A 487,587-nucleotide genomic window follows, 5' to 3' on the forward strand; every position below is an offset into this window, starting at 1 on the left:
AGGAGACTTTATGCCCTGCTTGACAATTCTATAGAAAAAGTAATCCCCTTTGCTTTCTGGTGTAAACTGCTGCCATCACACATTTAAATGAGAAAAAATCCAATACAGCAATAATGGGGTGATGGCTGGTTGGTTGGTCTCGATGGGAAACAAACTCCTCTGTCACTTCTGTGCCTGTTCTGTTCCTTCCTGGGCTAAGGGGACCCACATGGAATGTGACCTGGTGCATTAGTGTCACTCAGCATGTTCTGGGTGTAGCATAAGGGCAATGAAAACACTTTGGAAGCTGTCCTGCCTACTTGCCATTCCTGATCCCTCAGCACTCTAACTCATCATTCCAGCATTCAGGTGTAGTGTCACACAGTAAAGCTCCCCACGGGGCTTTTCTGACAGATATTATTGAGAAAGAAAAAACTCCCCTTCCCATTCATTAGAGGGCAGCATCAAAACCTAAAACTTCCATGGTGAAAATGCACAATCCCATCCATGCAATGACTCAATTTCACTCAAATCATGTAGGTGTCCAGTGCTGTCACTGCCAGTTTGCAGAGGGCAGGTTATTCCATGACAGTGCTTTGGGGGGATTAGCAGCTCTTGCCAATACTTCCACCAAAAGGAACAAGAAAAATGCCCCAAATCTCACACCTAACCCTTGCATAACCTCATGTAAAGACCAATCTTCTTTTCATCAGCCAGCACTTTCATTCCCACAACAGGGACTGTGCTGTGCAGGCTCTCCTTGCTCAAGGAGAGAAAAAACATCCAAGGAAAATCCTGTCTTGACTGTGAGTCTACATGGCCAGGTGTGGGCACACATGGCCCCCTCCACTCATCTGTCTCTGCTCCAAAATCCTCAGCCCCTGGGCTTTGGGAGCACATCTCAGATGGGCTGGCTGCTGGTGCCTGCAGGACTTGAGGCCATCACACCTCATGGTCCTTGACCTTCTGCTTCACCTCCGTGGTGTGGTCTCTACCCCCCCTGCTGAGAGAGATGCAGTGCTCACTCTCTCCTCCTAGGCAGCAAAATCTGGGCCAGATTTTCAGTGGAATTCCTGGCCAGACATTCCAGTGCTTAGCACCCACAAGTGGGCCTGAATTTTGAAAATACTCAAAGCCTGGCAGTTCCCTGCATGCTGTTTCCAAAAACCTGCACACACCCTTCATGCGCTTCACCACACGCTTCCCTCCACGTGCCTGAATTTTGGACGGGATCTGCAGCTCAGAGTGGCACAAACACTCTTTGTTTAGTCAAGAAAAACAAATACTGGAAGGGAGTGATAGTACAGAATGAAAAATCTCAATCCAGCATTCTCTCTTCAGGGTGCAACTATCTGGAAACCTGCACGTGAACCTACACACGCTTCACACAGTGTCTCACCCTAAATGAAAATGGGAGGGAAGAATACAGCGAGTGCTGCATCCAGAGTGATAAAATGATTACTCTGAAGAGCAACACACGGCATTTTTTGTTCCTGTGCACCTAATCATCCACCTACGTGGGTTTTTCTTTTTTATGCACTCACCACTGAGTCCTCTGCTTGAACCCTTCTGCTGAAATGTGATGGAGCACCAGGATGTCTCCTGCTCCCATTCAGCAGGTCTCTGTGGCAGGATGTGATCTTTGTTTCTGCAAAATCCAAACAGCTCTTTAAACTGACTTTCTTGAAAAGATACAATAGAACCTCCACAAAAATATAACGTTCCAAATAAAAAGAAAAAAAGTTTAAGTTTTAAATGAAAACACCCTTAACTCCCTGAGGCACTTCTTATTTCAAAATGGAAGAATAATATTATGATTATGACAAAACAATCAGTAAAATTACTTAACAGTAAAAAGACACTTGGACTAACTGAAGCAATTCACTTGTCTGTGTTGAATTAACCAGATTGTTAAAACTGAAAGAAAAAGAGAATTTTTTTTTTTTTTTAAAGTCCTTTTGAAGCATACTCACAAGGAGTTTGAATAAAGCTAACACCACCTACTCCAAAAGCAATCTGCATCCCAAGGAGTTGCTGCTTGCTTTGGTTTTATTTGCTTGTTGTTTTTACTTTTTAATGTCAGTAGGGCAAATAATATCTGCCTGGTATGCTCAGTGTGCGTGGGGTTTTTCAGAAGGTGTTATTTGGTCTGTCAATGTGCTAAGAAAGCAAAAGTATTGTCTTCTGCTATGCTGAGCTTCTATCATAGTACAAACAGGCTTTTAGAGCCTTGACTTTACTGTCTCCTTGTATGTCATAAGCATTAGTAGAGTTTATTCCCTCAATATCCCTAAGTGACAGAAAAATATTATCTTCATTTTACACTCTAGGAACTAATGTCCACAGTACACTGAGAGTTGCCTGAAATATCGATGGCAGTCTGAGACAGACTCTAAAGACTGCTCTTTCCAAGCAGTATAAATAGTCAAAAATATTGCAAAAGTCAGTGAGTGGTAGAGTTAATTTTGTCCTTTCCAGGAGAAAGCATCATGGAATTTGGCTTTTTCCAGCACTCCCTATGCCTAGGGATCCCCTGCTGTATTCAAGACCAAAGAATCCAAGGACAGAACATCTGTAGTGCAAAGGCTGCAGAAGCAATTTCGGCAGCCAGCACACAGTCAGGATGGTGCAGCTCTGTCCTGTGCATCACAACCAGCTCCTGCTACGAGAGGAAATATGGGCCAAGACATTGTGATTATGTTGTGGCAACAGTGAGATTTTTAACTTCTGCCTGCCCAGTCAGGAGGGATGAGCTGAAGGGATCTATATGTAACATCTCATCTAAGGAACGTCACCTTTATTAGAGGAGCAGCCTCCCCAGCTGCTGCACTGCAGTGTCACCCTCGATCTGCGCCTCAGCCGTGATGCAGGACCAGCTCCTGACCTCCCAGCCCAGAGGTAACAGCACTTCCCAGTTCAATGGAGCTGTTCTGTCACTGCAATAACACTTCTGGAGGTGAAAGGCTAAATATCTCTGGATTTTTTTCCTCTTTTGGGAAACTGTGCCTCAGTATTATCTGGAGATGCTGGTGATACATGTGATCAGCCAAGGGTTCCTCACCGGCTGCTCTAAAAATATAATGTTCTCGAGACACACAAATTCAAAAGTTCATCAAAGACCAACCAAGCAGGGAAAAGATTGGCCATGTTCATCCAGTGGGGGTCCCCAAATCATGCTGGCCTGTTACATCCTGCAAATCTGGAAGCTGCAGCACTGTTGCCGTTAGCTGCTATTGTTCTTGTGGAGCTTGAGAACTCAGGGCTGAAAATTTACCTTATTTACACCAAGCAGCAAATAAGCAAAGTAGCAGTGTAATCAATTCTTTGGGCTGGAAGCTGCCCCTGAGACTGATCCAGCCCTGCCATCGCAGGCAAAGAACAGGGGATGAGGATGCTCAGTGTGAACAAGCTGCTGCAATGCTGTTGGGGGAGGAGACCACTGTCCCACAAAGGCTTGGAGGATGCAAGCAGCAGAGAGAGCGGCTCTCCTGCAGGACTGGAAGAAACAGAGGAGATCATTTCTGTGAAAACCTGTGGAAGCAACTGGAGCTAGTTTCAAAAAAAATAAGATTTTTGGTTTTGTCCCTCAGAAGAAAACTACAAAAGGTACACTAAATGTCCTCCTTCAAAGCCTTCTTGGGAGCTGTCCTGCATTGCACCAAGAATAGCTGGAGCCTGCAAGAGCAGAGCTGAAGAACACACCAGAGAAATGAGGAGCAAATGGCCACTTCATATCTGGCTTTAACTGTGCCTATGAAACCCTTCCTGGCACAACCACAAATATCCAGTTTCATCACAGCTATTTTTAGGCAGTTCTGTGACCTGCTTGGACTATAAAGTTTTTAATATAACAAGAGATACCGGTGTGTGTGGCACCTCCAGTGGATTCACTCCAGCTAGGAGAGCCTTCTCCCTGTGAACATCAGGGGACTCACAGCAGAGTTTTTGGATTTGGTCCTAGATGTTTTCCTAATTTTTCAATCATAGAGGAAAAAACTGGTATCTCAGATAATCCACTGAGTTTCTTTTACTTCTCACCACTTTGCCAGAGCACTGTGGAGGAGTCTGGTGAAATTTTAGGACCGTGAAGAGCTGGCAAGCCAGATTCTTAACAGAGACATTTCTTGCTACTGAGGTGAACACAGAAACAGAAACTATAAAATATGGGTTTAAAGAGGATAATGAAAGAGAAACTTAGTCCAGAAGCGTACAGAAAGCTTGATCCATGAAAGGAGAGGCGCCAGGAAGGATCTCAAAAGGCCACAACAGAATCACTCCCTGATTACAGAAAGGAAAACTGTAAATAAAACAGAAGGGATTTTGTGCAAAGTGGATGTGCTTCTCAGAGTGCCCACCATTTATAACACTGATTGTGCCATTAGTCACATCTGCTCCGGATGATCAAATATGGATGTGTTTTGAAAGATGGGTTCAAAGAACATTGACACACAATCTCTCGGAAATGAAACACCCAGTGTTCTGGACAAAAAGAAACTCCCTCTCATCATGTTATTTTCTGGTTTTTAAGGTCTTTAATAGATTCAGAGAGAAGACTTATGGCAAGGCATCTGGACTCCTCAAATGATGCATTAATGGAAGACAAGTGCTGTACAAATCCTTTCCAACGCTCCATGAAGACAAAGCAATTTGTTTTCTTACTGTCAACCTTTATTAATATATTGTGTTTCAGTTAAAGAAGGTCATCAGGATAAACTAAAGAAATGAAGAAATTAACAGAATGCATTTCTGCTGGCAAGAAAAGCAAGAAGCAAACTGTGAGGAAGGTTAGAAGTGCTAAAAATATGCCAGAACAATGGATCATCCTTTCTCTGCAATTTCCCTTTTTTTCCCTCCCCTAACATCTGCAGCATCTTTATAGAAACTTATTTATCTCCTTCATTGCCTCTTTCTACAACAGGAACAAACACAGCCTTACTCAGCTAACAACCACACACCATGAGGAACTGTAATCTTAACAAAACCTTAAAATTCAGTTAATAACTACAGAGTTGACGTGTCACCCAGAATATTGCCTCTGCTAGTTAACTCCTAGGTCACTGCTGCAGAGTTTTGATGGAAAGCTGGATCAGGGGATGGGGTAAATAACTCAAAATCAACCACATGCATACATAGGACATTTATGGAAAAAAGTGAAATAACCAGAGGATATATAAAGGAAGATAGATTCAGGAAGACTGGAATCTCAGAGTATAGAGAAAGGCTTATACAAGTCAATTAATTTTACAACTTTCCAGCCCAGAAGATGCTCAGTAGATGCTCAGTTTTGTTATGTTTTTCTGCTAGGTTGAACGAAACTGATATTGAGGCAAAAAAGATTCAAAACACAAAATAAATGGCTCTTGCTCCATTGACACCTTTAGATCCTTTCCTATTTAGGTACTCCATTCCTTTTATTTTCTGTAATATTCCTATTAAAAACTGTCTTTTGTAACGAAGAGCAAACTCTTTTCAGGAGATGTTTTGTCCTTTGCAGAGCTTCTACGCCCACTATTTGGACCTGTTCATGAGGGTCTAGGGAAACTGTAAGAGCACAGCTCTTCACAATTCAGTTATTACACAAGGGATGAATAATGGAGAGTGTCTCCGTGGCATCCAAGGGGCAAAAGGTACCTCACTAGTTTGTTATTCATAAATGCTGCTAACAAAGTACTACTTTTTTTTATATGCAAGCTTTTTCTGCCAAGCCCCCAGGAGATTTGTCATTAGCAATCTTGATATCTTAATTATTGCACAGGCTTTTTCTGCCTTGGCTTCAGAGCTCTCAATAGACACAGCTGAGTCCTTGGCTAGACAAGATTCTCAGAGACAAGAACCCAGAGTTTTCTCCATCTTAGAAATGCAAGGGTCTGGCCACTTGACCATAGCATAAAGCCTAAAATCTTAATTGTGCCAAGTAGTTATTAATGATGAACTGAAAGACAGCCTAATCCCAACAGAAATAGCTGAAACTCACCTTGTTTGGGGAAAATTTCTTCACCTTATACAGAATCATTTCACATCAATTTTCTCATGCCTTACAGGTAAGGGTATTGCTTTAACAGTAGCTCCATCAAGAATCCCTGTGATCCTGTTGGGAGTTCCTGTGTCCATCACTGATAGTTGTAATTCTCTGAATTAATAGATTTGTCAATCTTATGGTTAGAGAGAACTACTACAGGCCTTGGGTCTGATCTCCTGTGTAACATCCCACAGACTGTCCCTGACCGTTCAGAGAATCAGGGAAATGCTGCAGCTCTGCAGGGAAAGGCAGCTCTGGAGGTGACCCAGCCTTCTAAAGCAGGACCATCACCAACACTAGACTGACTGTCACTGGGTCTGGCTGAGGCCTTAGAAACTACAAGAACTCACAACTTCTGAGTAAAATGCTCTGGTGCTGCAACAACCACTGGCAAATCAGTTTTTCTTGATGCCCTCCTCAGCTGCAATCCATGCTGACCCCTTGCTCCTGGGGAAGAATTCCCTTGTTTTGTTGAGTTTCCAGTTTCTCTTGGTCCAGTCCTCAAGCTTCCCCTGCTCCCTCTAATGATGCCACTTGGCAACCCTATAATCCCATTTTTCTGTTGTTCACAAGTTTCTCTAAGATGCCTTCTCTCACTAAGTTTTTGGTGTAAATATTGAACACTGCTCGCTTCATTGTGACCACAGTATCCTTTTTTTAATAGTAGCTGCAAAGCAGGGGTTAAAGACACTGATTACTACTCATAGCTTGAAAATTGGGCAGACTACTGGGCTTTAAGAGTCTGTTTGCACAACCCATACACACGATGGTGTATGGCAGACAAGTGACATAGAATATTTTTCCCATATAAGAACAGATACCTAGTCTATGTTAGTTATCCATCTGCAATTGGAATTTCAAGGTAACATATCACCTTCCTCACAAGGGTGGAACGAGCTGCTCTGTGGACATAATTACTCACAGTGCTTATAGAGGGTGTTCAGAAAATTTATAGCAACTGGAAAATTTTATAGAGCTACTTAGACCTTTGCCATAATCCTACCGTGTAATAAATAAAATAAACATGGCCCTGCTTTTCAAGTCAATATTGTACAAAAGAGACTTGCCCAGACTTCTTTTCAGAACCACTAAACATCATAACTGGTAAATAAATGAAAAAGAGTTTTCTCAGCTCTGTTCTTGGAGAAACACAGCTTAGATTTGATTTGCTGCTATTCATGAGGGTCACACTGTGCTCCTTTTTCATGCATATTTAAGTGGCTGTTAGCTTTTTGCAAAACATTCCCCGAACCTGCAAATTTCATGAGTTTTTCCTGTAAGTGGATTATATTACATTTCTCAATCAGCTCAGTAAAGGCTGCAGTGCCAGGGAGCTTTACGCCTTGTGCCTCATGGCCAAGAGCTCTCAGATGCAGCAAAGCAGCAGGAATGTTCACTCTCTGTGCATTTGTATCAATTAACTCTTGCAGAAAAGAGCTAACATTCACACACATTAATTGTTCATCACTTACAATGACTCTTCTGCTCTACAAACCCACCAGGGCTTCTTCAGGTTTTTTTTTTTTTCCAAAGCTTAGTAACCTATGCAAGGTCAATGCCTCGGAAACTCGGGAAAACGCATTTGTAGTGTTTGTGGGATTAAAGAAGAAAAAAGAATCCATGAACTGGGTTATTTTGCTCTCCAGAAGAAAGAAGCAGAAAGCTTTGGAGGCAGTACCAAGCAGGGCTGCATGGGAAGCAGTGTTGGAAGGGGCACCCGCTCTCTAAGGAAGGAAGGAGGGCCCCACAGAGAAGGGGGTGATGCATCAACAGGCGATACCTCCCTCACAGCCGGTGGCATTTAAATGTCTCGGATTTCCTGCCTCCTTGGTGGCTGGGCCCTGCTGAGCTCATCTCCAAGTGCTAAAGGAATTCCATCCTGAGGAGTGGGAGGGAAATACCAAGGGTGGGTGAAGGAGGGTATCGCTCACTGCTGAGATGAAGAGGCAGCTTTCAGATCCCTGCATCTCTGATTGGGTGATATGGGCTCATCAAGCAGGCTAAGGGCTCAAAAACATGCAATTTAAATCATATCCTAGGAGCAAGGAGAGGCTGAAAGGACATACCCAGTTCTGGGAGCAAGTGGGAAAAGATGGTGAGGACATTTGCCAAAACAAGGTGTCAGAAGGAGCAAATCTTGCTTGTGCAGATGCCTTTATTTTAATAAGAATTCAGAGCTGGGATGTGTCAGTGTTAATCCTGTATTGGAGAAAGCCAGAGCCCTGGAAGAAACTCCTCCAGCTTTGAGCATTGAAGTAAGAGAGATGGATTCCCTGAGCTCCCAGGGCACGTACTGGGGGAAATAAACTGTAGAAGAAAGAAATTATCCCCCCTCCCAAATGAGTTCCCCCTGTTCTCAGGCAGAAGGAAAAATCTTGAGGGAGAACTTCAGAAAAAGAAGTGTTGAGATGTAGAGAAGCCAGGGGCAGTTGGAGACATTCCTAAAGGGTCTTGCAAGAATGAAAAAAGTTCCAAGGAATCTCTGAGCCACAACAGCTTTGACACATGGCTGGCTGTGCAACATCTGAGTGGATGTAATAGGTTTTCTGTGAAATAATAGGCATTTTAACACTTCAAGCATCAAGGAATTGCCCTTCCTGGCCACAGGGTTCATCTGCACACGCACACTCCCATAAATCCAGCAGGATTTCTGGAGCAGCCTCTCCAAATTTAAATCAAGTTCAAGCTTATTAGCACATGTTTATCACCTTAGATTACATCACCAGCAGAACGATTTTCTCCTGGGATGCATGGTTTTGCCAGACAAAACTGCAGAAGGGTCACTGGGGCTGTTCGATTACTCCAGAGTGACAACACTCAACTGCTTCAGCACAAAGCACACAAAAACCATCCTCTCTTGCCTTTTTCCCCTGACACCAGGTCCAGCAGCATTCCTGATTCACTGCATTGTAAATGCAATTTTGTTTGGAGGAGTTTTACTTCTATGGCTCACTAAGAGGCTTAATTGACTCTTGGCAGAAGGGCCCTGCTTGCTTTGCCTCTTGCTGTACATATTGTAACTAATGCTGCCTTGATTCTTGCAACGAGTCTATGGCTACAGAGCTGTGCAGACAAATCAAGCTTTGAACCCTAGTGCTGTTTTTTCTGGGAATATCCAAACTGGGGAGCAGTGCTGAGAGGTTTGTGGTGCCCATTGCATCAGACCTGGCACCTGTCTGCGTAAGTGACTGATCCAGGGATGGGAGAGCTCCTACTTGTGGGCACCCTCTGGAGTCACCGACGGGGCTCTGAATGCTCCAGTACACATCATGGAACATTTACTTAACCACAGCCCTTGCCCTACATGCCTTGCCTTTTGGCAATCTGCAGCTCAGTAACAAATGGAAGGATGACATCTTTGCTTCCAAGAGCAGAAAACATCTGGGTGAGACAGCACCACTCACTCGGGCACAGAAGTGGGTGTTGTGAAGAGATGGGGGATTTTGAACTGCCTCATGTTGCATTGTGTAATGTCTCTGCTGTTTGACAGTTTAATGATTATCACAGATTTTAAAGTTAATTTGGTGATCTCTGAAGAGAAAAAAACCCTGTGTTTATTGATACAACTTGAACCTCAGTAAAACCTGTGGTCTGTGTCATGGGCCACATTCTGCACAGATTTGATTGCTGTGCTGACTTCGTCCCCTCCTTAGGTAGGAAGCTGTGGTATGTAAAGTTCTCTTTACCAACTGGGAAATTCAAAAAACCCCCTTGATTTTGGGAATTATTAGACTTCTGTCATTAGACTAAACAAACCTTTTCCCCCTTCTCATTTGTTTCTTCTTTCTAGAAATTTCTGGTTGTGATAACTCAATATTGCAGTACATTAACACCCTCCATAATTAATTTTTTCACCATATTTGTTCTCTGTTGGGAAGAGAACGAATATTGAAATTACATGAGGTATTTTAAAGTCTCTGTTTGTCTATTTTATGTCTGCTTATTAAAGACAAAGTCAGAGAACTACATGCTGTGTTTGCCACTGAAACTCATAAGGGTGGAGGGAGTTTATGGATCCCACTGTGGAGTAGTTCTTAATTTCATCATGTTGGAGGTCCACTGGGCTCTCCCATGCCAGGCTAAGTCATAAGTGGTTGGTCACTGGATCAACTTTTAATATCTTCCCCAGACCAAGTGGTGCTACTCCACTGACATCACCTAAGCTGGATTAGTTTACACTGCTGGCAAATTTGGCCCAACATATTTAAACTGCAACAAGTTAAAATATACTGAATTTCTTTTCTCTGCTAGAATGCATCAACTCCTACAACTCTAGGGAAGGGCTGTGAATTCCCCTTGGCTTACAGGAGGATTTCAGAGGAAGGCTGACTGATGCATGGAGATTTGCATCTCACATGGGCACAGGCCTGCCTTGTGTTTCCAGACAAATGTGCATTTAACAGTAGGCACAAGGTGTGCAAAACCATACATTAGAATAGATGCTTTGCCTTTTGGTTTCATCAGCTGACCTTATCATGTGGCAGAAATCCTACAGACAACTACTCTTAGCAAACAAGATTACTTACAACAGTAAGGAATGTGTTTCATAGTGCCAAGCTTAGAAATGCAGAGCAAATTAGCAGTGTTTGAATGCTTCATTTTTTTATACATCTTAGGCCGGTCTTACCATCAGGAATAGGGATAGACAGTTTGCATCTCTCCTTTTTGTTTTGTATTAAAAAACACAATGCAAACAGAAGGCAGAACTGGCTATTTATATCAGCTCCATCGGAAGTGGTGACAGGTATAATTACAGAGAAGAAATTACAGGGCTTATTTCAGTGGCATTTCTCCTGCTGTTCCAGAGAAGATAAAAGATTGAAAGTGTTCCTGACATATCTCCAAAGTAAAGATGCTTCAGTGCACTGTTCAGGTTATTTCAGGTTGATTAAAGTCTACCTTCACCAGAACTCAGAAGGGAACAGGCTATGTGGGGTTTATCTGTTGGCTTTGTCAGCTCCAGGACACTAAGCAAGCCTGGAGCTTTTTCTTTTCGTTTGGTTGCCCACTGCCAGGTAGGGAAACCCTGTGCTAAACTCATTTTACCATTTGCCCTGGCAATCTACTCGCTCTGGCCTCCATCACTTTTATTTTGCCCACCACGTACAAGATGTGGCTCAGTACCGAGCAGGAGCCTCATGCCAAGCTTATTTCTGCTACAGCTTTACAGAATTGGCAGCTGGTTTTGAGTTGCACCTGATCTTGGCCAGCTTCCCCAGCACTGGGCTGGTGCTGTCCAGGATAAGCAGCAGTCCTTGGGATCCACATGAAGTCACCCAAACTGGGTCAGACAAAGACACACCATTTCCATCCCAGTAGCACCAGTGCAGCAGTGAGGGCAGAGCAGAGCTACAGGGTGTGAGCAGAGAGTTAGATGACACCAGAGCTCACTGGTTCAGGGCAGCTCTGCAGCGATTTCAGAGCATCCAGGAGTGCATCACTTCACAGCACTGAGACAGCTGCTCCCACAGCCACTGCTCCAAAAACCTTTGTCAAGTGGCACAGAACACAAAAGGTGCCTGCTTGAAATTCAACAAAACCTTTACTCTTCCTCCCAGAAAACCAAATACTAAGGAGAAGACATTTAAAAGGCTCTCAACAGCAACTCTAAAGAACAAGGAGCAAGAACAGAAAGCAACAATTGCTCAGTTACTTTGCCTGGATGGGGTCGTTTGAAATAATGTTGTCCTGTTACCTAGCAACAGAGAGCTTATTGCTGGGCTAGTTACAACCTCATTCATATTTGTCATAATTTGGTAATCAGAATCAGTCATAAATAAGACCAAATACAATCAACTGCCTTATGTTTGCAGTTAGAATCAGTCTAAATTCAGAGAAGGACATTAAGATCTCAGTCATCTCTTCTGGGTCATTTATTCCCATTCTGATACTTCCACTTGGATGTTACCATATTGTCCATTACCATGATCTCCAATTAGGGCTCTGAGCTTATTCTCTAGCAAGAGACATCTCTAAACACAAATGAAGGGCAGCATTATACCCAACTTTGGCTAGACTCTCTTTGTCAGCTCTGTTTCCTTCTCCATTTCAAGTACTTTATTGCCAGCTCTTCCAGGCAATTCACATCATTTGAGTGAAGCACTCAATATCCCCTTCCTACCTTGCATTTTTTTGCCATGAGCATGAGAACTCCAACTCTGTCACCAGTGCCAAGCAGAAAGCTCAGAGAAGTGACAGTGTTGAATAGCCTCAATACCTGCCCAAATATCTCTGCTATGCAGCAGCTTCACTTGTGTCCCAAAACTGCTTTGGCGGCACTTGGGTGTGATGCTTACACAGCAGCTCCCACAGCTGAGCTCTTACACACACACAGGGCTCATCTGACAGCTGTCTGCCTATCACACAGCCTGGCAAACACAGCTGAGCAGGAAACTTCAAGGATCTGAGGCTGCTTAATCAACTGTTAGGATTAATTGGAAATAGTCTTCAAATACAGAAAATGAATCTGCAGAGAACTTCTCTTGCTACCCACAGATGAAGCAAAATATTAGAGACAGAGTGCAAGACAAGGTACTCAGAACGCAGGGCACAGGAGAAGCACTTGAAGAGGCTGGGAAACAGGATAGGGACTGACTCAGAGTGACACTCAGCTGCCCAACTCCACATCTGCTCACACACTCCATCCCCAGCCCACATCACTGTCTTTGAGAGCTGGTTTCACTGGGCTGGGAGACACGTGGGGAGAGTGGCTGGGTATGGCACAGACAGGCAGACCTCCTGCCCCACAGACATCACTGTGCCTGAGCTGATACAGCAGCTGCCTGTTCCAGGCACCAAGAGCCTCTTTGCACCTTCCCTACTCCCCCGTGTGGGTCTAAACAGGACATGAGTCTGGCCCTGTCACTCCCCACCTCTAGCCCTGGTCCTTTGGGCATCTTTTCATTGCACAAAGGAAATTTGTTCAAATGAAAAAACAAATTTTCAGAGCTGCTTCTCTGCAGTACAAGAGTGATTTACAAACCAGGAAATTAATCCGTGTACCCCTTATGGTCTAAGCATCTTGCCTCTTGCTCCCAGCATGACTGCAGAAACACTTAATTTTGAGAATTTCTCATTCATGTGCCACATTCACAAATCTACAGATTTACTCCATTCAGTGCAGGGTATCCTCTCCACTCCTTCCCCATGGAAGGGAAATCTTTGTCTAAACGGATGCAGTGGGTGATCATGCCATTAAATACTGGCCTGTGCAGATACACAAGGAGGGGCTAAAAATGTGTATGAACTGTTGAGAAAATGTGCTTTATGCCAGGAGCAGGAAACCCACTGCAGGTTTGGGCCTGGCTTCAGAACAAGACAATGCCTGAGCCACTGCTTGTCTATCCTCATTGCTCCCTTGCCATGGGGAAGATGTTCTCTAAATAGTCCCATTTTCCTGGGGCAGCTTAGTCTGCAATGGGGGCAGGAAGTGGGGAATAAAATCTCTATTCTGCTCTCCCACACTCACATGAGGAATGGTGAGCAAGTTTTTCCCATATCCTCTGCCAGCTTCAAATCACACCCAGCACACCTTGGTCCCTTCCCTTCTTTTAATGTCCTGCTTGGACAAGAAAACTGCACTTCCACAGCCTCCAAGATCCTTTCCTATGGCATCTCCTAACAGGAATGACCTAGCTCCTTTCTTCCTCCTCCTTTGGACTGGATGAACGTGGCAGGCCCAGCCAGAGCCTTTTCCATCTGTGCCTATCCAAATCAGTATAAACAAGACATGTCAAAACAACTCGCCTATGTAACACTCACTCCCCATTTTTGCTAACCTGGAATAAGTTCTCCCTGGCTGCATCCATCAAACCCTGGTGCATCTCTGCTTCCAGCCTGGGGAAACAGGTGCTAACACTGCTAAAGGCAAAAAGGCTAAACCTCCCCAGAATGAAACCATAATTGATGGTGAGGTTTTATTCTTGTGACTTCAGACATGACACAGGAGCTAAATTTATATGCATCACCGAGGCACTGAGAACAGAACAGACCACACACTGAAAACAATCCACAATTGTGGTAACAGCAGCACCAGCAGCGTTCAGGCAGGTGTGACGGGGAGGGAGCCTGCTCAGAATATCTTTCCCCTCTTTTTGGATACTCTCACTCAGCCCTTTGAAAGGCAGCAGCAAAGAGAGAAGCGTGGCTTTCTATAAATGACTGCACATTCCTCCTGCTAGGAAAAATATGATGCTGGGGAACACAAGCAAGAGCTATCCTTCACTGTAGCACTTTCCAGGACCTGTTCCAAAGGATGCAAGGCTCCCTGAGGGCCATCACCATCCTCCTTGAGGGAACATTGGCAACCTCCAACAGCATAACTTGACTGGGAAGTAGACAAACTCTTTTCCAGGGATTGTAGGGTGTGTTTGTGAAGCCACCCTTTCGTGGCAGAATGTTATGGGAAGCAGGAGAGGCTGTGCTGCTTTATCTTACAGGTGATGCTTTCCTCACCTATGTCCCTGCATCTTTTCATAACTTTTTTTAATTGAAATTCTCCCAGGAGAAGCAGGACTGCAATCACTAATTTGTATTTTGGGCTTTTTGTTGTTGTTTTAAATGGATGAAATAAATGTTCATCTATAGATCAGAAAGCATCTTGGCAGGATTAGTGGTCTGGGATCATTTCAGCAACTGCCCAGATTTTCTATCTGAGCAAAGAGAAGCCTAAAGACTCAGATATTCAGTTGGAGAGAGTTGGAGAGCTAATGCTTGTCCTATTTCTGTCTGTGTAATCCTTAATGTCAGGCACAAGTGTTGCAAATGTCTGACTCTTAAGCCCATTTCCCCACATTGTGCTTATTACAGGCTTTAATTTACCAAACCCTGGACATGATCTCTCTTGCCCTGTTACAGTTTGGCCTTCTGCACATGCCAAATCTAAATCCCATCATCACCTTCATGATAGCTGAGCTGCTCCTACAATGCTCCATCTTAAAACTTCATACAGAACCTCAAATGCAGTCTCAGCATCTGCTCATCAAAACAAAACTGCGTTTCTAAGTCCTAAAACTGGGGAGGGGTGTCAAAAAGACATGGCTCTGTTGAACTTTAGAGCTCAGAAGTCCAAAGATTAAGTGTTATTAACGTGTGTTTAAAGCAATCTCACTGTCTCTGGAATTCTGACTCAGGAGCTCTGAACATCTGGCACAGGCAGCACTTTTGCTGCAGAGCAAGTTTGCAGGCAGGTTAGTGCATCTCTGGGGCAGATTTGGGAGAGTTTGGAGCTAAAAGGAGAAGCCTTATTAACCAATAAAAGCAATCCCATAGTGTTCCCTTCCTTCCACGGAATTCCAGTTATTAAACAAGAATAGGTGCTTTAAAGAACACTTAAGCTGCTTCTGGCTGATCCATCTGTAGGAAGTTCCAGAAGGTTTAGTAACTGAGAACATTAATTAAAAACAAGTTTCTTGTCACTGCCTGGGAAGCAGCTGGCCCAGGCTGTGGAGGCATGCTAATAACCAGAAGGGATGACAGATCTGACTGGCAGTCCCTGACCTGCTGGCAGCAGACTGACCATACCAGGCTTACACAGAGGCTGGAGCCTCAAAATCTGGCTGGGATTAGGGAATTTTTGCTTTTCAGGACAGAACTAAGAGGTAGTTCCTCCTGTTAGGGGAGGTGGACACTGTAGACATCTCTATTCATAGCTCATTCTCCCATCACAAATCCTGCAAAGAAAGCATCTGGGGAGCTGCATAAAATTTCAGTGCTTTGATAAGGACTTGGGGGTTTTTTTTGAAGGGTAACAGCTGACTTATAACATTTGTTAAAGGCTGCTCTTGTGTCACTTCTGACAGGAGGATGGATGCACTACAGCTCTTTAGGTAACTTCAAAAAACTTCCCCCCCATCAGCTCACTTTGTGCTGCCTTGCTGTGCTAGTTAATTTTCTTTTGGTGGTGTTAATTATTGTACTGTCTGTTAGAAAGACATTTTCACTACCCTTCAGTCCCACGAAGTGACAGCAAATTGCTGCAGCAGGAACATTGAAGAGAAAACTCTTCCCCTCTCAAAAAAAATTCATAGTGCTCCAAAAGAACAAGGAAAAAAGTCAATTTGTTATTCACTAGAGAACATATTTTGCTGTCCTGAATAAACACAGCATCAGTACTCAGAGTCTGTCTGGAAGAGCAGGGAAAGGGAACTCACAGAATAACAGATGTTGATGCACTGCTTTTAAAAAGAGCAGAGAGTGATGTGTCATGAATGGGAATAAAAAATTTTGTAGTTCATTTGGGTTTTTTTAAACGATCCTGAAAATTTTGGTTTGGGATGGAATTTGGAAGTCTTGTAAAATACTGGCTTGCAACCCTGCAGTCAGAGTCAACATTGTCACACTGTGATGGGTGAGGTTAAAACTGGCTCTTCTGTTTTTATTTCAATGCCCCAGGCTGAGAAGTGCCCCGGTTCTGGAGCTGATTCCCGAGGTGCTCACACATCGCTGGGGAGCAGCACCTGGAGGGTAACAGGGCACATGGATCAGGGTGGTAACCATTTCAAACATCTGATTTTAATCTGCTTCCTCAAGCCTGCAGAGGCCTGAAATGATTTGTGCCTTGTCTAACCAGGCTGAGACAGGCAGAGGGGGCCAATTTGCTTCGTGTGAAAGAAGTGACAAACTGAGTCTGGATTGTCATAACCTGGATGGGGACAGGGGCAATCAACTACTCAAGAAAAGGTGCTAAAGCAGCAGATCCAAGCTCACCTGGCACAGCTATATCATTGAAAAATACTTAAAAAATCAAAACAGAGTCACTTATGTTTGCAAAAAAATTCTTTTCCATGCTGTTTAATAAAGGTATTTTTCAGATGGAGTGGCAAAAAAAAAAAAAAAAAAAAAAAAAAAAAAATCACAGAGCTTACTTTTTACCATGTTGCTGACTAAGCCTTCACACATTTGAAAAGCACCATAAGCACTTAGCTCCTATTGAAATTCTTATCCAATCTGGTCCAAGTAATGCCTGTGACTTTCATGGCTTATTTTTTTCAACTCTTATTCAAAACCTTCAGGGATTGTTTTTTGTTTGTTTTAAGAGGTAATATTGTTTGAATAATACTTGCAGTGGTCAAAACAGAAGTGTGACATCTCAATGCAAAGCCTGTTTCACAGTTCTGTGGTACAGGTACAACAGATAAATGTTTACAGGTGCACTGACTGCTACAGGTGTAGAAAAGAAATACTGGGAAGGAAATTAGTGCACGTTGCAAAAGTCATTGTTGTGATAGCATTGCACTCCTGACATGATCACCATGTTTAATCTCTCTGCATAAATCACCAGCCAGTCAGGCAGCATCACCTCCCTTTTGCATTATATTACTTACAACATATGGGAAATATCACAAAGAACAAAAGCACATGATTTTGATCCTCCTCTAACTTATGCACAAGTCAGACCTCAGCACTGAGGTCCCAGACAGCCTTGATTATAATAAATTGTCATTGCATTTGATACCTAAATACTCTCCCAAGCAGATTTCCTCAAAAAAAACCTGCACCTTGACATAGTAAGCCCCATGACTTACTACATGCCAGAAAATTGCTTTATTTAATATGAATTCAGGAATATGGAAAAGATCTTTGAGTATGAAAGAAGGCACTCTTTTTTGCCTTTATATACAGAAAATATTGTTAGATATCCAAAAAACAAACTCAGTATATGCACTTGCACAGACACATGTGCTGCTATAGAGATTGCCACTACAACTGGAATACCTAAACAAAACCAATGCATCTTCTTCCTTATGAAAAGGGCTTCAATCAGTGCATTTCTGCTGTTAAACCAAATGCATACCAAGCAAACCCAACCCCTTGCCTTCTGCACTTAGTGATGTTGTCACTTACGCAGACAGCATTTCACTGCCTAAGCAGGAAACTTTATGAATAAAGACATTTTAATCCCATCACCATGTATTAAACGCCGCTAATATAAGTGTCACTTCTGCAGCATGGAGCAGAAAATTCTTTTATTCAGAGAGACAGATACCATTTTGTCCTGCCTTTGAAACAGCTGATGGCAATAAACTCCCCTAAACAGAAATGGGCCGAGAGCAAGTGTGTCAGGTAGATGTCATTACGAGAAGCAAAACACCAAAATTCACTGAACTGTTCCCAGCAGCTCTGTGTTCTGTGACAGTTACAGCAGATGGGAAAATCTGTAGTAGTCTCTCACACAAGTTTAAAAAATAGGAAGATCTAATAAATGGAACATACTTAAAAATCCATCAGTAGCCCAGCCTTGTTTCTGATAGTTGATTCAATTTATTCAGTGATATCTTGTTTTCTGCTCTCTGCATGCTGAATACTCTTCAGTAATATAAATGTTGGAAGTGTATGTTGTTATTACAGCCTAAGGATGAGGGAGGTAAAACTGTTGGGGTGCAGTGATACCTTTTAATAAACCAAGTGATATGGTGGAAAAAACAGACTGGCTTTCAAACATGCAAGACCTGTACCCATGATGCTCCAGAAGCACTGACTGCCCTTCCCTCCCCAGGTTTCTAATTGATTAGTATAATTGGGTCATACCTACAGCCATTTTTCTCAACTCAATTTATTTTTATCTGCACCAGAACAAATGAAGTGCTTGTTGAGCCAAACCCTTGTACATCTTATAGGGCTATAATCACTGGTCTAAAGAGAAATTCTTTTCTTAGGCAACAACTCTCTGCAAGAACAAAGCACTTCAATAGTATACATTTATTCTCGGTTGTTTGGGGGAAGTTCTATTCTGACAGCAGAAGAGAAGGACAAAACTCCTGATACTCACAGCAGCAAGTCTGCAAGATATGCAGTGAACAGCGCATTTGTCATCAATCAAGCAACAGATTTAATGTTTAGATGCACTCACCAACATTGCTTTGTATTAAATAAAAGGTCTTATCTCTTGGTGCTATTTCTTCTGACATAAATAAATGATGCTATGTTAATCCCTGCACTCTATTCACATTTTCATATTTACTTTAACAGCCCTTTAACGTTCCCAGTCAAGGAAATATGTTGCTGCTTTTCCTTAAAGGAAACCTGGAATTCAGAAACAATTCTGCAGCAGGTGAATTCTTATCTGATACTGCAACTGTAACAAAATCTCAGCCTCATTGCATGGCATGGATCTCCTGGACAGCAGCCCATAGATCCAACTCCTCTTGAGATGTCCTGCTGGACTTAACAGCAAGTTTAAGAAACCAAAACTGGATCGCAAAGACTACTCAACAATGTAAGCAATGCCACCAGGTTAGGGCTCTCTACACTCGGCTGTGCACAAGGACTCAAACGTGCTCAGGATCTCAAGGGATGGAGTAAGGGCACAAGAGTACGGCTAAAAATTGGTACTGGATAAGGTGCTTACTCCCACCACTGTCAAATCCAAATTTAACCAAAACTCAACCCCAAATGGAAACCTTTCTAGGTGTAAAATTATCTGTTCCCTTTCACTCCAAAAAAGAAGGTAATGCTTTATATGAGGATACTTGCATCTCAATATAATTCCTACATAGAGGACTAATTTCATACTGGAACAGCTCTTCAGGGATGAGGGAACGGGATGTTAAACCTCTGGACAGGAAGAGTTCTCTAGTCTTCAGTCCATTTGCCTCAGTTCATGTGTGAAAAGAAGTTAATAGCGACACGCTTCCAAGAAGCATTGTGAAAATTACATCAAAGGTACTGTGGAAATCTGATAGCTCTGATCTGCAAGGGGCTTCCTAAAGTGCCTGAAAAATAGTATAAATCTCACTATATTATTGCTTGTAAAATGAAAGCCTTGTCTAGACGAGTCAGACTTTCCACAAGTTGATCAGGCAGTGAAGGAAGTTTTCACTATTTATACAAATCTTAAGTATTTGATAGTTTTTGCTATTGACAGTACACAGACTGCATCCCACTGCAAATAAGGGAGTGGGAACGAGCCTGTGTTAAGTATGTTTTCCACTTCTGAAATTCATTAGAGTCCTGCTTGCTGAGCTGGTAGGAGCTGGGGATGCTTCAGCAGCAGGCATGAGTGGGGCTGGGTGGGCAGGGAGCTCTCCAGTGGCTCTGTACCCATCTGTGCTGGTCCCAGCAGGAGCATGGTGCTGTTTCCAGCAGCAAGCAAAACCAGCCATCTGTAGTGAGACACAGGGCACCACAACATATTGACCATGTTCCAGATATAGGCACTGGGGGAAAAACAGGATCTGCAGGAGACTGGCCTGTCACACCCTGGTTTTAAAGTTTTAGCAGAAATTTGGCTATTTCATCCTTGAGCACAAGCATGAAATTAACTCAGATCCTAGCACCCCAAGCAGCCAGCTCCAGGATTTCTGGCAGACATGAAAACTCCATGCCATGCACTGGCAAGAGGCTGCACTTGTACAAATATGCCTTGGACAGCTGCTGGTGGGGAGACAGGAGCAGGTTAGGCAAAGGTGAGATTCAGCCTAGAGCAGGAAGCAAAACTGTACCAGATGCTCTGAGCCAACTTGTCTCCAGTTTACATCCACAGTTTTGGCCTTTGCATCTGTTACAAAATTAATTCTCAGCAAATGTCTGTGGAATCATTTGCTACAGATCATATCGATATACACTGTATTGCCCCATTTTAGCAAGTCTCAATTAAAAGCTGATTCGTTTTCATTAAAGGTCCTTACCCCACTCCTGTGATAATCAGTATAATAATTTGTGACCATTATTAATCACAGCCATATGGAACAGCGGGTGGAGGGAAAAAAAAGCCACAGTGGCCTGCAAGTGGATGTACAATGAATTGTCTTCTTACATAGAGATCCCCAAGATGTATTTCATGGTGTTATGACAAGCAAAACAAAGCCCTAAGTGGATTTAGCTTAAGCCAGGACAATTTCCTTCAATCTTTTGCCTCTCTCTGTCTCCCTCCTCACCCTTTTTTCCTCTTACAAAGCCCTGCTTCCCTTTCAGTTATTCCTATTTGCTGCCTGGTCCTGCAGCATCTCATCACCAAGGCAGCTATGAACACATTCCAGCCTGGAGCTGGCTGGTTCAATGTGCTCAGCTAGTCTGGGTAGCTCTGGCTACCCTGATGGAAAGCTGATTTAGTCTGCAGTGTTTCTTTATACACTCTGCAGATGTTGTCATTTCATCCCTTGGCCCGATTCCAGACTGTTGTTAATAGTTTAAAAATCTCACCACTAAAATCCCCCACTGACCCTAGTATTGATCCCAGTTTCTAATCCACAACATACCTTTGCCTCTCACCATATGCTTGTTTCCCAAGCAGCTACAGAAGTGCCAGAAGCGCTCATTGATGTAGTGTAACACCAGCACCCACAGAACAGGAAAGAGCTCCAAGCGGGAACAGTTTGGCACACAATGAGCCTTCACCCTAAGAGCTCTTGGGATGATTTTGCTCAGTCACTATACTAAACTTGCCTTTAATAGCCTAGATCTTTCTATACCAAAAAAACAAGCAAACAAAAAGGCTTCTACATTAAGCTTAGCCAAAAGTTGGGGAAACCACCCTTCTTGCCAAGTTTTCCTCCTGTGCTCACAGCCATGGCCTCACTCTGGTGTCTGCCTTGCACTCATGTCTTATTCTGTTTACCATGTTCTCGCACTGACATTTTGACTTCCAACTTCAGCCCAGCTGAATTAGTGGAAAGCATTTTCCTCACTCTAGCCTAGGTCAAATATAGATTGGAAACATCACATCCCAAAGCTGGTGATTCACCAAAGAATGCAAGAGACTTTGGCCCAGTTTTCACCAGGCTGCATGGGTCCAAAAGATGTAACATCACTGTTATGTCATGAGATATTTTGAAGCTGTTTCTGCAGTGCCTACAGCCATATTTCAGACTTTTTTTTGCTTTCCAAGTTTAGAGATGTAGTCACTGTGCATCACACAATGCAAATACAGTGGGTAATGAGTGAAGTTTTTAGTGCAGGTCTAACAAAAACTTATACCCTACACTGAATTCTATTTCATGAAGTAATTATTGCAGAAGGTCAGGTCTCTAAGAGGGAAACCTTTTTCATTAATTCTTTTTCACAGTATTATTCAGCACCTGACAAATCCAGCAGGAATCCTACCACTGATGGTAATGGGCTTTGGATAAAGTCTGCAGTTACCACACTGGATATATTTGCTGAAGATTAATTTGAAAAATTCAGCAAATATTTAATTGATAATAATCGTTTGTAATAAGAGGCAAATGGCAATGCTCCCCCACAGAAAGTATCAAGGTGTGACTATATTATACTCATGATTAATAACAGGCACACAGCTGGACTCAAACAGCAATGCCAGCTTTACAGCTCTGCAGCATGTAAGGATACAACAGGTTTTCATACAAAACTCTGGCCAGGACTGGGTTCAGGTCTTGTGATATTAGACACAAACTTTGGTTATTATTTGGTGGGACACCCCCTCTTCCCTTCCTGCTCAGCTGTCACAGACTCCCAAGGCAAGCAGCACTTACTCAGATGAGAAACAGGGAAAGAGCATTTGAGAGATGCAGACCTAGTGGGTGAATGGAGAAAACGTCTCCATTCTCCATGGAGAAATGTGCCACCAGTGCATGCCATCTTCTGAGACAGGAGGTTGTCACTCCTGTCGTGATCCCACACTGCTACCAGAGTTCCATGATCTTTTCCCCAAGTTACAGTCACACAAACTGAGGGGCTCTAACATCCGTAGGGCAAAGGCTCAGGCTGTTCTAGCAGCTGTCACTGGCGACTCATCAGGGAGTGTTTGCAGTTAAAAAGGGGACAGAATTAGCTCTATGGAGGGTATTGTTTCCCCACCACCACACTCCCCGGTCCTTTTTAAACACAGCAATAGAGATATTTTAACAGTTCAAAGAAAGATGAGAAGAAAGGAACAAAGGCTCTGGTCAGTGTTGTGGAGAAGGTCAGACTTCTGGTTCTAAAGTCCTTGCAAAAACAAAATGGGAAATAAATAGTTTCTCTTTTCTCCTTCCCCAAAGAGCCAAGTGCTCTGTTAGGTTATCCTTAGCCATTGTGATGAACTTTTTCATTTTCTGATGTAGTTGAAACTTAAAGAAAGAGTGGAAGAAATATGGAGCTGGAAGAGGCAACACTGCCAGAGGAGAAAGTAATAGCTCAGAAGGGAAATAGGCTCTCCTTGCAAGCCTGCCAGAAGCTACCAAAAGAAAAATCTGTTCCAGAGCTTGGTTGCACAGATCTAACACCACTTGCTAATGCATACAGTTCAGTGCTTTACAAAAAGCTTAACATTCCTATCTAGTCAAACAGCAGCGGACCCTATCAGCTGCATCTACAGCAGCCTCAGCTTCTGACATTAGAGAGCTAAAAAAATGTCTTCAGCATTTTTGAAATACTTTCAAGAAACTCTTCTAGAAAGTAGTTGTATCTACTCTTTATTGCACATAGTAGCTATTGTCTCTAAGAGCAGCATTATTTATTTTATCATCAGCTGAAAAGTTATCTGTGTTTTAGTGACTGGGAAGTGACTAAGCCCTGGAAATACTTAATGGTTCTAAAATACTGTTCAACTAAATTTCACCAGACACCCAGTGCAGTACCTTAAGTGAATTTTTTCTATGGCTCTGGAATTTAGACACCTTCAGCTATAACACAAAAGTCTTTACAGTAATGACTTTTAAAAATGGGTTTTTCTATCCTTAAAGAAGTTTCTTTGAGAAGGTTTTTCTTGCTTTCTATCCGTTAAAGGTTATTTGCCCATCCTATTAATCAGAAAGCTAAAAAGACTCAACACCTATGGTGATCCAAGTGTCTTCTCAAAGTTTATTGCTTTCAATTTGTCTGCTCAAGGAGGGAGAGAATTCCCTTTGCCCTGCACAGAGCAAACGTAGATCACTCAGACTGTAAAACAAAATATGAAGATCCAAAGCTCAGCTTTTCTTCAATGCTCATTAATTTTTGAGTGGTTAGAAGGTCACTTGAGATTGAGTCTCAATGTGATTTTAGACCTTGATTAGAAAATATTTTAGTGTTAAAGTTAAGCAGAAGCTGAGAAGAGTCAGAAGTGACTGCCAAACACCTTTGAGCATATATTCCTTGGAGAAGAAACCATCTTTTTCTGTAATGGCAGACTGCTACCCCAATGGGACTGAACTTTGTCAAGCTCAGAATTATGGTAATATATGCACTTTTTAAAAAGTCTGGGAATAAGTTTGACTCAACACTGCAGAGCAAGAAGTCCCTACTGCTGTGTGTTTGAACAGCATTCAGTACAGTGGGGTCCCCAGTGTCCCATCCATACAAATGATACAAGACAAAGGCTTACCTAGAAATGCCAAAGCAGCACTGGGACTCTTCCACATGCCTCAGGCTGTCACAATTAAGCCAGAGCAGGTCCTGCTGCCAGAAGAATGGCAGGCAGTCAGGTGTTGCATCTTTTTTAGCCTCCTTGAATTCCACCACAGGAACAAACTGCTGTTACCTGCTGTGGGTCTGAAAGGGGGTTTTGAGTACAGGCTGGAACACATTCTACATTTATAAGTAGAAGCTTTGACTCTGGTGTCATCCCTCCATCCCATTGGAAGTGATGGGATAACAGCAACTGACCTCCCGTGGCAAAAATGACTGGAAGACCTCTCAGATCTGTCCCAGCCCTATTATTTAAGAATCTATTAGCTCAAGACTTTGATCTCCCATCTAGTATCTCTTTCAAGTGCTAATACATTTAATGACAGATGAATAAATCCAAGCTCTCTTTTAATAGTTTGGGAGTCTACTGGTGAAGTGAGGGGTACACCTTCTTAGCAGTGAAAGGGTATAGCCAAAAGACAACACAGGTGCCTCCTTTCTTCTCCTTTAATTCATTTTCAGACATTTAGTTTCCCCAGCTGCTGATACTGTAAAAATGTTGCTTGGCAACATGGTAACAGGGGAAAAAAATCTTCAAAAACATTAGGAGTTTTTGTCCTTAGAAATGTACTAGTTCAGCACATCCAGCCTCCTACAGATCCATTTTAGAGGAAGAGGCACAATGATTTCCCCCCCATGAACTAGTTCCAGCAGCCTTTAAAGCAAAGCAGTTAAAATGGGACAGGGGAAGGGGGGCCCTCAGGTGCTAAAGGGGTGGGACAGACCCTCACATGGGAGCTGCAGGCACTGTGTGCCCATTTTCATTCCCCTATTTAATACTGAGCATTCATCTGACATCTCAGACAAGACATCTGTAGACCAGGTATTGTCTTAATTGCACCTGAAGAGGTTGTGTCTCCCTCCAAAGCATATTGCCATAATGTCCTAGGATGCCATAATTTAGCCCTGCCTCCTCTTTTCCGCTCCCAACTACCAGACACTCACTAACAATAATGAAGCAGAGGCATGCTCAATCTGCTTCCAAAAGCAGCAACACCCAGATAGAGAAGGGGGCAGGCTGAAGAGCTGGCAAACCCAAGGACTGAACTTTTCAAGAGAAGTCATTGAATCAGTCACACTTCTTCACCGCTGACCTCTTGTGAACAGCCACACAAGGGACTAGCAGTTAATTACACAAATATCCACTGGAATCAACATTCCTAGAAAATGTTGTACTCTAAAGCCCAAGAAAGCAAATAGTTTTAAAGTTCAGGGCTTTCCTCCTACTCCTCTTTCACTGGAATTTGTTATTGCACTGCACTTTTGATGTCCCAGAGCTGTGTCTGGTTCATACTGCCAAAGCCTGGTTACACACATTTATCATCTATAAGCCTGGACGCAGCTTTACATCAAGAGGAAATGTTCTGGCTTGCACAAAGCAAGAAGTAAGTGATGTAAGTTCTTGCAGTCACAAAACAAGTACCAATATGTTTAAAGCAAGATCCCAAAAGATATCTATCTTTATTTAGCTGGAGGTAAACAACAGAGTTGTTGTGATGGCAGCACAGACTTTTCAGCACCATGTGGCCCCATCTCTGTGGTTATTAATGCAGAGATAAGAAATCTAGATGGTGGGTCTCATAAGATCAGTGTCAAAAGGTCTGTCAAGTTTCAGTTGTGCCTACTGAGCCCCACAGTTACCTAAGCAGGAGGAAATACATTAGAAAGAACAGATTGCAAAAGCGGGAGATTCTAGAGTAAATATCATAAATGCCTATAAACATGAATAAAACACTGAATTAATGCATAACTTTTTCTGATTAGAGAGTTATGTAGATCAGGAAAAGCTCCCCTGAAATGAGAAGCCATTGAAAGGCAGCAAAGAATCTGGCCAAATCAATCCAGACTTGGGAAGTCTGAGCGCTGTGTAAGGAAGGGAACATTCCTCTGAAAGACTGCTGGTAGTCTGCTAACTCAAATTCCTGCTGCAATGCCAATTTAATTAACACGCTTAACTGCTCAGAGATCTCCAGGATTACTCACCGGATTGGCAGCCTTTTCTCACTGCTAATTGTGTTACTTCGCAGTGAACGAGAGGGAGATGAATGAGTACAGTAGCGCCATCTTTTCCTGCTGAAGAAGGAGCCCGCACTAAGTAATTTGCCTTTGACATACTGTCTTGTTTTCACACGTTTAGCCCGCATAAATAAACACGGGAGAGCTGCTGCAGGCTGATGAACTGGATGGCAGCAGAACAAGTCCTCCGGTGGCTGCTCCTGGCACAGGCACTTGGTGGCACATCCACCCAACACAGCAAAGCTCAGTTCACCTTCCAGATCCCCACCCAGCCGCTGCCATGTCCGTGTCTGGACAAGATCCTGTGTGTTAACACTCCCCAGAGGCTCTGATTAAACAAAGGCTCCCTGGCTGAACGGCTGCCCTGCAAACTCTTTTCTTGTTTGAGCAGCACTTCCTGACAGAAGGAGACAAATACGATGTCAATATTGCTGGCATGGACAGAGCCTAAGGTTAAAGCACACAAAACCACATGGTGCTTAAGGGATGACAACACTCCTCCTAAAGAGCCTGATACTCCCAGATTAGCTCATCTGCTTATACTGAGGCTGGAGCATCCAGAAGGGAGACAATCAGCAGGATGAAAAGGCACTGAATGCTTTGTGTCCTTGGAGTCCTGCTGCTTTGAGAAGAGGCCCCCAGCTATGCCAAGGGACAAGCCTGCAGTTTTTTTTGACTGTGGAGAATCGAGTTTAGAATTGAGGACAGCCTAAGGGCTCCTCTGCTAGTGCAATCTAAATATAAACTTGCACCCATGAATTCACTGGGAGCTTCAATGCTGGTTTCAACTTTAAATGTCAATGCAAGATTAAATCTTAAAGTCAGCAGTGATAGCTTACACCTCCTGAAGATACACATCTAGAGGCATCCGATTTCTTCAATTAAATTGCAGTGGTAATTAGCTTCTGGAGTTCTGCATGAGGGGAAAAGGAGAGCTAAAGGCTGCCACAAAGCTACTGCTCCCTTCATCTCAGTGGCACCCTGAGACATTCCCCACCTCTCAGAGAGAGGAGGTTACCCCATTTCCCTGGTGAAAATGGATTTGGGATCCTCCTACGATGAGATTGCCTTAGACCCAGGGAAGTCCAATCACTATTTCAAGCAAACTGAAGCATGGATCCACTATAAAAATATTTTAAGCACATCCATCCCCCTACTCTCCAGTATTTTTGTTGAAAATATTGGTATAGTTAAGCTTGGGTTTTAATCCCAGCATGAAAGACAAATTAACATTTCAGTTATTAAATTAAAATTAAAAGCTCTTACTCAAGTCAAACTCAGGACTTTTACTATGAACCCTAAAAGACCCTTGCACAAGTGGTGCTTTTAAACTAACCAGCTTTAAAGGTTTTTTTCCCATGTTCCTCATGCATTCAGAGAGCAAGAAGCATCACTAGGCATTTAGGAGAGGATCAAACCAGGACAATCCACCAATGCCCAAGGGTGAGGGGCTTTCTCCCTGACAGAACATTAACTCAAGCCAACTTCTGCAGCAAAGCAACACTCTAGAATAGGGAGGGAGGATACAGTAGAAATTAAAATGTTTCTAATTGCTATGTAGCCTCATATAATTACTTCCTCTTGACCAAACCCTGTGCCATCTATGGGTTCAGCTGCATTATCTGGAAACAGCAATAACATAAATGTAGCTGAGGTCTGACTTGACCTAGTACCATTACAAGCTATGCATTATGGCAAACTGAGAAAGTCTAGGCTGAAAGCATCAGGCAAAGTGGTCTTTGCTTTAGAGCGCTACTGCTCAGTAGAGAAACCACATTTAAAAACCCAGTTCCAAAAAACTCAAGTTTCCAGCTTTGTATTTCCCGTAGGAATTAGCTGATGAAATTGCTCAGTGTTTTATTCTTCAGTTATTAGTCCCACTGAATGAGAAATAATTCCTTTTTGTTTCTTCCTCTTTTTATAATGTAAAGCTTGGCAGAGTTATAGGAACTTTAGCACAAAGCATGAACAAGGCACTTTGATGTTCCAGATGAGGGAAAGAGCCATGCAGAGACACAGACTCAAAGTTGTTCTAAGGGTGGATTTTGCAATTTGCACAGAGGCAAGGAGGAAGTCTTTGTCTCTTCCCCAGTTACACCCATGCAACCCTTGTTGCATTGTGGTCACCTGCAGCAGAGTGAATTTGGCCTGTTAAGTAGCAAGAATTCACAGGCAACTTGTGCCTTTTTTTTTTTTTTTAGGATGCTGAATTTGTATATTACACTATTAAAAATTTCAACTTCAGACTATTACAAACACTTGTTTAACTCAGTCTTGCTTCCTTACTATCCAGTGCTCACTTCTGACAATGCATTTCCAGCATGTCAACCCTCCAGTTGTGCCAATGTAGCTGAAGGAATTCCTTAAATTAGGAATGAATAGAAAATGTAACACCAACTCCACAGCCCCAAGGCTGCCAGAGTTAAAGATGCATTTGGGCAACACTCTCAGGCATGTGGGATTCTTGGGGTTGTGCTGTGCAGGACCAGGACTTGCAATTGAATGATCCTTACGGGTCCTTTCCAACAAGATATTCTGTGATTCTTTTCCCCTTAAAAAGATTCCTTTTTCTGGTTGCCAGGGTGCTGCAGAAGCATTTGTCACACCTGAGCTCCCAGAATGGATTCCCAGCTAAACACTGATGTGGTAAGAGAAAACCATGCACGGGATAAAACTTCAGGTGTTTTGTCCGAAAAACCCATTCTTATCACAGGACTTTCATTCATATCTCTGATGCAAGATCACTTCCAAGAACTCCAGAGTTACTTGGAGTAAGTCACCTACTCAGTGTTAGATTTTACAAACACCATGTGTACCCAATTAAACTCATTCACATCCCATTTTTACTAGAAATCTTTGACCTTAGAACACTATTTTTTACTCGTTACTAGCCGCAGAATTTTCTTTTTATTCCTTTTTTTAGATAGGAAACTCACATTTCAAAGTCTCACCACTCAAAAATGTACAGGTGGCAGAGAAACCAGCTTAGACATTTATTTTGAAGCTGTGAAAGGTGATTGCTCTACCTCATCATAGTCTGGGCATAACACATGATATACAACTAAAGATTTTTCTGAAGAAGGAAAAAATGAAAATCAAGGATTTAAAATGATAAAAAATGAATGATAAAAATGAATCAAGGATTGCTTTGAAGCTACTCTAGTAAGTGCATCTTCTTTTACATCCTAGCCATCAATAGAATCTCCCGTCAATTTCAGTTAATATTAATGGATGCTATTAAAACATTTGTAACAGGATACATTCCACACAAATAACTGCAGAAATAGTGGTCTCTGTTTAAAGGTTTACATACTCTATTGAGCAGACAAAATACTGAGTGGTGACTAACCTATATGCTTAATGACACATATCATCCAATCATCAGGATATTCATTTTCCTGGGCTCATCTGAATAAACCACAGATATCTCTGCACTGCCATCTGCTTTGATTCTTATTTTGTTGTTTGTGTTCTACTGCACACAAATAGAAACACTCCAAGTGTAGCACAGAAGTCTTGATGCAGTCTCAGTAATATTTCACTATAAGGTACACAAGGAAAATATCCCATGTAGTGTCAGAGTATAAATTATGGCAACTCAAGACATGGCACTGGTGAGCTCAAGCTCCTTTTCCATCACTAAGGGGCTGGGAAACCCTCTATTTGCTGGGGCAGGACTTCACAGCAAGAGGGAAGAAGCTGGAAAAACAAAAGAAATCTTATTAGAGGCCAAAATTGCAAAGTCTTTGTAGACTGCTCTCATTTGAGAAGATTTTTGAGCACATTTCCTTTTATTTACTATCTATCCTGCAGCACAAGCTTCCTTTGGGAAGCTCTAGGGCTTTTATTTCACCTACCTACCCCACAACCCACAAGAAACCTGGCAGAGATCAGTCTCCAACCTCCACAGAAGGGCATGCAATAACACTTTGCCTAAGTAACACTGGGAAGTGGAAAAATGCTTCCAGGAGTTCTGAGAAAGCATTTATGCAAGGCAGGAATTGAGAAACCTTGTGTCTGCTAATGCTCCGGTGACAAGGAACAGATTATAGCTGTAGATAAACCCTCTTGCCATTGCTGGTGACAGCAGTCAGGGCCAAGTTCAAATAGCCAGAGGGACTCTTAAAGTGAACAATGCCATTAAACTGAACCTGGGGAGGATTCCAGAGAATGTTGGATTATTTTCCAAGTACCCTGCATGAGGTGAAACGCCCCATTTTTCAAAGCAGAGAATCAAGGTCCAAAATTAGCAAAGCTCAGGAAAAGAGTTAATAGAGCATCAACCCGAGACAAGATATTTGTCATATTTGCATGTCCCAAATCCCCAGCAACCACTGCGACTTTCCAGTTCCCAAGTTAAGCACATCAGTCCCTCCAGAGTCATTAACTAAATCTCCACAGCTCAGGCACAGTGGGTAGCCCAGAACAGTCCTCAGGCAGTTCCTCTGCACAAACTCAAAGTTACAAATTTGCCTGGAGAACCCATTGCCTACATCAGTAACACCAATTCCACCTCTGTTAGTCAGAAAGCATTGAAGAAAAAAGTGACGTGTAGGAAAGAGCCTTTTTAAGCTGTCAGCTCATTGCCATCTGTCAAGAATTCCACTCTGGGCATCACCTGGAAAAACAACTCAGCATCACAGAAACCTCAGTGGAAAGATCCCAGCCAGAGCTCTGGGAAGCAAGAGCTGTTCAAAGTTGGAAGCTCTTCTCCAGCTGTCATTTCTGAGCTGACTCTGCTAACGAAATAACTTTTCAGCTGGGTCTGATTTGTGCCAGCTTGAAGAGTTACATGGAGGAGAGTTTTGTATCAAGCAGAGCCATAACAGTGTTGTCAACGTTTTTGTGGCAGAAGTGCACTTTTCTGATGTGATTTCTTATTTTAATAAACTGCAATAAAGTCTCTTAAATTGCATCCACATGACACAGGAAGATTACAGCAGGCCTGGAATCTCTACCAGCTCAGGATATCCCTGGAGGAGCTGTGCCCTCCTCAACCACCCTCCTCTGATCAGCAGAAGAGAACAATGGATTTGTCTTCCAATGATGCAACTTAAAATGAAAATGTTCTTTTCAATATGCACCAACTGCCTTAAAAACATCACTTCAGTTTTGAAAATTTTTCCCCAGAATGACAAAAACCAGGCTTTGAGCCAAAGAGTAAAGCTCTTAACATAAAACTTCAATAAAGAACAAAGACTATCTATTTCTTCTCTCCAAGGTATTTCCAGCATTCCCCAGAAAGGGGTTTCTGTGGCTATTAGCTGACTAGTTACACTGTAGTTATAGAGACTCATTACAATGCTCTACAATTATTGCCAACTCATCCTAAATTACCAGCTTCTCTAAACCCAGGAGATGTAAACAGCACTTAAGAGACACAGGCATGACAGTGTCAGGCTAATGCAAGACCAGTAACTTCTCACTCTGTGAAAAAGCGCAGCCAAACATGTATCCACTCCCCAGCGCCAGCCCCTCCAGGTCACTTCATTCATGCGGCAGGAGGATGAATCAGAGGTCTTGAATGGGTGTGGCTGAAGGCTCTGAGCTGACACTGAACGATTCAAAGCAGCAATATTAATGCAAAAATATCCCTCACTCCTCCTGCCAATGCTTGTTCACATCCCAAGCCCTCTCCTCAAAACAAATCACCTGCAGCTTTCCTAGCAGCTGACAAGGGAGCTGCAGGTGAGATTTTGGGCAAGGGGAATTCAAGGCTGGTTTAACACAAGATAAAATTAAGCTTTCTTTTTTTCAGTAGTGCTGGAAACAAACTAAGATGGCTCATGCTGTTCTACTGTTGGAGCTCAAGCGATATGGAATTAGACAACCAGAGGATGACTGAAACAAAGCAGTAGAAACAAATAATACAGAACAGCCTGAGACACCCTGGGGTAACCTGATCCTTTGGGTCTATCAAAGTCAGCTATAGGGCTAAAGCCATTCCTTCAAAACATCTCCAACCACCTCCTCTGCCACACAACCACCCCATCCCCAGGACTAGGTACCTCTGAGCACACCACTTCTTGCAGAAAAAGGGAAGAGAACATCCAGAGCAGGTCACTGCAAACCCAGCTGCCTCCAGCACTGCCAGGTACCAACACCAGGTGCAAACCCAGCACCACTGCAGCCACACAGCAGCTCAGAAACGGCTTTAAGCTCCCTCCAATTCTTCAGATAGCCTTAAAACTTCAAGCTAACCCAACAGGCATCTGAGTTCCTAATTCTACACCTCAGCATGCCTCAGGCGCAGCCCAGCTGCCCAGTCCTCCGCACACAGCCCACTGAACAGCCTCAAAACAAATCCAGTATACTTATTTGCAGAGAACTGATGAATAGAGGGCTTGTTTAAGCTTGTATCACCTCAGGATGACCAACACCATCAGCCACACTCTCAGTTATAAACCCCATTGTGTCCTACCTTGCACTTTTATGCATGGTTGGCCTTATCCCTTTCAAAGTGGGGATCAGCAGTGGGTCAGAACCCACAGATAAAACATACAGCAGAGCTGAAACAACTACAACCCCACTCTTGTCTGTCCTGGAGCTTTATAAACCCCCCCAGCACCCCCCCCTCCCTTTCATCACCTGTGTTGGGTTAAGGTTAACAAGCACTTCACTCAACCCTCTGTGTCTGGGCTCACATCCACCCCATCCCACAGACCCTTCCTGCCCACAGGAGAAGGAGTCTGCTCTGCCAGGCAGCCTGTGCCAGCTTCTCATCTTGCTGCCCTGCCCTGTCACCCCCGAGATCTCTCTGGTGACCCAGTGGGCAAAGTAATCTCAGGTCCAGCAGGCTGGGCAGGCCCATAGTGCAGGCAGAAAATATAAACCCCTTGGAAAACACAACACCCTTTTTTTTTTTTTCAGTGCAGCTACAAAAGACACCAAAGCCAATGATAACTTGTGGTATCTCAGCTCCGCGGACATCTTTCCAGGGCAGAGCTCGGTCTCCAGCACACAGAAAGATGGTGGCTGTTAATCACAGCTTCCCTGCTCTGCAGCCCAGGAGGGGAGGTTAAACACCAGCAAGACCTTATCTTTAGCCAAGCAGCCATTTTGGGTCTCTGTGCAGGGTGTCAGCAGCAGGGTGATGAATAAGGGAGTGTTTCTCCTTGGCAAGGCTTTCCATCACGTTAAATGAAGGCTTGACAGCTTTGCTGTGTGTAGCCTGCCCTGCATGTTGACTTGAGCGAGGGAAGAGCAGCAGCTCCACGTCCAGGGTCACGGGTCCGTGTCAGCAGCAGCACAAACAATGGCCCAAGGACTTAGAGAAAGGAGGGCAGAAAAGTTCAGAAGAAGGTAGGGGGATTTGCTGAGTCTAATTAGCAGGGAAAAAATTAGAGGGAAAGGGTCTAATTCTCAATTTAACTGACCTTCACTGCTGCTAAACTTCCCTGTCTTCTTATCACACACCTGACAAGAAGAAAATCTGGTGTATTTATTATCTGAGTGTACCACCCTCACAGCCCCACTGTGTCTGCTCTCCTCCAGGTTTAGGGGGAAACACCCAGGTTAGAGGGCATTACCCAGCTTAGGGAGGTGGTGTTTGTGCCCCTTGGAAGGCACAGAGCCTGCAAGGGTGGGGCAGCTTCTTGAGAAAGAACTAAAGAGCAGAAAATGTGCACCCAGAAACTGGCTGAGTTGCTGGACTGAGAGCCAGCTGAGAGACCTGGCCTGCTCTGCGGATGCATGGTGGGAGGGGGACATGGGTTACTGAACCCATTTGTTTCATAAGTTAATGGTCCCAGGTTGCAGTCTAATAAATGCTGGCTTTTGCTTTTTAAGGCCGGTTGAGATTTCTCATGTGTTCACAATTAAGGAAATGTTTCAACAGTTCCCCCCAAAATCCCTAAAGCTTTATCTAAGAATCCCATTACATTCCTTCTTTCCTGAGGTCCTTATCCCTACTTCCCACCTTGGCTGGCACTGCCTCCCTCTCCATTTGCCCTCCTCCTCCGCTTTCTGTCCTTACCACCACCAGAGCTGGTGAACCAGCACAAGCACAGTAAATACAGCTGCCTTCAGCTTTGGGAAATAGTATTCCATTTCTTATTTTATCATCCCCTCAATCCAAGTGTTGCAGGAGTTCACATCAAACCCTGTTACCCTCGTCGCTGTTCTCTTGACATACTCTAAATACCAGTTAGGCAGCCCTGGCTCACGGGAGCTGACAGCTAAACTGGTGGTATGACACAGCCCAACCTACCCATGAAAAGGGTGGAATAACATTTTTATTTGCAAATAATGTTTATGAGAAGGCTTCTCAAGGCCATGTGCAACACAAGTTTCCTGCAGCCCTTCACAGACAGAGCCCAGGCCACCCTGTGCTGTGCTGGCCCCTCTCTGTGTGGGTACGGGTGATCCACTGCCAGTCACGACAGCTGCTTCACCTTCCAGGAATGTTCCTTTTGTGGTCCCCAGCTTGTGAAGGGTTCTGCACGAAGATGAGCACACAATTCGTCCTAAATGTAGAAATCACACCTACAGGGGGATAAATAGCTTTCTGACAAGTAGACAGAAGCTAATTGAAGACTTTCACTAAAATTGTACGGTAGCAAAAGGTAAAAGTTTAATGCTAAAGCAGCTATAAGATAATAGAGAAGAGAGATAAGTGTTGGCTCTGCTTGTTGCATAGACTATGTTTGTTCCAGGAAAAGTTAAGCAAAAAGTCCACCTCCCAGAGAAGAACATGAATATCTGTTAACTTTTATTCCCACTGCTAATATGCATATGTGTCATCGAATTCTGGCATCATTCCTCCCTTTTAAAAATATTTAGATGACGTCTTAACTTTTCTAAATTCCTTCATGAGGGAAGAATGGATAAGATACAATGCTGGTGAGCTGTGTTACTCAGATATTCTTTTTGTTGTTCATTACATAAAGCTGTTGAACTTGGAAGTTTATTATTATTCTATGGAAACAGAGACAGTTTGGACAGCTGGATTGGTACCACTAGAAACAAAACAACACCAAAGCAAAAGGAAAAATCTGTAGCAGCAAAACAAAGACAAGCTTTTGCTAGGTCAGCTCCTGTGCATTGCCCTAGGGAAAATAGATGCCTCTGTTGATTTTGCAACTTTTATTCCTCGGCTCAGGAGGGGGCATTTGGGAGGAAATTATGGATGGTTTTGCTTGGAGGAAGTTTAATTTTCAAACTGCTCTGCCCAAATGAGCTTTCACAGAAGGTCTCTCAGGGCCCCCTTTCGTTTCTTGTGTGCTGGGGGGAGCGTTCAACAAGCAGCTCCTCAGGATGGGATGGTGGAGGATAATCAGGCAAACAAACTCTGTCCTCATATCTCAGCCTAGGAGGAGATTCCAAGCCTGAATGAACTATTTCAGTTCACTGCTTGGCACTTTAATCATAACCATGAACTGAGGCTGATGGTTTTGCATCCAAGATCTGGCCAGACTCAGTGAAATGAATCCTTCTTTCAACTTTATATTTGTGCATTCCTTTTATCCACAGTGATGGAATTAAAAAAAAAAGAGCATTCATAATTCTCGTTGCTGCTTGGTGATCAATATGGAAGCATCAGAGAGGTGTCTGGCAAGATGTGTCTGAATCCTCCAGAGTATTTGCTGTGCTGTGCTCAGACCAACACAGCAGTGCTGTGCCCTGTACATGAGAACATTCCCATTACCACAGGAATGGAGAGATGCTGGCAATCTCCACGTGTAAGGAGCACATGGGCGTGCACATGAAGGGCTCCCAGACCCCAGCACTGAATGTTTGCTCCTCACTGGCACTTTTGTGGTCTTTAAAGAGTTCTCACTGGATTCCTCACACTGACAGGAGGTGGTTCTTCAAGAAGGGTACCCTGAGAGCCTGGGGAATGGGAACGATCATGTCCTCACTAACCTCTTGCACAGCATCACTCAGCATTACTGTTTGTGGCTGATCTAGGATCAGTAGACCAAAATTCTTGATCTATTATTAGCAGAGCATTTCAAAATGCTCAGCACTCCTGAGAAACCCTTTCAAAAAGGACTCTCCTTTTACATTTCACACAAGTTTATGGCAAGGGAGAGAATAGTCCCTAAAAAAACTGCAGAGCAACAGGACACTGCTGTAGGAGTAAGAACTGTTTGTATGTATTCCTTCCTCTGTATGTTTGTCGATATTATTCACTGCTTAAATATGAATTGATGGCTTGTGTGCAGTGTTTCTTTGGGGGATCTGCCAATGCAGTAATGAAATGGGTGATCTGCGTGGCCAGCAGCAATTACTGTCCCCTCTGTGCCTTGCCTTCACAGCCTGTGAGCCAGTCTTCATTTCTGCCAGTTGCACGGAAATTGCTTGTCCAGCTTGATGGGTTTGTTCCTCTCTCTGTGTCCTGTCACACAGCTGGGCAGCCCCTGGAGAGTCAGGTTTGCACAGCATTGGTTTGGGTTTCCTGCCAATAAAAAAAAAAAAAGAGAAAAGAAAAAAAAAACCCACAAACAATAAAAAACCCTCAAAGACCAGGTGGCTGGAGAAGGCAGAAGGGCAGATGGACTCGAAATTCGCAGGTGGGCAGTTTGTGAGGCTGTGCCAGCTGCTGTGCCAGCCCCAGCGGGATCCCAGCACCTGCACACCAGGTTGGCGGCACCAGCAAATGCAGCAGGGTGAGGGGAGCAGAAAACACACAGTGAGGAGCTGAGAAACCAGCCAGGGAGAGAGGAGGGAGTGTGAGTAGATGGGAGAGCTGTGGCACTCCAGTGTCCCCAGCAAAGCCATCGCAGTTTGCAGTGCCCATGCTCCAGGCTGGCATGGTGTGCGCAGTCAGCAGAGAACTGAGTCTCAGCTCTGAGCCCTGGGACTTGGCACAGGGGCCAGTGTGGATATCCAGCTCCCAGGTGGCTCAGGGGATCCAGCACAAGCTCTGGATGAGATTGTGAAGGATCATATAGGCCTAACTTTTATATCGTGGCAGGATTATACGATTTAGGATATGTAAAGGAAAACCATGCAAAAAGCTGTGCTTGGGTTAGGTCAGGCAGCAAAGCCTCTGACAGGACCTAAGGGGACACTGGCTGCCAGAACAAAGGAGCTCCCACACTGGCCAGGCTTCTCTAGCCCTCTTCTGCTTCCTTCTGTGTTTCCTTTCTTTGTACATCTCTGCCTTTAAAATGTAACTTGGACATCACAGAAGCAGAATAGATGTTCTGTTTTGCTCTCCACCACAGCCTGGAGAAAAATGGGTGTTACATCAGAATTAATCTCGAGTACTACAAGTGATGAGAGGCCTCCAATTTTCAGGTCTAATCAAAATATGACTTTCTGTAGAACTTTGGATGTTGTCTCCTTAGCTGTTTCAGAAACTTCCATGCAGCCATTGCCTACTCTCATTATCAGACAGGGTTAAAATCATTCCAATAAAATGAGAAATCTCTAAAAAATTCTACTGTGCCTTCAAAATTGTATCAACTGTGATAAATGCTGAAACAGCCTGGTTCCTTTCCTACCACTTTTCATTTTTATGCACTTCCCATTCCAAGCAGCCCAAGGAAGAAAGCTGTGAAATTTCCATTCCTCAAGGTGCTTTCAGCAAGGCTGAAAGGGAAATCCAGTGGCAAAGGCTATGCCTGAAGTATGTCCAATTAAGAAGGCTTCAGATAATCAGTGAGATTAGCTCATCCAAATTGAATTGGAAACTTTTCTGTGGTTTTAGCACATTGCCGAAGCCTCACATACAATGGCACAAACATGACACAGTGCATCCTGTTGCTGTCTTCCCACTTGATTGATGATTAAAAAAAGCATCAGAGTTCCGTGGCAGGTTTTGAATGCAGATTCCTGTAGGAACTTTTAAGAAAAAATTCAAAGTTTGTGGGGAAGAAAAAAAACCCTTGGAAAAGCCTGTTCATTGAGATGTTCCCTAAAATGTACTTTTTACCTAATTTATTGTGGTTTTTCCCCCCAGGCAATGGCCAGAGTGAGCACAGCATGGGCAGACTAGCACTGGGAAGGTGGAGAAATGTTATTTTATTCACACAGGATCTAATCCCTGTCCTGCTGCAATCAGCAGCTCTGTTGAAGTTGATTGCCTCCAAAATTAAATTTAAGCCCAGGAACTCTGAGAACGTGTGTTCCATGTCCTAGCTGGGAGGAAACAGCAAAGGGTGGGTGGACAAGGAGGGGGTATTTTGCTTCATAATAAACAACAGCGGAAGGAGAACATCAGCGGGCACCGGGGGCTCGGGGATGAGGGGGTGACACAGGGCCAGGGGCTGCTGGGTGTCACTGGGGGCTTCTGGGCCAGGCCTGTGAGAGTGGATGAGGGAGAGGAGAAATCAGCATGGCTTAGTCCCCATCACTTCCTTATTCTCCATCTCATTTTTCCTTATTCATTTGTGTCATTACTGTGTTCTTTTGTCCTCCATGCTAATTTGTTATTCTATTATCTGTGGAGGTGGCTTCACAACACAATTAAGGAAAAGAAATCAACATTCCCAACCTGCTCGGTTGTACTTGCTCTGTTAACTGTCTCTTGAAAATCTGTATTTAATTAAAATAGAACATTAGGATGCTGTTTTGGAAGGTTGCAAGACTGTTCTGTCTCCAATCCACTGAACTGTTTATTGATCTTTTCAGATTGCCTGCATTTGTAGTAATTTTTGATGCATTATGTTTTGTACTTATGTCAAAATCAAAATAACAATGGATTGGCATAAAGAGAAAAAAATCCCAGATTTTCTTCTTTTTGTCTGAAAAATAACAGGTATTTGCAAACTTCAGTCTTTTTCTTTTTATCAGAATAAGAAAAGAAATTTCCTGGGTACAAATAACAATAAATTGACCTTTGATATTTCTTTGTCCCTGAGATTAATTTATTCTGTTTAATTATGGGATTAGTATTCTTTTTTTGTGACATTGTTATCATTATTTTTTCTTTTCAGACCTATTCTACCTTCATGCTTTGGAAATGACTGATTGAACTGATTCCCTCTGTACCAAATAAATGCTACTCCCACTTCACGGGCATTATTTGTGCTGGAAATAATTGTTGGAAATTTTCAAAAAGCTGCATTCAAACCAGGACTATACCTGACTATTTGAGAACATAAACCCAGGATCCTAAACTAATTCATGAGCATGCACTGATCGGGGGTTTTCTTTCCCTTTTTTCACCGCCAGTGAGCAGACAGCCCCGCAGTACATAAAAATATCAATTTTCGGGTCAGGGGAGGACTTCCTAATTCCTCCATTTCCTGGTGTAAATCTGGGATTGGTGCAATTTTGCTGCAGCTCCTGCCCTGGGTCAGTTCAGGCTTCCTCACACCAACCCAGTGATGTCTCACAGGGTGACCCAGGGAGAAATTTTGTTTAATGGGGTCAGCCAGGTGATGAGCTCTGCTCACAGCCATCCCAGCACCCTGAAAGTGAGACTCTTTGTTCTTTTGTCAATCACTCACATTTTTATAGCCATGCTCACAGCAGATTTCATAGGAAGTTCAGGGCATCAAGCCAAGGCTATTAAGAATGTAAATAACAGTAGTGTTTCTTTTCCATTGCTGTCTATTTGCCTTTGCCCCCTGAGAAGGAAGTTGATGTGAGGAGGCATCCCTTACCAGGAAATCAACTGGGTGTAAATCTAGGCTAATAAACTTTTTCAGAGACCCCAATTCATAACAAAATGCTGCAAAAGAAAGAGTTCATCCAAGAGTTAGGAGCTTAGCTAATACTTGCCCTTCCTGGAAATGAGCATACTGGGGTATGGTCTGCTCCCATATAGGTTTTAATTAAGAGCAACAACATCAGAGGGAAAAATCTACATATTTACTGATATCAATCTACAGTGGGGAGAGATTCTGCCCCCCAGTGGGGCTATTCAGTGATGAAATACGCAGTGCTGGAAACCTTTGCAGCTCTGCAGCATTGGGACGCTTCTTTCTCCCCAGTGAGTCCTGCTGGGGTGGGGTAGAGGTACCTGGAGAGAAGTCCTCACCAAATCCTTCTCCCACTGCCAAAGAAGAGCATAGGATGAGCTGGACTGGAAGGGATCTTAGAGCTCATCTCGTTCCACCCCCCCCTGCCATGGGCAGGGGCACCTTCCACTAGAATAGGTGTCTCCAAACCCTGTCCAACCTTGATCTTGGACACTTCCAGTGCCTAAATTGCTTGCTGAGTAACAAAGCCAAATGAGATTTGTGCCTTGAACCCCAAGAAAAAAATGAAGACTGTGAATCTGAAAATATTTCTGTGCAGGAGGAGTAACTTCCAAAAGAAGACTGTTCTCTGAACTCAAGTGTTCCTTACACACCTCTCTCTGCTCCAAGCACTCAGTAGTGAATATAAGTGAAATATTCAACTTGAGGCAGAGAGAAGTTTCCAGTAAAGAACTTCAGGGTCATTTATTTCTCTGTAAATCTAGGCTTTTAAATAAATTATATATATATATATATATAAAAATAAGTCTCTGCAGCAATATACAGTTACCAGCTACAAAAATAAATAAACAGCCAGGGGCACAAGGAGCCTTGCTCTCTGACATTCTGTCACTTCTCAGGGGTACTTGCTGGTTCACCTTCAGACCTTCTTTTCCTCTTTGAATTCTGTTTGATTTTCTCTGCAAACTGTATTTGACATTTTGCATGACGGATGTACGGTAAAAAAAAGATTTCATTGTCTTAAGATATTCTAGAAAGCCTGTTTGAGTTCTTTTTTAATTCATATATACATGCAGTTGCATGGTGAGTAAAGGTTTCCTCTAAGTAGGTCTGAAGATTCTTAAAATTCATGAGCCTTTTTCTGAGGTAAGGCATCCCCATCCCTATTTCAATATTTTATGGCTTGGCCCCTATGTTTTTTTGCTTCTGAGTTGATGTTTGCTCTTGAAATTGCTGAATTGTCATCCTGATCCTGCTAAATGAGCTGTTCACCTGAATCAAAATCGTTGGCCATCTGGCATCCGTTTGAGAAAAGAACCCAGGTTGGGTATGCGAATAACAATCCCGATCCTCCGCCCCAGCCTCCAACCAGGCAGAAAAAGATCCACTGTCAGGGAGATGACTGAGAAATGTTGTTATTTGCATTAGTGATGGGCTGTGACCAGCACGTCCTCCAAGCTGCCTGCCCTGCTCCCATTTTCCCCTTTCTGTGGGAAAGCACCAACCTCTGGCTTCATCTCCTGGAAGATGCTGCGGCTCCCTGGGGCAGAAGGACTGAGAGCTGCAGCTGCTTTGCCCCTCACCAGTGACTCCAGAGCTCGTGGAGTGGAGGCATCAAGAGCCCCTGTAGGTCTGATGTTTGCTGTGTGTTACAGTCCATGGCACAGGGATTGCAGACAGCAGCTCTTACCCAGCCAAGTTCTCTGCCAAATCCTTTCTTTGCTCCTGAAGGTTTTCGTAATAAACACTCTTCTGAGGCCACTCTGAATTTGCTAAAGCAAAATCTTTTCATTAGAGAGCTGGGCTGAATGTCTGAGATAATAATAATTGGAGGCTATTTACAGCAAGGGGATGAGAGGGAGTGGTAGAGTCTTGTCATCTCCGGTGTGTACTTCACTGCTTCTCACCAGAACACATCTGACAGGAGAAAAATTGACATGCAAGTCTGTATTTTATGTTGCAGTACAACCAGTATGTGCATTTTCCCCCAGTGAAAGCAATTCTTGGTTTTCCCTTTGATACTCAGAAATGGAGGGGAAGGAGAACTGTTTGGGAAACTCAGCCTGAGATTTCTAGTCACAAGATCCCACAACAATCTTTGTCTCTTACAGTTTGAAATTAAGGAGACCATCCTCTGGTTACTTTTGGCCTTGTAAAAAGTTATAGGAAGTGCAGAGAGGCACATAGAGAAAGAAGAAAAAAATGATAAATATCAAAGAATTCTCATACTCATTTGTAAAGACACAGTCCCAAAAATTCAACATAAATCTACAAAATGCTTACACACATACTTAAACGCCTTCTGCATTAAGACCTGTTGTAGTTACTCCCTCCAGCATTACCTGTTGGATATAATGAGTTAATGAAGCTGGAAATGGCTCCATCACAGAGGTTATACTGGTTTCAATAAGAACTTTGAATGCAACTCAGAAACTACAGACAACAGCAAAGCGAGCCATGGAGAAAGCAAATGCAGAAATGGCCTCTCATTTCTCCCCCTTTTGGCTCATGTGAAATGAATCTCTCTGCATCCAAACTGATGAAAACCTGTGTGCCCCTGGAGCCACTCCTAAAACATGTCAGAAGCATCTATCTCCTTGTTAATCTGAAATTCTGTATCCATAAAAAAGTCAGCATCTCATTCAGATAAACCAGTCTGAGCACTCTACTTCCTCTTCTGTTCCCTATTTATTTTTCAGGTAACAAGTAGCAGCACAAAAAATCTTAACTGAGTCTTCTGAGACAGCTGCTGAAACACAGCTGAAATATTCAGATTGTGTTTCTGGAGGTTTCTTCTCCTTGTTGCTGTGATTTTCTGCATGTCTCCCTGCACTACTTTTCTCACTGTCTGTGGTACACAGTCCCAGCCAGTGCCCCCTTGCCTGAGCCCACTGCCACAGATTACTTGGCTGGAACAAAACTCTGTCTCCAGCAGAACAGTAAGAGGAAAAAGGGAGAGCCAGGAGCGAGAGACAAAGATTCTAAATGCTGCTATGAAATTTCTCCTTTCATCTGTACAAAAACTCAGGGTGTAACAGCCTCCTGGCCGGTCTGGCAATTGAATTACAGAAGCATAAAGAATCCCTCTGCCTTTGCTGGATTAATTGTGGGATTCATTGTTTCACTTGCTCACAGGGAAGGACATTTGCCTGCATCGCTGCTGTTCCCTGTGCCTGCAAGCTGAATATGCAAGGAGAAACCAAGGTGTGGAGTGGGTGAGGCACAGAGTCCCCACCTACACACCCACTCCTGCAGCAGAGCAGAGCTGCAGGAACAAGCTGGCAGCTGCTTGCTGACAGCATGGAGAGAGCTGGAGCTGATTCCCAGTTATGTCACGGCTCTTGCTGGAGGGAAGCGCGTGGTGGTCCAGGCCAGAGGGAGCAGCACCACCCGGGGCTGCTGCAGCACTCCAGGTTCACTCTTCTGGGGAAAACAGACCTCTTTATTGCACTTTACGGAATTTCACAGGTAAAATTTAGCTCTGTGTTGTCCCTTAGCTACTACCACGAATGAAAAAGAGGACCTTGCCCCCTGTCCAAAACCTCGGAGTTGCATCCCCCCTCCTGCTGCAAAAAATTCAAGGGAATCTGTGGTGTTAAGGGCTCCCTCCATCTCCTCCTTCCAATTATTTCTCTGAAAGAGACAAATTTTGTTCCAAAGAAGTGACAGCAGCAGTCAGTGCAAAGGACACTTGACTAGGTGTCAAGCATCCTGCACAGAAACACTCCAAAGTGCTTTAACAAAAAAGAACTGCAGCGAGATGTATTTTTCTTGGTGAAAAGAAACAATCTATGCAGTGAGTTCTGAGCGAGTTTGTGGCTTTGTCTGATAAGGGCACTGCTGCTGATAATGCCCTCTTGATGCTACTTAGCTGTAAGAAGCCAGCATAAGGCTGATCAGGACAAAGAGAAGATGCAGCTGTTGTAGAGGAAATTGCAGCATCTCCTTTTCCCTTCAGTTATTAAATAGTCCATAATAGTGAGAGGATGTCAAGAGCCAAGAAGTCAAAATATTGTTGGTATGTTATGCTATTTTACGCAGGAACAGTTGGCAGATTCTTCTAATTTTTTTTTTTTTTTTTTTTTTTTTTTTTTTTTTTTTTTTGTCTGATCGGGGAAGAAAATTGTGGCTTCATGGAAAAAGGAAGGGGATCTGTTCCTACATATTGTGTCTTGTCATGCTGTGTACTGGAGATATGGAGAACTTCCCTAGGTTAATTCAATTTCACACTGCTTGTGACTACTCTGATTGACTGCTGACAGCGCATCCCAAATATCCTCCACTAGATGTCCAAACTGAAGAAGAGAAGGCTCCAGGGGAGAACTTCTAGCAGCCTTTCAGTACCTTAAGGAGCTACAGGAGAGCTGGAGAGGGACTTCTGACATGGACATGTAGTGGCAGGACATGGGGGAATGGCTTTAAACTGAAGGAGGGTTGATGTAGGTGGATATAGGGACAACTTTTGCTGGGATGGTGGGAAAATGGTGGCACAGGTTGCCCAGAGTGGTGGTGGATGCCCCATCCCTGGGAACATTCCAGGTGAGGTTGGGCAGGACTCTGAGCATGCTGGTCAAGTTGAAGGTGTGCTGCCAGTGGCAGGGGCATTGGACCAGATGACCTTTAACAGGTTCCTTCCAACCCAAACTATTCTCTGATTCTATGAAACCCTCCTCGCACAGAAATGAGCAGTGCACATCCTCCCGTCTCAGATCTCTGGCCCTCCTGGGTCTCACAGAAGGGTGTGCTTGCTGTTACAGTGCCAGGCCCATGCCCTTGGGCCAGCAGTCCCAGCTGGGGCTGGGGTCAGGTTTGGTGTGCAACTCTTGGTGGCTGAGGTGAGCAGTAGAGGGAGGAACAGTATTTGTTCACACAGTTGTACCAACAGCTCCGGTCTAGGAGCATGTTGTGACTGTAACCTGGCCATGTCAGAAAACCCTGGGCAGGGAAAAATGCAGCTGTTACACCCCTGCAATGTGACAGCTTCATTATTTGGATGTAGTAGGCAATAACAGCAACAAGAACTCACGAGGCCTTAAAACTGGAATGCCACTGAACTATTTGTGCTCCTATGGAGAGCACTGGCATCTGGGGGCACAGGGCGTCTCTGCTCTGAGAGGGGAAATAAAAAATTGGAGGCAGTATTCATTATTTCTTGGCCTGCACAGATCTGCCTTTTAGTGCTGTTCCCAATGCAGCAAGGATCTGGGAAGCTCTGCTGCATCCCTGTAGTGTGTGCATTTTCTTTTCCCAATACCATCTGCTATACTGATTTGTTAAAAAGGAAAATCAAATCTCTAATCCACTGCTGCTGTGTGAATAGAAACCCACTCAGGGCATTAGCTCTGTCTTGTCAAGGAACACAATGTGCCATTAAAACAAAAAGATGCCTCCAGCTTTGGGACAAAGGAGCAATGAAAACTGAATGCCACCCACTTGTGCCATGTGTGCTCTCAGCCAGGGGACAGGCCCAGGGGAGTGGATGGAACTGAAGTGTCACCCTCCAGTGTGTGCCAGGCTGAGAGAGGATATAGTCATACAAAAGCGATACTTTAAAACCTCCTTTATTTAATTCCAAATAATCTTCTTCTTTTTCTTTTTTCTTTTTTCTTTTTTTTTTTCAGGCACAAGCAGCTCTGCAGTAGCTCAGAAGACAGAAATCCTAACCTGCCCCTTCCTGTGAATCTCCTGGGCACCTCTTTGCAACAGGGCTGTGTGTGTTTGCAAGGACATTTATATGTCCTGTCGTCACACCGAATCACCCCCTCTCCTCTCCTCCCCAGTTCTGCCATGCCCACAGACAGGGAAAATAAAGCAACATGGCATAAAATTGGAATTCTGAGCTGTTGTGGCACCTAAAGATGTTCCCAAAGCCTGATCTCTTAGACCCCAGTGAAATGCTACGATTCCCAGTGCATTTCTCTCACAAATTTCCAGCACCAGTGGCGTTAGATGTACCCATGGAAATCATTATGTTGGGAACATTTGGGTGGGAAGAGATTGAATACTTGCACTGGGAAGAAGATGAATAATAACACAGTTTCCTCCAGTGGCTTGAGGGCTTTCTGTTGTTTCCTTCTGAAGGAGCTTTGTTGGCCTTGCAGCTGCTGGGTGGCAGATGCTGATTTAGTGGGGCAAGGCCCCCCCGTCCCCTCCTGAGCCCGCGCTCTGCCGTGCCATACACATTTCCCTTTAAATCCATGGCTGCTTATGCGTCATGGATGATGCCCACGAGTTTGCTGGCAGCCCTGCCTGCAGATGCAGTAATTAATCATCAAGTGACAGGGTGGCAGTGCCCCTCATTGACTTGGGGGTGATTAAGAAGGGCTCGCTTTCTCCCTGCCTGACAAAAGACAGCAGTGAGCGGAGCAGGGCTGCTCGCTGGGGAAATGCTGCTTCGGGACCACTGCAAAGCCCTGCATTTCCCGTAACATTTTCCATGCAGAAGAGCCACGAAGTACTTTGCAAACCAGCAAGCTGGGGGACTCAGGGAATGTGCAAACTCCAATATTCTGCAACTTTCCCATTCACCCACCCCTTGAGGCATTACAGCCTGTTGTGTGGCTATGAGACACCAAGCCGCTGGAGAAGTTGCCTGGTACAGCAGAGGATTTTTCTAGAGGAAGAGTCTTTACTGTTCTGGAACTGAGTATTTGCAGCTCCCCAAGGTGTTAAAAATACAGTTGCCACTATTGAGTTTTGGTATTTCTACTTGCTAATCTAGTGCTGGGGGTGAAGGAGAACAGGAAACTGTTTTGCGTGGCACGCATTTAAAATGAGCTCCTGAACGCCCGAGTTTGGGCAGATCTCCCACCCAGCTAAATGAGAGATTTTTCTGGATAAGAATCTTGGCATTTGGCTATAAGCTGCTATTAAGAAGTAGAACGGTTTTCACTCATGAATATTCATGTGGCTATATTGAAATGTGTATACTATCACCACACAACTTTGCAAATGCTTGATTCCAGTCTATACTGGGGAAATGAGGCAGCTGGTCATTAGTTCACCTCCCAGCAGTGACTTACACAAGGCAGTAGCTGTGTCAGCCTACCTGTGCCAGCTGCTATTATTCCTCTTCTATTTCACATAGGAAAGAAGCATTTCTCATCCTTGTAGTCACTTCCCTCCACCTGCTTGCATGGGAAATGGCTTTTATCATTTTCTGCTTAAAACTCTCGGCATATTTATTATTAATATTCTTATTATTACTCAATTGGGTAAAAAGAAAAGCAGTTAGAAAGACTTCAGTGAGAACAATTAAATACAATAGTAGTGGAGCAATTAACCTGCAGATTAAGCATAAGGTGGCGAGCTCTTTGTTTGCCCTCCCTTTAAGTTCCTGCTGTGGAGGTGGGCTCGTAGAGGTCATCTATGGGGCTGAGAGCTGCCTGAATCCCTGTGGAGGAGGGAGAGGCTGGAATCGGGCTCAGGAGTCAGGGACCTCTTCTGCTGTTCCAGCTCTTTGCCAGGCTTTCCTTTCTTTGATTGTTGCTAAATCAAAACCATTGGAGTGGAGAGAAATTAAAAAGCGAGGGAGTCCTGTGGTATGGCAGAGAGGGCTCTGTGATAGCAGGAACCTCCAGCTGCCCACCTCAGAATTTGGCACCAGCCACCCAGCCACAACAGGGACATTCACACAGCTATTCCCTTTGAGGCAGCCAGGTACAAAGTGACAGAGCCAAGGGTCTTCACCCGGCCAGCAACCATGGAAAGGATACGTGCAATGATTTGTGGTTTTGGACAACTTGCAAATAGTTTTATTTATTTAGTTTTAACCTCTTGCCTGAGAAATCCATTTCAGCTTGTTCTTTTACCTTCACCTATTTTCTCTTTGATTATTTTTAAGTCTGATTTCATTTGGTGTCCTAAACTCTCGACCTAGGCTGTAGGGATTTTTAAAGGTGTATTTATTTTCTTATTTTTAGCTTTGCTTTACTGGTGTCAGTGGTTTGCTCACAACCCAAGCTCAGCCTTGATGAAGACAAAAGCGACTAATTCCTGTTCCCTCTCCTGGGTTCATCAGGAAAGAAATCTGTGGGAGCTGCAATAGCAACAATGATCTCTTAAAATCCTCTGAAACTGATTCTGAAATACCCTCAGACTATCCTTTGAAGTGGGAATTTTGGAGAACCAAAGCAAATATTAAGTTGGAAAAGGCTTTTATAGGCTCTCAGGTTTCCATTTCTAAGACTGCCAGTCTTGGGGATACCAGACTGCTCTTTAGGGAGAAGCATCCTGCTTTGAAAGGAACCAAGTGAAACAAGGAGAGAGGCCACAAATGAGCTTGAACATAGTGGAGTGAAAAGAAAAAGATACATAAATGTTTTTGGCAAGTTGTCATGATTATTATAGGATGAAGAAGAAGTGTGTCCAATTTATTAGTAGTCTAATTATCTAATGAATTGAGCATTGTTCAAACAAAATCTGTGTTCGTTCAAAATTGTTCAAATTTGTTCAAAATTGTTCAAAATTGTTCAAAACAAATCTGTGTTTGCCCTCAGAATGTAGAGATTTTTATAAGGACAAAGAAGAAGTTGTTTTATCTAGGCATCTCAAGAAGTCAATCTCTCGCTAGAAAGGGAAGGTGAATTCCATTAAACTGGTGGAAATTATAAAATAAACATGATCAAAGAAATTTATTTCAGCAGTAGTTTGTACATAAGTGAGTTTGTAGAGAGATGGACAGAGAAGTATTTCCACTGGGGTTCACAGACACAGATTGGTGGCTCAGCTGAAACCTTGATTTCAGTGTCACTGCTCAAGGAATGAAAAACCACAGCAAGGCTCAAGTCTGCTCCAACCACCAATCTAGCATTTTAAATCATTTCATTAAATGTTACTTTAATAATTGAAACAGAGACTGTTCCAGGAGGATTAGAGTAAGTGTTTGTAAGACATGAATGCGTTCAAAAAGCAAAAATAAAAAACATATTCCTGACAAGTCAAGTGGTACTGTAACATGCTACCACGTTATCACATAGGGAATAAAGACTGTGAGTGAAGGAAAAACGGAGCACTCTGTGATAGAAAAGATCCTAATCACCTCATATTGCAGAGAGGATCAAATCTGCAGGATTTGTTAACATCTGAAAATATTAAATGAAAAAAAAAGCTCAATAATGCTTTACAGATTTATCTTGTACTAGTGGAGAATCTGAAAGCACTTCTGCAGGCAGTGTTGTACCTCACATTTGTGGTTCCCATGGGATGGTCTGGTGCTGTGACTTTCTCCTAAATTCAGGGTTTGAGCAGGAAGGTGCCTCTGAGGGTAATTGCAAGTCTTGCTCTTTGGCTGCTGCCATCTAGGAGGGCTACAGAGAGCCACTGTCTTTTGACTCTTACCTTTGAGACAGACCTGTGGGATGCTTGGGAGCATCAGTTACTTGTGTTATTCAAGTACTGATGATGTCCTGAGCCTCCCAGGGCTACAGAGAGAGTCAGCAAGGGTTTCTAATCCCTCCATCCATGAATATTCAGGGATCTGGATCTCCTGTTCACAGCCACCCTTGGTGTCCTAACAGCCCAGGAGGAGGTGGCTGTCCCCGCAGCTCCTGCCCTGCAAGGCCCTGGTGAGGCTGTTTTCCTTGTCCCTGCCCTGCCCTGCCTGTCTCCCTGGGGGCAGTCACACTGCTCTCAGCTGTTCCCAGGCTCTCATGTTTGGTGCCTTTCTGTCCTACTAAGGCCCCCATTTTCCACTCTCCTGGCACCCCTGCAGAAAGAGGAACAAGTGTTCACACCTCCTTAGAAAATGGCCATCAGCTTTTATATGGTCCACTTCCATCCAAACTGTTTAACTTGAACTGGTTGAACTGGTTTTCTAAACTGGAGCATAAAAACATACGCTGAAACCAAAACCAAACCCAAAACTCATAGGAGCAAACTGTGTTTGAAACTGCTTTCTCTCAGTTCTAGCAGAGCTTGAGGTATGCCAGAGTGAATTTTTCACAAGCTGCTTTCCTGCTGTGGAATGTGAGCTGCAGGCTGGAGATAGCACTTCTCAGAAAAGGAGAACCAGCTCCTGCTGCATTAAACAGTGGCAGGTGACTATGATGCTGATTAAAAAGAAGGCCCTATATCTACATTCTGATTCAGCAAGTACGCATCTCAGAACTTCAAGGAAGGCAGAGAAGCCAGATTGGATTTTGGCGGAGGTTGGTTTGTTTGTTTGTTTGTTTGTTTGTTTACTTCCTTGCTTTAATTTTGATAATGAAAAATCAAATTTTTAAAAATGAAGAAAGAGCACATTTGTTTATTCAAATATATGCATATGAAAGTCTTTCATTTTAGTAAGACATGTTACCCTTATTCCAATCTGCTTGGGCCTCTTGCATTTTAAAAAAGCCTTTCTTATCTTACTACAACAGTTTTGGACTCAGCAGATTCTTTTCCTCCTCCTTCCTTTGCACTTGTGTCTCTTTGCTGGTGAGACAGTGGGTTATCCTGTGCAGTATCTGACCCCTGGAAAGTCCTGTGCATTCATTTCTGTATCTCTTTATGCTTTTCCTAAGGTTCTTCTTCGTGGGAATTGCTTTTCTCTTTGCTGTCCCCAATTCCTTCTTCCTGCACCCTCCTGCTCGTGCCCCTCTCCCTGCCTCTTCCCAAATGTGCCTGATGCTGCCTGCATGGTCTGCAGCCAACATCCGAGAAAGGAAAACCAACTCCCTCTGATTCTGCCAAGAAAAGCACGAGCAGGGAGATTAAGCCAAGAAGAGAGACCATGCACAGCTTCTCACACATGTTGTTTCAAAAGGTTTTCCCCATAGGAGCTTCCACACAGTCCCTCAAATCAACTACTTGTTGCAAAAAACCACCAGTCCCATTCTCAGCTGCAATGCCCGGGAGCAGCTGAACAAATTGCCTTGTATTAGTAAAAGAAAGATTTTGCTAAATGTGGATGGAAATCCTCAATCTTTTCTTAGTTATCATCTAGAGAAAATCTGTCATTTTCAAGTTTTCTGATTGGCTTCTAAAGACAGTAGAACTGACCTTCAATTTTATCCTTCAGAGATATCTAGAAGAGGTTCATGAGAATATAAATTCCTGTAAATCCTTTTTCTTTCAATTCACCTTAAAAAATGCTTTCAGCTGATATGAATTAGACCAATTCCTCAAGCAAAATAACAAAATCTATTCAAAGTCTATTAACCCCACTGGCAGTGCCATACTTCCAGTAGGGTTTTCCTAAAATACTAATCCCCCTACCTTGTTTATTTTTTCTTTAGAAGGCAGTAAAACATTGGAAGATTAAATTTGATTCAAAGTGTTTCAGTGTTTTGCATCTTAATCTCATCTAATTTCTCAGACAGTGGGTTCTCAGCGACACTTGAGAAAACGTGACCTTTGAATTTTCTGTTGTGACGTTTTTAATCAGTCAGCTGGGGAAACCTTAACAGCAAAGTTATCTCGGGGTTTTTTTTTAGCAGGGCCCTCCTGCGGATTGGAAGTTATCAGCATCTTCCAACTGATATGCCATAGTTTTGAAAATGTTCTTTCTGAAGCAGTTGCATCTGAACTTTTGGGGCTTTGCTGATGAATGGATGACTCATTTAGAAGCATTTTACAGGATAGCAGCCGGTCTGTTCTTAATCAGTTTTGAGCAAGGAGATCCAGGCAAATTTTAAATACTGTGCTTTCATTATAGAGTTAGGTTTTATTCATGAGATTCTCATTGACCTTTTAAGTAAGATACACAGCTACCATGCCAGAATTTCCAACAAACTGAGGGAGTTTTAGTAAAACTTTCTTAACTCTTTTTCCCTGAAAAAGGGGATATGTGGCTTCAAGTGGGTTGGGAATTAACTGTGAGTGCTTTTGTTTTTCTGGCCCCTGCAATAAATACAAAGCAGTATTTAGGCAAGATTTCCATTTATGATTCTTCTGAGGGTCCAGGACACAGACACATTTCTCCATTTGACAGAAAAACCGAGAAATGGGCCTGTTGTGCTTCTCTCTGGGAATGACCCGAGACGCCCATCTGGGCTCTTTATTCCTTTGGATGCCGTATGTGTCTGGTAAATCTTGGAATTCTCCACCTGCAGAATGGGACCCACACAAGATGTTCTGATCCCCACTGCCCCTGTATTCTGCCAGTATAAATGCTGCCTTAATCTGATTTAAGATATCCCTGAGGTAATCTGGAAGGATCAGCTGCTTCTGACAACACAGAAAAAACCATAATTTCCTAAACTAAGTATCCCATACTAATACTCCTTTCGGGCTGGCCTTACCAGACTTTATTTTTCTCTTCCATGTGGGACAATTCAAAGAATCAGGGTGTCAGCAAGTGTCACCAAAAGTGACGACTGATCTCCTGATGATCAGGAGATCTCTTGCCAATACCTGTTTGTGTCCCACTGATTTCATGGGTGCTGTACAAAGTCACAGACCAGATTGGCAGCCATTCACTGGGAGTTTGCTGGCAATATTCTGAGTGTAAAGGATAGAGGCAGCAAAAAAGAATGCATCCTATTTAAAACCAAATGCCTACCGAGGCAAGCGATATGGAATAGCCCCCCATTAAAAAATAAAAACCAAAACATTACCTAGTTGTGTGAGATAACACTAGCCTTAGTCCAAGGAAGTTATACTTGCAGAACACAGCACTCACCCATCTAATGAATTCTATTTATCTAAGGAAAACTGGGAAATGCTGTCATGGCACTGCTTATGTGTGCATGCATATTGCTAATTTGTGTAAGGTAGCAGGGAGCATCTACTCTGTCCTTGTCTGCTGCAGAGGCTCTGCCCCCTGATTTCATTTGATGTTCCCAAGTTCGTCTTACAAGGTAGAGAGAATAATCATTCCTCATTCACCTTTTCCTGCCAGCCACTCTTTTCTATGGCTCTGACACTTCCTCATCCAGTCACCTCTCCTCAGAGCTAAAGGCTTGGAGTCTATTTAATCTCTCCCAGCGTAGAAAACATCTCATGTCTTTGACTTTTTGTCCTTCTCTGTGTCTTCACTGGGTTTTGCCTATTCCATTTTGATGCAGTTCATGCAGTATTCAACTGTGGGCAAATTTGGGGCTCATTCAGTGGCACAGAGCTGCTTTTCCTGCTACTCTTGGTAGCTTTCATACCTTACATTCTGTTTACCTTTCCAGCCTGCCGCAGGGCAATGAACAGATGTTTTTGTTGAGCAACCTGCAGCGACTCTATGATCTCTTTGCAGAATGATAATGGCTAATTTAGAGATTATCATTGCATATGTGTATTTAGTGTTGTTTTCCCCATGTGCATTGCTTTGCATTTATCAACATTGAATTTAATCTGCTGGTTTCTTCCTCCCTCAGAACTTTATGATCAATTTTAGTTTTTACTACCCTGAATAATTTTATACCATCAGCAAAACTTCAGATCATCCTTAGGGCTAATATTATTTAATATTTTCATTAATATCCACAAACAAAGAAAGTTTCAGTGTGTGAATTTAATTTGCTAATAGCACAAAGTTGAGAAATCTTCTTCATTTCCGAAGATGCTCAGCATATTACAGATTAATAAATAGATGACTTTGGGCAATGAAGTAATAGAAATCAAAATAAATGCAATATTTTGCATTTTGTAAACTGCAAAGTCATTCTATTTGTTACAATATATTGACATTATAAAACCATTATGCACTTTTAAGAGTATATGGCAACAGTTCTTGTTGGGGTAGGATAGCTCAGCAGAGGAGAAAAACCAACCTGACACATCTATCAATCTGCAAGTGGACTCTCAGCCACTGGCCTTATATACCTCTAAAAAGTCAAACCTAGTCTTTGGAGATAACAGAACCTGCATATCCTGCAGAGATAAAGAAGGATCAGTATTATTGTGTGAGGTGCTGGATTGCCAGGTGAACCTCTGCCTGCTCATGTTCAATGGAGACTCATTCAAGTTAGAGACATGCAGGTCAGATAACCTGTGGACTAGGAAATTTGTCTACAAGAAGCATTTCAAAGAGGAAAACTGATTTCCCTTTATAAATGAACTGAGGAACAGAACTCTGTGAGCTGATGGTGCCGCCGGCACAGGAGCAAAGAAGCATAAACTGATCATGGATAGATTCAACCTGGAAAGTAACTGAAGCTTTCTATCAGCTGGGTGAGAAGCAATTGTAAAATGGAGCTTGAAGCCTTTGTGAATGAGTTGGATTCCACGATTGTCCCCCTCCTCAGCTGGCTGGTTCTTCTTGGCTGAGATGCTGCCTTCCCAGCAGGAGTGGATCCCTCTCCTTCAGCATCCTGCCAGCACTATTTCATCCCCTCCTCATTACTGGAGGATGATTCAAAAGGTGTCTCCTTGCTGCTGGAAGCACCACAAGCAGAAGGGGACAGGCCTTACTCTCCAGGAAGGGCTGGATAAGGATAACACTGCCATGAAACTCCTGGCCATGATGTCAGGAGTTGGCAGCTAATCAAGCTCAGATGATTTTCAACAGGCTATTTCTCATTAACATTTCTACATATGGAGGAAAAATACTTCAACAGCAGCACAGAGTGCTGGAGTCCTCCGTCTGTAAGAGAGTCCATGCAATGAACGTGAACAGTTTCTTTACTGTGTATTAGAAGGTCTTAAACATTTTGACATATTTTTAGGTCTCAGTTTTTGGCAATTCCCCAACAACAGCAGTCAGTTTATGCCAGTCATAGAAAGAGGTTTGTATTGTATTGGATGCATGGAAATCAGAAACCAAAGAAGTCAAATATTTATTTCTTTCAAAGAAATAGAGTTCTTTAATCTTACAGTTAAAGAGTTAAAGTGACAAGCTTACAGTTGTCTTGATTTTGAGAAGGAGACTTAATGCTGCAGAAACCAACATCACTGCTGCTTTATCCCACTTGCTGGGTTTGGGTTTTTTTGGGGTTTTTTGTTTGTTTTTGTTTTGATTTTTTGTTTTTTTTTGTTTTTTGGGGGTTTTTTTGCTCGTTTTGATGTGGTTTTCTCTATGATGAAAATCTTACTGACGCTGATAAATTTCTTGCCTTTGCACGTGCCACTTTGCAAGAGCAAAGTAAATATAAAAAGCATGTTAGTATAATGACAAATGCCATGGAGAGCTCTGAAAAGAAAACACTCCAGGGAAAAACGTGCTTGGAAGAGTGATGGCAATGCAGTAACCACAATCTGCTCAAACCAAAAGGCATTGTGAATTTTTCTTCTTTTATCTTTTGTTGGAGTGAGCGGTTCAGCATCCTTTCTACCAGCTGATGTGAAGAGGACACAAAGGCAACTTGAAATCACACTTTTACTAAGAGAATATTCGAGTCTTCTTTCCTTAGATTTGACTTCTAGGACAGTTCTAGTTCAAGGAGGGGAGGATGAAGAGTAGGGGAGGAAGTATTAGAGGGGATTTCTGCTTGGGTTTTTTTCCCCCTTTGTTTCTATTCCACAGCATAGTGAGCCCAGGGTCCTCATCAGAGCCTCCCAGCTCCAGGGCTTGCTAAGAAAACCTCACTTTCCTGCCCAGCTGGGCATGGAAACCATCCACGTGCTGGGTTCACATGCTCTGCTGAGAGTACAAATAATAATAAACTGGTGCTGTTTCAATGGACTTTGTGTACAACCTGAGGCAGAGATTAGACCTGGGGTTTTTTTGTCCTGTTTGTGTAAACCTTATTGAGGAAGTTGCTGTCACACTTCATATTCCATTTATTTTCTTAATGGTTCGTAAAAGATTACTAAGTGAATAATGAATGTTTCAATTAAACACAGATTGTTATCTAGGTCAATAAATTGCTTTCAAACCTTGGTAATGTTTGCTGGTGATGTAAAAACTTTGGAATAATCATTTTATATGCTTTTAATGCATGTTATTGTTTATTAACCCTCTGTTAACCATCTACAAATAAATCTCTGATAATATAAAACATGGTAAGCATTCATTCAATGGAGAGTGCCTGCTATTGCAACATCATTTTGCACTCCTGAATTCTCCAAGTAAATTAGAAAGAAAATGGCCATGGAGTATCTTAGACAAGTAGGAGAGAAATAGACATTTATATTAATCTGACAAAATTTTATGGAGTCAAGGTGGGATACAGGGCTTGTTCCATTTTCAGTGGAGAGGACAAGCATGAGCAGAGAACAATTCATCACAACTATTTTACCAGAGGATTAATTTTCTGCTGTACTAAATATAAATTGGCCTGAAGAAAATAATTTCAGCAGAACTGGATATGAGCACCATAGCTGGCCAGAAAATTGGCTGACTGATGGTAAACAATGGAGGCATCAAACTGTCAGATTGTAGCTAAAAAATATAGCAGAGGAATCTGTCTTAAGATTGTTCTTATTTAACATCACCTTTAGTGATCAGGAAGAAGGCATGAGAATATTATTAGTTAAATAGGCAGATGGTGTTGCCTTGGAAGCCAATCAAACTTTAGAGATGACAGAAATATTGCTAAAGATCTGTAAAAGTCAGGAAAAGGGATGAGGGACAAAAACAGAAACAGTTTGAATTGGTGGAGATGAAAGTGTTGAGGGGAAGATGTCCCAAAGCACTGATGGAGAAGGAGCAGTGACAGCAGGAAGACACAGCTTCAAAACCAGGACAGCTCTTTGGAGCTAACAGCGTTGAGGCATCTGTGATCATGAAAAATGGAAGTAATATCTCTGCTAAGTGGGTTTTTCCTGTAAATGTTGCTGCCATCATCATTTTCTAAGTGCATTTTGTACCTCTCTCGGCCCTAGATGAAGAGCTAAGGTGGCCTCAGATTTGTTGACAAAAAGCTCAGTCAGGGACAGCCTGAAGCCCCACTAATTAGCGTTGTTAATTATAGGGCAGATTGGCACATTTCCAGCTCTACCCTTCCTGGTGAATGAGTTACTTTTAGATCAGATATTTGTGCTGCATCGGTCCTGGTGCTGTAGTGAGCAGCTCACTACAGACATTAGTGGTTAAACAAAGAACCAAACAATTACCCTTTAAATACAGAGACCTGAAATCCCAATAATCGAGAGGAATACTAATTAATTCACTCAATCACCAGCAGCTACAGCCACGGGAGTAGCTGGTGAACATCACGATTCTAATCATACCAGTCTGTTAATGACCTGGGAGACACAGACTCCACCCAGCATCTGTGGTATTTTATCAGCCAGCCTGGATTAGGATGAGGATCTTCACGAGGCATCACTGTGAGGCTGCAGGTCTCCTGCACCCTCCTCTGGCACTGCAGCACTGATGATGGCCAAGTCTGCAGGCAGCTTCCACCCTCATGGGGGGCCCTCAACAGTCCCCTTTTCCCCACAAAATATGAAGATTTGCCAAATCAAGACATGTATTATACATTTGAAGTAGTATTTTGAAGTTGTTATGGTGAAATGTATGGAGCTACTCATGATCCCAGCCTGACTGATAAGGCATTTAAGACACACTTGGAAAAACAATAAGGGCAGAGGGAAAGAAATGACCCCCTTGGGTGGTCATCCCACAGGAGACCGGGTGGAAGCAAATGCACAGTGTCCCTGTGGTGTCCCTCTGGTGTCCAGGGTGAAGAAACTTGAAACTGCACAGATTCAAGGCACGAGAACCTGAATCAAAATTCAGATGCATGTTCAGATGGAGTAGCTCTAATGGGCCACTACCTTGACCAGGTAACCATTCACTCTATTTTTTTAAATAGATTTTAAAAAGTTGGCATTAAAGAAGAGATATTTTAACTCAGCCTCAAGATCTTTGCAGTTTCTGGGGAAGAAGCTTGGCTAACAAAGCAACTGCAAGGACTGTACAAGGAATGAGTAATAGATGGATGTAGCAGTGGTACAACACCGTGAATGGAAAAATATCAATGATTTTAGAAGTGCTGGAAAGCTTCCTGTGTGTTCCTTTAAACACATATATTTTCTGGATCCAAAATCTCTCCCTGCCTGAGAATGAACACAATGATTTTTATATGAGGCAGCACTAAAAATCACACTCCAATTCTCAATCGAAAAACAAAAGGTTCTGATATTTACCATTAACCCAAGACAACAAAAAGAGAGAGTTTGTTCATTCTAAACCTCCTAATGGAATGCCAATTGCATTTAGTTATGGAAAATCTAAATAAAAACACATACCAAACGTAAATAAATACAAATCGAGTTCTTAATCACAGAGTTGGTACAGCAGTTTCCATCCCCTGCAATCAGCTCTGTAATTGCCTCACCTGGAGCTGAAATGTCACCTCTCCAGAGAGGAGGAGGACTGTTGTCTTTTCAAAAGATGATAATGGATTTGATAGAATATGATTCACAAAGGATTTTTTAGTTTTCTGGCATGGCATATTAGAGAAATTTTAGTGAGATAAGTGAATCCCTTTTAACTGTCCTTGAGTGAAGAACAAAATGGGAAGTGAATTGAGAGCCAACTACAAATGCTCTTTATTATCATGTCAAGAGCAGTGTCCTGTTCTGCTGGAATGTGCTTAAACCACCCCCTGCCTGACCCTGACCCTCATGTCAGAGAGTAAATTGTGTACTGCTATAGAAGATTTGTGGTTCTACCTGCTCTGAGAGGGGGAGAGAGACATTCAGCCGTGGCCTCAGTGCCAGGAATGTCATCTGTCATATGGGATCCCCAGGGGGAAATCGAGTCCTGCTAATCTCACTGAGGTGATAGGAGCTGTAAGAGAAAGCAAGGGCCCATTGAAGCCTTTTTCTTCTGTCATCATCTATTATGCTGTAAATTTCAACATGTCTTTTAGGACTGGCATTGTTGATTGTAAACAGAGTTCTTCATTATCCCCTCACATCCTGCAGGTTTCCTGACAGGAGAGAGCAAATCTGCCTAAACTGTCAAAACTGCATTCCGGATTTGATATTCTTCCACCACTCAAACATCCCGTGAATCCCTACTATTTTTTAAGTACTATTTGTCAAGTATTTACTCATGTGTGCTGTTAGGACCTGGCATGCCTGTATTTGTCAACGTAAATTTTAGAATGTTTTCCATTTTCTGTGGTATGGACTTTTACAGCCTGACTACAACCCCACTCCCTGAATGGGTATTTATTTTAGTTTCCCTCCTGTCATTAGTGCCCTACATATAAATTAGGTCCTGCTGATCAGGACAGACAGAGTTCCCAAAGAAGGTGGTGCAGAGACCTTCCGCAGTGACTTTGGGAAGAAAGCAATGAAGCACAGGAAGGAAGGAGCTCTAACATAAGACAGCAGTTCCAATCTTTCCCAAATTACACAGCTCAGAGGAAATACCCAGTCCCCATGCGTAGGGACATCAGTCATTTTATCTTGGCAGAGTAAACAGATTGTGCACCAGGACTGTGCTTCTGACAGCTCCTCAGTGCAGATAAAACCAATAATTGTGCTGATAACAGAGTCACTAAGATGGATAGGTGTGTATGGGGAAAAGCCAAGCACGTTTTGGAGACACATGGCCAATTTAGCAACTTTTAAACTGTTTGACTAAAATGTAAATAGAACTCCTGATGTCAAATGCAGCTCAATAAATACTAAACACTGAACAATATGGCCATCAAGTATGGAAAATCAAGTTACATGAATTGTAAGGCTCCCTATTTGGCATGGGTTTTTTTGTAGCTTAGGATTTAGTAGCAAAGCTAATATTTTTAAATTGTACCAGATGTCTCTTCCAAAAGCAATGTGCAAATTATCTCCTGGCAGATGACATAGATACTTATACTCACTCCTGACTTCTTACAGAAGGAATGTGTCTGTGTGTCTAGAAGGACATATATGTGAATTCACATGTGTGTCTGGACATGTGCAAAAGTATAACTTAAAATGTTAAAAATAAAATGGCAAACTCAAACGAGGAAACCCAAATATTTCCCCAATGAGTCAAACTTCTTACTGTAGGTCTGTGCATACTATACATAGCTAAAATAGAGAATAAGTAATAACAATCCTCGGATAGGCCCAGCTACTGGAAAAAATTGAGCATTTAATTTTGCAATACCCCAAAGTAGTCTGCCTAAAGGCGTTTAGGGTGATAGAAATAAGCAACCCGGATATGCACTCTATTTCCTAATGAGAAATTCAGTGGGGCTATTGCAGTTTATTAGAGAAGATTGGGAATAAGCAACTCCAGGTTAGGAAGCAGAGCCACTTGACCTGCTCCGACAACACCAAGCACAGGACTCACTCAAGACCCAACTATCGCTGCCATTGCTCACAGCCTGTGCTCCCTGCACCATCACCTTCACAAAGCTCACACAACTGATCTGTTTTCCTTCCATGTTCTCCATTTTAAGCTCCTTTGTTCCCCATTTTCTCTCAGATCACACTCAGTCAACAAAGGCAATGCTTCTTTATTCAAGGGTGGATTTTAAGAGCTACAAAACCTAAGTGAGGCAATGCAGGAAGCCTGGTTTGTTATGGCCATGTGTCTTCTAGGTTCTCTGATGTCTAACAAGATGTAAATGCCAAATTGAACTTTTTCTTAACATTGTTGTTTCTTGTAGATTGTTTGATGTCTGGTAGAAGTTGAAAAGGCAGCTTCTCTCTGCTAATAGCTTCTCTTTACTCTTTCTGACAACCTACTTTCAAAAGACTTGTAAGAATTTGGTATATTTAAGAATTTTCCTGGCTGTCAAATTTTCTTTAATTTGGACAGCAAGACCAAAAGTCATTAAGGAAGAACAGGCACAGAACTGAACAGGCATATGCATACCACTATGCAGGATAAAATCTATGGAGCCTGTGCTGAAACAAAAATACTTTGGCATGTTTCAGATGACTGTAGGTTTATCAGCCTGAGAAACAAATGAATACTACATAAATAAAGATCCTATTCTCCATTTAGAAAGATCAAAGGAGGAGAAATAATGAATAAAGTGACATAATTGTCATAAGAGAATGTAATGATCATAGAATTGTCACAGAAGAAACAAAGAAATATGCACTGATAAGGCACTAACGTGAACCTAAATCCTTCTCACACTGTGAGATTTCAGTTAAAGCTTGCAAACCACTCCACCTCCTCTGCTGATCTCTTTGTTTACAGAATGGCTACCAAGGATTTTTGCCAGTAATGGATTATGAGGGGGGTTATTGGCTGATAGACAAGTCACCAAATTGGATGAAAGAAATTAATTTATTCCTGTTTTTCTTCAAATTTTAGACTACTGCCAGTCATCGTTACCCATCAGCATAACAGTGAAGTTCATTAGCATATGCATAATTTTTCACTGTATTATGATGCATCAGTCAGAAAAAGAAGTCACAGGTGAAGTCCCACCTACTCTTTCTATAACTGGCCACTACATTGCACTCCTACATCGATTGCGATTTTACAAGGTGGAAACATTCGTTGTCTGGAAGTAGGAACATGATCCAGACCTCTGCTTGCCCACACAGAGGAGGCTATTGCTGATAATTGCTAATTGCAGCTCAGTAAACCTAATGGATAGTCAATCATTCTGGTGCAAGTGCATCATGCATTAATAAAGTAACTTAATTTCACCATTCTGCCTTTGCCACACTGCTTGCTTTGATCTCCGCTAAATTGGATCATTACCTTGTTAAACTGAAACCAACTAATTTTCCCAATTGTCTTTTATGAACAGAAAGAAATCATTGTGCTGCCGTGGAGAACTATGAACATGATAAACATGAAAAATTAAAATCCAGCTTTTCATCCTGCCCTTGTGCCCCTCAGTTTGTGGATGTGTGCTGTACTGACTGATTAATGACAGGCCAGAGATGGATGGCCAGAACAATCAGCCTGACAAATGCTTCTCAAGGAGGCAAACTGGGGGGACTTGGGAATATGCTTTTCTCATCAGACCCTCACTTTTACTGGAAGGATTGTCCAGCCTGGTGTTCTCATGAGAGGAGGATGTGCAAGAATTGAATTAGGCACTTATTTGACCTGGGCTTGGTGTGTGCTAAAGCCCCATCAGAAAATCTTGCTTCAGGGAGGCTTCTTTGCAGTGGGAACCTGAAGGAACTACACTACCTTGCTGGATAACCCTGGTTCTGCATCTTTGCAGGGCTGCAGCTTCTGTGACCTGAGTTTTGAACAAAAGCAGTATGGGAGGAGAAGCTTTTGTTCTGGGAAAACAAGTGGGATCTCATAGGACTTTGAGTCAGAAAAGTCTCTGGCTGCCACTAAAACCCATGACCCAAGTGATGTAAAAGTGGATCAGGCAGAGGCCATCTTCTCTAATTTAAACAGTGAAAAGGAAATCAATTTTCCTGCCTCTGCTCACAGGACTTGTGCTCTCACCTCTCAAGAACTGGTCTGAGTCTTCACTCTGGGGGGGAGCAGGATTTGTTTTATTGTATTTATCAGTGTTGAGCCAGCCATTTAGCAGCACCACACCTCATTGACTGGATGTGTCCTTCCTTTTGAATAATAAGCCTCCGCTGGAGGCTTGTGTGATTTATTTCAGATTACTGCCGCTTGTTGGACAGCAGCTTGCTGACTAGTGCTCCCCAGAGTCTGAGGCATCTCTGAATTCTTGTCTCCACTGCCTTGCCAGCTGGCTGGGAAGCATTAGATGCTCCACTAAGTATGACAGCAGCTCTCTGCAGAGCTGCTGGGGAGAGCCTGGGCAGTCGGAGCAGAGCGGCTCCGCCTGCTGTGCTGCCCTCAGAGGCTCTGCAAGCAGCAGGGGAGAGCAGCCCGTGTCTTCTGCTCACTGCCTGGAACAGATTAATTCACAAAATTTCTCCAGGCTTTCACTTCACCTACATAGCCACTGCTGTGAACCTGAAACTGGCAGGATGGTTTTGGGCACATAGGAGTGTTTTCCTTGCGGGTAGTGGGAAGCCCAGTGATCATTGTGGAGGGTGCTTGGGTCTGGCTTCTTGAAACAGAGCAGGTACATCCCAGTTGCCTGATTTTAGAGTGGTTTTTTACTCAGAGAACCAAACTATCATTGTACAAGGTCATGAGTGTAGACTCCAGGAGGACACTTTTACCTCTGTGACCCTGCCATGAAGGCCCCCCCTTTACCTGTGTACCCCAACTTCCTGTGGCCGGCCACACCTTGCAGCCGTTACCCCAGAAATGTGTGTGGCACAGGGATTTGGGGCATGGTGTCCAGCAACCCTATGCCAGGGAGAAGGTGGGGAGAGAATCTGCCTGAGGGATATGGACAAAAATTTGCTGGGAACAAAAAATGTGGACAATGGAGCATTTTGGTTCTAGATGAAATCACAGGTGAAGGCAGGATATCTCCTAGACCCCGAATACGCAGCTCCATGGAGGCTTCAGCAAGGACTGGATGTACTGCTTGACTCCTGTGTCCCTGGAGTCTCATGCCACACCTCTGCCTGAAAAGATGTCAATCTGGATGTTTCGCATTTGCCTGCAGGAAATCAGGTTTTGTTTGGACCTGAGCCAGACTTGCAGGGATGTCAGGAACTGTGGCCTCTGGTTAATTTGGTTTTCTCTGGGAAAAAAAAGCCTCTTCTGGCATCCGTCTCCACCCCATGAGGGTAAGCAACCAGCCAAGATTCTTCAGGAGGCAAACTGAGCTCTCAGCAAGTTTTACATGCAGGAATGCCCTGTGCCTTTTGCCTGTTTGCTTTCTTAACTTCATTGTTAGTTGTCCCCAGGACTCCTGTGTGTCTGTCAAATATGAGCAAACCAAAATGAGGACAAATCAGTGGAGTCAAGGAAATATATGGCCTTCTAGATTCATCTACTCTGCCTCCTGTGAGGCTGCTGAAGCTCGAGCTCACTGGTTCATGGTTCTGGGACTTGTCCAACCATTTTCCAAGAGCTCTGGGACACACATTTTTGTTTACTCCGTGCTGTCACTGTGGTAGGTGAAACCAGGGTCGCCAACACTGCCTTTACAGAAATCATCTAAGAAGGAACAGCAAAGGCAGAGACTTTTTCTCTGCTGAGACAACATCTTAGAACTCACCATGCACTCCAAGGCATTATTCCAAGCACGGAGCCAGTTGCTTAATTTTGTACACGGATTTGTTCTGCTGTTGGGCAGCGAGTTTCACTGCCTGCCTTGGTTCAGTGCATTCAAAGCATATCCTTCCAAGAGAACTCTAAGTGGATCCTGTGTATTTATTTCAGATCCAATAAAGTTAACCAAAGCAACTATCTCCATTGCATTGTGATACACAAGGTAATAAACAGCTGAAAAAATTGATTAAATGCCATAGTGAAGCCATTTATAGGACGCACACTCCAAAGCAGCAGAGACACATCCTGTTACTAAACATGCTCCACAAGTGGCTTCTCTTCAAAGCTTTTCCAAACACAAGAGGACAGTTAGGTGAAAGAAATGCCCCTCTGTGCTTGGAGGGAAGGCTTTGGAAGCTGGATCTGCTGGAAAGCAACCAGAGGGGCACCACAGGGCTGGTGAGAGTGAAACACAAAGAACCTTCCTCCTGGGAAACTTGAGCTTTGTAAACCTGCTTCTGAATCTCAGCACAGTGGGAGCCTGGTTTAAATGTCCCAGAAAATACTTCAGGACAGGGGAAGGAGCACAGATCTGCCAGCTGGATTGGGGCTCTGAATATTCTTCTCTTTGAGATCAAATCCACAAGAATCTGAAAAAAAAGCTGGGTTTCTAGTTTTGTTCTTAACCTTTTATCCCTGCTATGTCATTGAAACCTCATGAAGAGTTCAGAGGACAAAGCCCTGCCGGGAAGGGTGGCTTCAGCCAATACACAGCTCCAAGTACGTGGAGACAAGACCTTAAATTAACTACTAAAATAAAGCGATTTTTTCTTCTCCAGCTTCAAAGAATTTGTGCAGCTCCCCTGCCCTAACCCTCCCCACCTTCTTCTCGTATTAACCTAGTCCAGGGACATGCAACAAGCACAACTTGGATTTTAAATTCGTAGAAAAATTATGATTTTTCATGGCAGCAAGAACACCTGGCTGTGACCATCTCCCCTTTCTAAACACGTGCCCCACGCTGGCAGCACATGAGGAGTGGACCTCAGCCCCCTCAGACTCATAAATCTCCACCTTCTCATTCTGCCTGAGCTCTGACAATGTGTTGTCCTTCCCTGCTTTAGCAGTTCAGCATTGCATAACAATTCCCTTTGCCCTTCTCTGTGCACACAAGGAACCATTCCAGCTTCAAGGGAACAGGGACCCTATCGACTGCAAAGACAGGCACAAAAGACAAAGATATTGAGTTCTGTTTTAATTAGCAATGGAGTGGGTGAACCTGTGGGTGGAGAAGAGCTTGAGTATAAATGATGGAGAAAGCTGAAAACAAACTAGTTTTGACTGTTTTTCAGAATTTTCTGATCTGAAAGGTCAAAGGCTGAAAATAGGTTTTTTTGGCATGTTAAAAATACCAAGATTGTTTTCCTCTGCCAATAGTTTCTTCTATTTATTAAAATTATTTTTCATCTGCTGAGAGGCCTGCCCAAACCCAACATGCATTCTTTAGCTGCAATATTATTAGCCTGGCAGACAAAACAGAGTCGAAACAACTCATTAGAACTTAGGGGAAACAAGTTCTATAATAATAATTATTATTATTGTTGGGGTTTTCTTTAATTTACAAAATTTTATTTTGGAGAGAAGGAAGGCTCAAAATAGTAAACTAAAAAAAGAATATTCAGCTTTTGGTATTTCCTCCTTTCAGCCCTTCTTACTTACTTAAATGAACAAAAAAGGAGGGATGGAGACATAAGGTGGAAAACAGGGAGAATCTCACACCTCCAGATGTACATAAAAACCCTAATAAAAGTGTTAGGCAAATGAAAGCATATTCCTTATTTTAAAACTGTGAAACATTAAAAAAAAATTTAGATCCTAGGCTGCTCTTTTTGGAGAGCGGGTAGAATTTTGCTCTTTTCAGGTTCAGCCTTGGCAAAATATTTAATCATGGGGGAAAAAAAGTGAAATGCATCTGGTTCTTAAATGCTCTTTATTGAGCTATAGTCAATCCCTTGGTAGCCCAGGTCAAAAGGATCTGCTGCATCAATTTATAGGCACCCATCCCAGAATTTCTCCAATAGTGAACACACTCGGAAAGGCTAAAAATATAGTTCCACATAATTCTGGTTTGGGAGCAATTAAAGCCCTAATTCTACATGCTGCCAGCTGATTTCCTATTGCAAGCACCCCTTTGGGAAATCAGTGGCTGGTTTGTGGGTTACTTGGTTCATTCTTAGGTGCTTGAATCTTATCTCGAGCAAAATCCTCATATGGTATAAATTTGTACTAGAACATCCTAGACTAGCTTGATCTATTACACATAGAAGTTATTGACTTCAAGGCCACACATCACTTTGGGAATTGGCAGAGAATTTCTTGCTGGTGAATGAAGCAGAGTATCCTCATGGCTGCATTGGCCTGATATGTTTCCCTAGTCAAAAGAGATGGAAACTGTGAAATTTTTGTTAAGGTGGAAGGTCCTTTCTTAATTTACTTGGATTAGTTTTCTTGTACTCAAGTAAAAAAATGGTAGAAATCATTGAGGGTTTGGCCCAAAATCGAACATTTCCCCATTTTGAAATTGGTTTCCTCAAAGAGATGTTTTTTGTGAGAGAAGCAGGACGTGTTTTACTGTGTTTACCCACACTCATGTTGAGCCAACCATTTAGCAGCACCATGCCTCATTGTTCTGAGGGAACCAGTGAAAGACATGCGGTTTTTTTCAGTGAAGCTTTTCCTTGTGAATTTACAACTGCTACCTTAGCTAACTGTGTTGCTTCCTCCACCCTCCGGATTTTGTGGGTTGCAAAAGATAGAAAATATTCAGCAGTGCTTTCCATAAGGCACTAAAGCTGAGAGTATCAGTCAACTCACTGTAAAAGAGCCAAAGAGTAGACATATGACTCCCCCTTGTGAGTTATGGGCTGGAAAAAACACTACTTAATAGCCTGGTGTTTGTGTTCATCAGAGCCTTCCCTTCAGGGAGAGCAATAAAGGATGCAAGCAATGTTTGCATTTTGTGATCTGATCAGATTCCTTCCCATTATCAGATAAAAGGCCTATTTAGTGTTGTATTTATTTGGTTATTTTGAAGCAAAAAAGAACAGAATTAATCATCTCATGAACTTAAAGTCCAAAAGCGGGAGAAATGTCACTTTCTGCATTAGGACAAATGGACAAAGAAGAGAAAATGAGCTTAGCCCTGGGGGTGCTCCGTCCTGCCAGGCTGGCTCTGCTGGCAGGCAGCTGTGGCAAAGCATGGTGTCATCCAGGGAACACCATGTGCCAGTCACATTTTGTCACTGGCAGGTTCAATGCCACTGTCTCTCCAGTGGTTTAAGGCATCTGAGTCCCACTTCAGTTCAAGAGTATGTGCTCAGCCATCCCTGTGATATTCCATGGTCCAAGGTCACCGCATCAAGGTCTTGAAATACTCAAATGTGTTAAATTGTCTTAGCATCTCTGGTCCAATGAATCCTAAATTCTTCTTTGCACAATAATTTGACTTCACCAGAGACTGAGTCCTGTGTTCGTGCCTGCATGCCCATCTGCATTCCTATTTCTCAATCCTGGAACAAGTCTGGGGCACTTCCCAGGGCCTGGAAAGCACCAGATCAGAGGAAACAGGCAAATTTATCCCAAATTTCCTGCTTTCTGAGTGAATACACTGACTCGTGGGTTACAATTTTAGTGGAACAGTCAAATCTCCCACGCTGTGAAGAGCAGGTCACAACCCAGGGCACTTCAGCTCCAGAGAATGTCAGGATTCAGTGTGTCTCCTCTCAGCCACCTCCACACAAGGCTCCACTCAACCATGCCAGATCTGTAAGGTTCTTACTCTCTCCAGACCCTATATTAGGAGTATTGGTTTGCAGTGAGTGTGAGACATTTTCTGTGGAGGCACCGAAATCCCTCTAGACCTTGGGGCCCTGGTGCTGGCTGCCCAGGTGGGCTGTGGGAGGATGTCTATGGCCTGAGACAGATCCACACGGGTGATGTGTGAGAGCATTTGGAAGTGTTGTGTCAGGTGCAGCCCAACGGAGAATTGAACAAGCAGGATTTGGATGAGCATAATGAGTTGCTTGACAGGTAATTTTTGTTCTCTGTTGTGCTATTTCTGCAGTGGCAACTGTCACTGTGAAAACCACCAAGTTTGTTACCATGACATTTGTAATAATTACATCCCACTCTCTGCAGTGAAATGGGGCAGAAATGTCGATTGAAATCCCCAGTTTTCATGGGGTTTGGGCCAGTGACAACTCATTTTTAATTTTCAGAGCCTTTGGAGGGAAAACCACGTAAATACCTTGGGTCCTCTTTGTCTCAGCCTCAACTGAGATAAAGCGAAGAATAATAATAAAAAAAAAAAAGACCTGGCACAGACAGAGCAAAGAAGGATTAGGCCTAATTTAACTATGTAGGGAACAGCTCATTTGCTAATAGCTGCTACATTATAGCTCACCAGCAGGCAAATGTATAGCCCCACTGGCTTCCCAGCTCCACATGGAGCGAGCTTCCATGAGAAGGAAGGAGGAAGAACAAAGGTGCCATGCCAAACTTTCATTAGCCATCATTAAAATCCGAGATTTTCTCTCCACAGCTGCAGGATTCCTGGTTCCCTCCCTCCCCGAGGTCACATTAGCATCTGCGATAACATAATTGCTCTGCAGACATTCCTCGGCAATGGGTAGGCGATTCTGAGGGAATTGCAAATACAGTGCAAATATGCCCTTAATAAAATGAGTTCAGATAATGGGATCTGAGGTCTACTTCTCTATGCCTCTTCATTTCCAGCACAATTCTCCTAATTTCCAAGATTGCCCATTTGCCTCTCTGTCCTAACAGCCTTAAGTAGAACTAATTGTGTGGGTGAGAAAAGGCGGATTTGTACCTAAATAGTAAAAACACATAGGCTTATACTCTGCCTTTAATTACAGAAGTCATTAACAGTGCACAAATATAGGCCAGAAAAGAACTTGGCCCCATTGGTCCCTTTGATACCATTAGTCTATATCCCCAAACCATTCCCAGCACTCTCCAAATTTGGTGCAAACCCAATAATAGTAGGAATGTAAAAGAATTATTCTAGTTTTATAAATACACAGACAACTTAAGAGCCCTAGAATTTAAAATACCGCCTTGTGGTGTTAGTCCATAATCCCACAGCTAAGCCCAGTTTTCCCTACACTTTGCTGTTTTCTACTGTGCTGTCCTGGGCTGGTTCCTCACCATGTTGCAAATTCCTGGTGGACAGAAGTAGCTGTGCTCTCCTTGGTCAACAGGCAATGGTCACTCGTGATTTTCAGTGCCACATCAATGGCACAGCATTGCTGGGCTGATGGCAGACGGGAATCTTCCCCAGGGTGCAGCAGACATGGTATGACAAATTTTCCTGACTATTCCATGGATTTAGAGGTGATTCTGTGCCTGATATAGAGCACCCAAAGAAACCAGAAGAGCAGCAGGACCATGTTCCCAGTGGATGGAATTGATGCACTGGGCAGCACAGGGTGAGGGCTGGAGGGAGGGAATAGTCTGAGGCCAACCAGCATGGGCACTGGTGTAGAACAAGGGTAAATCTCAGAAACTCCACGCAGACCTGTGTGCCAGGATTGTGTGAGTGAATACTCTACTATCCTTGCAACCCAAAGTGACAAGGAATCTTACATAACTTCCTTGCTGTCATGCTATACTTAGATTTTGAATATGGTTAACAGCTTCGCTTAATACCAGATGTCCTGCTATTGTCAGCCTCCATTAAAATTGTGGTGATATTTCCTGTTGATTATCAGCAGCAAAACTGCTGAGATAAGGAATCTTCCTTGCTGGAGGACAGGTGGAAAGGAAATCCTGCCAATCTGCCACTAGGGAAAAAAATACAGAACTTTTCTCTTTTATTTTTCATTATATATGTATCTAACATAGCCTGGAGACCAAATCATGTTTTTCCTTAACTCACAAGGAGAAAGTGTCCTAAGACAGCAGCCTACAAGAGGTAAAAAAAAAAAAGTGTTGACACTGATGGGGTAAATCTGTGAAGAGGTAAAACGGTTGAAAATACTGCATGGCACTTCATCAGCCAGGACTGTCTTATGCTCCTTATAAACAGATGTAACTGAAGGATGCTTTTTTTTTTTTAGAGCTGAAAAAAATCGGGGTATTGCTGCCAGTGAATACCTATATAAATTATATACTCCAAAATTACTTCCAGGCTTGTTGGAGGAGGGAGAAAGTCATCTGTCCCCATGTGCCCATGTGCCATGTGCCATGTGCCACTTGACAAATGTCTCTCCTGCACACAAACTCTTGAAGTCAGTCAATGTTTGGAAGTATCTCCTTTTAAGAAAACTTGCTGGTTGAGTCAGCAGGGCAGAGGAGATGAGAAAAGGGCAGAAGAGGCTGCTCAGGGCCAGAGCATCTCCCTTCTGGTGCTCTCAGAGGAGGGATGCCCTGGCTTTAGATGGGGCTGCTTGGGAAGCTTCAAAGGTATCCAGAGAGAAGAACTGCCTCTCTTTTACTCAAAGACAAGATGTTGATTTTTAGAGGAACTCCCAACAGGGCATACACACACTTACCCCTTTGAAAAAATCAGGTCAGATTGTCTTCTTATATATTACAAGTTAAAATAAAATACATCCCTTCTTGGTTTCAAAAAGCTTTGGGTCACTACAGCTAATTTGGCCTAGAAACCTGGAGATGAAAGGCTTTGCATGCCATTACCGACTCCATTAGAGACTCCCAGGAGCCTCTCCATCCCCACCCTCCACTGTCCCTCCTTAATGGTGGAGTTTTCCTAAATCCTGACCCAAAGTAACCACTCCACCCAGAGACTGGGGTGAGACTCAGCTGTAGTGAGCAGCTCGGTACAGCTCGGGCATGGAGCAGACAAAACCAGGAAGTTTTGCAGACTGTGGGGCCTTTCTCAAAGACATATTCTGGGTTTAGGATTAAATTTGGTGCCCGCCTCTTGATGAATTTAACAGCAGCAGTGGAACAGAAAGATCTTGTGTAAAAAACCCAACAGGCAGGAATCCTGCTTAATTACATTTTCCACAGGCCAGTAAGTGCCTATGAAAAACAGATGTGTAAAGAATTGCTTCTTTTTAACAACTTCAGTAAATTATTATAAACTGTACTCACAGCTGTAGGTGAGAAAAAACAGTGCTCTGTAATTGGCCCTGGACAGTGCCCAGATCATCCAAAATCCCTGTTCTAGTATTTTTGTTTGCAAATTACATTTTATAGTAGTGGGAAGACACTCCACCAGGCAAAGAAAAATAATTATAATCTCTCTCAGGCAGTTAAAAGAACACGGTGCTCAGTCTTATAACAACCCCTAAGGGACTCGCCCACAGACACACAGATTGTCATGTCCCATTGCACATGCACTGTGTTTGGGGGGATTCTCCCACAGAGGTGCTGCTGCCAGGGCTCGAGCAGAGATGCAAATCAGCACTGCCAGGACCTTTCTGTAGGAACTGTCACTCTTAAAATGGGGGGTGTGATGGTAGCTTGTTTCCAAAATTATTACAGTTTACTGCAGATTGGAGTCCTGATATATCCCCCTGCTTCCCAGTTCCAGGAATAAAAGTCTTCATGTCTTTCTGCTTCACTTCTTCTTCGAGACTGTGCAGGTGGCAAAGAAAGTGTGTGTGACTGCCCGTGAGTCTTGTCCACATCAGAAGTGATAACTCTTGAACACAAGAATCAAATTAGACAGCAGCCTGTTTAAAGGCAGGGTGGAAGTGGTCTCACCTCTGAAGTCACGTCAAGTCCCAATATGTTTTTGGTTGTATGTGGGTTATATAAAAAAAGGAGGAAAAAGGACCCCGTGTCTTCCTCTGCCTCTGCTGCCAATCCAGCATGCAGCATTTGGGGGGTTCCCACAAGTGTTGTGGACTAGTTCTGTGCTCTGTTAACACAGAACAGGCAATGGCAATAGGCTGCCATGCCCCCTGTGCCAGCACTGGGGGGGATGGCACAGCTTTCCAGCTATCTGAAGGTTTTACTGACAGCACAAACTGCAGCCTTTGCACTGCAGGGGCTGGAGGGCAGAATCTTCTTTGTCTGCTCCCCATGCCCAGCCCACAGTGCAACTGCCTCATGAAAAACGCTGCTCAGCCCCTCTGCATCTGGAGTCTGGGCCCCTCTTCACTCTCCCAGGCATGGTACTTCACCTGGTAAATCAAGCACCTTGCAGGTATGAGCCCCTTCTGGAGCAGCATTCAGCACCAGCCACTGTGATGAAAGATGCAGGATCCATCCTCATTCCTCGTCTGGCTGCTCTGGACTATGGTGTTTCACACCACTGATGGCTCCAGTTGCACAGACTCACTCATGGAAAAGCCTGTGGTGATGCTCCATGCCTGAGGGTACAAGCCTGAAGGGACCATGTCCTGTTGAGGGTCAGGGACAACCAATTCCATGGCCATGGCCACCCTGTGCCACCGCCGTGGCCGTGGATGAGCTGTGAGAGAGTGGGCTCAGTACAACCAACCTCGATTCACCACCCATTGCCTCACTGAAGGTTTGTGACAGACTCAGTGTACCTGGAGTGAAAACGTGAGAAATTCACACTGTGAAGGTGGGAGGGCCGGCATTTGACTTAATTTGAGGCTGGAGGAGGAAGGGTGTTTACTTAAGTGGTTTTTAATCATTTGCACTTTCTTTTTTCTCAATAAACAAATCACTGATTAGATGTTTGTCTTGATTGGGTTGATAATTTAAGTAAAAAGTCCCCAAATTCAGATTCTTTTGCCCATGACACCCTGGGGAAAGGGAATGATCTGTTAAGTCTTCATCAACTTCAAAGAAATGACTGGCAGGCTGGGACACACTCTTCAGCAAATGTAGGTGCCAGACTCTACCAATTCTGTTAATAGATATTTTTACCCCTGAGGTTCATGTTTCCTTATGTTCCTGTTTTGTCTTCTTGTTTGTTTGAGTTTCTTTTTCAGAATAATGGCAAGGAGACAACTCCTCCACATTATCTTCTCCTTGGTACATGTCAAGTCCTTGCTTTTGAATTTGGAAGTAAATGAGGACTTTTTTAACAATGTACTTTTTCTCTTGTCTCATTCAGACTGAGTTTTACACCAATTTAACAGATGCTTTTCTACAAACATCAAATTAATTCAAAAGCCTGCAATTCAAATTCTCAAAACTTGTCCAAGTTGTAAACAGCTTAAAACAGATCTCACAATAGAAGTTCTGAGCTGCTATAAACTGGGATGCTGTCTCCACATATAATTATTAAATTAAAATTCAGGTTCCTCTGTAGACATTAAAGCTTCCCTGAATCCTAAAGCTTAAAGAGTTCAGCTTTGGAGATGTTTACAAATATTGAAAGTTTTCTGAAACCTTTGGCTCTGGCTGCCATTTTTCACTAGTAACAAAAATGAGACCAGCGTTTAAATTTTTCAGAATTTCGTTGTCAACACCATCATTCAAAATTAATTCATTTTCCAATGTAATTTGGAGGCTTATTCACAGGCAGAACAAGACCAGCAGCTCAGTTCAGGGTGCATGTACTGAAGGTGTCTAGGGGAAACAGCTGCTGAAAGAAGATATTTACCATTAAACCTGGGGTTCAGCAGGAGTCATCTTGCAGCTAATAGAGAGCAGACCTCCAGTACTGCAGTCTATCTGCACTGCCATTACCTTCCTCTATTTATCATAGCTCCACAGGCTGAAAATTCCTGAGTGTGCAGAGCTGCTACAGCGTTGGGGACAAATGGATTCAGATCGGGGTTGGGGGCTCATCTGGCCGTGGAAAACCAATTAGCAGCAGGGCTTGGCTGGTATTGTTCTCTCTGGTCAGCAGAAGACCTTTCCCACAACGAGCTTTGCAGCACACAGCTCCTTCAAGGAACAGCAGGAAGGGTTTCATCTGCCAGAAGGATCCTGTTTGCAGTGGGTTGTGTAAGTTTGCACACAAAGCAGGTGGGCTAATTAGGTGTAATGAGGTATATATGTGGCCCGAGGATATATAAATAGCCCATGAAGCTGTTCTGTGTGATTGTGTTAAATCCTTTCAGGAACCTGGACCTGTCTCTGGGCTGCAAGGCCTGGCTGATGATCTTTGTGCAAAGATCTGTTGAGGCATCAGAGCTGTTTCTGTTTCCTCAGCTTTCCTGTGGTGTAACCCTGGGCTGGCTGCTTCCTCCCACTGTGTCCTTCACATTCCACTTCTTCTGGCTTTTCTACTTGACCACTCAGAGTGATTTGGTGTCCACGTTATGGGAAATGGAGTACACGTGGCAAAAGGGACAAGCTCGGCTCATCCACATCTCTGCTTATGCAGAGCCTGGCAAATTACTTCTGCAGGGAGATAAAATCTATGCACAGTTCCTGCCATCCCTCTCTGAAAAGCCCTTCACAGTTCTGAGCACCAAAAGAAATGAAAGAATCTTTTGCAGCTGTGGACAATACTGGTCCTATTTTACTTCCTCTCCCCTCACCCATCCCGAGTACTGATGTCCATGTGGCTGAAGAGCCCACTCTACCAGAGGAACGTCCCTACCTAACAAAGCCCAGGTGTGAAGAGAACCCTGAAGTATCTCCAGAGAAGTGTAACCTATGATGACAACAAATGGGTTCCTAGAACACTGGTGTCTGGAGTTCAGATGCATTTTTCTGCACTCCTTTCAGTGTAAAGTCACTTAAATTTGGGGAAGTGTTTTTGTAAAGGAGAAAATTAACAGCGTGGAATCGGATAGTCATCATAGCATCTCCCACGTTTTTTAAGGTCAATTAGAAGCTTACTAAAAGTGATAAATAAAAAACTCAGAGCCAGGATTCTGTAGATTTCAGAATCTATGAAAGCAAAATAACACATTGTTCAGCTGGCCAGTCAATATTCCTCAAATATCGTTTACGCTTGTCCCAAAATACCCTTCTCAGCCTCTTGCTGGAGCCTAAAGGAGAGATACAAGATCTACAGAACTGACAGAAAAATAAGATTTTCAAGAGATTTCAACAGAGATTTTTACTCATGGCTATTCCTTTCTTTTTGCTAAATGCATGATTTTAGTCCATTTGTCCCGTCTGAAATATTCTTGTTTGACTGACCTATCTTGGAATGCACTTTTTCATCCAAGTAGTGCTGCACTAGTATCTTACTTAAGAAATATTATTGCTAATATGAGGAGGGGTTAACTGGGAAAGAAACCAAAGAGTGATCACAACCCTGCAGGTTCTTCTGTTCCCTGGCAAGGATGGCTCCTTTGCATGAGCTGGCGGCTGCAAACAGCTGCTCAGTCCTGATATCGTGTGCTGCTGAAAACGACTGGAAAAAAGGCATTTCTCCCTCAGCAAGAGAAAGAAATCTTGCAGCTGGCATTTTATTTTGTTGCGGTTTGGGACGAAGTAGCTCTGTATAAAAGAGCTAGTGGCACAGAAAATGGGAAAGGAATTAGGTGTGGGAGCAGTAGAAAAGTTTGATTTATTGCAGTGCATTTCAACTTAAAACCATGATAATGAAAGTAGATAGGAAGATAATTTTTGCAAATATATGCTGTCCTCATAAAACCAAAACTTTTAGTTTTCTTTGCAGAACTTGTTGTCCACCCTGGCAGTTATGATCCTTAACCCAGGGTTGGGGGTTAGGGAATGGATGAGATGGTGGCAAGAATGTTTCCAGACATGGCCAACTAAATGCAATCTAAATATTAGTAAAATTCATTCTGTGACTACAAATACAATGACAGTCTTGCTGTTCTACACTATTTGTATTTACAGGGAATGGGGGACAGAAGGTAATGGCTCTTTACATGTTCTCTCCCCTGATTCCAACCTCAGCACTGCAGCCCTGTGTGCTCTCGGTGGCTGCATCTCCATAGGCACACAAACATTGTGTGGCTTTTAATCGGTTTTATAGTGATGGCTGTTGTGATTTAGCCTTAGTCCTCCTCATCACAGCAACTTCAACTGTCAGAGATGGCCTGTATGGTCTGTGTGTGTGGCAGCAGGGAACACCAGGGTTTTGGTGTGAAACTGGGGCTCACACACCAGGCTGCAGGTTGGCAGGAGCTGGACGTGCTCCCATTCCACGTGAAGATTTTAGGTCACACAAGTTCTGCTTGGTGCTGCAGTGGTCACTATACAAAAGCCATATAAACACAATATCTCACCAGCATCCCAAGGAGACAGATTACATAAATGGACTCAAAAATGAAGTGGTTTACACTTGGTCTTACTGGTTTTGCCCTATTCTCCCGTGGCCAGACACCAGAGCTATGCATGAATGAAAAAGGACAAGAAAGAAAACCACATAGTGCCTTGGGTGACCCCCAAGGCTGATATTTCACAGTGAATTCCTACCCAGACTTCATCTGAGCTGGGGCAGTGGGGCTGCCATCCTCATCTTCCATCTTTTGCACGGGGTACTGCCACGCTGCTCTGCCTCTTCTCAGGTAAGAAACTTGAGTTAAATGGGATGTAAAAGTTAGTGGGATAGATAACTGCAGGCTGAAGGGGTGTTCACCCCAGCTCCCAACACAAACAGAAGTCACGGGCTAGCAAGATGCTCCAGGAGAAATCAGATCCAAAAGAGCCTCTGACAGTGAAAAGCTCTGGAGTAATGTTACTGCTCCATTACCCTCCTGACCAGCCAGCTGATGTGCTCTGCCTGGAAAAAGCACAGTTCCTAAGAGCCAGTGAGAGGTGGGGCATCAGCAACTCACCAGCTTCAGAGGACACTCACAGGAACAAATTCTGGTCATTTCTAGAGAGGAAATGCCAGTCAAATGCACAGATGGCATCATCCTTATGGCAAACCAAGAGGTCCACTGGGCATCCTTCCTCAGAAGCCTCATCCCTCTGTATTCAACATGGTTATCCTGCTGTTCTCTGCATTCCTCACTTACAATTTCCCTGCTTCCAGAGGTTGCTGCTGTTTGATGTGTTTTATCTCAGATGTGCCTTTGATGTATTTTAGAGCAAACAGAAGTACAGAAGAGGCCAGAGGATGACTAAGATTGGGCAAACCCAGAGGAACTTGGCTGTATTTGATAACCACTCAAACTATTTATTTTGGGTTCCAAAAAACCCCCAGATTGAGTTCAGAGACCTTTCTCCTGTGTTTTAAACCAGTATTCTTTTTCTTCCAAAGAGTCAATTTTTCCTTTTGTCATTGAGGAAATATGTTATCCTACTAAAAGGAGGCTTGCAAGCTGATGCTGAAATGTGCTTTCTCTGTAAAATATAGACTTTTTTTCTTTTCCTTTCTATATTAAGTCTTCCTGCTGAAACATTCTTCTTGGATTTTTCCACTCTCTCCAGTTATTTTGTTCCCTTTTCCTTCCCCTTTCTCTTCACCTCCCTTCACACACGCCAAGCACTGTGCAAACTCTGTAATGAGCATGAGCAGACTTTCCACTCAAGAATGGTTGTCTGGGTGTGTGGTTATCTGAAAAAAAATCCCCTTTCTCCTAACAAAATAGAGAAGCCATGTTATCATCACTCTCAGGAAAAACATAAGGCATGATCACTTTCACAAATCATAGTAGGAGGGGAGAAAGGGGTCCAGGGTTTTTTGATGTGTTCTCAATTGAAATATCTACTTTTTAACCTAAGCACAGACTAATTGTAGCTGCTTTAGAGAGTTTAGAGCTCCTCTTTGCTACCTACTTGGAGAGTTGGGACAATACAATACAGTAAGGAGAAGAAAAAAAAAAAGGAAGAAAAAGTTCATTTCTTTAAGGCAAAAAAAAAAAAAAAAATTACCAACTTTTCAGACTACAGAGAAATCCTCTTTTGGATCCTGAGCTTAGTGATCCATGGGATCCAGCACATGTGAGAAGACTCAGCACCATCTGCCCTCCCAGCCCTGCTTGATATCACGCTGACTGAAAACCTGACCCTTCTCTCCCCGTTGCTGCAAGGTGAGGAGCTGCTCCCTGACAACTGCACACCAAAGAACATAACACCCCTAAGATCACTGCAGGCAGCAGAGGCACAGAGCAGCTGATGCAGCCATAAATCCACAGCAGAATTACAGCACCTTTCTTTGCTGGTGGATACCCTCTGTTCATCCCAGTGCTACAGGTATGCTCCTGGCAGCTGGAGATGAGCAAGAAATCACCCAAACCTTCAGGTTATCCATCTTCACTTGCTTAGGTGCACAAGGACATCTGAGCAAGTTAAGATGAATTACTTGAAGGTTTAAAGTGAAAGCATATTAGTTAAACTGCATTAAACTCCCGTGAAGATGCTCTTACTTTCTACCTCCTGTAATCAGTTAAAATGATATATTAAGAAGCATTGCTACTAATTACTCCGAAAATTATGTGACCTGGAAATCAAAGCCACTTCATGTTCTTGGATATGAAGATATTCATCTAATTTAATTCGTTTATTTCTTTTAAAGCTTTCGTTTATTCCCAGTTCAGTGTTGCTGCTTCAAAGCTGTATCTCTGAAGTGTGGTGCATCCAAACAATTTCACAGTGCTTCTGCAGTTTTGTTACTGGAATAAGTTTAGGGAGAAGGGGGAATAATAAAGAGGGGAAAGATGTGTTTAGCAATACAGTCAAAGAAGTTATTTGTTGAAAGAAAATTGGGCACACCTGACTGTAACAGGCAAAATGTCCACGGAAATTATTGGAAAAGATGTATTTATCTGGAGCCATTGTGGGGTTTTTTGGATGAAGTGGGTTTATTCCCCTGCTTGTCTACCATGTGGGGAGAGTTGATAATGTTGGTGCAAGGCACGGTTGAAGGCTGTTGCTCTGCAAATGTCTGCCTTCTGTCCCACTAAAGAGTCACAGCTGTGACCAGCAGAAGCAGAAATCACCCCATTCCAGGCCTGGAACATGACCCTTGTGAAAGAACTGTGACACTTCTGGGTATTCCACATGTGGGAACACTTCAGCTCTGCCAGACCATGCACTGGAGACAAGAGAAAATCCACCCCCAGGCTGCAAAGATATGATCTCTCAGAATGAGAGCAAGAAAATGTGGAGAGAGATGTCAAAATGAAAATGGCCCTCAGAGATTTCTGTTATCTTCCTGTTTGTCCTCAGTAGTTTAAGAAGGTGTCAAATCTATATCTTTCAAAATGTTTTGAAAATAAAACTGGGAAAATAATGGAAAACTTCAGAAACTATTTGCTTGGGTATTTAAATGAGCTCAGTCCAGTTATATCCACCCTCTCATCTGTTAGCTCTCTGCAAACACTCTAACAATGAGTTTTACTGGCAGGATTGTTTGTAGAGAGCTAATTTCAGAGTGGCACACATATTTGCAAATACCCACTTGTAAGTTTGCTTATGCATGTATCTGTCATAGAAATATTTGCATATTCATCCAAATAAAAAGATAGAAAAATACTGTGTGACTTGCCTGTCCAGCCAAAACTAATGAACCTGAGACTCATTGTTAGTAAAGGATTTTAACATCATATAGAAATCCGTGGTGAATAAAAATGAAAATGATCCGTTTTAAGCATGTTAAATGTGCTGTTGAAGGCAGTTTGCAGGGAAGAATCACTCGATAGTTGGAGGCTGTCTGTCCCCTCCAGTCAAGTGCCTGGAGCACTGGGGACATTTGGATCTGTGATCAGTTATTCTGCAAGCAGCAAGGCTGAACACTGGGCACCTTGTTGATTGTGGATGATTCCCCTAATGCTTCTCAAAAATGAATAATTTTAACGGACGTAAGAAGGGGAAGGGAGGGGGAGCAGTGAGTAATAATTTGAATGAAATGGATCGTCAATATTTATCTGCATGAGAGATTGGATGTGGAAATCTGCCAGCATCTCTGATGGTGCTTGTGCAGTGGCACTGCAAAGAACTACCCATAAACCTCCTCATTTAGTGAGCATGAAGCATCCGTCATTCTGATTAATTGTGATGGGAAAGAGGGGCATGAAAGTCAATGACTGATCTCCCTTTCCACTCAGGATTCTCTCAGTGTCAAGTCTGGGCTGTGGGACCAAAATGGATAAAATGGTTTAATTGTTTTCACCTTGCTTATATTTTTTAAATAATCAAGGAACTCGAAAGCACAAGAGAAATATGAGGAAGAAGGATATTACTCGATGTACTGCAGGGAAAAAACGTGAGAGAATTTAATAACATTCTAATAGACTGAAAAGGATTACATAAACACATGAAAATTTAATATGTAAGTATCTGTTACATGCAATACTCTGGGTGCCAGAATAAGAAAGTTTGTGATCTTCTAATTGCCAGGAGGAGGGAGAAGTGCAAAGTGAAGGCTCCCTCTTTCTCCTTTTCTTAATTTCTTTCTATCAGCTTGTCCTGTTAGTCTTGTGGGCACTCAGTGGCACAGCTGGAGGAATGTCCTCTCTGGTCCCCTATTTGTAAACACAGGATTTAAATACTGCCATTACACAAAGAGAATAGCACTATTCAATGGAATGACTTCCTTAGCCAACAAAACAATAATTAAGCTAATCTTTTCACCCAGAGAGTCAATGTTGAAGATACCTAAATACTTCTTCTGGTTTTTTTGTCAGAACATGTTTCTGTTAGAAAATTCTGTTTTAATGAAATTGTAAATTTGTATGCACTTGTGTTGATTTTTATTAAATTTCCAAGGGAAAAATAAAGAGCTTTAGCATTTTGACAATGTCAAAATATTCAATTTGATTCCATATGAATATTTTGATCTTTGGGAATTTGAAATGACGTTTCATTTTGCAAATACATTTTATATTATCAATCAGGAGATAATTACAACACCAAAATTAAATAAACATCCAAAAGACAGTTTAATTCTTGTTTCAAGAGAACATTTTGATAGCCGCACAGCAATATTTTTCCCTATTTCAGGGAAAGTCCTGAAGTCTTCATTTCCCTAAGATTGTCAAAGGTTTGCTGAGATGATGCAATGTTCCTCAGAGAGACACAAATTATTTAATGTACATGATGCAGCTCAGGTGCAAGACAAGCCAGGTTCACACCACGTGTCAGTACAAAGTACCCATGACAAAGAGCAGCAGCACCAGCTTCTGCCCCAGAATTTGGGCTTTGAAAGGTTGGAGATGTTTCAGTGACTCCTGGAAGGATGCTGGCATTTGGTTCCAGACCTGCTGAGATGTAACCATATCCTTATTCAGAGGAGGAGACTGGAGTCAATGGGGTTTTGTGAGACTCCTCTTTCCATCCTTTGTCCTGCTGCCTTTGAGACTTTCCCACTGATTTATTACCAGAGGAGCAGCCCCTGGGTCTCTGCAGACTGTGCTGCTTTCACAGCAATCAGTTCTGCAGCGTGCTGTGTCTGACACTAAACTTCCTTGGATCAGATGCATCTTCTATACTGCACGAATTTCAGCTTGAAGGGGAGTTTATCCTAACAAGAGAACACTTGGAGTACGCCCTGGGTTTGTTAAATGCGTGGTCTGGTTCTGCTCCACAAGGTGAGAGTCACTGCTCTGAACTGTATTACTGCACTAGACAAGCATCACAGTTAAGTATTTGTTCCTGCATCTATTCTTAAATAAATCTTCATGTTGTGGCAGAGCAGAGAATGCCAGACAGTTAAAATCATTATTTTATCATTTGGCAAAAGCACAAAGTTGAAAGGGAATGAATCCAAAATGATCTTATTTTAAAATCCAAATTAATTTTGCGAGTAATTTGAGATCCTCATTTATTCAGTACAGATTCAGTACACAAATAGTGTGTATGTGTGTATACATCAGCTAGAAATTGGAAGAGAGCCGGTAATAACATGTTCCTTATAACCCACCCAAAATTTTAAAGCTCCTAAACATCAGTGCAATGTCCATTCCAATAGCCATGGTAACGTCTTACTCTGAATGCTGATGCTCAGCAGCAGATCTGGGGGTATTCTATTGCACAAGGCAGGGATGAATCCAGGATGAACACAAGGGACCCTTTCCTGTTCTCTCTGCCTGCCTTATTTATCCTTAAACCACCTGACTTTTGTCTCTAAAGCCAAAATTTCAGGCTAACCAATGACCACTGTAAAACCTCTCCTGCGTTCACTCCGTGTGGGATCACACGTGTGTGTGCATGGGAACAGATGGCAGAACTTACAGAATCCACCAGACTCAGCAATCCTTAGCATTAACTATGTCTAATTGGAAACATTTCATTCATCTTTGATCTTAATAGCTTTTTGAAGGTAGCAGCCCAAATGCCTACTGTCAGAGCATGGGCTTTAGGTCCAGGATTGAGTAGGATAAATCTGTGTCTCAGCAGCCTTTGATTTTTAATGTCTCTGACTTAATAGAAGCACCCTCATCCACCCACTCCCTTGTTCTGCTCTAGCCCCAGAGTTCCTCTTGAATCCCAGCAATTTAAGAAGAATGAAAGCTGAAGAGGGGATGGAGAATGTGTATTTTTAATTAAAAGTGTCCATAAGCATTAAAATCTTCATTTAAAAAAAAAAAAAGAAGTCCCAGAGCTATAATTCTGAGATCAGTGTAGTAAGGGAAATGCAGAATTTCAAATATTAAAATATTCTCTTCCCATTTTCCTCATTCTAATAATAGTCAAGTCTGAAAGTCTACAGGGATGTCCATCTGTAAAAAGAATTATGCAGCCTCCTGGTGGAAACTTATTATTTACAAAATCTGGATTCAACTGCTCATCTGTTTTCTTAGACACTATTACAAGTAACTCAGCTGGATTCATCACTGTGTTGGAACTGATGGGATGTGCCTGATTGCAGCATCTTCCATGTGGGATTGGAAGTTTAGGTTCAGCTTACCCACCCATAGAGAGTTTCTTTTTTTCTTGCTGCAAGATACATCAGGAATGATTTGAAAAGCAAACACAAAACAGCAACAACAGCCGTAAAATCCCTCTGAAATCAGACACTTTGATCTAAGTGCCTAGACTGTTAAGAAGATAATCTCCCAGAACAAAGGGAACAAAAGAAATCTTTATGAAATGAAACACTTGTTTTCCAGAAATGACAAAGGGAGCGAAGGTTGATCTCCCTGCTTCTGGCAAGGAGATCTTCATTCCTGGGGAAATGCTAATGGTCCTAAGGGTCTCTGTAACTCTTTACACCACGATGTGTGTGCTCAGACAGCTTGGTTCAGTAGGTGTCTCTTGGTAAATCTGTGTTCTCTACAGGGATCTCATGATTAAGGCAGGTTTTTAACGCTTCATCATTTCAATGCCATCGACATCAGCAGAATCTTGCTTCTTCAGGCCAGAAAAATCCACCAATTTCTAAGCACAGTAAAATTCAGCTGTTAGTTTGTCACCTTGTCCTGTCAACAGCTGTTACCATTTTTGGTGGTCTGTATAAGAATTATCATTCCACATTATTATGCTGGAATTAAAAAGGGAGTACCTGGTTTTGTGAATTTTTGGGGAGAGGACAGTGTCAGAATTTCTGGCTGGTGGTAAAGGAATCTCTTCTGAGAAATGGACAAAATAAAATCTTTCTTCAGGGTAAGGAGACTGATTATTTTGCAGAGTTTAATATTATTTTACTGAGTTTAGTACTATTTTACCCAAGCAGTGAAATGACAAATGAGGAATGCATTGCTCCCATCTCTGCCCTCTCATTTCAAATTCCTTTCTTAGTACTTCTGACAGGATTAAAGACTGGTGCTCTGAAAGAATGTTGGCTGTAGCACCTCCTGATATTTAGTCTTTACTACCTAAAATGGACATCTGGGAGCCTGGAGCACAGGAATAGGAATGCATTTCACAAAACACACATAGATGCCTTAAACCAGGCTAAAAAGGGAAGTTGCTGATAGCAACAGGAAATATAATAGAACCCAGTTTAATATATCACCTTTCAAATTCTGGATATCCCGAAGAGCTTTACAAAGTAATAAGTTAGGAAAAGGTAGCAGTGGCACAGCAACTTCATAAATAAATACTGTGGCTATTATTCAGTTTAGCAATAACTCATGCTTTTTAGACATTAAGAGCTAGATTTAGCCTAGTTTTCCACCAGCCAACATCCAGGCCTGGGGTCTCTCAGGGAGAATTTCAAGCCTCAGAAGACAGATGCACTAAATAAAGAAATCGCATTTTCCAGAAAGAATATGATCCAAAGAGTTCCTGGAGTTGGTGAAAGAATGAGTAGTCTCATATATGAACCAACTCATGGTTTTGAGAAACAAATGAGATCTCTGAGGATAATTGGAACTGAAAGATTACATGTGCCTACGAACAGATGGCACCTTGTGGAAGCAGTTACCTCACTGGTCCTTAATGGACCCCTTATTTCAAGAGGTAATGGAGACACTATGTTAGCTTTCATCTCCATGAATAATAATTCTAAATTTAGTCTTGGCTGTGTGAAGGCTTGTGGAGTTAATAAATTGCCTGTCAAATCTCTTGTGAGAATAGAAGGCAGATAGGAGGGAGAGAGGACTAAAATGGGAATGGCCGTGCTGGGCCCTGATGGAGCCCACGCCTCTGTGTCAGGGCACTGAAACCTGGGGCTCACTTTCTGTGCTGGAACACTGACAAACAAATGCTGCTGTGCCGGTTCTGGGCAGAAAAATACACCTCTGATATCGTGTTTGTTAGGTTCAAGCCATTCATGGCTCACCTGTCTGTGGTCACACGCGAATCCTTTGGCCTGTCTGAGGGTATCCATCCATCCAGGATAATGGCATGAAGCAGAGAAGGCCTCACCAAAAGTTGTATCAGCCCTGCCTTTCTCCTTTGAGCTGTGCTTAATGGTACATCAAGTTTGTGTCATCATTGTGACAATTTGCTTCCTGAGGAGTGTAAATTCTCTGCCCCAGAGGCCTGACTGTAGGCTGTGCTCAGAGAACAAGGGCCATCTGCAGGTTGTCCAGCCTCCTCCTCCTCTGTGAGTTCGGGAACTTGTACACTGTTCCTGCTCCCCCCCAGGCTGAGGGAATCACCCCCTCGGCTTCTCCAAGGCTGATCCATAAACTTGGTGCCATATGGTCTGAGCACAGCAATGTCAAACACGCAAAACTCCAGGAGATTTTCTCCATGAACAGAAGGAAGCTGCACACAAGGCCCTGTAGGAACTGATGTTTCTGCATCCCTTTAGGCACTGAAATCTGAATAAAGGATAAAGGAACTGCAGAGTTTTTGTGCACCAAGGAGCCATGTGTGAAGGCAGGGCTGGTCTCAGAGGTCTGTGGGTGCATCCCTGCGTCTCAGAGAGCTCAATGTCTGCAATGGATCCCCACAGGGAGCAGAGGCCAGGGTGATCCTGTGGGCTGCCTGCAGGGATGGGGGAGGATTTGGCAAGCTGAGGGTACTGAGGGGCTCTTGGAAGATCTCATCTGCAAAAGCAGCAGTGGTGGTTATTGTGGTGCTGAACTGGAGAGCTGGAACCAATGGCAGCTATCCTGGAGCAATGGGAAGAGGAGGAGAAGAAGAGCCGAGGGAATGAGGAGGTGAAGGTGGCTACCACTGTTTTTTTGCTACATCTAGGGATTAAAAATAAAACATACCTCAATCATTAGAGCCTCTGCATACCAGCCCTTCAGCTCAACCCTGCCACAACACTGCAGTGTGCCTTTAAGGGACTCATTTAGAGAGTTTGGGCATTTAAGAAGCATTTAGAAATCCCAGGGTTTCCTGAGGCAGCAGAAGTCTCCCAGGGCCCCATCATTCATCTCCTTCCCCTAAGTGGCTCCTCTGTCAGCTTAGCTTCCTCTGTTTTCCAAATCACCTCCATAATCCCAAGATCACTGACAAGGTAGGAGCACCACAGAAGGTGTGCCCGTCCCCTTAATTTATGAAAAACAAAATTGTCACTTCTCTGCCGCACGATAAGGGAGCTAAGATGCAAGAGGTTAGAAATGAATTGAGGGCATTCCCTGCCTTTTCCAGTCTGCTGCACTGAAGAGCCCGAATCCATTACCCAGCACACCTACAATATCTCACATTCCCACACAGATTAATTTTAGGTTGGCCGGCTCATTGCCTTTACACCTTGTGTGCAAGTGTAAAACTTGATCTACAGTGTTTAAATTTAAACAGTCTGTATTGCCAGTTTTGCAACGGAGCTGATAGGCATGGAGGATTGTCAACAAACAGGCACATTAGTTTTATTTCCAATCCAAACACAGCATCCTTCCTGATTCCCTCCTCTTAACCCTTCAATATGGTGGTTTCCTTTTTTTTTTTTAATGGCATGCTGCCAGTATCGTGTGGAGATTTGATTTCTATTTCAGACTCCAGAAGGGAATTCCTGAGATGCTGGAGAGGAGGATGAATTAAAAACCCACAGGTGTAGGATGGGGTATATTGAGTTGACTGGAGCTTGATTCTATTTGATGAAAAATCTGGAGGTTTTGTTTAGTTCCAGAATAAACACCGAAGACCTTTTGAATGTGAAAACCAAACTGAATGGAACTGGGTAGATTTTAACTGGAAGCCATGGGCTGGTGCCCCATCTGGAAAAAGGATATGTCAACCCAGACAGCTCTAAATCAGCAACTACAACTCCTGTAATTGCAGACCTGAGCCTGAACCACGCTGCTTTCTGAATATAAACTGCTTTGGATCCAGGCTCTTCCCTTGGGACAGGAGTTCGCTGCAAGCCTAGGGCAGCCCCAGGGAGGCAGGGCCAGCTGACCCACAGCTGCAGAGGGGCACTGGAGTGTGCCAGGCTTAAAAGCAGAGTATGGCTGTGTCCTGGAAGCTGGACAGACCTACAGGTATTCTATTTTTCACTAAATTGCACACACGGACTGCATTATCCAGAGGCTTTTATCCAGTTTGTTTTTTTCATCCTATCTGAGTGAAAATCAGCTTAAAGCCCCAAAGAAGCATGTATTCCAGCTAGGGAAAACAGGTCCTTGTCCCCTGTGCACTGCACTTAGTCTCCCAGGTGCCAATTTAGGGCATTAAAAAGCAAAGCAGAGCATCTCAGCCTCAATCCCTTCATGGTGGGGCAGGACATCAATGAAAAAAGAAACTCTAACTTCTTCTTCTTACCCAGCTGCAAGGCAGATTGTGACTTTTGTCCTGGGAGTATTTCATGACAGACTCATCTGTGAGCTGCCTGAAACGCACATCTCAGCTGCTCTTGTGGGACCTGCAAGTCACCATGTGGGAAGATCTCCTGGCTCTGGGTGTTGCAAGGTAAGGGGCATGCAGGTCTGTAGACACTGCTGCCACAGCAGTTTACTGCAGCGATAGCTGAATTAGTTTTCAACTAACTGGTCTGGGATTTAGTAGGAGAGAGCAATTAAGGCAGGAAGGAGTTTAGCAGAGTAAATGATCCCTCTCTACTGCTGCAACCTGACATTACCCCTACCCAAGTTATTAAAAACACAGCAACTCCTAGGAGTCCCCCAGGCCTTCACAGACACCTGCAGTACATCTGTTCCTTAAATTCCAGAAAGTCTACGATAAAAAGAGCTCTGGTTCCCGACAGAAGCATCACGGACAAACACATTGCTTTGCTTGCTGCGCTCAAAGGAGGGCAGTGGACTTTATTTCCTGAGCAAGTTTTCCATCATCTTTCCTTCCCCGCCCCTGCTGCTGTGCCTGCTAATGCCTGTGATCATTAGCCATGAAAATGGCACCCATTTGTCTCCTTCTCCACAGTGCCCAAAGAACATTTGGACTCGAGCCAAGGGGAGCAGCAATTCCATGGACACGCAGCACTGCCTTAAGAGTGTATTCACGAGCGCATGTTAATGAAATTATGAGCCCAAATGAAGCTTGTTTCCCCCTCACAAAGAGTTCCAGCCCTGCCATGCTAAATCAGCAGTCCAGTAATTTTTGATAAAACAAAGGGCTTCTTTAATAGGAAGATGCAGTTTTATTTCTTTTATTATTCTGTTCCTTCAATTGCATGTGTGGTGCTAAATGTCTTCAAACAGCCATTTAGCCACCCACAGAGAGAAAGTAGGTTTACAAATTTCCTTGTTGCATAGTTTTGCTACGTGTGCTCCCCAGAGTATTGCCATTTGGTTTGTTTTCCTGCTTGGAGAAATGGATGGATCCAATTTGCAACCCCAACAAAACTGAATAGAAGTTAATTCTCCTCCTGCCCCCTTGTTTTTACAGTCTGGTTTGGTGGAGATTAAAAAAAAAAAATCAATGAGAGTCATAAGATACAGTGTACAGAGGAAAAATGCCAGAGGAGTCCTTTTAGTGCAAGAGTAAACCAGGAAAGGAGGATACATTTCTTGTGAGTAAAGGAAAATAAATGAGAATGACAAGAGCAATGAAATGTCTACGTAACATGACCCCAAGGGAAGACTGAATAAGCTGAGATTTTTGACCTGAAGAAGAGATATAGAAGCACATCACAACAGCAGTTGTCAAGAGGCATGGAGCAGTCCTCTCCCAATATCCACACCAGGAACAACTGGAATTGATGGGCTAACACTGGAGCAAGGCAGATTTAAGACAGATATTAGGAGAATAGGGACTGCAGAGGTGAAGATAGCAATGGCAGAAGCCTGGGGACCACCCTGGAGAAGGCACAGAGACCCCACCACAGCCACCCTGGACACAAGTTCACACATTTGCCAGGCATGGGAGTGATCTCATGTTGAGCTGGGGGAAACTCCTAACATCATCCTTCTGGTTTGGTAGGAATCTCTTACTAAAATGATTTATTTTTTGTCTCCTTGGGGGAAAGAAGCACCTGGGAGGCTGCCTGTGCTCCACAGATACAGCTACACCCTCCTTCACAGACTCTACCCATGCCGCCCTTTCTGCCTGTGCCCTGACACTTTCTGTCTGCCATTCATCATCCAGAGTTAAAAATTCAAGGGTTGGTTTTGATTACCCTATTACCATGGTGACCAGGATGAGTCTCATGCCCATCTGCGCATGGCAGGATGCTACAAACCTTTACTTCAGTGCAAGCCAGGAGAATTGTTCTCTGTTCTCCCCTCACAACTCAGAGCCACCTCTGTGCAGGGGCTGCCAATGCTGCACAATGCAGTTATCTATTAAACACCGGGTTTGTAGGGAGCACCAGAGGGTCAGGATCTGCAGGGATGTCTTTTTTTTACCAGATGGAAAGCAAGGTTTCAGTTTGAACAAATGTTTCCTAAAACCCCAAAGAGAGTGCCAAACCCTAAGGAAAATATCTTTGTATTTAGGGTACTGCAAAGGACAATAGGTTGTCATGTATGGAAACATGTAACCCCAAATAGGGCTAAGGCAAAGAGTTTTGTTCAAGTACAGCATAAATCAAAAAAAGATAACTTAAAAAAAAAAAAAAGATGAAAGAAATACTAAAGAAAAATAATCCAGATGGGAATAACATCTGGGAAATGGGTAGGACTTGGGAAACAGCCTCCAAGCAGAGCTCAGAGCAAAGGCTTTAAGATCTGGCTTTCTCCATTTTGTTATTGTTAATGGAATCTCCCATGTCCAAATGAAAGACTAATTTAAGTCTTACTTAAATACGCCTTGAGTCATTTCTGTGCATTTAAGTCTCAGTTAATCTCCCTTAACTCTTTCTGTCACTTCCTTTGAAAGGAAGATGAGTGTAATTAAAGGAACTGTCAACTTTATTCTAGTCTTAAGAATTTTTCTGGTAACTTTGAACGGTTTGGTCATTACTGCAGACTAAAATCTAGTAGATTAAATGTTGCTGTATCTTAAGGACATGTCAGTCCACCACTTGGAATGCTTTCATTGTGCTCAAGCACAATGTTTGGACTGACTTCAAGTCTTTGTCATGATAAGGAATACTAAGATTTTAATTACAGCTGCATTCAAAAAGATCTTTTATTTAATACGTCCTATTTTTTTTTTGCTCTTCCAGACCAAGCCATGACAAATAGACACTTGCTTCAAATGGTTTCACCTTGGATAACACTGGCTCCTTCTCCAAAGAATGAGGATGGCTCTTCTTGACAGGGACTCACATAGGAGCATCCTCCTTTTCTGGTGCAACACCATTGAGATTTATGCTGCTTGTGCTCCAGGTAAGTTCATCCAACCAGCTGTCTGTGGGAGTGATTCAGGAGGTGAGAGCAGCCCTCAGGTTTGCAATAATCCATCCTGAAACAAGGGCACAGAGTCTCAGAAGGAAGCACAGCACAGCCCTGCATCTGCCACGACAATTTGGATGCTGTGGGAGGTGCTGAGGTCTGGGTCTTCAACCCCTCCTCGCCTCTCACACGAGAAAACCATCAGATTTATGTTGGGGGGTTGAAACTGTGGCTTCTCCAGTGGGCTCTGGAAGGCTGCTGGCTCTGCTGCAGCGCCTGCAGTGTCATCGTGCCATGCAGACCCGAAAGGGCAGAAGGGCATTTTCATGGGCAAGCAGGTGCCAGTCTAAGCAAGACATTTCAATAGATGCAGATGGAAAAAGAAAACTTCCTTTTTCCAACAGCAGCTTGTTTCACCCAGCTCCACGTGAGAATTTCAGCAGGAGAAAGACATGAGGCAGTGTTGGGAAGAAAGTCATGGAGATCGGTGCAAAAGGCACAGATGAAAACTGCTGTTACTGACCATCTGATGGGGAACTTGCTCCCACAAACTGCCTTCACAGACTGGGAAGGGGCCACAGCTGCATTCCCAGGTCCCTGCTGTCCTGCTCACAGAGGAAATGTGGAGTAAATCCCTCCTCAGGGATGCCCTTTCCTTTCTTGTGGGCTCATTTCTGCCTCCATCACCTGGTAACATTTGTCATTTCCAGCTTTAGCCAAGCAAATTTCAATCCTCTCTTGTTTACTTTTGATTGCTTTGTCTTTAATGTAGCATACAAGGATTTTATGTGCTTCTATTCATCAATGTAATTCTTTTGTTGCTATGGCAATCAGCTTCAATTTTCTTTCGTTCTGGCAATTGTATTTTTATAGTCTCCTGCTCTCAAAGAGATAAGCTGCCTTGTATACCACACAGACACTAAGTATTTTCTCTATATAGACACAGCCAACCTTTGTTTTAAGACTCTGCTGCTGTTATTTGCAAGAGTAGTTTACTCTTGCTGATGATGAGGACATTCTTATTCCTTTCTGTGGGGTCTGTTTCAAATAGGAGGGTTGCTCAAATTTACTCATCTGTTCTACTACTGAGGAAATGGTGTAAGAGGTGCACTCCTACAGGCACTTGGCGGCTCTGGAGAGTACACATTCAAGCCCTGGACCTAACAACAGAGATGAGCACAGTGGTTTCAGCAGATCAAGAATCACCATAAATTAGAGCTGATTCATCTCACACGTTGAGAATAACAGCAGGAATAAAAAAAAAAAAATCTTGGGGAAAATAATTCCTCACATTTAGCAATATATCTGAAAGCTGAATTTAAAAAAATATTATAGAAAAATATTTATGGGCACTCCATCACCTCAGGTCACAGAAAGAAGCACTGTCCATGGGGCTCCAGGCTGTGCCTTGCCATGGATAACAGGGAGTGATGACAGGGGTGCTGCTGAACAAATCCTGCCATGGGAAGAAGCCAGGCCCAAGGCCAGACAAGCCCAGCACCACTGGATGGTCCCAGTCCCCTCCAAGTCATTAGATAACCTGCTGTCATTAACTCTGGCTGTCTGAGAAAGCATCCACCTTGAAATAATACCTGAATTTTCTGAGGTTAAATAGGTAAAGCAAAAGCTGTGCACGCGTGCAAAGCAAAACAAGGAATCTGTTCACCACTTCCTGTGGCCAGGCAGGCGTTCAGCATTCGCAGGAAAGCTGGGCTCTATCACATGGAACTATAACTCGGGAAGACAAAAGCCATCACTCTAAATGTCATCCCTTTTCTGCGTTTTTCCCCAGCTTTATATCCTGAGCATGACACCACACGGCCTGGGATATCCCTTGGGTCAGCTGGGGTCAGCTGTCCTGGCTGTGTCCCCTCCCAGCTTCCCATGCACCCCCAGCCTCCTGAACCGTGGGCTGAGGAGCAGAAAAAGTCTTGGCTCTGTGTAAACCCTGCTCAGCCCTAACAAAACATCCCTGAATTATCAACACTGCTTCCAGCACAAATCCAAAACACAGGCCCACACCAGCTACTACGAACAAAATCCACTCTATCCCAAGTAAAACCAGCATAAATCATATAAATATATGTGTACCAAGACCCACTTCCTGTCCTAGGAAGAAAGTGGGAGAATCCAAGCAGAGAGAAATTAAAAGGTACAATAAGGTCACACAGGGAAAATGTTGCAGGGATAGAAATTAAATTGAGATCTCCCATGTCCCAACCACCCTGAGTCAAATATACAAATGGCTAATCAGCACATCTTTTTGCAACCTGCTGATGCATTTGAAAATCTGTGCCTATTTTTTTCTCCCTTCAGAAAGCTTGTGCCATTCATTGTTAAGCTCTGGAAATGCTCCATACTAAAGTTATCAAGTCTGTCATCTCTTCAGCACAGTAAAACCAGCCTCCTCACTCTCCTCTCTCCCAGGCAGAGGGTGGGAAAGGAGACAGAATTAACAAGGACTCATTCTGCCGACGTGCCGAGATACGTGTTGCATTTGTTTGGCCATATGGCTTTGTGATCATCCCTAATGAACATGAGGTGGCACTTGAAGTGGGATGGTGTACAAAGGATCAGAACCTGAGGAATCACACCCCCTTCTCCCTGCAGCTCCCCTGGGGCACGGGGAGGTCCTTCCCTGCTGACAGCCGTGACTCCCACACGCGCCAAACCACTGCAGATCTCATGGCATGACAAAGTGGGCACAGAAATTGATGCTAGCTGGGTTGGTCCCGCTCCCAGCAATTCAGAGTGACAGGGGTTTATTATTTGATAAGCTGCGGTCATAATATGCCAGAAGATGGCTGTTTATTGGAATGAAATCCATTATAAATGACACGGAAGCATTTTTTTTCCCCCAACAAAAGAAATCTTGCAGCCCAGATGTAGGGAATAAATCCTGCCATCCCTGGGGAGAAGATTTGCCTCAAACAATCAGGCTCCCCAGGATCTCCAGTCAGAAGCAGTTAATGTTCAGGCAGCACTGCTGCGTGTGCCTGCTCCAGAAGAATATTCCATGTTGATTTGGAAGAGAAGGGGCTGCACCAGATGGCAAATAATTAGAAATGGAGCACTGAGAAGCTGATTGAAGATCTGAGGAGTGAGTAGTATTTCATAGGTTTGGTAGATTTAATTTTTTTTTTTAAAACTACATTTTCATGCTTTGCAAAGTAGCTGCATTCTTCAACACCCAGGGACAGTGGAGGTGTTGGCCACTTTCTCAGACAACACCTGAAATATCTGACATTGGTTAATAGCCAAGAGAACTGGACACTTTCAGACTGTAAGTTTCACCCCACTCTACCACAGGGACCTGAATCCAACACTTGTAGACCCCAAATGGATTTATGCAGTTACTAATGTGTTCCAAAACCAGGGACACACTTTCCATGCTGAGAATACAAAAGTGGTCACGGTCCCATTGCTGATGGTCCCACATGTTAGGAGTATTTAGAGTAATCTCTACTAAGAGTTCGACTCTTCTTGCTGCAGAGCTCTGAGTTAGGTACCTGCAATATTTAGAGAAAGAATTCCTTCGTGCATAAACTGTGGCACAATTTAGATTCCAAGGGATTTGCATATTTCTGGATACTGGACAGCTCAGGAATGTATCCCAAGTGGAAATGGAGAATCAGAGCTCCCTGGCCATGAACACATGCAATGTGGGGATACAATCTGCAGTGACAGGAGTTATTGGGAAAGGCTGCTTTTCTCTCTTTTCAGGAAAGTCACAGCCATCACTATCCATTGCTAATTTTCTTCACATGGAATTGAGCAAATGAGTGACCATGATTTCAGCGATGTCCTTTCATTTTAGTGATTCAATCCCAAGTGGCTGAGCTTCCATCTGTTCAAGTGAAATAATGACAGAAGTCTAAGATACGAGCTTACTTCCTACTCCTCCCCCAAAAAATTATTCCTATAAGTGGCTCAGTGCTTCAGAAAAGGGAACATTTCATTTGTATTTATTTTCTGCTTAATATAAATTCATGAAAAAAATGGGAAGAGTCACTAACTGGTACATCATGACTGTGGTGGGATGAAATATTATCTCATTGTCCTGAAAATGCAGGTAAAACTTATTGCTCACTGGATAATGATAGTGCCTTAGTTCAACCTAGCACCATTCTGAACTTGGTAGGAACTTCAATTACTGGTTTTGAATCTTGTTTGAAAAATTGCCTGGTTCTCCTTTTCGTCATTGTTCCCGTCACAAATAGCAATTGTCAGGTTTGGAACTAATTGCTCCAAACAATGAGTTTCTCCTGATGGAGAAACAGTTACCGATGAAGAAAAAAATCTTTGTGAAACTTTTAGTGGAAAAATAATTTTATAAACCTCTTGATATCTGCCATCCCAAGACTTTTCATCTACACTTCTCCGTTGCATTGAAAAGGTGAAGGACAAATTTGAAGTTTCACTCACTACTGTGCAATTATATTACTCAGACTTTGGTTCCAAGTACACACACAGTTATTTCTCTTTTATTATTTACTGCCAAGCTCCTTGCTTGGTTTCGGTTTTGGTTTTGTTTTTTCTTAGCATGGTTTAGGAGACTTTTGTAGTGATAATTACTCAATGTCAAGTTAAGAGTTCATGCAATCATATTTGTAATATTTTAAGCTTGGTTTGTCTTCCCAGTTATTGCACTACATTGATCTGCTCAAGCCAAGTACAGAGCTTTAGTATTTTTATCTCTCAATTCCCTGTAGAAAAACCTCACATTTTAAAACCATTTCCTCTGGCCTCAGGGAAGTAATGGATTTATAATGGTCTGAGTACAAATGCACACCATCATTTAATAAGTGTATAAGCACAACTCAGGCAGGCTGGGGGTGTTGAAGGTACATCCTGACACATAGCTACCTGCAATAATAGACGGTGAGAGCAGCGACCACAGACAGCTCATGCAGCAAACACCAGCCTTTTCTCTGACCACAAATTGTTCTCAGAGGATCCTGATCTGTTCTTCCACTCTTTGCTACATGAAACTCTTTCCATCCTCATTTTTAAAGCAAAACAACTGTTCCCCACAGAAATACACAGGGACCATATGCACAACCCAAGAGCCCCTGAACTGGGCTATGAAGTGGCACAGACTCAGGGATTTGGGGTCCATGCCATATCCAGAATCTGGCAGGGCCAGCACCTTACTGGGCTCCAGCCTAGAAGAGGGTCACTGTCATACAGGTGCTCCAGCCCCAAAGCACAAACATCTCAGTAGTCACCAAGGGAGCCACAGGAAAGAATGAGCAGATCCAGCCCATTCAAGCAAGACAAACTCCTTGTCCTGCAAGAGTTTCAGGGGTAAAGTGCAGAAGCAGTGTCCCAGGAATGATGGATGGTCAAAAAGTCCCACGGAAAATTTTTAAAATTTGAATTTTGAGTTAAAAAATTGTAATTTTTCTTTGCAATGTTTTCTAGCTCTGTTTGCTTTCCTCAACCCATTTTTTAACTTTGTCTAAGTCGAATAGGCATGTTTCCAAATGGAGTGTGTCTTCATTCAAATTTCCTTGGAGCAAAGGAATCGTGAGACTCTTTCTTGACAAGAAATGCATCTCCTTCACTGGTATCAGCTCCTCTGAACGTGGTTTGAGATCCAACAGCAATACGTTAAGCGTAATAGCACTAAACTTCAAGGATTAGCTCTCAGTTGGCAGTGAAGCATTTTGTTCCTTGGTTAATTCATTCGTAACATCAGTATGTCTGAAACAAGAACAGAGAAAAGCATAATTACTTATGGCAATATTTGCTTGAAGTGAGAGTCATTTGTGCTATACAGATTTTTTTCTCCTTCCTTTGCAGTAGAATTTACATTGCAGTAGAAGAAAGAAAGAAGGAAGAAAGTGAAAGAGAGAAGAAAGGGTTTTTTTATATATATGCTGATTGAAGTATTTTCCAGACAAAAACAGTCAAAAAAGCTTTTAAGTAGTTCTTGAAAGAGCAGCAGCTGTATCAGATATCCTATGTCTTAGAAATGACCAGGGTTTTTGCTGTAGTTGGTTTTTTTTTGTTTCCTACTGAATCAGAGTTTTCCTGTAATTGCTTTATCCGTTCAGTCTTCCTCACTGCCAAGGTTTATATTAAAAATTAGGAAAGGAAGTGCTGCTCTGCTCCCTCAGGATTTGATGGAAATTTTGTTTTTAAACCAAACACACTCAGCAGAAAGCTTTACACTGTTTTCTGTTTTCATCATTAAAAGCTTTGTGATTCTACCACTGTAAACTGATTTTTGCCCAGATGTAGCACTTCCTCCCCTGCTGATGCACTGACCCTACAGCACCAGCTCAGAGCAGGGAAACAATGATGTCTCCTTGTGTGGGTGAGGATAACAGGGGAGATAGAAGGGCACAGGATCAGCCACAGGGAAAGTCCAGTGGTTACAAAGAAACACCCCTCCTGGCTTGCTTTCTTGGGTCGACCACTTGCCTTGGAAGGAAGGAAAATAAATACTGGCCTCACAGTCCTATCAATCAAAAATATATATATTTCCATGTATACAAATGTCTGTCCACAAAAGGTAAGGAACATACTGCTGGTATGAACCTTACAAACACACCCCCTGTGCTGAATATCAGCCCTGGATCTCTGCCTGAGTGGCTGGACCCTGCCCCTCATGAGCAGCGCTGTGGGGGCACCTGCATTCAGGCTGTACATCATGGCAGAGCTTTGTTCTACTGAGAGTGGGATTTCTGCAGCCTCTGCCTGGTCTGTGGATTTCGAAGGAGCTTTAAGACTTGAGCACACTACAAAACATCCCCCAGCACTCAATCCTTTCATCTTAGTCTGCATTTGTTGAGAGCTGGCAAGAAAAGATGGAGATTTTGCCATGGCAGCCAAAGCAAAGGGCATTCTGGGCAGCCAGAAGGGGGGATGTGATCTGTGCTGGTGCTGTGTTTTCCTCATTTCTTAGCACTTATTTGCACCTCCCTGGTATCCAGTAATTATTGTCCTGGAACATTTCCAAAGGCACTTTTGCTGTGAGTGAAATTCAGCTAGACACGTTCTGGATGGCACAGTCTCCTGGCTGGGTGAATATCACCAGTCACATCAGGTCTCTGGCAGAAACTCTGATTTCTTGTTTCTGCAAATCCTCTGAAACTTTGGCTTCAGTTTTGCCACTGAACTTTCCTGTAGGGCAGCTCATTTGTAAGAATATGGAATAAAGCATATTCAGAAAGAAAGAAAATATATTCACCTATGCCCTGATTTCCAAAAGCTCTTAAGCATTGGCTTAGCATTTCCAGGAGGATTTAAATGTGTCTTTGGTTTTGTCCTGTATAAGAACATCTTATATCAAAAACCTGTTCCGGAAACCTTTATGGTAACATTTCTACAGCTTTTATTATTCTTCACAATTGTAAGTCAAAAAAAAGAGGGGGGAAGGGAGAGGGACCCCTGAGACATGGAATTTTATAGTGAAAATATAAATAAATCATATCATCCTGTACAATTAAAAATGTTATTGCTAAATAATAAATAAATACTAAATAATACATTATTTTTTTTTAAAGGTTAACAGCTGATTTCTGTAGGGAAGCCATGAATTAAACATCATGCAAAACAATTAAACTCTGGGAAATAGGATTTCTGATAGAGTGGCCAGCAATTAAAAATGAATGTGTTACTCTGCTCCAGGGAAAAGCAGTACAATGCTGGTCCTTCATGCTATGGGGAATAAACATACTGTGTGACTCCAGATGGGAAGTTCTGCAAAACACAAAGCAAATACGCCATGAGCGGCAGAGACTTAATCTGAGACGCTGCTACACAAAAGGCACAGGCAGCAGTCGCTGTTTCTGGAGCAGGGACACCACTGAGAGACACTCACTCCTCCCAGCAGCAACCTTCTACATTCCCCACCTGCACTTGCAAATGCAGCTCTTAACAGCGTGGGCACCTTTACGAGCAAATCCTGATTCAGGTCTACCAACTGTGATGGGTTTGTCTGGAAATTGGCTGCTGGGAGCCCAACCAAAACACAGCCTCCCTTCATGGACAAAGTCAACAGCTGGAAGACTGCAGCAAGGAGCAGGTTCAGCTAAACACTTCACAGAGTTAATGTGTTTTCTTGCAGCTATCCCTGAGCAATGCATCTTAAACACAGCACTATGAGCTGCTCTGACATGGTCTTACGGCTTCTGAAGTTCATTTCCATTCAGCAATCCCCTTTCATTTTTACTCTGCCCTATACCTCCCCAGAAAGACGTGCTGGGCACCACATGCATCAAAACAGAATGCAATTGTTTAAGCCAAAACCAAATATCTTCTGATCTGATCATTAATACTTTCATAACTTCATTTCTTCTGGATCCACCTTGGAGAGGTGTTCTGTTCATGAATTCAGTGCCAACAACTCGCCTGACTGCGTTGTCCTCTTCCTGCATCTGAGCTGCAGGAAGAGCCAGCAGCCAGTACTGGTTATGTGCCCATGCCCATTGCCTGGGGAATTGCCTGAATTGTTTGCCATGGCCAATGTGCATTTCAACAGATGGTAAATATCTCCATTCCTGCCAACAAGAGTCAAGAGGTTCCACTAAAGTCCATTTAGAACGGAAAAAAAAGAAAAAAAAAAATTGAGAATTTACTCAGGTCTGTTGCAGGTAAAATCTGTCAGCTAATGGGTAGTTTCAAAGTGCTTGTACTGAATGGTTCATTAGAAAACTTATCTCTGCTTAGGGTGCTGATAGGAAGAACCCCAAAAGGGCACTTTTTGTCATTGATAAACAGGTTGTAGTTATATCCTGAAAGGAATTTGATGTATTATAGAAGTTGAAAGAAGTCGCAAGTTGAAGAGTTGGAAAGAAATACTGCATTTTCTATCTGTTTCACATCAGCAATGCACACTATTATGGAAATGATTTTAGACTTGGCAGAGTTTTCCAGAGAGAAGCAATCAAGATATAAAACTTCACAATGGTTTGGTTCACACAGACATTTCTTTCAGCTCAGGCAACCTCATTTCTTTTCTCTCTTTACTCTGTAGGGCTTCATGGTTATCAAATACAAACCAGTGACTGAAAAATGGGTCATAGCTTTGCAACACAGCCATTGGAGATGCCAAGAAACTTTTCCAAGATCCTTCACACTGCCATTTCTTGTGGCTTGATTACAGTCACAGATCTGTGCAGAGCTGGCACCCCCAAGACATTAAACTTTCATACGAGACAGTGTGAATAGTATATCAAACACATTTGTTCTCTATAGGATAATCTGAAACACTTTATCTCTCATCTCCCCTCAGCCCTCGCCGCTGCATTGTTTCCACCTTGCTGGCTGTAAGATGGCTGTGTTATATTATTCTGTCATGTTATTTCCCAAGACAGCAATAGAGGGTTGGCATAAGCAGCCTCATATCAGTGACCAGCTCTTGCCTGTGGTGTTGTGACAACACAACCCAACACTCCACCACTTCTTGAGCTGCTTCCTGGCTTCATGTCCCAGAGATGGGATGGCACCTGGAGCTATCTACCAGCCCTAGTTAGAAAGACACTGATCCCCTCTCTGTCCTCTTTTCCACAGTCATGCCAGGATTCCAAAGAAGATTTTAACGACTGATCCTAAAAAGTGATATCTTTTCCTTTGGTATGAACATGGGGTACCACATTCCCTTCGGTCATCAATGTGAAAGACAAATAAAACACCAAGAACTGAAAATCATCCAAGAGCGGAACTTGAACCCATCTCAGTTAGGGAAAAGGTAAACCAACACTGAAATTAAATTTTTCAACCAATTTATCCTCTTTTATTTTGTTTGGGTTTTTGTTTTGGTTTTTTTGTCAGTCAAGGGAGCCTTGCTCACACAGTCGGAGTTTTAATCCTTTTCATGAGGGTGTTGATTGCTGATATAGATATATAGATACAGTTTGTGTGTACAGGTTTATGCAATGTGGGGCTGAAGACCCTATTTTCAACAGAGTGATGAGACAAAATCAAAGACTGTGAACAGACCTGTTCCTGTGAAATGATGAATTGCATCCCTCTTATGCTGTTAAGGTCTGGGCCATGACTTTAAGTTACAGAGTATGATTTTGGTAGGGCCAGGCTGAAATCAAGGAGTTCTGCAGTACTTCTCTCTCCACTAAAGAGCTGATGGATTTCACTATATCCTGGCAACAATGAGAACAGCACTAGAGATCCCATATTTTGTTTCAATGAATAATTTTCCTCAAGGTAGATACAGTGTGGAAAGAGCTCTTGCATGTTCTTATCCTTGGATAAACACCAAGCAACCTTTTCATTGACTCAAATCTCCTAAGAAGGCTCAGACAGGTTCTAAATTCTTATTCTAACCTTCAGTATTCCACTTACCAGCACAGGCAATATTTCTTAACTCATTACATTAAACAACAGACACTCATCACTCCATTGGAAGGATGCTTGAGTGGATTTTGAGCCTGGACTGGTAGATTTTCATTCCAATTTCTAGGACCAGATTTATGGTCTTGACAGGGAGTGGGTGTAACATTTTTGTCTAGTCATTCATATCCTGTTTTCTCCTGAGTTGAATCTAGCAGTTTATGTACTCATCCTGTGACTAACTGTGAGAGCTTGGCCAAAATTTCCCTCCATTGTCCAATTCTTAGTTCAGACCTCTCTACTGTACAGTGTAGGTACACACCTGTTACTACATCAACCATCATTTAGGCCTGGGACAGGCTCTGGGGTCATTTGTACTTTCAATTCAAGACCCAGTGGGATACGGAAAATCATCTTCCCATGAGTCAGACTTGGGCCCAGACTACTCTGCAGTCAAGTGAAGCTGCCTGGAAGTGGCTTTGAACAGCCCACTCTCAAAGCTGTGTCTTTAACAAGCTGAACCAGACCAATCCACCTCCAGAAAAATGTCCTTTCCAGTTTTCTTTCAAAACAGGAAGTAATTCTGTAATCTAAATGAGATCAGAAAACTGCTGTCATGGTATCATGGAAATTTCTGATGGGATTGTCTACTCTGAAACGCACAGACTACACCATGAGCTTCTGCGGCACCAAGAGGTACGATGTCTTTTAGATGGGGTGAGAGGGGTGGGTGGGTGCGGAGTTCAAGGTTATCAGTAAAGCTTACAAAGATTCCAAAGATGGGTGACACAGTCACATCACACTTGGTGGGAAAGGGAGTGCATGTGACGTTCATGTTTATTTCCCCCAACACAGATTTGGAGTCATATCAAAGCCAGTTCAGCAAACAAGACTCCTCTTGGCACCTGAGCGTGGTGCCCTTCAGCAGACAAGCTGTGCTTTCCCCTCTGGCTCTTCTGGACACTTTACAGGTCTCCCTTTAGAGCCATTTCCAAGCACAGCTAGAGAGCTCTTCCCTACACAGCAGGAATGGGATGGAACAAAAGGATTCCTCAATTCTTCTCTTGCAGCCAAACAAAGTGTCAGGGGAGCACAACATGATAATAATGTCTAAACCTTCCAGAGAATAACAAAAATCCACAGCCTTTTCAACCCTTTCATCCCAGCCCAAACTCCAGTGCTCCAAGTCACAGAAATTCTAATGCTGTCATCTACCAATGAGGCCAAAAACTTTCTCTTGGCCAATTTTGTTCTTAGCTGAGATGGCCCAAAAACATTCCAGGGGTTATTGTGCAGTGCTCAAATTGAGTGGCTCAAAACAAACACAGCTTTTGTGTGAAAGAAATTTCTTCATTCAATAGAGTGTTATATCATATTTGCTGAAATGCCCTTCAATTAATTGAATTACCGTAGTTTTGGTAATGAGAATCCCAAATACATTCCAGATCAATAACATATATAAGGGTGTTATGGAGAACATTGGTGTCCTCAGTGTTGAGGTAGCACAATTACTCCTTGAATTTGATCCACTCTTGCATTTTACAGTAGGAAAATAACACATTCCATATGGCAGCAAGGGTTTACACTTGGACAATTGGAGAAATCAGATGGATCTGCTTCGCTAAAAGCAGAGAGTTAAACAGAACAACTTTTCACTGACCACCTACATACACAGACCACACCTGTTACATCTCCCCCTCCTCATTTATCCCCATAAACACTGCAGGCACCTCAAATGTTCAACCTGCACAGCAGTTTGTGAGCATTTCAACCCCCTACTCCAATTAATGCCGATAATACTAATGGAATAAGCCTAATTCTCTCAGGATAAATATCTAGTGCCTGAGACATATGCTGATTTTAGCTCTAAATTTCTCAATTACACAGCTCCACACCAATTTCAAACCATTTTCGAAGCGTGGTTGAGTTTATCATATTCACTTACCTCCCCCACTGCTAGGGTGTCTTTACAATCCAAAGACAGAAATCTCTTATTTGCAGCTCTTTTCTTCCCAATAGTTTAAAAAGAACCATAGGTGATTCCTTCCTGAACTCAGCTGTCTAAAAATCTTCATGTTCTCTTTTCTCCTGCCTGAAAAATAAATAAATGTCTATTTATTAACTTAGATAAATAAGCTCATATATAGGCTAATACAAATATTCCACTGGATATGAATGTTGTATGAACGTGTTTACCAATCTTTTGGTCTCTATATAAGAGAGGGTTGGAGCTTTGAGAATAAATTCAAGATTAATAGAAAAGATTTTAAAAAGAGATTGAGTGAGAGTTATTTTCTCCCATGTCCAACAGTTTTGTGAGAGTTCTTAGCCCCTGTACAGAGAAAATTTAGATATTCTTGACAGAGAGTGCACCTGCATATAAATACAACTACTTCTCTGCATGACTGTGTATAACAGATTTTTAGCAGCACTGTAAAAATTTCCTTACAGCTACTAGCCTGTGACCCAGGCTCATTTACAGATCTATCCTGCCTGCTTTTCTCATGATTTAAGCCTGCAACAGCCTTCTCTAACAGGCCTGGTTCGTGCCAGGTTAAACAAAAGCTGTCTCAGCAGCTCCTTGCATGAATGCTGTCCCTGAAAACACACAGCTACAGCCAGCCCCACTGCTGGGGACAAATCCCATCCCATCCCATCCCAGAGAGGCATGGAGCAAAAGCAACAGAAAAAATGTGCTTAATGCCTAAAGGGCAACACCTCACCCACCAGCTGTACTTCCCCATATCATGATTTTGACCCTATTCCTGCTGGGTTTCCTGACTTCAGACTGGGAACCCATGGATTATATTGCAAATCATTGAATGAACTAATATGATCATTGTTGAGAACAGTCCACGGAAGCTGGTGTTTATCAAAAAGTAATAAAAGTAAAACGCAAAGAAAACGGTCTTTACAATCAGAAATGTAGAATAAAAAAATCAATTTTATAATTAAATATATGTGTTCTCAAATTTGCACCTCATTTTTTGTGATATAAACTACCTGAACAGTGCTGATACAGAAAAATTCATTGAGATAATGGCAGGTGGTTTCCATGTGCCTTCCATCCCTTGAGGATGCCTGTATTCTCAGAGGTCTGGTAATTCGGCTTTTTTAAAATATTTAAGAATCTTTCAATAAAAGAGCTCTTTGGAAGGGCTTTTCAACACTATTTCTGACAGGGACATAAATAAGGAGAGCAAAGAGGTGATGGAGAAGGAAGCACTGGTCACAATGTCAGTTGTCCCTTCTCCTGCCTTTGTACTCCCTACAGATTTGAAAGGTCAGAAAGACACGGAACAATGCCCATGTCCTAAGAAAAATGGGCAAGAAAGGTTAAAAAAAGTTTTGTTTCCAATGGACTTGAGGAATTTTCTTCCTTTCACTTCACAAAGCATTGAGCTGCCTGGGTTTAGTGGGATTCGGTACTTTGTGGTTAACATTTGCTGTGATTGGCTGTGCCACTGTATAAAACCAAAAGGAAAGTTCAACTTTAAGATACATATTTTTAGCAGCTGACCTATATGGTACAAACTGCTGTCCAAAATTCATTTTTTGTGGCAATAGGCTTTACAGAAAAGTTTTTCCTTGTTAAAAAAAAAAAAAAAATCTACTTTAAATGATGTGCAACACAAGTCTTCTCACTTCCTGGGTAGAGGAAACTCTTCAGTCAGAGAAATTCCTGTTTCTTCTGTCTTATCCCCCTACATATTTACTCTCCATTACCATATTTATTCCCATTCTCTGCTCTTCACAGAGAAAATTTTCTGGCATGTCAAAAAGCCACATTTTAAAGAGACTTGATTTTTTAATGGAAAAAGTCCTTTAGTCAAGAGACATTGACCATAAGGATTTCTATTTCCTTAATCTTAAAACGGCATAAAACTATTGAACAATGACAAACAGCAAATAAATTGAGGCTCTGAACAGATTTGTGGTTGGACCTTAATCATTAAAAAAAATAATGCTGGTACAAAACGAGGAAGACAAAGAGCTCATTTGCTGGTACTGCCTGGGCACAAGCTGCAAATGCACTGTAAAATGGAGAGCAGGAGTGACAGGAGACCCCAGGAGCAGTTTGTATGCAGGAGATGGCACCAAACCCCCAGGGTGGGTGGATGTTAGATTTACTCCTATGCATATCTCAGGGTCCCATAACCTCCTGGCAGCCTCCACAGGTCGTGGTGCCAGCCTTCCTTCCCCAGGCAAGGACTCAGGCCTGGCAGCCCTGTCCCAGCACAGACACCACATAAATCCAGAAGGCACTTTGAAAATGTCAGCCCATCCACAACCAGGGCAGGACAGACCCAAACTACCCCACCCCCAGAGATGTCTATCCAACTGATCCTGGAGCCTCCCCAAAAAATCCTATTGCTTCCCTTTGAAGCTCAAAGACAGGGAAAACTGATTGCTGCCTTGGTCCTCACAGCAGCTTCACATCACACCCCTTGTTGTGGAAGCTGTGCTAAAACTGCTCCGACGCTGTGTGTTGCTTAAGAGACGCATTTTGGCTGCCCCTTTTCCAGCATTTATATCTCTGTTACCCAGCAGGTGCAGAATACTCAGGTCTGCATCAGCCCTCTGGTTTGCCTTTCCACTGAGCTATCAGCCCCAAACTGCAGCTGCACTACCTGTCTGGACTGAAATTAATCCAAGTCTTCTGTGCGTCAGTGTGGGGGCAGAATTGCCTTTGCTCAGCAGGCTGCAAATGCACTCCCCAGTCATCCAAAGCTCAGCCTACAGCCAGCTCTAATTTTACTCTATTTTGTTTATGCTAGAGTGGCTGGGCTGGTATTTTTTTCATCCCTTCCTCTTAATCTACCATTGTCTTTCTAATAACATCTTCTAATAACATCTTCGATCCTGGTTTATTTATAGCTACTGCCCTTTTATCCAGGTGTTACTGCTGAAAGTGTTCTAAAATTGAGTCCAATTACTGGGAAGGTGCTGGGGGTAAGTTGCATATCTGTGGGTTAAGTTTTAGATCTGAAATACTATTGAGAAGGATGGATGGATTTTCTGTGTTGTTCCTGCTCCTAGTCACACAGCAGTCTGGATGGGAAGGGATGGCAGTGGGGGAGAGCAGCGTGGGTGTGTGCCAGCATGTCTTTCTGAAAATCTTACAATCTCCAAGGAAAAGTGACTGATGGAGTGTCTTTATTTCCCTGACAGGTGGTACTTAGCATTGGGAAGTTGCATTGGACATGCTCAGTCCTTTCATGCTCCAATTAAAGGAAACAAATGGTCAACAAAAAGCACAGGGAGAAATCCGTCCCACAGATGCTTTAATGTGCCCATCTCAGTTTGCAAACACTGTGGCTTGTTTGTCTTTTTTTTTGCTTTTTTTTTAACAACAGGTCTCCTCGTGAGATGTTGCAGCAATGTGACCGAACAAAGAGGCATCTGTGACTTGGCACTAAGGTAGGAAGGGAGCTTCACCTTGATCTCACATCCTGGGAGAAGCTAATTTCTCTTTGTCCTGCCACTCTGACCTGTTAATCTTAGAGGTACAAAAAACATGAGCATGAGGCCAGTAATTTCTCCTTTAGTCCCAACACAAACTCTAATGAAACTAAAATGAAACATTTGTTTAACCAGTATCGAGACCCCCCCAGAGAAGCATTTTCAACACTTCCTCCAAGCTCTCAGTCTGTCTTTGTCCTTCCCCCTGGAATATTTTTGCTTTTATTTTTCCTCTCCAATAGCCAGCTCCTATTTGTTGACATTATTGGATGTTATTACCCAGAAAGTCAGCACCTGGTCCCTATATAGGGAGGAAAATCAACAGGAGAGCTGAATGAAAGAAGTTATTTTGCTTCATCTGTTGTATTTCAGCATGAAATATTTGGCATGAAATTAAGATTGTTTAAAAAAATATGTCTTTTCAAACACCAAATGTAGGCTACAAGAAAAATTAGCTTGCATATAGAAATAGTCTTAATTATGGCATAGGAGCTTCACGTCTGCCAGTGTCAGTCAAAATGAATGAGACAACATATTTCTATAGAGCACCAGCACTGCAAATAGCAAAACAAGCCCAGAATTCCCATGAAGGGAATCTCAGATTTTTGTTACCACAGGTATTTAAGTCTCTCTTGAAAATTAGTAACCAAAATAGTCCTTGCAGTGGGTTATGCCAAAACCATTCTGCATGTGTAAAGCATAGAAGAAATTAAAACTCCAAAAAAAAGAAATTAAAACAGCAGTTCTACAGATCCCTTGTGGACATTGAGGAGAAAGTCGTGTGGGTGGAAAGCAGAGGAAGAAGCAAATTGGCAACACAGGGGAGGCCCCAGCACATGGAGAATATGGTGATAGGAAGGGTTTAACAGGAAAAAAAAGAAAAAATAAGAAAGAAAAAATAGACCTCAGGAATATGTTGGCCCCCCAAAGCTTAGTGAGAAAGAACTGGACTCCCAAGTTTATGGAAGAGTTTGGACTGAGTTAGCAAGGAGCCCCTCAAATGATTCTGGTGACTGTGAGCAGGTATTGCAAGGAGTAGTTAGACATTTTCAACTCAGCTTCAAGGAGAGCAGAGCTTTTGGGACAACATTCATAGAAGAAAAGCAGCCAAGAGGAGAGAATTTTGTATAGGTTCTACTATGGCCAGGCATGAGAAGTAGCAGGAGACACACCTGGGATGCAACCACTGCTACAGCAGGAGCTGCAGTGATCAGCTGGTACTAAGAGATGCTTTATCCAGGGGCATTAATGGATGGTTTATCCAAGGGTACCAATGGATGGTTTATCCAGGGGCACCACTGGATGGTTTATCCAGTGTAAATTCTCCACATGATGGCTGCCAGGTGCTGGAGCACAGGATCGGCTCCTAGGCTCCTGTAGCACTTCATTTCTCCTCTTCAGCACACTCCCCACTGCAAGATCCTGCACTTTCAGGGCCCCATTTGATCCCTGCCCGACTCCATCTGTGCTAGGGGAGGGCTCCTCCGCTGCTGTGAGGCAGAAGCTGCTGGGGACATCTGCTCAGATCCCTGTGTGCACTGGTGACAACCATCACACACCTCCAGGACTCTGTATCTTTCTTTTCCCTCCCTTCCCTGGTCCCTCCTTTCTTCCCCCACCACTGCCAGCCACTTCCAAACAAGAATTTTGTTTTCATTTACAACCCTTTTTCATCTGGATCTTTCATTTTCACTCAGATCCTTCCTTTCCCCATTTCTATGATTTTCAGTGAGACAGAACAACACTTCTGACAAGCAACCTCCCCACCTCCCTTCATTCTGGGGATGCTTTTTCAGCCAATTAATCTAACATCATGTACCATAATGTACCATTTAGCTTTGAGAGGCTGGTGTGACTCCTGAAGGAGACAAAATGTGCTGCTGGGAACAGAGGGGTGGGGGTGATGGGGAGGACCATGAGGAGGCTCCAAACTGTCTGAATTACTCATCAGGAGGGTGCCAACATGAAAGCCTGGAATATCTTCCTTCTCCATCTCCTTCCTCGCAGACAGCGCTGACACACGGCTGTCATTATGCCACAGAGCCATTTTGTTATGTGAGTGTGTGATGGGATGAGGGACAAAGCTCTGCTGAAACGCTCTCAAGTAGGGATTATGGATGTGTCTGTCAGGCTCCCTGATGGTCCCTTCACTTAATTAGCAGGTAGGAACAATACTAAATACTCGCTGGGGAGGGATTGCTCTTCCCTTCTGAACATGCCTCTCTAAAAAGAATAGACACGTTTACAAGATCAAAACAAATAATTTGATTTTTTAAAAAATCCCCTCCTTTCAGTTAAATTTTTCTCTCAATTTGAATTGTTTTATGCTTGAAACACTGCTGAGTCACATGGAATAACATGCACAACATTCTAGAAATTGCAGCCAAATTTCAAACCCAACCATTCTACCTGAGTTATGAAAGAATTATATTATTTTTCTTTGATTTTTTTCCCCAGAGTTTAGTTTCGTTCAGTTTTAACTTGTTCTGGAAAAAGCATCCTCAGCTTGCCCTCAGAACCTCCTGCCCTATAACGTTTGGATTTCTAGATTGTGTTCCTGGATTTTGAATCTTTAAAATTCTCATGGGTTAGAAATGCTGTCTTCTTGCTCTATTAAATAACGTAATATTCCAATTCTACAGATTAATGCCTTAAGTTTCATTAATTGTGATTTAAATCATGGGACTCATCACTGCAAACATGCAGACAAAAAAGACTGATTTCTTAGAGCATCTTTTTCCCTGGGCAAAAAGTTTCAGCATAAGAGCAGTACTGGGTCATCACCTCCCCAGTATTAGGCATGACAAGAACAGTGGGATTTTAGCAGCGCTCTCTTGGATGTCACAGTTGTTCAATGATCCAAATCTGATCACTCTGGGGAAGTTTCCCTGTAAGCAACAGTGTCTGTAACCCCTGTGACAGCTGCCCTGTCTGTGAGCCTCTCTGCACCTCTGCTGCACAACTTCCCATTGTTGTTTTGTTCCTATTAGCTTACAACAGACCACTGAGCGAAAAGCCTGAAGGGATCTGTGCCACTGTGTAGGAAGGACCTTTAAAAAAGCAAATGCTGGCATGTGTGAAGATTTCACAGGCTGTACTACAGTGGCATCAGCCTGTTGAGCTGTTAGCAGTTCCTAATATCGGCTCATCAAACACTGCTGTCTCTGGTTTGGAAATGACAAAGGATTTTGTACTTGGAGTGTGAACCTCGAGAGCAATTTGCTTCAAATGCAGTGGCGATGCCCTCACCCCTTGCACCAGAACAGGAAAACTAAGTTGGGAAGCATCTCTGAAGGATGCTGGGAAAGGATGTCTGCAACATTTTAAGCAGGGGGAAAACAGTAAAAAGCAGAAGTGACACTTTTCTGACAGCTTCAGAGAAGAGGAAGGACAAGAACTTAATATTCACTCATGTGGTTTATGAGATTCAGCTCCAGCCCAAGGCAGTTTGTTTTATTAAAAACAACAATTAACAATGCCGGCCAAAACCTTGCTGCAAAATCCAACAGAAGACTTTCCTCCTCTTATAATGCGACATTCAATAAACAAAACAAAACAAAAAATTAAGCAAGCTCTCCCCTTCTGTATTATTTTTTGCTTGTTGAAGGGGATTTAACACCAGTTTTAAAATAAATATGTAAAAGCTTGATTATTTTTTGTGCACAACATTGTTGATCTGTCAAGAGGAACGGATGCCATGGCCTTTGTTCCCAGGTTCTTGAAATAACTGTCTGTGATACTAAAGAAGAGCCTGGGTGTCTCTGACACTTCTTTCATTACCCACTGAAAAAGAAAATAGATGTTGTGTAAACTAGAGCCTTGTGGGTGCTAATAGCAGATTCTCACATGGGATAAACATATGTTCAGTTTGCTCAGAGCAAGCAAATTTCCCATTTCACTCCAAAAAAAATAGATAAATGCCTTATTTTAACTGATGGAAATTTCACTGCAGAACACACTGGTAATTACTTGCAATATTCAGTTCTCTGCCCTTGGATGTTCAAGTGGGTGATGAGAAAAACAGTGTGGAATTCTGGCTATTTATTATCCATCTTGAAAACACCTGAAGCATCCAAGGATTTTTTGCCTTTTGTGGATTAAGATTCAATGTCAAATTTGAAGATTGCTGAAAAACAAGACATGAGTAAAACCTGAAAGGATCAGTGTTGAGTTGGAGAATAGGCAAAGGGAAGTCTGGGTGTGGATTCTTTTGTGCTAGAAGAGAAAAACAAGCTCAGAAATCTCAGGAGAACATCCTGCCAGCCGCTGCTGTCGTTTCAAAGATACCTTGATGTTTAACCTTCAAACTGCATTGCAACAGCTCTTCTCCCACACCAGCATTTTGGTTGCTTCACTTAAAGCCAACACAAAACTGTGCAAGTGAGAGGGAAAACAAACAGTGTAGGAAGAAAATATTCAGTTTTCCTTGGTAACTCTTGCAGGGTTTGCTCTGTGCTGAAAATGATGGAGGATCTTTGTTCTACAGAAAGGGGTGATGGTTTCTCTTGGGGTCTTAAAAATTTCAAATCATGTCCCAGATATTCCCCACTTCCCTAGATAGCCTGGTTTTGGAAAAAGATTGAAAACCCTGCACCACTTAATGGTTATTTTTGAGAACACAGGGAAACAGTTACAGGCGCTCTCCTTCAGTGTTGCTGCAAATAGGAGTAAGGTGGCTCAAGCCTCCAAATTGTTCCAGATTCTACAAACTCAGACAGACAACAGGATCAAACATTTTCTGTACCTCAAACCCTCGAGGCTCTGACCCTGACATAAGTCTGGATGTATAAAGACCTTCCCCCAACTCTTAACAAACACTCTGTGGTGTCTTTTGGCCTAAGCCTGTCTTATGAATTCACATGGCCACAAAGCAACAGCCATTTAAGCATGATATGCTGCAAACTCCGAACTTTTCTATTCATGGGCATTATTCAAAGCTTTTTTTTATGTCTCTGCAATTGGAAACAGTGGAAAATAAGACTTGGTCATAAATAAGGTTGAAGTAAGGGTAGACTAGAGGGATTTGATATGAGACCTAAACCAAGATTTCATTACAGGGACTGACAAGCTGAAATACTTGTGCCAATGTTTTTGCCCTCCATAATTTTTTTTAATGTGGTCTCTTACCACAGGAGTTTTGTGATGCACAGCAAAAACTGTGTGACTGCCAGATTCCTCACGACACAAAACCAGCCGTGAATCAAACATCAACACATCCTTCTCCCCCTGGCTTGGCTCATGGTCACACAGAAGGGCTTTGGCCATTTGGTGCTTTTGCTGCATTCTTCAGATTTTCGCATCAATCCCACTCTCAGTTTTTCTCTCTCCCTCCATCCTCCCACAGTATATCCCCTTTGTGCAGCTCTGAGTTTTGGATACATGCCTGCCTCCTCTACTTCTCCCATATTGGAGCATTATTGAATAGGAGATACCAATGGCTATTGCTGGAAGAGGTATCAGTTAAAGTGATTTTGGGGGAAAATTTAATTTTTTTTAAAAAACAATAGAAGTACCTTAAAAATCCTTTCAGACAACTTTGGAGATTTGTTAGTGCTGTTAAAGCCTGGGGGTAGGTAACAGGCAGAGCAGAATAGGAGTGGGGCCTGAGCTAATGATGACAAATATTGGGTAAAGAATTACTATAGTTGTGAAAACATTAAAGACCAAAGAAAATCAAAAGCCACTCCTTGCTGCCCTTTTTTAGTTTTCCTTTGGGAAACAATGCCTAGTTTGGCCATATTGTCAGATCACCACAGATCTCCTATGATCTTTTCCCTCCTGATACACATTTACTGTTTAGTCAGGGTTTTCCTTCCAGCTGCCACACACTGAAACACACACACTTGCTCCTTACTGAAGGAGTGGAGCAAGTTTGTAGGGCCAGGATGAGTAAGAGTGGCATTGAAACAAAGGCTAAACAAAGATAACTGTGAACATGAGGCCCTCCAATAGTAATTCCCTGAATGATACATCAGGGAGGAGAAGATAGATATGGAATAAACTGCAAAGAAGTAAAACAGCTGAGGTGGGAAATATCCCTAGAGAACAGCTAAGTGAGAGAGAAGGAGGTGGGATACTCTACTTGAAGGGCAGATCAGGGAAGGCTGGATTCAATCTTTCAGTGAGTTAGTTTAAGTTAGCCTGGCACAGCAAGAAGTTGGGTCATGCAATGTGATTATTGATCTCTTCCCTTCATGCTGCTCAGTGATGAAATGCCCTGAATACAGATAGGGGCTCTTAGTGGATTCCAGCTATTTTAAAGAAAAGTTTTGAAGATATGGTTAGTTCCAGAAGAAGAAGTGGCTACAGAACCACCCACATGACCACACTGTGAGAACAATGCCTGCAGCCATGAGGACAGGGGGGAGGAGGGGAAAAAAGGGGAAAAGGGGAAGTGGGAAAGAAAGGGGAAAGGGGAAAGGAAGGGGAGAGAAAGCGGAAAGGAAGGGGAAAGAAAGGGCAAAGGGCAAAGGGGAAAGAAAGGGCAAAGGGGAAAGGGGAAAGGGGAAAGGGGAAAAGGGAAAGGGGAAAGGGGAAAGGGGAAAGGGGAAAGGGGAAAGGGGAAAAGGGAAAGGGGAAAGGGGAAAGGGGAAAAGGGAAAGGGGAAAGGGGAAAAGGGAAAGGGGAAAAGGGAAAGGGGAAAGGGGAAAGGGGAAAGGGGAAAAGGGAAAGGGGAAGGGGAAAAGGGAAAGGGGAAAAGGGAAAGGGGAAAGGGGAAAGGGGAAAGGGGAAAAGGGAAAGGGGAAAGGGGAAAGGGGAAAGGGGAAAGGGGAAAAGGGAAAGGGGAAAGGGGAAAAGGAAGGGAAAAGAAACATATTTCTGTGTTTGGCATTTGCTTTTATTCTGACAGTACCATGTGCCCAAGTCCCCAGATCCTGTTCATGAGTGATAGAAAAGAAAACTCTTGATGGATTCTGACATAGAGGGACCATCTGGGCAAGGTCTGAACTCAGAGTCGTAAAAGCCACGTGAGAAAGTGAAATTCAAATATGATGCACCCCTGCCACTGCCACATACAGAGAATGACTTGCAAGACAAAAGGCAATGACAGCTCCAACAAAGCTGTTTGCCCAGCAGAGCACTGGGATAGTCAGCTGGGGAAAATTGGGGTGGAAAGGATTGAGCTTCCAGATGCGCTTGAGATCGAATATATGATTTTGAACATGTGATTTGTTATTGCCATTATTGCACTAGTCCTGAGACACTCTGTGCACACAGATTCATAAAGAAGCAACGCTCTTTGCTGCGCCACGTTTAAGGAAGCTGAAAGGAAAGATGGATATGAGTATATCAAAATGAGACAGAAGTCTGTGAAAGGTAAAATCCTCAGCCCCAGTCACTGACTAAATCACTACAAATAAAACCAAATTCTTCTGAGTCGATCCAAAGGTCCCTCTTTATTTCAAAGTAGCTTAGGTTACACTCCTGCAGAATCCAATATCCCCATGTTCCCCTCACTGTCTCTGGTGATAGAGACCCCGTTACACTGACACACAGTTGGCATCACCATTTTTCTCTGGAAAGACTTAATGAAACCACTCATCCCTTGCTCTCCATTTCTTGTCTGTGAAGTAGAGCTAGCACTGCTTGCCCTTCTGAGTTCCTTTCTCGTATCCATTTTCTATTCAATACTTTAGGGCAAAGATTTCCTCATTTCATTAAATGCATTAAAACATAAACTAACAGCTACTCATGGTAAAAAATGTGGCTTAGAGGAAGAAAACAGCCTCTCTTTTGGAAAGTGGTGCAGTAAAGATTTTGCTATTTTGCAATGTTTCAATAAAAAGTTTTGAGTAATAAATATACATTTTTGAGGTCTTGAAATACCAGCCACTACCATTGCATTTAACAGACCAGGCTGGGAACACAAAGTAGTTTTGCAATCCAAGTCGTAACCCACTATTCTTCCCTCCTTTCAAAAGGATTTTGTGTCTGCCATTCTCATGGGGAAACAGTTTGTGACCTTGTTTCTTAGATGACACTTCTTCCCACAGAACTGGTTAAAACAGTTCAGAGAGCAAATTTTGTTGGTTTGCGGTTTTTTTGTTTGCTTGTTTTTATGATTTCTACTCCTTTTAGAAAGCAAATGCCTGGACATCACTTCGGTGAAGGCACTTCACCACAGCTGAATGGGTGTCAGCTCATACATGAATCGTAACATAATGAAAAGTTGGCTGCCACAAGATCACTTTGAGGGAATTCTATAGTTTAAGGCTTTAAAAAATATTATTAACTTTTAAAAATCCACAGTCTCCAAACAGCCCATTTTCCTGTGCTTTTCTTGAATACAGAATGAGTTAAAAAAAAACCCCTGGAAATATGAGCAAAAGCTTTGTTTGCCATAAGATCAGCCATACCATAAAATAAGCTCATAAAAAGGAGTGACATGCACCATAAATCTCAACTGCTCTATAGAAAATAAAGCAAAGCTGTCACAGGGGTGACATCACTGAGCACACAGGAAATGCAAAAATCTTTGCAGAAATGCTGATTTCAGTAAGTATTAGGATTCTGTGTAGAGTAAAGTCTTGGGGAAACTTTTAGCCTAGCTCAAAGTCAGTGGCAGGGATAGGCAGGGATAAATTAATAGGAAGTAGATAATTTTTTTTTCCTTTTCAGTAGCAGTTAAGAACCAGAGAACCAGGTTAAAACCATCTCTGAGGATTCATATCCCAGCTGAACTGCTAAAACATTTGGCCTTGAAGAGTCCAGTACAATCACAGCACAACAAAATACCAACCACATGAGCAGTTATTGGAAATTTCTTTGCCCACAAATCTACCTGGTTCAACTATAGACCACTAACTACACCTCTTGACCCACTATTTTTAGTATGTTGTCCCAACAGAGCAGAATTATGTGTATGCTACTTATCCACATCACCAAAAGGAGATATTCCGTCCCTATTTGTTTCTTCAGTGTCAACACTCAGGTGAATTGGGATGGTAAATGTATTATTTCCAGTTTGCTGAGACTCCCAAACCAAGTGGGACACTCAAAGGTTGAATATCTGGACACACTGAATCTTGGAAAGCATCGCTGCCAGCTCTTTAGTGAAACTCACCCATGGGTTGAACTGAGCACTGGGGCCTTTTGCACTTGAATCCCCAGCATGCATTGATTATTCTTTTTGCCACAGACAAAATATACATGGGTACTATGGGGATTTTTTTAGTGTGTAAGAAGTAAGGTATCTGTCTCTCTTGCTAACTGCTCTGCTGTGCATCCTTGATGAACATCCTCTGGTGTTTATCTTTTTGATTTGCCTGCTGTTTATTTACAGATATAGATCTGCTTCTCTCCCCTTCTGAGTAACCTTTGGAGCAAAGCTTCCAGTAAGGGACAGCCTGAGGTGGCTGAGCATACAATCTTTTCTTCTCTGCCTGTTTAGTTGGGAGGCTGCAAAGAATGAACAGACCAAAGGTCAGCTCGGTTTACACAGCCTAAGTACAGTATTATTTATCAACATCTCCTCTGAAGTCATCCAGGAAGCTTCTGAAGTCGTGCCTACCTTAGGGATGGGACTACGAGAAGAATAGTAATGCTGAGATTACAAGGAAAAGAGGAAGAACAAGGAAAGAGAGGAGGTAATGGCAGCAGAGGAATATAGAATGCAAAACTATTCATCAAAGGTTTAATAATTGATTTACAAGACAAAGTACTTTTCTATCTGGAGAGACAGAATGGCCACTGAGATAAGCAGACACCAACACAAATAAAACCAATAAAGGTAAGGTATTGGGCCTCAGAATTTGTTACATATTCTCTTGTAAATCACAGGTTCTTTTTCAAATATCTGAAAGAGTCAGGACAGCATGGAGCTACATATTACATTTTCTGGAAACTCTGCAAGCACATTGGGAGAGGCTGCAATGGAAATTCAGAGTAGTGACATGTTAAAGCAGATGAATAAAAAAATCTAACTTTGGCTTTTGGCAAGAGTAGGGGACAACTGTAAATCTAAAGAACGAGGAAGAGAGGAATTGACCAACACCACAGATGAATTCACACACACACACATTTGACCAACTCCTACAAGAAACATCCAGAGATTTTTAAAGATAAACTCATAACAACCCCAAGCTATCAATTTCTGGAAGGAGGGGAAAGCACTGTTCAGTGCTTGCCTTGCTCTTCCATTCTTTTCTGACCAGGCTTCCTCACTGCTGGACAGTTGGACTTGACCACTTGGAGTTTCAGTCTCACTCACTTCTTACACTATGTTGTTTTTAATTAGGGGAATAGAGAAGGGACTTCATAACACAGCTAAATGTGTCACTTACATGAAAATACTACAATAAAGAAATGTAATTTCTAATACCCACTGAACTGTAAAATACATTCTCACGGGAATGTGCACCACTGCATATGCCCAGGAGAGATTTCTTGGCACAGCTCCCTGTGCTGGAATCCAATACAAATACATGTATAGTTCTGCACTGTATCCATTTCTAAAGAACATGTAGGTAAGCAAAAAAACCCAGTTAAGGATTTACTGTGATTGTTCTGGATATCCCCCACTGATGTTGACAGAAGAATCCTCCCTATATAAGTGGCAAGAAGGAAAGTAAACCCTTTTGTTGGTGGATACTAGAGCTGAACAAATTATTTACAATGAATAATTTATCTGACTAAATGAGATGTTTTCTGCTTGATGAAGACTAACAGTCCCTCTAATATATATGTATTTCACTATTTGAATGTGAGACACTTCTGAGTGTGGGGTGCCCATGAGCTGGTGGGGAGCAGCTCTCTGGAAGAAGCACCTTTCACTGGCTGAGCTCTTCAACGCAGCTTGGCTGAAGGACAAGAGTCTTCCCACCACATCCACAGGGGACAGGCAGGTAGGATGGGGTTGGGGAGCAATCTTTGTGAGCACTGTGTCTGTTCTGGATGGCTGAGCCTTCACAGCACTTCCAGCTTGCACATGTATAATTCAAGCCCTGTGAGTACCAGCTGTGACAGGCTGGGTAACTATTTGCAAAGAATCATATTTTATTGGGAAATGATGATCTATTTTGATCCATCTGTAGGTTTTGATATGTTGCCAAATGAAGAATCAGGGTCGGTCAAAAATATAAACAAAAGGTCTGGGCCGAGGCCCAATATTGGCATATATTTGAGACACTTTAATTAACTACATGATTAGCTCCAGCGATAATGTCCAGAAGTGCCTGAAGAACCAAACTCTGAGACAGCACTTGGTCTTTAACTTCCAGCAGCAAACCAAGCCTTTCCCAGATGATGTGGAGTGAGGCAGTGCTGTCCCTGAACTCACCAGGGGAGCCACAGAGGTGACGGGCAGCACCCGAGGGTCACGGGGAGCCCAAGGGTCATGGCAGAGCCCTGGGACTGTCTGACAGCTCCGGCAGCTCATGCACACATCGGCTGGGAATTTCTGACTGGGGCAGGGAAGCAAGATGAGAGAGGGATGTGATGAAGGACAGTGACTCAGGCTGCCATATTATGGTGCAGGCAGAAGCACAGACATGAGTCACCCGTCAAGCCAGGCAGGAAGGGCCAGCTTTCTATCCAGAAGATTAATTTGAGACTGGCTGATTTCCAAGAGGAAATCAGATGGAGGGATGCAGGAGGCAGTGTTTCTAGAAGAGAGAGATTTCAGCACATGTGAGATGAGAGGGAAGATTAACCAGAAGGACCCAATATAAATGAAGAGAGAGTTATTTTGGAGAGGGAAGGGAAATGAGGAGGATGCACAGCTCAGTAACACTGCTTAAGGTTTGGGAATATAAAATTCAGTTTGCAGTGTTTTTAATTTCTTCTTCCCCCATGAAACTATTGAAATCCTTCACATGATGGAGCTGAGGGACCTCTTTTATGAACATCCAAGAGACACAAAACGTTGGAGGAAGATTTTCTGGGATATTGACTTCATGTAGGGATACAAAACATACAGCTACCATGAGACCAAAGAAGAGAGGCAGGCAAGGAAATACAAAGAGAAAGTCAAGAAGCAACCACCTTTAATGCTCTTTTTTGTCTCTGTTAAAATGCTCTGCTTGTCTCTTTTAACTGGACTCTCCTTTTGTGAATGCTACACTGGGCTGATTTACTCTAAGGTTATTCCAACAATGTTCTTCCTCTTGCAGGAGGCACAAAATGCGAGGCTGAGGCCCAGCCTAGCTCTGGTCCTCTCTGAAAACAACACTCCCACTACCACCAAGCTGCAGGAGGGAAAAGATGGTGCAGTCTGATTACGCTACCATGACCTACAGCCAGGGAGGGGAGCAAACAGGAGGAAATCTGCCACCACCCTGGGAACATAATTTACACTCTCTGCAGCCACTTTGCCTCATCTCCAAAACAGCATTTATGAATTTTCCCTGCTTCATAAAGATATTCTGAAGGTGTAGTTCAGCTGAAGACAGTGACTTGCAGAGGAGTGTGTTTTCACTCTGTCAAACATTGTAATTTGCTATAAACTGTAGTTTCAGGAGTTTTAAAATCTTGCTCACAATGAAATCACTGAAAATCTGATTAAGAATGTGGTGAAGAGTTCAGTGACTTCTCTTCAGAGCGTGTTTTCATTGGAATATCAGAACTATTATAGCTGTCTAAGTAATATACAGGCTTGACATATATGGTATCATTAAGGATTTACATCTTAGATAGTAATGGATTGAGAGCATACAATTTCTGGACTCTCTTGTCACTAATATTACACTGGAAAAAACCCCCTGGTGATTTTTTATATTTGTTAATACAGATTTTAAAAGATACTGAAGCACTAGACAAAGTAATTTCATTGCTTGACATGAAGAGATTGCCTCCATTTCTTTAATGCTCCAACTGTAATGATTTGTTCCTAAGGACCGAGGATTACAAAAAATCTCCCTACAGACAAATTAATGTTTTTTTTAACCAGGTTCTTTCAGGCTTTTATTTATTATCTGAAACAGCCCGTGGTGGGAGTCACAAGTACTGCAAAGAGAGTATTCCAGTCATTAATAACTCGCAGCCTCCAGCAGCTGTGAGGAGGTGACAAGGTCTTTGGTGTTTCCCCCAAGCCCCTGCAGCTGAATCTAAGCAATAGAGCAGAGAGAAAGGGTTAAGATATTCCAGGGTGTTAAAAACTACTTCTGGATCCCATCCCTGGTTGAAACACAGTCCAGCTGGTGGAAATTCAACAAGAATTGACTGATGACCTCTGCTCAACCGACCATGTATTATCCATCTCTGACACAAGCAAATCACTTTGCAAGACATTTCCATCTGTCTCCATTCAGCTCCTGCCCTTGCAGTTCCGTGTCTCTGTAGCAGACATTGCATTCCAGCTCTCCAAGATGAGGTATCAAGATGTGCCAACCATCCCCCTTTTGCCAGGATGATGTTGTTGCATCTTCTCTCCCTCAGCTCCCTGACCTCTGTCCCATAGCAAAGGGGTGTCTGAGCCCTCAGACTGACCACACCACACAGAAGTGATCTCTCATCTCCTGCTCCTTTCAGTGATCCCCTGGAAAGGGACAAAGCACTTTCAAAGCAGCCCCTGTTTCTGCTCCTCTCCCAGAAGCCTCGTACAAGCAGGTTATTGTAACACCTTGTTCACACACTCACGCAGGGCCCAAGACATTTTCCTACTCAAGGGAGAGTCATTCAGGAGATTAATCTGTTGTGACACAGATTTTGTTCAATAATAGCTATAAAAACATGGCAGGGAGTGGGAGAAAGAGAAAGAATAGACTGACTTGAGGTCATTTCTCTTCTGTGGAATTTCTTAATTCCACTATAAGATACATTTTACATTGAGGGATTATTTATTTTCCGCTTCAAACTTTGGGTCCCTAAACACATATCTAACACTGGGAGCCAGTGTTTCTTTCTTCTCTCTCCCTCTGACCTCTCCCCAGTCCCTCTCACAGTGTCTGAAGGACATAATATGGTTATACTGGGGGGAAAAATCATGACAGAACCTTTCCATGAAATATATTTTATCTGATTTTTTTTTTTACACAGCAGCAATTTGAAAGCTAAATAGAACTGCAATGCATAGCTACAAAGCTATTTCTCTTTTTAAAGATCCTTATCATGCTCTACATCTGTCAGCACTCTGGTTGGATACAGGTCCTGGAGTGCCAGAGGAGGAAGACAACCTGCTGGCAGGGATCCAGGTGAGAGATCAACTGTTGGGAAACAAACGTGCCCAGCTCTCCTGGATCTCCAGAACCTGAGGTTGAGTTTAATGTTCACTGTCACAGGTATGTAAAGATGAAGATTTACAACAAGAGAAGCTCAAAGTCAGGGCTGCTGTGCCCACTTACATGGTTACACCTGGAGGGGAAGCAGCTTTTCTGGATCTAAGATTGACACATCCACAAAGCACAGCCTTCCTCTATTGTCCTCTGCTGTTGCAGCTGCCCCAGACACAAAATAAAACCAGAAAAGCCATAAGGGGACCTTTCCAGCAAGTATTCTAGGCTGCAGGATAAAAAAAAATCCACATCCCAGTCCCGACACTGCAAAAAGATTTCCACACAGCTGGGCTGCAGCTGCCTTGCCTCTTGTCTTTAAAATTAGGCATCAGCTTGTCTGCAAAATGCTACAGCCCCCAAGAGAATTGAAGATGGGTCTGTTTGTCTCCAAAAAGGCACTAGGCTGCCATTAGGCAACCAGCAATACCAAACTTTATCTGTCTCCACTGTGAGCAGGAGAGGTTGTTCCTCCTCAGAGGGTCTCCCACCACCAGCGCAGAGCACTCAGCCATGCCCACGCACACAGAGCTCTCCAGCTGCGGGCAGGGTGCCAGTCTGACAGCCATAACTTTCCTTGGAGTCCAGTTTTCCAGTGGGCTGACTGCCATAAGCACAGACAGAGCTCCCCAGATGGAGTTTGCTGAGCATGACCTGTCAAACCATGTTGCCAAACTGGTAGGAAGAGGTTTGTTTGCTAAGAGTGATGCTGCACTTAAACCTTCTCTGGGCTGGGGATGGGATGGGTGAAATCCTCCGGAACAAACAGGATCTTAAACCTTAGAGTACCTAAAGGGAGCCTAAAACAAGGCTGGAGAGGGATGTTTTACAAGGGCATGCAGTGATAAGACAAAATGGAATGGGTTTAAGATGAAGAAGGGTACATTAATATTAGATATTAGGAAGAAATTCTTCCCTGTGAGGGTGGGGAGGCCATGGCACAGGGTGCCCATAGAAGCTGTGGCTGCCCCATCCCTGGAAATATCCAAGACATCTGTGGGTTGGATGGGGCTTGGAGCAACCTGGGATAATGGAAGGTGTCCCTGCCCATGGCAGGGACTTGGAAACAGATGATCTTTGAGATCCCTTTCAAGACAAACCTTTCTAGGATTCTATGAAATCTGGCAGAACTTGCTACAGAAGGAATTGCCATCTTCCACTTCATTTCAGATGGACTCAAGGACCTTAGAGGTCTTTTACACCCAAAATCATTCGATGGGTTTTTTTCTGGTCATGCAAAAGGAATTGAAATTCACATGAAAAGTAATACTAAATTTAAGTGAATATGCTGCAACAAGACCTTTAGTTCTGTCTGTTGATGATACTCAAACCAGAAGAAGGACTAAAGCTCCCTGATACAGAGCAGGATAATCTCAGCAGGCCTAACAGAATAAAAATTCATTTCTACCAGTGCACTGAGAATGGCTCAGAATAAACATGGAAAGGAGATCTTAAAATAAAAAAGTGCCATAACCTCTTGCTTCAGGATATGGAGGAGGGGAAGATTAAATACTTTCATTAAATTAACTCTCCTCTGAATGAGGCTTTTGTTTCATTTCTAAAAGAAACTCGTTTCTTTGTTGTCATTTTTTTCTTGAGTGGTAAATATAATGCAGAATTCCAGAAGCCTCATTTCTAAACAAGCAAATGTAATCCATTTCACAGAGCACTGAGACAAATCAATATGGAAGGAGTCAGAAAACCAAACAAAAGCAACGAGAGAAAAATATTACCCTATTTACATGTCCATAATACATGGGAGAAAAAGATACTTAAAATTACGGAGCTAATTTCTAAAGCAGCAAACATCACTAGTCAGTGATAAAAACCAGTAAACTATTTCAGCTGAAAAATACCATGAGCCTGTGATGATTATAACAACCCATGTGATGGTCATTACTGTCTGCAATATAGAAAATACAGAAATTTTGCCTTCTTTTTGATCTTTTTTCATTTGTCATTAGCAGAGAGTAAGAGACCAGAAAAGTAATTATTGCCCAATTAACTCTTGTAATATTATATGACATTTCAGCTTCATTTTCAGCTTCAAAGTTGGATTTTATAGCCTGGTGACTCTTCAGAAGGATACCAAGACTTTGCTGAAATGTACAATATCTGCCTTGACTGGCAGCTGCAAGATGTACAGAATCAACATTAAACTGAGAGCCACGGCTCAGAGTCTGGCTACGTCATCAGAGAGAAAAGATGCTACATCATAAGTGGAAAAAAAAAAATTAAATCTCATCCTATTTTTTTTTCCCTTAAGATTCCTCCTGTCTCCACTCCAGGAAGTCTCATCCTTGCCCAGAAAGCACAAGCTCACAAGCCAGCTGAGAACCCACACACTTTTCATTTTAGCAGGGTGGGAGCGGGCTTGGATATCTTTGAAAGAGGCACTTTTCCTGCTCTCTGTTATTAAACCCTAAATCACTTCATCTTTTTCGTAAAATTCATAGAGAATTAATTTTCTCAGCTGTAAGTCAGGAAACAATATGAATGGAAAACAGCAAAAAAAACCCAAACCAGACCTGGAATAGAACTCTGTTCTTTTGACATCATGTTCAATGAATCTGAACATAAGGAAAGCAGTACATGTCCACTATTGCAAAAGGAGAAAAATTATAGTAGCTAATTACAAGTTGTGACTGCTTTTGGCATAGGAATATCCCTTCTGAGTCACTGGGAAACAGAAAAATCAAATCACCTTTAAGAAAAAAAAAAAAAAAAAGCCATAAAGTTCTATTTCAGCAAGGAATACAAAGGCTGAAATTAAACCAAATATTAATCAGCTCACCCATTATTCTTATTTCATTTCTAGGGAACCAAAGGAGACATCCAGCAAAACAAAGTTAATATTCATCTGGAGACGTATTAAATGAAAATAACCACAAAGTCAACAAACTTCAGCTCATAAAAAGTTGCATGCACATTTTTATTCTGCCATCAGCTCTGCTTTACCTTTGGGCCATTTCATATCTGCTTGAGTTATAACTGGTGTAATAAATGGTTTTTAGGCAGCATATTTCCATCCAAATTTACATTGTCAAATTACTATTCTTATTCCAACTCCATCATGGATGAAAAAATAAATTGAAGGATGTGTTTTAAAAAAAAAAATCCTTATGATAAAAAAATGAGTGTTTCAGTAGATTTATCCTTTGAAATATTAGTTTTCACTCTCATGGAAGTGTATAAAATTTAATAGGAGTAGATCCAAAAAGCTTCTAGAGAAATTCCGCTGAAGACCCCATAAAAGTAACCCTGTTTAGGGAAGTTTTGTTCCACTATAAAAGAAAAAAAAAAAATAAAAGCAACACAGTCTGTGTGATTGATTTTCATTGACTGGTTTTCAAAGGTGATCATTACCATCCAGTTTTCCCTCTATGCTAAAATTACATGACTAGAATTAATTGTAAAACACAGTATTCTCCTTTGTTGGAAAATTCCAACATTCAAATCCAACTAAAGTTCAAGTGAGACATGTGTTTAACTGCACTTTTCAAAAGAGACCCACGGTGACTTCAAAGGCCCTGCGTAGGTGCCTAAAGTCGTACCAGCACTGAGAGGCTGCACTGAATCCAAGCCCTGGGAAGCTGTGGAGGAGATGCACAATGCAAGAGCTGAATATGGTAATTTTTCCTGTGTTTGCACCATTCTCTCACTTTTTAAAAAGGAGGAAAATTTCAATGTATTCTTTTTGCAGTCCGTGATAGTATGAAAAAGCCTTTGCAGCATGTGCAGCCAGTTGGCTGGAGGAACTGGCTGAGAAAACCCAGCCTTGTAATTTTGCCTATAGTAAATGCTGACAGAAATTTCTCTGATACTGTTCCACTGCAGCTGCCTCATTGTTCTGTTTTAACATAATCAGCACAGTAAGGAGGAAGAAAGGAGTGTTAATTTTATATCAAATAAACTTTAATTGAGTCTTTCATACTTTAGTACTGTATGATAAATGCATATAATGGTCTCTGAGTTAGTTCTGGCTGTGATAACATGGTGTGTCAAAACTTGTCTCGGGCACATTCTGGTATGTTCAGCTCTGTGTCACCGTGCTGCAGCCTAAGAACGGCTCCTCAAACACCCCCAAACTCCTCTGCAGCAGTCCCTGAGAAATTACAAGTAACAAAAGAGGCTCCTGATTAAGGGAGAGGCTTCTCAAAATAACTGAAAGGGTCAAGGTGGTTCAAGGTTCCTCTCACTGTCAGAGGAGAAGGATGATACAGGGGGGAAGGAACTTCCAGCCTGTGGTACATCAGAAGCACTCAGTGCATGGAGGTGAACCATGGCATGATTGATAGTGACCTTTCAGAGACACTGATGGAGTAGCCTGAAATCCACAGTGAGGAAAACACGGCAGATCTCACCATCAAACCCTCATGGTTCTGTTCTCCAGCTCTCATAAAAGTGCAGCTCCTGGTGAAGGCATGAGCATTCTTCATCTCAGTCTCCACTTATCTCATTACAGATGAGATGCATTAATACAAGGGGATTTTGAGATCCTAAACCTGGCCTACAGATACAAAACATGTAACCCCCTAAAACAGGGAAAACTTTACTCAAAACATGTGTACAAAGCAGTGCAGCTACTTCTTCCTCCTTCCCAAACTCCCCTTGTTTTGTTTACACCAATTTTAAGTAGGTGATGCTCAGATGACATTTAATCCTTAGATTTTATGAGTGAAAACAAATATTTTCCCTGGTTAAATTCCTATTTTTTCACACAACTTGTACAAGACTCACAGACATGGCAGTAACATGGATGAAGGTCACGGTGCACGGTCTCAAGGTAGAGCACATTAGACTTAAAATTATGCCTCAACTGTTCTTAAAATATTCCAAGGCTGAGGACTATAGATGATCCCCTACAGTTATAACAGTTTTTTAGAACTCCTCAATGTTATTTTATTCCATGGTGATTTGTCCCAGCCCAATCAAATATACAGAAGAGTTTATCCTCCTCCATGCTTTTATTTTTGTGTCATCTATCTGCATCCTCTTTCTCTGGAAGTTGGGCAGCCCCAGTTCTCCTCATCTTTCTGGTTGCTAGATCTCCAATTACTGAACACTAGTAAATTCTCATTCTTTCTAAAATATAGAAGTTGAAGATAGGAGATGGTTCTCAAAATTCAAAATCAAACCAGAATAAAAATCCTGTGAGAATGTTACATTTTAGTCTTTTTTTGCTGACTTGAAGAGTCAAGACTTATCAATAAAGGTATCAGCAACTGTAAGAGTCAAAAGACTTGGACCTGGACAAAAGGAATAATTTATCTGAATAGTTTCATCTTTGTCTGTTTAATTATTTGAACTAATCTGTTTCAAATAGTTCTTGGTTGTTAGCATATTCTCAAGCACATCATGGCCAGTATTAATTACTTCAAATTCAATTTGCTTTGCTTGATTGACCAACAAAGTCACAGAACTCTGTGGCTTTGTGTTTGAAAGAGGGCAAAGAAGTCTCAAAGAAGCTTCTCAAAGAGATGCAAGTTTGCTTTGTCCAAATATCCTGCAATCATCAAAACTTTGTTCTTTCCAGAACTATGCCTACAAACAATCTTTGCTAGAATAATTACAGAAAACGGGCAGTGGAAAATGAACAAGCCAAAAAAAAATTTCTCTTCCTTCCCTTCACTGTACAAAGACTGATCCCCTTCCTGTCATCAGCTCCCAAACCAATCCAGGATCTCACAGCACACAAACAGGTACATTTTGATGGGAAAATTATGCAGCCAAGGAGTAAAGTAGAACAAAGGGAACAGCTGTTGCCAGTCAAGGCTGGAGAAGAGAATCAGAATTAACATGGAATTTGTAAATTTAGCAAATCTATTCTGAGAATTCAGAATGATGAATCATTCCCCGCCTCCCTAACTTCCCCTGTGCCTTGAGAGAAAGTTCATTTGGCTTAACTCTGGCCCTCCATTGTCTTTTAGACAAAAAAATTCCCACAAGTGCTGTGTTCCCAAAGATGAATAGAGGAATAGAGGTCAAAATCCATATCCTGAGCTGTTGCTTTGACCTTTCAGTCCTTTTTCTTACTGAGTCAGTTTTGCCTATATGTAACAAGCTTGTTTCTTTAATTGCCATTACAGTTTTAACTTTCTTGGCCCTGGAGAACACTTACCAGGAACACTCACCAGGAAAACTGGTAGAACCCATGGCTGGTCCAGCTGAGCAGTCCAGTGCACCCAAGCAGTGCCAAGCAAGAGCAGCCTCCAGCAGTGGTGCTGGAGAACCCCAGCCCCGTATGGACAGCCTAGGAAAGCAGAGAAGGATTAGATTTCCCCACTGAGAAAAAGTGGTTCAGCTCCTGTTATGCACCTCTATTTCTTTACCCCATCTCTTGTTTGCCTTGCCTACTTAGATTGATGATTCCCTTGTTTTTGTTACCCTACCCACACAATTTCCCAAGCATTCTTGGAGGTGCCCTTTTCCTGCAATCCCCATTGTCTGTAGAGTCTCTCCCTTTTCTGTAGCTGCTCTTTTCAACCTCCTTTGTCCTCCTTTCTCTCTAACCCTTTTTTATCCTTTTGCCTTCTCTCCTAGCACTTCTCTGCCTTGTAACCTATCACTTTCTGCTCAAAAGGGAAACTATAAATCAATAGCCTGCACTGTGGAATTGCTGCCTTTTCCACTTTATTTAAATTCTGCCCTCATAAGAATCAATTCAAAACTCCACTATCTCAGCCAGAAGAGAGGAAAAGTGCATGCAAGCACCTTCTTCACATACAGTGGCCCACCCAGAGCTCCAGTGCCTGTACACACCCAGACACACACAGCCCAGTGGCACTTGAAAACACAGGTGGTGTGTCAAAAATCACACTGTCATCTCTTTTGAGGTTTTGGTCTCCTTTCAGTGTCAAGGGAGCAAGCAGAAAGGACAACTAAGATTTTGCTGTTCCCATTTCACATTTTATGCTCCTCAGAGCAGGGAATTTTCCCAATAGAATGTTGTGTCAGATGACAGAAATTACAATTTTTCACGCAGCAAAATTGACTTAAATTACCCCACAAAACCACCAGAAAGTCCGGCTCTGAACCTATTACTCAAATCCTCGTTGATAGACACGTTTGGCTACAGCACTGCCAGGTAGAAGTCTTATTTTGGTCAGGGAATGGATATTCCTGTACAGACCCACAGTCCTGCTCCAGCTGGAGGATGCAGCAGCAGCTCAGCAGTGCAGCCCATGGCCCCAGCACTGATCAGCAGCTGGACAGGAGCCCCACCCTGGTCCTTGCAGCATGTCCCCATTACCCAAAACACAGCCAGGCAATGCTGATTCAACCACCAGTCATAAAAGCAGCAAGAAGTTTGGCTAAAAATGTCCATGCCTGTGACAGCAGCCAGGAATGAACAGATTTATGTTCATAAGGCATTAGGCAACCTGTGAAGGCATCTCACCTATTTTTAGTGAAAGAAGGAGCCCACAACACCTGGGGTCCAGCTGAGACTCTTCAGAAAAGTGCCACATCGAGGTGGGACTAATCCTTGTCCTTGTAACAGGGCAAATATGAGTCAGTGTGCTAGCAAAGGACAAGCTGCGCTCCCCTGGAGAAAAAATTTCTCCTTTTCAGGAGAAATTCGTGCTCTTAGGTTAGAATTTCTCATGGCAGAAGTCTCTGTGATCCTGTAGCCCAGGTGCATCTGGCATAATTATTTGGTACACTATGTTAGAAAGGCATCCAGTTGCTCTTTGGTGCTCAGGCTAAATTCTACTTGGTCCTTTGATGGTAAATGAGAGGCATAAATCAATGGAAGTTGATCAGTAATTATACAAAATTACAGTATGCTTTTGTGGTGTTTTTGAAAGAAAGTGTCATTTTGCTACTCAGCCTGACTAATTTCTGGCTCATGTTGAATCATTGTGCCATGTTTGCAACTCATTAAAGCCACACTCACAGATCCCTCACCACTTTGCCTCGGTTTCTGCGACGACAAGGGGGAGAAATGATCCTTTCTCCAGGCTCCTGCAGTACCTTGTGACTTGCCTTGAGGGGACAGGGCTTTGTCAGGAAAAGCCAGCCCTGCAGGCTGGGCTGACAGCTGACAGCTCACCCTGCAAGTGAAGCAGGGTCCCTTACTCAGCCTCAAATTGCCACGCCGGGGTCAGGCTTGGGCATGGGAACAGAGGCTTTAAAGCTTCCTTAGGCTGTTCAGTCCCTGTCCTGCTCCTTGTAGTCCAACCAGACCCAAGGAGTCTGAAGCTGGAGCACAAACACCCATGAACACACAAATCTGCACTCCATAAAATGTTCCTACAGCAAAAATCCATTTCAATACTTTTTGGTTGGTTGGAGGCTTTTTTTTGTCAAATGCTCTGTGCTGAACTAAGGATTACTTACAACATATCTATACTTATTTCCACTTTGGAAAAAACTGACTCAGACCCGAATTTTTTTCCATTTTTTTTCTATTTCATTTGAACATCCTGGGAAATTCTACTGGAGAAATAGAAAAAAATAATTGAAAATAAGCAACCCCACAAAATGGTCTTATCACAACACACAAACCAATGAGAGGATCCCTCACTGTGTAATCCTAATGTTCTCAATGGCCTCTTTTATGCCAGTTCTGAGCATAGCTTTACATTATTTTCAGTAAAAGTGGTTATCACAGCTACCTTTAGGCATCATTTTCTGACCACAACCTTGCTCCATTAAGGCCAGTGCCACCCAGCAGGACAGAAATGCATCTGAGCACTGTCAGCACCCCCAGCTGACTTCATGGAGTGATTCTGCTGTACCAAAGGCAGCCAAAAAGCCAACTAGAATTTCCTGGCTTTCTAGACACCTCCAATATCTTTACTGATATCACCCAATATCAGCCCAACACCTTGCAAGTGTCCAGCACTATTCAACAGCTGTGATTACTCAGTCAAAAATTAATTTGGGGCAAGATTAGCAGTGGCAATAAGACAAATATGCTTCTCTAGGAAGCACAGAGAGGGACGGCAAGGAGGGAGAGACGTGGTATTCCTGAAATCCAGAACAAAAGTCTTTGCCACAGAAAACCAACTGAAATATTTCAGTGGAGGTTGTTGTTTTGCCTCCTTTGTTTCAGAAGAGTCAAACATCCCTTTCTCAGAAAAAGCTTTAAATTTGAGTTCACATTTGGACTTACAAGCCCATTTCATCTTCGCGAGTACCAAATGCCTAACTCTGGATGAGATCACTGTCATCTTTGCTAAGCAGGATCATCAGCCCCCCAAACTGATTTAGGATCTTAACTTCAGTTAATCTGCCTGACAAGTTGGAAATCAATCTGCCATCTGGTACCCAAATATATCTAGAGAATAAAAACCCCTTTGGCTAAGAGCAAATGGAGAAACAATAGGTCTGTAACCCTTCCCTTCCCTCCTCCTGCCATGAATACATGCATTATATTTTGGAGTTTTATACTTTCATAGTGTTTTGGTGGACTAGAAGCAGTAGGAGTCACATGTCACTTTAAGAGGCTAAGAGAGATCAAGCAGAACAAAAAGAAATACTTTTTTAAATTACTTTTATGAGAATGTTCAACAGGCATGATTTTTTTTCGGTGTTTTTTTGTGGGTTTTACTAACTTATTTAAGGTAAGGCATGTTGAGCTGTCTTACATCCAAATTATACTTATATTTGGGCAATTCTGAGCATGTTGGTGATTATTAACAACCTCTACTTTTAGGCAATTTAGCATCTAACTTGAATGACCAATGCAGCTAAGATCTCTGCAGGGTTTAATGGGAAGAGAGTCATATTCCATCAGATGCCAATTTACTGAAAGCACCTAGCCTTTGTATCCTGAACTCTGTCAGAGAATGTTTTTTTCTCGGCTAACTCTTTTTGAAGACTAGGCTCCCACACCTTCCCAAAATTTCAGCCTCTGACACCAGAATGATTAGATAAGTTCTTGCACATCCATTGGGAAATAACCATGCAACACCAGAGACATGCAATAAAAATACTCCTGCTGCATACATTACTCTGATTTCCAGAGCACATATTTAAATATAAACCAGCAGTTCTGAAGTAACACTGTGGGTGCTGTCCCCAAGATATTCTCCCATCAATAAGGACACATGATCATAAATGAAATGAAGTGTGCTCCATGGCAACCATAATGAACAACATCACTTTAAATGCTCCCAAAATGGCAACATCTCAAATTTCATATTGCAATACGTTGTCTATTAATTAAAGAGCAAGGGCCGGTTTCAAAGAGGAACTACTAAGGTTTTAAAAATATGCCAGGGATAATGTACTTCATGCATTGATAATTATGTAGCCATTTTTTAAAACAAGCCAGAATTAATTATGTGTCAGATCCACCCCCAGTATAAGGGAATAATTGAGTTTCTTACAAAATTATGGCTCAATAAGAGGCAGTGTATGGGCTGCACATTCTGTGCTGAGTTACACACCGTGGTGGAAATGGGCTGCCGTGCTGCACTTGGCTCAATGCAAAGGCTGCTGCCAATTAACACTGCTAATACATGTTAATTTAAGATTTCCCTTTTCCAACTAATTGATATCTGATTAAATGCAGAATAAGTTTTTTTAAGTGTTCATTAAGTAGCTAAAATTTCCTCATGAGTTTCATGTTTTATATGCGGCCACAATCACGGAATACATAGCTCATGTAATTTCCAAATCATTATAGAGTAATTGGACTTATCAGTTACATGCTAATTAAACTTCCACTGAATGCTCTTTCTGCAATCAATTGACATCAGATAGATGCACGGTGCCCATCTCATTATGGTAAAATGGAATCGCTGAGGCACTTAAAGTGGACCGTGGCAGAGAGAGCAGAGAAGTGTGATGGGAGCAGCACCTGCAGCTCCCAGAGCTACAGTGGACCCAAAACTCCAGCAAAGAGCAAACAGACATTGGACAGGCGTCAAAACATTTCCCAAAGCCTGGGTTAACCCAGGTATTTCACCTGCCCTGTGCTCTGTTCTGCCATTATCACATTGCCACTGACAACGAACTCAGCTGGGTTTGTATCTAATTCAGTGCATCCCCAACCCACCAAAGCTCAGAGCGTCCCAAGAACATCAGTTCTGGGGAGAACAACACACTCACTGACAGATTGTGCCTATGTCAGAACATGGAACAATCTGTTTTTGGAGACCTGCTAAACTGGCTGTTGGTCTGGATGCTGCTCCTGCCATGCAATAGTTAAGAACTTGTGATTTCCGTGGGAAATAAATTATCCATGAAGAAAAGGAACAAGGGAAGATGCATTGATACATCCTAAATTCAGATGTGCTTTCCTCACCTGGTGAAATGCATTCATCACCAGTATGATAAGGACAAAAAGGTTTGGTGACATTACCTGATGAGGAGGAAATCAGACTTATGTCCACTCTGTGTTTCACTGGCTTTTGATGGACCAGCATGATTGGGTGAGAGAATTTGGGGAACACAATGTGATGACAACTGAAACTCTTCCTAGTAGTTAATAAGAAGGAGATAAAAAATATGAGAAAACATCAGATGCTTTAAAATGTTTTTTTTCAAACTTCTATCTGCCAGTACTTCTTTACTCTAAGACTGTGTTTAGCATTGGTTCTCTCTCCTGGAGTTGATTTCTGGTGGCTGGAGTCAAGAAAAATTCAAATGAATTGTCTTTCAGGGAAAGGAGAGGAAAAGAAAAAGAAATGTAAGCAAGTTTCCCTTTCAGCACTGCCAGGGAGCTGGGCCTTTACTCCTCTCTCTTGAATAAGAGAAAACCTGCTGAGCTGTATGGGAGGTTTTCCTGAATGTAATTGTGGGGTTTAATCTTCCAGCTGATCAAATGGGCTGGAGTGCAGCTCTGCACAGCTGTGAGGAATGTTGCTGCTCCTCAGCCCACGGACCCACCGGAACCCAGCCTGGGAGCATCGTGGTGTGCACCCAAAGCACTTCTCCTGTTCCTCCCCGTGGGAGCCTGTGCCAAAATAAGCAGATAGAACCCTGGGAAACACACATATTTCAAACCCACAGGGACCAAGCCAGCTCCCAGAGAGGTTCTCTTTGGTTGGGTTTTTATTTTTTTGTTGTTTAGTTTTAAAAGAGCCCAGATTTCTACAAATGAATACTGATTTCTCCAGCTGATATTCCTGTAGTGCTCATTTACAAGCACTTTCCAAGTTGAAAGACAAGCATGAGTGTTTTATTTTTCAATGAAAACCTGAGAATTAGACGGAAGACCTAGAAGAGATGTCATAGTCAATTACTAATGTGAGGCTCTAAAAGTGCAATTAAGCATGGATGAGTATTCGCACTAATTGCAAACAAGTTTCCTTAGACCAGTTAACCTGTCTGCTTAAGAGAAAGTGAATTTCTATGACCTATGTGAAAAAGCCCTTTAATAAAATAGTCTCTTCCATTAAAAAAAAAAAAAAAATTCTAAACCATGCCTGCAATTATCATCAACTTCCAGCACAAGGAATAGAATTATTTGCCTGTAAGCTAAAAAGCCAAGAGCTTTATATTTCTAATTAATGCTGTAAGACTAACTGTTGAGCCTTTCAATGCTGTAAGAGTGACCACCCTACTTTACTTTAGGTTTAAAACAATTCTCCAGAGTCCCTGCCTCCAGAGCAGCATATCTAAATTTCATGAAGTAACCAAGGGTGACATCTCTTAGAAAGAAACAAGTGGAGACTCACCTGGGTTTTGGTGCTGCTTTGCCTCTCGGTGGCCTTTGGATGTTGTTGACTTGGACAGTCCCTCTTCCCAGCCTGGGAGTTGTCTAAAACTCCTCATCTTCATTTTCTCTAGAAAATCAGGTGGAAATCTGCTGCAACCCTTCCCCTCTCCTCCCAGCACTGGCTGCAGAACCAGGGCTATGGAAATTAAGAGAGACCTTCAGTTGTAATTGCATGAGGCTTCCTAAAATTAACATTCATCTCCCTGATATGCACATCCCCACACCTGGAAGAACTTTCCATTTGTTTATATGTTCAAGTGGAAAGCAGGATAGAGCTGACATGCACCTTGTTGCATGAGAAGCACTGATTTGGGTGGTAAATCTGCAAACAGCTACAAAAGCTGATAGAATCATGTATCACTAGTATTATACATGTGTTGGATTTCTTTTTAATTTCAAAATTATTTCCTTTATGGCAGGCTGATTTTATTTCTGTATTGAATTTCACTTAATTGTCCCTTGTTTTAATCTTGCAGGAGCTTTTAAATCACTGAGGAGCTCCAAGAATGTCATCTGCTTGCAGGTACTGTGTGCAGTAAGATGTACTGCTGCTATTATTGCCATTATTAGGAGTGTATGTTATGGTGGGAGTTTCATTTGATGTGACTTATGGGAACAAAAAGCAAAATGAAACCAAGCCTTTTCCCCATCTGGCACTTTGCCATTTCGCTGTTTCTTTTCATATAACTTTTCACTCTTTTCAGTAATTGATTGTTTTTATTTGGAGGAAGGGAAGATGACATCCCCAGTAACACCGTTACCTTGGAGGGTTTGATCAGAAGGAATGGGACTCACTTCAAGCCAGCTGGGAACCAGCTAAGTGAGCAGTGGCAAATATATAAATTTTGAGCTGTCTAAATCAGTATTTCCTTGGCCTTCTCTTTATGTGCAGCAGACTTACTTCCTTGGGCAACCTTTAGCACTTCTGTATTTTGCAATTAAACACAACTGCAATTGCCTTTATCGTAGGAGCACAGGGGAATTTAGCAGCATCCCATAAAGAGAAGGTTGACTGGCATTTTTCCTAACAAAATTTTATTTTCAATTGTCAAACAACAGTTGGGACATGAATTCTCTTCTGCAGTTCAGCTTTATGGTAAAGTTTCATGTCAGGTTGTTTACCATTTCCAGATATTAAAAACAGGTAAAATACACTGTTGCAGTCAAGGTAAAAAACCCTATAGAACCATTTAATTGAATATTTTTTCTTTTCTTTCCTCCTGAGGGCCATTTTGCAGCTTTCTGTGAATAACAGGATACAATACAAATATACATCTTAAATCCACCACTGCTTTATACAATTGCACGCTGTTTCCACTGTTACTCAGTAAATTGTCCTGTCTAATATAAATTGCCCTGCATTCACCTAACTCCATTTTCACTTGCTACTGTGTGACTCAGAAATCTGGTTTTGCTAGCATTTTCTACCATAAATGAGTTTATAGGTTTCTAGCATGAATTTGGGATGATTGCATGTAATTTTGAGTTGTTCAGCTTATTAAAGCAGTCGATATGGACAAAAGAAACAGCACTGGATTCTCATTCCAGTCCATAAGAGCCACTTCCCTCTATTCCTACTGATGTGCCTCCTATGACAATTACAAGTTATTTCCTTTATCCTTCGCTACGCAGCGTTTAAAACTGACAAAATCATCACAGGATTTAAATTAAAGCTTGTTGCCAATGTTTCACCTCCAAACGAATGCAGCTTTTAATAAATTATCTTGAGCCTAGGAGAGGTTCCATCATGATTCACTCTGGAACATCTTGAGTGCTGGGGTATGCCAGCAGAAATAATTTCAGCAAGGCTCTCTGTTAAGATGCAGCATACGTGATTAAAGGAGCTGCAGTTTTGAACAAATGGTTCAACATGTTGGTGTCAAAAGGAAGCATATTCCCTCCTTCAACTGGCTTGGCAGCTGTTGGACTTCATTATGAGGAGCAAAACACAGAAGTGTGCAGACAGGTGCACGGCAGATGAAGGGCTCCAAAACAAGGCAGAGCAACAGCTTCACTTTGCTGGTAACAGAACAGAGACAGAAAAAGAACATCCATGCAGAGCTGTGATTTGGGGTGAGCATTAGTTTAAAAAAAACCAAACAGAATACCAAAAAAAACCCCAATACTAATACTAATAATAAATTAAAATACTAGCAATTCATGCAGTATAAGCCTGCCTCCAAAAATAAGGGAATTGCCAAAATACATAAAATGATTCGTGCCTGTTGTCTCCCACAAGACTGTGAGAATGTTTAAAAAGAAATTGTGTCTTGAGTTGGCAAAGTAACAGCTCTGTTTCTCAGCTTAAAACAAAAATTAAGAATTTGGCTATTGATATTTAATGCTTAAGGACTGATTTCCTGATGCTAAATATGTATTCAGAGGCTTAATTCCCACTGAAATCAAACTGCCAAAGTTCATCTCAGAGTGTCTTCTTAACTTACACTTTTGGAAATGTAGGGATAGACACTTACAACACCCACAAATTGCCTAGACAAAAAATAGGCTAGTTCTTATAAGTGATGCTGATCGAGGGCTTAAACAGCTCAGCAAGAGAGGGCCTGGAATTATTTAGGATGTGTGATAAAGATTAAGGCAAGTATTGCCTTGATGCCTGTACCCCAGATTCTGGAGGAGAAGGTGCCAAAGGGGTCTGGAGAACCCTGGCAATTCTCCATGGCAGGGAATCACACTGTGGTTGCACATGGGGCAATTATGAGGCAGGGTGGGAGAGCCTTCCTCCAAATCATCCACACCAGGTCAAGCCAAAAACACCCACTGAGACCTCCACAGCCTAGAAATTGCCATTGGAAAAAAATCTCTCCAGTCACAGACATGGATACTGAAGTCACACCTGGATATTTCAGGATCAGCAGGAATCAGGGTGCTGCGGTGTTGGGCAGCTGACAAACACACTTGGAACTGTCTCCACCAGGCCCCTTAACATCATGTACCACTAACTGAGCTGGGCACATAATTTGACAAAAAAGGTCTTCCTTTCAGCCCATGCAGGTGAGCACCAGCCCACAGCCTTTCTCTAAGGTTAGTGGGATACTACAAAACCAACAATCGGCAGTTTTTCGGCTGAAATCGTTCCCCCACATGGAAAGAAGAGTGAAATCGTTGGTCATGCAGGACACAAAGGCAAAGAGCAAACCAGGGAGGCTTCTGCTGCCTGAATGATAAGACATTGGTGATGTTAAGCGCTGTGTTTATTTTCCCACGGCAAAGCGATGCTTGCCTGTGAGGAATTGTCTTTCTTTAAATAAAGCACCTTTCAAACAAGCGCATTACAAAACCATCTGAGCACTCCTGACAGTCAAGTTGGTGTGTGAGACAATGGAAAATTATTCATCATGAATAAATTACCAGATGAACACACTCTCCCTTTTTTTTAGATGTATTACTGGAGTCCTTGAGGCTGTGGGTGGAACAAGGGCCTCAGCAAAGGACTGGATAAAAACCATGAGCAGTGGAAGGTAACAAATCCCCAGCCCCACTAAACCTATCAATTAAACTTACAACACAAAGAACCACGTCAGGAAGGAGACTATACAACGAGGAATACTTTTGGTTAAATCAGTGACTAAATCAAAACTAAATTCAGGTCTCCTGGAAACTCCTAGACTCATAGCTCAGGTCAGAAGCAAATTAGGGATGGTAAAAAGGGGAGGTGAGTAAAGAATACATGGATGACTTTTGCTAGTGTTTGAGGACCACTGGTGAAGAAAAAATCAAGTCACAGCTAGATTATACTGTCTATCTGATTTTTATCCTCCAGATCTTCTGCAAATTCCAGCAAGGTGCTGCTCAGAGTGGAGGATAAGATTTTTCTGTTGCCTCCTTTTTGCTGAAATGGTCTAAAAAAGAGGATGAAGAAAGTGAAAAGGGTGCAATCAGTGGATAACAAAGGAATAGCTGCTGATAGCATAAGGAAAATTACGGCTGATACACCAGCCTTCAGTAGTGACAGAGATGCAGTAGCAGGAAAGATGTGAACAGCAGCAAACAAAACCAGAGTTGCACACATGCCCTGAAGCTGGCTTTCAAGCAGTTTTCTCCATATCCTATTCACAGCATTTGGCTTGCTGGCTCCGAGTTTTTCTGTTTCTATTTGTTTTCCTTAAACGAGCAATTAGTCAAATCTGAGTTAATGAAGCTTGCTTAGTCATCCAAGGTCTGTAAAACTTTGCCAGAAGTCAGCATCTTTGCAACCCTTGAAAATGAGGGAGTCTGGCATGACAGGCTTTGCTGACTGGCCTCTTCCATCATCCGAAATCCCATTTATCAGCTCATTTCAGGCATCTTTTGAAATGCAGGAGAGATGAAGAGGGAAGACTTTGTCCTGTCAGGGTAGTTCATATCAGTTCCTTTAGTCTAAAGATTGAGAGACTTAATCATCTCAAGTAGAGATGACACTGAAATATCAGACTCTCGAATCAGTAATGATCAAGAGGGATAGATTTAGAGGATGTCTGAGAAGGGCTCTTCGCTCTCTGTATGGCAATTTGGAATCAGGGTTAAGTCCATAGGGATTTATCACACATCTGGGACAAAAACTGAAAGTGCTGCTCTGATCAAGAGGAGCTTGATGGCCTTGAACTCTTTCAGGGTAAAAACCACCAACCTTATCCTCTTCTAAGCTCCAACTGCAGACCAAGTGAGAGGTGCTGGGGAAGGCACATTTTGAAGTGAAAATGCAAATGTGGTGTCCTGCACACAACAGCTCTTGGCAGTTTTCAGCATGGAAAGGGATCTCCCAGGGAGGGAAGGAAACCCACACCCATTAGACTTCACAGACAGGCAGCAATTAGTGTGCCAGCAAAATTTAATTTCCTTGATAGAGTTATAAAAGCAGCACTGAAGAATCTTTTGACACACAGTCAGCTGAAGAAGAACCTTAAGTGTGCCTTGATATAAGTAAGCCAAAGTCAGCATTAAACATTTTAACTCAGATTTTCATTCATATTATAAAAATAATAAAAAACCACCAAACCAACTTGGAGGAAGATGGAGAATTAATTCCTCCAACCTCTGTGAGTCTGTCTTCTCTCAGATGCTGGTAACACAAACACTTGGTATTTCATTTGGCACACGTGACTGAACAATCAGTGCCCAGAATGAAAGGCATGGACTTCCATATGGGAATGAAGAACTAAAGTCTCCAAGTGAAGGCTATGGCAGATTCCTGTTTTTAGTGCATTATTCATGGAGATGTACAACCAAGACGTGTATTACAGGATTCCATGCTTGCACCCTCTCTCCTGAGGAGACAGAGTCCGACCTGAAGTTGGTGCAATGTGCCACCTCCTCCTTTCCATTCCACTCTCCAGTCTCTTCACATCTCCATCTGTTTTGAGGCCATACAACAAACCACCTTTTGTAGCTTCTCCTCTTGCATAAATCCTTTTAAGATTGAAATGCATCTTAGGAAATCAATTAGCTGGAGTAAATTAACCATGTGGCCTTATATCTACCTTCTGCATTTACTCCTACCTTCTCCACTTTTCTCCTAACTTCTCATGAGGCCATTGTCTCCCTGCTGCTGTGCAGTCACTGATCTCCTGAAACAGTTTTAGAAATCCTGTATCCAGGCCAGGATGATGTAGGATGTAGTCAAGGATTCAAATCCTTTTCAATTCTGTGAGGAGAACCTTCCTATTTTGGGGACCTAAACAGATTTGAGGTCCATCCTGAGTGTCCAGCAGTTCAAATACCTCCAGGTGAGAAGTTAATCTGGTTGTGGCCAGATTCCAAACCAGTACCAAGTACTAAATGAACAAGTAAACCATTTTACTTTCTGGTTCTGGGATTTTTTCTTCCACATCAAGGAATAATTAAGTACTTTGTGTTCTATATCCTAAAGGCCAGTAAATTTGTACAAAAATAAAGTTCTTTCCTTCTGGCTTCTCCTTTATGACATAGAGCGCTGAAGCAGCTCCATTCCAGGATTCTCTCTCCCTGACTGGGATCATCTGTGCACTACATAAAGAAGCAAGGTTTTGGTGTAAAAACATGCCTCTTACCTCTTTTGTTAACCAGAGGCATGGTGATTACAGCTTAATCATAGGCTGTTAAATATATTAACTAATACCTGTAACGAACAGAAAATCAATGTACAATCTGTATTTTCAAGAAAAACAAGAGCCAGTGTCAGCCCTGTGGTGATTCACCATAGAGGTTACTTCTTTTTTTGTTTTGTTTTGTTTCTTCTTTTCTTCTTTTTTTCTTTTCTTCTTTTTTTCTTTTTTTTCCCCCAGGGAATAGAAAGAAAACAAGTGCAAGCTTCCAGCTTGGTACAAATATCAGGAATTATTCTTCCCATAGTAGGAAATTTATTGGTTATGTGTCATCCATATGGGCTATGCCAACCACAGATGGGTCAGGGCAGACTGAATTGAAGCTGATTTCACACACAAGGAGGTATTTGCTGAAGAGGACTATAGTTCCTAATCCACTGGCTTTATACAGCAAGTGCCTCTTTCCAGCACATTTCTGGCAAGTCTTTACTGCATGAGCCATTTCTAGAAGCCCAGAGCATTTCTTACAGAAGCTGTTCTCTAAAAATTGCAAGGGCTGAGGGGTGATGAGGTACTACAGCCATTGTAAGGGGCCTTGGGAAAACACAAATCAAGCCTTTTTCCAGTCCCCAGACACACATAACCATAAAACTGAGAAAACATTGTAAAACGTTACCCTGCCAACCGTGAACACAAAGTTTAAAAAGTTGGGTTTTTTCACCAGTCAGCTCCTTCAGATTCACTAGTTCTGACTTTTATTTATTTGTTTGTTATCCTTCAGCAGCTGGAAACATCATTGTTAAGGCATTTTCTGGGGCAGCAGTACCAGAAATAATTAACTGGGCAAAGCTGCGATCCAGTGGAGAGGAGATGGAGAGTGGCTCATCCTGCTCAGGCCCCTCAGAGACTGCAATCACAGCAGCAGGACAAGCTGGCTTGTTCTCCAGCTGCAGGCTTTTGCAGACCTTCTGAGAGGTTTGAGGAAAGAAATGTGTTTTCTTAGAATTCACAATGAAATCACGCAAAGGAGGGATCCTATTACCCTGTCAGCCGATATCACCCCAGGTTTGGAAACAGAGCACTTCTGCCTCCAGAACAACAGTATTTTTCTGATGCATCTTGTATTTAAAATGCCCTCCCTAATCACAGCTTCTCATAAGGAGCAAATCTCCAAAATGCACACACAGTGCAATTGAAAAAGGTCGAGCCAACAGTGCTCAAAATTCTGATACATCACAGTGTGGAGCTGGTTAATAATAAATAACTTCTCTCATCGAGCCACAGGAAAGAGCTGAAATGCAGGTGAACAGGTTCCTGGTTTCCTCCCATGTCACAGGACACTCCACCCCACCCTCTCCCAATCCCAAAAATGAAGAGATAGGAGGGTACCCAGAGCAGTCTCCCAGACTCCAGACTAAGAAGAGCATGAGGAGCTGGCAGCAGAACTGGTGAAGCTGCCCTGGCAGATCCAATCTGGACTGCAGGATTGGGACCTCTGTTAAAAAATCCTCAAAAACAGAGTTTGCAGCAAAGATGCCTTGAGAAAGAAAATGTTTTTGTTTTCTAAGACCTGGTCCCAGAACACTTTTTCTTGTTCTATGCCATTAAAAACCATTGCTAAGCATACCATGGAATGCAGAGGAATGATAGAGGCTTGTTCACAAGGATGAGATACTTTCTGGCACAGAGCGATATTATACTAAGCAATAAAATCTTTAACCCCTATTTTCTCAGTACATTACCTTTGATTATTTCATTTTAACTTCTGAACCACAAGTGTAAAGGAATTACCATCCCAGCACAGTGCTAGGCTCTAATCCAGATGCAATAACTCAGGGACAAGCTCTTCTGAGCTTTTCCTTCAGAGGTTTCCACTGAGCCCTCAGAGCTGTGGAGGGGTCTGCCTGGAGCCCAGTAATTCAGAATCCTGCCTACACACAGCTTTTGTTATGATTATATCTTGAATATTTTTATTTGGATCTATTCACTGTTCATGTCAGAAGTTCTTGAGTTCTGTCTTGGTTCTGAGATTTGTGATGAGGATTTTCGAGTATCAAAAAGGCTCAGAAATATAAAGACATTTCTAGCAATTTTGGCAGGCCCAGTAAATCTGAGAAAGAAAATTAGAATTTTATACTTCCTTTTTCCTTTTCCTCCTCTTCACTGGAGAAGGAAGAAAGAGGATGAAGAAAAAAGATTTTTTTTTTTTTGAGCTTCCTTTGAGGTACCCAATGCATGCATTTGCAGGGAAATTGAAAAGTTCTCTTTAAACAGCTTGCTGCAGCAATGCTTTGCCTCCCTCCTTTTCCAACAAGTCAGGAATCTGGAAATGCAAGCACATAAAATGCTTTAGTGAAGCTTTCAAAAGTTAGAAGGGGTCTTGTGGTGAGAAACAAAGAGTTTAGGATGCTGTTCGAAAGCACTGGAAAGCAGTGCTGCCTTTGCAGGGCAGAGAAGGCTTTTGGAGTGCCTGCATTAGCATAAGCCTCGTGTGGAAAACAGCCATGATTTCCGTGGGCAGAGAGGAAATAAAACACAGGGACACTCAGCCACTGGAGAGTGCAGGACAGTCAATGAAGGATGTCCTCCGGAGAAAGAATGCACAAGCACTGCGCTGGAATGATGGAATATCTGCCACCTTCCAGTTTCCATCCAGCTCAGCCTGCAAGAATCCACACTGTGCATTTCCTCACCACACCTGGAAATTGCTATTGATGCTTGGCAAATGAGAAACCCAAACCTGCAAACGCTGAGGGTTAGATTTTGTCAAAAGGATAAAATCACAGCAGGGAACTGGAGGCATTCCCCCGAACCCTAAGCTCATTCTTGCTCCAGCACCAGTCAGTCATTTTGTGAGCTCTGATTTATTCTTATTAGAAAAACAAAACACAGCAAAAGAAGGCACAAACCAAGCATTCATCTCATATTGATCCAAATTCCTTCACTTAACTCATAATTCCAGTCCTTCAGAGAAAATGCATTTCTGTCCAGGCTTCAGCTAAATTGCTCCAAGAGACATATTCTAAACATATATTCTAAAAGTTGTCATATGCCTCCGCCTCCTCTATTTGGAGAAAATGGAAAAAGCAAAAAAGCTAATGGAAGAGGAGCTGAGTATTTCAGAAAACTGTATTCTGCTTCTGCAGACCCAAGGGAATTCAACACTTCAGCTAAAAATGGGTAGCATTTGTTTTTGGCGTTCTTCATTTGCAAGTCTCTGGAATATTTTGAGCTTTAATCATAACACTAAAAGGAAACATACTCTGCATTGTGATTCACTGGGTCACAAAGGCATCATCCACACTTGGACAACAGCTTTTTATGTTGGAAATCTCTAATCAGGATAGACACCTAAAATACGTGTGTGCTCTTAGGTGAGTGGGGAGCAGCACCGTAATTCCAGGCTAGAGTATCCCTTAATAGCCACATGTTTTATTTCCCACATTATGTCAGAAAAGTAGAATGAAAGGTGTTAACAACATCTGGGACTGAATAAACAGAATTACAGGCTGGGGGGAGGCAAAACCCATTGGAATTAATGGAATTTTTAAAAGCAACCCATGTAGTAAATGTCTCCAGTATGCTAAAGATTATCAAGATTAACAGTCTTCTATGCTGGAATTTTCCTCCTTTTTTTTTTTATAATTACTAAAATGCCTGAGTAATTTCTTCATTGAATTTCTACTTTCATGGATAACTCAAGGATATACAAATAGATAGTAAATACTGATAGATTCAGTGTGCAAAAACAAAGAGAATGGGAAAAGCAGGAATTTGGTTATTAAATCCTAAAAGCAAGTAAAGCAAAAAAAAATCCTATGGAAACCTCCAAGCCCTGGTGGAGTTCTTGAAAAAAATAAAAATAAAAGGTACAGACAAAGCATAGTCTCATTCTTTGGATTATATTAACTGAAACATGATTCCCTGTTTGACTCTGAACATTTACTTGAAATAGAACATTAATTTCTCTAATGAAATAATGCAAAGAAACAGAAACAATATTACAGTTAATGACGTTTTCTCCTGACTGTACAGGTACATTTCCTTATTTTCTGTGGGCTTTTTCAATCCTACAAAGAACACCAGTTTTCTGCAAAGTAAATCAAAACTGAAAATTCCTTTGAGCGATAGGGAAGAGGGGATGCAATTGGGAGAAGAAGAATATCCTGATGGTAGTTTCTACTCAGTACTCAATTCTCAATTCAAAGTTTACTGGAAGAGGATTTCCAGTGCTCTTCATTTACAGGAACTCCTCTAAGAGAGAAGAATTTATGGTGAGCAAGCTGATTTTATTGGAGTCTTTTCCAGTGCATTACACTGTAATGGAGCCCTCGTTCATTTGCAGACAAACGCCTGTCCTGGGCTCTGTTTCAAAGGGGGTTGTGCTTCCAATAATTAAATTGTGTACAAAAGGCAGTCACCTAAATTCCACACTGTTAATTTTATGCAAAACAGAACCCTATTGATTTCTTGCACTTTCCCAGCCTTGTCCTGGAGTAACACACATCCCATCAAAGGTATGCAATAGATCTTTCCATTAACTGGAAGTCTAAGGAATGCTACATAATGTTTGAAGCTACAATAAGTCCATGTATCAGAAAGACCAAGGAGAAAACAATAATGGGGCAGTTTCCTGCAGATCTTACACTTCCAGCCATAGAGTTTACACAATTATCTGCTTGGGAATTCACCCTGGAATATTTCTTTTTACTCAGTCTACGCAATTCCCACAAAATATTGAACAATTCTAACATTGCCAAATATACATCTTCATTCGTTATTCCAGCATGGAAATCTTAACGGGCTCTAGAGCTGTTTCTCCTAACTCTTCTCTCTCTCCATGTTACGCTGTCACTGCCAGCAGAATGAGGTGCCACTACACGGGTGGCCAAGTGAGGAAAGTTCAGGATGCTCTGGGACTGGGAGAAATGAGCACACTGTCTGCAGCAGGCCCCCACATCTCCAGGCCCACAGACCCTGTTGTCAACTCCCCCTTGGGTTTGGACCCCGCTCTGTGACCTGCCAAGGCAAAAAGCAGTGCAAGAAAGCCCAGCTGCTCCTCCTCCCCTCCAGAGGCTCCTGAGTGAGCGGGATGGAGCTTGTTTGCACAGCAAAGTCCACTCGAGTCAAGGGAAATATTTCAATTATTTGAAGTGGGTTGCAGATTGGAGTTATAATTGAAGCTTGGTTTCTCAGTGCAACGTGAGTGCTGATCCATTGCAGCAATCAGCACAGTGCCCTCGCTAACTGCAATTATTTAAAACTATTGAAAAGCAACACCCCATGGAAGCAATTTCTTTTCTCTTTTAGGACATCATTTATTTGTAAATCACCCAGGGTGGGTCTTTGTGTTGCAAACATCACAAATGAATTCTGCTTCTCATAATACAGTCACATCTGATAGCTCTTCAAATTGGAAAATAAAGCTGTAAGGTTATAAGAGCCACTCTAATTGTCCCCTTCCTTTCACAAAACTCAAACAAATGTCAGCAGTAGAGAATAATGAAGTAAGTTTTCTAAAACACATGTTTTTCTTCCAAGAAAAGCACAAGGTATTTGTTCAGTTGCACACAAATTCCAGGAGAGGTTACACAAGCTTCACAAGAGATTACCTTTCCAGCCTGAGCTGCAAGGCTACAAACTTGCCAAATCAGATTTCAGGCATTTCAAGTGGAAAAACTTTGAGAGACTGTCCTGTCTGTGCAGCAATTCAGATATGATGCCATGAACAGATCAACTTTCTAATGGAGGAGACGGCGGCACTTGCTATATAGACACACACAAATCTGACTGAAAGAGTATTAAGCCACGTGATCCTTTACAGGAACATTTGAAAATGAAGACAGTTCATCTGCCATGAAATAACCTGTCAGCTGAGTTGGGTGAGACATGTCATCAGGGTCAAGTAAAAGCAATTTCTTCCCTAATCTCAGGTTAAAACACAGGAAGCAGAGTTTTCTTTTTCGTTTTGTGTTGATTTTTTGTTTTCTGCTTTTTTAAGGGCAGCTATAAAAAGTCTAGACACACGTAGTCTCCCTGGAATACCTGATGATAGAGCAAGGACTGGATGTGCAATCCTATGTTTGACTCTGTCTTTGAAAAGAAGTTGTTTTTTCTTCCTCGTGGCCTGATTAGAGTGATACCATCATACTTCAAATTCAATCTGTGCCACCAGCGTCAGCAGAAAGATTTGTTTACCTTATCAAAATCTATTTAGGCCACCCAGAAGTGACTCGACGACAATGCACAAATACATTCAGAGGGAGAAGATATCAAGTGGTAAATGACTATTCAGTATATCATAAAAGCACAATAACAACCACTGGATGAAAGATAAAGCCTGACTCATTCAAATTAAAGTATGGTACTAATTATTTGATGACTGCAGGGGAAACTGCTGGCACAGGCTGGCTTGGGGGTTTGTAGCAATCACCTTTGTGGAGATTAACAAGGACTGATTGGACCCACATCCTGCAGCAATTTTTCAGGAGGAGCTGTTGCCGCCTTGGGGCAGGAACATGGGCTTGTGCCACCTTCCTCATTTCCCTCCCAGCCCTCCTTTCTGTCACAAAACAGCACAGAAAGCTGTAGGACTCCCAGAAATGATAATGGCCAGCAGAATGCAGAAGCTCAACACAGCATGTCTGCTCACCTGAAAATCCACTAAACCTGGAGAACTGGAATAAGATCAGTGCTAGCCCCTTTGTTCTCTGTAGCCAGCAGGATTTGATAACTAACGGGAAAAAGATTAGGAAATGGGAAGAATGTTTCCCAGATGTTGCATGATGCTTTTAGACAGGGGCAGCTGCAAGTCAAAGCTGGAGAATTGGTGCCCTTTGATTTTCTCTGCCTCTGGGCCCGGGGAAGCAACAACGGAAAGATGAATTTCAGGATTTGAGCTTGATCTTACAGCTCCTTTTCATCTCTGCAAACAAAGATGAGAGTGGTGAATGGACGGAGTCTCCTCCCACTTTGCCAAGCCCTGCTCAAAGCACACTCTGCTGTAGTGAAAGTGCTGAACAGTTTGTATGCTGAACTTCGATCTTCTGCCCAAAGAGAGCAGAGCAGGAGGATTCTGCTGCTCATGACCTCTGTGAAGGGTACCTGGCTTCTATGTACAGTGACAATTCAGACATAAAGAAGAGTTTCAGAAGTTTCAATTCTACCTCTTCAGCTGTTCATGGCCAGAAAATCCCACAGGTGGCTGCACTCCTCAACTCTCCCCCTTGACCTTCATTCGACATGCCCAGTCACTCACAGATCCTTTCACAGCAATCACTATAAATCCATCCCAATGGGAAAAAGAGGAATAAATCACCTAGCTTCATCTCTTCCCATTCAAATATTCATTTGCATTATTTATAGATAATGAGATATCAGAGACTTCTTTCCTCCTCTCACTGTGCATACTGTCCTGTCAGAATTAATGCTGCTCTAGCTCTTCATTGATTGCACTGAATCTAAAGATCAACATTTCTCCTTTCAGTCTCCATTCTTAGGATGAAGGCCTGAACATAGAAAATGAAAGAATCATTAGTCATAACCTTAGAACGGGATTAATTTCACCTGTACTTAAAATACTGAGAAATCTTTTGCAATGCTGGGAGTGAAATTACTGATCCTGACGAGACATTGGGCAAAAGAAGAGCTCAGAATGTTCTGTCTGCTTCTGTGTCTTGAGGCTGGACAATCTGCTGTGCAAAGCAATCACTGGGATAAACCAAAGTCAAAAAAAAAAAAAAAAAAAAAAAAAAAAAAAAAAAAAAAGAAAAAGGTAAAAACCCTGTGCTTTGAAACCAAAAAAAAGCATTGCAAGCAGCCTTCAAATTTCTAGGCAGTGTCAAGAGTTGAGCTGGGGTATAGCACAACCCATCTTTGCACCCTTGAGGGGTAACAGATTTTGAAATCTTCAAAATATTTGACCCCTGTGGAGGAAATGGAATTGAAAGTCAATCCCAGAACAGAAACAAAAAAAAACCTCTAAAAGTGACATGTGAGGTTATTGGGCCAGTCTCTTACTTCAAGGCAAACAGACATAGAGAAAATAGGTCTGGTCAAATACTGCAAACCGGGAAATCTCACTTGGTATCATCATTGTGTGCAGTCTGTTCAGATCCAATCATGTGGCAGTGGGCAGTTCACCTGTTTAACATCACCTAATCCCAATTTTAATTGTCACTTCACCCTCTTTACCCCCCAGGTTCTTAACAGCAGGGTTTTACCTCTTTCAAAATGCAGCGCTCTCCCATCTCATGCTCCCTGTTTCAAAGCCTTACCTGGCTTCCAGCAACAATATTCTACTAGTAACAGTGAGAGGTGGGGGAAACTCCTTTCTGGTATCATTTCTCATGTGTAAGAACTTAAATTGTGCTTTCAAGAACTTTGTGTATCGGTAAAGAGTTACAGGAGCACCAGCCAAGAGGAAGCTGAAATGGGATGCTCAGGTGCAGAACTAAATTAATTTTAAAAAGGTTGAGCAAGTATTTCAGGGAAGAGTTTCATGAATTTACCCAGGCTCCACAAAGACTGTGAAGATTTGCAATGGAATTCAGTTCAAAAATAATGAACTGAAATACCATCCCTACCTAAAGCATTCTCCAAAAGCCCCTTATCCAGAGCTTCCTCCAGGCTCCTAACTTGTCTCCCGATTGCTGCAGAAAACATTATTTATAAAAACCACATAAATGAGCAAAATCCATGACTTGCAGAGATTAGGAATTACTTTTTTTAAGTCTTGCAACCCTCCACGTCCAGTGCAAAGTATATGAAAAAATAACATTGCAAGCAATGACTCTGCTACTGCTCATGGAAAACATCTTTCCTGATCACTGACATGGCAGATCTGCAGCTGACATCTGCTCAGCAGTTTGAGATTGCTTTACTGACACATAAAATTGAGTTTCACTGGGAAATCAAGATGATATCATTGGTTATTCTAGTAGGTTGTTAAAGCCCATGGTAATATTTTTCTGTCTTTTTCAGTCTAATTGTTATCTTTTTGCTCTCCTCTCTCCCTCCCAGTCGCTAGCTCTGATTTTATCTTCTCGACAAACACTCATAGAAAAAGTATTTCCATTGTGTTTTTAAACTGCCATTGCTTTCAATAAAACTAATTAACATCTTGCAGTAAATCAGTTCCCTGGGTCTCCTTAGATTTCAAATGAAGCTGACCTATGCACAACAGGGTCTTCACTTTAGATTGAATGTGCTCATTAGTACCTCCTAATAAATGAGACGACTGGGTGGTGCTGCTCGTCCCACCTCCCAGAAAGTGCTGCAGGAGGGGAGGGTGGAATTGGGACAACTATTTGATTTAAGCATGCCCCATACCTGTTGTCTTTTTCACGGTTCAGCAACAATTAAAAAGCTGAGAAAAGACTGAGGAAAAATAATTGAGAGGCTCAGAGCTCCAGGAGGTTCCTGTTCAAAAACTGGGCTGAACTAGAGAGGCCCCATGAGCAGTAAGGAGCCCCCCTGCAACCCCTGCCCCATGGACACACAGGCCTTAGGATGCTGGGTTCTACCCTCAAGGCTGTGGTGTCATGGGCCAACATCTCTGACAGAGCAGAGAAGCAGCTGAGAGGAGAGTTGTTCTTACATTACACCCACTCAAGGCTCTGCATAATCCATCATCACCACATTGAAGCTCGAAGGGGAACCAGCCGAGCTGCCTGTCAGCCAACACAATCAGAGTTCAAACCTTTCAGACATCCCCAAAAAGAGAGGAGAAGTTGATGAGGCAAGATTTCTCATCCTTAATTGTTCTTCAGCATAGTCACTACAGTCAGATTTCAGTAAAGAAAATGCCCCCGCACACCATTTCCAAAGGTGATAATCTTTTGCTTCTACAGATAACCCTGAGGTTACTTGGCAAATTAATGCAACATTCTTAACATCAGAAATACTCAAAGCATTCCCAGGTGAGGCAGAGTTCTGGGGACCCCTCAAGCTTCAGCAGAAAGGTTTTCTGGGTGGGCTTTGGCAATGGAAAGGTGAAGGTCAGAGCTGGGTCAACAGCATAGTGGAGGAAACCCACGACAGTCTAATCACTTACCTGCTCTGTAAGAGATTTGTGTAGCTCCAGAGAAAGCATTTGCAAGTCTAACACAATCTGTTCAGAAGAGGGACAGGAAACATTTCTGAATAGCTTTAAAAGGTAAAGAACAAAATAAATCAATAACTTTTAAAAGAAAAAAAAACAAACCAAAAAACAAAAACCAAACAACCAAGAAAAAAAACCCAACCAAACCAGCCTAACCCAACAAAAACTCACTAGCCTCTTTCATTCCTTGTTAGCCTTTTTACTACTCCCTCTGTTTGGGCCTAAAAGCTGTTCATAGCTGAATTTCTTGTTTCTACAGGCTGTCCAACTCAAAGAAGACCCCTTACAAAAGATCCCATCTATCAACTCTCGTTTGATGAAAAAGAATATCTTTCTTTCCTGCCTAAATGCCAGGAGCAGCACTTCTTCCTCCTGAGAGCTCCACATACAATCCCTATTAAATTAAACCAGAAAAATGCTCACTCTTTCCTTTTTAAAGTAGCAGATTACCCATAATCCCCTCCCTAGGAATTCAAATTTTTGTTCCCTTAGAAAAAGGCTCAGTCAAGTCACATCTAAAAAGAGACCACTTGCAGATCTGCCATGCAGGATTAGAAAGTAAATAAAAGTAAACTCCTGGTAAAATAACTCTTTTCATTTCCCAGTGATAAAAACAAGGCCTGCAACCAGATGGGTAGCTGGTTGCAAAACTACGTTTCCCAAGAGGCCACAGGTCCCAGATCAAATTTCCACACTAAATTTCCTTCTGTAAAAGGCTTTGTGGCCAACTAAAGCTTTTTACAGATGATTTGGGAGGGCGGTGATGCCATTTTTGTAGGTTGTTATTATTCCATAGGTGAGTAAAATATCTCAGCTTTTAAAGATTCGCTGCTTTTTTGGTTTTTTAGGTACCTATCTCTTGAGTTGATAATTTAGCCGTTTATTTTCACAGTTTCTTATTCTCCTTTGCAAGAAGGTCATATTAAGTTAAAGCTTTCAGTTGGCATGACCAAAATTTTCAATTGTTCAGTAGAAGAGGTTTGAAATGTAGCAAAATTCACAGCTAGGCCTTGGTACGGAGGAGGGAAGCAGCAAAATACACATTCCAAGGAGAAAAATCTCCAAGTTGTTTACAAACAAGTGTGTGTGCCTCTCTTGCCTCAGGCTGCTGATCAAATTATGGTCTGGGTTAGCTGAGGATTCAGAGGCTCGTATTTGTTGGAGTCTACTTGTAAATATAGTTAGCATTTGAAAATCCCTTGCAGATTCATTAAGTGCTCTAATAAAAGGAGGAAGAAAAGTGAAGCTAAATAGAAAAGCTCTTAATTAACATCACAGTATTGCCTTTTCCATAAGCTATGCAAAGGAGCTTGTTTGTTTTTCAGTCCCAGTAATGTTTAGATTATGTCCACTATATCTTCTTTTTTCCAGAAGAGTGAAGGTGGAGATTTCTTTCTGAATAATGCCTGAGTCCTATGTGTTTAAATTTGGTGCATGAAAGGGGAAAAAAAGGCATTTAAAGACTTTCGGACTAGGCTTATGCTTTCAAAGACACTTTGGTGCTCACAGAATCAAATATTAATACTCTGAGATTTAGGTCCTAAATATTAAGGCAGATGATATCTTGAAATCACGCTGCTTAGCTTGCTGGCTTAAAGTGCAAAAGTCTCTTTTTGTACCAGAGGGAGATTTATTCTCACAACTGATTAGAAAAAATATAAGCACACAATTAGAGTTAGTTTTTACCGAAGGCTTCAGAACAGCAATCTACCTCCTATGTTCCTTATTGTTTAACAAGGCACCTGCTGGGAGTTTTTATGTGTGGAGGTTAAGTATATTTAGAAGTATATTCTGATTTAAATACATGTTATTTTGATGTGACCTACTCAATTATAAATGCAGAACTCTGATATAAAAACACATCTCCTCCTAGAGAACTAATATCTAGGCTTTAATTTAACTATTAAGCACTTCCAAATATACACACTTAATTAAAGCATTAGGGAAACCTCTTGTAGAGTGCAAACAAGGATCCTCTGCATTTTTCACCCCAAATGCCCCTTTCTGTCTTTGAAAGTTAGTTCTCCACATAACAAAACAACTTTTTTAGTGCTGCTGGGTTTATGGATCCAAAGGGGACTAATTGCCAGGATGTTTTAATATTCCCTTGCAGTGCTGGAGGATGCTGTTGCCTCTAACCTCATTGCTCCTCTGCTTTTGAAGAAATGGGGGCTCAAAGAGGGTGTCCAAGAAGTGGCAGCCACTGAGCAGAGCAGCAGCCCGGGCTGGGGAGATTTGTTCACGTGGAGCCGGAGCAGTGCACGGGCATATGCTGTCAGAAATGAATGCTAATTGCCCTGGCATCGGCAGGCCAATAAAGCTGATTGGTTTTTAATTCCTTGGCACTGGGATTCCAGCTGCAGGCAGCACAAATAGAGCCACATTTTGCAGGTATTGCTGGGGTTGCTCAGCTGTGCTGGTGGCTCAGTCGCACGTGGAGATTTCCGCTGGAGCTGCCCAGGTCGCTCCGTTCTCCATCGTTAGCTCCCAGCTGTCCTGGCACGCTGCTGATTTCTCAGGGAGTTGGGCTTTTGTCAAGAGCAGCACAGAAAATTGGGCCTCTTTCTTCTTCTCTGCCTCTTTCAGGCTTTGCTTATCCCTTCAGCTTACGGCGTTTCCAACCAAGTTTTTGTTGCAGCAGTTGGTGGATAAAGGCAATACTATAATAGGCCAGAAAGAAAGCTCAGGGAAGCACTAGCCATTGCTCACTATTCCAGTCATTCTAAGAACAGGGAAATATTCTGGAGGTGGGGCTGGCAGCACACAGCCAATAATAAGAGAGGATGAGGAACTGCAGTGTTGCCTTTCCGTGAGATAAATAATATTACAGAAAAGTTGTCCTCTCCATCTCTCTTCCTCCATGTTTGCTATAACACTGCAGAGGAGCAGAACCTAAACCCTGCCTGCCCAGCACCTTGCCCTGGGTTAGCACAATGCAGATCAGTTTACGTAAAGTTGATGGTGAAATAGAGCTGAGTATCTACAATTAGCACCTACTTGGACAGGTTTGCTTAACTCTGAGTTATTATAAAATCTACTTACTCTGAGCTTGATTAACTGTGGAGAAAGAGTTTTAGAGTAATTTTAAAGCATTTGTAAATCTTTCCAGGACACTAAAATTGATCTGTTCAGCTGCATATTGAAACCTTGATGGGTGTTGTAAAAAATTAAACACCATTTATTAAGTGGGGGTTTTCTTTCTTTCCCCTTTCCTTTCCTTTCTCCAATCTGCTGACTGGGCAGCTGATGTCATTTACATTTTTCGGTTGGAGAAATAGGAATTGCAGTTATTTGTATTGTTTGAACAGAGTTTAAAACCCAGGATCAGTTATAGGAGTGGGTAGCTGGATATGCAACGAGCAGAAAGGGCTGGGAGCTGGCATGACCAGGTAGAGCCACCAGCTGAGAAGATCTGATTCTGCCAGCTGTGAGTGTTTTACTCACTTGTCTAAACCAAAAACATGGATTTTGCCTTTTCTTGAGATTTTTTTTTTCCTGAGCATTTCTGCTCAGTGCACTTGTATCTCATAAATTTGTCAGATGTTTTAAACCAATGACCTTCTGCTTTTGCTGGTTTAACTGGAAGTCAGCTGAAAGGGGCATGGACTGCTGTAGAGTGACTCGAGGCCCAAGGGACAATGGGTATGATCCTACTGATTTACTGCTTTCATGCCTTCAGAATAAGGGCAGGGACTCCAAAGAGTCACCAGAGTATAAGTAAAAACACAGTCCCTAATATTGTGGGAGAGGTGTTTAGAGTACTTGGAATTTGGAAGGCATTGACAGCTATAAAAACAAGTCACATAAGGAATGTGGGATCTTGTGAGCCTGTTTTGGTCATTTTCAGGTGACCACTCAAATTTTCCAATGACTTCCTCTCTCCCCATCTTTTCTCACTGCCCAGAGATGGTGCCCCGCTTTGTAGGTTTGGAGAACCAGTAAGTGATATTTTCCCTAGAAACATGTTGCTTTTCATGGGAAGTTGAAGATTTACTGTGTTAACCAGAAAGCAAGTTCTGTTGAGGCAAAGCCCAAAGAGATTTCAGGCTGTGGCAGCTGCATGTGTGATTTTGTGTAACCGAAGTGAAAAGTCAAATGAGAAGGTGTTCTGACCTGCTGCAATCTGCATGCACTGCAAGCTGAGTTGCCTGAGCATCACAGGAATATCTGAAACCTGTGTAGAATGGCACTGAGGTGAGGCTACAGCAGCTGTAAAAGCTGTGTTTTGGCTTTTGGCCATCTTCTAAACATAAACAGCAGAACAACTCATCCATCTCCAGGATCAGGAATGGGTGTGCTAGTTAGCCTCGACTTAAACCTTGTGGGTTTAAATTGGCTTTATAGCCAAATACACTCAGATTGAGGTCAGACAAGGTACTGGCAGGTTCTGCAGGCAGGCTGAATCTTTTATTTTTATAAAACTCACTGGAATCCATTTGCAACAACAGATGCCATGGAGTGCATCTGCCTGATCGTTCGCCACTGATAATAGAGCTGGAGATAGCTCAGTGAGCCTCTTCATCATGAATTTCTATTTTCTTTTATAGTCTTAAATACTCTCACTGCCTTTATCTTAGAAAACACATTGCACTTTAGTTTCTGTTTCACTGCTTTTCGAACACTGCTATTTTTAAGAGGCTATTACTTTTCCCCTTTGCTAAGTTCAGCTCCTAATTCCTAAACAAGAAAAGGTATAACTCAATAAACTAAACCCACTTTTTTACTTTGTCATTCATATGACTTTGGAAAGCAGTAAGCTGCAGATACTTTTGGGTTTCATTTGTTTGAACCTGCAGTGAAAATCAACCACTTTCCTGTATTTGATTCTATGGGGTTTTTTTTTTGTTTGTTTGTTTTTGCATTGTTTACAAGAAAAGGACACTTGAACAGTTACAGTCAGTAAATGCTGGCAAGCAGCTAGCTGTGCAGAGATTTTCCCTACTTTTCAAATTTTTATGTTTGGCATTACTTGAAAAGGGCATTCTTCTCTTACAGAATGCATTAAATTGGGATATTACTTTGGTTTCCCTCTGGAGAAATCCTGTTCTAACCCTATTAATTTTGGGTGCATCCTTATGCACACCAGATATTGTTCCTGTGTCTTTATTTCATCACCGAGATTGGTCCATTTGATGAACTTATCTTCAGAGAAGCTGAGAAATAAGATTACATGGGCTTGATTCAGTTTGACAAGCAGCAGCAGATTTGCATTTGCTTTGCACTGATGTGCTGCCTTTCCCCACTCAGTAGTAGAACCACTCCTGTGCTGTGAGTAGAACCTCCCCCTGCTTTCATTCACAGTCTAAACAGATGTTTGGCGAGATGTTTAGCATCTGAAATGATTCGTCTGCTCAGATCCTTGCATTTATTTACTTTATATTACTTGAGCGTTTGGGGGTTGGTTTGGTTTTGGGTTTTTTGAGCTGTGTTATGAAGAGAAAAACTTCAGTGTCCCATTGTGAGCTTGTCATCTTCAAGCTGCAGCTCCTGCCCAACAATAGGGCAGTGAACAATGGTCCATCAGAGCTGCAGGAAGCAATTCAAGATGTATTGGGTGATGAAGAGCAAATGTACTCTCGTCACCACAACTACATGGAAGATGCTCTAAATTTTATGACAAATCTTCTGCAACAGTCCAGCTGCAAGAGAAATATCATATGGAAGAGCAGAAATAGGAAGCCTTCATCCATCAGCAGTGTCTCTTTGATGGCTTTTTTCTTTCTTTCTTTTTTCACATTTAGTCAGATAAATGGATATATTCCCCACGACAAGGTCAATGGTACACATTTTCCTTGCAGTAGCTACACCAGAGTCATCATGTTTGTGTAGGTGAGCACCGGCCTCTGTCACACCAAATACCAAGAACACAGGGGTGTGGTTTTTTTAGATCTCTATATTAGCAATACACCATATTTTGGTATAGTGTATTTGCAGAATGAACAGTGTTTCTGGTTCATAGACACTTGAGTTGTAGAGGCAGATTTCCCATCTTCCTTTGGCTTTGCATGCTGCAGTAGGTCTGTAATTTATTTGTAATTCCTTAAAGATAACATTATTAGTGTTTAGTGCTGGAGAATGACCACAGTGGTTAGGCCTGCAGGTGAAATCAATGCCAGGCAGAACACTAAGTCTCATTACTCTAATTCTGCACCTAAACTGATGGGATGTTCAAAAGTGTGATGGATAAGTTGGAAAGTAAACTAAGGAGAAACATCTCTTTGGTTTATGAAAGGGCTGGATAAAGGGCAATAGAAATGAGAACATGCAGGCTGGAATATAGCAGCTAAAATAGTGTAGTACTGATTGGTGTTTATGTGCATACCTGGCATAGATAATTAATTCATTCAGAAATGTTTGCTAGAGAAAGGATAGCATAATCAACAGGAAAATGCATGAACTGACATCTGAGAAACTGGTTACATGTCTATGAAACAACTGATGACTTGTTTGGACCTGCTTGCTGGATGTCTGGTGATGTTTTGAACTAATTCACTAAGGAACATCTGAACTCATTACTCACTGAACTAATTCACCTGACTGGTAAATTTGGACTTGAGCTGTGGCTGTTGGTGGGAACAGACCCAGGGAAACAAGGGATGATGGATGAATGCTGGGGAGTACTTTGAATTACTATTGCCTAATGGACGAAGAACTAATTATGGACACAGGTAGAGCTATGAATGGTTCTTGTAGTAAAAGTTTGGGGGGGTGAACACTCTTGTAGAAGGAGCAGCTGCAAAGCAAATTTGATCAAATCTTGGGTTGTTCTGCCCCATAGTTCTCTGCTAGTGAGTCATGCTTGAAGCACATCTGGGAAATTTATGTTTACTTGTCAGTCACAGAGTTATGAAAGTTGAGGAACGCAGATGCAGTAAAGTTACTTAAAGAATTCATAAGGCTGCTAGAATTTCACCCATTGTATTTTTCTGGGTGTTGGGGAGAGAAAAAGAATCTATATGTTCTTCCATTACAGTTTCTGATAGAAAGGTGTTTCTTTCAGCACAGGTGGAGAGAAAAAACACTCTTTGGTTTTTGATAACCAGACAATTACCTCCCTTTCTACTGCAAATCTTTCTGGTTTGAGAGAACAATATTTCCTGGAATGAAAGTAATAGTGCTGGTTTGAAAAGTACATTATAAGCCACAATAGCTTTCCCACTGCATTCTTGTTTATGTCTCTGCTATTGTATTTTAGTGTTTCTCTGAAATGAACAAGATGTGTCTTTTCCTTGTTTCAGTTTTCCAACAAGTGTATTGTGTCAGGTCACTAAATACAGTGTATTTACAACCATTACTAACAAATCAGATTAAATGGGCCGTGATTCTTTGGTTCTTGGTTTAATCAAGCACTTCATATATTTTTTCCAAAAGCAGGAATAGATCTCAATTATATAACTATTCTTCCCCAGAATTCTATGGAAAAGCTCTTTTTTTTCAAACCTTGGTAAGAAAAATAGTAGCAATACTGTTCTGAGCTTCTGTATAAGCTCCTTCTTGTTGTTTCTTGCTGTCACTCCAAAAGATTCATACATTTTTAGTAGTAGAATACGAATATAAATCTCTAAATATGTGCTTTATTAGTATAGACAAATAAATAAATGAATTGCCCTAAAAATTGAAAGTGCCCCTTGGGATTCACTGAGCCGTTCACAACCTAAGCTTGACAGGCAATGATTTACCAGACTATCTATAATTTTTATTTGAAAAACAAGGACAATTAAAAATAGTATGAGGCATTTTGGTCATGAATTATTCTGACCAGGATTGTAACTAGAATTTTATTCCAATGCCTAAATGAAATATCTCCCTGTATATCCAGTGAGTTTCATTATGGCTTCAGTTTTATTACCTCACTTTGAGAGATTTAATCCTTTTCTTGGAAATGCATTACTCTTCAGAAAGTACAAATAAAAATGAAATACAGCAATTTATTTTTTTGGGGAGGGGAAGAATAACAGAAGCGAAGGAATCAACTTTTATATTTAAGATGACTAAACTTTTATGGCATTATTTTATTGAGGTGCTCTTAGCATTGCAACAGCTTTTTGAAAATTCAGGAAGGGCAAAGTTTAGAGGCTTTTGTAGAGGCTACAGCCTTGGTACCATGGTAACCTTTTTCCACCTCAGCAGCATTATCAGTAGTGTAGTGGCTGTGGTGGGTTCCTTGGAGTGTCCAGGTGACCTGGATGCACCACAGAGGAATTTTCTGTTGTCAAAAGAAAAGGGGCAGACGTGGGAACCCAGAATGCATCAGACAGACTGAATTCCTTCTTTCCAACCCAAGTCCCAACACCTCACCTCAGCCACCTCTGTGCTTCGGACCCTCTTTGGATAAAAAGCAACAGCTCCTGGGATGAGGCAAAAGACAGAGAATTGCAGAAGGCCAAGTTCCTTCCAGTGACTCTTCACCAACAGCACAAACCAGGGGATTCCTCTTTTATCCCCACGTTGCTGTGAAGGGGCTGAGCCCCATGGTGGGAGCAGGGAGCAGAGCAGTGGCACTGAGGCCCCAGGGCAGGGGGGCTCTGGTACAGCTCCAGGAGGTTGGAGATGGGAAAGGGCTACCTAGGAAGAGGAATCTTGCTGGAGATGAGTGTTAATAGGCCCAGAATTTTCTTTGCCATGAAAGTCACCGTTCAAACAATTTAATAATTTTTGATTTTTGGGTAATCTGGCAAGTGTTTCTTTCCACTCTTCCTTCACTTTCTTGCTCCAGTTTTCATCAGTGTCTTGGCACTTATAAATCCGGCCTATTTCGTGTATGAAGGGTAAAGATTAATGGTACTGAATAGGTTTATCTTTTTAACAGTGCTGTCACAGGCTGAAGCATGTTACCCACAGTCTAAAACAAAATTGTGTTGTAGATATTTTCTGTCTGAAAATGAATTTGCTCTTTTGAAATGTGGATGGAAATAAAATTATTGTGTTGGTAGATGAAGATATATTTTTTAACTTGTTTTATTGCATTTGTGCAAACAAATGCAGCATGAGTCTTAAAATGTAACTCAAAAAGAGGAAAAGGGAAAGAGAAAAGAAAAAAAGAAAAATGAAAAACAAAGGTAAGGACTGAGATGGAAACACAAAACAGAAGAGTGAAAAATGCCTGCAATGAAACCCAGTGGTAGAGTTTAGATGCAAAACACAGAAGGTCAGAATTTAAAAATTATTGGTGCTCAGCTGCTGTGTTTTGCTTTTTGAAGTCAAACAATTGACATGGAAAATGATGGGCAAAGTAAATTGATCTTCCTGCACACTAATGATGAAACTTATATGATAGATCCCTCTGAGAAAAAAAAAAGAGGATTTTGAATATGAAGTAGTAGAAGAACTTTTCTTCTTGTAGTGCCTACAGAAAGTTATAGGAATGGAATAGATTATAACTTCTTATATATGTGGCAGATGTTTGATTGAGACTGAGGCTGGAGTATCAAGGAAGAAAGAGTTTCAACTATTAATTAATTGTTTTCATTTAAAAACTAAAACACCTAGAGGGGAATATAAAATCTCTGTCTACAGAGGAATTTCCAAGACAGGTACTCTGTGGTTAAACTCACAGGAAATTAAAAATCAATGGAAATTGCACATGAGGAACATATGGAAAAAGATGGGGCAAGTCTAAGCAAAGGAAATTAAATAATGCTAAAGGAAGCAGAACCACCTAGCATCATCCCTGTGTGTTCTGTAAAGGTGGCTCCTGCAGAAATTTCTTCAACCACTGCAGAGACAGAACTTCTCTTGAAAATGCTGCCCTGAGCCCTGACTGTGCCCCAGCTCAGAGCTGCCTGCAGAGTGTGGGGACAGGCACAAGCCAGAGTCACAGCCAGCCTGTATTTTCCCCAGCACATGCTATGGGCTCTGTGCATAAAACACAAGGGAAGATTTACCCCAGAAACCTTTACCTACCAGCTCTCTGCTTCTTACTTCCTGCAGTAGATCCACTCCTCAAGATCTTCTCCTTCCTTTATTTAATTATGGGTTTGTGTGGTTGTTTCTGCACTATGCAGAAGCTGACCTTCAGCACACCCTGACCTTCCCAGTGATGCTTTTAACACATGAAATACTTCTGAAATGTTTTCTCTCAGCCTCTTCTGGAAGAACCAGTGCTCAGACAGCTCAAGGAGAAGGTGCTGCTCACCAAAGCTCAGGCTGAGACAAACTGAAAGTACCAAGAGATGTGAAAAATCTGGAGACCAGGACAGAATGTGGAAAAGACTTTCCAGGAGACAGATAACTGCAGAAATCACTATCAGTGAATAAGAAATTCGAAGTTTTCTGGTGACAAGGGAAAACCCTTTCCCCCTAATTTAAGGATTAGCAGCTTTGCATGTCTATTATTGTTTCCTGCTCTTATGCAGATACTGCTCTGTGCCTGATCTTATTAATTCTGACAGCAGAAACCTTAACCATGAGTTTCCAACCTTGGACTCCCTTGTCCTTACAGGATGGGAGGTCAATGAGGCAATAAAACTGCTAGTTAAAACATTGTTTAACACATTGTCGTAAGTAAAAAACCAGCTTTTTTCACTTTGGTATTGAGTGCTAAGCTGCTGATCGATGTCACCGATCTCCTATTACAAGGTGAGGTGAATGTCATGTGAAGTCAACCCCATTCCCTAGTGAGAACAGCAAGATTTTAGAAAGTTTCCACAGAGCAATCCAAGTCCAGGCTACTGCATGGGAGGTCCTTTGGGAAAGCCTTTCCTAAGGCTTTTAGTGTGAGCAAGAGGGATTGCAGCTGATGCTCAAAATCCCCCTTTGAATCAATGGATATAGAAACTGAAACCTGCTCTCTTGAGCTTGACCTTGGAAGATTACCCAAAGAAAAGGCCTTAAAAGTTTTCCCGAGTCCAAGGTCTTTTATGACCTCTTATTTTGGAGGAATTACTTGAACATTTCTAAAAGGTATCCCCCAACCCAGGGAGTGTTTAGCAATAATATCTCCTCACTGTACACAAAGCTCCTTTGCCACTCGCTCTTCCACCCAACTGCCTGGTCTCAGTTCCAGCTGTGTGGGCACAGGTGGCTTCCTCCCATACTGATCTAAGCCTTTCTTCGATTATCTTACACACTTTAACTCCCTTTTCCCCACAGTTATTTCTCAGATTGACAATGAGCCCTGACAGCAGGGCTGTGCTGGTGCTGGGGCTCAGTAGCAGCACTGAAGCCAAACACGCTGTCCCTGCACATCCCACTTGCAGCTGGGGCCACCACAGGTAGGGCCAGCAGCTGGTACAGGCAAAGAAAACCTCACATATGGCCTGGGCTCCAGGTACAAGCTTCATTTCTCATCCATTTTTGCTCCTTGGCAGGATCTCCAGACTGATGCCAAACCCACAGGCCAGTTCAAGATTGCCCATACATCCCATTATGAAGAGGTAAATACAATTAGTCAAAAATACAAGCTTAGGAGATTCTGGAGAGCTCCAGAAGCTCAGGTTTGTGTAGACAAAGCTTGGGAGAGCAGCCAGTGATGCTGTCTGCACTGGGGTGCTGCGGGGCCAGCAGCTGTGCCCGTGCTCTGCTGAGAAGCCCCTTCTCACAGCACCCACCCCTGCCCTCTGCCCGCAGCCTGGCAGCCAAAAACGAGTGCTGGGAAAGTCCTGCCTGCCAGCTCTGCTGCTCTGAACATGCACAGCACGGAAAGTTCTCCTCTGGTGCTGTGCTTAAGGTCTGCAGAAAGCTTTGACCTGTCAAAAGCAGCAGAAATGCAAAACATTTCTATTATTGTGCTTCGGAGGCCCAGTTCTGAGAGAGAGCAATCTCCTACTTAAGAGATTTTATTCTACTTTATAAAGCACGCTTGGTGACAAAAAGTGTAATAAAACCCCAAAGTCCTAGTACAATATCTAACACTGCCTCTAAATGGATTTATTTATTTATTTGTTTGTTTATTTATTTATTAGAAGCAGGAGGAAGACATTAATCTGCTTAAAACGCAGAGCAGAGTCAGCTGTCAGTTATGGAAATAATATATCCATGTAAACTCCTTCTATTTCCCTTTTCTTTTTATTTTCAGAAGTAGTATCTTCTTCTTTCTTTTTTTGCAATCCATTCTGCTGAGCTGCTCAGGCACAGGTCTCTATTTACAAGGCAAGTCCAACTGACAAGAATCCTGCTTCCAGATCCATAACTCTTCCCAGAAGTGCTTGGATATTGGTTCAGAAAGCAGGCAAGGAAATAAAAATAACGGCAGAAAAGTAACCTGAGTGATTTGGAAAAAAAAGCATTCTCCACTGAATGATCAATAATAATAATAAGAAAAATAAACAGGCCAAAAATAAAGGTATTGATAATTAAATCTCCTGATTCTCTCTGCTCCAAACCTGGGAATTTATTTTGCAGCTCCATCAAGCAAGTATTTCCTCTATGGAGACGTCCAGAAGGTTTCAAGTGGAGAACTAAATAGTTTTCTATAAGCTGCTAGAATCTACTACAAAATTATGTCCTTTTTGTAGGAATGTTGGTGGGATTTTTTTCTCCAATGTCTTAACAAGCCGGGGCTTAAGCTGAAGCTGCTCTTCAAGATGGGATTTGAGATTTGTCCTGCTCTGTCCCGTTTCTTTCAGCAGTGCAGGGAGGCAGGTGAAGGTGCTGGGATTGGTCCAGGCGCTCCCGCCTCGCATCCCGGGATTGCTCTGCGGATTCCTCAGCGCCACCTGCTGCCGCTGTCAAAGTTAAAGCCGGGAATCATTTTAATTAATTTATTGGGGTGGGGTTTTTTAATTATTACTTCTATTTTCAATTACTGCAAAGGAAGTGATTCCTGGGGAACACAGGAGCAAACCTGCCGGGCAAGAAAGCAGCAGGGTCCGACTTCACAGCCCTGAGACTTGGATTTGTCAGCACTGCAGTGACACCTGGACCCTGATGTTATTCCCAGGCACAACACAGAGGGTTGCAAGCAGAGCCCAAGCAGCCAAGGGCCATCGCAGGTATGAAATACCCACTGCTCCACACCACAGTCCGTGCTGGGAGCTGTTTGTAGGAAGCAAGTAGAAATGGAAAGGTTTACTTCTTTATCCACTTAAATTAGAATCTGGGAGACTTGGGAAGAGGACAGTGCTGACAGACCTTGGGAAGCTACAAAGCAGATAATTGGGTGACACAGACTTTATTTATATCTGAGATTCCCAGCTGGATAGGTATCCCAAACATCCCTGTCTGCCTGTCTATCACCAATGTACCCTGGGAATGCACAGTCAACAACAGAACAACTTATCATGCCTTTTCCCTTGTAACAATCTCAGTAATTCACAGGGGCTGGATATTAAAATGTCTTTCCCTACTGCCAGGCATTTGCATACATTCATCAGGCAGCTTGTATATGTGGGATGGGAGATGATTTAATGCTGCCAAGGAGGCTTAAGATGTGGATAAATGTTTTTATAAGGATTCTTAATACTGTCATGCCAAGATTTAGGAGGTCAAAGGCTTGTCCTAGGCATAATGACCGGCTGAAGCAATCCTGGAAACATCCCTGTCTATGAGAGTTATATTTAAGAAAGATTTTAGAAAACAATATCTAGTCACAATATCTAGCAGAATAGAATTTCACTCTAATCATTTTAATCCAAATACAAAATCAAGTTTCTTGAGTGAATTTTCCCAATGCATCTGCAGTTTGAGCCTCCAAGTATTACAAAGCAGAATATTTGCACGTCTGATCTGCCTGGACACTGGCCCAAATTAGCTTTGTGCATGCCCTGGAGCTGCTGTTCTGCATACAGGATGGCAAGAGGGAATACCAGGAGTAGGAGTAGGAGGGTACATACCTGGGGCTAGGACAGATGTAAATTCAATAAGCATGGACAGTCTGTGGAAATGGAAAGCAAGTAGATTGATATTAATTGCTGGCAACGATTTAAATTTTGTGAAGAAATTACTTTTGCTGATATGAACTTTCTCAACTACAGTTTGAGTACTGATCTTGCCTGGCTTCTTTTGGGGAAAAAGAGAAGTGCAAAATCTTGGTAAATTAAAAAATGTCCTTAACTTACCACTGTACTTCCTCATGAAGAATATCTTTACTGATATAAGCCCTGAAGATTCAGGAAATCAACTGAAAGTCAAAATCACACCCTCAGGATTGTGTGCTTTGCAGTCTCTCTGTGTACATCTCTTCCTGATGTTCCACATCTGCTTGATCCTCCTTTCCAGCCCACCTTGCAGCCAGGCACAAGCACCCAAATCCAGCTGAACCCCAACACTTGAACTTAGCTAAGACCTCAGATGTTTTCCTGGATTAAAGTGGTGTCAGTGCCTCGAGGCTTTGAGAGAGGCAGCATCTTACTGCATGTGCATGATGCACTTGTTACAGAGATGTTTAATGCTTTGGAAATGCAAAGAAGCTCTGGTGATTTGAGAGATGCATGTCTGCTGTTAATGTGCTTTCTCAAGTCAGAGAGTTCCAGTTGTTTGTCTGAGGGGGATCCACAGCAGGTCCATGTTAATTAATTCAATATTACAAGACAGAACAAGAACAAGAGGAGTATCTACATTTCTCTACTGCACCCCACAAGAATTTCCCAGGAGAAATAACTACTGGCTTTACTAAAGTGATTCTTATGCTAGTAACCAACAGAAAGGATGTAAAGGAATCTGAGCCTCCTTATCAATGAATTTAACATTATAAGCAGGTACTTTTTCAATAAAGTATTTACTTTTCCTACATCTGCATGGAGAGATACTTTGAATTAGAATAAGAGCCTGGTGCGTCAGCCCACCTGTGCAGGTTCATTTGCAGCATGAGAAGTGCAGACTCCCCTGCAGACACTCTGTGTGTTGGAGCTCAGCTGGGGCCACAGGGACCCACAACCTTTGCTTTTTCTTCTTAATTACTTGCCTTCTCTTCTCCAGGGCATTGCCCAGACATGTCTGGATTTAATTTCTTAACAAAGAGATTGTTTCGCTCACAGAGGTGTGGAAACCAAACTCTTGCTGTGGAGGCTGGAGTTTCTGTTGGGATTAAAGGATCTTGGCCGATTCACCCCTAAAGATCTAACCTATTGCCTCTTGCTACTGTATGATTTTTGTCAGGAAGAATTCACTTTCCAGTTGGCTTTGGCTTAGTGGATGTCTGTTGAATCAAAAGTATTTCTTAACATGTCACTTTGCTCTTCCCTATCCACAGTCCAGAGTGTCTCAATTTCCATTTCAAATACAGCTCAGATCTGACTAATCTTTTGCTTCTTCAACATTTTCAAGGAACTGTAAATTCCACTATTTAATTAATGGGTCAAAGAGGCTGAGCTGCCTTCATACAAAATAGAACCTTACAGTGATTAATTAAAATTGCTCTCACTGTTTCAGCTTGGTAGATAGATTTGAGCATGGCATATTCTGCTAGAGAGTGCAAAACAACGTGTGCTAAACTTAGAGAAGCAAAGGGAAATGTGATTATTACAAATGGGGGAACAATTTTTCCAGTATGCAGAGACTGATTTTTAAAGGACACTTTCAAGAGTTATGATGTACTTAAATTAAAGCCTTAATGTTCACTCCCTTATGGTGTGTGCTGGCAGATGTCTCTGGGATCAGAGAGCTTTTAACCACACACAATTTTACCCTTTAAAGAAGAGGAGGAACAAAAATGCTATTTACATGCATTCTGCAGAGCAACAGTGCACCATGCAGTCTCCTCTGGTTCTTCTAGAAGCAGCCAAGTAATGAGAAGTAATTTCCAGAATTATGTTAACATGCTTCAAATATGCAGAAGGCAGCAAACAAATGAACAATATTAATTTTTTTATGCTATCAGACATATTAGGGAGAATTCTTTTGGTTTGTTGAAGGGACAAATGTCTTTCATTGGTCACTTACTTTAGACCTTTTTTCTGAAAATCTAAGATGTGGCATGACTGGAAAGAATATTGAAAGGATCCTGAATTTGAGGAAGAACAGGCTGATGTCTACTTGCTTGTTTACTTGATCAGGTAATACGTGCTTTGTTCTTTTTAATACAAACTTCAGCTTTTGTGGTGTGATAGCTTTGTAATTAAAATCACGATTTGGCTCATCTGTGTTTAAAGGACTTTGGGTTTTGCCTTGGTTCTCTCTCAGTGTCATAGGCATAATATACCACTGCCTAAAGAAGCATAAGTCTGAATGCATTACCTGTTTTCCTATCAAGATAAATGATCTGTTTTTTATCAAGATGTTCAGTTAGCAACTGGGGACCTAAGGCCAAAAACCTCAACAGATGCTTGCATGGAGAAATGAAGCTGGGATATTGTTCTGGTGATGTGGCTCTGGAAGTGATGGGAGGAAGTGCCTCCCTGGGAATTCACATCACTGTGCTCGCAGTGGCTCAGCACTCATGCCAGGGAGTGGACAGGAAGCACAAGATGCTGAAGTGGTGATGCCCACTGATGCTGTGCTCCATTTCTGGGTGCCTCGTGCAGCTTCTCATTTGTGACTGCAGCCAGCAAGGTGTATTACACGTTTTCTCCTGTTCAGTATAGGGGAAGTTCAGAGGTTTCCACCCTGTGCCCAGGTCTGGGACTGCACTTGTGATGGTTCTGACTTGGTGTGGCGAGAGAATGCTAACGTAGCTGCTAGGAATGAGGACAGCCAGCAAAATGGAATATTTTGAGTTATTCTCAATTGTGCAGAGCTCTTATTTACTGTGTGGTTTAGTCTCTTGTACCTTTCTTTCAGTAAAACACATTTCATTCTTCAAAAACCTTCTCTAGCTCCCAATGAGAGGATTCCTCGGGAGAAACAGCAGGTGAAGTTCCGACAGTGGATAATAGAAGTCGTTTCCTTTGTGCATTTTAGAAACCTCAGCTTAACCTGTTTTCCTCCTTTCACGAACACTCACGCGTCCCGCCGATCTCCGATCCGCCCCTCGGTTAAAAGTTTAAATGCTGATCAGCAGGAGTTGGCTGTAATCACCACATAAAGGCCACTGACAAACAGCTTTCCCAGTACGGATCCTGTACATGCTTTTCCCTTTCCACACTGTATTTAAATGTGGAATTAGCCCCACAAACCCCCCACTAATGTGAGATCCTGACCGCAGTGGCGCTGCCATCTGCTAAAAGATCAACAGTGCAACCCGAGGCATCAGTGACAGCAAAAGGTGGGATTGGGTTTGTGAATTGAATCCTCCTGCAGGCCATGGTGTGCTCAAGTCATATTTATTCCCCTTTGCTGCTGGATGCAGGCGTGCTGAGGGCAGCGGTGGGCGCTGCCCTGGGTGGGTGCTGCCCTCAGCACCACAAACACAAAGCCTGGAGGCTGGTTCCCTGCAGCAGCCAGCAGCCATTTCCATGACAACCAGCAAGCTGATTACTCAATTACAGCCTTCCTTCTAAAAAAGTGACATCAAGCCAAGGGGACAACACATCCTCGGCTTCCCGTGGTGCTTGACTTTCAAAGCACTGAGCTATGTTTAACTTCTTAATATACCTTGTGATTATGTTTGCCAACCTAGATCTGGATCTCCTTTTTTTTGTTGTTATTATCTTCATCATTATTTTGTTCCAGTTGTTCTTTGAAATGCCAAGAACGTGAAAAGCTACTTAAAACACACAGGTTTTTCTTGCTGCAGGAAAACATGCAGATGCAACCAACACCCAGTGAAAAACCTGACTGGCACGGGAGGACTGTGACAGATGCACTTTTCGGGGAGTGCTGGAGCCATGATCTATTTTGCAAAATGTGCCAAACCTGTTACGAGACACCTCAACAGAGCTACTCATGCTGCAGTCTCTCAAACTGAGTTTTCTCTTCATGTGCAGGCTTTTCATACCTAATGTGCTCCTGCAGGTACCAGCATGCTCTTCTCAGAGCTGATGCATTTTTCATCCGTCTGCGTGAGCAGATTAGGGGATATTTTTCTGCAACTTAAGAAAGGAAAAAAGCTGAGCATACACTTGTGATACTGGCTTTTGTTGCTTTGTTTAGATCAGTTCAGATTTATAACATCAGCTGTGCACGAACTGAGGAATTTCTTTGTTTTTCATAAGGATACAATTGCAGTTATAACACCTTGGGCTGGTCAAGGTCTTCCTCATGGTGGACAAGAGAGAGCTGTACAGTGACAGACCTCCTGTACCAAGCAAAATGGAACAGCCAGGCTAAGCCAGGGAGGAAAATAGAAGCATGGAAGTAGAAAGTGGCTTTGCTGATGACCTTGCCTGGATTCATAGGATCATAGAATAGTTTATGTTGGAAAGGACACCCACAGGTCATCTCATCAAGCCCTCACTCAAAGCAGGGCCAAGTCCAAGGTTAGATCTACTTTCAGAGTTAATAGACTTTTTCCAGCCAGGGAAAAGGACAGCTCAGGGCCCTTTATAGCCAACTCTGGAGTATTTCCATGGGCAGAAATAGCCCAGGCTCTCTGGGCCACTGTTCCAAGGTTTAACACCCTCACTGCTCTCAGTCTGCTGTCTCACATGTTCCCTGCACAGTGATACTCTGCTGCAGGTCTGCTGGAACAGCCCATGGGAACATCTCTGCCTGACTTCTCATGACAGTGTTCCAGAATGAAGCTCTTTTCACATCTTCTGCCTTCCAAACTGCGTATCCAGCTTGAAGCAGCTCTTGGATTCTGGAGGAAGCTGTCCCAAAAGAGCAGTGTTATCTGAAGTGCTCACTCATGGTTCAGACAAAGAGGAAGGCATAGGATTTTAAGCCTATAACATGTAAAGGACTGGGTGCTGCTTTTTCTGTCCTGAGGTAATGCCTGGGTTTGTTAGAGAAGTTTTTGCAAGTGATTTTCACTTCTCTCTGGAGGTGCCAAGGGGTTCTGGCTGTAAGGAGACTGTGTGACTCTGCAGAGACAGATTAGCAGGATGACTGACACCTTTCCAACAATTTCTTTACAATATTTCTCGTCTCTGAGTTTGGATCATCTCCCTAGACAACAAAACAGCCACTTCAACCCTCACGACCTAAGACTGAGGATTTACTTATTATATCCTAACAAGGAACCTCCTCCCAGCTGCGTTTTCAGTATTAATGCTGTAGGAAAAGGAAGAGCTGAAGATGTGTTTGCTGAACAGTGGTATGGCAAGGCACCCCAAAGTGTCGGTTTCTTACAATATTCAGTTTCTCAGTACAGCTGATTAAACTTACATGGGTTTCAGTTTTCTAAACTACATCGCTTTCATTAATAAGAGAAGAAGAAAACCTTATTTCAGTCACTTTATTGGTACCTCTAGGAACACACTCCCAAGCTCTAGGAGGTCCTAAATCACAGATTGTGAGGAGCTGGGAGAGTTTGCCAAGAGAGTGATCTTCATTGTCCCCTTTCCCCTAAGCATTCACCGCTGGCCATTATCAGGCATAGGTTAAAATTAGCCTGTTTACCTCATTTACCTGGTTTGGGGACAGAGCTGAGCAGCAGGTTTTCTGCAGGGGAAAGCTCTGAGCTCCTCTTGTCTATCAGAGTGGAAGAAGCTTCCCCATCCCTCCCCAAAGGGCAGAGCTTTATCCAAAGTCCAACCCATCCAATGAATCCTACAGAAGACAGATGGGTACGTGAGCCTTTCTGATTTCCCCAGATACTCTTAAATTGATTTGTGTGAAGCATAAACAGCAACAACATGGTGAGGAGAACAGAAAACCATAGCAAATGAACTGTTTCTATGCATTTGCTCATGCCTTGTCCCTCTTCAACATTTTTAAGCTAAACCATAGCCCTTCTCAGTGAAATGATTGACTAAAAATGCCTGATTATTTCAGCATTATTTGCTTTGCAAACTGCCCCTGTTATTTTATTTCAAAGCCATGAAAATATAATCTGATTTTCCAACCCATGGGAAAGAGTAGCTGAAGATGAGGTTTTCCAGTCACCTCATTTCAGCATGTGATGGAGATGTCAAACTGTGCAGATGAGGGAGCTGCCCTGCCAGGCATCTGTGGGAGAAGGTGCAGGGTGTGACTGGCACAGGTGTTTGTCAAGAATGCAGGGACAAGCTCAAAACACCAAATTGCTCTTTGTTGCTCCTCACTTAACAAGTCAGCTTCCCAGCCAGGCACACTCTAGAAAGGAGAGGTGGAAGGGATCAGCTGGAATATTACCTCAGCCGTGCTACAGAGTGACCGTATAAACAAATAGGAATTTCAAAAAGGTGACAGATCCACATGGGGTGGAGGACATTCACTGACTTTGGGGCCTTATAAGATGTGTAAGTGCATGAGCTGGCTATTTGAATGATGCAATAAATGCAGCAAATATAATCTTGGTATTTAGCCCAGCTGTGATGAGCTGTACCTGGTCCCCTGACCTTCTTTTCCTTAAAAAGTCACTGAGAACCAGAGCTGAGAAATCAGATCTCACTAATAATGAACAAGTACTTGTGTGCTTTAGAGGACAGGTGGGTAACTAAGGTATAGGATCTGCAGTATTTTAGATGGGCTGTGCATGGCAGGGTGCCATCCTGTCTCCTCTCAGAGTCTCAGACACACATAAGGACATTTTTTTCAGAGCACTGGCAGGAAGCTAAAGAGAATTTAGGCTGGGGTAGCTAAATTTCCATGTGATATATGTTTGCATCATTATATCTTGGGAGAACACTTCCTTTCAATTACTTGGGTTTGTGAGGACATGAAGTTTTTCCTCTCTGTCACTCCTGCCTTTATCCCTTCCCTTCTCCACCCTCAGTGGCAGCTTCTTGCTGTGTAAAGGCATCAAATTAAACAGACATCCCTTCCCTTTCTCCCACCACTATTTATTTTTCAAATGGTAATGGTGAACCACTTAAGGGATCCATTTTCTGTGCAACAGGGTTGTGCAGTTGCAAGTATTCTCAGCACATCATTATTTTCTCTCGTGGTCATAAAGCCATGCTTCTGAAGATGTCTCCTGGGGATGATCAAGCACGATGCTGGGTGAGATGAACAGAGGCCTCCATTTTCATTTATTCTCTCTAGGATTTATTTTATTTATATATTTGTATATTTTTGAGAACCTGGAGTTTAGACAGTTTAATAGACTGGAAAAATAATTGAGAGAATGATCCAAATATCTTTTCCCCCCTCTAGGGACACACAAACCATTTCATTGGAAATACAGAAGGTGGAGAAGTTTTCACTCTTTTCATTAGTGCTTTGGTTTTGTGATAACCGTTGTAAAGGCAGAACTCAAAGAGAAGAAGTGACACCTGCTCTCACATGTGACAACCCTGTGTGCAGTGGGGCTTGTGCCAGGTAATGCAGACACGAATGCAGGAGACTAAACAGCTTTGCAGACTAATGTCACTGCAGTTTGAAATGTGTGAGTGCTTGAATCTCCCAAACATGAGGTGTGGCTGTGTGGTGGGGTTAGAAAAGAGAAACAGCAGCACTGGAGGGACCACAATGGGTCAGCAGCTGTCACACAGCACAGCACTGAGCTTCACAAGCCCTCAAAATAGCTGAGAGAGACCTCAGTCTTCTATTTGATTTTAACTTTCCATCCTCCTTCATACCCCACCTCACATTTCTTGATCAATGAGCTCAAACACATCCACAAGTCATTAAAATCCTCTCCTTGGTCCACTACAAATGCACTGCATTTCAGTCAGTCTCTACTGCTCACGATGTCCATATGGGTTGGATTGGGATCTGGAGTCAGGCTTGGCTTTCCTGATTTATTAAATGAAGCAGTCCTTGTGTCAGTTGCACTCAGGTGCTGAATTTCATTCCAGTCTGTTGGGTAGTGAAAGAACAAATTCTTTGGCACTTTTACTGAAATATGTTCAGTGCACTTTCAGACACTCACTGGAATTGAGATTTTTCTTTACCATGTAATTTATGATCAAGGGAACAGAGCCAATGACTAATTTATTTTACCAAATAAGTCTTTAGTCTTTCTACTTATGTGCAGGTAAAATATGTTATTATTTCTATTTTAGAAGGGTGTGATTATTCTATAGTGCTTTCCAGCATTTATATCACCTTTGTTCTTCCCCAGGTGAAGAAAACACAGAACATCCGCTTGCAGAATTCCTGTACCTCCAATTTCCCATCATTTTCCCTAATTCAGGTGATATCAAAACAAAGTATAATGAAAATGGGAAGCCAGAAAATCCAGCCCTGTTTGGGGGTGTTGGGTTTCATTTTACAGCCTCATTACAGCTGTTGTCCTGACTATTAATTTGTTCTGTGTTGGGAGATTTTACTTTCTCTTGTTGAATGTTAAAACATTATTAGCAGCAAATGCCCTCCACAAACCTGGCACAACAATCCTGTCAGAGACAACAGATACTGGCAATGCTCTGACCTGTGTGATGTTCTGTGCTTCAGTTCCCTAAACCATGCAAATCAGCTGCCGCTCAGAACCTCTTCATTAGGCCCTCAGTAATTTCTGAAGCAAATGAAGAATCAACATCAGCCACTCCTAATTAGCAGACTTTTCTCCTGGGATATCTCACAGAAAGGGTAGAGGAAAGAAAGAAAAGAGGGAACATCCTCACCAGTTCAGTCAGAGCCTCAAAGAAGAATCTATTCATTTAGGACACCTACATGTGAATGAGCCCCCGTTGTGCTGGGGGGTGCACAGACACAGGATCTGTTGCAGGGGAAGCAATTAAAACATCAAGAGGACCTCAATAGTTACTTAAAGACCCCTAGGACTGGATGGATCCACAGCCAGCAAAAGAAGGTCCTGCCTCCAGCAAGCATGAGGGTGCTGAGATCAGTCATCTCTTTCCAGTGCTTTTATTCTATTTTTTGTTACATTATGAGAATACAAATTAAGAAAAGCAAAGATGAGAGATCTGCTTCTCTATCCAATAGAGTGTTTTATATAGAAAGCTGAACAGGAACACTTAATCAAACTGCTCCATCTGTGTCAACACTTCTGATGGCTTGAGAAGGCACCACTAATGCCTGGACATCCATCACACCTCTGTAACAGCAAGGTACCCCAAGGAATAATTCAGGTGCCTTCTCCCAGGATATTGCTCAGTGTAAAGTCAGTATTTTAATGGCTTGTCCAATGGGAATATTGCTTATGACAGTTTCATACAGCTGCAGTATTACTGCTATTTATCATCAAACCCCTCCGATGGTGCTGTGTCCTCGTGTTGCCCTTTCGTGCATTGGAATGCTTGGTCTCTATTTCCACTCTGTAGCATAGAGAGGGAGGAGAAGGTCAAATCCATGACCCTGGGGAGAATATCTTCACAACCAACATTTAGAAACCAAGATGAGATGCTTTGGATGACATCTTTGCTACCCTGTACATATTTTCCACAGCACTAGTCTGGCTACCATGGAGCAATCTAGATCCCAGACAATCTCATATCTTGCTCAGAGTTTCAGCAGAGTGCCTTTGGCAGGACATTTGGGTTTAGCTCAACAGTTATTCAGGTACCTGGGCATGTAATGGATTTTTTTAGCTGTAGAGGTAGATGAAGTTTGTGAAGATCTAAGTGCAGAGGTTGCTAAATCTCTTTAACTGATGTCAGTGTCTGGGAAGAGTGCTCAGCATCTGCTGTAAAACGTGCTCTTCAACAGTCTACCAATGTTTGGGAACAATGGGTTTATTTTAGTTCCTTTTGCTATGTTTATATAGCCTTTGCAACAACTTACACAAGTATAAGAGTCCTTATCCAGTGTTAAAATGTGTTCTCCACATTTTATAAAATGTCCGATGTTTTCTCGCTGTTTCTAAATTGTTCATCTCAAATGAAGGTTGATTTTCCAGTGATTCACTTCCAACTTTGACAGCGTGTTTTCTGCCTATAGAGGTACTTCAGAGAGAAGTGAGGAAAAAAGGATTTTTAATGAAATAAAGGTACAATAAATATACCAGAACAATGCATTTTACAGCTATGTCTCCTGCCTTTCACTGGGAATGTCATCATCTGATATCATGGCAGTAAGATACAGAATTTGAGATCTGCCTTTACAAAACTGTGAGGAATTGGGTTGCTTCAGAAAACCTCCTAATGAACTGACATTACATTCCTTCCTTGTGGTTGTTTCTGCTACTGATTTTTCCACAAATTCTTCTTGGTGGGTTCTACTAGAAATGCCAGCTCTTTTCAGTTTGAGGAGAAGGAGAAAAAAAGATGATTATAAATAAAGGGGGAGGGGAAAATAAGAAAATATTTAATCCTCCTTAATGATAACTTCATTATATCTTCTCATTACAGTAATTGCAGGTTTAACTAACGATTCTCCCATTGTGCAAACTCTGGAGAGGCTGGGAATTTAATAAACAGTTAGAATAATACCACACAATGAAGGCAAAAGGTGAAATTGCTACTTGGATGCATCTCTTTCAGCTAAACTGTGCAGGATCAAGGGGTCACTCAGCAGAGATAATTGTTAATGTGGCTCCGAGGGACAGCCAGGCAGTCAGGCAGACAAACATCCCTGTGTTCTATTGGCTTGCCATTTGATTGCAACTTCAGTCCTTGATTACACTTCAGAAATTATAAATTGATTAATACTTAGACACTCGCTGAAATGGACAACAAGGAGGGGACACCAAAGCAAGGCCATTGCATTCACCTGCAGGTGACCTTCAGAGCAGGAGAATTTGCAGTTCTGTCGTGGTCCCATTTAGAGTTATTTCATTAAAGTCAAGACAGGAGCAGGATGAGCTCAGGCCCCAGGTGCTGCACAGGGAATCGAACAACAGGAGTTCAGTGCTGGCTCTGCAAAAGGTTTTGCTTTTGCTTAATCTGCAAAAGATTAAGTGGAAGGCACTTAATCTCTCCCTCCTTTCATTCATCATCTGTAAAGTGACGGCGAAAGGTTGCTTTCTACAAATCTGCCTAGGCAGAGCTTCTTGCAGCACAGAATCCATACACAAGACAGATTTTAGGCTGAGAAGAACCTTCTGAAACTTTCAAATTCCGCAGCCAGTAATAATGCAGCTGTTGCAAAGATGTGAAGACCTAGAGATCTTTTGTATCAGTATTGATTTACAGTTTCAAGACCAGGGAGTATGATCAAGTCTGAAGCTACCTCAAAACATAGACACCAATTTAATTTCAGCAGCAACTGGCTGGCAAGAAAGATGTCATTACCAAACAATTTGTTTAAATCAGAAAACTTTCATACCTCTTTTTGCTGTCTTTTTTTTTTTTGTCTGGTGCTTTGGTGTGCATTCCTGGAAGCATGAAAGCAAACCAAGATGGAACATCATCGAGAACAAGTATTCCATTACATTTCACTTGTTTCTCTGTATCATTACATAGTATTTATTTGCTTATTTTTGTACTATCTTCTAGTAACCAACATTTGAAGTTTTAAACACCTTTTAGCTTTTTTAATTTATCAAAAATGTGAACTTCCATCACAGTATCTCTCATAGGCGTGGTTAGAGAATTTTCTGTCCCAAACACACCTAGCCCCAAATTGTTCTATCTGTTCACAATCAAAACTAGTAATGAAGAGCATACCTTATTCTTCTTTCTGAACTTGCTCAAGGAATCATTGCTATTTTACATAAATTACAGTTCGATATTAAAAAACAGTGCACTGAGGTTTAAATATTGCTCCCCCAGCTGGAAAAGTACATTTAATTTGCAGTGGGTTAAGGTCTGCATAAAATTAAATACTGAAACATTCATTAGGCTGTTCTGGCTAGCATATAATTCTGCCCAGTCATGTTGAAAGAGCATCACTGTTATCAAGAGGCAGATGCAGTCATCCCTGCTGTGTGGGGAGTGTTAAAAAGAGACCCTTGATTAAAGGGTGACTCACAAGAAACGCTTGGGGAGAAATCTTGAGGGTGATAAAATCACCACAGAGAGTCTGGGTGCATAACAATAGGGTAGGCACAAAGCATCCTCCTCCCCAGCGAGAGCTGTATTCAAGGTGACGATTTTTCTTGTGGCCCGGATCCCAGCTGCAAGGCAACATCTTGGCAGGTCCGATGGATGACACACAGCGACGAAAATCCTTTAAGTTCATCTTCTGATTTCACCTCTTCTTTTATCTCTGAGCCTCGAAACTTGCATTGTCTACAGTAAGGTGACTTCAGGACAAGTGACAAGTAATTAGGTGTTTGGATACTAAAACCTGATTTATTACTGGCCTTTCTGCGTACTGCAAGGCAACGTGTGGGAATGCCAGAGCATCCCAGGGAGTTGGTAGCTACATCTAAGCAATACAGAGATCCTGGCCCCCGGAGGAGGAGGAACACATCTGTGAGTGATAACGCACATCTCTACCATCACCAGCACCCTTCAGTCCAAGGCTGGGGGAAAGCTTTTATCTGGGGAATAAATCCTTCAGATACTGGCGTGGCTGGACAGTGAGGAGAGCCTGGAGGGGGAGACCTCACAGTGAAACCTCTCCTGTTTAGAACAAAGGCTCTTTGCTCCAGGACTGATGGCCAGGGCACACTCTTTCCTTCCAACATGTCATACCTAGTCTAGGAGTTTGTGCTCCTGCATTTTGCCTGCATTCCTTGCCTTCAGATTTTCCAGCTTCCACTGCTCTGACTCTAACTCAAATTCCCTTTTCAGCTGTGACTCATAAGCACTTTGCAGTGATTTTGTGGCACAAACCCTTAAAATGATTAAAATCTCTGGAAAATCACCACCTAAAGTTGAATGAAGCTTACAGCCACAACCCTAGGGAGGGGATTACCCAGTAGGGTCTTCAGCTAGACAGGTTCTTTGAATATGGGTATTTTTGATGCAGTTTATGTTAGAGAACTCTGAAAATCTTCTGAGCAGAAATTAAGGTATACACTTGCTTGAAACTGACACTGTAAACTTTTCTTTCAGGGAGACTGATGTGCTTGTTTAAGAAATCTCTGTAGAAAATTAAAGCAAAAGTAATTTTCAACAGAGGATAAGAAACAATGAGGAATAAATCAAATTTGGTGACAATTGGTTGCTCAGTAGCTGAGTGAGATCACAGCAGGTCTGTGCTTTATGGCCCTCTGGAAAGTTACTCAGCCCAGTACCAACCACTCTGAATCAGGAGGAGATCCCATCTCAGAACAAGAAAGTTGTATGAACTGGATCCTTCTCCCTTTAAACACAGGAACTGGCTCTTGTGTCATGCTGGCTGCAGAAGATATTTATGGCATTGCTCATGTGTTTTTGGGAGAATGCAAGGAGCATAGCCCATAGCAGTGGAAAGGCAAAGGGTCTCCCCAGGACTGAGTGCAGAAGACAAGAAATTCTATTATCATGAGGGCGTGGTGCAGTGATGCCAGATTTCAGTGTTCGGTCTTGCTTTGGAAGCAGCATGGATTGTGTATTCTTGTTTTTCAGGACCCAGATGGGTCTGTCTTTGTGGTGTTGTTCTGGTCAGTACACCCTCACCAGCCCTGCCACATCTGGCCATGGGGAATTTATAATGGGGGGGAAATAAAAGATTGAAATACCAACATAGACTTCTAACTTTCAACAGTGAGATCCTTTGGATGAGTTTGGGAAAATTCATCTCAGTGCCAACCCCAGGAGGATCCATTCAGGCCCCTTTGTTTCTTTCCCTCCTAGTGAACCCTGCAGACAAGCACTCAGCAATTAGTGTGATTTTGCGCCCTAATTACACCATATTATTGTTATCTTTATGAAAAATAGACCTGCTGCAAGTCTAGAATCAGTATTCCTCCTACACTTCTCCTTAAGCTACTTTCCCTGCAGGCGCACTCTCTCTTTCCCTCGCTCTCCTCGTCTCTCTGCTTTGCTGGTAGCTTTGGTTTAGACAGGAATATTTTTCTCTCAGTCACTGCTGAATGAAACCCGCTGCTTTTTGTGTCCTGTACTGAAAAGGAGAAATCTTCATCAAAAATAGAGAGTGGCTCAGTGTGAGAGGACAGGTACAAACATTCCTGACAAAGCTACAGAATAAAAGGCAGGGAGAGGGGGAGGAAAAGATTTGCTGCTTTGCAAAGGATACTGTTTGGAGAAGATTGTGCCTGTGAACCACGTTGGCATGAGAGTGGATGTAAAAGATAGCAGCATGGGAGAGACAGAGGTAAAGGCATCTCTGTGTGTACTGGAATCCATGGGGAAAAGGGGGAATTTCCCAATTCTGGAATTAGAAGATTAACTGGGCCTTAAATTTCCAAGAATGTAAAGGTATTAGCAGGAACAGAAAGGCATTCCCTTGATTCATATCCTTGTGTGTGGGGCTGCTCCTGTTCATGGATCCCATGGAAAGCTCTCACCTACAACAGGCAGGTGGAGAGCTGATGTCTCCATGTGCCATAAACACAACTCCAGGAGGTTTCAGGCTTGCTGCCCTTTTCCCACAGCACATGCCATGGGCCTAGCCAGGAATCTCTGATGTGCCTCTTCTGTGTCCAAGCTATTGCACAAATGTAAAAAGTCTTCTAATTCTGGCCAGAGGGAATTTCCAGGTGGAAAGGAAGATGTCCAAGGAACCCAGATGCTCTGGCATGGCTGTGCAGAATGGGCTAAGTCAGAGCATGTCTGGGTGCTCTGCCTGGCGAGCAGCTGTACCTGACTTTTTGGACCAGCAGCAGATCTGCTGAGCTGTGTTCATTGGCTCACCTTTGGCTTGGCAGCTCTCTGCATATTAATAACTGTAGATTCTCAGCTGGATTCTCAGTTCATTGCATAAGATGCTATTTTTTTCCTCTCTCCAAATTCTGTTGTCCCCTTTCAATATTTGAGGGGTGCTACCTGTCAGTCTGAACCCCTGAGACCCCAATGCTGCACACGTGGGAATGACCCTTCCTGCTCAGTCCCTGCAAGCCTCAAACACAAATTAATTACTCAGAACAATTGCTCCTGCCTTTATCTTGAAGTGTTCTTTGGTCTTGCAGAAAGGCTTGTGAATTCAGTGTCTTGTCCACTATTTTCAATCTATTTTAACCAATGCAATCACAGAAGTGGTCAGGGACAGGAAACATCTTTTTCTGGATTGTGGTGTAGTGCTAAAGGCTTTGATTCTCCACAGAGCTCCAAAGAGCTACTGGAATAGAAAGGATAGACCAAAAACAGCTTCTGCCAACATGAAAAGTTGAGCCATGAGACAACGATGCATTCTTAAAAATTTACTTCTCCAGGGATTTGCTTCTACAGCCCAGCTGTCAGTAGTATCTAGGCTGTAAAGTTAATCTGTAAAGGTAATTTAGGCACATCTGGATGGGTTGGTCATCAGTTCTTGCATCTGCAAAATACTGCAGAACTGCTGCTGGTTTTGAAGGAATTCAGCCAAGAGGTTGGGAAGCTTCTGCCATTTTATTGGCCAAAAATTGCAGTGTAACAATAGCTCTGTGCCTTGCAAAACATATGTTAGGAAAGTTACTAACATCACTTTCATATTTCCCCCTTGCAATTAGTTTCCTCAGTGTAAGTGAAACCCTGAGAAAAATCAGCCTTTCCTGAAGGGATATCTGGGTACTTTTCAATGCTTTTCCAGAGGGAAGCTGAGTAGTAAATGTTGTATTTTGTTTTCCAGATTTCAAATGCCCATCAAGCCTTTGAAAAGTGTGTTATTTAGCTCATTATTAATAATCTGGCTGTTAGCTTGGATTGCTAAATGAATCTGCAGAAAAATAATGTGTGTACTCCAGTTCCTCAATGTTTAGACTCATCCAAGCGTTTAAGAACTGTCAAACAAAATACACTGTATTCAGGGGAGTGCATTCATTGAAAGATTAAATTAGGTACTGCAGTAAAGCCCCCCCATTGCAGTGGAGAGGCATTTCATGCTAACAAATAACTACAGCACTATTATAACAAGACCTAGAGGCGTGTGATTTCAACTCACTGCACATCTTTGCTCTCTGGGTGCCTGTAATTTTTTTTTTCCCAGGCTGATGAAAGTGGTTGACATGGACAGAGTTGTACCCTTAAACAGTTTTTAAAGATTTTGTAGTATTTCAAAGACTGTCTACAGAGTGGTTTCCCTGACCCATACCTGTGGTTTCCTTCCCATCTACTTCTTTTGAAGCACTGAGAAGTTGATATGTCTCAGGGCCTCTCAACTTTTGTGCCCAAAAAGTGCTCTCTCCCTGTGCTTCCTGATATGCTCCCCAGTTTTCATATCTTCATGGCTTTTTCATGTCTTTATTTGTGTTTTCCCAGCAGGCAGCAAAGCCTAGATAACCTGTTCCACCTGTCTTTTTAAGGTAAAATCTGTGTGTCACCTCCTTTGAGACTTGGACACAATCCCTGCTTTTTTTCTCCTTACAAAACGGGAAATAAATTTTCTTTATCCTTTAAAATATGGTGTCTTTAAAGGAATATTACCTCCTTTCTTGCCTGTATTTCAGATCATAAACCAAAGTTCCCAGGAAAGCCAAAAGGAAAAAAAAGTCCAATTTATGGCCAGCCACAACTGTGCTTTCCAAGATGTGAATCTAACACAGCACTTTTCACGCTTGCCTAATATTCAGGGCTTGGTTTTCCAGCTCTGGCTGAACCCAGCAGAGTTACCCCTCTGTTGACATGCGGGGCCTAGAACAAGAAATAAACTTAAATGCTGCTGTAAAGGATGAGACAGCTTGTAAAAAATGTGGTATATTCAGCAATTCAACCACTGAGCACCAGCTAAACAAATATTCATGTGGAAGCAAAAGCGTCCTGACGTGGGGTTGTGTACTTTTGCCATCCTAAATACTCTACAAATGTCTCTGTGGGAAGTATCAAAGATGCCTTATAGTACCAGACAGGTTATGAAGATGGTTCTTTACCCAGTTGGATATAGTGGCTTGTGTGTAAATGGAGGAGGGTGAATAACAAACACTAAATAATTTATTCAAGGAATCTCTTAAGTTTTTTCCTGCAGCCCTGATTTGATGAATGTCTGTGCACACAGGGATTGTTGTGCCTGGCTGTTGTCATGCACTGAGAATCCAATGATGACGTTTCAGAGCTCGATTGCTATTGATTCCAGGTCATTTAGGTCACTGGAAATGTTCCACTTCCTCCCCAGTGAAACTGAGACCAAAGAGATGCATTTCAAGATACCATATGCACCCCATATGCAGAACACAGAGATAATTGTGAGCATCTCAGGGCTTAAACTGGACTTACCAATATCAGTATAATCAGAAGTGGTGGTGGGGATTAAGCTGCTGTTCTGGGCCATATTCCAGCTGTAAAAAATACCAGGTTTCCTTCAGGAAACAGTGTTCAGGAATGCTGTATGTGCATCTGTTTTATGGGCAAAACCTTTGTCCTGTAGCACTGTACAAGTAAGGGAAGCTCTCAGCAGGCAGGGGCTGTATTTCATGCACTGAATCCAAAATACATTTGGGCAGCACAGTCCTACCCTGGCAGGAGGCTGCGTGCTGGCAGCAGCTATATGTGCCTTAGTGTTTGTCTGCATCAAGCTCTGACAAAGGAGCAGCCAGTGTAAACCAGAGATGAACAAAATTAAACTCTGTCAAGAATTCCCATCCCATCTATGTCAACAGCCAACCGTATTATTTTAGGGACTCCTCTTTCTCTCTGGCGTGAACAGGGTAATATTTCATAAATCAAGGCTTGGTTATCAAGTGAAATGCTCGTTTCTAACCACATGATGCTGAGGCTGCCAGGCTGTGACTGGAACGGCACACAAATAATGCCGGAGCAGCTGAGCCCCTGCAATCCCTGACGGTGGAGCATGGAAAGAGCCTGGTCCCTGAGGAGGATCAACCCCCAAAGCGTGTTTAGTCTGTGCTCTGGCATGGATTTGGAAAGGGTGACCTTATTTACCTTTCCACTGCAGTGGACTGAGCTCTCTGATAGAAGCCAGCCCAACCTGCAGCACTCCCAAAGCTTTTCTGTAACATTAGAACAAAGGAGGCGAGCCAGCCGCAGTCTGTAGCCACCTAATTGAAAGTTTCTGAGCCTGTCAGGGCTGTGTTATCCCGGCTCTCTGGTGAAAACAGTATATTCCAAGTTTCCCCCAATTATAGCTACCCACAGCACCAGCAGCAGCTCCTGCAGCCGGGCTTGGTCCTCCCACACACCCGCTCCTCGCTGGGTTGGTGCCTCAGGATGGAGTTGCCTGGCAACAAGACTCTGCATCTTTGGGAGACAAAAGCTATTATTTCTGTCACACAGATGTGCTAATGTGATTATTGACTGGAGGGGGGCACAAACACAAGACAGGTCAGATTTCTGATACTTGAAAATTCCCAGGCAAGAGGATTTTAAGGGAGAAAGGCAGAGAACCTGAGGGAACGGCATCAAGGCAGAGGGAGGAGGCATGGAACTGTCAGGTACAGTGTGAGATAAGGTAAACCTGCTCATACTTTTTCTGGTAAAACAGTTTAATCCAAAAAAGTAACAACGAAAAGACTGGTTTGGTGTGTTTTAACTGATGAACTTTTACTGAGTCCCTCCTGGGTTCCTGCACCTGGTTTGGTGGCTGCAGAGAGCTGACCCCAGTACTTGGGGGTACTGAGCCTGCTGCTCTGGAAAAGCTGGTGGTACAACAACTGGGTGAACAGAAGCTTCCAGGACCTTGCCGATGCTCAGCCAGTTCCAACCTTCCTGGCTAAACACTGCTGACAGAGATGTTCATTCCACCAGCTTCATGCCAATTTGGATCAAAACCAAATGGCAAAAAGAAATAGAAACTTTCTTTTTCCCATGCTGCCTGCATTTCAATGTTTCTAACTCACTTTTTAAGTAGAACCAACCAAAAATCTCCACAGTGAACACCCCACTGTCCTTCCTCTGGGATTCTATGAAGCTGGCTTGTGTAATGCCTTTCTCTGTGCAGGTCTGTGGGAAGAGCTCTGGCTTCTCCTTGCAGGAGGTGTGGGATGCTGGATGCAGTCCCTGTGCCTGGTTTGCAACGTTGCAGCTGCGTGAAACTCCACCCTCTGGCACCGAGGAAAGCTGCTCGATGGCACACGGGGGTTTGGTCACTCTCAGGTGCTAAAGTGCTGTTCACACCTGCCCAGCTCATGATGCCCCTGTTCCTGTGTTGTTGGGAGGTGTTTTGATCTGTGCAGAAGTCTTAGAACAAGTTATTTTTCATGGCTTTGCACATATTTGCACTCAAGTTAGCTTATATGAGGGCTAGGATTGCTTGTCCTATAAATGAGTAGCCTAGGGCTGAAGCCAGTAAATGAAATGTAGGGTTTTATTTAAACTTCTGTGTGGATAGTTCTGTTTTTCTAAACTCAAGTGTTTCCACAAAAATCCGTGAGGCAAAATGGATTCATTTTATTGCTGCAGAAGTCCCGACCCTGTAGCTGCACACTCCCTGTGAGTTGTGCTGTTGACTGCCTAACAAAGTCTGTTGTAGGCTACACACAGCTGAGGCTGACCCTGCTCCTTGCCTGGATTTCTCTCATCATTAGCGCTTTTTAAATGGGCAGGTAATTGACAATGCAACCAAAGTACCCAAACAACTATTAACGCAACGAGCAGGACTGCTTAAAACTGAAAGAAAGTCATTATTCACATCATGTTCGTGCTATTTTGGTGGGTTAGGAGCCTTGCAGTGACACTGCTGGTTTTGTTGCAGTTTCTCCTGCTTGCTATTTTTCTAGCATAAGTTGTGCTGCTCAGAGTAATGAGGCATGACAGGCACCACAGGAGCTGCCCTCTCAGGGAAAAGGATGGCCCAGTGCTGTTTCCCCAGTAAAGAGAATTCTAATGACCAGAGCATGAAAGGCAGTTTTCTGCTCTCTTAAAATGTGAATTAACAGGAGGGAGGTCAAGGCAGGAGTAACAAATGTCCCCTGATCCCTACCTGAAGCTTCAGTCACACCCAGAGCAAAATGCTGACTGTGTGAAGTGTTGAGGGCAATTATTTCTTTTCCTCTTTCCCAGAAAAATAATCTCAAATGTGTGAGAAATAGAGACAGGTGAAAAGTCTTTTTTGGGGGGGAAAAGAGCAGATTCCAGTATTTGTCTCCTTTCCAGAATGAAATGAAGACCTGTAAAAGAGCCTGTGAAAAACAAAATAAGGGGAGCACAACATAGCAGATTCCTGGGGTGTTTTCTTTGGCTCCTATTTTGTTTTGGCTTCCATTTCAATTTGGAATGGCTTGAAAAGGTGAAAATCTTTCCACTTTGTTGGAAAAAAACCCCCAAACTACAAAACCCTTGTCTTGAACGGAGGTATTTTTCTCCTGAATTTTCAGATAGGCCATCCAACCAAATGTAATTGGGAGAGTAAACATGCAGTTTATCCAGCCTGAAAGGTAAGTTTAAAAAGATCTCTTGAGCTCTGCATGAGGTACATATATGTATATATATATATATATATATAAATGCAGTAGTTGAATGGAAACGAGGTGTCTCAGCATTACACCCTGAAAAGTACCCTGTATGCATGTCTCCAAGTCTTAGAGAAATGCAATAAAAGGATCACTGCTGTAACTAAATTTCTATTCAGGAGAGGGATTTGGTTTTAATTTTTGCTTTTCCCCCCTAGCTGCAACTGTGGCTTGAGTGCTAGGATGTGAAAGGACCTTCAGATCAGATACTGGGGTTTTCAGTGGTGTGTGTCTCTGGGAGTGGTAGGTGAAATGGAAAATAATAGAGGAGCTCAGTTAAAAAATAAAAGAGGGTGGATTTTTTCGTAAGTTAGAAATTGAAGGTTAGAGGCCTAAGAGGGAAGTAGAAAACATACCTGCCCTTAATGAAATATTTAAGTAGAAGGATTGAACTCAAGACATGCTTCTATCCAGCAGTGAAAGAAGCTGAGAATCCCTGCTGAAGGGCTGCATCTGTTATGAAAATCATCTTCCAGCCATGGCTTCAGTCTCTTTTGCAGGAAATCAATTCCTTGGTGAAGCTACTTCTCACTTACAGTGTAAGATACAATAATAGACTAGGAGAAAAATGCAGTTTTGGCACCTTTTGGCTTAACCTACTTGAAAATGAACTTCTCCAGCTTCTGAAATGAGCAAACTTCTCTGCAAGAAGGGTTGCAAGGGGAAGCCAATCTGTTTGTAGAGCAGTGATGAAGTGTGATAAATTCAGATCTCAACATTTTTGGTTTATTATAAGGTTGTCACTCAGGCAAACTTCTCATTCTCCTTAATAATCATCGTGCTTTGATGGGAACTGAGCACAGGCCTCAGGATTTGTCCATATAGCCTAACAAATCCTCACAAATATTGATTAAAACTGGAGTGAAAGTAGCAGGAACAGCCAAAGCTGACTGCCTAATGCAGTGATTTATTACACACACTATGTTTTTCCTTTGGCTGGTGTGCACACAGGCTCCCAACACCAGCCCTGAATTAAAGGAATTATTCCATGCAGCCACTCAACAAATTCTGACTGATGCAAATACTTCTCACTGAAGGAACTGAGTCACAATTTCACAAACAAACCTTTTTCCAGCTTTAATTGCTTAAAAGGAAGAAAAAAAAAAAAAGAAAGAAAAAAAAGGAACATTTGAACATTATTTCTACTGGCGCCATCTGGTGATTTCCCGGCAAGGGCTCAGGCTCCGCAGCCAAATGCCACAACCAGCAGCTCCTCCTCAAAGTGTTCCTGTACGTGCTCCCCCAGAAGTTTCTGCCAGTCTGAAATACAGGGAGATAATTCCAGCTTTATAACTACTCACTTACTGCGGAGAAATATAAGTGGAATTCGGTTCCGTGCCATTAGTCCTCTCTCTCCCCTATTTATCTCAGTGCCTCTTCCTAAATCTGATGTATAAAGATCAGCACATCCCTTCCTGAGGGGCTGTTAACATTCTTGGCATATATGAGCTGGAAAACAGCATTGGGGAGGATTAATCCATTCCAGTCCATCCAGCAAAGCAGAGCCCAGCTCCTGGTTTTCCAGACCCATGCTCCTACCACCAGAGCATATTTGCTATAATAATCTAATCTCTCCCACCATTAATTCTGCACCAGTTTCTCTGTTTTGGTAATAAAATCAAATGCCAGCCTTGCTGTAAGGAGGATGGACTCAGAGATATCCTGCTTTTAAAGCAGCCAGAAGTGTTGTGGCTTTTATTTCATGGAGGTACTGGGACAGCTGTACCTCTTTAGGCTCCCTCTGCTCTTCTCCAGGCAGGAAGTTCCCCTGCTCCCTCACTTCCCAATGAAGTTTGCGAAGAAATTAACAGGAAAGTTTACAACCTCTCTTCCTTTTACCTAAACATCCAGAGAAGTGGATGTTCAGGTAAGGAAGAGAGGCAGAAAGAGAAGTGACAGGATAGAGGAGGCTCCTTTACATCCCCTGCAGGCTCACAGAAATCAGGAAGGGCATGGAAAAGGCAAGGATGCATGGAACTTGGTGCTAGATGTTCTATCCTTACAGCATGGGAAGAGTTTGGCCTCCCTTATAACAGTGTAAAAGAAGTGTTTGTCCAAAAGGAAGAAAAGATGCCCCAACAAATGATGACTTGATTGTCTCTTGAAATAAATAAAATCTTCCTTACTTGGACCAACAGAATGGTGTGCAGACATTGATGTAGGTTTTGCTTTGGGTTTCCTGCTGGGGGAAATTCCTGCTGGACTGGCTTTATGGCATTTCCACACTAGGACAAGGATAATCACCCCATGGGCAGGACTCCGGGAGCTGGGATGTCCTGGGCACATTACGTACTCCAGGATGTCCTGTGGATCTTCTTCTGTAATTTCATCACAGAAAAGCAAGTTAGAGGGAGGTAATTTTCAACAAGCCCATCAGCATAAAGAGATGCAATGTCTAGACACCTACCTCGGATCAGTACAAAATTCAGGATAAGGAATTCAAGGAGAACTTGGCTCATAATGGAAATGTGGAGTAGCAGACTTCTGCATGGATTTCAAGTGTAATTCAGCATATTTTGCCCTGCTGTGGCAGACACCTTTTCTCGCAAGTGCGTAACTGGCATCTTCTCTGTTCTTTTGCCATGAGCTTCACTCCTACAAATTTTCTTTTTTATTCCACTATCCACCAAAGAAGAGACATAAAGCACAGCCAGGATGGTTTCAAAATACCAAAGCTGGTATTTTAAGATAAGATCAGCTGTTTCAGGCAGTCCTGGCATCACAAGTACTTATTTATTTTTTAAAAGAATACAATGTGTTTGTGTTGAATGCTGAAGCTTAGATTCTTCTATCATTTGTAGAAGGCTTTGTCACCAATAAATCTTTATATCATTGCATGGGTGATGGTGGAGCTTCAGTAACCTTTCACAGCACAGCATCAACCACCAAAATAACTTCATCCCAGGCACCTTCCTATATTCTTAAGAAGCTGAGCTAGCAAATGACAATATAACTTCTGGTTTTGTGCTTTTTTCGAGTTTTGAATATGTCCCAAAAATGGCTTTCCTTCTTAATTTAATTATAAATTTTAAATGAAAAACAATTTATCATTTAAGATGACTGGCAGTGCTCTTCAAAAGTGCATGGTAAGCTGCTTTTGGATACAGCATGTTGAAAAACGATGGAAAAGATTCATGTTGGTTCTTTTTTATTTTAATGACATGCAAATCATGGTTCCATTTTAGGTACTTGGAAATAAGTTCTACAAGTGCTTGATTATGTTTAATAGGGGCTATGCAAGTCCTATCCGGAGGCTGGAATGCAAGCCATAATATGCAGAAGGAATGGAAAGACTGATATAGAAGCAGAAATTAAGATCTTCTTTAGTGTTTCTGCTTTCTTTGATTTATTTAACCCTACTTATACAAAATGCAGTGCAGTTGGGAAGCTTGTTTCTAGATAAGAAACCCTTTTCCTCTTCAGCAGGACAATTCATCTAAACTGGCTTCAACACATTTTGATAAATGCAGCCATTTTCACACACACACAAAAAAGGAAATGGAAAAGTACAATGGTATTTAACACTTTTAAAAAAGTAATTCAATGTGCAGCTACTGTTTCTCTTCTAAAAACATCTGTGACTTTAGTCTGTGGGTCACAGGTGTGTGTGTACAAGGACAGTCATGTGCAGTTAAGCATCACGGAACTCTGACAAATATTGTCCAGTCTGGGGACATTTACAATACAGCATTTTCATGACGATCATCATCATTATCTTCATCATCATCACAGGGAAATCATTGTTCCTAACCCACAAAAACGTGTTCTTCCACTTTGGTTTGGTGAGCAAGTGGGATTTTCAAGGGCAATCCAATCAGGCAGAAGCCCATGGCAAGGGTCATTTACATAAGCATTTAATTACACTTATATTAGCAGCCATCTCTCTGGTCTCTTTTGTGTCTGTGCCACAAACCAGCTCTACCACTGAGTCTTCTGCTGCTGCAGCTGAACCCTTGCTCACGTGTCAGCAGTTCTGCCAGCACCATGCTCCGGAGCAGCAGTGATGGCATTGTCTTCAGTTCCACATCGAAACAAATCCGAGTGGCAGAAGCCTGACATCCGCTGCACAATGGAATTCTTGGATTTTAACCAGCCCTCTCTGTGGGATCAGGATCATCAACCACAGCACAACTTTTCCTGTTAAGTGGGTGACATTCCTCCCAAGCCTTCTTTTATGGATTGAAACACTGGCAGAACTTTAAAAAGTGACAATGCAAGTCTTTGACATGTCCCTCATGCAGTATTACCCCAAGGCAAAAGCATCCCTTCAGGTGTCACTCCCAGTGACCTGCCAGTGTGCTATTTGGGCAGGGATCTCACTGGTAAGTGCACCTCCATGTAAACCCAGGACACACAGTAATTAAGTATTAAAAAGAGAAAATCTTCCTCAGTCCAATTGCTTTTCATTGTTTATGCTCACTTTTAGCCAGTAAGCTCCAAACATTAATTCAAGAGAATGGTTCTTCCCAAAAGGGGGTGGGAAGGCCATGAACAAATGCCCATTTGCTGTTTGCAGGGCTAAGTGGTATTTCCCAAGGAGATCGTTCTGCAGCAGCACAGGGACTCAGTTAATTACCCCTGTCTTCTACAATAAAGCCACTCTCCTAATCTGGAGAGCAGCTCTGGGGGCCACTGCAGTGTCCATTCACGTTGGTCATAACGGGGTGTGGAGTGGAGAGGGAGCCCAGCCCAAGTGTTCAGCTGTGCCATGTGAAGACCCCATCCAATTTCACATAATAGCAGCCTGTAGAGCCTGAACAACTGAGTGCCTGACTGAGAAGCTCATTTGCATTTTAAATGAACCAGCTGATGCCTTTGGGCAATCTTGATGGTTAATAGCTTAGCAGTAAAACATACCATTCTTTTCTCCCCTCTAAAATAAACAAACAAATACATCTAGGGATCAGAGCATCTCTTCTCTGGGTAGATGCTTTATCTCTTGTATGAGGTCTGCATTTTAAAGGCACTCCTAGTGCTTTTAAGCACTTCTAAATCCCTAATATACATAGTGGCACTGGATCTTTTTCTTCCCTCATTAAAAACAAAAGAAAACAGCATCATACACACAAACACACATTTAAAAAAAGCCTTTCAGAAACATCTTGGACTCCTTATCATGATCTCCACAGAGGACAACGCCGCACTGCCATCCTCTTGCCCAGGGAATGCAGTTCAGTGTGAGTTAACACCTCAGTAATCCCTAGAGCTACTTAAAGTGAATTCCACTGGTAATGGGAGATGAATTGACTGCTAGCAGGTTTCCCCTCCATGCACCTTAGCTCTAAACAGGATCATTGTGATGGGGATTTAACTGCGAACACCCATCAGCCACATTAGGTGAGAGGAGCAAGCACAGCTTTTTGTGATTAAACCTTCCCTGGGAGATGCCTGTGTTGATTTACAGTGGTTGCCCAGACACTGAGCTGAAGGTATTTCTGTTTGCTGCTCATCCTTGCTGCAGTTACGTTTTTAGATAGCGCTCATCCATCTTCAACTGGCCAAGTTCTCACCCTGTAGCTCCTCTCCACAGCCTGTATCCTGTTTCTGATTTGCTGCCATTCCCGTCAAGGACATCTGTGTTGCAGATGAGTCGTAGGACAAATAAGCATCAAACTACCTTCTACTTCTAAATGTAGTGACCATGACCAGGAGGGATTGAAGAACTGCTGAGTGAAGATAATAAGAAATTTCACATTTTGCTGTTAGTCCAACACTCAAAGCAAGCTGGAGAGGAATTCTTTTGCGAACAAATGATTATAGATACACATATAGCTATGGCTGGTCAGATGATGGCAGCTATACATCTTTAAAAATCCCTGCTGCCTCCAACTCCCTCAGGAAAGATGCAGGTTTAGGAATATAACACAGATCACCTGTGTGCAGACTGAACGGTACCAGATGATGGAGAGGGAATTAAAGGAAATTGTGATGTTTCCTCTGGGAGCAACAAGAGCAAGTTGCACAGCTCTCCAGAGAATTAGATGATAAAAAGCAGGAAAAGGGGGTTCCAGCTTGCCAGATGGGTTACATGGTTCCTTTGCAGGCCCCCCTCGGGGCTGGTCCCATCCCTTGAGCCAGCTCTTTGGAAACCTGCTGCCATAAATGTCTCCCTCCAAGCATCTGAGGGCAAAGGAAGCATTCTGAAAGATGTTGTTCTGAATTCCCTGTGCTGCACTCAAGTGATTTCTCTAGCGTTTCACACTCTGAAAGGCAAATGTCAGCACAGTGATTTCTCCAACAGCCACTGCAGAAGACTGAGCTGACACCCTTTCAAGCTTGTCCAAAGAGCACATGCGAGCAAGTTCTGTGCCTTATGGCAGAGACACCATTGCTGTGTGCTGCTGAAATGAGAGGCTTTGGTCAGGCTGCGTGACAGGAAACTGAGTGGGAAAATGTTGGCTTCGGTTTCACTGGAGCCTCCCACAGCAGATGGGTCGAACATTTTAATAAGTCTTCTGAGCAGATGAGCTAAATGTTTTAGACCACATAAGTGCTGATTAGAGAGGCCTTGTGTGTGTCCCCATGCTAACATGTCAACTCTGCCAAAGCAAGAAATACAAGGTTGCTGTAGTAACAGAATTCAAGTGGCAAGAGAGAAGTCGGTGGAGGGTGAGGAAAGGCTTTGAAAGGGTAAAGCTCAAACCCACCTCTTGGTGTCTGGCTTTCTATGGAGATAGGCTGAAACAGAATGGGAGATCAGATGCAGATTTAAGAGGCTAAAATTGCTTATACAGCCAAAGAGAGGTTGATAAGAGGCAAGGACTGGTGCAAACTAGATGTGTGACCTGTAAGGAGAGGAGTTTACAAGAGACCTATCTCCAAACAGTCTTGCAACTTCTCTTTCCCCAAAGTATATTATTTAGTGGAGATGCCAGATTGGGAACAGCACTAGGAGCCCAGAATGTGCTAGTCTTGAAAACCAGCTTTAGCAAGAGAAGGAGGAAATAGTCTGTTTGTTTACTGGAAAGCTCTCCCAGGGCAGCAACACTCTGCAATATTGATTAGGAATAAAGGGAACACATAAAATGGGTATTAATTTGTAAGACAAAGCTTAAATGTTTTCCAAGATTATTATGTGGCAGAGTTACTTGTAGCTGGTTCTTTGCGACTTGGGAGTGGCTCCTGTGTCCCCCTGTATTGTCTGCACTGTGCTCTCCCCAAACTCCTTGCACTCACGCACAGGGACAGCCCAGGCAAGACCACAACTTTGGATTTTTTCCAATTACTACTGATCTGTAGAAGCTGCAGCATATCCACCCACGGTGTGAGGATGCAATGGCACTGGGATCCAGGCAGAAGTGTTTGTGTGGGCGGATGATGAGAGGACAGAGAACAACCTATTACTCACCCACAAACGAGAGTCTGATGGGATGTGATCTGAGAAAACAAAATCCTTGAGGAAGTGACGGAATATCAAAATTGAGCATTGGAATGAAAGGTTATAAGCCATTTTTCTTTGGTGCTTTTTCCTCCGTGGGACAGAAACAAATGGTTCAGAGTCCCCAATGAAGTTGTCAGTTAAAGACAGAAGAAACACACCAGAATGGAATTAGACCTCATGGGCCCAACTCAGTGTTCAGCTGAGGATTGTAAATTAACAGCAACCTTTGGTCCTGGAATCTGAGTCCTCACCGAGGCAAGAAACCAAAAATAGAATCTCAGAGAAGTTGGATCAGCACATCCACTCGCAAGCAACACTTGGGGCAAAATAAAGAGCATTTAACTGAATCATTGCACTTGGGAGTCAGTTGGAGGGAGACATCTGGTAACTTCTCCCCTTAAAATCCACAACCTCTCCCCTGTCCCCTGGGGCCTGCAGAGCTGGTGTCCCTTTCCTGCAGGGGAAAGCTCTCTTTCTCAATTCTCCCTTTCTCTCCCAATTCATTTTTTGATCAGGAAGGTGGCAATTGAAGGAGATGTTCATCTCAGCCGTGGAAATGTTCCTGACAGAGTAGTATCACACGCATTTGTCAGTCCTGCTCTCAGCAGCTAAAGCAAAGAGGCTCCATCACTTTCGCTATGGCAACCACTCAGCGCACTTCAGTTAAACTTCACTTAACTTTTTTTCCCTTGGTGATATTCAGCTGGAATTGTCCTTCCCATGGTCAAAAAGCCCATAACATCCACTCTGAATTCTACCTGCATGGACAGAAATCAAAGGCTCAGCCAGCACAGCCACTTTGACACTGCAAACTGCCTAAATTAAAACATCTGTAGCGTCTGTACCTAGACAAATAAATCCAAATTAATTCAATCTTACAGAGGAAAGTTTGTTTATTCATTAAACAGAGTAAAATGGTGAGTCAATTTGTAGATACCTGGGCTGGAATCAGCCATCTGACACTGCAGTGTGAAACCAGCAGCCCACGTTCAGAGCAAGCTAAGAAATCACACTCTTCCATCTTCCAGACAAACAAAGAAGGAAGGAATCAATTTTAAGGTGTGTCTTTCTTTTTTTGGGGGTGATGAGTCATTAAGGAACCTTCTTCAGAGTTCACCTTCTCCATCCCACTTCTGTGGGAGTCTCTTCCCAAATTTCTGAAGATAAGTGACTCTTCCTGCACTTCTGTGTCAACCCCCTCCTCCCTGCCTGTGCTGGCCCTGTGATCTGTCTTGTCTGCAAGACATTCCTTATCAGGGAATGACTGATGGCCCATTGATGTTGACTGGAAAATATCCCCAAACCTCATTATTATTGTCTTAGATGCCTGTCATCATGACCTGACCCTTTGGAGCCATCTTATGAAGAGGAGCTTGTAAACTTTCCTGCTACTGGTGAAACAGGAAAGAAATTTAGGAACTATTAGCCTTTGAGGCACAAATTAAAAGTAGTGGCATTTTTGTTAATTCTCTTAGAGTCATTGCATTTACTTCCTGCTCTGTTGTTATTTAGTCTGTTTTTACTATTTATACATTTGAATGTCATAGGTTTGAATCTGATCCCAGTTACTTACAAATAATTCATGAGTAACCTTGGGGAAATCACAGGTGTGCTGGGGAGTTTAGATGAAATCATAATTTCCAAAAACGTTTCTTCCCAGTGAAATTTCTCTCCCCCAGAGGATTCAGGGGATGCATGCAGGCAGTTTAATGCCTAGGAATTAGACTCTTTGCATTGCCCCAGTCCAGTTTGTTTTAATTTTCCAGCTTGTCATATTACCAGTTCAATCCTGCATGGAATTTTACCTGATGGTAAACAGATTTGCCTGGAGTTGCAGATTGCTTTGCAGCCTGGATATTTGTAAACCTCGGGATATTTGTAAACAGAGAGACAAACCAAGAGGTAACTGTATCTATATAGACATATACATATGCAAATCTTTCCTGCAACTTTGCTCACACCTTGAATTACACAGGTTTAATATTGGCTGCTGCTGAGATACTGAGATTCAGTGGCTTCAAGTCCTTAAGCAACAACTCTGAACTGTGCAGAAACCATTGGTGACAAGACTACTGTGAGCAGGTGCTGGTGCAGTTTTCTTCCACATGACTTTGCCGGTGCTGAAGGGCTCCTGGTATTCCAGCTCTGGATTCCAAGCAGACACAGTGTCATCTAGAGGAGAAAGCATGGCCATGCACACTGAGATATAAAGGGAATATATTTTTTATGGGATTAAATGTCCCAAAAGAAACCAGTGTCCATACTGATGCAGTTTTCCCTCCCTCAATTATCTTTCTGGGTTGTGTGTATGCGTGGGCACAGGCCATGACATGAAGGTCTCTTGGGAAACTCCTTTGTGATAAACCATAAAGAATATCTCACTGATTTGGGTCATTTATGTCTTTCTATTATCTCCTGCTTATCCCTTCTCAAGAGCACGGCAGGCTAACAATAACTTTTAATACTTCAGTGCCCAGTTTGAAATGTAGAAATAGCACGGATAGTGAATTATTCCTTTGTAATTGGAGACAAGAGCCAGCAGGAGCCAGAAGGAGGATGATTGGCTTGCATTCACGTTCTCCTTCTAAAGGCCCTGCTATTTCTTTGCTTCTACTGTACAGGAAGCAGACAAGCTGTTATTTCTTGTTGTTGAGTACAATAGGGCTTGGAAGAAATGTGTTGGGTTTATATTAACCTCCTGTATTGAAAATCTTGGCAGACTTAACTCAGTCCTGTACCTTTGTAAGATGTGATAGATAAATGAATTATTGAGCAGTTCACTGCATGGGAGGTATTTCAGTCCTGCTGTAGAATAAAAGCACTTTCCTGCATGGGCATTTCAGAGCATCGTGCTGATTTTGGCCAAAGTTTCCTTGTGCATGTCCCTGCTGTGCAGCCTCTCCTACTTTTGGAGAGCTGGTATAATTTGTCCCCACAGATGGATATATTTATTTTATAAAGCACCCAGACAACTCACTGGCATTTATACTTCTTAATGATAGGCATTAGGAGAACATTAAACATAGTGGTCCTGGGGTTAGTCGCTTGATTGCGTGTTAGGATTTCGTGCCGCGTAGGAGGGGGAAATGAGGAGTAACAATAACACAGTTTCAAAATATGCTCTTCAGTGAAAGTAAGAGCAGTTCCAAAAAGGCTCTCGAGTGGGAGAGGCATTGACACAAGCCTGGCAGGAAAGGTGATCACAGTCCAAAGTCAGTTGTGCCCAGGTCTTGGAAGATAAACATCTGTGAGCAGGGTTAACTTTGGATGAGTGAATTCTTCCCCGAGAAATGCAGATGACAAACCCATTTGGAGAGCATTTCTTAAGATGCAATCAGCTGCCTCCAGGCTTTGGAAACAGCATGTTGTTTAGATATTACCTCATGGGAAAAGGGGTTTGAGACCCTTTGTTTAAAAGTATTTGCTTTAACCAGGCCCTGTAATTATAGTCAGAGCTGTCCAAGGACATGCTGGGATCACACACAAAGGTCACAGGAACCCCACTCAGTTTAAGAACAATAAAGGCACTACTGGTACAAAGAACACTGAAAAATAACAGAGGATAACCCTGATAAAAACATACAATTCGAGATAAGTGCCAGAGTTTCAGGAATTCTGGGTTACAGAATTTCAGGATCACCATTAGGAGACGTGGAAGGTCTTGAATCTGCATGAGAGGAGGAGAAATAGCAAGTCTCAGTTCTTCATGCCACTTGATCTCCTCTCTGCCAGGTACCTGCTCTTGGCAGGCATTGAATTAATGGCGTAAGTGTTCTGCTCTATAGCAGGACATATGAGTAACTCAACAAAAAAACTCAATTCTTACAGGATGACTGGGCACTTTTAATTCTTTTTTCCTATTAGAAGCCACAGAGAGTTCGTAAAGGTTAGGTTTGGCTCAGCAAGCATGAGTTCTTGCAAAGAGGCACCTCACTCGTTAGCTGACACAAGAACAACTCTAATTTATATTTAGAGGACATGAGTAAGAGGTCGTATAGGCATTTCTTTGGCAAACAGAGCTATTAATCATTGTATTTATTGTAAGATTAGACACAAGGCTGAGATGTGCTGAACACAAGCAGATCACTTGCAACTTCAGTTGATATGAGGGGCAGTTTGCAGGATTTTGTGCCTCTCTGGATTGGATCTTCCAAAACCAAGACTGTTTCAGAAGGTTACCATGAGTCATTTTGAAGATGATTTGGTCCCTGAACTGGGAGTTTGTTTGCCAGACACTACTCGTGCTCACTCTGTAGTTGCTGGAATTCATTCACCTGCAGCATAATATTTAGTCTCCATAAGAACAGCAGACCTGACTTACAGATGTCTTCAACATCTGGCACATCAGTTCATTTTAATTCAGAATCCTCTACCTGCCCAGTTATCCCTATCCTGATGGGTTGGAAGAGTCACTCTGTGTTGGGTGCTGCACAAAATCGTAATTATGCAGGTGGTTTCTGAGCACTTATGTGCAGTGGGCTACATGCAGGAGCTCCTGCAAACATGCTGGTATTTTACTATCCAGCACTTTTGTGCTGTAATTGTTCAGATAAAAGCAGATACCTGCAGAAGAGATGAGGTGAATTGGTTCAGATCTTGATACTCAGAAGCACCTGTCTGGGATAGACACAAGTTTGTTAATAAGAGCTCATGAAGGTTCTTCAGTTGTTATCATGGCAGGGGGAGTACACATGTATTTTATAATCATTTGTGATCATATTCCTGCGCTGGTGTGCTCCTGTAGGTTAATAGGTACAGCAACCCCATAATGCCTTTCTGATAGTAAGCTAATTGATAGTGAGTTGGGGACTGTGCTTAGCATATGACAAACCTCACACTTTGGGAAGGGAGAAAAGCAGAGAGGAGAAATTCTATTAAGTCTTGTCCTCCACTAACACCGGACATACTGCACATCAAATCCTCTGCTTGTGTGTTAATCACCCCACTCATTAAGCAGTGGAAGCTGATTAAACAAAAGTCACTCAGAGGGTCTGATGATGGAGGTTGTGTTAAGTTCCAAAGCAGATCAAATTAGATGGCTGGATAAGTATTTGCATACATTAACATTAACTAGCCCTTTCTTTTATAAAGATCCAGGCAATATCTTTCTGGGTGAAGCATCAGGATTTTAATCATATTCTCTCATGATTAGTTCACTTATGTTTCTAATATTGCAGGTCTATATCTATAAAGTAAGAGATGATACCTCATTAAAAAATCATGAATAAATACATGTTAGGTAGGTGTAAAGATTGATAGGAAGGTTGTCCCTTCTAAATCAACATGCATGAAACAGTTACAGACACATTTTGTGTTGCTTTAGATTCAGGAGTCATTGAGATCTAAATCCCCAGTGACCTGGAGATTAGATGTGTTCAGTGTCCCGAGTCATCCAGAGCCTCTGTTATCTGTGTGATGTATTAATGTCACTGCTTTTGCATTTCAGAGCAGGGGTTATCAAACCTTGCAGTGTCATTTCAAGTTCCAGCATTATGAAAACCCGTGGTACCAGTTCAGCTGCTGGTAGTTAACCACATACAGAAGCACTATTTGCAGCACTTGCCAGGATTTCCTGTGCTGCTTCTGACAAACTGGACATTCCGGGATCCTGCTGAAATCTGTGGAATCTGCACGTCTTCTGCCCCCTTGTAGAGGAAAGGAGGTGCTTCTGGCACTTCCATCACTGACCAGTCACCTGTGAGTGATGGTGGGAGGAACGCTTCCCCACCTTCACACACACCGCGAATGGGACTTTCTGCTGCAGACTGCTCACGGGCAAATACATGAAGAGGAAGCAATAAGCAGGAAAACTTCTTTCATTGCTTCCAGTATGAGAATATCTCTATGTAATTATGGTCAGAATGTGTCACCTTCACCAGTATATCCATAGTAACAGGTCTGTATTGTCCTGTGCAGCAGTGAGTTCCCATGTGTTGCAAGATTTTTAAAAAATAACAGCAAAAGACAAGTGACAAAACACAGCTATTGGCAGGTACAGGCAGCAAAGTAAGGGAAGAAAAGAGAGCAGCCATAAAGCTTTATCATTCCTTTCCTGCAGAATAAATTCAAATGCACTCTCCCCTATCAGTTTAAGGCAGACAGATGACAGATGCCTGCAGACTAGAAAGGCTCAATAATATTGCATTATTATTATGGCTCCTTTAGAGAGGATAACATTTCAACTATTAAAATGACTTGCTTTGTGCTGGCTCATTGTTAACGACCTACTTTATCACCATCAATAACCTGAATAGCAAAGCTCTCACTGGATATGGTAATAGAGAATCGATTTGCAGCTGGATCTAAGCCTGGCTGCCACTGTTGGAGTCTCAGGTGGCTGGAGATGAGGAGTGGCTTCCAACCTGTTCATTTTTCTTTCTCCTTTAAGAGCTGGTTAGGAACAGACCAGTATCACCCCACTGGTACATACCTGAGTCTCTCTAACTACAAAATAAGCCTATGTCATGCTTCTGAGATGGAACCTTATGAAAAGTCCCGGTCTATGAGGATTTGCTGCCAGACTGCAAAGAACTGACTCAGCCAGTAACTCCTGACTGGTATAAAGAGCTGGGAAAACATCTTCCTAGGAGAAAAAATCCTTTTGCATCATTACCCAAAAACTAAATATCCCTGTGGCTGGGCTGATTGCTGGGCTCATCAGAGAGTTCAGGTTCTTTGGCCATGGTGTACACAGAGGATCACAAACTACTTCTTGATGCTGATGATATCATCCTTCTAATACACAAATATTTCTTTTCAATCTCACTAGTAGGGATAGGTCTCAGCACTGAGCATCTTTCACTGTATTTTAAGCATGACAATCAATAATCAGAAAACCTTACAGGCTTATCCCATAACTAAATCAAAAACATAATGGTGGTTCTGAAACCAGATTTGAGCTGTCTCCAGTTCACTGCATCACTTGTGTTAAGAAAGTGAGGCTGGTTACCTTCTGCCTTCAAAGAGAAAGAGAAGTTCCAGATATCTGTTTTTCCACAACAAGAGGTGTACTTTGAAATCTGCATGTCCCAGTCTTAAACCTGACAGATAATCTCCAAAGCAGTGTGTTACAATAAATGTAATCTGTGCTCTTGACCTCAAACACCCTCTAAATTCATACTTCCTATTACTCAGATCTGCTCTGGTCATAGCCTGTAGATTCAGTTTTTAAAGGATGTCAAGAGGTTCTTCAATTCACCTCCCTGCCCTTGGACACAGGTCCATTCCCTCTTCTGAGTAGAGGTTGCAAAGTTCCCCAGTTTGATGTCACTGAACACCTCAAGGGTTCTGCTCAAAGAATCAGTGAGAACGGGTTCTTCTGAAATGCATAGAAAGTACCATCTCAGGAGCCTCCTGTCCTTATAAAGATCAGAGAGTGTGACAGCAGTTTCTACAACAATAGAGTGAAAGAGCTTGGATTACCTCTTAGAGCACTGAGAGTATGATCTGAACCTGAACATAATACAGCTGAAATTCCTCCCATTCTGCAAAAGAAGGAAAGATGTTGCTACCTAGTGGTGACTCACTGTCCTATGAAGTATTGTCACACTGGTGTCAACGGGACCAGGGCATGACAAGCCACAAAAAGCACGATTTTTTCTGGATACAACAAAAATCCTTCCATCTCTAGGGTAGCTGGTGCAGAGGAGACACATTTTGAGCTGCTCCAGTTGCTCCCTCAAGTCTTTGTTTGCATTGTCACTAGATAGATACCTTCCAAAGCACCAAGGAAAAAGAAAGCCATCGCTCATAATTGTTCATTATGAATTGTTACAGCTCCTTGAGTCCAGTCAGCATTTGTGAGCCTGTCATTTAGCATTGGCATTACGAGGTGTATTTATTCCACATTAATTAGTGCACACATTTGAGATTACCGAGCATCTTCATCTTGGGATATTAGACTTCCAGAGAAGCTGCTCACCACAGGCACAGATATCCCCCAGTAAGCAGATTCCCACTGGGCAAAGCTCATTAATGAATCAAAGGCTCTGGATTAGCATTTTGAAGCCAGGCATGGAAGTGACCAGCTAGGAGTAGCTGAATGAAAATTAAACCCGACTGCCTCATGACAGCAGCACACAGCTGCACACTCTCCATTTCATTTCTGACTTCTCCATTTCCCTGTGAGGATATTCAGCTTCAGCAGAATCTGTCAGGTATTCTTTCATTTTCATCAGAAAGTTCTGGTAGTGGCTGTAAGAACAGCAGGGAGAGGGGGAATTTGGCAACACAAGGACACGACAGTGTCAGAGGTGGCTGGAAAACACTGTCAGTCTTGAGACTCTATCAGCCTGGAGACTTCAAGATTTTAAGCTCCTTAATGGGAGCAGTCTTAAAGAGGGTGATATTATAAAAGTGTTCACAAGGAGAAAAGCCTTCTGTTGCAGAGAACTTACATAATGCTGACTCAGCTTGTCTGATGGATGAGACAAAGGGTGGGTTGGCAGCAAAATGGACCTGCTGCAAACCACAGCGCCCTGGTGGGGAACTGCTGAATGCTGGTGAGCAGGAGGGGATGGGGGATTTACAGATGCTGATCACAAAGGAAGTTTTAGGTCCTGGCAGTTCTGTGTAGGCACAAAAAATGCACTAAACTGTTCTGTCTGCAGTAGAGTGACAAAGCCTTAGCCTTGGTTTAGGAAGAGGAGTGTCCCACGGCAGCCAATGGAGAGAAGTTCTGAGAGCTCCTCAGAGTCCCTATTGAGCCTCCTTGCACTGGCCAAAGTGAATTTTAATACACATTCCACAAGGTAATCTCATATTCTTATGACTTATGACTTATGACTGTCCTCCTCTTTAGATGCCTGCTGAGAGAAGGCAGCAGTCACCTTCTTGTCTGTACTCTAGTTTTTATAAAAGGAAAATTTGAACATTTCAGGGGTTTCAGACAGACTAATTCCTTTTGTCCCTCATCTTGGAATCTCAGCTTTCATGACCACAGGTGGAAGATGCAACTTTCCCTGTGAGGCCCTGGTAATCAGGTCTGTATCAGCAAAATGAACACTGTCCCTGTTCAGCCCAGGAGCATGACGTGGCTTCTCCTTGCACTGCAAGCAAACATCTCCAGTGGTGATTTAAGGGTTCTGTGTTATGACTCTTGGCTCTGCTTAAGACAGTGCATGATGGACCCTGCTTCAGCACCTCAACCAAGAGAAAATCTCAAATCAGACAGATGGGTAATATAGTCAAACCTCACAACTGACTTAGCCACTGCCTAATGAGTTTTCAGTTTAAGCAGACATGACAGATTAAGGGTAGGAAAAAGACTGCTTTTCCTCCTGTATCCCTCTATTCATTCTGTCAGACAGAAAAAAGAAATCCTCGACTGACCCCATCAACTTTAACACTGGGCTGAGGGACATGAGGACCTTGGTGTCAGCCATAGCTTCTGTGACCAGGGCCAGCAGCTGGCCAGGGTTGGGATGTCCTCTAGTGGAGCTGCAGGAAAGAAACTCAGCTTTCTGGAAAGAAGCTGGTAATAGCTTCCCTAAGCATTGCTTTGGCTTCCTGCAGAGAGAAGTCTGGAGAGTTCCAGATATTTTTGTCTGTTGTTAAATTCAGCATACAGTTGCCATTACGGGTCTCTCTGAGAGCCTGATCGCTCCCAGCATGAATCTACATTGCAACACTGAATAAAGCAAAGTACTTGCCTTGCCTGCAAGAAGGAGAGAGATAATGCTCCTGCATTTCTGTAGGGGCTGTAAAGCAGATCTGAAGGGACCGTGGTGCCAGGCTTCTCTGGGTGCTTTGAGCTTAGTAGGTGTGCAGGCACAGAGCTCTGGCTCTGTGTGAACGCCTCCCCACTTTAGGATCAAACAGTGGATGGGCAGGGAGTTTGAAATGAGGCCCCATCTCTGAACAGGAAGGGTCTTGGTCACATACACGAAGCAGAAATTTTAAGGGAAGTTCATCCTAAAGCTTGGGTCACAGCAGCACATTTCACCTGCCTGAGGTGGGAGGATAGATTTAACCTCTGCCAGTTTTTAAAAAACCATAGTCAATTCAAGTTGCCAAGTGTTGGGAAAAACTGTAAAATTCAGCTGGTGGCTCTGTCTGAGGGGAAAGTGATGAACAACTCTGGTGTTGCATTTCTCCATAGGAGAAGAAATAGGTGCAGCCTGAAGAAGCCAAGACGTATTTTTCACCCAAAGCGCTTAAAAATTAGTTCAACTTGAAGTGAATGTTCCACTCCCCAGCCTGCTTTGTTAGTAATGCAAGAGTAATAGAAAAAAAACACATTGACAGAACTGTATCTGCAGAGCAGAGAGCAAAGCCTTCCCTTGCTCACAGGGAAGGCTGTTACAGATTGCTGCAAGAGTGTTTCTCAAAATGGTTTATAAGGCATCAGCAAGTCTTTAATTTAACTGTGTGCCATTATTACATGCTGAGTGTGGTTTATTATTGTGCTAATAAACCATAAAGAAGACTCTATAACTTCATTACCACAGTCAATTGCCATGTGCAGTGTTAATTTGTCAACAGATCATTAATTGCCGGTACTCGCTGCAATGTAGACATAAAGCAAAACTATTGGGCAGAGTTTCTTCTCCAGATTCTGTTCTGCAGGCAGCAGTAAGACTGAGCACACACAGAAATAGCTGTGATTTGCCAGCAGAAAGGCTTAGGAGAAGGAAGTCATGGATGTTTCCAATCCCAGAAGTAATATCATGGAATCAGAGCATAATGTGAGTTGTAAGAGACCTTTAAAGGCCACCTAGTCCCACATCCCTGCCATGGGCAGGGATATTTCAATTACATCAGGCTGCTCAGAGCCCTGACCAACCTGACCTTGAATGTTTCCAGCAATGGGGCATCGAGGTGTTACCACCCTCATCACAATAAAACCTCTTTACAGCTCATCTAAATCAACACCCTTTTGGATCAAAACCATCACCCCTTGTCCTGTTGCTGCAGGCCCTACAAAAAGTCTCTCTCCATGTTTTTTATAGGCCCCCTTTAAGCACTTGAAGGAATAAAGCCCTCTTATAAGCCCAATAAGGAATCCCAGGCTGAATAACCCCCAACTTTCCCAGTTCTGTTCTCCCAGTACTCCCCTGACAGACCTCTTGGTCCAATAAAGGCAGTTTTCAAACTAAACCAAATGTATTCTGCTTTGAACCTTTAGAAATCCATGGTTTGCACTATTTAAGGATTTCACAAATATAACTAGGGAGTATAATTTTTTCATAGGGGAAAACCAAACCAAAATATCTCACTTGGCTGAAAGAACCTCTTCAGTAAACTGCTAAACTGCATTGTCATATTTGCTCTGTTTTGGGGATCTATTTTGCACATAAAGTTGGTTTGATGCCTCTTTAACTACATAATGGAGAGTACCATATGCTATTGACCCCTCGGTGGTCAGCAACAACTTAAAGTGCATTGGGAAAGCTGCTGGAGTAGGAAAATGCAGTTTAATGCTGACAGAAATAAAGATGTTTACACCAGTCAGCAATGCAAAACAAAATGTTTCACTTTTGAAATAGTGGAAGAGCCAAGATGCCCTTAAAGATTTCTGATCCTGTGGGAAGTTCATCATTTGCCTGATTCACAATAAACAGAAACACTGGAAGTTTATCTGGAGATGAAATTCCAAATTGCACTCTGCTGCATCAGTGCATTTTTTCCAGTTTCAGAGCAAAAATGTAATGGTCCTGATGCTCAAGTGGTGCAGCCTTCCCTCTTATTGATGCCATTACAACAGGGAATTTTTTAATGCTCACTTTCCCTGGAGATATACAACCCCACTCTGTTCAGCTGCAAGATGGGGTTTATTAAGCTTCGCAGGAGGTGATCTTTAAATTCCAATCTAGATTTGCCAGCACACTAATGTCCTGTCGCAAAGGTCGTCTTACACTTTATTACCTGGAAATCTGAAAGGCTATAAGGTGATAAAAATTCCTGCCAGAGTCAGAGTGGGGTATTCCTTTACTTATAAACCCCAGAGGATTTATATAGTGGGACTTGATCCTGTGAGACAGACATGGAAAAGTGCTCTGCAGCTCTCACTACCCGGAGGTGGCCCTGACTCCTGTTCTGGGGAAAGAGTTGGTGTCTAACTGGGAAGTTTCTGTGGTTCTGATGACAAGGTGGTAATGTAACACCATGGTCAGCTTTACCCTGAAGCTTGTTTCTAATTAGTAGGATTAAGGCAAGGGGAAAAATACAAGTGAGAGAGCGCCTGAAAGTTTAAGGGCATTAATTGCCTCCCAGCTGTCAGGCTAGTAATTAAATTCATCTTGTTGACTTCAGCTCTGTTGTGATTATGTGAAATTAATCTTCAAGCACACTGAAAGCTTCCATTGCTGTCTGTTTTAGTGCTGAAACCAGCAAATCCCAAACAATATGCAGAGAAGCATTGGCATGTATCTGGCAGTCACCCAACTAAAAATGTCAAGTTAGAGAAATGTAATTAAACTTTTTTCCCGGTTTGCTTTTGTGCATTGCTTTTCCCCTTGTTTATTCTCCCAACCAGGCTAAAACTATGCCCATCTTTCTGGAAGGGCAGCAGCTCGGCTGACAAATCATTTGAGGAGGTCACAAAAGTCCGGTTGCAATTCTTCTCCCACTCCTTAGCTCAAGCTGGATTAGATGTAAAGGATTACTTGGAAATTTCAGCTCTCGAAGAACAAATCCCTCCTGCTTGTTAACTTTCGATTAGAGCTGTCAGCCTCCCGGTGCTATGCATCACACACAATTAAAAGCAGTTTCTGCTCCAGAAAGCTGGAACTCAAACCCCCTGCTGAGTATGCAAATGCCTTACCTGACTTGTGCATATATGTTAAAAATTTATGCATCAATGTAGTCAGTGAAAGCTTGTTATTAGCATCAACTAGTACCCTAAGCCCTTTTTATGTAAGTGAGGTGTTCATAAATATGTTCATGCATTTTACATCCCTACTTTCAGAAAAAAAAGTCATTTTTCCATGAATATATAAATACCCTTGTAGCTGCAGTTACTGTATTAATTAAATGATGTTCACTCTAAAACAGCAATGTACCAAGGAGCAATTGATTGGGTGGTTGCTCACATCTAGGCAGAAACAATGTTTGCTATCTCTGCTTGCTGCTTTTAGCTGCTAGGTTCTGCCTACAAGAATTTGATAAAACTGCCAGCATGATTTAGATTTTTCTGTTATGTTTTGATGTCATCTTTGAGAAGCCAGCAGCCTCAGTAACCAAAACCTGCAGCAAGAATCACCCACTCCTCAGGCTATGAGGTAATCAGGTACCCCACGGTGTGCGAGATCTACGTGGAGATAAAAACCAATGAAATCTGTATTGTGTGGACAAGAAAGCAGCAGAAGAGCAGCAGAAATCAGTATTGTTCTCTCTCCTAAATATGGACACTGAGTTAATATTGCTGAGTTGCATTCACTGAACAAGTCACTGCAGGTGAACTGAATGCCTGAACTTCGCAGGCTGCAATGAGTGCTGCCTTGTGCCTGCTTTAACAACAGAGAAACTCCATGGAGGATGCTCTTTCTCTTGCCCTTGGAGTGAGTAGTTGGCAAAATAAAGGAACTGGGATGAAGGAGTTTGTAGTGCTGAATTTCCTATATCTTGGTCTCCTGTAGCAATATTCATCATCCACTGACAAAGGAAGACACTCAGTGGTCCCAGAGGTATTTCACCCTGTGAAAGGCACCTGGAAGCAGTGTATCCATGATGGAGAACACTAGGAAGTACAGGAATCTAGGTGGGTCCTCTCTGACTCTGCAGAAATTTGCTCAGGTGAATTTCTCCACGGTCTGATTGACTGACAACTCCAGAGCCCTCTTATCTGGGTATTCATTCCCACTTCTTTGTGGCACCTCCCTGATTCTCCAGCTGGTCAGAGAAGGTTACAACCCATCTGCCTCTGCAGGCTGCGTAAAAAGGCTTCAGAGGATTCCTTTGGGGGTAACTATTTGACACCAGTCTGGATGATGGAGAGCCCTACTGACTCTTTTTACCTTCTAGGGCCACATTCAGTCCTGTGATGCTGTGTTACAACACATAACCCCTGATCCTTGCCTCTAATACAGGTTATGCTGTACAAAAAATGTCAGCTGAGAGAGGGCAGAGCTCAGTTTTCCAGAGCTTGTATTACAAGGAGAGGGCTTGCATGTGAAACCAGCCACTGGATGCACAGTCCAGCTGCTGACATGGCCAACCTGCTTCTGAAACCATTTGTTTTCCTGAATCTTGCTAGACGTTGCCTTACAGTCTAAATTTGTAGAAGTCCCAGTACGAACTCAAAAACACTGGGGTATTTTTTGCCCTTCTGGAAACAAAGAATTCTTAAAAAGCCAAGTATTAGCCATGATTAATTCCACTGCCATTGGCCACACACCTGACAAGCATCCCTAACCACAGCCCCAAACCACAGGCCTGTGTTCTAGCTTAGAGTAACTCTTGGCCTTGTGTTTGTCAGCTCCCCCTGAAGGGAAGAGTCACGAGGAATTACTGCCAACACTTGTAATATTGCAGGACAGGAGTCTTCATCAGCAGAAAGGGCTGAGACTGATGTTCAGATAAATCTTTGCTTCATTTGGATTGCAAAGGGAAATACATACTTATCTATGTGGGCTGGAGCAGCATTAGATCTCTAGGTAAACCTCTAAGATAGAGATGATAGTAAACTGCTAGAGTTTTGGGAAATTCAGATAAAGTCCCTGTCTCAAGGAAGTTCAGGTGTGCTGTGTTAGCTCAATCTGACCCGGCTCCTTTCCCAGAAAACTTGATCTGTTTAACAGGAGTGTCTAAGGAACCTAATTGCTGTAAGCTGTCTCTGCAACCTGTGGACAGAACCTGTACAAATAAGGATTAGCCCACCTAAGGGATGGTATAAGGAGAACTGAAATAAAGATTGTAAGGCATGGTGTGGAGGGTGAGGGCAGTGAGGGAGGACAAACCACTGCAAAGTGTGTTATGTTCTGAAGGAAATGCTGCGGTTCCTGGAGTTCATTGTCCCAAGACCTGCTGACACCTCGTTTAGTAGAGCTTACCCCAGGCATTTGGATGGGTTTGGCTCATCTTCTAAGATCCCTAAGAAGACAAAATTCAGGCTTGGGGTACAACCTAACTGTTCATTTTATGACCAAAACTAATTTCCTTATACAATCTGACTATGCTCAGTTGAAATTCCTCTGGTCGGTGCAGTCACCACAGAAGTTTCCTTGGGCTGTAATTCTGAAATCTCATACCTATTCCACGGTCTCTTCATCCACCCTTGCATCCCCATCCTCCATCCCAGCAAAGGAGGCCACCATAGTCTGGGTTCGCAGTAACCCCATGGGGGTGGTGCTGTGTTATCAAAGCCCAGCTGGAGCATCTGAGCCTTGGGGAGGAGCAGGGCTCTGCCACCCTCCCAGCAGCTCTGACTTTCTGTGCTGCCAGAAGTCCTGGAGCCTGGTGGGGTGGCTGCAGCTCCAGGGTCAGCACAGCACAGGCAGGAGCACGTGCTGCCCCGAAGCTCCAGGATTCTCCCTCCTGGAGGTGGCAAGGTCTGCACTGCAGATGGATCCTGGGATCTTCCGGGTTTTGAGGATCTTAAATACAAATTCCCCCTTGCAAGGCTTTTTCTGCCTTCCTCATTAAAAACCAGGAAAATTGCTGACCCTAAATTTAACCCCAAGGTTAACTTTTTAACCCCAATTTCTTTCAGAACTATTTATTTTAGACTGCTCTATTATGTTTTGAACAGTGCTGGGAGGTGATAGCTCTGGAATAGTGAAGTGTCTTGCAACCATGGTAACACAATGTACTCATCAGAAAGTTTTCTGATATTAAAAAAATCATTTTGCCACAGCCTCACCCATTAGGTTTCCTATTATATTCCAAGGCTTTTTTTTTTTTAATGTACAGAAGCCTTTGAATGATTAGGTAACATTGCAGAGAATCACTCTGACATGGTAACACAGCATTTGCCCCTGGAGCACATGACAGGAAAAAGCCCAAAGGAATCTGCTTTTGAAAGTTATCAAGCTGGGAAAATTGGAACTATCATCATTAAAGGGTGCTTTTTTTCTGATCCATTGTAGAATTCCCTTGCTTCAGATACAAATACAGATAATAAAAAGTGTTTTTATAAATACATTAACAAAAAAGGAGGGCCAAGGAAAATCCCCATCCTTTTTTGTACACAGTAGGGAATATTGTCACCAAGGATGAGGCAATTCCTCTCCCCTTTTTCACCTTGTTACCCTTTCTCCCAGTGGGATAGAATTCCTGCTGGCTGAAATCACCACCATCTCCACTGTAAATATTACACACAGTTTACCTCTCTCCATTATCACTGTCTCTCTCCTGAATTTATATCTAATCTTACTCTTTTGCTCCTGTATTATGCCAAATTAAAATCTCCTAAGTGCATGAAAAGTGGTGACTGTAATGCCTGAACAAAAATTAATAAAGCCAGGAGAGAACACGAAATCAATAATCTGATTCTGACAGCTTGCTTTGTCTCTGTGGCCAGGCTCTAAGGATGTACTAGTGTTTCCCTCTGTTTTAAATTAATTGAACTATTTTATCATATCAGATAAGAGTGCACTCTTTGTGCTATTAAGTGATAATTATGACATGATAATTACAGTCTGTGGCCAGCATGATTCTGTGAATGAGTCAGCACAGGCAATTAGTTTGAGACAGCAACTTTGTGTTGTGTGAATGTGTCCCCACAGACGGAGCTAAAGGATGGTCTGGCTGCTTATTATATCTCTTGCTCAAGCTTCCTTATTCACAGGAGCATAAGGCTTTTTTTATTGTTGTTGTGGTTTTGGGGAGGGAACTGGAGGGGGGGGGGATTGTTGCTGATTTTGTTTCCAGCTTGGCCAATCCATTCGTATAAATATAATGACTGCAGGAATCAGAGACAGAAAAAGACAGCAACAGGGCCAGTCTCTAAGGCTGTGGGTTCTGAGCTCTGTGTTGGTGTCCTTTGAGAAATTCTGTTTGATGCCAGGACGATTTGGGCTCCCCATGCCTGCTGCATCTTAGCATGACTCCATTAAAGCTGATCCACCTCCGAGTTTCCTAAATCATCCTTCACTGTAATTTCCTGCTGACAAGTCTGTGCCCCCCTGAGCTCACTGAAAAGCCTAAAGAATGTCCTGCAAGAAGGAAGACAAAATACTTGTTAGCAGAAAAGGCTAGGAGCATCAAATGTTGCTGAAGAACTGCTTGGTTTTGACCAGCTCAAAGCACGAGGGTATTTCATCCCAAGCCATTTACAGTCTGAACCAGGAGACAAGGGAAGTTAGAGATATGTGCAGATAACTAAATAATGAAACAGGTTTGGGAGACAGGGGAGAGTGCAGGGAAGTAAAGTTGTTGGATTATTTGCTCCTAGAGGGAAGGTAGGAAAGGAGAGGGTTGTTTGATTCTGGGAGTTCTTGCCTTCTATGATCTCGGGTGAAAAAAGGGATAATTCTCATCTCAGAACACACCAGTAACTCTTTGTAATAAATAACACACAGGGCAACAAACTGAAAAATGAAGAGAAAACACAACATGGAACAGCTGCTGACTAAGAGAACATCATCTATCCTGTGAGCTGACGAGACAGTTGAAGAACCAATATGGGATCATGCAATTAATGATGATGTGTGATCAGAAAGAGCTGATTTAGGGACACCTTTCCTTGCTTTGCAGGGCTCAGTTTTGCAGCCCTAATTTTCTTTGGCTCTGTGTGTAATTCTATCTTAGCTGTATTATTCATTTATCACAATGTTTATTTCAAGGCTGCTTCCACCTTAGGCATGCAAATATGAATGTCATAAGATTAGGCGAGATCCCTGGCAGCAAAAACGGAGAGGGCATGTTTTTGTTCCTTGAACGCCGTGGTGTGTCACCATCTGTGAAATTTCAGAAAAGGTGCCACTGCCTCATCCCAGATCCCTGGTGGATGTGATGAGCTACAAGGAGCTGTCAGCAGGAAGGGTCTGTGTAGAACATATTGCCTCCTGATAAAAGGAACCAACACATCAACACATGTACAGTATGTCAGTATTAGGTCAGGGTCTGGAGTTCAAGAGACAGATGCTCTCTCATATCCCAAGGCTCCGTGGAATCCTGCACACACCAAGTGAGAATGTGATTCATAGAAAACCAAGGGCTCATCCTGTGCCTTGTAGGAGACAAAAATTGTGTCCTGTAACCTGCAAAACAAAGACATTTTTATTTATTGGGAAAGGCCATGTTGGCTTCAGGATAAACCTGTGTTGTGCTTATGTTTTGCAGGTCAAAAGGAAATTGGAAAGATTGTTCCATGCAGCCTAAGTGACAGCTGTTTGAGTGGCACCCAGCAGAACTCCTGGACATGTTTGAGTGGCACCTGACAGAACTCCTGGACATGTAGTGCCCAGCCTAAACTCAGATGTAAGAATAGCTAAAAGAGCAACGTCAATTTTTTTTTTTTTTTACTAAGGAATTACATTCCTTATTGTTCCTTTGTTCTCTTCATGTGGCTGCAGTACCTTTATAAACACCTCTCCCCTCTTCTGCCCCCACTGACTCTCAGAGGAAATTGTTGGACGTGAAGGTCAGACGCATCTTCAGTAGCATTTTCCCTTCACTTACATAACTGGATATGAATCTTGATAATTGCTATCTCTGATACCCTTCTTGTTAACAGGTTTCAACCTGCAAAAGAATCCAAAACACCATGTATAAAATTCTAAATATTAAAATTCTTAGTCCCTGCCAAAAATAATACTTTTAGCTTCCCAGTTTCTTCCCCTGAACAAAGAGAGGAACAAATATTAAAAAAAATAGTAAAACAAGAGAAATGTTGGCTGGAGAGGACCTCTGGTGGTCAGTAACTCAAATTCCCATTTGGAGCAGGAATATTGCCAGTAGAGCCAATAAAGAAAGCTCTTACGAAGCAGAGATGCTCCCCACTTGTGTTTTTAATTATGTATGCTCATTCACTTCCCACAATCAAGAAGGTTTCTGTGTTACTGGGGAAACCACAGCCTAGGAACAGAGTGCAGCAGTCCAGGTCTTGGCAGGGAAGGAGCTCTGAACAGAGAACAATGGGGCACCAGGGGTAGAAAGGTGGTTTGTACATGAAAGATGGTTTGTAGCTCAGCACTGCAGCCCAGGTGGTTGGAATCAGCACAAAGGGCTGCTCCATGTGGGTATCCCACAGCAGGGATGTCAGGGGTGGAGATTCAGTATGTCCCCATCATCTCTGATCCTGTGGGATATGGCGGGAAGGTCAAAATTAACAGCTGGAGTTATTTTGGCCAAGATTTTGGTAATGAAAAAGTAACTGATGTTAAATGTCATTTGTTGATTTACACCAATGTATGTTTTTCTGAGAGTGACTGGTGCTGAAAACCCAGCAGGATCAGGAGGTGAACCAAAATATCTGTACACAGGGGTAATGTTTCATAGAGCCACTGTCACAAGTGGAAAAAAGTAAATTAAAAAAGATTGCACTGAAAAAGCAGCTGTACAGTTGGGACTGTGCAGTGTGTGGCTATTTGCCCTGACTTACTGTGAAACCCAGCCTATAACTTTGATCCGAGTTCTCCAGTTCCTCTCATTATGAGTGAAGGAAAGCAGGTCCCAATAATTGCCTGCGTGGGATTGCTGGAGAACCAGGGAAACAGTCGAAGCTTTGTGCAGTTTTAGTAACATTTCTCAAACAATTTATCCTACAATGACATCTGGTGGTTGCTTTCTTTGACAGGAGGTTCTTGCAGAAGTATCCTGCCAGGAGTTGTGTGGGGGTGCATATTCCCAGGGCAATCATTCACTGGGGTTCTACTTTTGGGGAAAAGTGCAGACTGGAGCACACTTGAGACTCACTCCCTGCTCCTGGCAGCAGCCTGGTGCCCACCCAGGAACTGGTGATGCCCAGTGTTTTCCTAATCCAGCAAAATCTGCAGGGCAGCCCTGGGGTTCTCCTCATCCCCTCATTGCTGCTCCCACCCTCATGGGCAGCCCCTGACGTGTGCTCCTTGGATGCTTGTACAAGACCCTTGGCCATCGAGGTGGGCACTTGGGCACCTGTGGCTATCACAGGTGGTCTCCTGGCCACCAGGTGGAACCCGAGCCATGCCTGTCTTCAAACTCTCACTGCCAAGAGCTCCTTTCAGAACTTGCAGGCAGCTCAGTGCTCCTCTTCGGCGGGTTTTACCTTTCTGAGGTTGTTTGTACCAAGCAGGCTGCAGGGCACAGATGCTGCCCTGTTTGAGGAGATCCCAGGTCCTATGGGGACATGCCCAAGGGAAAATTTTGCAGGCAGCAGCAAGACGTGGAGTTTGAAAACTGATTGGTGGATACAGTGTGGAAGGAGTAACATGAATGAATTTCATGGATTTTGGTCCATATTAAGTGAGGTAACAGCTAAGCCCTGGCAGCTCTTGGTGTCAAATATTGCCTTGTTTGTTGGGGAAAATAGCAGGGAACTGCTGAGCTTGCTCTGTAAAGGTCTCAGTCCTACAGTCAGGATCCAGCTATCTGGGGCTGGATTGCTGTCTGATACTCAACAAATTCAAACCCGGCACTATTAATTAAAAGTGTTACAGTTTGACTTCAAACTAAATTCTTCACCATGGTATCCTCTCATTAGATCCTCTAAGGTTTTTGCTTTTGAAATTCACTGGTTAATGCTGGCAACCACTAGTGGTGGTTAGTACTGATTTTTATTTGCTACAATTTTTTTTTTTCCCACTTCAAGATATTAAAAAGACTTGTGGGATTTTGGAAAATATGTGTTTTTTAAAAAGACTAACAGAATTTTGGTTGTGTTTTATTTGGATTTTTTTTTTCCTGTGGCCTTTTAAAGACTTGGAAACTTCTCAGAGAAATGGTGTGTGTATATATGTGTGTGTGTGTGTGTGTTGTGTGTGTTTGTGCATCCCATTAAAAAGTATATTTTGGAAAGTGTGTATATATATACTTTTCAATCTTTCTCCTAGGGTTAAGAAGGACTTCCCACTTGCCAGATCAGGATGAGGATGCAGCAGCTGTTGCTGTTTATGTTCTAGGATTGTGCAGGCTTCCCTCAGAGAAGGCATGTGCACAGTAGCTCACACATTTGGGACCCCTATAGCTCTGCTGCTGCTGCAATTCTTTTCCCTTTGTTTCCCTGCCAGGACCAGCAGTTATGGGCTTTTTATTCCTCCCCTCAGAGAGGGAGCCCAGAGTCAGCCCATGAGGATCATACATGGTTAATACTCTATGGCTTGTTGACTCACACATCGAAAATAATTTCTTAATATCTTTGTACTCTTTAACCTACTGTTTCCTCTCATTATTGGCACTGAGAGAATATCTGTGATTTCTGCTGAAATCCCTGGCTGCTCGGGATGCACCGCAGGTTCCCTGCTCAGCATCTCAAAATCTTTATCATCTTTATCTACCTCACTCTAATGTTTGCTCTTGTTTGTTTGCAGTGGTGTCATGTCACTGAGGAATCAGGAGCTGAACTCATTTCTTTCATGGTTTAACACTCTAAACGTGTGAACATCAATGAAACATAAGATGCCATAACCCAGGTCTGCCATCTGTCTGCTGCTCGGGGAGGGGAGCATTAGGGTGTTTCACCAGCAAATGCCACAGTGTTTTGCTTCAACATCAAAATCCATGAGTTTTGTTCTCTTGTGCTTTTTTTAAAAATTTTGTTCTCCCATTAAAATTTGACCTAATTAGGGCAAACAACTTCAAATCAAATATGTCCTTTACAGACCAGTGAAAACTTTCTAATTGATCTAAAATTTGGTCAGAGTGTGTTTTCATTCTTCTTGAAGGGGAGTTGCCTTTCTTGAACTTGCCTGTTCTTTTCCCCCCCGTGAGGGAAATATGTGACTTGATGCCACGGTGGCTGGAAAACCACGTTGATTGGAAAGTGTGGTGCTCCCCTGTCCCTCCCTGTCTCACAGGTGGTTTCTCAGTGTGGCATTTCATTTCCTGAGGTGTCCTGAGACCCAGAGCAGGGTTAGGGCTCTGACAGCTCAGCCCTGTCACCTTAAAGTAGCTTTCCCACCTCTCCCTCTGCTTGAGGTTGTCTTTGTAGGGAGCTGGCAGAGCTGGATTTGTGTCACCTCTGCATATTTGGCTCTGCAGGTCCAGCTCCAGCCCCCTCTGGAGAGGGTTTGTGTCAGCTCAAGAAACAGAACACGTTCATTTTTGCAGCACCTTGTGCCAGGGCAGCAGCTTCTGACAGTGACAGGGCAGATGTGACTTCTCTGTCCCTCCTAGACCAGCACCCCCGGCACTTTATGCCAGTGCTGCTGAAATAACTTGAGCTGCACTTTCAGCTTGTTCCCTTCCACCAGCCAGACAAGTGCAAAAATGAGTGACAGGAACGATTTGATATAAATAAAATTTTTATAATGGCAAAAAGATTCAGGAAGCTCCAGCAAAAGGGGTTGGATACTGTATAGAATTAAATGAATATGCAGAAGGTAACAGATTGTATAGGGGGATTTTTTTTGTGTGTAAAATCACTCATCTCCACAGACATCACTTAGCAGGAGCCTCATCCCTCTCAGTAACTGGCATCAGTGTCACCATCTGCTCCCTGGTGCTGCCACTGCACAATGGCCTGGCTGTTCTCAGCCTTCCAGAACATCAATTGCTTGAAATAAAATTTTAAAAAGCCATTCTATTACTTTTCAAACTACATCCAAAAAGAAGCGGGTAAGAATGAAAGGCTTTAGGGGGAATGGTAAGAAATAATCAGAAAACACCGATAACACACTGGAATGCTGCTGGAGAAAGAAAAGACAGAAGTAGCCCCAAGCAGTCCAAGCAATCATTTCCCCCCTGTGGATTGAATTTATTTACACTTTTCTGTGACTGTGTTGAGCCAAGGTAGAGCAGCTGAGCTACCTGGTGTGGTCATTCCCCCTCTCCAATCAGTTAAATCAGGTTTTGGGGAAAATGGAGATTTATTTCAGCTGCTCTTTGAGTACCATACCAAAACTCAACCCTTACCTGCACAAAGCCTGGGCACAGCCTCCAGCCCTTTCTGCATCACTGTTCCAGCTGCATTCTCACATCCAGCAGCGATCTGAAAGTAATTCACAGTCTGAAGCTGTGGGTGGGAGGACTGCTGAGAAATTGTGAATGGCCCCACTGCAGTCCTGGGTTTATGACTTAAGAAGACAGTGAATAAGTTCCGTTTTCATAGGACAAAACACTTCAAATATTTTTTGCCAGCAGATTTTGAGCCTTCGGGGAAAATTTTAAAAATATGTTTCTTCTGAGAAATACAGATTTTGATTTGTTGCTACAGTTGTCACTATGGGCTAATATTGCTCGGCCAAGAAATACCTGAGCTAGGAAAATTTAGTTTTGAGACCAAATGGTTATTTGTTATCAAATAAATAAGGAGAAAATAAAAGTAAGGTTCTTGAACAGGGGAAGGACCTGACTGTCCATAACAAAAAATCTCTGATTTTTTTCAGGTTGGAAGTGGCCACGAACCAGCACCTCCAGAACCTGAATTTTCAGCTTTAGAAGAGCAAAATAACAACCTGACTGAAGGCTATGAAAAAGCAGTAAATAAACCTTCTGTCAGGGTGTGAGAATAAAATAGGGAAAAGGAAGGGGACGTGTTGTCTTAGACACTCAGGAACGTGATTTATTAACAGATCTCTGACAGTGAACTGGATCTTCCAAGAAGTTCTCTTACCTCAAAAATCCAGTATGTGTTTCTTCTCTCTGGTAAGTAGATGATGTGAATATTTTTGGTTTGTTTTGTGTTATGTCCATTTTGATAATCAAAAAAAAACCATGGGTTGTTGTATGAATTATTACTTTAAAGAAATGTTTCTTGGGGTTTTTTTTATTTTAAAAGTGCTTTTGCCCGTATAGTCGAAGAAAGAAGGAAACGTTGAGAGCACCTGCTCCTGCTATAAATAATGGTTCAATAATCTGGAAAAATGGGAGGTTCTTTGTAGGTTAGACTGGAAACCCTCACTGAGGAACATTTTGCAGGCTGTGGAAGCAGGAGCTGTTGGGGCAGACTGTCTCAGGAGATGTGGGAATTGAACTGAGCTAAGAAAAGGCCCTCTGTACCGAGCTGTTAACTTGAGAAGAGCTGCTCCCACTGGATTGGATTAGGGAGCTGATGTTTTGTTTTTAGCTCCTACTGTCGATTTTCTAAACATTCAAAATTACAAAATATGAAAAACCTCTTTTAGTTGCTGTTTCTAGTGAGACAGAAGTATTTATTTCAGTTTGAATCAAACGAAATCATGCTTGAACCATCTTGTAAAGCAATGGTCCCTGGACTATTGTGAGTCTGCCAATTTGCAAGTCCAGTAACAGTGAGAGGAGTAGCCAGATTAATGCAATTATACTGTCAGCAAACCACACTTTATGGCTGAGCTCTAGTGGCAAATGCCCTATCTTTGTGACAGGGCAAATTTTATGAGCAAAACAGGCAACAGCCTGCCCTGGGTTGGGCAAATTTGGGGGTGTTGTACCTGAACAGCAAATTGCGCTCCCTCTGTACCAACTCTGAATCACCACAGCTTTCTGTTACCCTGATTGATCAAGAAATTACTGAAACTGGAAGCCTTCAATTTCCAATCCATGCATGTAGTGCCATGAGAATCTTCTCTGGATTCGCACTGCAATTTAGCTCAGAAGCACATGACTGGAAGTAAATGATTTGCTGATTAAAAAGTCTGAACTTCACAGCAGTAGCCCAGCTCATATTTCCTGAAAGTGCTGTTGCACCACAGACAGTTGTTGGCTGTAGGGCACTGTCTCATCTGGAAGCACCCACTTCATAGTAGTTGCACAATTAATAGATGTATTCCCTAATAACTCTCTGAATTTTTTTTGAATTTTTTTTTTGTATTATTTCCATCCTTAACATTTGTCTAATATGCTTTAAATCACACAACACCCTCCAGAATGGAAAGGATCCCCCAAAACCTGTTACAGTTGTGCTCCTCTCTGCCTTGCCCTTCCTCCCTCCCCCCATGGTGAGCAATCTCTGTGTCCACTCAGGAAGCCTCAGCTGGCCACATTTCCAGTCTGTTTGACCAGAGTGATTCAGAGCAATCTGCCCATTAGCAATTAATTTCTCCACCACTTGCCCCAGGCTGGCTGTGCTGTAATTCCAGCAGCAGTGATGCAGTGGATCCCCAGTGTGACCGACCACGAGGGGATGTGCTGGGCCACAGCCCCCTGCGTGGTCACCCCAGCCCAGCTCATCAGGGCTGAGTCACTGCCTCAACTTGCTGTAGTTTTTGCCAGTGTCAAGCTTTGATTTTGTTTTTAAAAGAATTCATTTAGCTGCACGCATTTAAAAGAATGCATTTAGCTTAAGGCACATTTTATTTCCATCTGAAAGAGTTGGGAACACTCACATGTATATTTCTGTTGCTCATCCTCAGTTCTCAGGGGAACTTGATACATGGAAAGATCAGTAGAGTGTGACCAAAGACTGAGGCAGCACAGCTCCAGGAAAGATGTCTTGCCTAAAGGTATTGACAGCAGACCTGTGCAGGAATTAGCAAATGTTTTCTAGCTCTAAAAATGGCTGAAGTTGTTCCCCAACTTTTCTGAGTTTTGAGATTTTTTTGTTTGGGTTTTTTTCCCATTTGTTTGGGGTTGTATTTATTCTGAAACTGGACAGGCTCTAGGGAACCAATTAAGATACGTAAAAGAATAGGAACATTTGCCAATGCCTTAATTAGGGCCCCAGCTATCCTAAGATAGTTCTTGCTTTTCTGGAGGGCAGCACCTGCATACAGAGGCTGATTTTTTCCTTTGCATCACAGATGAAAACAAGGAAGTCCCAAATCCTCACTGATCTGTCCACTTCCCACCCAGGGAAAGGAGGGTGAGGAGGGTGGGCATTCCCTGTGCCAGTTCCACCTGGTGATCTCTGAGCAGGCTGTGGAAGTGGTCAGTGTCATCCATGTCCCTGCTGGGCAACCAACACCTTCCTGCTGAATCCTCTGTTGCCATCACAACCTCTGTTACTATTCATGAAAGGAGATTCATGAACCATTTAAAAAAATGTTTATGATGAAATTACAATCTTTTCTACTGTGATACTGCTGTCCACAGATGGTCTTCTGAAATACTTTTAAAATTTTAATCGAGAGTGTATATAACTGCCCTCTGTTAATATGCTGGGGATGAATGCCATGGAGCAGTTTCTAAACTGCAGAAATTACAGAAAAGCTATTAACTGCTAAATACTATGAAAATAGTAGAGTTTGGAGAAGGACAAGCTGCAGTGTAAAGTAGAAATAAATTAATTTGTTTCTTCTACAAAAGAGAAGTTATAAGAAAAGTCTGTAAGCCTCCAGCATGATAGAAAGGTTGGGTTTTTTTAATATGGGCAGTAATCTGTGTTTCACCATGTTCACAAATCTGGGGTTTAATATGAAACCAAAGAGCTGTAACTGAGATATTAAGAAATAAAATCTGACTAAAGGAAGTCCAGCTTTTGACAATGTCAAGTCACATTTGGGATTCTTCATCAAAGATCTTCTTCAGAGAACAATTAAATTTCAGAACAATTCATGTTATACCTGATGGCTCTTCCTGGTTATGCTTTAGGCTGGTGGGAGGAACTAAGCTATATTTGGAGGTTAATGTGTCTGTTGGAGGACACAGATAAATTTAGGCTGAAGGTAGGGGTGAACCCTCCACCAATTCACTGTACCTTCCCTTACACTTTTTAAGTAACACTCCACTCCCAAGGTTTACTGGTAAACTGTGAAACCATCCCCCAAACCTTCCAGGTAACGGACTGTCCTGTTAGTCTGGCACTGGGGGAGAGGCACAGGGGTGAAAGGGAGGAGGACACAGATGACAGGACAGCCTTGAAGGCACCCTGTGACTGCCACGGCCCTGCTGGCTGCAGGGAAACCAACCATGAATAATTCAGTGTATTTCACCTTGCTGCAATGGAACAGTCTCTTGCTGAGTCTCTCTGGCCGAGAAGTGACTTGCAGCCACTAAGCTGTCACGCAGTTTGCAGAAGAAGAAGGGGTTTGGGGGATTAGCACCGGCAGAATCAATCCTGTCATATTTAAACAGCAGCTGAAGTTATTGTTGGCACTGAGAGCCAGTTTGGGAGAATTATCTGCCTGTTAGAGTTCAGGCCCTGTCTTCATCTCATTTTCTGACATTTCCCCCGGTCTGGCCCTCTGTAGAAACAATTTTTCTGGGAGCTTTTTTATGGAGCTTTTCTCACGGTACGAATTCATTGCCAAAGACTTTATGAATGTTGTGAAAGTTGATTACTTAGACTCACCTAGACAGGAAATTTGAAGCAGGCCAAAGTGTGTAATTAACATCCTTATTTCCTTTCTTCTCTGATGCCATTTCTAAAAATTGCTGGAATACTCTTCTTGCTGGCTATAATTTTATTTTTCCTTTTTTCTCCTTTCTCCTCACCTCTATTTTTGGGTGGAATTTTGGGCGCAGGAGTTAAGTAATATTTGTAATGACAATGATAGTCATGACCTTTTTTATTTTGAGGTTTTATATGAAAAATCATTTTATATTGGTCATTTTATCTTGACCATTTATACTGGTCAAGAAATCACCTCCAAAATCTTGATATTTACAGGGATGTGCACTGAACATGGCACTAAGGGACATATTGAGGAAATGCACCAATATTCAGGATGTCAGTCCTGGGAATCGTTTCTCCTTGCTTGGTGGGAGACAATCCGCAGCAAAGCAGATCCTGCTCCAGCAGCATGTGCTCTGGGGTTGCTCAGTCCATGCCTGTGCAATCAAACCTCCATCCCTGGCCTCTGAGGTGCTGCAGCACATCCACACCTCACCAGGAAATCCTCCCTGCTGCCCAGTGACCCCAGAGGCTGCACGTCCCTGGTGGAGCTGCACTGAGAATGGTGGGGGCACTGGAAACAAGCCCCATTCCCTTCTGATTGCACAAATTGGCTGTTATCTCACAAAAAACTCCAGCAAAATGACCCCATTTGGAAATCCTGGGTGATGAGCTGGCTGCTAATTGACCCAAAGAGCAGGTCTGTATCCTGCCAGAGATTGACAGCTTGGAATTATGTCCCAGGAAGTGGAGCAGAGCAGGCACCCTTGTTTCACGTCACAGAACATGGTTCTGACACTGCAGGTGGTTCCTAGAGCTACCTGGACTCCTTGGCATGATTCCCCTCCTCATATTATCATCAGTCCATGCATTGCTTCCTTCTTGCAGTTTAAATAGTCACAAGGCAGTCAAATTGAAGTTGTGTCCTAAAACTGAACAAGAATGTCACTTTGTTCAGACAAAATTAAAGCAAGCCCAAAGAAAGAGTGTTATGAGCGGATGATGTGGGTTTAAATCAGTCACTGCCTTTTTGCCCAGGCCTCTGGCAGCAGGCAGTGGCATTGTTGAGGTGTCCAGCACCCCAAGACCCACTCTCATTTACAAGTTCTTTAATAATGGCTGATTATAAAATGGATTATTTATTAATAGACACAAAACTAACAGACATAAGACTTAGACCAGACTATTACTACACAGGGATAAGACAAAAAGGAGATACTAGTATACAAGCAGAGTTAAAGGTGCCATGAAATTTACAGCTAGCTGAGAGATAGTATAACTTAGGATCCATTGTTCCTTACCGTCCAATCTTGATGGAGTACACATCTAAGTCCTTTCTCTCAATTTCCGGAAAAGTAACCTCAAAGTTGTGTCCAGTTTTGGGGAGAAATCTTCTCACACGTTCCCAAGGAGTGTGTAAGAGACTTCTGCTCTTGTGATAATTAGTGTGGGCTTTATAGACGTTACAACCATGTTTTTGTCGGTCACCGATGTTTATTTTCTTTTCTCTCTTTCCACATCTGCTCTCATACCAAAATGTGTACTCGGGGCTGGGGCTCAGACTCTAAGTTGCCTGGAGGTGACCTCCTGCTGGGCTCCCTGACTCCTGGCTGGGCTATTAATCTGCCCTGAGTTATCTCTTCCAAATGCCCCAGCCATGAGAGAGGGAGGATGTCCTGCCAGAAAGAGAAAATGTGGCACTATTCCTTTTTGTTTGCAATGGTTTTTGTTTGGGTTTGGGTTTTGTTTTGAGAAGAGACATTCTCTTTTTGGCTTCAATTAGGGTGGGAAAGTGAGCCCTATGTTCCTGGAGGTGTTTAGGAGAGGAGCTGCTTGCAGGGTTTGTTCACACAGAAGCTGAGAGCTCTCTGCCTCTGAGTTCTGGAGCATTCAGCCTCACACTGGGGAGCTCATTCAGATAAACCCGTGCCTGAGCAATGGGATTTTCCAGGCCCTACTTTTCTGGCTAATAGAAAGATTGTCTTCTGTTTGAAATACTAGCTTTTGTTTATCACATTGTGCCCACCAGTGGGAGAAATTCACTGAGCAGTAATTGTCCTTATTTATAGGATTATATGAAATTGAGGCACTCCTCCTATGAGTATTTGCTGCAATAAGAGCCTAATAGATTTTGCAGATAAAGTGTTTGCAAAGATTGGGTTTTCAAAAAGCTCTCGCATTTCCTTATCTCTGTACTTGCTGCATGGTTATTTTTTTTCCTTTTTTCCCCACAGAAGTCAGATCCTTTCTTTACACAAAGCTGAGGAAGCACTAAATTAGCCACTGTGGGCTCAGGATGAGTTGGCATTTTGCTGCCACACACATTTGTTTTGCATCTCCAGAACTTTACCACAGCAGTTCCACTGCCTTTCCTGGGAAATTGTCCCAGAGCCTGCCATTGTCCCTGCTCAGGTATCGCCTTGTGGTGTTAAACAGTGGCAGGAATGGAAAGAAATGGGTGCTATTACTAACCAGAGTTTAAAGGTATTAATTACCTCTATTTCTCTTCCATGGCAGAAGGTTATTACTGCCTTGTAAACAGTGCAGAATTCTGAGTAGGTTGTTTCTCTTTGCTGCCTGCTTTCTGCTCATCTCTAAATAACAAAAGTGCCCTTTTTAGAATTCAACCCCTTTGTCATTAAGGAGCACAAAGCACTCCTGTGCTCTTCATGATGGTCTGCATTTCCAAGATACATCAATAATAAACACTACATGCATTCTTCTCAAATCATGGAAGACATCTACACAAAAATATGGAAACGAGAGCTGAATGCTCAGAAGGTGAGGAGAAGGCCAGCTCTGAGGGAACAAGGGCTGGGATGGTATTTTTTAGCAATGGTGGATCATCTTTACTCCTTAAGCTCCACTTTCTTGGTGTCATAATAGATCATAACAGATATATTGCCAGTTTTAATCCCCTTGAGTTTACAGCATATTCACACACACAAATGTATGTCAGATGAGGCTCATGGGAGACGGATATCAATGTTAATGAATTCATTAACACATTTTATGTGGCAGGTGTTGTTTGATTCTTAGCAACACCTGAGAAAGGCTGAGAAATGTCAGCCATACATCCAGGAAAAAGTTATATAGGAACAGAGAACCTGGGAGTGGTGAGACACCTCCCTGCTGCAGAGTCCAGCAAAAGAACACTGGCAAATTGCAGGCAAACCCCAGCCACCCTCATGTCCCTGCAGGGCAGGAAGAACTTCCTGAGCATCTCCCCGATGACATTTTATGAATGCAGTTAAGTACTTGGTGATTTTTCATAGATGCAGTCCGTTTGGGGGTTGGGTTTTGGTTTTTGTCACTTTGGCTATAATAAACAGGTAAATAGAGTCATTAAAACAAGATACTTGTTGTTGAGTTCAGGGGAAAAGCAAGAGTCACCAGCTCCTGAATACAGTTAGAGGCAAAACAAAATCAGAGTCTCGTCTGCAGAAGTTTGGTTACTTATCACTCTCATTTCACTGGGCTTCTCTTACTAGACTTCTCTTCCTCCTCCTAGAAATCTGCATCCTGAACCATACACAGAAAAGATCTAGTCCAAAGAGAGTCTTAAATACGAGCCTGACTTTGACATAAGCGTCTTGAAACAAGTGCAAGTCTATTGTCATGAATTGGGCTTTTATGTTCCTGTTGCATTCAAGCCATTAAGATGATGATTGCTTTTAAAAATGAAAGCAGTTGTGCTGAAAATTATATAGATATCAGGTATTAGTACACTATGTCATTGATTGAAGTAAATTTCAAAGTAAAATTACTAGAACACCTTTCTAAAAATGCAAAAAAAAAATTAATGTGTGTAATATTTCAGTTTGTTTGTGTGTAAATAAGATGTAAATTAGAGGCCACTGCTCTTTTATTTGCCTTAAATTGCCTACCTGTTTACATTTTTCCTTTCCATGCTGCAGGGGTTTTGCTGAAGGAATATTTCTAAACTACTTCTGAACACTCAAACATTTAGAAGATAATCTTTATCTATCAGTTAATAATTTCAGATCTATTCTAAACAATCCAATTTTTGTCATTATGTTAATACATGTTCTTAAAAGTTCCTTTTTATACTTTAAGGCATTTTCAGGATTCAAGGGAAACAAATAACACAACGTAGGGAGGCAAAGAGGTGTCTGGGAGCCATAAACGCCACATTCTTACAGAAGTTGAGTTACTGACCCATTTTCCAGCCTGAGGAAAGTCACAGAAGTGTTTACCTCTTGCATGTCATTATTAATGGCCTTTGTTTGTCATATAAGGGAGAAGAAAGGAAGAAAAGAGCTTTTGTTTATTTTTAGGAAAAATTTCAAAGCCTTCTCTATTTACTGCATCTGCTCATCCTTGTGGGAACATATCCTCACCAGAATTTCCTCTGCTGTCCTCACCAGAATTTCCCTGACTCTCAGCTACCTTTGAAATAAATTTCAGATCTTGAGAAGAAATGTCTCCTCTACCACATCAGTACTTTAGGGTCAGTCTTTAGATAAAACAAAGGCTATGTAGGAATGTTACCCTGGGAAAACCCAGAGCTTATGTGAGTACCAGCCTGAGGGTAAGGGCTCACTCGTGGTGAATCCAGGTCAGGCTCTGACAGCCCCAGATCAAATGCCTGAATTTGTTCACCCCAGGAGGAGTTTGAATACCAGACCTTTGGCTACTTTGGATTTAATTCAACAAGGATGTAGGAATGGAGAGCTGAACCTTCTGCCACACATGTTGTGCCCATACCCAGAGCACCAAGCTCCTGGCTTTTCTTGGAAAGGGGCAAAGTCCTTCACTGCCCTTCTTAGAAACCCACCCTGACACGGAACAAATCTGTCTCTAAGTGTTTAAAGCAAGTGCCTTCCTAGGAAAGGTTTTGAGTGCAACAACTTGACATTTTCTGATGACAGCTTGCCTCCTACTGAAAAAAAGATTACAGTTGAATTAATTGCATAATTAAGTCTAATGCATTGTGTCCCTTCTCCTCGCTGCTCTGGAATAAGACCTATACAGAACTGCAAAGTTATTTCAGAATCTTCAGCCAGGATCCCACTGAGCTAAAAATTCCATTATAGGGAAAAGTTTTTGTGTTTGCCTGCACTGAAGCAGCGTAAGGGAGAATTGCTTTTTTTTATCTGCACTGAAGAGGTTTAAGCCCTCAATCTTAAGGAGTAGATACTGTGAGCTCTGCAGAAACTGTGCTTAAAATGCTATTCTCAAAATCATTAGAAACTATTAGTTGCATTCAGTCAAATCTGGGCAGATAAATCCCCAGAAAATCTCGTGCCACCTCACACATTTAAAAATTCAATGGAAATGCAGACAGTGAATAAGAAGCACTGATTTTCTTTCAAACACCACCAATACTTTGACCTTTTTGGAGTAATACAAAAGTATTAAAAACACTATCAGAAGAACGACTCATATTTTTGTCTTTCAAAATATAGACTAATAAATTTTGCCATAGTGGTCAGGTTATCTTTACATTTTCACTTATGTAAATATTTATCTTGTGCTTAGACCACATGAAAGGGAAAATTCTCCATATATGTACTTTCATATCTACCCTTTACACACATACAGAGAGACATCCAGATTGTCCTGGACTAATCCTGTTAGCATTTAACAGGTTCTCTCCAAACTGAGCCCTGCCTTTCCTGCCCTCTCCTCTGTGTATAACTGAGGCCCTGCCTCTGAGTTTGTCTGTTTGGCATGAAAATGAGAAGTCCGATGATGCAACCCTTAAAAGCTTGTCTGCTCTGTATGTAAATACAGTCCTGCCTCCCTAAGGTCCCCAGATCCTTTTGCAAAGGTGACTGTGGAACATTTCAGATGTCAGATATGCACATAACCAATCTAAGAGAAAGAAAATTGATGGTTATTTGAGTTTGTCGGGATTTGGGGTCTACTGGAAACACTAAAGGTTGAAGAGTTATTTTCTTTCTGAAGCAGGAGGAATAACTGAAATACTAAAATCTGCTGTTGTGGGGAGAAAAAAAGACTAAAATTCCAATAATTTTTGTAAAATAATATCATTTTATATATATTAAAAAAATATTCCAGGTAAACACAAGACTGTCAAAAACAGCTATTCCCTGGAAGTGCTTCCAGTGCTGTTCTTTTCGATTAGAGAAACACTCTGAGAAAGACTTCATGGTGCTTTTCCAGTTCAATCTCTACTCAGTAGTAACTGTACTTAAAACTTATTGAAAAGGTCAGAAAACATGTAAGTGTTATGCTCTTTCTGGCTGTATTTCACACTGTAGCTTGACACATTCCTAACAAAACCTATTGAGTAATATTTATGACAAATCTGAAAATAATATAGAAATATTCAAACTAATATAAATGAAAAGGCATAGAAATGTTTTTACATTAAAATCTTTATTTTGACATTTCCAAAGCAGATCAGTTTTCACTTTCAGAAGTTTTCTGGAGGGGAGTGATTAAAATTGGTAACTCCTCATGAGACACAAAACCTTCTGGTTTTCATCAGAATGTTATTTCCCAGAAGAAAGCTGGTTTAACCACAGGATTGCAACTAGAATTTGTTGCTGCCAAGAATTTAATTATTTTGGCTACTATACATCCATCTGTAAACTTAAGATGGATTCACAAGGGTCAGGACCAACCAGTGAAATCTGCGGGAAGAGTCCCCATGCTGCCGGGAAGGTTTGCAAAGTGAACAAGAAAGACAAAGCAGGTAGAAGCAAATGGAAAAGGATGAAATATCCCCAGTGTCTGATCCCATGCTGCTCCAGATCCACACAGACTTACAACAACCTGTAGCAACACCTTGACCAGCAATTTGGACACATGGAAGTATCAGAATGATGCTACCCAAAAAGAGGGGGCAGTGCCCAGACAACTCATTCCAGTCCTGCTAAAGCTACAAATGGAAACAGCTCTGATGGGCTGCAGCACATCCTCCAAGCCTTGGGACCCCTCTCCAACAGGAGTGGGAAAGAGAAATGGGTCCTTACTGCACTTTTGTGATACTGCAAGGTCATTTGAGGAGGTTTGTTCCCTTCTTTACCTCAGGTGTCCCAGCAGATTAGAGCGCAGTAACAAAACTTTGACCTTAAAGTGGAAAGGTAGAAACTTGTTTTTTCCTGGTAACCAGGTAAAGAGCCGGGATCAATGTAGGTGCTGTCAGAAAATAAAGTGGTTTCAAAAGCGCATTTGGCTGTTCAGCTCTTTGGATTTGGGGGTGGGTCTTTTCATTCTGCTCTTCAGGAGGTGCTTTCACATGCTCCCATGACAGTTGTTTGTGGTTCAAATTTGGGCACTTTCTATCTGAACGATGCAGAGCACACATTTTAAGGTAATCTCTCTTTGCAGCGAAATACAGAACTATTCAATAGAGGGGGTTTTTTGATTAAAGAGCATATTTAATTTTGAGCCTCATGTTTTAGGTCCACTTTTCATCTTGCAGTTGACATCTCAGAAGTCTAGCTGCAACAGAGCAACACACCTGCAGCAGCCTGGCTGTTACATGGAAACTACATATTTTCCTATTTTTACCCTTTTCTTTAATGTGAAAATGCAGTAAGAGAACCCTTTTCATGGCCTGTACTTTTAAAGTGCCAAGAGCAGATAGCAAAAGCACCCACTCCATGGTCAATATGCATAAGGTCTGAAGAAAAAGCCTTCAAGCTAATGCGTACCAAATCTGTCAGCAGTTTAAAAATATTCAAATTATCATGCAGCAGACACTAATGGGCTTTTAACATCTCCAGGGCTCTTGACATTATGGCAATTGTTGTCAGAAAGGGCATAATATCTCTCAGAGCAGAATCTACATAATGGTCCAGAAAGGGTGGAAGGAAAAAACAGCATTTCATCTGGAAAGAGGCAAAAATGCTTCATGAACTTCCTCCAATGGATTGCTGGTACAGCACAGGACCAAATGCCACAAAGTTTAAATCACTACAATTTATTTTGAACTTCAGACTTCCTCTGTATCTCTCTGTGAGAGAGGGACCATTTTTCTTTGAAGGGCTGGGCTAGCTATAAAGCACTGGATAATCACATGGGAATTTTTTAGCAAAGCAAGGGTGGATGTGCTCAGGAAAATGAGCTTTCTCCCCAATAGGCTTTTTAACCTGTGAAGCACTATCTGCATTGCTCTGTAGAATGCTTTTGAAAGAATCACTGGCAAAGAGCACAGGCCTTGATTCTCTCATCTTGGAGACAAAATAATGGCCTGAACACATCATCTGAAAAGTACCTGTTTGGCTCAGAGCTGGGGGGGAGCTGCACACTCACCATCAGAAGTCTCATTTAGGGCTGTGAATAAATGTTCCTCCAAAGGGACCAGAGATGTGCAGATTGAACATTTTTCCACCTAGCCACTGAGAGTGGTTCTTCTTTTTTTCTCTCTGACTATGAGATATCCTTTAAACCTTGTACCTTCCCAAATATGAGGAAATTCACTGGTTTTTACACAAGATTGGTGGCACATATTCTCCATATATTCCCAGGGCCCTATAAAATTCTTAGCAAATATGAAAGTCACACAAAGAACTACCTGCACCTCTTCTCTTTCAGTTGTTTGCTGTTAAATCACTTTAATTTTTATGGGTGTTGTGTAAGACCCTGGTGATTGTCAACCAAAAGAAAGCAAGAACAGCATCTTCTGATGAAATGAAGGGAAACCACAGTGATGCTAGAGGGTTTGGCAGCTGTGGGACACCCAGAAGTTTTGGGAAACATACAGATCAACACTGTAAAGGCAGTGCAAGGGCAATCAACAAGGCTTGGGGTGAGGAGCTTTCTTCTAACTCTGGAATTCTTCTATGCCTTGAGAAAAAAAATCCTAAATGTTTTTTATTACTTTTTTATTACTATTTATTACAGTGTATTCTATTACCATCCTCATGAGCTGTTGAAACCAGGTGGGGCAGTGTTTCCTTGCCTCCTCCCCCCAGACTATCTTGCTGTTAATGGCCCATCATTGTCCTGCCGCCTGACTCAGAGATAACTCCCTCCGGACTATCTTCTGTTAATGAGCCTAATCAACACTTGGCCTCATGACTCGTTACCCCATTGTGAGATGCTCCGCCCAGAGGGGGGAACCAAGCATCCCATCGTGGATATAATCTGGGACTCTGAACACCAGAGACAACCCTTCCACTGGATTTCCAGAGGACAGGAGCTACACAGCCACCACTGGGCCTTTGGAGGAAGAGCAGATCCTTTTCTACAGGATCACCACTTCAGAGGACTGCAGCCACCATTCTATCAGACTGCTACCACCACCCTGCCTAACCGGGACTCAGGTTGTATCTTGACTCTGTCAGTTTGTACCAGTGTTTTCTTTTATTTTTTCCTTTTTTTAAAATTTCCCCATTAAATTTTTATTCTGACTTGGTGCCTCTCACTGGTTTGTTTTCAAATTAGTACATAGTGCTAGCAGACTATCCAGTACCAGCTCATGCATTTTATCTTCCAGGAAAATGGTAAGGTGGATATTTAAGTAAGACATTCTCATATCCGGGAAAATTTGTGTTACAATATTTCTCCTCTATTACTGGTAAGATAAGCCTGGGAACCAAAACTCTGAACAGCCTTTAAGATTCAAAATCTCATTACTACCAGAGAGACTCATGCTCCCAGACACCTCATAAAGCGAGTCTGTGGATACTGCTCCCTTTCACTTCTAGGATGAATGAGTGATATTGAAGCAGAAGAGAGAATAATGAATAACAGTGTGGTGTTAATCGGGTTTATACACAGAGCTGTCTTGGAAATAACAATGCCAAAGGGCCATTCCTTACATTTTAGAGGCAGGAGCTTCCACTCAGCAGAGTGCTGGGAAAGGCAGGCAAGTGCACACCAGAGTAAAGCTGGATAGGGAGCAGCCCTGTTGGGAAGGACTTGGGGGTGTTGGTAGATCTCAATCTGGACAGGATCCAGCTGTGAGCCTGCAGACTGAGGGACATGTTCATCCCACCCAAATCAGCACTCACAGGCTCCTATCTGGAACACTGCATCCAATTCTGGGTCCCCAGAATTAGGCAATGGCACTGACAAACTGCAGCAAGTTTAGGAGAGGTCAACAAGATGTTTGGGTCTGGAGCTCCTGCCCTTGAAGGGGTGCTGAGAGAACTGGTCTGTTTTCAACTGGGAAAGCAAAGGCTTCAAGGGACCTCAGAGCAGCCTCTGCAGCACCTGGGAGGTCACCCCATGGTCTGACTCCACAGCAGACCCTGATCTAAGCAGGAGGCTGGAGTGAAGAAGTCTAGAGGTCCCTCTCAGGCTTCATTAGCCTGTTATCCTGTGATCCTGTTTCTGTACAGGTCCTTCCATTCCTATCTTTGTGTTTACCTTTTTTTATGTTTTTCACGTGGTATATCCTAATAATTTCCATGTCTAAAATCCATTTTGTCCTTTTTTACTTCTAATCCTCAGTGTTTCCTTGTTTCTCTTCCTACCAGGTTATTGCTTCAAGGTGTGTTAGCTCTCCTCCTCCATTTTATTTCCTTTCTTTGTCCTACCAGCCATCATTAAGCTTTTCTTGTTTCACGCAACATTAATCTTTAGCCATTGATCTCTAAACAGAATTGAAAAATAAAACATCAGGCTATCTAGTTCTGTTTTCCTTAACCTAATCTATTTCTGATACCATTTGAGTTGACGTTACTACTTATTTAAATACAACTTCCTGTATTGAGAGGAGAACAAGTGTTGACTCAGATCTGAGTCATTTCTGTCTGGTGCAGAAATTTCTTTCATTAAAGATATTGCAGAATAGGTTCAGATGTTGGTCAATACAAGATGTGTTTAGCATTTAGGATGATCACAGCAGATCAATTTCTGGGTCAGCTCAGATCTGATTTCTGATCAAGGTTTGCAAATCTGCCGATAATGAAGGTGTTTTGGCTAGGTAAAATATCTGATGCTGAGTCTGGATGCTGAGCTGGTGTCCCAGTAAAGGGAGGAGGACCAAGCCAAATTTGTGCAGTTGCAGTTAAACCAGCACTGGGGAAGAATAAAGAGAGATGCACTGCAGCAGCTGTGGCCTTAGTGCCCCTTGTATAAGAAAATCATAGAATGGTTTGAGTTCATCATCTCCTTCCAACCCCAGGAACACCTTCCACTATCCCAGGCTGCTCCAAGCCCTGTCCAGCCTGGCCTTGGACACTTCCAGAGATCCAGGGGCAGTCACAGCTTCTCTGGGCAACATGTGCTAGGGCCTCAGCACCCTCAGAGTAATGAATTTCTTCCTAATATCTGATTTAAAACTTCTCTCCTTCAGTTTGAAACCATTCCCCCTTGTCCTATCAATTGTCCTATCACAAATGTCCAAACTGCATTGTTTTGCATCTGAAATGAATAAGGCACAGCCTTTATCTCCTTGTCTGTTTGCAGGGCTTTTGTGGGAAGCTCCTGAGATTCACACTCACCTCCAGTTTCAGTGAGGGGGAATAAGGGTCCAGACTCAAACTGGCAGATTGATCTAAATCCTGGTGGAGCAGGACTAATAAAGTCACTGAATCCTAATAAAGTCACTGAATCCCAAAACACAGGTCATAGGGATACTGAGGCCATGCAACCCCACCCCCAGTCCTGTACAGGACAGCTGTCCTCACTACATGGGGGCTGCTCCTGGTTCTGCTCCTCAGCTCTGGAAGTCACAGATGGAATATTTTACCTTATTTTGCAGTTCTGCCTGGGGTCATCTCACTACTGAGTGGGTGGCAAAACACTGAAATGTTTTTGTGGTGTCCAGCACAATTTGAAGAAAGCTTTTTAATAAGTTCATCCAGTTTGCTTTCCATGTGTAAGGCCTATTAGGCCATTTGAAAACTATGGCAAATTATGCCTCTGGCTCATATTTTTACATCACTGTTGTGTCTAGAGTTTTCTTTCTCTCTCTAACCTTGTAGCAGGAGACATTCAAAAGAACATTACCATCCCTCGCTGCATTTAACTTAACCAAGATATGACTCCTGGGGACAGTCTGATGGGGAAAAGAGCAGGAAGAGAGCATCATCTGTCAGCATATTAATGTTCTAAATTAATGCACATCCTTCTTCATAAAAATTATTCCTTCAATTCTAAGTCAAATAATATTGATTCTCAATGTGACACAAAAACAAGTGATCACTGTAATACCACTTAAAAAGCAACCTGAAGAGCAGCTGAGGCAGGAGGGAAGGGAAACTTGACAAGTGTTTTTGTCAAAGTGTCTGGAGAATGATTCTTTTAGGAGAGACAAGTTTAAACACACATAGGTAATTTAAACAAGCTTTTTCTGAAATTCCAAGAAGAGGGAAAAATTGCTCTCTAATTTCCAGTTTCTTAAATTGTAGTGTTATTATTATTATTATTATGTAAGTATCTCTGAACAAAATGTTTTGGAGAATATAATTAACACATCACTGCATTTCTGCAGGATAGTGTATATAGTATTCCAATACGAACAAAACTTTTCCAATTATCTTATTCTTTCTTACAGCAATGCTACCTCCACACCAACCCTTAAAAGGAGAAATGTTCGGAAAAGGGATTCTCTTAATATTTCTTAGTATTAGATTTATATGTGATACATGCTTGTAAATTCCATGTGTCCCATTTATCACTTACATTGATGGATTCAGTTGTCCTATAACAAATTCCTGACTGTCTACCACCTCCAGTAGCACAATACATCACTACCTTTCTTTGAATATGTTAAGATTGTCACTGTGGTTCCTTCTGTCTCATCAGGATGTCCAACACCTATCCAGGCACAATGCAGGCTCTGTGATATGGATGGCTTTTCTTTCGTTGGAGGAAAATCCTCTCCCAAACCCCAAGTTTGGAACAGAAGCCAAATGGATGTGAGTTGAAAAATAACTCTGATGTGTCAGGGAAGTTAAGTCTCTTTTGGGTCAGACAACCAAGTGAGTCGAGCTCTCCTGAGAAACATCCAGCACGAGGAGAGGAAGAGATGCAGCGGAGTGTCGATACTGGAATGGGTGCAGAAAGCCACAGAGAGGTGCTGAATCATCTGATTCTTCCTACGTAAATCTGAGTCCTGTAGTACCAGATCCCTCCTGGTTCAGACAACTTGACTCATCCTGTACCATGCTTGTGACTTCCTACATTTTCTCTCATGACAATCCTTTCATCCTCCCCCATGTAAATCAAGTCCCTTTGACACGATGGACACATTCAGTATGATGAGATTTTCTGTACCAGGGATCTTTTTCAGCTCTTTTTGCTGCTCTCCTGCATATCAAGCCTGAGCCACATCCCTGGCTGTCACCCACTGCCTCTTCAAAGCAGGAGAACACACACACACACAAACAACACACAAAGGGCTTTCTAAAAATGAAAGACATCATTCCCAGTAATTTCTGGAGTCAATACTAACAAAGAAAGCATTGTTGAAAGATGTGTCAATAGGGACCACTCCACTGGATAAGAGAGGAGTAGGGAGTGACTTTTAGCACTGGACTGTCCTCACCCTGCACCTGCTGGCTGCCTCTCTGGCCCTGTTTTCAGCTGTCCTAAACAACTTCTCAAAAAAAAGTCTGTACATGGCCCCCTCTAAAGCCTGATGGGAAGGGGATGTACAAAACTGAGGTCTAAATTAATCTCAGCTGTTTAACAAGCTTGCTGTTGAAGATATTACCTACTTACCCTCTACAGACAATAAGAAAAACTAAGCTACCCAATTTCATGTATCTTACCTTGTGCTGTGGCTTAGGAGAAATCCTTGCTGGAGTTTCCTCTTCCAATTATTAACTAAAGTAGGAGCCTGAAAAATCTGTGAAGACTCTTCTGCTGGTTTTAATGACTAAAGTTAGTCAAATTGGGTTTCACTCCTAAAGTGGCCTGTGTCTGCACTGCCTGTGTAGGTTGCCAGCTGCTCCAGGCAAAGAGGTGCCCTTCTTGGTATTTTATACTGTAGTCATGAAATCCACTTCTTACATCTGTTGATTGATATCCTGGGGACTTCAGATGTCATGCACAGCTATGGAAAAGCTCTCTGTGAAGAGCCAAGGTAATTGTAAAATGGCTTACAATGAGGCATGGAAAGGCTATTGCAGATCCAGCTTTTGTAATAGAGCTGCTCCTTCTTCCAGCCTTGAGGGAGAGAAAATGCACAGAATGTGCCTGTGTGTCTGGTGTCATGTTGAATTTTATACTGAATGTACTTAGGAAAACAAGGATTCATATTCCAGCTGTTCACTGTAGTGGACATTTCAAACAAGACTTTCAAAGGAGAAAAGGCAAGTCAAATCCAAGATCTGTTATTATAGCTCAGGAGTTTATAAGGGGTGAGGGGCTATATTTTTCTAGGAAATTGTGTTAATATCTTCAGTTTAGGATGGCTTAACATTTCTGCTTTCCAGCTCTGCACCCTCTTATTACATCCTCTTCTTTGTGTTCCTCTGGGACAGAAACACACGGTACTGCCGAGGATTAAAGCAGGGTGTTTGAAGCTGCAATTCAGAACATTGTGTGGCCCCACGGGCAGCCCTGAAAGGCTCATGAAAGGAGCAGTGAACTCAGGCTCAGACAGGCCGGAGAGCAGCTCTCTCACACAGAACCTCTAAAGGCTTTTGCCTCTGCCTTCAGTATCCCCAAATTGCAGGGGAGAAACCACTGAAACAACAGAATCTGCAAACAGAAATTAGAAATTAGAAAAAGGCCAAGCTTCACCTGCTGAAGATAAAAAATATTGGACCTTCTTGACAAGAATTCTGGCAAACCCAGAACCTCTCCAAGCCCTTCCAGTGAAACAGGGTGCCTTCCTAAGGGTGTGTGCACAGTAAGCAGTGCAGCATTTTCCTGCAAACACTGAGCAGATGCCCTGCAGGTCTGCTAAGAGATGTCAGCTCAAGTCCTGGATGCCAAGTGCAGGATTGCACTGACAGAATCCAACAGAATTGATTCGTGTGGCACACCAGCACATTCACACAGTTCTGTTACTTCCAGTTCCACAACCAGAGCTCATGGAGCCGGATGAGAAACCTCCTTGTCTCACCACAAAGATAAAAATATCCAAAAATAGCTTGTTTTGCATGAATGCAAGTCTCCATTCTGAGATAAACAAATGTTCAGAAGAGTTCATCATAATGGCTCATAGTTCAAAGTACATCCCTCTGTCAGTGTGGCCAGTGGAGCATTTATCCATTTTCTCTACTCTGGATAACTTCCACTGTCCTCTGCCTCTTTTGATTAATGTGCCCAATTTTCCAATTATTCACCAGGTAGTGATATAAAGTAGTTAATGGATGCCCTTACAAGGGCTTTGACAAACATGAAGGTGCTTGAATTCAGCCCTTCTTAAATGTGCATTTTGTTGTTCATAGTGGAAGCCAGAGATGTGCTGCAGCCCATTCCATGGGCAAAGGGAAATGTTCCACACTGTAAACGTGGTACAAGAGACAACACCAGCACGAGGACATAGTCAGTGCCTCACTGTGACTCTTGCACAGTGCCAAAAAAACTTGTCTGGGTTAATGTTGCCACTATTACACTACATTAATGGAAATAGTACATTACATTCTTTGCATTGCTATTCTATAAAGCTGCACAGTTCCAAGTCCAGCGTGCAGCACACCCTCCTCCTTTGAGTGTATAAAAGCAAGCACCAATGAAGTTTGCTTTATAGAGAAAAATACCAAATGCTTTAATATTACTATCATAAGGAAAATTTGTTTTTATTTTCTGTCTCAGTCATAAAAATAAAATATTTCCATTCATATAGAGCCAAAGCAAGTCTTTGGTTGGATTCATTCTTCTGTCCTTATTGAGACAGATATGATATAGAACACAAATAAAACTTTGAGAAATGAACTGAATTATATTTTCCACTCTCTTTGTCCTCTCCATCTGCAACATAATCGTGGTCATAGCAACATCATTCCATGGGTTATCTGTTTTTCTTCTGCTTCTATTCTTACAGGCTGTCAGCATCTGCACTCAGCAGGATCAGAAAGGATTGAGAACAAGTGGAAGTAGGCACAGGTGGGTCTGGCACATCCACACTTTCAGGTAACCTGATGTGTTTCTAGAGCCCATTGCTTTCCTCTCACAGAGATCACAGTGGGTGTTAGTGCCCTTTTGGCTTTTTAGTAAATAACTCAATCCTTTTTGGTTTCCTTTTCTGTAAGACTGGCTTCAAGCTGAACAGACTCAATCTTCCACTTCACTTTCTTCACAGTGGTTAATGTGCAAGAAGAAAAATGAAGCCAATTTGGTAGCTACTTCAGAAGTGTTTACTCACCTCAGTCATGCTGCAGCGTGTGGAGTGGTGGAATTTACCAGGGGAAGAAAAAGCAAAAACGGAAAGAAATTAAGTATTAAGAGATTATGTGGGGAAAAAAAAACAAAACAAAACAAAATTTTAAAAAGCCCCAAATAAACAAAACAAACAAGCAAAAAAATGAAACAAAAAATACCCTACGAACCTGAAAGTTAAGCAGAGGAACAGAAAATGTTTATTCTTGCACAAATTTTCAAATACTTATGTTCTGCTGTGCTCCGAAAGAGTTAATCTGGGTGTCAGCCAGGAACCCGACTAATGATTCCTCTGCTCCTACCTCTTACATCAGCAGCAGATCAAGATCAAATTCAACATTAAAATGCAGGGAATAGCTATAAGATGAATCCTTTATGAAGGGAGCAATAGGTCAAAGGGGCACATTTGTTATTCAATAATCCAGTAAAACTTTTCGATCCGCTGAACAAAATACCTCTGTGCAATGCTAAAAATAAATGAGTTGGGTCCTTCTGACTGAGACAGTTTATGTGTGAGATAATTTCAGCAGGTCTGAAAGTCATCACAAGAGACTTGCTTCTGCCTTTTAGTATGGTTGTTTTGGTACCTTCCATGTCTTTCACATTTTAAGTGACTGTACAGTAATTCCCAGGCTCCACACATTGAATGTGTCTCAAAGGGACCAACCTTTGGTTCCTCACACACTGCTGCTGTTTTGGAGGCAGTCTGTGCTTATCGAAACAATCTTTTTTTTTGAGAAGTCAAGGTAAAGAGTCAAATAGAGAAAAGAGATACACACATAAATAGCAGATTCAAGGAAGTCCTTGCCAAAGGATGTCAGGGATGTAAAAAGTTTACAAGGCTTCAAGGAGGCCTTGAACCTTGTAAGAGGTTCTGGGCAGAAAAATCACACACCAAGCTGGCAAAAATCCCATAAACTCACCCTCAGATCTTGCACCTCTTCAATTCCAAACAGGCGAATGTTTTCTGAATCTCAGAAAATTGTATCTACAGACTTGGAAGTTTTTTTTGTTTTAGAGAAATTCGGCAAGGAATCAAGCATTCATTCAGAGATAAATGATCTATTTTGGCACAGCCGTGATCCTTGCAGGAGACACTCTTTTTTTTTCTCAGAAAGTGTGTTTGCAGAATGCTTGTCATTCATGAAGAAATAAGAGTTTATAAAAGTTCATGCCCCATGGGCAATAAATATGGAATAATATGTTGTACAGAAATATTCCCAAAACAAGGCTCTCTAAGAATATAGGATCAAATTCCAGCATACTTGGACAGTGAGAAAATATTTTTAAGTCAATAAGAATTGCAGTTAAAATCTTTTGTCAGGAGAAGATTTCAGGAGAAAAACAATTGCAGTGTTTAAAAAAAGGCTGAAGCATTATAATTCCACATAAATGGCTACAAAAACCATTTGGCTTTCTACTGATCAAAGTCTGTCTCCAAGTACTTGCTGCCATAGACAACAGAAAATAAAAATCAGCGGAGATTTGAAAAGCAAAATTATGTCAGAATCTTCTGTTTTGTTTTGTTTTGCTTGTGGCTCGTAACTGGATGTAGCATCACTATCATTTTGTAAAAGATGTTTAGACTGAGTTTTGGGGGTGTTTCTGGTCTGCTTTCCCCCCCCTCTGGCAAATACAAATAACCTGCAGCTGGTTTTGTATCCTGTATTTCAGATTCCCAGCTCCCTAAATCCCACATTTCTGACTCTGTAAATGCATCAGCCACAGCAGCTGATGCAAGTGGCTGGAACCTCTTTTTGTACTCTATAATCTAACGCACTTAGCGAGCCAATGAATATGTGGGAAAGGAGGGGCTTTCTGGCTGAGGGGCTCTGTGCAGGGGAACAGCTGTTGAGCAGCAAAACCTTACCCAGAGCCAGGCAAACACACTCATTCACATCCTCAGTGCCTCTGTGCATCAGGGCTGGCAAGGCAACTACACCCCTCCTTCCATCTCTGCAAAAAGTGAGCAAACTTGCTCAGAGAAACAGAAAGGACAACCAACCTCAGCAGTGAAACATTTCAGCAGGTCCAGCCATGGCCTGGGTCAGTAATTTCTCTTGGTTAAACCACCTTGCTCTACATGAAGAACGTCTCAGGGGGTACTTAAACAGCACTGAGGATTATTTAACCTTCCTGTGTGGGCCCAGGAGGAGCCACCTATTCCTGCCCATGGCTTTGGTGTACTCCGTGATCTTCATTGTCGGGGTGGTGGGGAACTTCTTGGTTTGCCTCGTAATCCTCAAGCACCGGAACATGAAGACCCCGACCAACTATTACCTGTTCAGCCTGGCAGTCTCGGACCTGCTCGTGCTGCTCTTTGGGATGCCCCTGGAAGTCTACGAGATGTGGAGCAATTACCCCTTCCTGTTGGGGCGCGTGGGCTGCTACCTGAAGACGGCGCTCTTCGAGACCGTGTGCTTTGCCTCCATCCTCAGCGTGACCACGCTCAGCGTGGAGAGGTACATCGCCATCCTGCACCCCTTCCGCGCCAAGCTGGAGAGCACCCGCCGGCGCGCCCTCAGGACCATCGTGGCTCTCTGGGTGCTCTCCGTGCTCTTCGCCCTCCCCAACACGGGCACCCACGGCATCGTGCTGCAGCATTTCCCCAACGGCACCCTGGTCCCCGGCTCTGCCACCTGCACTGTGGTCATGCCCCTCTGGATCTACAACTGTATCATCCAGATCACCTCTTTCCTCTTCTATGTGCTGCCCATGGGGGTGATAAGTGTGCTGTACTATCTGATGGGGCTAAGAGTAAGTCCTTCTCCAACTGTGCTCAGTGTTTCCTTGGCTCGTTCTTGTGTGTTTGTGTCTATATGTGGCTTTGAGTGATTTTTGCGCCTCTTTCTTGCCCATCTGTTTTCTCCCCAAAACAGCCAAAGTGTTTCAAACCTCTGAAAACAGTAGATCCAGCTCCTTCTCTGGTGCAATCCCATTCTGAAATTAATATAGCTATGTTGGGGAATAATTTACCCCAATCTTATAAAAACTTACCATCACTTCTGCTCACATCTGAATGTTAATGAAACACCCAAGTCTCTAGATTGATTCCAGCCTCCCAGAGATTTACACCTTTGCAGTAGAGACTAGAAAGAAACGGACCAAAAGGAAAATGTGGAAAGAATAAAAAGAAGATGAATAGTGATTGAATCTTGTGTCCTATTTGTTTTCCCTTTTCTTGTGACTGTAGAATTTCCATTGCGTTACTTTCTCCTTTTCCTTCCCTGCAGCTGGTGATAATATTCACTTGTTAAAGCTCACGAAGCTCTCATAAACTAAAATGTTACCTTTTTGCTGCAGCTAGCAAATGCAGCAATCATTTCTTTATGTAACTACAGCCTTGTTTCACCAGGCTACCTTAGAGCTTATATTCCTTCTCTCTTCAGAAAGTGAGACTACTTTTGCCAAGTATCCATCATGTACATGTGTGGATAAAACAATCAGGATCACAGTGTTATAAAACTATGAAGCACAACACTGAAATGCACTGCTAATCCCAGTGACCTGATGAGTGCTTTCTTCTCATAAGTTACAGACATTTAGACAATATAAATCCTGTTTTACGGCACTGAATATAACTTAAAGCTTACAAAGATGTGTCTGATCCCATAGCAAGAAACAGAGATGAATGAACTTATTAAATAATGTGCAGGAAACTCAGCCAAATCTCTGCTGGTGTGTATATAATTCTGTTGGGCTGGCTGATATTTACTGTTCCCTGAAATTACACAGAAGCAATTTTTACTTACCCAGGGAAAAAAAAAAAAGGATTAACTGACAGAAATCCGTATCACAGAGCAGATCCTCGAGGCAGTGAATGGGTTAAACTATCCCCAGTGTCTGGAGGCTGTTGAGGGGTCTTTACATAGTGTCAATGAATATTTTGCAAAATAAGACCTGAAGGGAATGAAAGGTGTTGAAAATAGAGTTGTTACAAAAAGAAAAAGATAAATCCCTGAATTAATAAAAAGAAAACTTGAAGGTTGCAATAACTTCTATTTGCAGCAGCAGATATTCCTATACCCCATCCCAGAAGAGAAGCTCAGTACCAGATGAGGGCTGATCCCCCAGGACTTCTGCAAATTCACACAATTGTTCAAGCTGTCTTTCCTAAGGACAGTAATGTTCACTGTTTGTGCCTCTGTTTTTCTGTATATCCAGCTCAGACTTCCAAATTTCAACAGGATCCATCCTGGCTAGATCTGCATTATCTCCAAGCTGCACTGGGCAAGATGATTTCATTTCTTCAACAGAACTGATAGAAGAATGATGTATATTTATATAATTTTCCAAGAGGAGACACTTCTTATCTACTCACAGAGGATGAAACCTGTGAGGCTTTAGCAACACCCTGCAGTCTCGTGAGTGCCACATATCACTCACAGAATGTAGTGGAAAAGCTCAGGGTTGATCCAAAGTTTGTACAACAGCTCAAATTCAGCAAACAGAGACGTAACCTTTTCACAACCAGGCTTTGTAGAAAGGGCATTTCCTCACCAGTTTCTCCCTCAAGCTTTGCCAGTGCAGGAGAGTCTCAGGATGCAATGCAGAAGGGAACAGGTGACCTGCCAAGCAGCTGTGAGAAGGCAGCAAACATGGGTCATAGGGTAACTGAGTTAATTTACAATTTAATTCCTTGAAAATTGTAAAAATGCATTTGTCTTTTTCACTGTGAAATGGTTGATTACCTCATTATCTACTTGGGTATAATTTTAAGGCCTGATGGCTTAATATTGCAATGTTATGGTCAATTGATCTGTCCAGCACCAGCATAAAGAAGAGGACACTGATCATTGCACTGTAAACTCATTAGACTTCATTGTGGAAGCTTCCTGCTGCCTCTTTAATGGGGTTCTAATCACAGATACCTTTAGGATAAATCCCTAAATCATCCAGGCTCTTCAAACCCAGTGCAGCTGTTGGGCTACTGCTTGCAACCCACAGCCAAAGAGCTGAGGAGGGAGGGGAAAGGGAGGAGATGAGAATATTGGGAAGTAGCTGCTCGTGGAAGTTTATCCCTGGAACACTGATTGAGATGGGCTGGGATTGCTTCAGAAGAAGTCTGCATTGCAGCAGGATTCAGTGTGTGCCCATTTCCTTCAAACTGATTCCTAAAAGGACACAGGCATAGGTGTGGATCACTGCTTGTCTAAAAGTTATGCTCTATTTAACAAGGGTTTCTGACAGCCTAGGCTGGATGATTCTTCTCACAAGGTTCCAATTCTTCTCTTAGTCTCTCATCCCCTCAGTAACTGGCAATATTAATAATAACAGTAATAATAATAATAATAATAATAATAACATACACACTGGCAATTTTAATTTAGCTGTCTTTGGAGCAAGACAACTTATTCTAGCCAAAGCACATCTGGTCCAGATTTTATCATCAAAATCTATTTCAGCCCCCAAATGCCCAGTTGTCAAAAGCCCAGAATCATCTGTGGATGGTGACTGCCTTTGGCTAATTTCTGCAGAGCCCAGCACAGCTCTTCCAGAGCCTGTCCCCTTTCCGTGGAGGTTGTTCAGCAGTCCTTGTCCCAGTGGCCAGCTCTCCTTTGCTGTGGGGGTGAGTTAAGGGCACACCAAGGCTGCAGCTCAGCAGCAACTGCTTCAGCCAAATCTCCTAATCAGGCAGGACTGCAGGCTTTAGCACAAGCCTTGTGGGGTTTAAATATCAATTTTTCCATCAGCTGGAGAGAAGCTTTGATTACCACTAGTGTCAGACAGGCCAAAGAGTTTACAGAGAACAGTTCAGCTTTTGCAGATTACAGAAAACAGTTCTTTTGCAAACCTCACTAGATTTGTCTGGGGATAGGTGAGACCCTAATTTCACTCTGCCTTTTGACTTCTGGGATGAAATGCTGTCGCTAATAAAGATCTGAGGGGAAAATCCAATTTTCAGCTTCTTGCTCCAGTCACTTTTAATTCTCTTGCAGTGAAAGGGTAACATTCCTCTCAAACCTACACAGCCTCATACATCACAGTGATGTAAAAGTAACCACCACCTGGGCTGGACTTCTACCCCTCTCAAACCACTGGCATTAACTCAAGTTACAACCTTTGCCATAGACTCACTTATTTATTTTTTTCCCTCCCTGTTTCTAATGATTCATTGTTTTATTAAACTGCAGCTGCTGAGTTATTCTTACTTGTTACACCTTCATCACTTGAGGCTAAAGAGAAGCCTTACAGCATCATCAAAATAACGGAAGGTGAAAAATAAAGATACATGTGTCTCTGGTTTATTACAGCATCAGCACACTGTACTCTCTGAGGCTTTGGAATATGCCTGGAATAGATTACTGTTGAGACTGAAAAGCATTGAAGGGAATCCAGGGGTTTTAATAAATCTGATCATTTATCACTAGATGTGTTCCAAATCAACTGAGTCTTTTCCTCAAGCAACTGTGGCTATGACTAAAAGTTACAAGGGGAATAATGTAAAACACGAGAGGCTGAATTGCACTATAATTGATTATAATTCCATTTACATGTTTTTTCCTTTTATAAATAGAATAAAGGGAGCATTGCAAGAAGGACTCATTTCATCATCCTTACAGAAAAGTGTTATTAATCAGAAATCAGAAAGCAAAGTCACAGTGTAAAAGGCAAATGGCACAACTAGCATGTTTTCATGAGGTTTTTACAAATCCACAGGATTTCTGTCTTTTCCCTCATTCCTGATATCGTCTCTTGTAATTAAAAGTTTTGTTTCCAGTTTCTCTCAGCTGAAAACAGCCAAAGCTGATGGCTGATCAGGAGTTCCCACTGCAGGAAGCTGGGGACGAATATGGACTTTCCAGACATGATTTCTTTGGTGTTCAAATCAATTGTCCTATTTTTCTAGACCTGATCTTTTTGTCACCAAAGCACCAGTGCTCTCACCATAAACCTATTGGGGAAGGATTTCAGGGAGGATCAGACTATTGCTCTTTATGCCCATTTTTTAGAAGTCCAGGAAAATCTGTGGGAGAAAAACCTCTCCTTGTTGTACCTGAGTAGTCTGTGGCTAAATCTGTGTGTACCATGCACGCTGCCTGTCTGCAAGGCAGCATTTCTGGGGTTTGTTCATTAGATGGGTTGAATATCAACTATCCCCAGCACTCGGGGCATGAAACAAACACCCTTGAATTCTACAAGATTTTTTCCAATGATTACAGCTGTGTTGTACTGAGGCCTTACTGGGTATTTTTTGGATCATTGGTTTGTGCTTAATTGTGGGGAACACTTTTAGGAAAATAAACAAACAAACAATATTTTGCTAGAAGAGAAAATAATGCCTAGCAAAATACTGTTGGAATTGAACATAAACTGTGAACCAAATGTTGACTCAATGAGAAAAGGTAAGTGGGGAAGGGAAAGATAAATTTGCTGTAAATACACAGGTTCAGACTCATAAAATCTGCAGATTGTTTTGAACCTAACAATCTGCAGATTGTTTTGAACCTAAAGCTTCCACATTTTTCTAGTCAAAAACCAAAATTTAAATGTAGATTTTTTTTTCAGTGAGTCCTGAGTGGCCCCAAATTTTGCTTTCTCAAACTACATCTATCAAAATATCAAACAGACTATGTCTGGAGGGGATGTGCTCTCTTGTCTAAACCGTCCTTTGGTTTCCCCCCTTTTGCCAGTTGAAAGGAGATGAATCTCTGCAAGTGGAGGAAATGGCTGTGAATGTTCAGAGACCATCCAAGAAATCAGTCACCAAGATGCTGTGTAAGTAGTGAGTCCTTCTATGTTTTATTTACCATAGACAGGAGTGTGACCAGATCCTGAAAGGTATCGAGCAAGTTTATTGGATACAAGAGTTACGAGATGAGTAGCTGTTAAAAAACAACAAAAAAAAACCCCAAACAAACAAAAAAAAACCCCAAAACAAAACAAAACACCAACTTATTGCTGTTTTATCTGAACTTACAGGATGCAGCAGCAAGGGTAACCACCAAAAGACTCAGAAAGCCAATTTTCCTCCCCAGCACAAGAGGAAGTTGAGCAAACCTACATGGCAGGTGCTTGCACAGCAATTCTCCAAAATCCCTCACTCCAAACTGGCTCTTGCAGCCCTCCAGCGAGGATCCTTTTGTTTCAAATAGTTTATCTTGTACATTTTTACAGAATGTGCATCTGTTTTTCATTACACCACGAGCTCTGCTCATGAGCAGGAATCCCAGAATGGTTCAGGTTGGAAGGGACCACAGTGGACCCACTGGTCCAACCTCCCTGCTCAAGCAGGGTCATCCCAGAGCACAGGATTGTGTCCAGATTTTTCTGGAATATGTCCAGCGAGGGACAATCCACATCCTCTCTGGACAACCTGTTCCAGTGTGGGGTTGCTGCACAGTAAAGAAGTTCTGCCTCATGTTCAGGTGGAACTTCCTGGGCATCAGTTCCTGTCCTATTGCTGGGCCCCACGGGGCAGAGCCTGGTGCATCCTTCCTCTGACACCTCCCTGCAGACAGGGACAGACAGGGATGAGGTCCCCTCTCAGCTGTCTTTTCTTGAGACAGTCCTGCCAGGCAAAGTGCATCACCCACTGCTGACTTAACCACCCCAAAGAAAAGCTAGACCTAACCAGACTTGCACATTGTGTAACACTCAAGAGAATTTATGCTCCAATCACCCTGAAAGCGCTCACATCACCTCCTAATTTGGAGCTGTCTTTAAGGCAGAGATCACCTTGCTACTGAGATGGTGTTTATGCAGCAAACAGAAACCACCTTCAATATTTCCTGCAACAACATTATTCTTTAAGACAGTTTAAGTCACTGTCTGAACCAAGAAACTGTACTTTGAAGCCAGCCTGGTTTTCTGAGCCTGGAATATATTTGGGCTCCATATATACCCCAACATTGCCTAGCTGTTTCCTGCTCTGTTTGAATGTCACTCTGTGGACATGCATTGGGTTATCCAATACAGAAATTAGTGGAAAGATTGCTCTTTTTGTTGGTAATGGTAAGACAGAAATTATGGCAAAAGTTTTGAAACCATGAATAAAATTTGTATATTAAGTCTCCCACCCAGCCTTCTGAACTCCCTGTCCTGTGCAGGCTGGTAAACCTTATCCTCCCATTACTGACCTGTTTCTTTCTCCTCTTTCTCCATGCCAGTTGTCCTTGTGATAGTTTTTGCCATTTGCTGGGCTCCATTCCATATAGACCGGCTTTTCTTCAGCTTTGTTGTGGAATGGACTGAGCCTTTGGCCAATACGTTCAACTTAATTCATGTGGTGTCAGGTAAAGCTTTCTTCTTCCACTTGCACAGAGACTGGCAAAAAAGAAAAGTATTTATGAGTGGTTTACTTGTAATTTGTAGTCATTTATTTTGTAGGGGACGTGAGACTTGCATGGAAAACCTTCTTGAGATTTGCTGGGCAGTGATGAGAATAGTGCCTGAATAAAAACTGCAGGCAAGTTTTCTGCAGCTTTCAAGATCTGGACATGTTGCCAAATTCAGTGTCTGAATAAAAAGTCTATGTCTGTCACAAAGAGTAAAAGGGGGGAAAAAATGGATATCATGCATCATTACTAGCTGCTTTTCATTCTTGGGAATGTTCAGAAGTAAAGACTGCTGTCATTCAGCTGCTTTTAAGAAGTGCACAGGAGCAGGCGGCATCCTCCACAAGTTCTCTGGGGCAAATAGGAAACATTACCGAATGCAAGACAAGAGCCTTACATGATGCTCAGAGCTAGGAAATGAAACCAAATGTTTATGGCCTTGCCAACCAAAAAATGAAGGGCTTTTCAAAGAGGACTCTTACTTTAGTCTGCCACGGGAAAACACTGAATGTGGTCATTAGGCAGCTCAGACAAATCCAATTTTGTGCAATTGTCCTGGTGAGTTGTAGGAAATTAGCTTCCCCTGGCTGGACGTTATCCTCTGACAGCTCTGATGGGGCACCAGCTGGGCAAACCCTGCTGTGGGGATGAGGGCAGTGCTGGAGGCAGGTCAGGGCAGCTCAAAAGAGAGCTGGGTCCTGAGCAGCTGGAGAGAGTGAGCTCCAATTCACATTCTCTCCCACTTTCCTTTCGCTGCAGTGCCTGAGCTAACCTTGGTGAGACATCCCTCTGCCTGTGCCAGGAAGGCAACAGAGCTCCACTGCTGCTGTCTCTACCCTCTGCACCCAAGCTTGGTGGAGCTGTATAGGCAAGGAAGAGATTTTCCTCTTCTGACATTGTTTCACACATAAATGTGTCTCTCTCTTCCCCCCCCCCTTGTTCTCCCAGGTGTTTTCTTCTACCTGAGCTCTGCCACAAACCCCATAATTTACAACCTGCTGTCCCAGCGCTTCAGGATGGCTTTTCTCAGTGTGATTTCTCCTTGCTGCAAGCACTGTGCCCCTAAACATCCCACTTGTAAGATTTCATCCCAGAAGAGCATGTTTGTGATTGAGAATCACAATCTCATGGACTCTGCTGAAAACACAGGTCTCCCTGGCACACACAGGACATCTGTCAGCAGCTCTCAGCTCTCCACTGGCCTGTGACTTTCCATGTTGTGAACCAGGCGAGAGAGAAGGTTAAGAAAATTACTTTGAGAAACTAAACTAGAAGAGACCTTCCTAAAAGACTGATTTCAGCGAGCTCAGGAGGTGTCCCATTGAGTGGATGATGGAGAAGACTGTATTTAGGATGTGTTAGGGAAGCCCTGTATTACCCCCAAGCTGATGCGAGGGCTGGAAATCTGAGTTTGTTCACTGCAGGCTGTGCCAGCAAAGAGCTGCTTTAAAAGGTGAGAAACTCCCAGTGTTGCCAGCATGGGGGAGAGAATCAGCTTAGCAAAGTCTTAGCAAATGGCTTTTTGTGCAGCAACCTAACCATCAGTTTTTACTTACTTTGAAATGGGACAACTTTCTGCATAATCCTTGTCTACCCACATCTAGGTTTGGGTAAGCCAGTCCCACTTCCCTCTGCCATGACCTTCTTGAGGGTATGGCTGTTGCAAACCTCCCCTGTTAAACATTAGCAAACAGGAATGAGAGCAGCTCAGAGCTGGCTGATAAACACCAGCAATGGCTATTTCTGGGACAGAAGAACCAGGGAGCCAATAAGTGTAAAGCAAACTTTTGCTTTCTGAGCTTCTTATCATTACTTCACCTTTGGATATTTATGTGTTGTCTCCACCAGTGAAGCCCTGTGGTTGTGCTTCAGCAGACTTCACTCCTCCTATACCATGTGGATTGCAAGAAGTCAGAGATCTACATGGGTTAGCAATCACCAGGAAGGAGCCTGGACAGCATCCACAACAGAGGGGATTGAGACAAACCTGATGCATGGGCAATAAAATGGGGAGTTTTGCAGTGATATTGCATCTACTAAATTCAGTTTTTTCCACATAGCACAATATAAGGTCTGAAAAACTTTCCTGTGTCCCAGTAATGCAAACAGATCCTAAAGGCAGTACACTCACGTCCAAGCTGACAAATTCCTGGGCTCTGCTCACTGCAGAGACAGGGCCTTATAGAATTTTGCCAAGGGAGTTCGGGGGAGTCCATTACGTGATAAAGAATTTTGTAGAATTCTGTCTCATAGGTTTCAAAGCCTGTTCACTTTGTTTCAGGGAAATGCCTCCCATGTGCATCGTGGCACAGGGCTGGGTTTAGTCCCCACGCTGGGCTCAGGCTTGGCACGCACTGCCACAGAGAATCATTGCATGAGTGTCACCAGGGGACTGGAGGCTACTTACACAGTCAGAGAACACAGAGTTATCCCAGCAAGTAAGAACATTAGTTCCTGAAAGATGATATACTGTATGCATAAAGACATTTTCCATTCTGGTCACTGGGGACCCAGATGGCATTTCCTACCAAGGAGGAAGGGATTGTACTCAGTTACCATGGCCTCTTATTTTGTTTGCCCCGAAGTTTTCTGTTTGATTCTCACTGTGGGGCTTGAAGGTGAGAGACTCATGCTGGAGAGTCACCTTTTCCTGGAGCATAAGGGGAATGTTTTCAGACCCTTTTTACCAGCTGCAATCTTGAGAAACAAGCCTTGCAGAGGGGAAGAGCCACACACAAAGCCTGCAGAGAAAAGGCCATTCCTGCTCCCTCAAGACACAGCTGAAATGCTTTGCCACCCCCAAGTGGACACTTGCATTTTACCAGTGACATTTACATTTCTAAGCAGAAATTTTGCATTATTTTTCCCTCTGCCAGAGATTACAGCATGTTTTCCCTCTGGACAGGCCATGCCAGTGGTGCCTTGCTGCCTGTGGGCTGCCCCTGTCCCTGTTCTCCTGCCTGCGCAGGGCTCCAAGCTCTGAGATCCCACCTGGGGACCACCTGGGCAGTGGCTGTGCTGGATTTCCTCCCACACCCTGTGCCTCCCTTGGGCAGATCCCTCACTGAGCCCAGGGGTTTCTGTGTCCCAGCTGTGTGAAAGCTGTCCTAGAGATAGCCAAAGCGGGGAGGAGACGCTGCAGCTTGACATAGCCACACATCCAGCGTGGGGTGGAGACACTCCTCTGCAAGGTTTTGTGGCTCTTTGAACACCTGTAATGCATTCAGGATGAGACAGCAGCTTGTGTTGGTGCACAGAGGGCCACCCATGAGTGAGAGCCATCCACGAGTGATGCCGCCCTCTCCTCTCTTCATGGGAGAATCCCAACCTTTGGCTGCAAAGCTCAGGGTTGAAAAATGCATCCCTTGACTTGCAGATGAGCACACAGACCTGCAGACAAGGGTTGGGGTGAAGCTGGATGTAGCGGGTTGAGTTCGAAACCGGGCGGAAACACCAATTAAATGTAGTGGTTTTGATTCAAAATATCCATTATTTACTTATTTTTCTTCTGTGAGATAAGAATTAGGAGAAAAGCAAAGCAGGCACAAACCTTAAACAGTTGCAGTACAATGAAAGAGCTTTATTACTAACAGAATTAAAAGTAAAGAGAAAACAACGAAACAAAATTAAAGTAAATTCCCCCCCCCCCCCCCCCCCCCCCTTTCCAGCACTTCTCTCCTTTTATCCAGCTCACACAAGGGATAACAGAACATGAGATGTTAGTCAGTGTTGCAGTTCTTGAAAAGTCTTTCTCTTATGCTTAAGGAAGAAAAGGTTTTCCTTCAGTTGCACGTGGTTCCCAAACTGCCACCAACAGCACACCCGCCCGGAAACAAACAGTCTGCTGTGTGTAGAACATCTCTCCCATGAAGAATTTCACAGTTCTTTCATACTACAAAACATGGGCCATCACATGGGGTTATTCATCTTTTTAAGGATAAGTTATTTGGGCCTGCACACAGAGGCTTTTCTTCGCCACAAGTCTCTAACAGCCTCTCACTACTTCTATATAGCCTGGCATAGGCACTCTTCACAAACTTCATAAGCACACCAGGATACTCCATCCCCCCATGTTCTTCAAATGGATTAAAGAGACAAACAGTTTGTGGTATTACGGTTTCTTACCACGGCATGCAAGAAGGTTTCTTTTAAGCTGCGCGCCAGAATCGCGGCACCGCCCTCTTTTCTCCCGTCGCCATTTCCAGCTCCGTCCCACGTGACTCACTTCTCTTTCTCTGACTCTGAAACCGCCATGTTGAAGGGTGTTCTTGTTCGGGCTTGACGGTGGGGAAAGCCTCGCTCCCTCTGTGCTGCTGGCTGCACGGTGTCCTCTTCAGTTCAGCACGAAGTGTGCTGGCTGCAGACAGGAGGCTCTGCCGGCTCCCGCTGGCTCCGCCGGCTCCGCATGGAGAGGAGAGGGACCCGCCTGTCCCCAGAAGCTGCGCTGGATGGGTTTAGCTGTGAGCAGTCCATGGCTGGTTTGAGCTGCCTGCGGCTCTGGGACAGTCCCCCCCAGCGACCCAGGGTCCGTGCCGTGGTGCTGAGAAAGGGGGAAAGGGGCAGTGGCCCCGGCCCGGCCCAGCGGGGCCGGGAGGCTCGGAGCCCCCCCCACCTTCCAGCAGGCGAGCTCCGACCAAAAGGGGAAGTCCCGCCTTTCTGTGCGGTTTAAATATGTAAATTGTGAGAAGCGTAATTGGTCTTAAAGACTGTCCATCAACTCAGGGTCAACCCAACACACTGGAGGATGAAGATTTCATGTGGTCTTAAATAAAATGGCCACGTTTCTGTCCCAAGGGAAGACAAAAGGGTTTTGTGAGGAAGGGGAAGCAGAGGTGGGAGGAATGCATGTGGATGAAGAAATTTTAGAAGAGAAGTAGTGAGAAGCAAATCATCAGGAACTCACCTGGTTCTGAACTTTTTTTCTTTTTGTCCTCAAAGCATTTTTTATCACATTTAATTTGTTGTCAGTCAAAAGAAGTGATACTCATAAGCAAAAATTACTCAGCTTTTTTGGCCAAATACCAAAATCGAAGCTGAAAACATTTAGTCTTGCACCAAACCAAACCTTCTGTGAAAGTGTTATTGGGAGAGACATGTCAAAACTCCTCTGAATTCTGCTAAAAATAAAATAAATGCAGTGAAAAAAACGTGGACTAACTGGAGACTCCGAGTTAAATTCCCTGTGACTGCACAGCTCTGTACTCCCTCATTCCTGAAGGAGAATCTCTAGAAAATAGTTGAGGCACCTTGTCCCTAAATGTAGTCGATGTCCACTGGAGGCTTTTCTTCCCAAAAGGTCAGTGCTTGAGTTATTTATCACTCTGCTCTGATATTTACCTCCTGCATTTTGAAAGCTGCATCCAATGATGAAAAACCAGGAAGATGGATAGAGATGTCAGGAAAGCTGATGCTTTTCCTTTATTTATACATTAAGGAGCTTTCATAGCCAAGTGCTGAAAAATGTTGGCAACTGGCTGAGAAAAAATCCTGTTGCACAAAAATTAAGAACAACTCTCTTTCCCCCGAAGTGGTGCCAGAAAGAACAACTCTCTTTCCCCCAAAGATAAAACTGTATTTAGTTGAAATCAAGCGTGACTCCATGTCTATTGATTTATTTCTCTGCTTCTGTTTCCCTCTGGGAAACATGCAAGTGTGGGAGCAGAAAGTGTGAACAAGATGTGGAGGGTCTGAAATGTGCTGCAAGGAAGCACTCAAAGGGGAGAAGAATTGTGTTCTTTGCCAGTGAGTGATGCTCAGATCTAACACCAGGTTCAGTTGGAAAAAACACCATGAACAGCAAGTGGGCAGTTCTGCTAAGTTTATTCGAAGAGTTTTCGAACACCACTGTGTTTTAAAGTGTTTAAACCACAGCTTATCAGTAAAACTAAATGTACACTTCAGCTGCAGAGATGCTTATCTGTATTTGTATGTAAAATGAAAATAAATGTACTAAAGTCTGTCTTCCTAAGCCTGGTCCATCCTCCAGAAATCCTCACACTTGCTCTTTCTCCCTCTGATTTCATGTGAGCAGCAGGAGATGGAGATTCCCCAGATGTTCAGCCAGCACCAGGCACAGGACACCAAGGACTCATTACAAGTCACAGTACTTAAAAAAAACCCCATATTTCAGCTGGTATATTTGCACAAAACCAGCACTAATCCCCATGGAACTTGTGGCTCTGCACATCTGAGAGCTCATCCAAGGGCTCTGCACAACTGCTCCTATAGGGGAGGAGGTTAAAAACTGGGCAGCACAGTTGGCATGGCCAGGAGAGGGTCCCAAAGCAAAAACTGCTGCTTCCCAGGCTGTGGAACAGCCAGATCTGCTCTCCCTCTGTGTTTTATCACAGTTGTCTCATTTTCTCTGCTGTTCATTATGACACTTGCTAGTATTTTCCCCACTGAGGTTTCTTTTTCCACAAACTAGCAAATTGCTGAGCTGTGCCATCTCCATATCAAATGGATATTAATGCAAGGAGGAATATGATAATGAAAGCAGAATGATAATCCGGACTTTTTCTTTCCGTATACAAACTGAGGAAGAAAAAGGGGAAAGAACAAGAAATTAAACAAGCTCTTGCAAGGATTAAAATTTGGGTTTAGAATTTAGTCCAAGTCAATGCAATGATGGTAAATGTCCTTCAGAGTGAGCTGAGGATTAAAAGAGTTTGCAAAGAAACTGCAGCAAACTGCCCAATCTGTCCCCTGCAGGATTCCCTGCCTGGGAAAAAACACTTTTGAGGTTGTTAGGGTAGGTTACCACGAACCAAAATACAGTGAGCATCTTTTGCACAATTCCCTGACTCTGAAAAAGGAATTTGCCACGTACAAAGTGGACCATAAAGTAAGACCCTCTCCAAGAGAAAGAAGGGTTGTTGATTTTCTTCCATATTTCTTTCCATTTACATTCTGGGTAGTCAACAGCCTGCTTTGGTCATACCCGAGACACAGAGCTAAGCTCATTTGCCACCAGAAAACTTTCTGTTACTGTCTAGACTTTGTGAAACCCTGAAAAGCTGTAGCTGATGTTTTTAAGGCAAAGTATCTTAAATCCACTTAATTTTTAGAGAAGGATTAATTTTAGGTGTATGGGAGCTGTTGGAATAATTTGCTTCCTGCTGGGATGCTAATTCGTGAATGAAATACTGAGGTGTTTATGGTAAAAGCCCAAATAACTTTTTTCTTGCATCCTCCTCTTACACTATTTTATGAATTGCAGCAAGTTCCTTCCCAGAGGAACAGGCTTCTGTTGGATTTTTGTGGCTAGAGGTGGATTTTCCAGCAGACCCTTTGACTCAGATGTCTTCAAATTGATCTCCATCAGAGGAAATCTGTATTCTTTTTCTAGACAAATGAGGGGGGAAAGAAGCTGCTCTAAAACCAATTTATCTGACCTATTTCAGTCATTTACTTTAGGTGTTTTACAGGTAGTTTTTATGCATATCTTCTGCAGCTGAAAAACACAGCCAGGCAACAAGGTACAAGTCACCTTGGAGTTCTGTGTGTTCTTTGTTGCAGAGCAGGTATGTTTATCAGACCCTTTCAATTTGTTTCATTTCTTCAGAACCCAAGAGACTCCCTTAGAAATGACTCACTATGAAAATCATGCTCCAAATGAGCAAAGCAAATGGCTCACAGCTAAATCACCACTAAACACTGGGAGAACAGCATCCTCAGGGGCTCACCTACCACTTTGTTCACTGCTCTGGGGCAGGTGCCTCTGGGACACCTGGGATACACTGAAAAGGCAGAGAAATTCCAACAAAGCTCTAGCACATGTAGAATTTGCAGCATTTGTTTGCAACATTTCAGTTTTCTTTCCTTTGCTTCTGTAGGAGATGACAAGGGCAGGAAGATCTGTCCTGACAGAGAACGTGCTAAACAGCTGCCTGAACTCAATGGAAAGTCTCCAAAAAGAAGTATTTTCATTACTGCAGTGCAGGTGGGTTGGGCAGCACAGAGCAACTGCAGCAAAAAAGTACAAGAGTCACAGTTTTGGGAAACAGAATAACTCACCAGACTCTCTGGGAGGAAGGAAACAAAGCACTAACGCAGGAACCTGGAGGTATATTTGACCATGTTTATTTAAGCATGTACTGGGGTTTGTTAGCTGGCTTAGTGGTAGGCAAATCCTGCATGCAGAGGGGTTTTTTGAGTGTGAACAAACCTGGTTACTACCACAAAACTCAGCTTCCCCTAAGCCCTGCACCACTGTTTCCTCCCAGCTCATTACCTGCTCCCGTAGAAAAACAAACCACAGAAACAGCAGCACATACAAATTTCCCTTTCAGCAGCACTGGCAGGACCCTCCATTGGAACTGAGACACAGCAGCACACTCTTAGCTTAAAGTGATGAAACCAGCTTGTGCTCCTGCATGTAACAAAGACGAGCAGCAGTGGACACTGGCCCAGATCCATCTGCTCTGGTTGTGTATCCCAGTCCCAAGACGAGCAGCTGAGTCGTGGAGCTGGCTCTCTCTGCTTATAACACTAACCAGTCCCAAAGCTGGGGCTCACATGGCAGCCTAACAAATCCCAGCAAACCCACTGCACTCCTCCAAGAGGCAGCAAGGACTGATTCAGCCTCAGCACACCCCAGTTTTCGTGTGTCTCTTGCGTTAACAGCAAGGAACACTCATATGAGTGTTAGTCTCAGTCTGGTTGCTTCCGGTCTCATCTCATTCCCTATCTTCCCTCCCAGGAGGAACAGGTATATTGAAAATCATCTCTTCTCTCCATCCATCCAGCTTTTTGCTGCTAAGAAATTCCACTGAGGATTGAGTCTTTTCTCTGCAACTTTATTTGCCAGCTGTAGGGTTTTCACACCGTTATTTGTATTCCAGTCCCGATTTCAATTACCTGGCTAACCTTTTCAATTTTCACAGAGAGTGAGAATCAGAAAACAGCAGGTCCTTTATTACAGCTCACCCTGGCAGGGGATTCTTCACCCTCCTTCCCTCCCCCATGTTTGCAGGAAAGCTCTGTCAAATTCAAACAAACTCATTGATAATAACTTGTCTATTTACTTATGCTTTGCAGGCTGTTAAATATTCTGGTCCTTTCTGTGGACCTCTCTTCCATCCTCCTTTTGGCTTGAACATACTGTATTTTACCCCATTTCTAAAAGCCAAGGAGAACCAATCTTAAGCTTCCACCCTGATGCTTGACTCCAGTGGGAATTCTCACCAGGGTCAAACACTGGAGAAGTTAAAAGCCTTGTGCTTTGAGAGGGGCTGTTTGCTGGTCTTTGATAAGCGAGATGTGGTGGTGGCCAGTCCATATGTCCATATCTTGGAGCACTTCCCCACAGAGGCTCAGGGCATTGGGGGGGAGGTTCCCTCAAACGAGGGGTAAGTCAGGCGCAGGACACCACTCTGCTGATCCCAAAGCCACTGCTCTGCTCCTAAACTGTACTGGCCACAGCTGTCACCCTTTTTGCCTTTCTCAGTTCTCCAAGCCACACCCCTCCTCGTACTTCCATTATTATTCTGAACTCTTGATCTAGCAGTCATTTCCGTGCCTGTGCTCTGTCTGCCCCATCACTCAGCCATCCAGATCCTAAAAATTGTTTATTTGATTGGGGAGGGGAGAGGATTTAATGCAAAAGATTTGTTCCTTAGCAACACCTTCCCTTATTTTTTGTTTTGTTATTTCCAGCTCATTATCTTTGCCCATGTTCAACTCCAAATTAACTTAATTACAGACAGATTTCATATCTCTCTAAACCAGAAGGGGCACTTGTAAAACATCCCTCCAGTCAATAGTAAATGAGGGCCTTGGCCTATGCTAAGTAGGCTTTGGGAAAGGCAGCTCAGCTGTGCCTGCCCTGCTCCCTCCAGAGACCTCTCCCAGTTGCTCCCAGCTCCTGCTGTTCTTTTTCAGTGAGGCATTTCATCTCTCTATTTTGCAGCCTGTCCAAGTTCACCACAATCCCTGAGCTCCACAACAGCCATCAGTATAAATCACCAGGTGAATGCTTCTCTTGTGCAGATGCCAAGGGCACTGCAACTTTTCCACCTCCTCTTTCCATATTCTGATAGGGAAAAAGTGCCTCAGTTCAAAGCCTATGATTGGAATCTGTCCTGGGTACAAATCTGAGCCATACTGAGCCTGAACACTGGATATACTCAGTCCAGGATGACCTCTGATGACTTACACAAGTGGGAGGTCAAAGATCTCTCTTGGTTAATGCAGCTCTGGGTGCCCAAAAGTCCTACACCAATGACAGGTTTCTCCTTGGAAATCCACTCTGAGACAAAAATGCACCAGCTGACCTAGATCCAAGGCAGCCCCTCATGCCGTATCCTCTCCTTAGCCTGGGATGCCAGGTTTCCTTTGGAAATCAGGATCAGGATCTATCTCTAGCAGCTGACAGGTTCCTCACCTTCTCATAGATAAATTATTGCTGCATTGCTGGTCTTACCAACCACAGAAGTCCTCGACTGGCAGAGGAAATACCTTCTTCTTTCTGTAGGAGGTCTAGTAGCTATCATCCAGCCAGAACACCTCTTCCTAAATCCACCAAGTGACTCCTCTCTGGTAGAAGCTGGGTGCTGCACTAAGAATGAGGAGAGATCTGTATTCACACAATGAGGAAAGTGCTGTCAGTGAGAGCCACCGACAGAACGGTGTTGAGGACATGTGAAACACAAGGAAGCCCTCTACAAAGACACAGGGGGACCTGAACTCCCACCAGCAATAAAAAAGGGAAGGCTCAGTGTCAGTTTTAGAGGAATCAAGAGCTGTAATTCTACCATTAGAAGAAGATGTCTGTGGTTTCTGGAGAGGAAGGAAAGCCTAAATGATGATGCAGATGGTTCATCCTCATTCGGGTGAGCACTTCTTCCCAGCAATTTGCCACCCTGGAAAGTAGAACCACAGGTTAAACTGGGATGTGTTTCCCCCCTCACCCTGCAGAGGCAGAGCTGCAGTATCCTGGGGTTAAGTACCTCAAATGCAGGCAGCACAATTTCATTTGCAGAATGAAATTCACTCTGCCCCAAGAGCTTCAGGTTCTTCCCTTTCTCTTTTGCCCCTTTCTCTCTCATCACTTTGGTCTGCAGGTAGCGAAGCCATAGATGGGATATTTCCTTCCTATTTCATGAGAACATTTTTAGAATTTTCTACCTCAGTTGAACCACGTTGCATTTACCAGCTCAGCAGGAGACTGTCCCCAACGTCTATGTTTATGCTGGAAAGGTCTGAAGAAGGCAAGGAGCAAATACCTGCCCTGAAATCTGAACGTGTGGCCTCTTCAGAGCATTTGTACACAGCCTCCCCAGATTTACAGCCCAACCACACTAGTCAGTGCCACTGGAGGTCAGTCTTGTGCCATGGAAACCTGTGTGGGAGTGAGCACTGGGGTACCCTGATTCCCAGAAGCCTTGGGCGCTAAGCCTGTGTTTGTGGTACACAGGACACCCCAAGGGAAAACCTGTTCCAGCTCCCCGGGTGTTGATTTATGATGTAGAGATTCTTCATGTTTCCATTTCTTTTTCCCCCCTGCTTAAAACTGCTTAGTGGTCTGTTGCTGGATAAGCTCAGCAAGAGATTCTCGTGTGTTCGGTCGGCACAGGCTCACAGAAAGCCAGGCTGCTCCTCAGGTCCCAGCCAGTGTGAGCAGTGGTAGCACCGATGGTGAGTCAGGCTTGGCCACCTCATCCAAACCGACTTGGAAAAATCTCTTGTTTTGGGACAATTCTCAGGCTTTTGTTTCACAGGGCATGGCAAAATAATTATATACAAGTTGCAAGCTCTGGATGAGAAATCAAGATATTGATTCATGACCAAAACAAGTACAAGATCAGATATATCTAATCCAGAGCCAAATGCCTTGCCAGTGCCTATAACAAAGAATTCCTACACATAATACCATTCAAAGAGTCACTTCCTCCCACTCCTTCTGTAAGACCCTCCAAGAAGACTCAAAAATATTTGATTGGAAACAAAACCCGTCAGCTAAACTTTTTGGTAAAACAGATTATCTGTGCTTTTACTACAGGATCCCACAGGTCCCAGTGCAAACTCAGCTCTGGCTGTGACAAGTGAAGTCAGCTCTTGGTAACTCTTACGGCTGTACAAAAAATATTCATCAGTATGGTCTGAGTAGAAAACAGAGACTGAAGTGCTCAGTTGTGCTTTGCTCAGGTCACTATCCCACATATATTCCTTATTTAACCATCAGGGTGACTTAATTTCTCTCTCTGTATCAAGGATGGCAGAGCTGTTTTCTGCCCTGTCTCCAGCCAGACCACATCTGGAGTGCAGGGTACATCATCCACACTCATCCACTGCAGCTCAAGTCTAAAATGAGAGCCAGCATTGCACAAACCCTCTGCTGGCCCCTGCTACAAACAGTCTTAAGCACAGACTTCTGCTCTGCTGTAACAATTAAAGAGCCATTCCTTTTCTGCTATTTTTCTAGCACAGCAATAGAAATATTGATCTCCACCACTGGCTTCTTTCCCGTGAATGATCAGTTATCCTCTGGTGTTAAACAAACTGCAATTATGCATTCTAAATAACTAGAGAATCACAAGGGTCCAGGTACCTTCTGCCCTCTTACCTCTTATTCCCATCAGCATTCCTATCTGCGTGGCCTTGGGCACGCCACATCTTTCCATGAAGAGAAAGGCAGCATCCATCTTTCTGTCCCACACTCACCTCCTGCCTCAAGGAACAGCAAAGTTCTTCCTGAACCCAGGCAGCTCTTAAAAGGGACTGGAGCAGACAGAAAAAAGGAGATAGGTTGGGGTCACTGCAATAACTCAGTGATAGTGGCTCCCCATAATTAGGAAAGAAAAGCCACAGCATGGCCTTGGCACTGGAATCACTACTGGGAAGGTGTGCCCCTAAGCAGCCAGGACCTTGGCAGCCCCTCAGCGACACAGACAGTCAGAGACAGTCAGAACCCAGCAGGCAATGGGTAAGAACAGAGACAAGAAGATTATTAACTTTGGCAGAGCCCATCAAGTGCCCTGGCAGTACTGCCACCTCGCTGGGTGCTGGAACCTGTGTTGGGAGAGTGGGGTGCACTGCTGTCAGCGTGATCCACAGTGGCAAATTCCACACCAGTGAGCTCAGGCCAAGGGGAGATTCACATCCTTTGCTTTGCATATTCATCACCTTTGCATGTAGAGCCGAAACAACCTTAGTGAGGAACAGAGTACAAGCCTCTGTCATTCTGCCTGCAGTATTCACCACTAGAGCTTTTCCTTCCTCTCACAAGCCACACATTTTCATTCCTTTTTGGTCTTCTTTTTCTTTTTTTTTTTTTTTTTTTTTTTTTTTTTTTTTTTGTGGGGGTGGTGGTGGATTCCCCCCCCCCCCCTTTGCTGCAACATTTGTGCTGTAAGCTACAGCAGATAACATGACAGGTTTTCACCTGGCTGGTTGGAAGCTTTGCAACCAATAGTTCCTTACCACTTCCTTATGGGGTATTTATTTCCTCATGAATTTTTTGTACCTTCACAGATGGGACTGAACCATTTACCACTGTCAATAAGTCACAGTAGCTAAACCCTTGTTTACTGCCAGGCTGGACCAGATATGGAATTTAAGTGTGCTAAGGACAAAAGGTTTGAACCAGGGATATATTGAGCAATACTGATAATATTATTCATATTTAAAGAAGGATTGGGGGGAAAGGAAGAGTTTAGAAAGTATCTGGGTAAAAATTAGTTATATGGAAGCAGGACAGCTGCAAGTGCCAACTTCATACATTTTGCCTCATTTACTCCATTGATTTGCCCAGCATATTTTGGAATCAAGATTTGCTCAGCCTTACTAAGACCATCTCTTTCTCTCTCTCTTTCTCTGCCCTTGCTCTCCAGAGCTGCAGGCTGAGTCCTGCTCATGACCCAGTGATGAACTTCTGCCCTGGGCATCACTGGATAAAAAAATCCCTCTGTTGAAACACTCAGGGGTACTGGTGCATCACTCTTCAGTGATGTTCTAGGGGAAATAGTGCTTGTTTTAGAAATGCTAAAACAAAAAGGCTTACGGATGCTGAGGGGTTTTTGTTGGTTGGATTCTGGCAGAAGTAGCTTTTCGATCCATTTATCAAGCTGCCTGCAGCTCCCATTTCAAGGCTGATGAAGATATAATAAACAGTAAGCCAAAACAAGTCCTTTGAAAGGTGTACCCAGAGCAGTTTAATAAATAAAAGATTGGGGGCGGGGGGGGAAGGGAAAGAAAAATCATCAGTGCAACTTTTGACTTTCCTCTGCTGTCCATTTTATAGCATAAATTTAAATAAATGAATGGTGCAGGCTGGTGGAATCGCTCTTCCATTCTCAAATACCCTCTCTAAAAATTTCTGCTTGAGAATTTGTCTTTCTACAGTGTCTTCCCGGCTCATGTTTTGCCAGCTACCCTCCAAACTACCACTTCAAAATTTTTAAGGATATCCATCAGACTCTGCAGAATCCATCAGACTCTGCAGAACCCAGAGCTTCTTTGAAAAAGCTCCTGCATTCCTGATGGATGAACACTCTGTGGAAACTCCAGTGCAATAAACCTCAACACTGCTAAGCAGCTGGATGCCAGGGAGCTCAGGTGATCCCAGGTTTTATACTGTTCACTTCCCACTGCTTAAACAGAGGTGACCTTGGAGTTTGCACCAAGCTTTAATCTTCCACAGAGAAGACTTTGCTCCTGCAGAGATCCTTGGAGATCTCAGTCCCGTATCAGCTGTCAGTTGTTTCTCTGGGTACAAGGACAGCCTTTGCTCACATTGGGATTAAGTGTCATTTGCCAGTTCTCTTTTCCGTTTGGATTCATGGATATCAGGCAAGCTGGGAGCCTTCTCAGGCCCTTGCTGGGGATTTTGTCCGTTGACCTCTGGCATATGGCAATGAAGTTATGGCATGCCTTCCTGGCGCATTTTGGTTATCAAGGCCTGATGGACACTCAGGCTGGAAGCCCAGGTTTGAGTTTCAACATTCTTCTTCCAGAAGCTGCCACCTGGTTTCTTTGAGTTGCAGGAACTTTTCTCCAGGTCTAATTCTGTCTTCAGATGGTTGGGGTTAAAGCTCATGGACTTCAGCAGACACCACAAAGATCCTGTGAGCAACAGAGAGAAGAAAGAGGGAGTTGCAGACAATAAAAAACATTAATAGGTGAGACACGGTGAAAGAATGGGAGGAAAGTGAGGACAAAAAGACAATCCTAGAGGAACAGAGAGAAAAATGGAAAAGGAAAGAGAGAAAAATAATTTTAAAAAAGGAAACTATTAAAGAACTGAAATGAGACTAAGAACAAAAGAAGAGAGAAGAAGGGGAAGTAGAAGGAAGGGTGAAGACAGAAAAAAGGCCCAGTAATATGCATAAAGAAAAATACAGGCTGGTTTCCATTTTTTCATTAATGCTTCACCAGATGGAGATGGTATCAACAACAACAGAACCTCTGAGCTGCAGAACAATAGGTGAAACAATTCAAGCACCACTTTCAGATTAAAAAACAGTGAAGGGAGTTTGATTTATTTCCCAGTTTTTCTTTTCTTTCTCTATATATAGAAAATAACCTCATCCACTTACTCAAGTTCTGTGGCTCATCACTACAAAAATATAAATAAAAGAATGAAACCACTCTTCAGTGCAGACAGAAAATAAATCAGAAACCTCAGTGCATTTTCATTGTTGCATCTGGGTCCTGTCTTCACATTTATTTATCTTTAAATTTCTCCTTGCACTCTAGAGACCATATCCCATAAAATGCCGGGTTAACAAGTTAACCATGAATAATTCATGAGATAATTATAAAACATTTACACCAGAACATTATTATCTTGCAACTAAAAAAACCCCAAATACTTAATGTCCTCCAACGTTGATGGCAGACCTCTTGTGACTGCAATGTTCTTTATCACTAAAATTAAATGGAATTAATCTTCGATTTGCTTTGGTGCCTGCTAGCAGAGAATCACAGGGAAAAAAACACCCCTGGGTGATATGGAAACAGAAAAATACATAAATACACACACGTATTTCTCTGTGTGTGTTTGCACACATATGTATACGGGGTTTTGAAACATGCCCACTGAGGAGATCCAGTTTTAGTCTTCCTCCCCCAAACACACTCTGAGGCAGGAGGGACATGAGCTTTTACACTGAAGGGATTGATTTGGAGCACACGTGGAGAGGACAAACACAGATCTGCAGCACTCTGTGCTGTACCGAGGGACTGCGGCTTACAAGGTTTTCCTTCTCATCCTTTCCCGCTATACAGGTGGTCTTTGGTCAGATCCTGCTCCTAAAATAAGCCTTGAGCTTACTCTGAAGTTAAAATAATAATAAATTTCTGTTTCACACTGGTGTCACCAAGATGAGGATTTGGCCTTGTACACACATCCAAAATTAAGGCTGCCACATGTGTGGCTATAAAGCTCCTACAAAAGCATCACCAATGATGCAAATCTCTAGTACAGCCAGCATGACAGGCCATTAGGACTCCTGCAGTTTGAGTCTGCATAAAAGCTCCTCTGTCGCCTTCCCTCTGGACTTGAGGCCAGAGAAGTGTCGGGAAAATTCTCCTGCCATCCTTCACCGTGTGCTGGTAATCCCCAGCCACCACAATCCGCCTGAGGGCTTTAATGGGCACACACAGAGAAACCTCAAGAAGGTTCTTGCTTAGATCACAGAAACTGTCAGCCTGTTGCTAGAGAGACCCGGGTTATTCAACAATGACTTCTCCTCTCCCTCAGGAACTCAGGACAACGGAGCAGCACTAAAGCATATCTCCACTACAGAACTCTGTCTGTGAGCGTGGGCTGCCATGCTCACAGGAGACAGGGAGCCAGCAAACCTTGGGCTGGCACAGCCAACTCGAGCTACAGTCCCTGAGGGAACCCAGGGTAGAGGAAGAAACTTCCCCAGGGAAAATGCAGGAAACACTCTTCCTTGTTCCTCTTTCTCCCTTTCTCCCCCTTTGAATGCAGTCAATCCACACAGAAAACTACCTGTACTTTCTCACAGACACATTTGCACCCAGGCTGAGACACTTAAAGCTTTTCTGCATGGAATAGAAGGCCAAGGGCTCCTCTTCCTCACATGATTATTAAGGGGTCACTTCAGGGAATGCAACAGCTGCATCTACCTGGCAGACAAGAGCAAGGGCTGGAAGCACCCTCTGCACATCTTGAATCCATGAAAATATCCCAGGAGATTCGGCACTAAGCTGAAACTACCCAGAGCCTGAGGCATTACAGTTTGATTTAACCATGCACACCTTAGTTAAAGGATTAGGAGGACTCTATCATTGTGACTTTCGAATTCTAATTGAAAACCACTCTCTCCCATGCACACTACTGGTCTGGGACCTGGGAGGAGAGGTGTGTGTGTCCATGAGGGGTATGTGCATGTCTGTGAGGAGTGTGTATGTCTAGCATCTGCTTTGGGGCAATAAAGGGGTTCACAGCTCCAAAGAACCATGCTTACCTCCCATCACACATCAGCCCAGCAAACAACGTGGGATTTTACAAAACCAGTGGACACAGTGAGGAGCTGGGATTGGAATTTCAATCATCTCTGCAGATCCCATTTAGAAATCTGCCTCCTGTATGTGAGTGTCAACAAACACTCATGAAATCTCATCTCTGCATCAATTTGCAAAATAGAAAAAATGCTTCATGAACAGCAATACAGCCCCGTGTACACAGCTGCCAGCAGCTGCCCTCTGGGGTGATTCTTGTAATTTGCTATATTTTGCTCAGCAAGATGACATTTATCATGAAGAGTATCATCAATATATGAGCTGAGGATGAACAGTTAAGAAGGTCTGCTATCCTCAGCCCTGAAGCACAGAGGAGTTTTGTTTTGGATATTCTTCTCCGGGTACCTAACTCAGCTACACAGCACCAGGATCTGCAGTCAAAAGAGTGGTGAGGCTTGGATTACCAGACTCTGCTGCCATGGATGGAGGGATGTAATCCCAATACCTAACTCTGAGCCCATCACCGACTCTTTAAATGCTCAAGAGTTCCATTTCTGAGCATTCTCAGTGTTCATGTTACAGCGCAGTGCTGGCATTAGGAAAACAACAAGACTGTCTGTGAATGGCTTTTTAGGCTGTCTGTGTGATCCTGCAGCTAAAAACCACTAACCATGATGCTAGACCTTGGCCAAGTCCCTCTCAAATATGGAGCTATAGACTCTTCCTCAAAGGAATTACTGCCTCAGAGAAGAGTTGGTGCCAGCAGGTAGGGAGAGGAGGGGACCAGGATGAGACAATCTTGACTGATCTTACAGACTGTGAATGTACAGAGAGCTGAATTCAGTGTCAGCCAGCTGGTTAGAGACACTACAGAGGAGACAGCCCTTCAGCTGATTCTTCACAAGCACAGAGCCCCATCCCAATGCCCGAGGACAATGGCAGTACAAGGGGACTGTTTTGAGCTCAGGCATTTGCTCATGTTCTCCCTGAATGCCTCTCCCTAACATCTGAGACCATCTGAGTATGAAAGCTTCCCAGGGAAAAGAGCTGAAAACTGCAACATTCCTTTCTCTCTGTAAGGACAAAGGGAGGATCGAGTCCAAGCTGTTTCTCCTCAAATCACGGATCAATCAAGCAGCTCTGGTGATGTCACTATCCCTGGCAGTGGGACCTAATTTAAAATTACCTCAAATCTGAAAGATTGATTTTCACCATCAGCATTTAATGTCTGCTGTACCTTTCTTTTCCCAGAAGAAAAGAAAAAAAGAAAGGAGGAGAGAAAGAGGGAGAAGGAGACGGTTCAGATTCAACTGCAATTTAGCATTCATTTGCATTTTTAAATTAGTTAAGCCGTGGACCGTTGCAAAGCAATGACAGAGAATTTTTGTAATAATTAGTCTGCTGGGAGTGTAGAAATGGCTATAGAGGCAGGTTGCACTGAAAGAGGAAGCAATATCCCAATGCTCAAACTGGGATTTGCACAGGCAAATTTGCTCTCCCTCATATGGGGCCAGATCCAGCTCAGCAGACACAGAGAGCTCCAGCTCAGACGACTTCATCTGCACTAGACACTGACTACAGCCATGGAGAGAGAGGGTGTTCTCAGACTATGATTCATCTTAACCTCATGTAAAAATCTAAATCAGGGCAGAAGATTAGATACCTGGAGTGAGGTGAGAGCAATCTCACCACTGTTGTTCACAATATAATCTTAAATTCTTCAGCCTCTTTGTGCATGTCAGCCTCTCCTCAGCGGGCTCCACACATCTGACCTGTTCTCCCTTCCTTCTGCAGTTCCAACCACGATCCTCTTAGTGCCTGTAAGGAGATACACCCCTCTCCTAAATCCAGTGGACAGTCATCATTACCTCAGATCTGACAGTAAGTGCTCAGGGAAGGGGGAAGTGGAGGATTGGGATGAGAATGAGCTAAAGGATCCCCAGTTTTGCCACAGGGACCTACCCTCCCTCAGCTCACAATGAGGGATACATCAGCACTTCACTGTACAGTGGAAGGTGCTGCATATTCAGCAACCTGAGTCGCTGATTTTGCAATGCATCTCCTGTTTGCTGTTTGAGATGTGTGAATATGGTAATGCCTCCTTCTTTGGGTGGCAGAACATGGCAGCACTAATGCCCACTTTGCTCAGCAAGGGGAAGAGCCCACTCATGACTAAGCATGGCTTTAGAAACACTGCACACTCGACCATCCTCAAACAACTCTCCATCACCCAGTAGATTTCTCAGCTTCGCATCATTTTGCTGTCCTTTGCTTGCCCTGCTCCAAGAGCTGGCATCTGTTTCTCAGTGTGACTGCTCCTTTTTGCTTAAGTTGTCCCTCTGGGTGAACTGAAGCACAAGGAACATTCAGTGAATTTCCTGAAATCCTCCCACCTGATCTGAAACATCAACCCTCAGTACATTTGTGTTTATCCAGCTTCACCACTGCTTTGTTCAAAAATCTGAACCCAATCCTCTTCCAAAGCAGCGCCAGCCTAGTCCCAGCAGCTCACCAGGAGCCATGGAATGGTTTGTTTTCTCTCAGACATGATGTGGGGTTACAGAGCATCAACATTTCACAGATATTTAGTCTGCAATGGTGTGCCACGTGCATACATATAAGAAACAGCAATTTTTAAAAAGTTTTACTTAATGTTTCCTTCCAAAGAGGTCTCCATGATGTGAAAATCATTGTACCTGCATCAAATGCATTAACTCTATGACCACAAAATAGACACCCCATTATTTTGACAGCAAAGAGAGTGCAACTGGATTTCCCTGAAGGAACCCGAATCTTTACAGTTTTATTACCTTGTCACTCTGAGTTTCAGAGGTATCAATCACAAAGGTACATTTTGTTTCAGCATAGACTTAAGTGACTCGATCTAAGCTATCTCTTTTCAGGGCAGAAGAGCAAGCAGAAGATGAAAGCTAAAATAAATAAATGGCTCTACTTATATCATGGATACCAAGAGCAAAATGTGCTCTGTTTCACTTTTGTTAGTCACTTGTTTAACATTTGGGGCTGGCATTTCTGGAGTGTGTTCACCACTTCAAAGTTTCAGTTTCTCCCATCACTTCAATGGATCTCATCTACGACAACTGGCATTGCCTTAAAAAGTTCAATTTCCTTGCTCACCTGTCATTTTGTTACTAGTCACATGTCCAAACTGAGGTAAAAGTAAGCACTTTCTAGGATTTTCTGTGCATTTTCCCTTAGGATATTCTTGGTTTCTTCCTCTGGCAGAGAACAGTTGTGGGATTTGTGCTTTACAGCTGTGGTGAAGGCTCTGGAAAGGTTTTTTTATCGAGTATACAGGGGTACATGGAGCAAACCTGACAGTCCTGCTGAACTCTGGGTCAGAGTCTTCTCAGCTGAGCCTGGGCAAGTGACCTGCAGAATGTCTTGGTTTCTGTTGCAGTCACTGGAGAGACTCCCAAGGACCATTTGTCTCATCCTAAGATGGCTGTCCAAGAGAAATGGGATCAGTTTCTGAAAGTCTCATTCTAGTGCTACCAACCACAGAGCAAACCTATACACTTGTTTAGACTAGAAGCCAACTTTCAGGCATCACGTTTAGGCCAGGGGAATACACCCAAAATGCCTGGGTATGTTTGCCTACGTACATAGGAGTGGACCCTTTCTAGCTGCTTATTCCTGAGTCTTTTCACAAAAGCATCACCTTGGAAAGGACACTCTTTTCAGACAGAAGCAAGCCAGCCCAGATTTAGACTGATGAACTCTAAGGAAACATCCACATCCCTTACACTCCCTGTGATTATGAGGGTGTCTTCCCTGTGGGACAGCAGCTTGTGTAAAGACAACAGTGAAAAGAGCCAGAAAGGAGATAGAAGGAGCTTCCCTGTGTACCAGCAGTGAGGACAGATCTGCATTATAACCTCCCTTTCGGAAAGACTGGATTATAAGAAAGCTTTTCTGAAACTTCTCCAACCATCCAAAGGCTGCCTGAGTAGTTCCCTGCGGTATTTCTTTGCCGAGCATCTCCTTTTGTTCCCAGCGTGGTGCTGGAGTCGGGCAGAGAAGCTGGAGGGGCACACGGGCCCATTCCCAGTGCCCTCTGACACGTCCTTAGACCCTCACCCGCTGAGGCACAGAAGTCTATAATGATGTTTTTCCGGATATTTCCATATGTGTAACGAGCAGTGCAGCTATCCCGCTGTCCCAGACAGTACTTTTCCATAAAAATAAGATCCCGTAAAACTCGCACCTTTAGATAACCCTCACTCTGACATAGCCCCAGTCTCTCAAAATAAAGGCTTCAGTGTTCATTCTCCTGAGTTTCGCTGTGTTATCTGTGTTATCTGTGATTGTCTTGGAAACCCAGCTCACCCTGAGGCCAGCTATTAACATCTTTCAGCATAACAAAAGCCCTTATTGTCCCACTATTTCACATGCATTCTGTCAAGACAGGCAGATGAATGAGTTACCAGGGGGTAAGTTTGGGTGTAAATTTACAGGGCCTCTACTCCATCATAATTGTCTGTATTCATATTCTCATTCTTCATGCTCATCCAGATGTACTTGGAAGTGATTTGTCCTCAGGAAAAAAAAAGGGGCTGGTTGCTTTGCATCTGCTCTGTAGAAAGAAAAGGATGTCCTGGGGCTTCTTGAGGAGAAGCTGTCATGCTGGGAGGTCTCCCACTGTCCTTCCCTGGGAACGTGTCCTTCCTTCTGTGGCATCCATCACGTCTATTCCACGTTGTTAGAAAATGGTTAGTGCAAATATGAAATCAGCTATTTAGTTTGAAAGACAATCTTCATCCAAGTAGCTGAAGTGTTTCAGTTGGAAGAAGATGTTTTAGCAGGGAGAAAATACCGAATGGGGTTTTCTACACAAGAATTCTTGACACTCCGCACATATGAGCAACCATCCATAAAGAACATGCACTTTACATCACCACAAGACTTCTTCAAGCCCAGCTACAACATTTCTCCAGAGATACAACCCAAGAATACTTCACAATCTGTATTTTTGCATGTGCACCAAAGCTTTTGTTAGCGTGACTATGATGGCTCGTGGGCATGATTTGCTTACATTCCCAGCTGACAGCCAGACCAGAAAAATCTCACAGTTTATACATGCTCCCTGATTCCTTCTATTCTTTAGAGGATTAACTAAGAATCCCACAATGGCTCCAATGACTGTTGTGCTCTCAATGAAGAAGCAAATAATTGAGAGCACTAAATACCCATTATAACTGGTAAATGGCAAAACAATCCCTGGCAGGCAAATACTGGAGAACTCACCGACCTGAGGGAAGCCAAGTATAATAAAGATCATCTTCAGAGAGATGTGCCATGAAGGGCACTTATCTCTCTACAGCAGTTCAAGGCACCCTTCTAACCCATGGTGCCATTTCATCCTGGATGAGAACAAAACTAAAAGATTCCTCGAGTCCAGCTTGTACACACACGTAACTTACTCAGTGTTTATCTGCCATGTGAGTCCCCTGACTTCAGTCATCTTCTGCTCACACTTGTTTTATTCTTTCTGACTTCTCACCCAATCCGCTAATGCTGGAATTGCTCTGTAATTGTGAGTGCCATATGGTGCCCTAATTACTGCAGTGTTTGTTGTATTAATGTGTTAGATAATTGAAATGTGGGGAGAGGAGCAACAAGGAGAGTCAGGCATTTTGAGGGGCAGGCTTGCTCAGTGAACATCATTTACTAGAAACAGCTCCAGGATGCCAAGAGCCACCTCCAGGAAACAAAAAATCCTGGGCGTGGGAATATCAAAACCATCATCTGCCTGGGGTCTCACATAGAAATGTGACTGGGGTTGGTTTTTATTTCTCCTTTAGATTCAAACTCCCTGTGGCTAGAGAGCATGACTGTAGTTTATAGGAATAGAAAAGTATAATGTTATTCGAGATTATGACATTGTTATTCTAATTTGTAAAAAAAAAAAAAAAAAATAAGAGGAGGAGCAAATAGAGGATGATACAAAACCCTTGGGCTGGATTCCCTTTCTGGCTTATACTGACAGAGATATCATGCAAGATTGGAAAAGTCCATATTAACAAGGGAATTAAAATGCACGATTGGATTTGCATTGCTAAATAATGCAAGATTTAAGAGGCATAATCATAAAACAGTTTCCCCCTGAATTCCCTCTTTTACATTCACTAACTTGGTCAAACCCTCTCCCTCGTTCAGATTTCACTGATAAAAAAATTACTCAACTAAAGGCTTTAGAGTAAGCGTGGGTTTGTACCATTGTAGGGGATAATAGGTTTTGTTCTAAAAGCAATGTGCCTTTTCCACAGTGGTTCTACGACTGTGGATGTTCAAGGGCAGAATGGACAAGCAGCTACAAGAGGAACCCAGGGCAGCTTACTGAGAATCACATTAATCTTAGGAAATCCTGAGCTGACTATGCTCAGAGAGTAAAAATGTTATGGAGGGAAGATTAAACAAGTTTTTTCTATTCTTATTCTTCACCAGGTGTTTGCTTACGGCCCCTGCTGAAGACCCATTACTGATGCTGTCAGCCTCCTCTGAAGGCTCAAAAATATCCATTCCCCAGTGACCTCACAGACTCAGCTGCACCATGAACATCTTCTATGCACTGCAAGTCTGATGAGAAAACAGAAGATGGTGAAGATTATTCACCAGAAGGGAACTCCCTGCATTCCTGCCAATGCCCTAAGCAGTAAACAGAAACAAAATGCTACAAAAATTACAGACCTAGCCCTTGGCAGAATGATTCTCAAAGTTTTTCCACAAACCGGATGTGATTTACAAGATGGACAGAACAAATCCCAGTGTGCCAAGATCAGACACTTTATGGTGGAAGGAGGATGTGTTCCCACTGGACTAAAACACCTAATTGACCCATAACTTATCAGTGAAACAGTAGAGAATAAAATTCCCAGTATAATTGGGTTATAAATCATTCCTTTGATACCAGGACCTGGCAATTAATTCTGAGTATCTGAGTGTTTATTCTGAGGAAATACAGTGGGTTAGCTATATTTAAACTCTTTGCCTGGTGCTTTGAGGGGAAAAATGACAACTGTGCACAGTGATTTATTTCTCCACTTTACTTGGACTGTAAAGGTGTGAAGACAGAGCTCTTAAAAGGAATCCTTGCAGGGGCCCACAGGCACTGTGCAAGTGCTGTCCCTCCTGGCCCAGCTTCCCAGCTCCCACTCAGAACAGCTGGTGATGGGCAATCACCTTCATCCTTTCCATGATGCCTGCAATAAAGTGCTGGCTTCTCATTGCTCTTTGAAGCCCATTTTGCCCACAGGAATTTACTGGAGTTAGTGTCCCACACAGGCAGCCCACACAACAAAAAATTCACACATGTACACACAGTTCCTCAGGTCACGAATATTCCTTTGCCTTCATGATTTCCCTACATTGTATGAACATTTTCAGAGGTGGTTAGGTGCACAATGGACAGAGGGCATGGTCAGGGCCAGGGGGGATGGTCATTCCCCAATGTCCTGGTTTGTGAGGCACTCTACTTCCTCACAAGAGGAGCAGAAATGGTTTCTCAATGCAGTTTCAGGAGAAAGTCCTTAAAATTAGCAGAAGGACTGGTGTGACATAAAGACCAGACCTGGTCTGGGGTTGAGATCAGTAATCATGTGTGAAAATATTTTGTGACGGTTTTGTTTAGGCAGGCATTTAGCAGATAAAATGAAAAAAGCTACCCCCATCCTCCACAGAAGGAATAGGAGCCACCTACCAACCCTTTCCCAAAAACATGTGGCCAGGACGGAGAACATGACTGGCAATTTCCTTTTCCTGACACTTATTTCCACTTCCATCCCTCCAGGAAGAAATAGCAGGGCCATCCCTGGATCTCTGCAGCTGTTCATGGCTTGCTCTGTGCCAGAACAGTGGCCTCAGTGACAGCAGACAGGAAGCAATACAGGAATACCCTTCCTGTGCCATGGATTTACAAGGACAAAATATCTTCTGTGGCTGGCTTTTCATTAGCAGAATTGCACAAAGGGAATTCTGAGGTTCTGGATGCACCATGTCCACGTCCAAAGCAGACAGAGATGCCCCTAACAGACAATGGGGCACTAAAGTCTGTTAAAAGGGAGAGGGAAAGATAAAATTTTGCACCGTGCTGTTCTCTTAAGTTATCAAAGGAAATCTGGAAGCTCTGGGCTCTAATTGCAAATCTGGTCATAGAAATGCAGCTCTAGGGGAAAAAAGGACCTAAGAATTAGAGCTCTTTCTAGCTGAGATCATGGAGAACAGGTGAGCAGCAAGGATCTATCTGATCACAGTAATTAGAATGGATTAATCATTGCTTCCCAGTTTGGGCAGTGCTGTCCAGAATTGTATTTTTAAAGCACATAATCCTGATGGTATATCTCTTCTGATTAGCCCTTCAAAAGAATATTCATGTAAGTTGGAGCTGAAGCATCTCTGCTACAGAATTCTGATGACATAATAGGTCATTTTAAATAAATGATTTATCCAAGTGAAATAAGTCCAGCTATTTAGGGCAGGTCAGAGTGACAAGTTACTATGGCATCTCTAATGTAATTTTTACTACCTCTTAGGTCAGGGAGAGCCTGTTTAAATGCAAAAGCTCTTTGTAACAGCAATTTGCAAAACAATGAGAGAAATATGCACAGCATGGTTTGCTGATAAAGCAGAATTTTGTCAGAGTACGACATTGTTTAAAGGTTTACCCTGGGGGCACCAGCTGTTTTCTAAAGCACTGCTAAATGACAGAAGAAGATACATTTACACACAATACAGGAAGGGCCAAGAATAAAACCTGGAAACCTTTTATTTGTAAACAACAGCACAAATACAAGAAATCTGTGAGCCCACAGATAGGATACTGATGCTAGAGAGACATTAACCATTATATATGCCTCTTTGTCAAGAAGGGAAAGCCTCAGGAGGAGGATATGAGACAGCAGCTATTTTATCCTTTATCAGTACACAACCACCAAAGATGCTGATGTTCAGTACTTACTTTTTCATCCATTACTTCCTGTGATTTTTTCCTCCTAATATTGCAAACTGCAACTGCTTTTTGCATCGCTGTGAGTGATGTTTAATACTTAGATTAAATGAGAGCTGGGGGCAGAGAAGTATCAATGCAGAGACAGCACTGTTTTAACAGGCTGTGGGCCTTAGCTGTAAGTATGCTATCAAAAATTAGACCTACAAAATCCATCAGGAGAGCAGCAGCTTTGCCAGCAGCTGTTACAAAGGAAATAAGGAATAAGTCAAGGCCAATAACTGCTGTTGGGATTAGACTAATTTGTAGATGGTGGAACCAACAGTGTCTGTGAAAAACGAGAGCCCACATGAAACCACTCACAATATCTTCAACCAGAAAGGGAGGGGGAGCAGAGAGGAAGCCTTGGACTTGTTTCTTTGCTTAGCCTCCAAGCTGTGGAAAGGAAGTAGGAGAAAAGGGAAGCAAGGCATGACAGCGTATTAACCACAAGCAGTATGTTGGACGCTTTTCTCCTACGTCCCTCAAACCTGTGGTGCTGATGTTGCACAAGCCAGGCCACCCTAGGTTTGACAGCAAGGAGCCAGCAACTCCAAAGTCAGAGGAAAAAATACGTGCACAGCACAAAGGGAGGAGAAGACACAAAGAGAAGGGAGCAACATTGACCTGAGCCAAAATAAACAGCACCACTTGCCTGAAGGGCCCTTTGTTCTGATACCATATGTGAGTTCTGATCACATCAGCCAGGTCTCCAGGAGAGACAATTCCTTGTACAGCATCAGCAAATTACTCCAGTCTGCAGTTGTGATTAGTGCAAGAGAGACAAAAAGTAAGTGCAATCTGGCCAATTATACACTGAGGAGAACAGGGAAAACAAACAAAAAGTCTCTGAAGCTGCGGGTGTCAACACAAACACAAAAGACTGATAAGCTTGTTTTCTTAATGTGGGACTGTACCTGGTGAGATCAGGGAATGGGAGTGATTCTTCCAGCAGCTGCTTGCAGGAGGTCAATACACAGCCCAGGGGTCACCTCAAACATCCATGTGAAGGCAGAGCCACAGGGTTCCAGCACTTAAATTTGTTTTCCCATTCTTTTATCTGCAGTGAAGCCTGCGTTGGCAGCCACATGGGAAGAGACAATTATATTTCTGTCAGTGGCTGCAGCACATCCTGTGAAATCCTGTATCCCAAAGTCTCAAAAGCCAGGTCAGAGAGTTTGAGGCTGAACACACTGAGGAAAATGTGGAGGAGATTAACACCTTATGGACCTATTACACGTATTGCAAAGCCCCCAAACCATTTTATTCTCTCAGATTTTTCACTTGAGCACAGTTCAGCCTTGCTGCACTGTGCAGGAGAACACACACACAACCCCTCAGGACTGCAGCTGCAGTGGAGCTGAACATCAGTGCAGGCAGGAACAGGGGCTGATCCAAAACACCAGTTTTGAAACCTGCTCCTACCAGGTAGAGCTCTGGGAGTGAAACAACAGAGGCTGTAGAAAAGCCTCTTTTTGCTGTTCCTGATGAAATGAAGTGTTACTGCCCACTGAGACTCTCCCTGTGTTCTGCTGCTCAAATACAATTATTACTCCACCCTCAGCAGTGCTTTTGTGCCCGTCTCAGCCCAGGGGCTGCTTTCTCTGCTGTATCTGATCTTGCATTGCCACACAATCCACAGGAATTGCTCCAGCCAGACCTCGGTAGACCATATAGAACAGAGCAGAACTACAAAAAAATCACTGCATTCCCCACCTCGGAGCAAAGGGAAAGTCTGGAGGGAAGAGATGCTCCAACTTGTTTTCTAAATAGATTCTTTTCACACTTTCCAATTGCTCAGTCCAAGCATCATAAATACTTGCAGGGTCAAAACCCTGTCCTCAGGAGTCGGAGCAGTGACCTGGATAAGTGACAGTCAATACAAAGTCCTTTCTTTGAAGCAATTGCCTCCAGTACAATCTTTTGCTCATTCAGTCTTCTGTCTTCTTCAAGCAAAATCTGCCAGAACTATTTCCAATTTACTTTTTCTTCTTCCTTCTCTTCTTTATTTTATTTTGTGTGTTGTCCCAGTCTCCCTTCTCAAAGGTGTTACCCTGGGGAAATTCATGTCCTTTGTACTTTTTTACTCTGTGCACATAATAGAACATTATCTGCATAATTTACCTTACACCACATGTTGTCCTCCTTCTGGCTAAGTGTTTATCTAAAATAAATATATATCCTCATCATGTACACTGTGAAAAAGAGCCAAAAATCCTGTCCTATGTGAGAACTTCATAATATCCAAAATCTGAACCACCAAGAATGTGTTAGTTCTGTCCTTCAGGTCACATGTAACCACAAAGCTGATCCTTCTCATCCTGCCCTTCTCTGCATTTTTCAGTGTCCCGTTCCTTGTGTAGATCTAATGAAATCCCCACAAGGTGAATCCAGATAAAATCTGGAATTTAGACAGAGCCCACGGATCAGGGGATTTCAATGAGACAAGTCAAAAATACCCGTCTTCCTTTAACGCCTTTTACCACACCTCTGCATGGCAGGGTACGAAACAGCAGCAGATCTGCGGAACTGGGAAGGGCAGAAACATTTTTCATGGACCAGTTATCATGAGTAAAACATCCAGACCACATGGCAGAGATGTCAGTTCCATACTTCCTTTCCAGGAGCACAGCTGCCAGCCAGTGCAGCTCTCACTGTGCAGGGCAGCTGACACAGCACTTGACCATGTTTTGAAGTTAAATGTGCTGGGGCTGTTGTGGTCCAGTCAACACAATCTCCAGCCAGCTTCTCTTACACTCTCCTGAGCATGAGGACAGCACGGTGCTCTGCTGATGCTGCTGGGATTTCTAGGTGTTTGTAGCTACGAGCAAGAGAAATTGTCAGAAAAACATAACAAAATATTGAAGCCTGAGTTCTTGTAGCAAGCTTGAATCACAAACTTGACCGTGTGTCAGGGTGAAAACATGTCCTGGATACCGGGGCAATATTTATTTCTACATTAACACAACTAAAAGTGATGTTTCTATGTTTCTTCCCATTTTCCCTTCTGATGATTTGCCCCAGTTCTGTTCTTTAGCACAACATTCTTATGGTCCCTGTTTTGTGTCATCCTCACCAGCTCACCAGCAGGATCAGAGCCTAAGGCTGGAAGGTACTGGGCCGACCCCATGTGAGGACTGAGTCATAAATTTGCAATAAAAGGCATATTCAAGTTCAAGGTGTGGAATTTCCTCCAAACCCCCCCACTTCTGTTTTCTACAGATATTTTTGGATGGGCTGAATTGTCCTTGGAGACTCTAGATATCTCCAAATGCCATTTCTAGGATCAGGTCCCTACGGTCAGGTGTTCGGTACCACTTAAAATAATCAAGGGTCTCCCACTGAACTTCTGGATGTGCTGGGTCTCCAGAAGCCCAGTGTGGACATACCAGATAATTTTGGGAATCCATAGCAGCATTAAAATATAGCCAGCTAGATCTCTCCCTAAATGAATTTCTCTAAGTTCAGACCTGACTTTGTGATGCCCATTGAGTGAATTTCAGGCCACGGGGCTTTTTTTGAGGGTCACACCCACCAGTAGATTTGTGCCAAAGGAACAGACACTACAGGCCAAAAGCCCTCCAGGTGTTTTGCTGTCCCATCCACAGTGTTCCTGATTATTTATTCCATGGTGTCTCCTTTCTGATTTCCTCAGACCAATTTCTGTTTCACAGAGGAAGAACCTGAGCAAGGCAATGTGAGATTGCCTCACTAACGAACTCACTGCTAACTCCATGATGCCCTGTCACAAGACTAATGGCCTATTTTAAAGAGCATCCCTGTCAGGAGGTGCTTTTTTGAAAGGATTCCCACAGTGCAATTAGGCAGCCCTTGTACCTAAAAATTACAATATGGGAGGAGAGACCTCAATCTCGACACACTGAATTTGGATTTTATTGAAGACCTTTGGAGCTGGAAAATGTCACCTGTTGGTGTCAGCTGCAAAGTCCACACATTGAAAAAAAGAGTCTGTCTCCCTTCTTTGAGAGAAATGGTCCTCTGTGAATTTTTATGTTTTAGTAGAACTCCATCCGGACTCAAAAGCTGTGGAAAATCGACCTGTTTTCAGTACAGACTCTTTGATCATCTCTAAGCCTTTGAGGCTCCAACCCAGGGAATGACACAGGGAGACAAACACAGAGAAGGGCCTTTACATGGCCTCAGTGGGAAGAAGCAAGCAAGGTTTAACCCAAAACACATCAAAACTTTTCAAAGCTCCCCATCTCCTCTCAACATCAGCTGTTCCTTACAAACCTTCCTTTGAAGTCAAAGGCCACAGTTAGGAACTTCCTCAGAGGAAAGATGGTTTTTATCTGTCCATGTTTTGTGATATCCACCATTCTCCCTTCACAACAAAAGCTTCTATCTCCTGTGCTCATCAGAGCCAAGAAGACAGTGTGAGATATGATCCTGTTCCATCAGGAATACTCCCAGGACTCAGGCTTGGATTGCTCTTTCTCATACTTTCTGTGGGTGTCTCATTACCACATCTGTGTTAGTCTCAGAGTGGGATCCAACACAGGTGTCCTTCAGGCAGTGAAATCCCACTGTCCTTTCTTATTTCATTTTCTCTGTGTTTGGGCAACAGTCTGGTATCAGTAATGGGGAGAAGATGTCCCTATGGTGTATGAGCACAGAGCTAATTCTGCTGGCCTGGCTTTCCTTCAAAGCACATGAAAGGATCTCCAAAACAAAGTTACAATAGGAAAAGGTGAAAAAAAAGTGACCAGCTGGCTCCCATTTGCTCATCTGGAAGCCCATGACCAATATTAGCCACCTTTTTGTTTCTTAGGGGACAAAACCACCACAGTTCCACCCCCAAACACTCTAATTTCAAAGTCAGGGTCTGTGAGACTGGTTAATTCCAGAGACACCCTGATTCCTTGGGAACAGCTGCCAGTACTCAAATGTCAACACTCAAAGCAGGGACTGATGTAGGTGTGGTCACCTGAGCAGTATCAGCTGTCCTAGAGATTTAATAATTTGGAGAAAGAACCAGAGTTGTAATAAAACTTAATAGCATCAATTGAGAGGCAACAGATAAGTTGCCACAAGAAGAAAACAGTTTCACACCAATTTCTGTCTTAAATTATCTTTCTACAAGTGTAAGGTGATGATGGGAATTTGTCATGAGCTGTAAGAAAAGCTAACTGATTTATTTCCCTCAGCTTGTATCAATAAAAGCTCAGTTTTATCCCACTGTGGCCACTGGACCTCAAAAAAAAAAAAAAAAAGGGAAGTGAAACAATTGCAGAAATTCCAGAGAGAAATGAGAACTATCAAAGGCCATGATCTATGTGGGGCAATGAGGGAGCTGCTGGTTCAGGCAGAGGAGAGAAAAACACTAGAGAGAACATGAGAAAAACACTGGAGAGAGCATGAGAGCCATCAATTGTTTAAAGGTTGTTGGAAAGAGGAAGGAAATAATCTGTTTGCCACAACCAGGTGGCAAGCACAAGAAATAATGGGTTTAAGTGACAGCAAGAGATATGAGGGTTAGACTTCAGGAAAAGCTTCCTAACAGTGAGGGAAGTAGGGGATGGAATAGATTGCCTGAGGCGGGGTAGAGTCTCACTGTTGGAGGCTTTTAAAGAACAAACATCCATCAGAAATTATATAGATAGATAGCTGATCTTTGCTAGAGGGGGAAAAAAATGGATAAAGAAAACTCTTAAAACCCCTTCTCATCTGGGTTTTTTTTCTCTGATCCTATAAAGCTATTAAAGAGACCCCAGCCCACACAAAATCCCAAGGACGTGGTCAAAGAGAACTATAGCAAAGCCTCCTGCAGTGAAATTGCAGAGTCCTTATAAACCTCTCAACAACCAGAGGGCTGCCCAGAATAACCCACAGCGTGTAACACCAAGGTGATGAGTGAGCCTCTGCCACTTTATTTTGCATTATGGTTAAACCCTGGACTAACTTTCAGTAATACAATTCATTTCACTGATACCCCCAAATACCTGCATGGTGGAGCCACTGAAATGTGCTCCTCTGCCAACTCAAAACTTTGCAGTACAGAAGTTTTTATATCCTGGAGCAGCTCCAAAACTGAACACACGAGGGAATGGTCCTGCCAGTATCAGATAAGGCCCCTAAAAGAGAAAGGCAACATTCCCAGCGTGCAGTGCCTGTGTGCCTTTGATTACTGCCATATAAATATATTTTTGTTTGTCAGGCTGATCTTTCTCAGTCTGTTTCTTCATATGAGTGTCAGAGATAGGAGCTCTCTGGGGCCCTCTGGATGTGATTACCTTCCTTTCTGCACGGAGGAGGAGATTCACTTTCATCCCAGGTGCTGTTGTCAGCAGCCCTAATTTAGTCACTTTTATCTATATGATGAGGATTGTAGACTCTACCAACATTGTTTCAAGCACATCTTGAGAATAAACTTCTTGCAGCTTCATGCTGCCAGCTATGAAGGGGAAGCAAGGTTTGCTTTATCTCCTTGCCAGAAAACAGGAGGTCCCTAGGGACAACTGCCCAAGGTTTCTCTGCCCAGGCCCTCTGTGCCACCCTTGGTTTGCCCACTTACACTGGCACAAGCATTTTCCTACTTTGCAATGACACTTGCAACCTCAAAGCCAATCTGTGATCCTGTCATGGTTCCAGAAACATTCACTCGTTTTGCAAGTGAGATGTTGTTCCCACACCTGCTAAGGAATTCTCCTCTGTCTTGATATGCCAAGTGCCATATTTTTTTCTGCAAGTTTTCCCTTGAAACTTGCCCTACAGGAAGCCAGGACCTGCAACTGCACCCTGAAGTGCTCATGAGCCCTGTGCCATGGGAGCAGGACAGCTGGTGATCCAGGTTTCACCACTCAGCAGATAAAAGGGAACACTGAAAAAAAGGAGCACCAGGAAGTCAGCGGCTCTAAATATGGTGTAAGTCTTGGGGTTGTCCTGTGTAGGGCCAGGAGCTGGACTTCAGTGATCCCTTCCCACTCAGGATATCTTATGATTCTATGATTTATATTGCCACGTACTTATCCCCCAGAGAAATTCAGCAGGACTCTATTTAAGGTCATAGACTTGTCACATTAATATTGGAATGAAATCTTCTCCTTTTCACTTCATTAAAAGCTTCAGGCAAGAGAGATCAAGTTTAACCTTAACATCCTTCTGTTTCAAACATCATACAGTCATGATGAACGAGCTGGAAGGAGAAGCACTTATTTAATGTATTTATTTGTGTGGTATTATCAAATTTGAGGTCCAGAGACTGAAATCCTACTCTCCACACTCCTGTGTACACATTGGTTAATACAGATTTTGCACTAGGAGAAGAAACCCATTGAGATATGCTGGATGGTGAAAACAAATATTATCATGTGCAAAGCAACAAGGCGGGGAATGAGACAGAATGAGAGAGACAAATTAAATGATATATCCAAGGACAGACAGGAAACCCATTTCACAGCAGGGAACTGAACTCACATCTGTTCTGTTCCAGCCCAGCACCTTTTCTACAAGGAGCCTCCCTTAACGCGCTTCATTTGTGGTCAAAATACCAACCAGGGAAAAGAAGAAACAAGGAAATACTGCAGGAACTTTAACCCCACTATTGAGTACTTCGCATGGTGTCCAGGTAGTTAAGTTTAGTCCTTAATAATGTATGACAGAAAGCAATTTAAACTAGGAGAGGCAGGAGCAGGTCAGGGGAGGTAGAGATGAGTGCTGAAGAGCCCAAGACAAAACGAAACAATACTGTAGGGGGAAAAAAAGCTGTGAGCCATAATAACAGCTTTTCTTAACAGAACTTAACTAGGTTAGAGTGACCTCTGAGAGGTGCCAGAATTTTAACAGCCAAATTTTAATGTGAAGGATTATGGATATTTCTGTATAAATTGCCCTTGTTTTACACAGACCGTTTTGCTGAGCACAATGTTAATTTTGCAGCTCCGCTGGAGCAGCAGCTTAGAAGAAGATAAACAGAAAATGGTGCCTTTAGCAGCTGACGGATACCTAGGGATACTCTGGTTGAGAGGGACAACAAAGCTCTTTACATGAAGATGTGGGAGACACAAAGGGGGCACCAGCTTTGTAGCAGTGCAGCTCTGAATGGGGTGGAGGAAGGTGGCAAGAGATGGGAAAGGACGTATTTTTTTCACTCTGATTCTTCACTCTGAAAGCCAAGGTTAAGATTTTCCCAAGGCTGTGCCAGGACGTGCATTGTGTCCAGCTGTGCCATGGCCAGTTCTGCACTGAGGGGTGTACCCACTCCTTGAGGGACAGCAGATGGGGTAGGAATGGAAAATTGGTGTTGAAAGCAATCAGGGACTCCTCAAAGTACCACCCTCAAAAACTCTGCAGCCACATCTCCACAGAGATGGCTGCACTGGCTGTGGCACAGGGGTGAGTGAGCAGGCAGGGCTCTTCCCAAGCACAGCAAGTGAGGATGGAGGAAGGAAGGGATGCCCGGTGGGGTCCATGTTCCCCTGCCTCACTGGCCCAACAGGTTATGTACTCCAAAGTTACTCAGACACAAACTCACTCCTTGACTTGTCAGCTACACTTGGCCTAATTCCAGGTAATAATGACTTAAAATTGGGGATATTTAATAATTAGTCATAACAAAATATTTTTAATTTTCAACTACTTTACTCTCTTTATACTTTGCTCTCATTAACTCTTTTTCAGTGTGAGACAAGTGACTGGCATTCATTCCAATTAAAAGTAAACACCTTTTCTTTTCAAAGAAAAATGATATTACTATGGTAGCCACACTTGATTAGCACAAATAGATTTTCCTGCCCCAGATGATAAAGCTGAACTCAGTAGCTTGCAGCAAGGTATTATTAGCTCAGGTACAATCCCTCAGAACTCCACCTGGCCGCAGACATAAATTCCTGCCTCCATTACAGCTTTGCCAATAGCATTTCCATGCTGGCTGCACAGCAGCTTTATTGCCGGATAATGCACGTTCCACAGCAGTGCAGCAGGAGTGACAGAATGGGGTTAGGACGCCAGAAAAGCCACATTATTTTTTTATATATAGGAGATGCAAAAGAAGGTAGGAAAGAGAAGGGCAAAGACACCAAAGACTCAGCTCTAGGCTGCTGCTGAGTGAAGAGCAAGGCAGACAGAAAATGGCTCTGCTCACTCATCCCCTCTTAGTGGAGGAAAGTTTTCAGAGATATTTCCCACAAGTCTTTCACTTATTATGCATCAAGGGCAGAGCTGTCTCCATTTTATTGCACTCTGTCATTCAGAGCCGGGCTAATCATTGCTGCTGAGGATGGAGGCAGCCGGTTGGGAATTCTCTTTTCAAGTGTCCCTCATGCTGCTTATTCACGTGCCACTGCCCTGACTGGAGCTGTCTGGTGACTTTGGAAAAAGGATACAGATAGCTAAAGGACACAGTGAAAAAAAGACAGGTATATATGACAAAGGAACCAAAGGACAATTCTGCAACGTCCTGAGCTTGAGTTGAGCTCTCTTGAAGCAACCTTGGCTCTGATGTCCCCAGCACAGCTTTAGTAACAACGTGTCGTGAGCTCTGGGCAGAAACTGCCAAGCCTAGGAGATGACCCAGTGCCTCACTGCAGGTGAGCTGGAAGCAGCACAGCACCTTCACTTCCCCCAAGCCCAGTACAGCAAGGTCTGCCCTCACCACCTCAGCTATTGAATCAGATGTGGCAGTAAAGTTTAAATGTGGGATTTTTCAGATGCTAGAAAGTCAGATGGGCTAGCAATGATGTCTTGGAAAAGGCTGGGTCTGGAGCAGCAATGTCAGAGGAGAGTCTGAGGCCATCATTCTCTCATCCTGATGTGCCTGGACAAAGAAAAACGCCTCTATCTAAAAATCTGCAGATCTATGTTCCCAAAGAAACAAGAGTAAAAATAGAGATGAGTTCCTTCTAGGTGAACAGCACACCTGAGGGTCCGAGTCGGAGGAGGGTGTTACAGCTGCACAGAGGTCAGGGTTTGTGCCAGTCACTTGAGGGAGGCAAAGAGCCACACGGGTTTGCCTAGATTTCCTATGGTCGGCCTTCAAGGGAGAAGAGAAGAGGCCCATACAAGCCTCATGGTCAGTGCAAGGTTTGGAGATACCTCTGAGCTTCTGGCTGGAAAACAATGAATAATGAGACAAAAAAATGAACAGCGAAACAGAAAATTTAACAGGACTTGCAAGGACACCATTTCAATAAGACTGCCAAATATGAGTGAGGTGGTCAGCACAGCTTCAGATGATGTTTGCTGTAGACAATGGCAAGAGTTGGGGTAGTTTGCCTGAAAGGATCTAAACTCACTGCAACATTTGGTGAGAGGAAGAAAGCCTGAGAAAACAAAGGTCATTTCAATCAGCTCAGCATGATCAAACACTCTAAACACCACAGATGTTTTGAGCAGATGTGTCAAACTTCTGCTTCAGAGTCAAAATATTGGGAAACAGAACATGCCAATGTGCTGTGCATGAGGGAAACCACAAGTAATTTCCTTGGTGAGTGCTGTGATCAGATCTGTGCCACGAACCCAAGAGGCAATGGTGGAAAATGAACACAATTTCAAAAAGGATTGTAAAGATAATTGAGATTTTTCTCCATGGAAAAAGGCTACAAAGATAATGGCTACTGAAGAGAAATCAGAAAGATGAATGAGATGATACAACACAGACATGGTCAAAAACATAAAAAAACCACATTTGGCACTTTTGTTTCTAACCTGGCATTTGAGAAAGCAGTTTGGGACAATCTGCACAATTAAAACAGAAGATGTTAGAAGACTTAGAAAGAAAACACTTTAGGGTGTGTAACCAAAAATAAGCACTGGAACTCTGTTCTGACACAACCGGAGCCACCAGCTACAGCATACCGTAAAGCAAAAGCCAGACTTAATATAAGTGCCACACAATGTGATTTCTAACATGAGGGCTGCCAGAACATTTTTTATTTTATTGGTTCACATTGAATTTTCTTGGCAAGTTTCCATCCTCTCCCTTCAATCCAACCAAGATGGATCTTGGTTTGTTAATTCACAGCAACACGACAGATCTTTGTGGGAAGTTTTACCTGAAAGATCTGAGACACCTCTCAGCTCAGTTTTGCTCTGGAAACACCAGAGAGGGAGCCTCTCTCTTGCCACTGAATGGTGTCACCATCTAAATTAGCTGACAAACACCCTGCCATCAGCTGAGAACACCCGGAGCTGTGAATATGCTGAGACAGAATCACAGAATGGTTTGGGTTGGAAGGGACCTTAAATTTCATTTCATTTCCTCCCCTGCCATGGGCAGGGCCATGTTCCACTAGACCAGGTTGTTCAAAACCCCTGAACACTTCCAGGGATGAGGCATCCACAGCTTCTCACAATGTGAGAAGCATTAAAGGACATGTGTGCAAACACTTTAAAGGAACTTCATTCAGCCATTAAATTTGGATGTCTCTACCTCTTTCTTAGGGGTCACAAACGAGAGCAACTTACCATAAACCTCTAGGGGTTACGCAGTATGAAGGCAGTGGTAGGTAAATATTTCAGATCTCTGTAGAAACTTCTGGTCTGTTTATCATTGCAGTTTCAGAGCACTTATGTGAACCAAAAAATAGTTTAGCAGTTCAACAGAGCAAGACAGCCACTGTATCTGTGCTGGATGGGACACGTGTGTGTTAGCTGCACCACTGACCATGAAAATATCCCTAGGTGTGAGTGCAGTATTCCTGTGCCCTTCCAGCTGACATTTTACTGGAATTCTACACTGATAAAAGTACCGCTGAAATACCAGTGCAGAATCCAGCTCAGTGTAATCCACTGAAGCTGAAGAAACACTGTGAAAGTCCTTTTGGTGCCATGGGTTGGGGGTGAGTCAAACAGATCTGTACATCCAAGGGGTAGCACCCAATCACTGCTCTCCCTGCTCCTACAGGCAGTCAGCCCCTGAAATGATGACAAATTTGTTTGGAAACGCTCTGATGCACCTGGATGATTTTAGAAAAGTAGAGGCCTGAGGGGGTTCCCTTTTCGACCAAAATGGGAAATACATTTTTATAAAAACCCACTCATGTTACTTTTCTTTTGTTTTCATCACTGAGATGTCTTTGGTGACAGTGAAAGTAAAACATGCACAGTCCAGGGGAGAGCCAGTATCCCACAAGCAAGATAGAACCCAACCTGTCTCTAAGAGCTTAGTCAGTGGCTTTGCTGCAGAATTGTAGCCAGTTTCTATCTGTAAGTCAATTCCCTCATTACCTGTGGATGGGCTTGACTTTAGTTTAGGCCATTTTACAATCTCTTGGACAATCAAATAAACAGAGATCTGCCATAACCTTAAGAATTCTCCCCATGGCTGGCTAGGGCTAGCAACTAGAGGGGGAAAAGCAAGCAAGTACTAAACCAGATGATAAATTCTATGTCTCATTCCTAGACACCCTAAGGAAACATTCATTTCTTAGTTCTCACGGATCACCTTGTCCCTCAAGCAAACATATAATTTTCTTTCCTAACAGAGGCATGAGTTACTTTAGACCAGTGCTGGGATTAATACCAGCAGCCCTGGGACTTCTAATACAACACTGGCTGTGCAGCTGGGTTATTGTCCTAATACTCTGTCTAAACCAAGGAACAGCTCCTAAACTCAAAAGTTAAACATCCTTCTGCCCAGGTGATTCACAGCCAAAGACCCTATGCTGGACATTTCAGCAAATCAAACCTTGGGCTTGCCCTGGCCCACATTATAGAGTCATTTCCACTTCTACTGCAGAAGTGCCAAACCTTCTCCTTTAGGAGCATCACACTGGAGGAGGAGAGATTTCTCCTCTTCTTCAGGAGTAACTCCTGAACACTTAACAGGATGTGTAATGATCCACTGACCCACTTACCAAGAGATGGCTCAAGGAAGGCAATGGTGACTCAGACCCCAATAAAGTGTCACGGCAGAGCTCAGTGGTTTTAGCCACAAATTCTTTACATTCATGTTTTCTGCCTCATTTACACCAGCAACAACTTCAGGGACCACCACCCATTCCTCTTTCCCCAACCCTTAGTGATAATTCACGAAGGGGCTTTGCCCAGTGTTTAATAAAACACTGCAGAAGGGGAGCAGCAGGTCAGCTGCGACAGGTGGCCCTTGGGGACAGCTAGTCAGGAGCTGCCTGGACAGGATCTTTCAAATTCACTCAGCCTCTGAGCATAATGAGATTCAGAAGAGAAGAATGGCAGTGCAAGGCCATGGGGTCCCTACAATCTGTGCTTGGGAGGGTGAAGGGAATGTTCCTTCACTGCCTTTATGGACATTTCCTTCAGTGGGATAAAGCCCGTGTCTGCAGCCCCTCAGGAAGGTACTGTTGTCCCTCATTGTTTCACTTCCAGCCTCAGTCCTGGAATTTGACCAATCTTGAAACACAGTTTATCAAGAAGAAGCAGCTTGGGTTGATCATCCTTCTATATCTCACCTTCCTTTGCTTACTTGAACAAAATGATTCCACACAGATGCATTCACACAACCAACAGAGCTGAACCTCTCCTCCTCCTGTAGCATCGAGTTAATTATGAGCTGCACTCCCTTGCCAGGAACAGTAACCACCTTGGACACTAATCAGACACACGAGGGCTCAAGAGGATAAAATCATATGTACAAAAATATGTGCAAAACGCATAATTTCAGCCACTGTTGAAGCAGGGACTCCTTGCACAGCCCTCTCTGCAGGCTCTCCATCTCCCCTGTTTGCCAGAGCCAACAGGAGGAAACCTGTGTTCAGCTGTTCCCTCTGTGCAGAGATTAATTCATTGACAAGGCTCCTAGGAATGTGCCAGCTCATTAATTACTGTAAGAACTATGTCAGCAAGAAGTAGGCAAGGTGACTGCTGAAAATGGTGGGAGAGAACCATCTATTAGTGCTTGCTGTCCTGGCCATTATATGCCAAAATCCAAACCAATAACACCTGGCAAGCATTTCTCAACTATGAAATATCACAAATTGCACGCTTTAATACAAAGCACTCATGTAGATCAGCACTGGGGGAGCAGACTACAAGGAAATTAGTCCCACGAGCAAGTCAGTCCTGTTCCAGGGAGAAGATTATTAAGTTACTCCAATGGAGTCCTGGGAGAATGATAGGCCCCCCAGCAGTGAAAGGTGACATGGAAAAATCCCAAAGCTTTGACACACCACCTCATCTGTGTTTCCATGTCTGTTATTAACAGACAGGGCTGCCAGGAGGTGTCCCATAACAAACCCACAGGGAGAGATCAGGCTCATCAGGCTGAGATCTCAGACTCAAGTCAGTACTTGACTCCACCCTGTCTCCAAAGGCAGAGAGGTGGCCACAGCCCATTTCAGATCTCACAGCTTTTAGCTCTGCCTGGTGTCTCCTTTAAAGGGGGAACATGGACACCAGAAAGTCTCTGATTTGCTATTAAAATTCATCATTCTTGTTATAAAGCCAAGGCTGGGATAATGTGCCAGGGATTAGACCTAGGAAATCCATCAAGGCCAATACTTAGTCACACTCAAGTGCTTTTACGCCACAGTTGCTATGAGGAGCTCTTCAAAAACAGACCCTTAAGAAGATCAGGAGGGCAGGGGGTCTCCCAACTGCTGTGCAATTGAAGGCAGGGCCCTTCCCCAGACAGAGCCCCTGCATTTGCAGTGAAGGGGCATTTGAATGTCAGGCAGTGGGAAGCGAAGTCTTATCAATGCATCAAAGGTTTTGCTTCCCTTAGCTCAAAGGGAATTAAAGGAAAAGAGAGAATAAGCTGGAGAAACTTAATGTTGTTTCCACTTGCACAGAGCTCAGAAGAGCTCTGGAGTATCTGTAAGAACAAAAAGGAAGATCCATGTTACAACTTCTCTGCTTTCATGCTTGTCACATTGCAGGTGAATTCATATCCTGACAGGAAAGGGCTGCATTAAGAGCTGTGGTGTATCTTGCCACATTCCAAACCATCTACCCATAACCCTTTCCAATCACCACACTAAATCAGAGGGGGTCACCTTCCCTCGGGCCCCATAAACAGCCCACTTCCTTCTGGTGTTTCTGATAGATTTTCATTTTATTTCCCCCCTCTTCCTTTTCTTTGGCCAATCTCACTGCAAGTCATAGCACTAGGAAACATTAATTTTGTCATCTGATGTAAAAAGGATATGACAGAGCTGTGCTGTAAAATGCCACATATCAACCCATAAGAAATACCACAAATAACAGTTCAGATATCCAAAAAGGGAAGGCAGGATATGAATGACCACCAAGTGATCAGCTAAGTGCACCAGCACTGCAGAGAAATGTGGCTCTGCCTAAGTTTGAGAGGTTTTGGGACGTTCTTGCACGTGCTGACAGCAAGATGTGCCAGCAGGCAGACAGGCCATGTCACCCCCTGAGACCTTTGTCAGAGGTCCTGCAGGGAGACACGGCCTCTGGGTGACAGCATCAGCTGTGTCACACACCTGGGGCGACTGATTGCCTCTAAGAAATCGGCACTTGTTGACGGAAAGCACCAAACGAGTGACCTGGTGTTCCCTCTGGGATGTTTAAGTGAGGTGTGAGAAGAAATCAGTAAAGGAAATGTGTGAGAGATTCCCCTGGCAGTGAGGAGGCAGGAACAGGCTGATGCTGAGCAGCTGGGGGGCTGTTGGTGCAGACTGGGGAGAAAGCAGAGAAGCCTGATGGGCTGGAGGAAAGAGGAGGAGGAGGAGTTGCTCTCCGGGAAAAGGGGGGAGGATCGGATGGGAGATTAAAGAGACATTTGGTGGGGGTGAGGAAGGTGGAGGGGAAGGCAGAAAGCAGGTTAGCAATTCAGATAAAATGGATTAGATGCTGATAAAGGCAGCTGGGAGGGACTCAGAGAACATGAGATTAAGAAGTGCACAGGGGAGATGATGAGTGTTGGGGGGAAATGAGAAAGCAGGGTCATCTGGATCCTGCTGGTGGTTTTTAGAGGACAGGAGTCTCAGCAGTTTGAGAGAGGAGCTGGCCAAAAAGCAGAACAGACGTGCATAAACCCCCAAGGGGCCCAGAGAAAGGCAGGGGACTGCTAGACCTCCTGAATGCCCTCTGGGATCATCAAACAGCAAGCTTGGAAACAGCACTGTCTGAAAAGCACAGTGACGCTGTGAGACCCAGCTGCACCCAGGTGCTGCCAGGAGCTCGACAGACTCGGGGGTGATATTCAGTGGGGTACAAACACTCTGCAAGAGCTCCTTACATTTAGCTCTGTTTAGCAACATGGTCCTCAGCCAGCTGGACTCAGATCCCAGCCAGCACAGCAGACAGAGCTAAATGAGACAGCTCCAATCCCTGGGGACAAGCCACCACCCTGAGGGGGACTCTGAGTGGCTCTGGTACAAGATTCCCTCCCCAGGGACAAAGGAACACTTTGCCAGCCTGGGTGGGCCAGACTGGGCTGTGACCTCGGTGGGCTGGACATCACATGGCCATGGCATCGCTGGTCACACTGGGAGAAAAGGTAATTGAGAGGTCTGAGCAGTGCAGCGAGCAGATGACAGAGAAGCAGAAAAAGCCTTGGCTCCATTCCTTGGTCTCTTTTCTGGGCTGGGAATCAACTCATGGGCCAGTTTGGTCAGGCAAGAGCAACCACAGTGCTGCACCTCGGCTCCTTCCAGACTACATCTCTGTTTGCTTTCCCCTGACATCCTTCAGCATTTGCTAACAGATTCCTGCACTGCAGGTCCTGTGAAATGGGCTGGAGCAGACCCTCACTTCGCCAGACCATCCCCAGGACCATGGCCATGGCACAGCAATGAGTGGGGTTGCTAATTCACGCCTTTACCGGGGATCCAGACTGCTCGTGGATGGGAACACAGAGGGATAATGCCTCTAAATGGGGCAGTAGATGCTTTAACTTGCTTACAAATACAAACGCTTGCCTAGAAAACAGTGCAATGGCAGAAACAATCAGCCAAAGGCAGGAGCTCAGATGGTGCTTCAGTCCTCCTAAGGTGCTGAAGAAACACACATTTAACTACAGCCTAAATGACATTAACTTCACGTCTTTGGTGCTATGAAGACCATGGGTTACCCAGTTTGAGGTACTTTCTCTGCTAACTGCCCAGCCAGGTGTGTAAATAGTTAAATCACTTTATAAAAACAGAGATCATGATTCTCATGCTGCTGAGGAAATCTAAGGAAGAGAATAGCAAAGGCAAGCAGAAGCCACATTTGCAGACCAATTGATAACTCTCCTTATTCTTATCACAGCTTCCCATTTCCCAAACAGAAACGGTCATGTCTGATGGGGCCAGGCCACCACCCAGCCCAGACGGTGCCTCCAATGTCCCACTCCTCGAACACAAGCACAGAGGCTTATTTTTCCCTTATTCCTTACAATAAAAAAAAGGGAAAAGCTGGGAAGAAAGAAGACAAAGGGAAGAAAAGATGAACAAGCAGAACCTACTTTGAGCAATGGGGGTTAATCTGACTCAAAGCCTAAATCCATGTTAGCAGTTAATCCAGTTAGTAAGGCTTTCATTGGGAGCTTTGAGAAATCCTTTAACCTCTTGCTGTAAACCAGGAGCAGCTTAACAGCTCAATGTTCATGAGAAAAGCCTGTCAATAATGCTGCTAAGCAGGTATTTAGCAGGATTTAAGAAACAAGCATGTGACAACTCTCCTTTAATGAAGCAATTGGGCTTCTCTCCAGGAACCAAATGGTCATCATTTCCTTTAGTCTTGCCCGTGATCTGCTTTCCAAGATTCAAAAGAAGATGCAGCTCTGCTGCTGTCAACTTGACAAGTATTCCTTCCCGGGGAAAGCTAAGCAAAGGCAGATTTTCCTACTGGTTTTTATAAATCTCATGGATTCTTTGTCCTAAGACACTTTCTATGAAGCAGACTGCAGTAGTAAAAAAAAAAAAAAACAAACCCGCAATTTTTTTTTTACTTTCAGAGGTGTCTATATTGTTCCACGGAAAGCAAGCTGACAAAGAGGTTTAACATTTAAGGCTTCTTACCCTCGCCTGAGTCTGAGGATCAACAGTACACCAAGGGGTTTTTTTACCATTTCTCTGCAAAATCTGAGTTTGATGGAGCCCAGAAATCACGCTGTCACATGTAACCTGGTGCTGCATCCTGGTTCTCGGCAGAGTATGAGCAGGGCTGGGAGACACCGACAGTGTAAACTTCATCCCTGTCCTGGGAGACCTGGCTGACCAGAGGGAGGCGATTGTCCTGACTCACCCTCCCTTGGCTTCTCTGGGTGTGCAGTTGGTGGAGGGTTTGTGAGGATGCACAGCTCTCCTCGGGGCTGTGCTCACTCATCCCTGTGGTCATGGAAATCCCACCACAGAAGGTTTCAGGCACAGCTGCATTAAATATCTGAATTGCTACAAATTCTCTCAAATGCATGAGATCCAAGGTGATAGTACCCACTTTTTAACGTATGAAGCCCTTCTCAAGCTGCAAAGGCCTCTGGAAACCAGACCTCCTGGACAGCAGGGCAGAAATCCCTGCACTGCCATGGTGGGGACCACCATCAGTCTGGAAGCTTCAGGAGAAACCAAGATTTTTTGTTATGCTATCCCATCCACTCCATTTCTTCTGGGGAATAGGGCAGTTGTGAGCTACAGGGAAGCGGAGCGGAGAGGAGAGGAGAGATGTGTATGTCAAAGGTGTGTAACACACGTACAGAAAACGAGGGACAAAAATCATGGCATTCCTCAGCCTTCCGTTCTGACAGGGGGAGCATTTCACCCAGCTCTCTCTGCCTCTTCTTTCAGATGCAGACACTCCCATTTCCATTCACTTTCACAGCTGAAAGGTCGTTTTGCCTACTTCCCCCTCTCTATTCCAAGGAGGAACGCTGCATTACCTCAGGCATTTGCTGTGTTCCCTCAGCAGACTGAGAGGCCCATGCAACATTAATCCTGTGTTAGCACCCGGTGATGCTCAGAGGAGGCCGATCATTGCCATTCTGGCTGCTCCACAAGAGCAAGCAGGGTCCTTCAAAGGGAAACACTTTGCAGCTCTCAGTGCCTGAATTCGGCCCCAAAGCAAGTTAACAAAGCCAAAGTGTAGGAAAATCCAAGAGAAAATACTTCCTCTCTAAGCCCTCAGTCAGAATCTCAACAGTGTGCAGGTATTTTAACTTCTGGTTCCTTTAATATCCTTTTCTGCTGATAACAGCAAAACATTTCTACACATGCACACAGATATTAAACCACTTATAGAAGGATTGTCTTTATGGGAGTCCTACCTAATGAGACCATGATCCTTTGTGAATAACTCTGGTAGGCACAAGGACAGCACAGACACTGATTAACCTATAACACTGCCATTAAAAAGTCATGACATGAGTTAATGCACTGGCTAGGAGAGTTATTTTTCCTTTTGTAAATTATATTTTCCTACAGCTCAATTAGCCATTTGCAACCACTATTATTTCCCCAGTCCTCATACGGTCTTTTCCAAAAGTATGGGAACAATCCATTTTAAGAAAGAAAAGTTAATCTTCAAAACAGCAAAAGGTGGTAAAAGAGTGAACTCCTACTCAGTTCAAATTCCAGCTCAGTCCTTGTTGGCCAGGTATATTGATGGAGATGAGAGGCTTTATGCATTATGCAGAGCCATCTTTTCACTGAAAACCATACTTCAAACAGATGTAATGCTAGCAGACACTGGGATACTGAGCAATTGATTATCCTGTTTACTGCAGAATAACCTGCTGTATCTAGGTTTGATGGTGCTGTGTTTTCACACTCTGGTTTCTTATGAAACCAATACAAAAGATGAAGTGGACAAGGGTAACATTTGTTAGACCACAGTCACAGCTGAATTGCAGCATCTGGATGCAGGAGGTAAGGTTCAACTGAGGAATTCAAATTCATAAAAGCAGCTGTATTAATCACAAATCGGCTACAGAGAAAAAAAACGCCAAACCCTCAATTTCACCTTGATGCAGTCACCTCCAGCCCCCAGCTTCCAGAGGGAACTATCACCTGATTTCCATCCTTGCTATGATTCACTCCTTTCCCAGCAGGGAAACACACTCATGGCTTTTCCAGCTCGGTTTTCCTGCTGAGCCAGCCAAGACAGGCAGAGCCACTTGTGGTCTACCAGCAGCCCCAGCCACCACTCCCAGACCTCCTCCTGCCAAAGAGAGCGGCAGCACTGACCAGATGGTCCCTGCATCCCCTCCCAGCGCCGCTATGGACCACGCCGCTAGCAAGGCAGGAATCTGCTGGGGAGCACACTGCGGATGGGCTGGGTACTGCTCTCTGCTTTCCCACGCATCCCTCCCTCCTCCTGGCCATCCTTCCCTCCTCCTGGCCATCCCTCCCTCCTCCTGGCCATCCCTCCCTCCTCCTGGCCGCGGCCCAGAGCAGTTTGTGCTCTTTAGTCAGCATTGCCCTGGGGGTTTCCTGCAGCCATCTGCCCGCTGCACCATCTGAGCAGACCTTCTGCTAACTCTGCCTCCCGAGGAGGGACCCGGATCCCGCCAGGCTCCCGCCACTCGCCTCGAAATAAATAAATAACAAGGGAGCGAGAAGAGGCGCCGCTCTTTTGTTCTGGTGCAGTCTGGCAGGGTCAGCACTGATGTGCTGCTTGGAAAGAGCAAGAAGAATGACAGGGTCCATCCAGCCTTAGGAAGCCATCCCTGCCCAGGCTTTGCAGCGAGTGCTACAGGGAAAGAGCAAGGATGCTACAAGGTATGATCCCCGTGGCAGCACCAGGAAGGATAAACCATGGCCACTTGGGAAGTGCATGGGATTTGGGAGAATCTCTTCCTAGGATGGGTTGTGGTGAACCCCAGGATTGTCTTCCCTCAGGCTGGGAGATGCTACAGTTTGGGGCCTTCTAATTGCTATCAGCCAAGGATGAAAAGCAGCTCTGCGGGTCAGGAAGGGGTGGGACACAACCCTTGTCCTTCCCCATTGCCAAGGAGATGCAAACCAGGAGATGCTCTGGAGAGAGGGACAGCAGAGCAGGGAAGGAGGTGGGCAAGGGAAGAGCAGATGCAGAAATGCACTGAGCTTAGGCATGGCTGAAGAGACCAAACACAGAGAGGAAACACAGAGCAGAGTCTAAGGCTAATTTGACAGCTGTTCCTGTGGGTGTCACAGGCAGATGATGCTGTCATGTTGTGGGGTCACCTCATTGCATCAAGTCTCTGTAAACCCAGGCTCACAAGCCACCACACAGGTCTGGGGTCTTCAGTTGCCTTCAGGCAATGGGAGTACTTGCCTGGAACTGTTTTTAAAAACAGCTGTGCAGACACCCCTGAGAAAGAGGGTTCAGGAACCAACCCTCTGCTCACGCTCCACAGACAGCACCCCTTCACCCCAATCCCTTTCCACCTAAATAGAAACTGCCGGCAGCGCCTCGGACTGTGACTAATGGCTGAAACGACACTCAATGAAAGGGGGGGATGATTTAACAGATTAGTCTGGGAAGATCTGCAGGACACAGGCTCTATCTAGGATGGAAAAGTTTTGCAGCAAAGCTATGCAAAGGCAGACTGAGTCAGAGCCCTTCTACAATAGCATGGTCATGCTACACAGATCAAGCTCCTTGGGCATCGTTAGGAAAACCTGACCTTCTGTCCTGCTGTCATCTGAGGGCTGACAAGCTCATCAGCCAGCCTGCAGACAGGGAAATGACAGAGGTGGAATTAATGGGAATCACCTCATTTGCCTCCCTGCCGACCCCAATGGCTGCACCACTGGGGCAGGGACAGCACCGCCTGTGCTCAGCCTCTGCTTGAAGTAATTAGGGCAGATGCAGGTTGAATGCACCAAGCACAGGAGGGTGGGGGCAGCGAGGGAGGGACTGGGAGAACATCAGGTAATGCCAGGCCACGGGCAGAGATGGATGGCACAGAGATTCCCTGCGCCAGGCTTTGGTCCCAGCAGGTTAAGGTACAGCCGCCCTGACAGATGCAACCATGCAGCTCGGAGGGATTCAAATTAAGGTCAAAGGGATAAAGCAATGGTGAGGGAATGAATGCATTGTTCCTGGCTCACAGTCATGTCCAGATGCACATTCCTCATCCTTTATGAGCGTAATTAAAATGCATCATTTGTGTGTGTGTGTGTGCACATACATGCAGGCACACACAATTTACTTCCCTGGACAGGAATACAACCATAGGAATTATTTCTTTTTTCACTGCCTCTGTGGCAGCTATCTGGATTTTAAGCTTGGGAAGATGGGAAGGAAAATGGGAAGGGAAAGGGTACCCCTTTTGTCTGTTTAACCTTATCAGGAGAGGAGGACAAAGCTGCTCACATCTTTTCAGTCCTGAGCAGGGATCTGGTGGCACACAAACAACTCATGCAACTTTCCATTTGCACAGAGCAGGGCATGTAATGCCTGTGGTTGGAACTGGGCCCAGGAGGGGCAGGTTTGCTCCCCCAGCTCTGTCACTCAGCAGATTAATTAGCCATTACTCTCAGCTCTACAACGTAACCACAGCCCAAATCTGCAGCAGCAAACTCTGAACCCATCCCAGAGCCCAGTGCCAGCTGTGCCCAGCACTTGTCCAACAACCACAAAGGTCCTACATGCCAGGACTTCCTTCCCTCCTGCTGCTAGACAGCATGGCTTGAGGCTGTGACAGATTCTCTTCGTATCCTGCTGGGCTCTCCATTGTAGCTGGTCAAATGTCCACACCTAAAATTGGAGTCCCAGGACACAATTCGTTCCAGCACTGGTGCCCAGAAGCGCAGCCCTGAGCCGGGAGAGAGATGTGCTCAGTGGTGTTTGAGGGCAAGGATGGAACTGCCCACAGCTGACAGGACTGTTTTGGCTCTCTGAGGCCACTGGACACTTACAGGACCCAATTTTTCAGTCTTGCAGCTGAGGCACACAGCCTGTTTGCCTCCCACAGCAGGATGTTTATTCTCCCAAGGTAGGCACACATTTTACCCGAGCCCCTGAAAGCAGAGAAGTGTCTGAGCACTGCTCTGTGCCTAAGGTTTGCAAAAGCTATTTTTGCTGGCCTCTAATATCCCATTAGTGCCTGTCAGTGGAGACACAAGTGCACCGAGGAGAGGGCTGAACACTTTTCACTCATTGTAAGTTTGTGACACACGGGAATTTGTTTATTCCTGGCTAGAAAATGCTAAGCCCGTCAGTTATGTCCTCACTATTCTCATCATGCCATCTTAATTTACACTGACCTTCCAGCCAGAGCACAGCCCTAAATTGTCACAAACAGTCAGCTCTCCATTACGCGGCTCAGTGGAGTGTGGGGGAGAGACATCTGTGTGCACGGGCTCAGAGCTGCCTGTGCTCAGCACAGGATCCCCGGGCGTAATTAGCCTGGACACTGCACTGGATCCTGGCTGACTCTCCTGCAGCCCCGGTCTGCAGCTCATAAACCTTTCCAGAGTGCCAAGTGCTGCCGTTCCCTGCTCTCCTCTGCCATTACCTGCCCCTGCCTCCACCCACTGCTGCTCAAAGGGCTGCTGCCACCTCCAGCTCGGACACACCAGATCCTGTGGCTGCCCACTGAGCTGGCAGTGATGCTGGGAGTGCTGCAAAGCCTGTGCTCATTGCTTTATCTGGACTAGAGCTGGTCCTATCCCTCACCCTACAGCCCCTCTGCACCGCCTGCCTCTACATCCTCTCCTCTGGGAGCCTGGCTGAGGGACAAGCAAAACTCACACAGTAATTCAGTGTCTCACCACCAAATGTCTGAATTATGAATTCTTCACCACAGACTTGGCCGAGATTGCTGTGGGCTGAGAAACAGGCGTCTTCTAAGGAGCTTGGGGACCATCACCATATTGGTCTTCTTCGGGATTTGGTCATCAAGCAAAGTTGTCAGCAATTAGCACAGATGTATTTTAGGTCTGTTTATAAATGTCTCGCAGCTGCAGTGATCGAGAGCTGAGCACAAATAGCAAGGGAGAGAAGTCTGTTTGGGCTCTTTTCTGATGTAACTGCCTCTGGGTGGAGTCAGACGTGTTCTTCCTTCTTCCAAAGGCTGATGGTGTCTTCAAATCTGTCAAAGCTGGGATGTTAGGAGAGGAAAAGGACCATCCTGACCCTAGAATATCTAAATTGCTCAGACATCAAGACCAAAACTGTCTGGGGTGAGATCAGCAGAAGCTGGCCAGAAGCTCTCTCTGAGTTCAAGTGTTCATTAATTCATCAGTATTCACACAGGGTATTTAATCAGGACTAAGACTGCCATGGGGTTAGGATCTCCTTCAGAAACACTACAAAATAAAGAGCATGGCAATGTTTGTCTTCTGTCTTTCTGCTGGTGACCTCCTGCTAAACATCAGAACCCAGAACTGCCTGCCAAGGCCTTGGATATTATCAATAAGCCTTCTACTGTGACATATTTATCTCCAGGGGTAAAGCTTCTGATCAGCTGTACTGCCTCTGGTTCCCCAAACTTGAATCCCAGACACAATCTCATGCCTCAGGCACTGCTGCCCAGTGTGTGCTCCCTCCTCTCCTGTGCAATGGCACAGGAAAGGCTTTGACACTGTCTTTGCAGAAGGACAGTAGCCCAAGATGCAAGTCTCAAAAAAAGGAGATATAATTCAGGCTGCCACTAGAGCATTAACATGAATAACGAGGAAAAGGACATATCCCTGCTGACGCTCTGCACAGCTTCAACTTCCTTGGCTGGTTTTACTCTCCTGCTCCAGCATTTCTGAGTATCTGAGAGCAGGACCTGATCCAGCAGCCCCCCCAGCTCCTCCTGCCCCTCCATGCACTGCTGGCTCCGTGGCCACAGCCGTGTCACTGAGCCATGCACGGCCCCTTCAGCAGGTGGACACGCTGGCTTCAGCAATAAAGAGAGTTTGAAGCCATTAAAAAACAGCAAAATGACCCCTCCTGCGGAGCTGCTGCCATCAGGAAAGCAACACCACCAGCAAACAAAAAGAAAAAGGCACTGGAATTTTTGCCAAGGCGGCTGTAGTTGCGAAATGAGGGGCTTGGACAGTGCAGCAGGGGCGAGATGCAAAGTAATTCCGGCTGCGAGCGTGGAGCAGTTCCTGGAGCAATGCGGGATGCTCGATGCTCGGTCCCACGCTTACATCAGGCACACATAACAAAAGGGGCCATTGTGGCGGCGCTGGAATCAGGACCGAGTGTGGCAGGCAACTCTGCTAAAGACACGGTTAACTGCTGCACTGAAGTAATAATCCTGCGCTAAATCCAGAATTTAAATGCCTCAAGGGCTTAAGGGCTGTCAAGAGCTGCAATTCATTTCCAGGGGTTTTATTTAGTTGCAGCAGCAATTTTACCTGAGGGTGACAGTAAATTTGAGAATTACAGGGCTAATAATTTAACCGAATTGGCTGCGGTATTTTTTTTAAAGAAACACAAACACAAACACACACACACAAGGACTCGATGAAAGGAGTTCTGCACATTACATGCTTGCAGGTTTCATTTGAATGAAAATGATTAATGGGAACATAAAGATAAAACACACCACAGCAATAAAACAAATCAGCTCTGCCTCCTAAAGGTCAGAGCAAACCTTCCTCCTGGTTTGGAAATCATCTCCTAGGACAACATCAGGCATTTGCTTCTGCATCCCCCTCTTGCCTCCCCCAGCAGATAACTGCTGCTTCCCAACATCCCCAGCAAATGGATGGAGCAGAAACTAAACACATTCTAAGCCAGACACAGAAGACATGGACAGAAATTGTGGTTCACACCACTGGCTCTTTAATTTCAGAGAATAACTTTTCCCTGTCTGTATATCACTGTTATTTGCAATTAAAAAACTTGGAGTTCTTTTACTCAATACCTCAGTTCAGCTTGGAAGTTCCCTCAGGAAGAGATGGCAACTCAGCATAGCATCAATGTGCAATTTCCAACACCAGGAAGGTAAAACAACATAACAATTCATAGGGAGCTCTTTCCTTATGCCTTGGTCCCAGGAATGAGCAGAGCAAACAGACCCCTGCATCCCCTTCCCAAATCATGTGGAGGGACAACACTGCAGAAGTTCCCACCCAGCCAAACTGGTGTTTCAGAGAGAGAAATTAAAGATCTGGGAGCCTGGCCCAAGAAAAAAACTGAACCTCCCAGCTGTGAGTCTGTCTTGCAGAAAAATTTTACATGGTTTGAAACCACTGATATCTTTTCCCCCTCCCTGCCATTGTCATTGAGAAATATGTTCTTTTCTGCATTTCTAATTGGGACGGAACAGATGGCGAAGGCTTTGTTTAATGAAATATGTCCATTCAATTAACCCATGCCATCGGGGATCCAGCAAGGTAAAAGGAATCAGCATCCTGCTGCTGTAAGATCTGCACACCTGAGTGAGGACTGGGATGCCACTGGCAGGGCCCAGAGACACAGGCTGGACCTGGCTCAGCTGCCATTCCTGCTTCCCATGAGCTTTGTTTCCTTAATTATTTCTTTTTTCTCCCTGATTTCCAGTTGCAGAACTGCATCCAGAGATTTTGAACCCTGTGTTCAGTCTTGCCTTAACAACCCATGGAAAAAATCAATATCTGTTCTCCCTAGGAATTGCTTAGGGGTCCAGTTAGACAGGGAGTTGTACCAAAGGGACCTGGGTCCCACTGCCAGCTCTGGCACCAAGCTTTGGGGAGGGGAAGCCCATCTGTGCCTCAGTTTCCCCATTTGTGGTGATTGAATATCAGTTATCAATTACAATTGATAATCATTCAATTGATTGAATATCAAGTATCAATTACTCCCTGAACAACCCAATATGTGGTTCACTGACAGTTTGAAAATCAACCAGCAACCAACACAGGTTCCCGAAGCAAATCATGGTATTTTATTTCAGGTCTTGGTCTGAAACAAAGTTTGGCCCCTTGAAAGGAGGGGGATGACATTTTGAAGCACAAAAATTGAAACACACATTCATACTGTGAAAAAAACCCCTTTTTTTCCTGTCCAATCCCACTAATAGAATAATTACCAGCAGAAACAGAGCCAAAAGACACAAAGGCCTAGGATTAGATCAGGCTGCTCTGGAGTAAGTACTTTTATGCAAGTAAATAGTTTGTTTCTAACCTTGCTCCTAGCTTCCACTAATGCAGGAGCAGGGGCTGTTCCGGGGTGTGACAGGAATAGTTTCTGCTAAAGAAGGCTCATTAAATGCCAACTGGACTAATTTTAGCGCTTTAAAGCCAAGCCACTTTGGAATTTCATTCCCAAATGGTGAATTGGTGCATTTACCAAAATAAATTGTTTCGGGGTTTTAGTTGGTTGGAGTTTTTTTAAGCAAGGAAAGCACAAAACCCCAGAACCTTTGGGAGTTTTCCTTTACCTTTCCCCTTCTCCTTCCTTTACCCTTTCCCCTTTCCTTTCTTTTCTCTTCCTCTTCCTTCTCCCATTCCTTCCCTTCCCTTCAGGAAGGAAAGAGAGCACTCAGCTGCTTCCCATGCTCAGACATGGGGAAGAAATCAAAATACTTCTATGGGAAACACCTCTTCTCTTCAATGATTGCTTTTTCTTGTTTTATAGAAAATCCAAGGAGTTTATTGGTCCCCTTGGTTTTGGAGAAGCACCTTTGGATGGTGAATCATTCAGAAATAGGATTTATGGAGCCGAAGGAGAAACAAAACCTGTGACACCTCCCAACCGGCCCCAACAGCCCGGCTGAAGAGTGACACACCCAGTGACACATAACACACCCCCCTGGGGTGCCAGTCAATCCCTGCCCTCGCGAGGCAGCACCAAATGTGCCCTCTGACATCCCATAACCCTGGAGAGCCCAGATCCCTCAGCGTGCCAGTCCTGGGCTTCAGCCCTCACCACCAGCCCTGCCGTGGTGGGACAACAGCTCCCTCAGCTCCCAACAGCACCTGACACCCCTAAGGGTCCCCAAAACACATCCTTCAAACATTCCCAATTCTCTGTTATGACTGAGTTGGATGGTCTTCCTTCTCTTGTCACCCATTACAAGAGAGTGGAATGCCACTTTTCACTTCCTTTGAGCTGTTTTCAGGCTTATCTGGCTCCTAATTCTTATTACTACCCCTCAAATCCCTGTCCTCTCTCTGGTAGCATCACAGATACATTTCCTGGCATTTGTGACTGTTCCCACACTGTCTCGAGTTGAGCTAAACTGTTTCCAAGTGCAAAGCAGCATGACTGAAACCCCTGCTAGACTTTCATAATGAATATGAAGTTGCCAGACAACAGAAATTCCTAACTTGACTTCATTCTCCAAATCCATTTATCAATGCTAATCAGCCAAGACCAGACAAGTCTTCCCATTTTGACTAGAATTACCTTTTTTTCTAATGACAACAAAACAATTCTTGCAAAAAGAACAGTATATGATCATGTGAAGCTTGGTATTTCACTAACACAATATTTTAACTCATGACTCAGACAAGATACAGGCTGCAAAAATGACCCACTTGACTCATCTTTGTTAATGGCAGAAGTTTCAGAGATGTATCTGAGATCCTGCTGTGGAACAATCAGGCCTGGGAGCAGTTCTGGATCTGAACTCTCTCTGGGATTTGAAGACACTCTGATCTAGCTCCAAAGCTTCTGGTTTGGAGGATACAGCTTATTCGCTCGGATGTTTCAGCAGCCAAATCAAATCATTTGATGGTTTTGCAATGTGCTCAACTGGGATGCTACAGGTTGACTGTGCTAACATAACTACTGCAGCTGGCTGGCAATAGGGCTCGAGATAAAATGATAATTTTTCAGCACTGAAGTGAAAGTACGCTACATAAATGCAATAAAAAATTGAAGCCTTCCCAAAACACCAGATTTTACAATCAAAGCTCTGCATCCACTTGCCCATATCAAATCACAAAGGCTGATGGGCAGGTAGAGGTGCTTTTTTGCCAAGGGTGCTGGTCTTGGCCAGAGCAAGGGAACTGCATTTGTGTCTCCTCCATAGAAGCTCCAAGAGGTTGTTTCTGACAGCTTGACCACCTCTCACTCTCACAAGTTGGCTGCCTTGTCATTGGCAGAGTCCTCAAGCAGATCCAGCTGCCCAGACAGAGCTGGCTCGTGCTTGGAAACGTGGCAGGCAGCCAGAGCAGCAGAGAGACCTGCTGGCTTTTCCCTACACAATCCCTTAACAAGGAATCCTGATGTTCCTGGGCACAGTTTTCTTTCCCTGGGTACCTCACACCTTCGGGCAGCTGCTTTGATACCTCTGAGACTCCCCTCAGCACAGAAACAAACAAGTTTTTTTGTTTCTTTCTCTGTAAGGATGAGCATGCAAGAAAACCCCTTGTTAAACAGGAATTTCTTTGCACCAGAGAGGCAACTCCAGCCCACTCTAACCAGGTGAGTTCTTGCCCTTGCTATTTTAACATCTGGCTCTACTGGGACTTGTGTTTTTGCTTAAGCCAGACACATGCACCAGCTTCCACGGGGAGTGAGCCTTGCTGAGGGTGCCTATGCATTTGGCTGTCAGGGATGGACAGAAGGTGATATTTCTTTTTTTTTTTATTATTTCCTAGCCATTCTGTTTGTTTTGACCCAGATGGTGAGTCCAGGCCACCCTCAGGTGGTACTTTCTGCCCCAATATATATCACTTCCCCTTCTCTTAATGTCTGAGTTTTACCAAAGCCATGTGTGTGACTGCTCCCTAATCCCCTTGAGACACAACAAATGGATTAGCACAAGCAGTTTAACCCAGAGCTCTTTGCTAACCATCCTCACCTTGAGTGGGGTGGGCAAGGGGCAAGCACAGTTCAGCACCACGAGCTGCTAAATGTTTAACCAGCCATGGGACAGTGACCAGTTCAGCCAGCTGAGAAAGAGCCAGGCCTGTAGTCAGCAAAACCCTCACCACTCTCCCAACTCTGAGTTCTAGTCCAGGCTAGAGCTCAGGAAAAAACAAGCAGCAAAGACCAGTAATTTCAGCATCAGAATGGTGCCTTCAGCTTGCCACCGAAAGTCCGCAGTATGAAAACACAATTAAATAGTTGCACATCGACAGACTCTCCTAATTGCTGCAAGGAGCAATTCAATTATGTTTTCAACACTGAAATGAGTCATTACCAGTCTATAGGGGAAAATTGTGTTTGTGGGGTCATGGTTTTTTATAGCACATGCTGTCTTCTTCCCCAAAGTTAGCTCTTTTACTGCTGACAATATTAATTTTGGATGGATTCTTCCCTTTAGGAGCTAAATTGAGACAATTCTAGTTATGGGAACAATTGTCCACTGTAGATCAGAAAAGCCCAAAGCCATAACATCCAGAGTTATGAAAACAGGAACTTAAAATTCCCTTCTGCTTTGAAAAATTCAACTGCTTCATAATCAAATCACAAATAATCACACTTCTACTCTGACTTCATTGTAACTCTAGTCAATACAAAACCCTAAACACTGTTGGGATGGTACTCCAGTTCAAACCAGTGATAGCTGGTTTTCAGTAAAGGAAGAAATAATTCCTGCTATGAAAGCAGCTAGAATGAAAGGTGGCAAAGATATTTTGAAGGTATTCTGTATTGCAGGTGCTGGAAGATTTAAAACATACAGAGTATTCTAAGAATTGAAGCAACTTAGTGAATACTTACAAGAAAGTCAAGTCAGGTTAGATCTACTACTTGGGTGACTGAGGATGGTTAAGAGCTACACTTGAACCTTACTGAGAGATTTTGTTTTTTATTGTTCCTACATCAATTTGAAAGTAAGATGATTGCAGAGCAGTGAGATTCAGCAGCACTGAGAAAATCCTGTTTTGAGAGCTCTGGGTTAAACAGCACTGATTTAGATGTTCATGCCTGCACAGTAGTTCAGCAAAGATAACAGGTTGCAGTAGCCACTTGGTAATTGACCTCTGGTGATTTAAAACCTTAATTTGCTTTCATGCTTTCTGATTTAAAGTAGCTTGTGCACTTGGGCATAACTGCCTTAAGAGATCTAAGCAATATTTTAGCCTGGATTCCTCAGGAAACAAGGCTTAACAGAGCATATAGACTATCCTTCCTAATAACTCCTAAAAGCATTGGCCATTTTCAGCCAGATACGTTGCAGGGTTCAGAGTTGTGATGCTTGCCACACTAAGCTCTTGTTTATTCTGTGAGCCAGCTCTTGGTTCAGCAAATTCTGTCCCTTCTGTGGTGGGCACATCCCATGGGACATGAGGCCAGAAGAGGATGGTGGGGCTAGGTCCTATGTGCAAAAAGGAAACCAGAGAAGTCCAGGCTATACTGGACTGCTGCTTGTTGAATGTGCTGTTTACAAATAACTCTGTTACAGCCGTGACTCCATGACGTTCCCTTTACACAATGAAATGCCATTCTCTGCCAGGGACAAGCAGAGGGTGAAGCAGATCTTCCCTGTGCCCACAGGTCGAACCAGGAAGAACCACAGGGCGCAGAGCCCTGAGAAGCACCTTCAGGCAGGAAATAAAGTTCCCTGGGTGATTTGTAGGCTCTGAACAGCAAAGCTGTCACTGAGCCACAGAGAAATCTTTCTCCATCTGAACCTTTGCTGAGCTGATTTATTGAAGGTGTCAATAACAGAAGTGGGCTGGGGACTGGCTGTAAAGCTCAAACCCTGAATTTCCTGTGTTTCTGCACTCCCCTCTGCCTTCAGCACTTTGTTTCATCTTCAGGTGAGTTGAGGTTTTGGCTGGCTGTTATGGGCAAAGGGCTGCTGGAAGGGAGCCCCACTGCTTCGTCTGCACAGGGTAAATCAGAGGATGCTCATTTTCACAGACTGCACAGTTAATGGTTGGGTTAAGTGAACAGGAGTTAAAAGGCAGCTTGGTCAAGCAGGCAGGGAAGAGCTGGAGTCAGAACATCCAGCTTCCTGCTGCCCATTAAATAATTACATGCCCCTTTGGGCCATAGCTTCCTGCCTTTGGAATAAGGGTCAGTCCCAGTGTACTCTGGTCACAGGACAGTAGACATTTCAGGAAAGGGGTCATGCATTGCCATTAGTTCTATTCCTAAAATAAAATCTAAGTGCTGACCAAAAGATCATTAAATTAAAGGAGAAGATTCTGTGAACTTCAGCAAAATACAACGCACCCCTCCTTACACTGGCTGCAAGATTCCTGTCACAACGACATGGAGAGGGACTACAAAGAAACACCAAGAATGTTGCAGTTAAATTTTCAAAGCCAGGCTGTGTTATCTGCAACCATGAGAGGCTGCAAAGCCTGTCCCTGTCCCACCAGGGCTACAGTGCCTGGTGACACGATCCCACCAAGACCTGCAGGACTCATCTTCTGGGCAGGGAGCCCAGTGCCATGAAGGGAAATGCTAATAGTTAAAAAGATGTCTGGAGCTTGCAGAAATAGATATTTCCCCAGGAATAAAACATGACTGGGAATAAATGTTTTATTCCATTGCACATAATGAATGGCAGTGAATGTGATTTGGGGACCTGTCAAGAGAGGGGAGCACATTCATAGTACATGCACTGCAGACAGTATTAAAAATGTTGTTTAACTGAAACACAGGGAATTGAGATCACTGATAATTTTAATCTCCTTTCCTCCGGGATTTTTTTTTTTTCCTTTTTATGATCACCTTCCGATGTGGCTGAAAAAACAGGGCCATCAAAATGTTTATTAGAAACTCTTGCAGGAACCAATCCATATGCAATTGCACAGAAGGTAAAGAAGCATCCACTGCTCAGTATTTCCAGCAGATTTAGCATCAAGCTCAGCTTGCAGCCAGACGAACAACACTATCTGCTTCCAGAAAAAGTAGTGGAAAAGAGTCACCAGGAAATAAATAAAGGACACTGCTCTAACCCAGCAGCTGCTTGAACTGCTCTGATCTGTGGCAACACCACTTTGCAGAGGAACTTTTCATCAATCTCCGTGTATGGCTTAATAGAGGCTGTCAGGAATATGGAAAACTGTCACTCTTGTGTGGCTCAGAGCAGCTCTCACCCCTACCCTCACCAGACAACACAGTGCACAGCTTCTACCAGCATGGGGGGATGAGGCCAGCATCTGCTGCAGCAGCTCCTTTCTGGCTGCTACAGACATTTTTAAGAGGAGATTTGCTCCAGCTTTTATTAATTGCTTTCACAGGCAGAGAGGATCCTTGTTGGGAGATCAGTTTGCTCCTCCAGGAGCATCATGTTCCCCTTGGCCAGCTAAATCTTCCCTCTACAAGGCCTGAAGAGTCCAAGGTAAGAAATGTCGTGTGTGGTTTCACATGGTTTATTAAACCTGCAAAGAGGTTTGTCCTGGCAAAGGAGCATCGTGGTGCTATTATAAAGCAGAATGGCACCAGGGCATCATCTCCAGCTAATTGTTTCATCAACTTGGAGAGCAACAGCTGCTTGCTAAATAAGGCTCTTCTTTTCTGCTTTGCAATTGTGCTCTTCTGGCTGCCAAGAAAAGCTCTGACATTAAAGGCTTCTCAGGGCCTCTACAAGTGTTGCCTTTGGTTTTAGTCCAGAAAGGCAAAAAGCAAAACCAAGGGCTGCAAATCAGAGGAAGAGGTGACAAGGAGATTTGCCCTCTTCCCACCCACCCAACCAGTAAGAATTGGTAGAAAAAAAAGAATTAATGAAACTTGTTTGGTGCATTTGCCTCAGAAAATGTTAATTCTCAGCTAAAGAAAAGACACTTGAGAGTTTCCTCAAATAAGTTTATGTTTTCAGTTGCTTTTGGAAAAACAAGCAAGTTTGCATATTTTTACCAAAATATTGAAAGTGCTTGAAGCTTTCCTATTACAAACCAGGAAACTGAAGCTATTAATCCAGTCCTATAATAAGACTGGAGAAGAAATAAAGAGCTATTTAGAACTAGTTACTGCTCTTCATAATGAACTGAACTGGCAAAGATTCTTCTATTTTTTCCTGTTCCTGAGTTATCCAGGAATCAAACATGGTGCAAGCAACTATTAGTTAAAGTACAAGTTCATGCACGTTGATTTCCCTTGTCTCAGGCTCAGCTCATTTGCAATTTAAAGCATCAACAGCAAAATATTCTGCACTTAGAGCTTTATCTTTTCACTGGTAAAGCTCCTTCCTGAACACGTCCCTTCTGTTCTGGCCATTTGTGGGCTGTCTTTAAACTTTGTGTCTTAATTTCTCCTTTCTTCTTCCCAAGCAGGTGACCAGAGAGTGAGCCAGGCCAAATGTCGCTGGGTGCCAAACTTGGCATCAGCATTATTGGTCTGTTATCAACAGCAGAGGTTCACTGGGTTATGCAGATGCCTCCAAATCTGTGATTTTAAATTTCTGGAGCAAGTCAATCAATAAAGTTCACTTGAGGATCAAGGTCTCCTTGCAGAAACAAGACAGAATGAGTAGGCATTTCTCACTTTTACAAAAAAGATGATGGGGAGAGGGGCCAAGGCTACCTCTGAACTGACCATTCTGCTTTAGCAGAACCCCAGGGGACACTGGGGTAGAACAGATGTCCCCAAGTGCTAATCACACCCTGCAGAGTGTGATTAGTGCCTGCATGCCAAGCCAAACCTACCTGCCAGATCAGCTGTGGGCATGGGACAAGCCAGTCATGATAGGGAATTCCTCTGCTTCCTCTTGTGATTGACAAGAAAAGCAATAAGAAGATAGGAGCTGAAGAGTTGTGTGCAGTAACCTTTCCCTTTGTCAGAAACGTCAAAGCAATTCCTAACAGCTCACTTTAAAATGCATTTTCCATCCTTTTTTTGACATCTTTCCGACCTCCCCAACACTGCCAGAAGATACAAATTCACCCTGACAGTCAGGAGAGGAAGGGAAAACAAGAAAGAAAATAAAATAAAAACCAATCTCTGAACTCTTTCTAACTGTCATAGAGGACAAGAGTCAGTACGATGCGCTTACTGAAAAATCAAGCTTGAACCACCTTGTCCCCACAAAAACCCAGCACTAATAAGGCAGGAATGAGGTTACTTATCCTATCAGGACCCGATGATTATTGTCTTATTTCCCTGACAAACACTGATAGCATTTGTAGTACAGCTATAACAGGTTCTTCTTCTTTTAATTTCTTTTCTCCTCTCACAAGTGTTCTCCATTCCTTTTCTGTGTCATGTTGACTTACAGAACCTGACATCTTTGCACCAGGAAGGTTATTAATTGCTGCTGAATGAAAGTGCGTATCACAAACACAAACCAAACCAAAACCAAGAAATAATAATGCACAACAAGAGGAAAAGCAGAGGTTTTACTGACAAAAATCTCACACTTGCATTTTGTGACTTCATGGTAGAGTCCCTCCTACTAAATTTACATCTCTAAATAATTAGATATCTTGTTTCATTAGCCATCCAGGCTTCTACTATCTTCAGTGAGCAGCGATAGGGGAAGTCAGGAGAATGATTCACCACACCTTCTTTAGAAAGCTATTTTGGGACTGACTAGATCATTCTTTGGAGACTGGACAGTTAGTACAGACTGGATGTCCAACTTCTACACAGCTCCAGGGTAAGATGCGTGACTGTCAGGACACAAGGAAGGATGGGTGCAAAGACTAAAAGCTGGTAATAGACATCAGTGACAATTAGTTGGTTTTAAAACCCCTGGGAAGGAGCAGATCCAGGGAGAGAAAACATTTGTTCAAGGTCACAGAGAAGGTCACTGGGATCACTCATGTCTCACAAGTGCACTTCAATGTCCTGAATAAAACATTAATTTATCATGCAAGGAATGAGGCTGAGGAAATGAAAGTTCAAATGGCACATTAAAAAAAAAAAAAAAAAAAAATCAGAAGAAGAAGCATGACCTTCCATTGCATATGTTTAACCAGAGCTTCATTTACATGAGCAGAAGCACACCAGTTCCCTCAAGCTTCCGAGGAAATTAGTAGAAGGAAAACACAATTCTGTGCATTTTCAGGAACTGCTTTCATTAACAAAAACCCAACGCACAGGAATGGTATCAATGAGTGCATCACCTCACCAAACTGAGCCAGAAGTGCAGTCAAAACAGAACTGGGGCAAAAGCTGTAGGCAACAGAAAGACTTCACGCTGCACAAAATTAATGCTGGCTCTGGAGATGGGAAATGATGAGAAATACCTTGAGAAAGTACTTCAGACAGCAGCTAGACACCCATCTGGGGGTGTCCAGTGATGTGGGACTTCCATACGTGGAGCCAGTAGTGACCAGAAGGTGGGAAAGAAGCTTCATCTGTCCCATGTTCAACCCTGCCACAGCCAATAGGAGATCACAGGAACCAAAGAGACCTTCTAAGGATTTCTGGGTAAAAGAAAGCCCTAAAATACTTGCAGTGACTACAGTCTGAAAAAACAAATAGCCCTGACCATGGACTTGCACATAAAATTCCCACTGCAGCATGCTCAAGACAGCAGTCAATGTTAAAAATTGCCTCTTGTAATTTCTGTGCAGAAAAGTCTGCATAGGACTGAAGGATGATTTTTATCCTGATACCACCACATCCCTTTGGACCCTAATCTTTCAGCATTAGCCACTTCCTTAGAACAAGAACTGCCTGCTGAACCAGTGCTTCCCTTCCTCCTCCTCCAAACACTTCATAACTGCAAACCTCAGCTGCTCTTACTTGTTTCCTGTGTTTACCCAACAGATCATGGCAAAAAGGGAGAAGAGGAAGGAGTTTATAATAGGAAAATAATCAATAGTGACATGCCATCGCTGTCTGCAAGGCAATCAGTAGCAGCTCAGGAGAGACCTCAGTGGCTTCTGTGTGCTCAGCGTGTGATTGCCTCCTGTGGAGAGCTAAGCTGCTGTGAAAGACTTCAGCAGGTGCCTTTTCCTCCTCCAGCACAGGGAATTCAGTCTAAGTCAGGCAGCTAAATTACACCTCTGGGTTATTATCAGCAGTATTAATTACTGTGTTCTCCCTAATTATCCTCTCTTAACACACTCGGTTTGCGGGAACAATGCAAGGTTGGCAAACAGTGGCATTTAAAATTGATTGGGCCAGAGGCTCAACTGATGAAACACAGCACAGCAGGTTTATAGAAAGGTCAGATCAGTGGTGGGGTTTATCCACTCTTTTATGAGGGTGTGAGCTGAGTTGCAGCAGGCTGACATGCCCCGGCCAGCTGGCATGAAAGGAGAAACACAGTTTGGGGTCAGTTGTTCCCTGGTTTTACATCATGACCCCATGCAAAGTGCAATTCCCTACCACAGTTCCAGTGTGACTTTCTGACCTACATTAAAATAAACACCACAACATCATCACCCAGCGTCAGGACAGTTCCTTTTGTCCCCTGTTTCACCTGGCATGAACTGCAGGTAGGCTTGGGAAACCCAGGAAGACTCCGCTGTGTTCTGGCTGTTCATCCTGTTCTTCAAATAACCAGACCTGAGTGACTTGTACTCTGATCACTGACATGGAAAGTCACATTTGAAACATAAGACAACTCAGTTTTGCACTTCCCTACCTTTGTTTTTCAAATGCCTGTTTTTCCCCAGGCTGCCTCCCTGCTTCCTGGATGAGGATTTGTGCCTTGGGTACACAACTCGCCTCACCAGATTCAACCTGTCTCAAATGTGGTTGGAAAGAAGAAGGCTCAGTGGCTTGACAGCCTGACAGGGGAGCCTTGACAGATTTGCTGCCTTGGGGGACGACAAACCTGCCCCCTCAAAATGTACACGTGCCCCCATCAAATAGATCTGTTCCTGAAAAAGCACTAACATTCAGAGAAAGTGTAGGAAATAGAAAATCCTGTAACCTAAAGCTCATCTTCTTGGACTGTGATCTTTCAGCATGATCCTTTAATGCCCATCTGCCCATAAATTCAAACCAGCACCTCTTGTTAGGGATCATTTTCCTCTATGTCCCTCAAAATGTGGTTTTGTTTTGTTCTCACTTGATACCTATGAAAGTCACATCTAACTGGTCTTCTGTCCTGCAGAAGACATGACACAAAATACAACAGTATTTGTTGGGGAAGATGAAACAGGAAAGCCTTGGAAATATGATTGCCTGACAAAAGATTTTGGGAATATGAAAACTACAGGCAACATCGAAATGAAAGCCACTTTTGAAATACCAGGTCTTAGTTACTGAACAACTAGAAAACAATGGTATGGCCACTGAAGATAATCCCCTCTTGATTGAACAATACCCTCTGCTTGCAAACAGGTCCAAGGGTCAGAGCAGACCCTACTAGCTCAGCAGAAGGGGTCCAAAGAGTAGTTTTTAGAAGTTAAGATGTAACACTTTATGGTAATATAAGAACTCTTATAGGCTGTATGTAAATGCTATAAGATTTGTATCTTGTATTAGATTGGTTAGTGACAATTAGAATATTCAGTACAGAAGATGATTTATTGTATTGTAACCAGGACTTCAGACATTCTCTATTCCTCTCTTCCACTTCTACTCTTACTTCCACTCTTGCTCTTACACCCTCTCTCTCTCTCTCACCTGCTTACTCTCTCTCTTGGGCCTGCTCAGAGCTGAGTCTAGCAGCTCTGAGCAGTGCCCCTATACCCACGCCTTTACAATAAACCGACTGTGTCCCAAGACCTGCCTATAGAGATCTCTCCATTCGTCTCCGTCCCGACCGAACCCGCCCGTAACCTACAAGTATTTGCAGAGATGGACTTTGAAAATCTCACCCCACTTTCTACTGAGAGCCAACCAAAGCTCTATTATTCTCCTCTTGCCGGTTAAAGGGTCTGAAATACTTTCTGCAACTATCACCAGACTCCTGTGTTCATCTGCCTCCAGAGTTCAGAGTTTAAATGAAGCACTCAGAAAATACAGATCTGTTGCAGTGGGGATCCTGCAACACGCATATACGAAACCAGGAGTCCCGTGGAAAGGAAATATATATGGACAGACAGATTCTTGATCGCTATTTCAGAGATGTTTATTTCTCCAGCTGCATGGCCGGAGCTCTGCCCAGGAACTGTTCCAGTCACGGGACCAAGGGTCCTTCTGCCCGCGCAGGGAACACAAACCAACCCATGGGAACGAGGCTGAGCAGGGGCAGGGAAACCCCGTGTCTGTGCCCTCAGGGCCCCTCTCCCAGGGATACACGGCGGGGGAGAGACCCCAACACCTCACCCGTTTTATTTTAATAAAAGGAGAATGAAAACAACTGGATAAACATAACAAGAACAGTTTCAAGACAAAACAAGCCACCCTCCTGAGTCTTTAAATGTCCAATCAGATTCTGTGGAACATCTTAGGGCTGACAGAAGGGAGACAGAACTCTCTGAGCATGCTTTGTGGGGAAACTGAGGCAGGAGAGGGTTTAACTTCTTCCCTCCCCCTTTTCATCCCCCACTCGGCATTGGAAAGGGATTTTTGGGGAAACAATTGGCAAAAGCATGGTTTTGTGAGGGAAACCATGGGTGAAAAAACGGATTGGGAATACACTGGGGGTAATAGGACATAGGGTAAAAGGGAAAGGTGGGATTAGGAAAGGGAGACTGTAGGGGGGACTTACAATAGAGATACTGTCTAACATGACTACAATTTTCAGCATATATACTGCCTTTTACAGGAGCCCCATCAGGCCCAGTGACCTGCGATGCTTGTAACCCTTTTCTACCTCGTATAATTTTGAATTCCACTACCTCTCCATCTCCCAAGCTTGGGATGCATTTTTCAGGGTTATTCTTTTTAATAGCAGTTCTATGCACGAATATGTCTTGCTGGTTGTCACACCTTGTTATAAAACCATAATTTTGCTTAACATTATACCATTTTACTATCCCTAAGGTCTTAGTTACTATGATCTTTTCCTTTTTCCGAGTGGCTGCTGTTTTCCGTCTCGCTGCGTCTTTGCTCTCTCCTTCGGTCGCTCCCGTGTTGGAATTGTCGGGGCTGCTGGTGCCTGCGCGCTCTTCCCGGGGTCGCGTTCGGGGCTGCGCGGGCCGGGCCGGGCCACGCCGCTCAGTTCTCCGTGCGTCGCCTCCTCTGGTCGCAGCTTCGCTGCCGCTGCCAGGCACTGCACCCACGTCTCGGCTGGGCCCCCGAGCAACGACCCCCCGCGCTCCGCTCCAGCGCTCGTCTCGGCTGGGCGCGGCTCTGCTCCACCGCCACCGCCGCCAGCCGCCGCCCGCACGCCGCCCCTCTCGGCCGGGCATTCACGGGGCTCGCTCCACCACGCGCTGCGCGGGGCCGGGCGGGCACCGCCGGGTCCCGCCGCTCCTCGCTCCGCCGCCGACACTGCGGCTCGCGTGGCTCCGCCCGCGCGCGGGAACTGCCTCGCTGCTGCTCGGAGAGCGCTCGGCGCACATGGCCTGGGCCGCACAGTCCCTGCGCCAGGCTTCCCTTCGCCAGGACACAGCTGACATTGCTCAACAGTCTCGGTAACTAAATAATATTCACGAAAATATTCTTCCATCAGCATATATTTTGACTCCAATATTAATTGTGTCCAAACGGTTTTCCAAAAGCCCTTGGTAAGAATTAAATCCCAAGAAACATAGAAAAAGTTCTTAAACAACCATGGCAGGAAGTGTTTCAGTTCTTTTTGAGCTTGAATCAAGCTAAAATTTACAAATCGTTGTTCAAGAATCATTTTAAGTTTAAGATAAATGTCCATATGCGGCTCTGAGAGCCAAGAGTCTTCCCATGGTTCCTCCATGGTTTAGATATGGAATAGCAAAGCAAAACCAAGAAGAGGAATCCAAAGTTTCCAGGGTTTACTCACACAAATCAGTCGCTTAGGGATCGGGGATCGTTCTGCTCTCAATTCTCCACCATTATGTTGCAGTGGGGATCCTGCAACATGCATATATCGAACCAGGAGTCCCGTGGAAAGGAAATATATACGGACAGACAGATTCTTGATAGCTGTTTCAGAGAGATGTTTATTTCTCCAGCCGCATGGCCGGAGCTCTGCTGAGGAACTGTTCCAGTCACGGGACCAAGGGTCCTTCTGCCCGCGCAGGGAACACAAACCAACCAATGGGAACGAGGCTGAGCAGGGACAGGGAAACCCCGTGTCTGTGCCCTCAGGGCCCCTCTCCCAGGGCTCCATGGCAGGGGAAGGACCCCAATACAGATCCAAACACACAAGACATATTTGCCAGTGTATAGAGAAGCAATAGAAATCCCATTCTAACAAACCATTCTGCAGCTCAGAGAGTGAAATCCAGTCTGGTGAAGGTCAATTCTAACCCTGTGTGTATCATTTAAGTCCTTCTTTGGCCTGTAGCTGTCACAGAGGCCAGGCACTTTTGGAAATGTTTATCCTGATACAAGATCCTGTGTTTTTCAAGAACAAATAGCAGCTGCTGCATTTTTAACACATTCCCTAAATATGACCATAACCAGGGCAAGACAAGTGACACCTTGCTCTAGGCACCCACTGAGTGGGCACCAAATAAGATAAATCTGCCCATTTCTTGGCTATTTCCTGCTCCTGCAGGAATCCAAGGACATCTGCAGATCCACAACACTGGAGGAGAAGCAGAGATGTGTAGATTCAGAAACAACCCCACGGAAGGATGAGACAGTGCCTCAATTCAAACATCAAACCCCCTCAGCCTTCCCCTGCGAATCTGACATTTGCTACCGTTACCATCTTCAGCATGAGCTGGTGACACCAGAGAGAGAACTGTGCTCCCTTCTGAAGGACATCAAGGGCTCTTCCTTCATTTTGATTACAAGAATAGAGCTCCAACCATGACACATCTGGAGGTTCCCAGGGGAAAACAGAGCAGCCACGTCCATAAGAAGGAGACAAGGTGCAATCAGGGGAGGTGCATTACAACAGCAAAGAAGCCATCTCAACATGAATTCTTTAATGTCAAAAAGGAATCTGCCCAACAATGTGTCCAAAAAAGAAACTGGGACATATATAGACCCCTTCTCTCTTAGCCAGCAAACCTCCATCCCTGTAACCCCTGCCATGGCTGTGAGCTCTCTCTCAGAAAGTAGCACTGTCTTGTTCCACCAGCAGTTTTGCATCCCAAAGGAGACCTTCTCCATGATGATGCAAAATGTTCAGGGTGTAGAATGGGATACATAGACTGGGGACTGATTGCCACCTGCACTGGGCCATTCTAGGTAGTCCCACAGCTCTTTTCAGTCAAAGACAATCTTTCCAGCAAGTTTTGGACCAAGCCTGGCATAAATTAGAGATTCCCAAGACCTCCTTAGTTTGGCTTTTTTTCTGGAGGAGAGTGTGCAGGACAGTGTTTGTGCTGATGAATAGCTTGGCATTGTGGTAGCAAGGTGCAGGGGATCCAAAACCCTGCTGCTGTTAATATATGTGAGTCACCATTGCTGCCTGTGCCAAACATGCTTCCAAACAGAGCTGCAGTTTGCCCTTGGTTGTTTCACTGGGCAAAGGCAAGTCTAAAAAACTTTTTTTCCCCCAATCTTTCAGGATATTGACACAGCAGAGATCTCTGTTTCAATCTGCTTACTGGCAAACATCAAACAAAGAAGACTGTTGCACATTTGCATTTTATTAATGGTTTACAACTCGAATTTTTCTTCTCTTTTGTTCCTGCTGATCTCACAGAAAGCTATAAAAATATATAGAGATGTCTGCCAAATATATTTCTTGGAGGAAAGCAGGAAAGTGTGAATAATGGGTTCTGAAGTATGGATAATTAGCAGATCAAATAACCCCAAGGACTGGGAAATTTTTTCATTCTCTGCAGATATTCAACATCCTTATATTTCTAAATAAATTATACGTACTCTCCAGGTACATTTATTCATCTAACTCGTACAAAAAAAGCAGAGATGTCTACTATGAGGCTATTTATTTATTTAAATGCTCCTGACCGTGAGAAAGTGAGAGCTCTGGCTGCAGTTAGGAGTCATATGGGCAGCTGCTGTACTTCCTGACTGTAGCACCTCTACCCTGATCTTTCCACTCCTACAAAAGGCTGTTCTTTGATTCAGTTCAGCAATGCCAAGCTACAGAAGTTTGCCAATGTCAGCAGGAAGGGCAGTGGGCAGCAGGTACGCAGCAAAAACTGTGGACCCATTTGTCTCTGCCTGCAACTCTCCCTTAGGTTTCCAAGTCATATTCCAGTGGTTTTTTCCTAACTACTGCCTTACTTCTCATCTACTTGCTGCACTTATTATAGCCCTGAATAAGGAACATACAAACCTTCACAAAATCAAAGCAATTCACTTCTCATATGAAGCAAGGTAAGGCCAGAACACAGGGAAGGGTCACCCAGCCAATGTGTGCAGCTTTGCCCATACATTTTTGGAAATAAATGATAGATAAGAGAATGGCTGCCCCACTGAGGTGTTCAGCTGCTGATTTGTGTAGAATGTCAGGGACTGATCTTTAAAAAATGGGTAGGACTCTGTTGCAACTTAGGGTTCACAGGAACAGGTTTTTCTCAGCAATTCCCTACTCAAAAAATACAGGGCTAAACTCTGTATTCTCCTAAAGTCACAAGAAAAATGAGGCAACTCTTACTTATAAATAAACCTGATAAACTGTTTCAAAGCTTGAGCTCTCAAACCTCATGTATTTTTCCCTAATGAAACACTGTCATCTGAGAGGCAAAATAAAAGTCTTCCCTTAGAGACAGTAATTTAATAGCAGGGACATTAATTAATTTCATCTCCACATCAATGCTCTGTTTTATTTAAACTCCCATCCTGCAGCCACTGGGGTGCTTGAGCATCTGCAAAGCCTGCAAGAGCCCTGGACTGGGGCCAGGGGGAGGTTTGGTGTAGGTGGCAGATGGCAGACTAATGGAGACATGACAGAACCAGCTCTAAGCCAGCCTGCCCGAGTGGCAGGAGTGGTTTTACCAAGAGTAGGGTGGTGCTTGGCCCAGGAAAACCAGGATGAGCTACAACTGCTCACACTTAGCCCAGGCAACACAGTGACCATGGGCCTTTGGTAGCAATAATGAGATAATGCCCATTAAATAGACTGGAAGTATTCAGATGCCCTAAACCCATCTGTTGTTCATCTTTGTTGATCAAAGTTTGCCACAGTCACTCACCATGGACTCAGAATGGCACTGAGGTCCTGGCACAGGTTGCCTACAGAAGTTGTGGCTGCCCCATCCCTGGAGTTCAAGGCCAGGTTGGATGGGGCTTGGAGCACCCTGGGATAGTGGAAGGTGTCCCTTCCATGGGCAGGGGCATTGGAATGAGATGACCTTTAAGGTCCATTTAAAACCCAAGCATTCTACGATTCTAAAGTTCATTATATGTGCGAATGAGGGCAATTTCCCCTCTTAGAAATCTCCTCACTGGACTACCAGGGTAAACTCAATAAATGCACCCAGAAGACATGGCACATCAAAACCAAATACCCAGAACTACAAAAGCAAGGTTTGACATGACCTAGAAGCTTGTTAAATCCTTACCTACAGCCTGCTGAGACCGGAAAACTATAATTCAATTCCAAGGAAAGGGGTCATGAAGCTCTGTCAGGAAGATGTCTCCATCAGTAGCCCCACTGAAAATCAAATTGATCTTTCCTTACCCCATGCAATTAACCTATGTAAATACCTGCTAATGACCACTTCACTCATAATTCCTTTCATTCACACATCAAGCCACACGAAGACACAAGCAAGCACTGTTGATGACAAAGCCTATGTCTCATCTGAACTTCATAAGCAGGGAGATCTGTCCAAGTTTCTGATTCTTGGACTTGTATTCCTTCTAGGACACATAAATGGTAAAGAAACAAGAATAAAGTTAAGCTTTGCATGTTTTTCTGCAGAAGAGGAATGGTACTGAAACCAGTAGAGCCCCATTGAAGCTTAGTTTTCTAAAGAAATAGGATTTATGTTGCCTGTTGTCTTCAAGATCTCAAAACCCTCTTGAACTCCGGTGTCAGGTGTGGATCAGACCCCTGCCTCTGCCTGTTACTAATCAGTAAAATGGCAGCCTTGTAACTATAATTACAACTGTTGTGGTAGATGCTCACCCTCCCGAAAACAGCTGGGCGCAGACTCAGCAACACAAAGCCCAATCTCAGAGTCCTTTCCCATTAGAAAGCACGTTTCATTACTTGACCACATAGATACAGTTGGAAAACAATTTCTGGAGGATGGAAACACCCACAAGATCTCTGCAGAATCCTGCAGAATCTCTGCAGCCCTCTGTCCCTACAAACACCTCACAGCACAGCCTTGTGCCCCAGCACCATGCGCTGTAGCAGGTTTATGTTCTGTCAGTAATTCTCTCCAGCAGCTCAGCAAGTCTGGCAAAGCCCAAGGCTACAGCCACCAGTTTTATGAGAGTAATTAGCCGAGTTTATTTCCACACCACAGCCATAAGCATTTCCAGGATCCCAGCCACGTACGCAGGGCACCTGAGACACCAGCAGCTGTCTCCGGCTCCACTTGACCCCCTGAAAAAGGAGGCATGGAAAATGCTGTCCCAGCAGGCATTAATGCAGGTTAATTAAACCTAAACTGCTCAGCAGGGGCACAGTGAATTGAGAAGCGGTGCTTCTGCAGGCTGCCCAGTGCACCAGTCCCGCCGTGGCATCATCATTAATGGTTTTCACACAGGCCTCAGGGCTCATTTGCTTGACAAGAGCAAAGCAGTAATTTTACTGTTGAACACTTGCAAAAATGATGCCCTGACTGTTATCAAAAGTGACAGGCAAGTTATGTGAGCAGTTAAGTGAAGGTTACTTTTTAGGGCCGAACCTCTGAATAGATCAGACGTCAATTAGTTCATGCATGGAAGGAGAAGGGGAAAGAAAAAGAGAAAAAGAAGGAAGGGAAAATACAGAAGAAAGGACTAGAAATAGCAGGAAAGAGATGGACTTAATTTGTTTCCCTGAATCAGTGTTCTGAGGGATAGAAGGGGGACAGCTGTCAGCAGGGTAGCTGCCTGCAGTCCCCAGGGAGCTGCGACCATGCCAGTCCCTGGCAGCTGCCACAGTTTGGACATTGCAGCTGGACAGAGGGAAGGGCTGAGCTTTCAGCACACCCAGGAGAAGCAGCCTTCAACCAGCACCTCCCACGAGCTTTGGGGGCTTTGCCTTTCCTCTGCATTCCTCAAGCGAAAACCTCACGAGAAAACTTTCAAGGTCCAACAATGTGCTTCTTTTATGCTGTGGACACTTGAAGAGGAACAAAATCATCCACAGAGTGAAGGTACCCAAGCACCATTCCAGTTCCATATTTTTAGAAAAAAAGATGAGCCTTTAACACCCAAGAAAGTGCCTAAAGAAAAACTTTCAGTTTTGGCTGAAGTCCTTAATGAAAATAAATAATTAGTGAAGTCCCATTTGGCTCTAAATAAAAAAGGGCTTTCACCTTAAAATGACTTTTCCTTTTCAAAATTTTAGTTATACCAGGCTGCAAAAGCTGCAAAAATATGGAGTAAAAAGCTGCAGTCAGAATGAAGCATTTGATTAAAAATAATACTGTTTTTATTTTCTCATACTCAAAACCAATTTGAAACACAAAAAAGTGGGTGGAGTCACTCCCCCACATCCTATCCATCCTGCTTCACCTGATGGCAAACGTGAGGAAAAGGAAGAAAATGGAACTCACAAACTACAAACTGACTCATGAGCAAGGGCTTGGAGGAGCCACCTGGTTCAGACAGAGACAGTCACATCCCCAGAGAGGTCTTGTCGCTGCCCTGGTGTGTGACATGTAAGGGCTTAGCTGCTAATAACTGTTACTGCTCCAGCTCTTTGCTGGAGAGACTTGCTCTGTTGGGTTTCTGTAGGATGGTTGTAGCACAAGCCTTCTGGATGCACAAGGTTCTCTGAATTTTGTGGAGACTCAGATTGTTGGGAAGGAGGGTGAGGAAGAGGATTCCCTAGGATTCAGACATGCAAGAATTGAGCCTGTAGACAACAGTTTGAATCCAAAGGTATAACTAGAGGTTCTCCTGCAGTTAATGGTTTTAGAACAGAACCCAGTAATATGGGTTACAGCTTTAGAAACACTTTCTTTTATGATTAAGAATAGGAGAAAGAAAAACAGACTGTCCATTCCCCTGCCTCCCTCCCAGAGGAGCTGCCAACTGTGCAGGACATTTGGTCTCAGATAAGCTTACCCAGGCGGGGTGACAGCTGGCAGGGCCACCCAGGGACACCAACACCAAGCCCCAGGTCCTGCAGCCCCATGCCAGGCACAGCCCTGAGCTATGTCCTTCAGGCTGCACGGTCTGGGATGCACTGACACAGCTCATTGGAAGAGAGATTAAAGCACACCATTATTTATTCCAGATAAGTTCAACTCTGGATCTGTCAGCCTTCACAGGGCCATAAATACTTCTAGGGCTGGACTCAGGCTGGGTGAGACTCTTGGGCTTGGGCTGGAAGTATTGCAAATGGGAGCTTATTTGTCTGAATTCCCACTTTCTACATCCCTTCTCTTGACACCACCTCCCCCCTTCCTCATCTTTATGTCCCAAAGACAGGTCAGGGTTTTGCCCACTGGTTTGCACCTGGAGCAGTGGCTTGGTTGGTATAAGCAGACTTGATGCAGGCAAGGAATAAACCTACAGAGAGTGCCTGTTGGTTTTCTGATCACATCCTGGGCTGGCTGTCAGGCTCCAAAGGCAACAGGATTTATTGCACTGAAACGCAGCAGCAGCAGCCGCCGCCCGTGAGGAGCCTACCGAGCTTCATGCACAGGAATAAAAATTTCAGGGCCGCTTGGAGATATGAAATATTTCTTAATTACTTTCTGTTCCAGCACAGCTTGAGGATTTTGCTGCTGCTGCTGTTGTTCTCAGAGCTTGTTTGGTAGTTTTGCCCCTTTTTTTTCCCCCTTTTTTTCTTTTTTTTAAGCGTAACTGGTAGCAAAGCAATATTAATGCCGGAGTCTATGCTGCATTTCATAAGGACTAGCCATGGCTTTGCCTGGGGACTGGCTGCTCGTGGTGGAGGCTGGCACAGAGAGGGTGCCAGCTCCTCTCAGCATGGGATCATTTACCTCATGCTGAAATATATTAAAATCTTCTCTCCTGAGACATTTCTCCATAATGGCTTTGCAGAGAGGTGCATCATTGTAACGCTTAACAGAAGCCTGGACAGGCTCTTTCACTGCTTCCTCTCCAGCCCTGCCTGATCGTGTATTGCACTAATGCCCCTGCTGCTCGGTGTGATTTGTCCCTTGGACTGTGATTCCTAAGGCACAATTTTCCTAATCACCCTTGAAACAAGCCTTGCTTGGCTCCTGTTCTTCCTGCCTAATGCCTGCCCCTCAAACAAACGTGATGCTTTTCACTGCCAAGGCCAACACCTGAGACAAAAGGATGGACAGGTGCTAAAATAAATTTGTTCCTGAGCTGTTGCTCGCTGGGAGAGAAAAGGGGGAAATCTTTCTGGAAGAGAAAAGGGGGAAATCCCCAGGGGAAATGCGAAAGCTGAAAGACTGAAGCCTGTTTCTCCTTCCATTCCCATATCCTCAGACTTTAGTTAAAAACACGAAGCCCTTGCAGCCAGGCTTGTGCCAGCACAAGGAAACTGCAGGGAGCTGCACCCTGGTCACAGCTTTCCTCTCTCAGAAACACTGTGGAAAGCTCCTCTTGGCCACCAGTCAGTAAATATTGCCCAGGTGAATGGATGATTCCAATTAAGGGGTTTTGAGTAGAAGGGTGCAGATACCAGGGCTGTAATATTGACTTGGAGCCTCTCCTGCATCCCCAGAGGCCAAGGTAAGGAGAAACAACAGCAATATGCTCCTATCCCCAGTTCAACCCCTCCCAGAGATTCTCCAGACTAATTCTGGGTTGTGCCTTACACCAGGCAAGTGCAAGACCCAGAAACAGAGCTAAAAAACTCCAAATTCCCTCATTCTGTGCAGGTGAAGAATAAAAGGACAATGACTCTTCATCACATCTACACATCCCTTTTCCTTCTACTTTACATGTAAACTGAGAACAAGGCAGCACTAGCAGTTCAAAAGTCTCCCTCCCCCTACTCCCATATCACTGTGAGTGCATCTGTTCTCAACCAGGAGATGTTGGTTCCTCATCATTATAAAAGACAAAACCCTGGACACGACCTTAGAGCACTCAGCCTCCAAACCAGGGAAGTGGCACAAGCAGGACTTGCTTCTCTGTTACCAGACTTGCTCAGATCTTTGTTCCTAAAAATGGCACTTTTCTTCCAGCACAGCAGGTTGGGGAGGACAGCAGGGGCAGCAGCTGGGCAGAAAAGAGAATGACAATTTTGCCAGGACAGCCCAATGACCGTGGTAGGACATGTTTTTTAATCTTTTCTAGGTTAAACACAGGCAGTTGTGTCTTGTTATATTACATTATATAATATGATTTGCTGATATAGTTTGATAGGTTGAATCCAAGAACATCATGACTCATGTAGGAAATTGGAAGCCTCCTTGTCTCCAGAATAGGGCTTCCAGAAGCTAGAGTGAATCAAACTGATTGTATTTATTTAGTTATTTTTGCTGTTTAGTAAATAACTATTGAGTTAGTTATTTTTGAAGTCTGGAAGAAAAACCTCCACAGATTTGAGAGGGGGAGGGAAGCTAAAGGCTTGGTTGCAACAGATTCTCAAAAATCAAATATTTTTAGAAAACGTTGCAAAAAAATGGAACAAGTGGAGCAGGGAATTATCACCAAAGGTGGGTGTCAGGACTCCAGGGTGGCAGTCCCTCTCTCCAGTACTGGCTTCAGAGAAAGGCAGATTTCCCTGCAAAGCAGCCTGGCTGCCAAGGAGTTCCTTGCCGTGAGAGCTGAGTGCTTTTGACAAAAAGCCTGAGCTTTTCTGAAATACTCCTCTCCAGCATCTGGCCGTGCTGGTCTGCCCAGACATGAAGATCCACTTCACAATAGCGTTGTAAATCTTAATTAAGATCTGTAAACTATAGATAAAAAGGATTATATGAGTACACAAGTATCACTATCAGGTAGAGCCCCTGAGAACCAGCACTTTGATGCTGCACCATGCACAGTAGCATTGAGAAATGTATGAATGTCACAGCATTATTGATTCTGTAGCTACTAAAAAGCTCCAGGATCCCTGGCAATAAAAACACGATAATGAGAAGTAGCCAGGATAGCACTATTTCTGCAAACAGTATTTGCATTCCCTGGGACTGGAGCATAAGCTATATTTATCAATAGAGAGGTGAGGGCTGGTTTGAATGCAAAGGATTAGACAAGTTCATTTTGCAGAAAATGTGGTGGCTGTGGTTCACCTTTTTAGCATTGGCTGCAAGGTATCAGTAACAAAACAGCAACTCCTCCAAAATCAAATGCTGCAAAACAGCAACAAAAGATACCAGAAGAGAATATATCTAATATATCTGCTTTCTGGGTTTTTTTTTTGGGGGGGGGTGGTTTAGGTTGTTTTGTTTTGGTTTGTTTTTTGGGTTTCGGTGGTGGTGGGTTTTTTTTTCCTAGGTAAAGCCAAAAACTCAACAGCTAAAATACCAAAACCTTGGTTTATTTATACGCAGGATGTGCAGGAGCACAACCTCATTAGAAGGTGAAGGAAAAGCAGCATGTTGTATTGCCCTAACGAGTAGCTACTATTTAACAAAAAAGAAGATAAACTATTGCTTTATGGAAGCCCAAAGTGTCGGAGATTTCTCTAGAGAGGGCAATATATGTAATTAAGGCCAAGTGCAGTGATGAAAAGAGCTACCTCAGTGATGTATATTGTCTGATCCTGCCCCCCCAATCCCGAGTCAATGAGGACACAGCTCTAACAGGCTGCTTTCCATGATGTACCAGAGCAGGGTATTTCCAAAAGCAGAAAGAAAAAGACAGTTTGTAAACACCAATCACTCTCCCACCGAGAGGAAAGGGAAAGATGCTGTTGTGCTTTAACAGGGGCTACGTGAAACAAATGGCTGCTTTGCCTCTGCAGGTCATTAGCATAGGTACAGCCATAAATTTTGTTGTTCCCCACTGCGGTACAGCAGAAATCCTGCTGAAGCTGTCCTTTGAGCTCACGGCACTCCGGACAAAAGGCATGCTCAGTTTCCACCTCTGCACTTGGTGACACACAGGTTGGAGCTGCATCCTTCACTTCTCCTGCCTCAGGTCCCACATTTTAAGCCCCAGTGAGATGTTCAGAGCTCAGGCTTTGATGGGGATGGGGCAGTTTGCTCTGACATCTCAAAGCCTGCTGTTTGGGGTGGTTTTTTATCCCTCTCATTAAATGAATTTTTCTCTCTTCCTTTATCTCTCTTCCCAATGAATCTCCTGGCTGACGCACATGTTCCACATGGCAGGAAATAAAAGGAAACTTTTCTTTGGTAGCATTGTGCAGGCAGAGAACCTTTGTATTGGAAAGAAAAGGAAAGGCAGAAAGCAAATTCTTCCAACACTGTTTGCTTGGAAAAGCTTACAAATCCTGCTGGCAGAAAGTTTATAGTCCTCTGCAGAGATCTCAGCTGGGTGATATTTTTCTGTCTCTCAGACAAGAAATAGCATGCAAATTCTCTTAAATTACTTGGTAACTACAGAAGATATGCTTGGCAAATACCCTGTCACTACACAACACAGTAATTACATATTCTGCATCCAGGTACCAATTATATTGCCTCTTGATTGCTCAGTGATTACACTTCAAAGTAATTACACCTGGGTACTCTCAGTGATAAAGTAGCAACAGTCCCGTGTCCATTCTAGGGGGAATTGGCTTCCCTATAAACACCGTTCCCAAACACTTTATACCAAAAACAGATCCAGAGATCTCCCAAGGAGTGGGAATGTGAGAGAGGGAACGTGCTCTTCCTCCCAGAGTACTGGTGGGCTGCTGATCTTCCTCAACTATCAACACTCAAAGACCTCTGAAAGCAAGACACTCATTTAATGTTAAAAGGAGCCAAAAGTCACCAGGGCAAAATGCATGGTGAGGAGTCAGGAGGCTTTGAAGACATAAAAAAGGTGATGTGGTGGCTCTAGAGGAGCAGGGGACAGGTGCTCAGTGTGTGGCAGCACTAAGAGTGACAACCCAGCACAGACTCACACTGCAGCTCTCCTAGAGAAGCAGTGAAGCCCTGACTGCAGCTCCACTGCTCCAGAACCAGGAGAGCTTGTGCCACGAGGCTGAGCCCCACACGCTCCCCAGGGTGGCCAATGGCATCAGCACACCGAGGTGTACAGCTGTGTCCCCAGACACCACAGCAGCCCTGTGCAGTCCCTGAGCACAGGAGCACCAGGCTCAAAATGCTCACACTTGCAAAGGCACAGCTCATCATCCTCCTGGGATCCAGCAACCAAACCACACTGCTCGCACTTGCTCTGTGAGTAATTCCTTCAAACGTGCTAAATCAGTCAGAGGGGAGAAGGGAGGAGAGGATTTTCTAAAACAAAGACTACTGCCACCTGCAGCTGCTGCTTGCCTTTCCTGTCACCTCCTGAAGCTCATTCCTGACCATATACATCATTCCTATTCTCCCTGCATCCCAGAATGACACTTTTTAATGGCAGCAAGTGTTAGAGATTCACTTCTGCCAACCTTTTCAGATCAATCCTGAAAGCTCAGAAGCAACCTGGGCAGCATTTTAAGAGCTCAGAGTTCTGGCACTGTCCCTTAGCAATGCTTAAGCGGATGTTAATAGGTTAACATGTTAAATATTGTCTCTTTCTTGCTGAACCAAATGAGAAATACTTCAATTACAGTATTCCCAGGGAAGATCCCTACTCACTCGAGTTATTGTAAGCCAGGCCACAATCATCACCAGTATCTGCCTGCTCTAGGCCAAGACTCTTCTGAGTTTTTGCTTTGTGATTGCACTGGACACAGGGCAGGAGACCCTCTGGAGATCATGATGTTATTAATAAGCTGTATCCAAGCTTCTCCTCACTCCCTGCTAGAACACTGCTTGTCCCCCAGCCCATGGTACCATCTGAGCTCTTGTTTTTCCCTAATTACTCACGGGTCTTACCTACAGTTTTTTGAAGTAGGTGCGAATTTTCCACTGATTTCAGCATATACAGGGTATGGTCCCTAGAGTAATTTCCAGCTAAATAAGATACTCAAGGAAATCACCATGACAGTTCATTAATAAATCTTATGATGAGTTTATTGCATACTGTTGAGGGGGAGGGAAGGAAGAGAGAAACTGCATGCTGTCTGAAAAAAAATGCATTTCCCCATTAAAAGACTCCTTCCCTCGAGTGCATCATAATTATCAATGAAAAGTGGTCCGGCATGTGCATCTGAGGAACAAAATTATTTGCTACTCTGCAGAAAAACACAGTTACTGGGCTTGTATTTCTGCACCGGACCAAAGCTTTGGTCACCTGGAATTACCATGCCTGTAGGACATGCTCCAGGTGTGTACAGGCCGTAGCAAACCTCTGTCCAGCAACAACCAGTCCCACACCTCAGAGGTTTCATCCCTCCCCACTTTACACCAGTGGAAGGGAATAATCCATCAGGGATGATGACACTATTTTTCCACTGTGAAGATAGATTATCAGGCTTTTACCAGAAGCTGTGAAAGGTGGATAATCAGGTCAGTTCAGATCCCCCAACCTTCCTTGCTCAAGAGGCAGCACCTTCTTTGTCTGCCCTCTCCTCAGATTTCTATCTGCTTCTGTGGTTGGAATGAGACCATTCCTGACTTAGCAAAGGGAGTTGCCAAAGCCAAAATATAACCTACTTTTAGAATTTACAGAGGAAGTTCTCCATTAGGAACTTTAAAAGGAAACAATCTTCAGCCAGATGTGTTTCAGGCTGGAATTCACCTTAAGAGAAAACAATGAAAGCAATGCAATCCTATCAGTCAAGATGCAGAGACACTCTCACCAGGGCTTAATTAAGAACATTCTCCTTCTGCTTTGCTGGCCACATCAAATATAGGAAAAGTTCTGACCTTCTTCTTTGGCAAGACCTGGAGAGACTTGGCTGGCTGAACCTGAGCAGCAGCTTCTTCCTGCCCCAAACTGTGCTGTGAGGAATGGTGGATCCCGACTTCTGTCCTGTACTTGGGCCGACCTCAGCCAACACTCAGCCTTGCTGGGAAGCCTCAACACTTGCAAAAATCATCAGAGTTGAACACAGAACACATTTTAACCTACTTCAGATCTTCCCACATCCATATCAGCAGGTCCAGCAAAAAGAATTCCAGGCTTGTCCTTACAAAATAATTTCCTCTGTGCGTACCCATCAGCAAGCAGGTGACATTGCTTAAGCTTCCTGCCACAAGGAAGATGTAATCCCTGGCTTCGGTCAAACCTGAAAGTCCCCCATCAGGTCCTCTTTAGCAAGCAAAACTGAACTGGAAGGACCCAGCCAGTGCAGCTGCTAGATGGATGGCAAGAAGCTCCATGCCTGTTTCACCCTTAGTGTCAAATACATTCGGCCCTATTAACATTTTATCTGCGTGCCAGAGCAAGAGCAGGAGACCTGGCAACCAGTCAAGAATAATCTTTCCTGGCACACAGAACCCTGCTGCAACAACTCCCATGGACTTAGGGACAGCTGATTGGCAGGAGGGAAGAGGCTGAAGATGGAGATGTGGAAGAAAGAAGGGGAGGAGGGAGCAGGCAGGCCCAGGATGGGGAGTGTGCTGGGGAGTGTGAGGGGTGTGAGATTAAAAGATTTACATGTGCATGACTACAGGCCTAAATTGTTCATTGCCAGAGGATGGGAAGGTTGTTTCCCTCAGACACTGGCTTAGCAAATTCTGTCTGCTGTTCCCTTTGTGTCTCTGGTCTCTGAAAATAGAAGGAATTAGCCCTTATCTGCACAAGACGTCTGATTGCTGGCCAGTGTTCACACAGTACTGTGAGAGGAAATACCTTCTCCCAGCTAAACATCCCCCATCCACAAGTGCAGCTGAGACAATGCAAATGCTATGGATCAGTGCTGATGACATGGTCTATCTCGGACAAAGTCAGCAGTGAAAGGGAGGGATCGTTCACACTTCATCGTGAGATTTGGCATGGCCCGGTCAAAGGATTCTGGTGGAAAAAGCACCCCACATCTTATTTACTTTCAGCTGAATGTCCACAGATCTTATGCTTGGGAATATTCACCCTCGTCAGAGTAACAGAAGGTGCAAGAGATCGAATTTGGGAAGCACTGGGTAAGCATAAGAGATGAAAACAGGTTCCTCACACCAGCTGAGGAGCAGAGATTCGATTCCTCCATGGCCAGAAGAACAGGTTAAACATAGCAATCATCCAGATGTGCAGGCTTCTCCAGGACTCATCTTCAGAGACTCACTCCAGGGCCTCTTACATATCCAAATATGAAATTAAAATAGGAAATATACAATGAGTGGTCTCCTGATACAGTCAAATGCCCTAGCACCAGGGTGAGATTGGTTAGTATAATTTCTATTCACATTAATTAATTGGAACACCTAGAGTTTCAGACAATAGCTCTGCAATTCCACTGTTTAAATAGCTTACAGTATTAGCAGCTAAGGCAAAAGGGAGGGATGAAGAACCTACTGATTAAAAGCTATACTTTAATGAGTTAGCAGTCCAAATTTTACAGAATTCATCAGGGATGGTTGCAAAACCACCCAAATTAGAGTAGGGAGAGCACACCACAATGCCAAACTGAGGCAAACCATCAGTGTCAGGCTCACAGACTGCCAGCAGAGCAGCTGGGTTTGTCAGGCTGGGGGGACAGCAGCAGTGTGATGACAGGAGGGTCAGTACCTGCCACCAGCCACGTGACTCCCTGCATTCATTACTGCAATAAACATCACACCAGGAAACTGAAATAGGAACCAAAATGTAGAAAGAGAAGAGGAAAAACAAAAAAAAGGGAGCTTGGGAGAAGATCCTGGTGAGGAGAAAGGGGTCCATAAAACAAGGACAGCTAGAAGTCAAAGCAGCAGTTTCCTGCTGGAAGTGAAGCCTCATTTTGCCTGGTTTCCTAACAGAACAAGAGTCCTGCAGTCATGTTCCGTGTGTGTGTCTGCTCTGCCCATTTCACCCCAGTGGCTCAGTCCCAAAGGCATGGGCATCCCACATGTTTCACAAAACCAGGAAGGCAGGGATGTGCTGGGAACAGCTGGGTTGCACTGGGGTTACTGAGCGTGCAGCCCTCAGATATTCCTTGTTAGCCTTCAGAGAAGCCACGCAAAATGCTTGACTCCCATGTGTGGTTGCTTGTGGAAAAATAACATTTCTTTGCTCTGATTTCTGTGAAGTTGTGCCGTATCCCTGTGGCCTCGTGCAGGGCTGGAGAGACTCAGCTAATCTGCACCTTGAGGATCCTCACCAATATGTGGAGTCAGAGCACGCTGCTGCCAGAGGACTTGCTAAGCCATGGAAATGTCACCATATGAAGTTGAGGAAATTACAAGGTTATCCCAAATGAATTTATCTGGTAAATTAATAACGTTTCAGCATGAGGGAAGCAGAAAATATCTGTCTTTAATTTCTTTTTCTCTCTGATTTATTAACAGCATGGAAATATAAGCATGGCACAACACTCCGGTCAACTCCCAAATCCCCATTCTTCTTATAAATCAGGGAAATTACAATTTTTTTCTAACCAAATGAGGCATCAGAATCAGTTCCAGCATGTGAATGTGTGCCCTAGAGATCTCAACACCTTCAGAGCAATGCAAGTACACACAACACCTAAATTAGCTCTGATAGCATGCAAGGGAGCACGGAGGCAAATTCCACAAATCTGAATCCTCCTTTCAACACAGCTAATTCAATCCAAACCCTGTGAAATGAGTTCATGAGAAAAGAAAACATAGTTCCTTACTCCATCCCTAAAAATCCTGCTTGTAAAATGTGTATCTTTATCCCCTTGCCTGTTGTGCTTATCTCCTGTCTTGCAGCACAACCAGCTTCTGAGCTGTGTGCTTTGGCACGTAGGTCCCAGATCAGCAAGGCTCAGGTGGGAGGCATCTTTGGAAACACACTTAGGCCTGGCTTGCAGTGGTCTCTCCTCAGCAACCCTCTGGCTGCTTCTCCAGCCAGCTTTCTGTGTTATTTGTCCTCATCAGTTCTGCAAGGTACAAGTCTGTCCCATCCAGCCATTCTCCTGTCTAGGCTGACCTGGTGAGAAGGTCTGGAATAGCAGCAAAAGACAAGAAGGTCCACAAAGGAGGGAGAAAGTAAGGAGCCAAGTGCAGTCAGCCTGAAGCTATTTTTTAATACCTTACTCATGTGTAATGAATCTGCATCATCTCGCTGCAAATGCAGGCTCGTAAAGATCCAGTTCAGTGTTTCCCTTTCATTCACATTGATGATAATATGACTAATTGTAGTCTTCTTGCCCACTGAAAATTGAATGAAGGAGGAAATCTGCATACTGACTGAACATGCTGCCAGGGAGAATAATAAATGAAAATCAAAGGCCCAGTTCCCAGATGACTGTACGCAAAGGAATCTGTTTGCATGAGAATTCACACTTTCAATCACCACTGGAAGTCTGCCGTGGATAGCATTTTTCTGGTGAAAATGATACAAGCATTTGATCTTCCTCAGAAGAAAATCTGTGATGTTCAAGAGCGCACAAAATCTCACCCTTCTCAAAGCGCCCAGGCAGCGAGGCCGAGGAGAGCCCGGCTTTGGATGCATGAATTCCACATGCAGCATCCCTTGATATCAGCCTGATTTATGTGATGACTTCCTGAAAAAGAGATAATTATGTAGATTGGGATTATTTATTTACACAGCCCTGTCACATTTGGAAGGGAACTGGAGCCCCAGATCTGCTCAAATTCCCTGGCACGGCTGATGTAGAGGTTCCCTGTCGGAACGCATGGAGCGCGCGCCTGTCACACCACCTCTCTCTGGAAGTGAAAGGACATTATTCAGGCATGAATCACCCAAAGCAGGGCAGTGTCTGTCCCAGAAGGCTGCTCAGCTCCCAGCCACGGTGCACTGCTGCTGTCGGTCATGGCAGCAGCCGTGGAGGTTTTAGGGGAGTGCAGTTCCCTGCAGCAGCAGCAGCAGCATGGACATGCTGGAGATGGATCACGCCAGCCCATGGAGCCTGACAGCAGCCTGGTGTTTTGCCTGGTAGCCCAAGAGAAATGCAGAATAAAGCAACAGCACAGCTCAGGTGAGGTTTCACAATGCAGTAGCAGGAACCCTGCCCACATCTCACTGTCACCTCCTAAAAGCAACATGACCAAATGCTGGCGCTGTATTTTTCCGTGTAGATGGTTTCTCAAGTGCTTCTCTGCTAGTTTTTGTCAAGAGGGCACATAGATAGCCTTCCCAAAAGCCCTCTGGAGCCACCTTCCTGATGGAATGATCCATGTCCTTCCATGGGATGGTCCAGAGGTAAATGGAACACTTCACTTTACGAGTCTATAGATTTCCCCATTACCACAATTGCACCAGAGCTACCAACTTCCCTGCTTCTGAAGAGTCAGGAAGGCAACTGGACGTGAAATTCCTCATAGAACAAAACTCAATATTTTTTAAGGCAACTTGAATGGGAAAGATGTTCTAGAGTGATACTTGGGTCATCTTTACACCCTCCCCATACCTCTGGTCATCATCCTGGGCATACTGACCAGAGCAGCTACCAGGCTGTTGTGGTTTGTGCTGCTCACAACCAGTTTTTTGGGATTCTGACACTCAGGTTTATTGGATTGCAGACTGGCCTGGATGTTCCCTTCCAGTTTTCTGTTCGTTATGCAAGAAGAACCCTCTTTAACTCTTTAGATCAGCTCCCTCTCCTTCTTGCATCGCTGGAGCAGAGCCCAGGGGATGGAGCTGAGGCTACAGTCTGAACTTACATACTGAATACAAGTCACATGAGTCAGTAAATCATTTGTCACTAGAGGGGGGCCCTGCACCTGCCAGAGAGGAATAATTAAATGATCAAGTGTCCGGAGAGCTACAGGTACAGAGGAAACTGGATATATTTGAGGTGGTGGAGTAGCCTTCTTCACAAAATATCTGACAATTACATTGCTCATTAGCTTTGCTTCCCTCCCATCAGCCCTACAACCCAGTGAAGCAAACGGGTCAAAAGCAGGGCCAGAGCAAGGCTGAATGTCCTGGGTTGCAGTGTATTCTATTACCATCCTCATGAGCTGTTGGAATCAGGTGGGGCAGTGTTTCCTTGCCTCCTCCCCCCAGACTATCTTTCTGTTAATGGCCCATCATTGTCCTGCCGCCTGACTCAGAGATAACTCCCTCCAGACTATCTTCTGTTAATGAGCCTAATCAACACTTGGCCTCATGACTCATTACCCCATTGTGAGATGCTCCACCCAGAGGGAGGAACCAAGCATCCCATCGTGGATATAATATGAGACTCTGAACACCAGAGACAACCCTTCCACTGGATTGCCAGAGGACAGGAGCTACACAGCCCCCGCTGGACTTTTGGAGGAAGAGCAGACCCTTTTTCTACAGGATCACTACTTCAGAGGACTGCAGCCACCATTCTACCAGACTGCTACCACCACCCTGCCTAACAGGGACTCAGGTTGTATCTTGACTCTATCAGTTTGAACCAGTGTTTTCTTTTAGGTTTTTTTTTCCTTTTTTTTAATTTCTCCATTAAATTGTTATTCTGACTTGGTGCCTCCCACTGGTTTGCTTTCAAACTAGTACACTGAAGCATAAGACTCCCAACAAGGAGGAGGTGTTGATCTCACATACAGCCTGCCTGCACTCGGAAGGGCAGCTTCACCTTGGGAGCTGGGCTCCACGTCCATGCCTAACACCACCTCCCCATCCCCTCGGGTGCTTGCTGCCCCTGGGCACGCTTCCAGCCAGTTACTAATTTGGACCTGTCTGTGCAGTTCACTTCACTCATTTGCTGTGGGGTGAGATTAAAAAAAAACAGAAGAAAATTAAATCTAGAAGGGAATACCATTTTTTACTTGGTGCTGGCCAGTGCTCAATCAGGAATGGGACATCATTTAAATATACATCTTCCTGGATCAGGAAGAATCCCCTACTCTCTTCTCATGTAGAAACATGGGTGGGAAGAGGGGGATCACACTTTCTAATAGCTGAGGGTGTTCCTTTGGCCTTAAGCCCAGCATCAGGGCTATAATTAGGGTCAGAAGAATCACCAGTGTCAGTAGCCACACGTGGAGGACATGCTTCCATCCACCTGAGAAAGCAGCACCTCCCTGGCACTCTTCCAGTCATCCTTCTTTCCCCCTCGAGGGATTCCTGTCAGTTCCAGGAAATTCTCATCAGGACAAATTTTGAGCAGCCTGTTGTGACAAGATCACTTTGAGTGCTGTGTGCCCAGCACCAGCGATGCTCCGGATCAGGGCTGGCTCTGGCTCCTGCCTTGCTCCAACCTCCCTGGGTACAGAAACATTTCAGCCAGCCATGGAAATCACGATACAAACTCTCCATCCCTGGGAGCAGATGGGGCAAAACCACACAACTGCTGCAAAACCTATGCCTAAAACTAGCTCCCCTGAAGAGGGAAGTGCATAATTTATGATGGTTCCTGGCAGACTCAGGGAATGATTTTCAGTGAATGGAAAAAAAGGTCATTTATTTCTCCACTGTTGTAATATTTTAATTCAGTATTTATTGCCCCAAAAAGTATTGTTTAGAAATTTGTGGTACATTTCAATTCAACATTATATAAATATACTTGATTTTATTTTGGAGCCAGAGTATGGGAGCATCAATAAAAATTAAAATTGCACTTAAAGACCTAAAATAAAATGTAGCTTTATATTTTGGGTGAAATCAAATATTTCAGAGAGACCAAACCAAGTATTTCTGAACAGGTTTCACCATCACCTCCAAAAAAATTCTGTTATCAGCATAAGATTCTCCTTCATTCTTCTCACTCAAAACTAAAAAGTTGTCACTTCTAACCACTCTCTGTTAGATAGTGTCTTATCATCCCCTTTCCATAAATACTTAATTGAAAGAGGCATGAATTTCTTGGTAGCACAGCAGTTTGGAGAACAAGAAAACTGTGAAACACTGATTTAGAAACAACCCTGCAGGAAGATTTTCTGAGCTGATACCACCACAGGATGGTAGAAAAATGGTGAACGTGCAAAAAAAAAAAAAAAAAAAAAAAGAGCAAGATAAAAAATTCACAGGAAGAAACCCCAAAACTGTGCAAGAGCTTTAAAAATTCAAAACATTTTGACTATATGCTTGGACCCAAGGGGATGTTCTAAGAAGAAATGTATCTGAATGGGTCATTCAGAATGTCCTCATGAGAGCAATTCCACATTGTGGAACATTTTGTATTCTTTTGCCAGAATGCTGATTTGTATGTGACCTGTACACTGAGCAGCAAAACTTTTACACCACCTTTCGTTCTATCCCAAGACAGGAATGGATAGCAAGCTTGAATGGTTAGCTATAATGTCAACACATTTTTAATAAAATATTCCTGGCCTCATGACTCCACATCATCACTGTTCCATTAGCCTAAGCCACTTGTAATAAACTAGTATGCAGAATGATTTCCAGGGACTTGCAGCTAAAGAAATAATAAGCAGTTTCTCTTTCTTTATTTCTTTCTCCCTCTCCTTCTTTCCTTCTTTCTCTCCTTTCTTTCTTTCCCTCTCTAAATGATAGATGGATTAACAGACAGACAGACATCCACCCTGGAATTTCCTGAGCAGATCAAAGCAGGTCTCACCACAAGCTGGTAGATGGCTTCCATATTCAGGATATAATTGTGTTTGTGCCTTGTGCAAATAGAAACTCTTGCACTGCTCTGGTCATGATGGAAATTAATTTTATTGAGGGCTTCTTCCCTCCACACTGGGAACCTTGTCCTAAGCTCAGAGGACAGACATAAAGGAGAGTCTCCATGCAGGGTGGTCATGCTGATGTTGATACAGCTCCCAGAGGGTGTTATTTCCTTGTTCTCCAGGGCTGGATGAGCAATTGGATCATTTTATTTGTGGGTCAGCCCTGAAGTTACCATCACAAGCCTTCATAACTGGGCAGTTCTCTAGCCACGAGGGAAGGAATGATTTTCATTCTAGCAGCTGCGCTGATAGGAAAGGCGCTGGGACTGGAACGTGTAACCTAACAGGCAACCAGTCACTCCCTCTGCCTCCCTCCCTGGCGGTGGCACAAAGTCATCTTGGCAGGCTGGAGGCTGCTGCAAGCGAAGAACTATTTGTGTGAGCACTGCAGAGATTAGATGTCATGACCAAAATGCCAGGGGGAACAGCAGACTGCAACCGAAGCACCCAACCGAGCCATGAGTAGATGGACCAGCCCTGGGATAACAAGGAGGTGCTGCACGCTTCTTCTGAGTGAAGTGACAGAGCAGCACAGGAAAAACCCTGAGCAGCATTTTCCTGATGTGCAGTTGCCTCTAACCAGCACTGTCAGTCTCTGAGTGCCTTGAGCCAAGCAGCAGCACTTGTCCTGCTCCTTCGGCTGCTCTGTGTCCCACCCCAATGACGCAGAATGCGCCAGTCAAGAGTGGAGAAGCATCATGGTTGCCTAGGCAATGCCTTTGCCATGAACAATAAATAAAATAAAATAAAAGACAATGGCTTGGGTTAGCAGCACCCAGGGGTCTGGGTAACTCTCACCACTGCAATTCCTCCCTATGGAAAAGCCAGCTCCTCGCTCCACACATGGATACGTACACAAACACTGGTGCATTCCTTCTGCCTTTCACTGCGGGGAACTGCCTCCTCCAGCTCACTCCATGTCAAACAGCAACAGAGGGAGAAGAAAACACATCCAAAACCACATTAAGCCAAGCCCACTCCTTCCTACCTCTTCACAAATGACTGCCAAACCGTGGGAGGCATCCAAGACTCCTAAGAGACAAGGAGTTCAAGCCCCCGGCATTGTGAACCACTGCAGTGAAACCTCTCATTTAAATGTGCTGGGAAATAGTGTTATAAACACGAACAAAAACAAAACGCCGGACACCAGCCCACCACCCCGTTCAGAGTGGGTTTCTGTCAAAGGAAGACGCTGCAGGCTGGCACTCGCTGCGGGCAGGCAGCCACCGCCTGGCCAAGCGTGATGGCGTGGCTCGTTTTTCACTCTGACACCACTGCAGGCTCCACAAGGCTCCTTGACTTGCAAGGTGATCAGAATATTGAGTACGGTACTGCAGTAGCGAGCCTGGCACCCAGCACGGCAGTGGAGCGACTCCCGCCCTCCTTCCCCGCCCCTTTCCCGCTTGCATGCAAGGAAAGAAGGAAAAAGAAGGAAGAACAAAACCCCCACAACAATGAGATTCCAGGCATCCAACACCCCCTCATACATCTTCGGGAAGGGACCTTGGCTCCATTGTTTGCGGTCCTTCAACTCATTTCTCACATGCCAGAATGTCCGTGGGTCCCGTCCCCATGCACAGCCCCCTTTTTAACATGCATACTTCTGCCGTGGAAGTGTAACCCTGGCAGTAATTGCCATGATGGTCCTGCTGCAGGGACACTGCGGTCCTCCTCTGCCTGTTACTATGCACATAAAATTCCTTGAAGGAGTAATAAGTCACCGTCCACCTCCCATGATGCAGCCCATGGCTTGGAACAGCTGCCAGGGTCAGCTCCTGTGGAGGGACCCAGCCTTGTCCTCCTCAGCCTGTTCACCCTCAAACCCTCAGCACCCATTTATGAGATGGGAACAGCACTGGCCTGACTGACAGCCTGATGTCCCACCTAAAATCTGAAGCCACTCCTAACTGGTACAAACAGAAACCCACGGAGGCTGAGTTTTAGTCAGGGAAAAGTTGCAGACCTGAATCTCCAAGGGCATGGATTAATGAGTTGCCACCAAACACACCTGATAGGCACAATATCTGTGAACTTGTGGCTTGCCATACTCCTTGTGCTGATCTTTGCTCAGCTGCATCCCCCCCCGGCTCTGTCCTTGGGTCTCTTGGATAATTTCTCCAGTCCCATCTTCCCAGCTTCATTCCTGCCTGTAGCTTTCCTGCAATGAAGAGTGAGTCATCAAAAACACCTTCAGAAAACTTCTCTTTCACTCGTGAGCTTCTTTACCTCATCCAGCTGGGCAGGTTGCACACAGAACAAATTATTGTTGCTATTTCTGAGAGCACTTAAGAACTCATGTCATAGATTGAGCGTGGGAGAGTCAGTCCTAAAAAAGTTAAAGGGCCAATGGCATATTTTCATTGTAGTTCTGAGACACAGAAGCATCCCATGTGATCAAATATCTATAGGATGCTTAAGCATAGTCCCCGTTCATCTTAGTTCATTTTATTTATTTATTTAAACTAAGTAAGATGTCTCTGAAAAGCATTTAAATTTACATAAATATTGTGGAGAAAGAAATTTCATGCTGCTACCTGGCTAATCAGTTACACACTTAGCAAAACCAGGAGCAACAGCGCAGCGGAGGTGGGGTTCTCTCTCCCTCCCACTTGCATTACTTCTTCTGGATAACTCCTTATTGATCAGCTGAATGACACAGCAGAAATTTCAATTTCAAATTTAAAAAAAAAAAATTCATTTGCTGATTCAGTTTTAGAAAATGTTTGCAATAGGTTTCAATGTCAAAAAGGCACCGTTTCATTGACGGTGATTTCATTGATCTGACTCGAGAATACGAAACTAATGCACCCTGTTGTTATTCCTTCTAGTGGCAAATGACTTCTACAATAATTAAGCCTGGGAAAATAGATTATTGTTATAAATATCTGATAACAGATATTCTGAACTCACGAATGTCTCTCTGATGTGAGATGGGGATTGACAACATAATCAGCTCTCTTGCCACTCTGCCTTTCTGCAGCAAAAAGTGTATCTCTGTGCACTCCTGCTCTCCTCCTTGCCCCAGTCCTCCCCACCTTTGGAGTTGCTCAGGAGAGCTCAGTGCCGCCTGTGGTGAATCAAAATGTGTTATCATTAGACTGAATGTGTTACTGAGTTAATTAAATGTCACACTTTTGATAACATTAATTAGAAGCATTTCAGACTCATCTGAACACACACCCTTCACAAAACCTGAGAAATAAGTGCTGATGTTTTCATCTCAGTAGATTTTATTGATGGAAACCCTTCATCCATTCATTCATTACTAATATTCAATGCATTTTTTACACTGTAAGACAACAAGTTCTTTCTCTCTTTTTCATTCTGTACCAGACTGTAGGAAACACTTGTAACACTCAGCTGTGGCCCATGTTTGGAAGCTCAGGTTCCCAGGACAAGGTTGGACCCACATTTCTAGGACATGGCCTGTAGCAAGTTGAACTCTGCAAGTCAATGACAGCAACTTTAGGCTGTGGTTGTCCGTGGCCTGAGAGCTTCACAAAGTCATCATGGAGGTTGATGTTGTCCAAGTTTGCATGGCTCAATCCTTTCCCTACTTAGCATGAATTCCAACCCCTTGGATTTGAAATAAGGGAAAGTTCTAAACCAAAGCAAATCTCAGCTCAAAAAATCCACACCTTTTTAACTACAGACAACACAATTTTCCAAGCCAGGTACTACACTGCCCCTAAATTCCCATATGCACTGCAGACCTTTTCTCATGCAAAATTGTGTTTCCCTTTAGCCCATCAATCATCTCTTATTTCACCTCCCCCACTGCAGGTTAATGCTCACCAGCACAGCCACCATCCCTGTTTCAGAAGCAATCTCAGTAATTTCCCCCCACAAACACAACCCCAAAACTGATTTGCCAGGCTTCACTTCAGGATGTCTCATGCTCCTTGGAACCCCTGACATGGCTGTTTTGCTGTTACAGATTGGAGCAACACTTTGCACCTTATCAGAAATGTATTTAACCATTTATTACTGTGTAAGGGACATGACATAGCAGCTAAAGGACATCCTCCACAACACAGGATGGGTGGGCACTCTAAATGTGAATTGGTCATTTGTTTACTGGTAGCTGCTGGGCTGTTTCTCTATGCATCCACTTAAATGAGGTTTTCCTTGGTTTTTGAAACCTGCCTGGGTGAAGAACATACACAAATCACAGCTGATTGTTTCATTCTATGAAACAGAAATAAGGGTAGTAAAATTAGACAGAAACAACCTTCATTCTCTTCTCCATTCCAGCTGGCTGGAGCCTGAACTGCAATGCACACTGGCAGTGGATTTTTTTCACCAGAGCCCATCATCTTTTGTTTCTTCATCACCGTGACATTGTTAGTTCATTCTAGACCCTTTGTACTCTGCTTTATTGCTTTGTCTCAAAGCTCTGTCATACGTCTGACACCTGAGGTGTCCCACAGCAGCTTTCACTCGGCTTGACCTTGGCCTTAAAAAGATGTGGGGGAAGTCAGAGTCCCTGAAAGCTCTGGCTGAAGAGAGAGGAAAAGAGAAGAATAGAACCCTAAAGAGATGCTTATGGGATCTTTTATCAGGCAACTCTGTAAAACACTCCATTTGCTATTAAAATGATAAGCTGGAGTAGCTTCCAGAGATAAGGACTATGACAAAATTCTGTTATTAAGTGCTACAGCTTTGTTCTTGGCAGTGGCACACACCAAAAGCAGTGTAGCTGTGATGAGGAACATGAGAGAATTTTCACTCAACTTGCTGCAAAAAGGAAGAAAGCAATGCAGACAATAAAATCACAAGTTCAGCAGATTCCTGCAGCATTTATATGAGACTTTAGATCGCATGATGAAATTGTGATAAACAGTAGCAAAAAAGGTGTTGTATGAATAGAAAAATTAGAAGTTTTGCATTAAATTTGACAAAAATGTGATGGGTGGGAGACCATTCAGAAAGATTCATGCAGCCTGAAAATGCATCCAAACAGCTGAGGATGAGAATTTCATTGTTCCTACATGTCTTCAGAGCATCTCTGGCTCTAGGGAAAGATAGATTTTTTTCTTAACTGAGAGAAAATTCCCAGGGAAAGGAGAAACTATAAATTTATACTCTTATCACTGAAAGAATGGCCATATGGGTCAAGTCAAACCAGCTTAGTGAAGTGTTTTGTGGCCAGCAGTTTTCCTTAGGAAATACTGGGAAAGAGTACAACAGCCCTGGCTCTGTACACATGGGCTTATTTAAATTAAGAGAAGGAAGAACTTGTTAGAAAGAAATAGCTACAGCAAGTGTTTTTTTTACGTAGAAAACACTAACTTTGTTCTAAAATCTTTTAATTAATGTATTCTATATCAGGACTAATGCACATATTTGAAATGAAGAAAAAAACTTACAAAAAGAGTCAAACAATAACTTGAAGGGGAGGTCACTGCCCAAGGCTAGAAATATATTCAAAGACAGAAAGAAAGGTAAAGGAGTACATACAAAAAACATTAGATCTGCTTTTTACAAGAGCAATTACCCACTAAAATTGTTTGTCTACAGCTTTGTGGAGGTGTCTTTCACTCAAAGTCTTTAAAGCAAGGTAGGATGATCACACAAAGGTTATGGGTCTTGTGCCAATGTAATGGAGTGCAAGTCTGCACTCTGTGAGCTGGCAAGATGAAAGAGTTGAGATGAAATGATTCACAATCACCTTCTAGCCTTAAAATATGTGATTCCCAGACTCTCTGCATTATAGGTTTTGTTGCCTTCCTGTTTTCTGGGTGGAGTGGAGCCATCTGAGCCACAAAACATCCCTGAGAAGATGGTGAGTCTCAAAGTCACTGCGCTGCAACTTCCTCCTGGTTGTTGCTTTTTGCTTTTGTGTTTCTGCAGAGCCCAGCTGCTGCCTTGCTACTTTTCTCCACATTGGAGGAAAAATAATGAGGAATCTTCGGAGACCACAAACTCTCTTTTGTTTTCACTATAAGGTGTTTTCCCATAACTGCTCTGCATATAGCAATATCCCAGCATACCTGATGTTCTTTAGACAAATCGAAAACTGCAAACCAGATCTAGCAAATCAGAGGGACAGCTTGGTGGCAAAGGTGTAAAAGGAGCAGTCAGGAATGATGGGCACTTCTAGTGGAGGAGGGTGAACAGAAAATCCACTAGTATCAGGATTAGGACCAGTTTTAGTCAACACCACCTTGTTCAGTGCATTTGGTGACGAGTTTAGAAGCTCTTCCAGCTCTTCCAGCAGTTCCCACAAACAAATTGCAGTACTTGGGGTGGGAATTGAGCTGTGTCCTTCTTCTGAAGGGTCTTCACGCCTTTGCAAAAAGCCACAGCTGTGTTACTTGGAGAGGCACCATTTCCTTTTCTGCTTCTCTCCAAGTTAGGACGCCATTCTCAAAATGCTTGCACCAGTGGCTAGAGAAAGAGCAACTCTTCAAACATCAAGGAGTAAATAATGTTGTCAACATCAGCATCGTTTAGCTGCTGGTAGAAGACAGATTTATAGAAGTAGCAAAAATTGCTGGCATTAAGTAATGTGACTGCAGGCTGTTCTTGTTTGCATTGTTTGTGATCACAGAGCAGGCTCTTTCGCTGTGGGGCCTATAGCAGCAGAGATGATCGCAGCCCTCCGAAAAATATTGGATTCTCACTTTGGTAATACTCTTGTCTCAGGAGAGGCAAATTCACAGGCCTCCAGCAGCTTTGTACTGAACAAGATTTGCAATAAAGGGGATTTTTAAAGGGCACTGCAAAGACAGTAGTGGCGTATATTTGAGTGTGTTTGCAGGGAGTGCTTTTGAATAAGAGCATTAAATGCAATGGGAAGGTGTGGGGAGGACAAGGAAAGTGTTTCTCATAGCCTGGTCACAGGACCAGGCACCACTGGGTGACATTTCTTGACAGATCTTGCCCCACTGCCTCACAGTCATTGTTATTAGAGCCAGGCAAAATATCCCTGTTCAAAAGAAGATCATGCCAAACTGGATCCATTTTTTTACCTCACACCAGCCCTGAAGGGCCCCAGCACCAGCAACCTTTGAAATCCCTGTGAAAATTGTAAGGGTTTATTTGGTTCAGAGCACACTGTGCAGGAAGGAAAGAGGCAGAAATTGCAGCCTGTGAAGCCAATGTTTTACCTGGCCAACACAGCCTGGAATTGTTCAGAACTAGGTTTACTGGAAAGTTCACAAACCTTTCAACAAGCCTGGCACCAATAACCTGACAAGCCTGGCCTAAGGTCAGACTTCCACAGCAGAAACTGCCACAGCCCTCTCTGCTGTGGGTTATTAGAGGATCAGCCAGCCTTGGACTGGCACTGCTTAACTTAAAGCAGGGTTTAATTGGCAGTTAAGCAGTTTTACAAAAGAGGAGACAATCACAACAACCAGGAAAAGGAAAAGGTTGCCTTCTGAGGTGGCGCAGCTGGTCCCCTCAGCACCAGTCAAGTGAAGGTACAGGGCCAAACCCAACCTTGCTCAGCCAGAACAGCCACAGCTGCTCACAGTGCTGGGGGTACCTGGCAGCTCAGAAAGGTGAGGGATGTGTCTGAAATAAGAGATTGATGTGCTTGAAAAGTCTCATTTTGACATTGTCCTCCCATGCCTGTCCTGCTAAACCTTTTATTATTATTATTATTATTATTATTATTATTATTATTATTATTATTACAGTTCTTCACTGCCTGTCTCAAGCACATGGCAGGAAAGACAAATGTCCAAGCTGGTATCTGGAACCAGAAAAGATTCAGAATGGCAGTAATAGAAATGAATGTTCTCACATCTTTCAGCACAGATAGCAAGGAAGCCTAAGCAAGCTGCTCCCATTACTGTCACCCTGTCAAGGCCAGACTCCACTGGTCAAGCTGGAAACACATTATTTGCAGTGACAAATAGTGAGCTTGTGCAGTACATTTCTCTGAAATCACCAGCATGATTCACAACAGCTTCACAGTCTGGCCTCAGAAGATCAGTTGAAATGGCCTGTCCTATCCTTAATGTCTTCTGCAGCCTCTGTAAAAAAAAAAAGTACTGGGAAATGGTCTTTCAAGAACACTTCCCAGCTGTACAAACACCTCCAATCTGCTCTGACCTTCACTGAAATCTCCCTCTCAGGGAAGGAAAATTATATCTTTTAATTTTTTCTAATGTTCTGGTTTATTGTTTTTGCTCCTTCTCATGCAATATAATTAAAATGATGTCCTCAGAGTTGGAGGATACTTACAATAAACAGCTTCTGTGGAAGCTGAACAACTCAGCTATGGTGCTTAATCAACTGGAGATGATGTTTATTGCTGCATATGCTCTGCTGCTGTGAAAACTAGCCCTTAAACACTCAGTTTCTAAACAAGACAAAATATAAATCCAATAAGAACAAGTTAAGGCCCTTGACACACTGTAGGGAAGTGAAGGCAAGAAAGAAGGATTGTCTGTTGCACAATAGGAATAGGCTTAGGTCAGTTAATGCATTGTAAAATGAATTACTAGTGATAGATGAACCACAGGACACATAAAATGCTGATTTTCTTCCAGTAAGTGCCCATGTATAGAGCTCCTTAAAGCTGCAAATTTCCCTCTCATTCAGCTCTCCCAGCCTGGCTGCTCCAGAGCTCAGACAAAACCTGTGGGCTGCAACATAGCCCATGTGCCTCCCTATAGGCAGGCCCTAGAGAGCTATTCCAGGGGCTGAAGAACACATTTTAAATAAACATCAAGGGCAAAAGAGCAGCTGTTAGCAGCAGTGATAAATAATTGGGAAATATGCTGAGGGCCAAATGTTCAAGAGCCCTCAAGTACAAAATGAACCTGTCACTGTAATGAGCCTCACACTTTGCTACGAGAAAAGAAGACTGGAAGAGTTGATGCCCAGCTTTGCATCAACTCAAATGTAGAGAATCATTCGACTCTAAACCTTCTGAGGTCCTTCCTATTGTGTACAAACAATCCAATGTAATTTCCTGAGCTCCTTGGATTAGTCAGGATTATACAAACTCATCAGTGCTCCTGTGACGTTCTGCCTGCAGATCATGCCCAGCCTCATCCACTGGGGTAGAACTGGGCAGAATCACATGGCTGCAGGAAAGAGGGCAGTAAGGGGTCGCTGGAGCAGAGAACTGGGGAGCTGTCACCCACCAGCATGGGCTGTGTCCCTCTCACAGAGGGGGACCTTCTCAGCCTTTTGGTTAAAGTGTCTCCAAATCAGTAGCTCAGTTCTGAGCACACCAAGACTGCCTGGAAAAGGCCTGCAAGGCTCACCTGATCCACCAGTTCAGCAAGGCTCCTATGTAATCAGCCCATTTTTACTGTTTGTATCATTCCAGGACACAGTTTTTATCTCTCCACTTTTATATACTTCTGTAGGAGCCCTTTAGCTGAATAAATTACATTATTAACAGCACTAATAGCAACAAAGCGACTGATTGGTAGGAATTTCATTTGGCATGCTAGAAATTACAGTTAGAGGTGTGTTTTCAATGTTGATAAATACAAGCAGAAGACTTCTGCTTCACTGGAGAAATAGATTCTTCCATTGCCTCCTCTTGTGACTGAGTATGAAATATTGCAAAATTATTTCTCTCTGCAATTTGCAGCCCAGCCCATGCACCTTGTCTCTTCCTTCAGCTCTGAAATACAAGCACAAAGCTTTTGTACTTTGACTTATCTCGCCTCTACCAAGCTCCTGCACACCTAGATATAGTGGCCCACTGTAAATCCTCTGGAGTAAATTGTTCTGCATTAGACAAATATAATAGAAAGCAAAGAAGAGCATTTGATTTCTTTGGGTACCACAGAGGAATTAAATCACATATATAACACAAAATAAGCACCTGGTTAAGGATTGCCTGTTGTAAGACAGCAGTATAAACCTGCCAGAAGAATCAAAGCACTAATCATCAGATTTGATTTTCCCTAGCTGTGGGAAGGAACAAGTGCAGTCCTTCAAAAATCACACCAAAAAATAGTGGAACATTCCTAAGGACTCAGGCGTTAAGGACAAGTAACAGGTCTGTATTAGGAACACACACAGAGACTCCCCTTATCTTCTTTTCTTCTTTTTTTTTTTTTAAGATGAGTTAAGACTGGTGAAAAAAACAGCTTGGGACCAAAACTCAGCACTCACATAGGTGAAAAGTATCTGTATAACATGAAGAGAAACAGCAGCATCAAACTGTCTGCAGCTTTTTTCCTAAAGCACCTAAAACACGGCGGAAAATGCTTTTTCTTTGTTTTCTTTCATTTTTTCCTTAGGAATTCATTAAAATCCTCTTTGTGTCCTGTCATATTTAAGGGTTCTCTAAGTCAGGAGCTGTATAGGCAGGCATGACTTTGGGACAGACACCTCTCAGACAGAGAGTAAAGTGAGCTCCCAGACAGCATTTTCTGAACTTGTCAGCGGAAGCGTTTGCAGCGGAAATTTTATTTCAAGAGCTGTCTGCATTCAATTAGGGAACAGAGGCAGAGCTGAGCCAGCCGAGGCCAGGAACGCAGCCCAATATTTTCAGCACTAAGTAGACAATGAGGCAGACTGGAGCACCAAAACAGTAAACAGTTTGTGAACCACATCAGGCACAAATAATCACAAGGGCCATGTGACTGTGTGTGGATAAATCATGACTGAAAGCTTGCACCGACAGCAAGGCAGAGATCTCTGCTCCAGCGAAATAACAGCCAGAAAGTCTCGCTGGAACCATAGAAACAATTTCTTCCTCTCCCAAAGCATCCTTGTCCTGCCAACCCACACAAGTTCCCTGCTGGGTATTATTTAAACTGGGAGTGCCAAAGGCTGTAAGGAATAGAGTTCTCTGAGTCCCATCCACCAGATCACATAAGCACAGGAGGATATTTAACCATTTTGAGTGATCACATGGGACTGGTCCATCTACCAGGATCAGCCCCTTGCAGACCTCAACACCGAGCCTCCTCTGAGTTTTTACTTCGAGTCACATCCTGGTCCTGGTAGATGGAGCTGGAAATACCCCAGGAACTCTGATACTGGGTTTTCATTGGCTTATTCAGATATCAAAACTGCCCAACAAATCTGAAGTGCTGCCTTCTCAAACAAGATCACTGCCACCACATTATTGTGTCGTAATCCCCTAGGATGCCCACCAAAAGTAAAAATCCATTTCAGTCCATTTCACTGGGACATGAAAGAGTTTCCTCAAACTCACCCCATGTTCCTTCTCCTCCAGGCAGGCACTGATGAACTCTGAACAGGATTTTGCATGGAATGAAAGGAGAAAAAGATGTAAAGGCCTGATGGTTCTCTCTGAGAAAGGGTAACACAGGGAAACAAAGGACATGAAATAATAGAGAAGGGAGGGAAATTATAAGAGAAAAAGGCTTTATGATCCTAATTACAAAAATTCATAATCCACCCAGTCTTTTGTTTTGGCTCAGAAGGACATTTCCCCTGAGGGACATCCATCAGGAAAAAAATGAGATGCAGAAACAGAAAGGGAGGGGGAAAAATTACTGAAGAATGAGGAAAAGAAAACCTCCTTTGGTCTGCAGTTTTCAGCAGAATACACTTCACACGTTTGTTACTAATTGTCATAGTATCGGGAAGCATTTCAGAAATATTTTTCAGTGAACAACAGCCTCTCTTCTGACAAATCTGCTGCAAATCCCATGGGTTCTGAAGGACTCCCATGGCCAGAGAGCTACAGTAAACCTTGGCATTCCCTCACTAAGCCTCCATGGGGTATTTAGCAGCCACTTGCATCTCTCCAGCAAACTAATGGCAAAGTTTTCCAGCAAGGATGGGGGTCAACCTACTCAACTTTCCAACTTTGATGTCATATTTTCTTCAGGCAAATGGATGGCAGTTCTGTGTCTGCTGGAGTTTTTGGCCAAAGGCTTGGAAATTTCATCTGTGGTAACAACAAAAGGTCCTGCATGTCTGGAAGCTTTGATAAGCAATTCACAGACTTTGTACACAACTGCTCTACTCAACCTTTCTTCTCCCTCATGTCTCTTTCAAACTGCTTTACCACAGTTCCTCAAAGCTGCACTAAATAGGTGCCTTCCCAAGGCTTTTTGCATGAGAGCTGACTTCCCTAAAGATTTCTCCATGTGAAAGGCAGACACTCCCCTCTGAGCATCCTGCCCAGTTCGACTGACAGTGAAGACAACCCGGCTGCCATGCCCTGCTGCTGGCAGGAGCCCTGAGAATCAACCAAGTGTGTCATTCCGATCGACTTGAAAGTGAAAGTGCTGCTGTACAAGCCAACACCATTGGCCAGTAGCCACAACCAGCTGAAGCACACCAATGCTGTCTCTATCAATGAGTGATCCTGTTTATCCTCAGGGCCACGGGAAGCTGAAGAAGCCAAGAAATGAAATGACCTAAGACAGCCATGCTTGGATCTTTTTGTCAATATTGGCTTTTCCATATTGGCTTTTGTTCAGGTGCAGTGGATGGAAAGGTTTGGAGAGACACATACCAAATGAAATTAATTTTCTCAGTGATAGCCTGGCTCTGTTGAAGTTGCTGGGAATTTTGAAATTAAATTAATTGGGACCGGGATTTTGCTTTTCAGTTTCAGGTATGTCAGCATGTCTTCTGCATTCTCTTCAGTCTATCTAAAGATGGACAAGCCAGTGAAAGATTTAATGTTTAGTTCAAATGGACAGACACACATCTGAGTGCTCCTGCAATCCCCCCAGCCCTCCTGGGCCAAAGCTGACTGAAACAAATGTGCAGAATTTGACTCAAAACTATATAAACTTAATGCAAATTGCATTAAAAGATAAACTTCTACAATAAAGATATTCATTTGTTGCTTAAAAATGCCAGCACAAAGCCGTGCACAAGTTCTGATTGCTTATTAAATTTTAATTAAATTATGCTACTTAAAATGCTGCCTCAAGGGCACTGCTGGGGCTTCAAGCCCTCTGAAATTCCTGCCTTCAGTCCCACCTGCTCTGATCAGAGAGCATCCAACCAGAAATCAGCCCCTGATGCAGTTCTGCTAAAGACCAAAACACTATGAAGATGAGCACCTTCTGATTTGTGATTGCAGCTAAAATGAGACTATTATGGGCTGTTAAGCCTAGTTAATTTTCTCAGAATGCTGCAGAAAGGAGAGAAGTGAGGTCAGATTTCTCAAACGACTCCGTCTCCCAGGAAATGAGAGCTCAGCATCCTCTGTGGTCCCTGCAAGTGTGGTGTGCAGTGCAGGACTGCATTCCTGGATCACGAGCTCCAGCAGTCCAGCCTTGAATGGCACCAGCTGACATCTTCTCCCACTGATGGGCCACTTCAGTACTTTATTTCAATATTCAGTGTGTGAATTCACATAATGATGATGGCCAGAATCATCTGGGACTTATGCTGAGCCCTAAAAGACACCATCATCTCACTTAATATAATCATCCAATTTCAGCTCAAACCTTTCTTCTCAACCTACCAGTCAAAAAGAGCCCCTGTATCTCCACCCAGAAGGATCACATCCAGAAGAATCATGTTGGAGTGGGAACATGCCTATGGCATTGATTGTCTCCCTCCCACAATGCACTTGCTCAGATCCTCTGCTCCAACTAAATTTAACAAATGCTTCAGGGCACAACTGGTGCCAGCAAAAGAGGCCCATCAGCTATAAATGTTCCTGGGAATTCACACTCCTGCTTATTCACTAATTGCACAGCTGGATCCAACCCAAAGATGTTTCCACCACAACTGAGAGAGCCAGTAAAGCAAATGGCCTGATGTTTTTCCAGCGAGATTTTGGATGCATGGTCCATGGCTTCCAAACACACAGTGGTGAAAGAAAAGTCTGACAGGTTTTGGTACCAGCACTTGCTGGTTTTATGAGGGAATGAGCATGATGAGGAGAAGGGAGAGGGAGAGATGGACTGGCTGGTTGGACCCAGGGTCAGGAGCACCCACAGCTGGACATGCTCCTCTCCCAGCTTCACTCTCCAATCTGCCTTGTGCATTTGACACGACTCTGTTCCAAGCTGACTCTCCTTCACATGAATTCATCTTCAGCCCTCAGTTGTCCAGTCCCTTGCCTGTGTCCACAGGTGCTTATATCATCAGAGACTGGATAAATTCCCTGCTTATAGGACTGCCACTGTGAGTATCAGGTAAATTAGTAAACTGGCTCTACATGAGCCATCTAATCAAACAAATACTGAGGTTTTATAAAGGCAACATCATGCTGAGGATTCCAAGATGTGACCTGAGCTATTTTCTGTTGGCAGATTAAAATTGAAGATTTTTTTCCCACGAAATGAGAATGTCAGTTATGTTAGAAAAAGAAAAATCTAAGAAACCATTCAATGGACTGTAATGAAGAGGAGCCAAGTGCAATCACTGTGATTGCACAAACTCCATCTTTGCCTCCTCAGAAAGAGCACTTAGAGACGAAAATATACACGAGGATACGTATTTTTATCTATGGAGCAAAGCACAGTTCAACACAGAGAGCCACGTAAAACAAACAGAGCATCAAATCCCTACCTGTGAATGTAACACCACACCCAACAGCAAGCCCATGAGTTTGCTGCCAAAATTGCTTCACGTGTTCTGTGCCTTTGCAGAGGAGGAAGGAGGGAATGGTGTTGCTAGAGCAGTGCAGACTGCTGCTTTTGGGAGCCCTGTGCTCCCACTGAATCCATGCCACAGCGAATGGAGAGCAGGAATGGAAGGAAAACCCATAAAATACTGTGTTCACAGGGGTCTCAGACTTGTCCCCAAAAGCACAAAAGCTGGGCCTGCAATGTGTGCACTGTGTATGAGGGAGGGCTCCTCATAGCAGTCACCTTCCAGCAGCCTTCCTTCACAAACCTCTGCTGAAAGATGTTTTGTAAAACCAGAAAGATCATAAAAACTGTGTCAGGGGAAGGCTGCAAGAAGCATACAAGAAAAGGAATTTGTACAGGCTCAGGGTACATTTTGTCTGCTTTAGACCTTTCCAAAAAGGAGAACAAGACATTAATCTAATTTACTCAGCCAGTTATATGAGGTTTATGCCTTCTTCATATCACCAGTCTGGCATAAAGCAACCAGAAGTGCACAGGTAAATCAATCCCATAATTTCCATTTCAGCTTTAACAAGTGATTTTACTGTTTCTAGGTGCTAAACATGTGTATCTGATGACTGCAATAGACATTATGCAGTCATGCATCCTGAATAGATACATGAATATTAAAGGTTGCTCTGTTCTGACAGCTTACTCTGGAGTTTGCCTTATGCTGGCTGAGATTTTCAGTTCTTCTTAAATGTAACTTGCATATCACTGTAAACTCTCTCCCTCCTTTTGACAGGGTGCCCTTGCAGATGGTAATTTCCTGAGGAGGGAAGAGGAGACTCACATTTCAACTTGGATTGGGTGTCCTGTGGCAAGACATTTTTACAGAACATAAATATGTATCACCAGATCTAAAGCTGAGGCCCCCTTCTTGTGGCATATTGTGAAAAACATGGGTGAATATTGCTGCTGTCTTCCTGGCCACAGGAGTGGGAAACTGGTCCCAAGGAAGCTGAAATCATGGGTATTCAGGAGTCCAGCACAAAGAGATACCATTGGCAGAGAAAATACAAGACAGTGGCAGAAAAGAATCTGCTGTGGTGTTCTACCATAATACTCAGAGCAGGTGGAATAGCCAAAGCAAGTAACTCAGTGAAATTAACTATACAATAACATTAATTTTATCTGCACACAGCTGCATCAACACTCCTCAAACAGTGGGCTCATCTGACTGCAGAGTGCAAGAAAATTCCACTTGGATCTCATGTCTGGCGTTTGCTGTCTTCCAAATTCCTTCAGAGAGCACCTCCTTATTATTCTGCCAATTCTCCTGGGGAATCCCCACACCCCCAGTCCACCACAGTGCTTCATGGACAGCAGAGCCTGCAAACCACAGCTGTCTTCTCTCCACAGACCTCCAAACACCACCTTGTTCTTTGATACAAGTTAAAGATGCTCCCGGTTTACCTCATGGTAGGATGTATATGGGGGGATAAAGTCAACATCACACAAGGCACAGCTGCACATGGTGAGACAAAGCTCTGCTCTTATTTTACCACCAAGTCTGAGCATAGGTGGATGTATTTAATAATTTAATGAACCAGAAGAGATGCGAGAAGGGACAGAGGAGAGCTCAACCTCTGCCAGCTCATTTCTCATCCATCACCTGCAGCTCTCCCCACGGCTCAGACAAATTGTCCTGAGTGGAGATCCCAGCCAGAGCCACCCTCTCCAGTGTTTCCTCCAGCTATCTCAGCAGCAGATCTGCTCTCCACACTACAATTAAATCCTGGATCGTTTAGAGGAGAGCAGAGACATGGAAACAGATACAGATGAACATGGGCTGCTGCTTGCCCTGTGATGTAGCTATGGAGCTCTGCATTGTAATGGGGTGGGAAAAGACTTGTGACAAAATAACCCTGACATCCTGGCTCCTTGTTTTTGCTGGAAGCCAGCTCACTCCTTGCTCAAGTACTACTCTGCTCCCTAGGTCACTGACTGAAGAATTCCTGCCTGGGAGTTAAACATGTAATGCTTTTCCACAGGTGATAGAGAGAACTGGGTGGGAAAAATCCTCTGTTGAACCCACAGGATGCAGGCATCTCATGGCTAGAGATGCTTTTGAAAATGCTGGTCTACACCCAGAGAGACTTTCTTAATGGTTTTAATCTCTTTCCCTTTTGTTTTTCAGAAAAACAGACATGGAAGAAAAGAAGGAAGGAAACAGAAGCTGGAAGGCCTCCAAGTGGGAAGCTTTTGTGGGTTTATGACCTGACGGAATAAGGAATCCCTGCAAGAGGCAGAAGTAGAGACCTGGAGAGAGAGGCAGGAACCTGGTGGAGCCAGGAGAGAAGCAAATGAGTCTGTAAAAAGAGCAGAAGTTTGGAGAACAGCTCAGAGACCAGAGACCTGCATTTATTACATTTTTTGTAGCTTGGTTTAAATTGGGTGTCTTGAGTCACCAAGACCTGTTGTCTTGGGGTGACTTTATGATGTGTATCCCCTATCGCTGCTCTATGCCCAGGAATCAGTCCTGTGCCTTTCTGTGCCTTTAAACTGAGCCCAAGAGGAGGGAGAGGAAAAAACTGAGCGAACTTTTCGAAACACTTGTTCAAGGACACAGAAACACACTCTTCTGCTTCTGCAGCAGCAAGAGCAGAGGAGGCACCCTGCTTGCTTTTCAGCCAGCTTTCAGCTCCTTTTCTCCAGAGGGAGATGGAGAGTTGAACTTTGTTTCCCTGGGACTTCAGTTTTCCCTTCTCTTCTGGACTGTTTCAACAACATCAGAACACACTGAGAGAATTTTCCCCCAGGGCCGCAGAGGTGGGCCCACACCGACCCAGCTCTGAGGAGGAGGAGAGACCACACCTGCAGAAGGACTCTGAAATTTTCACAGTTTCTCTCCACAGGGAGAGATTTTATTATTCAGCATTATTATCCTTTTCCTGTGTGTTTGTTAAATAAATAGGTATTTTATCTCTTTCACTTTCCTCCAAGGAATTTTTTTTCCCCTGAACCTGGTGGGGGAGGAATGGTTGTAACCTGCCTTCTATCCAAATTCGTCTCAAGCCAGCACACCTGTATAGCAGAAAGAGTGCAAGAGAGCACCAGACAGGTTGAAGAGCAGAAAGGCTTAGTTTGGACTAAAGGTGGAGCAGTTTAACCCTGGTTTTAAGTGTTGTGGAAAATCAGGTGAGTTGGGACTGCAGGTTAAGCTACAGCCCCTGGAGAACACATCATACAGATGCCACAGCAGAATACTCCCAATGGATGGGGCATCTTGCAGACTGAGAGGAGGATCACTGCACAGCACAAATTTGGGGAAAAGTAGGTTAATAAGGGAAACAACCTGTTCTTTGCCTGGCTTTATAATACTTCAGCACCAGACTGCACTGCTGCCTGGGGAGGATGCAGCTCCCCAGAGAGCTGAAGCTTCGCTCAGGGCTTCCTTCCAGCTTTAGGAGGAAAGGAGTGCTGGCATTAGTTGCAGAAGAGAACGGCGGTGGCACAGCTGCCCAAGGACACCGTTGCACTGCGGATGTTTGGTCCCTGTCCCGCAACACTCCACAAAGTGCTGTGGCCAATCCCCCCGGCTCCCCCCGGCAGGCTCCCCTCTCTGCCTTGTGCCCTGCTGCCCTGTGACAGCGCAGAAAACGCCGTGGGGCTGCTCAGCGCTGCTGCCGCAGCACGGCCGCTCTCCTGGGCACATCCCATCCTTCAGGCACCTTCCCGTGCGCCGCTGCCCCGTCCCCATCCGCAGCACCCGGCTACTGCAACTCAGCATCAGCCCGGAGGCAGCGGCTGCCACAGAGAGCTCGGCGAAACCTGCTTGTAAGGGCGCTGGGGTTTTCCCCAATCCTTTGGCTTTCTAGTCATCTAGGATTTACATCATTTAGTGCAGCTCTTTAGAGCACTATTTCCAATTATTTCCTAGGCTGGAAACAGATCTCGAAGCATCATCGCACTTTCCAACTCACACCAGAGCAGTATTTTCATAGATTCTATTAAAACCCTAAATCCAGCCTCGGATCTTGTCCTGGAACCATTCTCTGAACCCCATCTGTGTCCAGAACAGCCACCTCCACACACACACAAATATTACAGGGCTCTATGGAGAATGCTGATGCGGTCCTTGGCTTGGGAACATGAGGCTAAATTTCATCCTTGCTCAGGAGGAGCTGCATCAGCCTTTCATCTCTTCCCCTAATTTGACACAAGGTCAAGAAAAGTGCCATGAACCACTGCATTTTGCTCCACATCACACAATGGAAAATGCAAGAGCCAAGCTTTTACCAACCTCCTAATGAGGAGGAATATTAGTGCAAAGCATTAAGCTCCAAGTGGCAAAGCATAGGCATTCCTACAGATTCCTATAGGGTTCAGCAAGCCATGATACAAAAATATGAAATATTAAAAGGTTTTGAAAGAAGTAATGAAACCCTTCCACCTCGTTCCTCATCCACAGATGATGTCTATTTAGGGGATTATCAATGGCTGGCTGAGAAGCCACCAGTCTCCAGACTTTGTCTGTGGTTAATCTACTCAACACCAAGAAAAGGAAAAACAGCCAGGATTTACATTCAGTTTCTCAGAAGAGTTTGCTGTCAATGAGGCTGAAAGCAATGTAAAACAAAAACTTCCCCTTAAAAGTGATGGAAGCATCTGTCCTTCCTCATTACAAGAGGCAAACGAGTCTGCCTCCTCCCTTTGGACATGTATCTGTGTAGCACTTGGCTTCACAGCCCCAGCAAAGCAGACAATCAGTAAAACAATGCTGTCTGAAGCCCTCTCCAGACTTTATTGAGAGAAGAAACAATTTTCATTGAGAGGGAGGAGACCCAAAGGGAAATTAGATAACTACATGAGGCATTATAGGAAGTCTGTGGTGCAGCAGAGAACTCCAGTCTGCTCAGCACTGCAGAGTGAGGACCAGGAGAGGCCCCCTCTGCCTCCTCTCTAGAGAGGGACTGGCCACATTTCCCCGTGGCAAAACTGCAAACAACCACTGCTCTACAGGCAAAGAGGGTGGGAAAAGATGCCAAGATGCTTCTTCAGGTGAGGAAGGCTGATCAACCCCACTGTGTCTTCCCTGCTGGAGGCAGTGGTCGGCTGAAGGAAGCAAATGGCTCCTCCATCGTAAGTGTTGGATTTGTCCCTAGGGCAGCATGGGGGTGGCATGTGATCCCTGTTGCTCTGCCACCACACCAAGGACCCTCCCTCCTGCTGAATCCAGGATGTTAGGAAGCTCCCAGGTAATTCTAAGACATGTTTGCCCGTGGTAGTACTCTAGGGGATTTCTTTACCCTGAGGGAATTTTCAGTCTTTTCAGGCAAAGCCACCAGCACAAAATTCCCAAGATGAGCTCCACACTGTATTTAAGATTTTGGTTCTCAGTAATGTGTAAGAAAAGTAGCCTATCTTCCCTGAGCTCATGGCAATTTCTCTCTAGAGATGAGCATGAATTTCCTGAGATACTATGAGTAAATCCATTAATTGTTTCAGAAGCTGGAATTAATTAAAATACAGCCCTTAAAAGAAACTCAGCATCTGCATGTCCTCTCTTTGTTCTGGATGATCTTAAGAGTGAAATAACAGACTACAGATTTTCCATGTAATGAACCTTAATTGGAATCTTTTACATTAGAAGAAAACCTGTAATTAAGGCAGGTTATTAATGATTATATACCTAATTAAAATAACTAGATAAGCTATCATTAGACTCAAGCTAACTTTTCTGGGAGGGCCTGAGATATGAGAGGTAGCCCAGGAGTGATCACAGCATCCCTGTGAGCTCTGCAATCAGAGCTCTGCTGCAGAGGGGAGCAGTGATCACTCCTGGGTGACCCAGACCACAGCTGTGGCTGTGGAGAGCATCTTGCAGTGCTGCTTCTCACCACGGGTACCCTCTGGATTCCCTCTTTTCCATGGAGATCCCTCCCATGATTTTGGTAGCTGCAGTTCCAACCCTCCCCAGCTCTCCTCAGGAGAGTGTTATAGGCTGGTATTGGAACCCCTGTAACTCCCACGGACACGCAAGTGGCCCATGGAGTGTCACTTGGTGTTTTCGTTTGTTTCTGTTAAGTCACCTTGTTTAACAAAGTTTTGTGATCTCTTTGTTAAGGTTGGCATCCCGCGTTTGTGCACTGCTGAGAGGAGAGGTTGGGACAGGTCACAGGGTTCCTCCCCAGAGAAAGCCACAGGAAGCCCAAAGATGGGAGTCAATTTATGAAAACTCCTCTAGAAACAGAGTCCTGATGAGGCAGCTCTGCAGCAGCACTTGGGGGGACAGTGAAACCAGTGCTTTGTGATGGGCCAGGGAAACAGAAAATCTATGTAAGGCTTCCCTGCAACTAAAGCAAACAACCAAACCCTGAACTTAAAATTCAGAGCACGTAAATTCTTCAGTAGTGGCAGAATTTAAGAGTCTTATTCCCTTCAGGGGACTTTTCTCATTTTAAACACAGGCAAACAAATTTAGCAAAATCTTTTCAATTAAATCTTAGGACAGATCCCCAAACCTCAGAGCACCTGCCTGACTTTCCATTTAACAGTGGCAGCAAACAAAGCACCCACAAGAAGAATGGCCAAATAGCAGATAAAAGGACCTATTTTTGAGTAGGTGTCCTGGGCCGTGGCAGAGGTGCAGAAGAGATGCTGCAGCTGCATCCTGATCAAAGAGTCCACAGCAAACTGGAACCTCATATCACTCCAGGCTGAATTATGGCTAAGTATGGGCAACTGTTAATCTCTTTGGGAGCTACTTTTTTGGTCAGTACTTCATGAAAACAGTAGCCAATTTTTTTTTCAGCTGGCCTTTGAAGAAGTTTGCATCCCTAACTCAGGTTACAGAATGCCTGTATGGTGCAGTTCAGTTCCAAGGTTCACTGTGTTGCATTTACAACCAACCAGATGGAGAGAGCCTTGCTTCACTGGAATAAAGCTCTGTCCTTTTCCCAGATGGACATTGCTCCCCCTCCCCCTTACACTCCACTCCCCAGTGCGAAAAAAGCACCAGGAGGGGATGATCAGGAAAGTCCCTTCAAAATGGCCCCCTAAAACTTTAATGAGGGCACACCCTGAAAGGGCTTTTGCAAGGTTACTTGGCCTCAGGTCTCTTGGTCTCCAGTACTGAAGAGCTGTGAAACTTAAAGAAAAATCATTTTTCCCTCAGGAAAAACAGGGTAATTTATGCAGGTTTCTCTGTGTTGAAACAGCAGTACTGTGGGCTTAAACAAACATCCAGTTAGCAGCAGCAGCAGCACACACGAACAGTATATTACCATGTCTCTCTGGATCTTGTAAATCTGCCATACATTTCCAACAGGCCTCAGCAAACACCTTTGTTAAATGGATGGGAAAAGTCACACATCATTCGATGTGCTTTGGTCCTGGCTTGCAGGACCTCTTTTCTGCCAAAACAGAGCATCATTTTCTACAGCAGCTCTAGTGCACAAGACAGCCTGCAGGTTTCTATGACAGCTGCAGACACTTTTACAGGCTCAGCCATAAAGCACACAGCCCTAGGCTGTGTAGTCAGGGTTAGCCAAGGTACAAAAATGCTTTTTTCCTTGCTAGCAAACAGCAGAAAAGCTCTTGCTGTAAGAGCCTGTCTGCCTGGCCATGTGTGGCCACAGGGGCTGCAGGCTGAGCCCCAGAATCCAAAGCAGGTGAAGTCAGTAGTTGCTTTCACAGCCAGATTACAGCCAGGGGGATTCTATCAACGTTCATGTCTCCTCAGTGCAGAAAACTCAGTAATGGTTTTTCTCATCCTTCCTGGCCTGTTTAGCTCACCTGGGCTCCTGCAGCATCTGGAGCGGAGAGGGAAACAGCGTGTGACAAACACACGGGCTGCCTCCGCAGACACCAGCATTCAGATCCCAGTCAGGACCTGGATGAAATAAATTTGAAGCACTTCACTGGCACTTGACCTCAGCCCACAATGGGTGAGGGTCTGCCTTCAGGATTTGCTGAGGGGAGGGTTTCAGGAGGACCCTCGAGGCGAGTGATGCTCACCGTGTTTGCCCATCTGTAACCAGCTTCCCTCACATCCCATTTTCACAGGCACGTCTCTGCTGCATAAACACCACCCATAAACCAGCCTCAGAGATAAAGCTCCTCTCCTCAGGTGCTTTCATCATTCCCAATCCCTTTAGGAAAAAGCATGAAGGATTCATTTTACCCATCAATTTGGATTACATTCTTCTTTTATCAGCATCTTTTCCTTAACGACTTTGGCCATTCACTTTGCAGATCTGCTCAGATACTGAGCTTTCCTCGCTGAAAACTTCAAAACATTGTTGAGAGGAAGGAAAAATTGCCAGTCGTATGCTGGACTATTGCAAGGGAGTCATCAATTACGCAGGTTTTGGAATATGTTACTCTACCCACAGCTGTTTGATAGCTGGGAGATATGATTTATGAGAACAGCGAAGATTCAATTACTGATTTCCCATAAATTATCTATACAGTCCTTTCATCCTATGCCAGGTTATGAAGGGCTCTGATGAACAGAGGGGACCAAAGACAGGGTTCTCTGACCATGAAACGAACTGGGATTTTCAAAGAGAAATCAAAAGGAAAGAAACAACAAGTGAAGTAGTGCCCATGGGAGGTGTTGGACTTCAGATTCATGAAATTGGACTGTCATGTCCAGGCAGGAGCAGGAACACTTAGTACAGATGCAATGATCCAGCCAGTCTTCAGACTATCTGTCTATTTGTCCTTGACTCCTTATCATGTGCTGTGGGAGAGGCAGATACGGCTGGAAGGAAATAGCACTTTTTGCTGCAGCTAAAAAATCTGTAAATATTATTGGCAGGAATCGTTTAATAAGCGCCTGGGAAATTTTAGGTACAAGCACTGACTTTAGCAAGGGTTTTTTTCAGAATAGAGAAAGCACAACTGGCCCTTGGGAATAGCAACATCAATTTAAGAGAGGCTACCATTGCAGAGTGAAGTGACTGTCAGTCTTGTATGAGGCAATACTGACCACAAAATACTGGAGTATCTTGGGTTTAGAAAGCATTTGGGAATCTCACTCGGAAGCTGTGAATGAAATGTGAATGAAGGGGGAAGGATCTGCAGGAGCAAACCTTCTCCTTGTCACCCCACTGAGCCAATGGTCCTGGCCAAGGCTCTTTCCTCCACTCAGCCTCTCAAGGACAGCACAATGTTGCTGTTTACATTTATTTTCTCTTTGACTTTTCCAGTCAGCCTGAAAGGCAGTGAGCCCAATCTCTGACAGGGCACCACCTCCGTTATCACCACTCTCATTTCAAATCTGAGATTTGTAACCTGGTCTGTGGCAGCTGAAAGGAGAAAACTGTCTAATTAGAGATCAAACACACCATCCAGAGGAGAATAAAACAATCCTTTGACCACACTTGAAAGGATTGAAAGAGAAAACAAAAAGCAGGCAAAAGAAAAGTTAAACAGGAAACTCAGCTAGGGCTTCTCTGTGCACTTGGGGGTTACAGGCAATAATCTTTGCCTCCTTCTATTGCTGCAGGAGAAAGACACATCTGTCAAGATCAGTACAACTACACATGAGGCTCCTGGGTGGGGCACACTGTTTCATTTCCTAGATTTAGATGCTTGAATTCTCCCTGCTCCCACCATTGACTTTTCTCCCACCAAAGAAAAGTTGCATTTATTCTCATCAGGAGTACACTGGACAGGGAAGCTATGGACAGGGACAGTACAGAGGACAGTACACACGACAGTACACAGGACAAATAAGCTATGGACAGGGAAGAAAGCAGAGCACTGAAAAATATCTTTCACAGGGATTTCAAGTTTTCTAACTCTCTTCTTTATTTCCCCATTTTTAAAAATTTTGTACTGCTCTGTGCCACCCCCTCCCACACTCACAAATGAGTGGGAGGAGAAGGCTGAAACAAGCAGTTGTTTGTCTGCTTGTTTTAAAATAGAAGAGTGTGGTTCCTTCTTTGTGAAGCAAAAGCTCAGTCTGGGGGACTGCTATAATGGAGCAACTGAGGGAAATGGATTTTATTAGCCTGGTTACAATCCCTTTACTTAGGCCTGTTATTACAGATCTCTCCCCTTAACTGTGCCACCTGCTATATGCTCAAATAACAGGTGAGACCGTCGTGATGGGTTGTTACAGGCCAGAGCACTCGACTGGCAAAGTGATTCTCACAGAAAATTGTCTCTGCTCACCTGAGCAAACCCTGCAAGGTGCTCAAGGAGCCAGGCTGGTGCTCCACACCCAGGATGCAGCAGCCACTCCAAGGATTGCTCTTGGCACTGCAACAGGAACAGCCCAAACATCACCATCAGCACCAGTGCGGGACAAACCCGCCCCAAAAGAGGCTCTGATCTCTGGGAAAAGGGAGCAGAGGGGGAAATGGCCAAGCCCAGGTCACGGAGTGAGGTTTAAACTGTGGCAAACTCTCATCTGTGCTCCAGCAGCTTCACCACCACAGGGCCCATGAGGTACAACCTCGAAAGAGACTTTTGAGCAGTTGTTGGAGTCACAGGTCTGGGATATAGCAAAAAACAGTGGCTGGTTCCTCAACCCACATGGTTTTTTGAGGCACTTACTCCTCAGACGCTGTCCTGTGAAGCATTTTACTGACTGATGAGACTTTGGCCAGCATACCACAATGATTAAGAAAGGTCCATGGTTTGCTGGTCCAGCACCAGTTCTCCCCAGGTCTCTCAGGGGAATAGCACACAGCAGTAAAGCCCTTCCTTGGAATGACCAGTCCATGGACTGCTTGTATCTCCCTTACTCGCCAGCCCTTTGTTTTCTTCCTGTAAATGTCTGAAATAATTAATTTAAGATTTAAAGACCAAAGTTACTGTAGTGTGCCCAAAATAATAAATGTCTCAGATTTTCAATTATCCTAAATGTAGAAGTGTTGGATCCCGTTTCTGCATCTAATGCGTCACACAGAACCATTACCCCACAATCCATTAATTATCACAAGGTCAGCACATTCTCTGGTGTCTCTTTGTGACTGCACAATGAACAAGCACTGCCTCTGCTGTGGGCAGACTCCACTTGTGGATATACAGCCAGACTCTGGCTACCCAAAATGATCAAGAGAACAGTGCTGGGCTTTGGGGATAAACACTTCTGGGTAGAACACGAGAGGAGGACGAGGCAGACTAAGCTGCCCGTGTAACTTTGAGCCTAAACAAGAAACAAAAAACCACACTGCTCAAGGGAGATGTGCAAAAGAGCCAAAACTACGCCAAAGAATAGTTCTATAAACAGAAAATGAAAGATTGCTTTCATCCACAAAAGATTTCAAGAAACAGGAGGAAGGGGAAAGTAGGAAACAAAATAGCAGGAAAAAATGAAAAAGAGAGTTCAGGCCAGGTCTAGTCCCCATCTGTTCATACCTCCCACCATCACAGCCCACATCTGCTGCCAGTTATGCCATGGTGGGCTCTTGGACAAGAAAAAGATACCAGCTCCTTCCTCAAATTCACCACAGACCCTCCCACAAGGAAAAATTTACGGGGCAAAGGTGAGAAGGAAAGTGGGGAGAGGTAGTCCCACTCTGAGCACCAGACATTCCTCCAAAGTGTTCCCAGATTTGGAGCACATCAATCCAGTGAACCAGTCTTTGCCATCTGTTACTGTGGGGATACTGCAACACAATGTATCAGACAACGAGGCCCATGGAAAAGAAATAGATATGGACTGATTCTTGATAGCTGTTTCAGAGATGTTTATTTCTCCAGCCGCATGGCCGGGATCTGCCGAGGAACTGCTGCAATCACGGGACCGAGGGTCCTTGCCCACGCAGGGGAACACAAACCAACCAATGGGAACGAGGCTGAGCAGAGGCAGGGAAACCCCGTGTCTGTGCCCTCAGGGCCCCTCTCCCAGGACCACATGGCAGGGGAGGGACCCTGACATTTCACCTGTTTATTTTTAACAAAAGAGATTTAAAACTTAGCATTGAAAACAACTGGATAAACATAACAAGAACAGTTTCAAAACAAAACAAGCCACCCTCCTGAGTCTTTAAATGTCCAAACAGATTCTCTGGAACATCTTAAGGCTGACAGAAGGGAGACACGACTCTCTGAGCATGCTTTGTGGGGAAACTGAGGCAGGAGAGGGTTTCTTCCATTTGTACCTGTTGGAACTCTAAACAACAATAGTTAATTTCTTCCCTCCCCCTCTTCATCCCCCACTCGGCATTGGAAAGGGATTTTTGGGGAAACAATTGGCAAAAGCATGGTTTTGTGAGGGAAACCATGGGTGAAAAAACGGATTGGGAATACACTGGGGGTAATAGGATATAGGGTAAAAGAGGAAGGTGGGATTAGGAAAGGGAGACTGTAGGGGGGGCTTATAAAGGAGATATTGTCTAACATGACTACGATTTTTAGCATATATACTGCCTTTCACAGAAACACCATCAGGCCCAGTGACCTCTGCTGCTTGTAACCCTTTTCTACCTTGCACAATTTTGAACTCTACTACTTCTCCATCTCCGAAACTTGGGATGTATTTTTCAGGGTTATTCTTTTTTATAGCAGTTCTATGAACGAATATGTCTTCCTGGTTGTCACGTCTTGTTATAAAACCGTAATTTTGTTTAACATTATACCATTTTACTATTCCTAAAACCTTAGCTACAATGATTTTTTCCTTTTTCTGAGTGGCTGCTGTTTTCTGTCTCACTGCGTTTTTGCTTTCTCTTTTGTCTTCACTCGCTTCCATGTTGGAACTGCCAGGGCTGCTGGGGCCATCGGAGCTGCTGGTGCCTGCACGCTCTTCCCGGGGTCGCATTCGGGGCCATGCGGGCCGGGCCGGGCCGCACCGCTCAGCTCCCCGCGTGCCGCCGCTTCTGCTCTCAGCTGCGCTGCGGCTGCCTGGGGCTGCACCCATGTCTCGGCCGGGCCCCTGAGCGACGACCCCCCCATGCCCTGCTCCAGCGCGCGTTTCGGGTAGGCGCGGCTCCGCTCCACTGCCGCCAGCCGTCGCCCACGTGCCGCTCCTCTCACAGGGCTCGCTCCACCACGCGCTGTGCGGGGCCAGGCAGGCTCCCGCCACACCTCACTCCACTGCCGACACTGCGGCTCGTGTCACTCTGCCCGCACGTGGGAACTGCCTCGCTGCTGCTCGCAGAGCGCTCGGTCCACGTGGCCTGGGTCGCACGGTCCCTGAAGCAGTTTTAACTTTGCAAGGACACAGCTGGCATTGCTCAACAGTCTTGGTAATTAAATAATATTCACGAAAATATTCTTCCATCGGTGTATATTTTGACTCAGAAATTAACTGTGTCCAAACGGTCTTCCAAAAGTCTTTGGTAAGAATCAAATCCCAAGAAACATAGAAAAAGTTCTTAAACAACCATGGCAGGAAGTGTTTCAGTTCCTTTTGAGCTTGAATTAAGCTAAAATTTACAAATCGTTGTTCAAGAATCTTTTCAAGTTTAAGATAAATGTCCATATGCGGCTCGGAGAGCCAAGAGTCTTTCCACAGTTCCTCCATAGTTTAGAGATGGAACAGCAAAACAAAAACAAGAAGAGAAATCCAGAGTTTACTCACAAATCAGTTGCTGTCCTTAGGGATCGGGGATCATTCTGCTTGTGTTATCCACTATTTGTTACAGTAGGGAAGCTGCAACACGTGTATCAAACTACGAGGCCCATGGAAAAGAAATATATATGGACTGATTCTTGATAGATGTTTCAGAGAGATGTTTATTTCTCCAGCCGCATGGCCGGGATCTGCTGAGGAACTGAGGCAATCACAGGACCTGAGGGTCCTTGCCTGCGCAGGGGAACACAAACCAACCAATGGGAACGAGGCTGAGCAGGGGCAGGGAAACCCCTCTCCCAGGGCCACACGGCAGGGGGGATGGGACCCCGACAGCCATCCCCTCGATTTTTGTCCAAGCTTTGTCTGCTTCTGTCTCACCCCATTTCTGCAAAGACTCTCAAGACCTTTGTGTGATCCCCAGGCTCCACCTGCAATATGGTCTTTCTCAAACACATAAAATGCCCACTCTTTACTCCTGCCCTTGCTTTTCCCACTTTCTCTGAGCTTCCTCTGCCTGGCTTTCATTTTCAAAGATTCTAGAGGTAATATTTTATTGTAATGGGTTTTATTATGATGATGTACAACACCCTTAAGTGCTTTGGTGAAGGAAGAAAGAAAGGTTGTGCTATAAATAAAATTCTCATCTGCCATCAGAGGCACACGGATGATGGATGTGTGGGGGTGACTGCACACATGTCCCCACAGGCCAACCCTCCTCTGGGTGGTAGCTGCTCTGGAAGGAGCCAGGGTCACAGTGAAGAGACGGCCATTTGGCAGTGGCTTCCTTCCACAAGGAGCAAGCCAGCTAGTCTGGGAGCCAACAAGTGAGCAGGGAGAACCAGCCACAAACTGGCTGCTTGTGTTGCCTTTTCTGGTGTGGATCAACACGAATGTTTCTGTTTCTGTGGCCTCTTTGAGTCTGGGTTAATTTACTCCTGTCCCCCACCTGGGTTTCCTGCCAATTCAAACTCGTCAATACAAAGGCTACTCCTGCTGGAATCATTCCCCAGTGTAACATCTCTCAATATGCCACCAACTGGGGTTTTTTTTTAATATGGTTAACTAGTTTAAGAGAAGGAATAAATTCCTACAGCAGGAGAAGGGGAGAGCAAGGAAAGTTTTCAGCTCCTGAAATAATTCTCCTTTGAGCTACACTATGAATGAAGGGAGCCAGGGGAAAATGATATGGAGAGGAAACAAAACAAAACAAAGCAAAAATAGATATCTAATAAAGAAAAAAAGAGGCACAGAGAGGAACAGAGGAGGGGGGTTATCTATCCTGCAGCTTTATAGACAGTATTAGCATCTTGTTGCCTAATGAGCCATAGAGGTAATAGACACACCATGAAAATAAAAGTGGGAGGGAAAAGCAAGCATCAATAACACAGAAAAACAACCACAGAGGCTGCTGCTAAGCAAATGTCACTTCTCTCACCTTCTCTGAGTCTTCCCAGTCAGCTGCCCTCCTCCCTTCCCAGATGTTTGTTCTCTCTCTTCTGGCTCTTTATCTGTGCAACCATTTGGTTTTCATTATGTGCTGGGGTTTCAAGTTGGCAGCAGCCAAGGGGCAAGATTCATGAACAGCTCTCAGGGGTCCTTTGCAAGCGTTAACAGCTCCTTCTCATGGTGCAGGGAGATGGTCTGGCCTCACTAAAGCTGAGAAGGGATCAGAGTGCAAGGACACAGTGATGTCACCTCTCAGTGTGTCACGGGTGGGATTTCATGTTCAGGAAAAGCAAAAAGACCCAGGCCTGGCAGCTTGGGTCAGCACAGCTGTGTTTGGTGAGACAACCCTCTGGCTTGAAAACCCTTTGCTTGTTCACAGCAGCAAAACCAAAGCTTCCAGAACAGCATCCACCGTCCTTAGCAATTATTTTACCGGCACAGCTTTTAGGCAAGAAGCTGGGGCAATGACAGGAGTGACAGCCAGGCAGAGGGCTGTCAATGTCCCATCTTCTCACCTAGAAACCTCTGCCAGCAACCTGGACATAAAACGCAGCTGATTCTCAGTTAAACTACCTTTGCTTTCTTTTTGGACACAAAAGAATATGCCCTGGCCTGTTTATTTCCCTTCCCTATTTCTTTTTCCTTTCTTAATACATCAGTCCCTTCTCCTGTCTTCTTTTTCATCTGCAGTTCCTGCAGCTGTCTTCAAGGTTTATTTCTTTCCTGCGGGATTATTTGGAAGTTTGCTTGTGCAGGGCGAATAGCATTTCTGTAATAAAGCCTCAGCCACATTCCATTAGTGTCATTTCCATCTGCAGAAGTGAAGTGTCAGCTAATAAAAGGTAGCACAGACCCCTTGGGCAAGATAAAATGAGAGAGCAAGAGAGGGGGAAAAAATCTACCGTTAGAGATGGAGAAATGATAAATGTCTTTCCAGAAGCAGAAGCACCTGGAATGGGAAGAAGGGAGCGCTGGGGGACAGGGAGGGGAAAGGAAGAACGAGAGAATATTACCTTTGCAAAGAAAGCTTTGTTTTTGGAAGGTCTCATTAGCTCAAAAATCACCTTCTACCCATCTTCTCTGTACACTAAGGCAATATCCAGCCTGGCTGCCCCTCTGCAGGGAGAGGATAACGTGCAATTACTGTTTGCAAGCAGCAATGGCCTGAGGGAGCTGTGGGGAGCTGCACAGCAGTGTCGGGCAGGGCAGGGTCCAGCAAGGCAGGGTCCGGCAAGGGCTGTGTCCAGCATGGCTGCGTCTGGCACAGCACACAGAAATACACTCAGGCTGTGTCCAGGTGGCTCTGCTGAGCCTTGTCCCTCCACAGGGATGAGAGCAGACAGAGGTGTCACTGGCTGTGTCTGAGCTGTGAGACCCAAAGGCATTTCTGAGACAACTTTGTCTGTCTAAGCCGTTCCCTGACCCCACGTCAGCCGTCCAGCAGGCTCCCCCCTCCAGATGATGTCAGGACAAGCCCCCCAGGGTCCATCACAGGGTGCACCACCCCTGCAGCTCAGGGGCACATTTATGACCCATTTGGTCCCTGTCTGCTCCCATTAATCAGGAGGGAGGTGACTGCAATGCTGCTGTGGCCTCAGTGCTGTCTGCCAGTCCTCACCAGCCCCACATGCTGTGCAGCGAAGCAGGCACGTCACTCATCTCTCCAGAGGACATCTCTGGACAAGGACAGAAAGGCCCAAATGCCACATGAGGGGAAAAAAAAAGTTTAGTTAAAAACAAGGGCCCATTTTTTCCCTGCAACTAGAATTTATCTCCCTGAGCTCAGATGATCTTTGTCTGGACCCAGACTCCAATTCTGGAGAAGTCTCAGTTCTCTCTTGACTTCGTCCCTGACATTCAAGCTTTTCAGGACCATATCAACTACTACTCGGTGCAAACATCTCCCAACTCCATTAGAGAAATAAAACAATAAAAGAGCATCTCTGATTGCATTTATGACAGTGTGGAAGCTCTTAATGCCATAATCATGTTAGCACAGGTGAACATGATCCCATGAAAGGTGTCATGTGTGCCATAGCACAGAGTTTTCAGGTCTTCAGGCGAGGCCCCTGGAGCTATTAGCAGCTGGCAGAAGATGACAACCTTCAGGCTTTTTCATTTCCCTGAGGAATATGATCAGTTCAGACTAAGCCCAAAGGTTGTGTTCATAAGGTCCTCCTGAGCAGTGATGTGCACCTCAGCCATGAGTGCTTCTTCTAAAATACGCAGTACACATGCATGCACATGTACAGTGTTCCTCCAAGTAATGGCCATACCTTCCTCACTTCCACCCTCAGAAACAAGGCTGTTGCTCAATTCCTTCCTAAACCTACCAGCAGCACTTTACTGTCAATATTTCGGAAAGCAATCACATCAAACAAAACCATCATATGGGTAAATACAGGAAGTTGTGTTTACAGGCCTCAGGTTCTCTTAGCTGACCACCCAAAAACACCTCATGATAAATTAAGGACTCTCCTGATTTTAAATGGAGATATTATCACCTGGTAGTCATGCTCCCCTCCTCATTGTTTGAAGTACATACGGATTTTTCCCTGCATCTGTATAGAAGCATCACCCCTGGGGGTAGTGGCAGGGTTTTTAAGCCTGTGACAGATAACCATGTCCCTCCAATTTCCTGGCTAAAAGCTTCCTAAATTCATGTAGCTGAGCACTCCAGGGAGCCAACTGGATAGCAGTTTGCTTAATAAAAGTTGCCTTTATACAAACATCTAAATCCTATTTTCCAAGAACTGGCAGGGGATTTTCAGGGTGTAATCCACCTGCTGCTGACCCTCCACAGCAAAGAAACTTCTCACTTGCTGGGTGGAATTTTTTTTCATTGGAGAGCAACACAGGCTTTTTCTGATGGTGCTGGAAGAGGGGAATGTGGGAATGGGGGAATGCCTGAGGATTGCCACAAGCAGAGGAAAAAGGTTGGGCAGTTTCTTCCATGTCTGCTGAACAGCCTGTTATCAAAGACAACAGGATAGAGAAGGGATTGCTGAAGAGGCTGCAATTCTCTGAAATTTTGCTCAGGGAAATGATTGCCATGTTCAATGTGGAAGTCTGAATCAACAGACAGCTCTCTGAAGGACCTTGGAAAGCCCTTTTTGTTGTTTCAGAAGCAAATTCTCCTACTATCCTATCACTGTTCAGAGGATCTGAATCACTCCCAAGTAAGCCCTGGGGATTCCCAGCTGTGCTGAGACATCTCCATTCTGATGTGAAAGTGCCACTGTCTCACCCTCCTGCCACAAGGAACAGTCACCTGGGTAAAAATGAGGCTGGTATGACAGGAGTGATTAAAGCTTGGAACAAATACCCATCAATGATTCACAATATTTGAGGAAGACTTGCTCGTCTCTAGGGCCTAGAGAACCACCTTGTGCAAGGCTCCTTTTCCCAGGAAGAAATTCACAGTGGGCCTTTAAGCCTCTGAAACATATGCAATAGATTATTAACAAATGTGAGTGGAAGGGTAGCTCAGTTTAATGTCACTTTTGTATACACACAGGCTTCCATCCTTTCTTCACAGAAAGATTATCCTCCCCACAGATAGATGCTGGAAGTCATCCAAGAATTTAAGAACATTCTTTCATTCACAGGTGTTTTTGGAGCTTACAACAGCAGTGCTTATTCTGGAAGATGATGAGGGAGAGAATTGCCTTGGCCCTCCAATCAGCTTTTGCCCATTTCACATCAAATTGCTATCTGATAATACTCAGTGAAAACTGGAACACTCTAATGCAAACAGAAATGGCTCCAGCAGCCAGAAGAAACACTAATGACACAAATTAAATGGAAAGACACTGAAGCATGCAGTGCACCTTGCTGTCCTGGTGGACGAGCTGAATGTGAGCCAGCAATGTGCCCCCATGGCAATGCAGTCAGCAGCACCACAGGCTGTGCCAGGAGGGCAGTGCCAGCAGATCAAGGCAGATATGGTCACTCAGCACTGGTGAGACACATGTGGAGTCCTGTGTCCGGTACTGGGCTCCCCAGAACAAAAGAAACATGGATGTATTGGAGGGTGTCCAGCAAAGGGCCAGGAAAATGTCTAAGGGAGAAGGGCACTTCATGTACAAGGGAAGGCTGAGGGAGCTGGGGTTGTTCTCTGGAGAAGAGAACCCTCAGGGAGACTTTATCAATGTGTATTGATACCTGAGAGAGGAAATACAGATGGCAGGGCCAAACTCTCCTCAGTGGTGCCCAGAGTCAGGAGAAGAGGCAAAGGGCACAAACCAAAATACAGTAAATCAGCACCCACCATGGCTCTTGCCTCCTCCCAAAGCAATATCCCACATGGCAGCACGGTCATGGCATTGACACTGGAGAAAACATCTCCATTTCTCACCAGGCCACTTCCCTGGGCTTAGAGACAGGGATGAGAAAGTCCCCAATCACCTTGCTCAGACATCCAGGACATGAGGCTGAATTCACCAACAGAGCTTCAGCAACGACACAGAGACAGGGAGAATATCAGAACATGCATTTAGCTGCTGACAGCAGCCTAACAAATGATCACTACAAAGGCATGCAGAGCTTGTGACAGGGATGCAGGGAGTTGGTCTGGGACTGAGGGACCTTAGTTACAACAGCAGGGTGGAGAAGTGGAGCTGGAATCTATAGAAGGAAAAGAAATTATGACCTGACCGAGTGATATCTCTTCCAGAGGGACTGAGGAAGGAAAAGAAACTACAAAACTACTTAAAATTGTATCAAACACACAGAATGAGGACCATGAACTTAAAGATGTGGAAAGGTCATGTCACAAAGGAGTAGAGGTGGAAATCAAGAGAAGCAAAAATAAAACAACTGCAGTGGAGAGAGCAATGAGAGAGAGCAGGATAAAAAATGCTGGACAAGAATATTGACAAGTCCAGAATATCAATTCTGTGCTTCCTTAGCCAATAAGGTTGACACCATGGGATCTGGGGAGGATGGAGGAAGTTCAGAGATGTGATCCACAGTTCCCTCTCCTCCAGACAAAGGCCAGGGTTTGCTCACACCTATACAAATATTGCAATGACTCTGCAAACAGTTTTTACTGTCATGAGCTCCTTTAAATGGCAAAGAAACATGGTCTGTGCCATCAAGATTTTCTTTTATTTCCTCACTTATTCAGCCCCAGCAGAGCCCCACTCAGCCCAGATATGCCTCAACCCTTCTTGCAGACAAAGTGAGTGCCTACATCAAAGAGAAAGAGGGACAAGAAACGACAACATTTTCTTCTCTGGGACAGCTGGGTTGTCTTAAAGCCAGTGTTGAGCAAATGACACAAGCTGCCTTTTCCAGCCTGAGAGATGACCTCCTCTTTCCTCTTCATCTATTTCATTAGCTCTAAATTGTTCCTGTTGCCAAGACATTTGAAAGCAAATTGCCAAAAAGCTTCAATCGCTACCCCCAACATCTGATTCCCCTACAGGACTCAGTGCCCAGTCTGATTCTCATCAAGACATGACTTGAAGGCACAACATCCTAACCAAGAAACACTGAGAGGGAGAAGCAGAACATAAGGCAGGAGATAGTTCACATAAAAACGCCAGCAAGACTTAGTAGTCTATTCTTTTCATTTAGGGGCCACTTCCATATTCATCTGGACCCAAAAAATAGGCCAAGGAACAGGAAGAAGCAAAGAGGGGGTGAGCAGGGGGTGAGAACACAAGGGTCTGCTATCATCCTGTGTCAGTTTCTTTGACAGGACAAAGCTTTGGAGAGGGTTTTAGCCACAGCTGGACAAAATGCTGCCCCAGTGAATCACAACAGTGGGAAAATTAATTAGCTACTGTTAAGTCAGCTGTAAGCATGTACAGCTCTGTGAACGCCCAACCTTTTATCATTTTTACTGAATCACAACACAATCTGCCACCAGAGTCTCCCCAGACCAAGGCCAGGACTGAAATAGTAGGGCCTCTGGCTGTGGGGACTGAGCTGCCACTGTGGATGTGCACAGGGAGGCCGCAGCCGCCGAGAGGAACCACTCCAGAGCCTGCTCAGAGGGATCGCTGCTTCCAGAGGAGCTTTTTGACTGGAGTAGATGCAGTGGCAGGACTGAGAGGGTGAGAGATATGCAGGGTGGAAGAGGGAGAAAGAGATGAGCTTGGGGTTGGACGGACTGTGTATTTTCAGGAGAGCCAAAGAAGTCAGAAGTGCTGTCGTACCTGCAGGTCAGACCCAGGGGACAGTAACTGAGCTGCAGGCTGGCTTTGACTTGCAAGTGCCCCAGGCTGGAGCTGAGGCAAATTTGCAGATTTGATCAGGAGATCAAAGAGAACTTGGCTCAAGCTCTTTTCAGCTAAGGGAAGAGATGTCTCTTGCCTGTGACAGTGCACTACATGCTACGGACTCGAGCCTGACTACAGAATTGCCTCCTCTTCAGAAGGGACACGCAGACAGTCCTGATTTGCACTGCTTTGGGTGAGAGTCAGCTGGCTGTCCCCAGCCCTGGACTGCACAGTGCCAGGATGTGTGTGCAGTCACACATGGATGTTGCTCTACATGGAATCATTAAGGATGAAAAAGACTTCCAAGATCACTGAATCCAACCTTTATCCAAACCCTACCATGCCACTAAACCGTAACACTCAGTGCCACATCCAGTCATTTCTTGAACAGTTCCAGGGATGGTGACTCTACCACCTCTTTGGACAACTCATTCCAATGCTTAACCACCCTTCCAGTGATGAAATTCTTCCTGATGTTCAACCTGAACCTCCCCTGGCACAGCTTGACATGCATCAGAGATAGACTCACAGGATGCTATTACTGGGTTGGGAGCGGGGTCCCCAGACTTCCAGATTTTTCTTGTTGTGCTACTGAGGGCATCTAGTTGAAAGGGTTTTTTAACGCTTTCTAGGCAGGCAAAGATGGGCTTCAGTTGCCTGTGTACTTCGGCCTGCCCTGCCCCTCTCCTCCCCTTGCTGCCTCACTCTGTGGGCACCTGGGTCCTACAGCAGCGTGCAAATGTGCTGACGTGCAAAGAGCACGTTTCCCCACTGGCAGGACCCGTGCTGGGCAATGAAAGAGTCACCCAGCAGGAGCACCAGAACCTGCCAATTACCTTGGCATGCACCGCGGGATCAAACGGGGCAGGAGCATAGCGGTAGGTACAGCAAAGCTGAGCTCTCCTGCCAGCCCCCGCTCTCCCCTCTGTGCTGCCTTGTAATGAAGTCATTTTGGCCTGCAGGACACGCAGCAGATGGGCTGTCACTCAGGGGCTGTGCCCGCACCAGCCGCTCCTTGGGGTGCGAACTTATTAAGGTCGGTGTTTTACAAACGCGATCAAGGAAGCGAGCTTGAGCGGTGTTATGACAGCAATAAAAGTGTGCCCTGCTTCATCAGCACTTTGGAAAAATTAGTTTAAATGTCCTCAGTGGCAAGCAGCATTTAGCGCTGCGTAGTGCGGGAGAGGGAGGCAGGAAAAAGAGACTACACAGGGTTTTTAAAAATAAAACTCAAAGCGAGTTTGGCACAATGAGTAAATCACAAGCAACCGTCTCCCTACAGTGCCCTGCTGCATGAAACTCCTTCCTGAGATAAATCAGTGCTGTATCCAGCCAAACACTAAAGCAGTGCCAGCTCTTGCTGCATAGTGCACCTTACTCCAAGCTGTTAGAGCTCGCACCTCCACCTCTTCAGAGAATTGCAGTATCTCACCTTACACTGCACCACCAGGTTCTACAGTGCCTGATACCACTGTCTCATCATGCTTATTGTGCATCTTTTTTCCCTACTCTCAAGTCTCCACTGCAGTGCAAACTCCGTGGTGAACCTTAAAAATCAATTCCAATTATAGAACTTGATTTTCCCTTCATCCAAAATGTTTTGTTTCTAGATAGACCTTCAAATTCTGCTCCAAAGTGTGTTTTCTCTTCCTTTCCTCTTTCAAAAAAAAAAAAACTGGATCAGATGATTTACAAATTTGTGTAAGGGTCTGGGGAAGCAGAAGACAGGAACAATATATATCCTCACCGCTTTTCTTAAAAATAACCACACAGACAAAAAAAACAATAAACTAAATAGCATCATTCAGAAAGAAAAATGCCTTGAGGCTTGAAACTAAGCAGTGCAGCCCCAAAATACCAGTTTGATTTAGCTGGGAAAAAGGGCAGCTGAAACGAAACACAAACAATTCTGCATCAGGTCTCCAGAGCATCCTTCCACAGCCACTGATCCAGCTCCCTTTCTGCAGGGAGGAGAAATCACACCCCCTTATTGACCTCCCTGTACACTCTCCCTGCCAGCCCGTATAAGTTCATGGTCTGCTGTCCCTGGGCTGCTGCTGGGCCAATTTGCATGAGGGAAACTGTAAATGTCACACTGAAACACTCACAGTGGTATTTTCCCAAAGCAAATAAAGCCTAGGACCAGCAAGCAGAAAAAATTACGCCCACAAAGCAGTCATAGATCAGACACATTCCAGGCACTTTGCAAGTTTTGTTGTCTCACAAGTTTTTGGCAGATTCGAAGGTTTTTCTTTAGACAAAGTCTAGTGTTTTCTTACTGCCCCACTGTGAAGTTAAAAACCTTATGGTACAAAGGGTGCTGTCACCCTGATAACAGAGGACAAGGGACACCTCTCTCTTGAGGTGAGAAATACAAGGTTCCCCTTCCCACTCATAGCGTAAAAGGCTGGAAAGTCCACAAAGAATCATTTGGGTTGGAAAGATCTCCAAGTTCATTGAGTCCAACCATTGATCCAGCACTGCTATGCCACCACTAAACCGTGTTCCAAGTGTCACGCACACGTCTTTTAAATCTGAGGGCTCAGCCCTGTGCAGGTGCCTGTCACACTCTCCAGAATGAAATGGGAGGTTGTTTGGAGGGCAACAGAGATGCTTTGGAATCTAAATTTGGTGAACTGAACTTGGGGTGTGAGACATCAGCTTTTGATGTGAAGTTTCCAAGGAGTGGGGAATCCCTCCTGCCCCTGCAGAACAGAACTTAGTGCCTCCTCCAAATAAAAACAATCTTCATTTTTATGGAAATTAACCAAAACTTGTCTACATGCAGCACCATTGATGCTTAAGGACCAGCAGACTCTGCACATCAGACTCACAAATAAATAGTTCACACTAAAATTGTCAGAAACCACTTGGCCCCTGCTACAGCAGCAGAGCACACCACCTTTCTGTATTTGTTTTCCTCTCACCTTAGCCCAACACATTTGCAAAGACTGAAACTCTCTCACTGTGGCTCAGATAATGGCAAATAAGATGGGAAAAACATATATCAACGAGCCCAGTCTCTCCAGGCTACGCACAGTCAGGCAGAAAGAAAGAAGGTGTTTAATACGACCCTGGCAAGGGTCAAAACTACCTTTGATAAATCATTCACTCGCCTGGTTCCTGGGAGCTGTTCTTCCAGATCAGTGATGTTCTGGGTGAGGTTTACAGTGGATATTTTTCCCTTCTCAGTGAAAGATCAGCCAGCTCTGACAGACACAACCTGTGATGGCTCCAGCAGCAGAGACAGAGCTGAAGAGGGGGATGCACTGCAAACCACAGCCTGATGGTCTCAGGAACAGGCTGGGACAGTGCAAGGACAAGCAGGAGTGGGGCAGGATGGGTCCACCCCATCCCTCACTAGAGGGAAGATTGATTTCTCTCTATGCATCTGAGCAAGCCCAGAATGTTAAACAGCTTCTCTTCCCTCCCATTTCTTCATCAGTCTTTTTCCTCAAAAAACCCAATTCTCATATCAGCCTTCCTTACACTGTTGTCCCAAGCTGTGTACCTAAGCTAAGAGCTCCTGAGAGCACGTGAAGGCACAGGTTAGATTTCAGCAAGCAGCGAACTGAGATTTCGATCAAGATGCTCCACTTTGTGCAGTATACAGTGCTGGATAAGTGATTTCCACAAAACCAGTCCCAAACTACAGCACATATCACAGCTGTTCCATTTGGGTAATGCTGAGCCATGCTCTACTTTTATGGCCTTTCCCTCCACAGTATTATGGTGCCCAAGCTATAGAAACAACCCAGACCATAGGAAAGTGAATTTCAGGGTAACTGGATAGGAAAAGAACTAAAGAAGAGAGAAATATCTATGTGTGGCCTGGATGCTTCTCACCAAACCTCCAACCTTTTTTCCAGTGTGCTGGAGGGTCCCAAATGTTTGTTTTGGGGAAAAAAACCCCAACCAACAAACAGTGACCAAAAAAAAACAAACCAAAACCACCCAGGCAAAGCCAGAGAGCAATTAATCCATTCCACTTTTCTCAAAACTTCCCAGCATATAAATTTTGGCACAAACCCCCTTCATGGAGCTACTGTACTGCCTTCAGCAACCTCCTCACAACTCTAGAGACAATCAGCTGCACCAGGGCTCCTCCAGCACAAAAGCCTCTGCCAAGGAAAAATAATTTCCTCGTGTCCTTCCTCTCCCTCACTGAAACATTCCAAGTAAGCAAGAGCTTGGCCCAGAAGATGTTGCTGTGAGGAAGGAGCTCAGGCAATACAAGACTGATTCAGCAGCTTGGCACCTCACACAGAAGCACTGGGCAAACATGACCTGTATTTGTTGGGAGAGAGGAGACTCAGAGGTGACCAAGGTAAAACATAACTCTAAAGAGAATTCATGAGATGACTGAAACTATTTAGGGCTATGTCAAATGTGGGAAGCAGGTGGCATAAATACAAAAGCTCGGGAAAGGTCAAGCCTTGGAGGAACTGAGCGAGGATCTCTTCATGCAGGGAAGAACTGATGTGAAACATACTCTTGCCAGAGGCAGCAGGGAAGAAAAATCAAGTAAATAGTTTTGAAGGAATTGGAGGATGGAATTCATCTTATTTTAAGCATCAAAACACGAAGTGTGTAACCTGGGCCTGTCATCCAGGCTACCTCAACAGCAGAGAGAGAGAAAGACACTTTAGAGGGCAAGTAATCCTGGCTACCTGTGAAAGCACCTGTTAGCATGGCTCCAGGAGCTGGCGCAGAGATGAGGTGAGGAAAATCCCAACCTTAATCACTGCAGAGCTCCTGAGAAGGTGACAAACATTTGCCAACATGAATTTAATGAGGTGTCTCCTTGGAGTGGCACCCCACCAAGTTTTAACAGAGACTATGTGGATGTGAGGCTGGCCATGTGCCAGCTTCAGCTAACCAGCAAAACTCAGCAAAAACAAAACAAAATGGTCTTTACTAGCCTTTAAATACCTGGGGGTTTTATTTCAAAAAAAGGAAAAAAAGAGGGAAAAATACAAGGAAAGTTGATGAATGCTAATGCAATAAATGAAGAAAATATATTATCTTCGATTCCTCTTTGCCTGGATCTATAGTAATTTCAGAAGGAGATTGGATTATGAGATAAATTTCATTTTTTCCTAATAAAAGAAGAATGCTACATTTTTTTGACAAGTGTTCTTCAATATCCCACCTGGGTAGTTCTAGTAACAGGTAATAAAAATGAAATATGATAGGATTTCCAAGAAGACCCCAGCAGTTAACAAGGGAAACGATTTCACAGTTCTTCCTTAGGAAGCACCCAGATTTCCCAGGGATAACAAGAAAGTTTTAATCAGTCCCTTTGCAAGGTGTGTAGGAGAGGTTTTCAGGATGTGACTTTATACCTGTCCTAGTTGTAGCTGTTACTCAAGACGCAGCAAATTAAAATCAGAGCACTTGGCTGGATGAAAGCCAACTGCCTGTACAGCTGAGCAGCAGTGGGAAAGGCTGGAGTAGGGGATCACAGAAGGAAAGACAGAGTGGGTTTCATCAGGAGCACCACAAACTCAGCAGCTGCAGTTGTCCCAGGTCCAATTCTTATTTTGCCTATGTAGACAAACATGGTTTTAGCTCTCCTTGACCCATGGACTGAGACTGGTTGCAGGCCCACACTGTTCCAAAGGCAGCATGGTCTTGCACAGCCCAAATTCCCTGTGAGTCCTCCATGGATTTACATGCGTACAGTGACTTTATTGGATGCCATGAAAGCTGGCTGTGAAGAAGGAACATACTTGAGATGCTTAAACAAGCCATCCTTCTATGTTTTGACTCTATACATTAAGGCATCAGGTGAAAAAATGCATCAAACCTGCTATTTCTTCTCCTGGGCCAGCTTCTGTTGGCCTTTGCATTTTGTGTGAGCTCCTCCTTTTTCAAGCACATTTCCCCCATCTTAGCAGAGCTGCCTCACCACTCAACCCCCACCACAATGAGACTGTGAAGGAGCCAGGGGGACCCTCTCTTTGCTGTTGTCTGCAGCCAACAGAACAGGAATGCTGTAGAAAGTGGCAGTGACTATGCAATGCATAAATCATGGGGACAATATTGTCTCTCCTCCCTTTGCACAGATCCCATATATCACCATGACTCAGTGCAGATCTCCCAGTGGGGACTAATTCCAACTTTTAATGCACTTTCCATCTGATTCCTCCTGACAACAGATGGGTCGCTGTCCTGAGGTATTGCATTTTCAAAACTATATTAAGAACCTCTGTGTTTCAGAACAATTTGGTTTGGGGACCCACTACTAATCCCGTTTTAGTGGTTTGAGTTACACATTTTACCACTGACAAGACAAAACCCCTTCAGTCCAATGGCCATCATCTCTTTGCTTCTCCTCTACTTTTTCTGGTTTTTTCACCCATCTTCCTGGATGTGATAAATCATGTAAATTTAATTTAGAGATTATACCCCTGGCTTTGGAGGCAGACAAGGTTAGCTCTCTGCTTGCGGCCTATAGCCCACTAATCTTATTATAAAAGTCCTCCATTCCCACTTGGCTGGAACTGCTGTTGGGGAGTGGAGGGAGAGCAATATCTATTCTTTAAAGTATTTTGGATTTTTGTTGGACACTTGCAGATGGCATCCTGGCCACTGTCCAAACTCATGCTGCTGCATAAGGATAAATCCTGGAGGTTTTCACAAGCCCACTGTATTACAAGCTTTATCTCAGCAGTACGAACCTGGTGCTACCATTTCCAAACCTTTCCCAGCCTCTCTAATCAGTTACAAATTTCTTTCAGCTCCACTTTTCCAAAGACTGAGCAGCTCCTAAGTCCACAGCATTTCCTCCTTGTGCACATTTGCTGCCTCCTTTCTGTATGACTGGAGGCCAACACTCCTTCCCTAAAGAACTATCAGATCTGCAGAGGACATGCAAGAAACAGGGGAATTTCTGATATCTACAAAAAGCGTCATTCCTTGCCTTTAAGGAGTTTTTGGCCCCAGGCTGAGGGTTACAAGCACTGACCAAGTACCTTATCCATGCAATCTTTCCTTCATCTATAAATTCCCTTTCTAAGGAAACTTGTAGCACCAGCAGGGGATTAAAATCAGTTGTTTCATGGGCATCCCGGGTGGTTGTCTTTCATCTCCTTTCCTAATATTTCTGTTAGGCTTGGATAGTTTTTATTGGCTTTTTTCTCTTTGCTCTTTCTCACGCCTGAGCAGTTCTTGGCTTCAGCAGGCACAGAAACAGCAGTTTTATGACATGCATTTTTTAATGTATCAAAACATGTTCTTTTGATCCATTTTTTAAAAAGCAAACTCTGCTCAGCAAAGGTTAATAAGTTTCCCACATCAGCTGGATGTAAGAGAGGTCCAGATGTTGCTGAGAATCAAAACTCTCATCTTCAGATGTCTGTGGGGCAAAACCAGAACCTTCTCAGATATCGCCTAAGCCACAAGAAATTGCTGGACCCTTATTGGGGTTTTAGGAGCTCTCCTGTTTGGTTTTTTTGTTTGTTTTTTTTCTGTTAAAGGAATTTTCCCCCATACATGTTGCTAGGGGGAACAAATGACTAAGTACTTAAGAAAAACAAAAGAGCTGGCTGCTCTTTTTGTTTCACCTGGGTGTGTGGGCAGTCGGTCTGGTCTTGGAGAGAGGAGTCGGCTTTCTTTGGCTGCTTTTCCTCTCTACTGGAGAAGCCCCAGGATCCCCAGCCCGCCTTCCCTGCCCCAGTCGGAGCCGAGCTGTGGCCGCCCTGCCCCGCCACCGCTTGGAGCCTTCGTCGCGTTGTAGCCCTGCTCGCCCTGCCTGCCCAGACCTCCGGGGGGGGTTCCCGTTTGGATACATCTCGTCTGCCACCCAGGATTGTGCTCATCCCTGCCATTCCAGCCCACCGTTCCAGCCTGCTGTTCCCGAGCATCCAGCCGGACACTGGGATCGGCTGCCCAGGGGTTTGTGAAACCTTTGTTCCATCCCTTCCCGGGATCTCAGGCCGCCAGTGCCGCGTGCTCCCCGAGCTCGCTCCGGAGCGCCCCCTGCAGCCGCGGGGGAACCATCGCACCTGCCCTGCTCACCGGGAGCCGCCAGCGCCCCTGCCGGCTGCGAGCGGAACTGCACCCGAGGGGAAAGGGCCCGACAGCCGAGAAGGCTGGGACTGGGTCTGTGATTGTTTGCTGTTACTGCCAGAGTTGTTGTTGTTTGTTTGACTGGTTATGCACAGATAGATATATAATAGTAAAGAACTGTTATTCCTATTTCCCACATCTTTGCCTAAAAGCCCCCTTGATTTCAAAATTATAATAACTCGGAGGGAAGGGGGTTGCATCTGCCATTCCAAGGGAGGCTTCTGCCTTCCTTAGCGGACACCTGTCTTTCAAACCAAGACAACCCTCTAAGAGCTGGCCCAGAGTGTTCTTTAGTGCTGACAGTTTGGTACATCTGAGAGAAGTTTCTATGAAGTTAGGACAGTTATAGCAGCTGCCCAGAGAATTCACACTAGCAGGTTTCTATAGCTTTCAGTATCACACATACAGGGAACACGCTGGAAGCAAACACAGACCTCAGAAAACAAGCACATCACACTCTCCTTGTGTAGCAACCCAGTATTTGCCCATCCAACTCTAAAAAGAAATTGTCTCCAGTCCAAAGCCTGTGTTCTCTTTGCTGGGTGATCCTTATGGAAAACTTAAGGTAGGGGAGGAACAGCATTTCAGCCAGCACTGCCCCCCCAAGATCCTCCAGGTACTGTGGCAGGGCAGTGCCCACTGCAGCTTTGCCAGGACAGCTGAGGTGATTTGCAAGCAAATGGCACGTTCTCCTTGGCCTTTCACACAAACCAAGTCATGTCCCTAATGTTTTTTATCCAGTTCTTTAGAGCTTTAGTCCACACTGAAGTTAGGCATCTCAGCTTGTTTCAAACTTTAGAGACAAGAAGCTAAAAATTCTTTTATTTTACTTCTTTCCCTTCAATTCAATGAAGAAAATGTTGAATGTATGAAATACATTTTGCTTTACCAATCCCAAAGTGGATTTCCCTAGGATCTACTTATCTACTTTCAGAAGTATTATGACTTTTTTAAGAAGTATTTGAATGTGAAAAGACTTACCAGACAGGACTGGGGAGCATCCCATGGATGGGAGAAGGCTGGGATTGGAGGCAGTAGATAATCTTGCAAATTTTGCACCTTGGTAGAAGGCAGAGGAGCAGAAGAGAAGTAGAGGGCCTGGAAAGCAAGAGGAGAACATTTTCATTTAAATAACCACGCAGCAGATAGGAACTGGACACATATATTAAGCTTAGTCAGGGTTTTAAACCAAGCCCGGAACACCAATTTAGAATCATAGAATTGTCCAGGTAGGAAAAGACCTTTAATATCATGAATTCCAACTGTTAACCCAGCATTGCCAAGTCCACCACTGAAACATCTCCCTAAACATCACATCTACATGTCTTTTAAACACCTCCAAGGATGGTGACTCCACCACTTCCTTGAACATCCAGTGCATCACAAAGACAGCTCCTGGCATCTTCTCACTGCACAGGGCACAGCACCACTGATCCAGATGCTCCCTGAACTAGGCTAATCCCAGATTTGTTTCAGAAAAGTTTTATGGATGTTACAGTTCATTTATTAACACAGGAAGGATAATGCAAAAATTCTAAAGCCAACAGAGACTCGACAGACAGCAGTGCATGACTAGCCAAGCTTGCCAAGAAATCAACATGACAATTTTTATCACAGCCCATCACAATTTTTCATGGTAGTGATCAGAAATAAGTCGGTTTTACAGCAGAATTGTTCTCAGCTTCTGCTTTCTCAGAGCAGCTGATGTCTCACAGAATCCTTTGGAAAACCACTCAGCCTTGCAGCTATCACTGCTTTTTCTGTCTTCCACACTCCTCCCTTTTTCCAGGAAGGAAAATAACTGAGTCAAGTTGTGTTCTTTTCCCTTGACTTCACACTCAGCTCCCCAGCATCTGCAGATGGTGTCACCCATGAGGGAAGCTGAGCAACATCTGGAAAGTGGCAGCAAACTGGAAGGACAGGGCTGGGATAGCCACTGTGCCCTGGGCTCAAGGAGGGCTCAGAAGGGACTCCAGAATTTTCTCATGTTGCCACTGTTGTTGTACAAGGAAAATAACATCTCTTTGTACCACTGAATCTTTCTATTGACTTCAGTGTCAATAGAAGCAGAGAAACGTTTAGAATCAAACCAAGCCAGCCTTGCTGCAAAACCTCGTGGTTTTTAATACAGAGAACAAATCAAAGGAAAGATCTCTACAAAGAAAATATCAGAAAACTGTGAAATCATCCTTTACAAAAATATTGAAAAGAAGAAAATTAATCACGTTAAACATCAAAAATTACTTTTAGATCCCTCACAGAGAGGCTACCGTGACCTCAGCTCTGAAGATATCCACAAAGCAAAGTTAATGTTGTCCAGCCACACTGGATTCCAAAGGATGCTTGCACAGGATGATATGGAAGGAGGGGGAACAACATAAGCAAAAAAGAAATTCCTTGCCTAAAAGCCACTCCATATAAAAATATCATCTTAAAACTAACCTGTATTAATTTTTTAAGTGGAATTTTAAACAGGTAACTTTAAAAATCTGGCATAAGTCTGCCTCTTTCCAATTCAGCATTTAGAGACTTTCACCTATGGAAAAGTTCTATTTTGAGGAGCAGCTCTGACAGCAACAAGGCTGAATAAGGATAAATTTAAATTAGTCAGAAAAGCATCATGCTTAGATGAGAACAAGGTCCTCCCAGGAGGTGGTGTTTAACAGCCTCTGCAATTGCTGCATGAAGGACACTGTTTTGCATTGTTCTTTGTAGGAAAGTCAACAGCCTGGAGAAAGATAGATTATTGTTCGTTACATCCAGAAGAGCTTTTATTAAAAAAAAAAGGTGTCATATTCACAGAGCATTTGAGGGTAAGCTAATGGTTTTAATTTCCCCTCTAGCTCATTTCCAATTTTGGGAAAAGCTGGTTAGAGAACAGAGTTGTCCGTGTGAATGCATGAAAGTCACAGTGCAAAGGAAAGGGAGTAGCAGCTCCCCCACACCATGTCTTGAAACCACTCAGCCTTCCAAAAAACAGCCTCAGCCAGAACCCTGCACACAGCCATGGCTTGTCCACTGATGGGAACAGAGCCTGTTTTAGGGCAAAGCCCTCAGAAGTCAGAATCACTTTATAATTGTGTGTTGAATGCTTCACAGAAACCAGCAGGTGAAGGTGCCAATCCTTCATGCTATTCATCCCTTCCCAAGAGCTCCCTGTGACCTTTAGTTCCCCTACAAAGAGGCATCAGAGGGTTGGCTTTGGCAACGACATGAACAACTCTCCCAGCACAGCAGTTTCTCCTGAGCCTCAAGCCCTCCTGGGAACCAAGAGCGATGCTCTGGACCAGTGGTAGGAGAGCAAAAAGAGCCAGGCAGGGGCTCAGTACGACAGCAATGAGCAGCTGTTGGGTAAGGGAAGGCGGAAAAGCTACATAAAGAAGAAATCACCTTCATTTTGATTGTATATTTCACCCAAGCTTGCTGAATTTAATTATTTGTCCCATGACAGGGTGCATTGTCCAGGTACAAGCTTCCTGGAGAAGAACTTGTACTGCTAAGATGCTCAACTCTAATGAGGCTTTCTAGAAGCCAGTAAAAATTGTCACCCCAATCTGTTTTGTATCCTAAACAAAAACACTGGTGGTAAGGGAACAGTGCTTAAGGTGCCTGTAAATGTTTTATTCACAGGAAAAACAAATTGCTGCAGGAAATGAGGGACAGACATGCATATGTAGCAAAACCCAGCTCAGAGCTGTGATAATTCTTAACGCTACTAATTAACTGAACACTGGAAACAATCCATTTCTATAGCAGCTTCTGCCCTTATGAACAGTCACAAATTGAACCCCAAAGTTTGTTGGAGGAGAAAATTTTACATATCTTTATTGCTAGGGGTGCTGAGGCACGGAGCAGTGAAATGCTCACCATCTTATCTTGGTGTTCCCTTCCACTCCCTTCCTTCCTCTCCAGAAAGCATGGTGAGGAGACAGGAAAACCCTTGCCAGGGAGGCTGTGCCTCTGGATCAGTGCAGAATCAGTGAGGCAGAGATGTGATGCATGGAGCACAAGCAGGAGTCCCACAGGGGAGCACTGAAAGGGAGCCAGATGCCAGCAGTTGTCACGGACAAAGCTCTACATATGAGAACACACAAAAACTCTGCACAGGGCAATAAATACAACCCATCCTCTACCCTGGAGCACTCTGGAGACTCAGTGTTTCAGGAGGAACATGTCTTGTTTCTACTTTGCATGTTGGATAACTTGGGAACAGTTCTGAGTACGCAATTACCTGGATCCTGACTCTTTTGTGAGACTCCGTGGGTGACATTTGCCTCCCAGCCAGGGCACTGCTTTGGAGTTCTTCTGCTTAAGCAGAGTAAGAAGCAAATATTTTCATTTAAATTATTGTATAATCTCCCCTCTCTGTCTGAGTCCTCACCTCCAGGTTCACTGACACACACCCATGTTCCCTGACAGCCTCCCAAGGGAATGCTGCATCTGTGGCAGCAACACCACGTCTCTGTGCAGGTAACAACTCGGCTCTGCCTAATTACTACAATATTAACTCCTGAGACAGAATAATCCTTGCAAACTCCATTTTCCTCCACTCCAGGAGGAATTCATTTGGGCTGGCCTTTTCCTAGCAAATATTTAGCATCCCATGTGCACATATTTAGAAAGAATTCCTCACAAATCACTCAGCTGAAAGTGATTTCCCCCGAGGAGGGATGAGAGAACAAACACGTGCCAGCTGTGAGCCGCAGTGTTCACTGCACTCCTGGAAGGTACTCGGGTACCACGGAGCTGTGAGCAGCAGAGGAGTCGAGGTGGGACACAATTATCCATCTACATTAAATTAATTTTCACTCTGTTTTCCTATCAGGCTCACTACTGCAAAAACAGAAGGGATGAGGTTCCATGGAGGTGGTTTACAAGGTGAGAGAGGATGGCAGAACAAGGTAAAGAAAAGTGCTAATACCAGTTTTGTTGTTTAATATTCATCTTTGCTCTGTTTCAGAACTTTTGCATAGCAGTGGCTCTGTATGAGAATTTCTGGTTATGGCTGTGAAAATATTGCTGCTACTTTTTTATATCTACTTCGTGGGAGTTTAGCTGGTCTCAGACAACACTGGCTGCAATCTTTTCATCTCAACAGATTCGCTGTGGGAAAGCTATTGGCACAAAACTGATTTCTGTGTTTCAGTAATATTGTATCAATTTAAATGAAAAAAGCCCTGGATCTTTTTGGAATGGTACTTCTGGATTTTTTTTTTCATTTTACCTTGGAATGCTGGCAGTTTGCTCATACTACTTCCGCTTTTCTATTTTCTCATGGACGTATTGTGAAATCAATCACAAATAAAATTTTTGTTGAAGATGATGATTTGGGACAAGCCATTAGGTTGGGTTAAAATATTGGTTTATTGTAAATCAAAATTACAATGAAACAAATTCAGAATTGGAAATGGCATGGATTGATATAATAATAGGAAGAAAACTTTGTTCAAAAAAAAATTGAAACTCCAAAATGCCTAATTTACTACAAGAAAGAATTTCAGAAATTATTTCATAGGAACACAGGGAAAAATAATGAAATGTCAACACTCTCTATGAAAAAGACATACTGAAATCATCCATCTCTCCCTTAATGCATGATAACAAGGGAAGAAAGATGCACATTAGGGCACTGGCCTGGAATATAGAACATTTCTATTCAAATTCCCAAATGGACAGAGATTTCTGGTTAGACTGTGGGCTTTTCTGTGTCTCAGTCACCAAAGTGGTGAAATGCAGTAAGAAAGCACCCTGTCTATTCCCTGACACAGTTACTGTGATAATAAGGTGGCATATAAATTCCTTGGATTTAAGCCAGTTCCTTCTAGTCACTCTCACCTGCTCCCAACAGCAAAATGTTTACTGATAATAATTATGAGCTGAGATTACCAAAGCTGCCTGGGGGATTTGGATGCCCACGGGAACTGGCAGCTCTGAAGATCTCCGCCCATAGATTTTACTGAGACTCTGATTGATTTCTTCCACCACCCCAACAACACTGCAAGTGCAGGCATGCAGAACAGCAGGAATATTTACAGAGATAACATCTTCATGTCAGCAAGGCAGGGAATCCCGTTGGGCCAGAGGCTTTACAAGCAGCAGTAAATAAGAACATCCTGTACAAAATAAGCCCTCTGTTGCAGTTCTGGTACACACCTTTGAGTAGGGACAATTCCCCAGCACCACTGTGCAGAAAATTTGACATTTGAAAGCACTTGAAGAGTCATGCAAATCCAAGAGCCTGCTCACAGGACCTTCCTCTGCACCTATGAAAGTAACTTCTTCCTGCTCCTTTCCAAAAATCAAATCTCAATCAAAGTTCTCCATGAAGAAATATCCCTTTCTAGGTTATCACCTTCCTAGTGCAGCATCTTCTCCTCCCCAACAACAGAATTGTTGATGTTGCTTTTGTAGCTGCTAAATAAATCAGCTGCTGTCAGGTCAGATAAGATTTTCTATCAGGTGGAGGTACAGAATTTTCTAATGAGGAGCAGCAGTGTGGGAGAGGAAAGGACTCAGAGCACTCTTCTTTGCTATATTTCTATTTATTTGCTATTTTCTATTGAATTTTCTAGAATAAAGGTTTCCCTTAGGAATGTGGGAAAGATGCCCAGAGGTCAGGTGGAGGAAGTATTGCTGTGCCTTGGGTTTTATTCTGACCCTTTAGTCCTCCTTCCCTAAACTCAGTGCCTACAGACAGAGCACAATTCCTCCCAGCAGCAGTGAAGGGAGGTGCTGATGGGGACCAGCAGCACCTTCCCAGCTGAGACAGAGATTTTTTTACTTTTCAGGCACATGGAATTTGGCTCAAATCTTCAGCAGGTTTTAGCCACCTCAGGGACAGATTTCCTACCTGTCCTAAAAGAAGTAAGGAAGCCAGTGCCCCTCAGAGAATGAGAGGGCTCCAGGTTTATGAACCAATTTATCTGCAGACAGCTTTCATTGCTGGTCCACCACAGACCCTCCCAGTCACGATGACCTGGGTGCTGCCTCAGGTGTAATTAACCCTGTGCCCTGAGCACGGGCACCACCAGCCTCACCATTCACAAAAGCCTTTGTCAGACACGGGGCTGATGGAGCTTTGTGCTGCTTTGACTCTCATGTACTCACCCTCCTTTTGCACTGTGGCTTTCTCAATTTAATGGAGAGGGAAAGGGCTCTCCCACAGTGGAAGGTGTCTATTGATCCAATTTTTCTTTTTCCTGTTCTTTTGCTTTGGAAGTTTCTTGCTCTAGTACTCAAAGCAAACTTTCTCCAGGACAGCAAACAAACAAATAAATCAAGTGCTTTTCAGCCCAAGTAGGAGGGAGAGGGAATAGCTTGGAAGGAGTTAGATTGCCCATTCCAGCCCTGTCTCCTTTTCTGCTTCTCTTCCCTCGAAGCCAGGTGCCAGGGAAAGCTCGCATTCACCATCTCTCCTCTGCTTTTCTTGCAGAACGCACAATGGCTACAGAAAAGGGGGAAAAACCCTCCCCTTCCATGTAGGAGCAATTTGTTTACAGTTCCCGGCTTCTCAGAGGGTAGGAGAGGGATGAGATCCACTCTTTGTTCTTTAGTGCTTGGGACATTTGCATAAAAAGAGACTCTTTGTTTTATTAAACATTCATCTCCTCCCACTGCTCAGTCTCATTTTGAAGTTATAATCCTCTGTTAGCTCCGTGTCAGTCGCTGCTGGAGGGAGGGCCTGGAGTTGGACTCTGCAGGGCAAGAGTCCAGGTTTGAGCCTCCAAGTGCACGGGGAGCTGCAAGCCTGGATGTTCTCCCTTTTCCTTAGGTGTGTTTGAAGCCTGGGACCAATATCCATATCACTCCTATAGCTCCAGAGCTGAGAAACTGCTGTGGAGGGCAGCACACCTCTCCCTCAGACGGCAGAGCACTGGGGCGTTCCCATCCCCAACCAGCCACCTGAACAGCTCCACACAATCACAGAGTCGGCTGAGGTGGAAGAAACCCACAAGGATCATCGAGCCCAACTCCTGGCCCTGCACAGAACCATCCCCAAGAGTGACACCATGTGCCTGGGATTGTTGTCCAAACACTCTGGCAGCCTTGGGGCTGTGACCATTCCCTGGGGACCCTGTTCCAGTGCCCCAACACTCCCTGGGTGAAGAACTTCTTTCCAGCATCCACCTAAACCTCCCCTGACACAGCCCCAGCCATTCCCTCGAGTCCTGTCACTGTCACCACAGAGACGAGATCAGTGTCTGCCCCTCCTCTTCCCCTCACAAGGAGGTTGTAGACTGTGAGGAGTGTCTCCTCAGTCTCCTCCTGTCCAGCTGAACAGACCAAGTGCCCTCACCTGCTCCTCATACACCTTCCCCCAAGGCCCTTCACCATCCTAAAGGACACAAAGCACATCGGACACATGACTCAGGACACTCAGGAGAGAGGAGCAGCTCCTCTGAAATCAGTGACATGAAGTCAGTGAGAGACACAAACCAGAGCCCCTGCGTGCTGATAGAAGCAGCAGAAATTCCTAAATTATGTTTTTTAAAGCCCAACAAATATTTTGTCTGCATTTCATTTCACACAGGAGCACTGAATAAACCTGATTTTCAATACAGAGCAGAAACAGCCTCAGTCGTGCTACAAGGGGATGAAATGGCTTTGTTGTTGTCCCCAGGATTCCTTTGTTCCAGTAAGGAAGGAACAGCAAGCTTAATTAAATGCATTAGTAATCACAAGGTAGTTAAATATCAATTGGCCATTAAAACACAGAGTGCAACAAAAGCCTAAATAATTTCTGAATTATAAACATAAATGTATGCATCAGAATAAGTAAAGGTATTTATAATAGGTATTTACTGTTAAAAGGTAGCAATTTTCTTCTGGGAAATTGCCCCCACTTCATATTTTTCTGGGTTTTTCCTTTTCATTAGGATTTCTACAGACTTTGGCCAAAACAATTTTCAAAGTCCTAGTTTTGAATTATTATTATTATTATTGCTATTATGCTCTGTCTCATACATGTTATTTCTGAAAACAATCCCCGTTAAAATAGCATTTGTTTTGCTCAAAATGTTGCAGCAGATTTCACCTGCAGAATTCACCAGAATTTCAGCAGATTCTGATTTCACCAGAATCTAATTCTGACAATTCAGACATTTTTAAATCCACCAAAAAAAAACAAAACAAAACAAAAAAAAAAACAACCAAACAAAAACAAAACAAACAAAAAACCCACAAATATGTTGGCATTTTAGGTGATTTTTAGAACAAAGGGAAAAAAAATTGCTGGTCTGGTATTGACCTCTTCTAGCTATCTTCAAGCAAGCACAACAAGGAAAATGCCAGTACACACATTGTCCCAAAATGCCCCTTTATTCACGTGTCCAACTTTGTAGAGGACACTTTTCCTCATAAAAGGAGTTATCTGTCTGGTCTGAGTGCCCCCAGGTAACCCCAGAGAGAGCTCTGCATCCTTGGGGTGGATTTGAACAAGATGGAGTTGGAGCAGAGGTTTAGTAGCACTTGTCCACGAAGAAATCCCATTCATCCCCTTTCATTTTTGTGCTTTAAATTACTTATTGTCTTTTACTGCTTTTTGGTGAATTTGTCATTTGTGAGGATTTATTCCCATTTTCAAGCAGAGTATAAATAACACCTTATCAGAAGGGGTTAATAAGGCAAAAGAATACTTAAAAGACTTGATAAAAGCTACACAAGTCATGATTTCTGATCCATTATCAGCTGATCTAACCACTCATGTTCACTGCCTCTGAAATAGCAAACAAACCATGAAATTAAAAATCCCCTGTGCCCTACCTTTAGTACGCTGAAGAAATCAAAGGATCCCAACAGGGTCTTAATTCCTTACTGATAAAGGAAAATTGCTTTTATTCAAAAATTCTTTTTGAAGGAAAAAAAATACTGTATTTGGAATGAGAAAGAAAAAAAAAAAGCATAGATGTTGTGATTTAGCTAAAAATATACTGGCTCATAAAAGCTTGGCATTGCTCCTTCAAAAGTTAAATATTTTTGTCCCAGGGAGAAAAAAGAAATTTAAAATCTAAGAACATTTTGATCCCAAGGTTAGTTCTAAAGTATTTTGAAATTTAAGCCATATAATGGCAATAAATGTCCAAGGCTGTAAAGCATCTAAAATGGAAACTTGAAATATGACTAAATTTCCCATCACCTCTTTTTGACTTTGTGGCTTCTCCACTTTCATCAGCCTGCCCAGTTCCGTGTCCAGTCTGGTCCAGTCATGAAGAACACACTTCTACCCTCACACATTGTTGTTGTTTCCCTGCATCTTGCTTCATGCAGGAGACACACATGGTGATGGTTGTAGCCAAACCTGGCTGGATGTAGGGCTGACCTTTACTCATGTGCGCTGGACTTGGGCAGGATGCTCAGATAAACAAAAATAGCCTTTTTACACAGAAATCTCCCCACTGGTATCCTCTTGCATCAAAGGAAATGGAAATCTTTATTTTTAAAAAAAATTAACAAGGTAAATAATCTGAATCCTTTGTGTAAGGTGGCAATCAAAGCAGATCTCCAGCACCCATCTCCCGATGTACGAATGAAATCAGCTTCCTCCTGAATCTGCAAGTGCCTCTGACTGCTCTGTAAGCTCTACCTTCCATGCCTCCTCTGATGACTGACAGGCAGAGTTTCATTTCACCACACTTTGTCTAACTTCATCTTGCTCACATCTTTGAATGAGGCAGGACTCCTTAATTTCCTGAGTTCTGCTGGTTTCCAGGGCTGCTGCACCACTTTGAGCCTTCAGTTCCACGAGTCTGCGTTGTAGGGGCTGGGCTGGACACACCTGAGTGACAGACACCTGGCAAGGACAAGGCTCCAGAAACATCAGATCAAGCTGATTTATTGGGGAGGGAAAGGGAACACCACGAATCTGAGAACATTCAGGCAAGGAGCTCAGAGGTTGGCAGTACAATAAGTAAGGACAAAACAACCAGAATGGTGTGAGTGATGTTTCACAGGTGCCAGGGAAAGAGAATTACCTTGGGATAGCCTTTCCACAGCCCTGCTTTATGTGTGCCTGTAGGATTTAGCATGAACTTTCAGCCATTCTAAGAGCAGCTTTGGGATCTCCTAGGAAAGTTTCATGATACCAAAGGTCATTGAAAGAACTACTCAGCACATCCACATGTCTCAGGACTGCACAGCAAAACATCCCGTTGAACTCTGGACAAGGGAAGAAGCCTTACTACAAAATTCAGTGTATTTTTTTGATCGTCATGGATATATAAATACCATGTAAATTTGTATACAGACATTGGCATTGTCTATCCCAGTTATAATTCCTCCTTCCAAGTTCAGGAGATCTGTCATGCTGTCCATTTGACAAGTCTGCAGCTTGTTTGTAAACCAGGGTGTGTTTGTGATGTGCTTATGATTGAAAAGCAAAACCATAAATCTCCTGTGCTGACCAGCTGAGCTGAACCCCAAAGTAAGTCAAAATGCACTTTCTCCACAGAGCCCCACAAAGCTAAGGGCAGTATTTACCTGCATAAAAAGAATTAATACTGAAACAAACAAAGAAGTCTGGTTCAGCTATGTAGTGTTGAAATATTAATATTGTTGGCAGAGAGAGTACATGAACCTATTATTTTGCGAACTGTGGCTGGATATAGTGAAGGCAAACATTGAATAAGTAACGAGAAAATCCAGTTCTTTAACTGGATTTTCTGATGCCTGTAGCCAGACACACAGAGAGTTTATTCCATTTTGCTTCTATAGCTGGAACGGATTTTGTATTAAAACCGCCTAACAGGTTTTTTAAGTATAGGGAAAATGTATTTTAAACCTAGATAATTTCATTTCCAGCTGTGAAGGCATATCTACTGAGCTGAGAACTAGGTGACATCAATGGGAAGAGATTTGACTGCTGGACCTACAGAGAGTAAATTGTGGCATAATTATTCTGAATTAACTTACAACAGTTATGTCAAGAGAGTTTGAATAGAGACCCTCAAACTAAACTTGTATCAAACAGAGTAGCTCCACATCACTGCCATCACAGACACTATTTTCCACGTACATTGTCCTGCCTGTACTGCTTGCACATCAAACCTCTCATAAAGGGATCCCTGCAGAGTATCCAAAATATCAGGCATATCTGTCCTTCCATCCCCCTGGTTTTTCATAACTAAATTCCTTTAGAGGAGAGAAAACATCACCTGCAGAAGAAGGAAAAGTAGAAATCTCATTATGCAACCAGTGAAAAAAGTCTCAGTCAATGCAGCAGAGCCCTAACAGCTGCATGGAGCCAAATACTGCTCAGCATCTCAGCAAGTGCAAGTGCAAAATGCATTGGATGAGCCCTTGAATTTAAAAAGAATTAATGAAAGATGAGAACTAACACAACAGCGGGCACGGCTTAGCAGGTTATCAGTGATTTGAGCCACATCCTTTAGGTAGGCACTAAAACCCACAAACATCAGACAATAACAGCAATGTTTTCTTTCACGCCCTGTGCTGCAGGCAAAGCACTGGGATTCAATTCCCCCTTCTACCTAGTGGTATTTGAACTTACATTTCTAGAGACCTCTCAAGCCACCACATAAGCCACAATTCCCCAGGGCTCTTGCCTGCCAGTTGTGGTATTTCGGCTGCTCAGAATATGAAGGACTGGAGACACGGGGTGAAGAGATGCTCTTTGCCTTGCTGAATATCAAATTGCACATGAAGTACAACTACTGAAGCAGGAGTTCTGCCTTCATTCACATGCACAAATCCCTGCCTACAACTTCATTGCCAGGGAAATGCTCTGTGAAACAATTAAAGCAGGTTTGAACCCAGTCAGACAGAGGAAAGGATTAAACTTAAGTCACTTGAGACAGAGGGAAGGGGGCCATAATGAAAAACTGCTTTTTAAAGTCATCTCCTACAACCATGAAGATAAATCCTCAAGTAACTACATAATGATCAAAGATGCATTTCATTTTTTCTCCTTTTCTTACAATGACAGTGAATAAAAGAGGATTTTTGTCAAAAGTGGAATGTGGTAAATTCGCATAAGCCTGAAGAATACACAGCTGTTTGACCACAAGGATTTGGCATTTGCTACTACAGAACAGAAGAAAGCTCACTGTGTATATATTCACTTCCATACACTTTATTTTCATCGTTTGCTGCTGGCCAGAGACAATCCCCTGCTTGGCTGGACCTGCAGACTGTGTCTGTATGACCATTTGGGTGTTTGTACCTCAGCAGCAAGCACGACAGCCTTGGAAATCCCAGGGAACTGATACTCACTCCAGCTGGAACATGGAGTTCACAGCCCACGATCCTGCCACACGGTGATCAGGTCATTTCTGCTGCTCACCCTTACTCGGGCTGGAAGTCCACAAAGGAATCTGAGCCAGTTTTAAGTCTCAGTAAGCAACACAAAATGGCCATATGCGATTTTGAGAGGTACAAAGAGGATCTGTGGCCGCTGCTGTTTGAATGCAGGCCACCTACATCCCTCATTTTCACCATGACAGAGAGGTAAATGGAGTTCCTCCCTTCCTCACACGGGGAAATATAAAGCAGAAGATTACAGTTATTACAACCGCCGCTTGTTTGAAACAAAGTTCAAAGGCTTGTCTTCTTTAATCAATCTTCCAGCAGAATAATAGGGCTGCAAATTCCACTTTCACGGAACTAAAGCACTCGGGCTGAATCAGTTTTTCCCCTCTGTTCCCCCTTCTCAGAGCAGAGCACGAATGAAGGAGCTCGGATGAGGAAGTTAACTGAGCTGCCCATAGAAGCCACACCGCTTTCTCCGAGGAAAGCAAAAGGCAAGAAGGTAATAAAGCATCTTGGCTCCAACACCGTGTGCTGGCGAAGCACTCTGGGCAGTCAGATATAATGAATATTCAGCAGTCTCTGGCTATTGTGGTATAGCAAAGTGCCTCTGCCAGGGGAGCCATTTCTGTGGCTGAGGTGAGAAAATAATAGATGTCCACTTGGCAGAGGTAGCCACAGACACGTTAACTCTGAGCCCACAGATGCCTTTGGGTAGCATCCGGCTGGACATTATTAATGAGTCCATTAATGAGCCTGTTTCCACTGCAACAGAATGGGGAGGGAGCTTTTAGCATATGTGTTGCAAGTAATATGCCTTGGAATTAAATACTCAAACAAAAAAAAAAAAAAAAAAAGAAGAAGGAAAAAAGGGAAGGAATGTTCACAAAAATCAGAATAAGAGGAGAGGCTCACCCAAACATATTGTGATATTGAACAGCATCCACGAACATGCACAGAAACGCCTTTTTTCCCTCCCAAAGATCCGGTTACAGACAGCAAAGAGCTTACAAATGCACAAACAAAAAGATATATTCAGAAGCACTGCTGGAATGAGGGCATCTGAAATGTGTAATTTCTTTCACCGTCTTCACAATAGTCCAGACAAATAGTCTGGATTTCTTCCAGTCCAGATTCACTAATGATACCATGGACTCTAAATGACCCCTCAAACACCAAGAATAATGGATAGCACTAGACCTAGTCAAAAAGAACACTTTGCAAACTGTGTCAAATTTAAGGGCATATTTTAACAATCTTGGTCATTCGCAGAAGTTTGAAAAAACCACACAAACAAAACAGAAAAACAACAATAACAAAAACAAACACCTCTACAAACTTTAAGAACCAGATTAATTCTTGAGGTTGTCATGATTTAATCCTCCACACTAATGTCAGCCCTATTTTTATTAGGTACACAAGTGCAACCCCCCCACCTCCCCAAAAAAGCACTTAGGTAGCTGTGAATGCCCCAAAGCACACGGTGATGGCTCATACATGAATGGAGACTGAAGAGAATCTGTTTATCAGTCTCTGATGGGCTGCAGTAAGAACTTGATTAGAAAATTACAACTGACACAGCATTTGGCAGAAGTTTCTAGATCAGGGTCCTGTCTCTAGCAGCCAAAGCAGACAAGATATATCTAGTTCTACAGAAAATCAAGATGTTTAGAACTCATCCACCTCCTCCCCCTCTGCAGAATCACATCATCAGGGTAGATTTCCTGTCTTCTCCCTCTGTCCCTTACGATTCCTTTGCATGGTGACCCCATGGCAGCCTTGCCTGTGCCACTGCAAGACTCCTGGTGCTGGATCACCCTCTCTCATTTCTGGATTCCTGTTCTGACCTACAAAGCCTGTGTTTTTCAGAGGGTGAGAAACACATTTGCTATGTGACATATCCTCTCTGGATGCTTGGCCCAGCCGGTGCAAGAGGAAAAAATTAATGTTGCCTGATTACATCCATCTCTACTGGAGTTCAGCACCCAATTACTCCACAAGTTTGTGAAACCATCTCATATCATGACGACTTTAGCCTTGCTTGTTTTGCACTGAGTTTTTTTCTTCCTCTTCCTTTCTTTCTGTATAAATCAGCTCTTAACCCCGTTTTCCCTGAAGAAAATATAAGAAAGCACCGAGTCATGCTCTGCTTTCCTAGAGAAAGACGTTTTCTGCATTATTCTCCTGTCAGTTTTCAAGCTTTGCACAGGAGCTGGACCAACATAAACCATTCTTTCATCAGCTCAGGTACATCCCCAGAGGCTGGGCTATTTGTAGAGTTAAAGATAGCTATTATCAATAAGAAACTTGTCTCCCTTCCCCCTCACTATACACTCAGAGCATATCTGGATACAGCTCAGTGCTGCAGAGAGACATGACTTCGGAGAGTAAACTGATTAGAAGTAAAAGGAATTTTGTGTTAGATCAGGGATGGAGAGGAGGGAGAGGGAAAGGGTGGAGGCAGCTGTGGGATTCTCCTGGGACCACACAGAGGGATGTCTGAGCTAGTGCTGCACCCAGCCCTGCAGCTGTGCCTCTGCAGAGTGCCAGGTGAGTTCCACTATGCAGCAATCCACCCTGCCAAGCCGCCTGCCCAGCAGCTCCCTGCAGCACAGAGCAGTCTCCAAACACAGAGATGCATCCACCACCACGCAAAGTGGCTCCCATCAAGTCCTCTTAACGTTAAGTGGCTGAGAGCAAGAGACAGAAAGCTTTGGTTTGCTTTTACGTTTGCTGAGCTACAAGACATCCTGAGAAAGGAAGACCGAACTGCCAGCTCAAGGTGCTGGACTAACACTGGAGTTCAACAATGCCTTATGGAAAGGTACCCATCTCTCCAACCTGGAAGTACCAGGGGTGTGCAAAGAATGACCTGTCCTCCGCCCCAGAACCACCTGGGTAGCACAGAGACTGCTCCAGAGAACCATCCCTGGGCATGACAAATGTCATCATTGACAAGTGCCACGCTGCAGGTGCAGCCTTTCCTGTCCTACACACCAGAGGATTAAAACCAACCAAAGATAATGAAGAGAGTTTCAAGCAAGTGCAAGGGAGCTCTGTGAGGACCCTGGAACACCTATTTGTGCTCTTTTCTTACCATTACCTTGTAGAGCCATGAGAACTCAGATAACGCCTGTACAGTTTTGTCACACAGTCCTACCTGCCACAAGGCTCGTGGCCACTTAGGAAGGCACCAAAACACACAGGCTGGCACAGAGCAGCCCTGGCAATGCAGCACACAAACTGCTGCAGAATGTCTGACAGCACCAAAGATCCAAGCAAGTTGATTTAAGGCTGACTGTGCTGCAGCAGGGACACACCCAGAGAAATAGCAGCACCCAGGAGGACAAGGAAGGGTGAAGGAGCTGTCTCATTTCTGTGCAGGGCTGAGCATCAAATGCAGAATTCACACACCCAAATACTTGAAAAGAGGGCAAAAAAGTATAGGATGGCATGTTGTTGATTTTTCCGAGGCTACACATGAACAGCATCTTCCATCAAATGGTGCAGGCTCAAACATAACCTCTCCGTTCTCCAAATGGAAGAGCAAGGAGGAGCACCTGTGGCAAAGTCAGGCTTGAACACGTGCAACTGGGACAGAGAAAGAAAGTCAATAATAGAAACCAGTGGTGGCAGGGTGCCAGAGGCAGCACCAAATCTTTTGGGGGGGACTCTTCTGCAGGGGACAAAAAGGGAACATGCCAGTGAGCAGCTGCCAGGTCAGCACCGTGGTTTAGAGTTTTGAGGGATATTATACACTGCCAAACCATACCAAGAGGAGATATGCAACAGGCTAACAGACCTGGGCAAGAGCTCTCTTGCCTCACTCACTGAGACTCTGTTGCTTGTGAAATCAAACATTTGGATGATGAAGGACAAAACACAGAGCAGACAGCATCACAAATCCTCTATTTGTACTGAGAAGCCATGAATGTGCTTTCAGGCATGGTGGAGCAGGCATGCCTTCAAACAGGAGAGTTCAACAATTCCATGGGGAATTCCACTAAAGCTCTCTTCCATATCCAACCCCTATTCCTCTCCAAAACCCCTCAGAGCCAGAAGCTGAGGAGGAGTCTGCAATGAGGTATACAAGGAAAATTTGTGTAAAAGGCTCACTTCTTACCAGTCCTGCCGAGAGGCCGTATCTACAGAACTTTCAATTCACAGTGAAAGTTCAACTGGCAGAGCAACTTCTTCCAAATTCACTTCCATGGGATAGTGGATGAGAGACCAGGAAGGCAACCTCACTAGGAAGAGCAACAAGGTTTATGAGCTGTTTGTTTCCCTGTTGCGGCCATTGCCTGGTTAAAGCAGTGGTTTGGTCAATCACTTTGAAGCTGTGGCACTCTCTTCAGCAGAATTTTGCACAAATTCCAGCATTTATCTGCTGAGAAAATCCAGTGCTTCAGTAACACTGAGGGAGCCCAGGTACATACTAATATCCCTGCTAAGTTGATACCTATTGCCACAGAGTTTCTTTACCTTTATGGATCTGTCAAAGGCATTTTCCAATTACGAGGCTGGGCCTTGAGAGGCTTGATCCTCCTGAAGAAGTGGAGTAGAAGGCCTGGAAAGATAGTTTGTGAAAAGGACAACTTCTGCCAAACTCCACCACACCTCTAGGGTCACCAGCCACTCTCTTAGTGCAGCCCCAGGCCCATGAGGCTCCTCTGAGTGATGTGAGTGATGGAAGGGACTGTGAGGGTACTGCTGTGGAAGGAATCCAGCTGTGACAGCAACAGGAGCTGTACAAATGGAATACCCAGAGCTAACAGAGTTGTCTTATGGATATTTACGTTAACCATAAAGGACCACAAAACTCTACTGATGGTGTCAAATGAGGTCACAATGCCAGGAACAGCAGCATGAGAACTTTGATCTTTTCTGGTCATGAGTGATTGAATGAGTCTGGCACTTCTCAGGAAGCTGAGCTTTAATGGGTCAGGAGACAACTCTTCATCCTGCTGAACAGAGATATTCCCTTCCCGCTATGCAGATCAGTGTGACACCTGGACAGAAGTTATCCCTATCCCCTCCAACCACTCCATCAGGGCAACCTAATCTTGTGGGTGGCATTCCTGTCTGTGGCAGGGGGGTTGGAACTGGGTGATCCTTAAGGTCCCTTCCAACTCAAATCATTCTACGAAATACCTGAGCAGCCAAGCACTGAGCAGAGCAGAAAAGAGAGAGCTGAGCAGGAGTATGACATTTATCATTTCAGCAATGTAAAAAGGGAAATTGTTCACCATCTCTCACAGCACTCAAAGGGAAATCAAATGGACTAGCAAGTGGCAGCTTCAAAGCAGGCCAGAAGAGAAGCTTCACACAGCACTTCGTTAAGCTATGGAACTGTTTGCCACAGGAGGTTCAGGATGCCAAATACAGGATGCAGAAAGCAGCTGGACAAGTTCAGGGGAGAAAAGTTCCATCAAGACAAAGGTATTAAGTGTGGTTTAAGCCGCTGCTGAGCTGCAAACTGCTGGAAACCCTTGCCTTGTTCTTCCAACTGTCTCACAAGCATCCATTTCTGATACTGTTGGAGACCAGCATTTCATAGCTGGACCTTCTTCTGGCTCAGAACAATTACTGTAGGATCAGCCAAGGAACAGAAAGCACCAGAGCTCTGCAGGGGATTTCAAAACAATCTCAGATCAGCTGAGAGAGCTGGCAGAGCTTTCAAACTGCCCTGCCCATGACTACTGTGGGGCTGAGGCTGTGTGGAGATCCAAATTTGTTGGAAGTAAACTTGCATGGGGTGGTTAGAAAGTTCCACAGAAAGACAGTGTAAGTTGGATTTGAAAGATGAAGAGTACAACTGCACACCGAGGGAGGCGTAGGGGAATGACACCAGATCAAGTTTTTATTATATTTGCTTTAAATACATTTTAGATATACACTGCTATACTCAAGAAGACTTAAACTAAAATGATTATACTCTGATCAATAACTTATATTAAATAAATTAAAAGGTCACTTTTAAAGCCAGCTGTGGAACTCCACAGAGATGCTTATTCTTTTTTAATGAAAATATTTTGTGTTTGTGCTGTTTCCAAAGTTCAGGCTACATCCTGGCACAGAGAAGCCTCAAATCTCTCTGATGTTTCCTCTCTGCTCAGGGAGTTTGGAAGTGCCAGCCCCTGCAAACACACTGCTCAGCCTCGGAGCTGGCCACCTGCAGCTCAAGCACACATCTCCTGCCACTTGACAGAAGCACACCAAAAAACCTCTTTCAAAGAAACCCCTCAGGCTGCTGTGTTTGAAGAGGCACAGACAAAAGCTTTTGCAACTAGTGCCTTCAGAGCCTCTCCTGGGCAGGCAAATAAGCGGCAGTGTTCCCTGGGGAACCCTTTTTTTCTCCCTTCTGCCACCACACTTCCTGCAAAGGACAACTTTGCTGGCAGCTCAGCCAGGACTCCTCAGCCTGGGCAGGTGAAGCTGGAACTCCTGTTCCGTGTGGTGGGAAGTTCTGCCCCTGTCTCTGCTGTTCCACACCAGGGCAGTTACTGCAGGGCACTAAGAACTCAAATCCGGCAGAGAAGATCCTCCCTGGACAGCCTTGTGATATCCAACAACAGCAGAGGCTTGGGACCACCTCCACACAAGGCTCTTTTGCACTGAGGATGCCCAGCTCTGACCTCTGCCAGCCTATGAATGGTGCCCAGAGCTGCTGGGTCCATACAATCCAAGGAAGATAAATATGCACCTCACCAGGTACAACCTAAGTGTCAGCATACAAACGTGTCCAGGCATGCCACCTCTCATCTGTCACACCCAAATCCCTTTAAAGCATCTCCCTCACAGTGTTTCTGGTCTACAGGCAGCCTGCAAGCACAGCACAGGCTCTTTAGGTGAGGAAATAGTATTGTGATCTTATTCTCTCCTTGGTGTAAATGTCACATCTCGACTTGGGTAATTACAAATACTTGGCTTTCAACAGGCCACGTTTCCTCTCTCAGCCCTCCTTGTACCACACTCGATCCTGTTTTGGCCCAAATTACAGAGAATAATAAATCCAGCTAGACAGTGCTTTTCTGAAGAGCAATTTGGTCTGACTTCTCCCGGCACTAATGAGTTTGTTAATAGAGGGATTTTCCCTCTCCCTCCTCTCTTCTAATCTCTTTCCTTAAATAGCACCACACACATCGGTAGCAATCCCCTGCCACAGCAGGTGATGCCTCTCCCTGACCCATATTCTCCTCTCCTCCGAGGCAAAGAGAAGCCGAGTACTGCACCTCCCAACCCTTTTCTTCTTTCAATGGAGGTGGAAAGCAAGCATGATTAATAACTGTTTGTTAACGAGCATCAGGAGGATCACCCAGTTCACAGGCGTGGCAGGCAGAAACGCTGGGCTATTCCAGCCTGCCTGGTCAGAACTAGCTCTGAGGCCTGGAAAGCAGCTGAACGCTGGAGAACCAGTTTGGCTGCTGGCCCAAATGGGGAAAAAACCCACAAAAATCTGATCCAAATGCTACTTTTTTTTTTTGTTGTTGTTGTTCACCAAAACAAAACTTTAAAGCTTCTCATTTATCTGTCCAAATGAAATCTTTCAAGTGCCCTGCAGGAAATATGTTCTACCTCAGTCTCCCCTGAGAGACGCAAAGGACAGGAAGGGATAGCTGTTCTCAAAAGATCAACAGCTTCTGCCTGTCCCTTGCTCAATAAAAGCCCTGCCAGGAAAAAGGAAATGGGGATTTACTTTCCCCTCTATTTGGAGAGATAAGAACTTCACTCCTAAGCAAACTTTCCTAACAAGGACTTTGTGACTTTTTGAAAAATCTCATCCCCAGTTTCTGTCCCCAGCAAACTTAATCAGCATTTGCAGGGCCAGATGTCACACTTTAGTTACTATTAACCCAAACCTAAGAAGAATCCCATCTCATGGTACTGAAGGGAAATCACTACATGGGTGGCTTTGCCTACAGTGTCTCTGCAAAGTGAATACCAAACCCTGGAATTCCAAAACCCATTTTCTATTAAAAAAAAAAAAAAAAGTATTTTGTATTTTTCATCTTACAGCTGGAAGTTGTGTCAGAAACAATTCCCTGAGTTCAACCCAAATTCATAGCTCCAGTTCCCCTCAGAATATTCCTAGAGTATTTTCATGCCTGTTCTGGATCTGGATACCTACAGGTCTGTAGGTATTCCCATTTCTGGGTCATTTAGAGTCTGAGTTTAACCTAAAGCAGCAAGTCTGAGACAAGGAGGGAAGGTCCTTGAGGTGATGTGTGAGGTACAGAGAGGTACCAATGATTCTGAAGATTCCATTTCTATCTTCATGCTCTGTATTTTTTCCCCCTAAGTCCCTTATTTGACAAAACTATTTTTCCATATCTCTCTGCAGCCTATTTATTATCCTCTCTATTAATAAACCCTCCTTCCCTGATGAATCACTGCAATTTATCATTAAATTAGGAGATGAAATGGGTCTTTTTTCTTTAAACAAGGAGATTAACTACTATCAACAGCCTATTTCTCCATCATAAAATTCCGTCTTCCTCACCAAATGCAGGAGTGTCTTTGTTTGAAGCAGCCCTAAAGGTGATGCAGGGAGGGAAGAACAATCAGAGAGGTGACATCCTGTATGGATCAACCTGAAAATGACTATGGAAGACAATACAGGACATTATGACCATGATTCACTCTGGAGTTTTCTAATAGTACAACTGTGAAAAAGAATGTTTAACTTGTATGCAGATGAGACTGCCAGAAACTGATATGACAATGCACAGTCTAGACAACAAAACCCATCTCTGCATGCATAGCCCAGAGATTAATCACACCCCAAAAGGTCACTCAGAAGAAGAATTCAGCTAAATATGAAACAACCTTTTGCTGGAAACTCATACCTGCCTCTCACATCCTTTTTGTATCCTACAGGTCCCGGGAGCTGTCCCTTAGCAAACTGCTGAAGTTTAGCACCACCACAAGCACAGAACGTACCCCCAGCTCCTCTGTGGCCAGAAAAGCAGGTTTGAGCTTTGTGAGCTTCTCTGCATCATTTCACCCCTGGACACAATCTGTCTGTGAAATTAAAACTGCCATTACCACGATGGCTTGGATATGAGCAGCTGTATGAGGGGAATGGGAAATCCTCTGTGTTTTCTGAGGTCTGTTTCTGTCCCATAGATGGTGCCAGCAAGAGGCAGACCAAGATGTGAGAGGGATGGAGGCCCAGCATACCCTGTGCTCCTCCCCAGGAAACCACTCCACTTCAAGAGCTGCCCTTGGCTGGTGGCCTTTGCTGAGAAGGTCAGCCTCAGGAAGGTGTAACAAAAGTCAGTCAGCACTAGGCACCACAGAAACCAAAAAAATCCCCAGTATCATCCCCTAACCATCCCCCCAATCCAACCCCTTCACACACCCAGTAACTTGATTTCTATCTCCAGAATTACAGAAGTTATTTTCTTTGATTCTTGGATGTTAAGGAGATAATCTGTCTTCTGCCCCCACAGGTCTGGCAGAACAAAGAGAAAATGGAATTAGGATTTTATGCCACTGTCACTTTTTGCCTGTGATGAACTTTCTCCTATAAGGAACATGAGCTTATCAAGGCAAAGACAACCCTACCAAGCACCCTTCCCATGTGTCAGTGTGCTCCTCTCTCCAGATGTGATCTCTTCTGGAACAGCACACTCTGGCTGGGCTATTCACAGGCCTGTGTCAGCTTTCTGCAAAGAAGGAATCTATTAATTCCAAGTAGGGGCTCATTCTCTAAAGAGCTGCTGATGAAATGGAACTGATAAAATAGAGGTAATTTAAAGGTCAGATGAAATCCAGCTCATGTTCACCCTGCTTGTAAAGAAACATCACCAAGATGCTTCATCGGCAAAGGAGCATTTATATATATTTTTATTTTTTAAGAGACATTGCTTATCTGTAACAGAGACTCTAAACATCTGATAAGAAAACTTCCCACATTAATCTACCCAACAGCTGGCATCCTGCTGCCTGCCTGGGTGTCCCTTTCTGGAAATTAAATCTCCTATCACCTTTTTATCACGCTTTGGAGGGAAGAAATGGGAGCCAAATGCAGTGCTCAGATGAGCAGCAGAAGCAAGAGCTGAAACTGATAGGGCTGCATTAATTCAGGCATGCAAGACAAGTCACTGCTGCCCTCAGAACGTTCCTCCCCCTTTGCTCTCTGCCCATAATTCCCAGTTATAAATTTTGGAGGGGGACTCCTCAGAGAGGGGGAAAGTCCCTGTCCTTGGCAAGGTTGTAGGTGTTGGGGGGTACTCTAGAGCCCAAGTGAACAGGATTTCTGTGCCATGAAATCTAATCCACACACTTTTCCTCATCTTTTACACACCCTGCCTGAACTCAGCAATGTCCAACGAGTGCATCTGGGATAGACACAGGACCTGGGTCTGTCTGCAACACGTGAAGCTTCTTTGCTGGTAGCAGAATTCAGCTGGTAGTTGGTACAGACAAACCTTCCCTCACTGATGGAAAACAGAGCTCATCTGGCTGCTCTGTTTCCTGCTGCAGCAACAAACTGTTGCAATGGGATCTCTCCTCCCCTCCAGTCTGTTCTCTGCCTCCATCCTTCACATGCTCCTCCCCCAATCCCTATAATTAATATTAAACGTTACAGTTTTGTCCTATTAACACAAATTGGCCTTTCCAGAGGCACATTAAAGAGTTTCCACTGGGGATTTCTTCTCTCCTTTACAATTTTCCTTCTGTGATCAGTGCTATGTCTCTCACTAGCTCCTAAGGGGAAAGGAGTGGGAGGGAAAGAGAAGACAAACACTTATTAGCAACTCCTTTGAAGAGCTGGAGACTGTGAATTAAACTGATTATTAACTCCCATCATACCGACGAGGCAAGTTCCCCTTTTCTCCCTCCTTCTGCTCCTCCTCTGGGAATGGTAATTGGTAACCACACAAGTTGTGTGCATAAAGTTTCACCTAAATCATTTACAGGGCAGCATAAACCAACAGACTCTCCCTTGATTTCTTTGGGGAAGGGGGTTGTTGTTGCTCAGAGAGAAACACAGGCACATAAAATAGCAGACATAGACTTACACAGACATGTAAGTGTGAGGTGTTGGCACATTCCCAATTGCATGACCCTTCCAGTTTGGTTCTGGGAACAAAACATGGAAAGAAACACACATGTTGGCCCTGAGGCAGCTCTAGTTCCCTTCCCAAATGGGTTTTCAGTGATATTTTAGTCCTGAATCCTTAAGGGGCACATAGGGACAGACCTGACTCATCAGACATGTGTCACTTGCACTCACCATCACCAGGGCTGGCAGAAGTACCACACTCACAGCACCACACACAAACCCGGCCACCACCACAGCCAAACTTCTCCAAGCCCTCGCTCTGACTCCTCATTAACACAAGCCCAAAAGAGCAAGAGGTGTTCAGAGTCTTTGGGCTCCTACAAATCTGGCAATCTGTCAAACACTCTCCACATGCACCTCACTTGTGCCTTTCCCAGAGACAGCTGAGCTTCTCCTTCCTCAGAGCACCAGCCCCACGGGGCAGTCTGGCCAGCTGATGCCACTGAGGGCTTTGGACATGAAGTAAAACATCTTTGAGCCTGTCAAGCCAAGTGAAAAGGACCAAGAATGCTATCCAGCTTATTAAAACATTTCATAAGTAAATGACTGTTTCTGGGGCTGTGGTGGTAAATGGATAACTGAATTTAGTCACAACAGCACCACGAAAGCCTGGCCAAAGACAATTCACTATGACAGCTCACCGTACTAATTAAGAAACAGTAGCACAATGAGATGTACAATCCATTAAATAAGATGTGTGTTTACAGTGAATAAGCTATTTATAATCAAGTTTCACTTATTTAGTGTACAACAAACCACTTACAAAATCTGAATTAAATGCAGAACTACCTGTAGACGCATGGCATTTATTTAAAATGTTTCAGGATGCAGCAGCTTTTTCAGCAAAGAGAACTTAATCAGTCCCTGGAGCTTTCCCTTCCTGTGCTATGACAAGGCAAGAGCAGCTGTATTGATTTCTAACATCCAGCACTGCCACGTGAGCCAGTTTACTGGGCCAACAAACTGTTTAACAGACAAGGTCCCAGAGGTCCCAGGTTTTATCCAGGAGTATAGGCACACCCTCTGTGGATAGCTGGTGTAATGTTAACTGGAATTTATTAGACAATAAATACATCACACCACCCAGTGCCAGGAGCAGAGCCTACATGTCAGATTCCCAAAGTCCACTGTAACACCCTGTTTCATTTAGTACTTTGTCCACCTTCTGTTATGGCAATTTCATACTGGATTCCTCCTCAGCCTTCCACCAAAATAGTGCAGACTTTCTGAGGAAAAGATGGCATTTTGCCAGTGTTAAAAAAAAGCATGTTCTCTATAATTTATATAGGCACTAACCTGTTCCCAGCAATTCTGAGTGAAGAGTTAGATCCAGAGGGCTGCGAGATGTTTCTCTTACACTTCCAGTGAGACCTGTCCAACCTCAGCCAAGCTGTGGGTCGTTGGAAAGCCTCATTTCCCATAAGCTCATAGAAGTTCTCAGAACTTTCTGCTCCCCTGTGACTGGACAACTTCTTGAGCACATCCTTGGGAGAGCAAAGACTAAGCCAGATGAAATCTACACTGTCTTCAAGTTCTCATATCCAAGATTTTGGAGCTTTTTTGAATGCTGAGACTTGCAAGAGACTTTTCCAGGCTTCCCTAGATTTTTGAGGAACATCAGCTAAATGAGAAGTAGCCCAGCTCCAGGATCTGGAGACTATTTGAATTTGGGATAAAGTAATTACTCTGGCAGGTCACCTCTGGAAGCCCTGAAGTGCTTCAAATCTCAAGGTCAGTTCTTTATCCAAAGAGTTGCCCAGAGGAATTCAACAAGTTGGACACAGCTTCAATTCACAGACTTTAGAACAGGAGTATTTTCCTGTTTAAAAGCCCAGGAACCATGAAGTTTTCCTAAAGAGATGGTTGTCCCTTTTATGTGGGAGAAAGAGACTTTGGAAATTCTCTGATATTCCTGGGAATGAGTATGAATATCCTTGAGACAGGACGTGTGGCACAGCTCAGACGTGAAGGTACTTTGCCTGTGAGTCTCAGAGAATAGCTTGGAGGCACAAAAAACCACGTGTCTACGTGTCTGTGTGTGTATATATATATATGCATATATATATATGCAAATGTAGGTGGGTTTTATATGTATGTATATATATATGTATGTTATAATATTTTGGTGATTCCTTCACAGACAACTCAGCCACCTCTCAAATACCAAGAGAAGTACATCAGAATAGCTCATGCCTATGCAATAAAGCTCTCCAAAATTTAGTTCAGTAACCAAGCTCTGGCTCTTTGGCAGAGTTCTTCCACTTAAAATACTGTGAGTACAAAGAGTGCAATACCAGAAGTATCTCCAGTGTTTTTGTCCACACAGGAGTCAGGTAATTGTCTCCAAATTTCTGTTTCTCCCTAATATTGAATTAAACTGCTTCAAACCAAGGCTACTCCCTCCTTTACTCTCCCTATCCCAGCCCACAAAGTCAAAATAAAATTCTCTACCAGCTGAAGGGACTGTTTTTCCCATGGATCAGTCATCTGGGAGGAGAAGGGGAGATTTATTTCCATGAGGAAAAGTCTCTCCTAGACCATGACAGCATGACATGAAGAGTTAAAAGTTGAGTTCTATTTGCACTTCCACGTGCAAGCAGAAACGTGCAGGGGCAGGTTTTGGTGTCTGCCACATTCAGACAATGAGCCAAAGGAGAACACGGCAGCACAGGCCCCTCCAGTCCCCTTTGAAAGCTGCCCATTGATTTGATTTACTGCTTTTTGTTTCCAGACGGCAGCTTCATAGACTCGGTAATCAGGCAGCAAATGCAAAGTGAGGCCAAGTCTGGTCATAGGCATGGAGATTTAATGAGAGGATTGTGATTCCCATGTCTCAGCCAAGCTGTTTCTCACCCCCAGTGTTTCCATGTCTTCCCTGAAACCTAACAAAGCCTTTTCTCTTTGCACAGACTACATAAATCACTTCTGTTCAGTTCAATTGCCTTGGTAGAGAACTGTTTTCATGGGGAGGGAAAGCTATAGAAGACAAAAATGCCAACGTGGTGCAGCATGATGAACAGGCTGGAGATTCTTTTCTTTGATTTGTCCAAAGGAAAAATGCATGGTAACACTCAGCTTCTTGCTATAAAAAATTTTATTGATGCTTGGGGAGAAAAAAAATATCAGAGCTAGTGTATTTTTACAAAAAAAAAAAAAAATTCCATTCTGCTTACATCCTGAGTTTTTTGCTTCCATTCCTTTCAATAAATACAGGCCACTGATGCTTGCAGGGATTTGCAAAGGCTTTGCAAGGTTGGGCTTTGCCAGCACACAGCACGTAAAGGCAGCAACAGAGCAATGCTGCAAAACTTGCAAGCAGTAGCACCTTGGTTTTGTGTCAGCTGAACTGCAGACACAGAAGTTGTCGGCCTGGAGAGTCATTAGAACCTATCACAATTTAAATATTTTGAAGAGGGAAGAGAATTTTGGTTCTGGCAGAAAAAGCAATCTTGCAGCTAGAGCAAAAAGAATTGTGATCTAAGATTCTCCAACATACACCCGTAAGAATTCTCACTGTGCAAGAGGAAGAACGTTGATCATTAACATCTTTGGAAAATCAAGGCATTCCATTCACTAATGGTGGCAGTCATTCCGAGGAGGAGCTTTACCAAGTGCTATGATCAAGCAGAGCTTGTGAAGGCCTCACAGAGGAGCATTCCCTCCATTCACATTTAGCAGAGGGTAAGTCAGCACTAAGAGCTGCCAAATTCCCTTTGCTGAACCCAATGAGTGGCCCAAGCTAATCGCCTTCTCCAGCTGGTAATCAGTTGTATCAGACAAAATGTTGGACTCAGAGCTCACTGAACAAACTTTGCAACCCCCCTGGGGGTGGCATGGGGGGAATTTTGTCCAAGCCCTGGGCAAACACTGGGCTGAGGGAGGGCATGAAAGAGGCCCCGTACCCGTCACAGGGTTTAGCTCATCGAGCTGCAAAGAAATACATAGCCCAAGGCAATAGCAAGCAACTTAGCAAATGTGCTAAACTCTCTGTTCTCTTTCACCTGAGGCATGAGGTGCCGCACCTGACGAAAGGATTTTAGGTGAGGTCAGCATCTCAACTCACACAGCCCAGCTGAGATTTTCAAATGGCACCTTTCACCTCCCTCGAGCACTTTCAGAAACAGTTACCAGTAAACCTAATGCAGAAGTGTCCTTACTGACCCAGCCCTACATCAGCTCTCTCTGCCTGAAGTACAGGAGCAAAAACGAGATGTTTTTATGAAGACCAAGCAAGTAGCTCAACTGAGTGATGCTCAGGGACATTTCTGCAAGTCCACAGGGCCACAGTTTTAAACAATAAAATAAAATACAGCTGGGTAAAAATCCTTTGCCTAATGACCTCTCCAAATCCCTGCTTACCCCACTAGGGATGGCAGGATTGCTTTGGATGGCAATGAAGCAGCCAGAGCTGCCACTCCACATGAGTAAAATAACTGACTTGGACAAATCAAGAGCACCGTGATACTGAAGGAAGAAACACATTCTGCCAGAGGGAAGTGCCTACTGATACATGACATCGCAGTAGTGCTATCAAGCCTGAAGGCACCTCAGATGGGTGAAAAGCCCTGTCTTTTCCTAACAAAATGCAAAACCCACCCTCTCATCTGAGATCCTTAACAAGAGTAGTCCCATACCTCTCCCTCAAAGCCAAAAGGCTTCATTAAAATGGATGGAGGATCAAACCCTTTGCAGTGTTTAAAAGAGGAGGGATCCTACAAGGCTTCTTTTTATCCTTTAGATGTCTCACATGCAAATATTTCTATTGCCAAAAGCTTGAAAAATACTACTAATAATAATCAAAAATATGCAGATTGTTTCTTTCACTCCAGAAGATAAATTTTGCTGCTTGGTCCTGTGAGTGAATTGGGGCATGTAAGAGGATGCTCCAGTATCTAAGCACTTGGACACTGAGGGGCCTCTCCAGCATCACTGGCTGTTGTCTCTCAATTTCCTTTCCAAGTCTGTCCTTTGCAGTCAAACTTTTCCTCCAAAGGGTTCCACTTCTTGGCATTTCCCACATACACTCTATAGAATTCACAAGACAAGTCAAACAATGAAAATATTTAATGTATTTGTTTCTATTTATTTCCCATCTTTCTCTTCCCTATGTCTTTTTGGTTTGGTTTTGGGTTGGGTTTTGGTTTGGGGTTTTTTGAGAGGTGTGGGGGTTTTTTTATTGATTGATTGTTGTTTTGCTTGGTTTTATTCCAAGACAACAGGAATGAAGAGGGTAATGTGAATAGCTCTAGGTCTGCCCTGTGTTCTTCTATACCTCTGCAAAACCTGGTGCCTGCTCACATCAAAATAAACAGAGGGTTTCTTTAATTTAAGAGCAAGATAAAGGGTAGAAAAGTTCAATTTCCTACAGCACTTGAGGGCAGCTAAGGCAAGAGCAATCGGTTTCACAACTCTAAAAGCCAAGAGAATATTTCCAAAAACTGCAGATGCTCAACACCCAATAAGTTCTGGCAAGATTGGCTGTAAAAGTAACTTTGGCTTCTTTTTCATTCACACAGCAATGTAACCAAAAAAGTTTTATTGGTCAAGATCACTGAAAGAAATAGTGCTTCTGAATTGTCTGGAATTGCCTGGTAATTGTTCTGTACGGGTCAGAAACAATTAACCTAAGACATTCAAATCAAGCTTCTAGTGGAAGTATAATTTTATTTTAGCACTGCACAGTGATTCTAGCAGTGTGATTTTTGTAGGGCTACAAGATCCATGCTGCTTTCTTACTACAAGACACCACATAAATCATAACCGTGACAAGCCTGTGATGCCCAGCAAGACTGCTCACAGCTCAAGTGTCATTATGTGACATATGAGACATGGAAATTTATTAATAACTCAGCACTCCTGGGGGGAAACAACCATCCATTCTTCTTTATTTCCTCTTCCTCAGGGATTACTGCCTTCACCTGGATCATAGGAGGGCAAACACACGTTTGGATCATGTTGCACTCAGCAAGATCTTCACTTGGCCTCCTGCAAACTTTTAGTGTGTCATGAAGTCATCCTAGCCCAGGGCTCCACTCCCCTTCCAACGAGTCTGTGATCACAGGATATCACCAGGCTCACAGGGCCCATGTTTCCAGAGATGAGAAATCAGTTCCTGCTCTCTGTGTCTAGAGAAACTGCCCAGGAGTGGGAAGGTCAAGGACAATCCATGGAACTGCTGTGTCTGCAGAGAAAGTTGTAGGGCTAAACCTCAAATACAGTTAGACCTGTAATTTTTAAAATATGTGGCGTAATAGACCATCAACAGTGATATTTGTTCTGAATTTCAGTCAAAAATATCAATCACCTACTCCACAAATCCTTCACCTCCATCACTCAAAGCCTTCCAACCTTAGGCTGCAAGTTCTGCTGAATTCATATGCAAGACACTCCAGTGCTGGTTTTCCAAAGAGTCAATGCATAGCAAAAGAGAATTTATCAAACTTTTCATCAGAGTTCAATTTTTTAAATAATTTTAGACTGGATATCTCCAAAAGTAGTGGAAGACGGACCTTTATGTTAGTTCCAGTGAATTCTTTCATCTGTACATCTTTTAAGTAAAGAATCTTGACTAAACACTTTATAAATTATTACAGAAACACTCTATGGCGTTATTTTACCAGCAATTATTTTCTTCAGAAAAAAAAAGAATCCCAGGTTCTCAAGTTTCTAAGAAAATTGTATTTACTTGAACCATCTTGCATAGAAATATCTTACTTGACATGGAAATCAGCTGAATAGGAAATTACTTGATGGAACCCTTTGTAAAATTCTGTGAACTTAACTCTAATTTAAAATTTGTTTTTCATATGTTCAGTGTCAAAAAGGCAAGTAGTGCTGCTGTAGCAATTTGAATCTCCGCCTTGGGAAGCACAATTCAAGTTCTTGGGGCTCTGTTTCCTCATTAGCTATTCTCCAAAGAACAAACTGACAATAATGGATTTAGTATTCCCAAGATAATGCTGAGTGTACTTCACTGCTGTGCAGGCCACCTCTTCACCAAAAATCCTGTCATTTATCTGGGAAAAGAAGGCAGCCTATGGTCAGCCTGAAGGAGTTTATCACCATGATGAATTTATTACCAGATTTTGAATTTTAAAAAGGCAAGCAAAAGAAACTAAAAACTACTCTACCTGCTATGAAATCCAGAGATGGAAAACAGATCAGGAATGAAATCAACTTGCAGTTGTGAATGAATCTTTAGGTTAATTCTCAGCATAGAGAGCATATTCACCTCAGTACAGAGTGATTTCCAGGGCCTTCCATGTTCTCCTTGTCTTTAAGCAATTCTATCAACTATCAAAAACAAAATGAAGCCACAGCCTACCAGGAAGAATAGTTTTCTTCACAAAGAAGAATTTCATGTGCATTGTTCAAAGGGAAAGGATCAGAGAGGAACCACATGAAGGAAATTGGAGAAACAGATATTCCTCCCTGACTTTTATCAGTCCTCATGCACACCCTTCCCTGCAGATGATCTCAAGTTCTAGTTCAGTGCTGAAAAACAAATTAAAACCATTATCTTTGTGGTATATTGAAGACAATCCATCACTCACAGCCCAGAGAGAAGATGACAAAGAATCTTCCCAGACAATTTCACCTACAAGCGAGTTTTACAAGATTCATCTACTTTGAAACTAAAAACAAGAACAAGATGAACACACAGCAGGTAATTCTAATTTTAAGAGGCTCATTTGACATCACGATAAGTTATCTTCAACTCTGTAATTTGTACAAGTGCCACCAGAGAAAGACAAATGCCTTTCAAAACCATTTGGACTCTGCTTGAAAAACAGCCGACCTGGCAAGGGAACCTTTCCCCTAAAAAAATAAATCACAAACCACTGCAGCAAAACCAAGCAGAAAGCTAAAACCCGATCTAAGAGCAAGCCAGGACAGACCAAGGGAGAGAAGTACCTGATGACAAGGGTGACTTAAAGTAACAGTGATAAAATTGACATTCAGACATTGTTCAATCTCCAGACCTATTTCCAGTTTATCTGCCCTCAACTTCTTGGAGAACAAAAGAAAATCTAAATATCTGGCATGGTACAGAACGAACGTGGGAAACTTCATCATGGATATCTACAGATGAGAGAACATCGGGAGCTACAGAACACAGAAATTACCGATGGGTGTCAGTGAGGCTGTTTCTGGAATCACCTGGGTTAAATCAGAGGATGCGAATTCCAAGGACCTGAAATCATCCTGACCAAGGCCTGACCAAGACATGCTCATGTAGCACCTACAGGGCACTGTACCAAGCAATTAAGAGGGAGACAGGACAGCATAGACAAAAGTATAAAGCAGAATATGTGGGTACATTTGGGGTCCTCCTGATAAGACATGCAAAACTCATATCCTTTAACCTCACATTTATTTTCATATCCTTTAACCTCACACTTATTTTGGTTTTAATCCCTGGTCTAAATCATCTTGATGCCTAGACCTGCTCCAAATCTCTCTTGAAACCTGCCTTTGCCTCCATTTCCCCAGATGTTAAAGCAAATAATGCTCCTGTTCCTCTCCAGTAGGAAGAAATATTTGAATATCAGCAGAAGAGTCCTTGGGCCCCCTGGTCACCATCACCACTAGGAAAGATGACAGCAATGCAGAGAAGTTCTTTCACTGGGAAAAGCAGTTTTGAGACCTTTCAGCAGTAACAAACAAGAAGACTCTTTGTCCTACATACACACAGGTTTATCTGCTTTTTTGATCTTAAGCACAGCCCCCTGCTCCCCTAACCCAAGGGAGTGCAAGGACAGCAAGTGAGGACAAGAGGAGACAAGTCCAGGTTTCTTTGGTATAAAGATCAAACTTGCAAGCAGGGGAAATATCACAAGAGACATTCGTATCTCCTACAGAGCCCATTTCCATTTCTAAGGGAACAAGAAGGCTGACGGCCCCTACACTTAACCCACAGATGCCAAGAGATGGTTCTGCTTCCTGCACTTTGTACTGCTTCCCAGTAAAAAGTCAGGGAAAGACCATTTCTTTCCTGCTGTGTGGGTCCTGTTAACACTCTCAGTCTGGAGCTCCTCCTCTGGTCTGTCAGCACACAGGAGGCTGGAAAAGCACAGCGACTGAGGCTCATCCTTGTGGGGATAAACATCAGGAGAGAAGGTACACCGAGGAGCCAGCAAGCAGCAGGCAGGGAATGCTGCATGGAATCACGTCCCCAGGAATCTCCGTGAGTTGAAATCAGAGCCTGTTATTAATCTACCCAGACACCGAGACCCAGGAGCTGGAGTAAATCCGATTAAATTCCCACTGTACCAATGGCTAGAAGCCAAGCAGGTCTTTCTTTTCTTTTGAATGGTAACCCAAAGGATATTTCTTTGTCTGCTTCATTAAGTAAACACACTGCTTTAAAGCAAAGCAGAAAAAGAAAGCAGGAGATCGAGAACATCAGGTGAATTTTAGTATGGCAGTAAGGTGCTTTGAGATGCAACCCAAAGGGAGAAGAAAAACTTAGTTATTTCCTAGCCTAGAGGGGCTACAGTAGTGGTGGAGAAAGCAGTCCTCCTCCACCCTTCAACATGGGATAGGAGGAGTCCTTGAACAGATTAAAGACAGCTAAACAGGGGTTAAAAGCAAATCTTTGCCGTGGGGAGTTTTGCAAAGCACAGGACAAGTAAACAAAACAGAACTTAAAGAAGAATAATCCCATTACACCGGGACAATAGAGAAGAAAAAAAAAAAAATCTGGATTATTTAGGAGGGCTAAGTTTTTCAATTCTCAGAAGTTGATGAGAAGCCGAGTTGAGTGACATGCTCACAAAGTGACCAAGGAGCCCAATCCTCCCCACCCCAACCACCAGCTCAGCACCCTGCAAGCACAGCTGGAGCTGTGATAAAAACCACTGAATGCTCCTTACCTGCCCTGGCCTTGATGGCCCTGGTGTTTGCCAAAGCTCTTTGAAAAACGGAATGCAAAAGACAAAAAAACCCAATCAAATAAAACAAATAGAAAAAGGAAAAAATAATAAAACAAAGCTAAACAACAAAAAACCACAACACAGAGATGTTCCTTAAAAGCCAACAGCAACACATAACAGCTGCCAGCCAAGCAGATCTTCCACGAGATGCAGATTTAAGGCATGTTTCGCTTGCCCTGTCAAGGGAGACGATTTCAGAGACTTCTTAAAAAGACAGCAATTTGAGTTAAAAAAATTGAAATAAACCAAAACGTATCAGCGCTTTAAAGGTTAACGGCCTCTGCTGAACAACATGCGTTTATCCAACCACGTCTTAGAGTAGTTTTTTCAGCCCTGAGACCAATGAGCACAGCTAAGAGGAGGGCCTTGGGATGGTGGAGAGGCTGAGTTACCCCCTCCTCTCTGCCTTCCCTCTCTCCACCTCCCCCTCCCATTTTTTTCCGCCCTCTTTTTTTTTTTTTTTTTTTTTTAGTTTAGTAAATTAATGCAGCAAGAAACTCCCAAGATCTGGCGAGTCCTAGCAGGGGAGAGAGGGCAGAGGGGAGATGAGATGCCTTAGGAGGACACTGAGCCACTTTCTTTCCGAGCACAATGGAAGTGCTTCCCAAGAAACTTCCCCTTCGCTCCCCTCCGCTCTAGCCCTGAGCAATGGGACACCTTCCCTACAGCAGCAATAACTTATTCGGGAGGAAAATAGCCCAGGAAGCAGGAATCAACAGCAGCCAAACGGCGGGCAGGAAAGAGACACAACCGGGACTGCAGCACGGCTCCACACTGACAAATTCCTGTGGATGTAATTAGGAAGACACCCCGGCCAGCAGCGGAGATTAAACCCTGGGTTGTTGAGGGTCGTCGTCCCCCTCTCCCATCTCACCCCCAGCACCCCGATGGCAAACCTACACCCGCTGCGTCCGCCCCTGTCGCCAGCCTGATGTCCGGAGCGGCATCCCGCTGAAGGGAGGCTTCCGTGCGGGCAGCCCGGAGCTCCGGCCCCGAGCAGCGCTGCAGTGGCGGTGGCGGGGGCACCGGCGGAGGAGGGACGAGCCGAGGCAGCGGCGGAGCGGAGCCGCCGCTGTCCGCGGTGCTGAGCGGGCGCGCACCGGGCGCTGTCCGGGTGCTGAGCGCGGCCGCCCGCCCGCCGCTGGCCGCGGTGCTGAGCGGAGCCGCCCGCCCGTGCCAGGGGTGTTTCGCTTCCCCCACCGCTTCTCCCCAAGTGCCCGGGTACTTTATTGGCCAACCCCACCGGCCCACCCCTCACGGAGTACAAAAAAAAAAAAAAAAAAAAAAAACACAACAAAACAGCGAGAGCTGGAAAAATGTGCAACGTCAACGCGCTCGGAGTGTACGTGTGGGAGACGATCGTGTTCTTCAGGTAAGGCTCGGCTTTACGGGAGGAGCGCGGCCGGGCTGAGCGCCGTGCCCAGCGCAGCTCGGGGCACAGCCCCTGGGCACGGCGGCGGGGCCCTGCCCCGAGCTGCCCTTTCGCCTCCCCTCGGTGCCCCGGGCTGGCGCTCGCACAGCCCCGGGCTCGGGACGCTCCGAGGCTCTGGGAGTTACTCCGTTTAATTAGCACCGCAATCTCGCTAACCGCAGTGCTGAAAACACCAACACCGACCCCGGCTGCTTGCAAAGTGACAGCTAGTGGCGGCTGGCAATGCTGCACTTGAATTTGCCCGGGTAAATATTCCCACCTCGCCCCCTCCCCATCCTCAGACTGCAGGTGAGTTCCGTGGGATGCTTTCGCTGTCTGCCTCTGAGGGCTCGCTCTCTATCCTCAGCTGGCTGTGTTTAAAATCACTGAAAGCAAAGAATTACCTCCTTCTGTCCCAACTTTTTTTTTTTTTTTCCTTTCATGTTGTTTTGAAGATCCTTTCTTTGCAGAATCTAAAAGAAAGCCACAGGGGGTGGGGGGAGCTTCTTCCGATTGTGCTCATTATCACCCAGCTGTATTTTGACTCTGGTTTAGATGTGTTCAGTTTCTCATTGAGGCTAAGGCAGAAGGAACAGCTTTAGCCTTAAAGAATTGTTCCTTGCCCATCTACCCTTGCAGTGCTTTTATTGAATGGACAAAAAAATATTGGAAGGTAGAAGCTTCTATATTTCAATGAAAAATGCAGCTTGTTGTAGCAAGTGAGAGATACAAGATACAGGCAATTGGAGGAAAAAAGCCCTGGTTCACAACCTGAACTTGCTCATCAGTCTCAGCCTTCATTTCAGTTGCATGGCTCTTGCTTCTGTGTTTTGCCAAAGTCTCATCTTGTAGTTTAATGTGAAAACACAGCCGTTATTTGCATAAAATCACTGGCATAACACTTATTGTTTCAAAGCACAGTAGCAGACCTGCTGATACTGGCCAGACTTTGAGTGAGTATTCTCTTTCCTTTTGAACACAAAAGTCTTTCTAGGCATAAAAATTGGAATATCCCCACTTTTTTCTGTAATTCCACAGAAATTCAGAAACAGCAAGATTGTCTCATGAATTCAAAGCAGTAAATGTTTGTTAGGTAAATCAAAAAATGAGTTCTAGAAACAACTAAAATCACCAATCTCTGAGAAGCAGTGCCCAACAACCAGCACTTCAGAGCCATCCTTTCTCATCTTAGTCACAAGTGTATTGCAACCCTGCATGACACAGTGGAGGGGGCTGAAAGGGAGCAAATGGATGTGCAATAAACTCTTAGTTAAAGAGCAGGGAAGCATTGGGTTAAAAAAAAAAAAAACAACCTAAAAACAAACAGGACTAAACAACACAAGCACCAGAAAGCAAAAGGAAAATCAAATAACAGAAATAAAGTATTTCCAGGCTTGCATTTGCTATGGCCCTGGTGCTGAAGCATCTGTCCAGGTCTCCTCTGAAGTGCCTGAACACTGAAATTGATGCACACTCGTCCTGCAGATCCTGCTCACACCTGTGCTTCACATGACACGTGTGAGCACTGACAGGTTCCCAGCACATCAGTCACAGTCCTGGGCATTCAAACCCCCAGTAAACCAGTCACCTCAGATTCTAATGCAAAGGTTTGTAATGTTATAAATTATACAGAGACGTATGTGGGTTTACATCATATTGCACCCAAAAGGTATTTCTGGAACTTTAATTTTCCCAAAATCAACATTTAAGAATATTTGAAAATCCTTTAATTCAATTACAGGGAAAGGATGACATCAAATTGCAATCATTTTTGAAATACAAAAACAAAAAACCCAAACAGAAAAACAATCGGTAATTCCTGCTCAGAACTGACTCTACGCAATGTTTTTCTTTTTTCCTCTCCCGCTTTGTGCTATGTGTTCAATTTATTAGAGGCCAAAAATCCACCAGTTTTTCTAGTCCAGAAATAGCTTTGCTATTTCAGTTTCAGTAAGAGAAGTTTATTAATTAACAGTCATTCATAAATTTAGTGTGCCAATTACTCCTGCACTCAGTCATACACAATGTTTAACAAACCCAAAGCTGATAATCCAATAATCCATAAGAGAAGTATGCATTGCTTTGAATTAGAGTGCACCACGCTTTATTGTCAGCCTGTCAAAAGTATTGTGGGAAGAGAATCCATTATGTGTTAGCACATATACCACATAAATATTAAAAAAATAAATAACTAAAATCTAATGTTCCAAGGAAAATTATATACAGCCAATACAGGAAAATAAGCCAATATAGAAAATAAGGCTAGATTTGTTGCTTAACAAAAATGTCCTCCACCAGCCTTTTAAAAAACAAGACCCCATGGGAAAGAGTAACAGCTGGTGTGTGAATGCAAACATTACGGTATTGCCAATATGATATTTGTTTCTGTTACAGTTGGGGTGTTTTAGGAGGAATTTGTGATATGCGGCTTATTCCGACAAGCCTTTCTTTATGGAAGGGCACTTCCCATTCTGCTACCTGCCTCCTCCGGCTGCAGTCACTTAGCTGTGACTAAGGCTTTTACTGGGAACCTGGACAGAGACAGGGATGGGAACTGAGTTGGGGTGGGAAATGAAGACAGCTTGTTTGACCAAGCTTTCCTTACAGGTATCTAGGTAAAGCAAAGTGCCAGTTCTTTAAAATAAATTGGACAATTTGGGCCAATATTGGACACAGATTTCCAGATGTCCTGCTTATACCTGTGGAGACATTTACAATCAATCATTCTCCCAAAGTAACTATACACACTGAATGTTCAGTTGTGAATTCCTTCATGCAGAACAAAGTGCTCCCTTATCCTGTTATGATCTTGCCTGGACTTTCCGTTGTACCGCTAAATTTTAATAGCTGTAGTGGTCCAGAAATACCACTGTGTAAGCTGGAGGTAGGAATGCACCTTGTACAAATTAGGAGATAAAAGATGCCCTAGAACTGACACCTCACCCAACTGGGCACTGTCTTGTGAGGCTTTGAAAATCTTTGGGCCTGGTTTTTGTCCTATTATCAAGAATCAGCAGCATGACCTTCATGACTCAAGATCAGAGCAGGCCCCTTCTGAACAACAATCTGTCAGCTAGCAGGAGTGATTCAAGGCAACTGCTCCAAGTGAGTCACAGGCTAAAAGTTGCTGCCAGCCTCAGTCCCTATTGGATTGCTCCAACTGGCGTGTTTATATTCCCTCCTGTCAGTAACAGAGCTCTTCATTGCCAGTTTTTAAAACAACAAGGTGCCACTCTGAACACCATGCCTCAACTTCATGGGGACAAAAAAAGCCCACAAACAAACCTTCTCCTGAAACAGTCTTGGCAAGTAAAGGGGGTTATTACAGAGCTGCTGGTTTCATCTCCTTGAAAATACCACAAGAGAAAAGGCAAGGGAAAAAAGAGAAGAATAACCTGCACCGTATCTCTAAAGCTCCTGCTATAGCTCTGCAGGGATGGGTAACATTACACAGTTGCCCATGAGCGAAGCCCTAACTAGAGACTTCCAGAGCCACGAGATAAACAGTGTAGCAGATACTCTCAATAGTCACAGATTATTTTCCCCGTGCTAACTAAAATCTACTAAAAGTTGTGCCTCTGCAGAGTCCATCATCTCCATGAAATAAAAGTGATTTAGCAAAGCCTTGGACCAGGTGGCTCTAAGGATACTCTTTAGCTGCTTTGGTCTGCAACCTTTAATAGCCCCATTAGCGACCCCGTTAAAAGGGTTACGTAGCCAAGGTTTGAAAATGTGACGATGTAGACAATTCTAGAAACCCTTGTAAATCATTCTGTAAAGAAAGATTAATTTGGTGTCATCACAGTAAAAGCACAAAATGTCTGGGACCCTGCCTTCTGCAGGGACTTTGATCCATTCATCCTGACTCTTGCATTTTAGGCAATTAAGACAAATCAACATAGATTTCGAAAAACACTTTCTAACAGCCTAGTCTTAACCTTCTTCTCCACACAGCTGCCTTAAACAACTCCAGATCTGCTCTGTGGATGGTTCAGAGCAAAAGAAAGGTTCCACAAATGTCTGTGAAAAAACCACCCTTCCTCCCCTCCTTAGGTGAGGTACAGAGAGCAGGAAAACCCTAAATAACCAGCTTGCTTAACAAAACCATTACAAGGAATGTTGCAGTTTCTCACATGGACTAATAAAACATCCTTGGTCTCTGAGGCACTGGTGCCACGCAGATTTTAGGTAATGTAGACTGGCTTTCCACCTTGGCTCGCTCTGAACATTACCCCACATTGCAGCAAGTCCCACTGGCAGAACACAGATTTACTGTTCTAACCCCTGAGAGAAGCTGCTTCTGCAAAGAGATCGAGATGTGGAGGGAATGGTCAGACCCTACCCTTACATGCAAAGGCACTACAGAGACTTCCTTCAAAAATGAGGATTTAGGCATGGGAATTCTTATTCTCCTTCTCCAATGAGAGGTGTTGGAGACCCTTAGGTACAAAGCAAGTCAGCAGCAAAGGGCCCTCTGGCTCAGTGTCCCAGATTTAACAGCACAGGAAAAGGCTCAGGAAGTTCACTCTGCTGCTGACCAAGTGATTCCAGTCAGAAAGGAAAACTCTTATAAGCAACAGCACAGGGCAGCTCCCCCTGGCCCTGGGCAAACACGTCCCTCGTTAGCTTAAGAAATTCATCTCACCAAACCCTCATGAGCTGACCTGGATAGAAGAGGATCCCAACATCTGAATTAAGAAGTTAATCAACGTCCAAAATTAAATTACTTTATTATCCTAGCACCAAGCAGCAATCATTCATCTGTAATAGGAAACCAGCAGAAAGGCCTGTTCTCATTTCATCCCAGGATGCAGGTTAAAAGGACTCTCCAAATTCCAGTGTTAAGAACAAGATGTCAGGCCACCTAATTAATATAATTGCTATTTAGGCACTGATGAAAGACAAGGGTCTTAAGAAAATAAATCACATTTTAAAAATCACTACATCCAAATCAAACTCACAACATTTAATTATGTCAAATCACATCACCTATTCTCACTTGCTTATTTTCTATAAGCTGGAGCTTTTCTGAGATCCCAAAGTGATCAGTGTTAAGACAACAGATAGACTGTTAACAAATTATGACTTCCATCTGGTTTATTTGCCTGTATCAGCTCTCAGTGTTGTGACACATTAAATCAGGGTTTCACTATTTCCAGTAAATTACCCTTTTGCTCTCATTACCTGGCATGTTCCTACTGACCTTTATCTATCAGCAAGAGCACAAATTATTGTTATTCTTATGAACTATGGTTACACTTGTGCACCTCACACCTTCCAAGAGAAAAGATTAATCGTAAGCTTTTAAAAGCTAAAAATGTCATTCCAGCACACCCTCCCCACCACAGGTTGATTCAATTTTTTGATGGGTGAAAAAAATAATTCCAAGAACTTTTGATAACTTTAGTTCGGAAAAACAAATCCAACAAAAGAACAAAAACCCAAACCAATAACACACCAAAACCCAACACCAACTTGGGATAAATGAAGCAAAAAGGAAGGAGTGAGAGAAGCACAGATTCCTCCTGCAAGGCACTGGAAGGATCATTACCAGCCATGACCAGACAGCTCAACACCAGAGTGTCTGGCTGCTGATTTCCAGACCTACTTGCACAGCCTTGAACAGGCAACTTTTGCATTGCACCTGGCATAATAAAGTATTGCTAATTCAGCAGGTCAGTTCCCTTTAAAGAGACAAAAAAATTCACTGATCTCATTTCTCTCACCCTTCCCCCAAAGAATCCAAACAATTTACATTTCTCTTTACAAAGCCAGACAGAACAGAAACCATTTCCCTCCAGAGGAGGTGGTTTGCATTGGGATTTCTTAGCCAGGATTGGTGCAAAGTGTTACAGTTCCCTTCCCCTCTTGGGAAAGTGCTGATACAGTCCAGCTGATCTGGTCCTGCTTGCTCTGATCCCACCGGTACTATCGATCCCATACACACCTCCAAGCTGCTCTTAAATCTCTCCAATGCTTCAAGAGACTAATGCGCAAAACCTGAAAAAAATCCAGAAATGCAGTATTTGTCCTCCCCTCAGCAAGGCCAAAGCCCAGAGGGAGAACAGAAATAAATGGAGGCAGGTGTAAACCCCTCGTTTACAGGAGCTGAGCTCTCCCCATCATGCAGACAATTAGTCCATCCATACAATGCACCACGGTGAGCTGCTGATTTGGGGACTGCACCACATCTGGCTGGTACATGGGCACACTTGGCATCCGGTAAATACATCTCTGCTGGGTATAAGTGCCAGCAAGAAGAGCAGGAGAAATCTTAATTTACCAAACCCCACAAAATATGGATTTTGAGAGGGAGGGGAAAACAAAAGAACACCCTTTAGCACCCGTGCTTTCCTTTTGATTTCTGCTTTTTTGCTCTTCCATTGAGGCTCACAGCCTGCTAAAAAAAAGGGGGGGGGGGGAAAAAAGGCAAAATACCCAAGTGCCTTAGCAGACAGCCTGGGAACCCTCTTGTCTTTATCAGTGCCTCCTTGTGGGGTGGGTGGAGAGGGAGCAGAGCACCAGGGGGTTGCCAGGACCAGGAGTGTCGCATGGCTGGAGGAGCAGGGCTTGCAGTGCCATCAATCATCCCCTGGCTGCCTTCAGAGCAGAGCTGCCGACAGCAGCTCCCCTCGCCCTGCCAGCGGCGCCTGCGACCGCTCGCCCAGAATGCAAATCCCGTCGCCCAGCCCCGGCAGGGCCGCAGCAAACACACAAATCAATTAAGCAGCAGCACAAGTGAGATCAGGGGTGGATTGCGCCACTGCCGCACGCACCCGGCTCAGCAGCAAAACGCAGCTGAGCCAGGAATTGTGCAGGAAATCCAGACAAAATCATGGCTTGCTCAGCTTTACATGATTTCCTCCAATTTTGTTTTTATTCTTTTATTTCAGCTGATGCCAGTAAAAAGATGCATTGTATAAAGCCTCGAGCACAGACCCCTTCTCCCCTCTTTTATGGGGGAGTTGTAAAACCTGAAAGCTTGCAAGGGCCAGCTGTTATCAGCACCCTTTAAAAAAGCCTTATCTCCAAATGTCCTTGCTGGTGGCAAGAGTGCCTGGGCAAGATGGGTTCAGTCCCCCATTACAGCAGGCTGTGGTCACCACACTCCTCAGTGAGGAGTGGAGAAGCTCTGAGTTCCTGGCTGAGGGACCCCTTTCTTATCTCGTAAGAATTGTCAAGACAGGCTCCGGACACAAAAGTGACTTTCTGTGGGGGATGTTTACAATCCTCTCTGTTTGCTCCCAGTGCTTTCACCCTCTGGAATCACTGCTGACCAGGCCAATAGTTGCTGGCACACCCACACACAACACAGAATTCTTTCCTGCACCAGGTCTCCCAAGATCTCATTTACAAACCGAAATGAGTGCATCCCACCTCTCCTGCCACCCCACGGGCCTGGGAATTGCAAGCATTGTCCAGCTTCCAGCCCCATCCATCGCACTCTGACACAGAGCTATGGGCTTTGAAATCATGTCCTAGCAGTGGGGCTGACAAAGCAGCAGCCTCAAACACAACTTGCCCTCCTGCACCAGGGCTGAAAAAGTGGAGTTTGGTTTCTTCAGATCCCTGACAAAACAAAGTCAGAAGGCACCTGGAGTGAGGAGATGATGATCCCTCCCGGGCAGGGAACCCAGGGCTTAGCCATTCATTCCAGAAGTTACATTTCATCATTGCTCATGAATAAACTGATAAATTACACCAGGAATCACAGATGGCACAGAGGGAACATTCAAGTCTAGCAGGGTATTTGTGTTGCAATGACAACAACCAATTCCATCAGAAAACATCAACATGAGTGCTCTCGTCACACAACTCATTTTACACAGCACAGAATTCATCAGAGAGCCCCAGTTCCACCACAGGACCCATGGTTTTGTAGGTAGGTTACACAGGTTAGCTCAGGAGACCTCTTCAAAGGATCTGCAGCAAAAAGTTCCATTTCAGAAGATAAAACTCACCACCACTCTGCACTACATGTCACATCTCTTAAAATAATTCTATTCATACCACTTCTGATTTAGCAAAAAAAAAAAAAAAAAAAAAAAAGTAACAGTATCCTTACCCAATCTTAACAAGCAGCATAAATCCTTAAACTAAAACTAATTTCTAAAAAGCTGCCATAGGTGAGCTATTTGAACTGGTGAAAACGCGACTGCAGAGCTATAGATAGAAGAGCAGCCACGATTTCTCGTAATTCTCTGACACTTGTCTGGTCTGTGATCTAAAACCCTCTGACGTCAATTGAGGTTCCCATTGCAGCTCTCCCTCCAAACACTAAATCAGGAGCACATCAGTAAAGAGAATATTCTTACCTAGATTGTGAAGTTGCATCTTGTAAAGACATTTTCCCCCTTTATTTACTGCCTTCAGGAGGGCTGTTTATGCATGACTTTGAATATCTGACTAGCCCCTCTGACTTTAAAAGGAATATTCAGAGTGTGCATGTGTGAAGCTACAGACACATGCCTTTGTCTTTGCAAGGATGCTTTTCCCCTTTGTTTTTCAACCAAAAAAAGAAAAAGTAATTATAACTTTATTTTTTTTGTAAGGCTCTCAGTATAGGCACAGGTAAGAGTCAGTGTTAGTGTTTGCTGGATTTATCTCACAAGTGATTAAAACCGAAGCTTTGACTTGTGCTTCTCTGTTGTTTGAACTCTTTTCAAACCTGTCTCAGAGGCTTAGGATCATACATCTCCAGAAAGCCACTGTGTGTGCTCCAAGAGCTGTAGATGCTTCTGGAAGAGGGAACAGTTTAAAAAGTCACTAGAGATAGTGCCTGTGGCTCAAAAATGAATTTAACAAACACTTTTCTTTTAGTAGGCAATAAGCAAGAGTGACCAACAACAAAAATCCTTGTGGAGAGCAGAGACCCAGCACAAAACTGAGCACTATTCCCATGCAATTTATTGGTCTCCCTATGCTCTTCCCATCCCAACTATATACAACATGCAGATTTCTCCTCCCCCCAGCCAATTCTCTAATCACTTATTATTTTCTTATTGCTCTGTCCAGGCAGCGTCAGCAAATGTTCCAAGTGCTGGTGCCTTTCCATAGAGTTAATCAGTGTAATTGGGATGGTTTATAGTTCTGGACAAAGTGTTTTGCCATATGGCATAGGAGCCATGGGCTGCAGGAACGTGGCAGTGGAGCACAGAGACACCAGAATGCTGCAGTCTGAAGAGATTTTTCTCACTCCTGTTAAGTTGTTACAGCTTTCCCTGGATGGAAATGATCACAGAGGGTTAATTCCCTGAGGTCAGTGAAGAAATGCCTCCCAGCTCCTCTCCTCGTGTACAGCCACAGGGGCCAGTGACAACATGGATTGTGCAGGACCTTTGAGAGTGTTTTGGGATCCTTTGGGTTAAACTTTAACTGATTACATCCTGTGACTACTGCAATGCAGTTACTTCTGGTGCAAGAGCTGGAACTGGTTTAAAGAGCTCACAGCAACAGAGCACAGCCACCCAGGACAGAGACATTTAACAAACCCACTCTTTCTTTCCTGTCCCCATCCTCCTGCCACTAATGGGGACAAATAATAGCTCATTGCCCATTTCCTTCTCAGAGTGAGATCTCCCCACAGGTTCTTGGTTTCCGTATTTCTCCAGTCTCACTGTACAAATCTACTTTCCTATCCTGTTTGAACACCCAGGACTGCTCCCTGCCTCTCCTGCATAAACACTCAGCTGAACTAAGAAAACAACCAAGTCCAAATTCCCTTCCCACCTCTGAGAATTAACTTTTAAATTCACCCCTGAGCACACCCCACACCCACATGCCAGGGGCTGTAACACACAGGCAGCTGAGCATGACCAAATGTTTGAGATCACTACTGGGCAACCAGCACATCTGTACTGCCCACAGCTCCTTCTACTCAGCACCAGGATGGGCCAACATTTCAGTAGTGGGGCTCTCTTCTCCCACACACCTCCACTCTTCCTTCTGTCTACCTCTGATGCTGCAGGCCAGGAACTCAAACAAGGTGATGGAGAAAAACACGCAGGCAGTGAGTTTCATCCTATTTAATTGAATTGCATATCAATATTGATTGTGCTATTAATTTTGATAGTAAATCTAATCATTAAAATAAAAAGTCTGCTTGCAGTCTCTGCCAAGCCTTCCCAGCAAGGGTCTGGCAGCATTTCCCTCCAGATAACATATTGGTGTGCAGTCAGAAATAAATGTCTGGGTGCAGAGTTTAGGGCTGCCCCTTTTTCTTTTCACCAGGACAATCTGTCCTTCCTGCTGCTGAGGAGAAGAGAGAGGCAGGCAGCCCCAGCATGAGCAGAGGCTGAATCCAGGCTGGGCTCTGCTGAGCTCCAGGATCTGCTCAGGGGCCTCTGTTCCCAGGGAGAGAGTTCAGAAAGAGGAAGGAGGGAGTTACCATGGGCAGCACTTGCTAATCATGGACAGCATGATTCCTTTTTGTGCCCAGCTATCTACTGTTCTCTTTGCAACTGCACCTCTCAGCGCCTGCTGGAGTCAATAAAATGAAGCTGATGAATTCTCCCGCATCCCCAAGCCCCAGCACTGCCCCAGCCTGGCTTTGAAGGTAATGGGGGAAGCAGTTATTCTGCTCGCCTCAGCCTGCCTCAGTCCTGATGGATATTTCCCTCCCCTGGGATATCTACTTATAGAACACATCACATTTGAAGGAAAAATGTGTGAGGCAGCTCACCTGAACACTATTCCCCAACACATCCCTGCCAAGGTTTCTGGCTTGCTGTGTTTCAAAAATAAAATTTAAAACCCCAAACAAACCACTTCAGAAACCTTTGCTGAGCAGCACAGAACCAGGGCAGGGGATCAGGTATCTTCTATTTCCCCAGCCTGCAGAGATCCCACTTCTCTTGAGCCACTGATGTGGCACCACTTTACCTTCACAGGGACCTGTGCCTTCCACACTTTGCAGAGAGATATTTCCTCTGCAAATGCTTGTTTTGCAACAGTTTGTTTCTACTGCCAGACATAATTTTTTTACACTCAGAATTAATGACTAGCAATTAAATTATTTGACAAGGGAATAGAGGCCCTGTGCTAATTAAATTCCTTCATCACTCCTCTCTGAAAAGGAAAAAAACAAACAAACAAAAAGATATTTCTCAGTATCAGCGTTCAGCCAGAATGGGGCATTTTGTGATGCTGGACTTAATTAGATGGACAACCATAGCCACAGCCAAAAAAAAAGTATAAAAATATTGCTCAAGGATCATGCAAATGGGAGGAGGAAGAGGAGGAAACAGCCAGCTGGGGAGCCAGGAGTCAAGTGAACAGACACATCCAGACTGCAGAACAGCCACTTCCTAAGCCAAATAATTGTTTGTAAGAATATATCATCTGTTTAGCCGAAACAAAATGATGCAGACAGAGTAAATAATGCCTGCATAGGCTGGGAAAAACCAGCAAGAGGTGTCCTGCAAGGCTTGGCTGCTCTCTTTTAAGGAATGCAATCCTGAGCTGCTGGGATGCTCATCTCCACCACCTTCACATCCTGCTCATGGGCTGGACCTCCCGGGGGCTTGCGGGTGTCTGTTTACACACCAGCACTAATATCACAAAAGATTATGCTAGTTCATCGACCCTTTGAAGAGATCCTTCCCATTGTAGCTGCTGTGATGATTGCCTGATGGCACTTTCTCAGCCAGATCCACTAGGGATTACAGCAGCATAAATAAGATAAGCCGCTGTCTGACTGCTATTAAAATGCGCCAAGACGCTCGGCTCAGACAACTCTTACACCAATGCAAACTCCATCCTCGGTGGGTTTGTTACAGGCTTTGCCTCCCTTTGTTTATTCACAGAATAAATCTTCTCTCTGAGCAACACAACAACCCACACTAAATTTCCAATTCTCTTCTATTGCCAATAATTTTCAAATCACTTGGCAATTTCCCTCTCCTTGTCTCTGCTGAGCCAGGAGACAAACAGTCCTGTGGGACTTTCGAGGGTGTTCTGGAAGGACTAAGGGATGGAGAAAATCCCAGAAAGCTCCCAAGGCAACACATATAGCAGCAGTCCAGACAAACCTGGAAGACAGAGGAAGCTGGCAGCTTTTTTGGGTGCTGTCTGAGCTAAGCTGCCATTGCAAAGCTCAGCTGTCACAACCCGAGTGAAGATTTTGGGGCTCTGCTAGATAGAATCCATCCACCTAAAGCAGTGGGGTGGATCAGCCTCTCTGTAGCTTCCAGTGGTGTTTTCTACCATTTTTTCTAATCTAGAGAGTAGACTCAACTGCCTGCTGCTGGAAAGGCTTTGCTGATCCCCATGCACTGCTTTCTTGCCTTTTCTTGTTAAATCCAGGGGGAGTCCAGTTTTAGGAAAGCCTCTAGTAACCAAACAAACTGGAGGGCACTCAGAACTCACCATTCCCAGGTCAACACCACACAGCAGCCAGACAGATTTTAAAACATGTATCAAGACACTGAAGCCTTGTGTGACAGTTTCAGCACATCCCCAAAGTTGCTCCCACAGACAGACATGAAGCTCCAGAAAGCAGTGGGGCTGTGAGAGGCTTGTCCTCTCCCAGAGGTTTCTGGGCTTCACTTATACCATTCAGTTATCAATATTTATTACCATGCAGGAACTGAGCCCATGAAATTCATTTACCTGCAACTTTGATGCAGAAAGGATCAGAAAATAGCACCCAAGAAGTACAGACGCACTCCTTGGAAGTGGAGTGAATATACTCAATAAAGGCTTTCACACTGAATTTACAGGAAAGATGAGCACCAATTCCTGTGCTTTTCCACCTCATTTTTTAAAACAAATGCCAGGGGAATTGCAGTTTCTAATTATCTTTTTCCACTTAAAGATTATTAGATGCTTATTAGGTTTGTATTGCCTCTACCCTCCCACACAAATTTTCCATTTCCATATATTCTTCTAGTCTACAGTTAATGAGAAGAAATCAGTATATTGCACTGTCTGGCATCTTGCTGAAGTGGCAGAAGTCTTTGGTTACCAAGTCATTTGCTGCTTAATTGAAATCTTTTCTCTGGACTTATTGCCATGCAGACACTCCATTGGAATGCAGTAGTCAAGCCCAGTATTGATTGTCCTCCCACTCCCAGGTTTCTTCTTCTTCATTTGCAAATCAATTGCACCCTGTTGCTTTCCTTCGAAAAACAAATTAAATTAAAAAACATCGCCCATTCCACAACCCCATTTACCCCTGAAACACATTGGTTCTGCTTTGCATATTTTCTTGGGGCAGAGATGGGGACAAGACAAGAAAGGGGACATGGTTGTAGCAAGATCCACACCTTGTCACATCACCACCGAGCAGGATGTGCATCAGCCCATTCAGATACAGCCAGCGGGAGTGGATTGGGAATACACAAAGGAGTGAATAAAATCCTGGGTTTAGGCTCTCACTGGAAGTGATCTGGAATTCATCTCCCCTCTTCACTGCAAATTAAACTACTTTTAACAGTTAAAAATCCAGCAATCAGAGAACCCTGTTGCAACTTGCAAAAGGAGCCAGACTGCAGTTGTGAGTTTGCAGGATTGAAAACCAAGGCTTGGCAAGCCATCGCTGCTGACACCAGAAAAGAAAGTCAATGCAATGCAGGTTACCAGATTCCTGATTTTGAAATTATGCACCCAAGCACTGTTGAATCCCATCTGTTTTTTGAAGTTCTGAGGAACAAAATGGTTCAAAATGGCTCTTGTCAAGATATCATGTCTCTTTGGAGTTTCAGCTCAAACTTGCATTGGAAGAACTCATCTTTGGGGGCAGGATCACATTAATACCATGCATATTTACAGTCCTAAATTCTTCCCAAAAGATCTTGTGTCAGTTCTTAGCACTACTCCTGCAGGTTTGACTACTGCAAAACTTCCCAAGGTGAGGCCCTCATGCTGTTGGAGGACTCTGGTGTCATTTCTGAGGATGTGTAGCCAAATATCCTGTGCCTGTTGTAAACCCTTAGACCTCCCAGCTGCTCTTTCAGGGGCTGCTCACCAATCCCACACAGCCTTTGTATTTCAGAAAATTCAGGAGATTTGCAAAGTGTGAAGCAATGGCCTCACTTCCTCCTGAGCAGCTTCCTTTGGCTCATCGTGCATTTGCATTGCAATGCTGCCTGCAGGCTCTACCCAGCACCAGGCACCTGAGCCCACAGGCAGACACAGCTCTCGCCCTAAGCACATTGCATAGGTGGTTTGGGGGATTTTTTGGATAGCCTAGGCAATTTTACTCAACACTTGCAGCCTGGGAACACATTGGCATTCAAGTAGAAACCATACAACCAGAGGGAAGGTACTGAGCAGTGTCTGTTCCTGTCACAAAGTCAAACCTTCCTGCAAAGCTGCAAATGAGCACCTAATATCAAGGGTAGCTTGTTCCTGTGTAGATGGCAACAACAGACTTCCTAAGCCCAAATCACCACCCTGCAGATCTTGCAGACTACCACAGAGTCAGAAGGCACACTGCCAGCCACAGGCTTTTGTCTTCTACAGATAAATTCATGATTTCACTCTATCTGCCCCAAAGGCCATACAGGTCCCAGAAAGATTCCCTTCCTTTCATCTTCGATCCAATATGAGTATATAATTTCAGGACCACACTCCAGTTTTGTGTTAATCTCAGACCCTGCACTGCAGGTACCAATAGCAAAGGCTGGACTGATCAGCAAAAACACCCCTCTCCCCTACAGCCCCAAAGACTCTGCACGAGCTGTACCATCACGTGGTGCTCATTTAAACCTCAAACTCCAGATTCCTCTGATCCTACCTGCCTTTTGGAAAATCATGCTGTCAGAGTACCGAATATGCTCCTTCCTATTTGCCCTGTAATTAAGCAGTAATTGCTGCCCAAGGCTAATCTCAGAGTGTATTTTACCTGGGGAGCTCAGCGCCAGAGTTCACATTTGTAATTTACTGGCACGCTAAGGAGCTATACCTAAACTCACAAAAGGATTTTCACTACTCATCATCTCTCTTCTACTTTGGTGGCAGCTGGGATTCTGTATTTGGAGATGTTTGGGCTGGGCAAACAAATTAGCTGAGACCAGCCTCATTAGGAATTCACATGGGTACCCATCCTGCCTCAGCAGGAATAAGATGCTGACTGCTACGTTTCTGGACCCCAAGCCCTCCCCAGTATGGGATACACACTGAAACCTCCTCTTTATTTCTACTTGCACAGCCTGGCAGCCTCCAAAGAAGCTGAAGCAGCAGCTCGCTCTGCCCCCAAACCCATGTCTCCTTCGGATTTCTTGGATAAGTTGATGGGGCGAACTTCGGGATACGATGCCAGGATTAGACCAAATTTTAAAGGTATGCAAAAAAGCCCAGCTTTGTTTCATTTTGGGATTGAAAACTGCATGCAATCCTCATTAATATCTTCCTAACGCTACATGAAATATGAATACTTATGTTCTTATGAAGTACGTATTATAACAATACTTGGCACATGGATCCCTGTAGATGTCTGGAAAGACATCATCAAATGTCTGCTCAGAGTGGAAACAGCCTTGTAAGAACTCCACATACAAGAAACATAGGGACCCCTTATCTCTCCAATACAGGGATCGAGGATCCTGCCAATCCAAGCAGTGACTGGAAGGGAGCTGAACATACTTGGAGGTCAGGATAAAACCTCCAACTTCCCTTTCCCCTGAAGTCACTGCCCACGGCACCTGCTAGTGGAAGGCACTGTTCCTCCCTTACAGCCACTGCAGCCAAGAGGAGTCTCTCCCATCAGCTCCACAGAAATTCCACAAGATGCCAGGGGCAGCCTGAACCCATCCCTGTCCCCCACGGTTAAGGGGCTCTTAAGCCCAACACTGCTCCATTGTTTCACCCCCAGTTTTCCAGTCTACCCCATATTCCATGGCAGCCAAACAGCACTGAATCAGGCTCTGGCAGAGGCAACAAAACCTCTTTTCCTCCTTAAAACACCTCTTCTACAACAGTGGGGTGTGGGGTTTTGCAATGGGGTTTTTGGATGGCTTTTTCAACCTGGCCTAATGTGGAAGAAATCTCTGCACATGGCAGAGAGGTTGGAACTAGAGGGTCTTTAAGGACCCTTCCAACTCAAACCATTCTATGATTTTTTGTTTTCCTTTCTTTTTAACTGAGCTCCCTTTCCCAGAGCTCTTTGGCCCCATATCATGGCCAGAGATAAAGCAGGACCTGCCTCCCTCAGCCACTGCCCAGCCATCTCCAAAGCTCACTTTGTTCACTTATTTTGTTTCCTGCAACCAGTTCCACCTCCCCTGAAGCCACTGGCAGGGCTGACATAGGACTCCCAGAACCCATTAATCACTGGTGACAGCACCTGGCACCCACTTTAAACAATAAACTCTGTACTGGGCTTTTAAACCCAAAGAAAGGTGGGAACCCTGTGTCCCAGTAACCAATCAGGCAACACAAGACACTGCTGTTCTTGTCCAAATCTCAAAGAGTTAAAACACCACCAGGTAAACCCGCCTACCACTAAATTATGCAGACACACAAATTAAACTTTAATATTTAATGAAATGTATACATTCACTTCCTGCTGAAGGCAGCTGTATTGCATTTTTATTTGAGATAATTTAATTTCAGTTTTATTTCAATGAACTACACCTTCCCCTCAGGGCAGTTTTGCTGGCTTAGCCTCCCACACATAAATCAGGCTCCAATTTATATGGGATGCATAGGAGGTGTTTTACAGAGCTTGGGGTTGTAGCTCTCAAAGCACATCATTTAAATTAACTGCAGTAACTCATAAGGACATTTTAATTGCTTAGATCTAAATGAAAATAATACCAAAGTTCCATATCAGATTGATTTTTGGGGAGGGGAAGATTAACAAAGAGAAGATTGCAGCTTTTCCATAAACGCAGTAACGTCTGGGCTTAGCTGTGGATTCACATTCTGAGAACAAAGCAGCAGTATTTGGATTTTGATTTAAGTTGGAGGATGAAGTCAGGAACTCATGCAGGGACAGAGAGGAACCTGGCAGGCACTGAGCAGGGGACCTCTCACCCAGGCTGTGTCCTTACCCCTGCTTCTGGAAAACTACATCCCTTCACAGCTGCATCCCAGCACAGAGGAGGAATATTTCAGTGGCAGGCAGGGAATTTTCTAGAGCCTCTCACAAGCTAAAAAATACCAAACACCTCCAAATCCTGCAGGGAGCTCACGACTCTCCTTAGACACACTGGGAAGAGCTCAGTGCCTCAACAACAGCTGGGCTGCTCCAAGGAGCCTTCACATGCACAGGGCCAAACCCACCCCACACTCAGCTTCCATGTCAGCATGGATCAGGAACAGGGGGACCAAAATGTCCCATACCTGCCAGAGTGATGAGCACATGCAGTCATCCAGGAGAGCAGCTCAGTGTTTTCCTTATACTGTGCCCTTTGGGAAGGGAATCACATGTACAAGGATCTTTTATGTGGTTCATGAACAGATCCAGAACAGAAAACCAATGCCCCTGAGCTCAACAGAAGGGATGAAGCAAGTACTAAAGCCTGATAACTGTGTGCTTTCAGCTTCTGGATAAACTGCTGGATAAGAGAGGCTGGTGAAAGCAGGGGAAAAAAAAGATACAATTTTATGTCTGATAGCTCAATCCATGCCAGTGTTTAACAGTCTGGAGAAAGCTGCACAGATTGAACAGTGTGAGATGCTGCTGAGCTGGCAGTGGTTGTCTGGGGGCTGGTTAGACAGCAGCCTGCTTGGATTGCCTGGGACTCACACCAAGAAGACCCCAGCAGAGAGCATCGCTGCAGGGGACGGGCGCAAACTTTCGGAGGAGGCCAAAGTAGGAGAAGAGGAAAGGGAAATGAAGAGGAGAAAACCAAGCTCCAAATGTTCCTCAGTAATCAGGAAAATCCATTAATTTCCACACAGGAGGAAGTTTGCACTGATTAGAGGCACAAGGCTCTCGTTAAAGCCATTCCTCCCCCCCAGTATTTCATCCTGCAGCAACTGCCAGGCTGCAGATGTGACCTTAGCAGGAGCATCACTCCCCCAGCAGGCTGAGCCACCAGGCAGTGTTTGAAATGCAGACACCATCCCTGACTCTATAAAGAATAGGGAAATAATCTGAAAATCCACGCTCTCTACTTTCACAGATCTTATCTTCCCAGAAGCATCTGTCACAGGGATGATATGAGATTAACTCCTCCGGTGTAAAAGGGGACCTTGGTCCCTGGGGGAGTGTCTCTGCTCCCTGCCTGGGCTGCCTTTCCCCACCACATCCTGGGCAGTGCCCACAGCAGGTCCTTTGGCAGCCCCCAGAGCAGAGGCCCCTTTTGCTTCAACTCTCTACAAAAGTCCTCTCATTATATGTGGGCAAGTCACTGGTTTGCCAGGCACCAGATATGCCCTGGTTCCAAGATATTCCCTGGCTTTCACTGAACTGCAGGTCTTGGCATCTCCCTGTGTGTAAATGCAGCATTTCCACCTCAGATTTTCCAGGCAATGTTGTGAAACACTTCCAGTCTCACCTTTGGGCATTGGTACCACATGAACAGACTGACCCCCATGCCCTCAAACCGCAGTCTTTTCATCCCTTAACACTCACTTTTCTTTTGATGACCTCTTAACTTCTCCAATATGAGCAGGGTAAGCAAAGCTTTGGTCTGAAAGCAAATCAAGCCCGGGAGAGGCATGGTCCAGAGTCCAGGATTACCTTCTGCAAATACAGGACATCCAGAGAACTCCTGCTGGCAGAGCCCTGAAGTCAGGATCATCACCCAGGGTTTGGGGTTTACAAGCAATTCTGCTTGTAAACACCAACAGCAACACAAGAAACACAGGCACTGAAACAGCTAAAAAGGAGCTCTCAGGACGCTGGAAAGGTCTTTGGGATTTGCAGCCTGGGATTTACTCTGCAGAGCAGCCAGTCCCTCCCTGCTGTTTGAGGATGCAGAGGGTCAAACAGGAGGTGTCAGCTCCCCAACACCACCATCATCCTGTGGGGTATTTGCTGCTTTAGCCACCCTGATCCCTACAGCACACTCTGCTGCACTGGCTTTGTAGAGAGCACATCATCCTAGTTCAGGAACTTCATATGAGTATTTCACATGTGTAGCTCTAATTAAAATTCAATTTTCTCTCAGCTCCTTTCTGGGGTAGTTTGCTATCACGTTCAAGGTGAGATTTGACATCCATATAGCCAGGTCAAGATATCTAGAAACTGTCCTGGCTGGCTCTGATCTATTCCTTTTCATCTGAACAGTTCCCAGCAGAGATCTATAAACCCTCTGCCAAAGAGGGGAGCAGAGGCAGAGCAAGAGCACTGTCTGGTGTCAAACTGGCATCGGAACCAAGACTAGACCAGGCAGAGCCACACAGACCTTACTCCCCTACTCACCCCTCAGTCACTCCATTCCCACAGCAGGTTTTAGCTCCACAGAGTGAAAATCCTTTGTTTCATGAGCACACAGTGAACTGCTCTTCCAATCTGTATTTGTCATGCAGGCCCACCAGTGAACGTCAGCTGCAACATTTTCATCAACAGCTTTGGTTCGATTGCAGAAACAACTATGGTAAGTAAAAATCACAGCACAGCTGCTCAGCTACTGGCTCAGCCTCACTGCACTCCCAGAAAATGCAGCATCACCCTCCTCCTCAGAGTGACCAGGGAAAAACACTCAGTGCTCCCAAGCTTACTTAAAGTTTGAGTAAATTAATGGTCAACACACAAGACTCATTACATGTAGCTGAAGATCACACAGTCTCTGTCTCCATCTTAGAAAAACACTGCACAGGCAAAGGGCAAGGGTCAGAAAGGAAAACAAATAATCTTTTTCTGAAGATTTGCCTAAGGCTCCAAGCTCAGCGACAGTTACAGATACTTTGTGTTTAAGTGGGCATAAATCCAAATTTAATCTGGATTCAAAGAGAAGGGAAATCATCTGAACTCAAATTCAGCTTACACCAAGGTTTCAGACTCGCAAAGATTAAGAGAATTATTAAAGATTAAGATGATTGTTTTCTTGGAGACATATTTCTGGTATACAATGATTTTTACTAGAAAATCAAAACCAATATTTCTGAGTTAAGGCTCACTTCATACAAAATTAGGGAGCATGGCTAAAGGCTGTATCTAATTGGCAAGGCACTAGGAGCAGAGGATCACTAGAACAGGAGATAATTGCTCCATCTGAAAACTATTAAAGATTGGTTGTGACATAACCAGTGAACAGCAAAGGAAAACTCTGGAGGTACTGTGCCTTACTGCTCTGCTAATTAAAGATAATCCAGAAATATGGTGTTTAATTACCCTCTGGTAATTCTTTTTCGAGAAAAATGCTGAATGAAGAATGCAAGGCTCCAGCTTCAGGCATTTTGTGCATTCAGGCAGGAAGTTTTAGGCTTTACATATAGATCACACGCCTTGACTTGAACAAATTACTTGGCATGCACACCATTGTCAGAGGAGAGCCACAGCCACACAGTCTGGGGCTATAAGCCTCTTCTGACACTACATCATTCTGCTGGAAATGTTTGGGTTGGGACAGTTCAGTTCTGGTAGTGGAGGGGGGAAAAAAAGCTGTTATTCTGTTCAAGCACAAGGAAAGAGATTTCCTATCTGGACTGCAGAATTTGTCAGAGCTCACAGGTGAGAAGTGTAGCATGGATTCATTTGTATATAAAGCAAAAGAGGAAGAAATGCCACCAAAATACACTTCTGTTCCTAATTTATTGTTTATTGGTACCTCCTTTGGCATCACAGGCAATAAATACTGCTCCTACACACCAATCCAGAGTGCAAGGGAGAGGGACAGGCCCACAAAGGACCTGTGCAATGCACAGACCACATTCCATTGACATGTTCTTTCAGTGCATCTGTCCCACACTCTGAGATGCACTGGAGCAGCCAAAGATGCCACATGATCCCTGTAAGCAGGATGCTCAGTAAAATTAGCACAGACTAGCACGAGAGAGATGCAGTTCACCTCCAAGCCACGCTGCAGGGGCTTGCTATCCTCTCCAGCTGCCACTCATTTCATAGGCAATCTTCCATAGAAAAAAAAATATTCCCATGGGAACCAAAGAACACCCTGTGGGCACATTGCTTTGTCTAGAAATCTCCAAGGCAGCTCTGACAAGCCAGTCCAGATGTCAGGCTGACGCAGCATTGCACACAGCCTGAGCTAATGCTCTTGTGTGGGAGCAGCATTCTGCTTGTAAACACCAACAGCAACACGAGAAACACAGGTACTGAGACAGCTGAAAAGGAGGTCTCAGCAGGCTGGAGAGGTCCTGGGGATTTGTAACATGGGATTTATTCTGCAGAGCAGCCAGAGCCTCCCCACTGTTTGAGGATGCAGCAGGACAAACAGGCAGTGTCAGCTCCCCAGCGGTTTCTGGGAAGAACAGACAGTCCTGGGCTTTTGAGAGGGACCTGACTGTTTTGAATTCAAACAAGGGGAACAAGTGGTCAAACATCAGAGGAGGGAGCGGCAGCTTGCAAAAGGGAGAGGAGCAAATCAGTGTTTTACCACAAAGAAAGGCAGAGTCTATCACTGACCCCTGGGACTGACAGCAGCAAAACTCCCCCAGCTGCTTCACTGGCCAAAAAGAGAATAAAAATTATGTTTTAAACCTCCATCATTAGGCACCCTAAGCCTAGTCAGGTTCAGGTCTGAGTACTACATCACCTTATATTTCATTACTATTACACTACTACGTACAGGAGAAGTCACAGTGTTTAGTGGGTGTCCCACATGCAGTTAGAGAAGGCTTTAAAATATCTCCATAGTGGGTTGATAGTTCCTACAGAAAATACCACTGCTCCCTTCTAAGTTTACACTGCCTGAATATCCCAAATCAGTGTAAACCATGAGCTCACCATGCAGAGGATTAGAGAAATTAGAGGTGAGTGCTCACTTAAAGCTTGAGGCATCATGGGAGGTAAAGGAAGAGGAGAAAATACAGAAAAATAGAAAAAAAACCCCAGGCATTTGATGCAGACAGCTGGGCCTACAAACCTCAGAAGGAAGGGAAATGAGTTGTAGCCAAGAGAAGGCACAAACTCCCCAGAGTTGGCAGAAAGCTGACATCTGCCCCACAAAGTTTCAAAATGAACAAGGCAAGAAATGGGGATCTGAAAATTGCTGCAAGGTTAGGGGGAATCAAAAAAAAAAAAAAAAAATCATCCACCAAATTGAATTCCTAAGGCAGAGCTGATGTAGAGCAAGGGAAGTAACTCCTTTAAGCATCCTGCAGAGCTGGAGACCCAACATAAAAGCCTCTAGTGGTGCACATAATTGATTGGACATTTATGTAGGATTGTAGCTCAGAGCTTCTATCCAGCCTCACTTGCCTGGAGCTCTAAGGACAAGGGAACCTGAGACTGGGAACACATCGCTGTGAACCCAGCCAGTGCTCCAAAGGGAAGGACAGGACCCACCCCAACAGCCACACGAGTGCAGACAGGCTCCTCCTGTCCCAAAGCATCCAACACCAAGGCTTTCCCAAGGACAAGTGCAAGATGCAGCCACTCTCTCCAATTATTACTACAAAAACCAAACAACCCCCAAACACAAGCTCTCAAATCCATTTTTGCTGTTCAAAAGCATAAACAGCTCCGCAGCCATAAGAAACTATGAAACCTATAGCAAATATACAAATTCCTCATTCCAAATAAATGAAAGTGAAGCACTTTGGGAACAGGTCTTGGGTTTTAAGTGAATAAACTGCACCAGCTTTGGCTTTTCTTTGGGGCATGAGGCAACTGATAGGATTATCTGGGCATTTCATTAACAAATTCCCTGCTATAACAGCAAATGGAAAATTAAGTGATGCCCTTGCTCTCTCTTCCAATAGAATCTGCAGTTTTATGGCCTTTCACTGGCTTAGGCAGCTGGGAGCATTTTGTATACAGTGAAGGCACATGGAGAAGGAGGAATTTATTTTTGTATCATCACCTAGCAATGCTAGTTGAGCTGGACTCAAAATGAGTTTTCCAGACTGATTTTAAAAAGGACCCACACACAGCAAAAAAGAGACTGAAAAAGAAAGAAAAATCACAGAAGAGCCAGCACAGGCTCCCTTAGACACTGTGTAAAAATGCAAATTTCTTTTTGCTGCTTTCATGCCATAGTGATCTCATCTGAAAAGAGCAAAGCAAACGTGACCTTCCAGCCAGCTGCAGCACAGCCACAATTGGGCTCCCAGCATCTCTCGAGGACAGGAGAAGCTGGAGGCTGCAACTGTCCAAATGTTAAGTACTTGTTCAGACACATCTGTACATGAGATTTCCAACAAGGAAACAAAGCACCCTGCAAAGCAGACCAAGCAATTCACTCCACACCCACCAGCCCCAGTGCAGCAGAGATTCTGATGAAGAACTTGGGTCACACATATAGCACTGGTCCCACTCACCCCAAGATCAGCAAAAGATGTAACTTTCAATGCACAAAGCCCATAGCAAAAGTAAGGTTTTGAGCAAAATTTCCTGCAGTCAGTCATTCTTAAACCCAACCATGAGTCCCACAGAGATGATAAGCACGTAACAAGCCACACAACACAAAATGAAAAGGTTTTCACAACAACTCGCAGTCTGCTGCCACCTCAATGTTAGGCCTGCAGTGTTCCAGCTGTCTGTGGTTAGAATTTGTGTTCACACTAATGAAGAAGGGAGGGGGAAAAGAAAAAACAGCAAAAAGCCATGAGATTGGACTGTATAACTCAGATACAAGGACACAAAATCTCCTCAAGCTGAGAAACAAGACCTCACTACTAAATACTTACATTTGCAATTCTGGATGCTGGCTGCATCTCACACCCCAGCAACTCCACTGGCTCAAAAAGATATATATTCCCCACTTTTTGTAGGAAGACACAGAAAATCTTTCCACGTTGGGCTCCCGAATAAAAAAACTCCACACTAATCAAGCAGCAGGGTACTGCTCCCACCCCTCATCAGGTTCATCCCTTCTCTGATACAGACTCCTCCTCCCCAGGTGTGGTTTCACACCGGCTTCAAATTGGCTGCTTAGCTACAGCTCTGATAAGGTAAAGAGGTGCTTTATTAACCCTTCCAGGGGCTGCTCCTGGTGTGCTTGGTGTTTTTGCAGTCTGTTGCAGTGCTCCTTGGCAAGGCAGGTTGCGTTCAGAATGTTTGTTCATACCCATTCTAGAGAATTAACTCAGTTCTAATAAAGCCCCTCATGCTCTGCTGCCCAGGTGGAGTCACAGAGTCCCCTTCTGAAGGAGCTCAGTCTCTACCCTGTTTTTTCAGTTAGCAAAATGTAAATTTATCAAAGAGGAAATCTGTTCAGTGCAGAGGCTGCTCTGACAGAACTCCTGAGTCACGGGGAAAACCTCTTGAGTGCCCTGAGAGGCTCCATCTCTTCTGCCCAGCACTGCCTCCAGCCTCCTCTGCTTTCAGCAGAAGATGTCAAGGCTGTGGGATCTTGGGAAGGCAAGGTCTCAAACGATCTTCTGTTTCCTTGTCTCCTTGCGAGGTCACTAAGCAGAATTTCATTTCAGCATTATCAAATTGAACTACTTTGATCACTCCAGTTACTCTCTTCCTGCTTTGTGTCATTTCCCTCTTGGGAGTAAAATGCCTTTGTGCCAAATTGCAAAGCTCCTGAATGCCTTCACTGCACAGAGCTGCTGCTCCCCTCTCCCAAGCCAGCCAGAGGAGCAGGCTGCACAAGATAATCAATGCCTGGATGTGATAGGCACACAAATGAGGAACCTGAGTGATAAGAAGGATACAGAGAAAGAGAATTTTTTTTTTTTTTTGCCAAGTTTGCAGCCCCAGTCAAACCTCTTTTTTCTTAAAGTTCAGACCAGAAATTGGCCCGTTCTGTCCATCATTTAGGAATAACTGTGGACTTCTTGGTGATGCTGATTAAGATCTCCTGTAACAGCAACCGTGAGAAATGCTGCATATCTCCAGGTAGCCGAGGGATGAGTGCTGCTTGGCTCATCACCTCTCAGCCTGACTGCAATGCTGAGGACACAGCTTTCAGCACAGAGGCTCTTTAGCTGGTGCAGAACACTGTAACCCTTCTCTTAGCCTGTGTCACAGCACAGACATACCCTGACTGCTCTCCATGCCTTCTGCTGGCTCCTCAGGCAGTGTCATGTCTGGTTTGCAGTCACAGTGCCTGGTTTTACATTTATGTTCAGATAAGAAACCTAAAAGGCTGCTCAGAACCTTCAATACTGCAGTGCAATGACATAAGGGCAAAGGAATCTGGGGAAAAACAATATTCTCAGTGAGCAGGCCAGGATTGTGGAGTAAACTCACTGCGTAGGAAGACCTTCATAAACACACACACAGAGGTAAAATATTAATGCCCTGAAATGGCAAAGCCAGAGAATTGCATTCAGTGCATAGATCATATTTCTTCATCCTTGCCTTTTCTATATCACAACATAAATGCTTCGTTTTCTGTATCCCAAAACAGAAATATCCACACCAAACCCTTCTGTCCAAAGGAGGAACACAGAGTAACACAACCCAGAGTTACTCCCCACACTGCTGCATGTGGCCGGGGTGGAGGTGGTACAGCTTCTCACACCACACATTCACAAGGTGCCTCTGGACTGTTCTCAGTGGGTGGGACATGAGGACAGGACACTGTGGCTCTAGAGGTCGTTAGGAGGGGCCTTCTCACAGCCAATCACTGTGAGAAGTTAATTTTCATTTGGCCCACAAACGTTTAACTAAGATGCCTCCTTATGGTGACAAAGACTATGGCTGTCATTCTGCCTGTGGTCTCCCATGCTTGCTGTGGGGGCAACATAGACCATTCAGTACCTCCTGTCTCACCCTTTCCTGTCCTTTGGGCAAGTTTTGGAGCCGAAGCAGTGAATTTACTCCATCAACAAAGCCTATCTGCAGTAACACAGGCTGTTGTAGGGAATTTGGCTCCATTCCCTCCCCCCTTCTACTACTCCATCAGCCTGAGCACAGTTCTGGGCAGCTACCACTGAAGTTTCTTCCAAACATGAGTTTAATTTGTGTTGTACATGACAGAAGTCCCAAACTGGAGCTGACCTGTTAGCATCTAGCTTATTTGTAGCTGAATAAGCAAAACAACCTTTTGCTTTCTACCTACTAGGTCAGTGACATTGATTTCCCCTGACTGCAAGGGCTGCAGATCTTGACACACAGAAAAGGGAGAATTGAAAATATACACGTTGTTCTGGGAGCTGCTGCCTGCTGTGGAAAGTGGGAATTCATGGTTCCCTTCCTTTTCCAGGCTTGTGTGATGGGCTGGTCCTGCGCTGAGACCCTGGCCCCCAGCTGTCCCCAGCTATTCACATTTCCTGCAGACACATTATCCAGGGTCGATAGAGATGAACAATTAAGTCAGAGGGATGCACTAGGACTTGTGAAGGTGACATTTGGAATATCAGCAGAAGGAAAGAGTGTTGCAACTCTTTTTCATGTTCAGAGGTCTGCTCCTTTTAGCGTCAAGCCCGTGGTTCATTTGCTGATGTCACAATCATTAATGTCATTAGCAGCTTCTGTGCTCTGAGGATGCAGATGGCACCAAGTGGCCTGAAATAGACTCTAGGCCACATGCTTGGCTAGGAAGTGCCTCATCCAAAACACAGAGCACCCAACACAATTGTCTCCCAACCCTCCAGAGCCGCTGGACACCACAAGAGTCATGTCCTCCTGGACAAGAGGCGGTAGGTTCACAGCCAAGTGAGCACTTGAGGCAGCAGGTCTCTCCTACACAGGCACCCTTTAACTCCAGAGCTTTGTGCTCTCCAGGTGGAAAGGACAGAGCTGGTGTCAGAGTGAGGGAGAGCCTCTCACCAAGTGCCTGCAGCAGGTATTGGATACTGGCAGGTACGTCAGGCACTGTCCATTGACTGTCTCCTAATAAAAGTCTTCCAAGTACATTTGTGTTAGAAAGGCAACAAAGAAACCCTTAATCATGGGAGCATCTATTCATTTGGGCCTGGGCAGTGGAATTGGTTTATTATATGCTACTCTTCAGACACAGTCTGCCTCTGTACTTAGAAAATGTCAATTAATTTATGGTTGTGGAGCTTTCATCCCTCTCCTGATAGCTGGCACATCCTCTCCCCATTTCAATTTGTTGGCTCACTTTCTTATGTGAAAGTCAGAAGAAAAGGAGCATGCAGATCACCCTGGGAAGCTGTTAGTCAGACAGGGAGAAGAGGAACTGCCTCTAATTTTCCAGGAGAGTGTCTGCACTCAACCTCAGCAGCCAGCCTTGACCTGGAGAACTTAGGGGAGCTGTAAGACTTGTGGTTATGAAGCAAGTATAATTTTGCATAGTGCTGAGGGACTACCTTTAAATAAGGAAGATGGTCATCCTATAAAATCTGTTGCATTTATGGCATTTTGACATTAGAGCAGGGAACCCAGAATGCTCAGGATTAGGAGAGCAGACTTCATGCAGTATCCCTCTCCTGCTCATAAACTCTAACCAAAGGCAGCTGCTCCCATTGGCTCATCTGAGTTATCCTCACATTAGCACACACACAGGGAACTTTTCTTTCATGGACAACACGTCTCACTGTGCCTTTTCCTTTCCCAGTGGTGGGGAAACCCCAGATAGTCACAATGTGGGACAGTTCAGCACTGAAAGAAAGCTGGTTTCAGTTTCTTTCCCCGCTTAATCCTCTGGAACATCCTCCTGCTGACTGCGGCCTCCACAACTGCTCATCGCCTCTGCAGCCCCAGGGTCCAGACAGAGAGGTCCTGACGCTTCCCACACAGCTGACAACTGCTGTAACAGAGGGACGCAGGGACAGGCAGCTGCTCATGCTATGACATAGCTGTGAGCTACAAAGCTAAAAATTAATAGCAGTTCCTTGAGGAATAATACCAAAAACGCTTGGCATAGCTTGGGAACGTAGGCCTAGACATGGTGTGTCTCATTTTAGGATGATTTTAGTATGTGCTCCCCAGCTGTCAGCACTTTGAGGCTGCTCTGAGCTCTGTGTGTCTGTGCAGGACTACAGGGTGAACATCTTCCTGCGGCAGCAGTGGAATGACCCCCGGCTGGCCTACAACGAGTACCCTGACGACTCCCTGGACCTGGACCCCTCCATGCTGGACTCCATCTGGAAACCTGACTTGTTCTTTGCTAACGAGAAAGGGGCCCATTTCCATGAGATTACCACAGACAACAAGCTGCTGAGGATCTCCCGGAATGGCAATGTCCTCTACAGCATCAGGTGAGGTGACTCCACCAAGGTGGGGAAGGGCACAACTAAACTCCCCCTGTTCAAGCCTAGACTTCCAGCATGCTGTTGGAGAAAAGAAATGTGGGGGTTTTTAAGGTGGGAGATCAAACAATTAGCAGTGTTGAAGCAATGTGGTGGGAAGAGACCTCTGCTAAAGCATATTGAGACAGAGTGTTGGTCTGGGAGGGAATTTAACTCATCTTTACCTTTCTCAGTTCAAGGACTTCTGCTCCTTGCTAGTAGATTCCTTAACATCCCTGATGTAAAATTACTTCAGATCTCTTATGTTAGTACAAGCCTAAAACCAGCTGTGCTATGTGAAAACCAGTAGAAGCCCATGAACACCCTGTTTTCAAAGCTGCAGCATTTCCTGACCAAAAAAAAAGTAAAAAACAGGGAAAATGCTAAGTAGAGCTCCATGGCTTTGTCCCAGCCTAATTTTTCCCAGTCATCCCTTTACTGCTAGATCCAAGAATCCACCAGTGAAGTTGAACTAATTGCATTGAGTTTCCCACAGGAAATCAATCTGAGCCCCCTCCTTCACTTCCAACCCCATTCACGCTTTATTTTAAACCAATGAAATCAAGATCAAACTTCATGAGCTTAGACTGGGAAAGTTTAACTCTATATTGAAGACTTTTTCACCTCATGTGTAATGTAAATTTGCCTATGGAACGCACACCCCATCTCACACCGCAGCTTCCAGTGGCAGCCATGGGAAGGAAAAGCGGTCTGGAGCTGTAAAATGGGAAATAAACAGCTTAATGCTGAAAAGTAGACATCCATTAAACACCAAGGTGGTTCCAGCCCAAAGATGAGCTCCCTGATGGCCAAAACAGTAAGAGAATTGCCACTGTGTTGGCTGAATGGGGAAACCTCACAGTTCTTAGTTTTTAAAACCAGGCAGGGAGTAAAACCAACAGCAGCAGCTTGGTAGCGAGCATGGCACAGAGTTCTCTTCCAGGAGGGTCTGCAGGGGCACGGGGGCAATACTGGGTTATCCCAGCCCTGGGGTTGCTCTGCCAGACAGAGCAATGACTCAGCAGGGAACATGGAAAAATCACCATTTTCAAGGCAAAAACTCAAAAACATTTCAGTTTAAAAAACCAGCTTTCCTGTCTCACTCATCTCTAAATGAAAATATGGGTTTCTTTAGAAGTACATTTTCCTGTGAAAATGAAAAAGATAGAGGACATTCCCAAAGCACAGTGTAAATGCAAAGAGTTCCCAGTTCCCAGTCTTTCCCTTTAAATAAAACTCTATAAGGTGCTCTGCCATTTCATAACTGGTTCTTTACTACTACTATTTGCAATAATCAAACTCTAGGCAAGTCATTTACAAGAAGGTGGACTTTGTCACATCTTCTGTCCCAACATGCCTCTAAACTCAAGCTGAGAATTTCTAACAACATAAGATTTTAAATTAAAGTATCTTTCCCTCCTGATAAGCTTCTTGTAGGTCTGATGATAGAAAAATTCAATTTCTGTCCCCTGGGTAATTCTGCTATTTCTACATCAAGGTAAAAAGCTGAGAACCCTAAACACTTCAGGGAACAGCATTTTCAACACTATCAAACTAAATAACTCAAGTCTAACTATCTGGAGCAAATCATTTAGTATCAGCTTGTTGAACCAACCAAACACCTTAAGCATAGATCATGGTGCAGGGCAGCACAGCAATATAACACGGAAAATGCAGCCTGCACCTAGTGGAAAATGGGGACAGAAGTAGATGTCTCAAGGGCTCTGCAGGAATTCAGGAAGATACAGGATTCATATTGGCTTAGCACAAGGCATTTTCTCTGCAGAAAATTCCACTGAAGTCTTTCTTTCCCTCCACACAAACATATGATTTTGATCAAACTTCTTTTTGGAAGTTTCTTTATGACACAGAAATGTTCTGTTCAGAGATTTACAAGCAGTCCCAATATCTAGAATTGCATTTGGGGGGTCCAGAGAGTGGGCTTGGGCTTTCTGCTAATCCAGCCTCTTGTGAACCTGAGGCAAGAAAGGAAAAGCGAAGCAGCAGAACTGTTTGGTGAGGGAACTCTTTGTTCCACGCAGTCTAAAACAGCATTGCAATGAAATTCCATCTGCAGCAGGAATTGTATCACAGACCCAAATGTTCAGCAGTTCTGATGCTTTCCAGCACCACGTGTGAGAGCACAGGCAGGGAAGTGATGATGACCAGTTGTTGCCCCAGCTCGGTGTGTCTCGGGCACGGCTCCAGCCCGCTGGCAGCCCTGGATGTCTGAGGGGCTCAGCCCTCAGCAGGGCCCGCTGTTTGGCATTCCCTGTGCTCTCTTCTCTCCTCAGGATCACGCTGACTCTGGCCTGCCCCATGGACCTGAAGAACTTCCCCATGGATGTACAGACATGCATCATGCAGTTAGAAAGCTGTGAGTCCTGTGCACATTCCTGTTTTGGAGAGGAGACCATCTCTTTTCCCTCCTGCTATCCCCTGCCATCTCCTTTCCCAGCTGGAACCCATTCCCAGCCCAGCCTTCACTGGAGGCTTGCTTGAGAACCTCTTGTTTAGGATTTTCCATTCATTCAGCACATGTGACATTTGCTGGAGAAGCCAAACCTCAAAAGATCCCATGTGAGGAGCCCTGGCTTGCTTGTGTTTACATTGGCCTTTCACTTCGCAGGAGAAAGGTGAAAGTGCTTTCAGCTGCAAGTGGGATTTTTCCTCTCTGGATGAACATCTGCCCCTTGCACATGTTGCTTATCCCAAAGGAGGGAAAGATGATGAGCTTCTTCCAGAGAAAGAGGTCAAGTTGGAAAAAGTAGAACACAGTTCAGCAAGCCAAATTCAAGAAAAAATGTGATTTATTGCAGAAAATCCATTACACACCATTGCAGCTCCAGGGGAGGTCATTGCCCTGGCTCTTATCACATGAAAAAGTAGTTTTGCCTCAACCCAAATCCCATTGATGACAGCACTGTCAAAGAAGGCCAGGATGCACCCCTGCCTCCAAGCTCTCTTCTGCAACACTGTCCCTGTCCAGATCAGTATTTAATGTGTTTCATGTGGTGTTTGTCCCCTCCTCTCAACAGTTGGCTACACAATGAATGATCTCATATTTGAGTGGCAAGAAAAAGGAGCAGTGCAAGTTGCTGATGGGCTGACATTGCCTCAGTTTATCCTCAAAGAAGAAAAAGACTTGAGATACTGCACGAAGCATTACAACACAGGTCAGTGCTGTTAACCCTTAACTGAGGGGTTCGGTAGAGAGGAGTTCAGGATTGTGCATTTCCCAGAGTCTCTTGCTCTGTCTGATGGCACTCTGGCCTTGTCCTACACTTCCAGACACAACAGACATATAGATACATATAGAGCCAATCGGACATAAATGTGTGAAACCCTCTTGTCCCTGGTAAAATCTGCATCAGTTCAAGGGTGTTTGGTTGGGATCTTCACTTCCAGAGTCTCCTTTTGTCTTTGAAATTTAAGTGGCAAAGGGTATATTGCCAAAGAGCTTTCTTTGCTATGTTGATGTTCATAGAAGCCTAGAATGGTTTGGGTTGGAAGGGACCTTAAAGACCATATTGCTCCAACCCCCTGCCATGGGCAGGGACACCTTCCACTATCCCAGGTTGCTGCAAGCCCTGTCCAACCTGGCCTTGAACACTTCCAGGGATGGGGCAGCCACAGCCTGGCAACGTGTGCCAGGGCCTCCCCACCCTCACAGGGAAGAATTGCTTCCTAATATCTGATCTAAACCTTCTCACTTTCAGTTTGAAGCCATTCCCCCTTGTCCTACCACTACATGCCCTGGGCAACAGCTGTTCCTTTCCTCCCCTAACAAGACTGGTTTAGGCAATGCAAGCAAAATCCCCAGACACTGGCTGAAAACAGGAGGCTCACTGTACCTTACCAGTAACCTTCCATGTATCTCCTGTCCTCCTCAGGCAAGTTCACCTGTATAGAAGCTCGTTTCCACCTGGAGAGGCAGATGGGCTATTACTTGATCCAGATGTACATCCCCAGCCTTCTCATTGTCATTCTGTCCTGGATCTCCTTCTGGATCAATATGGATGCAGCACCTGCTCGTGTGGGCCTGGGGATCACCACGGTGCTCACCATGACCACGCAGAGCTCTGGCTCCCGAGCATCGCTGCCCAAGGTAGGGAACACCCTTGTCTTCACCAGGGGAAATCATGCACCCAAGTAAATCCCTGCACAGATCTTGCCTTTGCACTATTCCAGTTTAAGGGCAAAGAGAGCAAATTCCAGTCCCATCCTGCAAAAACTTTAAATTCTCTATGTCTAGCAGCAAAGATTCCCCTAAGATTCAGCACTCACCACATCTCCCAGTAACCAGCAGCTCTGTACTTTACAAACCCCTGCAACAACCACACATGGGTGTGCACTCTACATTTTAGCTTTTTAGTCACTTGACCATCTTACTTTTATAATACTAGTGAGTTTCCCCTTTATGAAGGGCTTCTGGTATGGTGGATTACTGTTTTCCCTGCATATAAACAATCACAGTCAAGGCCTGAATAAATTAAAAAGCTGTGGAATTATTGCTACTTAAGAGCCCGTGAGGAGGTTCAGTGACCTGATAACACATTCATGTTAAATGAGCGAGACTCTGTACCTAAGAACAGGTATCAGCCGTGTAAAACACCAAGGAAAAATTCATTTGGGTGAGGAAGCCACCCCATCTCTGTCTCTTTCTCTGACTCCTAGGTGTCCTACGTGAAGGCCATTGACATCTGGATGGCTGTGTGCTTGCTGTTTGTGTTCTCTGCCCTTCTGGAGTACGCTGCTGTCAACTTCGTGTCTCGGCAGCACAAAGAGCTGCTCAGGTTCAGAAGGAAGAGGAGGCATCATAAGGTAATACATAAAGCATGAAGGACACAGCTGAAATCTGTCCCAGCAGAACACCATGGTCAACTGAACCAAGCCACTAGTCCCCGGGGAAGTCCTCGGTATCTGGTCAGATATTAAGGAGGCTCACACACCAAAAACAAGGGCTGCCTCAATGAATTGAGTCTGTTCTGACAGCCTGCTGACCCCAGGAGTCCAGCAAGCTGGGGTTTGCTAGCTAGCCAAGTGGTCTCAACCAAAATGGTTGTTCTCAACAGGACAATTTTCACACAGCAGTGTTCTGGTGTGGGTTCTCCTCCCCAAAAGCAGCAGCCAGGGCTGGGGGGAGGCAGGCAGGGAGGTGTGAGGGGTGTCTATCAGAGAGCAGCACCCCGAACATGACAGCCTGCAGTAGCCCCGAGGTAAGTGACACCTCTTTTGTCTCTGCCATCTCCATGTTCAAAAGCATCTGCTTCTCAGACTGACTGCAAATTCCTCCTGGAAGGAAAGAGCTTTACTCTGAGCCTTAGCTTGCTCCATGCTTACCTGCCATGGCCGATCCCGATCCAAGCATGCACGCAGCTCCAACAGCTCCCCAGCCTGAGCTCTGACAGCTTTTAGGCTGAGGAGCCACAGCAAAGATTTCACCTCACAGAACACACTAGAAAGAAACACAAAGGTGGCTGTGATTACTTTGTCCCTATTTAACTGGTAGAATCAGGAAAGGGGTTAGCAAATTTTGAGCACCAGGCCTGAGAGGCTGCCCTCAGGAGAGCACTAAAAACCAGTACATTTTCTAGGAGAGAAAAAACAAAGAAAATTTTGCTGATGAAAATCTCAAGCAAGCCCATAGGTGACCACCAAGGTCTGCCTTAAATATTCCTCATAGGTATTTGTCTACTTTCCATGATCCATCCCACCCAGAAACCTACCCCCATTCCATTGTTTCACTGTCTCAGAGATCAGAAGTCTTTCCTGGGGTCTAACCCGCCCTGCAGCAGTTCACAGTGTATGCCTGGAGAACTGCCACCATTCCAGGAGGAAGTGGGGGTTGAGGAACAGGAATCCCTGTATTTTTGTAGTTTTTTCCCCTCTCTGCTTCAGTTGTCCTATCTGCAAACAGGAGATAATTGATCATTTGTGCTCAATCCAGTCAGGACCAGGGGTGAAAAATGTTGGACAAATGCAAGGGAAAAGTAACAGATGAGACCCCTCAGCACCCATCGATTTTGTTTGACCAGAGTAGGGCTCTGCCATCCCAAAATCAACAAAGCATCGGTTGAGAAGATGCAGCCTGCTGAATAGAGGCAGAGCTAAACCCACCCACATGGGTGCCTCCATAGTGCGTTTATCTCTTCATCTGGATTCAGGCATCCTGTCTCGGGATCTGTGCTGTTGTATGCAGATCAGTCTGTTGATAAAACAATAAGGAGAAAAAAATTCCACTAATACACAGATGAGTTTAAGAGATGTTTGCCAGAGCTGTTCCACTGAACACAAGGCTGTTAGCACAGTCCCTGCCCAATCTCACAGCTATTTAATTGGAGCAAAGCGTAAACAAAAACACTTGCAAAAGCTAAATGAACAAGGTTTGCAGACTCATCAGAAAACTAAGCTGACTGCTAATATGCAAATGGACTAATGCAGCTGCCAAGGCACTAATTGCTCTGTCCTGATGTCCTGACTTGTCTGGGTGGTTCTGATTGGTTTAGACATGACATGCCAGGCTAAAAACAAGTGAGATGTTGCAGTGGTATGGACCAGTCTGGTTAATATGACACCATCATCAGACCCACATGGACTGTTATTTGGAAACACACATTCCCGTGTGGCTGGTGGTGTCTTTGCCTATCATTTGGTATAGTACCTTGAAAAAGGCACTGTTGTCTTCTCTAACCTTGGAGACCTTCTCTAACCTTCTCTAACCTCTCACCAAAACAAATCCCTCACAAGAAACAGCCAGTAGCCTCTCAGCAATGAGAAGAGGAAAAAATCCAGTAAATTAGGGATCGAGTGATTAAGGTTAAGCCAGACATGTGCCAGTGCATGTTTGTGTAACTGGAAAAGAGCAGAGGCAGTTTTACCTGAACCCCTGTAATACAGATGTGATGAGAAGGTCCATAAGCTCTGAGCATCCCAGAAGACCAGGTCTTGATTTTATTTGGGTAGCTTTGTTTTGTTCAGATATGGCAGTGTCCTCTGTGTCCCGCTCCTCCATCCCACACAGCTGCCCATGGGATGGACAAAAGACACTCTGCAAAGGACAGGGGAAGGGGCAGCAGGGCACAGTGGTCAGGCAGCTACAAGGAAGGGGGCTGCTAGGTCAGTGTTGGGAGACACAGCATGGATCAGCTTCCATTAATGATTAATTAGTGCCACTGGTCTACAATTAGCCTTGGTGACCCGTAGTCAAGAGACTTGGGATTCTCACTCTGCCTTTGTAACTCACTGCTTGAATTACTTCAGCCAAACTTATTTTTCCCTGTCATTACATCCCTATGTTCAATAAAATAGGGCTAAACCATTCTGGGATTCCAGCAAGCTTTCATCCAAAAAAAAAAAAAAATGAACAACACCATTTGTCTTTAGACCAAAAAACAAATTACATTTTTTCTCAATCATTGGCATTACCACAAGCAGCCATGTCTTACCATTGACCCACAGAAGGGCAGTTCTGTTCCTCACCTAAAAGTTGGCTTGTGGGGATGGCTGTGGGGTCCCGTGGGCAGGCGAGTGAGGGCTGGTTGCACGCTGCCTGCAGAGCTCTTTTCCTGGACAGCTCCTGGCTCCTGCGCATCCATGTAACTCTGTAGGAAGTCTCAGGCTGCAGCTTTGGCTACGTGAGTTACATGGAGCCCACTCCTTCTGGGCAAGCTGAAACTGCACAGGCAAAGCAAAGAAGGTGCTGATAGGAGGTGGGGGGGAGGGAGAGGCAGAAGCAAAACAGGGGATGCAATTGGAAAAATGAAAGCAGTGCCATAAATCCTTCAATATGTCAAAGACCTCAACGGGGTGGAAGTCAGTCCTGTTCTCCACGGGGTGCCTGGATCCCCTGATTTGCATCTGTGCATCACACGGCTGGCACCCCTCTATAAGGCTGATCTCCCAAGAGCAGGGGGTTTGCCCAAGGGTGCTGAGGCCGGGGCATGGTGGGAGCATCTTTCCCGTGCAGAGCAGGACGCTGTCAGCGGAGAGCCTTATAGCGAGGGTGCACTGTCTATATCTCATTTTAAGTAGAGTCCCATGCTCAATCTGTTCCAGGAGGATGAAGCTGGTGAAGGCAGGTTCAACTTCACCGCCTACGGGATGGGGCCAGCTTGCCTGCAAGCCAAGGACGGCCTCTCTGTCAAGGGCGCCAACAACAACAACACGGCCAACCCAGTGCCGCCGCCGTCCCGCTCCCCCGAGGAGATGAGGAAGCTCTTCATCCAGAGAGCCAAGAAAATTGACAAGATCTCCCGCATCGGCTTCCCCATGGCCTTCCTCATCTTCAACATTTTCTACTGGATCATCTACAAGATTGTCCGCAGAGAGGATGTGCACAACCAGTGAGGGGAGGGGAGCAGCCGGGAGGGAGCGAGCAATCCTTTATATATGTGCAATAGCAATGCAGCAATGCATGAATTTAAGAATGCGGCAATATCTACTAAAAAACAAACAAAAAGAAAAAAAAACGGGGAGGGGGGCTGGGGGGAACTTTTAATCATGTGAACTGAGGGCAACTGGCACAGGGAGGAGAAAAGAAGCTCTTGATCTGGGGAGCGCAGGGTGGGAGTTAGTTTTACAGCATAGGAAGATTTGGATTGCTCCAGCAATCCAAGCAGTGTAATATAGTAATATATATTCATGCTTAATTATAATGCAAAAAGAAAACAATCAAAAAAAAAAAAAAAGAAAAAAAGACCAACAAAAAAAAATCCTTTTTTTAGCCTATTAACAGCTTAGATTCTCAAGTCACTGGAATGATTCACGATTCCATGTGCAGAAACTACTGCAATTACGCTTTATCTGACTTTTGCTATAGAAAGGCCATACCAGTCAAGCACGTGGGGGGGAAAAAAGCCCTAACAAAAGGAGAAAAACACCTCAAGAAAATCGTTCTGTGCTTCTCTAAGTTTTGCACTTTGAAAACTGGACAGATGGGGAAACTTAAGAAAGAGGCTGTGGATTGCTGTTTATTTTATATATTTACTTTTTTTAGTCACGGGTTTGCCGATCAAACACTTTGTGACTTTTGCATAGAGGAAAGCAAACACATTATCTCTCTCATCCCCATCAGAGAGCATCCAAAGGAAACCCAAGAAGGACATCAGGGCCTTCATCAGAAATCACAGGTACCTTCTGTCCTTTTAAACAAACTGGCAGGGTTCGAGTCCTAGGAGGCAGAAATACTATTCAGAACACTAGAAACGATGAAGGATTTTTTAAAAAGTTTTTTTTTTTGGTTTGTTCTTTTTTTTTTCCAAACCCCTTTCTGCCATGTTTGTTTACAATGGGGGGATGGAAGCAATTGTATTTAAAATATAGAGAAAACAGGCATCTTGATGCCTTGTTTTGACAGGACCGGGCGTGTGGCAATACTGTCAGTAAGGGGGGTGGGGGGGCAGGTGTGTATAAAGAGAGCAGCTTTTATTTTCTGACATTTCATAGCAGTTATATTAATAGTGAAGCCGGGCTGATGGACCCAAAATTCTATTTTTGTATCTATTTTGGTGCTGCATTTACCTTTAACATGGATGGGAAGATGGAGCAGGCTGGTTTGCCCCTCTCTGCTGTCTGGCAGAGATAGGGGGGAGGCTGGCAAAGCTTGGTGGGGGTAGGGAAAGGGGGGAGGGAGGTGGGAAGGGGTGAGCAAAGGGATTTCTCTTTGCCCAAGAGGTAGCACAGGTTGGTGTTGGTGTTTGGGGTGGGGAGAAATGTGCCAAACACCTCTAGGGTGTTACTTGAAAGCCTGGCTTGGGGCTGTGGGCAAGCCAAGGGCTTGATGTCCCACTTGTCCCTCTGGGCCCCTGGGTGTGAGCTGGCTGCAGCACCCGGGGTGACTCAGTTGTGTTCATTTGCACTTTAGGGAGAGAGGTGAAAGAGAGCTCGAAGGAAGAGACAATCAGTCTGCACTGAAGCACTTGGGGTCAGGTCTGGGTTAGGCACCAAATGAAGGCAGAGAGACAAGTGGCACCCAAGGGGGGCATCCACTCTCCTCCCTCTCCTGCTCAGGATGGGAGCAGAGCTGAGCTGGGCTGTGGATCTGCTGCTTGCTCTGGGAACAGACAGGCTCCCTCCTGCAGGGACTGCATCCTCACAGCCGGAATCGCGCACAGCAAAGTGCCCAGGGGCACTGTCAGGTCCAGTCTGGCCCAGGTCAGCAGCACCCAAGCCTGGCATGGGAGGTTGAAGTCATGCTCAGCCATGGGTGTCCCAACCAGCACAGAAAGAGACGGGAGAGGGCAGGGGAGCCTGGGACCTGCCAGCTGTCCTGCACAGGGATGTGCCAGGAGGAGGAAGCCCACAGAAAACACCAGGGCTTGCTGGGGCTGGGTAGAGGGACATCCATCTCCAAGGCTGCCAATTCAGCACCTTTCACCAGCACTAAATACACTTTAGTTTAAAAGGAATAAAAGGAAGAAAAGAAAAGAAAAGAAAAGAAAAGAAAAGAAAAGAAAAGAAAAGAAAAGAAAAGAAAAGAAAAGAAAAGAAAAGAAAAGAAAAGAAAAGAAAAGAAAAGAAAAGAAAAGAAAAGAAAAGAAAAGAAAAGAAAAGAAAAGAAAAGAAAAGAAAAGAAAAGAAAGGAAAAGAAAAAAAGAAAGAAAGAAAGGACAAGAATAGCAAGGGGAAAAAAAAGATTAAAACCACAGTGGTCATTGTGTGGACTAGGGCAAATGTTTTGGCAAAGGCTGCTCCGTTTTCTGAGTCCCTTTGCACTGCTGAGACAGGGAAAGGTCACAGGGTCACCCATGGGAACATGAACCAGCACATCAGCCCCTTCCCTCCACCGGAGCAGCAGCAGACCTGTGGGCTGAGGATTTCTCCTTCCCCTGGCAGACGATGCTTTGCCAAGCAGGGAGATCTCAAGCTGCGGTGTTATTTGATGCTGGGACAACGTCCCGAGCCTTGGCTGGAGCCCAAGTCTGCTGCTGGCTCTGGGATTTTTGCTGAATTATTGAACTCTCCCTGCGTGTGCCAGGGCCGGCTGTGCCAGCTGCGGTTTGCGATTGCTTCAAACGGTGTGTCCTTGTCTGAGATGAAAGGCAAATCCAGGGAATTTCCCTCCCTGCCCGGCAGCACGGCAGATGCTCAGCAACCCACATACCACAGCTCCTTCCTCATGCAGGTGAATGAACTCAAATTGCTGTCATTTGGGTAAAAATGTCCAGCCTCAATGCCTGGACCTTGCACTTTGGAGTGGGGCAATCTGACCGTAGTTCACACACCTTCAATCCCCCCAGGCTACCTGGGATGGCTCCCCAGGGCACAGCAGGGCTGCAGGTTTCCTTCCTAAAGGAGCTACCTGTAGGTCAACAAATCCCATGCCCCATCCTCCCACCCAGCTGAGTTTTGGTCCTACATTCCCAGGGCAAGAGCAGAGCAAAGAGAAGGAAGACATTTCCACCTCACTTCATTCTTCTTCAGCTGTGCATAGAAGAATCCCATGTTCATCCTAGACCTACTGGGTGCAGATGCAATTATGTCATAGCTACTGCTTCACTGGAGCTCCAATGCCACTTCTTGTCGTGGAATAAGGCTGGAGGAAGGCGTTTAGGGACTAAAAATCATCAGAAAGATGCTTATGTTTCTTGCCCATACAGAAGCACTTCAGCTGCCAGTGGAGCCCACGGAAGTTTAGGGACTGAAATAAGAATCACACTCTTACCAGCCTGCCTTGGCTTCCAGCTGAGCTTTGCCAAGCACTGGGCACGTTTGATGCACACAATAAGCAGTGTTACTCTCTTCCCTAAGCAGCCAGTTTCCATTTGGGCCATTTGGCAGCTCCAGGGCTGCTGCAGAGTGACAGCGAGCAGCACCCACATCCCTACAGGAAACACACGGGAATCTTGGCCAAGGTGTGACAGTGCTGAGTTAACTGTCCCAGGGAAGTCCTGCCAGAGAGTTTCACCACCTAGACAAGACTTTAGACTGTCCTATGAGCCCCTAGGCAAGTCTGGGTAGTTTTCAAAATCAAACTTTTTTCTCCATCTGTACCAGGTTGTGTTTAGTCTCTGTATTGCAAAAGAACTTGTTTTGATAACTTATCTTCAAAGTAGGCTGCTTTAATGGTGCCAGAAATTATATGTATTAGTGAGAATGCACAGGGTTTGATATTGCAGGGTGACTTTCAGGCATATTGATAGAATTTAACTCCATAATTGTTATCTCTTCTAAAGAATGAAGCTCAGAAGCAAAACCTCTGAATAAAACAGCAGTTGTCTGGCAGTAAAGAGAGAAAACTGGGTCCTAATTCCCTTGGGTTTTTTAGAAAAAGGGAGCTTTATCCCAAATAGTATTATTTCCAGATGTTACTGGAGATGTATTATTTGTGAGCAGGAATTCTTTTTCCTTACACATAAATATCATTGTCCAGAATGAAAAAAAACCAACTTACTCTTTTTTGATCAGGTAGAGGAGTTTCTCTCATTTTAATACCTGATCCATCTGGAATCCCAGGGCCATGGAAATCAGAGAGGTGCTGAAGAGGGTCCAGGACAGAGCGGTGAGCACGTGGGCTGCTGCAAACTGCAGAGCTCAGCATTGGCCTTGGCCAAGCACCAGCTGCCTGGGAACACTCAGGTCATTCACTCCCTGGCTCTGGTGGTGCCCTAATTCTCCTGTTCTAGAAGCCGTTGCTTGTCAGGACTGGGAGACTTTGCTCCCAAAACCATCAAACAACTGCAAAAGCTGAATATTCTCACATCCTCCAAACAGGAACTTTTTTGGGCTTTGTTTTCCTCAGACTTTTCTGGAAGTTTTTTCTTTTTCTTCTGAAGATCTTTCATTTTAAAGCAAAGCCAAGACAATTCAAATTACACTGTTGACTGCCCTTTAGTTTGACTGTGATTTAAAAAAATTTCTTCATTCCCAGTGCTGGTAGAAAAAAGGTTAGAAGCACTTACAAAGTATATTTTTAGAAATAAAGGAATATACAAAAGGAGAAAAGGCTGTTTTCAGTGGTGCCATATTTTTCACAGGTTGTATACAATCATATTTTTGTACTATACTGCCATTACTTAATAAAACATTGTTCTTATCCCTGTGCCAACGATAGACAATCTCTTTCAGTATCCCATTCCTTACTCCAAAACCTTGATACTGGCAGCAGTGGACAATAAAATGTGGACCCCTGGTACCCCAAACCCTAGTCCTGCTGCAGCATCCCACAGCATTCAGCTCAGCAAAGGATATATCTAATCCATTCCCTGCTTGGAAGCACCCACACATTCCTGTCTTCTTCTCAAAAGGAGGTGGTTGAAAGGGGCATCTTGTGCTGCTCCTGCTTCAATAGTTTTCCATTATTTGTATGGAGAGAGTGCACTAGTTAAGTGGAAAATTGAGATACTTGATTGTTCTTCAGGGTGCTAGGATGAGCACCAAAGCTGAAGCTTAGTCATTAATTTTAGCATCTTAAATTACTTCAGGTTCTTTAAGTCTTCCCATTCCCTTCTCTCCTCCTCTTTAACAATTATTTCTTAAGGGCAGTTGCACATCTCTTGCTCAAATGAACCTACATGAGTCTCTTACTGCATTCAAGCCTAATGCACTTTTCTGTGTTGATCTCCCTCTTGTTCATTCCTGTGGGGCTGAGTTCCTCAGCACTGTAAACTTTGAAGAGCCTGGGATCGGTGTCTTGGGAAACACAGAGCAGAATATGGCACAATAACCAGTCCCCCAAGGCAGGCACAGTGACAGCTCCCAGGGAAGTGCTCTCATAGCCAACCATGCATGGAGAGGACTCGGGGAACACCAAGGTGGCCACTAAGGGCTTTTTTGACTGTGCTGTGTGAAAGCAAAGCAGCGTGAGTTAGAGAGAATTCAGTCTTTTTGGCTGTTATCCCTGTAGGGCTCCCTGGTTTACACTGATCCAGCTATACAGCAGCTGCTTATAGGTTTATAGGTTCTTGCATTCTCAGTCTCCTACCGTGGTGTGGAGCAGAGGGTCCCACAAGAAATCAGCTGCTGTAAACCGGGCAGGGTGGAAGGAGCTACTTTGAGCAGAGTATCCACTCAGAGCTGCTGCAGCTCTGCCTGCAGGTGTTTGCAGTGGGTGAGACATTCTCCTCTGAGAGCTGCTGGGATGAGCAGCCCTGGGGTGATGTCCTCAGGTGATCTGCACAAACACTGAAGGGCACGGCCCAGGTTAGAGGTACCAGAGCCAGTGTGGTAGGGGAAGCACAGACTGAGCCAGGTGAGGAATCCACACCTAGTGAGAGCCCCCAGGCACAGGAACAATGACCTCTCTGTTTGCAGGTTCTACAACAGCTTTCCTGGTTCATCATTTCCCTCACCCTATGATATTGTCCCAGTATCACACTGCCTGCTGCTGTAACATGGGAAGGGACACAAACCACAGGGCAGGAAAAAAGGAGAGAGATGATTTCAGCCCCCAGCAGAGGAAATTACCAGTTAGATTGTCAAAAGAGGATGCTGGCAGAGAAGAGGAAGGGGAGGGAAAAGCACTAGAAGAGGTTTAGTTTGCATGCCACATCCCTGCTGGCATCCAAGGCCTCCAGTGCTAACAGGTATGGTGTAAGGGGGCAGGAATTATGTGATTGTATTAAGTAATAAGACCATCAAGTCTGGCAAACCTGAGCAGTCCTCATGCACTTCACTGCCAGGTTTCTGAGTAGAAATCTTAAGGAAGTCTTATGTTTGTGATATTCCTGCTTCTGGGTCTATTACAGACAGTGCTGAAGCCCATCTTGGGATGGGGCTGGCTCCCAGCAGTGCTGGAGCTGGGTCCACCATGGTTTGACCCAGACCATGCACAGGGAGAGGGAACAGATTCTACACAAGCTGATGTTGCCACTCTGGGCAAAGGCAGGGGGGAGTGCTGTGTGCTGGCTTAACAATCCCTGCAGCACTCAGAGCATTGCTGCCTCAGAAAACACAAGGGAGAAGGAGCAGCAGCTCCCTGACAGCAGCAGTTTCCAGCCAGGACAGGGGACACAAACCCTGTCCCCACACAGACATGCTCTTCCAGTATAAAATCATCCACATTTTCTGGGGCAGAGGATGATACCAGCATAAATAAGCCATCAGCGCAGCTTGAATTTAGCTTTTATTTACAGATTTGCTACTTGAATTGCATAAGTAGCTTAAGTCAAGCAAGGACACCCTCCTCACCTATCCAGGAAACTGGGGCATGAGGTATCATCAGTAACCACGTGCTCAGGCTGTGAGCATGTTGCTGCTGTGGTGGATGAGTCAAGTTTGGCACAAGCAGGGACAGGTAGAGCTGCCTGGGGCTGTCAGGTCTGAGGGACACAGAGCTCACAGGTACTTTTTGCTGCTAAGGCTTTTGGGAAGCTGGTCCCAGGACTGTTAGCACTGTAGCAAGCCAAAATTCCCTTCCCCAGAGGGTCTGTGGGGGGACATCTGCCTTATCCAGGCACTTGGTGACACTGGAGCACTGCTGGGTTACCTGTCTGACAGAAACATGAATCAGGCTTTAGGCTGCAGACCAGCCAAGCCAGATGTCCTGGGTTAAACACACCACAGAATTTGGGCACGAAATTACAGCTCCAGGTTCAAGCCTGAATGAACCTTGCAGTGATGATACCATCACTGTCACAATTACAGTGGAGGCCTGGTAACTGCTTAAAGCAGCATTGCCCAGTCAGAGCCCTGCAGGGATCAGCAGGGCATGACCTGCAACGATAGCAGAACTGGGGCCTGGGCTCCAGTGTTTCTTGCTTGACACCCAATCCCCAAACACCGACCATTACTGAACAAAAACTATGCAATATTGAAGATTGTGCCACGGGTGGTGCCTTAGCCACCTCTCCTGGGTATGCACTCATACATTTTCAGAAGTATCCTCACCACAGTTACTTGTGCTGGGGTGAAGAATCAATGAGTTCCTGAAGAGCAGGGCCAGCTCTGGAGCTTGTGATGTGCCACAACTTCTCAGTTGTTCTTGGGCACCCACAGCTTCTCAGCCAGGTCTGCTCTGCTGAGGCTGCACTGTTAGAAAGTAGAAGAGTCCTGAGAGTTCAGCTCCCCAGCCAAGAGTAGAGTGAAGGCAGGGATCTGAAAAGAGAAAGGAAGAGCAGATCAAGGATCATGTAAGGCAGAGGAACTTGTAGTACTCACTCCTTGCTGTAGTGAAGTGCAGTCACTGCAACCAATATGGTCTTCCTGGGAGTCAAGGCTTTAAATATTGCTGCTTATTCCTTGAGGGGCGGGAAAGAATTCAGGAGGCTGGGCTTGTCCCATGGAAGAAGAGACATGGTACAGCATGGGCAGTGTCACCTCTGGAAACAGAGAAACCAGCAAGGAAAGGAAGTGGAGAAGGGGCAGCCTCTGTAATGTAAGAATGGTGCTGGGAATGCATCCTGCTGCATGCCAAGGTGTGGGACACAGGTACATCCTTCACAGGCAGGAGTTTAACAATCCTGGCAAGTCCTTGGTCAGATGCATGCCTCCACTTGCCATCAATCCCACTTTTGACCAGGAAAACTAGAATAATTAAAAAAAAAAAAAAGCCAACAAAACAAAACCCATCACTAATGAGTTAGGCTATTGTTACATCCTCTCCTCACCATTTTAAGTGACCAGAGCCTGTCCCCTTGGTCACAGCAGTAGAGCTCAGCTGTACAAGAGATGCTCAGCTAGAGCCTGACCCAACAAAATCTTAGTGGAAGGAAGCAGAAGTTCCTTTGTCTTGTACTTATCGAGGCCAGGGAAACAACTGAACCAGGGCTTTGAAACACTCTGCTCTGCCTACACTGAATTTATACTTTCCTTTCTGTTCCAATCTTCCCACATCTTCTATATTTTTGTCCAAAGCACTGTCATTCTTCCAATTCCGGGGTTAGATCAGAAGAGGAAATAAGCTCAGAAACAGCATGGGCCAAGCTGACAAATCCCCAAGTTAACCCACCCAGAGTGGAGAACTGTAAAAACAGCACCTCCACACCCAGACTGATGTCCCACCCCACCCCAGTCACGGCCCTCCAGCCCTGATCAGGGTCATTAAACTTGACAGGGCAGTTAAAAGACACACACATTTCAGAACCGTAATTGATACATCCCTCCTTAAATCAGGTCACAACAGCAGGTTAATCTGGGGATCTGTCAGCTTTGCAAGCATTCTAATTGTAACTTTTGGGAAACGAACATTAAGATCCAAACAGTGATGTTATGAGAGAATTTGAGAGGCAGGTAAGCAGTTAACCTTCCCCTTGCCGGGATGAGTGACCTGTTGTGCTTGAACTCTCTCTCTGAGCTCCTTCTCACTGTACAACCAGCCCGGTGCTCCCTGTGACTGGGGCAGGGGGGCAGGGGACACTGGCAGCTCCAGAGGCACACGAGGCACAGAGGCCAAGGGACTGACCTCACCACATACATGTGGAATTAATGATCCTGAAAAATGCACCGCCTGGAGCGTCTCAAGCCTACTGTGAAATGGAATTCCTACACAAAACGAGAAGTTTGTGTGGTTCCCAAGTCTGGTCATGACATACTGACAGCACTAATCATGGCCAGAGCTCACCCCTTTTTTCACAGACTTACTGAGCTGCAGCAAAGGTTTGACTGTTTCAAAAGAACTGAAACAGGAGGTAACAGTGCTAAAAGCCATTCACACGTGTGTGTGTGAGATACAGCAAAACTTCAGTGGATTAAGAGACTGAGAGATGTAAAGACAAAGCAACACACAGAGGACTTTACTCAAAAATGGCCTGACATGCAAAGGTCACTGCATTTCATCGCAGTTTGCCATCCTGCAGCATTGGTGACACCATCCTGGAAGCAGCCTTGGAACCCTGAAGATGCACAAGCCTGTCCGAAGCAGCTGTCACCACTCACTCAAGATCAAACCACAGCCATGAGCAGGCTAAACATCGTGGACAGTGACATTTTATGGACTGTGTTGTCTCTCACATTCTACCACAGTGTACAGCATATCATGCTTGTTATATTACAACTAAGGAGTAATGAAAAACTTACACTTAAGTGATATAAAAAAAGGGGGGGGAGGACCCAGGAATTTCTCCCATCCAACTATAAACGCACACCCATTTACATTGTTTTGTAAATGAATTTAGAAGAAAAATAAAAATATTAAGATATTTCTCTTCAGGACAACCATTGCACATTTGGTTTTGCTTTGGAGGGGAGATACAAACACACACAGCAGGAATACTTTCCAATCGAAAATATGCAGAACAAATAGAAGTGGGAACAGTTCAGCACCTAGAGAGCGTTTTCCTTGTGTCCTTGATAAACATTATCTCAGTTTCCCTCTGCATTTACTTCACTGGTCAAACCCTCAAAATCTGGTATCTAGGAAGAATATCTCACAAAATCTTCTGGGAAAAAAAAAAAAAAAAGCCTATTAAGCAGTGGCATTGTGCTGCCCCATTTTCTATATCTGTCCCATCTGCAAGCCATTTGTATGAAGAAAATCTTTGTTTCCAAAGCTTGGCTTACTAAAGCTCATTTGTTTCCAAACACAACAGCGCCTTGATGCTGTTTATAGCAGGGGCAGCCAAGGGCTGGGCTGGTTCAGCAGCCGCAGTGGGAGATGTTACGGGGTGTCCCAGCCCTCTACCAGCACTCCCTGTCCCCCAGGAGGGCAATGCCCATCACCCTCCATTCAGGGTAAGAATGTGGGGTCTGCCAACACAGAGCCAAACCTCGGCTGTAGGACAGAGCCTCCTGCCACACACATCCACCACAGCCCCTTTATCAGTGGTCTTTTGTAAGTACTAAATCCACATTTGAGCTGTTGATTGTGGGTTTTCAGGTGCTTGCTAAAAAAAAATAATAAATTTTCCCAAGCTTGTTCATCGTCAGGAAAGGATGGCAACAAGGTGAGTGTTTTCCTTCTTCAATTTTAGCAAGATCTCAAGAGACAGTGACATTAAACTGGCCCAGTTTGATCAACTTTTCAGCATAGGAAAAAAGGAGAGGCTGTTCTTAATAGGACAAAACTTATTGCCCTTTAACTTCACATAAGCATCTTTAAAACAGACAGTGAAGGGTTGCTGCAAATGCAGCTGGTTTCATTTTCTTCCTTGCAAGGTGGGTGCTGACATATCCACATCTCACAGGAGATAATGAGAAAAGTATTCAGAGTAAGAAGCCCTGGAGTTAATGTAAGGAGGAGGAAAGAAGTGGGCAATGCAAGTGCTCTCTGAGTACCTCTACTGGTTCATTTACACAAGTTGAAAAAAGAATGGAGAAGTCAGTGCTTTTTAATTTTCATGGTACTCTCCCTTCGAAAACAAAGGAGGGACTAGAAAAATACAAAATGTAAAGTGCAGTTGTGTTTAAAACCTATGATGTAAAGTTCTTCAAAAGGAATAAATTAGTTTAATCATGAAGTACTTACATGTCTTCTCCCTACCCAACCTTAAAAGGGATGTCCCTGTATTTTCTGTATGAGTTGTTTACTATATATATATATATATGTATAAATCTATACATACACAAAATTGGTATGGCCTTACGCTCCATTTAAGGGTATTTTGCTACATTGGTCAGACTGCAAAGCAATTGCTTCCTTCAAATCAGTATTTTTACATCATGAAGAAATAAACCTGTAACTTAAGACAATTTGCATGACCACACAGCCACAGTGGCAGATTATTTTTCTGGCTTGTAAAAAAAGTTTTAAAACAGAAGTTCTATTTCAGCAGTTTGAAGATGGAATGTAAAGTTTCTGCTGTTAAATGTATATAAAATATATTTATTGAAACATACATTCATGCTGATTCCAATAAAAAAAAAATTGAAGATTTTTCTGAAATTTCTCTCCATGGATTTTTAGTGCTAGAGGTTCCATGCAGCAGCTGGAAACACAGAAATGTATTTCTTGTACTATTTTTCAAGCTAGGACATTATTTATACATAGCTTTAAAATTCTTTGGTAGATGGAGTGGCCTTGGTGCAAACACCCAAAATGACATTTCAGAATGCAGGGCTGCCTCTCACACTGAATCTCAAAGATGGTCATGATAAAGTATTTTTCCTTTCACTGTCAGGTGCTTTGTCAAGTGTGAAATATCACCAGTGGAACAGCAGATCCCTCTTGGCTTGGGCAAGTGGCATTTTGTGACAGAAAATAGAAGGGCAGCATCCTGCCCTTCAAATCTATTCTGAGAACATGCCATTACTCTGAAAACTGTCTTTAAGGAATGATGGAGTTTGAAAGAATTGTACTCAGTTTCATGTCTCATAACCAAAAAAGCTATTAACGGACCACCTTGCCCCATTCCTCCATATAAGGATAAGGATCTTACCGCTGGGAAATTAAATCATCAATGAGGCAACTCCTTCCTCCCACAGCACACACAGCTTCAAACTTCACATAGTGTGTACTCCTATCCCCAAGAAAATCCTTGTAAGGGAGCAGACGCAATTAAGAAACAGAATTTGTTCAAAAATATGCCCTTCCACGATGTGCAGAATAAGCAGCTGCAGAGATCAACTGCAAATCTTCATACCTGCACCCAGAACCATCCTTTTCACTATGGAAAGTGAACTCCCAGGTCTCAAGGACATCTCTGCTGTGTGGCACCAGAGGGGAGTTTCTCACACTCAAGTCAGAGCTCAGTTACCACACAGGCTGTTTCTTGCTCCCAGGGGTAAATCCTCTGCACCAAGCTCTGCTTCCAGCAACAAGCTCACCATTTCCACACTCACCTGTATGTGGAGAGCAGACACCCAGGAACACCAGAGCTTCAGTCTGAGCAAATTTAAAGAAAAATAAGAGAAGGGAAAAAAAAACCAACAAACAAACAAACAAAAAAAAACACCACCAAAAATCAACCAAACAAACAAAAACGAAACAAAAAACCAAACACCACTACCAGAGGGCCCTGCAGAGCTAGGAAGTGATCCCAGTCTGAATCCTTAAATGCACAACCAATACCTGCATTCCCAAACACACAAAGATCTCAGTTTGGCTTTACAAAACAGCCCCACACAAGTCTGCTGGTACTTTCCAGTACTCCAGAAGATGTTTCTCCCTGCTCAAGAGGTAACTAAACCTTTCTAATTGTGCAGTGCCCTTGAAGGAAGAAAAGGCAGCAGAGGCAGAGCTTGGCTTCCAGTTCTGGTTTGGGTGCTATCAACCACTACAACTGAAATGCTCTTATTTCTACTTGTCTTACACTATTAAGATCAGCCAGAAGAGGCCAGGTCACACCAGTCACATATGAAACACTCTCTGTACTCTCAGAAGGGCAGATCAACAAGGTATCATGAACACAAAGGTTATTCCAACACTGTCCATGTGGCTGCTGTGGGTACAAAAACCTGATGGCTCTAGACAGCTTTTCTTCACTTCCCAACTCCCTGCACAGCACTGGGACACCAAGGGCACTTCAGTACCACACACCTCCTTGTCTTGATTGAGGTGGAGGCACTAGAAAGGAGACACACAGAGCCTGATTCATTTAAGACTGTAGCATTTGGTTGCTAGAACGAGCTGGACTACCTTGGTTATTACACATCAGCTTTCTTGGAGCTATTGTAGCCCACTGCAGTCAGCTGAGGCAAATCAAATCGTGGTTGCTCCAGTCACCTTCAAGAATGTATGCAAAGCACTGGAGGCCTTTGACAAGAGATACTGAGGTTATAACAGTACAGCAAGGCAGGAACCAGAAGGGCTGGAGGCCACCAGCCAGCCTTAACACCAAAACCGATGTGCAACAGTTTACAGCAGGTCTTTTCAGAGGACTTTGTTATTAGAGAGTCACAGAGCCACCAAAATGCAAATACCAAAATTCAGTCTACAACATAACTTGCTTTTGAAAAGTGTTTCTTTACAAGACATTCCAACAGAATTTTATGTAAATATTTTATTTTGCCTGTCATCTTGGGACAAGAACATCACTTTCTGGGTCAACATATTGAATATGATTCATATGAGAACAAGCATACACTTCACCCTTTTAAATTCATTACTGACACTCTTCTTTCACATCAGACAGCAATGAGTCAGAACTGTCCAGCTCCCACTATGGAAATGGGGGTTCAAGCTTACAGATGCTTTTGCAGATTTGGTTAAAAGTTATAAAAGCTTCTATTAAAAGCACTTTGATAAGTCTGAAGTGCAACCTGTTACTGCAGTCTTCGGATTTAATGTCAAGAACAGTAGAAACCCCACAAAGGGGAAAAAACATATCACAAACAACAAGGACAGGGTTCAGTGAAAGATCTCCATTGCATACTTTCACCTCACAGGCATTCCTGATAGGAAAAATGCAGACAGCTTTTGTTTTTTAAAAAAATACCAGTTACCACCACAAGAGGAAGCAGCAGAATTTCCCCAAATGCTGGCTGTGAGAGCACACCACAGCTCACTTTCCCCCAGTTCACTAAGGTATCAAATCTCCAGGTACAGATGGTAAGCAGGCCAATCTGAGACACAGTTGTAAGGAGGGAAGGGACAAACAGTGTAACAAATGTGAACAGAAAAATAAAACAGAAACCAACACTCTAACAACATTTAGTACAACCAGGTTCAACCAGTAAGTCTGGCAAGTAAAAGGCAAAACATGACTTGAGGACAGGTAATACTGAGGGCAGCTCTGCTCCAGAGCTTACAGCAAGCACAGGGCAAGAGATGACACCCTGCATATGCACAGTCATTACAGTAATAAACCAAGAAACATGGAAACAGCAACACCTGACACAGATTAGCGAGCTTCCTACGCAGCTCTGTTGTGCTACCAAGAGATCTAAAGGTCTGGCATAGACACAAATCCACCATTTTCATCTAGATGCTTAACACCAGGCATCACAGAAATACTGCTTTGTGCAGCACCATCTTACAGGATCTCTTGGATTGAAATTACCCAGTTTTGTATTTTGTTTTCAGTTTCATCTTCTTTCAGAGGCAGTGGAGAGCATTCAACATCTTAACACCAGGACACACAAGCACCTTCCATACTTCTGTCAAAAACTCCTTCTTATCCACTTCAGGCCTGAAGCAAGGAATGAAGTACTGCAAAAATAACTACTTACAGCAGTTGGAACTGTAAAGGATGTGACACAGGTATTTCTGCTTTCCTTGTATTTTTGCAATAGTTACAACAAGACCCGCCCAGCTTCAAGTTCCAGTTATTAACTTTTGCATCCAAAAAGTATTTCTTTTCAATAATTTAAATGCAGCCAAAGTGATGCACAGAAGGTATTACAAGCTTTAGCTACAACCACCTCTACCTCGTAAACCTAGTGACTGGAGAGCTTTTTTCCCCTGGGAAAAACTCCAACAAACTCTTGACTTGATAAAGCAAATCTAGACCTTTTTTATTTTTATTTTTTTTAAACAATTTGCCAAAACTGGAATGAGAGATAAATAGAAGGCACAACAATTTTGCTTTTTTTTATACAAATACAAACTAAACATGAAAAAAACTCCCTATTTCAATAAAAAATTTCGTAAGTTCAGGAAAAGTGTTTGAAGAGTCAAGTTCTAGACATTTAAAACCTATCCCACAATCCAAAATTTCAAAGTGGTAAAACAGTAGCTTGAATTCCTTGCTGTGATCATGTATCAAAAGAAAAAGATTCTACGGATACCCATTATTCCACTTTTACAGCGCCACAGAGAAAAAGGTGAAAGTCAATTTTTCAAGTGGCAATGTCTCCAGACTGGAGGATGTTCGTATGACCCTCAAAGAAACATCAAGAGTTTTGCTTTTCTGCCCTTGAAATACTTGCCAAGAACTATGTTTTCCTACAGGCTCTTGAACGCATGCACGTGAAATATTATTCCGCTGACTGCACCCAAATTCATTAGAAAGAGGGGAGGAAATTAAAAAAAAAAAAAAAAAAAGAAAAAAGAAAGAGACATTCCTTTAGGAAAAACCACTGGTACCAAAAAAACAAAAATCAGTCCGTAAGTTTGAGGTGAACAGGAAAATTCAGTTCTTGTCTTTTTAAAATCCACTTTTCCTAAAACGTTGTTCCACAAAGCTGGAATCTGGGACAAGGACTAGAAAAAAATAAATCACAGAACCATAACACAAACAAAAGGGGCCAAAATAGTATCAAACGTAGCAGTCTATAACAGGCTAGGGCCACATTCCAAGATACCCAAGGCTGAAATTCACAAATCTGCAGGAAAAAGGGTTTGCGCCACCATGTCAACATCCGCGATGAATTCACTGGCGTTGCCCGATCCCCCTTCCAGCTCCAAATCCTGGCTTCTGGGACATTCCTCCACGTGGAGGCCCTCGAATCCCACCTCCCAGCCCCCCACGAGTGCCTCCAGGTCCACGGGGTCTGTTATCTCTGCGGTCACCCTCCCTGGCAGCTCGTGTTTTCTTCTCCTCCACATTCAGGCGCACCTCTCCCCTGAACATGATGGGCTGCAACAGAAGTAGAGAAGGTACTTTCATTAACGGGTCACCAAGAGCTCTTCAAGGTCAAGCAGATTCCTGCAACTTTGTCTCATATCCTCCTCTCCATGAAAGACTGAAATGTTTCAGGATCACTTACTAAACAATGGCAATAGTCAAACCATGCATCCAGTCTTGGGGCTTTACTGGAGAAAAAGATGTGAAGGAGCGACCCTTGAAAAGCCACCTCAGGCTTAACACTGAACATTCTGGTTAACCTTTTAGAAAAGAGCTGGGCTGTAAGCAAGCTCACTGCATGGCTGTGAAGGTGCATCCAGAGTCCCTGCCTACCACAGCAGGTAGGCATGGGCACACATTCTGCATTAGCAATCACTGCTGACAGGCTGAGCAGGTACCTCCTGCCTTTGTTAGCAAAATTCTTTTCAGCGTGCACACCAATACGGCTTCTTCCTTTCAGCCTCTGACAAACAAGATTCTATTTGTCCATAGAATCAGACTCTCTCTACCTTGTCCTCCTGAAAGCTATTTATATACTTCCTGTGTTCAGCAACCTCACACTAAAAAAATAAAGCTCTGTAATGAGCTGCTACAAGCTACTTCAATGACAAAAGACTGCACAAATCTTGGTAATAGGATGGAAAGGCATCACATCTGCTTTAATATGCTCAAGAAAGACTAAAGGGACCAAGTACAATCTCTTCCTGTTAGGCTGAAAAACACTGTTGTCAACAGACCAAAAACCACTGACTAGAAATTTATTTACCCTGTTGCTAAGGATCTTCTGAACTGGCTCAGGATCATCAAACACCACAAACCCAAAATTGGGGAGCTTTCCACCACTGTTGATGCGAAGTTCAACAACATTGCCATAGCCTGCAAGAGAAAAGCCAAGTTCTTGGGTCATACATTAGAATGCTCTGTTGACCACGCCCATGGCTGCAACCCCCAACCCCTCAGAGGACAGCAAAGCAACCAACTTACTTTGGAAAAAGTCTTTAAGTTCGGATTTATCCACATCATGGGGAAGGTTCCCAACAAACAGCTGATGGCTGTCTGGGTATCTCACAATCCGCCTGGTTTCCACATCGCCTTGTTCACCCTCTCGAACTTGAACAGAAAAGCAAAACTGATTTTAGAAAAGTCAGTCCTCACAACAAACAGAAACAAGCCATGGTCAGAATTACCACCATTAGCAAGAATCAATTCACACTATCTATCCATTCATATGTAACAAAAGGAAAGCATTCCACATTAGCAAGTTTGTAACTATTTGCTTTTTATCACCAGGCTGAGGCCAAGCTTCAGTTTTTACTTGAGTAAAAATCGTTTACTGACAAAAATGAGATTTTAAAAGCTTTAGTTATCACATTGCTTTCCCAAAAGCCTTAAGCAACAAAAACCAGCTGCTTCTTCGCAGCCTCTCTTACTTGGCCTAGGACCCCGCTGTGGTGGGATGCTCGTTCGCTGCTCCCTCACTCGCTGATCCCTCTGAGGTCTCTGAGGCGGGGTCTGAGATTCAGGCTTTGCCTCGGGGCGGGGCTGTATCAATTCAAAAAGGAGTGAACAACTGAGGGTCAGACAGACATACCAGCAGGTTCAGCTTTTAAGAGCTCACTGTTAAGTTAGTGATAAAAAAAAATACAGGAAAAGGTAACAGTTTTTTCCACCTGTGATTAAAATGCATGTTAGCTCATGTTGGCTTATATGCTAAAAGCAAGCAGCATTCACATGAACATTCCCTGTTTTCCTCCATGAGAAACAATTCTCAACCTAAAAACCTACAAATAACACCCTGATAAAGTCTATCAGGAATCACAGAATTCCAAAGTCTTTAGGGCCTGGCAAGTCAAATCATAAGCAAGTAGATTTCACTCTATTTTTTCCCACCTCAGTTTACTGTCAGCCAGTTCAGCACTTAAACTTCTACACATGCTGGATTCCTACCTGCGAGACAGGTACTTTCACAACATGAGGTGGTATTCCTGATACTGGGACAGCCCCACTGGGAGGAAGATTCTTGCTGGTTACTGATGCCCAGGAAAATGTCTTAAAAAAAAAAAAAAAAATAGAGAGAGAAAGATAGTAACATAACTACATCTCCTTCTGAAATATATTACTGATAGTACAGCTAACAGACACAGGATAACAGGAACACATTTTAACTTATACATGAAAATCAGGAGCCAGACAACAGCAGTTTCCCCACAATTTCCTTCAAATTTTTGACAATGGAGTCACACTTTACTCTCTTTCTGAATTCCACAGTTGAAACAGGACAGAGCAGTGGCCCAACACCAAGTATCACATCAAGGTTAACCAAAGTATTGGATTCCTGAATATCGATCTGTCCACTTGTACCTTCCTTAACACTGAGAAGTGACAAAAATCCACAGGTAAAAATAAAGCTCTGTAAACAGACAGTGGAGCCCTACTGATGAAACCACATCAGAGAGAAAACAGATCCATTGTCATTACCCTGGAATCCTCTTGCACAGCAGGAGCTGGATCAGCAGGAGCTGGAGAAGGACTCTTTTCCACAGTCTCCTCTGGAGCAGATTCCTCTAATACTGGCTCAGACTTTTCTTCCTGCACCTCTGGTTCAGGTTCCTGTTCAGGTTCTGCCTCTGGCTCAGGCTCTGCCTCTGCAGCTGTTTCTTCCAGGTGTTCCTCAATGTCATTGCTATAATACAGCAGCACAATGAGCAGGAAAAAGAGGTGGTACTGTATTTATTCCATTACTGGTGATAAGCAGCACTACTTATCCAATACAGAAGTCAGGCACATGACATCTGAAAGAACAAGGCCAAGTAAGGCCACATTGCACAGGCATGCAAATTTTGCATTGCTACACTATAAAGCAGCAAAAAAAAAAAAAAAAAAAATAGAGTCTCCGTGTTCAGCCTAACAGCATTTTGATTTCAGCTGATCAATAAAAAGGAATCTTTTGACTGTCAGAGGAAAACTATTAATAGCAATAAATTCACGTGACCTGTTCTACAAGCAGCCTGTCTCACACAACACCTGACTTCATCTATAAATATATTATTACCTGACAGCCTGCTCATAATAAGCACCACTATCATCAGGAACAGCCTCAGGTGTCTGCTGTCTTTCCTCAGGTTCCTCCCCTTCCTCCTCTGATTCTAAATAAGGTTAGAAAAGAAGACATAATACAACACACGTCTTTAATGTGAGGCTCAAACACAAGGCACCTACCACAATATACAGTTGAAGTTTCTAGCAAAGCACACAGAAAACATTTTCAGGATGTGACATGGAACAGACATTTCCTTGTATTTCCACTATCACTTTGGTTACTCAGTTTTGACCAAGGTTAAAAAAACCCACGTTCCAAATACTTCAGAGAACCAGATTTATAACCTACAAATCTGACTGCAACTGCCAAAATAAGTCTTAAAGAGTTCTTGTAATAGAAACAGAATATGCCAGAAAAATAATCATCTGCATGTCACAACTCCTTGCTGGATTGAAAAGAAACTACAGGCAAGGAAAAAACCTACAAGCATATGAAATTTAACACTGATCTGTCTTCTCCAGCAAGAAGATTTTCTTTAGTCTGGGAATAGACTGTTGATAAAATCTAGAACCAAACACCAACAGAACCACACAAAGATTTCTGCTACTTACCCTCTGGAGGCTCAGTGTCAGAGTCCCCAAAAACCTCATCCTGGTAGCGGAAGATATCGTTGTGGACATAGAACTTGTTTGCAACAGAGCCCTAAAAGCAAATCAAAGGGAGGAATTGACTCAATTACATCAATCCAGTAATGTAAAAACGGAAATAATGTGAAAACAAAGGTTTGAGCGTATCAACCTTCCCACAAGATTAATCCAAATTTGCCTATTTTAAGAAAATAATGTTATTTGGGGCAAGAAAACAATAAAGAAAAAAAGACGTCACTCCTAACAAGTATGCCTGGAACAAAGGAAAAAAAACTGTTGAAGTGCATTCAATTCCAATAGCTCACAACACTGAAGAAGTGAGTGACAACTTCCTGCTGTCTAAAGTATCAATTCTTATCTCCAAGTCATATTGGAAAATAGAGTGATCTTGCTACACTCCTTTTTCACTATCACTTTTAATCTGTGAACGACTTTGTTAAAAAAAAGTTGTCTATTTAAAAATGCCACTTCAAATGCTGCATCAGCACCTCATGAACAAGAAGATTTGGAACCCATGTTTTCAAGTGACAGGAAGCATTTCTCTCTACTATTTCTTTTTCAGTAAAAAGGCCAGTTGCTAGGATAGCAAATCAAATTTTAATATGCTTAAGAAAACAATGTGTTGCACTACCCCTAGGAGTCCAAAGTCAGGACATTTATAACTGATTTCAATATCCAAGGTCAATGTACAATCATACAGGAGGAGTGTAATTCCCAAAGGAATTTTCAGAACATTACTGCTGAATTTTGTGGCAAGTTACCTTCCCAGACTAACCCTTCAGACTGCAACAGTGAAGCAGACAGAGCTCACCAACGCTGTCAGAACCCCCTGCCAGCCCAGCTCACCCACCTCAGGTGCGAGCACGAAGGTCTGCATGAACCTGCGCACAGGCTGCATGTTATTGGAGAGCTCCCCCATCACCTGCACCACCACGCCGTCATTGAGGGTGGCGTGGGCATCCACATGACGGATCTTTGTGTGGCAATCCTTGAAGTTTAGTGACAGCACCTTCTTGTGGATATCCTAGGAAAGGACGGTACACATGGGTTACACCGCAGAAGCCATTTCTGCCAAGTTAGCAGCTTTCAGAGAAAGCAAAAGCAAAACCATAAAAGACTGGTTTAAGATACATTCCCTAACTTTGGAGAGAAAGCTTGGCAGGATGCTTGTTAGGTTTGCTTTGCAACCAATTTTACATTATGAGCTTTCTATAAAGGAAGCACATTTTGCCTAACTATTGCTGTCTACAGATGAGAGGGTATTTTCCTCCACTTTTTTTTTTCTTTTTTACAGAAAGCACTTGAAGAGGGTGAAAGCACTGTGAATCACAGCTGGATACATTTCTCTTCTCAACCACAAAGGTGACAAAATAGAAGGAAAGAACAGCTTTCTTTTTTAAAGTTCTTACGGATTGCCCATAGACTGCGTCAGCTGGTTTTCCATTGGAATCCAAGCCACCGTGAACATAGGAAGAGTTCTTTCCATAAAACCTGTTGGAAAGAAATATTTTAATGCCAAGCTTTGTTGTGTAAGAACACTGAGCCTCTACATTTGAAGTACAGTATAAATAATACACTTTCAAGTAAGTTTCCTGTCTGAATCACTAGAATAAAGCCACAAAATCTAATAATCCTGTCACCAATCTGGGGGTGGGGGGAAAACACAAAGTTTTCTCACATAAGGTGCAGCATTCAGGTGTGTCAGAGACCCAGGCACTAACAGCCAAAACCAAAGTCTCATGGGAGCTCATGATCCAATCCCATTATCCCCTTTCTGCACAAGGTTCCCAAAGCGACATCCTGAACATCTGGGATGCTGAAGGTTCCCCCTCAAATTCTGATTTCAAGCTTGAGCAAGGAGCAACAGGACTTGTTTTGCTCTTCTACAGCGAAAGTAGTATTGCAGGTAAATCTTCCTTCTTGTAACTGAGACTACCAGCTAAAATGCCCTAAGCACCACAGTATGGTACTGCACTCTGCCAGCAGATAAAAGACTGGAATGGATTCCATGGCACAGAGTCAACTGGCCTCTGACCCAAATGGATGAGGTCAGCTGTCCACCAAAGTGGAGAAACACTTGAATAAGTGTTCCTAAGACTGGAAGGGGGAAGGTTTCAGAAACTGTTTATCTGGCTACTCAAAACACAGCAAAACAAAAGTGTATCTTCATAAACAAGACTAGTTTCAGAAAGGGTACCCATCAAACCATAGAGGACCCATTTGTTTAGATAACAGATTGTAGTTTGCTGCATATCTATAATTTCCCTGACTTTCCTTTAAGAAAGAGCTGGTGTGACTCCCAAGAGACACCAGTACACAAGCACACAACTTATTCAATGTTTCCTCCTAGTCAGGGAACATTTTATCAAGCCAAAAGAAATGCTTAACTAAGTAGTATTTCTCCAACTTCAATTTATATTGATTACAACCAGAAGTGGAAAGCAGCATTTCAGTTACAACCAGAACTCAGATATTTAAAGAATTCTTGTAATCTTTATTACATCCATCTTTTAACCCAGCTGATCAAAACCAGAAGTAAATGACACTCAGCATCTTGAATAAATCAGGTTCCTAAGTGTCCAAATTCAGCAAGCTAAGTAATAAGATCATTCACCAATTTTAACACACAAGTTAGGGAATTCACACAGAAAACCAGCTCAGACTGAAGCAGAGCTTTACCTGTGCAAGTAGTCAGGTGCTTGGTTCAGCAGGGTATAGTACTGCCTCACGAATTCCCGCCCGACCAGCAGGGGACTTGGCTTCTCCATCACCATTTCTTTGGTCAACTGAAAACTATGGAAAAAAACAAAAGCTCCATAAAGCACAAGCATTTCAAATGGCTGTTCACATCCTGATTCCATAAGCCACCTAATCACAGCGGAAAGCACGCACCAGAACTGTTTTACCCCTGTAAGCAGTTTAAGCACTGTGTTTTCAGAGTCATCAGTGATTTGGTGCCAGGGAGAGGATTCCTGGGTACCAAACCAGAGGTGGGAGAGGCTTCAAGGCCAAGGAAGGTCACCTCATAACATGCCAGTAGTTAGTCATCACACATATCCTCAGTAAAAAGCAGGTGGCAGCAAGTATGGTTCTTCAAGAGGATTTGCTAAGTGGCTAAGACATTTACAGTCGATCCAAATTCTACTTACCTCACTTGACTTCACAATCAGAATTAAAAGTCAGATGTTCTCAGGCAAAGCCTGTGCTACTGTATTAGGGGCATTTTTCAAAGGTCAGAATAAGTCCAATCTATTTTTATCAGCAGCACAGCACTACTTGCTCTGAGTGTCAAGCTCTCTGGAGGAATATTGCATTATAAAAAAATTATTATGCTACAAACAAATACATGCTGCTCTTGCCCTGCTTCGACTCTCAGCAAGTCACTTCTCACTTAAATTCAGACCACCACTCAAGTGAACAGCACCAGCCATGCCCAGGGACAATCTGGGTACCTTCTGCCTACATTCTACAGATCTGCAAGTTACAAAAATAAAGTCTTTGCAGGTAAGTTACACAATACATGTATCTTCAGGACAGGCCAGCCAAATTCAAAGCACATTCCCACATTTCCTTGCAAACAAATACTCATAAAGACTGTTCAAACTCATTCAAAATAGTTTTAAACTCACAGGGATAAATACCAACACCAGGGCATGATCTTGGTACTGAATACAGAAACAACAGTAGATTTTCTGCTTCATACTCAGCTGTACCAGTGAGCAGCAGAATGGGGGCTTAGCAAACAGTTTTGCTGCTGAAATCACTTTCTCCCCACTACTGACTCCCAATCTCCTTCACCACACAGCCCTTTCCCAAACACATAGTATTCAAATTCCACATGCACATCCTCCAGGTGTGATGTGCAAGTCAAAACCAACAGTATTCAGCTGAGCCCTCTAAAAAGCAATTCGGGAATCAGCAATTACTTATCTGCTTTTATTTAATACTGATAATTATAAATAGCTCCAAGAAGTGGTGGCATCAACAACTGGGGAAAAACCCATACTGGATTGCAGCCAGAACATGGAATAGGGGGAAAAAAATGAAGTCAAATTAAGTAGTTTTTAGCATAGACTAATCCAGATAGAGCCTGCAATGCTCATGCCAAGCCAGGCATGCCTCAGGACAAGCTTTCTCTTGGCACTATATCCAAGAGCATCCCATATCCTGGGAAAACTGAGTTGCCCACAACTTATCCCTTAAACATAGCAAAAGGGAAAGAAAGACTGCCTCTCCCACCTGCTTGTACTAAGCCCTGTTCCAGTTCATCCAAGGATCTTAAACATTTGATACTCACTATATTTAATGAATTTCAGAGAAGTTGTCCTTTAGACACCAAGAATTGATGACAGAGCAGAGCTTCAGAATACAAAGGCGACCAGGTTGGTGTTACTGCAGTGACAATTTCAAACACACAACATACACAGGGCTGCAAAGAAAGTTACAACCACACTGCTGGATGGACCAGGAATGCAAAACAGAAGCTTTAATCCTCAAAGAGATGAGCACACACAAAAAGGTGACACAGAAGCCGTTATTTTGGATGAAGCTAAGTCCAAATGATCCTGGTAAATGCCATACATCTCAAACAACAATCAAACACACAACACACTGCACTCAAAAGACAGAACAACGTGTAGCCACACTGCTGGAACATCCAGGTAATAGATCTGAGGATGTGATCACACACAAACTCCCAGCAGAGGCCAGCATGCATTGCAGCCAGCTTTGCTGGAGGAACACAGCTAAGGTTCAAGACAGAAGATGTAACAGCAGAGTTGTAATTTTGTATACATTGATGTGTTTTTCTCTGCTTTTAATACAGTCACATTTCACTATCTTTGTAAGTCTAGAAATAAATGAGAAGTCTTCCCATTCTATTTTAAAATACACTTTTTGATAGGTTTAAACACAGGGAAAAAGATCAGGTGGGCTCCAGAGGATGTGCCCATGAACTTCCTCTCTTTCAGCAGGACATGTGTCTTATCACCACCACACAAGGAAATGTTACCTACATGATAATGTGCAGAAAATATAAGACTAAATATGACCTAGAACTGAAAAAGGCTTTTCAAAACATTCAAAAGCTTTCAAGACATTTGAGGATATTTTCAAGAGCTAACCATGCAGAAAGGAAGTAATAGTCCACAGCTGGGTCTGGCCTGCAGGAAACACCCTGATTCTGCAAAGCACTTTCACTTCAGGAGGGTTCCACTATCTGTGGTTTTGCAGAAGCCTTTGAACTCTAAGTGTGATGTATTATCGGTACAGATGTTCAAAACCCAGCACAGTCCGAAGTGACAAAACCTCCAAGAGATGAAGATGAACTCGTTTGCCTTCTAGTGCATGTTAAATGAGATCCCCATAAAATATTATCATACAGTAAGAAAACACAGCAAAGGTAAAGTAAGGGTAAAGTAAGGCTAAGTGGTTGCTACCACTGCTGACTTCCTCATCCCACTTGTTTCCTCTTGAGTACTTGGGAAGCTCTGTAAGGAGCAGGCCAACCCTAAAGCACTGGGAGCAGAAATGGCAGACAGACATGACTTGCACTTTTTAGCCCCAGTCAGCTTAACTGACAATGCAGGATTTATTTGCTCCACAAGAGTTAAAAAATTTGCTTCTGTGCTGTCAGTTTACAGGCAGGAAGCCAGTCCTACCATATACCAAGATCACCATTTGGAGAATGAGACGAGGTACACTTAATTTCTTTGTGAAGATACAGCTTCCCCGGAATTCAAGCTTATTCCTACAGATGTAAATAGGCAGGTTTTCTATTCAGTTCTGATAAATGATGAATCTGGCTCTTCTGAGAATTATTTTCAAGTGCTTCCTAGAACACCAATGTACAAAGCTTGACATTCTCACATAATGGCAAAATGTTCCTGTAGCACTCAAATCTCAACAGCTGATTCACCAACAGCTCTTTCAGATTTCTGTTCTTCAGTGAAAGCCTTCACCTGCATTAACCCACAGGCACATCATCTTCCATGCTGGTCTCAAGAAATATTGAAAGTGAAGTGGCTTGATTATGTCTGTCATCCTTACATGCTTGAAACAATACATGAGAGAACTTCCCTCCTGCTAAGGGTGAAAAATCTATCAGAACTAACTCCTAACATGAAAAGAAGAATTGCAGAGTGCCCAGTTGTTCTCAAGCAGATCTCAAAAGAAATGGGAAAAACCTTTACATGACCTAATCAGAGGACAACAATCTGTTTTTACTGCTGCCACACCTGCTGCTACGTTGCCAGTTGCCATCTGTTCTTGTTCTCTAGCCAGCACAACCTGAATGGTGGAAGCCAAGCACCTCCTCAGAGAGTATTTGCTCCCTACCATCATGAGCAATTTTATTACTCCACGATTCCCTGATCCAAGAAAAACTGCAAATACTTCATACTACATTTTCATTGCACAGCACATAATAGCACCAAATGTTTGAACTGTCACTACATTACTCCTGATAGAAGCTTATCCACACATTTTCCTGTCAATTGACATAATGATGAAAGGGTGAAAATTGACAGGAAAAACTGAAAATGTGATTATTTAAGATTCATTCATAATCATGCATTCATATTATCCCATATGTAAAACAAATTGGATAAGTCAAATTATAACAAGTACACTATAACAATTCTGCAGCATAACTGAGCCCCTTCCTTAAGCCAAGGACTTAGAGGAAGACAAATACCTCCTTTACAGTGGTTATCACCTGGCTGGTGGAAAATTCCACCATCTGTCACAATGCTCCCACTTGGCAGAAAATCAATGTCAGGCACTGAATTTCTAAAATACTGTTATGTAAATTAGAGCCATTTATGTAAATTCCATATTAGCAAATTCAGATTTAGGTCCACAAAACCTATTAGTATATTAGTATTCAGAAAAATGGACTCAGCAGCTCGCACTGGTTTGTATTTTCTTACCAAACTGCAACATGGTGAAAGCAAACTAATCATTGCTGTCCCAACTCAATTTGGTTTGGGGGGTTTTTTTGTTGGTTTGTTTTTCGGGTTTTTTTAAATTTTTGAATCAGACAAGGACTTTAGCCTGAATGTTGCTTCTACTGAACTTGCTACAAAACAGAAGTGTGTCTTAAGCACATCACAGGATGTTTGGGCTCTCAGGGCAAACAGTCCCAAGACTCAGGCAAAAGCCCCTTGGCCTGATGTAACAAGCCAAAGGATCAAAACCCAATGAACTAAAACATGCAAGTCAGAAAATCCCAAATTTCACTTCTCAAAGTGTGGCAATTTAAAATATCATCTGTCAAGAAAAGAGTCAGAACTAACAAGAAGACAAGATAAAACTGAATCATAATCTCAACAGGCTCTGGTGTGTTTTTAACATTAGCCTTGTTTCTTTGCTCTCTACCATCTTTAATTACATTTTTTGACTTGCATTTCAATACAAGGAGCCGTCTCAAAAAATCCAGAGTTCCTACAATGCATTATAGTCCTGACTGAAATAATATACAGCAGTTCACCTATTCTCCTTTGGCTACTCAAGTGCTGTAAGGTGACCATCTGAACTCCACTCCTTCCACCTCTACAAACTGGTGGAGTTTACAGGGTGCCAAAGCAGCCATTCAGAATGTCAAACTTTTCACACAACTCCACTCCCTCATTTTGCAATCAGTGAATTCCTTAACTTAAGAAGGCTTTTTGGAAACTGAAGAAACAGCCAGAGAAGCTCACATGGAGAAGAGGTGTCTGTATCCAAGCACAACGCACTACAAATGTAGTAAACACCAATTTTGCTGGAAATTAAAGGTCTGGTCAATAGTTAATAGGATTGCATAATTAAGCGTCATTTGGGATTTCTCCAAGTTGCTTAGCAACAGGTGAGCATGCTCAAAGCCACAAACCATTTAGCTGGATGGAATAGCACCTCTAGAAGCAGTTACTGCTGCTGTCATGGGCAAAAAAAAAAAATCATTAAGAAAATGCCCAGTAGGCCTTTAAGAAGACATGATATAGACTGAAAGCTTAACTACAAAAGCAAACCAAATACAACTAATTCCAACTCTCCATACATTTTACATGACTAGTATCTGCTCTGCGGCTGACTAAGCAATAAAAGAAAAAAAAAAAAAAAAAAGAGGCTGGTACCTGTGTGAATCATGATACAAAACATTAGAGTGAACAATGGAACACAAGCTCAACTTGCACCCCTAGGCAAATTCCAGGGCCCATCTCAACTGGGGATTTATATCATCACACCAACTTGCTCTCAAGTAGGAAGAGTGATGTTAAGTAAATGTGCATTTAAAACACAAAGATCACAGATACACTGAGATACACTTCTTTTAATACAGCCTTAGCTATCCAAGGGAACAAAGAAACCCAAAACAATCCAGTTGTTGACCCGAGCCTAAATTATAGAGCTGAAAATGCATCTCAAATAAGCAGGCAAATGAAGTGCCAAAACACTAATCTGCTCTAAAAAACAGGTCCCATTACTTGCTTCCCACTGGATGCAGAGGCAGACAATGTCACTGGGACAGGGTCACAGCAGCACAAGCCTGTATTTTAGACACAAGTCATTACAGCTGCCTACCTGTAATCAGTTCACCTTTTCTGCCTTTGACAGATTCAGAGGGAAAGTATTCAGCGTGGAAGCGTGGAAGAAGGCAGCACTATATCACAGGAGGCAAGATGCTTGGAACCCACAGGCAGTGGAAGCTCAGTGATGGGGTAACTTATGCAATAAATAAATATCTGAGGATCAAATTGGGACATGTTGTGAGGTTACCAGCATTCAACTCTTACTAGCATCTCCAGGAAACATTCAGATAGTCTGTAAGATGAATGTATTCACTAGGAACTTCCAGAAGCAGGCACCTCAGAGCAGCGTGAATTGTCAGACATATCTTACAGACAGAAGAGGCTTTAATAATCTTCCAAACCTAATCTTCCAGCACCTGATAAAACATGGATCTGGACTGTCCAAACCTAGCACAGCTATTTCTCCTTTCGCTTGTGACTCCTCTCCACTGTATGACCCACACAACCTAGAAAGACAGGCAATGCCTACATTCATAAAATACTTGAGGTGTTACAGGGAACTGGATCCTAAAAAATCATCACACAGCAAGCAAAACCACCAGGCAAACAGCTTTCTCTGTGCTTAATTATCTAGATGCAGCCTAAAGGCAGAGCAATACCTGAGCCCCCTCTGAAGCTTTGAGACACACTGACAAGGGACCCTCTAGAAAAGCCAGGTATTACATCAACATATGGGTAAGAAAAATTAACTTAGAAGCTTAACTATTTTCTAATCAAAGCATCCAAGCAATCAAACAAAATTTAAGCAGAAGAAAAAACGTTTTCATCACAAGATTAAAAAATAATTCAGAATTACATTCGGCACTGCCCATGCTCGTACTAAAAAAACCGTCTGCTTGCCAGTGGCAGATGGGAAGCCTTACTCAGCAGCAATGCACAGCCCTTCAAACACTGGGAGAATACAAATAAACAAGCCAACAATTGCTGAAGAGCTGTCAGTGTAGAAGTCTGCCTGTGTTTTTGCTAACAAACCAAAGTGTGATCCACAAGTTGATGGATATGATGAAGTCTGCCATTTCTTAGACAAAATTCAGCGCTTCTTGTATTTTTCAGCTCTACCAAGCAAAAAAGAGACAAACTGAAGACTTCTAATGCTTTCAGTCAGAATCCAAGAGAAAAGAGATCATTTTGGAGAAATGTAATTTCCAGGGCATTAGGCTCAAAAGTAGATTAAAAATACAAAGATCCCCTGAAGTGTAAGTTAGGGTAGTTGAGATCAGCATCTGTGCCCCTACAGTAAGGGATGAACATTCATGTGGGTAAGGAAAAAGATACCAGACACTATTCCTCCAACTAAGAGCATACAAGTCTAAAGACAAACAGCAAATTAGGTCCTGTTTACAAGAAAAAAAAAAAATCTAACCCAGAAGACTCTTGAAAATTTGCTATTAAAACTAAGTGATAGAAGAAATTCTCAGCAAGATGTTTGGGGTTTTTTTTAAATTCATCTCTCAAAACACTTTATGCCCTCCCTGAGTGCTGAGCTTAATATGGATGGTGTGGGTTTGGGGTTTTTTTCCTTCCTTTTTAAAGCTGTTTCACCTGGCTTCCAAGTTCCTACTTGATATCACTCAAACATCACTTCAATTCAGCAGTTACCTGCTGTAACATTAAACTAAGGTGATCTGTCCTGAGCTTAACTAGCAACATTTCATATCCTCACAAAAAGAGAGCTCTGTTCCACTTAGCATTACAGAAAAACACAGGGCCCTTGTATTTTGACAGAAGTCCAAAAGGAACTCCTCTTCAAAATCTGAGTTCTCTGAAAACTCAAAGCCTTGAGAATTCCCAGAAATATTCCTACATTTTTAGTAATCCTAAAATCAGATTATCCTAAACAGGCTCTCAAACATGGAGAAGGACTTGCCTTTCTAACTGAACCTACCTCAACCTCATTTACCCTGCAATTAGAAGCAATGTTTTTCTGCACAACTACATTTTAAACACACAAATTTCATCCTAATGGGTGGTAGAACAGTGCTAGCCTGAATGGTTTGTTTACTCTTTCTTTAATGAAAAATAAATCAGCTTTCTGCCTATACTGCTCTCCAGACTGCCTCATGATAAAGCAGCTACTTAGACCCTGTGATTCTGCCATTAGAATAGGTTTTGTTTTGACATCCAAGAGCTGCTCCAACATCTCGATGAAGTTGGCAGCAGGTCCAGTCATCTTCTCTTAGGTCTGCAAATTTTCCATTTGGCTCCAGTGCAGCTTCTTAAAGCAAAAAAGCAGAAGTTACTCATCAGCAGTCAGAAGAGGCAGATCAGAACCCAGAGCTACATCAACATTACAGTGAAATTCAAGCTCACTGCCACTTAGAATAGAATCACCAGGATTAAGATTTAAAATATTTTCTGCATGCCAAGCAACAGATAACTGTAAAGAGAATCAACTCTTTCACCTCTACCCACTTAAGTCATGGAAGACACTTAAACTCGATGTATCAACTGTATCCTTAGGGCTGACCCATCATGGCACTGTTACATTAAAAACAAAACAAAACAAAGTCAGCCCAGCAGCAGCCAGGAAACAGCACAGGGCAAAGCAGATGAAAATGGAAGATGGCCACCAGCATTTTCCAGTGCAGTGCTGCATGTCTGCCTCAGCAAGGAATCAGGTTCATCACAGATCACTCCTACATAACTGACAGCACCCAGGCTCCTGCTCTGAAAGCAGCACTGCACCAGCCATGTCTTCCTGGAAGAGATCCAGACTTAATATAGCAAAAGTAGGACCTCAAACCAGTATAACACTCACTGCCTGCAAAGCGAAGCATTCTTTTACAGTACCTGAGGATCAGACTTAAGTTTTTCTTTTTAATTACTCAATGAGGTAGCTTAAGGTTATCAAGTCTATTAGCAGGTATCTCAGGAAGTTAAAGAACTACTTTAGCTCTGCAGATTTTATATAGGCACCTGTAAAAAAAAAAAAAAAAAAAAAAAAAAAAACCACACACCCAGTCTTCTAGACCAAACCATCACTTTTGCTTTTGATCTGTTCCAAGCAGAGCAGACTACAGCCAGCACAGCAACTAGTACCACCCTGCTGAAGTCCTGCTCTACTTGGATTTCCTCTTTGATTCTTCGGTCATCACCTTACTTAGTCAGACAAAAAGGCCCAGGTGCTAATATTAAAAACTAGAATAATGTTTTCAAATTCAAACAGGCCATTATGTCAACCTTATGGGTGCTCTCTCATCAGGTTGTACTGTTTTGAACAGTAGGAATATCAAGAAATATCAGGATGTACTTACAGCAACGTCACCTTTGCTTTATTTCACTTTCATAAAAAGTGCTGCTCTGTATGTTTGCCTTACAATTTACAAGGTGAAAAATAAAGCTCTGAACCAAAGAGTTTGCTGTTTCATCGGGTGCATGAAGATTCTGTTTAAAATTCAGATGTTCAAGCTCCATCAGTTGTGTTGAACTCTACTGATGCTGTTGAGCCAGCAGCAAAGTGAGCAGCAGAGCAGTGCTCCTGCCATCACAGCACAAACAAATCCTTTTGTATGCTTTTGTTGTTTCTTAGACTGCAAATGCAAAGATTCCCAACAGAAGATCCTGATGGGCTTGGCACACATAGACTAAGTCTCGTCCACCAGGTTTTCTACTTTAATTTTAATTATGCTTCCCTGCCTTCAACTTGAGGAGTCCACAATTAGAAGAACACAACCTAGCAAAAAAAAGGGCAAATTCACACCAGTCAAGAACTGGAGGCCACTATTTACCCTCTGATGTATACAAGATTAAGATTTTTAAAAATAACTATATTTATAAAATTATGATATACATTTGCAAAGGTTCCAACATTGATATTTTTTTTTCCCTGACTTTGTACAATTACACTTTCTAGCAGGTTTTAATAGTGCCTTTCAGGCAAACCAGTCCCTGCAGCACATGATGCTGTCAAAAAGGACGTGAAATCTCCATCATAAAGATAAGGATGTAAGACTTAAAGCACATGAGTACTTCCAGCCAACCTTCAAATCAGCTACATATATGCCATCCACTAAGCTTTTTTTTTTTTTAATCTAGGCTCATAACTTTACATTACATACAGTGACTGAAACACCCCAGGAAATGTGAGTTCAGTTCAGAGGATGAGAAGATGCTACCATCAGCACCATGGAAGTATCACAGAGCTACCTAGCAAAACGGTTTGGCTTATTCTGTACAGAGAATAAGAAAAGCGAAAATGTAGTGCAAGGGAAGAATATCAGAAAAGGTCGGAAATGCAGTTTTTGTCTGTCAACTTCTGCACTTCCCTTTATGACATCAATCTAACAAGCCTCATTAGCTAAAAAAAAAAATCCAACCCCCCCTCCCCCCGTATGATTTATGGCGTCTGGAAGCATCAGCTTCCAAAGCTTGATAGCAGTGTCCAGATTTCCTAAAGCTGTCACTCCTGGCTGTGAGAGCAGGGGCTTGCCAAAAATAGCACACACTGGAAACATGGCGGCTTGCTGCAAATGCTGCTTTCCCCCAATGGTAGAACAAAAAAAAAAAAAAAAAATCCTTTTTTTGGTAAAAAATACTTATTATATACACAGACGTCTTAACGTAAAAGGTCACCAGGTAAGCTCGCTGAAAATTAGGAACAGGTTAGATCATCCAGATCAACACTGGGAGGTACTGGAAGATGTATCGAAACCTTTTCTCTGGGGTTTCTCCAGCACGTACATCTGGGGCCTTACAGGATGCTGGAAAGTCTCCTTACAAGCACTACTTCGCATTCAAATCTTAGCTTAATCTCGGATTCGGCCAAGGTCATGCGGTAAACCAGGATAAGATCCATGCTCTCTTGCTCGAATTATAACTTCCTTCACCTATAAAGTTACACCAAGGGAACCACCTCGAGCTGATACTCGGGTCCGGACCGTGCGAGCACCCAGCGCTGCCCCTCAATCCACAGCTACAACTCGCTATTGAGCGGGAACACCTCGAGCTTTGGGTGGGCTCCTCCCCGACCCCACCTGCTCAAAACAAAACCCGAAGGCAGAGAACGAAAAAGCCTCCGAATCTGAAAATCCGAGAACAAAGCTCTCCCCGCACACCTCGCATCGCACAATGCGGGCCCGCGAGCAGCCGATGCCCCGCCGCCCCCCCTGCCCCGCACCGCTCCCGCCGGGAGCTCCGAGGCCGCCGCAGCACCGGGAGCTCGGGGAAGGCTCCGGACCCCCACGGGGGCTGCGTGGCCGCGGGCCAGGCGGGAGAGCGCCTACTACAAAGCGCCGCGGGGACCGGGCGGGCCCCACGCCGGGCTGGATGGAGGAGCGGATTAGGGGGGGAGGCGCCGGCAGCGCCGTCCCGCACGGTCCGCGGCCTACTGAGCGCCGGGGGCGCCTCGGAGCCGAGGCGGTGCGTGCGGCCCGCGGCCTCCCCCGGGAAAGCGCGGCCACGCCGGTGTCTCCTCGTGCCCCCCACCCCCCCTCACCTGCGGGCGGAGCGGGACGGGAGCGGAGGCGCCGCTTCACCACAGGGCCCGGCGGACGAAAAGCGCCTCACGCAGCGGCGTGCTCTGCCGCCGGCTACATATAACCGGCGCGCAGCCTACCCCAGCGGGCGCGGCGCAGCCAGTCAGAGAGCGGCGGCCGCCCTCGCTCGGATGCCAGTTGGCCCACAGCCGTGAGAAGGCGGGCGGAGAGCTGAGGGGCAGCTCAGCCAGCCAACCACGCGGCAGAGCTCCGCTGGGCAGTGAGAGTGATTGACAGGCGGACGAGCCAATGGGCGGCGGAGGAGGCCTGATAGATTTGCCCTTTGGCCAATGGGACGACGCTCCCCGCGCCAGCAGGCGCGCAGGGCGGCGCGCGCCGGACGCCGCAGTGTGGTTGAGCCGCACTGCAGCGCCCTTGAGAAAGTGCTGGTAAACCCCGTTACAGATCGGGGCGGGCCCCGCGGGGCGCGGCGACCAATGGGAGGGCGCGGAGCGCGCTGACGGACAGGCCCCCGCCGCGGCTCTTAAAGGGGCAGGCAGCCGCCACGCGGGGCGGTGTCCCGCGCTCCGTGCCGCCCCCTGCTGGACGCAGAGCGGACGGCGGCCAACATGGCGGCGGCGGCGGGCGCCATGTGCGGGGCTGAGGGGGCACCCAGGGCCCGGCCCTGCCACGGCCGAGGGCTGCGGACCCCCTGCAGTGAACAGGCAGTGGCCACCCGTTTTGGCTGTGTCTCCACAGGGTGCTTGGTGCTCACCTGGCCCACGCACCTGAGAGAAACCCCCAGTGGAGGTGGGTAAAAGTAGCTGCTCACCCCAAAGCACCTCAGCCAGGCACAGCCCCGGCCGCTCACGCCGTGCGGAAGGTGGTGGGCACTGACCCCTGCCCATCCCGGGGGGGCTCGTACAGCTGCTTTTCCCTCACAGCTTTTCACTGAGCAAAGCAGACACAGCATCAACTGCCCCAGAGGAAAGACAATCCCAGCAGGGGCATTTTCTAACACACCTGCAAAGGAGGAGGAAGGCCTGGAAGTTCTCAGATCCTTGCTCACCAGCAGGTGCTAGTCCAGGGACCCCGGAGAGCAGGAGGGAATGGGAACAGGCCGTGAGCCAGAGCTAAGCAGCTTCCAGGCAGCCATAGCTTTCCATTTGTTCGTGTCACGTCCCATCCCACATGTATCTATGACATGAAGCACTCGGAGATAGATCTCACCCTATAAAAATGACTTCCTGCCCACCACCACATCCATGAGCGCTGCCTAAACCCCTCCCTGCCATGCCTTGCAGCAAGAGATACAGACAGTGGATTGGCGTGGGGCCATGCTCAGCATTAATATCCTCCCCCAATACCTCCTGGCTATTTTTAGCCTAAGCCACGCTGCAATCTGCCAGTCCATAAATCAGCACTGCAGACTTTTACAAAGTTTAACGTGAGCCCAGTGACCCAGAACAACAGCCCGTCCCGAATAAACTCTGCCATGGGGATCCGGGACATGTCTCCACAGAGCAACAGTGGGGCAGGTAATTCTTCTTTTACAAAACCATCAGTGCACCTTAAAACGAGTGCCCTCACCCCCAGCTGGTGTGGCAGCAAACAAGAAACACCCTGGTTGTATTCCCTGCTACAGGTTGGGCTTCTCAACAGGAAGATGCTGAAACCCAGCACGTGGTCAGGAAGCGTCTCACACAGCGCAGCTCCGCCAGCTCTTCTCGGCCCCGATGTGATGCACTGTCCCCTCTCCAGCTTCCCTGTGAAAGCACCTGAGCTGCTCCCGGGCCCCCCAACAGCCTCCTCCACCTTGACACAAGTTTTTCAGAAAGGGACTCGTTTTTCATTCAAAGGACCATACAGCCAGGGAAGGGAAAAAAACAAAAAAACAAAAAAAAAAAACCCCAAAACCAAACAAAGCACCGCATCTTCAGGGACCAGCACCCTTCTTCTCAACCTGCTCTGCATTAGAGTCTCCCCCCAAACCTCCCTCCCTCGATATCCAGTCTGCAGGACCTCTCCCAAGCCAATAAATCTCAAAACCTTAGAAGACGGAGAGGAACGAGCTTTCTTTAGCAGCCCAGCCCCATCTTCATGGCTCTCCCCACCTCCCTCCCACAGCCATTTGTCCGTGCTGATCTTTAGCCTGGAAGCGGGCACGGCACCCGGCAAGGTTTTGGAGCTCCACATGGACCAGTCCCCATCCCTCCGCCGCTTTTTCCTTCCCCCTCCGCGGCATCCCCGCCTCCCGAGGCCGCGGCCGCGCCATGGGGCCGGGCCCGGCCCGCCCCTTCCTCCGCGCCGCGCCCGCAGCCGCGATCGGGGATCGGGGATCCGGGATCCAGGGCCGCAGCTCAGCCATGCCGGTGGGTGCGGGCCGGGCGGCGGGGCCGGAGGGGCCCCGGGGGCTCTCTGGGGCTCTGTGGGGCTCGGTGGGGCTCTGTGGGGCCGGGGACGTGGCGGGGCGGCGGGGAAGGGAGGGCACTGCCCGGTACCGGGAGCGGCAGCGGGGCTCCCCCAGCCCTCGATGCTCCCGCAGTCCCCGAGGTTCCCCGACTCTCCGAGGCTCTTTCAGCCCCCCGGGCTCCTCATGCCCTCTTCCAGCCCCCGAACATCCGCAGGGTTCCCCCAGTCCTCGGGGCTCCCCCAAGCTCCTCGAGGCTCTCCCAGCTCCCCAGGGCTCCTCCAGCCTCTGGGACATCTCCCAACCCCTCCCCCGACTCTCCCAGTCCTCGAGGCTCCCCCAGCCCCCTGGGTTCCCCCAATCCTCGGTGCTCCCCTAGTTTCACAGGGCTCCCGCAGCCCTCCAAAGCTTCCCCAGATCCTGCAGCACCGCCACACCCCAAGGGTCCCCCAGGGCTCCCCCAAATTCCAAGGCTCCCCCGGTCCCGAACTCCCCCAAACCCCAGGTCCCCCCCCCAGCTCCCAGGGCTCAGGCACAGAAGGGGAGCATTGATGGGACCCTCCTTCCCACTGCCCGTACACCTCCCCAAAGCATCCAAGGCCTTTGGGAAATAAAAATGAAGAAAATGGCAATTACACTGAAAAAAAACAAACTAATGGGAACTTCCATCCCAAGCTCCTTCCTGGGTGAATGATCCCAAGAGGATTTTAGCCTCGCAGTGGCAGGGGGCACAGAGTGATTCTGAATAGAAGGAAATACAGGTTGCTCGTAACAAATGAACAATAGCTTTACTTCCCTTTTTTAAGGAAAGCAAAAAGCATGTGCAAGAGAAAGAAATTAGGACCCATCCAGTGCCAAAGGTTGAAGGCGGTGGTTAGTTACAGGCAAACAATGTTTTGTTGACCCAGTATTGCTCACAAGTGAAGATACTGCTGGGGCCCCAGTGGAGTGGAGGGATGAAAAAACAGCACTAATGCTCTTTAAATTTCTGTTCTATTTATATTTTTATTATTTTGGGGGCCAGAAGCCTTGTAGACACAAGAAGAACAGGGTGGGGAAGCACTGAAAACCTCGCAGACTTAAGTCGGTGAGGAGCTGGAGGCAGGAGATTTGCTTTTCCTGAGCTCCCCTGGGCAAGCTGAGTGAGTCCAGCAGGGGCTGTGGAGATGGCAACCTGTGCTGACTCTGGAGGTAGCCAGACAATCTCCAAAGGCCCCTCAGGATTATGCTGTGGGGGACAGCACAAGGACACCATAGGGAGGAGTACCAAGAGATCTTGGTTTTGCTGAAGATCTCTTAGTGGGGTGTGTGTGGACCTTTTGGCTTGGGAGGCTTTGAACCCACCTCCACAAGGAAAAAGGCAAGTGTGGAGGACAAGTGCTTGTGGTGTGTTTCCAGCTGTGGCCTCCCTGACCCCTCGACTGCCTCTTTTCTTTCCAGAAACACGAGTTCTTTGTGGACATGACCTGTGAAGGCTGTTCCAATGCGGTCACCCGTGTCCTGCACAGGCTGGGAGGTGGGTCAGTGCTGGGTGTGGGACAGCCAGCTCCAGGGCAGTTTCCTGGGGTCCTCTATCCTGAAGGCTAACGCTGTGGGTGAAAGTTGGAAACTTCTCCTTGCTCTGCTCTGAGCCTGCTCCTTAGCTGGTAGCAAGTCACTGGTTGTTTGCAGGTCCGTGACCATTGGAGAAGTGTCAAGGGAGGAAGGAGCTGCCGTGGCTGCAGGTGGCTCTGAGTCACCAGGGCCTCACCCTGAACCCTCTGGGAAGGACACTGGTAGACCCCAGCTCAGGCTGCCAGAAGGAAGGGAGGTGGATGTCCTGCCTGGCCTTGTTTCCAAGGAGGCCTGGGGTGTCTGTGGTGCTTCCCTGAATGTGTCATCAGCAGTCACAGTGAAGAGCTGCTGAGCAGAGCATTCACTGGTTGTCTGTGTAGGCTATTTTTAATACCACCTGGAAAATTATAACCCATGTCTCCTGTTTGCTGGCATTTCCCAGAGAGAAGGATCTGGCCTGCACTCATCAATTGTGAGGACCTGCTCCCCTCCAAGGGAGAACAGCTTCCAGCCACCAAGGCAAAGGCCTTGCAACTTGTTCCAGACCCCGTTACCAGGCTGTAACAATCCTATTTTCTCTGTGTGTGGTTGGCAGCACCTCCATCACTCTTCAACAGGCTGGCCAGTATCAGCCTCATGTGATGATGCGGCAGAGCTCTCAAAGGTGATACACACCTACAAGTTTTGTGAAAATACATAACTGGATGGAGACTGCATGTCCAGTTCCTCTCACTGGACTGAGAGTGGCTCACCTTTATTAGCCACTGGGAAATCCACATGTGGAAATGTCTTTTCCCTCCTTCTACTTCTAGCTGTTAGGTGGTACCACCAGTTTAGGAATCCTGTCCTGAGCCTTTCCTAACCCTATCCACACTAAACCAGGCTGAGCCCAGGCTGAGCTGGGTGGAAATTTTAGTGGTTGGTTTAAACTCAGCTTACTCTGATTCCTGCATGAGTGATTGCGTTGATCCAAGGTGGGGTGAGCAGATAAAAGCAGGTGAGAGACTGGTGCCTGATGTACAGCTAGAGCAGATCTGGCTTTCTTCACACCACTGCTGGCAGGACACCAGGTTGGTTTTACTGGCTGGTGGTGGTATCAGAGTGCGCTGGCAGAAGATAAATGTCCATTTGACTGGTGGCCTGGGGAGCACAGATGTGTGAAGGTGAGCTTTCTCTGTGCTTACACCATTTGGCTGCTTCTAATTATGCAAAATTTTTTTCCTCATAGGTGTCAACTTTGACATTGACCTGCCCAACAAGAAGGTGTGTATCGACTCGGAGCACAACGTTGACACCCTGTTGGAAACCCTCAAGAAGACTGGAAAGAATGCTTCCTACCTCGGGGAGAAGTCTGCACAGTAGCCTTGCCTGGTGTGAGGAGCTAGGTATATACCAGCTGTATCCAGTGTGGAAGAGAGTCATCTGAGCTTTTTCCAGCTCTCCCAGTAAAACAGGCTTCTTCCTGGAAAGCACAAATTTAAAAAGACCTGCAGGTCCAGCTTCAGCAAACCCCTCATATCCGAGAAGCAGCTGGAGCACACACAGGGACCCCTTAGCTATCCTGCAAAGACCGTGTGATCCCAGCCTTGGCTGTAGTTAAGAGGTAGAACTCAGCCTCTGTGCCATTCCCAGGTGAACCTAGAGTTTGCCAGAGCATATTGCGCATGAAAACAAATCCCAAACGCGCTTAACAGCTGGCCAGAGAGAGTGGTGGGCCCCAGCAATAGCAGTGAGGGTGATGGGACACAAAGACCGCTGTGGGTGCGTGATGCTGTGGGTTGGTTCTTACCACAAGGACCTCCAACAGCTCTTGATAACGCTGTTAATCCTCCACTAAACTCAAGGATGGAAAAATAGCAGCTCCCTGGCACTCTTCTGGATTTAAAATGTTGGGTTTCAGAATAGCTCCCAGTACACACAGTCCCTGGCCAACTGTCTACCCCAGTGACAACCCGATTGTTGCAGCCTGTCAATTTTCCCAGAATTCCAGCACTATGAAGACATGTACAAAACTCTCCTGACTGTAAAATATATTGGCAGACAAGGTTCAATTTCAGTAGGAAAGAATAAAGTGGGAGAGGGCTGCCCACTCACTGCATGTATTGTTCTTTACTGTGCAAAATTATTACATTGCATCTCCTAAGAATTTGTTTCTGTCAGTGGAGCTTTCTGGTCCAATGACATTTTTTTAAATGGTCTAGTTGGATGATCACAAATACCCAGCACAGATGCACTGAAACTAGTTCATGCTGATTTAATTCCCAGTCAGTAAATTAAATCAGGGATTTATACCAGTAGGAATTAGACTGATACAAGAAAGAGCTGAGCTGATAGTGATGTGTGTGCAATAGATCTGCATTGTTTAATAGACCGACAACAGATTTAAAATCTGCAGTTTGTATCATTTGAGCAGGCTCTCAGTGCTTCTTAGAAATTGTTTAAAATCATAGCTGTAATCAAATAACATCCCCACTTCAACAGAGAGAGGCGTGCTCTGAATTGATTATTGCCTCAAATAGTTTTCAGTATTGACTGCAAGGGCTGTTACAACTTGCAGGGAGTTGGTGGACTTTGTGTCAAGCGCCTGCAGAATTTAACTATTACAGCACAGTCAGTCTCAAATAACAGGGATGTGTCTCTTTTCCTGGCCCCATTTTCCCATTTCTTTCCTTATATGACATCAGGGCAGCTGGTGAGTCAGTTCAGCTGGCCAGCGTGGCAGAACATTTCTCTGGATGCCTTTGTTTTCCTGTTGGATTTTTACTGAAGCTCTTTGACTTATCCAAGAATCGTAAGATCCAAAACAAAGGAGAGCAGGGGACTGGACTGCCCTTGCAAGATCCCTTTAGCAGTCAGGCTGAAAATCTACTAAATGTAAGTTTTGCACACCACATAGGGAATATTTTTTAGGGGCCCATCTGTAAAAGGAAGGAGGGAAGTTGCAAGTCCTTGACTCTGGTGGATAGATTTCCTTCGTCTTGTGACCGACAGAGGGCATCTCTGTATAACATTATCTCTGGGCCTTGGTATTCTTTTCCTTTTATTTATTTATTTATTCATTTATTTATTTATTTTGCAGGAACTCAAACATGACTTCAGCAAAAAGATGGCTTAACTGTTTGCATGTTTCCCGACTTGCTGTGTCATTTGACCTTTACCAGATGTCGGAAAGTAGAGGGCTGGTGGGAGGAGACTGCTGTGCCTTGGGCTTTAGAAGTGGAGAGATCTAGAGGAGGAGGTTATGTCGTGTTTCTAGTCCCACAGTAAATCGAGGCGCTGCTTTTAACTTTCAGTGCATGTCTGTGTGTCCTGTGTGTCTTTGTACTGCTTTGAGTGGTTTTCTGTGAAAGAGATGGCTTTTAGGGATGGGAAACTCCCCTTCCCATGCAAGACAGGTCTCCCAGGAAATTGCAGCTATCCTTAGAAGTTGACTGCAACCTCTGCCTGAGGGACACATCTCAGGAGAACTGTGCTTGAATGTCACTTAGATTCAGGGAATCTGTGTCTTGGAAGTTGTTTTTCCATCACAGAACATACAAGCTTTCCATCTGGGATGCAAGTTCTGGGAAGGGACTTTTGCAGCCCCCATAGGTCAAGGATAACCCGGTGTCCTTTTGAGCTCGGTGGGGCCGTGAGGCACAGGTGTGCAGAGGAGAATGCCTGAGCTGATGAGAAATACAGAAGGGATGGAGGAAG

At 43.9% G+C, this 487,587-nt stretch overlaps 4 protein-coding genes and 2 long non-coding RNA genes across 9 annotated transcripts; 4 read left to right on the forward strand and 2 right to left on the reverse strand.

Annotated features, from left to right (window-relative positions):
- Positions 1-235,251: 235,251 nt before the first annotated feature.
- Positions 235,252-248,603, forward strand: NMUR2 (neuromedin U receptor 2). Its single transcript, XM_032125167.1, has 5 exons — positions 235,252-236,121; positions 240,999-241,083; positions 242,475-242,600; positions 243,591-246,062; positions 247,386-248,603. Exons 1-4 carry the CDS (start codon positions 235,402-235,404, stop codon positions 243,848-243,850), a joined length of 1,191 nt encoding a protein of 396 aa, XP_031981058.1. The 5' UTR covers positions 235,252-235,401; the 3' UTR covers positions 243,851-246,062; positions 247,386-248,603.
- Positions 236,213-408,698, reverse strand: LOC116451566. 2 transcript variants are annotated; one of them, XR_004243229.1, is made up of 9 exons: positions 408,302-408,698; positions 375,077-375,193; positions 332,377-332,526; positions 257,607-257,705; positions 255,208-255,362; positions 253,066-253,504; positions 242,445-242,631; positions 237,117-237,264; positions 236,213-236,453 (listed from the first exon to the last, which is right to left on the reverse strand). It is a non-coding gene; the product is annotated as an uncharacterized LOC116451566 (long non-coding RNA). The 2 variants fall into 2 exon arrangements; XR_004243230.1 differs by lacking the exon at positions 332,377-332,526 and having other exon boundaries at positions 408,302-408,697.
- On the forward strand, positions 378,809-379,283 carry LOC116451567. The gene is made up of 2 exons (XR_004243231.1): positions 378,809-378,973; positions 379,056-379,283. It is a non-coding gene; the product is annotated as an uncharacterized LOC116451567 (long non-coding RNA).
- Positions 408,699-408,805: 107 nt separating the features above from the next.
- On the forward strand, positions 408,806-446,626 carry GLRA1 (glycine receptor alpha 1). 2 transcript variants are annotated; one of them, XM_032125165.1, is made up of 9 exons: positions 408,806-409,733; positions 424,924-425,054; positions 429,195-429,262; positions 437,683-437,906; positions 440,231-440,313; positions 440,975-441,112; positions 441,830-442,044; positions 442,614-442,760; positions 445,971-446,626. In XM_032125165.1, exons 1-9 carry the CDS (start codon positions 409,678-409,680, stop codon positions 446,283-446,285), a joined length of 1,377 nt encoding a protein of 458 aa, XP_031981056.1. In that variant the 5' UTR covers positions 408,806-409,677; the 3' UTR covers positions 446,286-446,626. The 2 variants fall into 2 exon arrangements, with proteins under 2 accessions (XP_031981056.1, XP_031981057.1); XM_032125166.1 differs by having other exon boundaries at positions 408,807-409,733; positions 445,995-446,626.
- Positions 446,627-459,736: 13,110 nt separating this feature from the next.
- G3BP1 (G3BP stress granule assembly factor 1) lies at positions 459,737-480,056 on the reverse strand. Of its 2 annotated transcripts, none has more exons than XM_032124811.1 (12): positions 479,948-480,056; positions 468,623-468,736; positions 467,353-467,434; positions 466,794-466,967; positions 465,908-465,998; positions 465,309-465,402; positions 464,735-464,939; positions 464,204-464,305; positions 463,687-463,798; positions 463,241-463,366; positions 463,023-463,132; positions 459,737-462,268 (listed from the first exon to the last, which is right to left on the reverse strand). In XM_032124811.1, the coding sequence occupies exons 2-12, from the start codon at positions 468,715-468,717 to the stop codon at positions 462,062-462,064; spliced, it is 1,398 nt and encodes a 465-aa protein (XP_031980702.1). In that variant the 5' UTR covers positions 468,718-468,736; positions 479,948-480,056; the 3' UTR covers positions 459,737-462,061. The 2 variants fall into 2 exon arrangements, with proteins under 2 accessions (XP_031980702.1, XP_031980700.1); XM_032124809.1 differs by having other exon boundaries at positions 463,023-463,153.
- A 2,129-nt stretch (positions 480,057-482,185) lies between these two features.
- On the forward strand, positions 482,186-487,188 carry ATOX1 (antioxidant 1 copper chaperone). Its single transcript, XM_032125164.1, has 4 exons — positions 482,186-482,299; positions 483,778-483,853; positions 485,120-485,276; positions 486,971-487,188. Exons 1-3 carry the CDS (start codon positions 482,201-482,203, stop codon positions 485,251-485,253), a joined length of 309 nt encoding a protein of 102 aa, XP_031981055.1. The 5' UTR covers positions 482,186-482,200; the 3' UTR covers positions 485,254-485,276; positions 486,971-487,188.
- Positions 487,189-487,587: the final 399 nt, after the last annotated feature.

The sequence above is a fragment of the Corvus moneduloides genome, chromosome 15 (genome assembly GCF_009650955.1).
Source record: "Corvus moneduloides isolate bCorMon1 chromosome 15, bCorMon1.pri, whole genome shotgun sequence".
Lineage (NCBI taxonomy): Eukaryota > Metazoa > Chordata > Aves > Passeriformes > Corvidae > Corvus > Corvus moneduloides.

Excerpts from the sequence above, each read along its gene's own strand:
- NMUR2 (XM_032125167.1), top strand. The coding sequence starts at position 235,402 with ATGGCCTGGGTCAGTAATTTCTCTTGGTTAAACCACCTTGCTCTACAT. Across the intron at positions 241,084-242,474 it reads ATCAGTCACCAAGATGCTGT|TTGTCCTTGTGATAGTTTTT; the intron begins GTAAGTAGTGAG and ends TCTCCATGCCAG. Across the intron at positions 242,601-243,590 it reads CTTAATTCATGTGGTGTCAG|GTGTTTTCTTCTACCTGAGC; the intron begins GTAAAGCTTTCT and ends TTGTTCTCCCAG.
- GLRA1 (XM_032125165.1), top strand. The coding sequence starts at position 409,678 with ATGTGCAACGTCAACGCGCTCGGAGTGTACGTGTGGGAGACGATCGTG. Across the intron at positions 409,734-424,923 it reads GAGACGATCGTGTTCTTCAG|CCTGGCAGCCTCCAAAGAAG; the intron begins GTAAGGCTCGGC and ends CTACTTGCACAG. Across the intron at positions 441,113-441,829 it reads CACGAAGCATTACAACACAG|GCAAGTTCACCTGTATAGAA; the intron begins GTCAGTGCTGTT and ends TGTCCTCCTCAG.
- G3BP1 (XM_032124809.1), bottom strand. The coding sequence starts at position 468,717 with ATGGTGATGGAGAAGCCAAGTCCCCTGCTGGTCGGGCGGGAATTCGTG. Across the intron at positions 467,435-468,622 it reads GCACCTGACTACTTGCACAG|GTTTTATGGAAAGAACTCTT; the intron begins GTAAAGCTCTGC and ends TCTTTCCAACAG. Across the intron at positions 465,999-466,793 it reads CCTTCGTGCTCGCACCTGAG|GGCTCTGTTGCAAACAAGTT; the intron begins GTGGGTGAGCTG and ends ATTTGCTTTTAG.
- ATOX1 (XM_032125164.1), top strand. The coding sequence starts at position 482,201 with ATGGGGCCGGGCCCGGCCCGCCCCTTCCTCCGCGCCGCGCCCGCAGCC. Across the intron at positions 482,300-483,777 it reads GCCGCAGCTCAGCCATGCCG|AAACACGAGTTCTTTGTGGA; the intron begins GTGGGTGCGGGC and ends TTTTCTTTCCAG. Across the intron at positions 483,854-485,119 it reads TGTCCTGCACAGGCTGGGAG|GTGTCAACTTTGACATTGAC; the intron begins GTGGGTCAGTGC and ends TTTTCCTCATAG.